Raw genomic sequence first — 572262 nt, 5'->3', positions numbered from 1 at the left:
GGTTGTGATGATGCAGTGAATTTTAATGTGTGAATTTTATGGTATGTGAATTGTATCTCAGTAAAGTTGCTACCAAAAAAACAAAATTTTAAGAAAGCAAGCTGGGATGCGTTAAGTGGAAGCCTCCCCCACCCCAGGGCAGTTTTAAAGAGGACTGTCTTCACATTACTGTAAATGAACTATAATCCACTAAAACATAAAATTAAAAAATGATAAAGAAGATTTTCTTAAAGGAAATCTTTATTCACCAGAGGCCTCCCTCTGCCTACAGATCATCTTTTGTAATGACCACAACTCTGTATAGTTCAAAAGAGCTATAGCAATATAGTTCTTAATATTAATAAAAACATACTTAAAAAGCACCTACCCTTTGCCATTATGCTATACACTTTGCACTTATTAACTCGAAACCATGAAGAAGATTTACTGTTATAATATGAATGCTAAGGTTAGAAATCTGAAGCATAGGTAGGACTGGGACATAGATTGGAATCAGCAAACTTTTTTAATAAAGGGCTAGACAGTAAATTATTTTTGGCTGTGCCTGTGGTATGTGGAAGTTCCTAGGCCAGGGATCAAACTCGGTCCACACAGCAGCAAGCCAAGCTGCTGCAGTGACAATGCCAGATTCTTAACCTGCCATGCCATAAGGGAACTCCTAGATATTAAATATTTCAAGTTTTGTGAGCCAAGAGGGAAAATTGAAGATATAATGTAGACACTTACGTATACTAAAGAGGAAACAAATTTCCAAAAAAATTTACTGATGAAATTTAAAATATAATAGTATTGAGCACAGTATTTGGTGATACTGGTTTATTGATAGAGAATGGAATTATTTGGGGAGCGATAATATTTTGCTTAATTGAGGTTCAGAGTCAGATTCCCTATATCATCAAAATGTATCACAAATGTCCAACTGTTAATACAGATTTATAATGATATTTATATATTTCTTTTTTTTTTTTTTTTTTTTTTTTTTTTGTCTTTCTCTCTTTTTTAGGGCTATGCGGCACATGGAGGTTCCCAGGCTAGGGGTCCAACCGGAGCTACAGCTGCCAGCCTACGCCAGGGCCATAGCAACTCGGGATCCAAGCCACGTCTGCGACCTACTCCACAGCTCTGGGCAATGCCAGATTCTTAACCCACTGAGCAGGGCCAGGGATTGAACCTGGGTCCTCATGGATGCCAGTTAGGTTCGTTAACCACTGAGCCATGATGGGAACTCCCTATATTTAATTTTTGAAGATATCTTTTCATACACATAGGTAGTTCTGCCAAATTCTAGTATCAGTCCATGAACATGTAGCTTTAGTTAAGTATACTCATTGCTTGAAAGGCAGTTACAGCATTCTATTAGATTCTTCTATTGATAGTTGCCTTTTGACACGCCATTACATTGCAAATTGATCATTCCCGATTGAATGTTAGGTAACTGCTCCTCAATTGCATAGTATGGATTTTGAAATACAGAAATTTTCTATGCTCTTGTACTGAAGTTTTCAAAACACTGCTGGAATTGTACTTTAAGTCCAGAAAATATGTCTGCTGAAATTCATGTGGGAAGGAAGATCTTCTCATTTAAAATTCTGACTACATGGGAATTATAGAAAGTAGCTTGACATTACTTGTGAATTACACAACATTATTAAATTGTTGTTAAAATGACTTTACCATAGCATAAAATTTGCATGTAGTGCTGTTTTGCCTTGAGTAATTGTGAGTTGAATTCATTGAGAACCATTATCAAGTCTGCAGCAAAAGACATCTTCAAAAACCACTCTCGTTTAATGCAAGTGGTTTAGACTGGTTCTACTCAGAAAGATTTTAATCCTAACCCTATGCTCAAAAACTTGCAATAAAACTTTTTTACTGCTAAGCCATCCAACTGCTTTATAGCAGGGCAAGTCAGGATAATAGCTTCTATATCCCACAAAAATTCACCAAACCTGGGAGTTCCTATCGAGGCACAATGGAAATGAATCTAACTAGGAACCATGAGGTTGAGGTTTTGATCCCTGGCCTTGCTCAGTGGGTTAAGGATCTGGAGTTGCTGTGAGCTGTGGTGTAGGCTGCAGACGCGGCTTGGATCCTGCCTTGCTATGGCTGTGGCTGTGGCCGGCAGCTGTTAACTCAGATTAGACTCCTAGCCTGGGAACCTTCATATGTCATGGGTGTGGCCCTAAAAACAAAACAAAACAAAACAAAACAAAAAAATTTCATGGAACCAATGACGGTTAAGTCCACTGACAATGAATGAAGTTCACCCTTACAGTGCTGGCTCGATAGCATATGACGTATTTAAATATTTCCCACAAAATACTTATTCATAAATAATGTAATGAATAACCAGAGGATTTAAATGTCTAACATTTTCACACACTATAAATGAATCCAACTATAACTTTTTCTACTCCCCACATATTTCTACTATCTTCAGTTGTATCTTGGCAGATTCTACTTCAGTTTATACTGAAAATAGTGTTTTCTCAACTTCTTTGAAATCATTCTTTTTTACAAAAGAGCCTTATTGAGATTTAATTCACTTATAATTTATCCATTTAAAATATACAATTTTATTTTGAAAATATTCTTTCCTATAGTTGTTCCACAGAATCTGTTCACAGAGGATAATTATTCAGTCACTTCAAACTTGTCATTGAATCCTGGAATAAACAAAAATTGAGTGCTATTGGTAACACCTATCAACTCATCAAGAGCCAAGGAAACCATTCAAAATTATGTACCTTGTTTATTAATTGACCATTGATTCTGTTCCTACTGTTCTCAACATTCTGAGTAACTGTTCTTGCTGAAACAGTCTTAAGCAAGTTTCTTTCCTCTAGACACATTTCTTTGACTACTGCAATCAAATAGTTTAATTAACTCATCCCTAAATGGCTTTCCTGGCTTGGCTAACAAATGAGCCATTTGAAAACTTGCTTTGATTGCAGCCTCATTTTCATTATTTAATTTTACGGGGAAATTCTGTTACAATGAGATATTCCGCTTAAAACTTTCTATTTTCCCTGATGGTTGCTTTCCTGTGAGTTGGAAATACTGTGATACGTGCTTAGTCTGGTAAATTAACATAATGTATTATTTTAGCCCACCAACAGTGTCACTGCATGATAGATAATGCTTTGCCATCAAGTTGAATAAAAAAATAATCCATACTTCAAAGTCTAAAATAATCCATACTGGGATTTAAAAGAATGGCACTTGAAGTCCATTTTTACCTTCTTTTTTTTTTTGTCATGATGCGTATGCATTGGTGATTTAAAAAAGAAAATGTTGAAGCATTGGCATTTCCTCAGAGACTAGAAATGGGACATAAAATTCATTTCCTATGGCTCATATAATGTCTGCTATTGGGTGTGGCCAAGATGGTGGAATAGAAGAACTCTGAATTCACCTCCTCCCACAGACACATCAAAATTACAACCATTATGGGAATTCCCATCATGGCACAGCAGAAACGAATCTGACTAATATCTATGAGGATGCATGTTCAATCCCTGGCCTTGCTCAGTGGGTCAGGGATCTGGCATTGCTGGGAGCTGTGGTGTAGGTTGCAGACATGGCTTGGATCCAGCATTGCTGTGGCTGTGGTGTAAGCTGGCAGCTGTAGCTCTGATTCAACCTAGCCTGGGAACTTCTGTATGCTGCGAGTGTGGCCCTAAAAAAAAAAACAAAAAAACAAAAAAACAAAAAAATTACAACCATTTACAAAGCAACTATCAATTAGAACAACATGAAGACGAGCAGAAATGATTTTCCACCACTAAAGATAAAAAGAAGATAAGTAGAATGAGATAAGTAGAAGTGGGGGATGTAGTATACTCAAGACCAACATCCCTGGGGAGACAACCTACCAATGGGAGGATAATCACAATTGCTAAAGTTCTTCCCGAGCACCCAAGAGTTCTGAGCGCCACACTGAGCTCCCCAGCCCAGGGTTCCTGCACTGTGAAGACAAGCCCCCAGAATGCCTGGCTTTGACGACTAGCAGGCTTGCGTTTGGGAGAGGTGGAGGGCTGTAGGAAACAGAGATTCCCACCCTTAAAGGGCTCATGCAAAATCTCACATGATCCAAGTCCCAGCACAGAGGCAGTAAATTGAAAAGAGCCTGGGTAAGACCCACTTGCTGATCTAAGAGTGCCTCCCCCAGAGGCAGGAAGCAAAGAGGAAATTCTTCTGGAGACATAGATGCTGGAAGAAGCCATTTTTGGGAACTCTTTCTACCATGAGGACACTGGTGCTGGCAAGTGCCATTTTGGAGTCATCCCCCTACTTATTAGTACCATGGGTTTACCCATCCACCAATGGACTGAAACTAGCCCCAGGACCCAGTCCTGCTCATTAATGGGCCAAGACCAGCCCTAGGGATCCCTGGATCCTGCAGCCAGCTGCCACAGGATTCTGTCCTACCCATCAAAAGGCCAGCAGCCACTGCACAAGGCAAGGCTGGCAGCCAACCAGGCTGGGGCCAGGCCTGCCTAACGTGTGCCCATAGCTATTGATCCCTACACAACAGAAGGACTCATGCAGACCACATAGGGAGCACCCCTAGAGCATATAACTGTGGTGACCAGAGGGGAGTGTGCTGCTGGGCCCCATAAAGTATCTCCTACATGAGGTCCCTTCTCCAAAATTGGGAAACAACTGACCTACCTAAGACAAACAAATAAACAGAGAATTATGCAAAATGATGAAACAGAAGAATATGTTACAAATGAATAAACAAAACAAAAATCTCAGTAAAAGAACTAAGCAAAGAGGAGATAGGCAACCTACCTGATAAAGAGTTTAGGCTAACGATTATAAAGTTGCTCAATGAACTTGGGAGAAGAATGGATGAACACAGCAAAATTTCAACAAAGAGTTAGAATTATAAAGAAGGAACAAACAGAGCTGAAGAATGTAACAGAAATTTAAAAACACACTAGAAAGAATCAATAGTAGTATAGATGATATAGAGGAACAGATGAGTAAACCAGAAGAAAGAGTAATGGAAATCACCCAAGCTGAACAAAAAAGAAAAAGAAAAAAAAGAGTTTTTTAAAAAATGAGTAAATTTTAATAGCTCTCTGGGACAACACAAGGCATGCTAAAATTTGCATTATAAAGGTCCCAGAAGGAGAAAAAAGAGAGAGGAGCAGAGAATTTATTTGGAAAAAACAAAACAAAACAAAACAAAATCGAAAACTTTCCTAACTTGGGAAAGGAAAAATAAAATTCAGGTCCAAACAAGATGAACCCAAGGAGGTTAGCACCAAATACCATAATTAAATGCCAAAAATTAAAGGTAAAGAGAGAATATTAAAAGCATCAAAAGAAAAACAACTACTAATATACAAAGGAACCCCTGTAAGACAAAAAGTAGACTTTAAAAAAAATTAACCATTCTAATCCTACAATTCAGGAGCATTTCATACAATCCCAATGTTGTACAGCCACCACTTCTAACATGTTCTAAATATTTTCATCATCCTAAAAGAAAACGGTGTCTCTTAGGTACTCACTCCTCATTTCTCCTTCCCCCAGCTCCGGCCACTGGTGACCACCAATCTACTTTCTGTCACTATGGATTTACCAGTTCCAGGCATTTCATGTCAGTACAATCATACAAGATGAGGTCTTTTGTGGCTGGCATCTTCTACTTATAATGTGCTTAAGGGTCTTCTATATTACAGCCTGTATCAGGTCTTCAAAACTGTTTGTAGCTGAATAATATTCCATTGTAGAGATACATTTGCTTACCTATTCATTTCCTGATGGATGGGTTGGTTGTTTTCACCTGTTGGCTATCAGAAGTAATGCTGTTATGAACATCGGTTTCCTGTTTGAGTGCTTGTTTCAATTTTGGGGGTATATACCTAGGACTGGAGTCACTGGATCTCATGGTAATTCTATGCTTAAAATTTTGAGAGCCTGACAAAATTTTTTTGCAGCAGTTGCTTTATTTTACATTTCCACCAGCCATGCATATGAACTCTGATTTCTCCACATCCTCTCCAACATTTGTTATTGCGTATTTTTCGGATTCTAGCCATCCTAGTGAGAGTGGTGTTTCACTGTGGTTTTGGTTTGCATCAACCTAATGACTAATGATATGGAACATCTTTTCATATGTTCACTGGCCTTTTGCATACTGACCTTGAAGAGGTTACTGATTTTGCATCTGCAGTGCCTCCTACAGAGGCTGGCTTGGACTCAGACTCCATATTTTTCAGCTGAATGAAAGGATGGGGTACAAACAGGGCCTCTTCTTGGCCCTCTGTCCATGTTGTGCTCCTTGTGGCTAGACATCTTCCTGCTGCTCCACGTGTCCAGTGAAGTGATTGGACCCCCTGACATTCCAGGGTGGGTGAGTCTTGCTACAAGGCCATCTGCCTTTTATCCCTGACTCTGGGAGGGAACCTTGATTAATCTAGAGAGCCCACTTTTTTTTTTGCCCAAGTCACAGCTTAGGGCTCTGCCAACACTGCTGGAACCCATGAGGGTCAACTCTGGGTTGGCCAGAGACTGTGAAAGAATAGAAATCCCTCCTTACCCTCCTCCCTCCCTGACTGGAGCCGGAGTTCCAGGGTGGAATCTCCAGAGCTTGTCAGGGTTTCCTAGAGAAAACCATAGCCTGAGCTGTGGTCCACCCCTTGCTTCTGTGCCTGTGTTGGGAGGGAGTCCCAGGCTGCTGTGTTGGGAGGGGATTTCTCCCTGGGAGATGAGAGTGAGGGAGGTGAAGGAGCAGGAGAGAGAAGTTCTTAGGTGGTGATGATTGGCTTCTCTGCCAGGCAGTGGGCTCAGAGATGAGAAGGTGGCTCCAGGAGACAGAGAGTTGGAACTACCACATCTATTTTTAAGCCCTTTCTAACTGAGATCTACTAAACATAGAAAAAACATAATAACTCTTATTTTTACAGGTTTATGAATTTTTACGTGTCTACTGTATAAGCATTTCCCAGAACACAGAAGACTCCCTCACTCCCATCCTGCAGTGACCCCTGCCAAGATAACAACTGTTCTGACTGAAACACCATCAGTCAGTTATGCCTGTTCTTGAACTTCATGTACATGGAAGCATATGTTCTCTGGGTACTCTTTTGTGTCTAGTTTCTGTGTGAGGTACTCATAGCAGCACCATTTGCAAGAGCTGGAAAGAGCCCACAAGCTCATCAACAGCAAGGAGAATAAATAAACTGTAATTTATTCACAAGGTGAAATACTATGGAGAAGGACTTCTAATCTCAGCACTTTTGACCTTTGGGGGTAGATATTTATTACGGAGGCCGTCATGTGCATTGTCCTCTACCCAGTAGATGCCAGTAGCATCCTCTCCCCAGTTGTGACAGTCAAAAATATCTTCAGATATTATAAAATGTCCCCTGGAAATCACCCCCAGTTGAGAACCACTGCAGGAGAACAATAAAAAGAAAGAAGAAAGGATACTGGGAAAGGGGAGAAGGAGGAGGTATACTCATTTATCCATGAGTATAATGGGTAAATGAGAAAGAAAGAAATTAGACATAATAAGCTGACTTTTCAGCAGAAAATGTGCAGGCCAGAGGAAGTGGCAAAAGCCTGTAATGACGGATATTCTACCTGGAAGGACTATCATTCAGATGTGAAGGAGAGACAAAGTTTTGCAGACCAGCAATAGCTAAAAGAGTTCAGCACGACTCCAGTAGCTTGGCAGAAAATGTTAAAGGATGTCCGTAAACAGCAAAGAAAGGCCACAACCAGAAATATGAAAATTACAAAAGGAAAATCTCATTGGTAAAGACAAACATGCACTAGAGTATGTCAACCACTTATAAAGATAGTAGGAAGATTAAAAGGCAAAAGTAGCAAAATCATCTATAGCCACAATAAGTACTTAAGGGATACACAAAACAAAAAAGATGTAAAATAAGATGCCAAAAATTAAACATTGTTGGATGGGGGAGTAAAAATGCAGGCTTGTTAGAATGCATTTGAACCTAAGAAATCATCATTTAAAAAAAATAATATGTTGTGGGAGTTCCTGTCATGGTGCAGCAGAAACAAATTCGACTAGAAACCATGAGGTTGTGGGTTCAATCCCTGGTCTTTCTCAGTGGATTAAGGATCTGGCGTTGCCGTGAGTGGTGGTATAGGTCGCAGATGCAGCTCGGATCCTGCATTGCAGTGGCTGTGGTGTAGGCCAGCAGCTGTAGCTCTGATTAGATCCCTAGCCTGGAAACCTCCATATGCCACGAGTGCAGCCCTAAAAAGCAAAAATAAAAATAAAAGTAAAAATAAATAATAATATGTTGTTATATATGAACCTCATGGTAACCACAAGTCAAAAATCTATAATAAATCACACACAAAAAAGAGAAAGGAATCCAAACATGACACAAGATAGTAATCAAGGTAGTTCCCATCGTGGTGCAGCAGAAACAAATCCTAATAGTATCCATGAGGATGCTGGTTAGGTCCCTGGCCTGGCTTGATGGGTTAAGGATCTGGCATTGCTGTGGCTATAATGTAGGCTGGCAGCTGCATCTCTGATTGGACCCCTAGCCTGGGAACTTCTATATGCTGTGGGTGTGGCCCTAAAAAACAAAAAAATACAAAAACAAAAAACAAACAAACAAAAAGATAGATCAAATCAGAAGGAAAAAGAGCAAAGGAGGGATGGAACAAAAAAACCCTTACAAAATCAAGAAAATAATAAACAAAATGGCAATAAGTACATACCTATCAATGATTACTTTAAATGTAAACAGACCTAGTGCTCCAATCAAAAGGCAGAGAGCAGTTGAATGGATGGGAAAAAAACAGATATGCATCGCCACAGGATACTCATTTTAGATATAAAACATACATAGACAAAGCAACGGGATAGAAAAGCTATTCTATGCACACAGAAACAAAAAGAAAGCCGGGGTAGCAATATATATGTAAGTTTTATATATAGTCTTTTTAGGGCCACACCTACAGCATATGGAAATTCCCAGGCTAGGGGTTGAACGGAGCTGTAAGCCACTGGCCTATGTCACAACCACAGCAACACCAGATCTGAGCTGTGCCTGCAATCTACACCACAGCTCATGCCAACGCTGGATGCTTAATCACTGAGTGAGGCCATGGATCAAAACCACGTCCTCGTGGATACTAGTCATGTTTGTTACCACTGAGCCACAACAGGAATTCCTGGGATAGCAATATTTATATCAGTCAAAATAGACTTTAAAACAGAACGTACCAAGAGACAAAGAAAAGACAATACATAATGATAAAAGGACCAAGAAGAAAGTATAACAATTATAAATATATATGCACCCAACCTAGGAGCACCTAAATACATAAAACAAATATTAACAAACCCCAAGGGAAAAATTGACAATAGCACAAAAATAGTAGGGGAATTTATCATGGCACTTACATCAATGGACAGATCATACAGATAGGAAATCAATAAGGAAATGCTAGCTTTAAATGATATATTAGACTGGATGGATTTAACAGATATATACATAGAACAATCTATCTAAAAGCAACAGTAGGAAAGAGTTGGGGGGGATAGACCAAGATGGTGGGACAGAAGGATGTGGAACTCACCTCCCCATAAATACATAAAAAAATATATCCACATGTAGAACAATAGAATATTTCTCACAGAATATCTGCTGAATTCTGGCAGAAGATTTCATAAAATCAAAATTACAAGAAAATGCAATTGCACATAAATAGGTAGGACAAAAGAAGAAAAGGAATTGAGATGGGACCTACACTCCTGGAAGGGAGCTATGAAAGAGAAAATGTTCCCTTATCTTGCTGGAAAGCCCCTTCACTGGTAAGGAGAACAGCTGGAACAGAAAAGGAGCTTCAGAGGCTCAGAGTAGAGTCCAGCAGTTGGCTGGAGCAGGGAGAACAGACAGAGACCAACACAGAGGGTCCTGGACATCTCCCTGCAGTCCTCAGCCTCAGATGCACATCTGTTAGTACACGCGGGGGCTGTGTGATAAAACTTGGGCTTCAGAGGACAGAACCTGGGAGATAACTGGATTTGGCTGCATGGAAACAGCCTGAAGGGGCTAGAATATGGTCCGAGTCACAACCAAGGGTGTGCACAGGAAGAAGCCCAGGTCCACTACTGAGGCCCCCATTGTTAATGCACATGCTCAAAAGGAGGGGCAGGGCCTGTCATAATAGCCTAACTGTCGGCATGCTCACCATAGGCATGGCTCCATCTCTACAAGCTCTGGGAACATGCAAGCACTGGTGGGTTGCCCACATGTGGAGGTGGGTCTGAAATCTAAGCTGATCCTCAGGGGCCACATAACATAGGAAGCAGGGATGAAATCTAAGTCATGTCCCAGTGGCTATGTGATCCATGGATTTATGTGCCATTCACTATCTACATAACATCCAAGCAGATTACTGGTGCTCTTGTGGTTGGAGCAGGTGTGGTGATATTGGTTGTGGGCTTTGTAAGTGAATGCATGTGGAGGTGGGGCCAGGGTCTGGATTGACTCAGTGGTTTCCATGGTGGTTCCAGGTATATGACTATGGTGGTCCTGTGCCTGACCACAGTGGTTCTGTGCCAAGGGATCTATGCTAGTGGTTTTGTGAGCACAGCACCTGAGGGACACCTGGAGTGATTGCCTGAATTTCCACGTTGAGGTAGTGCTAAGGGCAGTGCCAATAGGGTACTTTGTGAGCACACAGTGGGTGACAGGCAACAATGAAGAGTGCAATTCCAGGGTTCCCATTGTGGCTCAGCAGTAATGAACCCAACTAGTATCCACAAGGATGCAGAATCAATCCCTGGCCTCACTCGGAGGGTTAAAGATCCAGTGTTGCTGTGAGCTGCAGTGTAGTTCGCAGACTCAGCTTGGATCCTGCATTGCTGTGGCTGTGGCATAGGCCAGCAACTGCAGCTCCGATTTGACCCCTGGCCTGGGAATGTCCATATGCTGTGGGCGCAGCCCTAAAAAGACCAAAAAATAAAATAAAATAGTGCACTTCCTTGTGGACTACTCCTGTGGGGGACTACTCAAAGGCTTTACTCCCAGTGGGAGTGTTCTAGTCTTGCCTACCTCACACCACAGTTCAGATGTGGGAACCGGGGGTATCTACTCAAACAACCTGGGAGAATACCCTGCCCCCCAAAGGGTGTGACAACAACAGAGCAAAGAAGAGGTCCTGCTCAACTGGCCACTACACATCAATCACACCCCTTGTCAAGAGGATAATTGTCAACACACACTGAGGAAGGATACAGCAGGCAACCATACTAAAAAGAGACCTTGTGCCAAAAATATTAGACTCATTGAGGCTGCAAAGGGACACTCCCAAATAGAAACAGCCTTTCAAGACCACAGTAGATAACTGTTTCTCCTAAACTCATAGGGTCAGAGAAATATAAGTAAAATGAAGAAGCAGATGAATCATTTCCAATTAAAAGATCAGGTGAAATCCCCTGAAAGGACAAACAATGAAACAGACCTCTCCAGTCTACTAGACTCAAATTCAAAAAAGAGGTAATGAAAAATACTCAAGGAATTAAGAAAAGCTATTGATAGAAACGCAGATTAATATGAAAGGGAATTAGAAATTATAGATAGGAGCAAATTAAAATTAGAAAACTCATTTGGCCAGACAAAAGCTAAGCTAAAAAGCAATCAGTAGCAAAGTGGACAATGCAGAATGAATAAGTGATCTGGAATGTAGAATAATGGAAATCACCTTATCAGGTCAACAGTAAGACTAATGAAAAAAAAAATGAAAGCAATATATAAGACCTATAGGATAATATAAAGCATTCCAATCTATACATAATAGGAATGTCAGGAGAATAGAGAAAAGAGGATTGAGTATGTATTTGAAGAAATTATGGCTGAAAACTTCCCAAACCTAAAGAAGGAAACATATATCCAGATACAGGAAGCACAGAGGGTCCCAAACAAAATGAATTCAAACAGACCTTTACCAAGGCATATTATAATCACACCAAGACATAATTAAAATGTCAAAAGTTAAGGAGAATATTCTAAAAGCAGCAAGAGAAAAACAAAGAATTAATCACAAGAGAACCTTCTTAAGGTTATCAGCTGATTTCTCAAGAGAAATGTTGCAGGCCATAAGGGAGTGGAAGATATATTCAAAGTCCAGAAGGGGGGAAACCTGCAACCTAGGATACTCTACCCAATAAGATTATCATTTAGATTGGAAAAGGAGATAAAGAATATTTCAGACAAGCAAAAACTAAAAGAATATAGCAATATTAAACCTATCCTAAAAGAAATATTGAAACATCTTCTCTATATAGAAAAGTTCACATCAATGGACAGATCTTTCAGAGAGAAAATCAGTAAGGAAAGAGATCCTAAATGATAAAATGGAATAGATACACTTAATAGACATTTTCAGGACATTACATCCAAATAAATTAGAATACACATTCTTTTCAGGTGCACATGGAACATTCTGTAGGACTGACCACATATTAGGACACAAAACAAGCCTCAACAAATTTAAGAGGATAGGAGTTATTTCAAACATCTTTTTTTTTTTTTTTTTTTTTTTTTTACCACAATGGCATTAAATTAGAAGTCAACCACAAAGAGAGAAATGAGACAAGAACAATTACTGGAGACTAAACAACATGCTACTAAAAAAATTAAGGATCCATGAGGAAATCAAAGAGGAAATAAAAACAATATCTTGAGAGAAACGACAATGAAAACAGCCATGCAAAATCTAAGGGACACAGCAAAAGTAGTTTTTAGAGGGAAGTTCATAGCAACACAGGCCTTCCCCAAAAAAACAAGAAAAATCTCAAATGAACAACTTAAACTACCACCTAAAAGAAGAAGAACAAAGCCTAAAGTCAGTAGAAGGAAAAAAATAATAAAGATCAGAGAAGACATAAATGAAATAGAGATTAAACATAATAAAAAAATCAATAAAACCAAGAGCTGTTTCTTTGAAAGGATAAACAAAATTGCCAAACCTCTGACCAGGCTCAACAAGACAAAAAGAGAGAGGACCCAAACAAACAAAATAATAAATGAAAGAGGAGAAAGAACAACCAATACCACAGAACTGTGGTAGAATACTGTGAACAATTACATGCTAACAAATTGGACAACTTTGAAGAAATGGGCAAGTTTTTAGAGATATACAGTCCACCAAAACAGAATCAGGAAGAAATAGATAATTTGAATAGACCAGCCACTAGAAGTGAAGTAGAATGTGTAATTTTTAAAAACTGAAAATAAAAAAAAATACCTTGCAAACAAAAGTCCAAGACTAGATGGCTTCACTGAAGAATTCTACCAAATATACAAAGAAGAACTTTTATCAATCATTCACAAACTCTTCTAAAGACTAAATAGGAGGAAACACTCCCAAAATACATTCTACAAAGCCACTATCAAAGATAGTGATACCGAAATCAGACAAAGATATGATCAAGAAAGAAAATTGTAGGCCAATATCTTTGATGATTTTAGATGCAAAAATTCTCAACAAAATACTAGCAAACTGAATCCAAAAGCACATAAAAAAGATCATACACCAAGATCAAGATGGATTCATCCCAGGGTCGCAAGAATGATTCAGCATATGCAAATAAATCAATGTGATATATAACATCAACAGAAGAAAAAAGCCACATGATCATCTCAACAGATACAGAAAAATCATTCAATAAAATTCAACATCCATTCATGATTTAAACTCTTACAAAAGTGGCTATATAGGTGACATATTTCAACAAAATAAAAGCCACATCCAACATAATACTCAACAGTGAAAATCTGAAATCTTTCCCACCAAAATCTGGCACAAGGATGCCCACTCTTGCCACTTCTACTCAACAAGTCCTGACCACAGCAATCAGACAAGAAATAAAAGGTATCCTGGAGTTCCCATCATAGTGCAGCAGAAATGAACCTGACTAGGAACCATGAGGTTGCAGGTTCAATCCCTGGCCTTGCTCAGTGGGTTAAGGATAGAGCATTGCCGTGAGCTATGGTGTAGGTTGCAGACATGGCTCGGATCCTGCATTGCTGTGGCTGTGCACATCAGATCTGGTGGCTACAGCTCCAATTAGACCCCTAGTCTGGGAATCTCCATATGGCATGGGTGTGGCCCTAAACAAACAAACAAACAAAAGAAATAAAAGTTATCGAAATTGGAGAAGTGGTAAAATTGTCATTATATGCAGATGACATGGTACTGTTGAAAACATTAAAGACTCCACACAAAAACTACTAAAACTAATAAATGAATTCAGCAAGGTAGCAGGATATAAGATTAATGTATGGAAATAGGTTGCATTTCTTTACACAAACAATGAACTATCAGAAATAGAAAGGTAAAAAAATAATCACTTTTAAAATCACATCAAAAAATAAAATACTTAGGAATAACCTGAACAAGGAGGTTTGCTGAGAACTATAAAATATTGATAAATAAAATTGAAAATGATTCAAGGAAATGGAAAGATATACCATGTGTCTGGATTAGAATAATTAGTATTATTAAAATGGCCATACTACCTAGAGCAATCCATGAACTTAATGTGATCCCTATCAAATTACCCATGATGTTTTTCATAGAATTAAAACAAATTATCCTAAAACTTATATGGAAACATAAAAGACCCAGAATTGCCAAAGCAATCCTGAGGGAAAAGAACAAAGTAGGAGGCATAATTCTCCCAGACTTCAGATAATATTACAAAACCGTGGTAATCAAAACAGTGTGGTACTTGCACAAAAACAGATGTACAGACCAATTAAACAGAATAGAGAGCTCAGAAATAAGCTCACACACCTATGGTTAATCAATCCTCCACAAAGGTGGCAAGAATATACAATGGGGAAAAGACAGTCTCTTCAGCAAGTTGTGCTGGGAGAGTTGGACAGCTGCATGTAAATCAATGAAGTTAGAACACGCCCTCACACCATATAAAAAATAAAAATAAACTCAAAATGGCTTAACGATTTAAATATAAGGTGACACCATAAAACTCCTAGACAAGGACATAGGCAAAACATTCTCTGACAAAAATTGTATCAATATTTTCTTAGGTCAGTCTCCCAAGGCAATAGAAATGAAAACAAAAGTAAACAAGTCAGACCTAACCAAGCTTACAAGCTTTTGCACAGCAAAGGAAACCATACACAAAATGAAAAGACAACCTATGGAATGGGAGAAAATATTTGCAAATGATGTGACTGACAAGGGCTTAATTTCCAAAATATAAAAACAGCTCACAAACTCCATAACAAAATAAATAAATAAATAAATAAAAAACAGTCCAATCAAAAAATGGGCAAAAGATCTATATAGACATTTCTCCAAAAAAAAGACATAGATGGCCATCAAGCTCATGAAAAGATGCTCAATACTGAAAATTATGAGTGAAATGCAAATCAAAACTATAATAAGGTACCACCATGCACCAGTCAGAATGGCCATCATTAAAAAGTCTACAAATAATGGAGTCCCTGTTGTGGTGCAGCAGACATGAATCCAACTAGGAACCATGAAGTTGAAGGTTCGATCCCTGGCCTCACTCAGTGAGTTAAGGATATGGCATTGCCGTGAGCTGTAGTGTTGGTAATACATGTGGCTCAGATTTGGCATTACTGTGGCTAAGGTGTAGGTCAGCAGCTACAGCTTTAATTCACCCCCAGCCTGGAAACCTCCATATGCTATGGGTGTGGCCCTAAAAAAAAGAAAAGAAAAAAGAAAAAAATAGACTACAAATAACAAATGCTGGAAAGGGTATGGTGAAAAGCAAACCTTCTTACACTGTTGGTAGGAATGTAAATTGGTGCAGCCACTATGGAAAACAGTATGGAGGTGCTTTGAAAAACTAAAAATAGAGTGGCCATATGATCCAGAAATATTTTTCTTGGGCATATATCTGAAGAAAACTCCAATTTGAAAAGATACATGTACCCCTATGTTCACTGTGGCACTAACAATAACCAAGACATGGAAGCAACATAAATGTCCAGTGACAGATTTATGGATAAATATGTGTTGTATATACATACATGCATACACACTTATAATACACACACACACACACACACACACACACACACACACAATGGAATACCACTCAGCCATAAAAAAGAATGAAATAATGCCATTTATGGCAACATAGATAGACTGAGAGATTATCATACTAAGTGAAGGAAATCAGAAAGAGAAAGACATATGATATCACTCATGTGGACTTGAAACATGGTTCAAATGAACTTCAAATATGATTCAAATGAAATTCAAATTTACAAAACAGAAACATTCACAGATATAGAAAACAAATTTATAGTTACCATTGGGGAAAAGGGGTGGGAGGGGGATAAATTAGGAGTTTGGGATTAGCAGATACAAACTACTACAACATAAAATAGAAAACAACAAGTTCCAACTGTATAGCATAGGTGAGTATATTCAATATCCTCTAATAAAACACAATGGAAAAAGAATACACATATAAATGAATCATTTTGCTATACACCAGAACCTAATACAACTTTATAAATCAAATATACTTCAATATAAACAAAAATAAAAGCAACAAACACTTATTTTTCACATGTACACATGGAATAGTCCCCAGGATAGGTTACATGCTAGGTCATAAAACAAGTGTCATTAAATTTAAGAAGACTGAAATCATATTAAACATCTTTTCTATCCACAATAGTATGAGATTAGAAATAACTATAAGGAAAAAAAAAACCCTTCAAAAAATACAAATGGTGTCTAAACAATATACCACTAAACAACCATTGGGTCCCTGAAGAAATCAAAGAGGAATTAAAAAAAATACATGGAGCCAGGAGTTCCCATTGTGGCTCAGCAATAATGAACCCAACTAGTATCCATGAGAATACGGGTCTGATCCCTGGCCTCGCTCAGTGGGTTAAGGATCCAGAGTTGCTGTGAGCTGTGGTGTAGGCTGGCAGCTATGACTCCAATTCAACCCTTAGCCCAGCAACTTCTATATGTTTTGGTTGTGGCCCTAAGAAACAAAACAAAACCTAGAGCCAAATGAAAATGGAAACATGGTGACTGAAAATCTATGGAACACAGCATAAGCAATTCTAAGGGGGAAATTAATAATGATACAAGCCTATCAGGAAACAAAAAATAAATATTCAATCTAAACTTAAAACCTCAAATACCTAGAAAAAGAAGAAAAAAGAAAACAAATTTAATAGAAGAAAAGAAACAATAAAGATCATAGGAGAAATAAATGAAATAGAGACGAAAAAGACAATAGAAATGGTCAGTGGAACTAAGAGCTGGTTCTTTGAAAAGATAAAAGTGACAAAACTTTAGTCAGATTTATCAAGAACAAAAGGGCCAAAATCAATAAAATCAGATATGAAAAAGGAGAAACTACATCCAACACTGCAGAAATGCAAAGGATTGTAAGAGATAATTATGCACAACTATATGACAATAAAATGACAACCTAGAAGAAATGGACAAATTCCTTGAAAAGTATAATCTCACAAAGAAAACTTAGAAAACATGAACAGACCAAATTGAATCAGTAATAAAAAGAAAAAATACACACAGAACAAAAGTCCAAGACCATACAACTTCACAGGTAAATTCTACCAAACATTTAGAGAAGAACAGACACCTACACTTCTCAGACTATTCCAAAAAACTGCAGTGAAAGGAATGCTTCTGAACTCATTCTATGAGGCTAGCATCACGCCAATACAAAAACCAGACAAAGATATCACAGAAAAAAAGGAAAATTAAAAGCCAGTATCACTGATGAACACAGATGCAAAAGTCCTCAAGAAAATATCCACAAACTGAATTAAACAATAGATTAAAAGCATAATACACTATGATCAAGTGGGTTTTTCCCAGGGATGCAAGGAGAGTTCGATATCTGCAAGCCAATCAATGTGGTACACTACATTATGAAACTGAAGAATAACAATATAATCATCTCAATAGATGCAGAAAAAGCTTTGACAAAATTCAGCATCCATTTGTGATAAAAACTCTCAACCAAGTGAGTATAGAGGGAACCTACTTTAACATAATAATGTCTATATATGATGAACCTAGAGCCAAGATCACACTCAATGGTGAAATGCTGAAAGTCTTTGCTCTAAAATTAACAACAAGACAAAGATGCCTACTCTTGCCACTTTTATTCAACATAATATTGAAATTCTAGCCATAGCAATCAGATAAGAAAATGAAATGAAATGAATCCAAATTGGAAAGGAAGGCGTAAAACTGTCACTGTTTGCTGATGACATGATTATACATATAGAGGATGCTAAAGATGCCATCAAAAAATGAATTCACTAATAAGTGAATTCAGTAAAGTTGCAGGATACAAAATTAACATACAGAAATCTGTCGTTTTCATTTCTTTTATTTGCTGAGTGGTATTTTATTGTATAGTTAACCATAATTCATTAGATGAAGGGTTTTCTAGTGTATCCTTAGTGTTTAGTCCACAAAGACCTGCTTGAGATTTGCTATAAGAGACCTTGCTGAGGGTCCCTGTACAGTTACATGGCATCGCTACATATCCATCCACCATCAGCTAGTCATCAATCTGCAGCTACTAGAGAGGGTAGAGCTCTAGGAAACTTAACTTCAATCTATTTCTTCCCTTGGATGGTTCAGCCACCCTCTGACTCACCCCAGCTTTGTTGTAGTGAATGCCTATAGGTGCCAGGCACTGAGCATATCATGTTGAACGGGACAGTCTTGGTTCCTACCTGGAGAGGGCTTGCAATTTCTAACCCATTAATCTCTTCGGGACATGAGGAGCAGGTTGGAGGAGGAGGAGGGAAGAGGAAATGGCAAGAACACTTTTTGCGGCCAGTCCGAGGTCTTCAGGACCAGTTACTTAGTGAGTCAGCATTGAAATGACACATAATCCTATAAGTGTTTGCCTTTCTTTTGGTGCCAGGAGGGATTTGTTGAAGAGAACTGCTCAGTGTTGTTTCTTTGGGTGTTGTCATATAAATTCTTCCTTTTCATCCTCATCGCAACTCCGGGAGGCAGTACTTACTCTCCCCACTTCCCTGATCAGGACACAGAGACTCAGAGAGCTGAGCGGACTCTTGGGCCTGATATCACAATCTGGGAAAAACAACCAGGAAACTGTTAGGGACTATCCAGTCCCAGCTGTTAGAGCCCAGGCCTTCTGATGGTGCCCTAAGTTTTTATGAGGTCAATAAACATCAACCTATGTTTCTCTTTCCTCACATCTCTCTTGTGTCTTTCTGATCTGAAGTTCGTGTTTTCATTGGGTGGCTTTATATCAATACAGTCTAGTTCTGGGGGTTTAAGCTGTTCTTGATGTTCAATATCCAAGACAGAAGGACTCTGCCCTAAGTAATCTACCTAATGTGCTCCCTGCCTTTCTTTACTTCTCAAACAACTGGAAAATGAGTGTGCACTGCTGGACTCCTTTAAGTCCAAGGGTATAAAATATTTTTTAGATCTTTACTTATTGGCCAATCAAATCCTGAGGTAGAGGCTCCACATTGCTGGGTCAGGGGTATGGGTAGGACAAGCTCTGGACAGCTTGTGGGTGGATGGCAGAAGGGCCTAAACAGTTCCCAGGGGAGAGTGGATGTGAAATGCCATGATGTTTACAATGTCCAACTGAGCTGGACAACAGCAAGAAATGTTCACTGCAGTATTATTTACAATAACCCAGATATGGAAGCAACCTAAGTGTCTAATCCATAGATGAATAGAAAAAGAAGATGTATATATACAAAATGGAATGTTATTCAGCCATAAAAAAGGAATGTTGTCATTTGTGACAACATGGAAAGATCTAGAGGGTATTATGCTAAGTGGAATAAGCCAAGGACAAATGCCACATCTCACTTACATGTGGAACTTAAAAAGCAAAGCAATCAAATGAATAAAATGAAAAGAGACTCATAGATACAGAGAATAAATGGGTAGTTTCCAGAAGGGTAGGAGGTGAGGGTGAAGGAAATAGGTAAAGGGGATTAAGAGGTACAAAACACCAGCTGTACAATAAGTATCACTATGATGTAACTTACAGCATAAGGGATATGGTCAATAACATTGTAATGCTTTGTGTGAGGAAAGATGATTGCTAGACTTATTGTGGCAATCATTTAATAATGTATGTAAGTATCCAGTGAGGTACCACCTCACACTGGTCAGAATGGCCATCATTAATAAGTCTACAAATAACAAAGGCTAGAGAGTGTATGGGGAAAAGGGAACCCTTCTATACTGTTGGTGGGGATGTAAATTGGTACAACCACTATGGAAAACAGTATGGAGGTTCCTAGAAAACTAAATACAGAACTACCATATGACTCAGCAATCCCACTCCTGGGCATATATCCAAACAAAACTACTATTCAAAATGATAAATGCAACTGTACGTTCATAGCAGCACTATTCACAATCGCCAAGACATGGAAACAACTAAAGGTCCATCGACAGAAGAATGGATTAAGAAGATGTTATACATATAAAAAATGGAATACTACTCAGCCATAAAAAGGACAAAATAATGCCATTTGCAGCAACATGGATACAAATAGAGATTCTCATACCAAGTTAAGTAAGTCAGAAAGAGAAAAACAGATACCATATGATATCACTTATATGTAGAATGTAAAATGTGGCACAAATGAACCTACCTATAGAACAGAAACAGACATAAGAGAACAGACTTGTGGTTGCCAAGGGGAAGGGAGTGCGATGGACTGGGAGTTTGGGGTTGGTAGATGCAAACTATTACATTTAGAATGGACAAGCAATGAGGTCCTTCTCTATAGCACAGGGAACTGCATCCAATCTCTGGGGACAGACCATAATGGAAGATAATATAAGAAAAAGAATGTATATATACATATGACTGGGTCACTTGGCTGTGCAGCAGAAATTGACACAACACTATAAATCAACCATACTTTAATAAAAAAATTAAAAAATAATGTAAATGTCAAATCATTATGTGACACCTGAAATTAACATCATATTGTACATCAACTATATTTCACAAATATAATGTAATATGGTACTACTACATATGGCATTTGAATCACAGTTGGGTTATATCTGTATCACTGTGGGGTGTAGCAAAAGCTAAGCAGCAGCATGAAGTGATAAGAATGTCACATCACATCACCTAGAATGTTATGATAACTCAACCCTGCAATTGCATCATGAAAGCAGCCATAGACAAAAGGCAAACAAACGAGGGTAGCTGTATTCCAATGAGATATGTCTCATCTGTAACACTGAAATTAGGATTCCACATAATGTTCACATTTCACAAACCATGATTCTTCTTTTGATTTTTTTTTCCAGATTAAAAAATATATAAAGATCACTCTCAACTTGTGGGTCCTACAAAAAGAGGCAGCTGACTGACTTTGGCCTCTGGCTGTGGTTGGCCGCCAGCCCCTGTTCACGAGTGCCATCAGCCCAATGGGGACAGGTCCTCTGTATCCAAGGTAGGAGACTGTCTCTGTCAAGAGCCTTCTGAAGACTGACAGAAGGATGGGTGCTTACTTTTCACCTCCTAGGAGGACCACAAGCCTTGATCTCCATGAGGATGTCATCGATCACCATCTTCCAGGGCTCTTTCCTGGTGCCGAGTTGAAATTATATCCACGGTCTCCTTTAACTCAACTCTGAGAAGTCAGTTCTACGGGCAAGTTTTTATTGACTGAAAACCCGGATGTTAGAGAAGTAACAAGGGGAAATGTGGCAGCTCTGGGGTTGAATTCCACTTTTCAAGGCCATGCTCAGCTCACCTTACCACACTGTTTTTGCTTCATCCAGACACTTGTTCAGGCCTGGCCCCCACCTCTGCCCATGCTCTCCACCCAGGCCTTCTCCCAGAATCCCTGCTGACTTCTGCCTCCCTTATGGAGCTCTGCCTTGTCAGTCACCACGGTGGGGCTTGCTGGCCTCACCATCCCCCATACACTCTGTAGCTCATGTGCTCTATGATACATTTTTTTTTTTTTTTTTTGCCTGCATCCATGGCATGTGGAAGTGCCCAGGCCAGGGACTGACCCTGAGCCACAGCAGTGACAACATCAGATCCTTAACCCACTGAGCCACCAGGGAACTTATGACACATACTTTCGATGACATGTGCCCTGGTAATCCTAATAAACTGGTTGTCTAGACCCTGGACCTTTATCCCAACTCTTCCAAGAACCAGCTACATCACCATGGGAAAACCACCTCTCTCTGGTCTTCCGTTCCTTTGTCTGTAAAATCAGAGTAGGGGTTGAGCGATACCACCATTTCCTGAGCTCCTTTCCAGTTTTAACTTTTTATGAGTCAGCTGATTCCACACCATGTTTTATTACCTGCATATTACCACATCTCTCTATTAGTAATAGTTACAGAAAGCAATGACAGCTGATAGGTCCAGAGAGGCATGGACTCTGAACCTTGCCTTAAAGTACATTACATAAGAGTCCTTAAATAAAGATAGCACCCCTGAAGTGCCCACTGACTGGTTGGCACATGCACAAGGACATAGATGAATACATCAACCAAACCAAGAGGCCAGCCTCAGCCAAATGCACGAACTAAAGAGGTAGAGGATGGAGCATTCTGGAATGGGGAGCAGTGGAGATGACAGCCAACTCTACAAAGGTCAATGAGGCATCTACTGGGGGAGCTTTAGCCATAAGGAGTAGAGGTGGATATTAAACAAAGAGATAAGCAAGACTGAGGTCCCCGCCCCTGAGCAATTCACAGTCTATTGAGTGATAACTGAGGTGCAAGTAATAGAAACTTAGGATAATAGCAACGTAGGAATCAATGACCACGAAGTTAGGGAGCCTTTGACCTACCTGCCTGTAGAGAAAAGTAGGCTGAGAAAGCTTGATTTATTGTGAAACCCATTAAGCAGGGGACAGAGCACTTCAGGGACGTTAATGGCCTCAAAGCTCCATTTTTCCTGAAGGTTCACTGATGCAGTTCTTTAGATACAAGCCTAGTGCTGGGAGGCAAGGGAGAGAGAAGATTGTGCCTTTCTCTCTGTTTTTGTTTTGTGTTGTTTCCTTAGTATAAATTCCAGGGAGTAAAATCACTAATTCAACAGTAAAGACATTAAGGCTTCAAGCAGTGTTTGCCCAATTAGCTTCTTCAAGCTTTAATTTACTTCCCTGTGGCTTTTCTTTCATCCGTCATCATAAAGTGTTTTTTATTTTTAAAAAGTAGGCTTTACTAACAATGAGGTGCCACCTCACACTGGTTGGAATGGCCATCATTAATAAGCCTACCAATGATAAAGGCTGGAGATGATGTGGAGAAAAAGGAACCCTCCTACACTGCTGGTGGGAATGTAAGTTGGGGCAGCCACTACAGAAAACAAGACAGAAGTAACACAATTGTCATATGATCCATAAGTCCCCCTCCTGGGCATATACCCAGACAAAACTATGATTTGGAAAGAAACATGTACCCGTATGTTCATAGCAGCACTTTTTACAAGAGTCAAGACATGGACGCAACCTCAATGTCCATCCATAGAGGAATGGCTCAAGAAGAGATGAATGGGTATATACATACACATGTTCTATATATATAAAGAAAAACATGGACAACAGTGACATTCCAGCAACATGGATGCACCTACAGATTATCATACTAAGTGAACTAAGAAAAAGACAAATACCATACAGTACACTTAGATGTGGATACAAATCAACATACCTACAAAACAAAAATAGACTCACTGATAGAGCGAACAGACTTGTAGCTTCCAAGAGCAGGGGGGAGGTTTGGGGGAGGAAAGGATTGGGCGTTTGGGACTACTGGAGGCAAACTATTATCTACAGGATGGGTGAGACAACAAGGTCTTACTGTATAGCACTGGGAACTATATGCAATGTCCTGTGATAAATTGCATGGAGAAGAATATGAAAAAGAACATTTATGTATAAGTGAGTCACTCTGCCGTACAGCAGAAATTAACACTGGAAGTCACCTACACTTCACTAAAAATTTTTTGAAAGTAGGCTTTTTTCCTGTCATGGTAGGTGAGAAATGATACCTCAGTATTTAAATTCTCCTTTCTTTGGCCAGGAATGAGATTAAACAGCTCCATATATTTGTAGCTCCTGTTCATGATTTTTGTTTATTGTTTCAAGAGGAGGGTCATTCATACTGTTATAAGAAAAACATGGAGCTTTTTTATATATTTCATGGATTAAAAATATTAACCTTTGCTGGCCCTTCATTTTCACCCAGCCCTTCCTTCTTCTAAGCCCAGACCCACAGGCGTCATACACAATAAAGTCCTTCAGGCAGCATCTTCCCATCTGGGGCCACCTACAAAAACCTCAGTTCTGGGTCAACTTGTTGGTCCCTTGCTCTGCTCTAATACCCATTGCTGAGTTTTGCTGGAGTAAGAGGATTTCATGTGGGGGTTGCTGCTACGTCAAGTTCACTGTTTTCAATCTCTGTCTGATGCTATTTCATGTCCAACATCAGCTTCCTCTCAATTTCCCGCACGGCTGTGTCAGGTATTTTCTCTCCTCTCTGCGTCTTAATCCCAGCACACATCTTATTTCTCTCTCAGGAGAAGACCTTGCCTTCTTTTTTCCAAATGAGATATATAATTGGCATATAACACTGTATTAGTTTTAGGTGCACAACATAATGATTTGATATATATTTATACCTTGAAATAATGGCTGGGATACATTTGGGTAACATCCATCACCACATACAGTTACAAAATAAATTTTTTTTCTTGTCTCGAGATCTTTTTTTTTTTTTTTCTTTTTGTCTTTTTTTAGGGCTGCACCCACGCTGTATGGAGGTTCCCAGCCTAGGGGTCAAATCGGTGCTGTTGCTGCTGGCCTACACCAGAGTCACAGCAACACCAGATCCAAGCCGCATCTGCAACCAACACCACAGCTCACAGCAACGCCAGATCCTTAACCCACTGAGCAAGGCCAGGGATTGAACCCACAACCTCATGGTTCCCAGTCAGATCCATTTCCACTGTGCCACAATGGGAACTCCGCCTTTAGAACTTTTAAGATTTGCTCTCCTAGCAACTTTGCTAGAAAGTCTCTATGTGATTCTCAACTAGTTTCATAGTTTAGGAGGTTAATATATGTATTACATTAGGAATATTAATAATTTTAAAAAGGTATCAGGGCAGTGCATGAAATCAGCTATGTAAATTGTGAAATCCAAGTCATGGTTCCATAAATTTGTTCACGATTTGACTCCAAAATGTTTTCTGTTTAACAGACATTTACGTGGACTTACTACATGGAAAATATCAGTGTAAATAAATGTTTTACAGATAATGACCCATTTAACTCTCAAGACAATTCTAAGAGGTAGGTTCTATTACGATTCCATCTAAGCAAACTGAGGCAAAAAGTGATTAAAATTGGTGTGCCCAAGGTCACAGGCTAGTAGGTGGGAATGTGACCCCAGGAGGTCTGCATAGGTGGCCAGGGTCATCTCCCCATCCCATCATCCTGTCAGCCTCTGCCCTCCCCTGACCACATCCGCAGGGATGGCTGCAGAGAGGGTTGCAGAGGTGAGCAGGAACCTCTTTTTCCTCACACATTTTTTTTCAAGTATTCCTGAGAAGTTGGTGGTGGCTCACTCAGAGCAGAGGAAACTGTGTCCCCAATCACTGGTGTCTCTGCTCCCAGAGTCCACCCTGCCTTCCTACAGCCTCATCTTCCTCCTCTCTGCTCGCTCTCTCTCTCTTTTTTTTTTTTTTTTTTGTCTTTTCTAGGGCTGCTCCCATGGCATATGGAGGTTCCCAGGCTAGGGGTCTAATTGGAGCTGTAGCTGCCAGCCAACACCAGAGCCACAGCAACTCGGAATCTGAGCCGCGTCTGCGACCTACACCACAGCTCACAGCAACGCCAGATCTTTAACCCACTGAGCAAGGTCAAGGATGGAACCCGCAACCTCATGGTTCCTAGTCGGATTTGTTAACCACTGAGCTATTCGTTAACCATCTCTCTGCTCTCTTCTGCTTAGCTCTACTCAAATCTGTCCCTATAGCTTTCTTCTCCTATAACCACTCTTTTAAAAAATCCTGAATACCCTACTTAGTAGGCTAAGTCTCATTTTTGACGTATTTTTCTTATCATGTCCAGGTTAACACCAACTGTTGAAAATTCTGCCTTCATCACTACGTCATTGATTTCCAGGAAGTTGAATCAGAGACCTTCACCATTCAAGGGCTTCCTTCAGATCCAGAGCTTCAACGGAGGTGAGTCTTGAGGGCACAAACTGAAGGCACACCAAGGGTCAGACAGGTCAAGGCTTAATTCTGTGTGGCTGGTAAACTACTTATCCTCCTGGAGGTTCAGTTTACTTATCTGTGATATGGAGACAATGACCTCTTTCCAGAGATGATAAATTGAAACTTTTTTTTTTTAACTGAGGCCATACTTTTAGAATGACATTTTTTCATTATAAAGCTTTATCTTTAATAATACACTACAAAGAAATTTTAAAAATAAAATAAGAAGGGAAAGAAACCCACAGTCCTTCTACCCTCATAGTATTGATATTTTGGCATATTTATTGTCAAGCTTTTATCCTATCCACTTTTCCTTATTTTTTAAATTGTAAACATATTTTTAAAAAATTCCGAGACTACCAAAATATAAAAAGTGAAAACTCCCTCATTTCTTCATTCCTTAATCCTGATATAAAGGGTATCAGTTTTATTTTAAAAACTGTATGAAAGGAGTTCTCATTGTGGCTCATCAGAAATGAATCTGATTAGCATCCCTGAGAACCCAGATTTGAACCCTGGCCTCCTCAGTGGGCTAAGGATTCATTGTTCCTGTGAACTGTGGAGTAGGTCGCAGATGCGGATTGGATCCCATTTGCTGTGGCTGTGAGCTGTGGTATAGGCCAGCAGCTACAGCTCCAATTCAACCCCTAGCCTGTGGAACCTCCACAGGCCATGGGTGCAGCCCTATAAAACAAAACAAAAAAACTAACTATACGAAAAAAATCTTCCCCTTTTACTTCATAATATTTATAACAAATGTTTAAAATAGCTATATAATATTCTATTAAGTGGAGTAAATATTTACCAATTTAGTTAGACAATTCTGGACATTTAGGTTGTTTCTAATTGTTCATTCTTACAAATATATATGGATATCTTTTTGCTCATAGTGATTTCCATATATTGAATTCTTTCCTAAGAGAAGATCACTCCAATGTGCAATGACCGAGTCAATGGAAATTAAAATTTTTATGGCTCTTAATAAGTCTTGATGGAGTTCAGTGGGTTTGATTAATTTACTCACTTGCCCATAATCTTATAAGACCATACTCTCATTAGCATTGGGGTTCAATAATTTAATAAGTAAAAGGAATTCAGTTCCATACACAATAATCACTAGAGAGGCAGCTTGGTGTGTGGAAAGACCCTGGTCTTTGCAGCTCAACAGTCATCATGGGTTCAGTGTCAGCTTTGCCAGTTAATATTGGCCAACAAGCTACCATGCCCCTTCTGAACCTCAAGTTTCCTCATTTATAACATGAATTTTATGGTAACTAACATGACTATGGTTGTGAGGTTGAAATAAAAATGCATATAAGATGCTTGGCCCACAGGCAATAGTAGCCTCCCTTCCTCTCCAGCTTCAAGTGAGCATTAATATTTTTCAGACCATGTGTCTTCTTGCACTTTCTCCTTGTCGATGATCTGTGCACACCCTTTGCCCATGTAGCTTTGGGTTCTTAAGTGGTTTTCTTTTTTTTGATTAATTTGTATGTTTTGGAACTTTGAGATATAGTAACCTTCCTTCTGTCATATTTGCTGTAAATCCTTATTGTTTGCTTTTAAGTATTTTTCTTTATATAAAGTTTCTATTTTTTTAAATATAAAAACTCTATCCCTTTTTCAGTTAAGAATTGAGAGATCTGGAGTTCCCATCGTGGCTCAGTGGCTAACAAATCCGACTAGGAACCATGAGGTTGTGGGTTCGATCCCTGGCCTTGCTCAGTGGGTTAAGGATCCGGTGTTGCCATGAGCTGTGGTGTACATTGCAGATGTGGCTTGGATCCTGAGTTGCTGTGGCTCTGGCATAGGCTGGTGGCTACAGCTCCGATTCGATCCCTACCCTGGGAATCTCCACATGCTGAGAGAGCAGCCCTAGAAAAGGCAAAAAGACCAAAAAAAAAAAAAAGAATTGAGAGGTCTCTGAGAATACTGTTTACACTGGATAAGGGGTCCCTTCTCTGAGACTTAAAAATTTTATAGTGTTCCCTTGGTATTTAAAAATTTTATAGTGTTCCCTGCAGATACCAAAATCTCAGCATGTGCAAGTTCCTTATATAAAATAACTTAGTATTTGCATATAACCTACGCATATCCTCCCATACACTTTCAGGCTGCTTTGTGCCTATATGACTCAGATTAGCGCAGTTAACAGTTTTTGAGTGTTCAAGCATCTCTTCATTTGTGAAGACTTTGCAGATTCCAAAGCATTATTTGGAATGATTAAAAAGCAAACAAACAAACAAAACCCCTAGGGATTTCCCATCGTGGTGAAGTAGAAACAAATCCCTCTAGGAACCATCAGATCCATCAGCTCTGATCTGATGTTGCTGTGGCTGTGGTGCAGGCTGGCAGCTGTAGCTCCACTTCGACCCGTAGGCCTGGGAACCTCCATGTACTGTGGGTGAGGCCCTAAAAAGCAAAAGCAAACAAACAAAAAACTCTAAATGCGCAATGACAGGGAATTAAGATAACTGTGGCATATTCATTTCAAGGACGTTACATACATACTAACGATGATAAAGACGGAGTATAGAAAATGGAAAAGCATATATAAAATGTTAGGGACAAAACCAAGACAAAGTTGTATAAAAGTATGATTGCAACTGTATAAATACATACTAAAATATTGTAGACACCAATGAAAAATATAATACCTAATGCAATGTAAACGCTGTCAAAATAGCTGTAAATATAACATAAATGCTATGAAATAATTGTCAGTGAATAGCAAATTCAGAAATTTCTGAAATTAAAAATTGCATTTTTTTTCTATCCATAGTTGGTTGAATTCCTGCATATGGAACCCATGGATATGAAAGGCTTACTGTACATAAACATATTTCAGTGAGTTAGCAGTACCTTTGAATGAGTAAGGAATCAATTTACCATTTTTTTTTTTAATGTCTTTTTAGGGCCACACCCACGGCATATGGAGGTTTGCAAGCTAAGGGTCAAATCGGAGCTGTAGCTGCGGCCTACGCCACAGCCACAGCAACTCGGGATCCGAGCCGCATCTGCAACCTACACCACAGCTCATGGCAATGCCGGATCCTTAACGCACTGAGCAAGGCCAGGGATCGAACCTGCATCCTCATGGATGCTAGTCAGATTGGTTTGTGCTGAGCTGGGGACGGGAACTCCTATCCTAATTTTCAAGTGCGCTGGGGATATTTTTGGTCCTTGGCTCAAGCTTTGTAAGGGACACTGAGGAGGTGTGGTCAATAGCGTCTGCCCTGTTTGAGGCTCCTCAGCATCTTGAACCACCCTCCTTGTGCGTGGGGATCTCCCCCATCACGACTCCCGCCCCTCCAAGGAAGAAGCCAAGACCTTGCTCTCACAGTCTCCCTTGTCTGTGGGGTGCAGGCCATGACTTGGCACATAAATTGGAGGCACTCAGTTGTTTTTAGAGGAGGAAATAAAAAGCAGCAGCACCAGATGGAGCCTCTTTCTGGCTTTCAGAGGCAGAAACCTGAGGCGCCGGCCTCGTGCCTGGGATCAGTGGGGGAAGGTGCGGGGTTGGAGCAGGGCTGGGGTGGCAGAGGGGCTGTCTTTGCTGGGGTGCTCCCTCCCACAGGGCTGATGTGGCCATGGGTCTCCTCTGGGGACCTTCCAAGTCCCTCCTGGAGATTCTGTGAGACACCTGATATTCTTTCGTAAAGCAAGCAGAGCAGATGTTCGTCTCTGCAACTAAGAACCCCAACTAAGCCAGGAGATCACTACAATCAGGATTTAAGGCTTTTCTCTCCCCAAGAAAGCAGCAGTAATGGTGCCTGGCCCCTATAAATGCCAGGAACCGTCAGGAACTGTGTTAGGCCATATATACAGCTATATAGCTCTATCTGCACATACACATATGTGTGTATACACACACACACACATATATATTCTTTTGATGATGCTGAAAGTTGCATATTATTGTCCTCCTTTTATTTAATTATTTGACTGCAGTGTGCAGTGGCTTGATGTGGGATCTCACTTCCCAGACCAGGGATTGCCCCGGGCCACGGTGGTGAAAGTGTCAAGTCCTAACCACTAGACCATCAGAGAACTCCCTCACTTTATTTTTTAAATTAATAATTTATTGTTATTAAAATGATGCATGTTTGTTAGGATAAATTCAAGCAACATGGAAAAGCATAAAGAAGAAAGGAAAAGTATCCACAATCCAGGAACCAGTGTTAACATTTAGAGGACACCATGTGGGACAGCTCTCTCCACGCTGCAGACCGATGATGGGCAAGAGAGAATAGGTGGAGACAGATGGGTGAGTAGGTATAATTTCATAAGCATGAGATCATAATATAGATATTATTTTTTTCAATTGTAACAAGACATCCACTTTTTAATTTGAATTAACAGAAGAAAAACCAGCTGAGTGAAAATGAGATGATTGGCAAACTTCCAAAAAATGTGTCTTTACTCTAAGAGATATTAGTTCCAAGGATTCTCCTCCAGGATCAAGAAAAAAAATATTGTGGGAGTTCCCGTCGTGGTGTAGCAGAAACAAATCCCACTAGGAACCATGAGGTTGTGGGTTCAATCCCTGGCCTCGCTCAGTGGGTTAAGGATCCGGCGCTGCCATGAGCTGTGGTGTAGGTTGCAGACGTGGCTTGGATTCTGCATTGCTGTGGCTGTGGTGTAGGGCGGTGGCTGTAGCTCCAATTAGACCCCTAGCCTGGGAACCTCCATATGCTGCAGGTGTGGGCCCCCCAAAAATTTTTTTTGAAAACCCGTAATAAAATATGCGATTTAAAAAATATATATATATATATTTTGGTCTTTTTGCTATTTCTTTGGGCCGCTCCCGCGGCATATGGAGGTTCCCAGGCTAGGGGTCCAATCAGAGCTGTAGCCACCGGCCTACACCAGAGCCACAGCAACGCGGGATCCGAGCCGCATCTGCAACCTACACCATAGCTCACGGCAATGGCGGATTGTTAACCCACTGAGCAAGGGCAGGGACCGAACCCGAAACCTCACGGTTCCTAGTCGGATTCGTTAACCACTGTGCCACGACGGGAACTCCCAATTTAAAATATTCTTATGGTGTTCCCTGGTGGCACAGCAGGTTAAGGATCTGGTATTGTCACTGCTGTGGCTTGGGTTGCTATTGTGGTATGGGTTCAATCCCTGGCCCAGGAACTTTCACATGCTGCAAGGGCAGCCAAAAATCCTTATTATCTAATTTTAAACAGTATGGACTGGTTTGAAAAATAAGGAAAAGAGCATCTCATTCTCCCATACCTCCTGTTTTTGTTACTTATATTCTTACTTTGTCAGTGTTTTCTAACATATTATATTCTATTTCCAAATCTTAATTATTTTTAAAATTCCATGTCTTAACTCTCTAACAAACCAGATCCAATACGTATCCCTCATCAAGTCTCTGTTCCCAACATTCAGTGTTCTGATTGCTCTCTTGGTTGGTAGGACTTCACACAGGGTAGTTTTTCTTGGGCCCTGGGTTCCCTGAGATCTTTTCTTTTGGACAATCTCTGCCTATTGCTTTCATGATTAAGAGAATAACTTTATAGATGTAGTTTCATGCCTTCAAGCGCTGCATGTTGCTGTGAAGAAATGTGAGACCAGCCAGATTCAGTTCTCTCGAAGAGGTTCTCCTTTGTATATCTGACATAGACTTTGTCTGAAAAATGGAAAAAACTTCACAGCTACCAAGATCTAGGAATGGCATAGCTTTGTCAAGGCCCTATCCTAGTGAGTAGTTCATGGGGCCCAGGACTTGTATCCAGATCTGTCTCTAAAACCTGCACTCCGCTATCCTACTGCATGGTGAAGCTTGTGTCTTGCAGTGTATAACCAGTGATGCTGGGAAACTTTGGGAAAACGAACAGCCTTCAGCCTCCCTGGGCCTCCATGTCCTCTTTTATAAAAGCCAGGGCTGGACATGTCAGCGGTTCCCAGATTGACAGGTTTTTAAAAACCAGTGATGTATCCCACATGAGTGATGTGGAGGGGACTGACAGGGTGACATGCTCACAAGGGGTGGGCACTAAAAGAAGGAAGAGAACTGCCATCGGCTGTCACCCTTGTTTGGTAAAATAAGAGATATTTTTAGAAGTGAAACAAGTAGAAAGGATGTGATCTCAGGAGATTTAAGTCGACTAAATTTAGCTTTTTGAAAAATTCACTGCTTTTTTGGTGCATTTGGCCTCAGCCCAGGGATGACTTCTTCCAAGACCAGGAGCATTCCATGGGCAGGATTTATAAACCACTGCTTAGATGACCTCACTGAGAAGCTTTCCAGGCCTCACATCCTCTGATACTGTGAGTAACGATGACAGCATCCTTCTTGTCCCCGGTTAGGACGACTATGTCCCAGTCCCTTGGCCTTGAGAAAGGTATTAGCCTCAAGGTGAGACGGGAACCAACCGATGAGGAAGCGAGGGACCCTGATCAAGGTGAGGGTGATGGGTGTGGACAGACAGGAGATGGACCTTGTTCCCCGATTAATCCAGTTATCATGGAGCTAAATATAGATCAACTTCTGCATGGATTGTAAAATTATAGCTTGTTTCCCCAAACAACTTTTGCCTTATTGATGGTACTGATGTCCCTGTGATAACGCCTTACGATAAAAATTTGACAACTACTGTGATGTAAGCCAGAAGCAAGGACAGAGGAGTTAATATTCTAGTTTTATATGAACAACAAGACAACTGCTTCAAGCCTGCCTTCCATGGAGCTTAACATACAGATACTCAATGCCTGCGTCATCCCAGGCCCAGAGCTAACTGATGTGTCAATGAGAAGCACCGCAGAGACATCCTATCATTTAACCTCTCCACATACCTTTGGATTACGAATTAATCACTTATGGTGCTTTGCAGAGGAGGAACCATGATCAAATAGGTTCAGAAATTTATCAAGTTCCCACAGCTAATGAGCAGTAGAGATGACTTTCGAATCTAGGTCGTTCTGGTTCAAAAGCTCATCCACGTCACAAAGCCTCACACAACAGACTTGGAAAATAGGAGCCACTCAGTAAGTGTATTTGCTTTGCATTCTTATTAAACAAACCTAAAACAACTTAGTTGAAGTATTTTATTTTTGTCTTTTGTCTTTTTAGGGCTACACCCACCGCATGTGGAGGTTCCCGGGCTAGGGGTCCAGTCGGAGCTATAGCCGCCGGCCTGCACCACAGCCACACCAGACCTGAGCCGTGTCTGTGACCTACACCCCAGCTCATGGCAACGCAGGATCCTTAACCCACGGATCGAGGCCAGGGATCGAACCTGCAACCTCATGGCTCCTAGGTGGATTCGTTTCCGCTGCGTCATGACGGGATCTCCAGTTGAAGAATTTTAACGATACAAATGTTCCATGGTGTTGAACTGGGAATCGAACCATTCACACGAAGCATAGTAACTAGTGGTACTTTTTTTGTTCTGTTTTGTTTATGTCCAAACCCAGTCGGCAAGGGGCTATGCTGTCCTTAGTCACTCAGGCTCCATCTCAACACAGGCTTCCATGATTGCTGAGGCAAGAGAAGTGGACATCCCACACCGCTCTTAAAGTGTCTTCTCAGAAGTGACACACTTCACTTCCGTTCACATTTCTTTGGCCAAAGCAAGTTACATGGCTGTATGTCAAAGGGGGTGGGAGAATGTGTGCTTCCATGTGTCTGGAAGGAAGAAAGCTGAAAATACTTAGTGAATAGCAGAAAGCTCCTTCCCAACCTTCAGAGAAACCACTCACCTATCTTCCCTACCTATGACCTTGTCTTTTTCCAGAATGAAGTATAAATGGAATCATACAGGGGGTAGCCTTTTATGGCTGGCACTTTTCACTTAGCACAATGCTTTTGAGACCTATCCCTATTGCTACCTGTTGAGGTAGTTTGTTTTTTTATATTTGCTGAATGGTATTTCGTGGTCTAGTTGTCCCATAATTCATCAGGTGAAGAGCTTTCTAGTGTATCCTTAGTGGGGTTCTTTGATTGTTTGGGTTTTTGGGGGGGGGTTGGGCCACACCCTCAGCATATGGAGGTTCCCAGGCCAGGGATCAAAGAAGAGATGTAGCTGCTGGCCTACACCATACAGCCATAGCCACATGGGATCCGAGCCACATCTGCAACCTACACCACAGCTCACGGCAACACCAGATCCTTAACCCACTGAGAGAGGCCAGGGATCGAACCTGCATCCTCATGGATGCTACTTGGATTCATTTCTGCTGAGCCATGACGGGAACTCCATGTATCCTTAGTGTTCAGTCCACAGAGGCTTGCCTGAGATTTGCTATAAGAGACCTTGCTGAGGGTCCCTGTACAGTTACATGGCATCGCTACATATCCATCCACCATCAGCTAGTCATCAATCTGCAGCTACTAGAGAGGGTAGAGCTCTAGGAAACTTAACTTCAATCTATTTCTTCCCTTGGATGGTTCAGCCACCCACTGACTCACCCCATCTTTGTTGTAGTGAATGCCTATAGGTGCCAGGCACTGAGCATATCATGTTGAACGGGACAGTCTTGGTTCCTACCTGGAGAGGGCTTGCAATTTCTAACCCATTAATCTCTTCGGGACATGAGGAGCAGGTTGGAGGAGGAGGAGGGAAGAGGAAATGGCAAGAACACTTTTTGCGGGAGTTCCCATCATGGCGAAGTGGCTACGAATCTGACTAGAAACCATGAGGTTGCAGGTTCAAACCCTGGCCTTGCTGGGTGGGTTAGGGATCCAGTGTTGCCGTGAACTGTGGGTAGGTTGCAGATGCGACTCGGATCCTGAGTTGCTGTGGCTCTGGCATAGGCCAGTGGCTACAGCCCTGATTAGACTCTTAGCCTGGGAACCTCCATATGCCACGGGAGCAGCCCTAGAAAAGACAAAAAAAAAACCAAAAAACCACTTTTTGCAGCCCATCCGAGGTCTTCAGGACCAGTTACTTAGTGAGTCAGCATTGAAATGACACATAATCCTATAAGTGTTTGCCTTTCTTTCGGTGCCAGGAGGGATTTGTTGAAGAGAACTGCTCAGTGTTGTTTCTTTGGGTGTTGTCATATGAATTCTTCCTTTTCATCCTCATCACAATTCCGAGAGGCAGTACTTACTCTCCCCACCTCCCTGATCAGGACACAGAGACTCAGAGAGCTGAGCGGACTCTTGGGCCTGATATCACAATCTGGGAAAAACAGCCAGGAAACTGTTAGGGACTATCCAGTCCCAGCTGTTAGAGCCCAGGCCTTCTGATGGTGCCCTAAGTTTTTATGAGGTCAATAAACATCAACCTATGTTTCTCTTTCCTCACATCTCTCTGAAGTTCATGTTGGCTGTGTCAGACTGCATGTTGACACAGTACAGTTCTGGGCATTTAGAAAGTTGTCCTTGCCATTCAGTATCCCAGACAGAAGGACTGCCATATATATCACCTCTATATTGTGCCCTTTCCCTTTCTTGACTTCTCAAACAATTGGAAAATGAGCGTGCACTGCTGGAGTTCTTTCAGTCCAAGGCTCTACACATACTTTTTAGATCTTTACTTACTGGCCAATCAAATCTCAAGGTGGAGGCTCCACGTTGCTAGGTCAGGGGTGCAGGGAAGACAAGCACTTGGATCAGCTTGTGGGTGGACGGCAGAGGGGTCTAAACAGTTCCCGGGACAGAGGCGTATGGAAATGCTGTGATTACAATGTCCTACTGTCCCTGATTACAGGCTCAGGGTCAGTACTGGGTTCCGCAAAGGTCTCAGTTGGGGATTACATGGTGGGCCAGGAGAACAGAGGGGAAGGAGGCTGGGTCAGGAGAGCAGAGTGCTGCTGGCCATTTCCATTCACAGATTTTTTTTTTTTTTGGTCTTTTTTTAGGGCCATATTCTTGGCATATGGAGGTTCCCAGGCCAGGGGTCTCACATCTGCTGCAGCTGCCAGCCCATACCACAGCCACTTGGGATCCAAGCCACATCTGCAACCGACACCACAACCCACAGCTATGCCAGATCCTTAACCCACTGAGCAAGCCCAGGGATCAAACCCGAGTCCTCATGGTTCCTAGTTGGGTTTGCTAACTGCTGAACTTCAGATGTTTGATGGGCTGTACCCCCCACCTAATCCGCCGAAAGGTCACCTTCATGTCCCAAGCTACATTACTAGCCGTTCCTGGTGCCAAGGCTGCTGTCATAAAGCATCTGAGAGGCTCATCCACCCCTGCCGGGAAAGGCACCCAAGGAAGCAATTAATGGATGAACAAATACCAGCCAGGCAGTCACATTCATCAGCCACCAGCAGAGGTTGGCTGACAGCCCAGCACCTTAAAAGTTCCAGGTTCTCTCCACCATGGAGCACTGACAAGCTTCCTCTCCCTTCTCCTCCAAGACCTGAGGAGTGGGCCCGGAGTGGTGGTGGGAAGCACTCTGGAGGAAATTTTCAGCATGTGAACATTTGGTTGCGGGCCCTCTCCAATCCACAGAAAGAAACGTAAACAAAAGCAGGCATTATGCCCGAGTTGGGTTTTTCATTATTTAGATCAATCTATCCACCCATCCCTCTGTCATCAAAAGTATATTTCCTCACTGTGCTAGGCACTGGGGATGCAGGAGGGACTCAGTTCCCATATGCACCACGTAAGAGTTCATTCACTGTGCAGCCTCGTTGTTCAAGGGCTGCCCTCGTGCAAAGGAACGTGCCGCGCTCTGCTGTGGCTGGTTTGTTACCATGAGAAAAACACAGTGAAAATTGTATTCATTTTATTGCATCATTTTACTGACTAGAACGCCAGACTTAGAGTGGATATAAGTATAAAAATAATTGAATTCTTACAAATAATACTTTGCTGCTACAGTACTGAATAATTAGTGGAGGTTGCAATTATAATACAACTTTAAATAACATTCTCGTAATGGATTTACACAATCAATCAACCAGGGGCTAAGGTTTAAAGGTTTGTAAGGAGAAAGCTGGGACAAAATGAAAACTCAAAAAGTTCATCTTCCGGCTACATGCTTCGTTTAACCATAAATCCAGCAACACAAATATTAATAAAACTCACAGCAACCCACGATGACGCTTTTTTTTGTTTTTGTTTTTGTTTTTTTCCCCAAGAAACAGGCAAGGTAACACAGAGACTGGGTTAGTTTCCCAGGTAGGCTGGTCCCATCCCATCCTTGTCCAATCCATCCTTCCTGCCCAAGAACTCTGCACCTGAACCACATTATCATGTATCCAATGGAAAAAAAAAGATAAAACCAGAATCTAATATGCAAATCCTTTAAAATGTCCCCTTTAAAATGCCAAGAGGACAGAGCCAGTCTAAGATATGTCTCTTTTTAGACCTCAATTGTCTCCTTTGTTTTCAGAGTTCTCTGTGTGCAGTTTATCCCAAACGGGATGGATTATAACACTCTTGAAAAGATGCTTTAGCACAACAAGATATCAGACATTTAACACTGTAATCTTCCTAGTAGTTTAGCCAGGTTCCTCCTCTCAGAATTTGAGAGAAGAAAAAGAAAAAATACATCCTTAAAAGCCAACTCTACAAAACCCATCTGTTTCCAGAAATGCACACCAGAACCACAGAATGATGCTTAGTCATAAAAAAGCATGTGAAAGGTCCCTTCTTATCCCCTCAGAAGTTTCCATATAGAAAAAAACATCTCTGATATTAAGGGTGGTTTTCAGTAAGAAACAAAATACTGAGATACTGAACTTGATGTTTCTCCTCTCTCCAAAGCTGTGCTCTAGTTTTCAAATCAGGGTATCTTAGAACCATGGGCCAAAACTGTAGGTTGCGGTATGTTAGGCTAAACGAAGCCAAGAACAACTAGACTCAAGATTCTAGCTTCTTCAGGCAGTGTTCACAGAGTTACAGGCCCCCAGGACTCCACTAGTGAGCAAGATGGCTTAATGGAGGCCCCCCAAAGCCACATGTGAGGAGTGACATCTGCAGCATCTGCTCTGGGAACTTTCACATCTGACTGAATATCATCTTTCAAAGACATTTTCTTGGGCAGCCATCCGGCCTTGCCTTGCAAAGACACTGCCCTCCCATTTGGGCCAATATTAAGAATGACCTCTTCCAGACCTCGAGTTACTTCTTAACTTTGGAACTCCAATGCTATCAGCCAGCTTGAGAACACTCTCCACTGAGCAATTTCAGCTCTCAAAGACTTAGCTGCTTCTGAAAGTTACCTTTTGTCAAAGGAAGAAAGATTTGTCAGCATTTTAGACATTCAACAGAATGTGTTCCAGATTCTGAGAATGTTCACAAAAATGTTTCCCACACAGCCGCACCACGGGCACAAGGCCAGGCAGCCCCCAGATGGATGGCTAAGTCTGTCATCACCTTATACCTTCTCCATCCAAAGCCACATACCAATCAATACACTTCTTGCTAAGCACGAGCCAGCCACTATTTTCTCCATGACGACCACAAGTGTCCAAGAAGGACATGTAACAACAGACCTGAAAGGACTTTTTCCGCATTTTGTTTGAACATTTCATGGCATTAGTTGAGTTACTGTTTAATAATGTTAAAGTTCTTCTTTTAAAAAAAGTTTTCTGTTAAGCTGACTCTCTCATGCTCTCTTTGACACTGGGTATCTGCCAGGGAGGTGAGACAGGAGGAGAAGTGGGAAGGGCGAGCCAGGCAGAAGGGTTTGAGTCCTGGCTCTCCAAGGCCAGATGCTCATGTCCCCACTCTGTCCTGTAGATGTCTAAGTGTCCACGGGCAGCCTCTTCCCAGTGCCCCCAGCTATGGTCCCCCCATGCAGGACTGCAGCATCTCTGTGGGCAGAAACCACCCACTCCAGGTGCGGGGACTCCCGCTGAGCACCTGGAAAGAGCTGAGAGCTTCTGCCCACTGGGGTGCATCCAGCCTGTCCCCTCAGTCCAGGGGCTGCTGTCCTACCAGCTGTTTCTTGGCTCAGGAAGGACCCTTCTGGAGGTATTTTACCTCAGGCAGGAGTGAAGCCGGCCTTTCCCTTCCTTACCCAGGCAGGCAGCCCGCTCAGAGCAACAGTCATGCTGCTTGCCTGCCCTCTTAGACCCTTACGCTCTCAAGATGCACTTGCCCCACCCCCAAAAGCCTCTGAGAAACTGCAGATACGATGTGATCTCAACCTTGTCAGGGGGGCCTCCCTTTTCACAGTAAAAGAAAACATAAAACAAAAAACAACGACACTCTTTATCCACTTCACATGCACAAAACCCGGGAAAGCGTTCTTGGCACTCACAGCACACTCTTTTCTGGACGTTGGGATTCTGCTCCAGGATGCTTCAGGGACTGAAGCCTTCATTTTGCGGCGCACACAGCTTCTGGCCCTGGTCCTGGAGATGATCTGCCTGCTGTGATGTCCGCTGAAGGTGGCAGGCGGGTATGCCTGGGCACAGCTCCCACGGGGGCTCTGGGTGCTGCGGACTGAGCAGGGCTCTGGCTCAAGAGCCAGGAGGCGGCCGCTTAATGAGGGACCCAGCCTGCTGGCTCAGGTGAGCTGAATTCAGGAGCTTGGAGCCCTCCAGTGTAGAGGTGAGGCCACAAGGCACAGATGGCTGTTTGGTTGCACTGGGAGAGGCAAGACCCAAGATTGCTAAAAGGTAATGCTCTGAAATTTTACGTTGGCCTCTACTGACAAAACCCGGAATTCTTTTTGTCTCTCTCTCATGAGATGAGTGCAGGTGAACTCCTAAGTGGCATCGCGCCTGACGAGTGTTCTTGCTGCAGTAGGGAGATGGGGACTCGTGCAGACCACCACGGGACTCAGGAGTTTGCACTTAAAACTGTGAGGATGAGAGTTACCTAAGAATAAGGATTAGGTACATTCCTAAGAGATCAGAGAACCTTGAAGCAACAACCATGCCCAGGATAGGCTCTTCCCAGAGGCTGCAGCATTTCCAGAAATGTGGGTGCCACTGAGCTCCAAGTTTTTACCTGTGTTCTCCTCACTTCATCCCAAACCAAGATGCTCAAAAGCAGATGAGGAAGATCACAGTTCCACACGTAGCAGTTAAAAGGCACAGCCCTGGATACATCCCCCTGCAGGACCCACGCCACAGCCGTGATAAATAAGACGCGCGGAATTTCCTTCCCCAGGGCAAACGCTCAACTCCCTAACTGGCCAGAAGTCTTTGGTCCTCCAATGCTGACTTGAATTATGCCCATGTTTCTGGAGGGAACTCCATAGTAGTACAAAGAGTTACAAATTACGGTTTGAGAGAAAATAAGTTATTTCTTCAATGAATAAATAGCTTTGAGTGGTTGGCTGAACCATGCAACCCACACTGAGTTTGCAGACGAGATCAGGGCTAGCAAAGGTGCCAGCACTGGTGGGGAAGCAGCCTCACGTGTGGCTCCAGCCCAGCTCCCTATTCTTCTCTGGGAAGCACCCCCGGCTTCCCAAAGCACTGGTGTTTCAGAAAATGGAACACAGCTCTTCGGCCTATTCCTCTAACCACATTCAGCTGAAGCCACCACATCAAACTGCTTTTCCATCAGTGGGGAATCACCAGCTCAGACCCAACTTGCTTTCAGCTCTCCACTTCTACTCCATGCATAGCAGCCTCAGCCTCAGAGGCAGAGGGCAGAGCCCATGAGCCAGGCCCTCAGGGATGGCTGGTTCCACCATGGCCTTCACCTAGTGCCCGTTGCAGCCTGTTGGCCCTCACTATGGGGCAGCTGAATGCCTCTTATTAGAACCAAAGGGAAGTTGTTTTGCCCTGATTCAGATGTATATGGAAAGATGAGATGTAACTGTAAAGGGGGAAAAAAAAAGTCACTTTAGATAAATGTGTCACCTTAACTAAAGAAAACAAACCGGAGCTGTGTGCTGGGCCTCACCCATTTCAGTTCATGTGGGGTTTTGCTTGGACAATGTAGCACGACAGGACTTAGGAGCATGTTAAAACACTGTGCCTTAACCTGCAGCATCACCAAACCCTAGTGGTATGTTGATCAGCATCTGTGTTCAGCATGTAGCTACTGGGCAGGAAAACAACTAAAGAGCCAGCATTTTGCTGTAAATGAATCACCAAATTGAGGCCTATGGAAGCATCTAAGGAAAAGACGCCTTCCTTCGGGAACAGTCTTGAAAAAAAAAAACAAACCCAAAAGGAGACCTCCCTCCCTACTTTTGCATTTACTAAAGTGCAAACTAAGGAAAACCTGGGTCCTTGCAATGGCGCCTAATGATCAGCTCTAATTAACAGTCATCCTTGAGCCATGGCCATGTTGCAGTCGCTGGGGGACCCTACTGTACTGGCCCGTGTTCAATTCACAGTAACAAAGAAGGGGCCAGATGAGCCTCCTGCACTTCCATGACCCTGGGCTCTCCCTGTCCCCTTCCACTGTGGTCACGCCCCTTAGGCCCGCCCCCTTCCCGCTGGCCACTCAGGTGCGCCCCGCTAGTCCCGGGAGTGGCTGGAGGCGGTGCTCCCCTGGTGCAGGACTTGAGGCACTAGCGCGGAGCAACGGGCCCCTCTCGCTTCTGCACTTAGAAGTAGTCCCTTCTCCTGCTCTCATCGCTGATGAAAGATGGGTTATACTGTCCGGGAAAAATGCAAGAATGCCGTGATCCTGGCAATCCAGTGTAGGCCGGGTAGAGTCCATTTCGTTCAAGTTCGGGATTCCTGACACTTGTGGGCTGGTGGCCAAAGAGAAAAGGAGAAAAGTCGATGTATCAGTCTTGAGTTTAAATGTAATAATTAAAAAAGACAACAACAATGAATGCTACATTTTTATGAATTTAAGATGGAGGCATATACTTAGCAGAGCAAGGTCTGGTTTTGCTAGAAGTCGGAACCCTCCCAAGCTCATCTCTGTATGGAATCTGAGATACCTTTGCTCATATTTTATTTTTTATTTATTTATTTTGCTTTTTAGGGCCACACCTGCAGCATATGGAAGTTCCCAGGCTAGGGGTCAAATGGGAGCTGCAGCGGCTGGCCTACACCACAGCCTCAGCAACACAGAATCCTGGGCTGCATCTGCAACATACACCACAGCTCACAGCAACACTGGAGCTTTAACCCATTGAGCGAGGCCAGGAATCGACCCTACACCCTCATGAATACCAATCAGGTTTTACCTGAAGGGAACTCCTGTTCTTATTTGAAAAGGGAATTTCTTAGAAACATTTACATAATCAAGAGCACTGAGTGACCAACATAGAAAAAAGACCTAGGTTAATTATTATCTTGATTATTATCAAGATTAATTATTTTGACTTAAAAAATGTCTTTTTTCTGTGGAGTATGATGGCTTTAAACCCTCTCTGGCATTCAGCAGACTGCTACAATCCTTGCTGTGAATAGGGGACTGACCTTCATGAGGTCATCCAGCCACCTGTCACAGCTGGAGTTAGGACCCAAGGCAGGAGGCCAGCTGACCCTCAGGCGTCTGACAGATGCCAGCTTAGTGGGTCATGCCTACCTAGCCAACAAAAAAGGAGCCCCCTGGGAAGGGTCTGGTTTCTTTGAGGAGGCCCTCAAAGGACCACTGTGGGGAGATGCTGGTTTGGTAGAAATAAAACACTGGATTCTGCTTATTACAGTGTGGATCCCAGGAGAGCCCAGCATACACCTGAGAGCCCTGTGAGAGACAACCCTCTTCCTCAGGGGACAGCTCTGCACTCTAAGCCTAGGCTCTGCTTCTACCGGCTGTTAGGCCTACTGTCTGAAATGAAGCGTTCATTTAAGTGCAAGACTTTGAGGCAGCTCTTCAGCTGATGGCCTGGGAACACGCCGTGAGCAGTGAAGTGGGTCCCATGAGCAGCAAGGCCTATCAGCTGCTGTGACCTGGTGCTGCCCGGGGGCCGAGGAGCTCCTAACAAAGGCTGTGAGTGTGTAGGCACCCCTGGGAGAGACACCTGCTTAGTTACGGCTAGGTGATCCAAGGAAAAGGGCTTTCCTGATAAACAGAGGAAAAAGCACAGCCCTTGTGCAGAAACCTCAATGGGAACATTCAAACTAGGTCTACCTCTGTGTCTGTGTTTATCTTTCCCCTTATTTCTTCTTGTTCTTCCTCCAGATCAGATTCAAAATTTTCAGGGTCCATCGAAACTAAGTCAGCTTCCTCAGCATGAATGCCCCTCCCATCCAAAGTCTGAACATACAGGTTCATCCTCGTCACAACCAGAGGGATTGTGGCTTCTGTTAACAGGATTGCCTAAAGCTATTAAGTCCCTCAGGGGCAAGGTTTCCCGTTTATTGCTACACCTCAAACAGTTCCACATGGCAGGAACAGTCACCTGATGGCTGTTTATTTTTCAGCTCAGGGATCACTGCATGTTTGCTTTGTGGCTGATGCAGTGTAACATGAAAAAAAAAAATGGCTAAGGCATGGGACTATGACAGGGTTATTCAGTGTGGGATGGAAGAAGCAAGGGTTCAAGGTGGTTTCCCAAATAATGCCGTCCAGGGCCGGACACAGCAAATGATTTAGATACCTCCTGAGGACTGAAGACCTACTGAATCTTCTGAACCTCTGACAGGTGCTGTTCGAGGAAGCCAGTGAACTGTTCTCTTTATACCTCTCCCCAGTCCCTCAGTTTCAACCACCCGACCACGTGATACAAAGCACAGCAGACAAGAGATAAAAATGAAAGGGCCAAAGGCTAAATATCATTAAATTCCTTATCTATCTTTTAGCTTCCAACCCTGGAACTTCAAAACCAAGTTCAGTGACATGAGGGCTATTGCCACAACGTCACACAGTACATAGTGTGTTCTGTGGAAATGGTCTTCATATCTCAATGTCAAAACTAATAAATACCAGGCAAATAGAAAGTAAACTGAATATTAAACTATGTGGCTAAGAGGCGTCCGCCACCCTTCTCTTTAACCCTCAGCTAGCTGGAATACTTTTACTACAACAAAACAGAATCCCTTTAACTCTCAGAGGAAACTGGAGCTGGAGGTGCCCTTGGGCAGAGGAGGGAACACACACCGAGTAATACACGTCAGTCATCTGGAGGAGGTTTTTGGTACTTCCATTCTCATGCATTTCAATAGCTTCTCGGCCCCATTCTTGTGACCGAGGGTTCTTGGGGTACTCAGCATATGGCGACATCTGGAAATCCCCACTTTTGAAGATGAGTTTGCTTATGTCATTTTTATTCTTTCTGGAAGGTTAAAAAAAAGAGATTTGAAAAGTTAAATAAGTTCTGTGAAGAAATGATTTCTGTGAAGGCACCACCTAGGAAAATTTTACAAGGAAAAAAAAATGTAGTTGCCACTACATTTCTTCTGTAGCTGCCCACTGAGGAATATTATAATTGTTTAGTATTTGCCTAAGAACAAATAAAAATGGAATTAGGTGCAAAAAAAAAAAAAGGCTACAAAAAAATCTTCCAACCCAAAGGGCCAAGTTATCAGGGGCAGAGAGGACAAAGATAGCTACAATGAAGTGGGTAAACAGGTTTAGATTCTTCTGCAGGACAGAGGTCACTGCACCATGACTACTGGGGGGTGGGGTGGCGGGCGGGGGTAGGACGGTGCTGGGGTGGGGATGGACAGAGACAAGGGTTATATATTCAAAGGATGCTGGATGCTGGAGCTGGGAGTGCCTTTAGGGTTCTTCAGTCCAGTGGTTCCCAACCTACTTGAGGAGTTCCAGGGATGGAGCAACTCTGACTTTTTGGAGGATGGGACTTGTCCTGGGGTCACAGTTTGCCACCAGTAACGTGAGTACTAGAATCAGGCCTCCCAACTCGCCAGCCAGTGCTCTTTTACTGCATGAAGCTACTTCATCAACCGTGAAGACAGGATGTGTTGTTTGCAGAAACACCCTCTCGTGTATATCCCCACACAGATTCTCACTTCAGCAGGGCAGGGAAACCCTAGGACAAGTTCACTACTGGTGAGAGTTGCCGAACTGGAACTGCTGGAGGTCATTATTTACCTTCCATGATGGGCCTTAGATGAGACATTTAAATGACAGATGCCCTGGGTGAGATAATCTGGAATTTTCCCCTCCACACCTCACTTTCCTGTCAATAAATTTCCCAGGGAAGGCACCAAATCACTCAGGATCATAAAACCAAATGCCCAACACGGGGCCTAGCCATTTTTCTTTCTTTCTTCTTTCTTTTCTATTACTGTTTTCTCTCCTTTAAAAAATGTTTTGATTTAAAAAATTTTTCATTTATTTATTTTTGTCTTTTTAGGGCCGTACCTGCAGCATGAGGAGGTTCCCAGGCTAGGGGTCCAATCTGAGCTGTAGCTGCCGGCCTACACCATAGCCACAGCAATGCCAGATCCAAGCTGTGTCTGCAACCTACACCACAGCTCAAGGCAACGCCAGATCCTTAACCCACAGAGCAAGGCCAGGGATTGAACCTGCGTCCTCATGGATGCTAGTCAGATGTCAGATTCATTTCCACTGAGCCATGATGGGAACTCCTCTTTATATTTGTTTTTAATTTGCATCGTTCCTTCTCGCAAGTTCAGAACGGACCTGCCATTGTGTTGCTCCCTGGGGGATGGGCATCTGGTCTCAAACAATGACGTAATGATTCCCCACAACATTTTCCTCCCAAGGGCCAAAAGTCACAGGCTCTCCTTTCCCAAATGACCACACTACCTGGTACAGAATACCAGATATGAGGCTTACATCCCCTGGAGTATTCAAGGTCTATCTCTCTAGCTCCTAATCTCACACCCCAAACTGTATTTCTATGCATTCGGTTTATCTTTGATACTTTGATTACAACTTTGTAAATGACAGGTACAGGCTGAACCGTGAGGCTGCCCATGAACCTGCCCCTTGCTCTCTGCAGCTTTCCTGGGGACAGAGGATACTGCAAATGTCCTTCACGTCCATGGTTAAAAAGACACCTTGCTATTTTGGTAGTTCCCTCCATCTGTTATGTCAGGATAATTCCTGCCATTTATTATCATCTAATCAAAGGTTTGAGTTTTCCTTTATCTGAATAGGCATAGAGAAGGGAACAATTTTCTTTTTCCTTGCTTTTCCAGTAGAAATCCAGTCCCACTGCTGTCCAAGATGTCTAGAGCCAAGTTCACTACCATCTGCTCATCCACATGCCTGTCACCTCTCCACTGCTAAATACTTCAGGCAACTTCTTCCATCTTCATTTGTTTCTTAATTTTCTCATTTAAAGTGCACAAGGCAGGGAGTTCCCATTGTGGCTCAGTGGTAGCAAAGCTGACCAGTATCCATGAGGATGCAGGTTCAAACCCTGGCCTCACTCAGTGGGTTGATGATACGGTGTTGCCATGAGCTGTGGTGTAGGTTGCAGATGTGGCTTGGATCCTGCAGTGCTGTGTTTGTGGCTGCGGCCAGCCGCTGATTTCACCCCTAGCCTGGGAACTTCCATATGCCATGGGTGTGGCCCTTAAAAGACCAAAAAAAAAAGGGGGGGGGGCACAAGGCAATGGTTTTTAGTACAGAGTTGCACAACCATCATCATAATCAGTTTTAGAACAAACAATTGCATCATTCCAGAAAGAAATCTCACATTGCTTAGCCATTACTCTCCAGTTCATCCCCCGCCCACCCTGCCCTAGGCAACCGCTAATCTACTTTCTATTTCATTTGTCTAGTTTGGTCATTTCAAATAAACGGAACCATACACGTGGTCTTTTGTGACTGGCTTAATTCACATAGCATACTATTTTTAAGGTTCATGCAGGTTTTATAGTGTGTTTCATTATTTTATTCCTTTTTAGGGTGAATAACATTCCATCACATGGATATATCACATTTTCTCTAGCTATCCATCAGTTGACAGATAATGGGTTCTTTTTCGCCTTTTGGCTATCACAAACAATGCTGCTATGAACACTTCTGTACAAGTTTCTCTGTGGACATAGCTTGCCATTCCTGGTGGAAGTGCTGGGTCAAATGGTAATTCTGCTTAACTTTCTGAGCAACTGCCAGACCTTTTTCAAAGTGGCTACAGCAGTTCACGTTTCCACCAGCCGTGACGAGTGTTCTCATTTTCCCACATTCTCCCCAATACTTGCTGTTTTCTGGGTTTTGTTTATTTTTAATAAACATTCTAGTGGGTGTGAAATGGTTTCCAATGTGGATTGTGATTGCCTTTCCCTGATGACTAATGATGTTGAAGCTCTTTTCATATGTTTACTGGCTATTTGCCTATCTTCTTTGGAGAAATGTCTATTCAAGTTTTTTACCTACTTTTAAATGGAGTTACTTTTTTATTACTGTGAATAAGAATTCTTTATATGTTCTAGAGTCCAGTCTAGAGTCATAAGCCTAGATTCATAAATTCGTACTTTCTCCCCTTCTGTGGGTTGTCTTTTCTCACTTTCTTGAGAGTGTGCTTTGAAGCAGACAAGTTTTCAATTTTGATAAAATGCAATCTGTCTCTTTTTTCTTCTGTGGCTTGTGTTTGGGGTATTCTTTTTTAGTAGAAATCCCATTTCCTGTCCTTTTCTTTCCCTGATGGCACTACCTATCATGGTTTTTCATGGTTCAGTCATACCTTACGGTTTAATCCTGTAAACCACCCCAGACATTCTTGAAAAGGGAAAAAATGGGGATGCCTGGTACTCACCGGCAGCAGGTAACAATCAGCGCGATGCCCAGAATGAGCAGAAGCCCACCTCCCGCTGCGGCGATCACCACGGTGATGAGCTGATAAGCTAAACAGGTTTAGAAAGGAAAACAGTGGATGGCTAAGAGGTCATGAATGAATAAAGGAATTAAAACAAACAGTCAAATGGTCCCTTTCCTACCCCGTGGCTACCCTGGTGCCTCAGCTGGTGACCCCCTTTTTATTTGCTGGGCCCCCAGGAAGGGCTGCTTGGAGTCAGCTCTGCCTTTTCTCAGTTGAAGGGGAGCAGAATGAGCCACCTCAAAATGTGCCCCTTAGATAGATATATTATTTTGAGCTGATATTTTGAGAAACTGCAGACACTGGAGAAGCTCTGAAAACTGAGTATTCCTTACCCTTTTGTACGGGAAATTTACGTATTAGAAAGAAGCCCGTACCAGGAAGAGAGCTGATACCAGAGATAACGTGTTTACCTAAGAGACACACCTGCCTGGCACGCAACGTTTGTCTCCCCACCATTTCCTCTTCTTACTTCCCTGTGACCCATCTTTTCCCGTTTGAAGCCCTAGACCTCTAGCCCTTTTCTCGGCTCAGAGGGGTGGGTGGGTGGATAAGTTTCAGTCATCTGGCTGCCTTGAGTCTCACATTTTTGTGGTTTCCCATGTGTACGCATGCAATTAAAATGTTTTTTTTTCCTCCTGTTATTCTGGGTTTTACAGCGGAGTGGGGTGGGGGTGAGGTCCTCAGCCAAGAATCTAGAAGGTAGAGGAAAAATGATCCTCACCCCCCCAACACTACTTTGAGATGAGTTTTCCTTTCTCAGCCACGCCTAGAATGAGAGCTCCCAAATGCCACCTGCAGATCCACCTGAGGACCCTGTCACCAAGCCACACTCAGAAGAGAAAAATAAAAGAGATGCAGGCATTTTCAAAAACTAACAGGGGGCTTTTCCCCCCCTGTTTTAATACTAAGATTTGGTTCTTCCTACTTTTTGTTCTTCACTTAATATAGGGGCATTTTACTATTTGTAAATTATGCCTCCAGTAAAACTGTGTTTTAGAAAGTAATTGGGGGAAAAAGAGAATATTTTCTTGACTACTTTCCACCTTTTGGTGTTAACTTTTTTTTTTTTAATTTTTCTGTTTTTTGTTTGTTTGTTTGTTTTCCTTTGGCAGCCCCTGAGGCATATGGAAATTCCTGGGCCAGTGATTGAATCTGAGCCAGAGTTGCAACCTACTCTGCAGCAACGCAGGATCCTGAACCCACTGCATTGGGCTGGGGATCAAACTGGTGCCTCCGGAGACAAGTGGATCATTAACCCACTTAACCACAGTGGGAATTCCTAATTTTTTTAATTGATGGTGACAGCAGATATAACATTTTCAAAAATTTGGTTTCAGGTTCTTACTTGATAAAATAAAAAGGAGGCAACCCTAAACTAAATTCCCTAATTTTATAAGAACTATTACCCAGAGTCTGGGAATCACTGCATAACCCACTCTGGCACTGGGTAGTCTCAACACAGACACACTGAATTTAATTACCAGAAATTAGCAGTCATATGAGCAAGCACATATCATATATAATAAACAATGTGAAAATTTAAATGAATTGGTTTTATACCTATGCATTTCTGGAAAAATCATATTTTAAAAAAACTCTGTTAAATATTATGGTCAATTTCTTGCTGTGAAAATATAATTAAAATCATGCTCTCAGGTTGTAAGGTCCAGGATGAAAAAGAGGGGGGTGGCAATAACCAGGCTTTCTATGGTAAGTTAGGATGGAACTGTGCTCTCAAGGTATTCAGGTTAAATCAAGGATAGTGCACAGAGGTTGTGAGCAAAGAGCAAATCCAGGTCATGCAACCATTTGCATGTCCCTTCTTGAAATAAACAGCACAGAAATCTGATTACTATGAAAAACCATCAGCATTAAGATGTACAGGAAACAAAGCCAAACCAGGGAATGAGTTAATTCTCTCCCTCACCTCCTGACACACGTATTCAAGCTTCCCTTTTTAAAAAAGTGAGGACAAAAGACCAACCTCTTGAATTTGTCGACTTCCCTTTATCTCCACCAACGCCACCCGCAGCCACCATCTACTCCTGACTGGACAAGCGTAATCACTTCTCCACTGGTTTTCCTGCACCCAGTCTTGCCCACTCACGTCAAAAACCAAAGCCGATCATGCCATTTTCCACTTCAAAACAAAAACAACAACAACAACAAAACACCCCACAACCTACAGTGACTCCCTTTGTTCCTAACTGGAGATCCAAGGCTGGTTCCTGCTCATCTCTCCACACCAAGTTCATGTTTTCTCATTTCCAGCATACAGGCAAGTGCTCATTTTATTCTGTTTTCACCACCCTGAGACATAAGGAGTGTCCAAGCCAGGGATCAGATCTGAGTGACCTATACCACAAATGCCGGCTCCTTAACGTGCTGGGATGGGGATTGAACATGTGTCCCAGAGACACCGTAGATCATGTGCGCAGGCACTTATTTATTTATTTATTTATTTGGTCTTTTTTGCCATTTCTTGGGCTGCTCCTGCAGCATATGGAGGTTCCCAGGCTAGGGATCGAATCGGAGCTGTAGCCACCGGCCTACACCAGAGCCACAGCAACGCGGGATCCGAGCCACGTCTGCAACCTATACCACAGCTCACGGCAATGCCGGATCCTTAACCCACTGAGCCAGGCCAGGGATCGAACCCGCAACCTCATGGTTCCTCGTCGGATTCGTTTACCACTGAGCCACGACGGGAACTCCAAGGCGCTTATTTTAAAAGCAATCCTGGGAGTTCCCGTCGTGGCGCAGTGGTTAACGAATCCGACGAGGAACCATGAGGTTGCGGGTTCGATCCCTGCCCTTGCTCAGTGGGTTAAAGATTCGGCGTTGCCGTGAACTGTGGTGTAGGTTGCAGACGCGGCTCGGATCCCTCGTTGCTGTGGCTCTGGCGTAGGCCAGTGGCTACAGCTCCGATTAGACCCCTAGCCTGGGAACCTCCATATGCCGCGGGAGCGGCCCAAAGAAATAGCAAAAAAGACAAAAAAATAAAATAAAATAAAATAAAATAAAATAAAATAAAATAAAATAAAATAAAAGCAATCCTGGCAAGGGGCTGCAGCTGTGGCAGCTTCCACTCTAAAAAAAGCACCTTTGTCTAAAAAGAAGCAAAGGCAGGATGTCGGCCAGTGCTTCCTAAACTATCCATGGTCAAGGACTGGTTTTTCTTTGCCTGTGCTTTTGGACAGTCTTTTTAAAAATTTCATCACTGCACCTGCAGCATACGGAAATTCCTGGGCTAGGGAATGACTCTGAGCCCCAGCTGCGGCAATGCCGTATCCTTTAACCCACTGTGCTGGGCTGGGGATCAACCCTCCACCTCCACAGCAACCCAAGCCACTGCAGTCAGATTCTTAACCCACTGTGCCACAGTGGGAACTCCTGGATATTCTTTCTAAATAAACAAAGTCTCATTTGCTGCTCTTGTCTTTCCCCCGCAGGCACCAACACTCATGAATTCCCTTCTCTCCTTTTTTTGAGGAGTTTTCTGTGGACCAATATTTTCTAAATACAATAAAGCTATTTATTTTACAGGACTCTATCCTTGGGTGTCAGGCCCTGTCAATGTAAACTATTCTAAGTGCTCATTCTCCATTTCTGTGTCATCAGTACCATCTTGTCTCAGTTCACAGAGCCCGCATTTTGAGGTGGTTTGATGTGATTTTAGGTTCCCCTGTTTGGGACAAAAATGAAGTTGTTTTCTAAAAATGAAGTTATTGCTTTGATGTAAAAGTTAAATTGTGTGTCAGGCTGTCATCACATCTGTAGCTGCCAACAGCACTCAACAGCGTGGCTGGGGGCTTATCAATAAGAACCTAAGAAGAAGCAACCTGGGTGAGGGGACATTCAGATTCTAAACACTCAGGGTTTGGGAGGACTCTTGGAGAGTGCTGGGTTTGGGCAAGGCTACTGTTTGCTGAGCTAAACAGCTCTCTGAAAACCTTGGGATACCACGTCCTCCCATGGTAAAGGTGACACTTTTGCTGGCAGTGGAGGAAGCCAAGCCATGCTATCCCTGAAGATCAGCTTGCCCATCCACGGGCGTCTTGGTCCCCGAGCAATGTGCTCTGAAACAAGGACTTTGCCATTTGAGCTGGAGCTGGAGACAAGCTAAACTCTCTCTTCTGAGAACCAACTTGTGGAAAGGTACACCTTAATTAAACCTGAACTTTATTGCTTTCATCTCCCCTTGTCTGGAACAACAGTGTGAGTGATCTGTCATTGGTTTGGACTCTTATCCCTTTATTGACTTATTAAGAGACATTATCCTGTATGCAATTGCCTTGTGACATTATAATACCCATGGTCCACCTGTGTTAAATGAAATATTGGCAGAGACACCTCCATCTCTGAGCACAGTGTGCCCTTCTTGAAACAAAAACACTGATACAGACTAGTGCTGCTCAAACCTTTCCTATGTGTCTGAATCACCCAGAGGGCTTGTTTTTTGTTTGTTTGTTTGTTTTGTCTTTTTGCCTTTTCTAGAGCTGCTCCTGTGGCATATGGAGGTTCCCAGGCTAGGGGTCTAATAGGAGCTGTAGCCTCTGGCCTACACCACAGCCACAGCAACTCGGGATCCAAGCCGAGTCTGCAACCTACACCACAGCTCATGGCAACGCCGGATCCTTAACCCACTGAGCAAGGAGAGGGATCGAACCTGCAACCTCATGGTTCCTAGCCAGATTCGTTAACCACTGAGCCACGATGGGAACTCCAACCCAGAGGGCTTGTTAAAACTCAGACGCCTGGTTCTCACTCCAAGAGATTTGATTCAGCAGGTCTGGGCCGGGCCCTAGAGGTTGTATCTGCCATAAGCTTCTGGGGGATGGAGAGGCTGCCAGCCTGCAGACCAGACCTTGGGTGGCATTGGCCTACATTACACAGGAGAGAAAAGAACACGGGACTGAACGCTGGGAGACCTCTGTGCTCATGAGCACAAAGGGCTTAGGAGGGAATTCACCAAACTGTTCAGGATGTTAGGGCCCTGGGCAAGGACGACTGGTACTTTTCTCTTTGTGCTTTTCTCTTTTTCCCCATATTTTATTCATGGGTTTTTATACACACACACACAACCTCTTCTAAATCTAGAAACTGTATGTGTATATATGTACATATATAATTTGTTTTATACACATATATATTTTAAAGAGCTGTTTGATGATCTCTGGCAACCGTGTCAATGGAAACTTGTAATAATCTTATGGATACTATAACCCACAGATCTTTTTTCTCCTACTTGCAATCAGATCAGGTCATGAACTGCAACTGATCTCATGCACCTAAGGACCAACTTTAGATTTACTATGAAGCCACATAATGATATACATACAGTGCCTGGGATTTTTCCTTTCAGTCTGACATTTTATTATTATTATTATTTTACTATTATTTTTTTTTCTTAGTGGCCACATCTGTGGCATATGGAAGTTTCCAGGTTAGGGGTTGAATAACAGCTGCAGCTGCCAGCCTATGTCACAGGCACGGAAATGCCAGATCCGAGCCGCATCTGCGAACTATGCCTTGACTTGCAGCAACACCAGATCCTTAACCCACTGGGCAAGGCCAGGGATTGAACCTGCATTTTCATGGACACTATGCTGGGTTCTTAATCCACTGAGCCACAGTGGGGACTCTGAGATGTTTGCATTTAGCTGTATGAGACTCTCAGCTGACTTCTGGGTAACTGATGGTCTCTTCTCCCTCCTTAAGCAGTAAGTTATGAGTGACTCCCGCATAACACAGCATTTCTACTGGTGAATTTTAAGCTCAATGTAGCAACAGGTGAAGACCACTAAAGGACACTTTCTACACCTGCTACCAGATTGTGCGTTTGGTGGAAAGATGATGCAGAAAGATCTTTAAGTCGAATGGTTGGTTTTAGTGGAAGAAGAGGAAGAGGCCCAGATGTGGGGAAAACAGATTCTACATCCTCCCTGGCTGTGCAGGAAGCCTGGCAGGGAAGGAGTCTCCATGGGAAACGTGTCACATTTGAATGGAAAGGATGACCTACAAAAGGATAAGAAAGAGGCATGGATAAAAATGTCTGTGGCCAGAAAAAAGGTAATCTAGGAAAGGTATGTGAGTTCTATCATCACGAAGTGACAACCACAAACAGAAGAAGGGCTTTCAGGATGGGAATATAAAAAAGATTTCAGAAGTTCTCATCATGGCACAGCGGTTAACGAATCCAACTAGGAACCATGAGGTTTTGGGTTTGATCCCTGGCCTTGCTCAGTGGGTTAAGGATCCGGCGTTGCCGTGAGCTGTGGTGTAGGTCGCAGACGCGGCTCGGATCCCTCGTTGCTGTGGCTGTGGCATAAGCTGGTGGCTACAGCTCCGATTAGACCCCTAGCCTGGGAATCTCCATGTGCCATGGAAGTGGCCCTAGAAAAGGCAAAAAGACAAAAAAATAAAAAAATAAAAAATATTCCAAAGATGTAGAAAACAAACTTACGTAATCCAAAGGAGAAAGGGAGGGAGAGGGATAAATCAGGAGTCTGGGATTAAAATATACATGCTACTATATATAAATCAGATTACCAACAAGGACCTACTGTATAGTAGGGGGAACTGCACTCAATATCTTGTAATAACCTCTAACGGAAGAGACTGTTAATATATACATATTTATAGATCTGTGTAACTGAATCACTTTACTGTACACTTGAAGCTAATAAACACTGTGAATCAACTATATTTCAACAAAGAAAAATTTTTTTGGCCACACCTGCAGCATACGGAGTTCCCCAGCCATGAATGGAATCTGAGCCGTAGCTGTGACCTATGCCACAGCTGTGGCAACACTGGATACTCAACCCACTGCACTGGGCGGGGGATCAAACCCACGCTGCTGCAGAGACAAAGCCAGATCTTAACCCACTGTGCTACACTGGCAGCTCCTCAAAGAACATTTTTTTAGAAAAGATTTTAAATTGATAAAAAGAGGGGGATGGATATAATATATTCAGAGAATAGAATTCCACCGAACTATCAAAAGTGATAAAATTCTGTAAAGAAAACACTGCACAGTTTACTAGATTTAAAAGCAGGTTACAAAATAGTGTATTCTGTGAGCTCCAATTTCTGTTAAAAAGACCCATAAATATACCTCCTGTATATTGCTTTGTAAATGGTGATATGCATACAAATCTGCGTATTAACCGAATCTAAGGGTCTGGTTAAAACTCAGATTCCAATTTGGTAGGTCTGGAGTGAAGAAGCTGGAGATTCTGCATTTCTAACAAGCTCTTTGGTGCTGGCCCTGCTGGTGGTCCAATGGCCCACACTCAGTAGACAGGATGTACACCAGGGTATGAACAGTGAGGCTTTGTGGGTAAGGAGACTGTTTGTTTTAGTTTTCCTCCTCCCTTAACTTATATCTATTTTCTAATTAATTGGGGTTTAAAAAAGGAAAACTAATGGGCATGTGTTGTTTTACACTATAAAAAGACAAAGTTCATTTATTTTACAGAGAGATAAAAAGTAATAGACATTACTCCGAAGAAGACACACGGATGGCCAAAAAGCCCATAAAAAGATGTTCAACATCACTAATTATTAGAGAAATGCAAATCAGAACAACACTGAGGTGTCCCCTCACACTGGTCAGAATGGCCATCATCAAGAAGTCTACAAACAATAAATGCTGGAGAGGGTGTGGAGAAAAATGGAACCCTCCTACACCGTTGGCGGGAATATAAGTTAGTGCAACCACTGTGGAAAACAGTATAGAGGTTCCTCAGAAAACTCAACATAAAACTACCATATGACCCACAATCCCACTCCTGGGTATATATCTGGAAAAACCATAACTCAAAAAGATACATGCACCCCAATATTCACTGCAGTGCTGTGAATAGCCAAGACATGGAAGTAAACCTAAATGTCCATCGACAGAAGGATGGATAAAGAAGATGTGGCAAATATATAATGGAATATTACTCATCCACAAAAAAGAACGAAATAATGCCATTTGTAGCAACATGGATGGACCTAGAAACTACCACATTAAGTGAAGTAAGACAGAGAAAGACAGGAGTTCCCATCGTGGCTCAGTGGTTAACAAGTCCGCCTAGGAACCAAGGGATTGTGGGTTTGATCCCTGGCCTCGCTCAGTGGGTTGAGGATCTGGCATTGCCGTAAGCTGTGGTGTAGGTTGCAGACGAGGCTCGGATCCCGCATTACTGTGGCTGTGGTATAGGATGGTAGCGACAGCTCCGATTAGACCCCTAGCCTGGAAACCTCCATATGTTGCAGGAGTGGCCCTAGAAAAAGCAAAAAGACAAAAAAAAAAAAAAAAAAAAAAAAGAGGAAGACAAATATATGAAATCACTTATATGTGAAATCTAATTAAAAATGAAACAAATGAACTTATTTACAAGACAGAAGCAAACTCACAGACTTTGAAAACAAACTTATGGTTACCAAAGTGGAAGGGTTGGGGAAGGAACGATAAATTAGGAGCTTGGGAGTAACATACACACACCACTAAATGTAAAATTGATAATCAACAAGGACCTGCTATACAGCACAGGAAACTATACCGAATATCTTATAATAACCTATAATGGAAAAGACTCTGAAAAAGAATGGATATATGTATATGTATAACTGAATCACTTTGCTGTATGCATGAAACTAACACAACATTATAAATCAACTATACTCTGATAGAAAATCCAACTACAATGGAAAAAATAAAAATCATTAAAAAAGAAAATAAGAATTAAATTACAAAAATAAAACCAAAAACCAAAAACAAAGGAGTTCCCACTTTGGTACAGTAGGTTAAGAACCTGATTGCAGTGGCTTGGGTTACTATAGAGACACAGCGGTGATCCCCAGCCCAGCTCAGTGGGTTAAAGGATCCGGCATAGCTTGCAGCTGCGGCTCAGATTCAACCTGGAAACTTCTATCTGCTGTGGGTGCAGCCATAAAAAACAAAACAACAACAAAAAGAGAAAGAGAGAAAAGGTGAAGCAAACCAAGATGTCATGAGAGATATAATAAAACTGAGGAGACCCTTTAAAACATTCAAGTGAAGGAGGAAATACACAGGCCTGGAAAAGGGTTGGGGGCGAGGGGAAGTGAGGAGTATTCTGACAATAAATCTGTAAGAGAATTCTGGGGCCACCCAACAAGTGGAATCAGAAGACAGGGTTGCTGGAACCTGCAGTGTAAACATATTTTGCATGGAAAGGAAATGAAAAGGACAGCAAAGATAAGACAGGTGTAGCCCTGAGCTGCCCAGGTGTGGGTGGCCTTGCCATGGCACATGGCAGCCCAGGGACTACCTCAGGGACCAAAGGACTGGAGGGGAGGGCTTGTCCTGCCTCCCCAGTGTGAAGGATGTTCTCTGTGGAGCAACAGGTGAAATCTGGGCACAACTAGAAAGCTAACAGGGACTTTTAGAAAGGCAGGTCTGAGGTTATGTCTAAACCCAGAATATTTTAGAGTTGGGTGACTGTCCCAGGAATATAGGCGTGGGGGAATGGCAGGACCCTGTGTATGTGGCGGACACAGCTGGGCTCCCTGTCTTGTGGGGCTTGAGCACAGCGTGTGCCTCCAGAAGTCTGCAGAGAGCACCATTTCTTTTTCTTTCTTTCTTTTTTTTTTTTTTTTTTTTTGGTTTTTAGGGCCGCACCCGTGGCATATGGAGGTTCCCAGGCTATGGGTCGAATTGGATCTGTAGCTGCTGGCCCACACCACAGCCACACCCACACAGGATCCGAGCCATGTCTGTGACCTACACCACAGCTCATGGCAACGCCAGATCCTTGACCCACTGAGCAAGGCCAGGGATCGAACCCGCAACCTCATGGTTCCTGGTCAGATTTGTTTCCCCTGCACCACAACAGGAACTCTGAGAGCAGCATTTCTTTCCTATGAAAGATCCAGCCTGAACCAGACCCCCAAGAAGGCATTTATTGTCTTTGGTGGCAACAATAGAAGTGACAGTGGTGGGTGATAAGAGGTCTGCTACTTGGCACAAAACACTGCGTGATAAGTCACAGACTTCACAAGGCGTTATCACCATAGATGGGGATGAAAGTTAGGTGCTCCTGATTCCCACACCAGAGCTGATCTGAGCCTGCAGATACAGGGGCAAGTGGCAGGCACTATTTATTATCAGTGACTATTAATTGCTTTGCAACCCTGAAACTAAAACAGCATCAAAGTTGTAAAGTGATATTCACACCATCGGAGATTAACCAGTCACCAAGGGAAGGTGGCAGGGGAGCTAGTCATCCAGGCAGGAGTCTGCCCTCTGCTGGACACAATCATGATGGAGCCAATAAAAGGGGAGGAAAAAGACTTGGGTTGGGAGAGAAATCCTGCTATTTCCCAGACCCCACCCACATCCTGGGGAGACACAGGAACTCACAGGATGGCAATGGATGTAGAGGTAGATTATCTCCAGACATACACGTATTTAATGATTTCTGAAAAACAAACCACTACCGGCCACCTAGAACAATGAATGCCCTGCATTCCCTTTTCCTTCAACCCTTTCTAGGGCTTTTCCCTGTATCCACTTTCACGCTTCCACTCCCTGAGAAATAGGAAGCATTCACAGAGCAAAACCTGTTTAGGGAGCTGTTTGACCACCAGCAGGTATGAGGTTCTGCTTCATACTTTTTTTTTTTTTTTTTTTTGGTCTTTTTACCTTTTCTAGGGTCGTGCCCGTGGCATATGGAGGTTCCCAGGCTAGGGGTCTAATCGGAGCTGTAGCCACCGGCCTATGCCAGAGCCACAGCAACACGGGATCTGAGCCGCGTCTGTGACCTACATACACCACAGCTCAGGGCAACGCCAGATCCTTAACCCACTGAGCGAGGCCAGGGATCGAACCCGCAACCTCATGGTTCCTAGGTGGATTCATTAACCACTGAGCCATGACAGAAACTCCTCTGTTTCATTCTATGTGTGGAGGACTGACGGGTGGGCTCTCTCACCTCCTGCTCCCTGGCTCACCCCTGGAGTGGCCACATCTCCACACTCTCACCTCGTCTCACTCATGCCCTTATTAAACCAAGTACACCCGTGTGTGACCTTGTGCCATCACGTGAAATCTCCATCTATCCTCACCCCCAGTTCCCAGCACGAGCGCTGCTAAAACCCTTGGAATTTCTGAGTGCTGGGGTGAGAGAAGCCTCTCTTGTTCAATAAAGTCGTGTCTACTTGTGGACTAGCAGACTCAGAACATGGACTGTCGGCACATTCGCCTACAGGTGAAGGACAAAGCCATCCTAACGTAAAGCACTGACGGTTCCTATTCCTGTTACATCCTATGTCCCAGAATTTCTCTCAGTAAATCTGAGGGTGACTTCAGTTTCTCAGGTCTCAAGATAAGAAAATGCCCGTGAACGTGGTCTGAAATGAATACCAACTTCTTTCCTCAAAGAACTGAACTGAGTGGGATATGTGCCACGAGCAGTTATCACTCCTCGACCCTGAGCCCTGCAGGAGGGCAGATGTCTATTGGGAGCAGGGGACCGTCCTGATGCTGCTGGTCTAAAGGGGCCCGTGTTCTCCTCTGTCCTCCTCACTGCAACCCGACCTGATTGTCCTGATTAAACTGCTTTCTTGCTCTAAGACTTTTGCTAGTTCCACAGTGGCTATTGATTAGAGTCTAAACGCTCAGCCTCCACCAAAATCTTCAACAGTCTGGTGCCCAAATACTCTGCCAACCTAACCCCCGACTCTCTACCTTTTTTTTTTTTTTTGGAGATTCTTTGGGGGGAAGGCTTTTAATTATAGGTTTATTTTTTTAAATTAGTATTGAGAATTTAGATTGCAGAAATAATAGTTTTCTGTTTAAAAAGATACATTTGTCGAAATTTTTTCATTTCTTCTAGACTTTTAAATTATTGGAAAAGTGTTTCAATCATACTATTTTTATATTTGGTGATTTCATTTTTATATTTGATTGTATTTATATGTGTGACAGGGTGACTCTGCTGTACAGTAGAAAACTGACAGAACACTGTAAGCCAACCACAATGGAAAAAATAAAAATAATTTAAAAAAACCTGGAAATGATATCCACTGAACTTAGAGAGAGGAAATAATAATATAGAAAATGAATGTATCCTCAAGAAACAACATAGATGAATCAGATTCCTTGAAGTGACTAGAAATACTGCTCTTTTGGTAGAATGAGCAAAGTGAGAGAAAGCAAGGACAAATATCAAATAAAAAAATGAGGAGTTCCCGTCGTGGCGCAGCAGAAATGAATCCGACTAGGAACCATGAGGTTGCAGGTTTGATCCCTGGCCTTGCTCAGGGGTTAAGGATCCGGCATTGCCGTAAGCTGTGGTGTAGGTTGCAGACATGGCTTGGATCCTGCGTTGCTGTGGCCGTGGTGTAGGCCAGCGGCTACAGCACTGATTGGACCCCTAGCCTGGGAACCTCCATATGCCACAGGTGCGGCCCTAAAAAAACCAAAAATAGCAAAAAAACAAAAAAAAAAAAGTGAAATCACCTTCTTCTCTTTCTATCCTCAGCCACACCCACTGACACACTGTCCAGAAATCCAGGGGCCCAGGCTGCCCCAAGACCTTTGTTTAGAGTGTTTCTTCTACCTGGACTCCTTCTTCCTCCATGCCTGCCCAAGAGTCTGCCCCAAATCTCCCATCCTGTCCCTTCAGGAAGCACTCAGAAGCCCCTTCTATTCTCCTGGGGTGGGGTCCCTCCCCCACGGCTGAACACCTCATGCCTAGTTTATTGATCAAGCCTCAGAGGGGGTCAGGCTCCTCCGGAAAGGGCTTCTCTCACTCCTGCATACTCACGGTTTCCACAGTTGAGACCACCAAGGCCGAATGGGCAACTGCAAGTGGACAAAGAAGAAGCATTAGTTTCAAACAGCAAAAGAAATAACCTGAGTAACTTCTAAATAAGGTTTGGAACAAATGGATCAGAAGAACACAGAGCCTACCTCGTACAGGTTTCATTTTCAAGCCTATATCCATCTTCACATGCTGGAAGAGAAAAGGAAAATCCATGAATGTGTCTACTGACCTCTCCTGGCCCAAAGTGACACTTAAACCCCAGCCACCCCAAGATCCACAAGAACATTCTAACCAGAAGGCTGCAATTAGCTTTAGAATGATCTATTATCTGGTCTAGATTCTGTTGCCAGCTTTAATATTAATTTTATCCAAAACATTTCTTACCCTCTGTGGCTCTCAGTTTCCCACCAAGAAAACAAAGGATAATAGTAATACTGAGAACAATAATACCTGTTTTATAGTTTCGAGAAAGGGATTAAGTAACACAAGGCACGCAAATGACTCAGCACAGCCCCTGGCACATAGTAACCATTAACTGAATGTGCGTAGCTGTAATTATCATCCAGCCAATGAGATTCTTTTTAGCCGTTCTCTGTGGCCCCGTGGAACATCCTTCCATAAACACAAAGACAAATGCTTCATATTCTTTAAGAAAGTCAAATGGTTAACCTGCTGTTGGCACCCTCAGTCCCCTTCCGTGAGGAAATGAGAGCTGTGATGCCTTCAGAGCCACCTGGTGGGGGCCTTGGCTTCCGTAGGAGAATGCTCACCCGGTGGTCTGTGCAGGCGATTGTGGACATTCCTAGATGAGCCCTAAGTGGCACGCCACCCAAGACCATGGCTTTGAACCCTCTGGCAGTGCGGCTCATGGACCACTGCTTCACTGAAGGCCCGTGGGCCAGCCATTTCCCTGGATCAGCAGTTCCTGAATTTATCTGATCACGGAACATTTTCCACACTACAATAAACTGACCGAACACAGATCACAGAATGAGCTGTAAAGCATGCTTGGATGAAAGCAGACAATAAAAAATAGCCTCATTCAAATTCATTACTGCAAGGAATGACAGAAATTTGATTCATGTTTAATGTATGATATATGCTGCATACAAGATCACGGGAAAGAGAAGGTACATGGACTAGAGCAGCGATCCCCTGGACACATGTTGATGGCGAGAAGTGCATTTCAGCAGCACTCGGGCTCAGGGGCTGCATGTGCAGACTGGGACAAGGGGGACCTCTCACAGCCCTCTTGCATCCTCCTTTAAGGATCGGTGCAGGATAACGTTAACTACATAGATGTGCTTAACACTGCTCTTCCTGCTCTTTCTTTCTCCCTCCCTCCTTTCCTTCCTTCTGTTTTTGGCTTTTTAGGGCCACATCCACAGCACATGGAAGTTCCCAGGCTAGGGGTCAAATCAGAGCTGCAGGCGCTGGCCTATGCCTCAGCCACAGCAACAGGGGATCTGAGCCTCATCTGTGACCTACACCACAGCTCTCAGCAATGCTGGATCCTTAACCCACTGAGTGAGGCCAGGGATCGAACCCACATCCTCATGAATACCAGTCAGGTTTGTAACCCACTGAGCCACAATGGGAACTCCCTTCCTTCCTTCCTTTCTCCATCTATCTTTCTTCTTTCTTTCCTTCTCCCCTCCCCCCTTTTATTTTCTTTCTGCAGGCTCACTTTCCTGCTAGCCTCAACAAAGTAGTCACTGTATGTCTCCTTCAAGCTGATTTCCCTTTATATTAAATCTTATTTTATTTACAATGAATTTTCATTAGGCACTTCAAATCTTTTCTGCACCGAGGTAGAGCAGATTCATATCCCATATTGGGGAAGGAGGAACATGGCCCATCTCCCAAATCTTTGATACCTTTGTGTCCTCTGAGTTCTCTGAGCTGGCATGACTCAAGGGGGGCCTTCTCTAGGGAACAAGTGGAGCCCGCCTCCCTCCCTGGCGTGGAAAGCCACATGCCCTGGCCATCCTTGTGCTATGGCTAGGTCGTGGGAGCGGGGAGGCTGCCCCTGGGTGACCCACAGCTCTGCCTGCAGGACAGCTGTGCAGGGACTGCCAGCTTCCCAGTGGCGGCTCCTCCCCACCCATCTCGGCCCTGAGGCAGGCTGATGTCACCCAGTCGTTCTATTCTGAACTCTTCTTCCTGGAAATGTTTTTACCTCGAATCTGTCCACCCAAACCTCATCTGCTGGGTGGGAGCTTTTCCACCCCGTGGCTGTCATCCCGCCAGATGTGAGGTCCATCTGTTGTCCTGCCCACAAGCTGATGGGCTGGGCTGTTTTCATGTCACTTCAAAAGTGGTCTGGCTCCCTGGTGTAATGACGTTTCCTTACTTCAGATGAGCTCACTCAGTCATTCGTCAAGGACTGAGCGCTACTGTGGGGCTGGCACTGCTCTTGGGGCTCTTGGAAGGAAAGCTTACCATAGGCGCTCCTGTGTGCCTTAGGACCCAGCTCCTCATCTCCATGCCCTGGAGGGCCTCTGACCCTTGAAGTGCTGGTGATGAAGTAAGCGTGGCAACAGCCAGTATATATGCCCAAAGTGGGCTTCCCCAGTAATAAGGAACTCGAGCAAATTCAACCCTTCTGGGCTTTTAAATAAAATCAGTGAGTGGTGGTATCCTCGAGGCTCTTTTGACCCCTTGCCACAAACTGTATCAAGACCTGCCAATCTTGGCCCACCACATTCCCTGCCCTACCATCCATCTGTTCCTTCAACAGACATTTGCAGAACCCAAAGTGTGCCAGCAAGCTCCAGAGGCAGGCACCCAAGGCATGTGCAGGCTGGGCAGAGAAAGAGACCTGCAGGCAGAGGGCTGGAATTCATCAGGATGCCTGGGTGATGGAAGGAGGCCAAGACCCCTAGGCAAAGGACACCTACTTTAATTTTACATGACGCTTTGAGAGTCTGGTAAAGACATTTTAGGAGACACTAAGAAGCGTCGTGTGTGTGTGTGTGTGTGTGTGTGTGTGTGTGTGTGTACAACAGAAAAAATACATACTTGCTGATGTCCAGCTATGAATTGCAGAGATTTATAAAACACATCCTATATGCCTCTCTTGCCCATTTATACCCCATTATGACCCCAGATTTGAGAAGTCTGAGAAACAGCATGCCTCTTAACTATCCCTGTGTTCCCGCACCAATGGCCAGAAGATGTCACTGTAACCCCTCAGAACCCAGCTGACTGGGCTGTGGCCCAAGGAGCTTGGGGATCCGTTCAAGGGGAGCGCTGATAGCCTTGGATGCAAATCTACTCACTGGAGACTGCAGAAAGGAGGCTGTGCGGGGCCTCGGCCCTGAGCCCTGAAGCTAACTGGGTTTCCTTGTGCTGATTCTCAGGTCATTAGTGATAAACCTAAGGGGGCTGATGCCTGTGTCCGTGCATCTGGTCAACCTTGGACAGCTCTGCTGTTGCTAATGCTAGTCTGGAGGTGACACCGTTAGGAAGCGGCTGACTTGGAAAGAGAGGGAACTGGCCAAAAGCAGAGGTGGCCCAGCTGCTCTTAAGCCCCCCTCCCCCCACCCCACCCTGGCCAGTCGCTGAGGCTCTGTGTACAGAAACCACCGCTCCTCTGCCCTGCACGGCCACCCGGGCTCCAGGGACATCAACAGAGGGCACCTTCCCACAGGAAGTGGGCTCAAGGCCCAATCTCTAAGATGGGCCAGGAGCACTTTGCATGAGATCAGATAAGAGGGAACCAGGAAGCATCCAAGCCCCCCACCCAATACACCCCTCCCAGGGCCTCACGCAGAGCTGAGGAGGTGCACTTTCAAAGCACTGAAGTCAGAGGGTCTGGAGCTCAGGGTGAGAGCACTGCCCCGAGATGTATTTTTATCCTCTCCTCTCAGGGGAAGTCCTGAAATAAGTAGCATGTCCCCTTTCCCCAGGATGCGATTTGTACTCAGATTCTAGTACATCTGTCACCAGCAGGCGTTGACTGAGCAGAAAAACTGGGCCAAACGCGTTCTCATGTGATGGGAGGTTTAAGGCTCCACGATGCCTTTATGATGCTAGTTTTCCTGTGATCGTGGATTGCAGCAGGTAACTCAGGGTACCCAGAGTGCCAGGCTTGAATTCATTGTGCTTTGGAGCACTGTCCTTGCACTGCACTCACTGAGCAGCCTTCACTTCAAACTGGATGAGTTCAATCCTCACCAAAGACATTAGCAGAATGAGGCTTGTGCCATGACACTTTTAAGACCAGAACTTGTTGGCTCAACCTGGGTAAGATACAGGTGCAAATGCAGACGGCCCACAGAGCATCTCCACAGTCACTGCCCTTTGATTCTTAGTCTATCCAACGTGGTCTCCCTGTACCCACTTCACAGAAGGGGAAACTCAGGCTCAGGAAAGCCACGTGACTTCCCTGAGATGATGGATGCCCAGCAGGCACCGTGGGGCTCGGACTCAGGTCTCCCGAGCTACCAGCTGCCACTGAGAGGTATAGCCCTGCCTCCATGCTGGTATTCCCATTGTATTATTTATTTATTTATTTTTCTTTTTACCTGCGGCATATAGACGTTCCCGGGCTAGGGGTGGAATCAGAGTTGCAGCTGCCAGCCTACACCACAGCCACAGCAACAGCAGATCTGAGCAGCATCTGTGACCTACACCACAGCTTGGGGCAACGCCAGATCCTTAACTCACTGATCGAGGCCAGGGAATCAAACCTGCATCCCCACATCCTCACAGACAACAGTTGGGTTCTTAACCCACTGAGCCGCAAAGGGAACTCCAGATATTTCCATTTTAAAAGATCAACATACAATAGAATAAAGTTTTGGGAATTCAAACAATAATTTTTCTAATTTTCCCTAAATAGGGGGGAAAAGAAAAGAAAGAAAAGACCTGGCCACCACAGGCATTCCCTTCTCTTTTCTTTCCCTTTCAATCTGATTGGCCAGAGCAGTGTGTACCAGTCAGAAATAATGCTATTATTCCAAGGAGATAATGCATTCAATCCTGCTGGGAGTAAAATCACCAGAACTGGTTACCCCCAGATTAGAACAGTCACCCCTAGAGCAGAGAGAGCAACCCAGGCAGAGAAAAGCACCTTCCCCGTCTCTCAGGCCACAGGACCCCAGAGCTGCCGGTACCTCGGCAGGAGTGGTCCATCTTGTTGAACTGGAAGTAGCCGGACTTGCATTGGCACAGTGCGACCCCATCCAGATCGGTACAGATGGAGGTCTCTTTGTCACATTCTGGAGTCTTCCGCTTGCACAAGCTGCCCGCTGGAATGGAAAAACAAGACAGTGAAACAAAACAAAGCTTGCTCCACGTCAAACATTAAGATGCATGAACTTTCTATTTCAAGAGGCTGGGAGAACCGTTTCCACAAGAGCCGGTGTGCTCCTCTCGAGGCTGCTGCTGCACTGCCTGAGGCCACTCCTCCCCCCCTTCCCCAGGTCAGGCTCAGGCCTGTTACCAAAAGTTTCTGCAGCCTGCCATGGGACAGAAAGCAAACCCAGAAGAAATGGGGTGCTGTCCTCAGTTCCAGCATCCTCTGCAAACCTGGCCCTTGATGGGTGGTGCCCTCCATGCTCAAGGGCTGCAGGGGAGAATCAGCACACACCCAGAAAGCTGGACCACGCTCTGTTAGGAAGACCTGCTGGGGGGTGGCTCTCCCCACATCTGTCTGGCCTAAGGGGAAACAGCGCCTGCCACCGCACAGACATGCTTGAAGGGGAGGTGTGCAAGGTAACCTGGGCGGCAGAGTTTGCAGCCTCCCGACCTTACAGCCCGGGGGCTTGCTCGCCTCTAGGTCGTCAGCACCTTGCGGACACCGGTCCACACACGGGCTTGATACCTGAGCAATAAAGCTGCCTTTGGACGCCAGTCACCTGGCCCCCACCCAGACAGGCAGCAGAGGGGGTGCTCAATCTTTTGGGCTCTGTCTCCTTCACTTTAGAGCCTTAGTTGTTTTTTTTTTAATTAATTAACATGTTTTGAAATATAGTTGACTTACAATGTTGTGTGGATTTCTGCTATACAGCAAAGGGGCCCAGTTATACATCGATACATTCTTCTTCCTATTCTTTTCCATTACGGTTTATCAGCACTAAAAGGTACGGCCCTGCCTCCAAGAGCTGCAGGATCCTGAATACAGTTCCCTGTGTTATACAGGAGGACACTGCTGTTGACTCGTTCTATACACTAGTTCGCATTTGCTAATCCCAAACATCCAATCGTTCCAGGCCTCAGTACTTAACAGCCACCTGGCTTTTTCCAGCTGTGGGCTTGTGGGCCATGCTCATTTCACAGATGACAAAGGACTCTTTCATTCTTATCAAAAAGTACTCATTGTCATGTGTGTGGCCCTCTCTGAGGTTGCGCACAGCAAACTCTTTCTGAGGTTATCCACAGCAGGCCCTCTCTGAGGTTGTGTACAGCAGGCCCTGAGTTTATATACAGAGGACCTTCTCAGAGTTTGTATACAGTGGACACAATGAGGGTGCCTTTTACCACCTAGAATAGGTCTGACAGAAAAACCACAAGTAATTGGAGTACACAGACAATAGAACAAATATATGAGACCAACTGGAGAGCAGACAGTAACTTCTTTACACTATGCAGAGGGCAGGGCAAGACTGATCTATGTTGTTGTTTTTGGATGAAGTTCAAGGATGGGGACAGAGCTGCAGGAGGACCACGTGTACCCTGGCCAGTGAAGTGTGGGCTCCCTTTTCCCCCCTTAGAAAAACACCAACCGATTCAGAAACCAGGTACCAGTTCTGAACATAGCAAAACTATACCCGCCACCCCTGCCCCAGGCAGGTTCTGGTGACAGGAGCAGACACCCCCCCCCACCAGGGGCCCCAGCATCCGCCTCCTTTTCTGTGTCTTGAAAGCCTGGGGCCCGTGGTGGCTTGGTCACAGGGAGGTTAGTTTAGGACACAACTTCAGCTCTCAGGGCTGAATTTCCTGTCTTTATCAGTGGATGCTGGCATGCTAAATCTGAACCCTATTTGTGTGTGTGATAGAATTTCCTTTGTTTATTGTGAAAGGTTTGTATTTAAGGGAGAAAAATGAAAAATGGAAAATCTCACCCAACAAACACTGTGAAGCTGGCACAGAGACGTATGAATGGCCACAATCTGTCATCTCAACTTTCTGAAGCCTCAATATAAAGAAATGCCTCCAGCACAAAAGGCGGCCCAGGCCGGCCCTAGTTTGTCCATCAGCCAGCCTGAGTTGCCTGGCCTGATTAGATATTTTCTGGAAGCCAATGTCACAACTGCCCTCTACCCTGGCCACGAGTCCCGCCTGCTGGCAGATTTTGCTCACCCTGCTGAAGTGGCCCTTCCCCACACAGAAACAGATTCAGGAGAAGCCAGGGAAAGCTGGCTCTGCCTCTGCGATGGAGGGGCAGCTATGCTAACAGGTCTTAAAGACCCTGTCATCAGTCCATCCCGGGAACCACACAGAGCACTGTCTCTGTTGAAGCCTGGCGATGCGACTATTCTGCATCCACGATTCCCATGGTCCTTCCCAGGGCACAACATCCGCCACACAGACAATGAGAATTCATGTACATCTAAGGCTGGGACACTCCCTGGGGGATTTCCAAGGACTCATGAAGCCTCTGGAGAGATGAGGGCTGCCCTTCTTTGAAAGGCGAGGAAGTAAATACTTTGTGAATTGAAGGGAAAAAAAACCTCCCCTTTCCGTGGCAGCATCCAGGGTAGCCCAGTGCTTCTCACAGGTCGGGACATCCAGAAGTCAGACCCAGCAGCTCCTGCTCTCCAACCCACCCTCCACCGCTCAGAGGGGTGAGCGAGAGACCAAGCAGGGTGTGTTGGCAAAACTGGGAGAAGCCCTGGGAGGGAAAACGGAGAAGTGAGGCTGTTTTGAGCTAAGACGCTTGGTCATCTTCATTCTCAGGGGCTCCCAAAGGAGAGGCAGAGAACGGAGACCAGCACATGTGGGAGCGGGAGGCATATGGGAAATTTCTGTGCCTTCCTCTTAATTTTGGTATGACCCTCACACCGCCCTAAAACAAACAAACAAACAAAAAATCTTTAAAAAAAAAAAAAAAAAAAGAATGGGACCTCGGCAAGGCAGGGTCTTACAAATCCAAACAGCTGGCACTTCATTTGCAAGAACCAAAATGCATTTACAAGGGAAAAAAGTAACCTGATCTACAACGCTGACCATATGGGATGCACTCCATCTGTGGTCAGTGAATTGAAAGGTCCCCTTCCTACCTTCTGGGGAGGAAAAACTGGGACCCTTGAATCACTGGCAAGAGAGAGAAAGTAAAATCAAAGGGTTCCTGCCTCAAAGGTTAGACACTGTATGATGGGGCAGGAATTTTTAGCTAATTCCTCAATGAAGCTGAATGACCGCAACTTCAACTCTAGAAAATTTAACTCTTTTTTTCCCCCCTCTAATGAATAACTAGCCCTTATATGGGCAAACTAGCGCTTATCCCAGAGAGAAAGGTTGACTGCCTCACCCCCACCCCCACTCCCAGCTCTGCAATGCACAGCCCCCCGCCTCCAAGAGAGCTCTCGGGACCAGCTTTTACAAAGCCCTGGCAACTGGGAACGTCCTGGATCTGCCAGCAGACAGAATACCAAACCTGCTACCTACAACTCGGGTCCAGCATCTGGGCACCAGATGCAGAGGTTCACGCAGCGCCTGCATCCCTCTCAGTCCTGTAAAATGAGCCAACTCTGACCACTTAGGAGATGCGGTGGGGGCAAACCCCCCGCTCGAGGAAGCACTTTTGATTCCAGCAGAGTTTTCTCAACCCAGAGCCGAAGAAACCTCCCTTCCCAGACCCACATCTGTCTTCCAAACTTGTGCCTAATCCCTTTCTTCATCTGCATCACACGAGACACACTGTGAAAGCTTTCCACAAAAACAGAAAAAGAACAAGAGAAGAGAAATCATGGACCACACTGGGAGCAGGCTGGCCTATAATCGTCTAGCCTCATTTCCGTGCATTTAGAATTTTGCAAACAAATACACAGAAAGAGGGGGTGATGCCGCACATGCTTTTGTCACCCTCATGATGAAGGTTTGGGGTCACTGACCAGCATGGACATCCTGTGTGTGAATTTCTATCTCTCCAGACAGAGTAGGAACCTTTCGAGGGAAAGAAGAGTGATTTCTGCTTCATTACATCAGCTCCTATAAACTGTCCAATAATGAAGCTGTACAGAAGATACAGAAGGGGCAGTGGGCTTAGGACAAGGGAACTTCCAGGCTGTGTGCACAGGACTGTGTGTGTCCTTGCACATGTACACAAAAGTGTGTACACACAAAGGCTGAATGCACGTTTCAAAGCCAGGCTGCCTCTGTGATGAGCTTTCCTGGGCTTGAGCCCCGAATGCCTTACATCTCTGCCCGAGGTCTGTGCCTAGCTGTAAGGGTGGGGTCCTCCCAGAGGGTCTTTCTCTTACCTCTAAAGATCCGCTTCTGAGACCCCAAGAGCTGGCAGACCTCAGCAGAGGACCTGCAGGCATTGACACATTTCTGCATCCCGTCGGCCAGGTCGAACAGCGTCACGTTGGAGGCCAGGGAAAAGGTGCTTTGCAGTGACATCACCACTGCACTGGGCTCCCTGCAGGCAAAGCAGGCAGGTTTAATTGTCCTAAAATGACATGTGGGCCCCAGGGCTTTTGGAAAACGAGTGCCCTCTCCATCCTCCAGCCAGGGCCTGGGAGAGCATGCAGGTCATGTGACCTGGGCCCTGGCTCACCCTACGGCTCAGGCCGAACAGGGCCCAGCTTTGGTGCTACCACCCATGGTGGGATATTCTCCCCTCTCTAGAGACTGGTTCCCAAATATAATCCTGTTGCTTACCTAGAAGCATGAGCTGTGGATCGGGTATAACCAGGCAATGTTGAAAAACACACATTTAACTGAAAGGAAGAACAGGTTGATTGTTAACTGTGAGCCAGACAAAAGCCTTGAACCTAGAACCGATTTCCTATTTTCAGGATCAAATAGGCATTTTCCAGCCGTCAAGTTATCAGCAGGTGGCTTTACACAGGATCGGTGTCCCCCCCCCCTTTTTTTTGTTCTTCTCTTAAATGCCTTTCTGCTCTTACTCTGTTGTTCCATGAGTACAAAAGGGAGAGAGGCAGATAGTAAATCAGTGGGGAAAATCTTGGCAGGAAATGATGTTCAGAACAGCACCCTTGGACGTAAAACATCTTCAAAGGAGCAGATCTCTTCTAAGACCCAGGGTTTCAAAAACCTCAGAGGCAACTGTTTATTTGGACTTTGCATAGTGAACAAGCCTCACTGAAAAGGCTGGGTTCCTTTCAGCTACTCCAGGTCTGGCAGGCCATACGCAGACCCCCTCGTAATCTACAATGAGTTGACCTAACTCAAAGATAGGTCCTCTTCAAAAAGGCTCTCCATGGGAAATGACATTACATGGGTCAAGAGCCCTTTTGTTGAGAGCAAATTAAGAGCGACTCTTCCTGTGTTTGCCTTGTGCCCTTGGAAAGAGCAGAAAAAATCCCTGTAGGGCATGAAGTACCATGCCTGCTCCCCTACTCGTCCCTCAGTAGGGGCTAGGGATTCATTTTGTGCAGCAGAAGGTCTCAATACCTGCACCAATGCAACCCACCTGTCTTCAAAGCCTATGTGTCAGACACATCTCACCCTTCACAAGATGGATTCAAACACAGGATGCTATCAGACTCTCTTTGGCTTTGTATGATATGGCTTTATATGCATCAGGCAATGATTCATTACTATTACTACTTAAACTTTTTTTCTCCCAAGAAAAGACAGAAACGGCACGTTTCAGAAGAGAATGGTGGAGTTCCCGTTGTGGCACAGTGGTTAACGAATCCGACTAGGAACCATGAGGTTGCGGGTTCGGTCCCTGCCCTTGCTCAGTGGGTTAGCGATCCGGCGTTGCCGTGAGCTGTGGTGTAGGTTGCAGACACGGTTTGGATCCCGCGTTGCTGTGGCTCTGGTGTAGGCCGGTGGCTACAGCTCCGATTCAACCCCTAGCCTGGGAACCTCCACATGCCGTGGGAGCGGCCCAAGAAATAGCAACAACAACAACAACAACAAAAAAAGACAAAAAAAAAAGAAGAGAATGGTGTCTTGGGAAAAGCTGCTTGAGTCATAGCCTAAATCTTTACTATTTCTTGGGAATGGAGATATCCTAAATTATAATGTTGATACTGGGTAAAAATTGGTGAATCAGGTAAGTCACTAAGCACTATGTAATGGCAAGGACAGTACCTGTGCATAAGGTTCTCAGCCCCTGTACTATCTTAGAAGAAAATACTGACCTTCAGTCCAACGGAGAGGCAGCTGTGGTGCCATGCCAAGAACACCAAGTAAAGGGTTAGTAGACATAAAACACTACCATAGAGTAAAGAACTTGACCTTGTCCAAAGAAAGGTCTGGCCCTTGACTCCTGACAGGTACTCTAAGCCTTTGGAATGTCCTGCTTTGGTTTACCTGGAGGCCCTGGGGCATTCCAGGGAGTTTGTGTGATTTACGAGTGAGGTTTTGGGTTATAAGGTATCAGCCCATCCTCCAGAGGGGCTAGAGAATGAGGTCAGCCATAGGGGCAGTTGACTAAGTATGTTTTGGCTCAGGTAAGCCTCCCTGGCTGGCAATACTCCCCGAATATCAAACACATCATTGCTGAGAGAAGTTAACACTCTCCAAGACCCCCTGGAGAGAGGACTATTGGAAGCATGGAATCTGAAACCCTCCTGGACTCTACTCCATGCATCTCTTCCCTTGGCTGATGATAACCTGGTTCACTGTAATACACCATAACCATGAGTATAACAGATTGTAGGCAATCTGAAGGTCCTTCTAGTGCATTATCAGAACTGAGGGTTTCTTGGGGATCCCCAAACTCACAAATGGCATCAGCAGTGAGTGTGGTCTAGTGGATTATTCCCTAACTTTGCACTCTGTATAAAGTCAGGCCATGTCACTAACTTCCAGAGACTCTCAGTTTTCCATCTGTAAAAGTGTTGTCAATACCTCTTACAGGAGTGAGCCATCTGGCAAAGAGCCTGTCTCAGAGCAGATGCTCAATAGATACAGAAATGGAACTGGAATCTAAATTTTACACTAATAAAATCCACACTCCTATAAAATCCTATCAGTTTTGATTAATGTACTCTTACCCATAAAGAACAAATAAAATTCAAATCAGAAATCAATTAATCTCAAACTGATTTTAAGGGCAAATTTCAATTTCCTGAGCACCAAATCTTAGACTCAGGTAGCAGCTGAGAGGCAGCATTTACTGTCTGAGTTTCAGTTCCATCTTTTCTTCCTTCCTCTTCATTTTTCTTTCTTCTCTTTTTTTTTCCTGACAAAAAGTATGGAAGGAGGGAAAGAAGAATCAAAGGCCCCTAGATAATCTATTCAGAGAATTCTCAACCCTGGATAACAGGATTAACTGTTACATCTTTGGCACTCCCTTGAGAAAAAAAGCATCATTCTCCCCAAGCTCAGAAACACAGGAAAATCACGCAGCATGTCATCAGCAGATGGGACAGGAGGATTTTCCAGGTCTTTCCTCTTCACCCACGGCTCTTATTGGTGCATGTCACCTAAATATCTGTGACGGTGAGGCTGTACATGGAAAAGAAATGCCAAGGCTGCATGGGGGGGAGGGCACATTAGAAGAAATGCTTCTACCGGCTCCAGTGATTCTCAACACCTCCCTTCTGTTTCCAAGAGGCCTTTGATGTTACCTTAAAGTTCACCTCAGAATATAACAGAAATGAACAGCCCAGGAGATATAGCTGATCCCCAGGAGGTTCCCAGGCCTGAATAAAATCTGTTCTAGAAAACAAAGCACCAGCAGGAAGACGCCTTTCAGGAAACCTACCGTCTTAGTGATCTCATTTTCAACCTCACGGAGGTCTGCATGTTGTTCCATGGTGGTATTCAGAAACGTTTTCTTCAACTTAAACTCCGTCATGAAGGTTCTGACTGCAAGTGTAAACATAACCTGTTAGACCTCGCCAGGCCGACCTGTGCAAGGCTGAGTGTCTAAATCTCCAGGACACCCAGCCTTTCCCCTCCCCCCAGGACGTGCTCCATGCATTTCTTTCTCCTTGAGGGTGGAGACCCCTTCTCCCTCTCCTGGTTCCTCTAGCAAAGCAGGTGTACGGAGCTGCGCTTGGACCGAGCAGACCTTTGCGTGAAGGTGCCAAGGAGCCTCTTGGTGCAGGGGGAAGGCTCTGAGAGAGTGAGCCTTCCTGATGTCCCTCCCATGGCCTCCCACAGCTTAGATGCTCAGGGAAGCTGCGACAGAGAAGAGAGATGAGCTGGCCTCAAGAACACCCTCCCAGGAGGAGGGGAGGGAGGCATGGAGCTGGCAGGACTTCGCCTGGAGGAAAGCTCCTGCTCCCTAGTTCCTTTATCAAGTTTACCAAGTCCTCAAAGTCAAGGGCGTGCTCTGGTTTCCTCTTCTCATTCAGGTCACCTCCATCCAACCCCTTGCTCAGAGGAAATGCCTGCTCCATCATTGATAAAAGAGGCTTCCAGAAGCCGGGCTCCTTCCCAAGACCACTCAGTTCCCCAGGGCCAAAGTTAACATTTAACGTCATCTGTGTCCATCTTCCAAGTTCTTCTTACCCCCACCCCCTCCGCCCCCCAAGGAATCTGATAGTCTGAGGACAACCAAGGGACCACAGAGAAAGGTGCCAAACAAATGCGGGGGACCCCACTGCAGGGGCTGCCAGACTCCACGATTACAAGCCGTGTAATGAAAACAACCCACATACGAGATACTGTTAGGCTCAGACATGAACGAAAGTAGCTCCATTTTCAAGGCCCATTTCGCTCATAAAATAAAATTCTAGGGAACGTCGATTTGTGCCGACTGGGCCTGAGGGGAATGGAACTTACAAGTGAGCCGGCAATCCAAAATTTGGATAGCCTGCTTCCTATCTGGCTCTTATCTTCCTTTAGATTCAATTCTTCTCCTTCCCTCCGGACAAGAAAAAATAAATAACCCCAAACACAGAAACCCATGAAGCTGCTCTTTCATAGAAAGCTTGCCGGCTGAATTAAGAAAAAGGCCCGCAAATGAGCCAGGGAAAACATTTAACATCTTATACTTACTGTCTAAAGCCCTTAATCCTTATTTAACATCTTTTTGCTTGTTCTACAGTTCAGTGAAGCCAGCTGCTTAGGACTCTTTCTGAGCAGCAGGGAGCTCTTTGAAAATATTCTTGGCCAAATGAGAGCGTTTCAGCAGGCTCTAATTTGCATGTTCCTCTGATGTTTATGAACAATGAAGCTAAATGACTTGCAAAGGCAAAGCTGATTGTTAACACAATAAATGGCTCCCCTCCTGATGCACAGAGCCTGAGGGACCCTCCACCCTCGGGCGTCCAGAACCCTCACCCATTCCTTTGTCCTTTCATCTCACAGGCTGAAGTCTGTACCCAGACTCTGTGCGCAAACACATGTATGGAAACCGTCAAGTAGACAGATCCCTGCTGAATCAGGACAGTGAACGTGGCCTCTGCATTCAGTGTGAACAGGAAAAGGCACCACGGTGTCCTCCCAGCCCTGCCTTAGCCCAGGCATATGCACAGCACAAGCTGCAGTTCCATCATCAGGCTTTAAGGCAATTTTCAACTGTTGATTTCCATCAGTGATCAAAATGATTTTTTTAAAGGTCCATAGTTATTACTTTATATGCAGAGTAGTTTATCATTCTCATGGCTTTCAGTTCTGGTCCAAAAGATTAGAAGACTACTCTCAAAGGATGCCTCCCATCTGGAGGACCCTACCATTTTCCAAGCTTGTTCAAATGCCTTATTTCATTTGATCTACACACTAACCCCGAGTGGGAAGCAGAGCAGGTGCTAATCTGATTTTACAGATGAGGAAATTGAGGCTCAGAGGTCAGTGTGTGGGAGGTGCTGGCCGTGGAGCTAGATGCCCGGCCTTTGAGTTCCCGGACAAGGGTACTTTCTATGCTGTTTCAAAATAAAACCATTCCTATCATCTCCATTCTTAAACTGAACACTCCTCGCTTATTTTTCACAGGGTGTAACTCAATGGAATGGGTTTCCTACATGAAAATAAACTCTTAGACTACGAGGCACTCTCGACTTTGACCGATGTCCATAATCCCAAATTTTTCTTTCTTAAAAATAATGCTTGAACTTGATCTTTGTATTTGAAACAATGTTCAAAATTCTACCATTATTTCAGTCCAGTACCAACTGTTAAAATACACTTGTAGGCCCAAGACGGAGCTGCTCCTGCCCCGCACGCCACATCAGCAACTTGAACTTTCAAGTTCCTCTAAATGCTCCCCTGGACCAGGAACACAGCAGATCAGCCAGCCATTCCCCACCAGCAAAGCCAACCCTGAGCTCTATGCTTATTTCCTTGTTCCTTAACCTTTCTGAATAAGGGCAGCTATGCGACCCCAGCCAATCGTGCCCTGTTGCCGCCTTGCCGCTACCAGGCTCTGTACAATGCACTTTTGCCCAAAATTCCCGGGAGAAGCGTTGTGCTGCCTGCGGGGCCCTGCACTTCCCCAGTCCAGGGACTGCTTTCTCTTGCATGGAGGGGCATCAAATGTGTTACCAAATTGTTTTTGTCATTTGATACCACCTTCTTCGGAGGAGTCCCTTCTGTTTGGGGGTGAGGGGAGTAGGAAGTCCTGCACACAGTTTCCAAGGACACAGACCTTTGTTCTCTCAAAACGACACTAAGGGATGGCCTTTTCTGTGTCAGGTATCCCGCTGGGCGATTTACGAGGATTCCAAGTTGAGTCACTAAACCCACCTGCTCCTCCGTTCAGCTTAGACAACCCTATGTTCCTCACTTCTAATTTCTTCAGCAAGTTCTGCATCAAAGTTGCCACTCGAACACAGGGTACACCCTGGGCACAAGAAGAACTCTTAGGACACACACAGCACTGTGAGGTGTTGGGACTGTGGGCTGCAAACCTGGCCTCTCCCCGAGCAGTTATGTAAGCTGGGCTGCTTAGGACTTTGTCGGGGCCTTTGTTTTCATTTGGGTTGTTTGTTTGCCTTTTAACCTATAATACGGAGATTATGTTTAAAATCAACCAGCTCCATGAAATCTATTAAATTAGGGATGTCAAAATATGACAAGTTGTATGATACAGTTATGACAGTAGCTTGGTAAAAATCATCTGCCTGGGGACAAGAATGTGAAGATCATTTTCAAAAATGAAAAGAATGTGGAGTTCCCTCATGGCTCGGTGGACTAAGGATCTGGCATTGTCACTTCTGTGGCTCTGGTTACAGCTGTGGCACAGGTTCCATCCCAGGCCTGGGAACTTCCGCATGTTGAGGGCACAGCCAAAAAAAAAAAAAAAAGAATATGAAAAGAGTGTGTGAATGTGGGAGGACAATCAGGGTTTTATTCTCTTTTTTCTCTCCCTACAACGCTTTTTTTCCCTTTTACATACTCTTTGGTTAGAAGAGAATAGCCTTTTGATTTTTTTTTCCTAATTGTGGGGTGGGCTGGTTAAGCAAATAGTGTTAAGTACAAATGATGACATATTTACGCAGTCAATACAACGCTGGTATAATATTTTTTTTTATGACCGCACCCGTAGCTTATGGAAGTTCCCGGATCAAGAGCTGAATCTGAGCTGCTGCTGAAATTTACGTTGCAGCTGTTGCAACACCAGATCCTTTAACCCGCTGCACCAGGCTGGGGATCAAACCTGCGCCTCCACAGCGACCTAAGTTGCTGTAGTCAGATTTTTTTTTCTTTTTCCTTTCTATGGCCGTACCTGCAGTATATGGAAGTAAGGGGTGAAATTGGAGCTGCAGTTGCCGGCCTACACCACAGCCACAGCCACACTGGAGCTGCATTTTTGACCTACACTGCAGCTTGTGGCAACGCTGGATCCTTTACCCACTGAGCGAGGCCAGAGATTAAACCTGCATCCTCACGGACACTATGTTGGATTCTTAACCCACTGTGCCACAATGGGGACTCCTTTTTTTTCAAATATTTTTAATAACAAGAAAAATGTTCAAGAGATAAAGTTTGTTCAAATACATGACTTCAACTATTTAACAGTATAATGCACACTAAAAAGACTGCAAATAAAGTGGAGGAAGAAGTGTCTTCCACTCCTATGTTGCTTAAATTTACTGGACAAATACTGACTTTGATTAGGGAGAAAAAAGTATCTGTCACTTTGCAAAATACACCGTAGCACAGAAAGAATTCCGAGATAGAAGACCTCTCTTACCCAAATTGCATATCCCTTTTTCCAGCTGGTACCCCACTGGGCATCTGCAGGTGAAGGATCCCTGAGTATTGTTGCACGTGGCCAGGGGTGGGCAGGGGTTTGAGAGGCATTCATTCACATCTGCAGAGGAGGGAACACAAGGTAGCACTGAATCTGCAGCAGATGGCACAGTCATCACCCAGAACAAGGACCACAGGGGTATTCAGGGAGGGGTGGTGGTCCGGTGGGGCAGGAGGGAGCCAGATCATGGAGGCTTATCAACGTCACCCTGCAGATGGCACATAGGTAGGCTAACTCTCAGGGAAGCGGGGCACAAATTTAAAAATCTCACTCCCTGACATTTTGGAGGAAAGAGGAGTTTCCCATCCACCTGGTGTGATACTGTACTGTGGACCACTGCAGATGAACTCTTACCCACACTGCAGTCTTGCCCTTGCCAGGAAGGGGAGCACACACAGCGGTGCCCACGGCTGGTGGTGGGGTCCACGACGCACTTCCCGTCGTGGAGACAAGGGCGAGGGGTGCAGCTGTTCACTGAAAACACACATTTCAGGAATAAAGCAGTTAATCACCCAGGAAAGTAAAGGCCGCTCTTGGTAAATATTTAATTCTTCCAGCTAATATTTGATTCTTGCTCATTTCTGTTTACTTGCCCTGAAAAGCCTTGCTACTAAATAGAATGGGCTCCCGGAGGGTCAGAAGAGATGCATCGGGACTGGTTATCCGCACTCGCTGTGTACACACGCGCGTGCTACACTGCTGGGTCCCTGAATGCAGGAACGGGGGCCAATCCAGATGCTGCCTGTGGGTCCCTCGACTCAGGAGTGAGGATTACGCTGCCCTGTGAGATCTAAAGGATTCTACCTGAAGCCATGCCGATGTAAAACACACGTTAAGGCGAAAATGATAGCTGATGGACCATCCTCCCTGCTCCAAGGTTTCCCTCTTCCAAAGGTCTCGCGCTGAAACTGCGCCTCTGCATGCTGAGCAGTCACTCAGAAAAATGCCTGGCCGTGAACACCATGATGCCCTCTCTTACGTGGGTGACAGGGAGCCTATCGGATTCACCCTGGCCCTGTGATGCTCAGACTCACTGCCATCTTCCAGCCCAACTCTCAAGGGCAGTGTCCATACCCTCCGTTTTGGCCCGCATTGTCATGCTCCTATGACACAATCACCACCTAACAAAGGTTTCTGACACACACTTAGAAAAGCCAAAACCCACAACACGAGGACAAAAATCATCTCTGGGGAGAAAGATCAGTGGTAGACTGAGAAAAAGAAGGCAGAAATCAAGAGTCCTCACTGCAGGAGTTCCTGTCGTGGCTCGGCGGAAACAAATCCGACTAGGAACCATGAGGTTGTGGGTTCGATCTCTGGCCTCGCTCAGTGGGTTAAGGATCCAGGATTGCCATGAGCTGTGGTGTAAGTCGCAGACGTGGCTTGGATCTGGCATTGCTGTGGCTGTGGTGTAGGCCGGCAGCTGTAGTTCCGACTGGACCCCTAGCCTGGGAACCTCCATAAGCCAGGGGAGTGGCCCTTAAAAAGAGAGGGAAAAAAAAAAAAAAAGTCCTCACTGCAGAAGAATAACCCCGAAGACAAATGGGCTAAACCTGAAGATGGTGGCCCTGTTCCTCATGGTGACTTCGGGTATCCCCAAGATCACCCGTGTGTGCACTGCACCCATACATCCAAACACCTGCAGGTGTGGTCACAAAAGACTTAACCACCGCCAGGCACAGAGCTCCTGTGGCCTACAGTTATCTCTGCAATGGCTATAACTGGCTTGAAGGGCCACTTGTGTATTCTGTTCTACCTGGTACTGGAATGCATTTGGCACCTGGAAATGAAGCCTGTGTGCCCTGAAGCAGGGATCCCAAACGTGCCAGGAGGAGCCACCTTCCACTTCCCAGTGGTGCTCGGACCCCTGGCCAGAAGCGGGCATGGGTGCATCAGGGCCCTGTGGGGCTGGCATGGGGTGGCCCACGGCCCTCCTGCCCCAGGCAGATGACGGCTGCCCAGAGGGCTCTCTGCCTGTGACTCAGCTCCCCTCCCTTCGTCCCTTCTTGCTTCAGTCTCCATGTCACCCTTCACCAACAGTTTTCCTTTCCTGAGTCTGGACAAGCTACATGTCCAACCAATTTTGACCATGACATCCAAGGAAACATCATCCCACTTCCTTCTAGCTTTGCTTAAGGGATAAAGAATTGCATGGATGGCTCTATTTCCTGTGTCCCAGCCACATCAACATGGATGTAACGATTCATAACCTGAAGTGCAGTGTCAAGGGCCCTGATCACAGGGTCACTATGGGGAAAGGTTAGAACATCCTCCTCTCACTGAACACCTCCCCCCAATCCGTATTTATCAGCTAGTATCATAATCTTGGGGAGACAAAGGAGCCTGGGCTTCCCCCTCCCCGCCTCAAGAGAAGTTTCCCCAGTGACTGGGGAGCCAGCTGCCTAACACCGAAGCTTGGGGTTCTGATGTGGGAGCTGGCACCTCCTCACTCTGTGCCTCAGACAAGCCCACCTAAAGCTTCTAGACTCCAGTTTTTCTACCCTTCAATCTGCTTCACTGTCCCACTCTGGTCTCGATAGAGTTAAAGTTCCTGCGATTACAGGGCATTACAAGTGACAAAGGCACTGACTGCTGACGTCACACATTGCCAGTGGCACCCTCTCTTCTTGCTTCAGGAAGGATCTAATTCAGGGGCGAGAAAACTGCCACTGCGACCTTCTTTTCTGCTTTAAGTGCAGCCACAGAAAGCCTTAGAGATCACAAAGCAGACACTGTCCTGTGGTGGAGACCCGCCACCGCCACACATCCGCGTGAACCCCAAGGCCCGCACAGCTCTCAGTGAGCTGGTGCGACTGTGTCCTACCTGAGACTGGGGATGATGGTGTGGTGGGTGACTGGGTGCTGCTCTGAGCACCAGGGGTGGTTGATGCAGCCGTCACCACTTCAGCTGTGGAAATATGTGTGGTCTGGGGAGCAGGAGATGTTCTGAGGAAATGCGGAGCCGGGCTATTGTTTCCTGCACGGCCACGCTCCGTGGTCAGTTCTTCTGCTGACGTGGGGGTGCTGGTCAGGCGGGCTGACCCAGCGGCAGCATCTCCATGTGCTTGGCTCTTTTCTGGGATGACAGCACCTCCTGTTGAGACTTGTACCACTAGCATTTCAGGACTGGTTGGTGGGGGCTGCTTTCCAGCCACTGTCTGTGCTGCTGTGGGGCCACCCCCGGGGGCGGCTGTGCGGGAAGGGGGGCTGGGGCTGGGTGTGGGGGGATGAGAGATCTTGAGGGTGGTGGCTGCTGAAGCTGAAGATGTCTGGGCTAAGCTGGTGCTGGTGGCTGGAGGGGTTTGCTCAGTGGAGGCCTCTGTGAAGGCTGGGGGTGAAGGGATCCTCAGAGTAGACCTCACTGTCACAGCTTCCGTGGCCTCCGGAGTCCGAGTCTCCAGGCTTGGGAGCTTTGATTCTGTAATGACGTTCCCGAGGTCTGGGTTGCTCTGGATCTTAGGATCTGCTGTCTGACTGTTGGGGAGCACCGCCACGGATGACGCCATCGTCAATGTCCAGACCGAAGTCACCGGAGCGTCCCTTGGCCGGGGCGGGACCAGGGTTGATGACAAAGGTGGGAGGGTTGTTTGTGAGATGGCCGGCTCGGCAGGGGTGGATGTCGTCAAGGACGCTGGCGAAGGTGGTGGCAAGGAAGACAAAGGTGTGGGCACATCAGGGGTGGACTGCAGTCGGTGCGTGGAGGCCCCGGTTGATGGCACCGTTGACAAGAACAAGTGGTAGGACTGTGACACTGAGGGTGGGGGCAGAGGGGGCCCTGACGAAGAAGATGACGGGTCACCCACAGAGTCAGCATGGGCGTCCAGGGTGCTTGGCAAGATGACAGTGGGTGTGTGGGACGGAGGGCGGGCTGTGTGCAGAACCTGCACCTCAGTGGAAGGCAGGGCGGGCTCCCCTTTGTGGGACGAGGCATTACCTCTCTCAGTCTGAGCCAAAGAAGGAGAAGAAGAGTCTGGATGTGAAGCGTTTGAGATTTTAACAGAAGAGGTGGAGCTCTCCCTTAGGTCTGCAGCTGAACTGTTGTCTGCAATGGACAGCAGTGTCCGTTCCCCTTTGGTGAAAGGGGCTGAAACGTAGGTGTGGTCCGTGTAGTCGCCTGAGGTCCTGTGCTCAGGGTCTGTGCTGTGCACTGGATCGGAGCTAGTTCCAGTGACTGCAAAGGGAAAAACTACAGTTAGGTCAACTAAACAAGCATCTGCTGAACCTGCACCGAGAGATAAACATCCAGGGTCCCAGCCATGAACCCCCGGGGGGGTGGAATGCTTTCTTTGGAGAGGGGCGTTTTCATGGATAGATGGTAGGGGAAGCTGGGCAGGGTTTGAGTCTGCAGTCAGGAGACTTGCCCTCCTGTAAGGAGCCCAAGTGGCCCCGGGGAAACAGTAATAAAAGAGAAGTGAGGCCAGGACGGAAGGAGAGGGAACGGGTCCAAATTCCTTCCACAGGCTTTTTTTTTTTTTTTTTTTTTGATAAAAGCAAATTAGTATCTGAAAAGCTCTTAAGACCCCAAATAGAACAATTGTTACGCCTACATGGAAAAAGGAAAACCCTCCCAACTTTCCATGCTGTATAATGAGACATTTCTTTCCCAGGAGACTGGCCTAAGCCACAACGTGGCGCTCCTTTATTGCCGGCATCCTGGCAGACCGCACCGCAGAGGCCTCTGCAGCAGCGTGTGTGGGAGGGTGGGGGCGGGGAGGTCGGAAAACCCAGAAAGTTCCCTTCACTAGGCGCTCGTAATGCGCCTCCTGGGCTGACAGAGAACGGATTATCCTGGACCACAAGCAAATCGAGAGAATGTGCAAAAAGATGCTGCCGGTCCCATCACCTCCGAGGGTGCGCGAGGCTGCCAGGGAGCTGGAGACCAGGTGGGAGTCCCCAGCGGCGGTCACGTTCCCCTGCAGAGTGGCGCTCTCCGTGTCCTCGGCCTCCGATCGTCCCGCATCCCCAGGAGTGGTGCTCCCGTTGGTGAGAGACCGCAGCGTGCGCTCTCCATCCCGGTGAGGGTGGCCAGAGTGTGCGGGCGGTGAGCGCGGGTTCTGGATGCCCCCTCGGAAGCTCCTTCCTCCGATTCAGAACCGACGCCCAGCTCGGGGCTGTCTTCTGTGGCTGCAGGAGGATTGGAAAGAAAGGTCGTCAAGGCAGGGGCAGAGTCTGGGAAAAAAAGACTCACGCCATGGATCCTGTTAGCCAGAACGTTTCTAGTTTTCTGAGGGTCTTTACCTGAAACTGACAAGGCAAAAATCCAAAATGTGTGTTGTTCTTGCAAAAGGCATCAGGCGCTAAACCTCAGGGTGCACTGCAGGGTGATCAAGCTGTTCAGGGGGCCTGGATTTATGGGTAGGTTCATGATTCCAGTGAAAAGGATCAATACTATCTTTCTGCTCAGTGATACATAATAAGCAGTGTTTACGTCAGGGAAATTGCTTGTGGTAGCAGGGCAGGTGAAGAGCAGATGAAAGACTAACAACTCTGCTGGGGCTGTAGCCCTGACAAGGCCAGGGAGGGGTGGCGGGTATTACTCCCAAGGCTCTCATGGCCTCTTAGGGCCAGCCATCCAGGACCCGCCCAGGGCCTGCCATTTCTCCAGTGGGGTTCTCCGTCCTAGCGCACCAGCAAGAAATGGCATTGTGGTGGGAGGATACGGGTGGGCTTTGTTTTTTGTTTTATTTTTTTAATGCAATGTTTTATTTCCTCGGTGGGGATGGGAACAAGGACAGGTGACACATGAATGAATATCCTTTCCTCCTTTCATGGATATGTGTTTTACACTATAAACTTAAAGAATCTTAGGAGTTCCCCTTGTGGCTCAGTGATAACAAATGTGACTAGTATCCATGAGGACTTGGGTTCGATCCCTGGCCTTGCTCAGTGGGTTAAGGATCCCGCGTTGCTGTGGCTGTGGTGTGGGCTGGCAGCTGCAGTTCCAACTCAGCCCCTAGACTGGGAACCTCCATAGGCCATGGGTACAGCCCTAAAAAAAATAATCTTAGCTTATTAAATAATCAAATAAACCCTTCTCAAAAGTGATGGAAATGAGATCCAATTCTTCTTGGCCTAAATACATCTGAATCTAATGAGAAGAAGAGGCTCTTTTTTGAATCTCATTCCTATTCCCAACCAGAGTAGCCCTCAGTCCCCCCATGGACCTATGTTTCTGGAAAATGCACGTGAAGCTGAGTGTGAGGTAAGCTCTCTTCATGGTAGGTGTGCATGAACTGACAGGAATGCGCATGGTCACAAGGACACACTGTGACCTGGGCAGCCCCAAGAAAACCAGGACCCAGTCACAGATGTGATCTGACCCAGGCAGAAGGACCGAAGAGACCCCATGGAAAGGTCACCAGGAAAGACTGGAGAGCTGAGTGTGCTGGAGCATAATTTCCTGCCAAAGTGGACAGGCCTGGGATGGACAATCCTAACTGGGATGGCGTGAAACTTAGGCCAACAACCCCATCAGGCTGACGGACTTAACGAAAGGGAGAGTCGTGACCTGAAACAGAAGGGCTGCATCTGAACCCAGAAAAAGGAATGAACTCAGAACTCCAAAAAGGTGGATGGCAGAACCAGTCAGCTTTGGGCGATTCAGAGGCAAAGAGAGAAAGCAGTATGTTAACCCAGAGTGAGGGGGGTTCGGGAATGAGGCAGTTCTTTATCTAGTGCTTTAGAACTGAACCCCAGGGTCCACTCCTACAGAGGTCCCATTTGCCACAGAAACCGGCTGTGTACTGACTGCAGAGTGCAGGATACTAAACAGACAGAGGAGGGGAAGGCTTGGCATGCAGGCTCCTGGTCTGAGAAGGCAAACAGTCTGAGCCCCACATAGTGGGTGGGAAAGGATTTCTTGTGATTAGGAGACAGATAGTGTGCTTTCCATGCATAGACAGAAACAAGCACAAATACCCTCCACCCATCCATGTGGTATCTTTATGATAAAGTGTATGCTTTTCCATGTCACATCAGTAATAAATCCTAATTTTCCTCATCAGTTAGGATACTCATGTAGGGGGAAATAAGCTGCTATGAGCAGTGGTGGAAAGGTAAGAATTTAACCCTATTACAAGCTTAAACGATAAGTTAATGTGTTTTTGCTTCAGTCAGTGGAGAATTTACATCAATAAGGATGCTGAGAATTATTTTTCAAACCATAATTTAAAAGGAACATCAAAGGAAAAGTTTCCACAAACTGATAAATTGGACTTGACTAAAATTTAAAAAAAAAATTTGTGCTGCATATGATAATTACCAAGAAAGTGAAAACACAATCCACAGAATGGGAGGAAATGTCTGTGAATCCTCTCTCTCATAAAGGACTAGTATCCATAATATACAAAGAGCTCTTACAATTCAATTAAAGAAAGACAAATAACCCAATTTAAAAATGATGGAAAGATCTGAATAGACTTTCCCACAGAAGATATACAAATGGTCAAAGGGCGCAGGGAAAGATGCTCAACGTGGTTAGTCAGCTGGGAAAATTGCAAATCAAAACCACTTGAGATACCACTCCACACCCACCAGGATGGCTCACATCGGAAAACCTCGACAATAACCAGTGGTGGTGAAAGTGCTGAGAAACTGGAACTCTCACACTGGGCTGATGGCAATGTAAAATGGTGCAGACACTTTGGGAAACAGTGTGGCAGTTCCTCAAAGGTCAGAAATAGAGCTCTCACATAACCTGGCAATTTCAAAAGAACAGAAAACACATGGGCACACAAAAGCTTGTGCCGGAATGATCCCAACAACGTTATCTATAATAGCCAAAAGGTGGGAACAACCCACACATCTAATAATTGATAAAAGCATAAACAAAAGATGGGACAGCCACACCATGGAACATTATCTAGCCTTACAAAGGAACGAAGCGCTGACACTTGCTACCACCTGGGTGAACCTTCAAAACCTTATCTGAGCACAAAAGGCCACATACTGTTTGATCCTATTTATAAGAAATGTCTAGCACAGGCAAGGCCATAGAGGCAAAAAGTAAATTAGTGGCTGTCAGAGGCGGGGAAGAGCAGAGAATAGGGAGAGATTGCTGATGAGCAAAGGGTACTTTTTGGGGTAACAAAAATATTCTGGAATTAAATTACAGTGATGATTACCTAACTTTGTCAATATACTAAAAATGACTGAATTATACTTTTTGTTTCTTTATACGGGCGGATCTGTGGCATATGGAAGTTCCCAGGCTAGGGATGGAATCAGTGCTGCAGCTGAGGCCTACTCCACAGTCATGACAACACCAGATCCGAGCCGCATCTGTAACCTACACTGCATCTTGCTGCAACGTCGGATCCTTAACCCACTAAGCGAGGCCAGGATTCAAACTCGCATCCTCAGAAAGACAATGTCACATCTTAAATCCACTGCCACAATGGGAACCCTGAATTGTACACTTTCAATGGATGAATTGTATAGAATGTGAATTATATCTCAATAATGCTATTTTAAAAAGGGGGAAAGGAGAACTTCTCCTGATGAATGTCCAGACCTGGGGGGAACAACTGCTCCTGAAAAGGTGATACTTCCACCTTCCAGAAGCTGTGTGACCAAGGCAGGTATGCGGTCAGGTGGGCTGCAGAGAGTGGAAGGACAGGGGCAGAGAAGCCCCCGAGCTGTGCGGGAGGGAGGGGCAGGTGGCAAGAGCAGCATCTTGGAGACCTAACAGAACAGCTGTGGGGTGTATGGGTATGTCTGTACCACCCAGCGAGAAGGAAGGCCTGGGAATCCCAAGGGAGCTACTGCATTAAGCGGCCCCATCCAAGGCAGCCCCCTTCCCTCTGAGTGTAGGGCTCCTATGTGGAGACTCACTCAAGTGCTCCCCGTGTGGTGCCCAGGAGTCCAGGCTTGTTGAGGAAGAGGAAGACGAGGAGGAGGACTCGGTGTCTGGCTCAGAGCTCCCACCACCCAGCGTGGTGTCACTCCTTCCAGACTGTGGGGCCAAGGCTGAGAACCGGGTCAACACGGAAGCATTCTCAACTTCGGGATGGGCAGTGGAGCTTCCCGGTGCATCTGCCAACGTCTCGCTGTTGCTCACGAACCAGAGAGCAGTGCTCTGTCCACCTCTGACCAACGGGGCTGACCGGGACACGGTCTCAGTCTGAGACCCGGGGCTTCCATCCCCGGCACCAGAGCTGCTGGCAAGTCTGAGTCCTCCCGAGGCTGAAAGGTGTCAGAGAGAAGAGGCTGTTAGGTGGACCCGAGAGAGATCCCTCCACACCCAAGACGAGCGGCTTCCCTAAGGGAAGGGTCCCTTTGCAAGGACCCTGGATAGTATTTACTGTAGGCGTAACCCAGAGGGCACTTTCATGTTCTAAGTAATTCTTTCCAAACCCTTAGGGTCAGTAAGAGAGCAATACCAAAAATAAAAGGCGGTGAAGAGGGAAGCTTTTAAGCAGCATCTGCAGAGTAGCAGAGTAACTCCCCCTAAAACGTGGGGGAGTACGAGCCAGTGAGTACGTTGGTATGCCCCTCCAATGCAATGCCCAGGTATCGTGCTCAGAGCATTTTTCTAATGCAGTTCTATTTTTAATAAAGAGTATTCTAAGATTGAAGTACAGCAACCCACTGAGCGAGGCGAGGCCAGGATTCAAACCCGCATCCTCAGAGAGAAAATGTCACAGCTTAAACCCACTGAGCCACAATGGGAACCCTGAATTGTACACTTTCAATGGGTGAATTGTATAGAATGCGAATTATATCTCGGCGTTCCCGTTGTGGCGCAACGGAAACAAATCCGAGTAGGAATGATGAGGTTGCAGGTTTAATCCCTGGCCTCGCTCAGAGGGTTAAGGATCTGGCGTTGCCGTGAGCTGTGGTGCAGGTTGCAGACACGGCTCGGATCTTGCATTGCTGTGGCTGTGGTGTAGGCTGGCAGCAATAGATCCGATTAGACAGCTAGCCTGGGAACCTCCATATGCTGCGGGTGTGGCCCTAAAAGGACAAAAGACAAAAAGAAAAAAAAAAAAAAGAATGTGAATTATATCTCAATAATGCTATTTTAAAAAGGGGGAAAGGAGAACTTCTCCTGATGAATGTCCAGACCTGGGGGGAACAACTGCTCCTGAAAAGGTGATACTTCCACCTTCCAGAAGCTGTGTGACCAAGGCAGGTATGCGGTCAGGTGGGCTGCAGAGAGTGGAAGGACAGGGGCAGAGAAGCCCCCGAGCTGTGCGGGAGGGAGGGGCAGGTGGCAAGAGCAGCATCTTGGAGACCTAACAGAACAGCTGTGGGGTGTATGGGTATGTCTGTACCACCCAGCGAGAAGGAAGGCCTGGGAATCCCAAGGGAGCTACTGCATTAAGCGGCCCCATCCAAGGCAGCCCCCTTCCCTCTGAGTGTAGGGCTCCTATGTGGAGACTCACTCAAGTGCTCCCCGCGTGGTGCCCAGGAGTCCAGGCTTGTTGAGGAAGAGGAAGACGAGGAGGAGGACTCGGTGTCTGGCTCAGAGCTCCCACCACCCAGCGTGGTGTCACTCCTTCCAGACTGTGGGGCCAAGGCTGAGAACCGGGTCAACACGGAAGCATTCTCAACTTCGGGATGGGCAGTGGAGCTTCCCGGTGCATCTGCCAACGTCTCGCTGTTGCTCACGAACCAGAGAGCAGTGCTCTGTCCACCTCTGACCAACGGGGCTGACCGGGACACGGTCTCAGTCTGAGACCCGGGGCTTCCATCCCCAGCACCAGAGCTGCTGGCAAGTCTGAGTCCTCCCGAGGCTGAAAGGTGTCAGAGAGAAGAGGCTGTTAGGTGGACCCGAGAGAGATCCCTCCACACCCAAGACGAGCGGCTTCCCTAAGGGAAGGGTTCCTTTGCAAGGATCCTGGATAGTATTTACTGTAGGCGTAACCCAGAGGGCACTTTCATGTTCTAAGTAATTCTTTCCAAACCCTTAGGGTCAGTAAGAGAGCAATACCAAAAATAAAAGGCGGTGAAGAGGGAAGCTTTTAAGCAGCATGTGCAGAGTAGCAGAGTAACTCCCCCTAAAACGTGGGGGAGTACGAGCCAGTGAGTATGTTGGTATGCCCCTCCAATGCAATGCCCAGGTATCGTGCTCAGAGCATTTTTCTAATGCAGTTCTATTTTTAATAAAGAGTATTCTAAGTCTGAAGTACAGCAAACAAAAAATCCACTACAGGGGGTACACTAAAACTCTGAATTTGGGGAGTATATTTATATCTGCACATTTTATTTGTAAAGATGGCCTTTAGTGGGATAACTGAAGCTAAGCGTTGGAGAGTGTGCAGCTCCCGGTTAGAAGATGCTGCAGAGTGACAAGATTTGGCAACTGTGGGCGCTCCGAGGCGGGGTCTCCACTCTGCTGTGAGAGAGCCGAGGACCATGTGCTCACCGCTGAAACCCGTGAGCCTTCGTCTCCTCATCTACAAGAGAGCAGGAGGAATGATGCCCATTTGACTAATTTCACAACTTCGTCATGAGGGTGCAATCCACATGAGACAATGCAGTGTATCAGATAAAGGAGATGGTGTTACCCAAGAACACAGTTGTTGTTGTGTTTTTTTTGAGATTGCAAATGGTCTGGAAGCAATCCCTTGAGAAAATTCAACAATGGCAACATGTCCCTGATAAATCAAAGAAAGACTGAAGACTTACTTGGGGAATCATTTTGCCCAGACTCCACTGAGACCTTGGAAGATGTAAGGCCAAATGCATTCTCCGTGGATGGTTCCATGAACGCTCCATCCCCTGGGCTCCCGACCACTTCACTGTTTCTTCTGGACTCTGCCTCAGGGGGTGAGGAATGGGCTGATGCTGAAGTCGTGGCAGTTGCAGTGTCCTCAGAGAAAGGCTCTGTCTCCATTAGAGGTCCTGGATGGACAGCTAAAGATTGGAGCATCCGAGAAACACCGGTGGGGACCGTGGTAACACGGGCACTCTTTGTCCCATGGGCCGAGGGGTGTTGGACAGCAGTGGAGTTGTTTAAATCCTCCGGAATTCCAGAAGCTGAAATGGAAGAAAATATGCTTCAAGGCTAGTTGAGGGTGTATCTGGTACAAATAATGCTAATTACAGGTTGGTAGATGAATGGAGATAATGTGGGCCTGATAGATAAACACACGGGATATGCTCATCCGTCTTCTCCTCACAGAGCCAAGGGGATAATTGTGAAGCCCTTCGCCATCCCAACGGAAGCTTCAGATCAGCCAAGAGGAAGGCAGGAGAGAGCTTCTAGACAGGTTTGGCCTTGGTCTTTATAGAGGAAGTTTAAAAACCTGAATTTCATCTTAGAACTTACACAGGACAAATCATTGTGATAAGGTGCGGGTTTTATTGTGTTTTAGCAGTGTAACCCTTTTGCTCAAATGCTATATTATAGGTTAAAACCCATCCATAAAAGTGAATGGAGGTCAGTGTGCTGCAGGCGGCCGGGTCCCCAGGTCACCACCAAGGTAGCCCAGAGCTCTGAGACCCCAGTTGGTAACCCATGCTGGCCTTGAACGGTAATTCCTAGCCTTGCCACCAGCAAGGGCTCTCTATCATTCCCCAGCTCACCGCCGTCATAAACTTTATGTTTTGAAAGGCTATTAACCCAGCTGCATTTATTAAGTAACCGAGCTTCTAATCAGAAGGAGACACTCATTACCCCCACAGATTTGATCCAATTCCATCCAGAAGCAAAAGGCTCCCTTATTGCAGTTACCTCATGATGAGGCTTTGGAGACCAGCTCTCAGGCTTACATACTACCCCCATGCCCCCGTGGCACCCTGGGAGGTCAAGGACTCCAGCTTGCTGAACAGTCTTTCTGATGAAATGGATGGCAGACACTGGATCAATTGTCAAGAATCTCAACAACTGAATTATACACCATTGGTGGAAAGGCGCACTCTGCTCTGCAGAAGTACAGTGGTTTGCAGGTGGCTCCCTTCCACAAAGAACTTTCCAAAGGCACCCTGAGAAATGACCTCCAGAAGGGCACTTTGAAATCCCCACTCCATGCAGGAATAAACTGCAGGAAAGCTTAGTGAGTGGGCAAGAGCCAAAGGCAAGAAGAAAGAGTGCTTTTTTTTTTCTTTCTAAGCCAAAAATTTAAAAAGTACTCTCTATACCTAAATAATGAAAGGCTGCGAACTGTTGAATATGACCCAGAAAAGGGAAAAAGAAAGCTCTCATTATAAATGGTTCCTTGAAGACAGTCCAATCTGCAGTTGTGACCAAAAGCGCAACTAAATATTAAGTATATATATAGAAAGAGGGAGAGCATGGGAAACAAAAAGGTGCTTCTTACTTTTGTCAAGCCCCCCAGAACCAGCTGGACCTAGAACTCAGCCTGCAGCTCTGGTCACTGGACCTTAACGGAGGTGAGGAAGATGCAGGCGATCCATACGATTAGTAATTAAAACAAAGGAACAAAAAGACCTGGGGAATAAATTTAGTATCAAAAAAAAAAAAGACCTGGGCACAGAAATGGTTGTAGCCTACCTAAATCCACCCCTACATTAAAACAAAAACAAACAAACAAAAAGCTTCAGTATTCGACATAAATAAATAAATAAAAGGAGAGCATAGCACAGACCTGCCCAAACCCTCCCTCAACCACTTAGCTCCTCAGGCCTAATGTCATTAGAGTCATCATCCATATCTGCCAATTACAGCCCCGTCAGATTGCTGGGTGCTCTTTCAAAACGCTCCTCTTCCCCGTAAATTGCATTATTTCACTGATTCAAAACAGTGGTGATTTTCTTGGCCCCAGCCTGAAGCTTGTCTAGCAGAGCAATCATAAGTCACAACTGCTGAAAGTCCCAGAAGGAAATACAATCATAAGTCACAACCGCTGAAAGTCCCAGAGGGAAAATGGGTAGGTTTTCCCTGACGCTGAGGCTCTGTCGAACAGTGCTTCACCATCTCATTATCATCAGTATTAAAAGCTGCCATTCGCAGTGGTTAACGAATCCGACTGGGAACCAACCATGAGGTTGCAGGTTCGATCCCTGCCCTTGCTCAGTGGGTTAAGGATCTGGCGTTGCCGTGAGCTGTGGTGTACGTCGCAGATGCGGCTCAGATCCCCGCGTTGCTGTGGCTCTGGTGTCGGCTGGCAGCTACAGCTCCAATTAGACCCCTAGCCTGGGAACCTCCCCTATGCCACAGGGGTGGCCCAAGAAATGGCAAAAAGACAAAAAAAAAAAAAAAAGAGCTGCCATTGACTGACCCGTTACCAGGTGCCACTACTGCATTAACACCTGAATACGCTGTGCTAAGGGCGTACTTTATAGACGTAATCTCGGTCCATCATCACAGTAAGGGTACGAACTGTGTGCCTACTTCTGTGGAGCTGGTCTCTGAATAAAAGGAGAAAATGCTTGGTCAAACTAATCTACAATCACTGCTTATATTACTCAGTGAACGCCTGCTAAATACATCTGGGGGAAATGTACCTCTAATCAGCAGACCAACCCTAGTGATTATTTAATAATTGCCCTTCTTTGCTCATTGCTACCCTTGAAGGAGCCGTTCAAAAATGGGAAGACCATCCAGTGGGAGCAGAAACAAGTCAAATTTCCTCATCTTTCTCTCTCTCTTTCTTTTTTTTTTATAGTCCACACCTGCGACGCTTCGGATCCCAGGCTAGGGGTTGAATCAGAGCTGCAGCTGCCGGCCATAGCCACAGCCACAGCCACAGCAACAGGGGATCCGAGCTGCATCTGCGACCTACACCACAGCCCATGGCAACGCTGGATCCTTAACCCACTGAATGGGGCCAGGGATCAAACCCACATCCTCATGGATACTAGTCAGGTTTGTAGCCTGCTGAGCCACAATGGGGACTCCCAAATTCCCTAATCGTTATAATAAGAGGTGAAAAGAATGCTTACTCCTCTGGTCAAAGTATATGGGTCTCCCTCCCCATCAGAACACAACACAATGAACCTCAGCAAGCATCGCAGAGCTCATCCTTGGCTGGGATGCTATCCAGAGCCTGCCCCAAATCTGGCTGAAGCAGCTGATATTTGGGAAAGATATGCTAAATCTACGACCTTCTGATTTATTTATACTCTCTTCTTTTACAAAGTGAAGTCACCACAAAGCAATTTACCTGGGCTCAGCTACCCACAGAAATACTTTTATGAGTGGAGAGCCATTATTATACCCTGAGCTCCCATTGAGAATCTATATAAAATATCACCTTTTAAAGGACATCAGCACAATTTCCACAAAACAGCAACTGGAGGCATTTTCCGTTAGGATCCTCAACATTCCTTACGTAAATACTCCTCTCGAGTGGACCGTCCCCCAAACACTGAAGCCTATGGATTAAACTGTATGCTCACTTTATCTGACCATAATATCATGCTCCACCCAGTTTCCCTTTGTGCCCTGGTTTCCAGGAAGCTCAGCACTAAATTTAGTGCTCAATTGTAGCTACTCTCACATAATTCAACATATGCATATCTCTTTTCACTTTTCAAAGAGAACTTTTTTCCCCTATTAGTTGCTTTGCTTACTTTTCCCCCTAATTATCACATAGTACGTGGTCATTGGAGAAAATATACACCGTACAGAAGGGAAAAAGCAGCAAAAGATCTGAAGCAGCAAGCAAAGTCATTTCAGACAGCTTCCGCTCTCTCTTTTTAAATCTGCTGTAGCTCTCCGAGCCTATACGTGCTCTAACACAGACATGCAGTTTATTTGGGGAAGCAGATAACCCCTGGCCACCCAGGCCTCAAAGAGGGTATGATGCGTGCATGTGTCAGTGTAACAGAGCGGAGAGTGAAAGGAGGCACAGAATACAAAGGCCTGTGTATTTGGAACGACAGATGCTGGAACTAGAAAGGACCTTCAGGACCAGCGGGTCTGATGTATTTGCATATTTGAGATCTGATTTGTATATCTAATTTATTATTATATGAGATATATATATTATATTACATTAGTATATATAAGATTCAAATATCTGATTTGTTGGAATCCTTATTTGAATGTTTCAATAAGGACGCCCATCCTCCCTGGGCCAGGCTCCTGGCTGGCTGTCCCCGTGCTCATCTAATGAGGAGCATCACTCATCTGACTGGTCCAAGTGCCAGGACTTTTGCTGGGTCACATTTACAAGTGGGTGGAGTGGCCAAGTGTCACAAAGCACACGCCCCGCCACACTCGCTCTTGGCTTTGGTTCCCTATGGAGAGGCCAGCTGGCTCCCTCAGCACTCCTGCCTGAATGCCTAGCGCTCCTGGATCCCAGCCTTAAAAATAAAGCAGAGCCTCGTTTCCCATGTGGCTTCAGGTCCTTGGGCACGTCCCCTGTGCATCCCTGCAGGGAACGGTCGAGGGCTAGAAGGGTAGATCCAGATATTCTTGGCTGCCTGGATATCCTCTCATTTAACAGCACCCAAGCCCCATTCAGTATCTAAGAAGGAGGGGGGACCTCCCTAGCACAGACCCCCCTGTTCACCAAGAAGGAAGAGAAAGGCTTGGTGGAAGACTCAAGGAAGAGGAACGATATGGTAGAACTCTTCAAAAATCAAAAGTATAAGGTTCTAAAAGGATGAATGCTCAAGGAATTCGAGGGCCAGTTTTTTAACATGAAATATATATATATAGGTGACTACAGAGTCAAGGCCAGCAGTTGGAAACAGAAGCTGATTTTCAAATCTATCACAGTATATACATCACAGTAGTGGGTTGAATTTAAAGTATAAATATTAAATGACCCTGACCAGAATCAAGTGCCGCTTCCTCGAAAATGCTTCATTTCCACCATTTAGTAAAGTGGGTTGTAAACCACTGAACCACAGACCTTTGAAGCTGGAAAGGATCGTAGCTTTTATCCCATCTAACCAATGTTTAAGAATCATCTTAAAAAGCAATCTCCTAAAAATACGAATCATAAATTATATACATACTCAGTCGGCAGGAAACTGTATACAGAATCTCTGGAAGGGAAATGGGCTGCTTTAAAGAGGCCTTACAGAAAGGACTCTGGGTTCTGTTTTTCCTTTGATGACATAAACCTGGGCCCCTTGGCTTGCAAAGCACTTCTACAAGACTCTGACCTATGAAAATTTTAAAAGGGCAATTTCTTTTCTATCTTTTTTCTTTTTTTTGGTCTTTTTCCTTTTCTAGGGCCACTTCCTGCGGCACATAGAGGTTCCCAGGCTAGGGGTTGAATCGGAGCTGTAGTTGCCAGCCTACGCCACAGCCACAGCAACTCAGATTCTGAGCTGCATCTGTGACCTACACCACAGCTCACAGCAACGCCGGATCCTTAACCCACTGAGCAAGGCCAGGGATCGAACCCACAACCTCACGGTTCCTAGTCGGATTTGTTAACCACTGAGCCAGACGGAAACTCTGAAAGGGTGATTTCTGAAGCCATTTAACCTCTATTTCTCAAGAATACTTCCAGCCCTCTCTACGTCCTGCTCCCTATGGCGTGGAGATGAAAACACACATCACGCACAGACTCAGAATAAAGCCTTGGGGATGAGGAACCGTGGGCAGTTTCCAACAATGGCCATGGCTGGATGAGCCCTATGGTCTTTGGGCACAGGCTCCTCCCCTTACTTATCAACAGCACCTTGTTCTGGACAGGGGAACCTAAGAGGAGTAACAGACACAGCCTGTGTCCTCAGGCGGGTTACCATCCATCTGGGTGGAAGGCATTAGACAGGCTGGTAGGACAAGGTCTGCAGCACAGAGGATCACAGGATTGACAAAAGCCTTGGTGGAGGTGGAACACCTGGTTGGTGACGTGACCGATGATGACCAGGGGTTGGAACGCCGAGAGGCCGCTGCCCCGCTGCTATAACCTTTCGAACTCCTGCATGTACGGTTTTTTGGAAATGATGTCCAGAAAAATGTCTGTCTATGGTATCTTTGCCAGTGAAAGAAACACTTTTGCAATGATGAAGAAATACGCATATAACCCTCAACAAATGACACAAGGTTCACCATTTCATTCACCCCAGAACGTGGCCTCTTGTGCAAGAATACACATCAGCTGCCCTTAGTCTTTGTTGAGTACGTATGTGTGTCGGGGGAAAGACGGGCTGAGCAGGAGCTGGTGGACCGAAGGACCTAGAGCAGCTACCAGACCAACTGTTATTTTCCTCCTTATATAGATAAAGAACTATATTTTAAAGATGAATTTCAGGGAGTTCCCGTCATGGCGCAGTGGTTAACAAATCCAACTAGGAACCATGAGGTTGCGGGTTCGATCCCTGGCCTTGCTCAGTGGGTTAAGGATCCGGCGTTGCCGTGAGCTGTGGTGTAGGTCGCAGACGCGGCTCGGATCCCTCGTTGCTGTGGCTGTGGCATAAGCTGGTGGCTACAGCTCCGATTAGACCCCTAGCCTGGGAATCTCCATGTGCCATGGAAGTGGCCCTAGAAAAGGCAAAAAGACAAAAAAATAAAAAATATTCCAAAGATGTAGAAAACAAACTTACGTAATCCAAAGGAGAAAGGTCAGACACGGCTCAGATCCCACATTGCTGTGGCTGTGGTGTAGGCCAGTGGCTACAGCTCCGATTAGACCCCTAGCCTGGGAACCTCCCTAGCAAAGACAAAAAGACCAAAAAATAAAAAATAAATAAATAAAGATTAACTTCAACATTGAACTAAATTGTACTTTACCCCCAATACTTTGCATTTGTGCTTAATGTCTTTTCCCCTTAGCGTCTGTGATGAGATTGTAACTGGCTGGCTGGGGCTGTTTATTTCCATCCTAAGTGACTTTGGAGCGGGAAGCAAGACACGGAATACTCACGTGCAGAATGGTCTGAGGACGGGGAGGAAGCTGGTGTCCCAGAGAAAGGCATCCAGGAGAGCCACGGGCCTGAGGAATTTTGCTGCCTGGCGGGTGTGGTCTCTTCTCCCATCTCCAAACCAGGAGGAGACGACTGGCTCAAAACCGAAGTGGCCGCCACTTGGGTGTGCACAGTCACGTCTCCTGGGAGCCTCTGCCCCCCTGCTGGAGAACCCTGTGATGTCCCGCTGTCCGTGTGAGCAGGGTAAGTTCTTCCTTCTGACCTTGAACTGCTGGATGGCAGGTGATGCCTTCTCCAGGCTGAAAGCAGACAGCAACACTTACAGCTCCGCCAGCAGACTTCCACAGGTCCCCACAACCTCCAAGGGGGCTCACCTGTGACCTCTATCACATAGACACACATAAGAAGAAATGAGGAGCAACTGCTCATTCTATGAAAACGCATCTCCTCAGTGCGTGACCACAAACCAGGACAGAGACTGTTTTCAGGTCTCCCAAAGACTCTGCATACTGTGGTGACATGATCAGGAAAGGGGCAGAAGGAGGCTAAGCAGCAGAATACATGGACTCAGAGGTCGGCTTCTGATCCTCATGACTCCTCCCTCACATTCCACGAAGCTAGTCCCAGAATTTACTTGAATTTAACATCATTTCCATTCTCTGGATGACCAACAGACCCAGGCCGCATCACGTGCACCTTCTAAGCTCTGTCTCCATCGTTCATGGGTGGAACTTTCAATACTGTCCTAGTGCTCTTTACAGAATCGAGTTCCCCAGCTTCCCATCACCAGGGTGTGAAACCATTTGGTCGGTCCTCTTTGGTGGCGTCATCCTCTACTTTTAGGCCGATACCAAACTGTATCCATATTCTTCTGTGAAGAATCTTTACCAGTCCCTTTCTCTCCATCCTTGAGGCCACTAGGCCATGTGTTAGCCCCCGGTATCTGGATTTCTGTGTCTGCCTGGGTGGTCTCCCTGACTCCAGCTTCCTTCCCGCCATCTCCCACCCCAGACATCTTAGACCCACCTGCCACATCACTGGCTTGTTCACAAACCTTCAAGGGACCCTTCTCACCACACCAAATCGAAAGTGCCTGGTTTTCAAAGTCCTCCACGAAAGTGCCTAACCCCACCCACATGGCTGTCCTGCCTGCAGCTCCTCTCTGTGTGTGACATTTGTCCTCCGTGAGGGAGGCTGCTGGCCTTGCCACCCACACGGAGGCCACCCCTCTCTCCCTTCCTCTGTATCTTCGCTCACTTGGTCTGGGCATCGCAGCCCTCAGCCATCCCTCCCACCTCGCTCAGATACACAGATTTCGGCTCAATTCCCAGTTCTGAAATCTGTTAACTGTTTGACTTGCCCGTGTTGGATTAATTAATTTCTCTAGCTTCAGTTTCCAAATTCCTATAACGAGCGTAATGTGGACCTCGCTGCAATGCTGTGAGAGTTGAGACAAGACATGCTGGTACAGAGTGTGGACCTCGTCAGTGCTGGCTTTCTTTGTCTTTCCTTCCTCAATCAAATCTTGCTCATCCAGCCCCAGGCCCTTCTTGAAATCCTTTGCTAAAAACAACAAACTGCCAAGCTGTGCGGACCGGAGCAAGAGCAGCCATCTGAGCCACATCCACACAAACACGCTGCCACGCAGCCCACCAGAGCCGGTACCTCGGAGACGGCGACCTGTGGAAGGTGTGCTGATGCCTGTGGATTGAGTCCGGCCATGGAATGTAGATTCCACAGGACTCATCAGACCACTCAGTAAATCTGCACCCTCACCTGGTCTATGCTTAGAACTCAATTAGCTATAGCAAGCCACAGGTGAAGCCCAGGGCATACATCTGGTCCACCCCAGCCCAGGACACTTGGCTGGGCACCGCGGCTCTGGATGGGGGAAGGCGGAGATGGGCAGACATCGTGTCATCCAGGACTGGAGGCACATGCATGAAATGAGCACCATCAGCGCAAACTCACCTGAGGTGATGCTCTGGGAGGTCAGAGCTGCTGCTCTGTCAGGTCCGACGGGGGAAACAGTGAAATGTGATCTTCTTAGAGAGTCATTTCTTCCTTCAGCAGCTGCTGTTTCAGTTTGCAGGGTGGAGTTCTGTGGAGCCTCTGAAGAAGTGTGGTTCTTTCCTGGGGTCTGAACCATCATCACGCCCTCTTTGGAGACCACGGTGGAAAAGTCCACTTGACTCGGGCCGAAGGTCATGTTTTCTTTGTGGGGTTCAGTGTTGCTTTCTGGCCAGTGGTTCCTCATAGCAGCTAAAACAATACAAGAATGAATCAGTGACAACTGGCTGGCTTCTGAAAAACAGCAGTAACCTTCAGAAAAGGTACACGAGCAGATATACCAGTGGAGAAGGAGATGCAAGGAGAATAATTTCACCTTTCTTTTTTTCCCAACAGTCATTATTCTTGCAATCCAGGGGACGAGATTATGAAGCAAACTACACAGGATTCCATTTTATAAGTGGAGTAAGTGATGAAAATTGATAGAATGAGATCAATTTGAAGTTATTGCTGATTACACCGCTCCTTGAAAAAGCCATTTTTACTTTCCTGTTTGGGGATGATGTTTTTAACTTCTGCTAAGGCTCAGGGGCTACGCAGAAAAAGCTCTGTGGGAATGAATGAAGTCAATTCTATCTATACAGGTCAGGCAAAAAGAGGCTAGAGGCAGAACCTACAGTTCAACTCAAAATAACACACACACACACACACACACACACACACAATCCCCAAAAAGCAAGTTATCTTCCAGATCAGCCCTGTCCAAGGGGTGTATAAAGTAGGCAGCAAATGCAATCCACCCAGGTAACTTTAAATTTTGTAGTTGCCACATTTCTAAAAGTAAAAAGAGGAGTTCCCTTGTGGCCTAGTAGTTAAAGATCCAGTGTTGTCACTGCTATGGTGCTGTGGCTTGGGTCACTGCTGAGGTGCAGGTTCTATCCCTGGCCCAGGAACTTCTGTATGCAGCAGGTACAGCCAAAAAAAGAGTAAAAAGAAACAAGTGAAATTATTTTAATAAACATTGTATGGACTCCAGCATATTCAAGTACCACTTCAATATGTAATTGATATAAAAATTATTGAGATATGTTACATTTTTATTTAAAAGAATTTCCTTTTTTTTTCTTTTCTTTTGAATTTTTCTTTACAATTCAGAGAGTATTTTGCTGGCCACACTTGACGAGCATCATCACCATACATGGCTCGTGGCGGCCACAGTGGACAGTGCAATTCTAGAGCAATGGTTCTCAACACTGTCCCCACTCTGGTCCACACCTATCCGAAGCAGTGACTCACTTACTGGAGTTGGGGCGGGGGGGCGGTGATTCTACATTCTTTCATAAGAGATTCTGACAAACTTTTCTAAGGGAATCATTTCCTCTCCAAGCCCTTTGAGAATTCTGTTTTCACGCTTCCTATTCTGTTTCGTCTCAGTGATAATTAACAGACACTTCCTCAAGGGGAAAGGAGTTGCCCAGGCATCTGGGCTCCTATGGGGCCCAGCCCCAGATAGGCGATGGCTGTGGAGAGGTGTTTCCAGGGAGCGACCGACCGAGTCACAAGTTCAACTCAGGACTCTGGGGTTATGGACAACAGTGAGTGACCCATACAGCATGTAACCTTTTTCTTTCTGTCTGAGCTGCACAGAGGGCAAAGGATTTAAGAATGCTCTCCCTACCCTCTTGGTCCACTTGGTGCAAGGAGAGAATTTATTCTCAAAAGAAGCCAGAGGAAGCATTCCCTATAGAGAGGCAGAAGGGACTTGAAACCCATGCTCCAAAGCTGGTAAGCCAGGAGCAAAGGGAGGGAAATGCATTTAGCTCTATCATAGCCTTAAGATGAGTGTGAGTGGCCATCGGTGAGCATGGCTGGGCCTCTGGAAGTGGCAATGTCCCCTTCTTCAGGGAACAAGGTTGGCCACTCCAAACCCCATTCAGCTCAAGGAATTCCATGGCAGTCTTCAAAATGGGGGTGAGGTGGGGGAAGCAACACGAAGAGAGGACACGGCTAGCACTGAACCATGCTCTCTCCCTGGAGGATTGACTAAAAATGGAAAAAAGAAAAATGCACATCACAAACAAAACTTAAAAGCAGACCACAGTCCCGTAGTATCCTGAATAATCCTGCCACTAACCACAACTAAATATGCTGAATGAAATGTTTTTAAAAATATGTCTAAATGCACTGCTGAGTTGGCAAGCACTCTTGTGAGGTCGAAATGGACTGAGAGCTGAAATTCAGAGACGTGAGATAACTCTGAAACTGGCAGCTGCCCTGGGGCATCTGCTCAATATCTGTGACCTTGAACTTCCGTTCTGATGGCCACAAGAATGCAGGAGATAGGACACAAAACTCTTAGGGAAGGAGTCTGAGAGGAGCCTCCTGAATGAAGTTGGGACGAGGGCTGTACCTGGGGTGTAAGACAAATAGAAACAACCCTGCCCTGCAGGAGAGGACAGCAAGGAAACCTGGCCCTTCAATCTTGGTTTTTGCTGAAAGGGAGAGCACTTCCATCCAAGAATTTGTAACCATAAAGCTAGCCCTCATGTGGGCATGCAGCACATATTCACAATATCTGTGTGGTCTAAACCTCAAGCCCAGGCTGTATTTACGAGTGGTCCTGAACTTTGTGAATATACTAAAAACCACTGAATTATACACAGGCATACCTTGTTTTACTCTGCCTCATTTTACTGTGCCTCACAGATACTGCATTTTCTTTTTTACCAATTCAAGGTTTGTGGCAACCCTGCATCAAGCAAGTCGACTCGCATCATTTTCCCAATAGCATTAGTTAATTTTATTTTTTTCAGTAAAAAAAAATTTTTAATGATTTTTATTTTTTTCCATTATAGCTGGTATACAGTGTTCTGTCAATTTTCTACTGTACAGCCAGGTGACCCAGGCACACATACATGTATATATTCTTTTTTCTCACATTATTGTGCTCCATCATAAGTGACTAGATACAGTTTCCAGCACTATACAGCAGGCCAATAGCATTATTTTAAACTAAGGTATGCACATTTTTTTTAGATATAATGCTACTGCACACTTAAAAGACTATAGTATAGTGTAAACATAACTTTTATATGCACTGAGAAGCCAAAAAAACTCATCACAGTGGTCTGGAATCAAACCCATAGTATCTTCAAGGTACTATGCTATGAATTTTATGGTATTTAAATTACATCTCAAACTATAAACACACACACACACACACACACACACATCCTGTTGAGGATGAAGAGGAAAAAGTGGTTCTAATATAAACTGTCTCTGAGTACTTGGAAGAAGCAAATGTGAGTGCTCTCTAGATGAACATAACTTCAATCCAATTTATCAATAACTGATAAAATCCTAATTAATAAGAGATCATAGTAAAAAAACTACATAAACAAGAAAAAAGACATCTGTGGGCAAAAGTCAGCAAACTAGACAAGCAATGACTTCAACTACTGGAATTTTCAAAGAATTAAGTATATAAAACTCCATACAAAGAAATAAGAAGAAATTGAAAATGAGAGAAAAATAGACCATAAATAATGGCAAACAAACAAACAAACTTGAGAGAAATCTAAATGGAAACTCTAGAAATGAAAAAATAATAACAATTAGGACACGCAACAGAGGATTATATATGGCTGTAAAGAGAAATTAAGAATTATAAGAGAAGGATGAGATGATATGAAAAGATAGAAAATATGAAAAAGAGGTGAGACAAGGAGGTAAAGTGAGAAAGTCCAACATATAGCTAGTTGGAGTTCTAGAAGGAGATGTGAGAAAAAGGAGAAATGGCAATATTCAAAAAGTTAATGGCTAAGAATTTTCCAGAAATGATAAAAAATATGACCCTTTAGATTAAGGAAGCCCAACAGCTTCTTAGAAAGCAAAATAAAAAAGAAATATAGGAGTTCCCGTCATGGCGCAGTGGTTAACGAATCTGACTAGGAACCATGAGGTTGTGGGTTCGATCCCTGCCCTTGCTCAGTGGGTTAACGATCCGGCGTTGCCGTGAGCTGTGGTGTAGGTTGCAGACGCGGCTCAGATCCCGCGCTGCTGTGGCTCTGGCATAGGCCGGTGGCTACAGCTCCGATTCGACCCCAGCCTGGGAACCTCCATATGCCGCGGGAGCAAAAAGACAAAAAAAAAAATATATATATATATATATAAACCCGTATCATAGTAAAAGTGCAGGAAAATCATAAACACCAGGTCTTAAAAACAACCAGAGGAAAAAAATGACTAATCATCTATAGAAGATGGCAATCAGAATAACAGCTGATTTCTCAACAGCAACAAGGGGAGCCGAAAGAGAGTGGATGAATATTTTCAATGTGCCGAGAGAGAAAAAAGTAGGCTTGTACACTTGGCAAAACTATCTTTGAAAAATATCTTGCGACTATCTTTGAAAACAGAAACATTTTCAGTTAGATTTGAGTTAATCAACTACCTCCACTAGACCAAAGTATGAAAAATTTATTTCAAGCAGAAGAAAAGAAAACTTAGATGAAAGCTGTAAGATGCAAGAAGAAATAATAAGTAAAGAAAATGGTAAATATGTGCATAAATCTAGAGAATCACTGAATTTACAAAATAGTAATTTCTCATCTGTGGGATTAATGAAACAAGACAATAAATCGTAGATAGTAATAGCCCCTAAGTCAGGAGGGATGATCAGAATCATGCTGTGTAGGAGAAAGGCAACTTTAGGTTGTGTCAAAAATGCATTTTAAAGTTCCTCCAGGAGTTCCTGTCATGGCGCAGAGGTTAACGAATCCAACTAGGAACTATGAGGTTGCAGGTTCGATCCCTGGCCTTGCTCAGTGGGTTAAGGATCTGGTCCGTTGCCCAGAGCTGTGGTGTAGGTTGCAGACGCAGCTCGGATCCCGTGTTGCTGTGGCTCTGGCGTAGGCCGGTAGCTACAGCTCCGATTGGACCCCTAGCCTGGGAACCTCCATAAGCCGCGGGAAGTGGCCCTAGAAAAGGCAAAAAGACAAAAAATAAATAAATAAATAAATAAAATAAAAAAATAAAGTTCCTCAAGCTGACCCTAAAGAATAAAACTGGTAGAACTTGGAATGACATAAAATTTCCATCAAGAGAAATCAATGAATACTACCTAAAACCAAAACAACAACAGCCAAAATCAATAAACAGTAACGTAAGCACATTATTTAGAAATATGGACATAATTACTAAAGAAATCAGTTGAAGGGGCTGAAAGTGGGAGGCAGAAAATGATGATGGTAAGGGTGGTCGGGTTTTTATAACAGCCTTATAAAACATATCCGCTCTTGAAACCATGTTTGGTAAAAATAAAAATTAAATTTTACAATAGTTGGATAACAAACCAGGATAAATACCTGTGGTACATAAGAAAGGTTTAGCATTCTTAATACATGAAGAACATGTTCAAATCCTATGATGCACATCTCACAGACACAGAACAATTCACAGAAGAAAATGTGTAGGCGGAGAATAAATACACAAAAGTGTGGTTGGGAAGAAATGAAATACAAATCCAAATATATTTTTATATATTTATTTATTTGTGCCTATCAAATTGGCAAAAAAGGGAGTTCCCATCGTGGCGCAGTGGTTAACGAATCCGACTAGGAACCATGAGGTTGTGGGTTCAGTCCCTGCCCTTGCTCAGTGGGTTCACGATCCGGCGTTGCCGTGAGCTGTGGTGTAGGTTGCAGACGCAGCTCGGATCCTGCGTTGCTGTGGCTCTGGTGTAGGCTGGTGGCTACAGCTCTGATTCAACCCCTATCCTGGGAACCTCCATATGCCGCAGGAGCGGCCCAAGAAATAGCAAAAATACAAAAAAAAAAAAAAGTGGCAAAAAAGAATTAAAGATAATATCTAATATCACTGCAGGGACTGACAACCGACACTTTCATACAATGTTGGTAAGAATACAACTGGCACATTCTTTCTGAGAGAAGTATCACAGCCCATTGCAAAAAGCCTTAAAATAGACATACGTTTTGACCCAGGAATTCCATTTCTGGAAATTAATTCCAAGGAAATCAAGGAAGTACGCAACGTTTCAGGCATTAGGAAGTTTATCACTGCATGTTTATAATAATGAAAATTGGAAACAACCTAAATTTTTGCAATGGGGAGTCGGTTAACTTAATTATGAGACAACAGTGTTTTGAAGGACTGACTAAAACACATTATTGATACAGTTTTATATATGCAATACGCTTATTTTGTATTGTTAAGTGAAAACAAATTACCTAACAGTATTTACCCCATGATCCCATGATTTGAAAAATGTAACAAATATTAAAAATATAAATTAAAAAAAAATGCCTCTCCTAAGAAAAAGAACAAAAAAGGTTCATATCTTGGTAAAAGGACTCCAGGTCTAGAAGCCACCGTGCAAGGAGATTTCTTATATCCCCAGACCTGCCCCTTAAGGTAGGTGAAGCCTGTAGACTTGAAATATAAAGTTGGCTCATGCAAGCTGCTAACAACCCAGCATGTGGGTTTGGGCTCCAGTGCTGTTTCTGAAACATAAGCTGAAGGATGGAGGAGTTGACTTGTGTCTGGGCCACTCGGATGCCTAACCACCCTCAGCCCCAGCCCCAGGCACGGCCACAGCTAGCGTCCTGATCGGGAGTCGTGCCAGTGGCCATCTCTCCAAAGCAGCGAGAGGTAAGACACACCCCTGGTCGGTGCTGCCACTGCTGGGCCCTACTGACCTTGGAGACCTCCTGGCTGGCGGTGCCACCTCCACCCTCTTCACCTTAGTCCTGGGAGTCCTGGATTGGTGAGAAACTGTTGCCTTTCATGTTCCTCTTTATTTCAGGATCTTTCCTTTTCTTTCCCCAGGAACATAGGAGGCAATATTAAAAAGTTGCTTGCAGGAGTTCCAGTCAATAACAAACCCGACTGGTGTGCTTGATGCAGGTTTGATTCCTGGCCTCATTCAGTGGGTTAAAGATCCAGCATTGCCGTGAGCTGTGGTGTAGGTTGCAGACGCAGCTCGGAGCCTGCGTTGCTGAGTCAGTGGTGTAGGCCGGCAGCTGTAGCTCCGATTCAACCCCTAGCCTGGGAACTTCTGTGTGCTGTCGGTGCGGCCCTAAAAAGACACCAACAATGACAACAAAAAGGTTGTTTGTCAAAGTTACCCATACCTTGTGACTCTGTGTTCTCTTTTGAAAGGTCCTCTGATCTAGAGGAAAAGGAGCCTGCTTCCAGCTTCATATCTGGATCTAGAAATTCAGTTCTTAATAAGAGAGGCTGTAACACACAGACTGTGGTTACATTCAGGCTGTCTGGGTTAGACTTCTGGCTCTACCACTTAATATGCCCAGTAACGTGAGGCAAAAAACACATCTCTGTGCCTTGGCTTCTTCATGTGCAGAGTGGGGATAACAGTACCTAGCACACTAGGCTGTTATGAAGCACACGCGTGACAGCGTTGACCAGTATTTAGCACACAGTTGCTACTATGTACATCAGAGCTATTCAATAGATTGAGATCTATCAACTTTTAACAAAAGATATGGAAATAACCTTGGCAGCCACTGCTAACCAAGCATGCACAGCTCAGTCCCCCGATTCTTCTCCAGGCAGCAGATCAGAGTGGGTAGCAGAGGTAAAAGCCCCCAGGCCCTGACGGCAGCTAGGACTGCACCCTGATGAAAGGTCTGAGGCTGGCTGAGTGGCTGCTGGAGCAGCAAGTGACGCTCTCTTGGAAGGTGCAGGGAGAAGTGGGGGCACAGGGTGAGACCCCAGGCCGCTTCTGGCATGACAAGCCCCTGATGTCACTGGCTGGGGACTCCAAAGGAACAGTATCCCACTGCCCCCTGCTTAACTCTGGATGTGCCTCTAACTCCTCTTATTGCCTATGAACGATTCCTCAGAAAAGGGGTTAAGAAACCATGCAGGTCAGGCAGGCGCACCCCAGCCCACCCTCTCTGCCATTCAAGATCTCGCTTGATTGTGAACATCTCGTGTTTTACACCACTCCAGGCTGTATATCGTGCAGAACAATGGGGCAAAATGCTAAAATATTTACTGCAGCCAAGGACGAATCCTTGCAGAAGCCTGAGTTGTTAAGGGCTTCTAAGATTGACTTTTGTTTGTGGTGTGGCTCCCTATTCAGTGCATGTATTAACCCTAAGTAGGGGAGCAGTTCAGTTTAGGGGAGTAAGAACTTGACAGGGACCTACCACATGCAGGGAAGGTATCAGGGAACCAGCTCTTCCTCTTAGTGGTGAAGGACATGGGTCTTGGAGAAACGGAAAGGAGAAAGTATACCTCAGGCTGCAGAGCCTGGGCCAGCGGGGTGTGAGCAGAGGCTGTGTCCCACAGGGCTGCTTCTGGGGCAGCAAGGGTGCTCCGAGGCTCCGGGGAGGCTGGCCCTCCTCATCTCACCCATCCTGCTCCCCAGAGGTCAGAGGCAGTTGCTGAAACCCCACTTACGTCCCGTGGCAACTGAGCCGCATCAATGAGCCTCCCCCTGGAGTCTGAGATGGCCCAATTTCCCAGGTGTCTTTTGAGCTGGAAATACCATCCTTCCCGCTGTGCTCAGCCCCGTGTCAGGCCATCACTTTCCCTTGTACCATGAATGGAGATTAAATTAACAAGAGCGTTTTATTGCTTTGCTTGTTTTTTGTTTTTTTCCAATTGACAACTTCCACTTCAGTAATGTTTAATGTTCCAAAGCATCTGTTTGTGAACCAACATCGTCAGGGATGCTAGCACAGCCCAGGAGGAGGATTTCCTAATTAACAGCTGCTACGGAGTCGACTCCTCACCACCCACCCCATGATTGGGGCTTTTTCAACTTGCATTGTTCCAGAGCAGTGGAGTGCTGTGTGCGGGGAGGATGCCGTGTCATCCAAAGAGGCAGTTTCTTCCTGTGGCCCGGCCCATGTCAAGTGCTGCCGGCTACACCCTCCACTCTTGATTCTGGGCACAGAGTTGAAGCACAAGCCCTTATCTTCATTTCCCTCCCCTGAGATTCAGATCTCACCACCCAGGGCTAAGTGTTTTCACCTGTTATCTCATTAATGCATGTGACCACCAGTCAAGTGGGTATCATGGTACATGGGGGTGACTGGGGGACAGAAATATGAAGTGCTTGTTCAAGGTCATGGGCTCAACAGCAGAGACCCAATCTGAACCAGGTCTCCTTCCATGACACCTCAGCTTCAAGGTACCAACGAATGAGTGGGGACAAAGAAAGTCTCACCGGCCTTCCAACTTTAGATTTAAGTCCAAGGGCACTGCCCGGTTTCTGAGAGGATGAGATGGTGCCTGTCACATGGACTTGGAATTGGATAGACTTGGCCTATAGCAGCTGCATGTTATTAGTTGCAACCCTGGCAGAAGGACTTTGTGGGTTTTTGATTGTTTTTGTTGTCTTTTTAGGGCCACACCCACGGCTGTCCCAGGCTAGGTCCCATCGGAGCTACAGCTGCCAGCCTACACCACAGCCACAGCAACACAGGATCCTCAACCCACTGATCGAGGCCAGGGATCGAACTTGCAACCTCATGTTTCCTAGTCGGATTCACGTCTGCTGTGCCACGACGGGAACTCTTTTTTTTCCAGAAGGACTTTGAAATCAGCTCCTGACTCAGAAGAACTCATAGGTCATGAAAAGAATGATAACAAAGAGTAGAGGCTGGATGGAGCATGAGTTTGTAGGATGAGAAAGTCTGTTTTCAGAATACAAACTTTGGGGTAATGCTACAAACCAAGTGGAAATGGTGGGCAGATAAACATGTGGGACTACCGACCAGGAGGAAAGACAAAGAGGTGGCAGGTCCAGGGAAAGTCAGGGAAAATGTGAATTTGGAGGGAGCAGAAGAGCAGATGAAAGAGACGCAGATGACAAGGGAAGGACAGGATGAAATTCAAAAGTGGGGGCGAGGAAAGGTGGCGTGTTCGGAGGTTCAGCAGAGAGAGGCCATGGACACCAGGCCTGCAACAAGGCTGGCGTCGAGTCAACCCAAGTCCCCAGCACTTTCCAAGTGTCACTTGGAAGCGGAGATGATGGTCATGTGGCTGAGGCTGAGGTCACGAGGGAGAGGTTCTGGAGCAGTAGGACACTGACCCCTGCCTGTGCATCACCCATTCCTGCCTCACCCCCACCCGCAAGCTTTCCTGGGAACCCCAACTTGGAAACACTCTCAGAGAGCGGTGGAGCTGGTGCCTTGAATCTGCACGCTGTATGTGCCAGCATGGGTCCTTACACCCATGATAGTGGGGTTCTTTGTAATTTTAAAAAATGTTCCTAAAATTCAGTTGCTCACTCACACAGGGAGGAGGAAAGAGCTCTTAAAAAAAAAAAAAATTTTTTTTTTTTGCTACACCTGCAACATGTGGAAGTTCCCAGGCCAGGGATCAAACTGCACCACAGCAGTGACCTGAGCTGCTACAGCAACAACACAGGATCCTTACTTACTGCACCACAGCGGGAGCTCCGAAAAGAGGCTTGTTAAAAAATGTGTGCCCCTTCTTTTTAAATTCCTGTGGTGTGATGGATGGCCAGACACCACAAGAGGAGGAGGACACTGCTTACAGGAACTTTAAGGGAGGATGAAATTATGCTCCTATCTCAGAGATAAAATTAAGAAATCAGAGTTCCCGTTGTGGCTCAGTGGTTAGCTAACCTGACTGAGCAGTTCGATCCTGCCTTGCTCAGGAGTTAAAGATCCTGTGTTGCTGTGGCTGTGCACAGGCTTGAAGCTACAGCTCTGATTGACCCTAGCCTGGGATCCTCCATATGCTGCAGGTGAGGCCCTAAAAGACGAAAAAGACCAAAAAAAAAAAAAAAAAGAAGAAAGAAAGAAACAGAAAAAGAAATCCCACACATTACAATCTGCACTTTTCATGGCATAATTCAGGGACTAAATTATCCTATTAAAGCCTGACATTCGAGTGGCAGACAAGACAGGTATTCTGTCCCATTTTACAGCAGAGAAGACTACGGTTCAATACTGAGGTCACCTGCCTAGAATAATCAGAAAATAAGTGGCAGAGCAGAAACTAGAGCCCAACTCTTCACTCCAATTCTTTCGTAATTAGCACACCCACATGAACACCAGTAAGACCGAGAGGAGAAACGCTCAGCCAGCTAGCTTTCATGCTCTGCTCATTCATTCTGAGCAGGGTTAGGAGATGAGCTGGCTCGTCTTGGTGCCCTCCCTCTCCAAAGGTGACCTCATCCTTAGGGACCACAGCAACCAACCTACTCTGACCTTCACATCAAAGGACTGGGCCCAAGAGGAGCCGTAACAGTTCCAAACCCACAATCCAGCCAGTGAGTGGCATCTATGAATTTAAAAAAAAAATGTTACATTCACAATCATTAGGATAGCCACTATTAAAAAATAGAAAATAACAAGTGTTAGGAAGGATGTGGAGAAACTGAAACCTTGCTTGGTTCTTTGCTGGTGCAAATACAAAATGGCGTAGTTAGTGTGGAAATGGTTTGGCGGTTCCTCAAAAACTTAGACACAGCATTACCATATGATCCAGCAATTCCATTGCTAGGCATACGCCCCAAAGAACTGAAAGCAGGATGAGACACTTGTACACCCATGTTCACAGCAGGATTACTCACCACAGCCAAAAGGTGGAAGCAACCCAAGTGCCCATCAACGGCTAGATGGATCAACACCATGTGGTGTATGCATACAATGAATATTATTCAGCCTTAAAAGGAAAGGAATTCTGACACATGGTACAACATGGTGAACCTGAAAACATTATGGTAAGTGAAATGAGCCAAACACAAGGACAAATATTCCATGAACTCTTACTTATTTGAGGTGCCTAGAATAGGTAACACCAGCGAGACAAGAGGAGAAGAGAGGTTAGCAGGGGTTGGGAGGGGAGGGAATGGGGATTTACTATCTCATGCGTTTCTATTGGGAAAATGAAAAAGTCTGGAAACAGACAGTGGTGATGGTTGTACAACATGGTGAATGTACCCAATGCCAATGATTTGTAGCCCTAAAAGGTTTAAAATGGCATATCTCAGGCTACACATATGCTACCACAATAAGAATGTCTGTATTTACTGAGCACAGCCACGCACAAGACACCATGGGAATCTGCCTCGAGGAGCTCACTGCCTTCTAAGAGAGACGAGCCTGGTAAACAAATCCCTACGATGCTCCTGGGATGTGGGAGGTGGCGGGGCAGAGGGGCGCCCTGGGAGTTTGGAAGGCGCAGAGCTAAAACCAAAGTCCCATCCTCCCTTCCCAGGCTGCCACCCCCCTCCTCCAGGTCCTTCCACAGCTGGGCCCTCGTGGCCTCACGGCCTTGCACCCCAGGAATGAGGGGATTTCAGGCCGGATGGCTATAGGCGGATATTTGGGCAGGCAGGAACCTTGGGGGCGTGGGGGAGGGCGGCTGCAATCTCACCAGAAAGGCAGCCGCCTACTCAGCTGGGCCACTCCGGGCAGTGTTTTGAAACGCTCCTGCGGAATGTAATGATTCTGGTGGAGGACGTTTAGGAGCCAAATGAAGTTTGTGTGAACAAAAGACTCGGCTCTCGATCTGGACTGTCCAGGCCTTCGGGGAGTTTCGTTTCCTTTCCTTGTTCTTACCCTGAAAGGAGCGGCCCCAAGCAAAACCATACACGTTGAGATGTGTTTGGACCTAAGATCCGATGATGCGATTTTTAAAAAGATTCCCCTGGAATAGCCTCTCATAATGAAAAGTATAAAGTTTACAAGGCACATTAACCTTCCCTCCCTGTGAGATAGTCGGCCTTTGTCCAGCTGACCGTCCTCTGGGGACAAAGGCAGGCCTGCAGGGCTGAGCCGTGAACTGGAGTTGGCTGACCCGGAGCTTCTGGGTCTGGTCAACCTTCCAGAAAGGACTCGCCCTGAGGTGGCCTGGGGCGGGGCGCAGTGCTAAGGAGGGAGAGCTGCCTATCCAGGCAGGAATGAAAGATGAAGGACCTTGTGTGACCCCATGCTCCTGGCTTTAAATATAATTCTATAGGTTTAAGGCAGGGAAAAAAGACCTTAAGAAAAAGCACTAGGTCAATGGTCAGCCGATTCCCATTCGATTAAGTAAACAAAAAGGCCTTCCGCGGGGGGGGGGAGGGGGCTTATGCCTCCGTTTTCTTTGCCCCTCTCACCTTCTGAAAAGCCAACATCCATGGAGGGGCTGAAGAGGAGGCTCCTTAGCAAGAGGCAGACGCCTGGGGGTGGGGGTGGGGCTGCCCAGGGAGCCGGCCTCCCGCGTGGTCAGCCTGACATTCGCTCACACCCAGAGAGGAGCCCGTGGCAGGCTCCACCTAAGAGGCCTGCCAGGTTAGCGAAACAATAAAGAGCAAGGAAAACATCCTGGTTCCGAGGAGAAGGGGAGGCGTGGGGAGGGGCAGGAAGCGGGCGCTACCGGGGCGGCGGGCGGGCTCAGCCAGACGGGTCCGCCGCCGGTGCAAGATCTGTGGTCCATTGACCCGCTGACCTGTGTGAAGGGCCCAAGACCCTAAGGAATCAGAGAAGCATCATTTGTTTGAAGAGTTTACAGGGTTAGAAAACGCGGGACCGATGATGTCGAGGTCAGGACTGGAGAAGCGCAGGGGAGAGGTGGCTGCGGTCACTGCCTTGGGGGTGGGGAGGGGGCTCAGCCGGAGCCCACCGGAGCCTGCGCGCTGTGTAAGTACCATCTTATTCAGGAGATGAATTAAAGGTTACTAATAAGCTTTTAAATGAAGATGGGAAATCTGACACTTGATTCAAACAACCAATATTTAAAAAAATCAGTTGTATGCCATAGCGATTAAGAAAAAAAGAGAAAGCGGGAGAAGAAAGGAAGGAGGCTGAAAGAGAAATGAAAACAAAAGGGAGAAACTTACAGAAGGAGGGAGGAAAAAGGCAGGGAGAATTTTTTTTTAAAAAGGGACTCCTGCCAGAGTAGGGTAATTATTGGTTATTATAATAATATGGCAGCCAAATAGGGGAGCACTTGCTCCCTGCAGGCTCCTGCTGAGCACCGCCCAGACTGTCCCGTGAATCTCATCTTGCAACACTGGGAGGGAGCACCCTAATTATCCCTGTTTTGGTAAGGACACGAGGTGCAGTGAGAGAATAACATGACCAAGGTTACATGGCAAACAGTAGGACTGGACATCAACACAGGTCTGTCTGACCTCAAAGAATGTCCAATTTGAAATATGGAGGAGTTCCTACTGCGGCTCAACGGGTAAGGACCCAACGTAATCTCTGTGCGGATGTGGGTTCAATCCCTGGCCTCGCTCAGTGGATTAAGGATCCCCTGTTGCACAAGCGAGCCACAGGCTGCAGATGCTGCTCGATCTGGTTTGCAGTGGCTGTGACGCAGGCTGGCAGCTGCAGCTCCAACTGGATCCCTAGCCTGGGAATCTCTAGGTACGCCCCTAAAAAGAAAAATAAATAAATAAAAAAAAATAAAATATGGACATAAAGAATGAAGGACAGACAAAGACAACACCTCTGAAAGGAAAGCGGGAAAGGGCTGAGGTGTCCCTGTTCATGCCTACCAGGACGTCCTCAGGGGACTCCAGGATCCACACTGCAGCTTCATGACTCAAGTGGGTGACACACCTTGACAGCCTAGGTCACCTGCTTCCGAACGCATTACGTGTAATTAATTCCACCTAATCAACAAGGGATGGATTAGGAAGAGGAAGGAAGAAAGGCAGAAGAGAGGGTGGGAGGAAGGAGGGAGAAGTGAGAAAAGGCCGTGGCAAGGAAAGATGATGGGTGATGAGAGGATGACAGAGAGATAACGACCTTACCAGCAAAGGAGTCGGGTTGGGGAAGGGTGACACGTCTGCATTGATAACGACTCTCTTTGTATGAAATGAAGCAGGATAAGCACATGGACGAATGTGTGGCTGTTTGGCAGTGGCGGAAGGCACAGAACGGGGTTTCTGCAGAGAAGAAAAGGTTAGTGTGGAATCACTGCCTCAGAGAAAACAGGTGCAGCCCTGATGCCTTCCCTCCACGACTTCCTCCCTGCTGCCCTCCCGCCCAGAATGCCCTGCTCCAGTCTCCTTGGCTTTCTGGCAAAAATCGGACTCATTTCATACCCAGATCCAAGGCTACCACCTCCAGGCAGCCTTCCCAGGACAACTCTCCCCTCGTCACGAGTCTTCTACTTGTTATACGGTTATAACTGTGATCCATGTCTGGTCCCTTACGAGAGACAGTGGTGCACAGGAATGCTCAGTAAAGTTGCTGCACTGAGCTGGAGGCCAGGGGCAGAGCTGCAAGAACATTTGGCTTGATGGGGAGGAGGATGGGAAGAGCTCTTCCACGGGGCCCCCGAGAGGACAGAGAGATGGAGCCTTGACAAAGCCACGGAGATTTCTAGATGTTCTCCTCCACCTCTCCTCGTCCTCCTGCCTCTCCTTCTCCATGGAGCCCCATCTCACAATACTAAAACTGGCCAGGTGTTCCCGGGACCATGTTTACAAAGCTTGTCACATGGATGGATTCGTTTCGCCCCCACAACAGCACTGCGAGGTGGACGGGTGGTCTTCTCGTCCCATTTTACAGATACAGACACGGCTCAGGGATGGAGCGCCTTGCCCAAGGTCACAGTCAGTTCACTGTATTATGACTCAGATACTTGCTATGTCTACACTTAAACGGGCTTTCACAGTCATAATGTATTCATTCCTCCTCAAAGCCTTGCTAGGAAGCAGGATAGAGAATATTACCCTCATTTTAACATAAGAAAGTCGACCAGAGACGTCAGGCAGCTGCCCAAAGCCACAGAGCTAGAAGTTGGGTCAAGAGCAGAGGTTCTCTGGAGTCCCGTCGTGGCGCAGCAGAAATGAATCCGATAGGAACCGTGAGTTGCGGGTCCATCCCTGCCCATCTGGTTAAACCTGGCAGCGTGGGAGTCGCGCACTGCTGGGACCTGCGTTCTATGCTGACGCAGCCGGCAGTACTGATGACCCTAGCTGGAACCTTCAATGCCTCAGTGCGGCCCTAAAAACAAAAAAAAAATACATAATACATAATATAAATAAAAAAAAAAAGAGCAGAATTCTCTGACCCACAGACCTCGAGCACCACTGCCCTGTCTGCAACGCTGCCAGCCTGAGCGGGAGCACTATCAACAGACAAATTGAGCAACACAAAATTCACCAGTGAGTCATCTCTTCAAGAGTCCATAAGACCACACTTAGTCACAATGTTTGGTGAAAAGAAATGCTGGAGCAGTTTCCTAAAATTCTCTAGTTTTATAGATCCTGCAGGACATTCTCTTGAGTTCCCTGGATAACAACAATTTTTCTTCCCTAGATGAGAGATTGAGAGTATTTTGGAAGCAGACACAAATTTAAAGCCCCATCTGGTAACTGATGCCGGAGATGAAGGTGCATGAACCATTTTGGATCCAGGAGGAGGTTTTATTTTTTAATTTTTAAAAATTTTAGTATTATTTTTACAGGAGGTTTACCTGCAAAAACAAATCCAGCAGTGAGTTGCTTGTGGCCCACACACCAGCCTTGAATGGGGCTCCCAACTCTTTCAAACACTTGAGAGGCATGGGTCAACCATCTCCAAAGGTTCTGACCTCACTGGTCACGGAGGTCCACCTATGACAGGTTTTCAACGTCTTATTATTTTGGAGTCACACCTCACATACTGGTTTTGTTGACTCCTAATTGCTTCGTGGGTGTTGACCTGGTCTCCTCGGATGATTACAGGCAAGGCAGCCGATTGACTCAAATCTTAAACTTGCTCAGAACCCATACACTGTGAGGGGACAGAACTGCATGCTGCCGCTTTTAATCGGAAACGGGCTCAGATATGAAAGGCCTAAACTAATGATGACAGAGAGAAGTCTAAAAACCATAGGTGAGTTCGGGGGTGGGAGAGACTGGGTACAGAGTCCGAAGTGGCCTGAGCCTTGCATTCAGAACTGTCCCCTGTCCAAGCGCTGATGTGAAGCTTGTCACAAGCAATGGCATGTTAAAGCATGGTTTCAGGAGCAGCATCATGGCCAACGATAAGCTCTGCCCAGACCTATCATCGCTTTACAAGACATAGGACTTAATTCCTATATATTGTGGTGTGTCTTTTTTTTTTTTTTTTGTCTTTTTAGGGTTGCACCCGCAGCATATGGAGTTCCCAGGGTAGGTCCAAGCAGAGCTTACAGCTGCCGGCCTGCACCACAGCCACAGCACACAGGATGTGAGCCGCATCTGTGACCTACCACAACTCACGGCATCACCGGATCCTTAACCCACTGAGCAAGCAGGATCAAACCCGAAACCTCATGTTCCTAGTCAGATTCGTTAACCACTGAGCCACGACAGGAGCTCCCTCCCTGTATATTAATAGCCAATTTGACAGAGGAGAAACGGAAGCACAGAGAGGGCGAATAACTATAAGGTAACACAGCAGGCCATTGGCACTGCTGGATCTGGACTGAGGCTGTCTGACCCCCAAACTAGGACCTCCACAGTCTGTACTGCAAAGCCAGCAGGGCTTTCATTCATCCACACCTGCAAAAGATGATCCCAGAAAAGTCTTACCCCATGACAGCAAACATGTCCTGGTGCCCCAAAGGCCACAGAGTGAAACTCACCCCTGTACTGAAGCTGTTCCATCTCCTCCAGGAGAATGGTGGTTCAACACTAGCCCAACATTGACACCACCATCTTCTTTGCCCAAAACAATAACCACCAATACACGACGTCCTCTCCCTGCATCTCGCTACACCTTCCTCCAATGTGACTGCTGGTCATGGCACAGCCACAGGAAGCTTGACCTTGACCTCTGCCTCTCTCATCACCCCTTCCTCCCTGTCCATCCTCACTTATCAAAACGTAAGCAGAAACTGTCAAACTATCAAATCATCCCCTTGCCTCAGAACCAGTCCTCCAGCCAGAGAGTGGGGGCTGTTATTGGTCTTAGTGAGTCCGGGCTCCCACCCACCCCCAACAACCCAGGAACTGGGAAACAGAGCCTGTCTCACACCACCGACCTGTACTCCCCAAACACTCTACATGACAGAATAAACGTGAAGTGCAAGTACCCCAACCAAAAACAGCTCAGAGGAATGTGTCCTGCTGGAAGCCTTGTAGATTCACCACTTCTTAGAATCAATACAAGAGCCCTAACCCCCATGGTGCAGGCTGTTGCTGTAGCACGGGGCAGTGCGGCCACAGCTGGACAGATTGCCCAGGCTGGGCGCAGGAAAAAAGAATAAAACCATTGCTCCTCTCAAGGGCTGCAGTCAGGGTCCAGTACACATGCAGAGCCACCGTCCCTCGCCCTCACACGTCCCGCTTCCGACTCCAGCGAAGATCCTGTGCTGGTCTCACGTTTTACCAGCTTCGGGGAAATGGGAGTGTTCACAGGATCAAATGGCCTCTCAGAAAGGAGCTTCAGCACAGTATGGACCAACCCTTCATTCATCAAGAAACAGAGGCCCAGTGGAGAAAATGTGGCCCAATTACATGATGACTAGAGCCAAAACTTGACCCTGGAGCTTTTAGAACAGCTTTCCCCACTAGCCACGCCAGGTGCTGGGGCACCCTTTCTACCTCCAACTATAGCTCTAACTGGCACTATGATGGCTGTGACACTGCTTCGCTGGTTTCTAGAACCTTTCCAGGACCTGTGGCACAGGCTGACAGCTGTAGCTCCAATTAGACCCTTAGCCTGGGAACTTCCATTTGTGGCTGTTGCAGCCTAAAAAGCAAAAAAAAAAAAAAGTGAGAGCCCTAAAATGAAATGGACAGTCTTCTTTTTCCTCCTTATTTTGTAAATAAGCCTTTCTATCATTTAATGAATAAAGACAGATTTTTTTTTTTTTTTTTTTTTTTTTGTCACCTTCAGCATAGGCTAGGGTCAAATCAGAGCGGCATCTGCCGGCCTACACCACAGCCACAGCAATGCCAGATCCAAGTCTGGTCTGCGACCTGCATCACAGCTTATGGTGACAGCAATCCTTGACCCACTGAGCAGGCCGGATGGGAACTGGGGGCGGCCCGAGGACGACAGATCTTTTGAGGTCCTGTCTAAACCTAAGAATGCAGGCTTCTCTGAACAAAAAGAATTCTCGAAGTGTTCTTATATACACCAAACAAACTCCTACAATTTAAGGGATCAATTATTGCCAATGAAATGACTCTAATTAAAAGATGCAGGCCCTGTGGTGGTCTTTTGCCCCTTCTATTCAGTTCCTTCTAAAATCCATAATTCCTTCTACCTGGTCACTTGGCAAAGCATTGTGCTAGGCTGCCGTCTGCCCAGAGGTAGTCACCCTCTTCACAGCCGTGGGCAGAGCTTCCCCTGGCAGTGTCCCCGAGCTTCCTGTTCATCAGACACCCGTGCAGTCAGACACCAATGATACATCTTCTCTTTAACTTCTGGAAAAAGTATATAACTTGGTACAATTCAAGGGGTCCTTTGGTAGTACTGCCAAGAATCTTAAAAATTCCACATCAGGAATTAAACATTAAGCAAATAATCAGATATAAATACAAAATTTGATGCCTCTAAGATATTTATCACAGCATTATCTATGATAGCGAAAAACTGATGTAGTCTTTATATCCAACGAAGAAATAGCTAGAAAAAACTTATGGTATAATAAACAATATCCATTCTGGATATTCATATGCCTATACACATGGATTGATACGTAAATAGATGGATAGTTAGAGATAGATAACTTTATATTCCACATCAATAAGAAATAATAACATGCTCAATTGTAATATATTTCTAGTAGTTGGAATATAGGTGGTATTCATTTATTGCTTTTACTTCTCTATAACTTCTGATGTTATATATAAACACATACAACTTTTATAATCAAAAAAAATTAATGTCTAAAAAGGACTTTAAATTTTGGAAAAAGGAAAAGACGGCCATGCAGCTTGGAGATACCAAAATGCCAGCACTTTACTGTCAGCCTAAGTCAAAAACGTCACCTGACAGCCTCACTGTTGACTGGCAGCAAGCCAGCTTCCCGGGGCTGAGGTCCTGGTCTGGTGGGGAGCAAAGATCAGGAAGACTGGTCCTGCTGACACGAGGACAAGCATCCTCACCCTCTGACAGCTCAGGGCCAACAAGGAAGCGGGACCACGGCAAGCAGAAGGCGAACACTCTTCTGCATCCAAACCCTTGACTCCAGAGATCCCGCCACAGCAGCAGCCCAGCCAGGGACCCTGAACCACAGCCCACATGACAGCTTGGATGCGGCTTCTCTGCTCCACTGGCAGCCCTCTGCCCTCTCCCTCCCCTGGAGAAGAAGACTGTTGGGTCCACAGTCCTACTGCACCGGGGGTACAGCAGGAGGGAGGCATGGGCTCGCCCACCCTGTGTTTCGCTGGTCCAGGCTCATAGGACAGCGCCGTCCCAGAGACAGTCCTGCAAGAGCGCATCCTCTTCCCACCTCCACTCTCCACATCTAGAGCCATCATTTACTCCACAAGCCACCAGGGCATGCCACAGGTCAGACTCCTACCTAGGCTGGCTTCCCACAGTCTATTCCCCATAACCACCCCTCTGCCTAACCCCCTCCAGGTGCTAGAGGACAGTCTGCCCTCCTCGCCACCTCTCACAGCCCCACAGGCCTGCCAGCACAGGCTCCTTCTCTCCATCCTCAGGGTGTGTGCACTGGCTGCTCCCTCCACCGCAAGGCTGGTTCCACCACAGCCCAGGGCACACCCTGTGCCTCGTCCTGGATGGAAGGAGCTGGGTCTGTAGAAACCAGCAGTCTGGGGCTAGGACAGGGAGCTGAACAAAATGAGGCCAGAGGCTGGTGGGTCGGACCTGTGGACTCGTGTTCCTCCAGGGGGTCTGGATTTTATTCTCAGCACAACGGCAGAGCCCTCAGAGGGTGTTTGGTCGGAGAGTGAGCTGACCTGAACTGCATCTGAAGCAGATGGCTCTGACTCCTGTGAGCAGAGAGTGGAGGGAGAGCTTGAGTGGACATGGGGGATATAGAAAGAGCAGCAGAGATGGAGAGGGCGGATTGGATCTATTCTGGAAATAGAACCAACTGGAGTGTGCTGCGTTACACGCGTGCGCGCGCGCGCACACACAACACACACATACACACACAAGATGGAAGGTAAGGGCAAAGGATGATAGAGGTGGCTCCTAGGCTTATCCTTTATGTAACGAGGCGAGGGTGTTGCCAACTCCTGACATGGAGGAGTCAGGAGTCAACACTGTTTGGGATGGGAATCAAGGCTCTTTTCTCTCTGCTTGTCCTCTTTCACATCACTCTGAACTTTGCCCAGGGAGGCCAACATCTGCTGTCTCCACACAGTAAGCAGGCTTCTTCCTGCTCTACCAAAGCTCCCCCAAATTCTCAGAATCAAAGCCAGGGGCCTTCCCTCAGGCCGCATTCTCCATCTCCCTTCTCCTTTCATGTGGACAGGATCTGGATGAGACAAGACCAGCAGATACAGGTGAGCTTACACGCCGTCCCTTGGCCGACTGTAGGAGTGTATGCACACACTGCACACTATACTCAATCACCCATGACCCACAGCCAGCCCAGGCTGCACGACCTTTCAAGGCGCCCTCCGGCCGGCCTGGCCCCTGGCTGGCACTGCTTCCTCCCCACCATCTAAGCTGGGTGTTCCCCATGGGCACCGCCAGCTTCCTCTTCTCCAGGGCATCTGCTGCTGCTGAGGTCATGTCCAGACCGAATATGGCCCTGACCTCGTCCTGGTTCAGTTCTGCATTCTCAGCTGTCCTCGGAAGACTTCTACTGGGACAGGCTGTGGTCTTCACAGTGAAGGCTCTTCAAATGTCACAAACCAGCTCCTCTCCATCCACCACCCCCATCACCCCTGAGCCAGGTGGTCACCAGGGCCTCCTGCCTGGGCCCTTGCATGGCTCCTTTCAATTTCTACTCCACCCGTTCTAGTCCATGCTGTTTTTCAGTCTTTTCCTCCTAGCCTATCAATACCCTGTCTGCCAGCCTTCTTGTATCTCTGAGATTACTCCTGGGCTGGAATGCGGCAGATCTGTTGTTCGGTTCATCCATGAGGCCCCAGACTAAGCACCAATGAACACGGAACAAGCGGACATGCTGCTCGTTCCTCACAACCCTCAGGGGCTCCTCAATAGGGATGAGAGAAACCGGATGCCTTCAACAGGCCCTAAAGTTTCCTTCCTTTGGACCCAATCCTCCTTTCTAGGCTTCTTTTCAATGATTCTAGTTAGGCTGGAGCCTAATTAGTCTTCCGAGTCCTCCCCCACCTTCCTGATGGTGATCACTTGCACGTTAAAAACCTGGAGCTTTCAATATTTGGAAACTGCCAAGACCCTCACTGCTCTCTGTCCATCTGTATCCAAGCAACTCTTTCTTTTCCCCCCACCCCCCATGTCTGCTGGACTGCCCACCCTGGCTGTCCCTCCACGTCTGCATTGCAGCCGTCTCCATCCACACTGCTCAGTAAGACCCTCTCGTGACACTGCTTCAGCTCTGAATCACTTGTGCATCGTTACTGCACTTTTTCTGGTCTTCTTTTTTTCTAGGGCCGCGCCCATGGCATATGGAGGTTCCCAGGTGAGGGGTCTAATCGAAGCTACAGCTGCCAGCCTACACCACAGCCAAAGTACATGGGATCTGAGCCATATCTGCGACCTACACCACAGATCACGGCAACGCCGGATCTTAACCCACTGAGCGAGGCCAGGACCGAACCTGAGTCCTCATGGATACTAGTCAGGTTCGTTAACCTGTGAGCTACGATGGGAACTCCCATTACTGCACTTTGAGACATGTGGTGTTTGCGCTCTAACAAGACTGCACGTTCCCTGGGTGCTGGCAGATTTGCACGGCATCCTCCTATCACCCGGTGCGGCTCCTCACACAGAAAAAGGGCTCTGTAAGTATTTTCTGATGTACACATCAGTCAAATGGGATGCAGACTGAGTCCTATGCCACACTCTACAAAAGATGAGGGAAAGGACGGGACAGAAACATCTTTGTTTCTGTCTACACAAGATGCACGATGAGTGGGTAGCAGAGGGCGTAGATGATCAAAAGAAAATTTTACAGCCTCTGAAGAGGGTACCGGCTGACGTCTCCTCCTACTGAATGGGTGTGCATAACACTGCCTCAGAATATCAGCCATATCCCCAGGAGAGAGCCCATTAAGACAGCCACCAATTCATTCAGCTTCGTTGCTAATGAATGTCGCTACCTCTGGCATCATAACCTGTGGATGGCATATAAGTAGGGCGGAATTCACAATCGCCATATACAATACCATTTTTACACATACAAGGACTTGTGCCCCACGTCCTTTCACTAGAACTCTACTCGGCAGCCTTTCTCCAGTAAGAGCCACTGCCATTCCTTATCCTGTCTCTCATCCCAATCCTAGTCCTACTCTCTAAAAAAAGGTGAGAGCAAGAGACGGAGGAAGAAGAAGGATGCACTGCAGAGGATCCTGGAGATCTAGAAAACTCTCACCCCATTTTACAGGTGAGAAACTCAAGGCTGCTAAATATATTGTGGGAGGAGCAAATGGCTTTGGCCAAATCTATTTAAATTCTTCCTCCTCCACATACCGTGTGGTGTAACATCCCAGGTTCGGTGTCCACGACTGTAAAAAGGCAGCAATATTCCTCGCCGGGTTGTTGTGAGGGTTAAACGGGATGAGGAATGTGATCCGACCACACAGGTCCTCAGAGGGTAGGAGTCAAAGAGGGCCAAGCCGAATCTCCCTCCCTGGTGCTTCCTTCCCTCGGATCCTTTCTTTTTTTCTTTTGTTTATTGTCTTTTTAGGGCCGCACCCGCGGCATATGGAGGTTCCCAGGCTAGGGATCCATCGGAGCTACAGCTGCTGGCCTATGCCACAGCCACAGCCACACGGGATCCAAGCCACGTCTACGACCTACACCGCAGATCATAGCAATGCCAGATCCTGAACCCACTGAGTGAGGCCAGGAATCGAACCCAGTCCTCAGGATACAAGCCAGGTTCTTAACCTGCTGAGCTGCAATGAGAACTCCGCCCTAGGATTCTGAAGGAGGGACATTTATTGCAGCTGGAACTCTCCTTCACACAAAGAGGGGGTGAGGGCAGAGGGCAGCTTCTGAGAAGGCACTAAGGGGCTCATGAAGCCACAACTGCCATCTGTGCTTTGCTTTTTTTCTGGGCAGCTCTGAGACAACATGCCAAGAACTCTAAGAACACTGCTTTCGGCCGCTGGGCAGGGCTGCTGGAAGGCAGAGGGGATCGCTGGGAGGGCAGAGGCTCCTTACCCCGGGACTTGGGGTGCAGTCACTGCCTGGCTGGGCAGTGGACACTTTTCATTCTCGCCCTGCCCACACCATCCAGCTCTGGGCAGGAAACAGCAGCTCAGCCTTTACACACATGAGGTTAGAAGGATGTGGCTTTTAAACACATCAGGGCCAGGGTGAGTCCCTTCCCCACACCTCTCCTTCTATTTAGGGTGCCCTCCATCAAAGCAAGAAGGCTTCTCAGGAATCCCATCACCACCATGCCCAGCCCCAGCCAGGATGGTGCTGGAGGAAAGCCATCTCCCTTCCCTGGGGGCTGCCTCCTGCCTCGCCTGGGTCTTCACTACACTGTGTGATGGTTCCCTCCACCGCAGCTAGAGCTAAATGACAAGTTGGCCCACAAAGTTACAGCAATTCAGGCGACAGCTATGTAACAGCCCAGAAGGGGCTGGGCTCACAAGCGCTTCCTTACTCTAGGGAGCTGCATTTTTTTAAGATTATTATTCCTTGGGCTGGTGCTCAACTTCTCAGCGTCATTTCCCCTTTGGGTGGGAAAGTTCTTTCCTTCTGCACTGATTTTCGTTATGACTTAAGCCTCCCCTCCCATCTCCTCCCCCACCCGGCGCATTTGCCGATCTCACAATTAAAGCCTATGGATTGCAAAAGTCAAAGTGTATAAACTTAAGCACTCAGCTTAGAACTGTGGCTCGGCTCAGAAACTCTGAATTGTTAAAAGAAAAAAAAAAAAAAAAAAACCCAAAAACCCACACAGTGAGGAAAACGAAAACCTCGAGGACCTGGCATCTCTATCTGCACTGGCTGAACACCAAGGTCAGCTGAAGAGCCTGTGGGTGACAGGTGGGCGCAAAAGTTTAACAAAGGACACACGAACGGGAAGGGGTGGGGCAGTGCTGCCAGCCACGGACGTGTGGTCTAAGGCAGGCAAATGACCCACAGGCAGAATACAAGTACGGTTACTCAACAGTGAGAACCTTGAACTCTGCAAGAGGAAAAGGGCTAGAAATGGCCCAGGGAAGAAAAGGACATCATCTCTTGTCCCTGCTGTTGACACTGTTTTTGGAAACCCAGGTCACGAGAACCAGGCACTGACCACGAGCATCCTCGCAGCAGAAGGGGCAGCAGGCGGTTTTCCCAATAATCAAATGCAGCACCTCATTTGTAAGATGCAGGGCTCATTACCTCAGGAGCAAGCCCCCTGCCCCCACCCGCACCCCAGCACAAAAGCGTTGGTGCAGAGCCTGGCTGGCCATCTGTCAGGGGTGCTGAGACAGCAGATACCCACATGGGATGCCATGTGGACCAGAGGGTCTCTGGAGACCCCTGCAGTGTCGAGACATCACTGCCTTGGGAAACAACTGATTGTGTCCTGTAGTACATGGTGGCTGATCAAAAGGGTCCAAAGAAGATCTCAGAGGTTCTTAAGAAGCTCAGACTCACTGAAATCACTTAAGGCTGGCTTTCTTGTCCATTGTTTCTTTTTTCCCTCCAAGTGACATTGTTTGGGCCACCACAAGAAAAGAAGCACAGGGGCTCCCTGGATCCTCAACCATATTAGTGAATTTAGTGAAATGAGACGTTTTCAACAAGTAATTCATTTCCTCTCTTCTAGGCTCTCCTTCCTGACATCCCACCCAAGATCCAGCTTTAGAGCAGCTCAAGTGCAGTCACTCCTTAGGTGGTCTTTGTTGGGGCACCAAGGGAAATCCTCTTAGGTAAGAGAAATTTTGGATCAGCCAGCTCCTGCCTACCTGTTCTCTGTTTTCGCCAGGGTCTCATGCACCTGAAACCTCCATCGCTCTCCCCCTGCAAAATGAATCTTTGCAACTGGGCAGGTGCCAAAGCCAAGACTAGCAGAGCTACCAGCCACACCTGTGAGGAAGTGTGGGTCACTTATGGTGGCGGGGTGGGGGTGGGGGTGGGGGTAGGGTGTCCCTGACCAGCAAGGGAGATCAGCCCCAATTCTTACCTGCCGAGTCCCGTAAACCAGCTGTCTCCACAGTCCCTCTCCCTGTAACACCTAGCTCTCTGTCATGCATGGGGTCTCTCAGATATAAGAGAAGGAAGGAGACGCATGTGCCAGCCTCATCCAGCCAGCCCCAACATGTCAGCTTCCTTCCCACCCACCTCCTAACAAGATCAGGCCCTAAGAAAGCCTGACTGCCGCCCAGCGAGAGTTGCCCCCAGGTCCTGAAAAGGCCTGAATCCCCTGTACCCCACTTCCCATTTAGAAGACTCACACATTCCTGCAGTATTCTGTACTTAGGTTTCTAACATAAGAAAGCCAGGAAATGTTCTCTTTATGTTCTTGAGTCCTTCCCGTGGAACGTAAAACAATGTACGCTGTAAGTCACCTAGAGTTGGGGTCATGGTGGGTGTGTCTCCCGCAGACCTTTAGAAGCTTTTTTCTCCTCTCTCTTCCCTTACGGACCCCTCACTTTCTCGATCGTGTGCCCGTGATGGAGAAGGTCACAAAGACAAGGCTTTTGCAATGATGGGAGTACTACTGCATAGAGCTGAGTTTTTATGAGAGGATCTGATTATTTTCTAAGCTTTTTTTTTTTTTTTTTTTTTTTCTTGTTTGATGGGAGGAGGCATCTCTCGGGGCAATGAAGCAAGTGAATTCCTATCCCAGGAAGTTTGTGTGACATGAGACACTTAAATGAAGTGTCCAGCAGGACGATGAAATCTTCTCAGCCTTCACCTCAACTCCAGGTCAATACCTATCCTGGCATCTCTGAGAGAATGTATGCCTTGCATCACTCCCAGGAAGGCAGCGGCCAACACAGCCCTGCTGACTTTGTTCAAAGCACTTTCCACTTATTTTTACTTTCATTTTGTCACATCATCATCAGGAGGCCAGGAAGAGTGGGTCTCATTACTTCCATTTCACAGATGGAGAGGCTGAGATCCAAAGAAGTGACAGTCCCCAGGTCACAAAGATATTATGGATAGAATTCCACTTAGTTCTTTGCATTTCTCCCAGACCTAAAGAAGCAACTGAATTAAAAGGTCCAGAGGAGAGAGGACAGGTCCCTCTCTGAGCAGACAGGCAGTGGCTGGGTATGGAGCAGCGCTCTCAGGAACCAAAAGGAGAGGAAAGACGTTTGCATTGCGGGGCTTCACCTTGGAACCCCCCACCCCCGGCCCTACCAGCCTCTTGCTTTAGAGTGATTCAGTAGAGTTTGGTTTCCAGCTACACCCTTTTGCCCTTTACAAATATCCTCAAGGCTAGAACCCTACAGTCACTTATTTAAATCTGAAAGTCAGCCTCTGTACCAGGAGAGGCCCTTTCTGTATCTATAGGAAAGAATGGAATTGTGGAACGGACTGGCCAGTTGTTATCACCTCCGAAGTGGGAGAGGCTCTTTGTAAGGTTCGGAGGTATTTCTCTTTCTTTTTTTTTTGTTAAGGTAGGTGTACGGGGGGTCCAGGGTACACCATGGCAGATAAGTTTTCTTCCAAGGGGTAGAGAGAGAACAGGATGGTCACACACACCCCAGTCCAGCCGGCGGCGAAAGCGGCTAGGAAACCACTCTCCCAGCTCGCTGCCCTCCCTCCCACCCCAACCCCAAGGGTCCCAGCGCGCGAGGGGAAGCGGAGCCCCCACCGGGGCTGAGCGACGCGGAGGGGCCTAGGGCTCTGGGATGCAGCCCTGGGCGCGCCCACGCCCCCAGCCCGAGGCTCGCGCGGCGCTGGTCCCTGGCACTCACTCACCGGTGCTCCCGCCTCGGGGGACTCGGCCCGAAGGTTCGGGCCGCGTCGCGGTGCCACGCACAGCGGCTGTCCAGCGGTGGCCCGTAGGCGCGGGCCCGTGGCGCTCCGGGGACAGCGCGGGCGGCGGCGGCGGCGGCGGCGGCTCGCTCTCGTTGCGGGGCTTGGGGGCGGCCGGCGGCGGCAGTAGCAGCAGCGGTAGCAGCAGCAGCAGGAGCGGCGGCGGCGAGGCCATGGTGGCGGCGCCCGCCCGCGCTCACATGCCCGGCGCGCGGGTGGGCGCGGGGCGGCCACGGGTGCGAGGGAAACGGGCGGCGGGTGCCGCGCCGGGCTGGGGAAGTGAGCGAAGTGAAGCTGCAAGCGCGGTCCCCGCCTCAAAAGTTGTGGGGAGCCGCGGGAGGGAGGTCGGGGGCCGGGCGGGCGCGGCGGAGGCGGCCCCGGCGCCGCTACATGCTGATTAGCCCGGGCGGGTCGCGGGGCGGGCGGCTCCTCCTCGGGTTGACATCACCGGCCGAGCGCGGCCGGGCTCGGCCGGGGCGGGGAGAGGGCAGGAAGGGGGCGGGGGCCGGGCCCGCGAGCGCCGGCCTGGGACTGCGGGGGGAGGTCCTCGGAGCCGGTGACCTCGGACACACACACACGCACACCCACCCTCCCCACCCCGATTAGTATTGCCTTGCTATTTGCAGAAAATTTAGAAAACCCGAGTCCTCTGAATCGGGGACCAGAATTTCTCAGCTCCTTAAATGCACAATCGGTGAAAAGCAGGTACTGGGTAATGTGATTACCATTAAGTAGATCATACAAAGTGCTTTGATATGCGAGGGCAGTGGAACCTGTGCCCCTGCTTCCCATCCCTACTAATCTTAGCCACCCCCCACTCCCATACACACACCCCCTACCGCCTGCCGCCCCCCCTCCACCTCTCCTCCAGGCCCCAGGGCTGGGGTTGAGTTGGCTGTAGCCAAGCCTAACACCACACCCTGCAGCCATCGCGGGAGTCATCCTACACCCCCCCACCCACGTCCTCTCAAACCTGGAGTCCATCCCCAGCCCACCCCTGCCTTTGGCTCACACCACAGTTCTGCAGAAATGTCATGGCCGGGACACCCAAACAGGCTGCAGGGAAAAGAAAACTGTGAATTCAGGCAGGGCTAGGGCAAACTCATATCTGGAAATGGGCCGCGGATAGCAAATTCAACAGAAGGATGCACAGAGATCCCTGAATTTTAAATGGAAACCTTTCCGGGGAGAGATTCAAAGATTTAGTTTAGACAGATTTCCCTGGTAAATAAAGTTCCATTTGTGTCCCTATCCCCTCTGTTGCCAGGATATAGAAGATAAAATGTCTACATTTTAAGACTGTACTCTAAGCCTCTGCATTTCCAGGTGAAAAGGGCTCCAAATGGGAGAGTAACTTGCTCAAGATTCTGAAGCTATTCCCAAAGATGAAGGGATTAATCTCTGAAGGACCATGTGGCATTATTAATTCTGGTCCTACAATTTGGAATTTGCAATAATGCAGACAATGTGCCAACTGAGATGAATCCTGGAGCTCCTGGGGATCTCATCAGTTCCAATGGGGACCCTGTGTGACCACAGATGCTCAGGAAACTGTGAGTGTGGACTTCCCTTTCAGGCCTGTCTCCACCTCATTTCTCCCCTCCTCTCTATTACTGTCTCTGGGAGTCATGACCCTGCCCCCTTCAGGGCAATGAGCAGATCATGGTGTCTAGGGCAGCTGCAAATGGGCTAGGCCCACTCTCTGGTGATTCAGTCCACATGAGTCACTTGGCACAAAACATAAAGGATGCTGTGTATATACAAGCTCACCTTAAGCTGAGGAGTGAGGGGTAACAATTTGGTTTTATTTTGTTTCGTTTTTAAAGAACCACAAAACAAACCCAGCTTTCCAGGGCTCTCAAGCAGAATTTCCAGGTCTTTCCAAGAAAATATCAGACAATGACACCTCTGTAAGTAACGTGGTTTGCTCTCATGGACCCAGTTCAACTTCTCAGGATCCCACTTCCCTATGAACAGGCAGCACTGCCCAGCAGCCCGGAGGCAGTCAGACAAACCCCAACACGCCAAGGCAACATGCTCAGAGGTTCTGGTCATGGCTGCTCGCTCTCTTCCTCAAAGAACATTTCACATAGCCCGGCTTGCCCTTCTGGTAACATGTGAGAATTTAGTGGCCCTTCGAGGTTTCTGGTGTGGATATGGAAATGTCTTCACTACCAAGGCCCAAGGAGCAACCATGCACCAGATTCGCCTCCCCCATCTTCCCTCTGCCTAGAGAAGGACCCATTTCAGGTAAGATGGGAGATGCTTAACCTGGGAGTGAGGGGTGGAGTAAGGGAAACACAGGAGAACGTGGAAAGATTGATCATAGCAAAGATGGACCCCAGCACAGTTTTCAGATCCTCCTAGGACAGAAGAAGAAAAATACAAGGGAGAGTTGGAAGCAGATAGAACCCTGAAAGAGTAGTCAAGGTGGACTTAGGGCCCTTGCTTCTTGCCCTGACCTGACCATTCTCGCTGTGATCTGGGCCTCAGGTTCCTCATCTGTAAAACAATATCTGTCCGAGATGATTGCTAATGGATGTCCCAGCTCTGCTGTTTTAGGGTTCAGTAGAGAACCTGACCCAGTGACAAGGAAGTATAAAGCAGGTGTCTAAGGAATTTGGAGTGTTTCCTCCCCAGGGATATAAAAATCCAGACGAGATTTTTGGTCAGCTCACAAGGCTTAGAAGAGGCCATGTCTGGAGCTGAGGGGATAAACCAGATGACATCTCAGGTCCAGTGCAGCCCTGGGAGTCTTTTGATCTAGAATTAAACAGGTAGGAAGCCAGTTCAGACCCAATTTCTGGATGGAGTGAGTTAGGAGTCTGACATTCCTGACCTCTCTATAGGTGGGAGTGGGACCTCTCCAAAGCTGCGGACAGTGAGATCAGCAGTGAGCCCATGGTCTCCATCACCTGACACTGTATGTAGCCAGAGCATTTGCAGGGGCTGTCTGGTCTCTACTCACATGCGTTAGATTAGGTTTAGGCTAGGCTGCAGTAACAAAAATCTCCCCAAATGCAGCAGCTTTACATGATAGGTGTTGTATTCTCCTTGTTCACTTGACAGCCTTAGGCACTGGTATTCAGGTCCGGTGGGTGGCTCTCCCCAACACAGCCACTCAGGTCTCCATACTCTGAGTGGCTCTGCCATTCTCCAACGCATGGCTTCCAAAGCTGCCCTTGGAATTGACCTCCCAATCTGCCAGAGATGAAAACGAACCTGGAGCTGAGAGGATGGGAGGCACTGGTGAGCCAGGCCTGAAAGTGGAAGGCTTCACTTCCTTCTCCATCCCACCGGAGAGCATATGGTTTGACCAAACCGCAAAGGAGTCTGGGAAATAGAGTCTAGTCACCTGGGCTGGAAGGGGAGAAGGGATTTGCATAGACAGCTAGCAGTCTCTGCCCGACCATGCATTATCAGCAGAGCAGAGAAAGGAGAGGGAGGGGAGAAGAGATTCCTATCTCTGGCCTCAGTTTCCTCCTCATAAGACAAAGGTGTTGAATCAGATGATCTCTCAGTGCCCGTTGGTTTTGACATTCTGTGGTTCCAGGAGGTGATGAAATGTCCTTCAGCACCAAAGTGAACAAGCCTGCAGGCTCTGGCTGCAGCGTGTCCTCAGCCTGGGGAGTCCTCAGGCTGGTGGGCAGACCCGGCAGAGAGGGCCTTGGGTTCTTTCCAAGTTCTGTTCCTGAGCTGTTCTCACTGTTTGGCCAAGAAAAGTGATCTGGTTGACCTCAGTCTCCCCAGCTGTACAGTGGGGAGAAAAATCATTACCCTCTGCTGCCTCCCAGGGTTGATCTGAGAATATGATGAGATCACTGTCCAGAAGGTATCAGGACCTCATCAGACTCAAGGGCTGCATGTGATGCTCCTCCTGGAGCCAGAGCCTTTAATAGCACTGCTTTCTGAACAGTCCAAAAGGGTACCCAGTCCTGAGGAAAGGCCTCTGTAGAGTTTGGGGCCGTGCATACAGTGGTGGTTGCACATCAGTAACATCACAGGACTGGGGTCCCTGAGGGCGAAGAAACCAGTCAACAGATTGAGCTTCATCTGGGGGCAGTACGTTGGGCCTAGTCAGCACTGTCCCTTCCGCCTGCTCCTCTGCTTGTGTGCTCATCACATCTGTATACCCTGGGCCTGTTTACTCATCCTCTCATCTATGCTTGTCCCTTCTCACCCCTGATCTCTGAGCTGCTTTCTGGGAAGTTCTGTGCCTTATTCATCATTATGTCCCCAGAACCCAACATAGTGCCTTCTTTCCTTTATTTAGTCATTCAACAAATATTTACTAAGGGTCTGGCACTGTGCTGAGTGTTGGGTGAGTCTCAGATCTCACAGCACTTAAAGATTTGGAGGCAACAATAGCCAAAGAACATAAATATAAACTTGTCACTGTGGAAAGTGCCTGAAAGAGAGGGTGTTGGGTTTCCCTGTAAAAATGAGATTGAGGGAGTTCCCCTCGTGGCGCAGTGGTTAACGAATCTGACTAGGAACTATAAGGTTGCTGGTTCAATCCCTGGCCTTTCTCAGTGGGTTAAGAATCTGGCATTGCCGTAAGCTATGGTGTAGCTCGCAGACGTGGCTCAGATCCTGCATTGCTGTGGCTGTGGTGTAGGCCCGTGGCTACAGCTCTGATTGGACCCCTAGCCTGGGGACCCCCATATGCCATGGGAGCAACCCTAGAAAAGGCAAAAAGACAAAAAAAAAAAAAAAAAAAAAAAAAAAAAGAGATTGAGCCACTATCTGAAAGCTCTGTAGGACATTAATACGTAAGCTGCTAATCGCACAAAGGAGACTGGGGAGTGTGTGTGCAAAGGCCCTGAGACAGGAAGGATTAGGACAAATGGAAAGGACCAGAGAAAGCACCAATGTGGCTGGAGCACAGAGAGCGAGGAAGAGTGTGGAAGGAAGTGAGACTGGAGACTTTGAAAGCACCCTGATCACCAGATCTGTTAGGACAGCCCACTTTAAAGTTTTTTGGTTTTTTTTTTTTTTTCTTTCTTTCTTTTTAGGACCACACCTGTGGCCTATGGAAGTTCCCAGGCTGGGGGCCCAACTGGAGCTGCAGCTGCAGGCCTACACCACAGCCACAGCAACAGAGGATCCGAGCTGCATCTGCTACCTACACCACGGCTCAAGGCAATACCAGATCCTTAATCCACTGAGCGAGGCCAGGGGTTGAACCCACATCCTCATGGAAACTAGTCGGGTTTGCTACCACTGAGCCACGATGGGAACTCCTTCAAAGATTTTTGCTTTATCTTAAGAATGTAGAAAATTCATTTTGAGGTTTTAAGTTAGAAAGGTGGCATGAGGTGTGAGCAGAGGAGAAAAATGGTGAGGAGTGACATGATTTGCAATTGGAAAGCATCATTCTGGCTGTGATGATGAGGGGAATGATTTAGGAAGAAACAAGAGCTGATGCCTGAACCCTTGGAGTCGCTGTGAGAAATGACAATTCTTGGACAAGGGTGATAGAAATGAGTTCAGAGGAGAATACGGATTTGAGACTCTAGGAGGTAAAATCCGAACGATAAGTGGATGGATATGGAGGGTGAGGAAAAGAGGTCAAGGAATTTCTGACTTTCAGGAATGGATGGATGGTGGTGCCCTTCACAAGGAGAAGGAACAGTAGATGAGAACTGGATCTTAGAGGTTAAGTTCATTCACTTTGTCTCGGACGTAGGGCTTTTTGAGCTGTCCCTGTGGCCGTGTCAAGTGTGCATTTAGATCTGCAGACTTGGAGTGGAGAGGAGAGGTCCAAGTTTGAGGTCCAGATCTGCGTAACAGGGAATGAGGGCATCTAGGGCAGAGAGCACTGTAGTAAGTGCAGGTGCCTAAACAAGAGCCACACCATCCAATGGTTGGGAAGAGAGACTCTGCCAGAAAGGAGGCTGGGAAGGAGCCGTGGAGATGTGGGAGGAAATCCAGGAGAAAGTTGTGTCACTGCAGCAAAGGGAATGAGATCGTGGCTCAGAGTGTGGAACGCGGCTGAAAGGTCAAGTGAGGTGAAGACGGCAAATAGCCACAGATTTTAGCACCGTGGGAGTCACGAGTGACCAGCATAAGAAAGGTTCCAATGGAGCAGAAGGGACAATGGAGTGCCCTGGGAGGAATGGGAAGTGACGAAAGCAGGCCGGTCAAGAGAATTTTGCAAGAGAATTTGGCTTTCTTTGAAGGGGAAGAGTCAGGACAGTAAGTCTGGGGGACTGTAGGAGTAGGGCAGTTTTTCTTGATCTCAGCAGGAGAATTTGAAGATAGAAAGGGTCTACTTGGGAGAGAGAAAATCAAAAGTCTAAGAAAGAGAAAAAAAATGACTGACGGCGTCAGGCTTCTGAGAAGCAGGAGCTGATGGAAATCAGAGCACAGGTGGAGGTTCCAGCCCTGGAGGAGGGAAAGAGGAGAGGGGGGGCACAGCAAAGGGGCCTGGATTTCTGTCTGAGGATTTCATTTTTTTTTTTTTTTTTTTAGAATAATGAATCCAAGGCTCTTTGCTAAGAGTGGAGGGACCGAAGGGGAAGGGCCTCAGGAGATGAAATTTTGAGAAACACGAATATACTCATCTCCTGGGCCTACTGTAAACAAAACACTGATAAACTGGGTAGCTTAAAACACAGAAGATTATCTTCTCATAGATCCGGAGGCTGAAAGTCCAAAATCAGGGTATCGGCTGGTCTGTGTTCCCTCTGAAGGTTCTAGGAGACGGTTCTCCCTCGCCTCTTCCCAATTTCTGGTGGCGGCTGGCAAGCCTTGGTGTCCCTTGGCTTGTGGATGCATCACTCTGGTCCTTGCCTCTATCACCACCTGGCCTTCTTCCTTCCTGTGCTGTGTGTTGTCACCTGGACTTCTTATAAGGACACCAGTCCTGGGGTTCAGAGCCCAGCCTAATTCGGTCTGATCTCATTTTACTTGCTTACATCTGCAAAGATCTTTTCAAATAAAGCCACAGGTACCAGGGGTTAGGGTTTGAATAAATCTCTCTGGGGACAGGCTTCCACCCACTAGAATGAAAAAGCTGAAAAAGAGCTGTAGAGAATGAGACCCACGTGCTGGCACCCCCTGCCCCTGTTCAGGGCCCTCAGAGATTAGCAGACAGTGTCCAGCAGCACTGGCTCTTTCCAGCTGGCTCCTCTCTGTTGACCAGCATCCAGCAACCTCGGGCCGAACTGTGCCACGCCAGCCTCTCCCATGTCAGGGTGGAGTCCCTCCCACCAGGAACAAAGACTTCTGCCCTCTCCTGACCTCTCCTTTCCATCTCAGTCTCAGTCTCTGCATCCTACTCTGCCCACGACACATCCAAACCCCTGCAGACAGAAGCTGCCGTGCCAGCGTTGACAGCACCAGGGCTGTACCAGGAGAGGGACCGCTTGCTATATCCCCACTGTTTTGTTCAGAGTTCCAGTGAGCAGAGTCTTGGGATTTTGACAAAGGATTAAAGGAGTAAACCTGGCTCCCGATTTTTTGACCTCCTGGGAGAGGCCCTTTCTGTCCCTTTCCAGTATGTCAGGGACAGATTTGTTCTGTCCAGGCCAAGCTGGGCTGCCTGCTGGACCCCAAGCCTGGGGAGTCCTTGCTGCTGCTTGGCCCCACTGGTGCAGGGCTCCAGAGGCGTTTGCTTTGGAGGCCAAGGTGAAAATGTAAACACGGCAAGGCAAGCCCGCCACAGCCGTGCTGGGACCTCCTCCAGGGAGGAAGGCTTGCTCACGGCTTGGCCAGGCTCCCAAGCATCATGTACAGCAACCCTGAGCTCCAACTTCGACAGCTTGGGTGGGTCCTCGAATGACCTTCCATCTCTTGTCTGCCCATCTGCGAGGACCGTTTCTTTCCAAACAACATTCCTGTGATAAAATCGGTCACACACTGTAAACGTCAAGCAGCCAGGAACATTCTCCAGCGCAACGGGATTCTGATAAAGCGGTCTGATTTTGCAAAAGCTTCTAGCGTGGAAAATCCTCCCCAGAGCAGGCAGGGAAATTCCTGGGATGCCAGGACACCAGGCAGAGTGGCCGAGGCCCTCAGGAAGGTGCACACGTTCTCGCCGTGGGCAGGGGGTCCTGGGTGTGGAGGCATCATTTCATTCAATCCATAAGTCAAAACGAATTTAGTGAGGACTTGCCAAGTGTAAGGTCCGGATCCGGGTCCCTGGGAAGGCGTCCTTGTGGGACTGTAAGCTCCCCTGTCTTTCAAAAAGTGGTGATTAACTCACACCCCTCACACAGCCCAGGTGAGCAACTGGGGGCAAGTCCTGAACTCACCTCCACGCCGACTCCCCACACCCACACTGCTCCCTGCACTGGCTGCCCTCTCTGCCTCGGCCGGCGAGGCTGGGGCGCCATCTCCCCCTGTACCCCACTGGACTCCCCTTTCTCCTGGCCTTCGTGTTGCTTTCTGCTCTCAGGAGTCTCCTCCGTGGGCCGTTTCTGGGCATCACAAGCTCCACTTTTCCTCTCGTCTCACTTCACGCTGCTGAGGGCCTCCTGGCCCATCCACTTCTCTGTGTCTCCATCAAGACTTGCTTCCACTGCCTTTTCTCAGTCACCTCATCCTCCTTTTTTTCTGCTTTGCTTTTCTGTGTCTTCTCTTTACCAAACTGTTACACAGAACCAAATATGTTTGAAAAAAAATATTTGTGGGATGAGCTTTTACATTCTCTGGGTTTTACTCTTCAAGCCAGTTGAACAATGTGTGTCCTACTCTGCATCATCTGGAATTTTCTTACAAGAGTAGGAGGAGCTACTTACAACATTTTATTAACATGGTACACACAGGAGTTCCTGTCGTGGCTCAGTGGTTAATGAACCTGACTAGTATCCATGAGGATGCAGGTTCGATCCCTGGCCTCAGCGGGTTAAGGATCTGGCATTGCTGTGAGCTGTGGTGTAGGTTGCTGTGTGTGAGTGGCTCAGATCCTGTGTTGCTGTGGCTGTGGTGGAGGCTGGCAGCTGTAGCTCTGATTGGACCCCTAGCCTGGGAACTTCCATGTGCCCAGGTGCAGTCTTAAAAAGCAAAAAAAAAAAAAAGACAAAAGACAAAGAATTATTTCTTGAAGAATGCTTAGGAGTTTACCAAACAAAGGAGAACAGGCTAAGCGAAATAAAGCATGTTGTACAGGTGCTGAGTCCTATGAAGACCCGCTGTGTTCAGCACAATGTGGGGAGAAGAGGTTGGAAAGGATGGAGAAGGCAACTCCAAGGGCCTGATATGACTCGCACTCTCAGTGTTTGAAAATGGAGCTAGAGAGAGCAGATCAGAAAAGAGACTGGGAGGGAGGGAGAGCAGTCAGGAGCCACCGGAGCCATCCTGACCTGACGTGATGAAGGCATGGACCGAGGAATTGCTGGTGGGAACGAGGAAGAGAGCTGCCCAAGAGATATTTCCCCAAAAGGCAACAGAGTCTGGCAACAGAACAGATGTAAGGAAAGAGAGAGGCGAAGAAGGCCCCAAAGTAACTGAGATGAGATGGCAAGTTAATGGATAAAGTGGCCTCAGCAAAGGATGCCGGGGGAGTGCCCGGATTTCGTGTAACTCCAAGACATCCATGTAGAGATGCAAAAGGCTGGCTGAAGGACACTAGTTGGGTTGCAGAGGTCAGGAGGGAAACAAACTATCAGGAGAGCAAGGGGGATGCCCAGGCATAAACCACCCACACCAGTCGGCAGTGGAAGAAAGAAAAATGGGGAGGCACCTGGCAGATCGGGCCCAAGTTGTGTGTTTGCCAGGACTGACCTGTGTGGGGATGGACACTGGAGGAAGGAGGAGAAATTGGGGTACTTGAGGAGTCAGGTCCATGATGCATAGCACCCCATCAAAGAGGAAAGTTTACTTTCAGGAATGATAGGCATTTCTTAATGGTGACAGATGTCTGAGGAAACTCACTCCCAAGGGCCCAGATCCAGATCAAACCCTCTAAAGCAGGTGCCGGGAAACTTCTTTTTAGGGCCACACTGCTGGCATATGGAAGTTCCCAGGCTAGGGATCAAATCAGAGCTGCAGCTGCCAGCCTATATCACAGCCACAGTAACACCAGATCCAAGCCACATCTGTGACCTACCCTGCAGCTTGTGGCAACACCAAATCCTTAACTCACTGAGCAAGGCCAGGGATTGAACCTGCATCCTCATGGATTCTAGTCAGGTTCTTAACCTGCTAAGCCACAACAGGACCTCCCAGGAAACTTTTTCCATAAAGAGCCAGATAGTCAATATCTTAGGCTTTGAGTAACATGTGGCCTCTGTCACAGCCATTCCACTCTGCCATTGCGGTGGGAAGGCAGCCACAAGCCACGCGTGAATCAATGGGCCTGGCTCTGTGCCAATAAAGCTTTATTTTCAAAAACAGGCAGTGGTTATAACGGTTAATTTTATTTCATATGAATTTCACCCCCATTTAAAAAACAACAGGCTCTGGGTTTGATTGGGCACATGGGACTATAGTTTGCCAACACCTACCCTAGAGGTGAAGAAGCTGTTGAGGACTTAGGGTCTGGGCCAACCTGCATGGGACCGTGAACAATGAATGATGTGAGTTCAAATCCCATAGGACCACTTACTAGCTAAAAACTTTCCCGAGCCTCAATTTCTTCATCTTTAAAATGGGGGAAATAACAACCCCTACCTCACTGAGTTTTTCTGAGGATCAAAGGAGACAATGCATATGGGTGTCGAGGATAATGCCCGGCTCAGTAAAGATTTTCTCATTTCTAAGGATTTGACCATGAATCACAGGACCCCAGTTGCAGATGGGAGCCCCGGTAGGCACCTCTCTAGCACCCTGAGAGGCAGGACTGGAAGGAATGGAGGTGGAGGCTGGGCTGAGAGGTCAGGGAGGGGCTGTACCAGCCAGTGGCAGAGAGGACAAAATGTGTATACCCAGGCCTGCAAAGAGACCCACAGCTGCAAACACATACACATCTGTGCACAGGAAGGTGGTGCAGCCCCCCTCACTGTTCTTAGTGGAATGATGTTCGGCAGTGCTTTGTCTCTGGCTCATCAGTGTGGTCCATGGGAGAGTGGCTCCCACAGTTTGGTTTGTCAGACCCCAGCATGGGCCGGCATGCCTCTCCAGCACACAGCAGATGGAGCTCTGGTCTGGGACTGCTGCGGCTCATCAGAGACCCTGGAGCTGATGGAAATGGGTCTCAGGCTCAGGTCAGCCCAAAACCTTTCCATCTGTGCTCCTCAGAGTTTAGAAAATCAGCTGGGGGAGGGGTTACTTTAAAATGTATGTCCTAGGAGTTCCCGTCGTGGCGCAGTGGTTAACGAATCCGACTAGAAACCATGAGGTTGCGGGTTCGGTCCCTGCCCTTGCTCAGTGGGTTAATGATCCGGCGTTGCTGTGAGCTATGGTGTAGGTTGCAGACACGGCTCGGATCCCGCGTTGCTGTGGCTCTGGCGTAGGCCGGTGGCTGCAGCTCTGATTCGACCCCTAGCCTGGGAACCTCCATATGCCGCGGGAGCGGCCCAAGAAATAGCAACAACAACAACAACAACAACAACTAAATAAATAAATAAAATAAATAAATAAAATGTATGTCCTAGATCCCACCCAAGAAATTCTGGTCTAGCACATCTGGGAAGGGCCTGGGAAACTGCATTTTAGCAAGCATCCCCAGTCATTTTTTCTATCAGCTAAGTGTGAACCACATTTTCAGAAATAAAGCTTTACACCCTCACCTCTGAACGCAGCTGTACGATGAAATAATGGGATTCTCAAATTTGTCCCTGGAACTGCAGCCATCGAACAGGGTCTGCCCCTACTTCTTATGCCTCCTCCTGTTGCTCACAAGGAAGAGAAGCTCAGGTTGGGTGTATTGGGGTAACAGGATTAATTCTAAAATAAACATGAAGATTTTCCAGGGCACTGTTTTTACCCAGGAAGGTAAAAAAAAGCCTGGAGAAGAGGCGAGCCAGGGTCCTCCGTCTATAAGAAAATGTGATGAATAATTACTCTTCTCAAAACTTTCTGGGTGAACCATCCAAGTGCAGCTTATTCCAAGCCCAGTGTCCTTTCTTCCCATCCAAGTGCAGCTTATTCCAAGTCCAGTGTCCTTTCTTCCTGGCCGTCCAAGAAATCTGGGCCCATTTCCTGCCCCTTCACTCTAGAACACACCTACAAACTGAGCTGCAGACCACTGGGGGAGCAATTGCTGTCTATCATCTAGTTTCACAGTTTCTGAATAAAAAAAAAAAATGGCTCTGTACACTTTGCCATTCAATAAATAACTGCTGAGTGACTGAATGAATCCAAGATGAGTTGGGGGGGTGGATGGGTGGGACAGGGTACATAAAAAATACTAAAAACCATGAATTGGGATGGTTTATAACTGAAGATACAGCCCTATTACCGAAGGTCTTTCACTCTGGTTGGGCAAAACGAGGCCAACATAGATCATGAATAAAAGATGTGTGGAACCAAAACTATAGAGTTGCTCACGACGTGTGCACACACATGCTCTCGCTCTCTCACACACACAGTTTATCTAAATAAATGCTGTTCTTCAAATCAGCACCTTGAGAGGCCTTACAGAATTATCCCAGGGACCTGGTCAGTCCTCAGAACGTGTCATGTCGGGATCTCATCTTGAGATTCAGGAGTCAGTTTGCCTTATGGTCACACTTCATTTTCGACCCACAGATGCCTTAACTTGATCCCCTTATTCCCAGATTTGGGTCCACATGATTTCTGGTGAGTCCAGTCATCAAATGAAGCCTCAGAGGATAAAAACTTGAATTTATGAGAATGGTCAAAGGCTATAAAGAGAATACTGAAAATGAGATTCCAAGCATCATTTCAGGAACGGCAGAATCGCTGGGTCAAAGGGGTCACATCCAGCAGGAGACAGAGCTCTGAAAGGGGTGATCAGGGCAGATCAGGAGACTGCCCCACTACCCTCGGGGAAGAGCCCAGTCCAGCTGTTCTCATCCTGAGCCTAGTGGCAGAAACTGGCCAGATGCCCACCAAAACTGGTTCCTCAGTTTCCAGAGCACCCAGCTGGCCCACATTTCGCAGCAGGTGTCCTAAGGGAATGTGTGTGAGGACGTGATATGAGCCCTCTTAGATCCTGAAACCACCACAGTGTCCTCTTTCTGGTCTCACCTACCAGCTGGATGCTGAGAATTTAAGGGGAGACTCTGGGGGCCTAAGAAGATGTTCAACAATGAAACAGAATGACAATGACTGATATTGTGGAGCAGAATGACAGTGGTCCCTGAATGACAGTGTGGAGCAGAGCGCCCCACCCCTTTCTGACACATAACACTGGAACAGGAGCCAGACATAAACTTGTCCAGTATCAAGTCAATGAGATGTGAGGGCTGTCTGTGGCAGCAGCAAGCCCACCCTGACCAATACAGACACGGAGTTGCCCATCTGCTAAGAAGTCCAGTTAAAAACTGACACTGCCGTTGCCAGTGTCTGTCTGTCATCGTGACTTCCGGTTTGGGGTTCGTACTGGAACCTCAGTCTCCTAACACGCCTGGTGTGTGTCACATTGCACAGATCAGCATTCATCAAGCTCTCTTGCTGGCTGCCGGGGGTTGACGGCTAATCCTTTGAAATGCCACTCACCCCCAGAGCTGCCCAAAGTGAATCTGATGTAGACCACATGGCCCATATTTTAAGCCAGTCTTCACATGTGGTGAAGCTCCTTTTTATAGAGCGGCTGCTCGAGCAGACACAGTCACGAAAGCACACGTGCATGTATGCGTGCACGCACGCGCGTGCGCGCACACACACACGTCTGTTTTCAAAGAAACACAATTTACCCCATTTTTGTCTTTTGGAATAAAACTTGGGGGGAAAAAGAAGAATTTTAAAAGGGAGGAAAAAGAAAACCAGACTCTCCATTATTTTAGAGACTCCCATTTAGAGACCTGCGCTGCCTCTTTGAGAAGGAGGCTGTGGCCACCCTTACCTCAGTGAACAGAAGTGGTGGTCAACTGTCACCACCTTCCACTCACCGCAGCCCAGCCGACTAGGGAACAGGTACGTGCACCAGCTTTGATGCCAAGAGCTGGGCTGCATGCCCGGGAGCACAGCCAGCTGGGGGCCCCTGATGCTGCTGGGCCTTTCTTGCCATCTGTTCTGCCTTTTACTTGAATGTGACCTCCCCCCACCAAGAAGAGTACCTTGTCAAGAGGCAGGGGCTTATACCTCCACTTGCTGCCACCAACTGACAAACTGGCATCTATTTCTGCTTGTGAGTCCTCTCCAAGGAGCCCAGGTCCACCCCCGAGGTAGGGATGTGAGCAGGGTGTGGCAAGCACGGACCTTGGCATTGCCCTGCTGCAGAGAAGTGCAAACATCTGGAGTACACCCCCAGCCCCCACGTCTGCAACCCCCACGTCTGATCCTCTGCTCCTGGGCATCCATGTGGACATGGAGGGGATCAGACGTAGCAAGAAGCCAGTTATCGGCTCCAGAGTAAGTCTTTGCTCAGAAGAACTGGAGAACAGGGTAGGTTGTTTGATGTTTAGGAAAAGTCCCCAAGGATCTGGGGAGGGAAGGAAGAAGCCTGAGAGGAGGGGTATCGGGACATGGCCACATGGGTCTGATAAGCCAAGAGGTAGATGGGAGACAGAGCTGAAGGGCTGGTCACGAGTGGTAACTGTGGGCTCTCCATGCCATCACCTTTTGCTGCAGGTTCCCTGCTTTGGCTGCAGAGGGGACCCACCTTGTCTGCCGATGACAAGGCACAGGGTGGCCTCCTGAAACAGGGGGACTCTGCCCTGCTCTGAAACTTCAGGCTAGCAGGTGCCAAGGACTGCTTCGGCTCCCGTGGATTTTTTTCTCTTTCTGTGTTGCCCGCCATTGGTGACATGGAATCAGTAGAGGGGGTGGGAGAACACTTACGTCAGCTCTCCTCTGCCTTGATTTCCTCCCCTCAAACGTGAGTCTCATTTTCATTACTACTTGCAATGTCACTTGAGGCAGGCATGAACCAGAATGCCTATTTCCCAGAGAAGGCAATCAAGGCTCAGAGAGGTTAAGGAGACTACCCAGGGTCACAGAGCTCGGAAGTGGTGGAGCCAGGATTCAGAGATTTTCTTCCCCAGATGCCATGAATTTGCAACTACATCAAATGCCCTCTCAAAAGAGCTCACGTAAAGGTCAAAGGTAGGAGGAAGGTAAGATCTACATGTTCTTGCTTTGGTCCTTCTATGGTATTTGTCTTTGTTTCATTTTGCTTTGGTTCACTAGCCTTTCCTTATCCTCTGACCAACCTCGTTCAAAACCCACCTCCTCCAAAAAGTCTCCTGGGTTTCTGCCTCACCCACCAGTGTCTCCTGAGCCCTTATGAATTCACCTTGCAGCGTGTCATTGGGCTGTATGCTGTACTGCTTTGTAGTTCTGCTACAATCTTTTCCTGTGTTCCTCCAGTGTCTCCCCCAGTTCCCCAGCCCCCCAAAGATGGCCAGGTGTTCATCCCCAGAGCCTATGTAACAGTTGCTTCTACTACCAAAGGAATTTTACAGATGCAATTAAATTAAGGATCTTGAGATGGGGAGACTATGCTAGATTATCCAGGCAGCCCAGTCTAGTCATGCAGGTCCTTAGAAGCAGAAGAGGGGGGCAGGAGAGGTAGAGAAGATGTGAGGACAGAAGCTGAGGCGGGAGCAAATGGGAGTGTGGATCGCTGGCTTTGAAGGTGCATAGCCACCAAGGAATGCAGGTGGCCTCTAGAGGCTGGGAAAAAGCAAGGAAACAGATTCTCTCCTAGATCTTCCAGAAGGAACCCAGGCCTGCTGAAGCCTTGATTTCTAGCCCCATGAGACCCATCTCAGACTTCTGACCTCTAGAACTGTAGGAGAGTACATGTGTGTTGTTTTAAGCCATTAAATTTGTGGTAATTTGTTACAGCAGCAAAAGGAAACTAATACATCAGGACGGTCTGTTCTGTTTTGCTCCTATCTCCACTCTCGCCATCTGACAACCCACAGCCACAAGCACTGGGACAGTCAGTACTCAGTAGGGGGTGGGGGCCTGTGAACCTCCACTGACCAGTCCCTGCTCCTGGTTCCTCACCACCTCCACATGCTCTGACCTCAGGAGGGATGTGCCCCACTGGGCCTCTCACCCCCTCCCCAGCTTAGGAGCACAGAAAGAGCAACACAGTGTCAGGGAAAGAACAGACCTGAAAGCTGGCTTGCTTCCCAGGCGGGGTCATGCTGGCTGGATTCTTACAAGGGCCTTCTGATAAAGCCCTACAAAATGCCCAGGATGGATTTCTATGATCACTCCTCGGCCTTCCCTGCTCCTCATTCCTGTAGCACACAGTGGGGTACCAGCCCCTTCCAACCCTGGCACTTGCCTGCCTTTCCAGAACCTCCCCTGCCTGGCACTGCCTGAAACCCTGAATTACCCTTCAGTCCGCCCCCATACGCATTTAATCATGTTGTCTCCTCAGTTGGGAATGCCCTGCCCCTTCTCTCTGCCCACTTAAGTGCTTGAACGCAGGTCGGATGTGTCTTCCTCCAAGGAGCCCTCTCTGACTACTGTCAGAATGGCTTAGAGCTCCTCTAGAGCAGACCCTGTGTCTGCTGTCACCACTACTAGGGTCTCTTTAGCTCCCCCCTCTTTTCTCCCATGGAGAAGATGGAGCTGCCCCTCAAGATCCCTCCCACCACTGCAGAGACAGAGGGAACACCTCTGCCCCACCCCCCAGCCCATCAGTCAGTATTAGCTCCTCCCCATGGGAGGGGGAAGGCCAGTCTGATTGGCGGGCAGGGCCTGGAACTGAAAGGTAAGGGGTGATCACTTTGTGATCTCTGCCCACGTGTTATTGGAATATGAACCCAAATGCACTCGCTCTCTCACTCTCTCCCTTCCTCTCTCTCTCTTCCAGCTCCTCATCCAAGGGTCTTTGAGAGAAGTGGATTCTTAGATTCAAGAGGAAGAAAGTTAGACACTACAGGCTTTGCTTCAACCTTCTAACCTCAGCTGCATTCTCTGCTGCTGCCCTTGTACCCTTGTCCAGGCATTAATACGCAATCTGCAGCATTTCCAATCCTTAAATATGCTCCCTCAGTCAGCAACCTGGAGGGAAGGAAGGAGGATGAAATTCTGAATCGCAGACTTCCACACTGATTTATAATTGTTTGTGCAGGCTGCACCCTAGGTCAGAAGACTTGTTAGCATAACTCCCAGAGACATGTGAGAAAATGACCCATTCTAGTACCCAGTCAGAATGCTCTAGAACTGGGCGATATTCACCTTGAAAGCTTGAGGGTGGTGACTGACTAGTTAGCTCATTTCTGCCTGAGTGGCCTGTGATCGATCATATTTTTATGTTATAAAGCTCTGAGCTTGGTGAGGTGTACCTGGCTCAGGTGAGGTGGCCTCAGGCACTCATACTGTTGCTCAGGCCAAGGATGGATGGGTGGATGGGCAGACCAATGGGTGGGTCAGTGGGTGGGTGATGGGTGAGTGGATGGATGGATCAGTGAGTGAGTGGATAGATGGTTAGATGGACAGTGGATGGATGGATCACTAGATGGATAAACTGATAGAGTGGCATGAAGGGAGACATTCACTGTCTGGAAGATTTCGTAGGACCCTCACTCATTCACACATTCTCACCTACAACTGTGTGCTCTGCGGTAAAAGCTCCAGTCTAGGAATCTGCCCCTTCGTCTACTTTAGAAAATGTTGCTAGTCTCACCGCCATTGGTCATCTGACAGTGCTGACATTTTTAGCATTCATTAAATAGTAAACTGCCTGAATGATCCAGTGACATCTGTCTCACCCTTCTGACAACCTGAAAGTTCTGCTGACTTTGTCACACACAGAGATTGTATATGATGCCCTTTACGTGCCACCTAAGACCCTCTTTGCCCCACCTGATTCTGGGGCTGAGGCTGGCCCATCTCTGTCACCACCATAGCCACCCACTATGCTGGGCTCCAAGCCCACAAACCCAACAGTGCCACCTGCTTGCCACAGAACTCCCTGGGTACTCACACAAGTTCAAATCACAAGTGCAGGGGGGCTAAGGCCCTTCACGGCTAGCCTTTGACTATGGAGAGCAGGAACCAGTGGCTGAATTCTCATCCTTTCCTCCCTCTGCAAGGGGGTCATTAGTCACAGGTGTTCCTTTGGTGTCTCAGAAGGGTCCTTCAAGACCAAGTGCTCCACTGCACATGACGCTAAAGGGTTACTAGCCCAGTGTCATGCCTCCGTCCCCATTCCACTCTTTTCTCTCACTCCTTCCCTGAATGAACCCCCCGGTAAAGCAGTAGCACACAAACTTCAGCTTTCTGGGGAACCCAGGCTAAGACTTGATTATTGCCATGTTACTGATTACTACTACTATTTAGACAGTATAGTTTGGGTTATATACAAGATATCTGGACCTAAGCAGAGGTTTGGCAAGTTTGGCATCTGCCTTGCACACTAGACTGCATGAGCTATTAATGTCGGCATACTTATACACATTCTTCTCTTTTTCTTTTCCACCAAACCCATCATATTGGGAAAGTTCTCACCTTGGATACTTGTATCTTCTGCTGTATGTGGTCTTCAAACCCAGGACCATCTTTTGCAAAAGGGATAGTTTGTTATACAGAATTCTAAAAAGCAGAATCACTACAGGCTTCTGTGGTAGGCTGAGGAATGGCACCCCCCAAAATATCCACATCCTAATCCTTGTTACCTGTGAACGCTTTCTCAATTACCAAAGCCTCTGCAGGTATGAGATTATCCTGGATGACCTGCATGGACCCTAAATGCAATCCCTGTGGATCCTTATAAGAGGGAGGCAGAGGCCGACTTCACGTGCACACTATGCACACCAGGGAAGATGATGTGATCACGGAGTGGAGAGAGGTTAGCATTAAAGGTGGGAGTGATATGGCCACAAGTCAAAGAATGCCAGGAGCCACCAGAAGCTGGCACAGGCCATGATCAAATTCTCTCCAAGAGCCTCTGGAGGGAGCACTGTCCTGCTAATACCTTGATTTCAGCACCATGATACCTGGATTTTGGACATCTGCTCTTCAGAACTGTGAGAGGTTAAATGTCTATTGATTTAAGCTACTCAGTTTGTGTCATTTGTTATAGCAGCCACAGGAAGCAAGTGCAGCCTCTCCTTTAAAAAGGACCTCAGAGATCAGCAGCTCAGCCCTTCATGAATACAGTCTGGCTTTTTATGACTTCCCACGTGCCTACAGTTAACTCGGTGTTTACTTTCTTTAAGTTGCTTCTAGTGATATTTGCAAGTCTGGTATTTAGCCCAACAGGTGCATGAATAGTAATTACAAAACTAGATCTCACTGGGAACAGTAACCATAAGCTAGATCTCATTTTCTAGGAGAGAATGTTGAGATCCAACTGGCCGCTCATTCTGACCTTCCCACCCCTCACTCGCTTTAAGCCCATATCATCCAACAGGTCAAGGTCTCTCAAAATGGGCCCCAAGGGTCCCCTGCATTGCATCACCTGAGGCACTTGTTTAAAATATCAAGTCCAGGACTTGCCCCAAGCTTACCTCCAGGACTGGGGTGCAGAAGTCTGCACTTTTAACAAGGCTCCCAGTTTCCTTACATTTATACACTGATTTTGAGACGCTCTCCTATAGAAGAAAGAGGTCAGAATTGACCCAACAGTACTTCCCTCTGTGGCTCAGCAGTGAAACCACTGACCCTAGGCTAGGGGCTGACCTCATGCTGGGCCCCTGAGAGCAGATGCCTATGATGAATGGCACACTGAGCTCACAGAGAAGCCAAAATAGTCCTGCCCCTTCACATGTTCCTACTGCAAGAGAGCTGCAAAGGTGCTCAGAGCGTGGGACACCACACATGCTTTTGAGAACATGAGTCACCAGTAAGTAATTCACGGTAATTTAACTTTTTTATTAAAAAGGCCTTCACTAAACAATAAGTTTACAAATGCATGTGCCCTTTGATCGTGCAGTTTCACTTTGGGGAGTTTATCCTACAGATTTTCTTTATGCTTGTACATATGAACGCGATTATTCACTGCAGAACTGACTGTAACAGCAAAAGACTGGAAACAATCCAAATGCCATCATTGCGGAACTGAGGCAATAAATTATAGCACATTCATACAATGAAAAATAATGAGGAAACTGCATGGGTATTGATATGGAAATGTCTCCCAGATAGATTGTCAGGGGGAAAAGCAAGGTGCAGAACACATGTAGAACATGCCACCTTCTGTGGATGGAAAGGGGGTAATAAAAATCCACATTCCTATTTGCTTGTATCTTCATAACAAAATGCGGGGAGTATATCTAAGAACAGTGGTTATCTCTGGGGCAGGGGATGGAGCAGAGATGAGGAACAAGGATGGGAGGGAGACGCCTCACTATAGATCAGATTCTACTTAGGGTTTGGAACCATGACAATAACAAAATAAACTTTAAAGTAACCATTTACTGTGGCCCTCAGAACACGCCATCTGGCCCGATTCTCCACACCTGCTCCAAGTGGAGCTCTTCGGACCTGGCGCGTGTTTCAGGGGCCACCGCCACTGCAGTGGGCATCCAGGTTGGACGTGGTGCTCCAGACCAGAATGCACACTTCCGTCATCCAAAGAAGCAGGAGAAGGGCAGGTCTCTGAGTTTCTTACCAAGGAGAACCAGCTTCACAAAGGTTCTGGGATTTGGGGCCACTGTGCCCTGGACAGCTCCAAAAGGGGAGGTCCTGGGGCTGCCTGGTACTGAGGACTCAGTGCCCTAGGACTGAGGGCTCAGTACTCTAGTACCGAGGCATCAGCTGTTCCCGGCTCACAAGGGAGGAGTGGTGGTAGCGATCCCGGGTGGCGAAGTCTGCGTTCTCCTGGGTGAGCTGGGTCATCTCCATGTCCACCCTAGCCAGGGACGGCGCCAAAATGATCTGCTCTTGGGAGGGTCGCAAGCTCCTTTGGTGAGAGAAACACGGAGGGCAGTCAGAAGGAGAGACCCAAGTGCTGAACAGTGGTGGTAAGTCTCCTCCGGGACGGAGAATCGACTTGCAAAAATGTCATCATGCTCAAAAATTACGTAACATGTATTAAACCATGTAACTCTTGAAAGTTATGCACAAGACACTTTATGAACCAAATGTATGAGAAGTAAGTATCAGAGCGAGCACCATTCACCTTCCTTTAGTAGAAATGTACACAACTGGATGACAATAACCTTCCGAATGCTGTCACGTTGGGGTCCTATAGCTTTACTTTGCTTTTTTGTCAAGTGAAATCATGGAACGGGGAGGCTGGAAAGGCTGGAAAGGCTGGAAAGGGGAGGCTGGAAAGGGGAGGTGAGAGAAAAAGAGACACCTTCTCCAGTAAGAAAGTCGAATGAGGGATGATTTCCAGGGCTGAGGGTTATAGAGCAAGCAGCTACCCGGTAAAGAACAAAGGCTTTTGGCACCAAGTTGGCTTAGAGACAAAGAGCAAGTCTTATTACGGAGTCTGGTATGGGGTGTCCACAGTTTATTCCATCTGGCAGAGAAAAATGTTAGGAATGCGCGAGGAAAGTTCAGGTGGCAGAAAGCAGTAAGGGAAGAGCAGCCTGGCAGCCAGGGTAGCTACCGAAGACAGGGATGGCCACACCCCCGCCAGCATCAGCCTAGTGGCCTTATGCAAACCTCCTCATCGCCTGTGCTTCTATTTATTCAGCTTCTCAGGCCCGTCTACTTCCTACGTCTCTGTTAGGTCCTGAAATCACACCTTCAGTATACATTTGTTCTGAAAATGTTCTTTTCTCGTCAATGCTTTTCTTTCTTTTTTAAAGTAAAACCATTGTTTTCTTCTGAGTTCAGGGAACTAATACACTTCACCTTCTAGTCTCTCATGGCCTAAGAATTCTCACCTGGGCAGCTGCTAGGACTTCAAGAAAGACTTCTTAAGGTCTGGATTAATTTCACATAATTCTGGGAAATGTGGGTGTAACAGAGGAATTAATGTAGCCACATTTATTTGCCCTAAACACCCTACAATATTGTCCTTCTTTGGTTTTGAAGAGCATCGGGGGGTTATAGTTGTGAAAACAAACAAACAAACAAACCAAACCACCCTCAAAATTAGAAGAGAAAACACAGCTACCAACGTCTACTTTTATTGGATCACCATTTCTTGGTCCTTTCACCCTCCTGAATAACCACCACAAAATATGCTCAAGTGCCATGGTGAGACCAGCAAGTCTGATGTTGAGACTTAGCTGAAGCCTCCACCGCCAGCTCCACAAGCCTCCAGAGCTACGAACAGTGTGGACCAGATTCCCTTCCAACCAACTACTGTCCTTTTCTAAGAATAATCTCCTAATACATTCTTTCTCCATAGCACTATAGTGTCCTCAGAGGTGAAATTCCAGAAATCCAGAGTCTAAAAGAGAGTAGTGAACTCCCATGGCCACTGGTAGGCTTTCAAAGCAGAAACGCCTAAAAATATTTGTGTAAATCGGATAAGGCCAAATACCCTCAATCCCACACCGCTTGCAGCTGCTGAATCTGCAGGGAGTTTCCACACAGAATCTATTTCCACTTAAACTCTACTTGCCCTCAGGACTAGGAGGTTGGGGAAAAGGAATCAGCGCAGGTGTGTTATGACGTGAGTCACCCAACCTAGAGCCTCAGCCTGGAAGAGAGGCAGAGAGGTGACCCCACCCCTCCTGCAGGTCCCCACAGGACATGTAGCCCAGTTTCCAAGCAGATGGCTGGGAATACTCCCTCCACACACCACCCTGCCTGCCGGTCCCTTCCCTGTTGGTTTCCATGGCCCCTGCTCCTTTCGTTCATCATCCTAGGCTCAAGCATCAAGGCTTCATTTCCTGTGCCAGCCTGAACAGCTTATAAAGAGTTGTCTTAAAAAGGATTCTTGGGAGGGAGGAATGGGGAGTTATTGTTTAATGAGTACAGAGTTTCCGCTTTGCAAGATAAAGAGTTCTGGATCTGCATAGTGGTGATGGTTTTACAACAGTGTGTGTGTACTTAACACCACTATATCATATACTTTAATTTGATTAAGAGGATAAATTTTATGGTACATGTATTTTATCACAATTTAAAAAGGGGGAAAATTCTTTTTTTTTTTTTTTTTTTTTTTTTTTTGGTCTTTTGTCTTTTTAGGGCCACACTTGCGGCATATGGAGGTTCCCAGGCTAGGAGTCCAATCCGAGCTGTTGCTGCTGCCCTACACCAGAGCCACAGCAACATGGGATCTGAGCCGCATCTGTGACCTACACCACAGCGCAAGGCAATGCTGGATCCTTAACCCTCTGAGCAAGGCCAGGGATCGAACCTGCATCTTCATGGATACTAGTCAGGTTCGTTAACCACTGAACCGTGGCAGGAACTCCGGGGGAAGAATTCCTGAATTTACATCTGGGATCAATGGGAAAGGATCTCATAATCCATTAGCAATGTCTGGGCATGGAAGGTGGAAACATTGGCAAGTACAAGCCAGACTTCTAGAGTTTCAAAAACAAACCCGCAAAATGAAACCAAATCACACTTGGTTGGGTTCTGCCTGGCTTTTCCCAGCCTGCAGCTTTGGCTTTTCACTGATATTGAAAGGGGAGGGGGTGATTTTCCAGAGTCTGGAGGAAGCATTGGCACTGGAAGGGTAGAAGGGGAGGAAGGAGATCAGGGCACACGTAAGTCTTACCTTCCCTGGGAGGCCCTCGCCTGTTTGCTGGGGAAAATCTGTTCTTCCCTTTCCTTGGGTATTTGAGCATGGAGGTCCCACAGACATCCTGCAGGACCGCTACTCTCTCTCTGCTCTTGGCCTCTGTACTTTCCACCAATACAGTCACATCAACGACATCTGACTTGAGATGGAAGAACGGGAGCCCTCGGGACCTTGACCTTGTGTATGAGGAAGTATTGATGCTAGCGTGTCTTAGACTGTGAACTCTCTTGACTGATTGCTCAGCAACCAGATTGTAAATAAAACCTCTGTTTGTGATTCCTAGGGATGAGGAGAGATGAGGACATGGGCCAGAGGAAGTGTCTGGTGAGCTGAAAGGGATGGGGTGGGGGGCGAGGCCTGGGCAGTGGAGGGCCGTGAGGAGCAGTCTGTGTCTCCTGAGGTTCTCAGTGGTCAAGTGTTCACACCACAATTCACCCAAGCCCAGCGAGAAATGAGACAGCTTTAGTGCCTCCCAGCACCCCGGGACACGAATCTGCCCTTGTCCTGGCCCCAGATTGGTACAGACCTGCAGGAGGGGATCAAAAGAGACCTCATCCATCTGAAAAGGCTGAAGTTGGAGGCTAAACCTGCAGAGAAGACATATACATACATATTTATGAAGGTTCTACATATGTATCTAGAATCTGTTTTAATGGGATAAATATATATCCCTGAGAAACACACAGAAGAGCACACAAAAAATTCTTTTTCCGTTTTCAGTCTAACCAAACAATGCTCATTATAACACTCTCTGAGAGCAACCTGCTAGGGATATCATATTTTCTATGTTTTTTCCAAAGTTTATTTCTAAACTCCAAAATCCCAAGAAAGCAATTGAGTGTGTCATAGAGAAAACCGTTGAGGACTTGCTAACTTAAATTTTTTTTAAATTTTGATAATGTCTTTTCTTCTATTCAAACTGACACATGTTAAATGCATGACTATTAAATCTTTTCTTCGATTCAAACTGACACAGGCTAAATGCATGCTGTAAAGTCCCCTACTAGGCCATACACACTTCGAGGACAGGAAGCATGTCGTTTTCATCTGGTAACACTCACAGTTCAAAATCCACAGGATCTGGCCCTCAGAGGTTTTCTACAGGTGCCAAGAGAATCAAAGAGCCCCACAGGTATAAATGTTAGAGCGGAAGATTGAAGTGAAATTTTTGTTGATCCTAACCAAATATCCTGACATCAGACATACTGTTTAGAATAGGGTTTATCAACTGAAAGAAAAAATCCATTTCTCCTTTGGTGTGGGTGTTTTTTTAAAATTTCACAAAACGAATTATATGTAACTTTAGGAAATCAAGTCAGATGTAATTTTATAAAATACGTTTCCAAATTACACATACTTACTCTACCAGAAACATATATATGGCTGATTGAAATTGATTAATCAGATCATATTCAATATACGATCAGGAAGTGAGCAGTATTTTAAGAGGCTCATGTTAGAATCTTGACTAATGTCAACTGTATGCAGCTGATAATATATAACTTAGTCTCTTTTAGGGTTCTTATGGCTAAAGGGAGGATAAATTTCAGATTTATTTAGATTTGCACTAATATCTGCACTTGCAGAGAAAGTTCCTAATATATTTTGACATTGTCATAAGAAAAAAAATAAACACAAACATTTTGTTAACTGGCCTTAACTTTTTCGTGACCATTTAGATTCTCAATTATCTAAATTTTAGATGAAGAATGACCTGAAATTTTATTTCATACTTTCCTTTGAAGAGATTTCTAGGACATTATTAAAAACTAACTTTGAAGAAATTCAGAAGCAGCCACTGATGTAATCACCATGTCAATGAAAATCTATCCATTAAATTAACTGATATAAGGGCCCATCTTTGCAGGACTTTTCCTAAAGCATTATTTTTAATGCATATGTGATTCAAGTGTTTGAAGTACAGTTCTTTGAAAAAATGTACATCAGACTACTCTAATTTGGAAGACTTTTTAATTTTCATTATGTTAGGACTTGAAAATATGTAATTGTTTTATTTTAAATTGGAGCACTGTAGAATTTTGGTGAAAAGGGCTCTTGAATGTATTTTTCAACAGCTTTATTATTGAGGAATAACTGACATACAATAAACAGCGTACGGATAATATGTTCTTTCCTTATTCTTGATGCTCTGGCATTTGGAGTCTTGATCCTAGAAGTGCTAATTCCTAGAGAGAGCAAACAACTCCCTTAATGAGCACAGCTTTTTTTTTCTTTTTTGTCTCTAGTCTTTTTAGGGCCGTACCTGCCGCATATGGAGGTTCCCAGGTTAGGGGTCGAATCACAGCTGTAGCCTCCAGCCTATGCCAGAGCCACCACAATGGCAGATCCTGGCTGCATCTGCGACCTATACCACAGCTCACAGCAATGCCGGATCCTTAACCCACTGAGTGAGGCCAGGGATCGAACCCGCAACTTCATGGTTCCTAGTCCGATTCGTTTCCACCACGCCACGATGGGAACTCCATGAGCACAGCTTTGATATACAGACTGATCCAAGCCCCACACCCACAACAATCTTTATCAAACTCTTACACACCAAGCCCATACTCCCCTGCCCTAAATCACCCCAGGGCCAAATACCAACAACTACAGACCACCCCTATATCCCAGAGCCCTCTGAAATTCTTCAAGCTAGCCAATCCTAAATTTACTCAGCTACCTGCCTTGCCCATCCCTTTCCATTAAAACCCTAATAAAGGCTCTGGGCCCTGCTCTCCCCTCTTCCTCTTTTGCCTTCTGATCAAACCTAGTCCTCTCCAGGTGACCCTGCATGGCACAGGTGCCTCCTGTTTCTAGGGATCTGTGAGTGTAAACTTCTTTCTTCATGACGATAATTTCTGTATCTGCGTGCCTTAGCATACTTGATTGACAGAAATCCCAGGTACGTTTTTAGAACAAACTACATGCCTTTTAAAGTGTATTGTCTGCTAAGTGCTGACACACGTCTACATTGTACAACCCTCACTACAAGCAAGATCATGAAGATATCCATAACCTGAAAAAGTTTCCTTGAGCCACTTCCCAAGACCTGCCTTCCATGCATCCACACCCCCACCCCACCAATGATAATGCTATCATTATAGATCACTTTGCATTTTTAATAATCATATATATGTATGCATGTATACATTATATACATACATAATATTACCTTCTGTAGCCTTTTTGTTTGGCTCATTTCACTCAGCATAATTCTCTTGAGGTTCATCTGTGTTACTGCATTTTCATTCTTTTCATTGCTAAACAGTGTTCCATTATATAGGTAGACTATAATTTATTTATAGAGACTTTTTGATGAACGTTTGGATTATTTCCAGTTTCTATCACAAATTAAGCTACTACGAATATTCACGTACATGTTCCTGTATGACCATGCTTTTGATTCTCTTGAGTAAATACCTAGGAGTACAGTGGCTAGCTCGTATTGTAGGTGTTTTGTTTTGTTTTGTTTTGTTTGGCTTTTTGCCATTTCTAGGGCTGCTCCCATGGCATATGGAGGTTCCCAGGCTAGGGGTTGAATCGGAGCTGTAGCCGCCGGCCCATGCCAGAGCCACAGCAACGCGGGATCCGAGCCGCATCTGCAACCGACACCATACCTCACGGCAACACCAGATCCTTAACTCACTGAGCAAGGCCAGGGATTGAACCTGAAACCTCATGGTTCCTAGTCAGATTCGTTTCCGCTGTGCCCTGACAGGAACTCCTGCAGGTGTGTTTTAAGTAAACCTTGAAATAAACTGCCAAACTGCTTTACAAAGTGATAGTATTAATTTTACATTCTCACCAGCTGCATATGATATAGTTCTAGCTATTCTACAGCCTTGCTGACACTTGGCAAGATCAGTGTTTTAAATTTTAATCTCTCATAGGTATGTGGTAATATTACATGCTGGTTTTAATTTGCTTTTCCTAACAACTAGTTACACTGAGAATCTTTTCATGTGTTTGTCATCTATATCTGTTCTTGGATGAAATCCATTTAAAAGTTATGCCCATTTTTTGGGCAAAAGACCTGAATAGACATTTCTCCAAAGAAGATATACAGATGGCCAACAAACACATGAAAAAATGCTCAACATCGCTGATTATAAGAGAAATGCAAATCAAAACTACCATGAGATACCACCTCACACCAGTCAGAATGGCCATCATTAATAAATCCACAAATAACAAGTGCTGGAGGGGCTGTGGAGAAAAGGGAACCCTCCTGCACTGTTGGTGGGAATGTAAACTGGTACAGCCACTATGGAGAACAGTTTGGAGATACCTTAGAAATCTATACATAGAACTTCCATATGACCCTGCAATCCCACTCTTGGGCATCTATCCGGACAAAACTCTACTTAAAAGAGACACGTTCACCCGCATGTTCATTGCAGCACTATTTACAATAGCCAGGACATGGAAACAACCCAAATGTCCATCGACAGATGATTGGATTCGGAAGATGTGGTATATATACACAATGGAATACTACCCAACCATAAGAAAGAATGACATAATGCCATTTGCAGCAACATGGATGGAACTAGAGAATCTCATACTGAGTGAAATGAGCCAGAAAGACAAAGACAAATACCATATGATATCACTCATAACTGGAATCTAATATCCAGCACAAATGAACATCTCCTCAGAAAAGAAAATCATGGACTTGGAGAAGAGACTTGTGACTGCCTGATGGGAGAGGGAGAGAGTGGGAGGGATTGGGAGCTTGGGCTTATCAGACACAACCTAGAATAGATTTACAAGAGATCCTGCTGAATAGCATTGAGAACTATGTCTAGATACTCATGTTGCAACAGAAGAAAGGGTGGGGGGAAAATGTAATTGTAATGTATACATGTAAGGATAACCTGACCCCCTTGCTGTACAGTGGGAAAATAAAAAAAATTATATAAAAAAAAAGTTATGCCCATTTTTAAAAGTTTTGTTGTTTTCTTAGTATTGAGTTTTGAGAGTTGTTACATGTTATATATACTGTGATTTGCTAATATGTTCTCTCAATCTATAGCTTGCCTTTGCATTTCTTTACCAGTTATGCTTGGGAGATCAGAGTCCTTAATTTTGATGAAGTCCAATTTATCAATTTTTTCCCTACTTTTGATGTTATAGCTAAGAACTCTTTGTCTCACTCAGAGTCACAAGGTCTTTCTTCTGTATTTTCAAGGATCCATTTTGAGCTATTTTTACACTGTATGACGTATGGATTGAAGTTTGTTTTTTGCTTATGGATTTCTAATTGTTCCAGCATCATTTGCTGAAAAGACTATCTTTCCCTCCACTGAACTGCCTTTGCAACATCTCTACTTATCCACTGATTTATCTATCTTGATTTCAATGCTCTCTTGATTAATTTAGCTGTATAATTAGCTTTGAAATCAGATAGTGCAAATCTTCCAAATTTGATTTCCTTTTGCCAAGTTAGTTGGTCTATTCAAGGTCCTTTGAATTTCCACATGAATATTTTAGGATCTGCTTTCCAACTTCTACGAAAAAGGCAACTGTAATTTTGATTGGGATTATATCTAATCAATAGAAAAGTTTGAGAAGAAAGGACATCTTCAGAATATTGAATCTTGGAGTTCCCGTCATGGCGACAGCACAAACGAATCTGACTAGGAACCATGAGGTTGCAGGTTCGATCCCTCAGTGGATTAAGGAACCAGTGTTGCCCTGAGCTGTGGTGTAGGTCGCAAACGCGGCTTGGATCTGGCATTGCTGTGGTTGTGATGTAGGCCGGCAGCTATAACTCTGATTTGATCCCCTACCTGGGAACCTCCACATGCCACGGGTGCGGCCCTAAAAAGACAAAAAACCAAAAAAAAAAAAAAGAATATTGAATCTTCCAGTTCATGGATATGGTATATATATTCATTTATTTCTTCACTTTCTTCAATTTCCTCTCAAAAATGTTTTGTAGTTTTCCTCTCTATTCTGTATATATGGGGAATTACACTGATTGATTTAAGAGCATTAAATCAACCTTGCATTTCTGGGATAAACCTACTTGGTTATGATGTATTACTGTGCTTTTAATATTACTTTATATTCAATTTGTTAAAATTTTATTAAGAATTTTTGCGTCTACATCCATGAGGATGTTCGTGTGTAGTTTTCTGAAGCATTTACATAGAATTGACATTCTTCCTGAAATGTTTGATAAGTTTCATTAGTGAAGCCACCTGGGCCTAGGGCTTTGTGGGAAGGTTTTTCGTGACAAGTGTAATTTCTTTAATAGATGAACTAAATAGCCCTGTATCTCTGTTAGAGTGAGTTGATACTTTGTGTCTTTCAAGGAATTTTTCCAGTTCATCTAAGTTGTTAAATTTATTGGCATAAAGTTGTTTATAACGTTTCCTTATTTTCCTTTAAACTCTGTAGACTCATCTCACCTCTCCCACTCCTGGAACTGGTCACTTGTGCTTCCTCTCCTTTTTTTCTGATCAGTCTGGCTAGAGGTTTGTTAATTTTATTGATTTCACATAACCAGCTTTTTGTTTTACTGGCATTCTCTATTTCCCCCATTTTATATTTTGTGATTTCTACTTTGATCTTTCTAAGTTCCTTATTTCTTATTAGGTTTAATTTGCTCTTCTTTCTCTGGTTTCTTAAGTTGAAACTGTGGTCATTGATTTGAGAACTTTTTTTCTTTTCTAACATAAATATTTGATGCTGTGAAACTTTCCTCTAAGTATTGAACTAGCTGCAACCCACAATTTTGATGTTATATTTTCATTTTCATTCAAAGCACTTCTTAATTTCACTTATTTCTTCTTTGAACCATGAGTTATTTAGTTTCTTTAGTTTATTAGTGTTTTTTAGTGTTCTTAGTTATTTAGCGTTCTTTAGTTTCTAAATATTTGGGGATCTTTCAGATATCTTCCTGGTATTTTTGATTTACTTCCTCTTTGTTCCTGAGTTAATGTGAATACCTTTAAATTTATTGAGACTTTAAAAAACTGTCTTAGAATATGGTTTATCCTGGTAAATGTTTCATGTACAGTTGGAAAAAATATACATTCTGCTGCTGCTAGGTGGAATATTCTATATCAGTTTGGCCAGGTTTGTTGGTAATGTTATTCAAATTTACTAAAGTCCTACTGATTTTCTGCCTACTTGTTTCATCAATCATTGAGAGAGAGGTACTGAAATCTCTACCTATAACTGAGAACTTTTCTAGTTAATAATATTGCCAATCTAACAGGTCTTGCTTTATGAATTTCAAACCTCTGTTTTAAAGCATATAAATGTTAAGATTTATTATGTCCTCTTGATTAATGTTTCCTTTATCTTTAGGAAAAGTCCCTCTTTATGCCCGGTAATGTTCTTTTCTCTGAAATCTATTTTGTCTGATGTTAGTATAGTCCCTCAGCTTTGTCTGATTTTTCTTATCATGATATATCTTTTTCCATCCTTTTACTTTTAACTTGGTTGCGTCTTTATATTTAAAGCAGTCTTCTTGTAGACAGCACATAGTTGGATTGTACTTTTTTACTCTATCAGTGTTAGATGATTTAATTTGAAGTGTTTAGACCATTTATAATTAGTGTGATTATTTGAGATGGCTAGGTTTACATAAACCGCCTTGCTACTTGTTTTTGTTCTGCCCATATGTCCTTTATTATCTTTTTGTCTTTTTCTGATTTACTTTGAGTATTTTTAACTCACTTTTATCCCCTTTATTGGTTTATTAGATATAATTCTTTATTGTGTTATAGGCATATCTCATTTTATTGCACCTGGCTTTGTTGTGCTTCACGGTATTGCATTTTCACAAGTTGAAGGTTTGGGGCAACCCTGCTTTGACCAAGTCTATAAGCACCATTTTCCCAACAGCATTTGCTCACTTTCTGTCTCTGTGTCACATACAGTATTTCAAACTTTGTCATTATTATTATATTTCTCATGGTGATCTGAGATCAGTGATCTTTAATGTTACTGCTACAGCTCAGTGAGGGCTTAGATGACGGTTAGCATTTTTAGCAATAAACTATTCGAAAATTAAGGTATGTACACTTTTTTTTTAGTCATGATGCTCTTGCACACTTAACAGACTACAGTATAGTATAAGCATGACATTCGTATGTACTAGGGAACAAAAAAATTTGTATGACTCGCTTTATTGTGATATTCATTTTAGTGCAGTGATCCGGAACTGAACTCACAGTTATTTCCAAGGTATGCGTGTATTTTAGTAGCTGCTTTAGGGCTTGTAACACCCATTTTTAACTTATCATTGTCTACCTTTAAGTGATATTTTAGCACTTCACCTATAGCACATGAAACTTCCAGCAGTGTATTCCCATTTCTTCCCTCCTGGTCTTTGTACTATTGTCATTAATTTTACTTTTATGTGTCTTATAAACCTCATAAGTTATTAATTTTCATTTATCATTTATGCTCATGCATATTTTTCTCCTAAACTGTTAGTTCCTTGAAATTGGGATTCGTATTTGAGTCAGTGTTGGCACTTAATAGATGTTAAAAACACTTTTTAAAATAAATGCTGAAAGAGAAGGGAGGTGGTGGCAAAATGGCTCTGTTGCTTACCAAGGTGAAGTCCAGGACTGGTCCGACCAATGTAGAAATACACAATGGCAGCAACCCCCATGTTAACCAGGGTATAGACCCACTGGATCACAAACATGATAAGAAGGGACCCAACAACCTGTGGAAACAGAGTAGGAAGGGCAAGTCATCTAAGGGGTTATTACATGGTAAGCAAGATATAAGGCTAGGGCCTTAAGAAACAAGACTCCTTATCAACCTCTCATTACTCTAAATCTGAATAAGTGAAGTTCACTCACAATTCAAAAAACCTCTTTTAAACGGATATTTGGGAAGACATCCTCCTGAAAGAACCCTCTAAACAAAACAATCAGTAAATAGGTATTTCATCCTTGCCCCTTGTCCTACTACTTTCTAGGAGAAAAAAAAACTAGAGTAAAATTATGCTCATTTGGTATACCTAGAAATTTGGTGATCCAGAGGTTATCAGTGACGATTTTTAAAAGTCAAACCATTGATTAAAATAAGTAGTTCATTAAATGTAATCTTGCCATATGTGGCCTCATCTAAATTCTGATAACAAGTAATGAAATCATATTGCTCCCACTTAAGATTCCCCTCTTCCCTTCTCTACACCCCCACCCAAAAATGTCACATCTCCATTTGAATTCAGTCTTAAGGATGATTGAGATCAAAATGAAGTCACTCACCCCCAACAGAGAGATCCAGGGGTTGCATATGCGGGTGTAGAAAGAAGTTGGTCTTCTCTGGATATCTTGTTCCTGGAGCCTGGACTTTAGGAAGAAATCTAAAAAAGTAAGTGAGCCAAAATCCTTGGTTACTCATTTCTTATCAAACCCTCCAGTGTTTATATTAGCCAGTACCTATAAGCTCCTCCTCTCCAATTTTGCAACTCAGCCTAAAAGATAACTTCCACTCACCTCAACCATCAACTCCTTTAGCCACGCCTGAGGTCTGTCTTTACCAGAAAGCTTATACCTCCTAAATCTGATTTTAATCAGTCCAACCTCAGCCCATCACCTCCTTTTCGCCTCATTTGCTTTGCTGTCTCCCACCTCACTAGTCAGAGCTGCAGAGGGACCTTCAGTTAACTTGCCTAGTATGTTTTTGCTTCCTTTCACCTACCTCCTCTTTTCAATCTCCTCTCACCTAGCTTAGATCCCATGGTCCAAGACTGTCAACAAGTACTGCCTTGGATGTGAGATCTGCTTCCACACCTCAGCATTGCTCAATAGCGTACACCTAGTCTACTCATTCTCCTACTTGCTGATATAACCAGTTTACAACCTCTCCTTTCAAAGGAGAGCTTTCATATTGTCTTATTACCAAATCTACCCACCTTCTTGCATCTGTACCCTCTCTTTGCCTTTTCATTTTTAGAGTGAATGAGCAGCCCTGGCTCCTACCTAAGGCCCATCCCTACATTTGTGCCCTGCTCAAGGACTTTGCTTTTCCATCCTCTACTAAATCATCTCCATCAAATGCAAATACACTGTAATTTCTCCCACTAAACAAGTTCTCCCCCTACCTACTGTCCTATTTGTCTCCCTTATAGCAAAACTGCTCAAAATAATTGCCTATATGGTTTCTACCTTCCACTCTTCCCTCACTGACACTTAGATTATGATTGAAAAAATGAATCATGCATTGAGCATGTGGAAACCATACAACTTAATCATAACAGTGTTTCTTCTTTTTTAAAAAAAAATAGCAAGGTAATAGGGCCATCAACTCAAATCAGTCATAAACCTTGGCAGAATTTATTTTAATCCATGATTAATAAGAAGACATTTACTGAGTACTTCCTATACACAAATGCCTACATACCCAGATTTGGCATTTAGAGATATAAAAGATGGTCCTTGCCCTCAAGTCATGGAGGTATAAAAGATAAATATGATAGAAGCACATTGTAAAGGCAGATAAATATTGAGAGGATGAAGCCTTCTTCAGGGGCTAGGATGGTTTATCATTCATTTAACCTCTTGTACATTCCAAACGCTGTTCTAGGTGCTGGGGACATGAAATATGAATAGACATGGAAGGTCTCTGCTGTCATTGCACTTGCATTCAAGCAGGGAAGACACATAATAAACAAGTAAACACATACATGCTGTGATGTCAGTAGCTGATAAGTACTATGATGAATAATAAACTGGGGGAGTTCCCTGGTGACTCAGGGGGTTAAGGATCTGGTGTTGTCACTGCTGTGGCTCTAGTGCTGTGGTATGGGTTCAGTCCCTGGCCTGGGAACTTCCACATGCATTGGATGCAGCCAAAAAAGAGTGGTTATTATAAAACAACAACAACAACAATAATAAAGTGGGGTAACGGGATAGAGACTAGGGTGGGGGGTACTGTTTCAGATAGTTTTTTCAGAAAATAGCTCTTTGAGAAGAGGATATTTTAATGAACTGAGTTGTGTAAAGCAGTGAGCCATGAAGAGCTGTTGGGGAAGAATTATAGTGAAATTATAGTGAAATACAGTTGTCCCCTGGTTTTTAAGGAGGAACAGTATTGGTGAAGGACTTAGATTCTTGCCTCTCTGAGGTTTGCCAAATGTTAAGTTTACTCCTTCACACTTGATTTTTTTTTTTTTTTCTTTTTCAGCCCTACTCCTGGCATATGGAAGTTCCCAGACCAGGGATAGAATCTGAGCTGCAGCTGCAATTTATGCCATAGCTGTGGCAATGTCAGGTCCTTAACCCACTGCACCAGGCCAGGGATCAAACCTGCTGCAGACCACACTGGATCCTTAACCTGGTGCACCACAGAGAGAACTCCTCACACTTGATTTGATCCTGCACAACATCAATTATGCTGTACCCAAAGGAATTGTATGGGTGTGTGTTTTCTGAGAAACTCTGGGGAAAGTTGTAGGAAGGGGTAGGTACCCCCAGGCAAATGCAGAAAAGATTTTTGTTTGTTTGTTTGTCTTTTTGTCCTTTTTAGGGCCACACTCACAGCATATGGATGTTCCCAGGCTAGGGGTCCAATTGGAGCTGTTGCTGCTGGCCTACACCAGAGCCACAGCAACACCAGATATGAGTTTCATCTGAGACCTACACCACAGCTCACAGCAATGCTGGGTCCTCGACCCACTGAGGGAGGCCAGGGATTGAACCCGCAACCTCACGGTTCCTAGTTGGATTCTTTTCCACTGCACCATGACGGGAACTCCCTCAGTGCAGTTTTATATATCAGCTGTGTGAGGGAGAATTCAGGCAAGGATGCTCGATGACTTTGAATAGGTATGACAATACCGGTGGACAATTATTCAGAATTCTGAGCAGCTATGGTTTTAAAATCCTTCCAAAAAGACTGAAGGAACTTTTTAATCTTTTTAAGGGCTATGCTAGAAAAAATAAGCCTTACCGACTTAAAGGTGGAAGGAGACAGTTTCTCACATTAGAAATACTAGAATAATAACTAGGAAGACGACTTTATCAAGCTTTAGTCACGAAACAAACAATCAGGTAAACAGAACCATGCATGAGACATGTTAAAAATATCAAATATAATAAACATAATGCATAACATTAACTTGTCTTTTAAAATCTAGTGGTATGTCTAACAAGTTCTATGTTCACAAAACCCATGCAGATACAAAGACTTTAAATATGAAGGGGGAAAACAATTATGCCCATTTTAAAAATCATGAATTTAAGTAATTTTATAAAAACTACTTAAAATCAATACTAAACCATCTCTGGAAACGTCCTCCATAACTTTATCAAAATAAATAGTCCTGGTTGGCATGTACGAATGGAGAATGTACATTGTTATAGTCCACAAAGGATCATGTTTCAAGTTCATGCGGTATTTTGTTGTGTGGATTCTACAGTCTTTTAACCCCTTTCCAAATGCTGTGCACTAAAGTTATTTCTAGGTTGTCACTAGCACCAACAATGCAGCTATGACAATCATATCTTATTGGTACATATTTTATGGTCTGTTGTTTGGTTTGGGGTTGTTTCTTTGATATACAATTCCCTGCGCAGATTTACTAAGGTGGAGCAATTAGTTTAATATTTCCTGTTACATCTTGAAAGATCCCGCTTCAGAAAGAATGAACTGGTGAGACTTTTAACTATGGCAATGCGAAGAGGTCAGTGAATCTTCGCCCTGAGAGGCAGGTATATAACTAGACAAAATCATCAACAAAACAAAACAAAACAAAAACCACTCAGGGCTCTGGAAATATACCAGATGGAGACAACACACTAAGAATGTTTGTTTTTCAAAGACCGCTGGAGCCCAGGGTAAGAACAGTGAGAGTTTGTGATCTTCAACCTGGGCTGCTCCCATCCCTACCCCAGTTCCTAGCAGCATGCAGCTGGCCCCTGTGTCTCCACCACCCACGAGGCTCCCACTCTCTGCCAGGAGATCTGTGTGAGTTTGGAAGCACAGTCAAAGTTGCGGCCAGTCCTCTAGTGTCCCCTGGCTTGGAGCTTTGCCCGTCTCTTATAGGCCCCTTGGGCAGGGGACCATGGGGAGCTACTGAGCCTCCATGGCTCTCTCATTTCTAGGGTCTTCCCACTAAATTTCTGGCTGGTCCCCGGCTCATCCTAGCTGGGTCCGCTCCCCCAGGCCAGCAGATCTGAGGGTTTCCTCATTCCACCTTCTCCCGGGTGCAGCACATTGAGCCTATAAAGGCACAGCCCCCAAGTTTGCCCCCTCTGGCAGCAAAACTGTTGGTTTCTGAAGAAATCATGGCCCCACACCTCCTGAAATGGATGAAACACCAATCCATAGATCCAAAAGGAATGACTCCAGGGACATTGCTTCCAGCAGTGTGTACATACACCCGGTTACCACGCACCCACCCTTGTTAATTTAAATTTTTGACAGCTGAAAGATATACAAGGATATTTTAATGGTGGTTTAACTTGGGTTCATTTAATCAGTATCGCGGCCCAGTTCATACCAGAGACTGACCCCAAGCAGCACACCCTTTGTGTAGTGGTTAAGAACACAGGTTCTAAAGTGAGATGAACCTGGCTTCAAATTCTAGCTGTCTCATATCCCAAGCAAGCATTTAACTTCCCTAGGCCTCACTTTTGTCCTCTGGGCAAGGTAATAACAATGCCTAAATCTGAGCCGAGCTGAGAGAATCTGTTTTAAGTGATCATCTTCATGCTAGGTACCTGGGACGGGCTCAGTACATGCTGCCTGTTTTTAACCACTAACAACATTCAACACCAACCATAAAAGTCAGCTTGGTGAGTGGACAACATATGAGTCTGGGCATCAGCTTTTCAAACGTAAACTGCGCATTCATCTCTTCCGGCCTCTCTTTAGCAGAATCTGGATTTTGACCTTCCTGTTTTTAAAAATAATACGCGTTGGAAGGTATGCTTTTATCAGTTGTGTTTGTCAGAATAATTGTTTCCTTCTGTGACACTGTGTTGTGCAAATGTTTTTTTATTTCTGTTTAATCAGATCCTTTTGGTCTTTGATGATGTCTTCAATAGTCAGAAATCTCTCTCTTGTGCAGCTGTTATAAATAAGGAATGTGTGGCTCTATACGGTATCAAATACAGCCCCGAGTTAATTTTTCTGATCCATTTGCTCTCACCAATATTTACTCACTAGTGCTTTGATTCTTAGTATTTTATGGCATCTGGTGGCATCACATATTAGGTTCTTCTAATAATTTAACTCTAGCGGGAGTTCCCGTTGTGGTGCAGTGGTTAACGAATCCAACTAGGAACCATGAGGTTGCGGGTTCGGTCCCTGCCCTTGCTCAGTGGGTTAACGATCCGGTGTTGCCGTGAGCTGTGGTGTAGGTTGCAGACACGGCTCGGATCCTGCGTTGCTGTGGCTCTGGCGTAGGCCGGTGGCTACAGCTCTGATTCAACCCCTAGCCTGGGAACCTCCATATGCCGCGGGAGCGGCCCAAGAAATAGCAACAACAACAACAATAACAATAACAACAAAAGACAAAAAAAAAAAAATTTAACTCTAGCTACTCTTTACCATATCAGTGGTTCAATTTTTAGCCAAGATTTGCACAATCGTTCATCAATTTAATTAGTCCTTGCTGAGTGTTTGTCAGTGTCATGTACTATGGTGGGAATATTGTTGATAAGCACAAGGTGGAAAGACATGGTTTGGGACTAAAGGACTCACAGACAAGGGCTAAAGGGATAAAACTGAATATTTCTTTTTCTTAAGACAGATGAGTAGGCCCAAAGACAAAAGTGTAAACAAATGTATAAAACAAAGCGATAAAGATTTTCTAACACTAGGGTGACTCAAACGTTATGCATGCACAGGAGAAGAAATGAGGGAAGGCTTCTGAAACAGGGTCTGAAAAGTCAAATGGTCTTTGAACCACAAGCCAGGATTTTTCAGATGGAAAAGGAGGAAATGACGCGATTGGAGAAGGCAGGATCGTGGGTGCGAAGGCAGGAAGGAATACGGAACATGACGGGTCTGGGGCACATGTCTGGGTGTGACTGGACATATGCGTGTGGGCTGTCATGAGAAAAGCGGCCAGGAAGGTAGGATGGGGCAGGATTGCCAAGAAGCTGTCAAACCACAACAAGATCGAAGGCATTAGATTCCAGTGAAAGCTCTTATGTAAGAGAGACAAGATGAGAATTTTATTTCAGAAAGGTCATTCAGTGGACAATGAGAAGGAGAAAGAGAATGTGGGAGAATCTGGACGCAGGAGACTTTGCGGAGGGTAACAAGAGTCTGGGTGCCAGATGATGGGGGTTTGCACCAAGGTGAAGGCAGTAAGGATGGAGGAGAGGGAGGGATCAATAAGAGCTCAGGACAGTCCTGAGATGGAGCACCTTCACCGGTCAAACGTCACACACTGACCACACATCTCTCCTGAAAACCAACTGAGAAGACATAACAAGAATTGAACAGGCAAAACTCCAAAAGCACAAGGAGAATGAGAGAGGAAAGATAATAACAGGGCTTGGAAGGTGGAAAGGTGATGGAGGAGTGATAATAGACGGAGCAGAACAGAAAAGGACGAGCTCTAGGGCCCACAGAGAGGAGAGGGTGCAGGCAAGGAGCAGCTCAGTGCGTCCCGGCAGACCCCACAAAGGTCACGACCAGGAAGTAGCTGTCCTTGGGAAGTGATAAGGTGTCAGGGGCTGGCAGCAAGACTGTATATGAAACAGGTGGATATCAAGTTCCTTCCCTCTGGCCTTGCAGCTGGGAAATGACTCTTCTTTGCCTGACCTCCTCCCCAAGGGAGGAGAGGGTTCCTCTGAAGAAATAAAACCAGAAAGACTCCAGACTTGGGACACCAGGCATAGCAAAGAATGGAGGAATGGAGCTAGAAACTGGAGGATTCGATGAAAGTCTATATCCTAAACAGGGGGTCACTCCTACTCCCTTATGTCACCTGGCTCCTGAATACAGCCATCTAGGGGACTGCCAGGCAAGAGATTAAAGGACTCCTCTCTGGAGGAAAATATCCAGCGGGTCACCTTTGGGGGTCCTCCTGTGACAAAGCTAGTCTACCCCCTGATCATTCTAGAGTAAAGGACCCTAATCTATATGCCCTGCCTAGGACAGATCTTCTAAATAGCTTTTTAATACTTACTTCTCTAAGCAGGAAGAGAAATCAAAATCAAAAGAGCAACAGATATTTTTATAAAGCTTCTAATATAAAAGAGAGTGAAACCAAAGAGAAAAGACTCTAAAGGGAGAAAAAACTATAAAGGGAGAATAAGTAATATTACCAGAGAGACAAATATTGTGCCCATAAAACAAGAATGAAATGATGTTAAAAAAAATTTTTTTTTTGTCTTTTTAGGGATGCACCTGAGGCATATGGAGGTTCACAGGCTAGGGGTCCAATCGGAGCTACAGCTGCCAGCCTACACCACAGCCACAGCAATGCCAGATCCAAGCCATGTCTGCGACCTACACCACAGCTCACAGCAACGCCAGATTCTTAACCCACTGAGCAAGGCCAGGGATCAAACCTGCAATCTCACAGTTCCTAGTCAGATTTGTTTCTGCTGCGCCACGATGGGAACTCCCAAAAATTTTTTTAAAGGATAAGGACAAATCAGGTTATAACCTAGAGCTCTTGGAAATTAAGAACTGGATAATTTGGGCACAGACTATTGTTACCCAATCTCCCCTTCTTCCTAAAGAAAAAAGCCACATGACTTCACGCGAAACAGCAATATACCAGCTCAAAAGACCTTTCTCAGCCTTTGAGAATGGCTGGAAAGGCTAGAGAATCAAGTTCAGGGCTATGTAGCCAGAACAATGCTCAAAGTTACATGCCAGAGCAGTCTGGTAGGGACGCCCCTGCTGCAGGCACCAGGGTCTAGACACTGCAGCCCGCCCACTGGCCCTGAAAGCCCTGGACACTGGAGCCAGGAATGTAGTCATCCTGCAACCACCACCATGCTTCCAGAGAGTTCCTCAAACTCTCCATTTCTTCAGGTTTCCAGTTCTCAGTTCCAACTATACAGAGGGCTCATCTGATCAGCCAAGCCTGGTTCTGTGCCTGAACTCTGGTTATAGAAGGGGCTGGAAAACTGAGTATCTGACATTTTCAGTCTTAAGTGTGCAAGGCTTGCTTTGCTTCCCACCAAGACTCATAACATTAGAAATTCTTCAAATATAGGGAGGTCATTCAATGCTGGGTAGGCTTTAAAAAAAAAAAAAAGACACAAGTCTATCATAACATTGTATCTCTTGTTCCCTGGATCTGACACAGAAGTATCTGATAGATTCCAACACAACAGCTTTCTAGCAGGCCTAGAGAACTGAAGATCTAGGGTGGATTGGGACAGGAAACAGAAGACAGAGGCAGGGAAAAAAACAAATGGGTATGACACATTTCTAAAGAATCTGAGCATCTAGAAAATAACATTGAGAGGCGGTTGCCATATCCATCAGAGCAGGTAGAGAAAAATGAGGACAGAAAACCAAGCAAATGAAAAAAAAAAAAAACAAAAAAAACCCAAGGCTATTATTAACTCCAGTAAACAGGAAAAGTTGGACAAAAAAGGAAATGTAATCATAGTATAATATATGGCTCAGAGTTAAGCAATATTTACTTAATCGTAATAGTATGAATACTAGCTATTAAGTTAAAAACTGATACAATTACATTGGGGGCACTGGATGAGAAATCAGAGTGGTACAAATGAGTTATTTCCTCATTTATCATAATAGGAAATAAAATATGATATTTGAAATGGACATATCAAGAAGTAGCAACATAAATATATTATCTAGTAACATGAAGGTTAACAGAAGAAAAAACTTTCTGATTGAAAGTGGAATTTGCTGGGATTGTGACTAAGGGGTAGAGAAGGGTAGGAGGCAATGTATGCAAGAGTGGGAACTGCCATACGAGATTTATGTCCGATTTTGTGACTTTTAATTCCACATGGCTTATTAAACTGTACCCTTCTTAACTTTGCCAAAAATAAAATAATTTTAAAAATGTTAATAATGTTCCCACTATTAAAAATCTGCCACCAATTTGAGGTAAAGAGGGAAAGCAGGTGTGCAGAAGAACATAAAGCATTTACTTTGGAACACTTCCTTCTCTGTCCCCATCTCTCTCCTCCTCTTTGCCCACACTTGTCTGTACGGATCTCAGGGGGCAGGTTAATGAGGAGGAAACCTGGGCTTCAAATACAGGGAGACCTGGGGGTGACGTCCAGCTGTGCAAAGTATCAGCTCTGAGGCTCCTCTGTGACCTCACTGGGCCTCGGGACCTTCATTTGCAAACTAGAAAATCCTAGTATCTATTATATTAGCCATGATAATATAGGCAAAGCATCGAGAGTATGGAAGACTCTAAATTCCAAGTTCTCTCTTTCTCTCAGAATTTTTCACACCCTGGAAGCCTCTTGTTGGGGAGTCTCTCCCTGTGTCTCTGTGTTGGCAGATTTGAGGAAGCAAAGAAAAGCTGTGCTCCTTTAGCCCCGTCTCTCCGTCCCCTGCTGCCTAGTTTGGGAGATTCATCTTGCGGAGACAAAACACACTGCGTCCTTGCCAGGCAGTTTGTCACGACACATTTCCACTCCCCTTGAAAGGAAAAACTGGTTTCATTCATGGTGGCTGCGTTTTGAGTAAAATGAAATTAATATTCAATTATGAGCCATGGCTCCCAGCTTTAACATGTAGGAGTAGACAGAAATTTCTGTTTAAAATCACCTATCTATAACAGAGTAGAATTACAAACTCAGTTGATAGCTGACCATGATTTTTTTTTTTTTTTTTTTTTTTTTTTTAGGGTCACAGGTGTGGTATCTGAAAGTCCCCAGGCTAGGAGTCCAACCAGAGTTGCAGCTGCCGGCCTACACCACAGCCACAGCAACGTGGGATCCGAGCCGCATCTGGGACCTAACACCACAGCACATGGCAATGCCAGATCCTTAACCCACTGAGTGAGACCAGGGTCGAACCCACATCCTCATGCATACTAGTCAGGTTTGTAATCTGCCGAGCCACAACGGGAACTCTCAGACCATAAAATTTTAAAATAAATACCCAACAAAACTAACAAGCACTTTAAACCCATCTATAAAATGAAGCAGCTAAGGACTTGGAAGAGGGTTGAGACAGCTGAGTAGTCACCCAAATTAGGTTCCAAAGCACCCACCTTCTCCACTCAGCCTTGGCTGGATACTCGGCTCAGGGACAAGTTGCTCTCCACAGGCTCCCCCAGGCTGAGTCCCTTCAGAACTTCTGGGACGCTGTGTGTCCCCGTAGGGCTCCTGCCTCTCCCAGGAGGCAGCAGGCCATCCGTCAGACCCTTCAGGAGTGAAGGAAGCAGGGGAGCTGAGGTCCAAGAGGAAGCTCTCCTGCAGGGTTTGCTTGGTGGCCTTCTTGGTCTTCCCCTTCTGATTCTCGGGGATCCCGTGGCTCTCTCCGCCCCTGGGCTGGTTGCTCTCAAGCTTCCTGGTGAGCTGGAGGAGCTGGTCCATGTCCTTGGTGAATTCTAGCAGAGTGCCCTCAGACAGGCTCTGGGCAACACCCTCAGAGCCATAGTGGGGAACTTTCTCCAAGAGCAGGTGCTCAGAGCAGTTGAGGGCTCCCAGGCCCTCTCCGGGCGCTGACTCGGGCACCCTCGGGAGGCCACAGGCACCCATGGACAGGGAGAAGTAAGAGTAATCCACCGCGATGTATGTCAGCATGAAGTTGATGGTGACGATGGGAGCCAGGACGTTCACCTGACCCACGAGGACAAAGGCCATGGTCACCAAGCTGGTCAGGCAGATGGCAGCTACGGGTGTTTTATTTGGCCCTTTCTACGGGAACAAAAATAACATGCAGGACCACGGAATTTCAGAAGAAAATCACATCATATGATAGAAACACAATTCATAATGGTTCAGCCACTTGGCCCATGTGACTCTTGGTGGGTTAATAACTGTTCGTCTGCACACTTGGGATAATGATATCCACCCTCAGGGTTATTATGAGATCAGAGCCAATGCACATACACGGTGGCCCTGGCTCACACTGGGCGCCCCACACAACCAATGGGCGTTAGTTGCCTTAGTAACTATTAATATGGGGCAATACTACAGGACAGGGACTTCACAAATATTTCTCCTTTTGTCTTTTCATTGGATTTCAAAGAGGTACAAAATGGATCCTTCCCATGCATTAATGAAGAAAATGACCTTAAGAGGAGTGGCAGACCTTGGAAGACGTAGCAGAATCATCAGTGGCTGAGGTGGGGGAATTCTGACACTAAACATGCATGCAGGGAGTTCCCGTTGTGGCACAGCGGAAACAAATCTGACTAGTATCCATGACGATGCGGGTTCGATCCCTGGCCTCACTCAGGGAGTCGGGATCTGGCGTTGCCATGAGCTGTGGTGTAGGTCACAGATGAGGCTTGGATCCCACATTGCTGTGGCTGTGGTGTAGGCCAGCAGCTGCAGCTCCAATTCCACCCTTAGCCTGGGAATTACCATATGCTGCAGATACAGCCCTAAAAAGCAAAACAAACAAACCCACAAACATGCACATACTCACATACACACATTTATGCACATATGTTATTAATGGACATGAGTGTGGTGACCTTCAGGAGGACAGGAGAAGAGAAAAGGTGCTAACTTCATATAATCTGTCATTTGACAGAAGTTATTCATCCATCACTGACACTGTTCTTGAGCCAAATGCAATAGTCACCTCTCAGTCCTCATCTTCCTTGACCTAAGGATTACATTTGATCCTGCTGGTCACTCCCTGATGTCCTTACTTCTCTTGGTCCATCTCCTGTCTCACTGACTCCTCCTTCTTAGTCTCTGTTGCTGGCTGCTCCACATCTCTGAAAACTGTACTTAAATCAACCCTGAGCTCCATCCTCAGACCTCTTCTCTTTTCTGTCTGTTTCCTTTCTTCTCACTCAGGTTCGTGGCTCTAAATATAAGCATAATGCTCTCAAACTCCCAAATTTGAATCTCCAGCCTGAAAAGTTGCTATAAACTCCAGACTTAAATGTTTAACTCACCATCACCATCTCTGGTTGATGTCTAGTAGGATCTCAGACCTAATATTTCCAAAACCAAACTGCTGATCCCCCAATGTCCTGCCTCTCAAGTTCCACTCCTTCTGTAGCCTTGTCCAGTTCAGCAAAGGGCCATCCCATCCTTCTAGCTGTTCAGTCAAGCAAAATACTTGATGCCTCTTCTCATTCTCTCATTCTCCTTCCGCAAATATTTTCAGCCTTACCCTCAGGATATACACAGGATCTAACCACCACTCCCACCTCCTTCATGCCAGCACTTGGGAAGGGGAGGGAAGGCATGTGAGCCACTTCCAGATCTGACCTGTGAACCTCCCAGGTGTGTTCCTTCAAGTACAGTCCTCTTACTAAGGGTTGGAACAGAGGGCAACCTTCGAAGTCACAGGTTGAAGACAGCAAAGTCATCCATGGCCTGAGGATCAAAGGCCCTATTGAATGACACCTTCCCTAGAACCTCAGAGTAAACATTTTACATACATTTGATAGTTTTTGAAAATTCCATTTTTGAATATATTTGCTACACCTGTTGGCACACTCTACCAAGAAAACTACCAAGAATAGAGTAAATCCTCATAAACTAACAAGAACTTAAAAGCAGGGTCTTAGGTAGGCTGGAGGAGGTCCTAGGTGAGCTACAGGGATGCTAGTGGTCTAGGCCAGGACTCTGAAAAGGGTGGGCTGTAAAGTGATAAAAGAGTCACACGTGAACCTCTGTTACCAAAAGAAAAAACCAGACAAGCCACAGGATGGGAAAAAAATATTCGTTAAGACATGTAACTGACAAAGGGTAACCCAGAATATACAAAGAATCCTTACAAAATAATTAGAAGACAGACAACCCCCTAAAGAAAATGTGCAAAAGAATGCCTACTCAACATATGAAAGAGGCCCAACCTCATTAGCAGTCAGGGAAATGCAAATTAAAACCAGAGCAAGATCCCATTAAACGCCTACCAGATTGGCAAAAATTAAAACATCTGATAATATCAAGTATTGGCAAGAACACAGAGGAGTGGGAACACTTGCCCACTGCTGAGAGGAGTGTAAATTAACACATACTTTGAACAAAGAGTGCAGTGTTATCTAGTAAGTGCAGATATACACACCTTACAATTGGACGAGTCCACCAACTGGTACATAGTCTGGAAGACCTCCACCCTTGACCCAGTCTACTACAGGAATGCTGGCTGCACTATCTGCAACAGTCCCAAATTGGGACATATCACGACAGCAGAATGAATAAATCAATTGCAGCAAATGAGGACATGTGACACAGGGATGACAATAAACAGGCTGCTGCTATAAGCAAAATCATGGATGAATCACACAAACATAACGATACCCGAAAGCAGCACGACACATTTATATAAAGTTTAAAAAACAAGCCAAACTGGACTATTTTGTTTAGAGATACATACAGAGGATGCAATCCAGAGTTGGCAAACTATGGTCCCTGTGCCGGATCTGGCCACCATCTGCCCACAAACTAAGGATGGTTTACATTTTTAAATAGTTGGGGGGAAAAAAATCAAAGAAGAGTAATATTTTGTGACACATGAAAATTACATTAAATTCTAATTTCAGTGTCCATAAACAAAGTTGTATTGGAAGATAGCCACGCTTACCCCAATAGCTATTGTCTGTGGCAACTTCTGAGCTACAGGAGCAGAGTTGGGCAGTTGTGACAGAGACCAGAAGGCTTGCAAAGCCCAAAGCATGTACTATTGGGTGCTTTTCAGAAAAAGTTTGCTGGTTCCTGAGCAAAACTACAAAGAAAGCAAGGAAATGATCTCAGGAGCAAGGACAGTGGCTTCCATAGTGAGAGGGATGGGGCTGTGACCAGAAAGGGAAGGTGGAAGGTGGCATCTGGGGGCTGGCAGTGTTCCTGCCCGGATGGAGGTCACACGACGTTCACTTCAGTATCCTTATTTAGATTGTTCACATCGGTTTTATGTAGTTTTCTGTACGCTGAATGTATCGCCTAAGATTTTTTAAAAGTTTTTTCTCTCCCCCATTAAAAAAGAAAACGTGCTAATAAAATTTAATCATACGTAAAGAGGCTTTGAAAAAAAAGCTTCAAAGTTAAAAGGCAAGTCACAGCTAGGGAAAAGATTTGTAAAACATGTAGCAGAGAAACAGCATCTATCACCTGAGAAGAAAAAGGCCAACAATCCCAGAAAAAAGAGACAGATGACTCTTCGAGGAAAGGACCCTCCCTGTGATTCCTAGCAAGAGTAATGGAAAGTGCGAGTACCCTAAGATGCCATGTCTCACTGCACCGCTGACAAAAATTCCCACCTGACAACCAGCGGCGGACAGGCTCACTGCGGACTCGGAGGAGCTCCGCAAGCGTGCAAGCGGCAATCCACATGCCGTGTCCAAATGTGCACGATTATAAACCAAGCTAATAACCTGTTCAGTCAATATGGTCTACCTTCTGGGGTTCCCACTGTGGCACAAGGGGATCGATTGGTGGCAGCACTGCAGCGCCAGGACACGAATTCCATCCCTGGCTTCGAGGTTAAAGGATCTGGCGTGGCCACAGCTACAGCATACGTCACAACTGCAGCTCGGATCTAATCCCTGGCCTGGGAATTCCATATGCTGCAGAGCAGCCAAAAAAGAAAAAGAAAACAGAACCATGTATGTATGTGTATGCATATATATATGTATATGTATATATATATATACATATATATATATATGTGTGTATATATATGTATATACGCTATCTTCCTTCCTTGGCAAATTTACCTTCAGGATGATGGGGAAGGCCAGGTTCAAGTTTACAATTCTGGCCCTCCCCAGAGTTCCTCACTGGAGGATGCAGCTTACAGCCCACCACCCGCATCCTCCCAGATGACACCACAGGGAGCCTCATACTCACATGTGGACTCGTAGGTCCATACCCTGGCCCATGAGAGTACAGGTTCAGGAAAGAGGCCCTGGAAGACCTGGATGTGGCAGATGGACATCTGGGCAGTGAATTCCAGCCTGTAGCCTACCTGGACCGTGGTCTAGAAGGGAGGCATGGGATTCAGATGGGCATGTCCTTTTGACCTTATGAATTTCTTACAGAACAGAGCCCTATAAAGCAAGGTCTTTTGGTCCAAATCTAATACTCATGCTAGCTGCTGGGAAACAAGAACTCTCATCCATTGCTAGTGGAAGCACAAAATCCAATGGAAGCTGTTCCGGCAACATCTATTAATAATAAAAATGCACTTACCCTTTGACCGGCAAACCCACTTGTGAAAATTTATCTTGTAAATATATCTATCTGCACATGTACAAAACTGGACACACACACACATACAAGAGTATTCTTTGTAGCACTGTTTACTGGAAGCCATATGATCTACAAGGAACTGGTTAATAACCTATGGTACAGACACATGATAGAAAAAGAATGAGAAAGTTCTCCCTATGTTTATATGAATAGATTTCCAAGCGGCATTAAATGAAGAAAAACAAGGGGTAGAACAATGTATGTAGAACATGATCTTTATAAAAATAGAGGAAAGTTCCCGTCGCAGCTCAGCGGCTAATGAACCTGACTAGTATCCATGAAGATTCGGGTTTGATCCCTGGCCTCGCTCAGTGGGTTAACGATCCCGCATTGCCATGAGCTGTGGTGTAGGTCGCAGACATGGCTCAGATCCAGCATTGCTGTGGCTGTGGTGTAGGCCAGCAGCTACAGCTCTGGTTTGACCCCTAGTCTGGGAGCTTCCATATGCTGCAAGTGTAGCCCTAAAAAAGACATTAAAAAAAAAAAAGAGGGGAGAAGGATTCATAAAAAAATAATAAAACCAGTTACTGACAGAGCATGGGCATGGGTGAGGCAAGAGTAGAAAGACTCATAATAAGAGCAAAAATTCTCAGGGTATACCTTTTATACCATTTCTAGCTTTGAGTCCCATATATATATAATCTAATTAAAAATAAATGAAATTAGGAGTTCTCGTTGTGGCGCCGACTAGGAACTATGAGGTTGGGGGCTCGATCCCTGGCCTTGCTCATGGGTTAAGGATCCGGCGTTGCTGTGAGCTGTAGTGTAGGTCGCAGATGCAGCTCAGATCCCGTGTTGCTGTGGCTGTGGCTGTGGCTGTGGCCAGCGACTATAGCTCCGATTAGACCCCTAGTCTGGGATCCTCCATGTACCGCAGGTGTGGCCCTAGAAAAGACATAAATAAATAAATAAATAAAATTAAATGAAAATAAAAGGCATATGTCACAGGTAACTATGAGCCCTCCAACAAATGGGGGGCTGGGCATGGAAAGAAGGTGGGGAAGGAGCCCTGTGGGTCTCCAACAACAAAGAAATTGACCACAGCTTGCAAAACACATTACTGGGAAGTAGGGTTCTCTCTGTGTATTTCTTTCACCCCTTCAGTTTTAGGAATGTCTCATCTGATTGTTTCATGACTCAACCAAGTTGTATCAGTTAGGGTTTTGGTCATGATGATTGACAGGAGCCCAGAGACCACAGGTGGGGGGAATCATCATAAAGCAGCCCTAATGCGAAGGTGAACCTCCAGGAAAGAGTTAGAGCTGCGACAATCAGCTCCCTTCTGCACCAAGAGTTACTTCCTTCTACGCTAAACTTGGAGGATCTGGGATTTACTTTTATTAAAGGTTGTGGCACTCCCTTCCCCTGCTGTGCAGGGCCCACAGTGCTGCTGTGACAGTTAGCTCACCCAGTGCTAAAGGGCCCTGGGTGGTCATGACACTGAGAGATGCTTTGTCTAATGGCCCCAGACGAAAGGAGCCAGAGGATAGGGGTGCATTCTTGTTTCCCCCCGCCAGAACTTGACCAGCAGCTCTCAACAGAAACACTTTAGCAATTTCTTGGCCAATGATCAGTTTGGTGGTAAAATGCACATTCCTCAAAGAAAGGGTCACTCACCCCTTGCCCCAGACAGGCCAGCGTGGGGATCACTTTCTCCTGGGCAATGCACTGCAGGATCCGGGGGGCTCCATACAGGCCTCCCATACAGGAGGCCAGAGATGAGATGTACAAGCCCAAAAGGAACAAGAAGCCCACCAGGGACACCTATAGGAGGAAAGAATTGCATTATCCAGGGTCTGAAACTGCTTATGTTCCCATCTGCTCCCTGGGCATCCACCCACCCCCACTTCATCTGATCACGAATCCTCTAGACTCAACATCTTGGATCGAGTTCCAATAGCCCAGCCCCACCCCACTTCCTTGGCACTACCACCATTTCAGTCTGAGTCACCATCGCATCTTGTGTGGACTGCACAGAGGTTCTCGAGTTGAGTGTGATCAGACTCATCTGGAGTGCTTGTTAAAACACAGACTTCTGGGCATTCCCATCATGGTGCAGTGGAAACAACTCTGATTCGGATCCATGAGGACACAGAATCAAGTGGCCAAGCTCTACCCACACTTCATCGTCCCCAAGCCTCTGCCATCATGACCAAAACTCACATCTGATCATGATGCACCTGCTGTAAAAGTATCAACATCTCCCCGCTGCCCTGACCTGGTCTGTGGCTCTTCTAGCCCCATACCCTGCACACTCAGAATCATACTGGCATGATGTCTCTGCCTGCTGAAACCCTCTGTCCAGGCCCTTCATCTACTGACTGTCTGTCAGACCCCCAGTTGTGCTTCAGGACCCAGCACAGACCTGCCCTCCTCCATGAGGCCCCACACCCACCCCTGACATCAGTGGGTGCTCCTCAGGGCTCCATGGCACGTCTGTGTGGGGTTGTGGAGCCCCAGGCACACTGTCTCCTCCACTAGCTTCATTTCCACGGGGCTCTTGTCTGGTTCATGCTGGCACACTTGGTGCCAACGCAGAGATGTAAGTGCTGAATGAGGGAATGAGACCCGTGATCCACAGGGCCCACAAGCCACCCACAGGTAGAGTAAGAGAGGGGACAGTTGTGTGCCGCTTGGTGTCCTCTTGCAAAAGGTCAGTGCTGCTGGCCGTGCAGCTGTGTCACACACTGTCCATCATGAATCCATTGTCTCGTCCCGAGTGGGACCTCATCTGTACCACAGGGAAATCACTCTCTCTTTTCTTGAGTATTTGAGATGCCTTCTCCTTTCTACTTTAGGCGAATGGCTGAACTGTGTATTCCAAGTGCTCGTTTATCCGACTATTCCAGTTGGGTTAGATTTCATTCATGGTTTTGTCACTTACATCCTTCTCCATGAAGACTCTCCTCACCCCAGTTTTTATGTCCTTGCAGCAAGCAGGTCAGTGGTATCAAGCTATTCTGAATACTGGCTAGACCTCTTTCCTGGCCCCCAAAACATCATCAGAAACCTGCATCAGCCAGAATTCTTGATGGGAAAGATTGTTTCTTTAAGAATGTCTTTGTAGGATACTGGAGATTGACAGGAGACTGAAAGATCAGGCTTGGAGAAAGGAAAGACCCAGGGCTGGAGGCATAGTCAGACTCCTGAACAGAAGCATTCTGACCACACTGCTACCAGACTGGCTGCCCTGCTCACCATCCCTTTATCCCTGCCTCCTGCATTACATCTGGAATGTCCAATGGGCCCAGCCTAAGTCACATGCCCTTCCAGGGCCACAGGGGGACAGGCAAGTGAGAGTCTGGTCATTTGGATGCCTAAATTAAATGGGCCTCCTCCCTTCAAGACCTCACACAGGTGGAATAACCTCCAAATGGTCAGGGAGGCCAGAGGTTTGATGGGCAAGACTCAGGTCCATGATGGTGCCTACCTTCTCCTTAATTCCATGTGGATTCTCTCTCCCTAAATTTGTGACCTCATCTGTATCTCCAATGAACCTCCCCTCTTTTCTTCAATGGCGTGAATTTCTTATGTCTATGCCACCGCTACCCTTCTTTCCACTTTATTACTAGGAGAAATTAACATCATCTGATGTTTCCCTCACTCTGTGCACTCTGATGGCAGTTTACCTTCCACCCTGTGGTGCAGTCAGTCATGCTCCTGGCTCATCTTGCCCACATGCTGTAAGCCCCAGAGCCTCACGCCTCTTGCCCCCTCCCCACCATCCCTGAGTCTGGCACACACGGTTCACCAAATGCCAGCTGAAGTCATCAAGCTTCACGACTTCCCTGTGATTTATGCCCTGGATGTCTTCCAAAACCGTTACACTCGTGCCAGGATCCAGCCCCGATCCATCCTGAGATGCAACCATTCATCCGTAACCTTCGTTTCTGTCTTCTCTACCCAATGCATCCTACGCTGCCTGTTTGTTTTAATGGACTCTGTGATGAAACTTTACCAAACACTTTTGGAAAATCTAAGCCAGTAGTTCTCCACTCTGGCTATACACACGAGTCACCCCAGAGATTCTGCTTGAATTAGTACAGAGTGGGGCATAGACATAGCTGACGTCGCAAAAGCCCTCCAGGTGATTCTAAGATGTGGTCAGAGTGAAGGGCACCCTGTCCTCCCCTCAGGGGGTTCTCCTGCATGGGTAGGCGTGGTAACTCCTTGAAGAAATTTTACTGCTTCTTATCCAAAAGGTTATATACACTTGAGGTTTTTTGTTTTTTTTTTTTAATTCTTTTTCATTTCTAGCCTGTCCATGGACAGTGGACATGAGCGGGCAGGAGACTGCCTGGGCTGGCATCCTCCCAGTGTTGGAACTGACCTCAGGAACCTGATGAGTCTTTGGCAACAGGAGGCCATGCATGGTGACCCCATCCGGGCTGGCCTGCCCACAAACATTCCCTGGGATTCCTGCAGAGCCCTTGGGCTCAGGGCCAGAGAGAACATTGTCCAGGTGTAGTGACTTAGGTCAAGTTAGCCATTTATGGTTAGAATTCCCTGTTCACTTACCACTCTTCTCTATAAAACGCTTATTCAGTCAATTTTCTGAAAGGTGAATGAAACGTTGGTCCTCGTGGCCGGATGTGTTATAACAACTCCATTCTAGCTTTCTCCCACCTGAGTCCTGCTGCTTCCTTTCTGCCAGCCATCCTCCCGTGTAGGGGGCATTTACTGAGGACATGTGAGATACCTGGCACAGGGCTAGGCACAGGTAAGGCTTCATAGGTACAATAATACACTCCACAGTTTTGCTCCCAGCCTTGCAGAAAATAATCATTTTCTCTCTTTATATGGGGCTATAAACTTGTTACCTGTGCCTGTAGAGGTAGAAGTGAGAATTTACTTGAGCAGATGTGTGTCACAATTCTTTTTTTTTTTGTCTTTTTGCTATTTCTTGGGCCGCTCCCTCGGCATATGGAGGTTCCCAGGCTAGGGGTCAAATCAGAGCTGGAGCCCCTGGCCTACGCCAGAGCCACAGCAATGCAGGATCCGAACCGCGTCTGCAACCTACACCACAGCTCACGGCAACGCCGGATCGTTAACCCTCTGAGCAAGGGCAGGGACCGAACCCGCAACCTCATGGTTCCTAGTCGGATTCGTTAACCACTGCGCCACAACGGGAACTCCAATTCTATTTTTTTAATAATTTTTTTAGGAGTTCCCGTCGTGGCATAGCAGAAACGAGTCTGACTAAGAACCATGAGGTTGCAAGTTCGATCCCTGGCCTAGCTTAGTGGGTTAAGGATCTGGCATTGCCCTGAGCTGAGCTGTGGTGTAGGTCGCAGATGCGGCTCGGATCCTGTGTTGCTATGGCTGTAGTTTAGGCTGGTGGCTACAGCTCTGATTCAACCCCTAGCATGGGAACTTCCACATGCCGCGGGTGCAGCCTAAAAAGCAAAAATAAATAATAATAATAATTTTTTTAATAAGGCCCCACCTGCAGCCTATGGAAGTTCCTGGGCTAGAGGTTGGATTCAAGCTGCAGCTGCCGGCCTACACCACAGCTAGAATGACACCAGATCCAAGCCGCATTTGCAACCTATGCCACAGCTTGCAGCAATGCAGGATCCTTAACCCACTGAGCGAGGTCAGGAATTGAACCCACATCCTCAGGGACATTATGTCAGGTTCTTAACCCCCTGAACAACCTGGGAACTCCCCTAATAAATTTTATTGACATTGATTTAAAAGGCTGTGTTAGTTTCAGGCATACAGCAAAGTACATCAGTTATATATATATACGTATCGGTTCCTTTGCAGGTTCTTTTCCCGTACAGGTTAGTACACAGTATTGCTTTCAACAGTTCCTTAGGGAAAAAGAAAATGTGCCTTTCTGTTATCCACCCATGTGAGTCATCCCAAAAAGCTCTTTCTCATATATTACCTGGGGTATGAACTACCCTAATTTCTTTTTTAGTAACTACTGATGAAAATCATTAATGTATCTCTCTGTTCTAGGTATTTTATCCCAGCTCCCACTGCAGCTTCGATCCTTGAGTGGTCCCACCACCCCACTGGCCACTCCCTTCTCCTGAAGGATGGAATTTAAAGTCATTTCCAAGGTACTCATTCTGCCTCATCTCATTCCTGTGGCCCTGAGGTGACTCGGAGGAGAACACCCAGCCCTTCACAGTCCCAACTGTCTCAACAGTTCCTTTGTTTCCGTCTACATCCTGGTTCCTCAGACAGGACTTTTCTAATACTGTCCTCATCCCATGAGTTGACCAGCATCTCCAATTTCAATCAACTTTTCTCGCTCCCTTGATAAACACTTTGCATAAGGAAGCAAAGTTGGCTCCACTTCCTGAAAGGCAGAGCTGTATCCATGATGGAGGGCAGCAGAAGGGCAGGCGAGGCTGGGTGGCGGGTGCTGGGCAGCTGGCGTGGCTCAGCTACCAGCCACGAGCCCTGCCGCACCCCCATCTTCCCATGCCCAGCTGGTGAATGGGAAAGTCATGACTGTCAAATCCAGGGATAATGAGAATTTACCCTGAGCAATATCCCATTTTTCACAAACATGTTTTTAGGATACTGCACCTACTTAGTCTGTTCTTATTGTGTTAGTTAGCAAGTCCCAGGGCTCCTAAAACACTTGGTCTTTTTGATGCATAACATTTTTTTCCCCCTTGGGCTACATACAAGTTTATTTTAAATGATTATTTCAACTATTTAATTCTGCCCCTACTAATACCTGCTCTTTATACAATTCCTTTTTCTTTCTTTCTCTTTTTTTTTTTTCTTTTCTTTCTTTTTTCTTTTTCTTTTTTTTCTTTTTCGGGCCGTTATCATGGCACAAGGAAGTTCCCAGGCTAGGAGTTGAATCAGAGCTGCAGCTGCAGGCCTACACCACAGCCACAGTAACACCAGATCCTTAACTCACTGAGTAAGGCTGGGGATCAAACCCAAATCCTCATGGATACTAGTCGGATTCTTAACCCACTGAGCCACAATGGAAACTCCCCAATTTCTTTTTCTATAACTGAATAATATTGCTATTGAAATTTTGAGGGCTTTTCCTGTTCAGTTAAACATGTGAATTCATAGGGGAAAAAAAAATGTTCCCTTCCCTAAAATATGTCCTATCTGTAAGGTGTCCCATAAGGAGTATTTAGGGGAATCAAAATGTAATAAGCCCGTACTATGCACCAGGTATTGTGCTTTATGTAGGTTACCTCAGGGCCATGCACTGCAATGTACTCAAGAGGTTTTTTTTGCTTTTTTTTTTTTTTTTTTTTTTTTTTTTAGAAAGCATAACATTACTGGGACTGACACTCGAGAGCCAGGAAAAAGATCCTCTAGGGTAGGGAAATAAAGTGAGAAGGAACTTCAGAGAGAAACTGTGGGCTGGGAGGCCAAATAATTAGAAATAGATCAGAGAAGCTGCAGGAAACCCAGAAAGAAACAGACGAACTGGCCAGCTGCTGGTCCGTGCAAAGGAGTCCAGGGCAGCCGGCGGCCACTGAAGATAATTGTTCTGGCAGGAAGCGCCCTCTAGAAAGAGGGGGAAGTGCTCAGAGGAGCTTTGTGAGGAGGAACGCCAAGGGGCGGATGCTGGAGGTCTGTGCTGAGGCAGGACCCCCCAGGGTACAAAGACTAGCTGGAAGAGGCCTTGCTTCCTCAGGACCCAGGAAAGCGAGAGCGGCTGACTCAGAAGCCAGGCCATGGCTCAGACATGAAGGTGAGATGAGCAGTTTATTAAAACCCCATGGGGGTGGAAGGGTGTGTGAGGGACCATTTAAGGAGTTGGCACTTGCACCTCCCAGCCTCTTGTGCGGCCCCCTCGCATTCTCCAGGTGCTGTGAGTACAACTGTCTGTGGCCCAACTTACTGCCTAAGTACAGTCCCTGCTGCTGCGGCACCCAGTGGGTCCCAAGGAGGAACACTGAAGGGCAGGAAAGGAGAAAAGCCAGGGTTTGGGGGTGGGGGGCCCCACGTGGTCCCCTTTGTAGGGGGACACTGAGGACAGCCCACCAGGGCACTGCTATCCTGGAGCTGCCCTGGTTGGTCCCATTTCTGTTCCCTCACTTCCCGCACCAGCCCCTGCTCGCTACTGAGAATCCAAAACGCTATCTTTTCTTTCTTTTCCAGGCTTCACAATGGCTTGTTCCAGGAAACAGCCTCTGGTCCTCTCCAAAAACCAACGCTCCACCTCTCACCTGGGGTGTGCATAGTGACATTCCCCCATGCCGCTGCCAGGCATGGTTTAGCCGGGGCCCCCACCCGGCAAAGTGCTTGCCTCCCCTCCGGGACAGGCAGCATTTCAAACAAGCTCCCCCCTCCCCGCTTCATGAGTCTATTATTAGAGATGGGATTTCCACCCACGAAGTCTCCCCCCTGCTCCCCGTGCAGATGTTCTTACTCTCTTGCTGGTGAGGCCTTCCTTGGACACAGGCTGCCGGCCCTCCCACTCGCCCTGCAAAGCAGGGGATGCAGGAGAGAGAGGCGCCCCACCCAGGGGGTCATTTGCCTCCGCCCCCCACTCCAGGTCAGAGTCTCCGGTGTTCGAAAGGACTTCCTCGGGAAAATCCACGAGGAATAACCAGCTCTAGAAGGGGCAGAGCCGGCTGGCCCGGCACGCTGCAGACGGCAGCAGGCAGCTCCCTCCGTCCAAGGACCAGCTGCTCCCGGAGGCCTTTAATCCCGCTAATGCAGCCAAGCTTTTCATTCCACAGCTAGAGAAGAGGCCCCTGGGAGATGAAATGCAAGTCGGCAGCGGGCCCAGAGGTATCAATGAGGGACACTGATTCCTTTCCTGAGAGTAAACTTTGCTCGCTGGGGGTTCTAAGATCTGGGGCCCTGGAGGTGGGTGTCAGCGCTCTCACTACCTGAACTGTTCCCCCTGTCATAAGCCTGCATGCTTGGTAAAGCCAAGAACTCCCACCACCCCATCAAAAACAAACAAACAAACAATCCCCTTGATACCAGTGTTTCCGTGGCTTAAAGAGAAACCTGTGCTGATGTGAAAAATCAAGCCCATGAATAACTCTAAAAAGTAAGTTCAAAGTTTCCGGTCACGGGCTGCCCAAAGCCATGCCCCTCCTGTATCTGCAAGGCTGTGTTGCAAAGCCTCACACCAGAGACAAGGGTTCTGTCTCCTAAATATGAGCAGTGATACTCGGGAGCTAACTGAGGAAGAAAACCTTCCTAGCTGAGTGCATTTCTCAGATGAAGGACAGGAATCTCAGGGCCCACTTTCCCCCCAGGGAACTTAAGGGAAGACAGGAGTTTTGGGGGGTTTCCAGCAAAATGTCTGGAAGTCTTATTCTCCTGGGTTCTAGAGATGCCAAATGAATGTCCTTGACTGTCACATGACCTCCAGCCTGGATAGGGACAGCTGTGGAACACAAGGGATTCCAGAATCCCCTGTGGAGCAGAGCATAGGCTCGGGAAACAAAGATGCTGTCGTCATATCCATCCGGAGCCATCCCCGGGAAGCCTGGGTGGACAAGAAGCCTCCCCTGGGCCTTCACCCTGGCACTGGGCTTCCACCTTGCTGCCCTCTTTTCCACCCCTCAGCCTCCCCCTCCTCTGTGTCTTGCAAGTAGCACTTTCTGCTCGTGGTGGAAGGGGAGGCTATTGGCAAAAATGAAAGTACTGGAGCTGGGGCTTTCAAGTGACCAGATTCTTTGTTTCTGCCCTGATTTTTGGCGCAAAGAGATGCTTCTGTCCCCAGTATTTAGTCAACTGCCTGCACGTGCCTTTTTAGGTGTTGTCACCTGGGTCTGGGGATCCATATGAAGGACCGTTGTTCCTTTCCCAGGGTTTTACCCCCTCTACTTCAGTCCTGGGGCCAAGACTACATGGATTCCCAGCTGGGGCTGTAAGGGGGAGGCAGCTATTGCGGCTCAGAACCAACCCAGGACCCTCAGCCCAAGCCTGCTGGGCAGTGCCAGACTCACCCACCTTTTCTGCTATCAGGAAGTCATAGCGAAGGGCCTCTCGGCTACAGATGGCGCCGAGCAGGAAGACAAAGACGATGTACAGAAACCACCTGCAAAAAAACCAAGAGTGAAGCAGAGCTGCCATCTGACCTCACCCAACCCCACCCATGCTGCCCCATGGAGCCTGAGAGTTCCCACCAGGACCTGCCCCAAAGTAAGGAGAAAGGCCCACCATGAAACCTCCCTAGCTCATCTCGGGGGCACCTTCAGGATTCTTCCTCTTCTAGCATATTTTATGTATATATATATATATATATAAACGTATGCCAGATTCGAGCCGCGTCTGCGACCTACACCACAGCTCATGGCAACGCCGGATCCTTAACCCACTGAGCGAGGCCAGGGATCGAACCTGCAACCTCATGGTTCCTAGTTGGATTCGTTAACCACAGAGCCATGACGGGATCTCCAGTCTGCCTCTTTCTTATATTACAGAAGAAAACACACAGAGGTCGTTGGGGGTCAGGAGTGGCCCACTGGCCTCTAGGTGGCGAGGATGCAGGCTGGGGTTGACCAGCAGCCCCGTGCCCCATCAGCCTGCAGCAGAACAAGCTGATGATCTTTCAGGCCTCAGTCCTGCGTTCTCTGGCCCCAGGTGACAGAGAATCAAGCCAAGTGTGAAAGGCCAGCAGTGACCTGGCTCTGCCCTCTGCAGCCCTATGGCCTCATTCCCATCTGGGCAGTGGGAGGATGGGCCGAGGCACCTCCTGGGACCTCCCAGCTGTGACCAAAAATGAGACGGGGCTCTTTCTTTCCTTTCCTTCCAGACAGCCCACTCTCTCTCTGTTGGCCTCATTTTCTTTCCCATGAGATCACCTTATTTAGCACAAAATACATGGGCTCTCGTGTGCCTGGCTGGGAGCAGCAGTGCCATTACAACAAACTAAAAGCAAAGGTGAAACAGATATATTTTCTTAAGCGTCACTGTTAAAATAATACAGGCACTTTAACCCTTGTGATGTCTGGGATCTCATTACCTTTCACACCTACCCAGGGAAGGCAGAGGAGCTACTTCCTGTGGAACGGAGAGAAGACGGAAGACTCTAGGAAGTCAGAAATAGACCCGAGGCACCCAGCCTGCTCCTGGCACAGAGTGAACCAAAACAGGGAAACCTGACAGCCTTGGGGCAGTGCAGGGGAGGCGAGCTGGGGGAAGGAGAGAGCCAGCCTCTCAGCTGCTACTCTGCACTTCCATACATAGTGTCTTCTCCACCATCTACGGGGCCTACGTACTCTCATTATCCACATGTTACAGAGAAGGAAAAAGAGGCTCAGAAAGTTAGGTAAGTTGCCTAGTCATGCAGCCAATCAGTGACGGAGTTGGGATGCAAATCCTAGTCTGTCTGATCGCAAAACTCTTCCTCTTTAGATTCCCTGCGAAGATCCTGTAAACTCAATGGTTACAAAATCCCCAAGTTCAAAAGGGGGGTGGGAAGGGGGAGGGACAGGAGGCTTGAGGGAAATGGAAAGAAAGGACTCTGCCTTAAAGACCCTCCTCCCCCCTGCATTCCCAGGCAAGGGGTATGAAAGGGCCGTCGTCTGAACCCACCAGACGTGAATTTTCCAGCTGGCTGAGTGTTAAAAGGAGGCTTGGAATAGAGAATAGATTGGTCACAGTCGGGGCACTCTTAGAACAAAAGGAGCAATCCCCTCTCTTGCCCGGGGTTTTCTCTCCCTTGCCCCAGCTGACTGCCATGAGATGAACTTACGAGATGCCAACAGCTGCCAGAGAGCCCAGAGGGATGCTGGCAGCGGGCTCCCTGAGGTCGCCCCCCATGTTGAAGCCGGCCATGACTCCTGAAAGACACCCAGATGGGAGAGAGGGTGAGCAGCACGCTCCATGAATCATTTTCCCTCCCCGGGGCCTCTCCGGAAGACATCCCAGGGCAAGCCCTCCCATCTGCCCCTCTGCAAACGGTGCTTCTCAATCTCCCCTGGCAACTGGGGAGGCATCCTTGGGGCGTGAAAGAGACCTTTGTGGGTTGGGTGAAGCAGGGGAGGAAAGCCCAACCAGCTACAAAAGCATCTTACAGGCCAGTGCAAAGTGATGCGGGCCAGAGTGGCGTCCGGTAGGCTGTACCAAGGTCCCAAGGCCACATGCTGAGCTCTGAGCTCTGCCTTCCTGCCGGATGACACCCCAGGAAGGGCTCAGCCTTAGCAAAGCCCCCACCTGCTCAGCAGAGTTCCTTTCCTCTGCTGCCCACAGACTACACTGGGACTCAGGGGTCCTGGAGGCAGTCCCACCCAATATTCAGAGCCAGCGACCATGTGCAAAACTCCTGAGCTGCCAAAGGGCTCTAAACAAATGCTAGAGAACTATCTTGATGCTCCCAACACTGAAGGGCAAGCTCCTCTTCATCATCGACTCACTCCCCATAAACATCGATGGAAAGCAGCCAGGATGGGGAGGGACAGCACAGGGCAGGATGGTGAGGACCCCGCCTCTGTGCAAACACACACACACACACACACACACACACAGAGGAAACCAACAACCCAACAATGTGTTCTGAACAGCAAATGCAGGTCCAGCCCACACATGCTCACAAGCCTCACAGGCGGTAGGAGCCCCTCAAATGGCCTTGAAGAAAGACTTGGGCTTTAGGGAGAGGAATGGGTCTAACCCCATCACTATGGATTTATGGACACTCTGACCCTGAGAGCTTGCTAAGTGCTTTTCATGCATTTTTTTTTATCTTGTTTAATCCTCACAACAATCAGATCGGAAAAGTAGAATTATTCCCTCATTTCACAGTCCTTTTAAAAACTGAAGTATAGTTGATTTATAATGTGTTAATTTCTGCAGCAAAGTGATTCAGTTATACATGCTTACGATCTCTTACTATTTTATTTTGCTCTTTTTATAGAAAAGGAAACTAGTCTCAAAGAGGTTAATTAAAATAGCCTAAGGTCATGGATTTAGTAAGCGGCCAAGCTAATATTCAACCCTGATCTCCTAAAATCAGACACTGAAAACTACGCTTCTTAAAGTTTCTGCTGTGATGCTTGAGGGAACACACGTCAAGTGGAATGAAGTGAAAGTTTGAGGCCAGAAAGTTAAGGTGGAGCTATTTCAAAGAGTAACCTGAATACTGGACCAAGGCAGAGACCTGCATAAGCTCTGACCCAGCAATTCCACTCCTAGGGTAGTAGCCTAAGTAAACACTCCAGGACATGAGAAAAGATTTATCTAAAACTGTTTATAAATGCTGGTTTATAATAGTGAAAATTATAAACAACCCAATGCTACAAAGAGAGGTTTGGCTAGATAAGTGATAATATATCTTTCAATAAATACCAACTCTCCAATATTGTCAGGGATGTGTGATGGCACAGGTTTTAAAGCTATTGCTGCCTTTTCAGAGGCACAACTGAAAGCAGACATATGGTATGATCCTATTGTTATAAAAGGAAAAACCAGATAAATACACGCACAGAAACAAAAGGAACCAGAACACGTTTCTAAAGGTTAGCAATGTTATTTCTAGGTGGTGGAGAAACAGGTCATTTTTTATTTTACTGCTTATCTCCGCTTTCTCAATTTTCTATAGTGATCATTTTGAAATGAGGGAAAAGTAATGCTTAAAGGTCTTTTTGTTTAAAATGGCACATCAGGCACATTTCCTTTCTTCTCCTTGCCCTCCCTCCCAAGATCCTATTAAAGCGGTAGTAAAGAGGGAAAAAAGATCCATGCCTATAAGCAAAGAGGTCTGGGAGGGGGAGCCTTAAGTAGATGAAAGGTTTTCACAGGTATCTGGCACATAGAAAATGAAGAAAACGATAAAGAGTAAAACGCAGAAGGAAGGGAAGGGAAGGAAGCCTGGGGATGCTTCTTTGGAGGATCCAAATAAACTGCCTGAGGAAAACCAGGGCCACTAGTGTGGATGTTCTCACCCACAAAGAAGCCCCTCTCCAGAACCAGCCACACTCACCAACATGCTGCAGTCAGCTCTCCTGTAGAGGAAGAGCCCCATCCGGGAGACAGACACACACACCACAGCTGGGGATCCATGCCAGTGACCAACGATCACCAAGTGTGTAATGAAAACCAGCAATGAACACATACATACAGGCATGATGAGAACAGAACAACCTGGCCTGAAAGAAACATAAATCAGGACACAAAAGAGAATTTTGAAGAAAATACTAATTAGTAGCTCCAGACACATCCAAGAAGAATATTCTGCACATAAAGCCTGATGTTATGAGAAACAGAAAAAACAATCTAAGAACAAGAAAGAACTTTTGGAAATTAAAAATGTGATCACTAAAATTAAAAATGAAACAAGAACTAAAAGATAAAATTAAACAAATATCCCAGAATTCAGCCCAGAAAGATAAAGGGGTGGAAATTGTGAGTAAAGAATAGGAGAAATCTTGGAGTTACAACATCCAGCTAACAGGAGGTCCAGAAAGAGAACAGAGGAAACAAAAGAAAATAACCACATAAACAATAGAAATACGTAACTCCAAACTGAGGAAGACACAAGTCATTAGGTTGAAATATCCTATAAAGTAAACAGCAACAAAAAAAAGTCCATACGTAAATGCATCATTGTACAATTTCAGGAGAAATGCTAGTTTATTCCAAAGACAAAAACTGAACACTTACGAAAGGAACAAAAATTAGATTGGGTTAGACTTCTCATCAGCAACATTATTTTCTAATGAAAATAATAGAGCACTGATGTTTAAATTCTAAAGAAAAGCAATTTGAAGTTAAAGTTTTGGCCAGATTATCGATTAAGTGAAAGTAAATCTAAGCAAACAAGGGCTGAGAAAATTTACCTCCCACGTATCTTTTCTGAGGATGATACTAAAGCAAGTACTCCAGCAAAATGAGGATGTAAACCATGAAGGAGAAAAACAAGAGATTCAGGAACTAAATAAAGCCCCAGAATAACAGGTGTAGAGCAGAGAAACCAACAGGGATTAAAGCAGAAAAATGGGGGCCCTGATAGGGATGTTTCTGGATAGGAATTAGATTCAACACAATGGACAGTGTGAATCATTTTAAGGATATGCTGACTGAATATTTTGGCAACAAGGAAAAAAAGTGCACTGAAACTCTGGGAAAAGGGAACAAGAAAGTCAGTGTCTAAAAATTGGCAAACTAAAATATGATACGACTTTAAACAACTAATAAAAAACTTTTTTAAATGAACACATTTGGTCATGATATTAAGAACATTCTCCCCTAAATGACATGAGGACAGCCTTAGAATCACAGCAAAGGAAAGGGAATTCTAGCCCACCACTTAGCTCTTCAGTGAACAATAACTACATCATCATAGTAATACATATATTTAATGTTTTTTAGCCTCTAAGATTAAACTATAGAGAAAGCACAGAGGACTTACGATACCTATAAGCTAGACTACAAATATGATTTTCCCTGACAAAGTAAAAGCAAAGCTATCGCTAACAGCTCATTGGAAATGGAAAGAGGGAAGAGAAGTAGAGGGAAGAGAAAAGGCACTCATACGTGTATTCAAGTAGTGTGGGAAACGAAATAAAAGCCCAGTGTTCTTCACTCAGGACCGGCTTGAACGTTACATAAGCTTCAATTAGTTTAATAAGAAAATCTGAAAGGTGAGTTAGCCATTAAATTTGTTAGGTCAATAAGAAAAAGCTAGCAAATATTTCTACACCAGCTACAATAAATTTAAGTTAATGCTATAACTTATTCTGTATCTTGTCATTATAAAGGGGAGTTTCTAAGTATTTGCTAAGAAGGACAAAGAAATTTCCAAAGAATATTGAGCAGTTTGTCTTTGAAGTTTCAAAGACTATTAACTTGTAAGCTTAAAATAAAAAAAAAAAAAGTTAAATAGGAGTTCCCTTGTGGCACAGTAGGTTAAGGATCCAGCATTGTCACTGCAGCAGCTCAGGTTGCTGCTAGAGTGTGGGTTCTATCTCTGCCCTGGAAACTTCCACATGCCACAGGCATGGCCAAAAAATTTTTTTGGTCTAGAGAGAGTGGGAGGGGGGGCAAAACTGTGTTTATTCACTTGTACAGTTTTCGTGAAATTTTGCCCACTCACCTGCTAATAATCAACTTGTTACAGTTTCCTTGATATTACTCTAAAATGCAAATATAAAAGGCCATTCAGATTCCCTTAAGATAACTAAAGTATTCCTTGTAAAACTATTTTACACATAAAATAAATATGACTCTAATACATTGACCTTAAAACACAAACAATATTAATTTCCTGAACCAACAATAAGGAGTGAAGGGATATAGCCTATAACTGATAAAATAACAGAGATTTATGTATACCATTTAAAGTTATGAAGGCAACTAAAAATAAATAAAAAATTTGGATTTTCCCTTGTGGTCAGAGAGGGGGAATTGTTTGCTTCTGGAGATAGCATCTAGACTTGGTTGCAGATTCAATTTAAAGAAAATAATTATCAGGAGTTCCCGTCGTGGCGCAGTGGTTAACGAATCCGACTAGGAACCATGAGGTCGCAGGTTCGGTTCCTGCCCTCGCTCAGTGGGTTAACAATCCGGCGTTGCCGTGAGCTGTGGTGTAGGTTGCAGACGCGGCTCGGATCCCGCGTTGCTGTGGCTCTGGCGTAGGACAGTGGCTACAGCTCCGATTCAACCCCTAGCCTGGGAACCTCCATATGCCGCGGAAGCGGCCCAAGAGATAGCAACAACAACAACAACAACAACAACAAAAAGACAAAAGACAAAAAAAAAAAAAAGAAAGAAAAAGAAAATAATTATCAGGAGGGGAAACAAGGTGGTGAAGGAGAAGGATGTTAACTCACCTCCTCTCACAAAAATACCAAGATGATGAGCATCAATTTAAAAACTTCCAGCAATCAAAAGTCTAGGACCAGATGGCTTCACAGGAAAATTCTATCAAACATTTAGAGAAGAGTTAACACCTACCCTTCTGAAATTATTCCAAAGAGGCAGAGGAAGGAACACTCCCAAACTCATTCTATGGGGCTACTATCATCCTGATACCAAAACCAGACAAAGATACCACAAAAAAAAAAAAAAAAAAAAAAAAGGAAAAAGAAAATTACAGGCTAATATCACTGATGAACATAGACACAAAAATCTTCAACAACATACTTAGCAAACCGAGTCCAACAATATACTAAAAGGCTGATGGACCATGATCAAGCAGGATTTATCCCAGGGATGCAAGGATTTTTTAATATCCACAGATCAGTAATGTAGAGTGATATAGCACATTAACACACTGAAGAATAAAAACCATATGATCATCTTAATAGATGCAGAAAAAGCTTTTGAAAAAATTCATTATTTTGATTAAAAAAAAAATTCCAGAAAGGAGGCACAGAGGGAACCTACCTCAACATAATAAAGGCCATATATGACAAACCCACAGCTAACATCATTCTCAACAGTGAAAAGCTGAAAGCATTTCCTCTAAGATCAAGAACAAGAGAAGGATGTTCACCCTCACTCTTATTCAGCATAGTTTTGGAAGTCCTAGCCATGGGAGTCAGAGAAGCAAAAGAAATAAATGTAATCCAAACTGGAAAAGAAGAAGTAAAACTGTCACTATTTGCAGATGACATGATACTATACCTAGAAAATCCTAAAGAAGACACCAATAAACTACTACTGGAGCTCGTCAACAAATTCAGTAAAGTTGCAGGATACAAAATTAACACAGAGAAATCTCTTGCCTTTCTATATATTAACAGCAAAAGATTATAGAGAGAAATTAAGGAAACAATTCATTTATCATCACGTTAAAAGAATAAAATACCTAAGGAGGCAAAAGACCTGTACCCTGAAAACTATAAGAGACTGGCGAAAGAAATCAAAGGTGACACAAACAGATGGGAAGATATACTAGGCTCTTGGATTGGAATAATCACTATTGTCAAAATGACTATACTACCCAAGGCAATCAAGAGATTCAATGCAATCCCTATCAAATTACCAATTGGCATTTTTCACAGAACCAGAACAAAATTTTTTAAAATTTCTATGTAAACATAAAAGACCTCAAAATGGCTAAAGCAATATTGAAAAAGAAAAACAGAATTGGAGAGAGATCAGGCCGCCCATCTTCAGAGTATATTACAAAGCTACAGTCATCAAAACAGTATGGGTAGTGGCACACAAAAAACACAGAAATATAGATCCACAGAACAGCATAGAAAGCCCAGAAATAAAGCCACACACCTATGGTCAACTAATCGATGATAAAGGAAGCAAGAACATACAACGGAGAAAAGACAGTCTCTTCAACAAGTGGTGCTGGGAAAAATGAAAAGCTACACATAAAAGAATGAAATTAGAACATTCTCTATCACCATAAAACTCAAAATAAACTCAAAATGGATTAAAGTCCTAAAAAATATAAGACCAGATACCATAAAAACTTTTAGAGGAAAACATAAGCAGAGCAGTCTTTGATATAAATTGCAGCAATAGCTTTTGAGATACACTTTCTAGAGTAATGAAACTAAAAAGCAAAATTAAACAAATTAGACCTAATTAAACTTAAAAGATTTTGCACAGCAAAGGAAACCATACACAAAATGAAGACAACTTACAGGATGGGAGAAAATATTTGCAAGCAAAGTAACTGACCAGGGATTAATCTCCAAAATACACAAACAGTTCATATGGCTCAAAATAAACAATTCAATCAAGAGATGGGCAGAAGATCTAAGTAGCAATTTCTCCAAAGAGGACAAAACAAAACTACAGATAGTCAAAAAGCACATGAAAGAATGCTCAACATCACTAATTATTAGAGGAATGCAAATCAAAATCACAAAGAGGTATCACCTCACACTAGTCAGAATGGCCATCATCAAAATATCTACAAACGATAAATGTGTGGAGAAAGGGGGACCCTCCTACACTGTTGGTGGGAATGTAAATTGGTACAATTATACAACACTGTAAATTAGCTATTGTTTAAAATATTAAACTAAAAAAACCCCAAAAAACAAAAAAACAACCATCACGGAGTTCCCGCCGTGGCACAGTGGTTAACGAATCCGACTAGGAACCATGAGGTTGCGGGTTCAATCCCTGCCCTTGCTCAGTGGGTTAATGATCCAGCATTGCCGTCAGCTGTGGTGTAGGTTGCAGACGCAGCTCAGATCCTGCGTTGCTGTGGCTCTGGTGTAGGCCAGTGGCTATAGCTCCGATTCGACCCCTAGCCTGGGAACCTCCATATGCCGCGGGAGCGGCCCAAAGAAATAGCAAAAAAAAAAAAAAAAAAAAAAAAAAAAATCACAAAAAACTTCCTATGGGGAACAGGATGGAGGTTCCTTAACAAACTGAAACTAGAGTTTAATTTGAAAAGATACATGCACTTCAATGTTCATTGCAGCACTATTTACAATAACCAAGACATGGAAGCAACCTAAATGCCCATCGAGAGGAATGGATCAACAAAATGTGTTACAGAAGTTCCTGTTGTGGCTCAGTGGTTGATGAGTCTGACTAGGAACCATGAGGTTGTGGGTTCGATCCCTGGCCTTGCTCAATGGGTTAAGGATCTGGCATTGCCATGAGCTGTGGTGTAGGTTGCAGACACGGCTTGGATCCCACATTGCTGTGGCTCTGGCATAGGCCGGTGGCTACAGCTCCAATTCGACCCCTAGCCTGGGAACCTCCATATGCCACAGGAGCAGCCCAAAAAATGGCAAAGAGACAAAAAAAAAAAAAAAAAGAATAAAAGAAAATGTGTTACATATATATACAATGGAATGTTACTCAGCCATCAAAAAGAACAAAATAATGCCATTAGCAGTGACATGGATGGACCTAGAGATTATTATACTAAGTAAATTGCTTAATTCACAGAGAAAGATACACATCATATGTTATCACTTATATGTGGAATCTAAAAGAAAAAAAAGATACAAATGAACTTATTTATAAAATAGAAACAGACTCACAGACTTGAAAAACATACTTATAGTTACCAAAGAGGAAAGGCGCAGAGGAGGGATAAACTAGGAGGTTAGGATTAACATATACACACTACTATATATAAAATAACCAACAAGGACATATTGTTTTAGCACAGGGAACTCTACTCAATATTCTTTAATAATCTATTTGGGAAAAGAATCATTATAATCAATATTGATATAACTGCATCACTTTTACATACACCTGAAACAAACACAACGTTATAAATCAACTATACTCCAATGTAAAACAAAAATTAAATTTAAAAAAATTGGGAAGTGGATGGAGGAACATGTAAGTACTAAACTCTCTAAATTTCTTAGCATTGAGTCAATAAATTTAATCTGACTTTGATTAATCAAATTATAAGTACAGGCATATTGCTTGGCAATATAGTTAGCTCCCAAAGCACTAAAAATGATTTAAATTGGTTGCCCTTGTGGAAGGGTCCTTTGAGAGGTGAGGCATGAGATGGGAGACTATTGGTTTATGTTATAAGCACCTCGGCACTATTTTATTTTTATCATTTGCAGGTCTTATTCGGATCAAAAGAGGAATGCCCAGGACCTGACCAGAGCTCCTGCCACTGCGTGCTGCCATCAGGGCTCTGCCTGAGGGCTAGGGCCCCAGTGTTCACTGCCAGAATGATCTGCTGCCAAGACTATCCCTGGCCAGATCTCCAGGTTTACCTGATTCCCAGACCCCACTAACTTTATCCATTACCACTCCCCACCTCCCAAATTCTGACCCTCTGCCAAGGTTCTCACCTGTCACCAGGTTTACTGGAGTCTCACTGGCCTGGCCACATTGTGGCCCACCATCTACAATGGCCTCATTCTGCCCGCAAGGCCTTGCAGTTTCATGTCCGTTCATTCACCTTTGCAAGATTACTTATGGCTATTCAGTCTTTGCCATTTTAGGACCTCCTATAGTCTGTCACAGCATTTTTTTCTCAACATGTGATTCAATGGGTTTTTTTTTAATTTTAAAAATTAAAGTGTAATTGATTTACAATGTTGTGTCAATTTCTGCTGTACAGCAAAGTGACACTGTCATAGTTTTTCTCATATTATCGTGCATCATGGTCTATCCCAAGGGACTGGATATAGTTCCCTGTGCTGTACAGCAGGACCTTCCTGCTTAGCCATTCTAAATATAATAGTTTGCATCTGCTCACCCCAAACTCCCAGTCCACCCACTCCCTCCCCCTCCCCCTTCCCCTTGGCAAACGAGTCCATTCTCCACGTCTTGTGGTATTTTGCACTCCTTCCCTCAGATCATTTACAAAGGTTAAGAAATGAGGACCCATGAGAACTCCACTGCTATATATGCTTCTGTCAAGGAAAGTGATTAATCCTAATGGCTTCCTGCTTCCAAACAGGTTCTGCATTCATAACAAACAAACGCCCTCTTCTTCTCCCCCACAATCCCTTCCACAGCCAATGACCCAGCCTTTGATTAGAGGTCCCACTAGCTGGCCTGGTGTGGGGTGTGCGGGGATTGTGCCAGTGGGAGCAGAAGCAGCACAGACACAGGCCACCTTCAGGAATGGGCCAGGCGCAGACAGCCAGGAAGTGGGCTTTGAGACAAAACAGAGAAGCCAGAAAATAAGTAGTCAGTACTACAGACGCGAAACGCCAGAGACAAGGAAAGGGCGGCCACTTGCACCCCAGACAGGATGCCTTGGGGGTGACTCCTGCTCGGGTGGCATGGGTGTTTGGGGCACAGCTGTTAGCTCGGTTTCCACACTGTGGCTGTCGCTCCCAGAATTTTGCCCTTGTGCGACTACGTACTTCTGGAGCTCTCGTTCTGGTGGATTATAAGTATCTTGCTTGCCAGTTAGAGCTACAAAAACTATTTTGATTTCATATTTTTTCACCCATGCTTGTCAAGTATTATAGAGATTCCCAAGTTTGCTTCCTTTCTGCTTCTAGTGCAATTTTAAAATACTATTATTGTTAGAGCTGGATTTATGGTGGGTGTAGTAGGACAGACACCATTTCCCAGGGTATTAGTGTCCAGATATTTACAAATATTGCATTAAAAAAAGAACTTCGGGAGGCGTAGAGTCGGGAAAGCCTTGATTAAACTAGAGAGATTCTTACTGCTGGACTTACCAGTGCATATAACATGCTAATTTTCATCGTCCATCACTAAGAAATGTAGCACAGAGTATTTCCCAAAACTTATTTGACAACTGCACACTCTTTTTAAAAAAAATGAAATACTTTATTATTAGTATCCTATGGAGTGCAGTTTGGAAAACACCAAGCGTCCATTCTGTACTTCCTATGTGATCTTTAACACTCTTCTTGGCAGGCTTCCTAAAATTCGTTCACACGGCTTTTTAGAATCAATGATCCTTAAAGCTGGAAGGTGTCCTAGAGATCATCGAGTCCAACTTTTATTTCACCGATGAGGAAACTGAGGCCCAAATCGAGGAGACTAGTTGCTGGCAAAACCAGCACCTGTCTTCAAGTTTCCTGATCTTAAGTGGTCATTTCTTCTACATCTCTCCATTTCTCCCTATTACCCTCGCTTTTGGGGGGCTTTCTTTTTTAAACCAGAGTCACTGCATGACTGATTTGGGGTCACCTCCCCCACAAGAGTGCCACATATAATCAGCGCTACTTTTAATCAGTTATGATCAGCACTATGCATCGTTCCGCCCACAAGTAATGCCATCACCAGTTCCGAGTCTCTGTCTGTCCTGGTCCAGGGCATTTCCCCTCCTCGTTTGTCTTGAACTGCCGGTTCCAGGAAGCAGCTAATCGCTTTACCCCAAACCACGTCATCACCCTGTATCAGGCTGATGATAAGGTCTGCACCTTGTTACTATGTGACTTAGGCAACAGCTTCCTTTGTACAAGGAAAGCCTCTGACTTGGTCTTCCATCCTCATCCTAAGGCCTTTTAGCCTGTCTTCACTGTGTCAGTGTAACATCTGAGGGTGGCTGGTGTTGGCCATCACTGTACCAGCTTGGGAAAACCTTTATGAGGCTAAACCTCTAGCGCCATCCACACCCATCCTGGCTATTGATATCATGCTTATGGTTTGGTTGGGTGGCACCAGGTGGACTGGGGGCTTGCGCTTGGCACAGGGACTCACAAGTCTGGTCTGACAATGGATGCAGATGGCCAGGAGAGGGACTGACCTCTGAAACTTTTCTAAAATCAGCTTGATTACAATAACGGGTATTGATGTATCTGACCTCTTACCAACCCCTACAAAACAAACAGTGGTACCTGTTTTTTCTAACCACCGCCTTCGTCGAGCACAGCGCCAGCAGACTGTCTTCACTGCTGCCTGTCATCACAGTCATACTTCCCACCCTATTTTCTTTTTTGAAACTAAAAATGAAAATTTGTAAGGGGGGAAAAAAGCCTGATCATTTTTTCTAGGCTTTTCTGGTGTCTGTTAGTTGTTTATTAAAGGACTACTTACTCTTTCTTAAAGAACTTCCAAGCTTCCTCCTGGGAGCTTCTTGATCCAAATCTGTGACCTCAGAAGCCCTCGATTTTCTCTTTCCATTTGTTTCTCTGCTGCCTGGTTTCTTTCATCTTTCAAAAAGTTCATAAATGTATTATTTCTCTTTTCCATTAAGGCAGAACGCCCAGGCACTGAAGTGACGGAGCCTTACCTGCTGCCTTTTGTTGCTCTTTGGAGGCAGTGTGGCTCTGAGCCTCAGCCTCCTCATCTGCAGATGGGGATAAGATTACTGACCTCGCAGGAGATTTATAAGGCATCTAGCAGGGCACCTGGCACCTAGTAGGTGCTAAAGAAATGCCTACTCAGGGAAGAGGGCTCCTTTTCTCGCTCAGAATCCCCTTGGGTTCCTAAGGACTCTGGCTGCCTCTCCTTACCTTCCACCTGATTTCTAAAACACCACTCCTCCTCCACATCTGGCTGATTGGTTTGTTTATTCAGCTGATCCTATAGGAATCTTTCATCCCCTCTTGCACTCTATTCTTGGAGGCCAAACTTGTCCCCCACCCTCTCGATGCTCAGGAGACGCTGCTGAGACAATGTCAAAAAATGGGACATTCGGACGCTGAGACTCCAACAAGGTTTGCTGGCTTCTGTGTCCTCTCTTCCAGCATCCTCTCAAAAGCACATGGAGCAATGGGGTTCATCATTTTCTGTCTGCATGACCTTGGGAAATCACCTGTCTGTATTCTTGTTTCCTCATCTGTAAAATGGATTAGTCATAGAACCCATGGGAGGATCCAGGCTCTGTGGGGCCTGAAACTTTTTAAAAAAATACAGAGTTATGAATAGGGCCTTAGATGGAGATCATGCAAGCGAGGGACCCTAAAGCCCAGACTTCATTAGCTTCATGGTAAACCTGCATCTGACAGAAGCAGTGGGGCCAAGTTGAGGTTTGAATGAAAGACTACTGTAACATGCTCAGCACGGTGCTCGATGTCATCCGCTATTGTAGTGATAAAGATTATTACAGATGTTCTAATAATTTTGATAAAATTATAAACTAATGCTATAAGTGAAACTGCAAAACACACAAGCAAAATAATGATAAAGCTTCCTTCCTTTCTCCTGTTCCTATTCACATGTCTGTCACAATGCAGTGGGGTGCGTGGGGTTTTAGAATAATGTACTTCATTGTGGCTTTTTGTTCCTTAAACCAGGACCCCGTTCTGGCCCAGCAGGTCCTTGTTCTCTCATTCACGAGACACATAACTTAGGAGGAGACCTAGGACATACCTTGGGAGGAGATGAATGCAGAAGGGAGCCTGGAGGCAGGGCCAGGGCTGATGCTCAGAGCTGAGCATCCCAGAGACTCTGTGTGTGTGTGTGTGTGTGTGTGTGTGTGTGTGTGTGTGTGTGTGTGTGTGTGTGTGTGTGTGTGTTAGGGTGGAGGGGGGTGAGGGGTGGAATCAGGCACAGGGAGGTCAAAGGGTGTCACAGAAATAGCAGGGCTCTGGACCACAAAGGTAACTGTGGATATTCTGGTAAAGGCTGCTGGTTTCCCCGCTACATTTTTATGCTGGGTGTGGTCAACCACAAGAGGCCCTCATCCCTTCCAGTAAGAGTTTGAGATTTGAGGACGAGGGTTACATGACTTCACACAATGGTATTATTCCTAGTGAATTTCCATTTCCTAGTTCCTCCATGTATTTACCGTGGATCCGTGGAGTGGCTGCATGTGTGTGTGTGTAAACCCTATAGGGAGAGACGTTTGTTTTTCAGGGAAGTTTGCTGGTATACCTCGGGGAAAGAAAGCACTTTCAGAGAGAAAGCAAACGCAGAGTCTTCCAAGGCCCCAGCCCCACCCTGCAGCCCCCACCACAGGGCGTGGTGCAGCGCAGTGAGAAGGACAGACTGAGACCTTGCTTCAGAAACCCAGAGGAGCCACGGAAAGCCCCGGCTTCAGCTGCTCTTCCCAGGAGGTCTCCTGCCCCTGGGATAAAAATCTCCAAAGTAACCTAAATAAAATGTCATTGGCCAGAGATGAGGATGCGGGGCAGGGGACTGAAGTGTCCGTTCTTCTAAAATCCTCTCCCCTGCCTACAATCTGGAGGTTCTCTTATTCCAGAAAAGGATGGCGTTGGAGGGAGCCCCAGCCATGACTCACTCAGAGCTAATCCTTGGCAAATCCATCACCATGGAAACTGCCAATCATCCATGCTTTTCATAGCTTAATGGAACATCTGCCAGGGGAAAGCCAAGCGATACAAATTGCTGACCTGCCTACCCTGTTTACACTGGGACCCCCTGAAAAACAGAGGGAGCCAGGGAAGGCAAGTCTCCACAGCAGGATGGTGGCCCAACTCCAGTCACTAATTAGCTGGGTGACCTTCCACGATCTTTCATAAGTTCTTTTGCCTTCCTCCTTTCCCCGGTGGTCAAATAAAGGGTCAGATCAGTGATTCTCAACCTGGTTGTGCCTGGAGGGGGTGGGGAGTGGGGTGAGGTAAAAGAGGCTTGTGTAGACAGCTTATTCAATAGTATCATTTCATATTTGGAATATTACAAAATGATTTTTTTATAATTTAAGCCACAAAAAAATAAAGCTTGATGAGTATTCTCAGGCAGCAATCATTCCCAAAGGAAGGACAAAGACACCTCTCTCTGGTCCAGGGAGGCACATGAGAATTTCCAGGGTCGTGCGGTTTTCAGTATGATTACCAAAAATGAAGATGGAGTAAAAGACAAAACATTGACAGTTGCTGGACCAGCTGATCTGGAATGTTATTCCAGCTCAAGCACTAGGCTTCCAAGCTCAGGCCACTGTGAACTCCTTACTGGAAGAGGACATGAGGGAGGGGGGGCTCCCCACCCCCTCCCCCTTCCAAACCGGGCTTCTCTTAAGGGACAATGTGCTAGCAGCGTGGAGGAGGCCTGGCAGGGTCCCATGGCTGAGGTAACCTCCCCAGGGGTGCTGGCCGCCTCGGAGGCCCACAGCCCTGCCTCAGGGGTCACTGCTAACCTGGCACCCGTGCCCAGCGGTGCTTGACTCACGGCCAGGCCTGAGGAAACACACACTTGGGTGGGAAGCTTCTTGGAGGGTTGGTGGGGAGGCTGGAAGTAGATGGTGATGAGGATGGGGGTGGGGGATGGGGAATGGGAGGGGCTGGAGAATACTCTCAGATGTTAACTTCTAAGATTTTTCCTCTATTTTATTTTCCCCTTTCCTTTTCTGTCCACTCAAGAGGAACTTGACCTTTATTCTACTGCCTTAGAGGAAATGCGTGGTGAAGCAGCAGCAGAATATGCCTGAGCACGGTTTGGGGTTCCGTTTCTCAGAAGCCCGGGCCCTTAGGAAATTGTACAGGGTTGAGGAAGCAGGAAAGAAGCTGCAGAATGACAGGGGAAAGCCTTGGGGGATGAAACCAGCATACTATATAGTTTGCAGAGCCCAGAACAAATAAAAATGTAAGACATCTGTTCAAAAATTATTACGAATTTGAGCCACAGTAAAGCATTAAACCAAGTATGGGGCCCTTCTGAGCTTGGGACCCAGCGTGAATGCCTACATCCATGCCTGTCCGCAAAGCTAGCCCTGGACAGCAATGTCCCCTTATTGGAACAGCGGATTGCCCCTGGAGCTGGGGAAGGAGAAAGGCCCACAGGATCTGAAACAACGGGGACCTGAGACCTATACCCTGGCAGCGCTGGTGGGAATCCGGCAAGATGCCAGAAAAGAGGGTCTGAGAAGTACACAGATTCTAAGCATAGGGTTCCCAGGCTCAGCAGATTTCCAGTCTCCCAAAGTAGCTCAGAAGCAGTTGAGAGCACAAACCTGAAGGGCTCAGCAGACGGGGCAAGGGGAGGGCCTGGCGCTGAGCACAGATGATGAAAGGCCAGAGCCCCTCAACACGCCTTGGCCCTCAGTAAGACTCTAGGACGCTGGGGCGGAATGGCAGGGTGAGGCGGAGACGCGATGAATGATGGACGTGCTTTCAGTCATCCTGGCAGAGGGCAGGCTCAGAGTCACTCTCTCTTTCCACTTCACTGAGATGAATGAAGCGCACTGTTTCTGGCGCACCTGGACTCGTAGAACAAGCTTCTATCTGCCACTACCGAGGCCCAGCTCCAGCCTCATTCCTGTGATTCCTGTGACCAAGCCTCCAAGGGGGGTCAGGTCTGAGCCGCTGCGGTTATCCAACCGAGAGATGAAGCTTGGACCAGAGTGGTCAGGTGGTAGAGATGGAGGGAAGCAGGAGGTAAAGGGGGCAAAGTTAGGAGAACAGGGCTTGGCGAGCACTGGTCAGGGAGAGGAGGGTCTCAGGAGTAAGTCTCCAGGAGCTGCAGGAACAACAGGGAGGGCTGCAGGGGCCATCTCCTGAGATCAGGAGTAGAGGAGGAGAACCAGTTGTGGGGGGAGGTGGGATGGGTTGGGTTCTAGGCATGCTGGGTCTGAGGTACCAACAGAGGATCTCACGTAGGCAACTGAACACATGATGTGAAGCTTAGAGAAGTCAGGGCTCGAGGCGTAAATGTGGGGAGTCGCCAGCTTTGGGGGTGGTCCCTGAACAATGGGCATGGCTGAGATCCCAAGGAAAAGAATAGAGAAAGAGGAGAGTTGGGGTCTGGGCCCAGACCGAAGAACCCCGACATTTAATGGGCAGGCAGAAGAGGATGCAGCTCCAAAGGCACGTGGGAGAGGTGGGGGAGCCAGGAGGGTGCTGCCTCCTCGAAGGCTCAGCAGGGAAGGAGAACGTGGAACACGGCTGGGAGGTCAGACACCCTGAGACCTTGTAACTGCTGCTGAGCTGAGAAACATGGAAGCCACGGACAACTTTGCAAAGAACCATTTCATTGGACAGATGGGCTTGGAATTCAAAATGGAGAGAGTGGGGCAGGAGGCAGGAGAACAGAGTGGGAGCACAAAGACCCGCAAGGGAATGAGGAGAGGCAAGAAAGGGCCCGTGGCTAGAGGGAGCAGTGGGATGCAGGAAAGCTGGTAAAGGCGCTTTCGTTTTATTTTTCATTGTAACAGCTTTACTGAGGTCGAACTAACATACCATACCCTACCTGTGTTTTTCTGAGTCTGTGCCCCGGGGACAAGCCCCGTCCCTAGCAAAGGGTTATTTCCTACGGAGACTTTGGTGTTAGTTTACCACCTTCCAGGCAGGGGCTGGAGCACAAGATTAAGAATTCTATAGGGACCTCCTCTGTGGAAGACTCCTCTCTGGCCACCGAAAGCGAGCAAGTCGGGGAGGAGAGTCAGCCATTGCCCCCCACATCCTGGTCTCACCCACAGCCAGTGTGGTAAGAAGACAATAGCATTTCTCCACCCCCCTGGGGGGAGACACAAGGGTGGCAAAAGGGAAAGTGGAGTTTCTAGACCAAGTCCATACTCATGCCAGGAAGGAAAGGGCAGCCTGTCCTGCTGGGAATCCCTCCTGTTCAGCCCTAAGAGACGTATGTCCCCTCTACTAATTTGGCCAAGAGGTGTCAATATACAATTACGAGGGATAAGTTAGACTAAGTCATGCTGGGGGCCTTTGGGAATTACCATCAAGTAAACTCTCTGGTGAAATAGTGGATTTTGAACAGACTTGGTTGCCAAGGGGGAGGGAGTGGGATGGATGGGGAGTTTGGGGTTGGTAGATGCAAGCTAGAACATTTAAAAGGGATAAGCTATGAGGCCCTACTGTATTGCAGCACAGTGAACTATATTCAGTCTTTTGGGATAGACCATGATAGAAAATAGCATGAGAAAAAGAATTGTGTGTTTGTGTATGACTTGGTCACTGTGCTGTACAGCAAAAATTGACAAAACACTGTAAATCGACTATACGTTAATAAAAAAAATTTAATGGATTTTGGAGTTCGCACTGTGGCACAATGGGTTAAGAATCTGACTGCAGTTGCACAGGTCACTGGAGAGGCATGGGTTTGATCGCCAGCCTGGTGCAGTGGGTTAAAGAATCCAGCACTGCTGCAGTTGCAGCATAGGTTACAACTGTGGCTTGGATTCAACCTCTCGCCCAGGAACTTCCATATGCTGCAGGTACAGCCATTAAAAATACAGACATATTTTTTAGTTAAAGCTAAGGCATCTGTCACGTCAGATATATATATCCTAAATGCACATGTGGGTCAATTATGGTACTGAGCTTTGGGAACCAAGCCTTTACACCCTTAATGTGAGAGTGAAAAAGAATTCCCACACCAATACCTGTAGCTGCTGGAAAGAACACACCGAAGACAGTGAAAAAGGACTCTCCGGGGCTGTAATCTGGCAGAGTGTTGTTCTGTAGCAGTTCTGGTGAATATCCAATGAAACCGTGCTCTGAAACAGTACAGAGGAAAGCAAAATGAACCAAGTGATAAAGACAGAGCACAGGCTTCCCGAGATTACAGTCCTAGCTTATGTAACCTTAAATATTAAAAGGTAGGTGTGAGTGTGTATATGTGTGTGAGAAAGTGATAAAGAGAGAGAACACAGAAGATGACAGAACCATCTTTCTTCCCATTTGCAGGGCCTGACTTTTGTGTATCTCTAGCTACGGATACAAGTAAATAAAATGACATGAAGGAGAACAGCAGTTACTGCTGGGAAGGGGAGCTTCTTTGGTTTCTTACCTTTTTTTTTTTTTTTTTTTTCCTCATAGATGTCAGTATAGCTGAAATCTTTCAATGAGCATGTATGGATGTGTCTGCTTTTTTGGGTTTTTGTTTTTTTGTTTGTTTGCTTTTTAGGGCCACACGTGAGGCATATGGAAGTTCCCAGGCTAGGGGTCTAATCAGAGCTGCAGCTGCCAGCCTACGCCACAACCACAGGCATGCAGGATCCAAGCCACATCTATGACCTACACCACAGCTCATGGCATGCCGGATCCTTAACCTACTGAGCAAGGCCAGGGATCGAACCTCGCATCCTCATGGATATGGCTTCGTTTTCACTGAGCCACGATGGGAACTCCTGGATGTGTCAATGAAGTTACCTCCCTGCTTAAAAACCTTCCCACAGATCCCAATTAGCTACAGAATAAAGTTCAAACTTCTTAAGATGAGCATGGAAGCCCTGCACAGCCTGGCAACAACCCACCACTTCCTATTCACCCTTTGCCTTTTCCTCTCTCCAACAGTCACACAGATGAGCCCACTCAAGGACCCCATCCCTGGGTCCCCTGCTTCCAGACCCTTCCTCCACATCTCTAAGCATCAATTTGGTGCTCACTTTTCAAGCCCATCCCAAATTCGGCTTCCTGTGGGCTTTGTAAAAACTCCCCACCAGAATCCATTCCTCCTCCTACATGCCCTCTGAGACCAGCCCTGTTAGGTCTTTCCCTAACCCGACTCCTTGGGGCTAGAGACCTGGTCCTACACATCTCTGTCCCCCCAGGTCAAGTGGCAGGGTACAAATACAGGTCACACTAAAAAAAAAATCTCGCTCTTGGAGCTCTCGCTGCTGTGCTTTTAATCTGCCTTATTCGCAGACTACTTGATGGCAGGAACATCTCAGACACGATTCCTCTGAAGTGTTTTTGTTGTTGTTTTTCTTTTTAGGGCCACACCTGCAGCATATGGACATTCCCAGGCTCAGGGTCGAATCGGAGCTACAGCTGCCAGCCTACACCACGGCCACAGCAATGTGGGATCTGAGCACATCTGCGACCTATGCCGCAACTCGCAGGAACACCAGATCCCTAACCCCCTGTGTGAGACCAGAGATCAAACCTGCATCCTCATGGATACTATTCGGGTTCTTAGCCCATGAGCCACAATGGGAACTCCTCTTTGAAGTATTTTAAACATTTTTTACATTGGCTTAAATGCAATTTTCCAAGTGGTTTCAAGATACTTTGCTTCTTTGTCAAGGGGGTTCACCTTGAGCAGTATCTGTGGATGTGTTGCTGGGCTGTGAAATTTTAAGATACAAGTCAAGTGTCCTTGGGCTTGGGTATACCCGGGACATCCAGCCTCTGCTTTGAGAATGAGTTGGCTTGTTCCTGTTAAGTCCAGTCCAAGAGAAGCCTGTCCTGCCCCTTTCCCTTCCACGCCCACAGTCACGAGGATCAGCTGTCACTCACAGCTGACCCGTGGCACTGCGGTGACCCTCTCCTGCCGGCCTGCCCTCCATCTCCCTCAGGGCTTAACTTCACCCTGAGTTCCATCCACAAAAGAGCTGGGGCTTGCTCATAAGTCCAATGAGATCACTGGTGCTGCTCACAGCTTCCAAGAGTCATATCTTCATAGGAAAACTATTTTTCAAAAAAACAGTAAAATGAAAGCTCAGTGAAGCACAAGGTGCCCCTGGGAGTCCAGTCAGGACTTAAGATCATTGTCAACTGCTGTCTTTCTCCTGGACCTTAAACCCCAAGGACTGTGTAACATTTCTACACAGTTTGGCATCTTCACGGCTGGTCCTCCCCTCATTAACCAAAAAGCAATAATAGCTAAGTTAACTGCAGTTTATCCGCTGGCTGACCCCTCCTGCCTAGACTTTGAGGAGAAAAGCAGCCCAGCCTGCCTTGGAACGGAGCTCAGCCAAGCTGGGTGATGCACAGGTCTGAGCACATCTCAGCACCGGGCTGTGTGCCGGGCAGGCCAGCGCGCAGGACATAAACACCTCATCAGGCTCCATTGATCTTGGCGTCCCTGAGGCCTTCCTGACATGGGCGGGTATTTGGTCCCAGGCCTGAAGGCCTTAGCCCCATCAGCCTGCAGGGTCAGAGGGACTTCAGGAGCCGCAGATGAGTCACGAGGAGGTCTTTTCTCTCCCTCCATCCCATCAACAAGATCCACAGATCGAGGGAACATGAGTCCCTTGTCTCACGTGGGCGGGGGGCGGGGGGGGGGGTTTTCCCGCGAGGGGGCCTGTGTCTACCCCCCTCTCTGCAGGGCGACCACAAACAGCCCTCCCACATTTCTAAGCACAGGCCCTCTGACAACTGCTGCTGAGCCCAGCCCTCCTTCCCCAAGTCCAGGTCTGAGCTGTTCTCAAGGAAATAACCTGAACTTTGAAAAGAACTTTATGGACAAAGATGTTTGTCACTGAGTTATTTGCAATAACGTAAATGGGGGGGGGGTGTCTCTAAATGTCTATTTCTGATATATTTTAAATGCTTATAAAAAGTCCTTAGCACCACAGAAAACCATCCATGTTGTATACGACATACGTGAAGAAAAGTGGATACCATTTATAGGACGAATACCAAAAAAAAAATATGTAAGACTAGAAGGAAACATACCACAGTACCATTTGTGGTTGTCTGTATAATGCAATTGTGGGCAATTTATTTTTCTTTCTTTTTTTATGTTTACAAATTTTCCACCTTGTCTTTAATGGGCATAATCAACTTATCATCACAAAATAATATCTTTTAGAAAAACAAACAAAACACCCCACAACTGAAAGTCTTTCTTTCTCTTTTTCTTCTTTTCAGGGCCGCACCCGAGGCATATGGAAGTTCACAGGCTAGGAGATGAATCGGACCTGTAGCTGCTGGCCTACACCACAGCCACAGAAACGCAGGATCCAAGCTGCATCTGCAACCTACACTGCAGCTCATAGCAACGCCAGATCCTTAACCCTCTGAGGAAGGCCAGGGATTGAACCCACATCCTCATGGATACTAGTAGGGTTCTTGACCCACTGAGCCACGACAGGAACTCCAAAAGTCTACTTTCTTTAGATAGCTTTTCTAAAAATAAGTATCATTTCTTTTTTTTCCTTTCCATTTATATTCTTCCCGCTTTTCAAAAGGATTTAAGTGACTTATAAAAAAAATATAAATAAATAAAATAAAAAATTTTTTTAATTAAAAAAAGAAAAAATATATATTAAAAAAAAGAAAGAAAAAAGGAGTTCGGGTCTTGGCTCAGTGGTTAACAAATCCGACTAGAAACCATGAGATGGCGGGTTCGATCCCTAGCCTTGCTCAGTGGGTTAAAGATCCAGCGTTGCCACGAGCTGTGGTGTAGGTCAAAGACACGGCTCGGATCCCACGTTGCTGTGGCTGTGGTGTAGGCTGGTGGCTACAGCTCCGATTAGACCCCTAGCCTGGGAACCTCCATATGCCATGGGTGCGGCCCTAGAAAAGGCAATAAATAAATAATAAAGGCAGGGCAAATAAAATAAAGGGCAAAGAAAGGGGAAAAAAAAAAAAAGAAATTGAGCAAAAGAGAGATAGGGAACACACACAGCCCACAGCCCAAGATCTCTGAATGGGCTCGGATTTCCCTCAAACTGGAATCCAAGGCCTAGAGAAGCCACTTTATGACTTTGTGACTTTCCTGCCCAAGCCCAGGCAGGCAAGCGCAGACCCCAGGGCTCTCCCTTCACGTGTGCCACGTTCCAGTGGATGAGAGGGAACCACAGGCTCGCAAGATGGACCCGTCTCATTTCCTCTGCCCCGACCCTCCCGGGCCCTCACAGCAGTCCCCACAGAGGCTTGGCCCACTGGCCCTCCTCCTAACTCCTGGGGACCTAGTCTCTGTCCCATACCCCTAGCCTGTGATCCGGCTGGACCTTGAACTTATGCAGAGCAGGTGCCAGGTCAGGCACTGGTGTCTCCAGCTGGCTTGTACTTGCTGGCTAAGGCACGGGGTAAGGTCAGCTGGCCACATCCCTTGTGTAGGGCTGATCAGATACCACTGGCTGTGTCCTCTCCCAGGGGTTGTACTGTCTGATTTGATGAACTAGAGTTCCTAATTCTTCTAATCGTGGCCCCGTTCAAGAATCTGACGAAAACTGTGGCCCCCCTCCCCCCAGATGGTACATTCTGCATACCATTTGGGGGTTCCTTGAAGCCTCTCTGGGAGGAGTGGACCCTAAGGTTCAGGTCCTCTACTCCAGGGGCCGCCTCTGCATCCGAGACTTCTAGCAGACCCTGCAGGCAGGCACCTGTGATGTCCTGACCTGGGGTGAACAGAGCCTGTTTCCTGCTGCAGTCTCTGCCTGGCAACGAGGAGTCTCTGTGTGCACGTCGGGAGAGCACGGGTCCCCCCAGGGACATCCAGGGTACCCTCTTCTGAACTTAAGGACAAACAGACACTTACTGAGCACCTCCTCCGTGCCAGTTACTGGGCACCAAAGTCCTTTACAACATTTTCCTTGATGCCCTTGACAACCCTCCAAGATCAGAGGTGAGGAAGCCTGGCTCGTGAAGGCAAAGAATCTTGTTCAAGGTTCACACTGAAGTCCTGCCTGTATCACAGCCCGTGCCTCTCCTCCAAGTGGCTGGTCCCCCCCAGGTCCCCAGCCACACCCTCCCTCACAGAGGTTTCCCAGGTTTCCTTCAACCCCACAAAAGGCCCCCAGAGATCACAGCCTCTCCCCTTCTCCACCTGTGGGGGCACTGACCGGGGGTCTCCCTATGGAACACCGCACACATTGAGGGGTATGTGCACAGCTGGGAAGAGGCAGAGCCCTGCCTGGACTCCAGGTCTGTCTGAATTCCGTTTTCCATCTACCATACTGTCTCCCTATAATTCCTCCTGAGTGGTTTCCCTAGAGATTCCTAAACCTTGTGTCTTCGCCTCTGTGGGCCTTTCAGCGACTCATCTGGTAACACGAGGGGCTTAGGGTGCTGTCAGCTGATGTCTCCCAACTCTGAGAGGCCTGCCATACCCAGGGCCCGCAGCTGCTACATGTCACTGTATCTGGGTTTGATCTGAACATCTGCTTCTATATCCTCTCTCACACACACACACACACAAAAGGCAAAGAAAAAACTTTGGTCCCATGTGAGCTATGAGCTTTTAGGAAGACAAAGAACAGAGTAAACACACAAAGAGAAAACAGATCACAATAGAAACCAGGCAAGAGCAGGCGGGGGGAGGATACTCGAAGGCTTGGCCTCTTCCCTCAGCATTCAGGGACTGTGGCCTCCTGACATGCCACCAGTGGGGCTGTGGGTCTACAGGGTCCAGGGTCTGCTCCCAAGGGATGCCGTGGGATCCCACCTACCTGGCCTGAGCTGAAAGGATCAGCCCTGGCCACAAGTTGCTACAAAGCACAGCTCCCTCAGGGCTGGGCCGGGCCCCACGCCCTCTGGTACGGTGGCTGCCTGGAAGCCCTTTGTGGCACTTGTGGGTTCCCCACCTCTGCCACCCCCGCCTCTGGGGTCTGCTGACATTAGAAGAGGCAGTTGGAAAGTCGCCACCCCCGCATGTGGGTCTGAGCCTGTGACCGCTGACTAACTTAGAAAGCGAGATTTCTAAAAATGACGCTGGCACTGTGGGCCCTGCCACCCTCTGCGAGCTGGGGCTCCTGGCGGGGTGGGGGGCTTCCGGCCCCTGCGTTCTTCTTGGCTCAGGTCCCCAGCCCTCGACCAGCGAGACAGCCCTTTCCTGGGAACAGACAATGGAGAGGCTGGTCCAACCAGGAATAGAAAAGCAGAGAGAGGAAGGGCCCCGGGAGAGAGGAAGGCCGGGAGGGGCATGCCGCCCAGACCCTGGGAGGTGACGGAAGAGCAGCTCTGCAAGGAAGAGGAAAGGAGAGGCCCAGGTTCTGGGAAGGACACACACACACACACACACACACACACACACACACACACACACACACACACACGAGCAATGTGTAGGGGTGGGGCGGGCAGAGGAGGCCCCCAGAGCCCCTAAGGATGCCGGAGGAGGAGAGGAGGAGGAGGAGGAAGTACAGTAGGGTGTGCGATAAGGGGAGTGTCAATGGGCCACCTTTTCCCAGAGCCTCGCCTCGCACTGGACACGGCCCCTCTGAGGGCCTCCCCTAGGTGCAGTCCGATTGCTTGGCGCCCATCCACCCTGGGGCACTGCCTCCTGGGGGCAGAGACCCACAGCGCGGGGGAGGGGCAACGAGTCTGAAATCACCTGACAAAAAGAGGTCAGGGCCAAGAAGAAGAAAGGTGGGTTCGGGGCCCCTTCCTGCCCACGCAGCCCCCACACTCACTGGGATATGGCCTGACCTCAGATGGCCTAAGGTGGACATGGATGGGCAGCTAGACCCAGCACACCCCCTGCTTCCCCACGCTGGACAGTAGTGGACTTTCCTCCTCTGGCACTGGGGCTGGGTCTTGGGAGCTGCAGCGGGCGAGGCAGCAGCAGGCACTGGAAGGGACGCTCCTAAACTGAGCTCAAAGAGTGTGGATTTAGGAGAAGCCCGGGGTGGCGCATGAGGTCCTGAGGCTCTCTGGGGTAAGGGGAGAACTGGGACAGGACGAAGACTCAGAACACCTGGGTTCAGGCCCCAGTTCCGCCGCAGACTTGCCGAGGGGCTGAAGGCAAGCCCGTCCCCTTTGAAGCGCAAGTTCTTCCTCTGTCCATCTGGGCTGGGCCCCCGATTCTGCATCCTAAGTAAGCACCCAGGTGAGGCAGATCACACACCCAGGGGCAAGTACTAGAAGGCTGTTCAGGACCCTTCTAATTCTGAAAGTTGCCAGGCAGAGGCCCACTCTCAAGATTCAGGGCACATGGTCCAAATACACCACTGGTTTTCAGGGGCAGATACAAAATCCCAAACAAGCTTCCGGAACTTGTCACTACCGCCCGGCACCCCCCTGCTACCCTTCTCTTTCTCTGTGGCTACCGATGCAATGTGTGCTCCAGACTGAGACAAGTCGCTACCACATTTTTAATTTGTTAATGAAACAAAGCGATTAGGAATTACATGTCCTGCCACTAAGTCTTATGTTATCACGGTCACAGTCAGCACATGCCCTCCACTAGTGTAGATAGTGAAAGCCTTGCAGTCTAATTCACTGGCCCATTTGAACAGCTGAGGGAACCGGTGTCCACAGAAAGGAGCCAGGCGCTCAAAAGGCATGAGAGTTGAGAGTGGGAAAGTAACCCTAGCTTAGGGTCCCATCCGGAGTCCCCAAAACACCAAGACCCCACTTGCTGGACTCTTCCATTGAACTAGGTCATAACTATCCTGATCCACTACAGGCGCCATAAAACTACTTTGAAATTGACCTGGATCAGGCTGTGCAGACTTGGGCAGCACTGATCACCGGCGGGAAGGCTGGAAACGGCAACGTGGACAGGTTTGGAAGAAGCCCCCAAGGCCCCCGTCTGCCACGCGGATTTCCGTCCCCACGGGACTTCTGGGCAGTGAACTGGGAGCTTTCCCCAGACCGCAACCTCCTCCTGGCTTCAGCCCTAGAGTTTGGTCCTCCAAAGAGAGGGTGGAGAGAGGATGTGAGCAGGGTTTCCAGCTCCCAGGCCCCCACCCAGAGAGAAAATACACAGAGGGAAGGCTGGGCATTCTCACAGCAGCCAGAAGGGAAGTCTGAAGTGGGGCTGGGCCTGCCCAGAGGGCGCGGGGAGGAGCAGTCTGGAGCCTCCAGGCCCCTGGGGAAGGTCTCCACCCTCCAGGACAACTGGCTGGCGGGAAGAGCAGGAAAAGCCCCCGGGGCCGGGCAGCCCAGGGGATGAAGGGCCTGGGTTGGGGGGCCCGTCTGGTCAGCCCCCTTGGGAGGGGGGAGCCGAAAGTTTCCAGTAAGAAAAGAAGCTCCTGCCAACAGCTGCAATGGAGTATGGGCAGTCCTGGGGCTCCTTCCGAGCAAAGGATTCCTCACTTGTGAAGGGGGATGAACCTGTTGCAATGAAAAAGGCGTTCTAATAGCCAAGAAATCCTTGCATCCTCAGACACAGGCTCTTTTATAAATGCTTAGCCAAAGTTTTTTTTAATAATGGTCTCGGGGTCAGCAAGTTGAGATAAGAGATGTTCCGCTGAGAAGCCTGCAGAGTAAAGGACAGTCAAATGCTCCAGAATGTTAAGACACTCAAAGGTCACCTGGACCCAGGAAACAAAGAGGTGTCTGGGGACAAGAGCCAGGGTTGCCACAAACGCTGAGCAAGGGCCTGGGCCGGGCACTGTCCCAAGTGCTTTCGACATATTCGCTCACAACCACCAGGTGAGGTCGGTGCAATTTTCAGGTAAGGAAACACGGCAAAGAGACTGGATTTGACCCTTGGCTGCAGCTGCCAGGTTGGTGCTGACCCGAAGCTTCAGGGAGCCCAGAGCCCAGCTCCAGCTGGTCAGGCTAGGGCCAGGCAGAGGGGGACTCCAGAGGTGCCCCCGCCCCCGCCGCCACCGCGACACACACACACACACACACACACACACACACACACACACACACAGGCCTGTTCAGCGGCTCTTGAGAGAGCCCTGAGAAAGGAAAATCTGGCCTTATCTCCTGGGGCAAAGGAATGTGCTCTCCCGCCAGGATAAGTGGCTGTTTTGACAGGAAGTCTCCACCCAGGCTGTGGGTTCCTCCCAGCCACCACTTATTCCTTCTGGCTCTCCCTGCCTCGGCCCCAATTCCCATCCTACTTGAACCCCACACCCCTCCTACACCCCCCAAAATAATCTAACTCAATTGGGGGTGCCCTACATCGGCTGCCCCAGCACAGCTCCAGTCTCTGGGGAGTCCAGCGTTCTGACCTGAGCGTCACCCCCCCTCCAGCCCCACCATCGCCTGGACACTCTCTCCAGGCAGGCAGCTGGGAGGACAAAGGGCCCCCTGCAGGGGACAGTGAGCATCCACAAGGTTATGCAAGCAGGGCCACCCCCCTGCCAAGTACTGTGCTGGAAATATTCACCCCCAAGCCCGCACCCCTCAGCTCTGCAGCCCTGCCAAGGCTCCCCCTTAGAATCCCAAGGCACAAGTTCAGCATCAAAGGAGTAGGGAATGTTAACGCCACAGGAGTCTTTCGTCTCAAATCCATTTTATAATGCGAGGGCTGAGGTCCGAAAAAGGAGAAGCCCACACCACACAGTTGGCAGCCAGTCAGGCAAGACCAGACCCAGTGCAGCCAAGTGCCCAACCAACATGTCCCTAGGGCCTCCAAGGGCCCTGCAATGACATTCATATCTCTGAAGTCCCTGCCTGCCCCCTGCCAGGTGGGGACAGGAACCATGCTGCTTACTCCCTGGTGTGTCTCTGTTGCCTAGACCCAGGGTGTATGCAAAACATTTCATACTTTATTAATGAACAATGGAAACAACCCAAGTGTCCATCAGCAGAGGAGCAGACACACAACACGTGGTATATCCATCCAGAGTACTATCCAGCCATCGAAAGGAACGAAGTACTGACATGGATGAATCTCGAAAGCATTATGCTACGTGAAACACACACACACACACACACACAAGGACAAATACTGTATCATCTGTTCATATGAAATACCTAGAATAGACAAATTCATAGAGACAGAAAATAGAGGTTACAGGGCTGGGGGGAAGAATGGGGCGTTATTGCTCCATAGACACAGTTTGGGTTTGGGGTGATGAAATGTTTTAGAAGCTGAGTTGTGATGGTTGTACAACGTGATGACTGTAGTTAATACCACTGAGATGCACATTTTAAAATGGTTAGGATGGTGAATTTTAGGTTATATATATTTTGCCACAATTTTAAAAAAGTAATAATCATAAGCAAGCCAGTCCTCTCTCTCCACAGTGCCCCCTGCAGGGCCCACCTCCAGCATTCTTGTTTCCAGCCTGGGCTCCTCTCTGCTTTGCAGACGTGGAACAGAGAATAAAAGGAGCTGCCTGGCCAAGGCTGGTCACAGACGGAGGCACAAAGCCATAGGTACATCCTGGAGGTGGACTCTGACTTTCCCGCCAAAGCAAACTGCCTCCTCAGAGAAGCAGATGAGCGGAAGCTTCAGCTCTGGGCTGCTCTAAGGCTGGCGGGCGCCCCCAGTGAGTTGTCTGACCCGGCCAGACTCCTCCCAGGGAGATTTGGGCAGAAAGTACCACGTTCTCAGGAGTTCAGGTGCAAATCACAGCTCCCTTTCTAGATGTCTAGAACCTACAGTCACTGTCAAGGTCAGTGTCAAAATACAAAGACTGCGATTTCTCAGTATCGGCCATGCCCAGCTGCCATGGAACACTTCAGCAAAGCCAAGGGCGCTGCTGTCCCGGTCTTGTTTTGGGCACATGTTCCCGTTTTCAAAACTCTCCCAGTCACTAGGACCACAGGCCTGGAAGCAGTGTTTAACACGAGTCCCACTTCATGAGAGCTGGCCTGGAATGAACACGCCTTTAACCTGGACTGCCCAGAGAGTGCAAAGAGGAAGGAGGCACGGGACGCTCCTCTCAGGGGCTTGGATGATGCACCCCAACCTTGTTATGCAAAGTCTGGCCTTGGGTCAGCAGCTCGGCATCAGCGCCACCTGAGAGTTTGTTAGAACCGCAAAATCTTAGCTCTCCAATCTCCCTGCCCTCACCTGTGGAATAGAAACCTTCATTTTTACAAGAGCCCCATATCTCAAAGCTTGAGAAGCCGTGTCTTGGAGTATGACCCAGGGGCGTCTGGAGACCTATTCTTCCAGGATAAACAATAATGATAATATTATTTATTAAGCACCCACTTCCTGCTGGCTATGACGTGGGGCCTCTTACATGGATTATTTAATGCTCTGACCACTCAGTAAACTAAGCAGTATCATCTGCTTTTCAGAAATGAAGAGGGCAGTCAAAAAGATTAACTAAGGAGTACCCACTATGGTGTGGTGGGTGGAGAATCCGATTACAGTGGCTTGGGTCACTGCTAAGGCTCGGGTTTGATACCCAGCCCAGTACAGTGGGTTAAAAGATCTAGCTTTGCAGCAGCTGTGGCATAGGTTGCAGCTGCAGCTAGGATTCAGTCCCTGACCCAGGGAACTTCCATGTGTCATGGGTATGACCATTAAAAAAAAAAAACACACACAACTAATTTGATCAAGTCCATGTAATGTGTTACAGCTGAGCCAGAATTCGAACACAAGGGTCTGAGTCCAAAGCCATGGCTCTGACAACTGTAGTTAATATGGTGCAATCTTTTAAATTGGGCCAACAGAAACAGCCACTTGTCAACTCTCCACAGGGCGCATAAAGTCACTTGCAAATGCAATCCCCAGGGAGGTATTCTAGGGGCTCCCCGCTGCCTGGGGCTGGCCTGGGCTACAGGTGCCTGTGTGCTGGGGTTGGGCTAACCCTGTGGCAGAGGGCTATTTCTTCAGAACACATCCCTGAAGAATTTGCATGGCCTTGCCCCCAGCAAACATATAAGTCTAGGACTGGAGAGGCAACTAAATTGGATTGGGAGCAGAACCAACTTGGAACCCTCTTGCACTGACCTGGTCTGGACCCTGGAGTCTATGACCTGGGGCTTGATCTACTGCCAGCCCCCAGGAGGCAGCACTTTCCCACCAAAGACACCCACAGTGAGCTCCACTGTCCCCTCCAGCCAGCATCCACAGGCTCCTCAGGTCACAGAATCCAGCCCAGCTTCCCGGAGCCCAGCCCGGCCAGTCCTCTCTGTACCACCCACATCAGCCTGGGATTGTCTGGCTGGCTTTCTCTGCCTGCAGACGGCCACCTCTTTGCCACCCAAATGTGAGTGACTAAGGTCTCCCTGCCTTTGTGTCCCTCAGTAACCCTCTAAGATGCATCTCAACTCAGCAGGGCCCTCTGAATGAAGAAGCCTGCAAGTGCCACCATTTGCCCTTCTGCAGCCACGCAGAGGTCATCCTGCTCGCCTCCCACAACCAGAGCACCCCTTCCTGCAGCAAGAGGAGCTGGGGCGCAGGCAGGAGATGCCAGCCCATCCCTCAGGGTGTCACCCTCCACTTCCCTGGAACTCCCAGCTGCGCAGGGCTGAGGCAGGCGAGGCCTCGCAGTGAGAGGGCCCTCCCAAGCCATTGATTTCATGCTTCAGGCATCCATCCCCAGCATGCTGGCCAGGGAGCTGGGGGCCAAGCTCCTCGCACTCGTGGAGCTGGAGCAGACACAGGGATAGAGTTGGGCGGGGTTAGCTCTGGTTTCCTTTCGCAGCCGTGACCAGGTCGCCACAGCCTCCTCAGCTTAAGGGTTCCTTTCTCTGTGTTGCACAGCCAAACCCAGTTAATTAAAATAATCCAGTGGCGAGAGCTGGAGGGCCTTAGACCCGGGTGTCAGTCATTCTCTTCATCACAGGCGAAGTCAGAACAGAACAAGAGGAAGGCCTGAGGGTGCCTGCCCCACCCTCCTCCAGCCAGGCAGGAGGGAGGACCACTGCCCCTGGACACCTCCTCTTAAGGGCCAAAGCCCCAAAGCCAGGCAGTCAGAGCACCTCAATATTAAGTTCTCCCTCTACCACAGAAATGGTCAATGTTCATTCAACTCACCTGATTTTATTTTATTTTAGTCTTTTTAGGGCTGCACCTGTGGCATACGGAGGTTCCCAGGCTAGGGATCGAATTGGAGCTGCTGCTGCTGGCCTATGCCACAGCCACAGCAACGTGGGATCTGAGACTCATCTGCAACCTACACCACAGCTCACAGCAACACCAGATCCTTAACCCACTGAGCGAGGCCAGCGAGTGGGGTTCGTTAACTACTGAGGCACAATGGAAACTCCTCAACTCATCTAATTTTAAAATCAAGAACTACCAACATAAAATGGCACTTCATAGGCAGAACAAGTGAAAGATCGTGCTTTGCTTTCTACTTAGGTCAGTCATTGAGAGGACGAGAGAGGGAACAGTTTGTGAGGAGGGATGACCAGATGGACACAGAGAAGAAAAAGAGGGGAAAAGATTGGGGAGGAGAAACAGAGAAAGACAAATCTCAAGGAAGAAGGAATGAGGCAAGAAAAAGAGAAGAGAAACCAAGTACCTTTTGAGGAATGCTAGAGATCACAATTCTGTTGGGTTGGGTTACAAGTTTGGAAATCCCGACCCAGACCTGAGTCTTTGTTTACAATTCTTCACTGTTCTAATCCCGAAAAATTCCTCTGTTCAAATCCTTGATGTTTCCCCTTTCAGGGTCAAAGATGCCTTCGAGAATCTGGCAGTAGTTCTGGATACTCTCCTAGAAAAATATACTTTTGCACAGAAAATTTTGCCTGTAATTTCAGGGGTTCATGGATCCTGTTAAAAACCACTTATTCTAGAAGCTTCATCTGATTGAGAGACTTGTAAAGGCCAAAGCAAAAACACCCCTGCCGCCAGATTAAACTATAGATAAGGGTAGATGTGCTGAACCTTATGTGTATTCAAGCCATCATATTAGGCTTTTAATTGTACCACTGGCTTCACTGATAGAATCTGGGAACCTAAACACCCTTCTTTAGTAACTACCCAGTAGTGGTACTAGAAGCAAGGTTCAATACTCGGAGGAGCCAGGTATGTGTATGGGTGGTTATTATGCAGTGAAAGGTCTGCCTTTGACTTGGGTAACAGTGTCCATGCTTATCTTGAATTCAACCCATTGCAGATGGATGGGATCATTAAGTCATATATATGCAGTAGTTATCCAATCTAAATGTGCATAAGAATTATCAAGGTACTGGCTGAAGAAAGTAGATTACTTAGCTCAAAGTTGAGAGTCTGATTCAGACTTTTTCAACACGTTGCCAGGCGATTCTGACACAGGCAATCTCCAGACTCAACTCTGAGACATGCTGTTCTCATAGAAAACTGCAAGCCAGGGAGGCCAAGCTTCTGCCCAGCAGATCTGAAGCTTCCCTGCTCATTGCGGCATCCTCCTCATACACCAGGAGCAGGACTAGGCACGCATGGAAGGATGCACTGTGACCAAGTCTGGACCCCAGCATCAGAAAGGTTACCTTGAGGGGGTAAAAAAGGTAAACGAACACTGCAGGGCCTAAACAGGATAGAGCAGCAGATACCCTCCAAGGGCCTTTGAGGTAGGGGTTCCTACATCTGTCAGCACAGGATCACCTACAGCGTGTTTACGATTCAGATTCTCAGGCCTTGGGCCATTAGGGAATAGGTATACGATACCACTAACCACTAACAAGTTTCTCCGGTGGTTCTGATACAAGAAGCTTGTCTGTTTATGGTACACACTGGCCTGAGGGTATTTGGATCAAGATATCAGACCATTATAGCAAAAATACTTTGAAAAAATAAAACACTCCACCAAAATCCAGTGAACATTCCCAGGGTTTCCTTTTCCTCTTCTCTTCTGGTCTTCCTCTTCCTCCTCCTCGTTCATAGCAGAAACTAACTGGAGAAGGTGGGCCACACTGGATCATCCTAAATGGGTTCCAGATGATAAGGATTCTGACCTCTTGGCCTGACAGCTCCTCCCTTTACTCTGGAGACTTGTACAAATATTATCATCTTTGTCACCGGCTGGGCAGTGACATGAAAATAGTTGGGAGGCACTGGGTCAGGTGTGGAAGAGGAAGGGCTGCTCGGGCCAGAAGAGATTACTGATGTATTCTCTGATTCTCCACAAGGCGGAACATGCACACAAATGGGAAGCCACAGGGTGCCCAAGCCAAGCACACAGGGTTTGGCATCCCATTGATGGGGGTGGGACGCCAACAGAAATCCCCAAAAGGCAGCCCCATTTCAGACCGCTTGGCAGGGTGGCGCTAACAGGGAAATCTGGGTACAAATTGCACCTACTTGGACACAGAGAGGACGCTCACGATATTAAGGTTGCCGAACCTTTGTCTACAATCCTTCAGTGTGAGGGTGATTTTTTGGTTGTTTACATTTTGATTTCCTGAAACTTGGCTGTTTTACATTCAATATGTAGACTGAATGCAGCGGGTTTTTTCCCACCTGAAAATTTGCTGTGTCATAAAATTGATGGTATCTTAAAATTGAGGAAATAGATTTTATCACTTCATTTAATCTCGAAACAATCTGTGTGTCAGGTATGGTTATTCCCTATCTTCCAGATGAGGAAAGTGGAGCAGAGACAGGTGATTTACCCAAGGTCACAGAGCGTAGACGCGACAGGGCCAGGAGTGGAGGCCATCCTCTCAGCACCCCCACCCACCCAGGCACACTGTGTGCTCTGAGTGGGCACACCTGTTAGTGCAGCAGCAGGAGCAGGGGTCCTGGAGTAACTGCTGAGGGGGAAGCGTGCTGAGAAGTGGCTTCCCCCTGAGTCACTGTAGCACGAGAAAGTAAAGAATGCACTTCATCCGCAAACACAAACTTGAGAAAAAATAAAAATATACACAAGGTATATATAGTTGCTATTATTAGTCTGTTTTAGGTCATAGCTATAATTCCTCCCTGACTGTAGGAACTTAGGAGTGGGCCGTGCATAAGCACTCATATAATGATCACATTCGGCAGGTTTAAGTTTAAAATGGTGTGTGTTTGGACAGCAATTACAGATTTACTGCTTGAATTTATTATTTTACTTACTTTTGAATGTTGCTACAGTCAGGATTTTACAGTGTTATACCTTAAGAAATCTCACATTTCGGTTTCTTCTGGTTTAAGAGGAGCAGGAAGAAGTTTAACAAAATAGGTCATTGTCAAAATAATCAAAACAAAGAGTTATTTTCTATAATATTCAATAAGTGTTCACTTTCTGGAAAGCAGCTGGGAGCATAAAGAGAACTCCACCCCCACCACATATAAACAGACACACAAAGTCAAAGGGAAAAAGCCACTATTGACCTGCGCTATTAGTTATAATCTTTAAAAATGCCCTTCCAGGAAGGTATTTATTTCCACTTTACAGATGAGAGAACTCAGGGGGATTCAGTGGCTTGCCTATAGTCACATAGCTCATAAGGGGCCTGCGTTCCGGTAGCGCTAATCTTAACGCACCCGTTAGTGTCATTAACAGTGATCTTCCCAGTCATCGCCATGTTGTACCAGGACAGGGACCACGTCTGGTTCTTCTCCACTGTATCCTGGCACTGTATCCAGGTGCCAGCATCTGGCACCCCTTGGGCCTCAGGAACTGCTGGGTGGGTGGGTGGAGGGAAGGCGGACAGAAGGGGAGGCAGGATGAGGTGTGTTTGCGGGGGTGGGGGGGGCAGTCCTGGAGCAGGTGCTCTTCCCATCTCCCACCCCCCCTCCACTCCTCTGGCGACTGTGCTCTTACAACTCCTATCACACTTCCTTGTCTTTTTTTTTTTTTTGCTATTTCTTGGGCCGCTCCCGCGGCATATGGAGGTTCCCAGGCTAGGGGTCAAATCAGAGCTGGAGCCCCTGGCCTATGCCAGAGCCACAGCAATGCAGGACCCGAACCACGTCTGCAACCTACACCACAGCTCACGGCAACGCCGGATCATTAACCCACTGAGCAAGGCCAGGGATTGAACCCACAACCTCATGGTTCCTAATCGGATTCGTTAGCCACTGAGCCACGACGGGAACTCCTCACACTTCTGATTAGTGTTTTCTGGGGCTGTGTCCCTCTGCCCTACTGACACTGATCCCTCTGACTCCTCTCCCAGTCAAGTCTCTCAGCAAAGTCTGAGAGCCAGCCACGTACCAGGTACTTTCTAAGATGCTGGGGGAAAGGCGGGAAGATGCCCTTCCCCTCCTGGGGGCACCTACAGCCTAGAATGGCGACCTCCGTATTTCCTCCAAATCCAACGTAGAGAGGGTTTTCTGAAGCTGCCTACCAAACTCCCTCACCTTCCACCAGCACCGCTGCTATTTCTCAAGTTTTGCCTAATCATTTTCAGAGATGTCAAAGCATGGCCCCTGGTGAGATTCTCCTCCCTCCTTTTTAGCCCATTCTCCCACCTTCCCAATCAGGGCATGTTTCACACGCTGCGAGGCACAGAGAAGCACTGGGGATGAGACGGGCGATGTCACACAAAGCGCTGCCCTGGGCTGTGAGGTGGAAGCACCAGCAGCAGGAGCCACAAGAAGCCTCTTAGGCTTCCAGGTGAGGAACAGATGTAAAAGCCCTCCTACCCCAGCCCTGGGGGTGTGAGCCGCCCTCGGCCAGCATCCTTCCATGACACCCCCTCTGCACACCCACAGATGAAGGGTTGGGTCGGAAAGGAACCACAACCCACCGACTTGGAACAAAGGACACATCTAAAACCCGTTTTTACTAGGAAACAACTGAGACCCACAGGGGATAGGGTCCTGGCACAGAGTCCCACCGACAGCGGTTGAGAGGCCCAGACTGCATCTCTCCCGGTGCAAAACACTGTAACTACCGTAGTCCTTCACTTTCCTACTTAGCAGCTTCTCAAAATCCACGTTAAATATCACATCCTGAGCATACTGTTTGTTTCCTTATTCAGTCGATAGCATGGCTGGAGGCAATGAGGGCTTGATGGCAACAAAAGACATGGACCCTGAGGTCAGATGCCAGGGTGCAAATCCTGGCTCCACGGCTTCCTAGCTGTGTGACCTTGAGCAAGACAACCTCGCTGAACCTCAGTTTTCTCATCTTTATGGTTAGGGGGGCAATACCAGCACATTGACTCCCAGATAGTGTAAAGATAAAATGAGGTATAAAATGCTCAGTATAAGAATTCCCACTGTAATGCAGCAAGTTAAGTATTCAGTGTTGTCTCTGGGAGGTGCAGGTTCAATTCCCAGCCTGGTGCACTGGGTTAAGGATCCCGTATTGCTGTAGCTGCGGTGTAGGCTGCAGCTGCCAGTCAGCTTCGACCCTGGCCCAGGGAACTTCCATGTGCCGCAGGTGCAGCCAAAATAAATAAAATTAGATAAAATAAAAGTTCAGTACAGTGCCTAGCACATGGAGGATGCTCAGTAAACATTAGCTATTATCATCTTCCTCAGTCACTAGCTGTCTTCAGAGCTTAAATTCAAGAAATCTATAGTGGAGTTCCTGTCATGGTTCAGTGGTTAACGAATCCAACTAGGAACCATGAGGTTGCAGGTTCGATCCCTGTCCTGGCTCAGTGGGTTAAGGATCCAGTGTTGCCGTGAGCTGTGGTGTAGGTCGCAGATGCGGCTCAGATCCCGAGTTGCTGTGGCTCTGGTGTAGGCCAGTGGCTACGGCTCCGATTTGACCTCTAGCATGGGAACCTCCATATGCAGTGGGATCGGCCCTAGAAAAGGAAAAAAGACAAAGAAAGAAAGAAAGAAATCTATGGCAATGTGAATGTACCCACAACTTTTTCTCTTCTTAATAAATCATTTCACTTTATTTTTTCTCTACTTACAAGCAGAAATATATTGAGTGTTTCAAAAAGTATTCTTTGTATCTGAACCCCTTGATAAAAAATGTCTGACAAGGGCATGGCAAGATTTCTAAGGTACCCACTGACGGAGACATAAAAATCCGATGACCTAGTAGAAATAAGTGCTAAGAGCTGGGTGACAGTTTCTGAACCACTTTTCTTAATCATTAGGCTTACTCTCACAAGAAAGAAAAACCTTTGTAACCCAGTATTTTCAGTTTTTCAGGAAAGGGACATGAATACTTAGAGACGTAGAGAAATTTTCCCCTTCACCTCTCTAGACCCTGCGTTCAGGGTGAAAGGGACTGTTGTTTGGGCCACAGCCTGGTGAGGCACACACGATTTTCACATGCAAATGATGATTATAGAGAGTGATGATCCAGGCTCAGGGCAGGCAGAGACCCCAGACCGGGCGCTCATGCTCCTGTGGTGCCTGCGGGTGAGCTAATTAGGGAGCCCACTGTCCAATGGGAGAGGATGTGTGTGAGAAATACTGAAAACACAAAGGTACTAGAAAGCATGCACATGAGTTAAGTTTACAGTGAGCAGGCTTTCAGCACTAGAGCGCAGCTGGGGCTGACCAGAATTGACAGGAAGAAGTGAAACATTTGGGCTCCTGTTCTAGGCGCTGGGCTGGGTGCTTTGTATAGAAAATTTCAGATGGCCAGGTCAGCAAGTGCACGTGGCCCTGCATGGGTTTACGTGGGTGTCCACTCACCCTGCCAGCGGTGCTGGGTCAGACAAAGATCTACAGCAGGATATTTATTTATTATTTTGGATCATAAACTAACAAGAGAAAAATCAATCAAGGGTCTCATTGGTTAAAACACATGCTGTTTGCTGGCATTTCAGGAGTATGTGCCTGTGCCTCGTGGTGGTGGTGGTGGTGGTGGTGGTGGTGGTGGTGGTGGTGGTGGTGGAGGAGGAGTGAGGGCACGGTGGGAGGTGAGGTGCAGAGAGGGGGGCTGGAAAAAATAAAGACATATTTAGAAATAAGTGAAAACAATGAGATCACACAATCGTTCCCCAAACTGCATCTGGTTCTCATCTCTGCCCCACCTCTACCGCGTCTGTCTAGCCGGGCTTTCTCTTGCCGGCTGCAGCCACCACTCATTGGCTCCCCCAGCCTTCAGTCCCACATGAACCTCAGGCAGCATTCCTAAAGAGCTAATCTGATCTGCGACTTCCCTACTTAAAAGAAAAACCTAATGACCTTATTCAGCTTTCACGGTCTCTGCAACTTTAAAATGGAAATTTTAAGTTATCCCTGGTAATTCTGTTTATTTGCTTTTCTAACTGGAAAGACTAAGAAAATCCTCAAGATAAGACATGTCATGAAGCCTATGTTTATATTACATTCCATCTGGGACTTCTGAATGTTGCTACATTAAGTTTAACTTTAAAAATACTATATATTATGTGAGCTCAATTATGCAAAAAAAAAAAGGGGATGGAAAAAAGAAATAGTCTTTATACTACATACTTTAAAATTAAATGTGTAGCGTGGTCATAAAATTCAATGTGTTATTCTCAATAAAAATAAATCAGAATTAGAATTCAGTATACACCACCTGCTATGGACCGAGTGTATCCCCACCCCACCCCTCAAATTCATATGTTGAAGCCCTAACCTCTTGAGTGGCTGTACCTGGAGATGGGGCCTCCAAGGAAGTAATTAAGGTTAAGTGAGATCATAAGAGTGGGGCCCTAATCAGATGGGATCAGTGTCCTTGGCAGAAGAGACACCAGAGGGCTAGTGCGCACACACACTCTTTCTCATCCTACCCACCCCACGCATGTGTAAGCACACACACACACACACATGCATGCTGAAGAAAGGCCCTGTAAGGACGTAGGAGGGAAGATCACCATCTGTAAGCCAGGGAGAGTCCCTCATCTGGAGCCAAATCAGCTGGAATCTTGATCTTGGATTTCTAGTCTTTCAAACTGTCAGAAAAGCAATTACCGTTGTTTAAGAAACAGTTTTCCAGCTCATGCACCGCAACAACAACAACAAAAAACAAAACAACCCAATGAAAAAAATGGGTAGAAGATCTAGATAGACATTTTTTCAAAGAAGACATACAGATAGCCAACAGACCCATGAAAAGATGCTCAGCATTGCTAATTATTAGAGAAATCAAATCAAAACCATGATGAGGTGATGGAAGATAATAGAACAAAAGGAAGTTATATATATGTATGTATGCCTAACTGTGTGTGTGTGTATATATATGTACGTATACATGTATATATAGATAGATAGCTGGGTCACTTTGCTGTACAGCAGAAACTGGCACAACACTATAAATCAACTATAATAATAAAAAAATCACACCAATCAGAGTAGTCATCATTTAAAAAAATCTACAAATAATAAATGTTGAAGATATGGAGAAAAGGCAATCCTCCTACACTGCTCTTAGGAATGTAAATTGATGCCGCCTCTATGGAAAACTGCATGGAGCTTCCTCAAACACTGAAAATAGAGTTGCCATATGATCCAGCAATCCCATCCTTGGACATATATCCAAAGAAAACTATAATTTAAAAAGATACATGCACCCCTATGTTCATCACTATTCACAATAGCCAAGACATGGAAATAACCTAAATGTCCACTGACAGAGGAGTGGGTAAATAAGACATAGGATATATACAATGGAATAAGAAAGCATGAAATAATGTCATATGCATCAACATGGATGGACCTAGAGATTATACTAAGTGAAGTAAGTCAGAAAGAGAGAAAGTCAACTATCATATGATATCACTTATATGTGGAATCTAAAATATGACACATACGAACCTGTCTACAAAACAGAAGCAGACTCACAGACACAGAGCACAGCCTTGTAGTTGCCAAGGGGAAAGGGAGGTGGCAGAGGGATGGGTTGGGAGTTTGGGGATTAGCAGATCAAATTAGTGTATACAGAATGGATAAACAACAAGATCCTACTATAGAGCACAGGGGAACTCTACTCAATATCCCGTGATAAACCATAACAGGAGAGAATATATATAAGTGAATCACTTTGCTGTGCAGCAGAAATTAACACATAGTAAAATCAACTATATTTAAATAAAATAAATTTTTTTTTTTTTTTTTTTTTTTTTTTTTTTTTGTCTTTTTGCTATTTCTTGGGCCGCTCCTGGCGGCATATGGAGGTTCCCAGGCTAGGGGTCTAATCGGAGCTGTAGCCACCGGCCTACGCCAGAGCCACAGCAACGCGGGATCTGAGCCGCGTCTGCAACCTACACCACAGCTCACGGCAACGCCAGATTGTTAACCCACTGAGCAAGGGCAGGGACCGAACCCGCAATCTCATGGTTCCTAGTCGGATTCGTTAACCACTGCGCCACGACGGGAACTCCTAAATAAAATAAATTTTTAAAAAAGAAATATATAAAATTGCGTTGTGATGCTTGTTGTACAACTATCAAATGTAATAAAATTCATTGAGAAAAAAAAGAAAAGAAAAAGAAACAGCTTCCAAGTTGGCTAGCTCCTCCTGGCCCATGGGATAAACGCAGCCTCTCTGTACTAGACAATCCAGGAAACCCCCGATGTCTCCATGCTTATGTCTCTCAAGGACGTGGTCCATGAGAAGGGATTACTGCCTCAAGATCTCAAGGGATTTCTGAATCAAGTGCGCCATGACTCTGATTTCCGGACACAATCTCAGAACCAGGCGCCTTTGGAGCCTGAGCCAAAGGTGACCACAAGTGGCTGGTCCTGAGGTGGTCCACTGTCCAAGAGATTTCCCACAAGACACCCTGGGGCCCAAAGGAGACCCTCTCAGTGAGAATGCAAGGGGTACCCTAAGAGGAGGCAGCAGGGGCAGCAGCTGTCAACTACAGCTGAAATCTCAACAGAGACAAGCCAAGGTTCCATCTGTCGGCAAGGCCCGCAGCACAAGCCAGTCTTGGAAGCAGCAGGAGGCACCGCTGCTGAGAGTCTCCGGGGCCTCCCCTGCCTCCTCATATTCAACCGCCATCACCCTGGACATGAATCTCCCTGAACCCGAAAGCACCTGATTTCCTCCTGGCCCTCTCGCCCCGACCCTGCCCAGTGCCTGAACTCTGGCACGCCTAACTTCCTGACATTTCTGAACTCTTCCACGCTCTTCGCATCTCTGTGTCTTCACTTAAACTCTACCCTTTCCTTGGGATCACCCTCCCCCGTTTACCACCAGGCGCGCCCCTGTGTAACCTCCAGGGTCTACTGAAAGGTCACATTCTCCCTGAAGACCTCTGTGACACCCGAGGTCATGGTCCTTTCGCTATTCTCCTCTAGTAACTTGTACATTTTCCTTTATAATTCTCAGCCAGCACACCATGAGTATTTGGTTAGGAGAGAAACCAGGCCTTATTCTTGTGTTGATCTTAAACTTCTGGCAGGGGGCCCACACCCAGTGACACTTAGGAAAAGGTAGGTTTTTGGTTAATTGATTAGAGTCGGGGAGAGTGGGAGATAAGGTGGGGACATGAGACACAAAGAGACAAAGAGGCAAAGGAAGGACTAGATGCCAATGAAGGAGTCAAGGAAAGACTGTCAACAAGACAAGACTTTAAAATGCACAGTGGGAAGTTTCCGTCGTGGCTCAGTGGTTAATGAATCAACTAGGAACCATAAGGTTTCGGGTTCGATCCCTGACCTTGCTCAGTGGGTTAAGGATCTGGCATTGCCGTGAGCTGTGGTGTACGTTGCAGACACAGCTTGGATCCCGCGTTGCTGTGGCTCTGGTGCAGGCCGGCGGCTACAGCTCTGATTGGACCCCTAGCCTGGGAACCTCCATATGCTGCAGCCCTAGAAAAGACAAAAAAAAAAAAAAAAAAAAAAAAGTGCACAGTGAAACAGTTTTTTAGGAATAAGTGCATTTTCCCATTTCAACCTAAGGTTTCATTCCTAAGTAAACGTTTCACTGCTTGTCTGCACTCCTGGTGAGCCCTGATGCCCATTAGAGGGTAAGCTGTTTCTTCCATACCATTCCCACACATTTCAAGCATGTAGTCACTATTTTCTCCAGAGCAATACCTGAAACTTGCTTCTCTTTACCCTGCAAGCTCTCAAAAGGTGGGGGAGGAAAGCTCTCACGGTCACTTGGGAGGGTTTCACGGCACTAAGTCACAGTTTCTGACTGCTGTGATGAAGCAATAACCCCTAAGGTCACACCTACTGGAGATAACAAGTGTCCTCAAATATTTATTGTAACGGCTGGTCACAAATCTCATTGCAGCAATCCACCAAGAGAAAACACCTTCTTCACATCTCTTCTACATTATCACCCCAAGTGGCATCAAAAACAAACAAACAAAAAAAAACCCTTCTATTTAAAAAGAACCATTTAGGTTTTTACAAGTAGTCCCCCAAATCACAGGTATAACTCACACAGTGATTACAGTCCTGAGTACAGGACCTTAAAGTTTGTTCGAGCCAGAGAGGTAATAATCTCTCACAAAAATATGTACTGATATTCTTTCATACATAAAAAAATGCTATCTATTAGAAGGGGAAATGAGTAAATAAAATTCTCTAATTAAGAATGTTGGAAGTTCCCTGTGGGGTAGCGGGATAAGGATCCAGCATTGCCACAGCTATGATGCAGGTTGCAGCTGTGGCATGGGTTTGATCCCTGGCCTGGGAACTTCCACATGCCACAGGCACAGCTAAAAAAAAAAAAAAAAAAAAAAAAAAAGCTTAAATGTGGTCGTTTGTCATTTTAAAATATTAGCACTAGACCTTTGGGGTAAGATGGCAGATTGAACACATGTACCTAATTTTGTTCTCTCCCCAGATCCCACTTACAGACAATAAGGAGGGTTTTTTTTTTTTTTTTTAAGGATGCAAATCCATAATAATGGAGAAAACAGCAACAAAGTGTCCCAAGCTAAAAAGTAGATGGTCAAGTGGCACTAGGATCAAACCGGAGAAAATGCAATCTCAAGTCTGCAGAGGGAAAGCAAGAACTAACCTGACCAAACCGTCACAATTCTCAAAGGTTTCAGGATTTGCAGTACCAGGTGTCTGAACATGGGAGTGAGAGGGTTTGGCCTGAAGCAAGGAAGACCAAGGTGGCAACTCTGAGAAGTTACCTGTGCTACTAGGTATCTGGTGCTCCCCAACCAGCAGAAGTCTGGATGTTTATTCTCTGGAGAGGATAAGCCAAGGGCTTTGACAAGGGGTGCCAGGCCACCTGGGAGAAAATGAGTCTATATTTACTGAATACTGGGAATGGAGACCCACCCCCCGGATTCTTTTTCCCAACTCAGCTTCCATAACAAGGGCAGCCAGAATCATCATTCAGGTGAAATGGAAGACACCTCTCGGGAGAAAGTGAAACAATTACTGAAGCACATAAAGGTATGAAATTAGGAGAGGGGCCCCAACAACTAGTCCACCCAAACTATCTCATGCAGCTCAAAACTGACAGGACCTGTGTGCTCAGTACTTCCAATCAGCTTTTTATCCCCAACTTCTAATGATGAATGGAAAGCCAAGAATTACCATACATCTAATAAATTCCTCTGATAAATAAAATAAACCTCAAAGAGGAAAAGTGAGCTTAGGGGGAGCAGAATTTTTAATTAATTTTTAAAAATTTAATGAATCAATAAGTCTTTTGAGAGTTAAGAGAAAGTAACAAATTCATGAAACAGACAAAAAGATGTTATTAAAATAAAAGCCATATTCCAAAAACTGAAAATAAAAGTCTTCATTAGTAAAAACATAGCAGCAAAATGAGGAAGTTGATAGAAAGAGTAGAGGATAAAGCTGAGGGAACGTCTCAAAAAGTGAAGACAGAAATAGGTAAGAAAAATTAAGAAAATACAATATCCAAATAGTAGAACAGAAGCAGAAAGAGAGAACCAAAAGTATAGGAAAAAATAATCACTGAAATAATTTAAGAAGATTTCCTAGAACTGAAAGATATAAGTTATTGGAAACGACCTATCAAGTGCCCAGCATAATATAAACAGAACCTCATGAGAGCATATCATTTTGAAATTTCAGAAAATTGAGGACAGGAAGAACTTCCTCCTAATTTACAGTTACCTCTAAAGGATTATGAATCAGAATAACTCTGGACTACTCAGTAGCAATACTAGAATCAAGGAGATAAGTGATCAGAAATCTAAGAGAAAATAATTTCCAACCGAGAATTTGATACCCAGTCAAACTATCAGTCAAGTATGAGCACAGGAAAAAGAATCTGCAGACACAGAAAATCTCAAACAATTGATCTCCCATGTGCTCTTTCACAGGACGTTACTAGATGAATTTCCATCAAAATGAGAGAGCAGGATAGGATGACACAGGATTCATAAACAGGAGATGCAACAGAGAAGAGAGATAAAGGTGGGTGAATGGAAATCCTGGGATGACAGCTATGCATAGACTGGAGCAATGTGACTAAGGACACATGCAAGCCCTCATCACCAAGATCACTACCACCACCCCTAGATTTTAACCTGAGATCAGAACACTGGGATGAACCTATCTCAGAGTCTTAGCTGTGCTTGACTCATCCTTTCTTCTTTTTCTTTTTTTTCTCTTTTCTTTTTTTTTTTTTTTTTTTAGGGATGCATCTGCGGCATATGGAGGTTCCCAGGCTAGGGGTCGAATTAGAGCTGTAGCTGCCGGCCTACACCAGAGCCATAGCAACGCCAGATCTGAGCCAAGTCTGCAACCTACACCACAGCTTATGGCAATGCCAGATCCTTAACCCACTGAGTGAGGCCAGGAATTGAAACTGCATCCTCATGGATACTAGTCAGATTTGTTTCTGCTGACCCACAATGAGAACTCCCTTGACTCATCTTGACCCTGAACTTTGACCATGAAGTTGCTTCTCTCCCTTCCTCAGACTTCTGTTTCAATCCCCAGAAGTGCTCTGTTTTGACCTACTCCTGAGGGCTAGATGTAGGCCATAATGAGCTAAGGCACAGAAACAGAGATCAGCTCAGTCCGCCAAAGCATCCCTCCAGATACTTAGAACCTAACACATTACAACCCTGAGAAAGGAAGGCACCTGAAGTCTGATAGTGATCATTTCCTGTGGGAAAGGAGGGAGATGCACTTGGGAAGGAGCAACAGGGAGCACCTATAGGACCAACCCCGGGGACTAGATGATGTTTTGCTATTCCTGAACCAGTACATATGTCTTACACATTCTTCTATATGCAAAATATGTTTTACAATAAAACTAATTTAAGAAATTAGTTTTATTGTAAATGTTGGAAGCATTAATATTTTCCCTCCTGTTTGGGGGTAACTCCCCCCATGTTCTTTCTCTGTGAAGTCCTGCACTTCATTTCACAGAGAAAAACCTAATTATTTACCTTTATGGAGTAATACCTCCATTTGAGAAATGTGAGTATACTTACTATAAAGACCGAAACTCTCCTTTACATTTTTACAATTTCAGGCATAAATTATATCGCCTCTTAAAAACTGATGTGAAGACCAGATTAAATTAGGAACCAGAAGTTCCCCATCTCTGGCTTAAGGCCTAACTCTAGGGTCATTAGACTTTCAAGAACCATAAAACGTAGTGATTAAGAGTTTGGGCTCTGGAACTAGAGTCTAGGGTGACTGTCAACTCTTCCAACGGTGTAACCTTAGGCAAGGTACTTACCTCTCACAACCTCAGTTTCCCCACTTGTAAAATGGGAATGATCATGCTACCTACCTCTCATTGTAAGAAATAAGTGAATTACCACATGTAAAGTATATGAAACAATGTCTGACATACATTGAGTGCTCAACAAAGACTAGTTATTATTATTACTATCATACAGATAAGGATTACTATGTATGCCAATCATCTTTCTACAAAAGAAGCTATTTCCATCAAAAGGTCCATGAGTACTTGCTGTGGCCAGTCCTTCTCCCCATGGCCTCCTGGTGTTCCACAACTATCCCCATCTTTTAAGCCATCTCTACTTGCAGATGCAAGTCTGGATGAAGCAGGTGGTATTTATAGCAACTTGTCTAAGCCTTCTCACACTCAGGCTTAAGATGTGGTTCCCTAAAAGTGACAGACTTAGCTTGCAGGTGGGCTGTCAAACAGCGTAACTGTCTCCTTCACCAACCAGCCTCATAAGGGGCCTCCTCCGCAAAGCCAACACACAAGTATGAGCAAGAACTCACTGTCAATGCATGGGATGCAGGTGCACAGTGCGGTTCAGGGGAAACTGCACTGGACTGGCTGTTGGGAGAACTGAATTCCAACGGTGGCTCTGTGTGACCCAGCCAAGAGTAATCAACCTCTCTGTGCCTGTTTCTTCACCCACAGAATCAGGCACATCACCCAGATTCAACATTCCCAAGTCCTGGAATTCTCAGTGCATGTTGGCTTACCCTTAAATACCACACAAGTAGTGCAGGGGAGAAGGGAGGTCACCCATGGGGCAGTGAGTCGCCTGTAAGCACAACCCATCATCCAAAACTGACTTCAGACCTGATGCTGACCTGCTTGGGCTTCCATCCCCATGTCTCGGCAGGGCCTCTAACAATGTTATCACTTTCTAAAACATATGCCTAAACTAGTTCCTATTGCAGACAATTGGCAGGTGCCCAGTTAATAGATTATTCCACCAGACAGCTGAATACATTGGCCATTGGTCAAAAATGAGGTCACTGCAATCCTATGTGCTTTAACTGGAAAAGCCTGATGAGAAACAATTGTCTATTTTGTAACAAATAGGAACCCATGCTCTGGTACCCCTACATTTGCCTTGCTTGGTGTGTGGTTCGGGAGCAAAGGAAGATTGCGTTCAAGGTCAAGTTGGCTTTGCTCTTGGACTCCATCTGTTGTGCATCGGACTGTCCATGTGTATTTCACATCAGCAAATCCCCAACCCGATTCCAGCTGACCTGCTGGAATTTCTGGTCAACACTGCCAGATCTCTGGTCTTTCTCTTAAACCTGCGCAGTTGGAAAAAACAGGTCAGGAGACTCCCGTCCCAGCCATCTGGACACACATGCTCGAGGGATATGCGTAATATGAAGCGCATGTGCTCTTCTAAAAAATAAAAATAAAGAAAAGTTCTAAGGGACACAGAGCTCTTACTGCCAGAGGCTGTGATGCCCTTCCAGCAGGCAGGGAGGCAGTCAGGCAGACCTTCCCAGACAGAACCAGCCAGCTGACCCGCTAAAGGTAAAACCCACACTTTGATTTTATCAGCAATTTATCCACACATTTTTGTCAGGTATTGAATGCCTCCCTAAGTAAGCATCTCCACTCGCTGCAAACCAAAAAATCCAGGAGCAAAACTTCCGAAGCCACAGTTTCTTCTCAGATGCAACCCTTCCTTCCTTCCTCCTGCCCAAGACGGTCTGACTGAACTTGAACCTGACCCTGCCTTGGGCCGGCCCTCCATGTAGGCATTGTGGTTTCTCCCACCAGCTGCAGCCTGTGCAGATGGAATACCTGAGAACCGCTGCCAAAACAGGAAGGTCGGCGCCTCTCTGGAGGGAGGCCTGGGGAGGATCTGTCTCCCGGGCGACTGCAGATAAGAGATGAAGGGCCCAGGCTTTCCACACCTCTGCTTCGTTCCAGAGCCTTTCCCTTGTCCAGCCAACCTAGCTGATTCATTCTTCATTCATTCATTCAACTCACATACTGGGTACTGCCAGTATAGAGCCCTGTGCTGGGGTTTGGACACTAAGGGGGTTGAGAGGAACCTCTGTCTTAGGGGCCCTCGTGTTGGGACAGCCACTCAGAGCACCCCTGGCACCTTGCACTCCTCTGGGGTCCCCAGGAAAACCACCTCTGCAATCCCACTGAGCACGGCCAGGAATCAAACCTGCATCCTCATGGATACTCGTTGGATTCTTAACCTGCTGAGCCATAATGGGAACTCCCCAGGTCCTGGTCCCCAGAACACATCTTGTCACAGATGATCGGCAGGCTGGCTTTGGGGAATAAATAAACTTTTCCAGACCAAATCAACAATGCTACCCAATACTGGATCGTCCAAAAGCCTGCTCATTACCAGTCTGCACTGGAAAATGTCCTTAACTAGACAGCAACTAACTTCTATCCATGGCAAAATCTCTGTTTCACAGAGAGGGTTTAGGGCAATAATAAGGAACCCAGGATAGGCCAGACACTCCCTTGCAGTGGCTCATTCCAAGGATCCAGCCATGGGCAGAGGGAGAGGGAAGGAGGGAAAGGGATCAGAGGAGGGAATGAGAAAATGATGGGGGGCGGGGGGGAAAAGCAGTCAAAAAGGAATGGGAAGCAAGAAAAAGAAGTAAGGCAAAATCTAAAGAGACTTAAAATGTTGCTTGCTGCTTCCCATGCCTTTCATGGCCACAAATTCTAGCAGCCAGTCAGATGCCCCCACCAGGGGTCCCGTGGTCCTCGTATACTTCTAAACTAACATAGCTTCCCAAAGAATCACCTTAGAAGGTGGCAGAATGCTAGGGTCAGTCTGCCTGAGGCCAGCGAGGTGTAGGGCTGAGGGCTGAGCATCCTGGCTCCCAAACCGGCCTTACCCTGAGCCTCCCCAGGAAGAGGAGCAGTGTCTGCGGACCAGAGGTGAGACTCAGGCTGCATGAGGAGTGGGCCCCCAGCCGTGACCATTATCAGGCCTGCCTTCAATTTCATCCTGCCTGGTCAGCTGAGCTTCTCTACTGCCTCTGTCCCTGGAAGCATTTGGGAACCACCTTTTTGGCCACTGCAGTACCTGGTTCTGGCTACTGGCCTGGCCTCAGTCCTCCATCTCATCTCCTGCTTCCCCATCAAGCTCTGAACCCTCCAGTTCTGAGCAGGCATGAGAGGGCCCACAGAGGTGGCAGGGTCTCAGGCTCCCTTGATCCGAAGGGGAAAGGGAACAGTAGAGGATTCTTAGCAGAGTACAATTCCACCACTTTCTGCTAAGAGAATCCCCAGAGCCAGGAAGCGCCTAGAAGCACCGTGGAACAGCACTTTGGAGCCCAGGGCTCTGGGTTCACATGTTGGCTGAGCCACTGACTTTGCAATCTCGGGAAACTTGCATGACGCCTTGGGGCTTTGACTTCCTCATCTGTAGAGTGGGAATAATCATCTCAGCCACAGTACTCGGTTATTTCAAGGCTAAAATAAAGTAATAGATGTAAACAGGCTTGGAGTCCATCCCAACTTCACCGCATCCATCCACTCACACAGGTAAGCAGGTTTTCCTGTAAGTATGGCCCTTAGCTCGGTGCCGGTCAGGTGAGAAATGCAGAGGAAAGAGCTGCAAGTCCTTGTGTTCAGGGGCGAGGTGCTCCAGCCCTGGCCCCAGCCCACTCCCAGCGCAGCGGGTCCTTCCGTCTGGCCCCAGGCCTCTGCCAGCCTGGGCAGTGAGGTACTCGGCCCATCACATTTGGTTCCTCCTCCACTGAGCCCGAGTCTGAGAGCAAAGTGGAGCCTCCCCGGTTCTCAAGCCTGGCTGCAGGTCAGGTAGAAACATCGGGAAGGCTTGAAAATGCAGAATGACTGGCCCCGCCCCAGGGGTGCTGATCCACTGGCTCTGGCGAGGGGCCTGGGATTCTGTTTTCACCCTGAGGCTCCCCTAGGGCTTCTGATGTGCAGGCGAGGCTGAGAATCCCAGGGACAGAGGCCGGAATGAGCAGCTGGGCCCTCGTTGAGTGCTCGCCAGCTGTCCCGAGAAGACAATGTCCCTCTCTGCTGGGCACGGAGGCCCGGGTTCCTGGAAATCACTTCCCCTTCCTGGGCCTGCCTCTGTGAGATGGAGAAAATAACCCCACCCAGCCTCCCGCACAGGGTCATCTGTGATGGTCACATGAGACGTTGAGAGTACAGCATGATCTCCTGGACCACCTCCCAGGTCAAACACAGACACTGGGAAGCCACACCACAAACCATTCAGCGCAGAGGAGCCCAGGTTTCCTCCTGGTCCCTCTGTGGGCAGAGAGGGGAGGCTGAGCCTGCTGCCCTGGGAGGCCAGGAAACAAGCAGCCAGAATCACAACTCCACACAGAGGCCATCCCAGGCACTGCAAGGCCCTTCCAGACAGGCCTTCCTCAGCCTCCCCGCATCCAGGAAAACCTTTCCCAGCAAGGCCACATTGCCCTGAGGAGAGGCCCTCGTACACAGAGGTAGAGGAGGCCGCAAGGAAGGCTCAGGAAGCTGCCCGGCTGGGAAGATGACTCTACAGGGTCGTGGTGGCGGTGGGGCCACTGTCTTCATCTCGGGAGGAGAAGGGGGCCCTAGGGAAGGGGGACCCGGGCAGAGGTTCCAGAGGGAGGCTGTGGGGGCCCTTTCACCTTCTGGGGCAGTAGAGGCTGCGGGGTGGCATCACTATCCTGCACTCGGTGTGTCGTTCCCACGCAGAAGAATGCCTCCTCTGGGCCAGGCATCGGGCCTTCCAGGAGACCCTGGCCTCCCCTCATATCCAAGCCGAGTATAAGTTCCAGGAAACAGCTAAAGCATCTACATGTTCATCACCCCCATGGGAAACGGGGAACAGTCACCTGAAGAGATTCTGGGTTATATGCCTGAGTAAAGAAATTCATCTCTAGCTTACCCACTCTGTATATCTGGAATTTTGTCACGGAGTTTTCTTGTTGTTGTTTTTTTTTAATACCAAACAGAAAAAAATGTCTCTTCTGCTGGAATTAAATAGCATCTTAATATGGCTCCATTGGCTGCAAAATCAGCAGACTCTCCTCAAACAACTTCAGCCCATCTACTGCACTGACTCCCACACTGCTAATGGCTTTACCTCCAGCCCTGCCCACGTCACGTCACGCAGCTCTGGGCTATGGTGCCTGACTGCCCATTAGGTACCTTCACTGGGACCTCGCCCTCTCCCCCACACCTGTTCCAGATGCCATGCGTGACACCACCAGCCAGCCAGCCAGGCATCAGTTCTGCCTCCCCCCATATCCCACTATCTCCATCTCTCTAATCTGCCCCTCTCTCCCCCAGGCAGGAGCACCGCACCATCCCTCCTTCCTGGATTAGCATAACAGAGCGTCTCAGTCAGGTCCCTGCCTCCTTTCTGCATCCCTGTCTCAAGCCACTGATTTTGCACACTGTGGCCAAAGCCATTTCTCTTAAATATAACACTCTTGTCACAGTTCCCTCTGCCCCAAGATAAAGCCCAAGTCCCTTAGCGTGGCAGAAAAAGCCTTCTGTGAGCTGGTTTGGCCTGCCCCTTACACCCAGGGCACACTTATCATATAATAATGTAGAATTCTCCTGGGTCTTTCTTTGAGCTGCCCTTGCCCCAACATTCCTTTTTTTCTTCCTCTGGCTAAATCCTACATTTCCTAAACACCCAGCTCAGAGGGAATCTCCTCTGGAAAACCCTTCCTGACTCTCAGGCTGGGTAGAGAAGGCCACCCCCAACCACACCCCACCCCCACTTCCAGCCCTGTAAACCCCTGTCATAGTACTTGCCACTACTTAGCCACAGTTCACTTGGCTGAGTCCCTCCTGATAATGTAAGCAATTAAAATGAGTGAAATGGCACATGTCATAACATGGATAAATCTCAAAAATATGTTGGGTTAGAAAAGCAAATTGCAAAATAATTCATTCATCCACCATTCAAATATTTATCAAACATCGCAGTTCCCATCATGGCTCAGTGGTTAACGAACCCGACTAGGAACCAGGAGGTTGTGGGTTCGATCCCCGGCCTTGCTCAGTGGGTTAAGGATGTGGCATTGCCATGAGCTGTGGTGTAGGTCACAGACATGGCTCGGATCCTGTGTTGCTGTGGCTGTGGTGTAGGCCAGCAACTGTAGCTCCCATTCAACCCCTAGCCTGGGAACCTCCATATGCCATGGGTGCAGCCCTAGAAAAGACCAAAAAAAAAAAAAAAAAAAAAAAAAAAAGACAACTATTTATCAAATGAAAGGATCCGTGCAGTATGATTAAGTGTATGTAAAATTTTCAAACACTAAACAGCAGTAGAAATCAACTGTGGCTCTCTGCATATGGAGAAAAATTAAAATATATGGGCAGGACACATCAGCCTCAGGAGAGTTGTCTCCTCAGGGAGAAGAGGAGTGGATAAAAGTGCAGCTTAAACTATGTCTATAATGCTTCATTTATTTTTATTTTTAATATAGATTGGAGCAAACCTGGAAAAATACTATCCATTAAATACTGACTGGGATGGAGTAGACACAGATATTTTTAGAAGTCCCAATAAAGGACCACAGACAAGGAGGAAAACTTAGGGGCCCTGGTGAGGGAGAGAGTGCCTGTGAGTAAATAATTGCTCAAAAAAGCCATCAGCACAAAGAAGGTTGCTACATTAGTGGAGTCTTGAGAATTGCCTCAGGTCGTTGGGTGGGGGACTGCATTCTATTCAGACCAAGGGCAAGAGTTTGAGGACAACCCTTCTGTGGATTTGAATACACACTTTACAGATACTAAGGAGGAGCTTACCGGATACTCCCAGAAAGGAAGAGGCAGGCTTTTCCAACCCCCACTCCCCTTGGCTGATAAAGACTGTAACCCACAGGATCCTCCAGGCAGAGTCTCCGTGCCTGCCGGCTTGCATCTCTCACAAGCCTCCTATCTTAATAAACCTATTTCTTGCCTATTGCTTTGTCTCTTGCTGAATTCCTTCTGCGGCGGGAGACATGAAGAACTTGAACCTCAGTGAGTTCAGACACAGGATGAGTGATTCTACTTTAAAACCTTGGGTTCGGATGGGATTAAAATGGCGGAATAGAAGGACTGGAGTTCAACTTCTCTCCTAAAATCAATAAAATTCCCAACTAAAGGCTGAACAATCTTCAACCAAGGGGACCAGAGACCCTAAAAAAGATATCCTACTCCAGAAGACAGAGGAGGCTACATCAAAAGGTAGGAGGGGTGAATACACAATGTAAGAAACCCCATACTTCCCAGGTGGGAAGCCCCACAGACTGGAAACTAACTGGTTCACAGAGACTTACCTACAGGAGTGAGAGTTCCGAGCCCCACATCAAACCCTCACCAGCAGGGATCTGGCATTGGGAGAAAGAGCCCCTGGAGCATCTGGCATTGAAGGCCAGTGGGGATTGTATGCAGGAGCCCCACGGGACTGGGGGAAACAGAGACCCCATTCTTAAAAGGCACACACAGACTTTCACGTGCACTGGGTCTCAGGGCAAAGCAAAGTCTCCATAGGAATCTGGGTCAAACCTGACTGCAGTTCTTGGAGGACCTCCTGGGAAAACAGGGGTGAATGTGGCTTGTTATGAGGGAAGGACACTGGAAGCAAAGCTTTCGGGAATATTCAGTAGCATGCCTTTCTCTGAAAGTGGCCATTTTTGGGAAAATCTGGCCCTACCCATCAATCAGTGCTGAGACGCCCCAGGGCAAACAACAATCCAGGTGGGATCACAGCCCCCGCCCATCAGTAAACAGACTTCCTTAAGACCCCCCCAGGCACACAGCCACCTCTAATCCCATCCCGAGACTAAGCCCCACCCACCAGAGGGATAGGAATCAGCTCCACCTACAAGTGGGCAGGCATCAGCCCCTCCCATCAGGAAGCCTACAGCAAGCCCCCATACTGACTTCAGCCACAAGGATGGCAGATACCAGAAGGAAGAGAGGCTACAACTCTATTATCTGTAAAAAGATCACCACACCAAAAACCTATAAAAATGAAAAGACAGAGAACTATAACTCAGATGAGGGAGAAAGAAAAAAAAAAACATAAAATCAGCTAAGTGAGGAGGAGATTCTCAGCCTCCAGGAAAAAGACTTCAAACTGTTGATGCTGACGATGATGCAAGACATTGGAAATAAACTGGAGGCAAAGATGGATAACTTAAAGGAAACACTGAGCAAAGAGATACAAGATAGAAAACTTAAACAAGAAGAGATTCAAAAAACAATAACTGAAATAAAAAACTCACTAGAAGCAGCTAACAGCAGAATACAGGAGGCAGAAGAACAAATAAGCGAGGTGGAGGACAGATTAGTGGAAATTACGGATGCAGAACAGAAAAGAGAAAGAAGATTGAAAACAAATGAAGAGAGTCTCAGAAGATTCTGGGACAACGTTAAATGCACCACCATCCATATTATAGGGGTGCCAGAAGGAGAAAAGAGAGAAGGGGACAGAAAAAAATATTCCAAGAGATAATAGCCGAAAACTTCCCTAACATGGGAAAGGAACCACTCACTCAAATCCGGGAAGCACGAGTACCATATAAAATAAATGCAAGGAGGAACACCCTGAGACACATATTAATCAAACTGATCAAAATTAAAGACAAAGAGAAAATCTTGAAAGCAGCTAGGGAAAAGAAACAAATAACATACAAGGGAACCCCTATAAGGTTATCAGCAGGTTTTTCAACTGAAACTCTGCAGGCCAGAAGGGAGTGGCATGATATACTTAACGTGATGAAAGGAAAAAACCTCCAACCAAGATTACTTTATGCAGCAAGGTTCTCATTCAGATTTGAAGGAGAAATCAAAACCTTCACAGATAAGCAAAAGCTAACAGAATTCAGCAACACTAAACTAGCCTTACAACAAATACTAAAGGAACTTCTCTAGGCAGAAAAGACAGCAACAGGAAACAAAAATACCACAAATGACAAGGCTCACCAGTAAAGGTATGTATACAGTAAAGATAGGAAATCATCCACGCACAATTATGCCACCAAAATCAGAAATCATGAGAAGAGGTGGTTACAAATACAGGACACTGGAGATGAACTTGCAAGTAAGAGAACAACTTAAAGCAATCGCATATACATATAGACTCTTATATCAAAACTTCAGAATAACTGCAAACCAAAAATCTACAATTGATACACAAACAAATAAGAAAAATCAACTCAAATACAACACTAAAGATAGTCATCAAACCACAAGAGGAGAGAACAAGAGAAGAAGGGGAAAAAAAGAGCAACAAAAACAAATCCAAAGCAATTAATAAAATGGCAATAAGAACACACATATCAATAATTACCTTAAATGTTAATGGACTATACGCCCCAACCAAAAGACATAGAATGGCTGAATGGATACAAAAACAATATCCATATATATGCTGTCTTCAAGAGACCCAGTTCTCTTCTAGGGACACATACAAATTGAAAGTGAGAGGATGGAAGAAAATATTTCATGCAAACGGGGATCAAAAGAAAGCTGGAGTAGCAATACTCGTATCAGACAAAATAGACTTTAAAATGAAGAATATTTTAAGGGACAAAGAAGGACATTACGTAATGATCAAAGAATCAATCCAAGAAGAAGATATAACAATTTTAAATATCTACACACCCAACACAGGTTCACCACAATATATAAGGCAACTGCTAACAACCTTAAAAGGACAAATTGACAATAACACAATTATAGTGGGGGACTTGAACACCCCACTTACAGTGATGAACAGATCATCCACACAGAAAATCAATAAGTAAAAACAGGCCCTGAATGAAGCATTAAACCAGATGGACTTAATAGATATTTATAGGACATTCCATCCAAAAGCAACAGAATACACATTCTTCTCAAGTGCACATGGAACATTCTCTAAGATTGATCACATCCTGGGCTACAAATCAAACCTTGGTAACTTTAAGAAAACTGAAATCATATCAAGCATCTTTTCTGACCACAATGCTATACAACTGGAAACCAACAACAAGAAAAAAATTGCAGAAAACACAAACACATGGAGACTAAACAACATGCTGCTAAACAACCAATGGATCACTGAGGAAATCAAAGAGGAAATGAAAAAATACCTAGCAGCAAATGACCACAAAGATACTACACTCCAAAACCTATGGGATGCAGCAAAAGCCGTTCTAAGAGGAAAGTTTATAGCAATACAAGCCCACCTCAGGAAACAAGAAAAAGCTCAGGTAAACAACCTAACTTTACATCTAAAGCAGCTCGAGAGAGAACAGACAAGACCTAAAGTTAGTAGAAGGAAAGAAATCATAAAAGATCAGAGCAGAAGTCAATGAAATAGAAACAAAGAAAACCATAGAAAAGATCAATGAAACGAAAAGCTGGTTCTTTGAAAAGATCAACAAAATTAATAAACCCTTAGCCAGACTTATCAAGAAAAAAAGAGAGAGGACTCAAATCAATAAAATTAGAAATGAAAAAGAAGTAGCAATGGACATCACAGAAATACAAAGGATCATAAGAGACTACTATATGCAACTATATGCCAATAAAATGGAAAACCTAGAAGAAATGGACAAATTCTTAGAAAAGGACAAATTCTTAGAAAAGTACAATCTTCCAAGACTAAACCAAGATGAAAGAGGAAAGAAGAATGGACCCATCACAAGAACTGAAATTGAAACTATGATGAAAAAACTTCCCACAAACAAAAGTCCAGGACCAGACGGCTTCACAGGCAAATTCTTTCAAACATTTACAGAGGAGCTAACACCTCTCCTTCTGAATCTATTTCAAAAAATTGCAGAGGAAAGGATACTCCCAAACTCATCCTATGATGCCACCATCACCCTGGTACCAAAACCAGACAAAGACTCCACAAAAAAAGAAAACTAAACTATTTCACTGATGAACATCAATGCAAAAATCCTCAACAAAATACTAGCAAACCACATTCAACAATACATTAAAAGGATTGTACATCATGATCAAGTGGGATTTATCCCAGGGATGCAAGGGTTCTTCAATATCCGCAAATCCATCAGTGTGATACACCACATTAACAAACTGAAGAATAAAAACCATATGATCCTCTCAATAGACGTGGAAAAAGCCTTTGACAAAATCCAACACCCATTTCTGATAATAACCCTTCAGAAAGTGGGCATAACGGGAACCTACCTCAACATGATAAAGGCCATATATGACAAACACACAGCGAACATCATCCTCAATGATGAAAAGCTGAAAGAATTCCCGCTGAGATCAGGAACAAGACAAGGATGTCTGCTCTCGCCACTACTCTTCAACATAGTTCTGGAAGTCCTAGCCACGGCAATCAGAGAAGTAAAAGAAACAAAAGGAATCCAAATTGGAAAGGAAGAAGTAAAACTATCGCTATTTGCAGGTGACATGATACTATACCTAGAGAATCCTAAAGACTCTACCAGAAAACTGTTAGAGCTTATCCACGAATTTGGAAAAGTTGCAGGATACAAAATCAATACACAGAAATTGATAGCATTCCTATATACTAACAATGAAAAAGCAGAAAAGGAAATTAGGGAAGCAATCCCGTTTACCATCACATCCAAAAGAATAAAATACCTAGGAGTAAACCTACCTAAAGAGACAAAAGACCTGTACTCTGAAAGCTTTAAGACACTGATGAAAGAAATCAAAGACAACACAAACAGATGGAAAGACATACCATGCTCGTGGATTGGAAGAGTTAATATCAAAATGACTACACTACCTAAGGCAATCTACAGATTCAATGCAATCCCTATCAAATTACCAGGGACATTTTTCACAGAACTTGAACAAAATATTTTAAAATTTGTTTGGAAGCACAAAAGGCCCAGAATAGCCAAAGACATCCTGAAAAAGAAAAATGGAGCTGGAGGAATCAGGCTACCTGACTTCAGACTATACCACAAAGCAACAGTCATCAAAACCATATGGTACTGGCACAAAGACAGAAATATAGATCACTGGAACAAGATAGAAAGCCCAGAATTAAACCCATGCAACTACAGCCAACTCATCTATGACAAAGGAGGCAAGACTATACAATGGAGAAAGGACAGCTTGTTCAATAAGTGGTGCTGGGAAAACTGGACAGCCACATGGAAAAGAATGAAAGTAGAACACTCCCTAATACCATACACAAAAATAAACTCCAAATGGATTAAAGACCTAGATTTAAGACCTAGATATCAAACTCTTAGAGGAAAACACAGGCCAAACACTCTCCGACATAAACGACAGCAACATCTTCTCAGATCCACCTATCAGAGTATTGACAATAAAAAGAAAAATAAACAAATGGGACCTACTCAAACTTCAAAGTTTCTGCACAGCAAAGGAAACCCTAAACAACACAAAAAGACAACCCACAGAATGGGAGAAAATCTTTGCAAGTGAATCGACTGACAAGGGATTAATCTCCAAAATTTATAAACACCTTCTGCAGCTCCATACCAAAAAAACAAACAACCCCATCCAAAAATGAGCAGAAGATCTAAACAAACAATTCTCCAAAGAAGACATACAGATGGCCAAGAAACACATGAAAAGATGTTCAGCGTCACTCATTATTAGAGAAATGCACATCAAAACCACCATGAGGTACCACCTTACACCAGCCAGAATGGCCATCATCAAAAAGGCTACAAACAATAAGTGCTGGAGAGGGTATGGAGAAAAAGGAACCCTAGTACACTCTTGGTGGGACTGTAAATTGGTGCAACCACTGTGGAAAACAGTATGGAGATTCCTCAGAAAACTAGAAATAGAACTACCATGTGACCCAGCAATCCCCCTCCTGGGCATCTATCCAGAGAAAATCATGACTCAAAAAGACACATGTACTCCAATGTTCATTGCAGCACTATTTACAATAGCCAAGACATGGAAACAACCTAAATGTCCATCAACAGAGGAGTGGATCCAGAAGAGGTGGTACATATACACAATGGAATATTACTCAGCCATTAAAAGGAACGAAATACCAGCATTTTTTGCAACATGGATGGACCTAGAAACTATCATGCTAAGTGAAGTTAGCCATACAATGAGACACCAACCTCAAATGCTTTCACTGACATGTGGAATCTGAAAAAAGGACAGAATGAACTTCTTTGCAGAATAGGTACTGACTCACAGACTTTGGAAAACTTACGGTCTCCAAAGGAGACAGTTTGCAGGGGTGGGGGGATGTGCTGGGGTTGTGGGATAGAAATCCTATAAAATTGGATTGTGATGATCACTGGACAACTACAAATGTAATAAATTCATTGGGTAATAAAAAATAAATACATAAATAAAAATAAAACCTTGGGTTCAAGTACCAATCTTGGTTTAGGCTGGGGTCAAGTCCCAATCTGTGTTCTGGCTGGGTTCAGGCTGTTAATACTGTCAATTTCAATTCTGGGGTGTGGTGAGTTGAGTATCTGTTACATCTCCTGTATATTTGAAGTATTCCATCCATACATTTTTTTAAACTTTCAGTGAGGAACCAGAGTCTCAAATGCCCGCATGCATGTCCCCAGGAGTCTGAGCAAACTCTTACCCCAGCTGGGCTCCATGGGCCTGGCTGCCGCAGTGAGCTGAGCAGGAATGCAACCTGGAGATGCGAACACCGCTTCTACCCTCATTTTTACCAAGGAGACAACCAAGGCTCAGAACAGGTCACACTGCTCAGACCACACAGAGGCTCCTGGTTTTGAGACCATGTCATCTGCACATACTTCCTCCCAAGAATGATTAAACTTAGGTTAAACAGAACACAGTGAAGATAATTCCAGAAACAGAGCTGCATTCATATGTGTTTATAAACTAGTGAGTAGATGTGTTTGGGGGAAGAAGAGGGTTTAGAGAGGTGCAAAGCTGCAAATGCAACTGATAGGGATGGAGTAGGCACAGGGAGTTGTAGAAGCCTCAGTAAAGGACCATAGTTAAAGAGGGAAATTGAGGGGACACTGGGAGATCACTGTACGTTAATAACTGCTCAAAAAAGCCGTCAGAACAACCCCAGGCTTGCTTGACTAGAGGAAGTGCGAGAATTGCCTCAGGTCGCTGGGTGGGGGATGGGGTGGGGCCTGCATTCAGGTTCAGACCAAGGGCAGGAGTTTGAGGACCACCCTTCTGCTGATTTGAATACAGGCCTTACAGGATACCAAGGAGGAGCTACTACTCCCAGAAAGGAAGAAGATGATAAAACCACCGGATCCTCAGGGCAGAGCCTCCGTGCCCACCCGCTTGCACCTCTCACTAGTGACCTATCTTAATAAACCTATTTCTTGCCTATCACTTTGTCTCTCACTGAATTCCTTCTGTGCAGAGACATGAAGAAGCTGAACCTCAGTGAGCCCAGACACCAGGTGAGTGATTCTAATTTAAAACTGTGGGTTCAAGTCCCAATCTGGGTTCTGACTAGGTTCAGGATGTTAGTACTCTCAGTTTCACAACCAAAGGAATAATTTAGAGACAGACCATGACACTTATTGAGTAAAAACCAAATGGGTTTGGATTTTGTCCTACAGGCAACAAAAAGCTACTGCAGATGTTTAAGCTGAGGAATAACATAAGCAAAACCTTGTCTTAGGAAAAGTAATATGGCTTCATTATATAGGAGATGTAGGTTACCTATAGGAGTTGGGTGGGAAGGTTCCAGAGGGATCTGGCAATCCTGTGAGCTGTGGTGTAGGTTGCAGACACACCTCAGATCTGGTGTTGCTGTGGCTGTGGTGTAGGCCCAGAGCTGCATCTCCAATTCCACCCCTAGCCTGGGAACCTCCATATGCCACACCTATGGCCCTAAAAAGCCAAAAAAAAAAAACAGAGCAAAGGTTTTGGATTTGGGTATCGAGAGGTCAGTGGGAACTCAGGTAGAGGAATTCTGCAGACAGCAGAGTCAGGCATGCTGGACCCAGTCCTTTCACAGCTCCTGAGCAGTGGCCCTGGCCATCTTATGGGCAAGCACAACCTTCTTACAAGGCCAAGCAAAACCAGCTCCTACCTGCCGGCACACTGCGAAGGAAGCCTTCCGGCCGCTGCCACTGCAGCAGAGGCAGCCAAGGCACAGCAGAGTGTGCAACATGGACCAGAGCCGTGCCAGGCAACAGTCTTCCTAGATCACCTAAACGTTAAGCTTGGAGACGCATCATTTTATTTTTAAATGCAGAACAAAAAATTAAAATGTGCCACATGTCACTTTATTTTCTAAAATGCAATTTCTCTCTATCTGCCTGACTTATCCAACAATAAAATCATTTTGGCATGACACTCATCTTACATAAATGAAAATACAATCCAAACAAATGGCATTTTATGAGCTTGAAGCCAAACAAATGCTTGAGAGTACTTTGTTTAAATTAAATTGTCCTGCTATTTAGCTCTTTACAGTAATGGAGCTCTGTCTCCAAAGCGCCTTGGGCAATGATGCTTGTTTTGGAAGAGACAGGCCAGGAAGTGGGGAAAGGAAGAGGGCCCCCCCACCCCCAGCTGACTGCCTGCAGGCTAAGGAGTCAAGAGGTGAGAAAATGGAGGTGATGAGTAAGATCCACTGTCATGGAAAGCATGGCGATGCGATGAGAGATACACAGAGGCTTGAGATGGAAAGATGAGTTATGACATAGTGGCCTGAGTGGAGGGGAGGACACACTGGGTGATAAAGAGCAGAGTAAATGACAGTGTGCATCCTGACTATGAAGCCGCCAGCCCCTTCCCCCCACCTCCACCCTGCTCCCAGGACTGTTGCAGCCATGCATTCCCCGGCAGGAGATTGGAGAACTTTCTAGAGAACATGAACTGGACTAGAGGAGAGACCCAGGGAGAATGACATCTGGGAGACTGCTGATAGAACAGCCCAGTTTGCACAGAGGTGCCCTCCTGCCAACTACCACCCACTCTGCACGTGAAACTTCCAGTCAGCGTTTCAGTGCCTCATTATTAAAAACGAAGGAACCACCAAGGACTCTAAGAAAGCTTCAAAGAAAGCTTGCAGCAGTTAACACAGAGAACAAAACAGGATAACAGAAACAAAGAAGGCTGGGGGGGGAAAGACAGATAATACGGAGAGCAGACGAAAATTTCAAAAGAAAATAAACCCTCTACAATTAATAGATTGGAAGAATCAAAAAGAGATGTTAAATTCATAAAACAAGAACAGGATGTGATTTTAAAATTAACAATCAGGAGTTCCCGCTGCAGCACCAGGAGGCGAGTTTGATCCCCAGCCCCTTGCAGGGGGTTAAAGGATTCAGCATTGCCACAGCTGCAGCGTGGGTCACAACTGCAGCTCAGATCTGATCCCTGGCCTGGGAACTCCATATGCCTTGGCGGTGGAGGGGGGGCGGCAAAAGGGAAAGAAACAAAATTAATAATCAGAGAACAACAAAGAGCTCTTGGAAATTAAGGAGAGTCAAAACAAAAATTCAGTTAAAAGGCTGAAAATAAAAGTGGGGAAACTCTCCCATAAAGTAGGGAGGGAAAAAGAGAGATACACCACGGAAGGGAGAAGATTAGAAAATAACAACGGAGGGATTGAACCAGGAACTCCAACATCCAGCTAGTCAGAATTCAAGAAAATTTTTAAAAGAGAGAGAGAGAAGAAAAAAGAGAAACTCAATGAAAATTCCAGACGGAAAGTGCCTGAGCCAATTAATAAAAAATTTCATAGACAATTTTAAACCTCAGGATCAAGGGAAGATCCTAAGCACCTCAAGCAGGAGAAACAGGCCACCTACCAAGAGCAGAAACCAGAAGAGCACCAAAGGCCCAGATGCTGCCGAATGGTGGGAGACCAAAGACGTCCTGTCTCTGAGGTTCAGGATTCATGTGCTTTTCCCCACACCAAGCGACCCTCTGGCAATTGAGCTAGGTGTCCTACAATTGAACTTAATTCTGACAGTCTCCCTGGAGACAGCATCAGGCCCCACAATTAAGGGCCCCCTCCCCTCAGATGGCACTTGCGAGTCCAGGCTATCACCTGTACCTCTGATCCACAGGCTATATAGATCAGGGATTCCAAAGGTCCCCTCTTTGGGTTCAGTTAATTTGCTAGAAAAGCTCACAGAACCCAGAAAAATGTGTGTTTTTTTGTTTCTAACTAGATAACTGGTTAATTACAAGAAGCTATAACTCAGGGGGTTCCTGTTGTGGCTCAGTGGTAACAAACCTGACCAGTATCCATGAGGACATGGGTTCGACCCCTGGCACTGATCAGTGGGTTAAGGACCTGGCCTTGCCATGAGATGTGGCGCAGGTCACAGATGTGGCTCAGATCTGGCATTGCTGTGACTATGGCATAGGCTGGCAGCTGCAGCTCCAATTTCACCCCTGCTCTGGGAAATTCCATATGCTGCAGATGTGGCTGTAAAAAATATATTTTAAAAAATATATATACATATAAAAAAAAATATATATATATATATTTCAAGTATATATATATATTCCAACTCAGAACAGCCAGATGGAAGAGACCCACAGGGCACGGCATGGTGCTTCACACCCTCATCTCCATGGGCACCAAACCAGAAGCTCTCTGGACCCAGTTCTTGAAGGTTTTCATAGAGGATTCATTACACAGGCATGACCTATTAAGTCACTGGTGTTTGAACTTCATCTCCAGCCAGGCTTCTCTCCCCTGAAGTGGAAGAGGGAAGGTAGCTGAAAGTTCCAACACTCAAGTCACAAGGTTGGCTCTGAAGGCAAGTAACCTCCAACCCGAGGCGCCTGCTAGAAGTTACCTCACTCACATAGAAGATGACACCTGATAGTTCTCATCACCAGAAATTCCTTTGTCCTATGAATTACAATGATAAGCCTGGATCCTCCAAAAATAATCCTCCAGATTTTGTACAAAGATCTTCGTATCACTGAGAGATAATAGCAATAAACTGGAAAAACCTATATATCCATCAATAATTTAATGTTTTACATAAAATGTGGTATACTATGTAGGCATTTAAAAAAAAATGAGGGCATCCTAAATGTACTGACATTGCAGGATGTCCATGACATACTGCTGGTTGGGAAAGAAAGAAGAGCAAAACAATGTAAAATGGCATGTTTATAAAGAACCATTTATGTGTTCATGTATGTGCATATGTGCATATATGCTTGTACATATATAAAAAATAGACTAGAAAGATATTCATCAATCTCCCTCTGGGGGTGGGGATGGGAGGATGGAGTAAGAGGGAGGAACTTTCACTTTTTAGTTTACATTTCGGATTTTTTAAAAATTTTGACAATATGAAAACATTAATTTTGTCTTTGAAAAAAACAGGGAAAATATAATTTGACTTAAATGTATTTATTTTTTTCTGATTTTAATATTAACTGTTGTGTTTTTTATATATGCCTGCAAATTCTTTGATGCTTCTTCATTCAAAAGTGAAAACTAAATCCTCTCCCTTTGAATGAGGATCAGAATAAGTAATTCACTTCTAACTAACAGATTGTGGTATGTGTGCTGCTATGTGATCTCTGATACAAGATCATTAAAAGGATAGTACATGGGTTCCCCATCCAGCCTCTCTCTCTCCCCTTCTCCCCCCTTTCCCCGCTCCCGCTTTTTCTCCCCCTCCCCCTCCCCCCTCCCCCTTGCTTGCTTTTGGAGAATCCAGAGACCTCCTGACTTGAGGACACTTAAGCAGCTCTCAGGAAAGGACCACATGGAGAGGAACTGAGGCCACCTGCCAATAATCAATACCAACTTGCCAGCCAGATCCTACAGCCCCAGTCAAGCCTTCATATCTCTGCAGCCCCTGCTGACGTCTGCCTGAACATCATGAGAAAACCTGAGCCAGAACCATCAGCCAAGTCATATCCAAATTTCTGGTCCACAGACAAGGCAAGAAATAATACATGTTTATTGTTGTTTTGTGCCACTAAATTTGGGGGCCATCTGTTCAACAGTAATAGATAACGAATACCTCTACCAGTCTTTGGCTGGAGAGCATAACTGGGAAAATGGAAGGGGTTTTTTTACATTCTACATTTTTACATTATACATTTAAGATCACCTGGATTTTTTTAAGTCATTTATATTTAAAGAAAAGGACAGAAATAAAATTAGGCTTAGGTGGGTTTTTTTGGGGGGGGTTATTTTTTGGTCCTTTTTTTTTTTTTTTTTTTTGCCATTTTTTGGGCCACTCCCACAGCACATGGAGGTTCCCAGGCTAGGGGTCCAATCGGAGCTGTAGCCACTGGCCTACACCAGAGCCACGGCAACTCGGGATCTGAGCTGCATCTGCAACATACACCACAGCTCATGGCAATGCCGGATTCTTAACCCACTGAGCAAGGCCAGGGATCAAACCCACAACCTCATGGTTCCTAGTCGGATTCATTAACCACTGAGCCACAATGGGAACTCCAGCTTAGGTGTTTTTTTAAAACCATTGTTTCCTGATCTTAAAAATACCTAACCAGTGAAAAAGGATACAGTTGGAGGATTGATACCACCCAGCTTGAAGCTCATTGTAAAACTACAATAATTCAAATGGTGTGGTACTAGAGAAGACTGCACAGAAACAGACTCACAAAAATACAGTCAATAGATCTGTGACAAAGGAGCAAAGGCAACTCAATGAAGACAGGATGGTCTTTTCAACAAATGGTGCTGGAATGTCTGGACATCTACATGCAAAAAAAAAAAAAGACACTCACCTTGGGAGTTCCTGTGGCTCAGTGGGTTACAAATGCATCTAGTATCCATGAGGATTCAGGTTTGATCCTTGGCCCTGCTCAGTGGGTTAAGGATCCAGTGTTGCCATGAGCTGCAGTGTAGGTCACAGACATGGCTCAGATCTGGCATTGCTGTGGCTGGGGCTTAGGCCAGCAAATGCAGCCCAGATTTGACCCCTAGCCTGGGAACTTCCATATGCCACACATGCAGCACTAAAAAGAAAAAAAAAATCCAGAGAAGGTATATAGATGCCCAATAAGCACATGAAAAAAATGCTCAATATCATTGATTATTAGAGAAATGCAAATCAAAACTACTATGAGGTACTACTTCACACCTGTCAGAATGGCCATCATTAATAAGTCCACAAATAACAAGTGCTGGAGGGGTTGTGGAGAAAAAGGAACCCTCCTGCACTGTTGGTGGGAATGTAAATTGGTACAACCACTATGGAAAACAGTATGGAGGTACCTTAGAAGACTATACATAGAACTACCATATGACCCAGCAATCCCACTCTTGGGCATATACCTGGACAAAACTTTCCTTGAAAAAGACACATGCACCCATATGTTCACTGCAGCACTATTCACAATATCCAAGACATGGAAACAACCCAAATGTCCACTGACAGATGATTAGAGTAAGAAGATGGGTTGTATATACACAATGGAATATTACTCAGCCATAAAAAGAACAAAATAATGCCATTTGCAGCAACATGGATGCAACTAGAGACTCTCATACTAAGTGAAGTAATTCAGAAAGAGAAAAACAAATACCATATGATATCACTTATATCTAGAATCTAATATACAGTACAAATAAACCTTTCCACAGAAAAGAAAATCATGGACTTGGAAAACAAGACTTCTGGTTGCCAAGGGGGAGGGGGAAGGAGTGGGATGGACCGAGAATCCGGGGTTCATAGATGCAAACTACTGCCTTTGGAATGGATAAGCAAGGAGATCCTGCTGTACAGCACAGGGAACTATATCCAATCACTTACGATGGAGCATGATAATGTGAGAAAAAAGAATGTATACATGTATATGTGACTGGGTCACCTTGCTGTACAGTAGAAAACTGACAGAACACTGTAAACCATCCATGTGGAAAAAATAGAAATCATTAAAAAATTTTTTAAAAACTGAAAAAAAAGAAAAATAAATAGAGTAAAATGCTTTAAAAAAAAACAATTTTAAAAATGGGCAAAAGACACCTAATCAGAGATGATATACAGATGTCAAATATGTATATGAAAACATGCTCAATATCATGTCTTAGGGAACTGCAAATGAAAACAGCAATGAGCTATCACTAGGCCCCTATCAGAATGGCTAAAATCCAAGAAACTAACACCACCAAATGCTGACAAGGGTAGAGCGGCAAGAACCCTCATATATTGCTAGTGGGAATGCAATATGTACAGCTACTTTGGAAGACAGTTTGGTAATTTCTTACGAAGGTAAACAGAGCCTTATCATATGTCCCCCAATCATGCTCCTAAGAATTTATTCAAACAGGTTAAAAAGTTCTGTCTTCACAAAAACTCCCACACACAAATGTTTACGGAAGTCTTATTCATAATTGCCAAAAGCTGGAAGCAACAAAAACACCCTTAGGTGAAGGGACCAAAACCAAAAACCCAAGCCAAAAAACTGTAGTATAACTTACACAGTGGAATCTTATTCAATAATAGGAAGATATGAGCCATTACAGCACAAAAAGACATGGAGAAACCTTGAATGCACAATGTTAGCGAATGAAGAAGCCAGGCTAAAAAGTCTGCATATTGCATGATTTCAACTATATGACATTCTGAGAAAGGCAAAAGTACAGAGGCAGTGAAAAGATCAGGGGTTGCCAGGAGAGCCGGAGTAGGGGTGGGGAGGGGCATGAAATAAGTGGAGCAGAGGAATCTTTAAGACATTAAAACTACTCTGTAGGATACGGTCATGATAGATGTATATCATTAAATATTTGTCAAAACCCACAGAACTGTACAACAGAAAGGATGAATCCTCATCTAAGCCATGGATGTCAGTTAATAATAATGTGTCACTATTAGTTCATCAGTTATAATGTTAACAGGGGAAATTAGGAGGTCCCATCATGGCTCAGTGGTTAATGAACCTGACTAGCATCCATGAAGTTTTGGGGTTTTCGATCCCTGGCCTCTCTCAGTGAGTTAAGGATCCGGCGTTGCTGTGAGCTGTGGTGTAGGCCCATAGCTGCAGCTCCAACTGGACCCCTAGCCTGGGAACTTCCATATGGTACATGTGCAGCCCTAAAAAAAAATAAAAAATTTAAAAATTTAAAAAAAAAAGATCAATAAAAAAGAGGGGGGAGAAATTGGCAGGGAAAGGAGACAGGAAGACTATGGGGACTTCTGCACTATGTGCTAATTTTCTCTTAACTTAAAACTATTCTGAAAACTAAAGTCTATTAATTTTTTTTAAGCTGCACTAAGCAATTAAAGGAAAAGCAGAAATCAGATAATAGAGCCCCCCATAATCTCAGCAAAAAGATGACCATTTGGGCTTATTTCCTTCCAGTCTCTCTTCCAGTTTTTTTTTTTTTTTTTTTTTTTAATATCTATTTGTATGTCACTTTGCTAAAGCACTGAAACCATTCTGCTAAATCCATTCTGAAGGTCTATGGTCTAGTTTCAGTTTGGATTTTTAACTGCAAAGAAAGTAGCCCATATAAAACACCAGTGATACCAAAAACAGATTTTAGAGGGGCTGGTTGCTATGGAAATGATTGAAAATAAATGTCATTTCACACTACACCCTGGTAATGTACTGACCAGAAGGAAAGAGAAATATTTGGAGTAAGTCAGAAAGTAGCCAAGAAAACTTCTAATTGAGAAGGCAAATACAGCAGCCTACTGAGGTTTCAAAGGAGCCAGTGCATCACCCTGCAAGTTAACTAATTATGCTCTTTCGGCAACTATGTCGATGGGGGAAAGGACCCAGAACAGAGGCCCAGAGGCTCGAGTGTACTCTCTGACTCCCTCACTGACAGCTGGATGGCCAAAGAGCCAGCAGGTCTCTCTCAGGATGTGGGCTGTCTCTGTAGCGTGGTGCAAAGCCAGGAAAAAAAAATCACTCCTTCCCTCCAATGGAGAGACTCCAAATGTTCAGCTAGCTGCAAGGCCCAGGTTTGGAGGGATCAGTTTGGACAGAGAATTGGCCCTCAGCACTGCAGTGGGCCCTGGGGGTTAACACTTTAGATGCTGGATTATGGGGCCGCCCGGAGGTTCTGGGGAACAGACCAGGATGCCAGAGGGTAGGGGCCACTCAGGGAGCAGGGAGTGACTATTCTCCCCACAAAAGCATTTTCATATATGAAAAAGTAACGTGTGTGTACCAACTGATGTCTGACCTTCCCACAACCAACAATTTTATGAAAGACGAGACTTTTTAGAACACACACCAGGGGCAGCTTTGAAGAGGGAAAGCAGAGCTGCTATCATAGAAAGGGGTAGTGTTCCCGCCTCCAGGAACAGCTCAGCTTTATAGTCAAATAGATCCAGTCTCATACCCAGCTCTGCCATGCATTACTACAAATTATATAATCCCACAGTCCTTGTCCTAACTGTTCCACCCCCATGAGGTTATGATAAAGTATGAGATAAGCCACATGAGGTGCTAAGCAAAATGCCTGGCACAAAAGCGCTCACCCAGTACAAGTGCTGGCTGTTGCCACCAGCCACCCTTAGAGGCAGTTGGTCTGTGCTCCTGATCTCTTTTCTTTCTCTTTGTTAACCCAGCTTGTGGCCCTATCTCCCCTTGCCTGTCCACAGTCCTATGTAGATGCCTAGTCACTGTTGCCATAAAAAGATGAAGTCCCCAAAGGGTGAAATATCAGGCACTTCACTTTTTCCTACAGCATCCCAGCTATAGCTCTGTGCTCTGGAGAGAAAAAAAAAAGGCTTCTGATGCCAAACCATCCCAAATCACAAAGCTACAAAGTTACCGAAGTTATGGGTACTTTGGGTAATAGTGTCTCACTCAAAGAACAGGTTTAGGATTAGGCTTGCCAGGCATCCTCAAGGCTGAGGAAAACCCAGGGTTAAAGTAAGCAGTGATCGATTGATCGATGACAATATGAAATGGTGCAATGGCTGTTTCTTTTTCTTTTTTCCTTTTTTTTTTTTTTTTTTGTCTTTTTAGAGCTGCTTTCATGGCACATGGAGATATGGAGGTCCCCAGGCTAGGGGTCTAATCAGAGCTGCAGCTGCCAGCCACAGCCACAGCAACCCGGGATCCAAGCCACATCCATGACCTACACCACAGCTCATGGCAACGCTGGGTCCTTAACCCACTGAGCAAGGTCAGGGATCAAACCTGCATCCTCATGTATCCCAGTCAGATTCGTTTCTGCTGAGCCAAGATGGGAACTCCTATTTTCTTTCTTTAAGCTAAGTTAGTGGGTTCTTATTTTTGTTTTGAAATAAAATTAATATTGAAAACTCTAGATAATCAAACACATATCTGTTCCCATCCCCCAGAAATGATAATTGTTAACGTCCATTATATTTGCAGCAAGCCCCTTTTAAAAAAGAATTAGAATATGACAGATAAAATTAAAGCCTATTTCCTTCCCTGTTCCCAATCTATTTCTTGCCCACTCTCCCAATCACTGTCATGAATTATTCTTTGTTTAATCCAGTTCTACTTTACTCTTCGCTTTATCTAAATTTTCTTATTTATTAAAAACCAGAAGGCAAATAAAAAGAAACATGGGAAATGTGCCTAGGGAAGAGGGGTGTGAAGAGGGGTCTTCTGGCCTCTGAAGCTGCATCAAGACACACCGCCTCACCTGCTCCGAAAACAGCACACACTCAATACAGGTAATGGCTACTGGGGTTAACCTGCAAATTCAGACCTACAAATATCTTGAAAGCAGTGCAGACCCCCTAAGGCCATCTAGGGAACTCCAAAAGGCTTACCTGGATCCAGGTGTGTGAAAGAGCCCACCACAAAGTCCAGTGTGGACACGGCCAGCAGGAGCAGCAGCAGCAGCTGGAGGCGGATGATCCATTTGACACCTGCTAGGTTAATCCCCAGCAAGGCCAGAAGCACCGCTACCGAAATTCCTCGCACAGCCCAGATATTCCTGAGGCCCAGCAGATCTGAGATGGACTCGGCAAAGCCGGTGATGTACATGGCACCTGCAACACACTAACAGGCGATTCGAGGTAGGAAGAGTCAGTGAGAGAAAAGAGCAGCCAGGCTGCCTGGCATGGAGGACCCTGCTCTCCTCTCGGAATTCCACTCCTGGGAACCAGCATGGGGGGTGATCGAGCCTTCACTGCCCAGGAACCCTGCGCATGGGACCCCCTTGCTTCTCACCTACACCTCTCCCACCATCCAGAGAGGAGAATGATTGTCAGTGGTAATGAAGATGAAAGATTATGGGAGGAAGAATATGGGACTCTGGGCCAAAGACACCTTTAGACTCCTCTGTGCAGAGCTAAATAGAGAGCACAAGGCAGGGGCCCCCATCTCACAGCCTTAGGAGGACACGGACGCAACCCCGGTTTTTCCTCTATGTCTTTGTATGTCACTATTATATTTTAAATTACCTAAAACTTATAAATAAGAAAAAAAAAGTGTGCAGCCCATCTTGTCACTGTCACATGGAAAAAATGCCACCCAAGGAATATCTAGATGAATGTACTTAGTTCTACCTGCTGTTTACTATTGGTTACATGTATTAAATACCCTGGACTTTGTGAAGTTACATGTTAACAGATTTTTTTTTTCCAACAGAAATACACAGAGATTCTGCTGATGGAACAGATAACCCAAAAGATTGGGGTTTGTCATCGTGGAGGACATTACCAGTTTTGATTCTAACCTAGCAATCTATCCTTATATTTATTTATGAAATTAGGAATTTATGGATTTGATCTGTATCCACCCTGGCCATACCTTGCTTCTCAACTTTAACGTCTCACTGGCTCCTCCCCTAATTAATGAGTTACATAAAATCATTGGCACATGTTTATTTTATATTTGCTGAGAATCATGATATTACCTCTTAAAAATATTTGAAGCACAATCTCAAATAAATATGTGGAAACGAGGAGTTCCCGCTGTGGCACAGTGGGTAAAGAACCTGACTGCAAAGGCTCGGGTTGTTGCAGAGATGCAGGTTCCATCCCCAGCCTGGCATAGTGGGTTAAAGGATCTGGTGTTATGGCTTGGATTCAATCCCTGGCCCAGGTACTTCCACAGGGTGTGGGTGCAGCCATGAAATTTAAATAATAAAAAAGAAAGAAAGAAAATAACACCCACTTCACTTTCCAGAGTTCCTCAGCCCCCTTCTCCTATCAGGTGCATTCCTTTATGCTCCCCCAGTGCCAGCAGCCTGTCATCTCTGTCTTGCTACACATGCTGTCCTCTCAGGAAACAATTCTACTCAGGCCTCAGGCAAGTTCCTCCCTTTCCATGAAGCCTTTCCTCATCCCCCTTTCCTAAATAAATACTATGCCTACTGCTGCTACCACGCAATTAATTATCTGGATCCATAATCTATTAATTATTTAATGCATATAAGTTTGCCCCTACCACCACCAACAATGAAAATATCTTTAAAAAAATGTATGGGAGTTCCCATTGTGGTGCAGCGGAAACGAATCCAACTAGGAACCATGAGGTTGAGGGTTCAACCCCTGGCCTCGATCAGTGAGTCAGGGATCCAGCGTTGCCGTGAGCTGTGATGTAGGTCACAGACACGGCTAGGATCCCACGTTGCTGGGGTGGTGGCATAGGCCAGTAGCTGTAGTTTCGGTTTGATCCCTAGCCTGGGAACCTCCATGTGCAGCAGTTTCGGTCCTAAAAAGCAAAAAGAAAGCAAAAAAAAAATTATGCTGATTGCACCTCTCAAAATCCCCTGCATTTGCTAACTATGTTGCAAGCAATCTATAAATACTTTCTGATGTGTTGACTATGAGAAGTGCTCTGGGAAGCAGACACCATTAAGTTTCAGCCCTTGCATGTAAAGACAAGAAGGCCAATACGATTTGTGTATTTGAGGGGCTCAAGAGGGAGGCTCTGTTCTTCACTGAGATTGGCTCACTGTCAGCTAGACATAGCATCATCATCAGTGATCCCCAGATTTAAGCAGGCATGTCTGTCTGCATTTGGATAAAGGCAGATGCCCAATAAATGTTGAGGAAAGACAATCAGGAGAGAGAGCAAAAGAGAGAACTCTACATTTTCCTGCATTCACCTCAGAATTCAAACTTACTCTTGACAAAATGCCAAGCATGTGATGGTGACAATGATGCTATTTCCTCTGCTATATGACCAGATCAACAGGACTCTTCATGGTCCGATCTATCAGCATCTCAAAAACAAATGTTAAAAATGTAGTCATGATGATTGTGTGTATAGACATCCCTCCTTGGGTGCTGGATGTCTGTCGCATGCAGAGGCTAGGCCAGAACTTGAATGGGACACTCCGCACCTGGAGTTTCCAAACCACTTATTTCTTTCTCTAGCTACAGAACAGAATTTGCTTGCGTGAAGTGGGACCAGCACTAAGGACAGCCTATTGTTTCTAGTAACCCCAGTAGTGCCCCTCTCTCAGGTTTGTATCTAAAATCACTTTTAGCCCAAAGATGCCTGTACCAGAAAAAAAGGAAAAGCTCTGGAGGCGGCAGGACAAAGCACAGCGGTTGTGAGCTCAGCCTGTGGCAACCAGACTCCTGAAGGCCACATGCTGTGTTCCCGGTCTTAGCTGTGTGACTTGGGAAAGTGTTCTAACCTTTCTGTGCTTCATGCCTTCATCTGTGAAACACAGGTAAGAGTCGTTCTTCCTTCAAAAGATTATCGCGAGGATTAAAGGATATCGTTCGTGTTAAGGCCTAGAACAATGCCTGGCTCACAGAGTCGTAGAAATAATAGTTATTGGCAGTATCATTACTACCTTGCTAGGATTAGCTACCGAAGAAAAGGAAATGGTAGTTACCCATGAATTTCACAAAACCCTTGGTTAATGTAAGTAGATGATGGTGATGTCACTAGAAATGTGCAACATCAGTTGTAAGCGAGGGTCACTGAAACCCAAGAGACTTACTTTGAGGGAAAATAGTAGCAGCCCCAAACTATACCACTTTCTCAAAATCAAAGGACTTGGGGGTGAGAGGGAAGGGGAAAAAAAGAAGAAGAAGAAGAAGGAAGGGTAATTGTAGAACACGGGGAAGTAAAAGCATCATAGAGATTTCATGTTTCGTAGTTAGAGGAGCTAATAAGTAATGTTTTTATCTGAGAAGTATAGAAAAAGTTTAATTATGGCTTCTAAAAGTAGGCAATGACTACTCACACAATGAAAAGCACAGCAGAACTTCCAAAGCAATTAGAGGGAAAATTTTTTAAAAAGAAATAAATTTGAGCTGTGTGGGCAAAACAAGAAGAAATTTTTTAAATTTCAAATTAGCTAGAAAGTAATAAAAGGGATTTATTCTGAAACTTGAGAAGTACACTAATCCTGTATTCAGAAGGGGGGAGGAGTATAATCCTAAATGCTTTTATTAGTTTAAAAAAGGAGACAAATGCATGAACAAAGTATTAAAGTGATTTTTAAAATCAACAGAAATAAAAAGACAGTAGGAAGTATTTAATAAGAGGATATATGAAATTAATGAAATAAAAGAAAAAACAAAAGAAAGGATAGAGAGAATAGCTGACTTTTTTTTTTAAGGCTTCACCCATGGCATATGGAAGTTCCCAGGACAGGAACTGAATGAATCCAAGCTACAGCTATGACCCACACCACAGCTGCGGCAATGTCAGATCCTTTAACTCACTGTGCCAGGCTGGGAATCGAACCCATGTCGCTGCAGTGACCCAAGCTGCTGCAGTCAGATTCTTAACCCAGTGTGTCACCACAGGTACTCCTCAAAACTGATTTTTTTTTAAGTTCATAAAAATACATAAACACCTGGCAGCCTGATTAAGAAGAAAAGGGAAAATATAAAAAAGACAGAGTTTTAGGAATGAGAAAAGGAATAAAACTACTCTTTCATAAGAGAGTAAAAGAATGAATAGAGAATGAATGTGCCATAAATTATGCACATCCACATTACACAATACTAAGCAACTATGTAAAAAGCATGGGTTCAGAGCGTTGACCTAGCAGAACGTCTATGACTTATTGCTCAGTGAGAAATACAAGCCGTGGAATAGAGTATGAAATTTGTCCCCATTTCAGTAAAAACAAGTGGCTCCTTCAAAAATCCATACATGCATGTAGATGAGCACAGGGGGAGGTGCAGATGGGGACAATGAGTGCTCACACTGGTCACCAAAGGAGGGACGGAAACCACCGTTGTCTTTACATCATCTCTGATAAGCTAACTGGTTATAAGGAACATCATTTTGTAATTTTAAAGGAATTTTGTATAAGAAAATAAAAACAAACATATTGAGAGTACTATTCTGTTTATGCGAGAACTGCATCTGGGTACACAGAGCACAGTGTGTCTGGGATGCAAGGCTCCCCTCGGCCAGCTCCCCTGGGAGAAGTTTGGACCAGAGGGGTCGCCAGCCCTTCACCACAGCAATCCAGCCACCCTGGACCTGGGCCACCTTCCAACCATGCAGCTCCTCTTCACTGGAAAACATCCCTTTCAATTTATTTAATATATAAACCTATCCGGAATGTATTAAATTTTTGGACATATTTATCTCCTCTTAAAGTTGATAATCACGGGCTTTCTTTTTCTCTTTTGTCCTCTGTGGAGAATTTCTAACCCGCTGGCACAGGAAGCAGGGGGTGTCACTTGCCATATTTTCAGGGGGTAACACCTCCTTTCCAAGGCATTCAGGGTTTTTTTTTGTGGGGTGTTTTTTGTTTTTTTGGGTTTTTTTTTTGTTTTTTTGGGGTTTTTTTGGTGTTTTTAGGGCCACACCTGCAGCACATGGAAGTTCCCAGGCTAGGAGTTGAATCAGAGCCACAGTTGCCAGCCTACACCACAGCACAGCAACACAGGATTCAAGCAGAATCGGTGACCTACACACAGCTCAGTGGCAACGCCGGATCCTTAACCCACTAAGTGAAGCCAGGGATGGAACCCACATCCTCAAGGATACCACTAGGGTTCGTTACCGCTGTGCCGTAACTCCACATTTGGTTTTTAAAACGGCACTTTCACAATCATAGGCATGTTTCTTCCCACCTTTGGATACCTACCTAGAAAACCAGAGCTGCGCCTCCGCACCCCTCCCCTTCTCGCACTAAATCCCCATAGTGAGAGTCGGCTGACTGTATGTCCTGCATATGTGTTCCCTCCCATAATGCAAACCCCAGGCCTATGTCGGGTCTGTGAAAATTTTCCAGACCGGCACTGTTTTTACAGAATCTAGCAAAGAGCAGGTAAGCCATGAATGAATGCTTTTAGACAGGACACATCAGGCTGAAGCTGGATCTTCTGGGATTATGAAGCTTATCTCCAGGATAAGCAGCCCCAAAAGAAACCCTCATGTGAGTGGGGCAGGAGGGAGGAAGGGCACCAGCTCATCTCCCCTCACTGGCAAGGGGTCTGGCTCCACACAACAGGCCTGGCACCAACGCCCCAGAGAAATAAGTGGGGGAGTTCCCGTCGTGGCGCAGTGGTTAACGAATCCGACTAGGAACCATGAGGTTGCGGGTTTGGTCCCTGCCCTTGCTCAGTGGGTTAACGATCCGGCGTTGCCATGAGCTGTGGTGTAGGCTGCAGACGTGGCTCGGATCCCGCGTTGCTGTGGCTCTGGCGTAGGCCGGTGGCTACAGCTCCGATTGGACCCCTAGCCTGGGAACCTCCATATGCCGCGGGAGCGGCCCAAGAAATGGCAACAACAACAACAACAACAACAACAAAAGACAAAAAAAAAAAAAAAAAAGAAAAGAAATAAGTGGGGAGGTATCTGGAGAAGGAGGCAAGGCAATGGAAAGACTTAGTGAGCTTTAAAAGTCATTATTTTAAGTATCTCCATCTTCTAAGTGCTGATGCTCTATGGCAAGGGCCATAAACTTTGGCCCTCTGGCCAAATCCTGCTGCTGCCTGTTTGGGGAATAAGGTGTGACTGGCACACAGCCACACCCATTTCTTCATACCATATGGCTGCTTTCCCACCTCCGTGACAGAGCTGAGTCATGACAGAGACGCAGGGCACTCTCACAAAAAAACTGAAATATTTACTATCTGGCCCTTTACAGAAGAAGTTCACTGACTCTGCTCCAGGGCAAAACAGGCCATCTCCTCTGGCAATTACTAAAAACAAATGAATGCAGAAGTTCCCACTGTGGCTCAGTGGTAACGAACCTGACTAGTATCCATGAGGATGCAAGTTCGATCCCTGGCCTTACTCAGTGGGTTAAGGATCTGGCATTGCTGTGGGCTGTGGTGTAGGTTGCAGATGCAGCTTGGATCTGGCATTGCTGTGCCTGTAGTATAGGCAGGCGGCTGCAGCTCTGATTCAACTTCTAGCCTGGGAACTTTCATATGCCCCAGATGCGGCCATAAAAAGACAAAAAAAAAAAAAAAAGAGTGCATATGTGCCCTGGGATGAGGGGATTAGGGGTTAATAAGAACCAGGAATAAACCCTCCATACTCTGGAAGAAGAAAGACCACAAATCAATGACCTAAACTTCCACCTGAAGAAACCAGGAAAAAAAAAAAAAAAAAAAGAGTGAACTAAACATAAAGCAAGCAGAAAGAAGGAAGTAATAGAGACTGGAGCAGAAATAAATGAAGCAGACGTCAGAAAAACGATAGAGAAAATCAACAAAACCAGAAAATGCTTCTTTGCAGACAAACCTTTAACTAGACTGACCAAGAAACAGAGAGAAGGCTCGAATGATTAAAATCAGGAAGGCAAAGGAGGACAATCTTAGAAAAACAAAAAAGATTATAAGGGAATCTATGAATGATTATGCACCAAAACATTAGATAACTTAAATAAAATGGACAAATTCCTAGAAAGATGCAAACTATCAAAACTGACTCAAGAAGAAGTAGAGAACAGGAATACGGCTATACAGGTAAAGCAATTGAATTACTTATTTTAAAACTTCTTACAAAGAAAAGCCTAGGACGAGATGGTTTCACCACCAAATTCCACCAAATGTTTAAAGAAGAATTAACACCAGTCCTTCACCAACTCTTCCCAAAAAGAAAAGAGAACGCCTCCCAACTCCTCCTGTGTTTGAGGTGAGGCCCTTTGAGGACATGATCATGACCTCAACACTAGACAAAGACAGCACAAGAAAACTATAGATCAATACCCCTCACAATGTATGAGCAAAAATCCTCAACGAAATAGTAGCAAACTGAAGCTGGCAGCACCAGATCAAAAGGATTATGCAGCAGCCTCACCCTGATCAGAGAGCCCAGCCCAGGTCAGCTGCAGAAGAAGCAGCGGCAAAGCAAGCACACTGACCGAAGGGGCATCTGTGTTTCTGGCTGGGGCCCAAACAGACAGAGAGCAAAGCAAGCAAAGCTGTCAAGCTGGTGGCTTCTTAGGCAGTGGCTGCCCAAGCTCAGAAAACGTCTTCTTTTTGAGCATTTTGCCTCAAGTCAACTGTCATACAGGAGGCTTCCTCTCTTGTGCTTGGGTTGGCGGTGGGTGGGGTGGGGGAGTTCCACCTGCGCTAGTCCCCTGTCTGTAGCGTCTGTTTCAGGGGGTGAGCTTGTCGTCTACTGAGGGAGCGGGGCAAGTGAGAACTGCCGTTTGTCCATCTTGCAATCTGCTTGGCTATAAAATGGCAGAGAAGTAGAAAATCAATATACAAATCCCCAGGGTAACAAAGTAAACGGACTATTGATTACTCAGCTTCCCAACTACCATGCCTTAAGATCTTTCTCCATAAAGGAAAGTGGCTTTTAAGAGTACAATGACCATGTGTCTGCCTTCGATGCATCTGTCCTACACATGCATGCACACATGTGCACACACACACACACACACACACACACACACACACACACACAGCTTTGTGCTGTTGGAGAATGAGATTTATTTTTGCTAAAATAACTTGCCCCTGCTGCTTAGAAATAAGAGAAAGAGAAGCAATGCTTTCTTTGAGGAGTCTCTTGTACTCTTACTTAAACAGAGTCTTTGCTTTAAACTGTTTTTTCAGCCACCCACCACCCTTTGCACCATCATTAAAGCCTTTTTCGGTCCAAGGAGTGCTTACAAAGAGTGGTTTCTTAATGTCTGCACTTGTTTCCTCAGCGCCAGGTCACCATCCCTGGTTTTAGCTAAACATGCCCCAGTATTTCTCCCCACTCAGTGGCCTCCTGAGGGCCCCCGTCCTCCCTGTGGGGCAGCCTCCTCATTAGTATTCTCCTTCCCAGACAGAGCATCCACACACGGGCTTTCAGCCTCCCTGTGAAGACCGGCAAGCTATCAATGAGCCCAGAGTGCCAGTTCATGTGGGTGCTGCCTGATTCTAGGGAAGTCCTTGGCACAGGCAAAATGTCCCCTTGTCAACGTAAAAGTGCGCCTGGGACCAGGCCACCCAGAGCTGCCCCCAGGACTCTGGCCACTGCTGGGCACGCTCTTCCCTAGAACGGGCTGCAGGGATGGTGGCAACCCAGGTCCTGCTTTCTGGGGGAATCAGGACTCCAGAGGCACAGGGAGTGGAGAAGCAGCAGCCCTGGACTAAGAGTCAGGGCCCTAAATGGTGGGCTTGGCTCTGCTCTGAGATCCCCCCCAGGACTCCAGATGGCCCATCTATAAAATTCGGGCAACTGCCCACCTGCAAAGGGAAACGTGGATGAGAGGAAGGTGAAGACCGCAAGGCAAGGGAAGTGAATCCCACTGGCTGGTGGCCTCACCTGTCCAAACACGTACAGCAGCCCGATGGTGCCTCCCGTCTGGCCGCCAAGGACTGAGGCGATCATGGAGTAGACGCCGCCGCTGCCCACGCCACAGTGCTCCCCAACCCCGATGCCAGACAGCACAGTGACCAGGGCCACCAGGGCAACGAAGGACACCAGAAACATGCCCATGAGCATGCCTGTGTTTCCCTGCAGCGGAACAGCAAGGAGCCAGGTCAAGGTTAGGGCACGGAGGGAGCACTGACCACCTTCCCCACACCCCTGGGGCTGGACCCACAGGAAAAGGACAAAGGCCGTGCCCGCAGGAGTAAGACCTGGAAGCAATTCCAAATGAACGCGAGGTCCCTGCAGCAAATTCTTCCAGACTCCCCGGCACTGACAATGTAAAGTCAAAGCTACCTCACACCCTCAGGAGGCCCCTCCTGGCAAGGCCCCTCCTGGCAAGGCCCCTCCTGGCAAGGCCCCTTGCCCCCACCCCAGTCCCCCTCCTCCCTCTGCCGACAACTGCCCCCTCTACCCCCACGACCACAGACACACTCTGTGCTGCAGCGTGAAGTCCTGTGCTCCCTCGCCCGCACCCTCCCACCCACGGGGATCCCCCACCTGGAATCCCTTTCCGCCCCAGCCCTTCCTCACCAGGTTCACTCCAGTGCCTCCTTTAAGACGGGGTTCAGAGTTTCCTCCTCCAGGAAGCTGTCCCCGTAACCCTGCCTGTTCCCACAGTACCCAGGGCTCAGGACTTACCACAGCACCTTATCACACTGAGTTTATTTCCAAGCCCATATTTACCTCTGGACCCTGGGCTCCAGAGACCCAAATTAGGTTTTATTCAATTATTTATTTTGCTGATGTTATATTTTAAATGAACTTATACAATTACTATTTTCTTTCTTTGTTCATGCTTTTAAACTGCCTGTGTGGGATAATTTTTTAAAGTTTTTACCAATCATTAAGTTTTCATACCAAAACTGCCACTTTAATGTTTTTCAAATTATAAGGAGTTCCCATTGTGGCTCAGTGGGTTAAGAACCCATTAGAGTGTCTGGGAGGATGCAGGTTGGATCCCTGACCTCGCTCCGTGGGTTAAGGATCCGGCATTGCCATGAGCTGCCACATAGGTCAAAGACCTGGCTCGGATCCAGCGCTGCTGTGGCTGTGGGGTAGGCTGGCAGCTGTACCTCTGATTCAATCCCTGGCCTGGGAACTTCCATATGCTGCAGGTGTGGCCCTTAAACAAAACAAAGCAAAAACTATAACTTGCTGTGAAATTATTCTTTAGATTTCCTATTTTCTATTTAAAACGATTTGGGCATGACCTCTACTTGTTTTCATTGAATATCATCCCCTAGAAGTCCTACCTTATCTTTGGCATTTCACATTTTCCTTTATTTCCATGTTCAAATATGACCTTTCAGGCAACACTCATGTCAGAACTGAAAAGGAGAGGTCATAGGGCCAAAGGATGTGTTTGTGCTAGGCGGCCTTGAAGATGCTGCCAGTGGCCCCCACCTCCTTGTGTAATTGCCACCCCTTGCGTGAGGGCTGGATGGAGTGACTCACTCTTGATGAGTAGAACCCCACACAAGTGTCAGGGTGAAGACATGAGAACATGGGGGCAGTCACCTTGGGCACTTGCTCCCTTACTCTCTTCTCTCAGGTTGCTGGCCCTGGGGGGAGGCCAGCTGCAGGTGCCCAGGTAACCCCATGAAGAGGCCCACATGATAAGGCCTGACGACAACATCACAAGTGATCTTGGAAGCAGATCCTCTGCCAGTAGGGCCTTTACATGAGATTGCAGTCCTGACTGACAGCTCAGCTGCTACCCTATGAGAAATCCTGAGCCAGAGGCACCCAGCTAAGCTGCACTGGATCCCTGAGCCACAGTAACTACAAGATAATACATATTTGCCGCTTTGAGCTGATAAGTATTGGGGTAAATTGTTATGCAGCAATAAATTCCTAGTGGAATTTGTACTTCACTTTGGGATGGGACTGATACTCCTACATAGCCATTTCTAAAAAAAAAAAAGAAAAAAAAAATCACACCCAGCAGGGTTAAGAGGTGGCCTTAAGATTTAAGAGTCAAAATAAAGAGAGCTTACCCCTCTATCCTTCTACTGCTCCATAAGCATCCCCAGGATGCAGCAGCGCCCAGGTCCAGGCTGTCACTGCCAGGCCTTCCCTGCCACAGTGGTCAGGTGGCTGGATGCCCATCGGATACTGGCTGGAGAGGTGCTGGGTGGTGAGGTGACTCCCAGGAAGGGGAAAAAAATCAGAGGTGGATGCCAGAAGCCTGAGAATGCCTGCCAGGACGAGGCGTCTGAGCTGGAGGCTTTGTGGTTTTTTAAGTAGGGGCTCTGATAAATTAGGGAAGAGTATGAGAGGTAGGAATTCTCAGCATCCACACCAGAGGGCTTGCTAATCCTGCTCTCAGCTTTTCACACATTAATAAAGAAAACTTTCAGACGCATCCTGGCCATGGCTAAGACTGAACCCTGAGCTAAGAGCCTGGGCATGGAGTAGAGCAAGAGCTTTGGGGAGGTCTGCCCTCACTCAGGTCTCCTGAGAGGGCTCAGAACCCTATGCACCCCACTAAGTGAAGCTGAATCGCCTGGAATTTGCATATGTGATGGTTAATGGTGAGTGCCAACTTGGCTAGGTTATGGTGACCAGCTGTTTAGTCAAACACTAGGCTAGAAGTTGCTGTAAAGGTATTTTTAAGGTGTGATTAACATACACAATCAGTTGACTTTAAGTAAATGAGATTACCCTCCGTAGGTGGGTGGTTCTACTGCAATCAGGTGAAGGCCTTAACAGCAAATACTGAGGGTGAGATTTTCCAAAGAAGAAGGAATTTGGTCTCCGGATGGCAACACAGAATGTATGCATTAGTTTCGAGGTTTTGGACTCAAAAACAAAAAAAAACCCTGAAATAGCCATTCTTATCTGCATCTCACTTGTCAGATTTTGGATTTGCCAGCCCCCATAATCACATGAGCCAATATCTAAACTAAAGACACATACCTCTTTCTACTGCCATGAGAATATGACCATCTCTCAGGTATCCACAGGGATTAATTCCAGGACTGGCTGCAGATACCAAAATCCACAGGTGCTCATGTCCCAGAGTCAGCCCTCCCTATCCGTAGTCCCCCATCCAGGGGGTCAACCAATCACAGTATTTACTGAAAACAAATCTGAGGAAGCGGACTGGGCCTTTCAAACCCACGTTGTTCACAGGTCAACTGTATATTGGTCTGGCACAGAGTTCCTGACACTGTTTCATTTCCTAAGTGATAAGAACACTACGAGCATCTCTTGTTCCAATATCTGGTCTCTGACCCCATCCCTGGCACAGGATTCCTAAAACCCTTGCAAATTCCTAAGTGATAAGAGCATGAGGAACATCTTTTGTTCTAACGAGGCGACTGCGAGTGGGCTCCTGAATGGAGGCTGGTCACCAGGAAGACCAAGTCAGGGTGAGAAGCTTGGAATTTTCACCACCCACCCCTTTCACCTCCACTCACTTCTCTAGAGAGGGGGAGGGGAGAGAAATGGAGTCATTAATGATCATGTGTGATGAAATCACGGTAGAAAATCCCAAACGCAGAGTTCCCATCGTGGCTCAGTAGTTAACGAATCCGACTGGGAACCATGAGGTTGCGGGTTCGATCCCTGCCCTTGCTCAGTGGGTTAAGGATCCGGCGTTGCCGTGAGCTGTGGTGTAGGTTGCAGACACAGCTCAGATCCCGCGTTGCTGTGGCTCTGGTGTAGGCCAGCGGCTACAGCTCCAATTGGACCTCTAGCCTGGGAACCTCCACATGCCACGGGAGCGGCCCTAGAAAAGGTAAAAAAAAAAGACAGAAAAAAAAAAAAAGAAAAGAAAAGAAAGAGAAAATCCCAAACATATGGGGTTTGGAAAGCTTCCAGGTGGTGAGCATATCCACATACTGAGGAGGAGGCGGAGGGTGATGCACCCCAGCTCCGCAGGACAGAGGTGCCTGCTCTTGGGTCCCTCGAGGACCTCACCCTATGTATCTCCATCTGTTCATCTATATCTTTATCATATCCTTTCATAAGCTAGCAAACATTAATAAGCTTTCCCCCGAGATCTGTGAGCTGCTCCAGCAAATTCACCAAATCTGAGGAGGGGTCGTGGGAATCCGATTCACAGCCGATTGGTCAGAAGCAGAGGGGACGCTGTGGACTTGTGACTAGCAGCTGAAGTGGGTGGGGGCAGCCTTATGGGACGGAGCCCTTAACTGGTTGGGTCCGATGCTATCTCCAAGTAGACAGAGTCAGAATGGAGTTTAATTGTAGGACATGCAGCCAGTATCACAGAATTGCTGTGTTGGGGAAAACCACACATCTGGTCACCGGAAGTGTCAGAAGTAAAGTGTTCCATGTGAAAAGAAGGAGAAAGACATGGGAAGAGAACTGTAGGTTTTTACAATTCCCACTCCTTCTCCCTCTCCCCCTCTGGGGCAGCCAATGGGGTGGGGGCCAGCCAAGTTGAAGAACACCGAGGAAACTGGAGAGGGTCAGAGACTGGAGGCAAATTTGCCATCGGTCTGCTCTCTGACCCACCTCTAGTCCCACCTGTGACATGCCCTGACTTCTGCGCTCATGTTTCTGTAGTTAAATCCATGGTGAGGCTTCCACGGGAACCTCTGTCTGGGGCCCATTTAAAAAGCAATGCCAGCTACTCCACGTACTCGATCTTGTTCCATGTTTCTGGAACATCAGTGTTTTAGGAATCTGCTGATTACACTGTGGGATACACAAGGGTGACTGGGCTTTGCATGTCACAGGCTCACAGGAGGCTCCAGGGCCACCAGCCCATCACTCACCACCAGCCAGCCGGTCCTCAAGAAAAGGACAACCCCGAAAATGTTGATCATGCAGGATGTGAACACACCATCCCAGGTCCCGAACAGCACTGGCTCCCACACAAACAGCTGGATCTTCCACCAGGGCTGGGGCTGGGCCAGCGCCTCCTGAAAACAGGGCACACAGAAGTCAGCTCAGCAGCAGTGGGGAGGGCCAGCGAGGGAGAAGAATGAGGAGCTGGGAGACCTCGGTTTCCACACACTTCCGTCTCACTGCGGCTGGCAGGCCTGGGGCACACACACTCCTGTGCCCGGAGTCAGCACAGACTAGCTGTTCAGCAAACCCGATTCCCTTTCCTACACTTGGGTGGGGGGACAGCTTTCCCAGCCTCTTCACAGGCAGGCATGGCCATGTGACTAAGTTCCAGCCACTGGGATGTGGGTGAGCATGGGATTCTGACAGCTCAGACTGTGGTCCTGAGCTCTGGGCGGTGCCATCTTCCCTTTCAATCCTCTAGTCCTGGTGGGACACCAGCTTCCAGCAGTTACTAATCTTTAGGTAACCTCACATTCCTTAGCTTTTTGCTCTTCCGGACCTTCTAACACTTCTGTAATAAATTTTGTGTATTGGGAGTTCCTGTTGTGGCTCAGCAGTAAAGAATCTGACCAGTATCCATGAACACAGGTTCAATCCCTGGCCTTGATCAGTGGGTTAAGGATCCAGCATTTCTGTGAGCTGTGGCATAGGTCACAGATGCGGCTCAGATATCGCATTGCTGTGGTGTAGGCCAGCAGCTGCAGCTATGATTCGACCCCTAGCCTGGGAGCTTCCATATGCCACAGGTGCAGCCATAAAAAGCAAATAAATAAATTCTGTGTATTAAATTCCCTGTTTAAAATACTTAGGGCAGCTTCTGTTTTCCTGAATGGGTGGTGCGGTGACCCCTAAGCACCCTTCCATCCCATACCCCAGGATCCCAAGGCATCATTTGGCAGTTGCCTAGAATCAAAGGCTAACAAGTGGTAAAACACATGGGTTCCTCATTTTTTCAATCCAAAAATAACAAAGGCTCTTACAGAACACTCATACAGAAATGCTTTACTAAAAAAGCTAAACCTTGTAAAAATACAAAAATGATTTTAAAACCCATGCTGTGAACTGCATAGATTTGGGACTTAATCTAAATTCAGACATCACTATTCTTCCAGTGGCCTCAAACCACCTCCGCACTGAGGGATGATTCACCCGGGAGGTGGTGGGGGTGGGAAGGCACCCAGCTAAGACCCACTGTGCACTTAAGCCTAATTGGTGCATGTAGGTGACCCCTAACCTCAGTGAGAAGGCAGCAAAGTCAAGAAACAGGGGAAACCGAAGGTCCAGAGTCAGGGGCAGAGTTCCTGAACAGCTGAGAACAATGGATGTGCCCATTTTCTAGGACCAAGCCCAGAGGCCAATTATACTCGGTCAAAACCAAGAGGGAGGATCCCAGCTTCTCCCCTGTGTCACCCACCCACAGATGAAGAAAGGGCCTCATCAAATTATCAGGGACATCAATGAAGCCACACCAGACAGATGGGTTGGGGGACTCCCTGTCAATTCTTGATGCCAGCTGGAACACCTTTCATGTGTGTATTTCTGTTCATCTGTCTTTCACAAACCACCAAAGGGGAGTCTCCTGAAAGTCAAAAAATGTAAGAACAGTAATTGCGGCTCAGGACAAAGACCGTGCCAACCTATGTTTGTCCTTGAACAAGTGGTACCAAGGGACCTCATGGTAAGATTGTTTTCCAGGATCCTAATCTCAAAACTCAAGACCTGGCCCAATTTCCTGTCCCTGCTTGTGTTCACTTCCTACCATGGCTTGTTTCAGGCCTATTATTTATTAGAAACAGTCATAACAACAACTGTCAGCAACAAAGAGTAATAATTGAGAGAGTGCTTTGAACTTCCACATCACTCCCCTCTTCTGGTGCTCATATCACTGCAGGAGGCAGGCAGGGAGTGGGTCCCCTGTTTACAGCTCAAGGAAAGAGAGCCAGGGGCTGGGGGAAGAGACAGGACTGCCCCAGGGCCACAGGTGGGGCTTGAATTCCCCAGTCCAGACCGTAAAACCTGCACCACAGGTTCCTCGTCCCTTTCTCTCCTAGACCTCTCTCTTCCAGGGTCAGTTTCTAACATCCTAGACTTCGCTTAATTGTGAGTACATCCACTTTACCCTTGAAACTTCTGTTGTGGTTTTAGAAACTTGATTTCTCTTTCATCCCAGCCTTCATATTTCCACTGTAAAAGCTGTTTTATTTATTTATTTATTTACCCAATGGAGTTTGAAAAGCCTTTCGCTCCCTGGATCTCATTGAACTAAATCAGCCTTAAAGGTGCGTTGCAGGTTAATGAGGCAGAAATTTTGGGAGACTCTTCACCCTGAGAATGAAGGTGTAAGTGAAAGTATACGTGTTTGAAATGGGTTTGGTGACTGAGTCATGACAGCTTATTTTGGGATGTTTAGAGGAGTGTGCCCACCTTCTCTTGCCAAGTGCCAAAAGAACACAACTACGTCTTCCCAGGTCCTAATCCTCCAACACTGGCAGGAAGAGCCTAAGTCTGACCCAAGATTGAGGTCCTAATGTTTTTAGAGAGAAAGAGACATAAAGCCAGTGAGAGAGAGAAAAGGAAGAAGAAACAAAAGCACCCAAGAAAGGAAATGCAGACAAGACAGAGGACCCCAGTATAATGCCAGGTGGGTTCTATGGAGACCCCAAGGGACAATTCCTAAGCTCCCTTCACAGACATGCCACCTCCAGGCATTGACACAGAAGCACCAGCCTGGGGTCCTGTGCTCATCACCTCTCCCTCATCCACCCCCACCTACAGGACATCCTCAGGCTTCTACACTGCCCCACAAGTGGCCTTTTGGGAAATACTGACCAGACAGCTCAAGCCAGTCGCCTAGCATAGTAACTATGTGGCGCAGGGCTGGTAGAATCTGACACCAATTCCATTGTGGAGGAGGGGGGTTGTCCTCGACCCGGCGATTCCCGACACCAGCTAGTGTCTTACAATTCAACTCCATTCCAACATCATCTACCCAGAGATGGAGTCAGATCCCACAGTCAAGGCCCCAGCCCTACCAGACAGCCCCATAGATGCCAATCCCAGGGCCAGGCTGTCACCTGTGCCCCTGACCCACAGGCCATTGATTGCAAATTCCCACCACCTCCATCTTGGGTGCAATTCATTTGCTAGAGCGGCTCACAGAACTCAGAGAAATATTTTACTTACTAGGTGACCAGCTTATTATAAAAGGATATACCTCAGAAACCACTAGATGAAAGAGGTGCACCGGGCATGGCTGGGGAAAGGGCCGGGAGCTTCCATGCCCTCTAGCAACAGAGTGCTCTCCCCCCATCTCCACGTGGTCACCAACCCAGAAGCTCTCTTTTAGGTTTTTATGGCAGCTCCATTACATAAGCATGATTGGTTAAATCGCTGGCCATCAGTGATTGATGCCACCTCTAACCCCTTTCTCCTTCCCTAAAAGTTCCAACCCTCTAATCACATGGCTGGTTCCCCAACAACCAGCCTCCTCCTCGGGTGATTCTAAACATCACCTCATTAATATCAACCCAGTTGTGGCTGAAAGGTGTTTGTTATGAATGTCAAGACACCTTATTGGAGTTCCCGTCGTGGCTCAGAGGTTAACAAACCCGACTAGAATCCATGAGGATACAGGTTTGATCCCTGGCCTCGTTCTGTGGGTTAAGAATCTGGCATTGCCGTAGGCTGTGGTGTAGGTCGCAGACGCAGCTCGGATCCTGCGTTGCTGTGGCTCTGGTGTAGGCTGGCAGCTACAGCTCCGATTAGACCCCTAGCCTGGGAACCTCCATAAACCGGGGGTGTGGGCCTAGAAAGACAAAACAAACAAACAAACAAACAAAAACAAAGACACCTTATCACTCTGATCGCTTAGGACAGTCCAAGGGTTTTGGGAGCTCTGTGCCAGGAAAGTGAATGAAAGCCAAATATATATTTATTATAAATCACAGTCTAACAACTGACTCCTCCCCAGCCCTGTTCTCTGTCCTGCCAGCTGTCTCCGCTTCCCTTCAGCACCCGCTCAGAGAGGCTGCGGGCAGAGTCACAGTTCTGCAGCGTAAGCAGACACCCAATAGGACAGAGTATCAGCTCCTCCCGACTCGGGGACCTCACACCTAAGCCCCTCCTTTAGGGAGGGTAAGGAACCCCACCTGGTCTCAGATACAGCCTCCCACCAAGGCCATGCCTCACACTCTCCCTCTGGGCCTCTCCCTCATCATTTCTGTTGCCTGGGGAGGGGGGGGTGGCATAGCTGGGGTGACCAGCGGGGGGCAGTTGGGCCAGTTCAGGGCTCTCTCGTGACAAGTCCCAACTACTGATGACTCTTTTAGAACCTCATTGTCTTTGGATTTGGGCCCCAGTCATCAATTCCAAAATATCAAGAGTCCCATTCAACACTCCATGACACAGACGTAGCAGGCTGCAGGGAAAGGGAGGCAGCAGTAGGATGTGTGCTGTGCCCGATATGGAGTCTGGTGGGACGCAGAGGTCGTGACTAAGAAAGGAAAGAAAGAAAAGTGAGGCGTGAAGCAGTCCCTCGGGAAGGGCACTGCTTTCTATCCTCAAGGGGCAGGTTCCTCTCTCCTGAGGACCCTCAGCTTGGCAGCAACAACTTGACAGGTTCCCGGGCACAGCGACTTGAAGCCTGGCCCCCGGGTGATCGCACTGGAGTCTGCTCATTGCTGGAGCTTTCCTTCCCCACCTCCCAGAACAAGGAGCCAGCCCCCAGTCCCTCCGAGCCCAGGGCTGTGCCCCACAGCGAGGTGTGTTCGTTCAGAGGCAGAAGACTTTCTCCGGTGAGTAGAGAACCCTCACGCTTGGGCAGGGCATCTAGAAAGACAGGGGAATTGCACCTGAACTGTGTCCGGAGTGGGAATCACCTGGATTCCCGCTCACACAGCGAGCTGAGCTGAGCAGTAAGACTGAGAAAAGCTGAGCCACAGGCACTGACAGGAGCTCCCCCGCAGGAGCCTTTGGCCTGAAAGAGCCGCCTCCTACCAGGCCTTAGCGAGCACATCTGAAAAGTGAGATGACACTTTTTCTGTCCCCGAGCAGCTGGAAGAAAAGGGACCAGGTGAGAAACCACTCCTGCCCACTCGGGTCAGGAGTGGGTCAAAGCAAGACGCGGCCTGCCTCTCCCTCCCAGACAAAGGGGGGCTCTGCCCGGAGTCGACACACATGTGCCAGCACCTTGCTTCCTGAAAGCTAATTATCTAATGACTAATCACACCTCAGAGAAGATCCCAAGCTGCGAGCCAAGGGGGCAGAGTGGCCCTACATTCCCTTCGTCTGGCTCTGGACAGGCACCACAAGCAGGGGGGCCAGTAGGGCTCTGGGGGCCAGCAGCCACCTACCTGTGATACCTGAGTCCAATGCAAATACTACATATCAGCCTCAGCGAGGCGGCACAGGAGACAGTAATTGTGCAAATTTGTGTGTGTGTGTGTGTGTAAGCATGAAGCATATTAGGCAGTTTTAAATGTGCAGGGGGCGGGGTGAACTTCTTCAAGAAGGTTGGGTGGAAAGTAAAGAGGTCTTATTACCTGTGCCTTTTCTATTTGCCTGGCTCACTCATCCTCATGTTCCAGGTGAATCTTGGCCTACAGCATAGCCCTGAAAGCTGCCTTTCCAACCCCTGCCTGGTGCCCAGCATTGAGGCACCCAGCCCCTTCTGCTGTCCCAGGAATGGGCATCCATTGTGGGCTCTGCCACCTTGAGTGATGCTGGCAATAGAAACCACTTTATAGCAGAAGAAGCAAAAACCCGTGTGGACTGGTCAAAGTCTGATTTCCTGGATTCAAATCTGGGCAGCACCCTTCGTCAATATTGATTTAATCATTCCAGGAAATGTGAGATCTTTGTGACTGTGTGGATCTCTTCTGCACAGAACCAGTCCGAAAGGCAGTGTCTCCCTAACAATAGTTCCTTGGCCTGTGGTTTCTCCATCCTGGGCCGCCTCGTCCTGGACCAGTGCTGGAAATCTCCTAAGGCACATCCTGGTCTCTCAGCCACACAGACCCAGCAGCGGCAAGACCCTCAGCTGCCGTGAAAACGTTGATGCTGATGGGAATCCCTGATGGAGTTCTGCCTGCCAGAACCACACGGCAACTCATCCCCACAAAGTAGCCACTTCTGGGCTCAGAATGCAGAGCCCAAAGACACAGTGCTCTGGACACCTGACACCACCCCACAGATCACAAACTCCCACAGCAGCAATGCCATGGCCACCTAAACAAGAGCTTTCTCTTCCCTTTCTGCTTCCTTGGCAAAGCAACAGAGCCTCTCCTGCAGGACTTGGGCTGCCATTAGAAAGTATACCTGGGGGAGTTCCCGTCGTGGCTCAACAGAAACGAATCTGACTAGTATCCATGAGGACGTGAGTTTGATCCCTGGCCTCGCTCAGTGGGTTAAGGATCTGGCATTGCTGTGAGCTGTGGTGTAGGTCACAGATGCAACTTGGATCTGCTGTTACTGTGGCTGTGATGTAGGCTGGCAGCTACAGCTCGATTTGACACCTAGTCTGGGAACTTCCATATGCCACGGTGTGGCCCTAAAAAGACCAAAAAAAAAAAAAAGAAAGAAAAAGAAAAGAAAGAAAGAAAGACTATCTTAACAACCAGGAAGGGAAACGCAAACCCTAATGCCTTCCCCTAGTAACAGGCAAACCAGCTAACAACCACCAGCAAAAAGATTTATTCATCTGGGTCTTCAGTGGATCAAACAATATACCTGTGTAAGAATTCTAATGTACTGAGTACTTTTGACTTTTGGAATCACATTAATGTTTTACATACTCAAACTCAAACAAAATCAAATCTAATCAACAGGATGACAAAGAAAATTTTAAATCTACAAAGAGAAACAAATTAACCTAACTGTATTTCTAACAAGTAACATGACAACAATGAAAGTGGGAAAAAATGAGAATAACTTTTTTAATTTTTTTTTCTTTTTAGAGCTGCATCTGCTGCATATAGAGGTTCCTAGGATATGGGTCAAATCAGAGCTACAGCTGCCAGCCTACCCCACAGCCACAGCATGCAGGATCTGGGCTTTGTCTGTGTCCTACACCACAGCTCATGACAATGTCAGATCTTTAACCCACTGAGCAAGGCCAGGGCTTGAACCCATGTCCCTCCTGGCTACTAGTCCGGTTCGTTACCACTGAGCCACAACAGGAACTCCCAGAATACCTTTTGAACAAAACACTTTGACCATGTGCTCTCAGTCTAAAAATAAATAACTACAAACTAATCTAAATTCTAGATAGAAAGTTTGTTTTTCTGCAGGGGAAGGAACTAGCACTTCTGAATCTATTTTACATGAATTAGCAAATCAGTAAATATAGTGAATGGGAACCAAGTTTCTTACTGTTGGAGAAGGCAGTTACAACTAAGGAAAGAGAATAGAAGAATGAACCCTAGGGTGATAAAATTAGAGGTATCAGTTTGAATTTATAGTTTTTATTATATAGAGAAAGATTCAGAGCTAGGTAAATATATACATTCCTTCTCTGTGTCCACTAAAAGGGTTTATGAGTCAGGGTACCCCAGTAGCAATGAACATACCTGGCACTCAGATGTTGGTCCCTAAATACCATTTCTGACTTTAAGGAGCCAGAGCGCTTTGGAGAAATGGCTGATTCAGGTCTGGGACAGAAAAAGTACAAAATGAGCCAAGAACACTTTGTGCCAAAAAGTAAGTAAGTGCTCCCCAAAATGATGAAGATGTATTATAAGGACATAGAAGCCAACTTGAAGGGGCACCCCCTGGCCAAATCTGTAACAATCTGAGCATCAAAGTCAGTAATAATAGCAATAGAATGCTCATGGAAAAAAATAAGAATCTGAGTCCATACAGACATAAGCAAATGAACAAATTTAAATAAGAGGAAGGAAGAAAAATCCTTCTTTATAGAAGACCAACTAAAACATGTAGACGGAGCGATGGTGTCAGAAAAAAAATCACCATTTTGGAGTTCCCATCGTGGTTCAGTGGTTAACCAATCTGACTAGGAACCATGAGGTTGCGGGTTTGATCCCTGGCCTCGCTCAGTGGATTAAGGATCCGGCATTGCCATGAGCTGTGGTGTAGGTTGCAGATGCAGTTTGGATCTGGCATTGCTGTGGCTGTGGTGTAGGCTGGCGGCTACAGCTCCGATTCGACCCCTAGCCTGGGAACCTCCATATGCCCCGGATGGGGCCCTAGGAAAAGACAAAAAAATAAAAAAGAAAAGAAAAATCACCATTTGAGCAACCATCACAGAAGTAACTGCTTTTGCCAAGAATCATCAATGGAGCCAAAAGCTCATGGGTAAAAGACCGATGAGGATCAGCATATTTCCAGAGTCTCAAAGTATCCCCAACAAATTATTTATTAAATATGAAGTGAAAATTAGTAAACTTTAGAGTGGATTAACCTAGTGGACACCACCTTAAATAAGTAACACCAAAGTTAACATTACCAGTGATGAGACAAGCGGAAACCCTGTACCTCCTGATATCGTGTCTGGAAAGAAACACAATATCACTCTAAGGGTTTCTGCCAAAACTGCAAAACCTGAATCTAATCATAAGGGATCATGTCCCAAACTGAGGAACATTCTACAAAATAACTGGCCTGTGTTTTTGCAAAAAAATGTCAAGGTCATGAAAGATAAAAAAAGGCTAAGGAACTGTTCCAGATTAAAGGAGACCAAAGAGGCGTGATGACTAAATACACTGAGTGACCCTGGATTCGATCCTGGGCCAGGGAAAAAGCTATAGGATATTAGCAGGATAAATGGCAAAAGTGGAATGTAAAACTGTAGATTAGATAATAGGGTCTATCAGTTAAACGTCTTGATCTTCATAAATGTACTGTGGTTGGGTAAAAGCAAAGTCCTGTTCTTAGGAAAGAGACACTGAAATATTTATGGATAAGGGGACATGATGTCTACAAACTACTTTCCAATGATTTGGGAAAGTATATACATTGTAGAATATAATATGTATTATGTATATGGAATAGAAATGTGTGTAGGTATATGTATATATATATTTAGAGAGAGAGAGCACACACAAAAATAACAAAGCAGGAGTTCCTGTCATGGCACAGTGGAGGCGGATCCGACTAGGAACCATGAGGTTGAGGGTTCGATCCCTGGCCTTGTTCAGTGGGGTGAGGATCTGGCGTTGCCATGAGCTGTGGTGTGGGTCATGGACGCGGCTCGGATCTGGTGTTGCTGTGGCTGTGATATAGGCCGGCAGCTGTACCTTCAATTGGACCCCTGGCCTGGGAACTTCCATGTGCCTCAAGTGTGGCCCTGGGGGGTAAAAAAATAAAAAAATAAATAAAAATAACAACGCAAAAGAACAAAATGTTAAAAACCAATAAATCTGAATCAAGAGTGTGTGAGGTTCTCCAGATTTGTGGTTGCCAAGGGGGGTGAAGAAGGGAAGGAGTGGGAGTTCGGGATTAGCAGAGGCAAACTATTACAAACAGGATGGATAACCAACAAGGTCCTACCGCACAGCACAGAGAACTCTATTCAGTCTCATGTAATAAACCATAATGGAAACGAACATGAAAAAGAACACGTGTGTGTGTATGTATAACAGAATGACTATGCTGTACACCAGAAATTAACACAACATTGTAAATCAACTATACTTCAACTAAATAATGTTTTTTAAAGAGTGTATGGGGTTCTTTGTACTACAGCAAGTTTCTATGAGTGTGAAATGTTGTCAAAATTTCAAAACTAAATAAGTAATGGCTTCAATAAAAGCAATTTTTTTGGCCATACCCACAGCATGGGGAAGTTCCTGGCCCAAGCCACTTTAATGACAACACCAAATCCTTAGCCTACTGCGCTGCAAGGGAACTCCAGTTTTTATTTTTTAAAAGGCAAATTCCCACTGTGGCTCAGCAATAATGAAGCTGACTAGTATCCATGAGCATGCGGGTTTGATCCCTGGCTTTGCTCAGCGGGTTAAAGATCCAGCGTTGCCATGTGCTGTGGTGTAGGTCACAGATGCAGCTCGGATCCTGCATTGTTATGGCTGTGGTGTAGGCCAGCAGATCCGATTCGACCCCTAGCCTGGGAACTTCCATATGCCATGGGTGTAGCCCTAAAATGCAAAAGAAAAAAGAAGTCCAGACAAATAAAAAACAGTTTGTTCACTCTTATACCCCTAGTGCCCAACATGAACAGAAACTTCCTAAATGTGTTAGTTGAGTCAATAAATGAATGAAGAAAATGTGCTTTAGAAACTGACATAAGACAGGAAAATGCACTTTCCTACCTTCCAAATAACCGTGACCATGACAGAAAGGATGTGCTGGGGTTTGTTTGCTGGTTGGTCTTTTTAGGGCTGCACCCTCAGCATATGGAGCTTCCCAGGCTAGGGGCTGAAGTGGAGTCGTCGCCAGTGGCCTACACTACAGCCACAGCAACACAGAATTGTTTAATGCACTGAGCGAGGCCAGGGATCAAACCCGCATCCTCATGGACACTAGTCGGGTTCTTAACCAGTTGAGCCACGAGGGAACTCTGGTTTTTGTTTATTTTTTTAAGCATGACATTATAGATATAACTAGAAAGGGAAAATAACAAGGGCTACCATCAGGGAAGGACCTGAGAAGTTCCAGGTTCAGAGCCTGTGAATGCTGGGAGCGGACAGAGGCTGCCTCAATCACTGGCCCTAACGTTATCTTGGAGGCTTTATCATGTAAACGGAAGTAACACATATGGCACATCTAGCAGAAAAGCCTGGAGGGCTGGGTTGGTAAAGAGGCCTTTGTGATTGCCAAGTTCCTACATTTTACATTGAGGTATACAATATGAACTCTAAATAAACTGTGAAAATTTTTAAATGTATATTTAATACCTAGAGCAGCCATTCTCAAACTTTTTGATATCCAGGCCTCTTTAGATTTTTAAAAATTACTGAGGACCCTAAAGAGCTTTTGTTTATATGCGTTATAACTATCAATATTTAGCATATTAGAAGTTTAAAGGGAGATATTTCAAAATATTTATTAATCTTTTTTTTTTTTTTTTTTCTTTTTACAGCTGTCCCTGTGGCATATGGAAGTTCCCAGGCCAGGGGAGGTGCAGCTGTGGCCTACACCACAGCCACAGCAACACCGGATCTGAGCCGCATCTGTGACCTATGCCACAGCTTGTAGCAATGCCAGATCCTTAACCCCCTGCGCAAGGCCAGGGATAGGCCCCACATCCTCACAGAAACAATGTCGGGTCCTTAACTCGCTGAGCCACAACAGGAACTCCTTATTAATCATTTAAACATAACAATAATAAGCCCATTACCTGTTAAAATGAGTCACATAGTTGCATGAAAAATAACTACTTTCCCAAACAAAAACATTTAGTGAAAAGAAAGGCCTTATAATACATTTTGCAAACCATTTTAGTGCCTGGCTTGAGAGAAGACAGCTGGGTTCTCATACCTACTTCTGCATCCAATCTGGTGTAAAATGTTGGTTGTGACATAAACGAAAACAGTTTGGCCTCCCCTATTTCTATGATTACGAAGAGCAATTTACTGCCACTGAAACATATATGAAAAAAATTTCTGTCACCCAAAGATAAGAGAATCACACTCCCCCAAAAAGGTGACATGGTGTATAAGAAACAGCAGCAACTGCACATGAACCAGAAGAACTAAAGGAAACTTGGGGGGGAAATAATGATAATAAGACCATATTGCTCAGAAGCAGCACAGCTTTAATGACATAGGTTTGTGTTTTCTCCTCCATGAGTCTACTAACATCACTTGGTTATTCAGTCAAACACATCCTCTATATCTTACTATTGTAAATGCTTTTACAGATTTATAAATTTTATAACCCACTCTAAGAAGCATGTTGATGTTCGTTACGACAGAAAAATATATACATTTTATAAACCTTGACAATGTAAAAAATAATAATCCAACTGACAAACAATTAGAAATAGGATGAGAGAAATGGAAGAAAGAGTAAATGTGCCAATATCCCCTTTTCTCCTTTCAGGAAGCAACAAGTAAACTGGTAATAAATTGATAACTTTGTCAAGAAGTCGAGGAATAAATAAATTATTTAAAGCTATAATGATAACCACTAGAGAAAACAAAAACCAGAAGCTATTAGTGACTGTCTCTGGGGAAATGTGGTAAAGAAAGAAAGAAAGCTTTTAATTTTATATTATTTTCTTCCTTAAAAAAAAAATTTAATGCGTGCATATGGTTCTTCTACAATAAAAATACTAACATTTTTTATCTGAAGAAAAATTTATCACATTATTAGAAATATTTGAAAAATGAAATGCTGACCTCAAGTTAACAATTTATTAACTCGACTTCATATAATGCAGTGACTGGATTCACTAAAAGATGCCTGTGATTTGAGCTACACTTTAAATGTATTGGTTGAGCAGGCTACTTAAACCTTTGGTAAAATTAATGACTCTCTGTAAAATCTGTGTATCTTTTTTTAGTTAGAATTTGCTTTTGCTAGGTGGGTTGGGTTTCTTTTCTTTTCTTTCTCTTTCTCTTTTTTTTGCTGTGCTGTGACATATGGCGTTCCTGGGGCAGGGATCAGATCCGAGCAGCAGTTGCAACCCAAGCTGCAGCTGCAGCAATGCTGGATCCTTAAGCCACTGTGCCAGGCCAGGGATCGAACCTCCGTCCTAGGACTTCCAAGGATCCCTTTGTGCCATGGCAGGAACTCCAATGGGGTGTTTTGTTTTTTTTTTAAACTGGTAATTGCCTAAAATAAAAAGGGAACATTACTTAAAATGAGTCACAGATCTCTAAGTTTTATGAACACTGAGATTCACTTTAGAGCAAATTTATCACCTGGAATGGACATAACTATTTTTGGTGAAATGAGGGTTGCTGGGCCACCCTGGCTTCAAGTTCATTGGTAAGCACCTAAATCCTGCTGACAGGAACTATGGAGGTGACTTACAAGCTATCTGCAGATTGGGAAAAGAATGTCATTAATTTTTTACACAGATCAGTGGTTTTTACTCCACTATTTTTCTTTCTTTATGCCTGTTCATGTAAAGAAGAAAACATTCACACACCAAAATGAAAACAAAGGAAATGTTTCTTCTGAGAAGTGGTGATGACAACAAGCCCAATTTAGACATCCAAGCCAGAAAAGGTACTGCCTCTGAAGACTGTCCAGGCCAAGCTGCTGAAGCCTACCACCATCTCTACAACCACCAGTCTTTTGACCATAAGTGTTAAACTCAGAAGGAAAGAAAGAGAAATTTTAAGAATTAGATTACATTATACTTGATAATGATTAAGGAGCAAAAAGAGATACTGAATTATATACAAGTATGTATAGTTCTTTAAATCTTACAATTATTTGATATTGTTCTATGAATACAGATATATCTAGTGTTTAAACTATTATCCTGAAGAGATATATTCTGGTTAGAGAAAGTACTAAATGACTAGGAAAATAAGTTAAAATTCAGTTATCCACTTCTTTAGGAAGCAGGGTTATTCAATCAGGCCAACCAGAGTCTAAGCACCGCCTAGTGGCTCCTTCCTCAAATTACAAGAAAAGTGCTTCAGAGTCATTAACACAGCATCTAGGTTTCTCCTTGCAAAGCCCAAACTATTTAATTAGAGAAAGGACTGCATATTTTTCTACATCTGGCCATAGATGAAATGTACCCTCAGGCAGTAAGAAATTTTTTTTTTTTTTTTTTGTCTTTTTGTTGTTGTTGCTATCTCTTGGGCCACTTCCGCGGCATATGGAGGTTCCCAGGCTAGGGGTTGAATCGGAGCTGTAGCCACCGGCCTACGCCAGAGCCACAGCAACGCGGGATCCGAGCCGCGTCTGCAACCTACACCACAGCTCACGGCAACGCCGGATCGTCGTTAACCCACTGAGCAAGGGCAGGGACCGAACCCGCGACCTCATGGTTCCTAGTCGGATTCGTTAACCACTGCACCACGACGGGAACTCCCAGAAATTTTTTTATTTTTATTTTCTTTTTGCTTTTTAGGGCTGCACCCTCGGCATATGGAGGCTCCCAGGCTAGGGGTTCAATCGGAGCTATGGCTGCCGGCCTACACCACAGCTCACAGCAATGCTGGATCCTTAACCCAATGAGTGAGGCCAGGGATCGAACCAGCAACCTCACGGTTCCTATTCAGATTCGTTTCCGCTGGGCCATGCCAGGAACTCCAGTAAGAAATTTTAAATTCATCTAGTATGTTCATTTATAGCTAGACAGAATGATTTAATCATGTTTTTTTTTTTTCCTTTCTCTATCTTATGACCTATGATATCTTAAAAATGTTACTTGCCAAGGGAGAGACTGATCTTCCCAGGGATAACCAACACTTTATTTTTTCTTTCTGTGGAAGTCCCTGGGCCAGGGCTCAAAACTGCACCACGGCAGTAACAATGCTGGATCCCTCTAGGCCACCAAGGAACTCATTCTGGGATTATTTTTTGACAAGCTAAGCAAAGGATACTAGAACAGAGGATCTCTAAGGACTCAACCCTGCCCTACCACCCCACCCTGTTTCGTAACATATTTGCTTCTTTCTGCCTCTCTTGCTGGTACCACCACCCTGTTCACCAGACACACACAACCCGACCAGACTCTTTCTCACTCTTACCTTGCCAAGCTAACCTAGGTAAGCCACTGGCCAGAGGCGACAGGAAGAGATAAGGGGAGGACAGAGAGGAGAAAGGCAGGGCAGGGAGTCTGGCAGTGTTGGTCTGGGTAGAGGGTCAGAGGTGGCTCACACCCTGGTTCACACGTGGGCCCAATGCCACGTTCTGGTGGGCACTTATTCCCTGGGTCTGTGTCGGGTCTTCCTCTAGGGTGATTAGCTCGGGCCAGCCGGACTTTACCCCATAGATTTCCTAGAAAAGGGTCCTCACAGACCCACTCCTGCTGGAGCTCAAGTCCCAGGCTGGATAAAGAAGGCAGCACATGAGTTACTTGCACTAGCTAACTGGCTTCTGGTGACCTGTTCTCAGGCCACGGCATGACACAGCTTCTCTTTAAGTCCCTCTGGAGACCATCCAACCCTGAGAGAAGGAAGACAGCCTACCAGATGAGCTGGAGGCATCTCTTACTCCATAGTGATTAGGAGATTTCTGTTTTAGTGTCCCCAGCACTAGCGGGAGACCCTGGCAAGCAGGCACTCAATAAATACCTAGTGAGCTAGGCTGACTCCTCACGCCATCTCCCAGCTGGGCATGCTGGATCCTGCCGTACTTCAGACCTCGCGCCAATGTCTATTAGCCACCTTTCCCTGTCTCTGGCTGCCTGATTTCTCCTGCCAGCTTCTTCTTCCTGACACCCAGGTCTGTCCCAGTCTTCTCTGTCCAGTGATTGATGGAGACAAGCACAGAATCAAAGGTCATTAGTCTTCCATTCCTCTCCCTCTGGCACCAGCTGCTCCTTAGCTTTCCAGCCCCATGTTTCACAAAGAGCTGACTCGATGGGGTTTTAGTGTGAAATCTGCTTTATCCAATCACTGAAAATGCACTGTATTTAGCGCTCACCGTGTGACAGGCACTGGGCCAGATCCTTCAGCATTCGGCATAAGAACCCTGAAAATCAGGTATGCTTACCCCATCTCACAGTTGTCCAAGGACTCAGCATGTCTACCAGCACTATCAGAGTTTGGAACTCAGGTCCCCAGGTTCAAGTCCACCATTAAACCACACTGCATATCAATGAAGTGCCTGGGCACAGAGGCTCCTGGAACTCCACAGGTTCAGCAGGTCCTCAAACACCTACACACACACATGCACATTGCCAAACCACTGCAGACCCATCTAGGCCTAGAAAGCAGCCCATCTTCCTCAAAAGACTGTCCACCTTGCAGAGTGTTTTGGGCAAGGGAATCACTCAGGTCTTCCACCTGACCTCACTGGGCTGAGTCATACTTTTATTTGCCAACTGAACCCTCTAATCATTCATATCACTGCTTGATGGACCAAAAACATGCTCCCCTCCTTAGTTTTATTATCAGCCAACATTTACAGAATGCTGACTATGAACTGAGCACTATACCAAATATTTACATGAATTAGCTCTGGTAATCTTCGTGATTCTCTAGGGTAGGTTCTACCATCGTAGTCATTTTATAGGCAAGAATACAAAGACTTAGCCAGACTAAGAAACTTGTCCCAAGTCACAAAGAGTTAGAGCCGAGAACCCAGGCAGCACCATTCACCCTCAGATCTACAGCCTCACCTCAGTGGACCCCCTTGTTCCTGACCAACAAACACACACAGAGCTACCCCATCTGGTCCTGAGGCGAGCAAACTCAAACCAGGAATCCATTCATTCCCCCTCTTCACCCTGACTCACGAGCACCCCCACTCTTCCCACATCTCCTAAGAGCTACTTCCCAAGAAAAGAGCAGACATGAACCCAAGCGTTTGGAGTATCACCTCCGGCCTGTCCTCCCACTGGGCACGGACTTCTTAGTACCGTGTTCTTCGGGTCTCAAAGCTCTTAGGACAATTCCTAACTTCCAGGCCTGGAGCAAAGGGAGAGAAGAGTTCGTGGGAAACTCCTGGAGGGCCAGCCAGAAAGAAGGAGCTCGCTTCAATGCCACGTGGCAAGTGCAGTGACAGGCTTGCTGCCAGAGCAGGGGAAGCCAGTCGGATGATGGGGGTGGGGGAGGCCAAGGTAAGGAAGTTTGACCTGAATTCTGAAGGCAGTAAGAAGCCATTGGAAAGCCTTCAGCAGAGGAGTCAAATGCACAGATTTGTGCTTCACAAAAGGATCACTTTAGAGAGATGTGGAGAAAGAAGTTAGGAAGGGATGCATAATCCAGTCGAGAAATGATATGTTGGACAAGACAGTGCCAGGGAGTCAGGAGAAAAGGGATGGATTTCAAAGATGTCTAGAAATGAACACCAAAGGCCTTGACATTGAATACTGCCTTAGCCCTCGATGGTCCAAGACGGAGGGAGAGGGAGGAGACGCAGAGAACCCTCTCTTAGGGCACGCATGGCAGTTTAACTTGCACTGTGGTTCTCTGTTGCTTGTTCATTCGGTTAGTCAGCGACCATTTACTGACCACTTAAATGCCAGGCACTGCCTTGGGTGCTTGGAGGGTTCCAGTGACAAAGCAGCTGAGGGAGAGATATCAGCAAAGACCAGCATAAGGGAAGGATACAACAAGCACAGAGCCAGGAGAACAGGGACCTTTGGCTGGAAGGTGGAGTACAAAGAGTAAGACGCAAGGGACCAAGCTCGAAACCTAGGCTGGGTCAGGGCCTAGGCTAAGGAGTTTCAGCTCTGGGTAGGGGACCTGGGGAACCACTGAAGGTTTTAAACAGAGAAGAGAAGATCACAGCTGAGCCTTAACAGATCCCTCTCACAGAGTGAACCAAGGGCTTTCTTTTCGGAACCCCTGGAGACAAAGGCCTCATGTTTTCCATTTTTTCATGCTTAACATGGGACTTGTTACTTAGGAAGTTTTCTATAAACATATGTTAGGTGCATAAACATGTACAGTCTTGCACAGCCAAAGAAAATGCATGGCAAGTATGATGAGAGACTGGTCAAGCTAAATAAAATATCAAATGAAACTAAATTAAGGTTTCTCTAAGGGTCCTCAACCACACTAAAAACATTGCCTTTTCACCCAGGAGCAAACAGCTCTGGGCAAGCATTCTGAAATATCTTTGAAAAGCTATTCCGAGTCTCCAGTCACTCATTTCTAAGCAGTTTGAATACTTCCCAGGTAGGTGTAAGAAGCTCAGTACTGGCTGCAGGATTCAGCTCCAGGCTGGCCAGAGCAAAGGGAAGCAGTACCTCTTGCTGAGCACACAGCAACTGCCAGCCATCATGCTGCATTTTCATGTGTATCCTTGCACTTGAAGAAAGGGTAACTAGTCAGTCTGGATTTCCCCTTCAGTCCTGAGCCCTATCTGCCTTGCCAGCCTCTGGCTTTTGTCTCAGGACCCGTGGGTTTTGGATCCTGCTCTCCTGCTATTGTGTGAGGCCATGAGTTGATTCTCTCCCCTTTTGGGGGGCTCACTCCCCCAGTTATAATGCCAGAAATCCTTCCTGCCCCTTTCTACAAAGATGAGAGAAATCCAAGGGACAGTGAAAACTTCAAGGTTGAATGATCATTATACAGCAAAGACCCTGGGTGTAAGCAGCTTCTTGATAAACACCTAAGTAAGGTTGGTTGGTTTGTTTTTAAGGGTGTAACTCTCTATTTCTGGGGAAAGCCACTTCAACTCCATACCTGAACTGAATATTTATTATAACAAATGATCAACAGTGAGAGGATAAAAAAAGAAAAAACAAAGCCTGCAGATATCAGGGAATCCAGAAATCTATTTGGTTTTAGCATATATGACTTTTTCAGAAATAAGTTCACCTACTTACATTGGTTTGATTCACTATGGGGAGGGGAGGGATGGGCTGGCGGCTTGGGATGGAAATGTTGTAAAATTAGGTTGTGATGATGGTTGTACAACTATAAATTTAATAAAATTCATTGAGTTAAAAAAAAAAAAGTTCAGATTATCCAAATCCTCACTCTTGTTCATGGAAAGCCTCCATGGGTGGGGTGGGGTGGAAGAAGGGTGGGGAGTGACCAGGATTTAAATCCACTACAAATACCAAAGATGATTTTTAGCACATAGACGGTTAGGAATTGGCTGTAATATTTTCTTGATTAAACTGGAATACCAAAATAAACTTCTGAGATCATTACTTTTAAAATAGCCCACTGTATAAGTTTCCATCGTGGCTCAGTGGTTGACGAGCCCGACTAGTATCCATGAGGATACGGGTTCAATCCCTGGCCTTACTCAGTGGGTTAAGGATCTGGCGTTGCTGTGAGCTGTGATGTAGGTCACAGACGCGGCTCAGATCTGGCATTGCTGTGGCTGTGCTGTAGGCCGGCAGCTATGGCTCCGATTCGACCCCTAACCTGGGAACCTCCATATGCCACCGGTACAGCCTTAAAAAGACAAAAGACATGAATGAATGAATGAATGAAATCGGTGCACTGTAATGCTTCCAGTCAGCTTCCTGTCTGGTGACCCTTTGCTCACAGACCCCCACACCACCCAGGCCTACCTGCTGGGCTGCTTCGTGGAAGAGTTCCTGCACTTGAGACATCTGGGCCCTTCTCCTGGAAACGGGGGTCCTGGTGGTCTGGGTGCAGTGAGTCCTCTGGAAGGTAAGCACACCATCGGTCAGGCTGGCTCCTCCCTCCTCAGCCCTTATCACCCATCCTTCCTCTCAACCAGACAAGGCCCTGGCTGAGGAAAGGCCATTGTTCTGCTTCATCTGGAAACATCCCCTTCCCTCTTGGGTACCCAAATAGATGCCACTCATCCTTCAGAACCTCCCAGAGCTCAAACTTTGCTGTTCTTTTAAAGCCACAGCACCCGCCCCCCACACTTCTCTCTCTTTTTCTCTGAGCTCCTTCAATATGGGAGTCAGAGCCAACTGCCTAGCTGCCAAGCCTTTGAGGACAGTTTTCCACTCCTCTCCGTCCCGGACAGGCTCAGTGGAACTAGCTGCAGGTGGTGAAAGGACCTGGAGACTTACTGAGACCCATTCCGGAGCCAGAGCCCTGACCCCTCGCGTCTGGGTCAGGGCTGGAACCCGCGTCCCTCTGGCGCCCCCACTAACGTGAACCCCACACAGCGCAGCGCACGTCCCCTCCATCCTGTGACCCACAGTACCAAGCTCTCAGGAACCCCTGGCCCCGGCGGAGAAGCTCGTGTCCCAGGGGAAGGCGGGGGGGGGGGGGTCTACCTGAGCAGGGAGTGGGCGAAGGTGACTCAGGCCGGCCCGCCGCCGAGTACGGAACAGAGCTCCCCGGGAAGAGAAGCCGCCCTGAGACGCCCCCTGCACACTCCCCACCCACCCACGCGCCCGCCCGCCGCTTGGCGTCTGCCCTCACCTGTTCCCGGGACGCCAGTTCCTAGCGCTGGGCCCGCCCCGTCCCCGCCCCGCCGCCACGTGGCTGACCAGGTGTCGGCTGCGCGGAGCCCAGCTGGCCCGCTGACGAGGCGTTCCGCCCGGGCTCCGGCCGCCCCGCCGGGAGTCTCGGATCCAGGTAGAGAGGGAGTGGGCTGCAGACACTTCCCCTCCCCAAGGGTGGTACCCGCACAGCCCACGCCGCCCAGAAGGGCTCCCAGAAGGGGACCGCAGTCTTAACAGGGGTAGGGACTGGCGGGGGGCCCCGAATCAGGGGAGGATCTGCCAATTCTCAGACTTAAACAGCCGCTGCTACCACCGCCTCCGACGGACGACTCGTTCACCGCACCTCACTGAGGTGCCCAACCCTGGGACTGGGAGGATAGAACGCGAGCCTAACTCACTGCAGCTCCTTCTAAGGACCTGCGCAGTAACACTGCACGCAGGAGTGAGAAAATCTGGGAAGCGGGGGAGCCCGCGGCTCCCACGGGTGCGCACCCCCTGGGCAGGTGCAGAAGCATCTGAACAAGAGACTGAGACTGCGCTCCAAGGATCCCTAAGTGCAGCGGCCACGCAACCAGGGGACCCTCAGACTCGCAGCAGTGTAATTCTTTTGCCAAGGAAGTGCCCTCCTGCATGCTGCGGGGTGGGAGGCACTACCCTGGTCACCTTCAGCAATTCCCAGAGCCGGCTTGGAGGAGTGGGGCATGAAGTAGGGTTTCCAGGGCTTCAGCTTGCCGGAAAAAAAAGACATTAACATACAGAGAGATCAAATTATCTCTATTTCCAATCTGGCATATTTCCTAAGCCTGAAATAACTTGCTAGGCCTCCATGTGGGCTTCTGAGAAACAGGAGGGCAGCTGGGAGTACTTCCCACGCCCACATGAGCCTTTGTGTGAAAATCCCTAAAAATAGAGGTTGTTCTTTTAAAAACAAAAGGGAAGGCAAACCCATGAGAACACTGACAGAGCCCCAATCTCTCCTGTTTCAGCAAAAGATTTTTTGGTCTTTTTGGTGGGGGGTGGGGCTGGAAATAGATATAAAATGTGCCATTTAAACTATTTTTAAGTGTATAGTTCAGTGGCATTAATTATATCCATCAGGTTATGCCACCATTATTGCTATTTCCAAAACTTTTTCATCATCCTAAACAGAGACTCTGTACCCACTAAAGCAGTAACTCCCCACTCCCCTCTACTCCCAGCAAGTGGTAACCTCTAACCTACTTTCTGTCTCTATGAATGTGCTTCTTCAAGATACTTCATATAAGTGAAATCAGACAATATTTGTCCTTTTTACATATGGCTTATTTCACTTAGCATCGTGTCCTCAAAGTTCATCTGTGTTGTGGCATGTGTCAGAACTTCATTCCCAGCAAAGAAGTGTTTAATAACCCATCTCTGTAAGAAGATAACTTACAGATTAGCCACCTGTGAACAAAGGATGGATGATAGGTGGGCGTATTATTGGAATCCACTGTATATCCATATATCACATCTGTACGGAGAGTAGCGCCTTCATTATTCACTTTGGGTCACACATAACACTTTGGGATTTTTGTTTTTTTTGTTTTTTTTGTTTTTTTTTTTGCCTCAAGTTGGTTTCCTGTTTGCTAACACCTTCTGATACACCTCCCTCAAAATGTCAATGTGAACTTTGAAGAATCCACATTCAAGTCCATATCAGCCGGAGCTAAAAACATTAAAGGAAATCCACCCCCTCTGTTCATAACCACCTACTTCCTGTCACTCATCATTTTCTAAATAAATGGAAAGTTCCCTTTGAAGCTTATAAGCATCGTCTTCACCTAAGAACAAACGTTTCTTTTCTTCATTTTAAGGCTAGGGAAACTTGTCCATTTGCAAAGAAAAAAGTGTATCCTGCCTAGTGTAAATTTATCTTATAATAATGATACGAAATGTAACAATAAAAAAGATACAAAATGTAAAAAAAAAACCTCCTATTTGCATTGAGAAGTAGTATCCTATATACTCTTTGAACAGAACAATTCCATTTTTAAGATACCTAGTATGACCCAGTATAAGGAGGTTCATTGAATCATTAATTTGCAATAGTTTTTTTTTTTAATTTAACACCTTAAATGTCCACCAATAGAAGACTGATTAAATAAGTCATGGTACCACTATACTACGACAACTAGCATTAGAAAGAATTAGGTTTTTTTATATATACTAATGTGGAACTGTTTATCACATAGTAATGAGTAAAAACAAGTTGTGGAATAATGTGTATAGTTAATTTTTTTAAATAGTGCATATAGTAGGAAAAATGCACATCAATCTGTTAAGAGTGGTTATCTCTAGGGAGAGGGATTGAGATAGTAAAGTGGGCGAGGAAATCCAGTTTGGTGTACAAATTCTGGATTTTTATTGAATTTTTTTTTCTTACAATGAGCACATGTTATTTTTGGAATCTGAAAAAAATGAGTAAGAAAATTAAAAGACAAACAATGTGGGCAGATTGCATTTTCCAAAGATAAGTGCAACTAACATATTCCATCCCATATGCTCTTCCTGCAATATGACATTGACATTCCTTCAAAAAGAGATGGGAGTCTATGTTCCCTCCCCCTGAGCCTGAATGGACCTTTGTAAGTGCCTCAGCCAATAGGAGAAATGGAAGAAGTGCCACCACTTGACTTCCTAGATTAGATCACAAAGGCAACTGGAAGTCCATCTGGCTTCCTTGCTCACAGAGCACTTACCCTGGGAATTCAGCCACCATGTTATGAGGAAGCCCAGGCCACATGAGGAAGCCACATGTTCCCACCAATAGCCAGCATCAACTGCCAGACACAGGAGTGAAACAAGCCTTCAAATGATGTTTCAAGGTCCCAGCCTTAGATTTTTCCAGCTGGGTCCCAGACACTGCAGAGTAAAGCTAAGCTGCCCTTACTGTGCTCTGTCTAAATTCCTGACCATAGAAACCATGAGAGATAATAAATTAGTAGCAGCAGCAGCAGCAGTAGCAGTAGTAGTAGTGGTGGTGGTGGTAGTATTTTGGCTGCATCCACAGCATGTAGAAGTTCCTGGACCAGGGATTGAGTCTGAGGCATAGCAGTGGCAATGCTCAGTCCTTTAACTACTAGGCCACTAGAGAATTCCACATCATTATTGAGTTTGTTTTGGCCAGCCCACAGCATATGGAGTTCCTGGGCCAGGCATCAGATCAGAGCTGCACTTGTCACCTGTGCCACAGCTGTGGCAACACTGGTTCCTTTAACCCACTATGCCTGGCCCAGGATTGGACCTGTGTCCTGGCACTGCCGAGATGCTGCTGATCCCGTTGCACTAGAGCTGAAACTCCCAAATCATGATTGTTCTAAGCCACTATATTTGGAGTGATTTGTTATTCAGCAATAGATAGCAAATACATAATGCACCTCACCAAGATAAAAAATATCTTGTTTCCTTTCGCAGTATTTTTATTCATTTCAAGTTGAGTTTACTGTTAATGTAGTACATTATATTTAAAAAAATCATAACGTTATTCTTAAACTCACCTTTTTTTCTATTCAGGAAATACCTCCAACTGAAGCCCATAATAGTGAAGTTGTTGCTCTGTGGGTCTTACCCTGCACAGCTGCAGACAGAAGATCCTTCATATCATTCCTTTTCAGTGGCCAGTGCTAAGGATTGCCTTCTGTGTAAAGGCTGGAGAAGAAACCCTGTCTTGGAAAATGACCTCATTTGTCAGAAAATCTGAACCCTGGGGAGGGAGGGATCAGAGCTTGGACAAAATCAGCCAAAACAGAAATGTGAAAATATCAAATTGAAATATAAATATGTATAATTACAAAAACATATCTCACAGCCTATGCCCTAGAAGCAGAATAATAAAAGCCACAAAAGGTGGGTCAGCTAGTCTGATGGTCTTCTCCCCAGGCTGTACTTATAGTCACCTAGGTGTGGTTTCAGAAAATACTCAAGTCTGGGCTGGGGCCTGGGCATCAATATTTTCTTTAAACTCCTCAAGTGATTCTAAGGTACAGCCAAGGTTGAAAACTATGGAATTTCTAGCTCAATTGTTTCCACTGTTTGTGGGTGGCGTGGGGGTTTGTTTTTTTCCCCTCCTCTAATATACCTGAGAGAAACAGAGTTCTCATCATGGCTCGGTGGTAATGAACCTGGCTAGTATCCATGTCGTGATCCCTGGCCTCACTCAGTGGATGCTGGTGAGCTGTGGTGTAGGTCACAGATGTGGCTGAGATCCCATAGCTGTGGCTGTGGTGTAGGCTGATGGCTATAGCTCTGTTTAACCCCTAGCCTGGGAACTTCCACATGCCATGAGTGTGGCCCTAAAAAGAGAGGAAGGAATGAAGGAAGGAAGGAAGGAAGGAAGGAAGGAAGGAAGGAAGGAAGGAAGGAAGGAAGGAAGGAAGGAAGGAAGGGAAAGAAAATACACAAGAGAGAGAGCATACATCCTGTCCACAGTGGTGTCTTACTCCAGGTATAATCTTCAAGGACAAGAAGAAGGAGTGAAATATGTCACTCAGAGAACACAGGTAACTTACTATATATACATAATTTTTTCTTTTCTTGGTCATTATGATGCACCTCCCTAGGGCTTGCCTGCTACCTAAAAAATCAGAGATATTCTGTATACACTCCGAAAAGTTTGCTGGCTCTGAGGGTGGAGTCAGGATTTGAACCTAAACCAGGTTTAGTTCTAATAGCAGGCTTTCTCCCCTACACAGCTTCTCTAATCCAGGTGAAGAGATAAGACAGAAAAAGATGTTCCTTCTTCCTGAAGTTTCGATTGCATTCCCAAGACCCTCAGATGCAAAAAGGAAGTCTGTCAGAAGGACTGTCAGATGTTACTGGGAGTTGGAAGGGGGTCCCTCAGGAGATGCAAATCTGACTGAGGCACTAGCCCCTCACACAGCCTGAGAGCCCTCCCTTCCCTGAGAGGAAGGGACATGACCCCAGGAAGACTGGTCTTTCTCTGGATTCTCTAGTTGGGCTGAATGGAGAGGGAGGAGCCACCACTGTCCTGTTGTCAGGTGTCCCCAGCTCCTGTTGAACAGGTTTCTCCTCCAGGATCTAAGCTATTTGTTGACTCTAGGGGTTTGCCCTCAGACAGGAGAAAGGCATTCTCCCTCTATCAGCCACCTGGCCTCTGGCGTGAGCCAGGACCTGGTGAGACCATGAGAAAACACAGGATGCAGAAAACTGAACAGGGTCCAGTTTATTTTACAGATGACAGCAGCGTCCCTACTGAACTGTGACAACAGCGTGATTAGCACTCAGCCTTTGCTGAAATATCATATATGGAAGAGCCCATGACAGACCTTCAAGAGTCTCGAGAAGAAAAGTCAGGTCTCAATTTGAGTCTTAGGATTTCCCATCATGGCTCAGTGGTTAGCGAACCAGACTAGCATCCATGAGAACACGGGTTTGATCCCTGGCCTTGCTTGTGGGTTAAGGATCCAGCATTGCCATGATCGGATAGGTCACAGATGAGGCTCGGATCCAGTGTTGCTGTGGCAGCTGGTGTAGGCCAGCAGGTACAGCTCCAATTCGACCCCTAGCGCGGGAACCTCCATATGCCGGGGGTACGGCCTTAAAAAGACAAATAATAATAATAATAATAATAATAATAATAATAATAAATTTGAGTCTTAGATCTTCATTTCCACTATGTGACCTTGTCCAAGGTCTTTCATGTGTCTGATCCTCAGTGTCCCCCTTTGCAGCAGAGTTAATGATAAGACTTGTCAAACCTACCTGGCAGAGTTGTTATGAACAATCTAGAATTTGCTAGGAATTGAAATCAAACTCAGCCATCTGGTGTTTTCAAATCCACTTTCTTTCCTCCCATTTTGAAATTCGCATGGCCAGTTTTCTGATACCACAGCTGCTGTCCAGAGAGCCTCAAACTCCCTGGCAGTACTTCATCTATACCACCTGCGAGCTCTCTGTGCACCCTCAAATGTAACTCACAGGGCCTGGATGGCCTCTTTCAACCATATTCACCAGACATGTGTTGATCACCCAACACTATGCCTAACACTGATACAAAATGGGGAGCTAGATGGCTCTGGATGGGCTGGAAATCAAATTCCCACACTTGGAGTTCCCGTCGTGGTTCAGCGGAATCAAATCTGACTAGCATCCATAAGGACGCAGGTTTGATCCCTGGCCTGGCTCAGTGGGTTAAAGATCTGGCATTGCCATGAGCTGTGGCGTAGGTTGCAGATGTGGCTTGGATCCTGCATTGCTGTGGCTGTGGTATAGGCTGGCGGCTACAGCTCCGATTGGACCCCTAGCCTGGGAACTTCCATATGTTATGGGTGTGGCCCCAAAAAGACAAACAAACAAACAAACACCCAAATTCCATTCTAGGAAAAAAAAAATGTACAGGGTGATTGATCCAAGACTCTGAAATGGCTGTGGGGGAGGATACTTGTAACCTGATCAGGTAGAACAGGATAAGTTTTCCTGAGAAAGTGAGGCTGGGGCTGGACTCAGGGTTGGGAGGTTAACAGAGAAAACTGTTTTGTGGCAGAAGGGGTCATGACCAAATATGAGAGGGTGAAAGCAGTTGAGTAGGGAAAGAGCAGAAGATGAGAGGGTCACCATGGGGGAGGCTGTGGCTCGGGGCAGCAGACAACCTGATGTGTGGTCAAGGTAAGGAGCTTAGCAGCTGAGACACTTCTGAAGGTTTCATGCATGCTTGTTATCTGGAGAAAGCACTGGAGGCCATCAAGACTCATTGTGCAAAAACTTTCAGGAGTCTGGGCAAGACTTGAGGGTGGCTTGGGCTGTGGCAGTGGTAAAGGGGGAGGGTTCAAAAGGATTTGAGAAATAGTCACAAGTCTGCCTCCATGAGTTGCCAATCTGGTTGATCAGATGATAGAACATTTATTGAGCCACATCCAGCAGTGAGTAAGGTCATTGGCCACACATGTGGACATAGTTCTCTTTTGCTCTTCCCTTGCTCCTATGCTATTGTGGTGAGGAAAGGGCTAGGACCCAGGGGCTCTTGATGAAGTCCTGGCTGTCCTGTTCTTTACTCTTCTCCCACATTGAGATAGTCACATCTCTCTGCTGCCTAAGGGTTGTAAAGAGCCAAGGAGAAAATGGCTCCAGAGGCCTGTGGTCCTGGCCACATACTCTAGCCGGTTTCTACATGAGGGTAAGCATCATCTTAATGCTATCAAATCTCCACCACCATTTCTAATACCTTCACTACTAATGCCTCTTTTACCCCATAATGTTGTTCACTCCTTCACTCATGTATCTGCTTATATACGAGGCATGATTCTACAGATCTGTGAACAAAATGCCTTCAAGGAGCCCATAAACTAATCTAGGAGACCCACAACATTTTCCTGAAGGACCATTAGCTTTTGGTTCTCCTGAAATATTAATACTAGGAAGCACTTAAGATAAATGAACCTAACTTGTATGAAAGGCTAGGTACCACATTCCATCAGTCAGCTGTTTCTGGTTGATACATACCTGTCACCGCACATACCAAACAGCCATTAAGAAGGAGGAAAACAAAGGAGCTAGCAGAGGATAAAGAGAGCGGGTGAAAGAGAAATAAATAAAGGTGAGCTAGCAGGCCCACCACACCCACTCAGACATGCGTCCCTTCCTCCTGCCTGGGGAAGCTCCACCCTCACTGTCCACGGCTTTGCTTTTGCCTCATGGGCAGTCAGGTCTCTGTTCACAATTAACTAATACCTTGGGATGAAAAAGTTCAGTATATTCTTGCTTTTGTAGGATGATGTTTCTGCCTTTATCCCCCCTCTGCAAACCTACTGTGTTTCTTTCACAGCAATATATAGCATTCTCCAGAACGTCCTATCCCTTCCAAACTCTCTGATAATGTAATCCTAAACTTACCAAAACATCCGTCCTTCCACCTAATTATTCCTTGCTGGTCAATTGAATCCAGACAGAGAGATCCTCTCCTATCTTCTTTTTGATTTTTTCAAAGACGGTATTGTCAGCAAGTCAGGAATTCATTTATGTGTTGCTTTACATGAAATGAAGCCTCCAACACTTGTCCAACTCTGCTCTATATTGCCTTCGTGCCACTTCTAAAACCTGAACTAGGAAATATTTGTGCCTTTATAATTTACTACTTAACTCAAATGATTTGATAGTCACAATTCTCATAGGAATTTTTATTATGCCCATTTTACAGATGAAAAAACTGAGACTTGTACAATGCTATACCGATAGATCCAGGTAGAGCCAGAACTTGAAAGTCTTAAGTCCCTTGCTCATTTCACTGCTCCTTATCCGCCCATGTGGAGTATTACCAAACTATGCCCCTGCTGTTTCACAGTCATCCTCAGCAAAACTGCACACAGCTTAAAGCTGTCCCATGCAGTGCTGCTTATGCCTCCTTTGACTGCCTTCATCTGCTCTCAAATCATGAGGGCCAACTCCAGAAACTTCATAGGACGAGGCTGGAGTCCTGAGTTGTTCTGAATGCCTTTACTCGTTGTGTCCTCTAACATTTAATTTCATGCTCTAGCAACCAGTCTTAACCCTCATACATTCATTGAGAAAAGTTACACAACAGTGCTGGAGTTCCCATAAAGAAACAAATTGGAAGGTGAAAGGTAAATTTTACAGTGGCCTCAACACCTTGAAGGACACAGTTAAGGAAAAGAGGACATCAGATAATTAGGGGCTAGTGGAAGTTACCTGACATGAAGAGTGTGATACTCACGGTCTGGCAATACCGACCAGGAGTGTCATTTCACTGGATTTAAAAGAGTATCAATACTGTTCCATGAAGACAGTGCTCCAATGACTAAAAGCACTGGTTCCCCTACTTCCAGGAAAGAACCCTCCAGCATCCATTTCCGACATCCAAAGAGGCATAGGTGGTCCTCTAGTGCATTTTTACCCTCAGGTTCATGAATCCCTACAGGAAATTAATTTCCCATTTCTGTAACAGGTTGATTCCTTCTGAACAAAGCCTACTTACACCTCATTTTCACAGCTCAGGTCTGAATCCTATTCATGAGTTACTTAATTAGGGGGCGATTTTTAACAATGTTCTCTACTTCCACTGTATTTGTCTGTATATATTTTCTATCTTCTGTAACCAATTTTCTAAAATTGTCTAGAAAACTATCTTAAAATTACAAACACTACTACTTACCCATTTGTTGAGGAATGACATATGAATTACTCAGCACAGCACCCAACACATAACACTGAGTATTTGCTTTAATAATCTAAAATACAATACTGTATCCAGCAATTGATACCATTTTACCTTGCAGATGCTCAAATAAAGATGGTAGTAGTCTCAACCATCTCTTATTTGCAGCTAGCACAATGCTGTTACTAAGCATGTGATCAATGCTGAATATTATGCCCCCACAAGTAAGGATTCAAATCAACAGCAAACACAATTACTATCACAGATAAAACATTCTTTGGCCCTCTTCGCCACCTTGACACAGGTATCATAGTTTCAGAATCTTATTAAGAATGGGAAAAGCTAGGGAAAATTAAGAAAGTTACAACATTAAAAGCTCATCTGGGAGTTCCCGTCGTGGCTCAGTGGTTAATGAATCCGACTAGGAATCATGAGGTTTCGGATTCGATCCCTGGCCTTGCTCAGTGGGTTAACGATCCGGCATTGCTGTGAGCTGTGGTGTAGGTTGCAGACGCGGCTTGGATGCCACGTTGCTATGGCTCTGGCGTAGGCTGGCAGCTACAGCTCCGATTAGACCCCTAGCCTGGGAACCTCCATATGCCGCAGGAGCGGCCCTAGCAAAGGCAAAACGACAAAAAAAAAAAAAAAAAAAAAAAAAGCTCGTCTATATAAATGGGTAAATACGCAAAGGCTCAAATGTTCTCTATAATTCAAGTCCATTTCTAAACTTGAGTTGTCCCAGTAGTTTGAACACCACTTTGAAAATGTCATTCTCATTTGTAGCATCACATTTCACATCTCAGCTCTTTCCTATGTATATACATCTGCATGAGTGTGTTTGTAACATGTTTTACTATAAATGTCCTTTTGAAGCCATTTGAAAATGACAAAACTATGAGTCAAAATTTACCTTTAGTTCACTTAAAACTCTTCCACTCCATTGACTCTTTATCCATCAAAGGAATATATAATTTATTCCAATGCTATATCAGGTTCATCAAAGTGAGGAGAGGGGGAATTGCCAGCACTACGAAAAAAATTTTTTTAACTCTATCCAAACATACAGTCATAGAGATCTTCATGTGCCTTTTGTGCATGATAACTGTCAAAATAAGACTTAGTAACATAACATCAATTCAAGTGGCTTCAATTTTTCCTTGTAATCTTCAGAAGGTGGGAGAACTATCAGGTAGAATTGTCTCACCACCCTTCTTCCCTACCATTCCTCACCTTTCAAGAAAAACTCCAATCTAGGAAATGGATTAATAGACTATGGGTGGTATTACTACACATAATTGGTTAAAGCACCATCCTAATAAAGTCAGGGTCCTAGAATTAACCTCTGCAAAAGCCAATTAGTTTCCATTTATCCCAAGGATCCAGACCGCAGAAAGCTTTCTTATAATGGTCACAAAATAGGGAGGGGGGGCTGGCAGAGACAAATGGATGAAAACACATTTTCACTAATGGAAACAAAAATCCCACATATAGTGATAGGTTAACTAAACCTTAAAGAAATCTTAACTAAATCTATAAAGAAAAAAGATCACATATATCCTTAGCTCTGTGTTAAAACACATTTCAAGTCTAAATAGTGGATGGCAGTAATATTTGACTCCTACATTTTAGATCTACCTAATCAATAACATTCTATACAAAGCTATAGTAAAGGCCTTACTAATTGTTACCCAACTTCTGTTTTAACAAACTGCTAATTCCATACAAACATCCTTTTTCCTCCTTTTAATATTAATCTTACCACGCTTTTAAAATATTCACCATTAGTTATTTGATTAAGAATACTGTGAAAAATTCAGCTAGGAAATTATTCATAAAACTGTATTCTGTATTTTATTTTTCAAACAGCCAGTGTCCACATTTAAAATGCAGAATTTGCAAATATAAATTAGTCTAATAATTCAATTAAAAATAAAACAACTTCCTTTAGTATCACAATACATTAAATGGTATTATAAACTCCAAATGGCAAGGTTAACTGTATGACAATAGTGCCAGAAGCTGTGAAAGTCATTAACCCTCTTAATGAATAGGTCAGTTTAAAGAACATTTCTGTGTTCCATGATTACACATGAAACAAGCTTTCATTGTATTATAAAGGCTCAGCAATTCATTAATGGCATAATATGGGATCAAGCAAAATTTTATTTTTACAATGACAATAAAAAATGCATTTACACAACAACAAAAAGTCCTCCCAATTGTTTAAAAACAATCCTATTTGGAGGGCAAAATGTAGTTTAAAATATATTGACTTACCGAATTTCAATTGCCAGGCTGCTGACTACTGATGTGAGTTTGTATTTAAAAATATCACAAATATCTTTTAACAGTGAAAATTTCAATGTGATAAGTTTCATTGCAAAGCAATTTTCACCTGAGTAGACTTTGAAATTTAGTGCTCGTATATTTGGAGGGGAGATGGGGAAGGAAAGACCCACTTGTGTCAGATACTGAGTTTGCAGCTCTTTCACACTGATTTTCCAGAGGGCTGAAGAAACATCGGCTGTGACCTTCCTGGGACACATGATGCCCCTTTTCTCCTGTAAATCTGTTTTGGCATTTTAGAAATTCTCAGTATCTCTATTTCTTAGTTACCCATTCAAGCATAGCAACCCAATTCATTCAGTTCTATACAACAGTGTCTATATTATGTACATGTTTAATTAGCAATAGGAAATAGAAAATAAAATTTACAGTGATTGAGAAAGGTCAGAAAATAGGATAGGAAAAAGTAATACTGTATAATCAGAATATTCTATTATCCTACCAGTTTCGATGACAGGGTTTTTTTTTTATTAGTTGAAATACAAAGAAGGCATAGGGGATCCCAGGAAAATAACATTATATATCAGAAAATTCAACGTGCTCCACCATCAGGATTTCCATTACACATTTAATTTCTTCTGTACAATTTTTATAAACTTGTTTTCCTTTTCAAAATCATCAGATTTCCAGATTAAATTCAGCACTACACAGTATGCCCTTGAAGTAAAATGAGGTTACCTGCTTTATTTGGATACCAAGTTCCCTTCCAGACAGCATTAAAATAAAGACAAGTAAGACTACACAGATAAAATCCAGTATAATTCAAATCCAACAATGAAAAATTTCCCCCATATTGTTGCAAAATTCTTTCTACTGAAATGCTTTGCTACAATAATAAAAAGCATACATTACATATAAAAGATACCAGTGTACTAAAAAGTGACAGAAGTGGGACTAGCAAATCCTTCAAAGCACATTATATAAATGACTAGCATTTAAAAACATTTTTCCTATAAAATGTAGGTCATATACATTTATAAATTGGCGGTTTTATTTCTAAAGCAGTGATGTGTGTGTTCAAATAGTTAGCTGTTCTGTACAGTATAATATCTACTCAATTCAAACTACAATAGGTTTGTCTTTCTTTGTATTGAAGTTGAATAAATTCATCTGATCAGCTGAGAAATCAAGGTTGAAAAATAAGTATCTAAAAATCAAAGTAGAAAGTTGAGAATTATTGAAATGTAGCTATGAACTATGAAGAGAACTATTTCACAATGGAGCTGAAGTCACCTCAAAACTTATGGGCTTGAATCTAAAACAGAAACAAATATTAAAATTCAAAGCAAACCACAAAGTTAGATAGCAGTACAGAAGCAGGAAAAAAAAACACACCCCCTTCCTTCAGTGTGATGGGCACTAAGTTTTGCGGTCTTCCTCCATCTTGCAGAAGAGTGGTAAGGCCATTCAATGCTTAGTGAAAGTGAGTACAGATGAAGTCAGATTTAGCCTGTCTCCCCTGCAACTTCAATTATGCTGTGTAAACAGTGTTACGTTCCAATAGGAGGAACAATGGAATTTGCTTATAAAAACTGATTAAAGATAATCATTATTAAATGAAATAAAGATAATAACTCTGAAATGTTTTTAGAACTTTCCTGATGCTACTTGTAAAGTTAGCACTGCTATGTATTATTGCTTACATACAGTACAACATCATATGCCTTCTAACATAAAGCAGTACTGTGATTTGTTTGTACATATTTACAGATTCTTAAAAACAAGCTGTAAAAACATTACATACTTTCAGACAATACAAATTAGCACATTGGTACTCACTTCAAAACAAATGGAATGCATAACATTAATAAACATCATAAAGGAAGACTCACATAAAAGTCCTTGATTGTCAAGACACGTTTATATATAAACTCTAACTGTGCAGAATTAAAGATTCAATCATAGGTACATCCTTATTTGATGAACCATATTTACAGCATGGTATTGCATAAAAAAATAAAATAATGTTTACAGGGTTTTACTTTTTTATCCATTGGATTAAAGAAAGCAACAAACACAACAAGAAATGTTTGTCTGCTTTAGTTTGTTTCCTACCAAAGTTTAAGTGAAAAAAGGAAACATGGTTTTTATTTGCAGAATATAGCAAAAACAACTGGAAAATTATTTCCCTGAAATAAAGCAATTTGAAACGGAAAAAGTTTAAATTAAATTGCAGAGTCAAAAAGTTTCTCATTGATTATAATAGTGCTTCTTCAAGTAAATATACTGTGAAAAAAACAAGTTCTAGTTTAAAATGTTCTAAGAAATGTAGTTTTACAGTAATGCCTACTTTTAAAGTTTCCCGGCTTTTTTTTTTTTTTAAACAGCCCTTTTAAAAACCCAAATTAATAAAATGAAAGAAGTGGCAAAAGATCTAACCTAGCTGGCACTTTGCAAGTTTCTCTGGTCTGTGGAAATGAAAGCCTACCCTGAGCATAAAGCCTCTTTTGCCTCTCAAAACGAGAAAATTACCCCACCACTGACAGTCCTCAGCCAGAGCTAAAAGGATGGATTTCTATGGTACCAACTAGAAAACCTGCAAGTAGATCCAAAACATTTAAGAGCCACTTCAAATATTCTGAACCAAATGAAACGTGTGCAGTAAAGCACACACTTTTGAAGATGTTTAGGAGTCATTAATTACTTCATCTAATATGATCTCTTTCCAATCTTCAAACATGAGGACAGGTCCTAAGAAAGCACACCTCACCCATGTTTCACTAAACTTAAGGGCACAAGAGCCTGTTTTCTTCACCGAGAGAAAGGAAAAAAAAAAAATTGCAAAAGGTATCTTATATCCTCAATATTCTGATTTAAAGCAGCACAAAAGGCTACTTGCTTTCTCTCTTAATGCCCAGATAGAAATTAAGTAATTTTCTGAACCAAAGTAGGGAAACTCAAAATGCTGAGATGTTTATCATATAATGATAATACAAGGTAACTCTGGTAGGCATGTAGAATTTCACAGTAAGAGAGCAGTGACTATGCTTAAGTGGTAAGTCAGAATTATGCCGAAGTATCATTTATCTCAAAAATGCTTATAATGTGGTAGAAAAGTCTGCCATTATGTAGATGTAAAGAAATGTGTTGAACACAGGAATGCAACACCGGAACTTCTGCTTGCAGCAGAGCCACATTCTAAAAACTGCGCTGGTGATGGTAACACAAACAAAAAAAACCTTTCTTCTGCACAAAGTTCTCAACAGAGCAGAAATTCTGATCAGGCTTACAAACCCTCAAAACTCAGGAAATAAACGCCTACTATCATCCAATAGTAGTATGAGAAAAACACAAATGCCCACCTAAAGAGAGCGCAGTTCCACCGTTAACATCTCGCCTGAATGAAGCCTTCTTGAGGTTGTGATGTGTGACAAGACACACTATTCTTAAAGAGTCCGTAATGGCAGAACTTAAATATCTACTTCAAAGAAGTCTAAAATTCTTGAAAAATTTGGCAGCAAAAAAAAAGCTGTCAAATGGGAAAATCAGTATTTCAAGCAAAGTTTAATAACCAAAGTATAGAGGAAACCACATGAAACATAATTTATATTCCTTATCATAAAACACCGATATATTCAAAATAAATGTAAAAGATGGTAAGGGTGAATATTTCTTTGTTCTCTTTCTTTATGAGAACAGTCTTGGGTAACATTAAATTAAAGAAAAAATAATTTAAATGTATAACATTCTATTCTGAAACAAAGACTGCAGATCTAGAAGGCCAATAGAAAAGTTAAAATGGAAATTAACAATAAAGTTTCATCTTCCAAGGGTATTTATTTTAGGTTATCTCTGGTACTATATCAGTAGGTGCACTGTGACAAAGATAGATGGTGGAGATTTAAAATAAAAAAACCAAAAAGTTGGAACAAATTAAAGAGGATAATAAAATTAATATAACTACTGTTATTTTCCAAAAATTAAAATTGTCCAATGTGTAACTCAAATCATCATTCTTTAGAAAAGTATATATATAATATGTATATCTATAAAAGCACTATTTATTGTACCATGCTGTATTAAGACAAAGTATTAAAAAAAAAACATTCATGGTATAAGGATAAAGTCTGTAGTTTATTTAGATTTTGAAATGCAACAAAAAGTTTCCGATCACTCATCTAGCTGAAAAAGAAAATTGTAGTTACTAGAATTAGTAAACACTTTTGGTTTGTAAAATTGTAATGAGCAGTGTTCATTAAAAAGTAACTTAAGATAAAATAAGCAATTAAAATGCCCATTTCTTTAGTTTCTCTGGATACTGCTTAATTATCCAATCTATCAAGATTCTAGAAAGAGAAGGATTAAACCAGGTTTTACAGTTCCAAAGGTATTCAATTTCCTTTTATTGCCAAAAATTAAAAGTTTCAATTATGAGATGATTATGACACAACCATATCAAACCTAAAAATCTAATTATTTTTTACTTTGAGAAATCAAAAATACCAAATAGATTCTAAGTGCTCTATGTTAACTGAAGTGTATATGTAAAGTAAAATACAATTAAGCTTTAAAACGTGGAATATACATTTTGTGTAAGCATTATGTTCTTGGGAATGTAATCTACAGAATATCTTTTTACTAAACTTCAAAACCTTGATACCTGCACATGAAAAATCATAAAAAATATCTAGGTACAACTGTACAAAGAAACTGACACCAATACGCATACTTCCGTAGAGAAGTGAATGCTTCAACAGCTACGTATTTTGGTAACAGTTTTGAAAGTATGCATATCTTAAAAGTAATTAGGCTTTTAAATAGTGGAGTCTTAGACTATCAGGTTTTTATTACTTTTTTCCTCAAAAAAAAGTCAATATAATGCAAAATGAAAATCAAGGGTATATGGCATATTATTTTTTTTAAAAGGTGGTTTCTTGGTTTCTTTTTTCCCCCCCATAGGACACACTAATTTATTTAAGCCATAATCTCTTGACATTTAAACTTTTAAGTTCACGCTATCTGTAAAGTATACTCAGATTCCCTGCTGAAGTGCCATGACTACACTGAAAAACTCAGAAACAGTATGAGTAAATTTCACACAATTACTAATCTCCTAAGAATGTACAATGTTATCAGTTAGGAAACAATTGTGCGAAAGTCTTTTTTTTTTTTTTTTCCTTTTAAACTTGGTGTGGGTGGAATAGCAAGTTTCTGATCTAAAACAAGTAATGCATTGCTTCTATAAAGGTGACAACATGTAAGGCAGTTCAAAGAATGCTGACTAACCAAACAAAATGCAGTTATTGGATTATCTTGCTATTCACATCAGCTTAACTTGTTATAACGCATTGCTCTTAAATCTGTACAGCACTCCATTTTACACAAAGTAACCCCACTCTTGCTTAATCTGTTCTAAAGTGCCAGTATTATTTACACAATTTTTTTAGCCAAAAGTCTGGCCAGTTGTGGCATCAGGTGAGGATGTCATCCCAGCTCTATTATCATTTACATTCACCAAGGGAAATTCTGGAAATTCAGCACTTGTCCCTGGTCCCCGAAGGTTCACCTGTCCATTGGCAGTGCTAAACTGAGTAGCTATTCCAGCTCTGGATCCATGATATGGAGCACGGAAGGGCTGTTCAAAAGAGCTCATTTGGTAAGCTTGGTGGACAGGCTGAGCCTCAGCTTTCTTCTGAGAAGTCACTTGATCCAAAAAGTCCTGTGTTGATGTGGCAGAAGCATGGTTTGTCTCATCACCTGAAAAGGGAAATGAGTGCTGTGAATCACCAACTATTAGTCCAAAGTGGGACTTATCCGGAGTTGTTCTTAGTGGAGAATTCATTCCTGATCGAAAGCTATTGATGGGCATGGCTGCATAGACTTGCTTGTCTATGGAAGAGAATGCTGGCTGATTTGGAAGGGTCTGGTTATCAGTCACAAAGTTAAGGCTCGGGCTATTCAAATAGGCATCATTTTGGCTAGTTCTGTCCAAAGCCTGCTGCAGAAACTTTGAGTATTCCTGCAACATGTTGGCTTTATCTGATGAGGATGCTTGGGAGCTTGATCCAACATTCTCCGACTGGGTGACCTCAGGTACTTCTGAAGAATTTATTGATATGCTAGAAGTCACCTCAGTGTCTGCAACACTGAATGATATCTCATGCTGTCCATTAGCTTTATGGGAATAATGATCCAACAGAGTCTGCAGTACCTCATCTGGAATAACATTTTTGTCGTGATTACTCTTTATCTCCACATTCAGTGCCTGTGAATCTAATATGGATGCTGTGGTACTCTCATCAATGACACTTGCCACAGCTGCCTGTGTCACAGAAGGCTGAGAAGCTATGGTACCCACATTCAGCGCATACTCCCTACTGTTGTTACTTGCTGCTTGAAGGTATCGCTTCTTCTTCAGAAATTGCATGGCATCATCATAATTAGTGCTGCTGTGCACAGGTTTACTGGGCCCCTCTTGCAAATTGTCAACCTGGTCAATGTCAGCATTGCCTTCTGAGTCCAGTAAAGCTTGTTTGTCCACAAGTTCAAAAGCATACTTTGAAACTTTGCTCTCTTCATATGTGGATAAAGGCGAAATTGTTTGATTTTGCTCCAGTGGCTGTTTCAGACTTCTCTTACTATTAATTTTTTTGAGAACCAACTTAGGGGGATGTATTTCTCCTGATGCATCTTCCAAATGCGAGCCCCCAACCGAAGAATGTGGCATTTCAACAGCATACTCTGCTACCATATACTCGTCTTTTACTTTAGTACTTGAGGAGTAAAGAGGCAAGTAATCATTTTTGTCTTTCTTCAGGTCAGATTTGTCCAAAGAACTTTCTTTATCCATCCCAGACGATTTTTTCTCAGTTTTCTGCCTTTTCTTTTTTGGCAGTGAATTATCTTTTGGTGACGTAGAAAAGCCAGAATCTTCCTCGGATGTCAGAAGGCCACCTTTGATGGCACATCTGTTTAGTTTTTTGTCATGATTTTCATGGCACATACGTTTATGTTTCAATACACGATCCGTTCTGGAAAAATACTGTTGCATTCAAAGTTTGGAAGTGAATTTTTTGTTTTAGTTTGTGTTTTGGTGAACCAAGAAAAGAAAAGAAAAAAAGCAATTAATATATAGATAGATATAAGTGTAGTAATACAAGCAATTACAAATTAATTTACAGAGCCAACTGAATATTATGGATCTAATCAACCACAGTAATTAGAAAGTTCTTCAAATAGTAACATTTTCTAATTTATTAGAGTTATTTTATAATTTAATTTCAGACAGACTTTCAATGTCAATCATACCTCCATAAAGTGATTTTAAAAAAAACAAACCATCTCTTACCTGTAAACAGTATTCACACTGGTAAGGTTTTTCTCCACTATGAGTTCTCTTATGCCTTTCCATATGATATTTTTGAATGAATCTCATACCACATTCATCACAGCGAAATGGTTTTTCACCTAATACATAATACAGAAAGTTTAAAACAAAATATTATAAAATAATGCATTACTCCATCACAAGAATCTTTAAAATAGCTCTGAACTTTCCCCAACTCTGTTTTTTTGTCTTTTTAGGGCCACACCTGCAGCATATGGAAGTTCCTGGACTAGGGGTTGAATCGAGGCTTCAAGTGAGGCCTACACCACAACTACGGCAACATCAGATCCAAGCCACATCTGTGACCTATGCAGCAGCTTGTGGCAACAATGGACCCTGAACCCACTAAGCAAGGTCAGGGATAGAACCCACATCCTCAGAGACAATATCGGGTCCTTAATCCACCAAGCCACAACAGGAACTCCTAGAAATTAAGTTTTAAAAGTAAGCTTTGTTTATATTGATTCTCTTTTGCTCAACTTGAACCTACATTTTTCATGCCCTTTTGGGTCCAATGAATTGAGTGCTATTAATATGGACACACAACCCCCATTCTATTCCCCAATTTAAAAAAAAAAATCACATAAAGACTTCTTAGCTTTAAGAAACCAGTACTATGAAGATCTAAAAGAGTTTTTACTGATAAAGCCACGACTAAGTAAACCGAAGGGTGCGACAGAAGTTATCTTGAATAATGCTTGTCTGGGAAACTACTGTTTCTGCTTTTCATATATTCAACAAAATTTTACTGAATATTTCTCCTCTATCCAGTGATCAGACATATCACTTGTCTTCAAAGAGTTTATCACATAGCTGGGAAAACAAGATACAAATATTATAAAGAAACAACTAACAAAACTATATCCAGCTCTGGTTTACCTTTACATCTTTATATCCCACTAGTTCTCTTAACTTTCTCCTCCAGCCAAATTAAAGAACCTACCACCTCAAGCCTTCCTACTTCTTCTGCCTTGAGTCACACTGCTCCTTCTGTCAGGAATGCCCATCTCTGTGTTCAGGTAACTACATTCCCCTAAGGCCCAACCCATCTCCCATGTGCTACTGTGCCCTATTCTCCCAGAGGAAAGGTATCCTGATCTTCTTTAACTTCCCACAGAACTTCAGCTGTACCTCTCCTGTGACACTCATTACTTTCATCTCAGTAATTATTTCACAAAACTCTATTCTCTTACTAGATTACATTTCTTTAGGTCAGAATCTGAGCCTAAATGATCTTTGTGTAGCTCAAAATACTTTGGGCAATTTTTAAGTACCACAAGAATGACATACATGATTATTACAATGGATTATTAGTGGGCAAAAATGTTATTATGAGCTGGCATGATTTGGGAAAGCTTCTTGGAAGTGTTAGAATCTAAGCTGAGTAGGCCTTAAAGAGCTTATGTGTATGTAATTAAAGTCAAGGAAAGAAAATATAGGAGATAATAACAGCAAATAGGAGTTTAGATAAAATAAAATATACAGGAGAAATGGTACCTAAGAAGAGAATTTAATTTGGCAACAAGTTATTTGAAACTTTCAGGAATGCAACTTCTGCAACTGCTATGAAGTTACCAAATTGTAGGGCTGAAGGGACTCTGCAACTAGCTTTCAAACTGGGCACTTGGGTGGCAGCGGCGGGGGAGCCGGGGGGGAGGTTTCCAAAGAGGGCCCCAAAAGCTGATGTTGGTGGCAAATCTAAGCTTGCCACCCAAAATTCTGAGTAAAAACTCCAAGGGGTTGGAGGTTAGAATGAGAACCTAACACAACTAATCTAAACCAATTTACCTATTTTACAAAAAAGAAAGTCCAGAAAAGTTAAGGTACTTGTCCAAGGGGCTAATGAGTGAATAACTAATGAAGCAATGAAAACTGGGAGAGAAGACCACTTACTGAGCAAGTCTGGAAGTGAAAGAAATAAAAGAAAAGCAATAAGAAGTAACAGGAAGCAATCCGCTCAAGATTAAGTATTGTTAAGGATGGGGAGATGGATTTATTTAAAGGCAAAGAAAGAGCCAGTGAAGAAGAGAAACTGAATATGAATACTGAACTAACGGTGAAATGGAATATTATGGTGAATAAGCAAAAGAACAAGATCCCAGAGGAACTAGGATGAAAAGGGAGGGAGGGTACACGTATTATTTTTAAAAGAATAGGTACATATTTTGAAATAAAGATGTCAATGTTAGAACTCATTAATAGAAGTTAAAGTCATTTTTTAAAAGTGAGAAAGGATAAAAAGAGAAAATTAGTGAATCTGATTAAAAGTCAATTAATTCTGCATGCTATTCATGAACTGGAAGACTTCAATACTGGTAATAATGGTAATACACCCATTGCTCAAAGCAGAAGCTGACAACCTGGTCCTAAAATTCATATGGAGATACAAAGGATCCAGAACAGCTAAAACAATTTTGAAAAATAAAAACTAAGTAGGAAGACTCAGACTTCCCAACTTCATAACTTAGCAAGCTACAGTATTAAGTAAGATAGTGTGGTAATGGCATCAGGATAGACATATACATCAAGGAATAGAATTGAGAGTCCAGAAATAAACCTTTACACTTACAGTCAACTGACTTTCAACGTAAGTGCCAAGACATTTCAATGTGGAAAGAATATAGTCTTTCAGCACTGATACTGGGAAAATGTGATACACATGTGGAAAAGAATGGAGGTGGACCCCAACCCCACGTGTATACAGAAATTAACTCGAAATGGATCATAGGCCTATGAAAACTAAAACTATAAAACTCTTGGAAGAAAACACAGGAATAAAACTTGATTTGGGATGAGGCAATGATTTCTTAGATATACTACAAAAGCACAAGCAGCCAAACAAAAAATAAAACATGCCTCATCAAAATTAAAAACTTTTGGAGTTCCCGTCGTGGTGCAGCGGAAGCAAATCCGACTAGGAACTACAAGGTTGCGGGTCCCACCCCTGGCCTTGCTCAGTAGGTCAAGGATCCAGCATTGCCGTGAGCTGTGGTGCAGGTAGCAAACACGGCTCGGATCCCACTTTGCTGTGGCTGTGGTGTAGGCCAGCGGCTACAGCTCCAATTAGACCCCTAGCCTGGGAACTTCTATGTGCCGCGCGAGTGCAGCCCTAAAAAGAGTTAAAAAAAAAAAAAAGAAAAAATTAAAAACTTATGTGCTTCAGAGGACACTATCAAGAAAGTGAAATGACCAAATGCTGTAGCAGCTGCTGTGGGAAATAGTTTAGCAATTCTTCAAAATGTTAAACACAGAATTACCATACAAGACAACAGTTCTACTCCTAGGTATATACCTCAAGGTCTTGAAAACAGGGGGTCACTCTGAGATTTGCATACCAGTTGCTCAGAGCAGCATTATTCACAACATTCAAAAAGATAGAGCAACCCAAGTGTGGAATGGATAAACAAAATGTGATATATACAGACAGTGGAATATAATTCAGACATAAAAAGGAATAAAATTCTGATACAACATGAATGAACCTTGAAGAAACTATGCCAAGTGAAAGAAGCCAGACACAAAAAGGACAAATACTGAGTGATTCTATTCATATGAGTTATCTAGAGTAGGTAACCAGAGGGACAGAAAGTAGAATAGAGGTAACCAGGGACTGATGGAGAGAGGAAAGGGGAGTTACTACTTAGTGGCTATAGGTTTTGTTTGTGTACAATACTGTTACACAACGTTGTAAATGTACTTCAAGTCACTAAACTGTTTGCTTGAAAATGATTAAAACGATAAACTTCAAGTTATGGTTTATTTTAAAAAGTGAAAAGACAATCCATGGAATAGGATGAAATATTTGCTAATCATGTCTGAAAAGGGATGTGTATCCAGTACATTAAAAATCATACCTGAAAGGGATGTGTTTCCAGTACATTAAAAAAAACTCTCACGACTCAATAGAAAAAAGACAAATAATCAAATTTAAAAACAGGCAATGGATTTGAGTGGACATTTCTCCAAAGAACATACACAAACAGCCAATAAAAGATGATCATGAAAAGATGTTCAATATCATTACTCACTTAGGAAATGCAAATCAATACGAGTTACCACTTCACATCCACTAAGATGGTTAAAATTAAAAAAAAAAAAAAAAAAAAAAAAAAAAAAAAAAAAAAAGACAGTAACCAGTGCAAAAAAACTGAAACCCACATACTTGGGTGGTAAGATTGTAAAATGGTGTAGTTGCTTCAGAAAACAATTTTGTAGATCCTTAAAATGTTTAAGAGAGTTACCATGTGACTGGACAATTCCACTCCAAAGCATATACTCTTTTAAGTATGGAAATCCAAACAAAAAATAAATATTCGTAACAGTATTATTCATAATGGCCCCAAAGTGAAAACCCAACTTCCCTCAACTGATAAATGAATAGACAAAATATGGTATATTCATACATGAAATGTTACTCAGCTATAAAAAAGAGAAGTACATGCTACAACATGAATGGACCTTTACAACATTATACTAAGTGAAAGGAGCTAGACCAAAAAAATAAATAAATAAATAAAGGAACCACCTCCTGTATGATTCCATTCATATGAGTCATATAAAATGTCCAAAACAGGAAAATCCAGAGAGACAGAAAGTAGATTAAAGATTGCCTAGAGCTGGGAGGAATAGGTACGGGACTTGAGAATGATGAAAGTTGTTCTAAATACTAGATTGTGGTGACAGTTGTACGATTCTGGGAATACACTATAAACCTCTAAAGGGTGGGGTTTTTAGTACTGTGAATTATATGTCAATAAAGTTGTATTTTTTTATTTTTTTTATTTTTTTTTACTTTTTAGGGCTGCACCTGCAGCATATGGTAGTTCCCAGGCTAGGGGTCAAATCAGAGCTACAGCTGTCAGCCTATATATCATAGCCACAGCAACAAGGGATCTGTGCTGCATCTGTGACCTACACCACAGCTCAAGGCAACACTGTAATCTTAACCCACTGAGTGAGGCCAGGAATCAAACCCGCATCCTCATGAACACTAGTCAGGTTCATTACTACTGAGCCACAGTGGGAACTCCCTAAAGTTGTAATTTTAATACTGCATGTTAACACAACTGACGCCATGCAAAGTGAACTAGAAATTACTTCTGCCCTCCAGGACTAGCGATTAAAGTCAAGTTAATTAACTGGAAAAAATCATATTTAAGTTATTTGCTACATACTAGTAGATGATCAAGAATTTACAGCTTATTTAACTAGAAGCAACAAATCTACTTAAATAGAGAAAAGGAACAATAATGCCTTAAAAGTAACTTGTACAAATGTTCCTTTGCTGCTAAAAAACAAAAACAAAGACAATAAATAAATAAATAAATAATAATAAAAAACAAAGCAAAAAACAACTTTCATACCCCCCTTAAAAAGAACAATTATGATGGCTAAGTAAGCCAGAGATGATGTAAACACAAATTCATCTTCTACTGTCATTTATTTTTTGATTAATCACTTCTGTTACCTTATGTGTAATCCTTTGTCTTTTGTCCTCCTTTAGTATTTATTGCCCCCCCTTTTTTACTCTACCATCTTTCTTCATATCTTTTTCTCCCTCTCTTATTGTTCTCTCTTCTCTCTCTCCTTTTAAACTAGCCACTACAGAAACAATACTTTTTACATACACACAATGGCATATTACTCAGCCATTAAAAGGAAAGAAATAACGGCATTTGCAACCAACATGGATGGACCTAGAAATTATCATGCTAAGTGAAGTTAGTCAGACAGTGAGACACCAACATCATATGCCATCACTTATGTGTGGAATCTAAAAAAAGGACACAATGAACTTCTTTGCAGAACAGATACTGACTCAGATTTGAAAAACTTATGGTTTCCAAAGGAGACAGGTTTGGGGGTGAGGAGATGAGCTGGAGGTTGGGGATGGAAATGCTATAAAATTGGTTTTTGATAATCATTGTACAACTATAAATGTAATAAAATTCATTGGGTAAAAAAAAAAAAAAAAAAAGAAATGGCATGAGGGTTTACCCTCTGAAAATCTCTTTAAGTTTTGTCATTTAAGACTCCTTGTTTGTTTATGGTTTGGATTACATACTTAAAATTAGGTTCCAAAGAAATCAAAACAATATAGAGATGTATATAGGAAAAAAATTTTCTCCTATCTTTGTCCTCCATAGGTGACTACATTCACGTGGATGTTCCTTCCAGGGTTTCTTGACACAAGCAAAAGCAAAAACAAGCACATATTCCCTTTTTAATTTTTTCCTCTCAGTGTCCTGCATCTTTCTTTTTTTCGAAATTCAGCAGCCTGGAAATCTTAGCAGAAAAAGTTTTATCTCATTTGTTCTGACAGCTGATATCTTTCCCTGGTGGATAAACATAAAATTTATTTAACCATTCCCTCATTATTTCCAAACAATTTTTATTATAAATAATGCTGTAATAGATACCTTGTCAATACATTAATTCATACATTTGCAGATACATCCATAGGATAGAATCTCAAGAACACAATTCCTGATCAAATAATAAATCTATTTGTGATTTTGAAACACACTGCCAAATTGGTCTCCACAGATGTTAATCTGTATCCCACCGACCATGTATCAGTAGCTGTTTTCCAATAAAATTGCCATATACTACTACATTGTTACACTTCATAAAGATAGCAAATCTAACATGTGAAAAAAACAGTATTTCAGTATGAGGTTGATCATCTTTTATGTCATTTTCTATGAACTGCATCCACATATCTTTCACCTATTTTTTTTTTTTTTTTACTAGGTTGTTGGTCTTTTTCTTTAACGATTTGTAAGAGCTTTATTAAAGAGACGTGGTCACTTGTCTGTATGCGTTCTGAGACTTCTTCCTGGTCTTCTTTTCTATTTTTAAATAGTGGGAGTAGAGTTGTTTGGCTACTAGGTGTTTTAATTGAGTATTATTTAGAAAGAAGTTTCCCATATAAAAATTTGTCCATATTTTTAACGACACATATATAGTTTCATCCTTTACATTAAATCTGATACATCTGGAGTTCATCCTGAGGTAGAATGTGAGCTTATAGATAAAACTCTGTTTTTCCAACATCATTTACTGCAAGATTCAGCTTTTCTTGATCACATTTTTAATCATTATCATATACTAATACTAATAAGTTCCATGGGTCTATTTCTAGATCTTCTATTCTTTGGACTATTAATAAGCAAAACCAACATGTTTTAATTATTAAGACTTTATAATATACTTTACCATCTAGGAGGACCAATCCCCCTAATTGCTCTTCTTTTGTTTTTCTCTGGTTTGTCTTGTTTGTCCACTTTCCAAATCACTTCTGAATTAGCTTGGCTAGTATCTGGGGGAGTTGCCTGAAATTTTTATGTTAACTTACAGAAAATTGATATACTTTATGATGCTGACTCTTCTCACTGAAAAAAAAGGGGGGTGGGGAGATAGTTTTGTTTTGTGTCCTCAATAATATTTTAATAATTTCTTAATATGGAATTTTCCACAATTCTAATTGTCAATATTTTTTTAAAAAGAGTGTTTTCTTTCATTTTTATCTTCTACCATATGTGCATACACGTACAAAGAATATGGTTTTCTGCAATTTTAATGAATTTGCAGGGCTGCGGTCATTCTTCAGTTGACTTTCATGTGTTTTCCAAGTTTACAATAATATTGTTTGCAAAAATAGGTTGTTTTACCTGTAACATTTTTCTCTTGCCTAATTTTGCTGACTACTATTCTCAAATATTATGTTAAAAAGTAGCAGAGATAATGTGCTCTGTATTTTTCCCAATTTTGCTATGTCTCTTGAATGGAAAATAAAATAACTGATACATATTTCCTTAAGAAACATGAAAATCTTAAATGAAATTTCTTTAGGAGCAAATCCATTTCTTGTTTTTTCCTTAAGGACCAGAGCCCCTCTGCTGGAAAACAAAGATAGTCTATACAGCACTTGAGTGATTTTAAGATTAACAGGAAAAGCTTACCTGAAAAATACCAAGAATTTCGTTAACTACTGTTTACAATTCAGGAAAGCAATAACATGGTGAAGAAGAAACAATATCACCGAGCACTCATTGGTGTTGGAATTTTCCAATACCCAAGGAGTCTGGAGTTTTAATTGTAATGGCTATTGGTGAGACCACACATTTCCCCCACTGCAGTGTTTCTCTCTGGTAACTTCGACACTGCACACAATGAGCTGCTTATATGTAAGCATTCTTACTAAAATACATTGGTAATTACTGGGGCAAATGATATCCAAGAAACTGATAAAGACATAAGCTGTATGCATAAACTAGCTCACTATGACTTGACATATTTATCTGATTTTTGGTAGTTCCAACTAACACACTTCTTTATGAGTTATGAGCACTGCAGAAGCCCTTCTACACTTTCTCCATTAGTAATTAATTACTACACTGATTTTCAAGAAATCATTCATTTTACCTTACCTATGAAATTCACATGAATGAGGTCATACAGTATGTATTCTTTTATCTCTGGCTTCTTTCATTCAATGTTACACATTTAGATTTATCTACAATGTTATGTTTAGTATTCCATCATATGAATGTACTACAATTTATTCTTCCAACTCCTGATGGCACTCTGCATTGTTCCTAGCTTTGGGCTATTCATAATAATGCCACTTTAACATTCTGATACATGTCTTTTGGTGAATATATGTATACTATATAAGAAACTAGGAGTGTAATGAAAGATCACAGAGTTTGTGTATGTGCAGCCTTGGTAGATAGTGTTTACTAAAATGGATATGCCAATCTGACACAACCACCAGTATAACTGGAACTTGTATAGAGTTCCAATTGCTCCACATCCTTTCAAGGACAGTCATTCCTTTAACATCCAGTAACCAAGTAGTCACTTAGATCTAGAAATCCCCTGGCATAGAATATAATCTGTGGGTGCCAAAACTGAATCAACCACAGATCATGCAGTATTTCTGATTTGTGGTTGGCTGAATCCACAGATGCAGAATGGCAAATTCAGAGGGGCTACTGCATTTTGTACTACCTGTATTTCTCATTTTAGCCATTGTGGAGTGTGTCCAAGTGGTATGAGACTGCAACCTTAAGTAATTTTCCTGATGGCTAATGAAGTTGAGTACCCTTGCATTATGTTTTCTGATCATCTGGGTATCCCTCTTTGGTGTGTATTTAAGTATCTGTTCAAGCATTCTACACTCTTTTCTATTAGCTTGTGTTTTTCTTAATAGATTAGTAGGAATTATGTACATAATTATGAGACTCAGATTTCACTTTCTTAATGATGTCTCTAATGAACAAAAGGTCTTAATGTTAATGCAATCCAATTTATTTTTTCTATTATGACTAACACTTTCTATATACCATCTAAGAAAGGTTATGTCCCGCAAATCTTTTTTCTATATTTTCTCCCTGTGATATTGTCTACTGATGTCTTTTATTCCACTAACTTTCTCTTTTACCACCTCTATTAGTCCACTAAACCTATATGTTATGTTCTCTATATCAACTACCATATTTTTCATTTTAGAATTCTTTGGTAAAATTCTCCATCTTTTCATATCTTTCCTGTCTTTTCTATTATTTTCATAAACATATTAGTCACAGTTTAAATTTTAAAGCCCTTCTCTGATAACTCTAATTATCTAGATTGCCCAAGAGATTGTTTTTTATTATTTTTTTTCTCTTGCCTTTCTGTGAGTCCAACCAATCACTTAGTATGCACTGTAATTTTTGACTAAATGCAAAAAACAGTGTGTATTAAAAAAAAAATCTACAGGCTCTGGATGATGCTATCTTCTATTCAAGAGGGTTCACTCTTTTTCTGAGCACATAGTGTGGGAGTTGATAACCCGTATCTCCCGATGGATTAAGCCAACTTGAGGCTGGGTTATTTTATACCAAAACACTGGCTTTTTAAAAGAAGAAATGCTTTTTCTCTTGCCCATTTCCTGCCTACTCTTAAAAATCACCAGTGACAAGCAAACTGCCTTAGCACTTTAAAACTTAATACCAAGAATGATGCCACAGTTGCAGCCCCCCCAAAAAAAAAAAAAAAAGACAGAAGTTTTTAAAATAAAGAAAAACTTAGTACCAAGAATGATACACATTTACAACAGTAGCTCTAAATTTTTACATAACCTATTTTCTCTGATATTATCAGGTCTATATGAATTTCATTATGTACTTTCAGATTACTCAATATGAATGAGGGTCTTTGCTTATTGAGAAAGCACCATTAATTTAACATATGATGTGATTAAGAACATTTTAACTGTTGCAAGCAAAGAAGGAATCTGATAAATTATAATACATAATTAAAATCAATAAAAGGCACAAGCTAAAGATATTTTTAAAAGGTAATTTATTTTCCACATGATGTAAGTTATACTAAATTCTTTCAGTGCTTCAGTTTGGTACTAAACACTGACTTATGTGAAATTTACAGCTTAACCAGTTTTTTTGATAATAGATGTTATGCAAGAATACTTTATATCTACTGAATATAAAAAAATAATTCATACTGTTTTTTGAAATATATAATAAAACTTATGCTCAAGTGCAATATTTTTGGCAAATTTTTGTTTTTGGATAGTTCTGCATATTTCAGAAAACGCATTACTGTAAATTACCCATTTTACTCATTTTGCACTCTAGTTAAAAATATTATGTTAATATTGTATTTAAAAATAAAACTAAATGTGACATTATCTTGGAAAATACCAAGAGGTATATTGGTTTTAAGAAAACAATACTTTTCTATCAATCTGAAAAACAACTCTATGGTGGAAAAAAAACACAAATCACACTGCCAATATATAAATAAACATGTAAAGAATATTCAAAACTCAACAGTAAGAAAACAGTAAAGAAATCTGCTTTTTTTAAATGGGCAAAAGAACTGAAGAGACACTTCACACACATCCCATCAAAATTTGTATATGTACATGCAGAAAGCAAATAAGCACATGAAAAGATGTTCAACATGTTTGTCCTTAGGGAAATGAAAATTGAAACCATATCGAGGTATTAGTACATACCTATTAGAATGGCTAAAATAGGGAGTTCCTATTGCAGCTCAGTGGTAATGAGCCCAACTAGTATCCATGAGGACGTGGTGGGTTCAATCCCTGGCCTCACTCTGTGGCCATGAGATCCAAGGTTGCCATAAGCTGTGGTGAAGGTCACAGACATGGCTTGGATCCCACATCGTATGACTGTGCTGTAGGCCGGCAGCTGCAGCTCCGATTTGACCCCTAGCTTGGGAACCTCCATATGCTGCAGGTGTGGCCCTAAAAAGACAAAGAAAGGAGTTTCCATCACGGCTCAGCAGAAACGAATCTGACTAGCATCCATGAGGACACAGGTTCCACTGCTGGCCTCAATCAGTGGGTTAAGGATCCAGTGTTGCCGTGAGCTGTGGTGTATGTTGTAGGCACAGCTCGGATCTGGCATTGCTGTGGCTGTGGTGTAGGCCAGTGGCTACAGCTCTCATTCAACCACTAGCCTGGGAACTTCCATATGCCACAGGTACGTCACAAAAAAATAAAATAAAAAGACCAAAAAAATGGCTAAAATAAAGAAATGTGGCATTGCCAAGTGCAGCTGATGATGCAGATCAAATGGAACTCTCATAAATTATGATGGGAATGCAAAAATGGTACAATCACTTTGGAAAAAAGTTTGGTGGTTTCGTATAAAATTAAACATTCACTTACCATATGACCCAGCAATTCTACTCCTAGGTAGTTCCCCAAATGTCATGAAAATATATTTACAAAAATGCTGTATGCAAATTTTTATAACACATGTTTATAGAAAATTTTTTCTTAAACATCAAACATTGGTAACAACCCAAATATACCTCAACTGGGGAATGGATGCACCGCCTGTGATATATCCATACAATAGAACCTTGATCAATAACAAAAAAATTACTTATGCATCAACAACAGAGATGACTCTCAAATGCACTAGGATGAGTGGAAGAAGCCAGACTCAAAAGGCTACATACCATTTGATTCAATTTATACGACATTCTGGAAGAGGCAAAACTAGAGAGACAGAAAAACATATCAGCGCTTGCTACAGGATGGGGGTAGCGGAGGGGCTGACCTTAAAAAATACAGGGTAGGAGTTTCCACTGGGCACAGCAGGTTAAGGATCTGGCATTGTCTCTGTGCTGCCATGGATTCAATACCCAGCCCGGTGCAGTGGGTTAAGGATCAGGCGTTGTCACAGCTGGCATAATTCACAGCTGCAGCTGAGATTCTATTCCTGGCCCAGGAACTTCCATATGTAGCAGGTGTGGCCAAAAACGGAAAAAATAATGGGTAATTTGGGGAAATGACAAAACTCTTCTATATTTTGATTATGGTTTTGGGTTGCACAAATGCGTATGTTTATACTTTTATATATATAGTATATGCATACATAGTATGTACACTATAACTGGTAAAGCTTATTATATGTAAATTATGCCCTATGTTAAAACAATGAAAAGGTCTGAAGTCAAAAAAACATATTTCCCTTAAAAGGAAAAAAAGTGAAAATTTTAAACTATATGCATATCTATACAAAACAACTAGAAAATCCTGAGGTATTTTGCAAAATAGAATAAATCAATATTAGCCCATCTTTCTCCAAAATATCAAAACTTTCCAACTAATAGATGAATAGGCATGATACTAAAAATTCATTAAAGTTCTCTTTGATTATTTTGATTTTCTCAGTGAAACAGGAAGCAAGTAAACAGGTGAAAGTGAGAAGGTAGGAGGAAACATTGGAAACTTACAGAAAGAAAGTAATAAATATTTGTTTGGGAGAAAGGTTGGCAAGCTTTAACTGTCAAAGATCAGATAGTAAATACGTTAAATTGTGAGGATCATACAATCTCTGTTACAATTTCTCAACTCTGCTATTTTAGGGAGAAAGAGCCATAGCCATTGCATAAAGGAGTGAGTATAGCTATGTTCCAATAAGATTTTAATTACAGGAACAGTACCAGTAGAACTGGTCCATGGGCTGAAATATGGGCCCCATCCAGATAAGTGGTAGAATAGACTAAGGAAAGGCATAAATTCTGGTACGCATTAAGGTCCCACTTAAAACGTAAAGCAACTGTAATTAAGCATAGCTTCTTGTTTTATCCTAGAGATGTAAAGTGTTAAACTTCCCAAATGGGACTACATCAAATTAAAAAGCCCTGTACAGCAAAGGAAATAATCAACAAAATGAAAAGGCCACCTGCTAAACAGGAGATACTTACACACAACATATCTGATAAGAAGTTAATATCCAAAATATACAAAGAACTCACATAACTCTACATCCCAAAAAAGAGAAAAAGGTTTTAAAATGGGCACTTTTTTTTTTGTCCTTTTTGGGGCCGCATCTATGGTACATGGAAGTTCCCAGGCTAGGGGCAAATCGGAGCTAGAGCTGCCGGCTTACACCACAGCCACAGCAATGCCAGATCCAAGCCTCGTCTGTGACCTACACTGCAATTCACCACGATGCTGGATCCTTCACCCACTGAGTGAGGCCAGGGATCGAACCCGCAACCTCATGGACAGTGGTTGGGTTCACTACCAACTGAGCCACAATGGGACCTCCCATAAGTCTTGAATAGACACTTTTTCCAAAGAAGACAGAGACGGCCAATAGGGACATGAAAAGATAACCTAAAATCACTAATCATCTGGGAAATGCAAATCAAAATCACAAAGAGATATCACCTCACTCAGAGCCTTTTGATAATGGCTATTACCAAAAGGACAAGAAATAAAAAGCACGGGTGAGAATGTGACAAAAAGGGAATCTTTAGGAGTTCCTGTCGTGGCACAGTGGTTAAGGAATCTGACTAGGAACCATGAGGTTGTGGGTTCAATCCCTGGCCTCGCTCAGTGGGTTAAGGATCTGGCGTTGCCGTGAGCTGTGGTGTATGTAGGTCACAGACGTGGCTCAGATCCCGTGTTGCTGTGGCTCTGGTGTAGGCCTGTGGCTACAGCTCCAATTAGACCCCTAGCCTGGGAACCTCCATATGCCGCCGGAGCGGCCCTAGAAAAGACAAAAAGACCAAAAAAAGGGGGGGGGGGACCTTTCTGCACTGTTGGCGAGAATGTAAACTGGTGTAGCCACTAGGGAAAAGAGTACAAAAGGTTCCTCAAAACTAAAAATAAAACTACCATACAATCCAGCAATTCCACTTTTGGGTAACTTTCCAAAGGAAATGAAAACACTAATAATTTGAAAAGATAAATACAACCCTGTAATCACCACAGCATTAATCACAATAGCCAAGATAGAGAAGCAACCTAAGTGCCATTCACAGACTTCTAAATAAGGAAGATTTGGTATATAGTTACAATGGAATATTACTTAGCCATTCAAAAAAAAAAAAGAAATCCTGCCAAAGAGAATTATGTCAGAAAAAAACAAATACTGTATGATTTCACTTACATGTGGAATCTAAAAAACAAAACAAATGAACAAATACAAACAAGAGAAACGGAGTCACAGATACAGAGAACAAACAGGAGGCTGCCAGAGGGCAGGAGGATTGGGCATGTGTAAAAATACTGAAGGAAATTAAGAAGTACAAACTTGCACTTACAAAATAAATGCGTCACAGGTGTAGAAATATACTGTGTAGGAATATAGTCAATAATGTATGTCTGTATGATGATGATGGTCAAAAGGTGCAACTTCCTAGTTAGTTACAAGTACTAGGGACATACTGTACAATATGAGTGATATAATTAACACTGCTATATGTTACATATGAAAGCTGTTAAGAGTAAATCCTAAAAGTTCTCCTCACAAGGAAAATTTTTTTTTCTTTTTATTTTATTTTATATCTATGTTAAGATGATGGATGTTCACTAAACTTATTGTAATCTTTTCATGATTTGTCATTATGCTTTACACTTTAAGCTTATAGTCAATTATATCTCAATAAAATCGTAAGAAAAAATAAAGTTTTAAGTTTCTATTAAAACTTAAAAAAACTTTCCAAAGTTGTAGTGAGTACTACGTAAAAGAGAGAGCAAAAGGTATGACTGAAAGCAAGGGAGTGATTATGATAAGCGATGACAGAATTTTCACTGGGCAAGGAAAGTAATGGAAAAGATGAGCAAAACTAGGGATAGTGAAAAGAAGGTAGATCACTGTACTCTAAGAGATTGTTGAAACCTAAGTACTAAAAGGCAAGAGCAGGAAGCAGCGCTGGGAAAATGAGAAACTGAAATCATGAAGAGACTGAAGTTTAGTAACCACTAGTCTAAGATACGACCAAGAGTGAGGGAGAAAGAAGGACAAGATCACCAACAAAGCAGAATCTACGACTGAACGGGACATTCAAAGAATAAATTTTGACAGGGATTGGCAAACTGTTTCTAAAAGGGCCAAATAATAAATATATTAAGCTTTGTGAGCAGAGAAGAAAAATCAAGGATACTGTATATTCATATAACAGAGAGAAAAAAAACTTCCACAAAATTTTTATTGGTGAAATTCAAGCCATAATGATAATGATGAAAATAGAATACAAATTTTCACCATAAACATACTAATGAGAAGACTGGAATTATTTTTTATAGGAGATAGTATTTTGCTGAATTAGGATTCGAAGTTAGTATTCCTTGGCATCAAAGTCAAATGCAAATGTTTATCTGCTAACACTAACCTGCAAGGAGATTTTATAAATACTACATCTTTGAAATTGTTTTGTCACAAAGATATGCAGCGATATCAATCCATGAAAATATAAAGAAAAGGTTATTCATCCCTTGGAGAGTACCTACAGAATTCTTGATATTTGCCTTTTTAGTTATTACACTGCAGATTAATTACTTGAAAAAGAAACATTTTCAAGTCTTCAGCAAAAGCTAATTTTCCAAAGTCATTCTTCAGTATTCAATAATAGTGGTTGTTCTCATTCAGAAAAAATTTAACCTTGGCTCTACATTAAAAAACTTCCAGGAGTTCCCATCGTGGCGCAGTGGTTAACGAATCCGACTAGGAACCATGAGGTTGCGGGTTCGGTCCCTGCCCTTGCTCAGTGGGTTAATGATCCGGCGTTGCCGTGAGCTGTGGTGTAGGTTGCAGACTCGGCTCGGATCCCATGTTGCTGTGGCTCTGGTGTAGGCTGGTGGCTACAGCTCCGATTCGACCCCTAGCCTGGGAACCTCATATGCCGCAGGAGCGGCCCAAGAAATAGCAAAAAGACAAAAAAAAAAAAAAAAAAACCAAAAAAAAAAAAAAAACAAAAAACTTCCAATAAAGTTTTGCCAATTTTAAGATATTAAACTGCTATATAGTAGGGTAAGTTGGGATATTCAGTTTTCATATCAGTCAACCATTTAAAGTATATATAATTCTATTTTGAAAATATTTTTCTCTATAGTTGTTTCACAGAGGCTAATTCTGCAGTCACTTCCAACTTGGCATTTTCTCCTTGAATAAGTAACAACTAAGTGGTATTGGTAACATCTGTCAACTTATCAAGAGCCAAGGAAAGCACGTGAAATCATCTGCCTTTTTAATTGACTACTGATGATGCTCCATATAGGATTTCATTTGAAAACCAGAGTTCCACAATAAAAGCTTTAAAATCACTACCCTATAGTAGTTTTGCTCCTTCAGTTCTTACTGTTTAAACTGTTATTAAATCTCACCTACATTTATTCTTCCTTTGAAATGTCTTTCATATCCATTTCATTCAATTTCTAGTCTTAATCTCTTGTTCATATGTTCAGGCCCTTAACACTTTGCTCAAATATGATAGCAGAATTATAAAAACAATTCTTTCAATGATGGAGAAAAAGAAAGACTGGGATTGGTCTCACAGATGACTTTCCTGAAGTGGAAAAAAGGTCTTAATAGCTAATTAATTAATCTAAACCCAAACACTACTGAGTAAATAAACTGGGACTTACAGAAGCAGTAGCTTTAACTCTCAACTCATCACAGTTAATGATTTACTATGAACTTTAAGTTTATACATAATATTCAGGGACATATTTACGACTCAGAAATTGTCATCGAGGAGTTCCCATCTTGGTGCAGCAGAAACGAAGGTTGCAGGTTCGATCCCTGGCCTCGCTCAGTGGGTTAAGGATCCGGCGTTGCTGTGAGCTATGGTGTAGGTCGCAGACTCGGCTCGGATCTGGTGTTGCTCTGGCTCAGGAATAGGCCAGTGGTAACAGCTCCGTTTAGACCCCTCGCCTGGAAACCTCCATGTGTCATGGATGCAGCCCTAAAAAGACAAAATCCAAAACAAAACAAAACAAAAAGGAATTGTCATCGAGGAGCTCCCCCTGTGGCGCAATGGGATCAGCAGCGTCTCTGCGGGGCCAGGACTTAGGTTCAATCCCTCAATCCCTGGGCTGGCCTGGCCTGGTACAGTGGGTTAAAGGACCCAGCATTGTGGCAGTTGTGGTGTAGGCTGAAACTGCAGCTCAGATCCTATCCCTGGCCCAGGAATTCCATATGATGCAGGGTGGCCAAAAAAAGAAAAAAAAAGAACGTCATCCAAAACAAAAACAATGCAAATGTAGTATCTTAGAAATAGAAAATAAATCATGAAATATAAGGAGCGAAATGACCCAACAAGCTACTAATCTGCTAAAAAAGTCTGTTACAGTTGTCTATTTCTTGGCTGTAATCTTTTTCTTTTTAAAATCATAAAAAGCCTAGGCAACATTAGTTAGCCACCAAGCAAATTCTCTTACTAAATAATAATCCAGAAGTCTCAGTGATTACACAGAACAGCAGGCAATACCTTTGGCAGGCAGTCTCTACCCTTCCCTATAACCATCATTCATTCTCTTTTCCAACCTTGCTTATTTAGTATCTCATCTCCTTAATAATAGCCCCTCAAGTATCTCCTGGACAGTTCTTAATATTTACGTCCATGGCTGCTACATAAGGGGAAACCCTTGCATTTGCCACTGAATTCTAACATTCAAAAATGTATCTTTTGTTCCGGATTCCCATGGGTCCATTATCCATTTCCCCCCAATTCTCAGGTTAAAAACTATCTTAATAACAGAGGCATTTTTTCTATAGGAAGAAAGACAGAGGTTCTTGAGACTCTAGAGTTTCAGCTGCTCAGACTCCATGCCCCTTCCCTTTATCTAATGATTAAAAACTATAGTTTTACAAATAGTTCAGAGTAACACAGCCCTTCGTGTGGCATCCAGGCTTGACAAAATAATTCTAAAATCAAGCTTTATATAGTCTTCTCTCCTCATTCCCACTCTACCAAACCCTTTCTGCTCTACTCAGTATGGTTACTGACATGCTGTTTGTCCACCTTTGTTCACGCCATGACAGGTGGAATGTGCTCTTACTCCTACATTCACAGACTTCCTCTTACAGAGGCACACTCAACTGTCTGCAAGCCTTAAGGACAGTTCTAGGAGTGGCTCTGCTCTTATTCAAACAAAATAAAAATCTCCACACTTAAACCCAAAAGTTTCTGTCAACTCAAAGTTTTCTTAGTGCTTGGTCTACTCTTTCAATAGCACAGTGGTTAAGGGCATGAACTGTGAAGACCTAAACTATGTCATTAACCAGCTATTGTACACTGGGATGGATTACTTAATCATTCTGACCCTCAGTTTTCTTCTCTGTTTACAAAAAAAAAACGAAGGAATAATAGTCTCAGGACTGTGAATAATAATAATCTCAGGACTGTGTGATGATAATTTACACACGGTCTAGTACAGTGCTTGGCAGAGAATATGTACTCGACAAATCTATTTGACAGTAGTATTAGGTTTATGATAACGATGACTTATAGGAATTTCTAGCTTTTTAATACTATCTTGAAGTACCTGCCTCCTTTTGGCTCTTTTAAACTAATATCTGATACACTGCTTGTCCTATTGTCCAGTATCTGTAGTGGTCCTAACAGCTTCTTGTCTGCCAGATTTTTAACTGGCTGCTCTGTGTGTTTCTGAATTGATTATCTATGTATCAGTCTACTGTCCTTCCCCAAAGATTCCCAACTTCAGTACATCCCAGATTGTTTTCCTGGTCCTGGCTCCCACCATGCTTCTGCTTCATAGTTCCTGTGATGACACCTGACTCCCATGTAACACATGAACTAAATCTCACTGGGCTACTAGTGTGAATCTTCACTGGTCTTCTTTCTTCTGAACTCCTAAAGCACAGGTTGTCTGTACTACTTGTATAGTATTTTCAAATTATGAGTCATGTAATTTACATTTCATTCAGTAATTACATATAAATGAGACTACTTTAAGAGATTCCCAATTTGTTAGAGACATGTTCAAAACAAATAAAAAACATTTTTTTAAACTATAGATACTATAAACAAAGAACATTTTTTATATGGGTTTGAGAGAGGGGGAAACACACAAAGTACATACAATTAATTGAAAATTATGCAGCTTTCATTACAAAGCCTCTGGTTCTTTGTATTTCAGTTCTAAGGTATGGTGTTTAAAGGGAGTTGATTTTCTAGATAACTTCTATCCCTCCAAAACAAAATACCTTTAAAAAGCTATGTACAGTTTATATGTATGTATGTGTGTATGTGTTTGTGTGTATAATTTTTCTTTTCTGACGTGTTTTGTTACATAGCTTTTTACATGTGTTTTGTGTTATCGTATCTTTTAATGTGAATTATTAACAGTTATGCAGAGAAAAAAAATAATCTAGTTTCTGAAAGCTTTGTTAAACCAGAGAATGTCAGTCACAGCAATCCGTACTTTCCTGCTTAATCTTTCTTGGCAAGCTCTGTTCACGCCAGTACTGTCTGGTTTCAGTAATCACAATGCCAGGAGCACTTAAGCAAGCAACATTTTCAGTGGCCCAAACAGTATTCAGTTCTTTCTTCTTCACAAATAAGAGTGTAACTATATCTGTAACATTTTCTTTTAATAAGACTTCTCTATTATAGCTAATAAACTCTAAGTTAAGGCTTCAAAATAATAAGAGGAAAACCAACTTTGTTAACAACTGAACCATACTGAAGGAAATACAAAGTGCTGGACAAATTTAGTCAAGGGTGAATCAACATATTCGCTGACTCCATCCCACTAGCCCAACTGGTTTTAAAAAAAAAAATAATGCTGTTATTTAGCTACTTAACATGGTTGTGAATAAAAGCCAGAGTCAAGAAGAAAAGATCAACACATGTTTTCAGGCATGAAGAAGGCTAACTTAGAAGACAGATTTGCCAGTGTTTCTTGCTACAGTTGTATCTACTGAATTGTATATATTCAAGAACTAAATTAAAGCTTTAAAAAAGAACTTTGTGGGAAAAGAAATCTAATGATTATGCATAACTCTGAATGATGTGGTTTGTCTTTCCCCTTTACTTTGGGGAGGAAATTCATTTTATAAAAACTTCCCTATACAGAGAAATGATTTCATAACATTTTTACTAATAAAATAAGATTATGAAAACTACCAAACTATAAAAAAAATGTAACTTACTATAAAAAAATATAATTTGCTATAACGGGATATTTGCATAAGCATTCTGTGGCTATTTAAAGGCATTCAGAAAATTAATGTAAAATTAAAATGAAACACTGAAAACTGTAAAGTCCTTTACTCCTCAAACCCACACACCCTCCCCATGGCAATAATACTGGCATTTCTTTAGATGTATCCTTAGAGTAAAATGGCAACAAGGTGACTAGAAAATACAAGTGGAGATACATCATTCTTAATTTACTCTATATATGCATTAGAAAGTGCACAGGAAAAGGGAAGACACCTGATCACACAGTACATCGCTATGACAGATGTTTACCTTGGCGTGCACCTTAACAGTAATTCTGCGCCTAATCAGAATGGTCAATTAGGACTGCTATTTTCAACCTTGGCTTCAGGTCCTCACCTTATCTTCCATACCCCCAAATACAGTCTAAGAAAGGATCTACAATACATTGACAAAAGATGTAAATTCCCGTAACTGCCAAAAATAGCAGTCCTAAGGATATCTGCATTTTGACAGTTTCATTGTCTTAGGCTAAAGGAATAAAGCTTTAACCAGAATTTCAGGGATCAGCCTCAGTACTCGCCCCTAAAATGATATTTCACAGGTTAGCCCAAATTTGGCAAACAATTAAGAAATAACCTGCCCAGGCTGAGTTGTAAATTTTTCTATTTTAATACCCAATCAAGCTAGGTTCCTGACTTTTAAAAGCCACGGAAGATTTCTTTATTGGTAACAAGAGCAGCCAAGCAGGTAATGATTTTTAACCTTGTTGCAAATGGAACAGAAAAGAGGTTTGGGAGGTGTGAGACTGGAGGTAACAGTATAATGAGACCCAAAAGGATGAAGGAGGCAATAAGGAAAACAGAGCCTGTAGGAACTGGTAGTTCTCACCACAAAACCTTTAAGGTTCAGGTGATAGGAGACTCATTACCTTTTTGACAATTCAAGACTGGATGAACATATGCAAAAGCTTTTTTAGTGCTGTAACTACTTCCATGCATTCTTCTAAGAGAGAAAAGGCCCTGATATGGGCAAATCTTAGGGCACTATTCCCCTCCAAAAATAAAAGCCAGTTAAACATAAGTCTTTAAAAAGAATCAAGAACAATTAAGTAAAAAAGGAAAATCCAGGAGTTCCCATTGTGGCTCAGCAGGTTAAGTATCCGTGAGGATGTGGGTTTGATCCCTGGCCTTGTTTAGTGGATTAAGGATCTGGCATTGCCACTGCAGATGTGGCTCGGATCCGGCACTGCCATGGCTGTGGCATAGCCTTAGCTGCAGCTCTAACTTTACCCCTAGCCTGGAAACTTCCATATGTCACAGGTGCGGCCCTAAAAAGAAAAAGGAGAGAAAAAGGAAGGAAAATTTCCTATTATCATATCAGAATTATCTGGGGTGGGGGGTGGGGAGCTGTGAGGTATATGGGGACCCTGAAGCACAACTGAGTCTCTCTTCAAAGGACACTTCTCTCTGTTAAGGTATCACAGTGACTGGTTTGCCCTGATTCCTCTCAATTCCTTATCTTCTCTATAAACATAAGAACTTCAGCCTCTGCTTCTACCCCTTTTAGATATTACTAAACCCACAAGAAGACAAAGCCACAACTGGCTTAGTGTTAGAGCAAGAAAAACTTCAAAAGGCCAAAAGACATGTTCTGCTTCTAGTCCCATTCTGCATAGTCAGTGATTTCACATGTGTGCTCTGGAGATACAGAGACCTGAGCTTGAATCTTGGCTCCATCATAAACTAGATTATGTCTAGAAATATATACTAGAACTTTGGGAACGTCTGTTAACTTCTATGTGCTTCCTACTGCTTCTTCACCTAAAAACTGGGGATGATAGCATCTCCTTCCTCTCAAGATTAGTGTGAGGACTAAATGAGACATTTAACAAAACATTCAGCACAATATCTGGTGTTAGTAAATTCTCAATTAACATTAACTACCCAAACTAACCTGTTGAAATCCAAGATACCTTATGGTCTAGCACAATTATTTTTCTGAACTAAATTATTTTTCTTACAAAATTGTGACCAGCACTGTAAAAAAAAAAAAAATTACTACTAGAACAGAATTGAAAACAGCAGAGTGTATAAAAGTAAGTATTGTTTTAAAATTTATTTTCAGACTCAGATACTGTCTTTCTCTCAGTGAAGCCTCCCACAGTTTTTTGTTGTCTTTACTATGTAATCTTCAAAAGATAGCACATCTGGCTCTTACCCAGGGCACAACAGCATTTTGCATAAAACTCTACAACACTTATTACACTGAGCTTGTTTATATGTGTGTCTCTCCCATTAGAATGTAAACTCCAAGCAAAGTGCCCTGTATTATCTCCGTACTTCTGGTACCTAAAAAAATACTGCCAGTTTAGTAACAGTACTTCATTTCTGTTGAATGAAGAAATCATAAAAAATCTAGTAGGTATTAAAAACATACAAAACTATTTAACCACTTTCATTTATCATTATCTGATTTGGTTTTACTATTGCATAAAATTCAAATTTAGCTAAAAGACACATAAAATGAATAAAGTTGTTCTTTCTCCCAAACTGCCTTGTATACTCTTTTCCATCTGGGAATGATAAATAAATGTTTACTTAAGAAAGTGAAATAGGGGAGTTGCCACCGTGGTGCAGTGGTTCACGAATCTGACTAGGAACCATGAGGTTGCAGGTCTGATCCCTGGCCTTGCTCAGTGGGTTAAGGATCTGGCGTTGCTGTGAGCTGTGGTGTAGGTCACAGATGTGGCTCAGATCCCGGGTTGCTGTGGCTCTGGTGTAGGCCGGTGGCTACAGCTCCAATTCGACGCCTAGCCTGGGAACCTCTATATGCCTCAGGAGTGGTCCTAGAAAAGGCAAAAAGACCAAAAAAAAAAAAAAAAAAAAAAGTGAAATAGGTAGTGTGCATAATGATCTTTGAGAAGTAGAACATCAAAGCATACAGATGTGTACATAGCTGAAGTTTAATTCAGGATACCAGCCACATTCATGCTTGATTGTTAGGGGCAAAGAAAGGGAAGGAAAGTTATTAAGCAGAAAAAGTTTGCTTCTTTTGTATGAGAAACTCTCCCCGCTTTCACAGGTACTACAGGTGCCATGAGAACACCTCTAAACAACAACACTGGGCAGGTACTTGCCTAACTACTTGATATGGAGAAATATGACAAACTTTAACATTATTTTCAATACTCATATATTATCACCATTTTCAAATCTATTTAAACATGAGAACCAAAGTGATACAAATTTACCAATTCTGCTTTTTATTCCGTCACAAAAATGCAAAACACTGGAAATAATTCCAAAAAAACACTTTTCATCATGCTTAGAGATGTCAAAGGTCGAAAGCTGGCAGTTTACTAAATCAAGGTTACATATAAACCTGGTTTTACCTTTGTCAAAAAAAAAAAAGAAAAAAAAAAAAAAAAAGAAGAAGAGGAGTTCCCGTCATGGCGCAGTGGAAACGAATCCGACTAGGAACCATGAGGTTGAGCGTTTGATCCCTGCCCTTGCTCAGTGGGTTAAGGATCCGGCATTGCCATGAGCTGTGGTGTAGGTCGCAGACGCGGCTCAGATCTGGTGTTGCTGTGGCTGTGGCTGTGGCTGGCAGCTGTAGCTCCGATTCGACCCCTAGCCTGGGAACCTTCATATGCCACGGGTGCAGCCCTGAAAAGACAACAGACAAAAGACAAAAAAAAAAAAAAAAAAAAAAAAAAAAAAAAAAAAAAGATTAAATGCAAATAAATGTTTGCTCTAAAATGAGGCTCAACTCTTTCAGGTATGGATTCCTTTATAGTGATCTTACAAAATATTTGTTTCTAAATTCTTAACAACTTGAATGAAAAAAATTGGAAATTTCCAATGTATAAGATCATAACTCTCTTGATATAGTAAGCTATATACATGAAACAGAAAGGAGGAAAAAAGTGGTATAGCTATTTTAGGGCTCAGTGATTTTGCTTCTCTCTCCTTAACTAATCATTGCAAATGATCATTTTACCTACTCTAAATTTGTTAAACATCAAAGGATTCACAAAACTTCTTTCCTTTTGTCACTTTAAACATGTTTTAAGTTATTATGAAACTCTATTTCAAAGTAATTTATTAGGCTTAAACATTAAGCCAAATTTTACAGTTAACAGTGATTTACTGAAGGAAGAAAAAAAAGATGAGCCGTGATAAATACTCTTAAGAAACAAAGCTGATGAAAGTGGCAACAAGCAGTTGCTACTTATTAAAAGTTCTTCCCTATATTTGAAATGGTAATTTTAACGACCCTAGTAAGGGTGGCAACACTCACCAGTATGAATCTTCTCATGTCTCTGTAGCAGGTACTTCTGTATGAAACGCATGTCACATTGACTACATTGAAATGGTTTTTCACCTTAAAATAATTTCACATCCACAAATTAGTCACCGGATAAAACACAGTTTATAGTTACTATTTCTGAGGAAAGAGAAATCTTAGAGGCCTAAATTCTGGAAAACTCCAAATTACCCATACAATTTTTTATACTATTTATTAACTTAACAGAACTTTATTTCCTCTCATCATTTTTCCCCAAGATTTAAAAGTTCACGTTCTCACAACCATACAAAAGGAAGAGAGATTAAATCTGATCTATATCCTTCAAGAGGAAAAAAAAAAAGGAAATACATAAGACAATTTAAAATCGAATTTTAAAAATTGCAAGGCTAGAAAGGACTCTACAGGTTACCAAGTGTGTCTTAAACATCTCTTCCTCCTTTTTATTCAGAGGAAGATCCACCCACCTTGTTCTCTCTGGCTAACCACTACTTTTATGCCCTTTAACTTATGTTTTCCAGAGCCTTCAGAACTTTCTGAATATCCCCTTTAAAAAAATAACCCTGTCTCTTCAAATGTTCCCTCTCTGTAAGAGCCTTTCCTTTCAAGGAAAATATTCTTTGGTCTGCTCTAAGCAAAGAATCTTTCCAGAAATCCTAACACGCTTATTATTCTCCCTCCCTGCTTTTCACCACACCTTCTTAAAAAGAGTAGTCTATCTTATGCCTCAAGTTCTTCATCACCCACTTGTGCTTTAACCCTTATACTCTGCTCTCTTAAAGGCTACTGGTGAGCTAGCTTCCTGCTGTTTATACTAAGGGGTTTTTTTGTTTTGTTTTGTTTTTTTCTCAGTTCTCTCCTCTCTATCGCTTAGAAGGTTGTGCTATAGATGAATTAACTCTTCTTCTGGCTTCCAGGATACTGTATTTTCCCAGTTTATCCAATCAACCTTGTTACTGCCACTTCCCCATCCTTCAACTCAATGTACATGTCTAGCACATTTCCCCAAAGAGCTGTGACCAGTTTTTAGTGCTGCTCTCCACAACTTCATGTCTTTAATTTTTTATATTTGATTCCCAAATTTGTATTTCAAACTCCATCTGGACATCTTGCACAGAAAGATAAATGTTGACAGACTTTTAATAGTTCATTCTTCAACTGTTTCTCTAGTTAAAAAGAACACATTAAGCCAAATAAGAGTCCAGTTAAGACTAATTAATTCTGCACATCCATTTTAACTGTCTTCTCATTTAAAGTTTTTCCTGGTTTCCTGGCCTATGAAATCTCTGATTTGAAATGCCATGTTCACTGTAGTCTTAGGAATGAATGACATTACACAAAATGAAAATAGCAAAGATAATAATTTTAATGGCCAAAAGCCCACTTTAATTCAAGAAATACCTGTATGAATGAAGACATGTCTCTGTAAGTGATAGTTCGTTCTAAAGGCAGCATTGCAGTGCTCACAAACGTGAGATTTAGGGGTTTTCAAACCAAGTGATCCATCCTCATTTATTGTAAGGATCTGGTTTAAAAAAAAAAAAAAGGCAAAACAAAAGAAAGAAAATTTTAAAACGTAATACTAATTTATAAAAAGATGTCTTTTTTAATGCAAACAATGGACACCAGAGATTATGAAATATTTTTTCCTAAATAATCTTGAGAAAGCTATTAGAATAATGTTATTAATTTTTAGAAAGTACAGTGTGACTCAGACTGGGTAAAAATCATTAATAAAACCTTGGAAGCTGGTTAAGTAAGATCTCAGCACTCTAGCCTCCTCTGTAAAGCTGATATCCAATAGAGTCCTTAAGTGTTTTCTGCTAGGGTGAGTACAGCTTTATTTTCAATTTCAAATTATTACATACGTTAGACAAAAGTCTTATATTTTAGACATGGTATAAATATCACTCAGTATATAGGAGTGGTTAAATAAGTCATGGAAAATGAATACAATTTAGTATTATGTGTTTGTATAAAATAAAATGAGAAAGCTCTGTATACACTACATAGAAAGAGCTCCAGGATTAAGTTAAAAAAGCAAGGTTTAGGATCTAGTATATAATTTTGCTAATGTTGTATACAAGACAATACACACAGGAATATATATTTGTGTGCACATGCATTAAAATTATTTGAGAAGGATATATATAAAATGTATATAACACTGGCTGTGATGGCTGGGGAAAGTGGCAGATAGGAGATAATGGTAGGAGGAAGACATTACACTGTACATATTTAAAAAACTTTTCTGAACCATATAAAATGCTTACCTATTACACTTTCCTTTTTCTTAAAGAAGAAAAAGAGAAAACTAAGTTTTCAAGTCATTCTAGAATAGACTCTGAAATCTGGTTCAGTTTAGGACCTCTAAGGTTACTCTAGACTACTAATTATTGTGAAGCAAAATAAATTAGAATGGGTATGGGGAAGGAAGACAGGTGACAGATAGCAACCTTATCTTCCTACATTTCCTAAGGCTGAGAATATCTTGGACACACATGGACAGTGCCAGAGAGAAGCTCACCTTTGGGCTTCATATATTCCAATTTACCAACCACTTGCTCAACATGCAAGATTAAACTGCCTCTCTCATCAGACATGTGGCAAAGTGAAAATAACAAATGATCCCTTTTTTTTTCACTATTGAGGAGAGAAGAAAGATGACAGAATATGATGTGAGGTTAAGAAGTAAAGAAAACTAGAAGGTAAGGTCAGGAAGAGTTGGGAAACAATATTGAAGGTGGAGGCATAGAGAGTGGGAGCCAAGAACCTGTGTTCCACACAGGGTAGAGAAATCTTGGAAACATCTTAAGATATACAAATGCCCGTGGAAATTGATTAAGGCCTGTAAATACGCAGCTATGATCTGCTTCTCAAAACTTGGAAAAAGGGGTTAATTAAAAAAAAAAATCCCCCCCCCTTTTTACTTTGAATTTCAGGAAGACAATTCAGCCTATACTGTATGTAAATCAATGGTAATTATTATGCAAATTATACAAAGCATGTGGGTTCTGGGCAAAATGCCAACATGGTCAACAATGCTTCAAAGTTTATGCACCAAAGTCACAGAGGGAAATATTTGGCAGGAGAATGCAAGTGGGTGTCACAGCTTCCTGAAGAGAGTCAATGAGAAAGGAAAGTTTCATCTCTGGCCAGTCAGTGTAAAATTTTTTCAACCTCTCCTAGTCACAAAATAATATTCAAATTAACACTGTGCAAAACAAAATTAAAACACACAAATTTAAAAACATGATTCAAAATATTTCTAACATAAAACAAGTAACAAAAAGATGTTAAGCATTTTATACAAAACAGCGTAAAAACAAGATAGCACCAGGTATTTTTTCACATATATCAACAAGTAAGATCCAAGTGCCAAAAAACATGGCAGTTCAAGAGCTTTCTGTGGCATAGCAACTGCAAGGAAAGGCTTTGTAAGGGAACAAATCTGGCCCAAGTTACTTAATGTGAAACGGATGTAATCCCTGACTGTTCAAAGTCCTTTTATGCAGAGTTAAGGAGTTCTAGGTCATTGTTTTCTGGCACTGAAGGCAATGTTGCCTTTCACTGTGGAGTCAAGCCTTAATTCCAGGTGGAGTTTATGGATAAAACTACAAACACTGACTTGTGAAAAAGCAGGCTAAAAAAATCTAGCATATTTATAAGTTCAAAGACAGAAAAATCAAATTATTAGACATCTTATACACAATTTTTCTTTTTTCTTAGGCCAGGGTAACACACATCTTTGTATAAAAAAACAATAAAATTATCTTACCTCAGAAGAGCACCTGTTGCTCTTGCAATTTGTAATCTGTTTTAAATATAACCAACTGATTTTGCCTGTTTTATTAACTACTGTAACCCCAGTATCCAAAGCGATATCTAAAACATACCGAGACTATAAATGTCTACTGACGTGGCTGGCTACTACCCATACCAAACAACCTCACCGCCTGACACCTTATTCTTTGTAAAAACTTCTGCAAAAAGTGGCACTTTTCAATTTTTCGAATTCACCAGGTTGTACCACAGTGAAATGGGTATGCAAAGATAAAAGTCCCTTGGTTGAACAAAAATGGCTCATTAATACAGGTACAATTATCTTCCTTGGTATAGATCTGGCTTTTTTCCCTGTTCATACATTTTCCAGATCTTTTAGAAAAATGTGATCTACACTAGAGATTACCAGTCTTACTTGCTACTAGTACCATAAAATATTTTTCCTTTTCTTTTTCTCTTCAACATATGAACATGACTACAACTGAGCAATCTGAAATTTCAAAGTTTAAAACCTAAGGTGCCTGCCATAATATCTCCATATGACTACTGCTACATTTGGAGAAATGTGATCCATTATAATGGTCAAGTAATCAGGCTTTATCAAGAGTGAACAAATTAGTAATCATCTAAACAGTATTCAACATATTTGGGTTTTTTTCTCAACTGTTTCACAAGTTTAAAACAGAATTTTTCAGTAAAAATTTCAATACCAAATGGAACTCTTCAACTAATCTGCTTTCCAATCTCACAGTCCATTAGCAGACATATCTTTTTGTTCCAAGCCAAATCTGTTTCCAACTAGTTACATATATATAAATATATATAGCTGTACGATGCTATAGCAGTATGATGGCTATATTAAATAATGCATCAGTTTTTATCCAACAAAGCAGTGAGCTCTGCCTATTCAATTCAGAGATTTTTGACTCCTCAAGGGTCACTGCCACTAAATAATTGAAACCTGACACCGCTCAGTGGGAAAGTTATGCTCTCTTAAATGGCAGCAGTCATTTTCACCATTCTATACTATACTTCAGTAGTATATTACATACTATTGAATTTATTCAAGCATATTTTAAACTATAATTACAGATTTTATACATTCTTTCCTCTTTGCCACACCTGCAGCATGCGGAAGTTCCCGGGCCAGAGACTGAACGAGAGCCACAGCAGCGACAAGGCCAAATCCTTAACTATAAGGCCACTAGGGAACTCCTTATCATACATTCTTACATCAATCCAGATCAACTTCTAACCCACTAAAACTCAAAAAATAATTGAGGCAATAGTTTAAATTCCCCACATGAGTTGTTTAACTGCAACTGAGGGTGGGGAGTGAGGTCTTCCAAAATTCCCTTTACTCTCCAATCTAATTAAAAATGGAAGAACAGTGCAACTCCAAAAACATACAACAAAATAACAAAGTAGCCCAGAGGAATAACCACTTCAACGTTTTGACCATCAGAGTTATTGCTAAGATCCTACCCTCACACTGTCACTTTCTTTTTTTTTTTTGGTCTTTTTTGCCATTTCTTGGGCCGCTCCTGTGGCATACAGAGGTTCCCAGGCTAGGGGTCGAATCGGAGCTGTGGCTGCCAGCCTACGCCAGAGCCACAGCAACCCAGGATCTGAGCCGCATCTGCAACCTATACCACAGCTCAGGGCAACGCGGGATCGTTAACCCACTGAGCAAGGGCAGGGATCGCAACCTCATGGTTCCTAGTCAGATTCGTTAACGATGGTGCCACGAGGGGAACTCCCTCACTTTCTTTCATTATGCATTTTCACCGCCGCTCAGTACTTGCTATTTTACATATTACCAAATTTCATTGTTAAATGGCAAGCTTTTGCCTGTGCTAGTACATGACATTCACAGTATTAGAAGCATGGTATATACAACATGACACAAGTAAGATTTTCAGAATAAAAACCCTAAAACTTCAGAAAGTTATTCCCTTCATACTTCCGAAATATTAGGCAAAGTATGATACTTTTTAAAGAAAGATTTATGTCCAAATTTTTTTTTTCTTTTTAGGGCCACACCTGTGGCATATGGAAGTTCCCAGGCTAAGGCTTGATTTGGAGCTGCAGCTGCCAGCCACAGCCACAGCTATACAGGATCTGAGCCATATTTACGACCTACACTGCAGCTTGCAGCCAACACCAGATCCTTAACCCACCAAGCGAGACCAGGGACTGAACCTGAATCCTCATGGATACTTAGTTGGGTTCTTAACCTGCTGAGGCATAATAGGAACTCCCCAAATGTTTTTTAAATTTAGAATTTGGTTCTGTGGAAAAATTATTTACCTAGAATACATAATTCCTGGGAAAATTAGATAAATAAAATGTTAATGCTTTTAACTAATTAATTTTCTTCATTTTCCTCTTAAGTACTAGTCCACATTTCCATCCTCAGTCTTAAAATCAGTTACACATCTTAAAACTACTCCTTCCACAATCAAGATAATGTGTAGGAGAAAGTACAATAAATAGCTAGTATATTTATTTCTCTCCTTTTAATTAAATTTTCCTCATTTTAATTCATTCAATTTAGAATCTTTTTGATACTAACAATCAGAAATCTTTTCTGAGAATCAATGATGTATGATAAATTGCTAGTAAAGAATTCTCTTTGTAATTCATAATCTATTTGATTTGTGGACTATAACTCTTCCTTCCTGAGTTCAACATAACTTTGAATAATCAATTTCTACTCAGACCTACAGTGTTTTAACAAACCCAGTTCATTTCTTCAACACCTGATAAGAGATCCTGGGACATAACAGGCACTCAAATTATTTGCTGAAAGAATGAGAAAGGAGAGAGATAGAGCTTCAGAATTAAGGAGAAATTCATAATTAAAAAGTACTCTGAGGAGTTTACACCTTGGCAAGGCAGATTAAAGATTCAGCCTTGTCTCTTCAGTGGCTTGGGTCACTGCTGAGGCGAGGGTTCAATTTCCAGCCTGGCACAGTGGGTTAAAAAAGGCTCCAGGGTTGCCACAGTGATGGTATAGGTCATAGACGTGGCTCAGATTCAATCCCTGGACTGGGAACTTTCATATGCCTCAGGTGTGGCCATTAAAAAACCAAAACAAAACAATGGAGTTCCCGACGTGGCTCAGTGGTTAATGAATCCGACTAGAAACCACGACGTTGTGGGTTCAATCCCTGGCCTTGCTCAGTGGGTTAAGGATCCGGCGTTGCTGTGGCTGTGGTGTAGGCCAGCAGCTACAGCTCTGATTCGACCCCTAGCCTGGGAAACTCCATATGCCGCGGGAGCGGCCCAAGAAATGGCAAAAAGACAAAAAACAAAACAAAACAAAACACTCTGCTCTTATCTCATTCAATTGCTAAGGAATTAAAAAAGAGCTATAAAATACATATAATACTGGATTAAGATACTATTGTTATGGAGTTCCCTTCATGGCTCAGTGTTTAACAAACCCGACTAGCATCCATGAGGAAGTGGGTTCGATCCCTGGCCTGGCTCAGTGGGTTAAGGATATGGCGTTGCCATGAGCTGTGGTGTAGGTCACAGACGTGGCTTGGATCCCGAGTTGCTGTGGCCATGGCTGTGGTGTAGGCCAGCAGCTGTTGCTCCGACTGGACCCCTAGCCTAGGAACCTCCATATGCCACTGGTGCAGCCCTAAAAAAAGGACAAAAAAAAAAAGAAGACGACACTATTGCTATATTTTATTGAAAAGGATTCTTAGACATCATTAATGTTAATAATTCAATAATCCTCATAAAATCCTTCTCTGGTGGAAAACATTATATCCTAACTCACATAACAAGTCAATAGCAAAGTCAGATGGTAATACTTCATTTATCAAGACTTGAGATTCTCACGCTAAATGTACAACCAGCTTGAACTCTTTTAGTATAAATGGAAATCTCTTAAATGAGAATCTCCGGGGATAGGGCTTGGGTGTTTAAAACTGGAAAAGCCCTATGGGCCACCTAATACAGAGCTAGATGAACCACTCACTGACATGAATGCACTGAGACTGAATTAAGTCTGCTTAAGAATTTCCATACATTTCTAACAACTTTAGTTCTCAGTAGTTCTAATGCACAACAAAACAAAAATAAATTCAGAGAGACAATGGAGGTGATGTAAAGTGGCCACATAGGTACAGCAATGTAAAAATGAACAGCACGTCATTAAGGAACCAGACAGTAAAGCAATTATAAGCAGTCAGAAAACCCTTCAAGTCGAGCAGTTAGGAGTTTTCAGGGTGAGAGGAAAAAACTCCTAACATATCAGTCTTCCCAGAAGGCTTCCCTATGATACATATATTTTTTAAATGTTTACCCCAAAACATTTAAAGCTGAATTTATGTTCAAATATGCTGGTTTAAAAGAAAACAACATATAAAGATTTCCAACAAAGTGGAAATAAAATTAATTAATTTCATAAATTAACTTAATTTCTTAAATTAATTTTTTAAAATAAAATTAAATTTAAGCATTTAAAAGGGACAAGTTTTTATTATGTAGAAAGTCTGCTTTCATAAAACACCTTATTCCATGACAATATCAAATAACTTGACCTAGATAACACCCCCAAGCTTGACTACCCTCTTCTTCAGACATGCTGCCAAATGTATTTTGGCAACTCTGAAGTATCAAATCTACCTTAAGATGACTAAGCTTTGCCATATAATAAAGGCTCAGGAAGTAATTTTTGCTTAAAATCCACAGCAGCCAAATGACATAACAGGACCATATTTCCCACCACAAAGCTATCCTGAAGGGAGCCATATGGATGTGTAAGCTCTAATATTTTTACTAAAAGTCCGTAAGACAACTTTAGTTAATGTTTCCTATACAGACCCCCCAACTAAAATGATTCGATGGTGACACATACTCAAAATATTCATAATGGCAGAAATCCAAGATTTGGGAAGGGTGTTGGGGAGAAAGAAATCCTCTAAGCAGAAAACATGACAATTATTTGAGAAATGTAATGAAATAAGCTTTTCCTTCTCTTCATACAAAAGGGGAAGTTATTTTAATGAAAAATCTGGGAGTTCCCGTCGTGGCGCAGTGGTTAACGAATCCGACTAGGAACCATGAGGTTGTGGGTTCGGTCCCTGCCCTTGCTCAGTGGGTTAAGGGTCCGGTGTTGCCGTGAGCTGTGGTGTAGGTTGCAGACGCGGCTCGGATCCCTCGGTTGCTGTGGCTCTGGCGTAGGCCAGTGGCTACAGCTCCGATTCGACCCCTAGCCTGGGAACCTCCATACGCCGCAGGAGCGGCCCAAAGAAATAGCAAAAAGACAAAATAAATAAATAAATAAATAAATAAATAAATTCTTGAAAAAAAAAAAAATCTGCAGTGTGACTTTTTGAAACACATGTTCAAAGTTCTAAGACTCCAGACACAAACTACTCATCTGGACACTGCAAGACCAGTGTTAAAAAGAGAACACAACCACTTTCTGTCTTGTTACATGTAAAGGTCAGAACAATTTTAAAATTAATTGTTATTCTCAGACCTCTGTTGACCATATTATTTCTAGTCATTTCACCTTCCTAAGAATTTCCCCAAAAGACTGTCCCAAAACATTTTCTTATACACAATACACTTAGAACAGGCCAAATATTTTATCTAGCAACTATACAGATGTATATATACTTAAATAATACCCTTAGAAATATTTTAAGATAATACATCATAAATGAGTTTAAGTATCTCAAATTAGACAAGCAAAAATGGCTTAAACACTATACAAATCTGATCTGTATTCAGAAACTTCTAGAACATATAAAAGTTTCTAATAGCATCCTATTAGAAGATAATAATCTAAGTTTTAGTCAGAATTTCGGAATACATTATACTCAAGAATAGTATGAGAAAAACACAGCAATAAAATACCAAGGAAAACATATAATTTTCATACATTATGTTGTTTTTAAACATTTGAAATAGAGTCCCCATAGATCAGCAGTGAATCCAAAGTAAAACAATCACTACCACAATTTTAGAAATTATTTTTTTCCTCAAAAACTGGTATTGTTCTATATACAAAGAACTTGGTTTATTCATTAATGTAAGTTTTTTTAAAAGTATCATATTCACTGAGAAAAGCATTAATCCCAAGAAAGTGAAAAGGAAGTGGCAGGGGCAGAGGGATAAAGGGACTGCACAAAATGCGAAATGCCAGTAATTATGAAAAAAAAGTTTTAGTATGACCAATAACCAAAGAAATTAAAGTATAAACTATAATGAGACACCCATTTTAAGCTACAAAAAAAAAAAAAGCTAAGTTTCATACTGAAAGCTGGTGAGAGTACAGAGAAACACACCTTAGATCCACTGCAGATAGCAAGGTAACTGATATAACATTTCTGGAAGGAGTAACATTATCAAGAAACCATTTTTTAAAGAAACCTTTTAAAAAGTTCACGTCTTTTGATTTAGTACTGCATGAAGATCCAATACACAAATACTTCAATTGCAGCATGATTTAAAATGAAGGCAAAGAGAAAACAACTTGCCAACAACACAGCAATCATTGAATTTGTGATATATCAAACAGTAACACATTATGCAGCTAATAAAATCTTTATAAAAATCTTTAATAACTTTAAAAGTAACTTACACACACTTTAAGTTACAAATCAGTAAATTCAATCTATCTATACAAATCTGAAGACAGAAAGGGAGCATGCCAGAAAATTAAGGGTATTTATCTCTAGGAAATAGGACTATGGGTTATTTTAGTCTCTCTATTTTTCAGAATTTTCTGTAGTACCATGCTTATACATCCCCAAAGCAGTGGTATGTTAGTAAATGTTTAATGACAGTTTAAGAAGTCAGAGGGTTGGGTTGCTGATTTTCATGGTGTAAATATTCTCACCATGGCTAAATTTAAGCTACAATGGTTTTAGTATCAGCTTGCAAAATTCCTGAATACTTAGCAATCAGCTTTGGCAAGCCAACACAAACTGGGCTCAGCATACCACTGGGTCCAAAAGTATACAAAATATACAAATGATGATGATGATGATGATTTAAATCACAAATGCGCAGTTCCCGTTGTGGCACAGTGGAAACGAATCTGGACTAGGAATCATGAGGTTGCACCTTCGATCCCTGGCCTCACTCAGTGGGTTAAGCATCCAGCGCTGCTGTGGCTATGGCACAGGCTGACAGCTACGGCTCTGATTGGACCCCTGGCCTGGGAACCTCCATGTGCCACAGGTGCGGCCCGAAAAAGACAGAGAGACCAAAAAAAAAAAAAAAAAAAAATTCACAAATGCAAAAATAAGTAGCTCTCAAAATAAAAAGGTCATGTTACAATACGATCTTTTAAAAAAGCCTTATTCACTATCTGAGGGGCGAAAACAAAAAATGAAAAATAACTATAAAGATGTAAATTATACAATACAGAGTTCAGAGACTTCCTAGGAGTACCAAAATGCTACACAGTCAATTACTACTGTACTGAAGAGAAAAAAAAGCAAGCAATTCCTCAAAGTATTTATGGGTCGCTTGTTTGTTTGCTAAACCATTCATTCACGCATAGTATTTACTGAGAGTCTATTATGCCTACTATTTCAGGCTCCCTGAGATACAGCTGTGAATAAAAGGAAGTCCTGGCCCCTGTGGAGCTTACACTCTATTCTAGCACAGGTATCCCACAACCTTTTCCTGATAAGTAATTGGTAATGAATTTTCCTGAAACCATAATCTTAAAATAGGTAAAACTAACACGAATGAGAAGCAAGGGCACTGCATACTATCTGTTAGTTTTTAAAGAAAAGAGAGATATGGGGTAAGAAAAGTTGGTTTTTAAAAAAAGACATGATGAAAGAGAAGTGGAAAAAGTTAAAGCAATGGCCCACCACCTCCATGCAGGCATGCATCCCTCCGTTCCTTTTGGTGAAGCTGAAGCAACATTCCAACTTTACTGAGCCACCCAAGACTTTTATGTCTACTTATAGTCCTGCCAGGTTCCTACTTCTAAGATTAATCAATAGTATGGGATTAACAGGTTAGGGACCAACATCTTAAAATAGTCTTACTTTTGCAGGAGAACGCTGTTTCCGTTTCTTTTTTTTCTGTAAGTCTGCTGGCTCTCTGATTTGCTTTTTGTCTCTCATCAGTTGCTCGGATACATCAGTAAAAGTAATTTCCTGCTTTACACTTATCTGTTAAGGAAAAAAAGCCAATTTTAGAAATAAACAAAAATTCCACTGTGACAAAAAGCCCTTTTATGCTTAATCCTCTGCTAAATCTACATAAAGGTGCTTCCAGAATGATTACGTACGTGTTTATGCAAGCAAACAGTGTGTTGGAGAATTCATTAATAGGTAATTGAAAAAACTCAACAGTACATAAATTGAGGGAATAAACTAAGATTGTACCAAAAATTACCTTCTAAGGAAAAACGATTAAAGATGTTCTGGGAAAAGGTAAGACCTAAGCAGAATAAAGTAGAAGCAAGGACATAATTTCACTCAATTTAAGGAAACTGATGTTAAAGAGACACACAAAAGTTAAATTCCAAAAATCAATAAAATATTGGGGGATAAAAAGAGTACTTGTATTTCATGATGGCATTTCTCTCAATTTATATGTATCACAAAAATAAAATTCTAAAAGATAATCTCATCAAAAGAAAGGAAAGATAAATAGTGAAACTGAATTATATTTAAGTTCAATATTTTTAGCAATATCTTCGCCAGTATTTTCCTGGCCTCTACAACAAATCATCACCAAATGTATTTACAAAAATGCACATGGTTTTAGGTCACTGCTATGTACAAGACATGATTCTAACTATAGAATACATAGAAATACTGTAAGAAATGTTAAGATGTCAACATTATTTTAGACCTCACAGATGTGAAGAGATGCATGTTCTAATAAAAATATACCAAGGTTCTATGAACACTAACAGCAGTATCAATTCTCATCAGAACTAATGGTGCACAGTCATCCACTCCTCACTGCTACATTTTCAATCTATTCTTAAAATGAAACCAATTTTAGTACCTTAAAACTAAGAAACTTTGGGGGTTCCTATTGTAGCTCAGTGGTAACGAATATGACTAGTATCCATGAGGACACAGGTTCGATCCATGGCCTTGCTCAGTGGGTTAAGGATCTGGCATTGCCATGAGTTGTGGTGTAGGTCACAGATGCAACTCAGATTTGGCATTGCTGTGGCTTTGGTGTAGGCCAGCAGGTACAACTCCCATTTGACCCCTACCCTGGAAACTTTCATATGCCATGCGTACAGCCCTAAAAAGACCAAAAAACAAAAACAAAAACAAACAAAAAAAAACCCTAACAAACTTTCAACTCAACAAGCTATGAATTACATTAAAAATCCTTGACCCTTCCACCATGTGAGTACACAGTAAGAAGTCTGTAAGAGGACTTCACCAAACCATACTGGCATCCTGATCACAGATTTCCAGTCTCCAGAATCATGAGAAATAAATTTCTGCTGTTTATAAGCTTTTTAAAAAATCCTGATAATAGTCTAGGAAGTACAATGTGCTAATGGCTACATTTTCAAAAAATACACCTAAAAAAAGGTTTACACAATCAATAGCATAAAGCTGGAAAACAGAGCTGTGTAGAGGGGTTCATGAGCAGAATGCAACATAAGCCAGGGATTTCAGACTGAAAAAATAAAGAACTGGAAGTCCTGAGCTCCCACTGTGGCTCAGCGGGTTAAGAACCCAACTAGTATCCATGAGGATGCAGGTTCGATTCCTGGCCTCACTCAGTGGGTTAAGGATTGGCGTTGTCACAAGCTGCAGAATATGTCACAGATGCAGCTTGAGCTCAGATGCTATGGCTGTGGTGTAGGCCAATGGCTACAGCTCCAATTCAACACCTAGAACTTCATATGCCATGGATGCAGCCCTAACAGAAGACCCCCCCTCACAAAAAAAAAGAATTGGAAGTTTTTATAAATTCCTGAAATGTGGACAGTGTGTGAAATGCAAGTCAAGGAGAATCTGGGCATTGAAAAAAAAATGACTGTAAATGATTATTTAGCTAACAATTCTATCAGGTTACAGAATAGTACTAGTGACAATTCTTGTGGTGTCTTTTGGTATCATTATTTGAAACATAAAATAGAATGGTATGGGAGTTCACATCATGGCTCAGTGTTTAACAAATCCAACTAGGAACCATGAGGCTGCAGGTTCAATCCCTGGCCTCACTCAGTGGGTTAAGGATCTGGCGTTGCCGTGAGCTGTGGTGTGCGTTGCAGACTTGGCTTGGATCCCACTTTGCTGTGGCTCTGGCGTAGACTGGTGGCTACATATCTGATTAGACCCCTAGACTGGGAACCTCCACATGCCACAGGTGCGGCCCTAGAAAAAGGCAAAAAGACAAATAAAATAAAATAAAATAAAAAATAAAAAGAATGGTACAGTCACCTCCAACAAGGCTTCAGAACAGACATATTACTATCTGTGAAGTGATGTTTACTGAAATACAATGATTTAGACTGGGAGAAATGACAATAGACTAAGCAGCTGTTGAACTGCTCTGCCCTATTTTGCAGGGTCACCAAAATGTAGTTCCAACATTTTTGTCAGCTTATAAATTACAATATATAGCACACAGCAATAAGAGAACTTTTTTTAACAAAAGTGTCAAGCAAGAGCATACAACAGATTCACAAATAAGTTCTGCAATTAGCAGCTATTCACAAACCAAGGAAGAGTCTTTGTACAGTGAAAAAGATTAATACATGCATCTAATGCTTTTAGCTATTTCCACATATATGGAAAGTAATCATATTGGTACCAGCATTCACAAAAACAAGGCACACTTTTAATATTATAAAAGCTGAAAGCAGACTCAAACTTAGAAGTATCAATGGATCAAAGCACTATGAATGCCAACAGGCACACAGTAAGCTAGATTTTTAGAATATTCCAATAGGCTTATCACTCATAAATGGGAATAAAGTAATCTCTACATATAATATAACCACACACTAAAATATACAGTCCAACCAAAGGTGCTCAGAAAAGAAGCTGGCAAATCCACAAACATAAAGAGATGGGTATGAAAATGACAATGCAGCTAGAAAGAATGAGTTGCAAAAAGTTTTGGAATATGAATCTTCTTTGGCCCAAGGAAGACTATGATAACTTATTTTTTAAAAAATGAAAACTTCTTACATTCAGTAAAAGAGACAAAAATTCATCCGTAAGTTGCCTACTCTTTGCTTGAGAACTATCTGTAAAAGAAAATCAAGTTCTCAGTGTTGCTTTTCACCTAAAATAAACCAAAGTATAATTAATCAAAGCAAGCATCTGCAGATGTGGAATATACGAAAAGCCTGGTTAGCTGGATTTTTGAAACATATTCATTAGAACATCAAGAAAATCAACAGGCTGGGATATGTCAGATTTTTAAAAAATAAAAACAAAACCTCTGTTTCTTCCCCATCGCTTCATCTAGTCTTATGTGCAACCTCCTGCTATGCCTGAGGGTCTGAATTTCAAGGCTTTTCTCACTAACAAACCAGAAACACCATCAATTATGTCAGTCACCCTATTCATACTGTCCTTTACAAGATGTGACTTAACCCAGACATTTCTCCACCTGAAACTCTTAAGACCCCTGCTCATCCACTGATCAAAGTTCTCTCCAGGCCCCCCACTTTGAGACTTGGGGAAGACATCACACATAACTCCCACGTCACATCTACTTTCTATAGTCATCTGATTTCTTCCCCAACATCCTTTCAGGAGGTACAACCCATACTTCCTCATCCCTTGCCACTGCCCAAGCTGGTTCTTTCTTGCTAGTTCTTCACTACTCTGAGGCTTTCCTCATTTTTGATCGCTCACTCTCTTTATTCTCCCAATATTAACATAAAGAGGCTTCTCTATATTGAAAGAAATCTTTTACTTGAGTCTATTCACTAGTAACTCACACCCAGAATCTAGAATGACTCTTTTTCAAGACTTATTTCATGCCTGCCCCCAAAATAAACAAACTATCCTACTTTTATATTTAACTATTTCATGTACTTGCATTTTATCTTGGTATCTAAAAGTAAGATATTCTGCTTTGGTATGTCCCATAACAGCTTTCATTAATTTACTCATTCAACAGCTATTAAGTGCCTGTGATTAAATCTAGTAAGTCTAAAATAATATCATGTTAAATCTAGTAAGTCTAAAATAACACAATGAAAGCTTTAAATTTACTGAAATTCTAATAATGTACAGAGCAAAATACTAGATACTGAAGACATATTCTAAATATAAGGTCTCAGAATGTCCCAATGGCCTAGCAGTTAAGGATTTGGTGTTGTCACTGCTGTGGCTTGGGTTGGATTCCTGGCCCAGGAACTTCTGCATGCCACAGGTATGTATACATGCATACATACATAAAATGGTCTATTTTCCAAAGCCCTAAAACGCAGGTGGGAAATTTTAAGCCTTAAAAAAAAAAAAAAAAAAAAAAACCATCAACAAGAAACTAATAAAGTGGCACATATCAGGTTCAACCTAAATGAATGGTACAGGGAATAAATGACAAGAACCAAATGGAGAAATTAATGAGATCTGAAATAACAGCGAAAAGTTTCATGATGAAGCAAGAGACTTCATCAGAGCTGCAGTTTTAACCATTCATACCCCCTATATATCCTCCAAACCTGCTACTCTTCTCAATTATTTTCTTCCAGACTCAATAATGTTAATAAGTGATGTAAAAAATGTAAATTTACCTAAAATAATGTTGCCAGATATAGTGTATGATGAGTATTTCATGTGATTTACAAACCGTGGTCTACTCCCCTCCCAATAAGAAAGTGACTCTATAATTATTCTGGATTCCTCCTTCTCTTCATTCTCAACATCCTACATCCATATCCATTTCATTTCAATAACTTTATCAACCTTGATGCTTTGGGGCATTATCCTACCACAAATAAATTAATAAAAACTGTTTTCTTGTCATTTCCCTAGTGAGGAATTTACAATAGCTCCCTGTTGCCCATGATTATCAATTATACTCTCTCCAGCTCAGTTTTCAAGATTCTACAAGATCTACTTTACAGCAAAGACATAGGTCACTTGGCAGAAGTACCTGTCCTTACTATCTATCCATTTCTGGAGCCATATGTTCCTTTCAATTTTAATTTCACTTTAAGGTATTCTCATTTATCTTCCCACCCTGTTTGAGAAAAAATAAAGTGTCTCTGCGCCTTCCTCTATACTCTGTACTGATTCCATTCCTAACCATCTATAAGGCACTACAGCTTCACTGGCTCTCTAAAATAATCTCCCTTACTTCACCAACTACTCCTTCTCTGCCGAAAAGCACATTTCAATTTACCCTATAAAATAAATTTTCATGGACCAAAGCGTTTCCAATAACTTCCTTCTTATGACTCAACTTTTCAAAATAATCTGCTGTGAGCATACAAAGTAATGGCCCCCAATTTAGAGAAACGGTTACTCTGAGAGTAAAAATAAAAAATAGTGATATAAAAAGGATGTATTTAACGATCACTAGAAGGAAATATTGCCTAGGAAACAAAGTGAATCAAGGTGACCACAGTATAAGTGTCACATGTAAAAAGAAAGATGTAAAACAATTCACTGTACTGCAAATATACTGTCTAAAAAATGTTAGCAAAGTCTGAGAATACTCATGGAATCCAGAAAAAGAGAAATTTAACACGAAGAATGTTTGTGTGTTTATTTCCAGGATGGTTTTGGAAAAAACAAATTAGATATAACCAGTCAATAGGAGGATTTCTAATTCCAAACTCACCAAGCTACAGAATGAGGCAGGGAGGAAAAGCAGCCCATTGATAGACAAGCTTTTGTGTGAATCATGAATGATAATCCTCCCTCTGCCTGACCCATGACTGCATGCAAGATTCTGAAAGGAGCTACATTTGTCAGGATTTCAGAAAGTCCATAACTATCTTTTGATTTTTGAAAAGATTCAAGGACCCATAGTTCACAATAAACATTCTAATCTACTCCTCTATAATATTTCTCATTATAAATTTGCATTTTGGTTGGTATATCAGTATCTTATCGATAACTGTAAGATGAGGTTGAAAAAGTGATCAAGTTATCTTAACCTGAAACAGTGCTGACCACCACCATTCTACCTATTCCACCTAGAAATCCCACTCTTTTAACTTCTATAGCATCATGATTGAAGTTCTTCCAAGTTCCTCATGGAAGTTCTTCTGGATACATCCTTCTATTACATATGCACCTTTATTTTGTAAGATTTTCAGTAAATCTCTAACAAGTAGTTCTCAGTGTGGTCAATGAGATCAAAAATACTTTCATTATAATCCTGCTTTTTTTTTTTTTCATTCTCCTCCTATAGTATATTTGTAGCATTTTCAAGAAGTGAACTAATGTGATATTACCACAGACTAAATGTATTAGCAAATATGAGAATCCAGTTATCTTAAAATAAGCAAGACAACCGTAAAATTGTAAAAAAAATTCTCACAAAAATTTTTACTTTAGAAAATAGGAAAAAAAAAAAAAAAAAGAAAAAGGAGTTCCCATTGTGGTGCATCCAAATAGGAGGTTGCGAGTTCAATCCCTGGCCTTGTTCAGTGGGTTAAGGATCCGGTGTTACTGTGAGCTGTGGTGTAGGTCGCAGCCTAGGCTCGGATCTAGCATGGCTGTGGCTGTGGTGTAGGCCAGCAGCTGTAGCTCCGATTCGACCCCTAGCCTGGGAACCGCCATATGCTGCAGGTGCGGCCCTAAAAAGCAAATAAAATAAAACAAAAATAAATAAATAAAAATTTTAATTTCTCTTTTTTTGAGAAATCGCTGTTTTTCTAAGTTTCTCAGTTTTAATTTCTAAAATGGTAACTACTGATACACATAGCCAACAGAAGAAAGAGCTGTTTATGAGGCCTCAATATTTTTAAGAGTAAAGGGGTGCCAGGACTAGAAATTCTGATAACCACTGATCTAGATACATCTCAACTATATTTTGCATTCCCTCCCTCTTCTCCATTCAGCCTCCTTCAATACCGATGCCTGGATGTGGCCAAAATAAAGCAATCAGCGTGTGTGCATGTGTGTCAGCAGACACACATATATTTCCCAGCTCTGCAGCTGAAATCACTAAGAAGCAATGACATCCAACAAACTTAGCATTCAAGGCTTAGTCTCTAAATACCATTATCCAAGTAAAAGGAATTGGAACTCCTTGGAGAAATGACTGATTCCAAAGCTGAGCAGAGAAAACTAAAAGATAACCCTCAACATCTTGCGGTACCAGAAGCTAGAGTGCTGGAAAACAGATGAGCATGTCACAAGGACACAAGAGCCTGTCTGAAAGAGCTCCTAAATGGGCAAGGCTCAAATAATGGGAGCAACAAAATAAATGGCAATACTCAATTAAAACATAAAACAAGACAAATGTCCATTCTGATATACACTGAAATATTTTTTTAAATGGGGGGGGACAACTAAAACTAACATAAACAGAGAAGTAATCAGGAAAATATAAGTTCACATTTAGGCAAACACCACATTAATAAATACAGCTGGCAGGATCCGCCAATGGATGCTAAAATCGGTACACAGAAATTTGAGCAAAAATAAGATATTTAACCAAAGTATTTTCTCCAAGATATTCATCAATTACAAAAGAAAAAAACAAGAGGCACTGAACAAAAGATTGAGACTATAATGTCACCAGTAGTAAAACATATCCAAATTGTGTACTCTCTGATATGATGTGCTGAGAAGAATTCAACATCACTTCTGTGGGATTTGTCAAAAAAAAAAGCAAAAGTTCAACCTAATCATGAGAAATACCAGGCAGACTAAGAGACATTCTACAAAATAACTGACTAATATTCTTCAAGTATCAGGTCATAAAAGATAAGGACAGACAGAAAGATAAGGAAATGTAGAAAACTCAAAAAGATTACAACGAAATGCCATGTAGGATACTGAATTGAATCCGGGAATAAAAAAGGGACACTAGAGGAAAAATAAATGAAATTCAATCAAGATCTGTACTAACAGTATTAGTAGTATTTTACCAACATAACTTTCTGGTTTTGATAACTGCATGTAAGTGCTGATACTAGAGAAAGCTGGGTGATAAGCTTATGTGAATTCATTACCATTTCTGCAATTTTTTATAAATCTAAAATTATTTCGGAGTTCCCGTCGTGACATAGTGGTTAACAAATCTGACTAGGAACCCTGAGGTTGCGGGTTCCATCCCTGCCCTTGCTCAGTGGGTTAAGGATCCAGCATTGCCGTGAGCTGTGGTGTAGGCAGGAGGCTACAGCTCCAATTAGACCCCTAGCCTGGGAATCTCCATATGCCACATGTGTGGCCCTAGAAAAGACCAAAAAAAAAAAAAAATTTAAAAACTATTCTGTAATTTTTCTTACTACAAAAATACTTGGGTGGGATGGAAATCCTGTGAAATCAGATTATGATCATTATACAACTACAGATGTGATAAATTCATTTGAGTAATAAAAAAAATGAAAAAAAAAATACTTGGCATCCCAAACTTATCAAACTGTATACATTAAACATATGCAGGGGTTTTTTGCATATCAAGTATACCTCAATAAAGCTGTTTTTAAAAATACTTAGCATTTATGCTGGAGTGGGTATGAAGAAAAGGGAACCCTCCTACATTGTGATGGGAATGTAAATTGGTGCAGCCACTATGGAAAAGTTTGGAAGTTCCTTAAAAAACTAAAAATAGAATTGCCATAAGATCCATCAATTTCACTCCTAAGCGTATATCCAGGAAAAACTATAATTTGAAAAGAAACATGCTCCTTAATGTTCATACCAGCACTATTTACAACAGCCAAGACATGGAAACCACTTAAATGTCCACTGACAGATGAATGGATTATGTGGCACACATATAATGGAATACTACTCAGCCATAAAAGAGAACAAAATAAGGCCATTGGCAGCAACATGGACGCAACTATAGGGTCTCATACTAAGTGAAGTAGGTCAGAAAGAGAAAGACAAATAGTGTATGATATAACTTATATGTGGAATCTAAAATATGGCACAAATGACCCTACCTACAGAAGAGAAAAAGACTCACAAACATAGAGAACAGATTTGTGGTTGGCAAAGGGGCAGGAGGAAAGAGTGGGATGGACTGGGAGTTTGGGGTTAGTAGATGCAAACTATTACATTTAGAATGGATAAGCAATGACCTCCTACTGTATAGTATAGGAAACTATATCCAATCTCTTGGAATAGACCATGATGGAAGATGAGAAAATGAATATATATATATATATATATGCATGTATGTATGTATACATGTATACATGACAGGATCTCTTTGCTGTACAGCAGAGAAATGGGCACAGCATTGTAAATCAACTATCTTATATATATAAAATAAGACAGAAATGAACTAATTCGCACAATAGAAACAGACTCAGATATAGAATACAAACTTACGGTTACCAAAGGGGAAACAGCGTAGGGGAAGGATAAATTAGGAGTTTGGTATTAGCAGATGCAAACTACCAGATACAAAATAAACATCAAGGTCCTACTGTATAGCACAGGAACTATATTCAATAATCCATAATATATCATAATGGAAAAGAAATGTGTGTATATATACCTGAATCCCTTTGCTGCACATTAGAAACACAATACTGTAAATACATGACACTTCAATTTTTTTTAAATTAGCATTTATATGGTCTTCTACAATTTGGTGATTGCTCCTCCTCAACATAGTAACTAAGATGTACCTAACATTTACTATGTGCCAGCCAATGTCCTAGGTGCTAAAAATACAATGGTTGGGGAGGGGGACATACAATCTCTATCCTGCATCATCTATTGCATTTACTCCTACAGTAAGACTATTTTAAAAATAAGAAAAAAAAATAAGAAAAAAAAATTTTATTTTAAGAAGAAAAAAAAATAAGAAAAAAAATAAAAAAAAATAAAAAAATAAGAAAAAAAATAAGAAAAAAAAATAAGAAAAATAAGACCATTTTAAAAATAAGAAAGCTTAAGGTCTAGATAGGTTATGTGTCTAAAATCCCATTAAAAAGGGAAACCAAAATTTAAACCCAAGTCTTCCAAATCCAACAACTGAGATCCTAATTTTTATAATACATGAATTATTTTACCTTTGTGTTACCAATAAGGAAACTAAAATTTCAGGGAGGTATATGTCTTACCAAACCTATTAGATTTCAACATTAGGACTTAACCAAGATTTTATATCTCTTAGTCCAGTGTTATTGCCACTACTAGAACTGCTTTTTACTAAATCTAAATTATTCAAACTTATTTTAAAATGATTTTTACTCAAATATATTTCATTTTTCCTTATATAAACTACAGTTTGGTTGCCACCAGAATATGGAAAGAATTTCTAGTGGTTCTAGAGAAAGAAAATAATTTTTAAAATAAAGTGAAAAAAAAAATAAAGTGAAAAAAAAACGAAGTGGACAAAATGTCAACAATATTCAGATGACACATGAGACGAGTTTTAATTCCATTTCTTCTGATTATTATCAGGTAAACTTGGCTTCTAAAAATAGTATGGGGGGAAAAAAAGCATAGGTTGGGAGTTAAAAGAAACAATCTAATTTAAAAGAGTAACACTAGCAGTGCTAAGATAAACACTAAAACTTAATCATTTGGAACTTTCTTCACCTGTAAATGGAGGGAATATTCCACAGAATTTCTGTGGAGTTAAGAGAGTCTAAACATAAAATATCAACTACAGTAAAGAATAGATTCTTGATGCCATTCATTATCACAATCATTTCCTGATCTGTTAATTAATGGTAGCAGTATATCCAGCTTACACACATCAGAATATCAAACAAGCATATGCACACTGTGATGTATGGAATGACTGGTCAACAGGGACCTGCTGTCGCACAGGGAGCTCTACCCAATATTCTGTGATGATGTATATGGGAAAAGAATCTGAAAAAATATGGATGTGTGTATACGTATAAGTGAAGCACTTGGTTGTAAAGCCGAAACTATCGCAACATTGTAAATCAACTATACTTCAGTAAAACTTTAAACAAATGAAAAATCGAGTATCGAATGAGTTACATAAAAAGAAGCCTGAGGGCTTTGAGTTCTAAACAAATATTTGTGGTTATTAATTATTATTATACAACTGCAAATGTGTAATTGCTTCGAAAAAAGGGTTACCAATTTCTATGAAATATCTCCACTTTGACATCTTATTATCCAAAACTCAATATTGCTAATAATAAATCTTTTTTCCTATCAGAACCTCCTTCTAAATTCCTTGCCATTCCTTTTTTCTACCTTTCAATACGCTATAATATAGCCTAGTCTCCTTTCTAAAGACATCTTTTAATTTTCTTCTCCACTCCCAACCCTAAATCAAGTCCAGTTGCTTTTCTTTTTTCTCAACATCATATACAAGTCTAGAAATTATAGTTCACATTTCTTACTCTAGATCATTTATAAAGAGATACTAAGTTGGGAATCTCATACTAATTACTAGAGAGAGAATAAACTGATCGACATTTGTGGACTATAAATTGGCCAATATATATCAAGAGCCTTAAGAAATCTATACTGAAGAAATAATCTCACATGACAACAATGTCCACATATAACATCACAACATTATTTATGACAGTAAACAAAGGGCGAACAGTCTAATACCCAGTAAGAAATAGATAAATTACAAAACATCTATATGACATACAGTAATCAGAAATCTTACTTTGGAGTAATATTAACGACACAGTGAAATGCTCATGGTTTAGGTTAAATAATAGATATATATATTTAAAATTTTATACAAACACATAACATATGCAGCAAATTTTATACAAACACGCAAATACATACTCAGAAAAACAAACAAAAAAACACTAAAATACTAACAAAATGTTACTGATTATCCTAGAATAGTACGATTACAGCAATTTTTATTCTTTATAGTTCTTACATTTTTATATTCTCTCAACAAGTATGTGTTACTTTGTAATCCCTAATATTAATCAAAGAAAAATCTGTTTGCTATTATCTTAATATACTAATTTATTCAAAAAATTAAAACCTTAAGCCTGCAAAGTGAAACTGAAAAAATTTCTACGGGTAAACAGATATAAAAAGCCATCAAATAAATCTTGATCCCTATCTCATAACATCAGCAAAAATCAATTCCAAATGGATTGTTAATCTAAATGGGAGAGGAAAACCATAAAGCTTCTAGAAGTTAACAAAGGAAAGTATCTTCATGACCTTGGGGTAGGCAAAGAATTTTTGAACAGGATACATGAAATGCCAAAGGAAAAGACTTCTAAATTGAATTTCATAAACACTGACTTCCTTTCATCAAAGGAGTAAAAAGGCAAATCAGAGTGGAAGAGTGGAAAAGATAATTCACACACACACACACACACACACACACACACACACACACCCAACAAAGAAAGAGCTACTACAAATCTGTAAAAGAAACAGCCTAACAGAAAAATAGGCAAAAGATAAAAATGCACCTTACAGAAAAATAATATCCAAATTGTCAGTAAACAGGAAGGCACTCAATTTCATTAGTTATCAGTGAAAAGCAACCTAAAAATCACACTACAATACTACTACTCAACTACCAACATGACTAAAATTAAAGTACTGACAACACCAAATATCAAGGATAGGGAGCAATTTAGTATAAACTGGCAAAATGACTTGGAAAACTTCTGACAGCATCTCCTAAAGCTGAACATATGCACACTCAGCAAATCCAGTCCTAAGTATATAACCAACAAAAATGAGTATGCATATGCACCAAAAGACACATCTAAGAATATTCACAGCAGCACTTTACAGAACAGCCAATATCTTGAAACAATCTAAACGATTATACTAGAATGAATAAATTTTTATCTATTCACACAACTGACAATTACGGAGAAATGAGAATAAAAAACTACTGCATGCTACAACATGGATACAGCTCATAAGCAACGTAAAAGAAATCTGACATGAGAGTATATAATACATGATTCTACTTATACTGAATTCAAGTCAGGTAAAGCTAACTGACCATGATAAAAGTGTTTGGGTAGTGGCTATCTTCAGGAATTGGAGGAGGGTTGTGACTAAGACGGACACAAGAAGGGGAGGGCCTCTGGGACACTAATAACGTTCTACGTCTTAATCTGGGTAGTAGTTACACAAGGATGTTCAGTTCTGAGGAAATTCATCAATTTGTCCATTTTCTGTATGAATGTTGTATTTCAATAAAAAGACATACACTTAGAGAAAAAGCTTTACAAATATATAGATACAAGAAACATGTTTGTATCTACATATACAAGCATGATGCTTTCATAATCATTTCATCCAAACAAATCTAGTAATAACATAAATAACCATCAACAGGAGAGTAGTTAAATAAAGCACATCATTTAATCATTCATTAAAATAAATAAGCAAGCCTTATATGCAATAACGTGGAAATTTCCACATGATGCTGTTAAATGAATAACAGAGATTTCAAAAGCATGCAAAAATAACATCCAATTTATGTTAAACAAAATGTATATTTCCCAAGATAGATATACACAAAACATATTATATAGAATAAGTACACACACATACTCTATATGTTTGTAAATTAAAAATTCCCAGGACACCAGTATTACTAGTTATCTCTTTGGAATCAGAGTAGCCAAGTGCTGGAAACAAGGATCTTTTATTTCTTTGTTCTCTTCTATACTTTTTTTTTTTTTTTTGTCTTTTTAGGGCTACACTCACAACATAAGGAAGCTCCCAGGCTAGGGTTCGAATCGGAGCTATAGCTGCCACAGCAACGCAGGATTCAAGCCATGTCTGCAACCTACACCACAGCTCGCGGCAACGCCAGATCCCTGACCCACTGAGCGAGGCCAGGGATCGAACCCACATCCTCATGGATACTAGGAGGTTTGTTTCATTGAGCCACAACATGAACTCCCTCTTCTGTACTACTTTAATTTTTTACAATGACTATGTAAAACCTTTTATAATACACGTCATCATATAATTATGGAAAAATCAAAGTAGACATCTCCAAGACTGATATAGCTAGACTGACCCTATCATAGCACCGTTCATAATGATTTTCCAGTTGAGCACTATTGATCTAAGTAAGAGCGTAACCCTCATTCAGTACCACTGTCTCACAATTCCAGATCAATTAGACATCAAAGATCAGACACAACCATATGAAAAATGTTAGGCGACTGGCTCTGTTATTAAAGTATCTACAAAGAAATCATCTATTAACAATTTATGTCCACCTAAGGGGAAAAGAAAAACTGAATCAAACAATTTCAAAAGCACTGGAGGATACTAAAAAATAGACCACTCTGGCTTAGCTCCCTAAAACAACATACTAGTAGAGATACTTTTATTAACCTATTTACCAGGTGAGTTGAAATAAATAACAATAAGCAATAATACGACTCTCACCAGGAAAAACTATAAAATAAGACTAGTCCATGTTTCCAGCTCAGATTCCCATCAAATAGGACATTTTCTAACAGCCATATTAGCAAGCAAAATCTTGTTTAAAAAAAAAAAAAAAACTGGCATTCCCGCTGTGGTGCAATGGGATCAGTGGAGTCTTGGGAGCACTAAGCCCCGCACAGTGGGTTAAGGATGGAGCATTGCCACAGTTGTGGTTTAGGTCACAATTGTAGCACGGATTTGATCCCTCGCCTGGGGACGACACATGCTGCAGGGTGGCCAAAAAGGGGAAAAAAAAAAAAAAAAGCAATGTAAATTACCATCTATCCTCTTTAAATGAGCTCGATTAATAAATCTTTTTTTTTTTTAAATATCTGAGGAGTGTGCTGAAAATAAAAAGAATGTGAAGGGGGTGGGGGAAGCATATAGCCCAAACAGAAACCAATGCAGGCACTTCAAAAGACAAGGAGCCAATAGTCAATAAACATAAAACTACTTCTGAATCCTTCAAATGAACTTTAAAAGAAATACAATGGTAATAAGAACTGAATACAACTAATACATGACTTTGTTGAAAAGTACACAATGTAATAGGAATAACAAAATTGGGAATAATCCCAAAAGAGAGGAAGAAACATATCCTATCACTGACTACTTAAGCAAATAAAAAGACCCAAACAGATACGTCACCTTCTAGGATGACTGTGAAAGATCATCTGTTACCAATAAATGTAATCCAGTATAAAATATGTGGCAAAATAGTAAGTATCTTAAAATCACTGACATGGGTAAAACTATTCCTTTTTAAAAAATAAGAAAGGAAAAGTCACTCATCACAAGACAAGTACTCAAATTCCTATGATCAGTATATTAGATTTTCATTGACTGGAGCAAGAGGTATTTGGGGAAATATCTACACAATCCTCTTTTAACAAATGATAAGAGTTAAGGAAATTTTAAAGCTAAAAACAGGGAGTTCCCGCTGTGGCACAGTGGGTTAAAATCCAACTGCAGAGGCTCGGGTTGCTATGGAGGCTCAGGTTTGATCCCTGGGTGACACAGTGTGTTCAAGGATCCGGCACTGCCGCAGCTGCAGCACAGGTTGCAGCTATGGCTCAGATTTAGTCCCTAGCCCAGGAACGTCTATATGCCCCAGGTGCAGCCAATTTAAAATGATAAAAATAAAAGAGAGATCTTAGAGCAATAGCCAAATGCATTTTGACTTTCCTAAGCCACTAAACAAAATAATTATAAATCCAAAATTTATGGTTTTGTTCATGCTGTTTTACACCACAGAAATCCATGACTACAAAAATGCTAAAAATGCTACAGTAAATTTTTTTCAAGAGCTATAAATACCTAAAACACTTCATACTTTATTATATCACTATCTGACTAGAATACAATTTTTCATAGCTCCTAATTTATAAAAAACCCTTTCTTTCAGGTGTAAACCAATAGCTTTCTAGAAAACAACCATGGCATATATCATCATGAATGACAATTTGCTACATTTCGTCAATATAAACATGTCTTTTACTCTTCAACATACCTGATATCAAATTAGAAAAATATATACCATAAAGTTCTCAACTCCTCTTCTATGGGTATAAGAATTAAAAGGGGAGTTCTTGCTGGGCAAGAGGACCGTCGGCATCTGTGCAGCACCAGGATGCAGGTTCAATCCCCAGCCCTGCACAGTGGGTTAAAGTATTCAGCATTGTCACAGCTGCAGCGTTAAGTTGAAACTGTGGCTCAGATCTAATTCCTGGCCCGGGAACTCCACATGGTGCAAGGTGGACCAAAAAAAAAAAAAAAAAAAAAAAAAAAGAAGAAGAAGAATTAAAAGTATAAACCAAATACTTTTCCCCCAAATTTCTGAAATAAATTTAGTTTGTGAGTTAAGCGGCTTTCTAACATAGTACCAACCAGTAAAACTCCCTGAAATGATGAAAATACTTTATCCACCTGTCTAATACATAAGGCACTAAACGTGCATGTGGCTACTGAGCATGTAAAATGGGGCTACTACAACTAAAAACCTGAAATATTAGTTTTAGGTTATTTTCACTCAAATTTTTAACATGTTAGAAAATAAAGTTCTAGTGAGCAAACTACAGACATTCAAAAGTTGACCTGCAGATTGCTGTTGAAAATGAAGAGCCACTGAGTTGAGTTTGGGTGAATGACTTAGATTAAGCAGTCAAGATAAATCCTAAAAACTTGCAGTTATCACAAATGATAAATTCTTACTTCAAATGTCACAAAACAATAGGGAGTTTACAATTCAAGGAAACATAAAACTGGTCCACCAGTTCCCTGGTGGACCTGGCATCCTCACCCCTGTGGTGTGGGTTCAATCCTTGGCCCAGGAACTGCATGCCATGTGCATGGCCAAAAAACAAAAGAAAAACCACAAAATTCAACTTTTTGCTTTGAATTAACAAAAAAAGTTAACATGAAATAGAAGTCTTTGTGACTTCCAAGTGAATGAGAAAATAAAAGTAAAAAAACATTAATATGTTCAAAATCTCTCTTTTTTTGGCTATGCCTGTGGCATATGGAGGCTCTCAGGCCAAGGTCTGAATCTGTACCACAGCAGCGACCTAAGCCCCTGCAGTGACAACACTGGATCCTTAACCCACTGAGCCACACAGGAACTCCCTTCAATCCTATTCTTAAAAGATTTTTACAGAACAATCTAGAAAAGATGAAAGGCCTTGAAAATTAAGTTTTCACACTCTGGGGGACTTGGGATCATACTGTTCTACATCAATGCCCTCTCTTTAACTCAAATATGTATACTCAAGATCCCAAGACCTGCCCTTCACCACTTTGCCTTAGCAGGAATGCATAAGTGACAAGTAAAGGATATCATTCCTCATGTCTATAAAGCAATGTTACACAAATCCTAAATTCTGGCCATCAAGCACACAGTATGAGATGACTTTTCATTGATTCATTCTCAGAATAGACGCAAATTTATCATTATCTATTAGAAGTAACAGGACTCAATTTTGGATTATCCAAAATTTGGAATATAAAGCAGACATTTAAGAAGTACTAGAAGAATAAGAAGTTTAGAAAAGTTCAAAATAGCTGGTAAATGAAAAGAGCAGATAAAAAGCAACATGATCTTGTGCATGGAACTCATAACAAAAAAGCACTGAAGCACATACACCAAAATGTTAGGTGTGATTATATTCAGTGGCAGGAATATGATGGAGTGCCCTGGAGGTATGTACACCAATGTTCACACAAAAATCTACACATGAATGTTCACAGCACCTTTATTTGTAATAGCCAAAACATGGAAACAACTAAAACGTCCCTCAATAAATGAATGTTTAAACTGTGATAAAACCAGACCATGGAATACTACTCTATAAGTAAAGATAAATAAATTTTCTAAAAAAGAACAAAGTATTGATATATACAACAACCCAGATGGTTCTCAAGGGCCTTAGTTAAGTGACTGTTAAGTGAAAAAAGACTATCTCAAAAGATCACATACTGTATGATTCCACTGACAAAACATTCTCAAAATGACAAACTTTTAGAGATGGAAAACAAATTAGAATAACCAGGACTTAGGAATAGTGGGCAGAACAAGAAGAGGTGTGACTATAGAGGGGTAACACCAGGGAGAGCTTTGTTATGACTGATTAGTTCTGTATCCTGATTGTCAGGGCAGTTACACACAACTACATGTATGATAAAGTACACAATAACGGACATGCTGTAGCAAAGTCAACTTCCTGGTTGTGAGATTTCTGTACTATAGTTATATAAAATGTAACCACTGGAGAGAAACTAGGTGAAGGAGACATGAGACCTCTCTCCACTATTTTTGCAACTTGCTATGAATCTATATAATTTCAAAATTAAGTTTAACAAAAAACTGAAAAGGATAAATTTTGTCCCTTCCCCTTCCTGCTCTTCTTTACCTACTTACTCTCCATGAACCATTCTCTCCTAAGGCCTTCCAGAATCTGGAGCAGAACAAAGTGTCAGTTCCCAGAGAGGATGAAGAGGACGCTTTTGCATGGGAGGGCTGCCCAAAGCAAGATGTCAGAGTGTAAGCAGAGTAGGAAGATATCCACATAAATGGGCAGCTCAGAGAGTTAGCTCGTGGCTCAGTGGGTTAAGGATCTAGTATTGCCAGTATTGTCACTGCTGTGGCTCTGGTTACAACTGTGGTGTGGGTTGGATCCCTGATCCAGGAATTTCTGCTGGAAACGCAGCCCAAAAAAAGGGCGGGGGGGGGGGGGTGAAGCTCAACATGAGGTGTCTAGGCCCAAGCAACATAAAGAAGGGTCTATGTTGTGACAGAAGAGCAGCCTGGAGCAAGATGTCAGAACTAATCGCTGTGATGATGTGATCAAGAGCGAATGGGGACCAGCACAGTGTGTACTGAGTTGTCAAAGCACACACCAGGGAAGGAAGTCATCTGTGCAGGAGACAAGGAGTAGTAGCATGCACTGCCATGGAGTATAGGAGCCAGGTAAGGAGGGCATTGGGGGAAGCGGCAGGAGAGTTGAAGGAAAAATGGTTATACATGGGAGCAGAGAAGGGAGGGAAAGGGAGGGCCTGATAAAGTAGGTAAATATATATTTATTACCCTTATCCTTATTATTAATGATAAGAGAAGTCAGATTTCTCACTATTTCAGATTTCTCACTATTTGAGAAAGGAGTCATAAAATATGGAAGGGATAAAACTAAAATGTACTCTGTGGTAACAGACTATAATTGCAGGTATCAGAGTGAACTCATGGCTTTCAGTATTGATAAACAGATAAATAAAGATATAAATGTATATACATATATACGTACAAATGTATATAACTATATACATACATATATTCTCTGGCTTTGTCCACTGACAGTCCTAGGAGCAGCTATACCCCAAGAGTAATAAGTAGCACACTTAGAGGCCAATAGCTTCTAAATACCATTCTCCATTTAAAATGAACTCAGGCTCTTTAAAGGAATGGTTGATTCCAGGGAAGAGGCAGTAAAAATGTAAGATAAAGCTAAAACATCTTGTAACCGGAGGCAAGGAAGTGCTCAAAGATTGAAAGGATATGTCAAAGAACACAGAAGTCAGCTTGAAGTGACTGGCCAAATCTTAAACCAAGCATTAAAATAATCACAGCAGAAGATTTTAACCCAGTGAGTAAAACTCCTAAATCCAAACTGATACAAATAAATAAATGAACAAATTTAAAACTGTGATGAGTAAGATTAATTTTACACTGGTAAAACCCAGTAAACATCACCATAAGTAATTAGTGAAAGCGAAATAGCAACAGAAAGGGACAAATAAAAACCAGGTGTCACCTGTTAGAAAGCAATGGGAAGCGAACACACCATCATTTTTCTGCAATACACTTGCCAAAGATGATAACTTAAATATGATAACAAAATAACTTAAATCTTCCTAAGAGGAAAAAATCAAATAAACCTGAACTGAACAACATTCTACAAAATAAATGTCTGTAATTTTCAACAATGATCAAAAAAAATTTAAATGAGGAACTAACCCAGATTAAAGAAAAATAAAGACGTGACAATTAATGCAACATATATTTCTGAACTGGATCTTTCTGCAAACAAACTTTAACTGCTAGGGAACAAGTATATCAGTAAGGATATAAAGAGGTGAAGAACACAACTACTCAACTTTTTTTTTTTTGTCTTTTGTCTTTTTTGTTGTTGCTATTTCTTGGGCCGCTCCCGGGGCATATGGAGGTTCCCAGGCTAGGGGTCGAATCGGAGCTGTAGCCACCCGCCTACGCCAGAGCCACAGCAACGCAGGATCCGAGCCGCGTCTGCAACCTACACCCACAGCTCACGGCAACGCCGGATCGTTAACCCACTGAGCAAGGGCAGGGACCGAACCCACAACCTCATGGTTCCTAGTCGGATTCGTTAACCACTGCGCCACGACGGGAACTCCCTCAACTACTCAACTTGATCTAACTGACATTTACCAAATAACCCACCAAACAGCCAGACTTAACATTCTTTTCAAGTGAATATAGAACATTCACCAACTAATCAGGTGGTAGGTCTTAAAACAAGTCTCAATAATTTTTTATTCATTTGTCTTTTGCTTTTTAGGGCCACACCTGCAGCATATGGAGGTTCCCAGGCCAGGGGTCGAATTGCAGCTGCAGCTGCCAGCCTACACCACAGCCACTGCAACAAAGGATCCAAGCCATATCTACGACCTATACTATAGCTCTCGGCAACCCCAGATCCTTAACCCACTGAGCAAGGCCAAGGACTGAACCCACATCCTCATGTATCCTAGTCAGGTTCCTTAACCACTGGGCCACGAAGGGAACTCAACAATTTTTTTTTTTTTTTTTTAAGGGCCGCATCCTGGGCTAGGAGTTGAATTGGAGCTGTAGCTGCTGGCTTATACCACAGCAATGCCAGATCTGAGCTGTGTCTCTGACCGACACCTCAGCTCATGGCAACACTGATCCTGTAACCCACTGAGCAAGGCCAGGGATCAAATCTGCATCTTCATGGATAGTAGTCGGGTTATTAACCTGCTAAACCATAATAGGAACTCTTATTTTCTTTTTAATTTCTTTTTTTTGGCCACACCCATGGCATGTCCACCTTCCAGGCCAGGGGTTAAACCCACGCTATAGCAGCAACTCATGCCACTGCAGTAACAACACCAAATCTGCAACCTGCTGCAGCACAAAAGAGCTCCACATCTCCATAAATTTAAAAGGACTGAAATCATACGTGCACATTCCCTGACTATAATGATTAAATATCACTGACAAAAAGATATCTGGAAAACTTCAAAATATTCAGAAATTAAGCAAAACATTTATAATTCATTGTTCCAAAATAAATCACAAAGGAAGAAAAGTTTAGAGATTCAAATGTTTACCAAAAACAAACAAAAAACCCAAAAAAACAAAGAAAGGTCTAAACAATCTACTATAAAAAGCTTAGAAAAGAAGAGCAAATTAGGGTCTTCCTATCATGGCTCAGTGGGTTGAGAACCCGACTAGTATCCATGAGGATTTGGGTTCAATCCCTGGCCTTGCTCAGTGGGTTAAGGATCTGGTGTTGCCATAAGCTGTGGCCTAGCTCAGACATGAATAGGATCCAGCAATGCTGTGGCTATGGCATAGGCTTTCAGCTGCAGCTCCAATTCAACCCCTGCCTGGAAACTTCCACATGCCACAGGTACAGCCCTAAAAAGCAAAAATACATATATAAATAAATAAACTAAGCAGAAAGAAAGAAATAACTGAGAGTAAAGATGAAAGTTAAAATGAACAATAGTGAAAACCAATAAAACCAAAACTCGATTCTTTTTTTAGATTATTTTTTCCATTATAGTTGATTTGCAATGTCCTGTCAATTTCTGCTATACATCAGTGACCCAGTCATACATATACATATACACACACACACACACACACACACACATTGTTTTTTGAACATTATCCTCCATTATAAACTACCACAAGTGACTAGATATAGTTCCCTGTGCTATACAGCAGGATCTCACTCAAAATTTGATTCTTTGAAGAGACCAATAAAACCAATAAATCTCTACCCAGATAAATCAAGAAAAACATAAATTAGCACTCTTAGGAATGAGAAAGAAGAAATTATTACAGATCCTTAGACAATAAAAGAATTGAGGAAATAAAAACAATTTTGTTAAATTAAAAAATGAAGAAATGGGCAAATTTCTCGAAAAACATAATTTATCAAAACTGAATCAAGAAAAAAATTTTTAAGAGTTCCCATCATGGCACAGCAGAAATGAATCCAACTAGAAACTGTGAGGTTGTAGGATTGATCCCTCGCCTCACTCAGTGGGTTAAGGATCTGGCATTGCCATAGCTGTGGTGTAAGTCACAGATAAAGCTCGGATCCTGCATTGCTGTGGCTGTGGCTGGCAACTACAACTCTGATTCGACCCCTAGCCTGGGAACCTCCATATGCCATGGGTGTAGCCCTAAAAAGACGGAAGAAAAAAAATTTTTTTTAGGGAGTTCCCATTGTGGCGCAATGGATTAAGAATCTGACTAGTATCCCTGAGGATGCAGGTTCGATCACTGGCCTTGCTGAGTAGGTTAAGGATCCGGAGTTGCTGTGAACTGTGGTGTAGGTCACAGAGGCAACTCAGATCTGTAGTTGCCATGGCTATAGTGTAGGCTGCAGCTGCAGCTCTGATTCAATCCCACAAAGAAAACTCAGTTACTCAGCCATAAAAAAGAACAAAATAATGCCATCTGCAGCAACATGGATGGAACTAGAGATTCTCATACTAAGTGAAGTAAGTCAGAAAGAGAAAGACAAATACCATATGATTTCACTTATATGTGGACTCTAAAATATGGCAGAAATGAACCTATCCACAGAAAAGAAACAAACTCATGGATATGGCTGCCTGGGGGGAACCCGGGGGGGGAGAGGGAGGGAGTGGGATGGATGGTAAGTTTGGGGTTAGCAGACACAAACTACTGCATTTGGAGTGGATTAGCAATGAGGTCCTACTCTAGATATAGCACAGGGAACTATATCCAATCACTTGTGATGGAACATGATGGGAGATAATATGAGAAAAAGAATGTATACACAGGGAGTTCCCATAGTGGCTCAGTGGTTAGCAAACCCAACTAACATTCACAAGGGTATGGGTTCAATCCCTGGCCTTGCTCAGTGAGTTAATGATCCGGCGATGCTGTGAGCTGTGGTGTAGGTCGCAAACGCAGCTCGGATCTTGCCTTGCTGTGGCCGTGGCATAGGCTGGCAGCTTCAGCTCTGATTCGACCCCTAGCCTGGGAACCACCATATGCCACAATTTCCGCGCTAAAAAGACAAAAGACAAAAGAAAAAAAAAAGTATATGTATGATATGTAAGTACAACTGGGCCACTTTGCTGTGCAGCAGAAATTGATAGAACACTGTAAATCAACTATAATAAAAAAAAATGGACTGAAAAGTGTTGGGAAAATTCATTTATTACTAAATGATACTAGCAATAAATGATACTATGTTTAAAAAAAAAAAAAACTCAGCCCCAAATTAGCTTTATTGGTGAAGTCTATCAAATATGTATAATAGAAATAATACCCATCTTACAGAAACTCTTTCAGAAAATAGAGAAGGAATGAATTCCTATCTCATTTTTAATGAGGCCAACATATCTAAAACAAGACAGCAAGAAAAGAAAACTAATATTCCTCATAAACATACACATAAAAATTCTTTTAAAAATCTGTAAACTGAACCCAGCAACATATAAAAAGGATGACATATCATTACCAAGTATGGTTTATCCCAGGAATGCAAGGTTGGTTTAACATTTGAAAAAGCAATCAATAGGAACTCCTGTCATGACTCAGCAGTTAATGAATCTGACCAGCATCCATGAGGATGCAGGTTCAATCCCTGGCCTTGCTTAGGGATTAAGGATCCAGTGTTGGCATGAGCTGTAGTGTAGGTCATAGATGCAGCTCAGATCCTGTGGCTGTAGCGTAGGCCAGCAGCTATAGCTCTGATTCGAACCATAGCCTGGGAACCTCCGTGTGCCAAGGGTGCAGCCCTAAAAAGCTAAAAAAAAGAAAAGAAATCAATCAATAAATTCACTGCATTAAGAAATCGGGAAGGGGGAATCAAATGATCATTTAATAGACACAGAAAATATTTGAAGAAGTTATACATCCATTTAGTTTTTTAAAAAAATCTCAACAAACTAGACAAAAAATTTTTTCCACCTATGTTGCTGTGGCTCTGGCATAGGCCGGCAGCTACAGCTTCTATTAGACCCCTAGCCTGGGAGCCTCCATATGCCACAGGAGAGGCCCAAGAAATGGCAAAAAGACAAAAAAAAAAAGTATTTTGGAGTTCCCGTCGTGGCGCAGTGGTTAACAAATCCGACTAGGAACCATGAGGTTGCGGGTTCGATCCCTGGCCTTGCTCAGTGGGCCGATGATCCGGCGTTGCCGTGAGCTGTGGTGTAGGTCGCAGACGCAGCTCGGATCCCACGTTGCTGTGGCTGTGGTGTAGGCTGGCAGCTACAGCTCCAATTAGACCCCTAGCCTGGGAACCTCCGTATGCCGTGGGAGTGGCCCTAGAAAAAAGACCAAAAAAAAAAAAAAAAAATTTCTTCTACCTAATAATAAAAGTCATCTATGAAAAATCTGTAGCTAAAACAATTCTTAATGGTGAAAAACTGAATGCAGAGATCAGAAAGTGAAGATGCCTACTCTTACCACTTCTATTCAACATTGTACTGGAGGCCTAGTCAAAACAATAAAGAAGAAAAAAGAAGTAAAAAACATATAGATTGGAAAGGAAGATGTAAAATGTATGGACAATATGACTGTGAGTAAACCTATTGAATCTATAAAATAACTACTAGAACTAATAAGAACATATAACAAAGCCACAGGCACATGGCCAATATAAAAAGAATCATGTGCATTTCTACATACTAGCATGAACAATTAAACAATGAGATTTTTTTATAACACATTTACAATTACATCTGAAACATGAAATACTTAAGTTACATGTCCAGTAACTACACTGAAAACTACAGAACACTGTTAAAAGAAATTAAAGAAAAGCTAAATGAACACAGCAATATATCATAACTGTGGACTGGAAGACTATTTAGACGTTGATTTTCATCAAGTCAATATATAATCAATGCAATCCTAATTAAAACCCAGCTAGATCATTTTATAGAAACTGAAAGGCTGATTCTACATTTTATATGAAAATACAAACAAATTAGAAAAGTCACAGCAATCTTGCAAAAAGTTAACAAAAATCAAAGGACTTAACTACCTGATCTCAAGATTTTTTATAAAAAAAATCAAGAGTAATACTGATCCAGACACCAGATCAAACAAAATGAAAACAGAACAGAAATAGTTTGACTTCTATAAAAATGTACCAAAAATAAACGAAAAGACTTGTACAAAATGGGAGTTCCCTTTATGGCTCAGTGGCTAACGAACCTGACTAGTATCCATGAGGACGCAGGTTTGACCCCTGGCCTTGCTCAGTTGGTTAAGGATCCGGTGTTGTAGTGAGCTGTGGTATACAGGTTGCAGAAGCAGCTCACATCCCATGCTGCTGTGGCTGTGGTGTAGGCCGGCAAGCCACAGCTCAGATTCAACCCCTTGCCTGGGAACCTCCGTATGTCGCAGATGCAGCCCTAAATGGACAAAAAACTAACAAAACAAAACAAAAAAGACTTGTACAAGAATGTTAATAGCAGCTCTATTCCTAATGATTGAAAATGAGAGATAATAGCCACAAGAGAGGAAATAAAAACAAATTTTAGGGTAATAAAACAACAGAATGTTAATCAATAATGAAAAGGAATAAACTACTTACTGATACACTCAACCAATGTGAAAAACTGCAAAAACACTAAGCTGAGCAAAAGAAGCTGACACAAGAGTTACACAATTCCATTCACATACTCAAGGGACAATACTAATCCATGATGGGGGGAAAAAAAAATTTTGTGGAAGGGACGGACCAAGAAGAAACATAAACTTTCTAGGATGGAAGTATTCCATATCCTGATGCATTATGGGTTATACAATTTTATGTAGTTGTCAAAACTCTGAGCTATAAACTTGGGATATGACAGCATTCTACTTTAAACTTTTTCTCAATTAAAAAAATTTTTTTTCACTCAAAAAATACTGGATTACCTACTACGGTCCAGTTATTGAGAACACACGTTAAAATACAGGACAAGAAAAGAGACCACATGGTCTTACAAGCAAAGAAATGAAAAGTTAGTTACTCTAATGAAAAATTACACAGGAGAAAAGTTCTGAGAAGCTGAATAATAGTAGACTGCCAAACAAAGAATATTACTGCTACATACAACATGTACAGAAGTAAAGAAAAAAATCAAATTGGACCTGGGTAACTAGAGCAACCTGATGTGCTAAAAGTATGAAGTGGGGAGAGGGGCTTGAACTACTCTACATAGGCTTTGGATAAGATGAGACATGACTCAAAGGCTCTTTCAGCCCAAGCAAAAGAGTACACTTCAGCTGTTTGGCAACAAAAAACCTCTGAAGAAGTTTTGATAGGGAAGTAACAAGTATAAATCTCCATGTGGCAAGATCACTTTAGAAATGATCTGAAATACAGAATGGACAAGGCTCAGGCTATAGTCAGTCTAACAAGAAGACTACTGCAATTAATTGACTACTTTATCCAACAGTAAAACATTAATTCTTCTCAAGCTCACAAGAAGCATTCACCAAGACAGCCCACATGCAGGGCCTTAAAACACAACTTCACCACTGTAAAAGAATAGAAGATCATATAATATTCACTCTCAAACCAGGAATTAAACCTGAAGAAAACAACAGAAAAATAGCTGGAAAGTTGCAAAATACTTGGAGATTAAACAACATACTTACAAATAACACATGAATCAAAGAAGAAATCTCAAGAGAATTACAAGATAAATTGAACAAAATTAAAATTAAAATACAACTTATCAAAAGTTGTAGGACATAGTGAAATCAGTGCTTAGAGAGAAATTTATATCATTAAGTACTAAAGTACGTTTATATATATCTATATGTTAGAAAAGATCTAAAATCAATCATCTAACCTTCTGCCTTTGAAAAATACAGGGAGAAAAAGGCATATTAAATCCAAAATAACAGAGAGAAAAATTATAAAAATTAGAGCAGAGGAGTTCCCTTGTGGCTCAGTGAGGTTAAGGATCTGGCGTTGTTACTACTGTGGCACAGCTCTATCTGTGGGCCAGGAATTTCCACATGCCGCAGGTGTGGCTTAAAAAAGCAAAAAGAGCAGAAATCAATGAAATTGAAAACTGGAAATCAAGAGAAAAAAATCAAAAGCTAGTTCTCTATAAAATTAATAAGACTCTACTCAGGGGAGGTGAAAATGGGAAACTGTTCAGTGAGTAAAGAGATCCAGTTTTGCAAGATGAAACAGTTCTAGAGATCTATGGCCCATCAATGTGAGTACATTTAACTGTATGCTCATACTGCATGTAATACTGTATGCTTAAAAACTATTAAAAAAATTAAAAAAAAAAAAAGGCAGCAAGCCTCTAGCCAAACTAAGAGAAAAAAGAGAAGACAAATTACTAATATCAGAAATGAAAGCAGGGACACATCACTAGAGATGCTATGGACTTCAAAAGGATAACAAAGGAATACTATTAACAACTTTATGCCCACAAATTTGACAACCTAGATGAACTGCACCAATTCCTCAGAAGACACCATCTGCTAATACGCACAGAAAAAGAAACAATGTGATTAGGTCTCTATTAAAGAAATTGAATCAGTAATTAATAACCTTCCAAAAAAGAAAGTACCAGGCCCTATGCATCCACTGGTGAATTCCACAAACATTTAAGGAAGAAATTATACCAATTATCTACAATCTCTTCCAGAAGACCAAAGCAGAGGGAATATTCTTAACTCATTCTATGACCAGAAATTACTCTAACACTAAAACCAGACCAAGATAGTACAAGAGAATAAAACTAGACCATAAACATAAATGTAAAATATCCTCAAAAAACTGAATCAAACAATGTTTTTAAAAGTTTTATACACCACAACCAAGTGGGATTCATTCCAGGTATGCAAGGCTGATGTAACTTTGAAAAATTAATGTACTCTATAACATCAATCAACCAGCTTAAAAAAAAAAAAGGCTACTGCAATTGACCAGGTTGCAGTAAAAAGTTGGTGAGCATATATATGTATTACAACACAATCAGAACCTGCTGTATAGCCCAGACAGCTCTACCTGATAATCTATGTGGGAAAAGAATCTGAAAGAAAATGAATGTGTGTACATGTACAACTGAATCACTTTGTTATAGGTCAAAAATTATCACAACACTGTAAATCAACCATATTTCAATAAAACTTTAAAAAAAGAAAGAAAAAGAACACAGAAGCAGCTATGCATTCATTCACACCATGTGCCAACACCTAGGACACAATGGAAAATAAGCAAAATTCATGCTCTCATAGAGCCATGAGAGCCAATTCATCAGAGGTGTACAGGGTGCGTAAGGCCCTATTGCAGGGACTCAACCTAGACTGGACAGAAGTGGCAGGCTGAGGATGATAAAGCACTAACTAGGTTTAAAAGAGAGAGGGGTTATGACTGAGAGGAATATTCTAAGTAGGATATATGAAGGTCCTAAAGCAAAAGAAAAGGCACCGTATATTAGAAGTACTGAAAGGATCTAGGTTTACATCATATTAAAGACAGACGAGGATTACATTTCAGTTGTAGTTTTGCTGGTCATCAGGTAAAAATAAAAATCCAAGAGGGTAAGAAAACACTCCGCCTCCTCACCTTCTTGAGCCTCCCACCCTCCTCGCCTGCATCAGCATCATGTTCAGGAAGGCCCTGCTCCTCTGCCTGGTTTGCCCTGGCTTACCCCACACTACTCCTAGAATTCATCACTGACCTAGAACCAACCACCAACCTACTAGACTTAACCAGTGACCAAGACCTCACTGAAAATGCAGAACACAGAGACTTTCACATTACCTATTAATGTGGAATTAAACACCCTCAGCTCTGGGGAAGAATTTACTGAGGCTAAGGTGATTACAATTCACTTCACACAGAAAACTTTTGGAGTTAAGATTATGAAGATGTCACTGCTGCTTATTCCAAAGGGCCTGTGACTAAAGCACCAAATGAGACTAGCAACTTCATGGTAGGCAACAAGTCCAGCTCAGTGTTTTTGGTTTGGAGGGTATTTTTAGAAAATGAAGCAGTTATCCATTAACTGTGGCCATCACTCTGCTAACAACAACTTTCTAAAAAGATTCTGTGCCTTGGAACAAGTCTACCATTCCATCATAGGAGCTCGAATAACTGCAAAAGATTCCAACACGTAGGATGTACCCACTTGAGGATAAAGTGGCAGAAACTGTACACAGACAGAAGAGGAGCATCTCAATCTCTTAACGCAGTCTCATTTAATATGGGCTCAATAAATGTTCATTTAAATTGAAAAAAAAAAAGTTATGGGTGCCTATAAAAGAGTACCTTAGGTGATGAACTATGACATGTAGGGTAAACAAGAAAGACTAACAGGCTGATATTAATTTTAAAAGACAATGAAAAAAATAAAGGCAGGACTTGCCAACAGTTACAGAATTTGAAGGAAAAATTCTCAAGTGTATGATCTTTTTCTACTTATGTTCAAGATTAATCTTTCTACTCATTTTTAAGGAGAAATCCAAAAGTTACTAAAACAAAGTTATCATTTAAAATTAAGCACTTTAAATTTGAAACACAGTAATCATGATAAATGTTATCCAGAAAAGACAAGTTTCTATAATGCATGTAATACAAGAACTTATTTTTTCTTTTTCAATTATGATTTTTGTCAATATTTACTATATCTATTTAAGAACACCCATTTTAACTATTTAAATTTAGCCTTTAAACATTTTCTGAAATTTCTTCAATGACTTGTAGTATTACCTAATACAAAATTAATTATGTTTCTAACTGTAAGTTTAAAATCTTATAAAGAAATTACTTACAGGAACATTAAGTGCATACTGTAGTCCTTGAGGAAGTCTTTCATGTGTTTCCATCTGCTCTTCATCATTTTTCACTGTCTCCTCATGGACCATGAGTTCATCATGTGATATCATATCCTGTTGTCTCATTTCACTTTCTTGTAACACTTCATCTGCAGCAAGGATCTCCTGGTGAGGCATACTCCGATCTTGAAGCACCGACTCCTGCAGTTCCCCAGACACGGTAGACTGGCCAGACACTCCACCCATTACAACCATTGCCCTGGAAGACTGCATTTCGTCTATGCCGCCACATTTAAGAAACAATCCTTCCAGTTTGTCGTCAATGTTCATGCTTAAGTATAACTGCCTAGAAAGACCAAGTTTGGCAACAAAGCATAATAAATTAGTTTTAAATGTCTACTTGAATTTTTAAAATTTCAAATTATGAAAGGTGCACATTTTAATAGAAGTGTTTTTATTCATGTAATTTATTATTGCCTCCAATTTTAAAATTACCAAGATAAGTTTCCAAAGGCTGACAGAGTAAAATACAAATTTTCATTTTGACATTAAGGCACAAAATCCTAATCTATTTCGTTATAAAAAAAAAAAAGAGCTTGATATAAAGCAAATTGGGGGAAAATACTTGTAACACCAGAGGATCCATATCCTTTAATATATTAAATGTCTTAAAAAAAAAAATACAAAGATACATTAAGAAACAAACTGAGGAGTTCCCTTGTGGCACAGCAGGTTAAGGATCTGGCACAACGTCACTGTTGTAGCAAGGGTTCAGTCCCTGACCTGGGAACTTCCACATTCCGCAGGTGCAGCCAAAAAGCAACAACAAAGAAATAAACAGAACACTCTCAGGTAAATCATAAAGAAAAAGCAGAAACAGTCACTAAATATATAAAATAATATTCTTTTACAGTAGTAATTTAAAAAATGAATATTAAAACAGTTTATCTACCAAACTCTTACAAAGTATATCCAAGGTTGAGATGGCAGGAGAAAAAAGATACTCATCTATTGACAGTGGGAGTATATCAACTACTTTGAAAGACAATTTGGTACTATGCAAAAGCCATAAACATGCACATATTGTCTGAACTGGCAATTTACACCTTTTAGGAACCTATCCTGATGAAATCACAACTGCATATAAAGATATACATGGAAAATCACTACAGTGGTGTTTCAACAGTGAAAAACTACCTTTACACCATGCATTCAACAAAAAGAAACTGGTTAAGTTATATTCATACATACATTTTAAAACTAGACTATAGTGATGGCTGCACCTCTCAGTAAATTTACTAAAAATCACTGAATAATATACTGAAAATATGTGAATTTTATCTCAATAAACTTTTTCTTAAAAACAAAATCAGAAAAACGGCTACCCTTTGGTGACAGGGCTGGTGACAGGAGACAGGTAAAGGGGAAGTGGGAGCTGACAATGTTTTTTCTTGAGTTGAATGCTGATTGCACAGGTGTGCTCAACTTTTTAAGTTTTAAGATGTGTAACTGTGATATGCGCAAATTTCCACCAGTTATTATCCCCCAATAAAATATAAAAGTCAGTAGGAATCTTAAAAAATCTATACAATCTTCCACAGCACCAATGTACATTACCACCAACAGTGTAAATTGGTGCAACCACTGTGGAAAACAGTATGGAGATTCCTCAGAAAACTAAAAATAGAATTACCATTTGATCAAGCAATCCCACTCCTGGGCATCTATCCAGAGAAAACCATGACTGGAAAAGATACATGTCTTCAATGTTCACTGCAGCACTATATACAATAGCCGAGACATGCAAACAAATTAAATGTCCATCAACAGAGGAGTGGATCAAGAAGATGTGCTACATATACACAATGGAATATTACTCAACCAGTAAAAGGAAAGAAATAATGACATTTGCAGCAACATGGATGGACCTAAAAATTATCGTGTTAAGTGAGGTCAGTCAGATGGTAAGACACCAACATCAAATGCTATCACTTTACATGCAGAACATAAAAAAAGGACACAATGAACTTCTCTGCAGAACAGATACTGACTCACAGACTTCGAAAAACATATGGTTTTCAAATGAGACAGGTTGGGGGGTGGGGGGGTGCATGGGGGGTTTGGGATAGAAATGCTATAAAATTTGGTTGTGAGGATCATTCTACAAAAAAAAAATTTTAAATGAATGTAAAATGTCAAGACTGATTAAAAGAAAAAATCCATACAGTAAAAAATATTCCTGAAAAATATTTGAAAATTTTGGGGAACTACCCCAACATATTAATGGAAATCTATGTGTACATATATTTGTTTGAATGGACACAAGTTATCGAAAATGCTAACAATACTAATACTACTGGGTGGTGAAACTGCCAGCTTTTTTCATGTCTACATTTATAATTTGAAAACTTTATAAAAAATATAATAAAAAATTTTTTTACAAATACTTTTAAAATTTGTTAAAATGAAAAAAGCAGTATTTTTGTTGCTAATACATTAAGTAGTTGCACACGATTACATAAATTTAAGAGGTCATAAGAACTAGACACTATTAAATAATTACATTATTTTCTCCATTAATTATTGAAAAAAATAGGCATTATTAACTATGGTTGGTATCAATTCATATTCTACTGTGTTACTTAAGGAATTAGCATAACAATAATGAAAACCAAAGAAACTTCATCTCAAAGAATGTCAAAGCACTGGTACAGTTTTTTTTAACACACACACACACACACACACACATGAAGGGCCCACAATTAGTAAATGCATTAACTATGTTTCAGTTTAGTCACCTCTTTTCCAGATCAATCAGATAGATAATGGTTACTACTTGATCATAGCTTTCAGAAGTAAAATAAATGATCAGTTAAAAACAAATATATTACTGAAATCTAAATTCTCTTTCATTTACTAAGGTTATCATCTAGGGAGAAAACTTTACTTAAATGTACAGCTCAAAAAATATAGGGAGTTCCCACTGTGGCTCAGCGGTTTACAAACCCTACTAGTATCCATGAGGATGACAGTTCAATCCCTGGCCTCACTCAGTGAGTCTAGGATCCGGCGTTGCCATGAGCTGTGGTGTAGGTTGCAGACACGGCTTGGATCTGGCGTGGCTGTGGCTGTGGCACAGGCCAGCAGCTATAGCTCCAATTTGACCCCTAGGCTGGGAGCCTGCATATGCCACGCAGGTGTGGCCCTAAAAAAAAGTCACAAAAAAAAAAAAAAAAAAAAAACCCAGCTCATATAAACAGCAAAGTAAACAAAATAAAAATATAATTCATACTTGCTAACCTTGTTTTCCCTGGTACCAAGTAGCACCATAAGCCTAGAATAGAATACATACTGAACAAAGGAACAAGAATCTGATTTCTCTTCAAAATCTTTAGTAAAGGACATTTAAAGTATATCATCAAATAACTGTCCTTTTCAAATATTCTATCACATTTCTTAGAGAATAGCTATGCTACAACTAAGTGAAAAGTCTCTTAGGGTTAAAATTTGCTTATTTCTTTGAAAATCCTTATCAAATCAATTATATTCTTCTAATCTATTAACTGTTTTCCTAAAGCATTTGGAAAGACCCTAACTTAAAAGGGGTTTAAATACTTACAAAGCCACCCTTTATTGTAATTCTCTATTACTGTGACATCTGCTACTGCCACATATATCATTAAAAAAAAAATTGAACAAAAAACCTAGGAAGCTTTTAAAGAATATGGGAAAAGTAGAAGTAGTAGTAATTAAAAGAAGACGTTAATAAAAGATATTACAGAAACTGACCTAGGACAGAATTTAAGTTTTTTTAAAATTAGCAAAAATGAAGTTGACTTAGTAATAACCCAATGCAAGGCCTACATTCCCCTCCAGCAGTGGTCCCCATCTCCACTGTTACTGATCATGTACCTCATAAATTTTTTAAATTAGTATATTTTAATATATGCATACTATTTAAAAATATATTCCTATAATACAATGTTAATGTATAATATGCTTTTTGAAACAAACAAAAATATAATTTTTAAAAACCTAATATCTAACATCAGGCTGAAAGAGTAAGTACTAAGGAACACAAAGTACTCCGGAGACAGAGAATATCTGGTGGGGGCGGGGGTAGAAAGCAGGTTTTCAGAAAAGTGCCTGAGTCAAAGACTTGGAACATCTCAATAAAGAGGCAGTAAAAGGAAAGGGAAGTGGAAATACTGAAAATGGAAGGCAAACTTGATCTTTCTAAAAATTTTCTTGAAAACAGGTCGAATACACAGATAAATAAATCTCTTTTCCTTTTTTACACGTGGTTTCTTATTCCTATACTCCAAATTTAACCATATATTTCAAATTACTGGCTAATCTAGAAACTGTTTCAAACAATTTCCCTGAAATATCAGAAAATAAGTTATCAACACAGATTTCAGTATCAACGAACACTGCTCTGACAAGGTTTTAAAGTGAGCTTTGGAAAAGTCTACCAAAATGGAAACTGTTAAGTACTGTTGACCCAACAGCCTCTCTGCTAGGTGTACATAGAATCCTATGAAACGAGCTTATTCATAAAAAGTAACCAAGGGTATCTGGTGAAACCTTTTAATGGAGAAAGACTAGAAACAACTTCAGCATCACTAATAGACTTATTAAATTAATTATGATTCAACAATAAAACAGAACAGACACAGCCATTAAAAGGAATGAGATGACTATATGAAGTGGATGAAAAGTTCTCCAAGATATATATTAAGTGAAAAAAATAAAGAAGAATATTTCATACATAAGTAAGTGAGCCATACTTGTATCACAACCTCAATCAGTGGCTGGGCAGAGTAAGCTGAATAGGAAATCAAACAAGGTTCTCAAACAAGAAGTTAATTTCACTAAGCCTACAGTAAAAGAGAAAAAGACAAAGCTACCCTAAGAAAAATGATAAAGAAAAACATGTTTTTTATTGTCCTTGAAGCTCTCTTATAAACACTAACTTTTCCCCTTCTAACTGTTGCATGGTCTCAGTCAAAGCTCTCACAAGTGCTTCACTGCACATTCAAAAACCCAAATATGACAAAAGGTCCCACACTCAAAAATGAACATGAGCTACTTCCCTTCTCTAATTCCAGTATTTTCAGGGAGGATGAGCTGAGTATAAAAAAAGGCAATGAGGAGTTCCCGTCGTGGCGCAGTGGTTAAGGAATCCGACTAGGAACCATGAGGTTGTAGGTTCGTTCCCTGGCCTTGCTCAGTGGGTTAAGGATCTGGCGTTGCCATGAGCTGTGGTGTAGGTCGCAGACGCGGCTCAGATCCGCAGTGCTGGGGCTCTGGCGTAGGCCGGTGGTTACAGCTCCCTTTAGACCCCTAGCCTGGGAACCTCCATATGCTGAGGGAACAGCCCTAGAAAAGGCAAAAAGACAAAAAAAAAAAAAAAAAAAAAAAAAAGGAATGATATAATCAATACATACTAAGATGTAAATATTTAAATGTCTCTTCCTGCTAAATTTTCAAAAAGCCAACTGCTTACTGACCCAAATGTCTACACAATGAACAGAAAATAAAGAGTTAGGAATATTATACAGGAGAGAGAAAGAAAGAAAGAATGTCTCTTTTAAGTCACATCCCTTACATGTAAGGCTGCTCTGGAAGAAAAAAAGAAACAATTAATTTGCATTCCCAGAAGTTTCTGTCAAATTGAGAATAAAGAAGTACCACGTGGTATAATAAGCAATAAGCCACCCATAGCTCCTTGCAATGACCCATTATTTTGTAAGTGAAGGAGGCTTGGGCAGCTAACAAAGGGTATAAAGTGTCAGAGCTGGTAAGAGCCAAGAAAAAATGAACAATAATGTTCTAGAACTAATTCAGCTAAAGGTAGGACGGTACTCCTTCCAGAATTTCAAGTTACCCAGAACAAAGACTGCTAAAAACTATAACTTAGAGAGAAGAAGAAAGGAAGGGGCCCACCTCAGGAAAATTTCTCCAAAATCTCCCTTTAGCAGATTACTTCAAATTCTGCATTCTTTCCCTGCTTCCAAATTGGATTCTTCCCTCATCCCCATCCCTCTGCCAGAGAAGCTGGAAAGTACAGTAACAGGAATACTCAGAGGATGACAATTCAGCATCCTGGTCCCTTCAATTCCCCCTCTCTCACATACACCCCCATCGGCCTTTTATACTGCAAAATATTTGGTTCAGCTCGGTTAAAGGATTAAGTAATCCCTAGTCATTTAAGCCTAATGACAATGCTGCACTTAAAGAGAATAAAAATTATCAGCCATCACTTTCTCCTGTCTTCCAGAAGAGACAGTTTTCTCTTCTTGTTGTCACCTTCTAATTTAAAGTTTCTAATCAACTGTGTGCAAGCAATTAGAAACTAAGCTTCAGGGATTTGTATAAGTTGAAAGAGTAAATAAGCTTTAAGTTAGGGATTTTAATAAGGAGTTAAACACCTGGGCTTTTACCATAAACATTTGAAACAATTATTTTCTAAGCTGGGGGACTGTTTGGGCTTATTTTCAAAGTACAAAGTTAACAGAACCATACATAATATATGAACAAGTTGGGCATTACTACTCATTTTTAGTCAACTATATACAAGGCACTTAAAATGCTGAGTTTCTTAATGGGAAATCTATACAATTAATGAAGAGAGTATTTTTCCAAATTGATTAATAGGTTTGAATCTATATTATAAAAGTCAGAGATTCTCATAACCCAGAGGAAAAAAGACACTTGACATGTGTTGAGAATCTACCAGATATAAGACACTGCTGGGCACATTGTTGTTAAGTCATTTCACTTAATAATTACAGTAACACTCAAAACAGTAACAGTAATCCCATTTAGAAAACAAAGAAACTCGAGTTTACCCAAAGTCACAGCTGGGAGGTAAACTGGATTTGAAAACAGACTTTCTGCCATACCTCTGGTCCTAAAAAGGCCCTGGACACTAAGAACCCTGTGAACTCACACTCCTCGTCTACCTGCTGAGGCCACCCTGTCAGTACTGCTTGGCTTGGCAAAGCAATCTAACTCTCCTTGGCCAACTACTCCTATCTCATGGCTACCATGGGAGAATTTTGTGTGACACAGAATCCTTCTTCTCCTTCAGGAATGGACACGTTCCACAATTCCTGTTTTCTACTTCTACCTATTACTCACACCTCAGTGAATTTCTCTTTTTTTTTTAATATTTACATATACTCTCTTAATCCTTCCATTCTTTCTTCAAACCTTTACCAAGTTACTTTAGGAAAATCTCTCTGCCTCCCCTTCCTTTATTTTCCTATTTTCACTGGAAAATCAAAAAATAATCCTAAATATGACTGATAAATGTAGGAGCTATGCTAAAGTTACACATGTATCAAAGAAAAGAGGGCTGTAAATTTTATAATGAAAGGAGATTTGAAGACATGCCATAATCCTCTAAAATTCTTGAAAGCACCTAGCTTCCCCTTCAGAACGTACATGAATAGCCATCTTCCACCTCATCTACCTTTAATTAAATCTGCACTTAAGCATTAAAGAAATATTTCTCACTCAAAGATACTGCCTTTCTGTTTCTATTTATTGAGTTTGGCTACAATATTATTTTCATCAACATTCATTAAATGCATTATTTAATGAAGTTCTGCATTAGAACTTCAACTAAATGAGTCAAAACAATTATAGTGGGCAAGCTTAGGAACCTAAACATCATTCTTTTCTAGAAAAAGAATAATATCCAGCTCAAAATATTCCCCAAATCAATAATAACCTGCCTTGAACCAGGACCCATTCAATCTATAAGGAAACTTCACTTGTAGGGAAAAGAGAAATACTCAGATCTGGGAACCTATTTTGAAACAGATAAAAAAGAAAAACTGAATTTCACAAACTCCTCCTGATCCAAATCATTTTTACCAAACTCCTTACTGTCTGGAGGATGCCAATTACATGAATTTAGACATTAACACTTCTTTTTTTTTTTTTTTTTTGTCTTTTCAGCTATTTCTTGGGCTGCTCCCGAGGCACATGGAGGTCCCAGGCTAAGGGTCAAATTGGAGCTGTAGCCCCTGGCCTATGCCAGAGCCACAGCAACACGGGATCCGAGCCGCGTCTGCGACCCACACCACAGCTAACGGCAACACCGGATTGTCAACCCACTGAGTAAGGGCAGGGACCGAACCCGCAACCTCATGGTTCCTAGTCGGATTTGTTAACCACTGCGCCACGACAGGAACTCCCTGACATTAACACGTCTAACCTTATGTAGGAGTCATTGAGAAATTACACTTTATAAATATCAGCACTAGAAATACAAATATTAATCAGCTTCAAGATCAAATTGGTTCTACAAAGAAACTATAAAAAAAAACCACATAATCAACATGGATTTAAAAATTCACCATTTGGCATTCCTAAGAATCTTTCTACTATTATTCCCTCTCATCCTTCCATAGCATAGTTTTGATCTAAACAAAAACTGTTTCATCTCTAATTTAGAAACAAAATCTACCTCTTCTCTAGGCATATTCTACATTCAAACACCCCTTCAGATATACCTTTGTATAATTACCATTTTGTATCTACAATGCTATCTTGTAAACTATGGCTTCAATGATTTTTAAATTGATACTATTTGAAACAGCCTAATAAGAGCATCATTTATAGTAATGACGAGACTAACTGGCCTTTCTTATTATTGCTAGCAAAAATAAAAGATGTTTAATAAGACAACTTAAGACTTAAATCACTTTTTACAATATGACAACTCAACAAAAACCTGTGATCATTTTTCAACAAAAGAAAAATAATCTATAAATATTTAAGCCAAGGACTTCCCTGTGGCTAAGAGGGTTAAAAATCCAACATTCGGAGTTCCTGTCGTGGCACAGTGGTTAAAAAATCCGACTAGGAACCATGAGGTTGCAGGTTCAATCACTGCCCTTGCTCAGTGGGTTAAAGATCCGGTGTGGCCATGAGCTGTGGTGTAGGTTGCAGATGTGGCTAGGATCCCGCGTTGCTGTGGCTCTGGCGTAGGCTGGTGGTTACAGCTCCCATTAGACCCCCAGTCTGGGAACCTCCATATGCCATGGGAGTGGCCCAAGAAATGGCAAAAAGACAAAAAAAAAAAAAAAAAAAGAATCCAACATTGTCACTGCTGTGGCTTTAGTTACAGCTGTGGCGCAGGTTCTACCCCTGGCCTGGGAACTTCCACATGCCACAGGCATGCCCCACCCAAAAATAAATAAATAATTTAAACCAAAGTTAATAGGCATCTCTATATACTTGGTGGCCCCCTCAATAAAGCAGTATCTAAGCATATTCACCATCCCAAATACTCATCACAATCTTCTAAAATAATACAACAAGCAGAAATTGGTTTTTAGAAATGGAATTAAGAAACAGTAAAACATCTGGGAGTTCCCGTCGTGGTGCAGCAGAAATGAATCCAACTAGTATCCATGAGGATGCGGGTCCAATCCCTGGCCTTGCTCAGTGGGTTAAGGATCAGCACTGCCGTGAGCTGTGGTACAGATTGCAGATGCGGCTCAGATCCCCTGTTGCTGTGGCTATGGCCAGCAGCTATAGCTCCAGTTCGACCCCTAGCCTGGAACTTCCATATGCCAGGGGTACAGCTCTAAAAAGAAGAAAAAAAAAAGTAAAACATCAAATTTATGGCAGCTGTTTGAGAAATGTTTTTCCTTTTTTCCATTTGGCTATGCCCTCAGCATATGGAAGTTCCTGGGCCAGGGATCAAACCTGCACACAATTAGAGACCAAAGCTGCTGCAGTGACAACATTAGGTCCATAACCCACTGTGCCACAAGAGAATTATAAGTTATCTTTAAAAGAAGAGGGAGGAGTTCCCATTGTGGCTCAGTGGTTAACGAGCCCGACTAGCATCCATGAGGACGGAAGGTTCAATCCCTGGCCTCGCTCAGTGGGTTAAGGATCTGGCGCTGTTGTGAGCTGTGGTGTAGGTCAGACGCAGCTCAGATCCATGTTGCTATGGCTGTGGTGTAGGCCAGCAGTTACAGCTCTGATTGGACCCCTAGCCTGGGAACCTCCATATGCCTCGGGTGAGACCCTAAAAAGATAAAAGAAAAGAAAAGAAGAGGGAAAGGGAAAAGGGTGTAAAGTCCAAGCAAAACAGAACCCTACATTCTGCTAGATCTAGCAGTTTCATCCATTACATTTCATGTCAATACCCACATTCCAAACATTAATATTAAAAATACTTATTCCCCTAGGAAACTATGAATTTTCTAGTCTTGTGTAATAAAAGAAACATTAAAAATATGTCTTAAACTTTCCTGCACATTATGAACAAACATTAAACACCTAAGTAATTTTTAATATGTACAATATAGTAACCAAGATTCATTCCAAAATAGTAAAGTGTTAAGTAACTATTTAATACAACATTTTATATTTTAAACAGTAGATAAGTATTCTTACTTAACAGGACAAACCCTATCTATGAAGTACAATAGAACTAAAAATGCATTAATTGCCTTAAATGCCAAAAACACCTATCATGTCTTATAACCATTAGTACTAAAGTTAAATCAATAGGTATAAAATACATACTGAATACAAGTATACAAATTTATCAAAACTAATTATCTCAAGTCTCAAAAAAAAGGTACCAAGGTTAACATACGTTGATGTTGACATAAAATATGAATAAAAACTGACAACTAGTTTCAAACCTTCTAACAACATCTCTAATAAAAACATATTTGATACCTGTTTCAAAATACAGTATTTACAACAGGACAAGAATTATAAGATGTCACTATACTGAAGCATTTTTCAGCTAAAAAAAAAAGTATGAAGTATACAATGTCTTTGGGAATAAGTTGTTCTGATGAGATCTAAACATTTAGAATGACAGACATTTTTTTTTTCTTGCTCTTTTTTGTTTGTTTCTTTTTGGGGCCACACCTGCAGCAGAGCAGCCGCAGCAACACCAGATCCAAGCCACATCTGTGACCTACACCATGGCTTGTGGCAACACCAAAGACCCGACCCACTAAGCAAGGCCAGGGAGCAAACCCACATCTTCATGGATACTAGTGTGATTCTTAACTCACTGAACCCCAATGGGAACTAACAATAACAGACTTTTTAGTTAGAAGGAACCAGTTGCACATTACTTAGTTTTATGTGTAATTAAAAAGGTCCTCCTCAAAGCCCTCACCCTTGCCCTAAGGATTTAAAACATTAAATAAACCACTTCGCAGTGAAACAAAATGAGGAACTATCTCAAGTTAATTTTAAGACCTTATTCCATTTTACAATATCAAGACCAGCAGTACTTAATCACAGAACTATGATGAACAGTCACAAAACTAAAACTGTCTCAGAACTCAAATAAGCACAATTCCCAAAGTACTGTCACAAGCCAAGAGTTAATATGTCTTAGACAATAAAATTATTTTAATATTAATCCAATTAGATAAACAGAAAGTAAATCTGACACAAAACCTAATGTTACAACCAGCTGCCCCAGATTGTTCTCTCCTTCTTGCCCAATAAGAAAATACTAAGTGAAACACACGATGACTTAGGTTAGACTCATTTTCCATCCAGCCTCCCTTGCAGCTGGTTGTGGTGAAGTGACAAGAGCCACTGGCATATGAGTAGAAATGGTATACACAACTTCCCTTAGAGAAAAAGAAAATGTTTTCCCTTGAGTTCCCGTCATGGCTCAGCGGTTAACAAACCTGACTATCCTCCAACAGGATGTGGACTCAATCCTGGCCTAGCTCAGTGGGTTAAGGACCTGGCGTTACCATGAGCTGTGGTATAGGTCACAGACAAGGCTCAGATCTGGTGTGGCTGTGGCTGTGGCGTAGGCCAGCAGCTATAGCTCCAATATGACCCCTAGCCTGGAAACTTCCATATGCCCCAAGTGCAGCCCTAAAAAGCTAAAAAAAGAAGAAAGAATAACAAAGCAAGACAAAGAAGCCTAGGTCATGATAATTCTAGAGTCTTTAATCTTGAGATCATTTACACACCTTTTTAAGCATGTGTCACAGTAAACAAGCCTAAATCTTAACCAATATACTTAATATAAATGATTATTAAATTATCTACATAATTGCTTCCTTGTATCAGCACAGGCAAGCAAACATGTACAAATGTACAGTAACTGGTAAGTTCTTTCACATGTAAAAAATTATATACCAACCACCATTAAATGTGATTAACTGGTCTCATTCTCCCACACATAAAAATAGTTTCCCCGGAAATTCCAGAAAATATAATGTGAGTATGTATGTGTTGATGACAAGCAGGTTATAAGTCCAACAGACCTGCTGAGAAAAAGGTTAAAGAAGGAAATACCTTCCCACTTAAATGTCACTTAAAATTACATAATGAGGTATACACATTTCTCTGTGCTAAACTTAAAGCCCAAAACTATATTCCTCATCAATTTTCTCTTAACACTGTTTTCTCAAGAAAAATATTAAATCCCAAGGTTCTTTCAGATATAAATACTGAAAAATTAAGAAAGTATCATACAAACTCAACATGAAATTCTAGCAGACAAAAAATGGTTTCCTATTTGAAAAAATTTACTTATTCATGCTAAGTATTGAAGTTACCTGAGACTAAGGTAAAAATGAAGACTTCAAGGAAGGGGATGCTGTAGAGTTGAAAAAGAAATCATGGTTGAGTTTCTACCTTTCGTAGGCTTCAGAGACCCTCAATACCACCTTAATCACTTACGCCATCCAATTCCTACAAAAAATAACAACACACACAACACACACATTACTTATGGAGAGAAAAAATACTGTATGGCTACAATATGGACAAACTGGTATACATAACTAAGTGGTTACTCTTTGTAAATAGTAAACTATGCCTGAATAACCAGTGCAATGACTTGTTTTTAAATCTAAAACTGGGAAAATGTAGTAAGTGGTAACTGTGAAATAACCCTGACCTTGTAAAGAATAATTTGCCTAGATCTGGAGTCTACACTTTCAGAGATAAAGGATGTTGGAGGAAATTCAGAACGTTACACACCTAAATGCTTACAAAAGAGAAAACAATGATTAAAAAAATCACTTAATAACACTGTTCATATATGCTTTGTAAAAGGCTCTGAAGTGAAGAGAGAAACAAACACATTTCTAGGCTTTATAAATAACAAATAGAACTAGTCCTGTACAGAATGCATGTGTATTCACAATAGAAAGGACTGCAGTTGTAAAACTGTATTAAATACCTACAGAAATATGATCATCAATGTCATCTTTGACTGGAAAAGCTGACAAAAAGATGAGAATAATCATTTTGTACTAGACACCAAAAAAAATTAAAAGGAAGAACATAAGGTACATATAGGAAGTAATCTTCCTGACAGTGAATATTTCTGAGCATAGTAACAGATTAAAGAGTTTATGGTTTTTAAAATAGACATTTTTAAAAAATATTATAATCCTATCTCTCAACAACAGTTTATATATACTCCTCCACAGAAAGCTTGGAGACCAGATGATATATGACACATGCTACAATTTTATATCAGTTTTTACAATGGTGCAACGGCAAGAAGAACACTCCTTCTCACCCAAAACATACCAATAATAAGTCCATCTTTGTACTTCAGAATAACAATAATTCACTTTTTTAAAAATTTCAACACTGTATCCGTTATTTTTTAAAAGTTTAAATTCTGACGGTGCTATTCACCCCTCAATATTCCTTCAATTCAGAATTTTCCTGGATACTGATGTATGTCTATTTTGGCAGAGAAACTTTTGTTCAAAATATAAATTTTTTTCAATAGGACTATATCATATATAAATAATAGTGAAATGATAACAGTAACAATAACGTGAGCAAGCAGGGAAGAGGGAGTCACAATCTGAGGTTGCTCAAATGTTATCTAAAATGCCAGGTTTTCAACAGTAAATTAAAGATACACAAAAGGAAAAAGAAAAATGAGACCCACATGAATGGAAGACAGCAATCACCACAGTTTTTCAGTATCCCCAGGTGTTGCTTTAGGCAAAGATTTCAAAACATTATAGATATGTTAAAAGAGGTAGAAGGACCCACCTTTAAATTTTTTTTAATTATGAAAACAATCAACAAATAAGAGATTCTCAATATAAGTACAGAAATTACATAAAGGAACCACATGGAAATTCTTTAGTTGAAGAGTACAATAACCAAAACAAAAATAATTCACTGCAAGAGTCAAGATGGCAAAAGAAAATCAATGACCTTGAAGATACATCAGGAGAAACTATCCAATCTGAAGATCAGAGAGGAAAAAAATTGAATAGAGCTTCAGAGATCAACTTACCAAAGTTTCTGGAGTCCCAGAGGAGAGGAGAGAAATGGTTAAGAAAAAAAAATTTTTTTAATAAAACACCAGCCAAAAACCTCCCAAATTTGACTTTTTTAAAGAAGAAATCAAAACTATGGGTCTTAGAAGATTAAGGAGAATAATTACAAAGAGACACAACCAAACACATCACAGTGAAACTGTCAAAACCAAAAACAAGGAGAAAAATCATGCAAACATAAAGAGAAAAATTACTCAGTGTGCACAGGGAACCAACACAATTACCAGCTGACTTTCAATCAGAAATAACAGAGGGAGTTCCCGTCGTGGCGCAGTGGTTAACGAATCCGACCAGGAACCATGAGGTTGCGGGTTCGATTCCTGCCCTTGCTCAGTGGGTTAACGATCCGGCGTTGCCGTGAGCTGTGGTGTAGGTTGCAGATGCAGCTAGGATCCCGCATTGCTGTGGCTCTGGCGTAGGCCAGTAGCTACAGCTCCGATTGGACCCCTAGCCTGGGAACCTCATATGCCGCAGGAGCGGCCCAAGAAATAGCAAAAAGACAAAAAAAAAAAAAAAAAGAAAGAAATAACAGAGGCCAGAAGACAATGGGATCACATTCTCAAAATGCTGAAAGAAAAAAAAAGCTGTCAACCAAGAAGGCAGCAAAATTACCCTTCAAAAACAAACATATAGTAAACACAGTCACGGATGAACAAAGACTAAGAGAATTTTTTGCAGATGTGCCATACAAAAAATACTACAGGAATTCCATCAAGTTGAAAGGAAATGACACCAGACTTAAATACACAGGCAGAAAAGACCACCACCAGAAACTGCAAATGTGTGGGTTAAACTAAAAGACTATATATCTTTCTCATTTTTCTCTTAACATCTTTAAAAGACATGTTTAATGCAATGACTATAACATTGAATTGCTGGGTTTATAAAATATATAAACTAATATACATACAACAATAGCAGCACAATAGAGAAGGAGAAAATGGAGCTATACTGGAGCAAAGGCTCTGTATTTTACTGATACTGACTTAGTGTTACTAGTCAACAGTCTATTCAAATGCATAATATAAACACTAGTAACAACCACAAAGAAAATATCTTGAATTATATTTAGAAAAGAAATCAACAGAGTAATTAATATGGCACACTAAAATATATTTAACACAAAAGAAGGCAGCTAAGGAACCACAGAGAAACAAAAACCATGAGACATATATAAAAAGGTAAAATGGCAAATTAATTCCAACCATGTCCATAATTAAATGTGAATGTCTCAAAAGCCCAATGGACAGGCAGAGACTGTCAGAATGGACAAAAAAAAAAAAAAAAAAAACAATACTCAACTATGTGCTGTCAACAACAAACACACTTTACATTCTAGATTGAAAGCAAAAAAGATGGGGGGAAAGATTATACTATGGAAAGAGAACCATGAGAGGGCTCAGGTGGTTATATTAATATTAGACAAAATAGACTTTAAGATGAATATTACTGGAGAGGAAGAAAGATATTTCATGATAGTCAATAAATTAGAAAGATATAACAATTATGAACCCTAAAATAATGAAGCAAGAATCAACATTATTGAAAAAAATAGAAAATTCAACAATTACAGTTGGAGATTTCAATATCCCACTCTAAATAACGACTGTACAAAAAATTAACGAAGATAGAGTAAACTTGAACCACACTTTAAACCAACTAGACCTAGTTGACATACAGAAAACTTCAGCAAACAAGAGAAAACATATTGTTTTCAGGTACATATGAAACGCTCTCCAGGACAGATCAAACGCTACGCCATCAAATAAGACTCAAATTTAAAAGGACTCAAGTCATACAAAGTACATTCTCCAATCATTAAGGAATTTTATTGATATCAACTAAATGAGAAATTGAAAAATTCTCAAGTGTTTGAAAATTATACTTCACAATTCTAAATAATATACAGATCAAAAAAGAAATTAAAAGAGAAGTTAAAGAATATTTTTAACTGAATGAAAACAAAAACAAATGTCAAAATTGACAGGATGCAGACAAAGCAGTGCTTAGAAAGAACTGTGTAACTTTTTGCATATACTTGGAAAAGTCTCAAATAAATGACTTAGGCCTCCACTTTAATAAACCAGAAAAATGCAAACTAAACTGCAAAGTAAGCTCAAGAAAAGAAATATTAAAAATAAGAGCATAAATTAATGAAATACAAAGCACAAAAAAAGAGAAAAACTTGGTTCTTTAAATAAGATCAACAATGCCGCAGGTGCGGCCCTAAAAAGAAAAAAAAAAAAGATCAACAAAATTTATAAACTTTTAGGTAGAATTATCAACAACAAAGAGAAAAAATACATTTACCAAAATGAGGAATGAAAGAAGAGATATTACCACTGACCTCACAAAATTAAAATTATAAGGGAAGTAATATTATAAACAAATATGTGCCAAAAAACTAAACAACTTTTATAAAATGCCTAAAAAGACACTATTACTGACACATAAATAGATTAAAGAGAGAACATAAAAATCTGAATAAAACAAACTGAATTAGCATTCAAAAATCTTCCCACAAAGAAATGGCTTCGATGATGAATTCTATCAAATATTTAAGAAATACTAATCCTTCACAAACTCCTTCACAAAATAGAGAAAGACGGGAGTTCCCATTGTGGCACAGCAGAAACGAATCCGACTAAGAACCATGAAGTTGTGGGTTCAATCCCTGGCCTTGCTCAGTGGGTTAAGGATCTGGCATTGCTGTGAGCTGTGGTGTACGTTGCAGGTGCGGCTCAGATCCTGCACTGCTGTGACTGGTAGGCCAGCAACTGAAGCTCTGATTCAACCCCTACCCTGAGAACCTCCATATGCCGCAGGTGCAGCCCTAAAAAGACCAAAAAACAAAAACAAAAAACAGAGAAAGAGGGCACATTTTGCAACCCAATCTCTGAAGCCAGTGTTTCTTTGATATAAAAACATCAATGAAAACTACACTCCAGGAGTTCCCATTGTGGCACAGAGGTTAACAAAACCAACTAGGAACCATGAGGTTGCAGGTTCGATCCCTGGCCTTGCTCAGTGGGTTGGGGACCAGGGGCGTTGCCGTGAGCTGTGGTGTAGGCTGCAGACTCGGCTCCAATCCCGAGTTGCTGTGGCTCTGGCATAGGTCGGTGGCTACAGCTCCGATTAGACTGGGAACCTCCAAATGCCGAAGGAGCTGCCCTAGAAAAGGTAAAAAGACAAAAAAAAAAAAAAAAAAAAAAAGAAAACTACACTCCAACATCTCTCATAAACATAAAAGTCCTTATAAAATATTAGCAAACTGAATCTAGTGACATGAAAAATGCCTGTATATACACTAAGACCAAGTAATATTTACTCCATGAAAGTAAAGACGATTAAACATCTGAAAATCAACTAATGTAATACACAACGTTGAGAGAACAAATGTGATATATATAACTGATTCACTCTGCTGAACACTTAAAACTATTAAAACATTGTAAATCAACTATACTCTAATAAAAAAAATTTTTTTTTGTCCTTTGTCTTTTTAGGGCCACACTTGCAGCATATGGAGGTTCCCAGGCTAGGGGTCTAATCGAAGCTATAGCTGCTGGCCTACACCACAGCCACAGCAATACCAGATCTGAGCCATGTCTGCGACCTACACCACAGCTCATGGCAATGTCGGGATCCTTAATCTACCGAGCAAGGCCAGGGATCAAACCCGAAACCTCATGGTTCCTAATTGGATTTGTTTCCACTGAGCCATGATGGGAACTTCCAAAATTTTTAAAAAATTAAAAAAGGAGTTCCTGCTATGGCACAGTGAGTTAAGAATCTAACTGCAGGAGTTCCCGTCGGGGCGCAGCGGTTAACGAATCCGACTAGGAACCATGAGGTTGTAGGTTCGGTCCCTGCCCTTGCTCAGTGGGTTAACGATCCGGCATTGCCGTGAGCTGTGGTGTAGGTTGCAGACGCGGCTCGGATCCCGCGTTGCTGTGGCTCTGGCGTAGACCGGTGGCTACAGCTCCGATTCGACCCCTAGCCTGGGAACCTCCATATGCCGCGGGAGCGGCCCAAAAATATAGCAAAAAAAAAAAAAAAAAAAAAAAAAAGAATCTAACTGCAGCAGTACAGGTCACAGGTATGGTTCAGATTCAATCCCTTGCCTGGAAACTTACATATGCCACAGATGCAGCCATATAAATAAATAAATATATACCACATAGTTATCTCAATAAGCAGAGACGAGAAGCTAGCTCTCTGGTGGTTCAGCAGGTTAAGGATTCAGTTTGTCACTGCTATGGCTTGGGTCACTGTCATGGGGGTTTGATCCTTGCCCCAGGAACTTCCACATGCTGAGCATGCAGCCAAAAATAAAATAAACACAGCAGAAACCTTTTTTTTTTCCTTTCTTTCTTAGTTGCACCCACAGCATGTGAAAGTTCCTAGGCCAGGATCAAACCTATGCCACAGCAGCAACCTGAGCCACTGCAGTGACAATGCCAGATCCTTAACCCACTGTGCCACAAGGGAGCTCTCCCTAGAAGAAAGCAGTTGACAAAATTCAACATCCACTCATGATAAAAATGCTCGACAAACTAAGAGTCGAAGAGAACTTCCTCAAACTGATAAAAAGGTTATCTACTAAAACCAACTAACCACATACTTAAAGACTGAATGCTTTCCACCTAAAAATCAGGGTGTCTGTCTTCACCTCTTCTATTCAACGCTGTACTAAAGGTTCTAGCTAGTAAAATAAAGCAGGCAAAAGCGATCAATCAAGTAAAGGCATCCAGATCAGAAAAGAAATAAAACTGTCTTTATTCTCTAGTGATAAAATCTCATATGTACCTATCTCCCAATGAATCCACAAAAAAAGCTAACAAGTTAGCAAGGTCACAAGATATTATTAGAGCAATAAACAAAAATCAATTGTATTTCTACAGTGAAATGACAGCTTTCTATTGTATCTTCCTATCAAAAATCTGAATTGAATCAGATTTTCTTTCTTACCCCTCAGTAGTTTTTAAATTTTTTTCAAGTAGATTTCTCCAAAGCATTTTATCTTTTCAGTTGCTATTGTGAATGTATACCTCTTCTTCCTTTATTAGTCCTAATTCTCTTATTTGTATTGAAAAAAATTTATGTATAATTGATTTTATAATATTCCTTTATTGAATTATCTTAATACTGTCACTACAAAAAACAAGCAACAGATGAACTGAACAGAAGTGATTTCAGAAACAGGACCCTACCCTCCCCCCAAAAATGGAAATTTAGTATATGATAAATGTGGCATTTCAAATATGTACAAAAGAAATGCATCATTCAATAACTGGAATGGGGACAAGTGGTTAGCCATCTGGAAGAAAGTAAAGCTGATCTCCACATTTGCTTATACTAAATACATTCAAAATAAGTCAAGATTTTAAACAATTTAAGCCATAAAAATTAATAGAAAACCTGTATAACTTTTTCTTCAAGTACTATATAGTTCACTGAATCTAAAACTACGAATCATAAGATACACTATTTTGGAGTTCCCATTGTGGCTCAGCAGGTTAAGAACTCAACCCCTAGTCCAGGAACTTCTATATGCCACAGGTATGGCAGTAAAAAGAAAAAAAAGATACAAAACTATTTTATGTCACTTAGAAAAATAAGGCCAAACCATGACAAGCCAGCAACTCATGTCATTCAGGGATGTTATAAAGTAGAGGAAAAACTGAGTCCAACAATCAATGGTGAAGACCTTTTAAACCTTACACAGCAAAGTCCCCACTCCTGGCCATGAATAAAAAGATCACCAAATTCAACCACATGAAATTAAAATGTCTACAGGCAAAAACAAAATCAAAAGATAAGCAAAAACTGAGTGAAAACAATGTGCCTAAAATACGACCAAAGAGATCACGAAAATACACAAACTATCAATAATAACGGGGGGGAAAAGGCTCAAACTCATAATAAATTCTGAAAAGCAATACTAAACAACAAAAAACTAACAAATATTAAAAAGTCTGACAATACCAAGAATTACCAAAGAAGAGATTTCCATTTTCTCAGACTATTGATATTGGGGCAATTTTTTAGTTAAGCAATTCAACCACCAATTATTAAATGTGCACACTCTTTGATCCAACAATTTTTTCCTTAAGAACTTATACTGAAAATATATTTTTAAATATGTGCAAAGATGCATCCAAGAATATTCTCTACATTCCCATTTATTACTGCAAAAAAACCTACTAAATATCCGTAAGTAGGAGGCTAAGAAAATAACTATAAATCCAGATATTGGAATACTATACAGATTGAAATAAGATGGAATATATAATGCAAAGATATGGAAGTTAACAAATAAGACATGTTGCTAAACAATATGCACAGTGTGATCTCATGTGTGTAAATACAGGTATACATATAAATGTCTGCAAGTATATGGAAACTGTCTGATAGGATACACACAAACATACACACATACAAATGTTAACAGTGAATGGGAATGAAGAAAGCCTTTTTTTTTTAACATTATAATATTTTCTACTGTTGGATTACCTCTATAAACCTGGGTAAGAAGGGAGAAATGTTAAAGGAAAACTAAAAATATGGTCACTAAAACTGCTAATATTTTCACAACCTCACTTTAAAAGAGTTCTTTTGGTTTTTAGGGATGTACCCGCAGCATATGGAAGTTCTTGGGTTAGGGGTGGAATCTGAGCTACAGCTGCTGGCCTACACCACAGCCACAGCAATGCCAGATCCAAACCACGTATGCGGCCTACCTCACACCTCATAGCAACACTGGAGCCTTAACCCACTGAGTGAGGCCAGGGATCGAACCTGTAACCTCACGGTTCCTAGTCAGGCTCATTAACTGCTGAGCCATGAAGGGAACTTAAAAGAATTCTTAAAACAAATAAACTTTATGAGAATCTTTAGAATTTCTACGATCATTAATAACTGACATGAGAATACGTGCCACTAGCAGATATGTAAATACCCTGAAAACTGTTAAATATTTTTCTTTCACTTTGAAAAATAAAAGCACAGGTCTAATATATGTACCAACATAGCCCAACAAAACAGGAGAAGATACGGCTCTTCCTAAAATAAGGGAATTTGGGCTAAAAAAGAGTTATGAAAGTAATCTTACTAATAAGTGATAGAAGATTATAGTCTTCATCTTACAGAATGAATAATATTAATTCTTTTCAATGTACAACTGTTCTTATTTGTATACAGTAATACTATGCCATGTACATGTAATATTCATGCCATATATAAGCAAGTATAAAAGAAAAAGGGATTGTCCAGGAAATGCAGGTACTCCCAAACAGGTGTGGTACTTGTGTTCACATTCAAGCAGATGGGCATCTATCACAGGTAAAAATTAAAGACTGAGCAAAACAGTGTTGGATTACCTCTATAAAATATGTCAGGCAAACACCCATCCCGCCTGATCACTTGGTTGAATTTCCAAGCTGTTGTCTCCTCCCTCTATCCTATAAAAGTACAGAAATACAGGTTATCACCCCAAAAAAATCATGATTAGATATATTCTTAAAGTCAAGTAAATTATTTATCTGAATGTGCTGACAAAATTCTTTCTATGGTAGATACCGTTGGATTAAATAAAATCAGTAACAACTAACTTTTAGTTCAACTGTAATGACCCATCAGTGTTAAGTGATATCGTGAATATAAGAAATGACCCAGACACTAACTGGACTTTTTCAAATTTAACTTCTGGCTGAGGATTAGGATTTCTTTAAAATCACAGCAATAAGCTAGAATTATCTTACATTAAAATAGGAAGGAGGACACAAAATGTATTTCATTAAAAGCATATGCTGATATTCTGAATCACTCAAATAGTACTATTTCCTGATGAAATCCCACAGTAACATTTTTCTCAACTCAAAAGTCTAATATATTAAGAAAATAGTTTTTGAACACATAAAAATATTAAGTATTTAAGATTTCCAAGGCAAACGTAATATTAATTAACACTCAATAATATTAAAAATGAATTGAGGACTGGGGACAAGACGGCAGAGTAGGACTTAAACTTACCTTCTCTCATGAAAACACCAAACTAACTGCTGAACAACTATCAAGAAAACATACTAGAAACTACCAAAAAATATCCTACACCCAAAGACAAAGACGACGCCATGCTGAGACAGTAGGAAGGGTCCTTTCGACATATAAGCAATCCCACACCCGCCAGGCAGGTGACCCACAGACTGGAAAACAAGGTTAAGATGGTCCACAGATATTTTTACCATTTTCTGCTTTTTTTCATTTTTGGCCACCCTGTGGCAAATCAAGCTCCCAGGTTAGGGATCAGTTCCAAGCCGCAGTTGAGACCTAAGCTGCAGCTGCAACAACATTGGATCCTTAACCCACTGTGCAAGGGCCGGGGATCGAACCTGCATCCCAGCACTCCCAAGATGCCTACGATCCTGCTGTGCCACAGCAGGAGCTCCCACAGATTTAAATGTCATGCTATACTTAACCTTTCAGCAGAGACTAGTACAGAAAATTAACATTCTGTGTTGGTATTGCATAGACATTGGATACACATAATTTTCTTCTCTCAACTGGGATCTTTTTTCCTGGTATATGAAATGGGGGTAATGAAGACTGAAAGCTGAAATATTACTAGAAACAAAGAGGCCAAATATTTTTTTCAGAAATAATGAAGCGTTTTTTGTAAGAGCCATTTTTAGGGTTTAGTAAATATCCTACAAATCAATAAAACCTATAAATGTAAAAGCAGAACAAGCGGAGAAACTTAAATCTTTAGAAAATAACCAAGTATATTATTTTGAAGCTGTGTTTCCATAATTTTATCAAGGGATTACAAAAACTATAGCCTTTCTGATAATTCAGCATTTTCTAGTCCTTAGCCAGGCAGTAGCTTTGCTGCTAAACCTAGTTATGAACAAAAAATCTATTTTAAAATAATTTATTTCTATTAAGCTCTTAATTGCCTGCCTCATAGTTCTGTCTCCAAGATTTCAAAAGCAGATATATGCCATTCCTCTCAATAACATGAAACTACCTTCAAATACATATTTCTACAGCATTAGTATCAAAAAGATAATACAGGTAAAGTAAAGCAAAACTATTGCCGTACTACACTGCCACTCACTAATCCACATTCTTTACTGTATTCAAATTTAGACTCTCTAACAGTTCACAGGAATAAAGCTGAAGAGAAAAGTCTATATATGGGAAATAAAAATGCCTTCAAATTATAAATTTTATTATTACATTATTGAGTCTTTTAAAGTTGACTGGATATATCTGGTCCTCAATCAAGATATTATTACATACGACATCACATAATAATGACAATATATACAGCTGGTCAAATGTTTTTGAAATGTCAATATTCTGTTGAAAACATTTTCACAAAAAGCTCACTCACTTTCTTGCATCACTTTTTATTGAAAGCCCTAAATTAAGGCTGTCATACATCAAAGACTATAACTAGACATGTTAGAAGGAAACAAAAATAAATAGCGAAGCAAGAAGGAAAAGGAAACATGCCTCACTCCCACTTACACACATCCCCCACATGCACACAATAATATAACCTCAAAGTCTAAATCTATAAACAGAAATTCTGGAATCTCTTTCTCATCACAATCTCCATCTACAGTGGAACCCCATCATTTCCCCAAATTCACCTACCACATAGTCTCTATCTCTGGAACGCTAACTCATTTAGCATCATCTATCAATTTCATTTCTCCCTCCAAATCTCTATCCCTCTTACTCCTCTCCTTCAAGAATGGGGAAAAGAAAAGATCCTATCAGGCTGGAAACCAAGACGCTGTAAGTAGAAAAAGAAAGGTATAAAACTAGATGGACAACCACCCAACCAGGTAAAATCTTCCTCTTTCCCTACCCTCACTTCCCCTACTTCAGAAGTCAGTGAATTAAGAGAACCCCTTAGCAATTCCTGAGTTCAGATTTTGCTAATTATTCTCTAATTATAATCACTTGTATAATCAAAATAAGATAAAATACATAATAAGAAAGAAAAATAGGGGTTCCCATCATGGCTCAGCCATAATGAACCCAACCAGAATCCATGAGGACACAGGTTCAATCCCTAGTCTCGCTCAGTGGGCTAGGGAGCCGGCATTGCTGTGAGCTGTGGTGTAGGTCGAGGATTCGGCTCAGATGCTGTGTTGCTGTGGCTGTGGCTGTGGTGTAGGCCTGCAGCTGTAGCTCCAATTCAACCCCTAGCCTGGGAACTTCCATATGCCACAGGAACAACCATAAAAAAAAGCAAAAAATAAAAATAAGACAGAAAAATAAATGAACTACTTTGCAAGGACCATTAGCTACTATCCTTCCATTAATTAGTTCTGATTGACTGGCAGTATTTCAATGTATCTACCAGCAGGTGGGTGTGATTCATTAATTAGGCCAAATATTTTTTTCATTAACTGGATCAATATTTTTGACCACCTGACATGTACATACAACATATAAGATTCCTAAGACATGCATAAAATACCATGGTCTCTGACCAACGGAGTTCAAAATTTAGCTAGGATGGTTAAGTAAACATACAACAAATAACGTCTATGATGATAATGAAATGTGTTAAGTGCTATAATTGAAGTTTAAGCAATTTATTACAGTAAAAAAAAAATCAAAGCAAGGATCAATCAATTCTCCCTCTGCTACCTTTCCAAAAGAAAAGAGGTGAGCTTTTAATGTTGATTCCACATTTACGAATACAATGAATACTATATGCTTTGGACTTTGCCCTCTGGTGTCCCTAGATCTTTGCAGCTATTAACTCACTTAATCCAAACAAACCTGCTAATATTAACCACATTTTACAGAAGAAAAAATGGTAGGGTTAAGTAACTTACCAAAGGTTATAAAACCAGTAAGTGGTAGAAGCAAAGTCTTTAAAATGGTCTACAACACCCTCTACAATCTATTGTGCTATATCCCCTCTTCCTTCTCACCACTACCACCCAAGCCATCACTTACAATTTGAAAGGAAAAATCCTTAAAGTCCTCTAGCATTTTTTAACTAGATTATATTTTAAATTAGTCAAGTTCTACTTAGTTTTTACTTTCGTGATTTAATGATGCTTTCTGAATGTTTGAAAAAAAAAAAAAGAAGAAAGTCTGTTCCAGGCGAGTGATTTCTAAGAACATGGTTACAATTTCTATATAGGAACAAAGCACAGACATATGTGTTCTTTTAATTTACACTACCTGCTTGGAAAATTAAAGCTGTTAGAACTCTATTTGGGAGTTCCTGCCATGGTGCAGTAGAAACAATCCAACTAGGAACCATGAGGTTTCAGATTCAACCCCTGGTCTAACTCAGTGGGTTAAGGATCCAGCACTGCCATGAGCTGTGGGGTAGGTCACAGACACAGTTCAGATCTGGTGTGGCTGTTGCTGTGGGGTAGGCCGCCAGCTGTAGCTCCAATTCAACCCCTAGCCTGGGAACCTCCATATGCCGAGGCTGCGGCTCTAAAAAGACAAAAAAGAAAAAAAGAACTCTATTTGAATGACGGTCTCAGAGTATACCTGTTCCCTGTTCCACCTAGAAGAAGATATATCCTAAGAAGGTACAACAGCCCCAAAATTCAAACCAACCAGCCCTAGCCAGATCTTCCTAGAACCATCTTCTGTTTCTACTTTTACCAAAAATTAAGCCAAAATCTTATGAATTTCACAATTAACGTAGTTAATGCACTTCATTAAGAAAGAAAATCCTTCAAAAGGGTAATCAAATAAATTCTTAAAAAACAGAAATTGGCTAAAGAGAAAAAAATAAAGCCACCAACTGAAAATGTTGGCCTGTCCTTGACCTTTTCAAATCACCTAACTAGTAAACATTTGTCAAATAAGAAACCAACTCTCCACCCACGCTAGAAAACACAACAGTAGGGATTTTTAGAAAATCCTGAGACTATAAACCATTAAAAAGACAGACCTACTCTTTTAAGTCCAAATCACCTGTTGAGAAGGACACATCCCAAAAGCTAATCCTATCACAGTGGGGACAATAAACTATCAAGCAACCATGTAATAATCCTTTCCCAAATCCACTAAGAGAAATTAGTTTTTAAGAGTAGTAAGCCACTTGGAGTTCCCTTCATGGCTCAGCAGATAATGAACTGACCAGTACCCCATGAGGATGTGGGTTCGATCCCCGGCCTTGTTCAGTGGGTTAAGGATCTGGCATTGTCGTCAGCTATGGTGTAAGTCACAGACACAGCTCAGATCCCAAGTTGCTGTGGCTGTGGCTGTGGCCGGGAGCTGTAGCTCTGATTTGACCCCTAGCCTGGGAACCTCCATATGACACAGGTGTGGCCCTAAAATAGCAAAGAAAAAAAAAAAAAGTAGTAAACCACTAAAGGAAAAGCTGCTTTATTTTTACATAAACTTTTACTGACTACACTATCAATTTTGTAAGTAATCATAAAATATACTGCACTGATGATGATCAAGATCATTCAGGCAAATTTTCAAACAATCTCCTCAAAGATGTTACAAGTACTTCAGTTTACAAAGAGCTTTCACGTGTCACATTTCATGTGACACGCCCCCTACCTGCCATCCCTTACAATTACCTGGGCAAGTATTATTGTTTGTCTCTATTTTATAGATGATGAAACTGAGGTTCAAGAGGTTAAGTACCCAAGGTTACACAACACCTAAGTGTCAAGGCAAAGACTTGAACTAGATCCTGTGCCTCCAATTAAATGTCTACTTTAACGTATCACAACAGGAAAGGTCAATCCCATGTTAAAATACATATATTACTCTCAACAATATTCTGTGAGTCAAAAAAAAAAATCTTTCAAGTAAAGATCAATGAACATAAAATTCGAAATTAAAATGCTATCCAATGGAGTTCTCTTCTGGCACCGTGGGTTAAGGAACGGGTATTGTCACTGCAGTGGCCTGGGTCACTGCTATAGTGTGGGTTCAATCCTTGGCCCAGGAACTTCCACATACCATGGGCATAGCCAAAAGAAAAAAATTTTTAAATGCTATCTACTATATAGCAGAGGGAACTATATCCGATCTCCTGGGACAGACCATGATGGAAAAGAATATAAAAAGGAATGTATACAGATGTATTAACTGAGTTACTGTGCTACACAGCAGAAATTTGCACAACACTGTGAATCGAATATAATTTTAAAAAAAGGAAAAAAAGAAAATGCTACCTACAATAACAATCAGTATGTAAATAAGCAAAAAAATTCATCTGATTTTTATAACACAAAAATTATACCTAAGGGGAGTTCCCGTCGTGGCGCAGTGGTTAACGAATCCGACTAGGAACCATGAGGTTGGGGGTTCGGTCCCTGCCCTTGCTCAGTGGGTTAACGATCCGGCATTGCCGTGAGCTGTGGTGTAGGTTGCAGACGCGGCTCGGATCCCGCGTTGCTGTGGCTCTGGCGTAGACCAGTGGCTACAGCTCCGATTCGACCCCTAGCCTGGGAACCTCCATATGCCGTGGAAGCGGCCCAAGAAATAGCAACAACAACAACAACAACAACAAAAAAGACAAAAAGACAAAAAAAAAAAAATTATACCTAAGGGAACCTTAGAAGACTATAGGACTATCCATTTAAAAATTAAAGTTTATTTAAATTTGATTTTTTTAAGTGTCCATTCTTTATAAACAAAAACATGTTAAAATTATTAAAAACCAAAAACAAGAGGGAATTAAATTATTACTTCTAATGTGAAATATAATTAAATGCTCTCATTTAAAAGCATGTAAATGGTCCATTAAAAAGCCAGCTCATCCTTTAACAATTTTATCTTATTCAATACCAGAGTCAGTCATTCTTTTTTTCATCATTATTATTTTGGTCATGCCCATGGCATGAAGAAGTTCCCAGGCCAGAGATCAAACCCATGTCAGAGCAATGACCTGAGCTGCAACAGTGACAATGTTGGATCCTTAACCCGCCAAACCACCAGGGAACTCCAAGAGTCAGTCATTCTTATCTCCTCTGTCTAAAACATAAGACACAATGTAGAGGTGTGCCCACACCTAAAAGAAATGGCTTTTAATCTGATTAGGCATCTGAGATTTGCCATCAGAGTTAATCAGAGAATTCCTCAAGAAGTGGCTGCAAAGTAGCCCAGTGATTTCTCTATAACTGCAGTCACTATATTAAGTTTAGACAATTTAGGAAATGTTAGTTTAAAAAAAAAAAAATAGTAGCAGTTGATTTTAAAAAAAAAAAACTCCTAAGTTGCTACTAATATAGAATGGACATTTTCTCATTTGGGGCCAATTTATCCTCAATTAGAAAACTAGGGAATGTAAAAGAGGACATTTTATCTTATCTTTCCTTTTCAACCCGTGAATTAGAAATATATTAAACTGGCTGCATAATACAAGATTTTCAGTGTTGTTTTTTAATGTTTATTAATATTAAAAGACTATTATCAAACATCTTAAATACAAATAATCATTAAATAAACACTTCATTGAAGAAAACACCCAGAATTCACAATCTCTTTTTTCTTCTTTTTATTTATTTATTTATTTATTTTTAGGGCCACACCAGTGGCAAATGGAAGTTCCCACGCCAGGTCCACACTTCACCTGCAATCAACAAAGCAGCTTATGGTGACACCAGATCCTTATCATTAACCTACTGAGGAAGGCCAGGGATCAAACCCACATCCTCAGGGATACTAGTCAGGTTCTTAACACACTGAGCCACAAGAGGAACTCCTACAATTTCATTTTAATTAACTACCTAACAAGATGTCTAGTAAAATAGCATGCATCTATTTCCTGGCACTCTCTTGTACTGGTTATGAATGAGCTTCCCAAAACTTCCTAGGTGTGTAACACTGTGGTTTATAACTGAAGCAAACATTTACATAGTGCTTAAAAGTTCACAAAGCATGTGGCCAAAAACCATTATGTTCAAAGCTGAAATAACCAGACTGGAGATGGTGCAGGTTCATAAAAATTAAAGAACCTAAACTTCTAGTCTAGATAAGATAGTATAAATTTGTTTCTCCCTGACTCTCTTCACTAAACACAAGTATAAACCACAGAAGTACCACAAGAGACAACCAAAAGAAAACTCCTGAGAAGGCAGCAACCAGTTTGGGACCCCAGGGCTAGAGAAACAGAAAAGCAGCAGAGTGTATTAGGTCCCCACACCCAACAAAAGGCAACCTAGACCGGTACTTCCCAACCACAAATTAAGCAACAGAAGATAGACCAGATAGTTCACACTCCTCCTTCAAATATAAACAAGAATCTCTCTGCAATATCAAGCAAAAGACATCAACTGGAAGCCCAGTCAACAACAAAAACAACAAATATCAGGAGAAGCAACTCTTCCTTCCCCACATGAAGACAGGGAAGAATTGGGATCTTGAAGTGGGTACCAGTAGGAGGATTCCACTACAGTCTTCTCCCATCTAGAGACACGGGAAGCCTGCTAGGACGAAATGCCTTCTCTTCTCTCAGGCAGCACCAGCAAGGACCAGCGGGAGTCCCAGTAGCATCAGATAAACCAAGCCAACTGCAAAGGCTACGACAATTCAATTGCTATTGGAACCAAAGCCTACAAAAGTGGGCCAAGATCTGTATGCTAAACTGAAATAAAGTGACTGCAGGCTAAGATAAAAACTATAAATAGAGCCCAGAACCTCCCAACATAATATATAACATAGGACACAAGAAAATCACAACATTATTAAGAGAAGACAATCAACCAAGGCCAATATAGAGATGAATCACAACTTAGAATTATTTGAAAAGGATTTTAAAGCAACATAATAAAATATTTCAGCACCAATTATATATTATCTGAAACAAGTGAAAATACGGAAAACCTCAGCAAAAAATGGATATTTAAAAAAAGGGTGGGGTTCCCACTGTGGCTCCATGGAAACAAATCTGACTAGCATCCATGAGGATGCAGGTTCAATCCCTGGCCTTGCTCAGTGGGTTAAGGATCTGGCGTTGCCATGAGCTGAGGTATAGGTCACAGACAAGGCTCAGATCTGGCATTGCTGTGTATGCCAGTGGTTACAGCTCCGATTTGACCAGTAGCCTGAGAACTTCTATATGCTGAGGGCGTGACCCTAAAAAGACAAAAAAAGAAGAAGAATTGAAATGAAATCACAGAACTAAAAAATACTGTTAACAGAAAACTTAGGAGTTCCCATTGTGGCTCACTGGGTTAAGAACCCAACATATGTCCATAACGATGCAGGTTCATTCCCTGACCTTGCTCAGTGGATTAAGGATCTGGCATTGCAGCAAGTTGCAGAGGAGGTCGCTAACATGACTCGGATCTGGGTGTTGCTGGGGCTATGGCATAGGCCAGCAGCTGCAGATCCAATTTCACCCCAGCCTTGGAACTTCCATATGCTACAGGTGCTGCTGTAAAAAGAAAACTTTAACTTGCTGGACAGGCTCAATACAAACATGGAGATGATAGGTAAGAGAATCACTAATGCGAGGAGAGAAAAATAGAATTCACCCAATCTGAAAAATAGAGAAAAAAAGACTGATTAAAAAAAAAAAAAAAAAAAAAAAAAAAAAAAAAAAAAAACTAACCAAATCTTAGGAAAACTGTGAGGCAATAACAAAAGATCCAGCACTCACATCACTAGCGTTCCAGAAAGAGAAAGGACTAAAACAGTAATCGAAGAAATGACGGCTAAAAACTTCTCGAATGTGGCAAATACAAACCTACAGATCCAAAAAACTGAGCAAACCCAAAACAGGGAAAACACAAAGAAATTTACACCAGGATACATACAAATTCAATGTTCAAAAACTAAAAACAAACAAAAACTCTGAAGGTGGCCAGACAAAAACAACTTATTATCTGTAATAGAACAACAACAGAAATGACACCAGATTTCTCATCTCAACCATAGAGCCAAAAAAAAGTGGCAGAATACTTTTTGAATACTAGAAAAAAGAAAAGAAAAAAACCTGCCAACTAAGAACACTACACTCAGTAAGACTACTCTTCAGGAATGCTATAACATTCATTCAGGCTGCTATAACAAAATACCAAAGGAATGGGTGGCTTATAAACAACAGAAATGTATTTCTCTCAGTTCTGCAGTTGGAAGCCCAAGATCAGGGTGTTAGTATGGTCAGATGAAAGCCCTCTTCCAAGTGGCAGACTTCTCTTTGTATTCTTACATGGCAGAGAAGGGCTAAGTGAGCTGTCGGGTGGGGGCGGGGGCTCTTTTGTAACAGCACTAATCCCATTTATGACAGCTTCCCACCATATGACCTAACAACCTTCCAAAAGGTCCAACTCCCAAAAAAAAAAAAAAAAAAAAAAAAAAAAAAAAAGGAGTTCCCGTCGTGGCGCAGTGGTTAACGAATCTGACTAGGAACCATGAGGTTGTAGGTTCGGTCCCTGCCCTTGCTCAGTGGGTTAAGGATCCGGCGTTGCCGTGAGCTGTGGTAGAGGTTGCAGACGCGGCTCAGATCCTGCGTTGCTGTGGCTCTGGCGTAGGCTGGCGGCCACAGCTCCGATTCAACCCCTAGCCTGGGAACCTCCATATGCCGCAGGAGCGGCCCAAGAAATAGCAAAAAGACAAAAAAAAAAAAAAATGGTAGGCTAAGTGCTAATATATATATATATATATGTCAATAATTACCTTAAATGCAGATAGTCTAAGTATAAATAGACCACATACAAAAGCTATTTTTTAAACAGCTAAAATAAAAAACAGAAATAATGCAAACATTTATGTATAGGATTTTATGTAAAGTTCTCTGAGATTAATGCCCAAAGGTGAGCTTCCTGGATTGAATGGCAAGGACATGTTTAGTTTTATTAGAAACTTTCAAACTTTTTTCAGTGTGGTGTACCCTATTACATTCCTATCAGCAGTTTATGAGAGATCTTTTTCTGCATCCTTCCCATTTGCTATTATTTCTGTTTTTTATTTTAGCTGTTTTAATAGGTTTGTAATGATATCTTATTGTAGTTTTAATTTCCATTCCCTAATGGCTAATGGCATTAAACATCTTTGTATGTACTTATTTGTTGTCTATTTGTGTCTTTCTCTCATTTTTTAATCAGAATATTAGTATTTTTTCTGTTGAATTTTGAGAGTTCATGTAGTCTAGATATAAGATCTTTGTCAGATACATGGTTTGCAGATATTTTCTCTCAGTCTTTAGCTAGGATAAGCTACATCTTCTTAAGATCTTTTCACAGGGCACATGTTTTTGATTTTGATGAAGTTTGGTTTATTTTCTTTTATAGAACATGCTTTTGGTGCCAAGTCCACGAACCCTTTTTTTTAGGTCTTGAAGGATCTCTTTTTTTCTTGTAAATATTCTATAGCACTGGATTCTTAACCCACTAGGCCACCAGGGAACTCCTATTTTTCTCATTTTTAAAAAAAAGCACTACAAAAAAAAAATTAACTTAAAAAGAATTCCACTGATTTCTTCTTCCCCTGACAATACAATGAATTTGAAAACATTTCATCTAAATACCTAAAGTTCCAATATCTTTTTCTAAAATTAACCACAAGGATGTTGCTGGAACAGATTTACAATCCCCACAATAACTGACCATTATAGTAATCTTCACAAAATAGATGTCTAAGGTCAAGACACCCTAAAACATTTTAACAATTCCAGTTGGGTTTGCATCTGCAATGTTGTCTACAGTGTCATGATTAATTTCAAATTGTTTCATTTTTCAATTGTAAGTAGTCTTTTTCAGTTCTTCAAACTTTTTTTTAAAAAGTAGATGCTGGAGAAGTTTACAGTGGTTACAAAACCATGCTAAAGAATTCAACACGTGAATCTGAAAAACAATAATTCACTGCATACTAAAATTCTCAAGAAGCAATTTTTACTTTAGCTATTTAAATTTATCAAGCAAAAATGATTAAAAAATACCATTTTCCTCAACAATGATTTTAATTAATTTAAATTAAATAAGTAAATTAAAATTACTTATTTAACAGAAATAACAAGAGACCTGAGTTCTGCATTATCTGTGGGATCTTTGGTAAGTCACAATCTCTCTGAAACCCTGTTTCCTTACCTAGGTACTGTTATACTTGTTTATCTTCCAGCTCCAAAATCCTATGTACTAATGCTCTAAAATATATTATACTTCATAACTTTTGAGGCACGATCATTCCAATCACAACTTCAAGAAAAGATTTAAAACAGATGTGATAAAGAGATGCCAATCACATTATAAGTAACTTTCACAGGTAGAATATTATTCTCAATATAGTAAATCAGGGCGTCTCAACATTAAGACTACTGACATTTTGCACAGGATTAATTCTTTGTCGAGGGGGGCTATCATGCATTGAAGAATGCTTAGTACCTACCAATTAGATACCAACTAGATACCAAGACACCCCACCCCCACCCTGCCCCCTCAGTGTGACAACCAAAAATATCTCCAGACATTGCCAAGATCACCTCTAGTGGAGAATCATTTTATTAGATTAAAATGTTCAGGGTTCTTTGGAAATGGGAAGAAGGAAGAAAACAGACTGTTTTGTGACACAGGAGAAAAGGCCTAAAAAAGGCTAGGAATGAACAAAAATTGAGGCTAATGTAGTAATATGCACAGAAGAATAGCAGTACATTAAACTGAGAAGAAAATACACAGGTATTTGTACCTTTATATGTACTTTCAATAAAGACAGAGGTTTTTTTAAATCAGAAATTAAAGAAGTTAACATAATTCCTCTTCTCCCTAGCACTTGTGAGGAGGTTCCACATTCTCAAATTACCAACTATTCTTTAACCACCAAAAATACCAACACAAAAAAATACATCCACCCACAATTAAATACAATAGCATCTATCTGTTTTAATCAAATGTAAATGTGCTACAAATGTGAAAAGTAACACTGAGGAACATCCTCAAGTCCTTAATGTATTTAAATAAAGGCCAAAGACATTCATATGGAGAAACCACACACATCTAAATGTTACAACTGAGATTAAACGTTCACACAATCACTTTTTGGCTCTTTAAATACTAACTATAAAAATCAAGTCAGCCATATTTTCCACCAAACAGACAAATACCCAGTTTCCTTAGTCTATTCTTGGATAGGTCACCAGACTGGGAATAAGAGACCCAGAGTCTATTCCCAGCTGCAAACAGACCCGTAATCTTAAGGTTCTACACACATATCAGGCTGACAATACTGAAAATCTGCACAGAAACAAGTACTGAGAAACCCAGAACTTCCTCCTGCACCCAAAGGACAACTGCAAACGTATTTTTAGATTCCTTAAATCTAAAAATCTGAATAGGATTTTATTTATAGCAACATTTAACATACTTGAAATTTCAAAACTGTGTGGTGCCTTTACCATCGCTCTATATAAAGTTAACAAGAAATGCTCTTTCTTCGATCACATCATGCCCGATTGTGCAAAATTCTATATGAAAGCGACACAAATTATAACTATGTAAAACAAAAAAAGCAGTTTTTAATTCGATGTCTTGGGAAGGGCTTTAACTTTTGCATTTCCTAACTCTATCTAGCTTTTAGTCTACTACACAAGGAGTTCTTTCCTGGCACTGTAAAAATGCTTCAGAGTCTGGTGCTTGCCCTATAGCCTAATTCTGGAAAGGCTTTAGGACTATTCTTACTACTAAACATGCAGGTTTTAGTAACGCAACCAATGTAGGGATACGAGCGTACTTTTTTTTTTTTTTTTTGCTCTTGATCCAGTTTAAAAAAAAAACAAAACAAAACTGTCTAGCAGACTAAGTTACCCGTCTGACCTTTTCGCACACCATAAAACTGTAAACACAACACAGTCCAATATAAGATTTGAAAAAAAACAGCGTTAAGACGGAAAACACAGTGTCTATTAACGTTCGTCGGCCCCCGCTGTCAGGCAGACACTTGTTAGCCGCCGAAAGCCACTCACAAAGTTTGCCATCTCGCTGGGGGAAGGGGCCCAGACTGCGCCGCCGAGGGCCCCGACCCGGAAGACGGGTGTCTGGAAGGCCCCACCGCCGGCCGAGGCCCGGGCGCGCCAACACCCCGGCAGGAAAAACCCCGGCCTCTCGGCACTCCTCGCCGCCTCCCCGCACACGGGCGACTCACGCACGCGCGCGCACACTCACACACGTACACACAACAAAAGGAAGCCGTGCGAGCCGCGTGCGGAGGTTTGCCCGGGCGCTCGGGGAAGCCCCTCCCCCCGCCGCCACCGCGCCGCCGGGGGCCTGCCCACTCACTGCAGCGCCCCCCGAGGACCCGTGGGTACGCGGATCTCGGCGGCGCTCGGCTCGGCTCTGCTCCGCTCCGCCGCGCTCGCTGCCTGCTGTGGCAGCACTGGGCCCGCCACCCGAGCAGCTCCGCCCGCCGCCGAGCCGAGGGCCGGCAGAATCGCCCGGGCGGGCCTGGGCTCCCACCAGGAGGGCTCCCTACCTCCCGGATTTCTTAAGAAATGAAACGACTATACTTAATTATTCTTAGTTAAATTCCCCCTCCCTACACACCGTGGGATGTTTAAGCCCCTTCCCTACTACTCTCAAAAGTAGTATCCAACAAGACACTCAACACTCCTTACAATGAGAAATCTCTTTCAGTAACCTCTTTAATCTTTCCTCTTCCTCTTACTTCTCCACATCTTACTCATTTGTTTTCCCTTGCCTTCCTTGTTTTCAACCTAAGAGCTGCATTTTCCTGAAAGAATAATCTTCCCTAAACCGCCTTTCCAATTTTACCCTTTTGAAATTTATTTCTAATAGTAACAAGCTTCCTCATAAACCTCTTCATTACATCTCCCATTTACTTATACAAAAACTCTCCCCAGCTAACTTCTGTAATTTTTATCAACACCCAAATCAATTCATAAATAACTTTCCCAAACACTGCGGTTTTTGTCTGGTCCCTCATTGTCTCAAAGCTAACACTCTCCAACATACAAATTAACCCCAAATCGCCTTCAAATTTTGTGAACCTATTCCAGGGAGGCCACCACAATTGCTGAAAAATTCAATTCCTAAACATACCCCCCAATAATTTAACAATGATTTTTCCAAATATTCTCTACCAGTTCATTTCAATCACTCATAACTTAAGACTACCACACCCATTTCCCTAAAGAGTCTAATTACATAATCAAATTAACACATTGTCTCTACCATTATATGTATCCATACATGCTGGTGTGTATGTGTTCAAAGTATATAAGGGACCCTGCAAAACATCAAGTATGTATTTCATTCTAATCCCTTAAATATTAGCTCTTCTCAAATTTACAAGGAAAACATGCCAACCATGATTTTTAGGCATCCAATCCCTACTTGTGAAGTAATTTATCTATGTTAAATTAATAAATCACTTAAAACATACTGTCTCCACTTCTACTATAATCATTCCTAACACCGTCCTTAGAATATCCATCATTAGTCTAATTCACACAACCCACTCAAATACTCAGAATATACCCCCGACTGCCAAGGCTCAACTATATCTAGGGCAAATACTGGAGACAACTCTAGACCAAATCAGGCAGATTACAGCAGTTGTGAGTTGAGCAAAATGACATCAATGGGCCCTCTTAGGCCTTCAAAGCTCTGAGTGGTCTCCACAGGTCCTTCATTATTAAATCTCATAACTGACTAAATATAGAAGGAGAAAAAAAAATGATGAATGATCTAGGGCTAGATTCTGGAACTAATTCTGAAGCAAAGCTGCACTAGAACGGAACACCAAAACTATACATTTTGTGCTTTGTCATATTTTTCTCGTTGTCACAAAATATGCTTTCTCTGAAACATGAAGGAACATCAAAAACCCGGGAGGGTCAGAAAGTATTCTTTGCTCAGAGGCTGAAAGAGTTAATCCTGTGAAGAAGAACATAATGCAAATATGAAAATCTGAAGCATAAAGCACTTTTCCTTTCATGGTTTTAAAATGTCAGGTGATGGGACCACAGCAAGGCACAGTAAAGAATATCAAACTGTACAGCTACGTAAGCGCTTGAGAGTCAAGTCTTTGCTAGTACAGGGAAAAGCTGACAGAAGACAACATCTAACAAAAATCAATACTACTGATAACTGGACAAGCAAAAGTTTGAGAGTAGAGACACAAACTAAAGAGGCCTAGTCTAGGTCTTAAATACCATCGATGGAAGAGAATGAACTTTCAAGCCCTGAGGTTATAATTCAAATTTAAAACAAAATAAAAAAAGCAATGGTTCAGTTTTAGCTATATTTTGGTTTTGGAATTGGCAAGAAATAGTCAACAAATGATAAACAGCTAGAAATAAGAAAAGAAAGCATATTTAGAACCATCCACCTGGAAGTCACCTATGTATAGGCAATAAATGAGATAAGAACACTAAGAAATATATGATATAAAATCACATGTGCGGGTTTGATCCCTGGCCTTGCTCAGTGGGTTAAGGATCCAGCGTTGCCATGAGCTGTGGTGTAGGTCGCAGGCACGGCTTGGACCTGGCATTGCTGTGGTGTAGGCTGCCAGCTGTAGCTCTGATTCAACCCCTAGCCTGGGAACTTTCATATGCCCCAGGTGCGGCCCTAAAAAAACAAAGAACAAATAAATAAAAATCGCAGGCAAGAAAGAAAAAACTACAGAAGCCATTTTAGATCCTTTAGGACACCTCCTTCCTACTATCCGCCCCATTCTTTCCACTTTTAACTTGAACCTCTTTACATACACAAATTATCACTATAAAATTTTTACAAAGTCTGATGTGATTTTTGATGTTTGTTTGTTTGTCTTTTTGCCTTTTCTAGGGCCGCTCGTGCAGCATATGGAGGTTCCCAGGCTAGGGGTCGAATCGGAGCTGTAGCCACCAGCCTACACCAGAGCCACAGCAACTCGGGAACCAAGCCGCATCTGCAACCTACACCACAGCTCACGGCAACTCCAGATCCTTAACCCACTGAGCAAGGCCAGGGATCGAACCTGCAACCTCATGGTTCCTAGTTGGATTCGTTAACCACTGCGCCACGACGGGAACTCCTGATGTGATTTTTGAGGCACTCAAAATCAAGTAGAGATCAAAGAGCTCAATGGCTCTATCATTAATGCTATTTTTGTAAAAAGTTATGAATGAGGTACTCTCACCTTTACAATAACCTCATAGGTAGCAGAGACTGTCCTTACGAGCACAGAAAAGAAATAGGGTCCTGGCATCTACTTTCCTAGGTAGCATTATTTTTTCTCCATGTTTTCTCCACTAGAAGCTACTCACTCTCCTCCTCATCTTACTCTTATTCCTATTCAGGTCAACTCCAACCTCCTCATTCATTTTTACCATTTACTAGCTCCTATCAGCCTGCCCATATTCTATGGTCAACAAACTACAACACGTCTTTTGCCTTTCATATTAGTACATCTCCACCTCACCATTTTTTTTTTGTCTCATTTCTAATCCACAAATAACTCTCAGCTGAATTTATCTCAGTATATTCTACATAAATGGTTATGATTTTGCAAGTAAAATTTATTTATAAAAAATTTAAAGAACTGGTGAAAGAACAAACCCATCATTTACCTCCAACCCCATGCCACAACAATTCAGATCACTATCATCTCTTGTCTGGATGCCTCTTCATCTTACCTCAAGCTTGGCTTTTTCCTGGACAACTTGCTTCTCTCAGGACTTTAGCTATCCATTCTCCTATTCCTTCAGCTTGATAAAAGCACCAACTACTCCCTACTCCCCAAGGCCACTCCCCCTGTTCTCATATCACGAAAACATCCCTGTGCAGTTCACAATTCTCATTTAAACCATTCCATCTGCAACATCTACCAAGCTCCAGAATCTCTCTCATGCTCCCTCCCCAAAGACTTCAATTCTACTTTGTCCCATATTCAGCCATTATTCTCAGTGTGTGAGGTGTTTAAGAACTTTCTCCATCCTGACCTTCTTCAAATCCTAAAACCTTCATCTGCACTTGAGCCACCCAAACGTATATAGTGAAAACAGGTTATCAATTGGAAGTACTGTACCACTAGGATTGAAACTTCAGAGACTTTTTTTTTTTTAAATCACAACTACTTTATTTTCTAGGTCTACACCAGCTCTTCATCTTCTGGCTTCTCTTATCTCCCTACACAATTTTAATATGTCCAGCAGCCATTTTAATAGCACCCTGACTGAAATATCATGATCTCCCATTATATCCACCATGCATCTCCCTAAGGAGAGACAATCTTAGCCATCTATTTTTTCCACATCCACACACCAGGAAATCTATGAAATCTTCTGCAACTGACTTATTCTAAATACAACTCTCCATCTCATTGACTAATCCAAATCATGTTCATATTTAAATCCTTAATGCTATCAAATACTCAATCTCTTCCTTAAAATTCCCTCAAAATTTAAAATGAATTTCTTAATACAATTCCTATAGTTGATGTGTCCATATTCTTCCAACCCACTCAGTCCTTCAACCCCATGCACTCTGGTCTCTGAATTGCTCTCTTGAAGACGAAAAAACAATCCCATGTACCAAATCCTATGACCCACCACCCAACTTCGTGTCCTTTGTTTGGCAATGACACTTGGACCACCTCCTTTGATTTACATCACTGTAACATTGTTCTACTCTGGTCTCTCTGGTTGCTTCTTCTGTGTTCAGTGACGACCAATCCTCTTCTTAGCCCTATAAATAGTGGGTATTTTCCCAAGTTCTGTCGTGGAGCTATCTCTGATTCTCTCCCCCTCAAGGTCTCATCCCTTACCACTGCCTCTACATTTTCTACCCTCATACATATGGTTATCTTTACCCAACTCCCAAAAATAATCTTTAAAGCAAAACCTTCTGCTACAATCTACTTTAATTCCTGAGGAATTAAATATATAGTTATTTCTTTTAAACTAAATTCTTCAATTATTGCTTCAATTAGCACCTCAATCATTAGTCCAAATAATTTCATAGCCATCAGCACCCTACCAAATCCAGAAGTAGTAGCTTCAATTATCAACTCTATGTATGTATTCCCAAATTTCTACTGGAACTCTTTCCTCAGATGAACCCGGTATTTTTAACTCTAACTAGATAACTTCCCTTGGATACTTCATTGGTGCCTCACACACTGGTCTATGTGGCTTAAAACCAAAGTAGTCATTCTTCCCCATCAAAATGGTTCTGCTAACTGATTCAATAATTTCTTCTAAGCACCACCATTCTCACAGTACCCAGGAGTTTCCCTTAACTTTTCTTTTTCTCTTTTAATTCATAGTTTCCCAAAAGCCCATTTGCCATCAAACCCTTCAATTCTTTCCTTGAAATACTTCTTACACCAATTCCTTTCCTTTTATTCCTACCACTACCATCCCAATTTAGATTCTAAATACTTCACACCTCTGTCATAGCCTTCTGTCTTCTGGTTACTAGGTTCTCCTCATTGCAAAAAAACAGAGAAACAAACAAAACAGGGTCATCAAATTAGCATTACCACTCAAAAATCCTCAACAGTTCTCCACTACATATTGACTCGTTAAAACTCCTTAACTTCCAAAAAATAAATACTTCTCAATTTTCCAACAATCATGGAATGGAAAAACACACTGTGGTATATTCACAAACTGAATCCCACAAAGCAATAAAAAGAAATTACCTATTGCTGTATGCATCATGGATGAAATCTCACAGACATATGGTGAGCACAGGAAATCAAACACAGAAACATGATTCTACTAATATAAAATTAAAAAACAACACAAAACTCGAGTCTCCTGGTGGCCCAGCAGTTAAGGATCCAGCGTTATCACTGCTGTGGCACAGGTTCAATCCCTGGCCCAGGAGTGCATGCCATGGGTATGGCCAAAAAAAAATACACACAAAACTACTCTGTGCAATAGAGGTCAGAATAGTAGTTACTTTTGGTTGAAGGAGTCATCAACTAGGAGGCGACACATGAAGGAACCTTCTGGGATGCTGAAAATGTTCTATATATTTACATTGACATAAACGTAAACTTAAAAAAAATCTGTATTCTTAAGACTTAAGCCCTCTATATAAGTTATTTCTCAACAAATAAATATTCAAAAAACAGTCTGGTCTGGATTTGCACATGTTTTGTTCTCTTTACAGCTTTATTTTCCTCCATTCATCAACAGGAACCCTAAATTCTAGCTCATCTAGACCACCTCTCAACATACCCAGAATGTTTCTCACTGTCACTCTATCACTCCCTCTTCTTGGAATGCCAACACTCACCATCATGCCTACTATAACCCTATTTATCCTTCAAGTTCTAAGCTATATGTTAATTCCTCCACAAAGTTGAACCTACTATAGTACATCTGTACACATTTTGTCCCTGGGAAAAAACTCCCAAAAAATATGAACTGTGTCATATATAAATACATATCCTTCACACTGCCTACCATAGAACCCTGTACACAGTAAGTATGTAAAAATATTCCCTGAATGAATAAATTCTGGTAGACCATCAAAAGTACCCTCCAATCTAACCCCTTCTTCTCAAAACCTTCTATCACTGTCTCCACTTACAACTGGTTCCTCCACCTTACAAATTTAATCATTCAACAAACTGAGGACCTACTACATGCAAGAAACTTTAACTATCTACTCTAATATACTTCACCAAACTACCCAAAGATGTAATCCAATTTCAGCTGCTGCCTTTTGAAACTTTCCCCAACTCTAGTTTTCTAGTCATCTTCCCCTCTCGTCATCCAATCACATCTCACCTCATTTCTAATCCTCCTGCTATCAAACTAATTCAAAGCCCTTCTTAGTTTCTCCCCTGCCTCCTAACTGGGCTTCTCACCTCCACTTTTTACCACCACACTGCCTTAAATCAATTCTGTATGATATAGCTATTGTCAGATTAAAGTATCTAATATATAGTCCCTGATTCAGCCCTCGACTCAAAAAAGTTCAATAGCTCTACATTAATGATATATGTCAGCATGCGTTAACCCTATATTAACATACTTTAATCTTCAAATCCTCCACAGCAACCCTTGCCAGAGGTATAATGATTATCAATTTCCTGATGAGAAAACTGAGTCTCAGAAAGGAAGGGATTCTCACCATAAACACAGTGCGGGTAAACAGAAGGGCCAAGTCTAAAACACAGCTTCTGTGTGTTTACTTAAGCACAACACTCTGTCATATCAAATACAAACTACCTCGCTTAGCTTTCAAGGCCATTCTTTATCAACCCAGCCCCAAGTGAGATTCTTCCTACCTTATATCATACTATGCCTTATTCATGAACTCCCTCTGTATTTCAAACTACAGTTTGTGATCAGTTATTTAGTTTGTCATGAAATCAGTTAAATGAATGACAGCCATCTTTTTTTTTCTTTTCAGCCAGCGTAAAACATCGAGTGCACCCAACATAAGGACAATTATTGTCATTGAAACTTTTTGTTTTATACATACATGCAAATACTCATACATGCATGTATTAGGTGAAGATGAAACATGTATTCCTTACTGTAGATCAGAGTTAAAAAAAAAAAAAATTAAAATCAACTCATTATTCCTCACATCTCCTTTGCTTCTCACCTCCAGGCCTTTGCTTTTGCTAATCCCTCAGGTTGAAATGTTCTTTTTAGTCATTTCTGTCAGTGAGAATCCTATCCATCCCTAGCTAAAATGCCAATTCCATGCCACTAAATGAAGTCCTAGGTTTTGCCCTAGTCAAATGTTTTTTTCCTTCAGTAACAATCAGTATTTTTCTTTTCATACATTTGTAATCATAGTGTAATTATTTGTGTTCAAGTCCAGCCCCCCATTAGAATATAAATCCTAAAGAATTTATTCCTGATTACATCTAATAATGTTTTTGCATACAACAAATGTGCATTATCTGGTGTTCCCATTGTGGATCAGCAGGTTAAGAACCCAACTAGTATCCATGAAGATGGGGATTTGACACCTGGCCTCGCTCAGTGGGTTAAGGATCGGGCACTGCCAAGAGCTATGGCACAGGTCACAGATGTGGCTCAGATCCTGCACTGTGGCTGTGGTGTGGGAAGGCAGCTCCAGCGCCCATTCAACCCCTAGCCTTCGCAATTCCATTTGCCGCAGGTGCAGCCATAAAAAAAAAAAAAAACGTGGGAATTCCCATTGTGCTTCAGCGGTTAAGAACCCAACTAGTGTCCATAAGGATGCAGGTTTGCTCCCTGGCCTCACTCAGAGGGTTAAAGATCCGGCACAGACGCAGCTCGGATCTGGCCTTGCTGTGGCTGTGGCGTAGGCCACCAGCTGCAGCTCCATTTGACCCCTAGCCTGGGAATTTCCATATGCCACAAGTGTGGCCCTAAACAGCAAAAAAAAAAAAAAAAAAAAAAAAAAGGAAAAGAAAAAAAATGTGCATTATCTGTTGACTCACCATTATTTTCTGTAGCCTCAGTTATAAATCAACACCATATATAATTTCTATTACATTCCAAACTTCTGAAACGCTCATCCTTCAAGGAGTCTTACCATTTTCCTCCTGAAATTAACCATTTCAAACAATCCTCTTTAACTTCAATCTTCTCTTGCTTTCCTGTAAGCATAACCCATCAAAAACCTCTTTCTTCTTTCAGAATCATACTTTCTATCAAATAACACCTTTCCTTCTCCATCTGCTTATCTTCCATTTTATTCCTAGTTCTCTAACATCCATGATAGGTCTTAAAGAATATTCTTTACATAGATATTTCTTTCATCTTCTCTTTAACTAGATTTCAATTATCTCAATTCATTTATGGTGTACATTAAATCCTTTGTACAAAAAGGCAGGTTATGGATAAATTGAAATAAAACACACAGACTGTTTAGATAAATTATTTCAAATACTTTCTCATTCATTCATTTATTCAAGAAGCATGGAGATATGCCCTCAATTCTCTTGTCTGTTCTATTCTGTAATTCAGAAAGCAGTTTTGAGAAAAGCATGCAGAAAAATGCCGGGATAACAGAGCCAAGTTGACTCATACTCTTCACTAACAGAGACCAAGTCATCTGTGGGGTACAGGCTCAAAAAAGGAAAAATGAAAAGTTAACACTAAACATAGATGGAAACAGACATTCCCCGCCCCCCCAGCTGCTCCAGGGGGCTCAAAATCTACCCAGCAAAGGTGAATTTGAAAAGGAATGAACCAGTAGGAGTAGCTAAAATGAAATAGGCAGAAAGCATTCAGACAAAAATAGATCCAGACTCTAGGTTCATTCTAGGGCTGCAGGAGAATTTGGAGCAATTTAGCTCCTCTCCTGAGATCCCTAAGGAATCCTTTCAAATGTCTAGCTAAAGTATGGTACACTTAAATCCTTTCCCCAAACCTTAACCAATACTTGTTTCTCCATTCTCTGAACTCCCATAGCACTTACTGTCTGTAAAACTCATTTGTGAACTTAAACTATCTCGTTAACGGTAATGAACTGTTAACAAACATAGCCAGAATTTACTTACATATTAAAATCAGAGTGGTCTTCTTTAAAAGTTACCTAGGGAGGCTACTACCTTACTCATTTATTCCACTCCATCCATCTAACCATCTGATGCACTTAACCAAAATTAGGTTAACTAATACCTAACTAACTACATGTGAAGCTATGGCCACTGCTCAAAATATTTCCAAATCCTTCTTTGGGAGTGTTCTGCAAAGTTAGTTAGTAAGTCAACCAAGACAATAGATGCAAACTATTACATTTAGATTGTATAAACAATTAAGGTTCTATTGTACAGGACAGAAAATTTTATGTAACCTCTTAGGAAAGATCATGATAGAAAATAACATAAGAAAGGGAATGTATGTATATATATATATATATATATATGACTGGGTCACTTTGCTGTACAGCAGAAATTAGCACAACGTTGTAAATCAACTATAACTTTTTTTAAAAAATGAGAAAAGTCAACCAAGAAAATCATCCCCATTTCTGCAACTAATTGAATTTAAACCAAAACTATTCTTTATTCACTCTACTTGACAATGACAGATCTTCAACATTGCTAAAAATCAAGTCTTTCAAACTCAAACAATTTGTCACCAATGAGACCATTCAGAATATCAAGCCTTGTATTATTACAGTCCTAGAGGGACTGTGAACTCCTGGAGGATAAGGACCGTATTTTCCTCACCTGTATAGAATCCCTTCCCCAAAAGTACACAATAGGTACTTAATAAATAAATATACTGCGCAGAATGTGCACACACAATAAATGAGAAAAGGTGCTCCCCAAAAGTTCTGAACACTACCACTGAAAGCGACTGTCAAAACACAAAAATTCTCATTTGGAGGTATACTTTTGATAGTAGTTTTAAAAAATCAATCTTCTGAAAGAACTAAGGATTATGGGAAATAACGGAAGATTGCTGGAGAAATGGGAGGAATGTGGGAGAGAAATAATTGTGGGAGGGAGAACTATGGAATGTATCAGAAAATTTGGAGAAAGAGTGGGTCATTTTGTGAAAGAGTGGCTGGAGAGATAGGGACTTTCGAGATACATGTGGAATTGTAGGAGAGATGGGGATTCTGGGAGGAAAAAGAATAGTGGAAGGGACAGGGAATTTTAGGAAAGAATGGATAACTGTGGGTAAGCCAGGGAATTGTGGGAAAGAAGATAAAACTCAATTTTCTGAAATTTTACACTGTTATGGAATTGCTGCACAACTGTTTTTCTCCCCCTAAAAAGAATGTAATACCATACATCCCTTGAGGGAAGAAACTTCATCTAATGATTTTTTATTATCCTAAAAATGAATTAAATCAGACAGATTCTTAAAGCAGCTAAAGATCTCTAAGCAGTCATTTAGGCCTGAGGTAAGAAAATCCAAATTAAACCAGCCTTCAGCTCCAGACCAGATTTACTCAGAATAAACCAGCCTCAGATTAGATGTTTTTGCAGGATTGTTATGGTTCCATTCTAATCCACTCTGTCAACTTCCCTTAAATCTAGAGGCCTTCGCCAGTCAGATATCCCTTTGTCCTTGACTATCTCAAATATACACTCACATATACAATTCTGTCTACAATATCCCCATAGTGCTCAGCAATTTCTCAGAGTCCCACTACCATCAGTACTATCAGTGAACATTACTTTCTATCAGTCATTCAACAAGTATTTTTTAAGTACTTAGGAATCAAGCTGTTATGAGTTTTCCTAGAGATTAAAGAAAGTCTCAGCTCTAGAGCAGGTTACAATCTAGCTATTACTTGTAAAACAAAGAGAAAATAATTCCCATAAAACAAATACAAGACTTAGTAGTATATAATCAAGACATGAATGCTGTTCTCATTCAAAGTAAGAAAGATTCTTAAAAGCTGGGGTTATTTAAACAAGACTTTGGAAAAGGGAAACAAGATCTTCCGTTCTGTACTCCCAATATCTGTCACACTGACTCAGGGATGTTGTGCCTCATACCAAATTTCAAAGACCATTATTTGATGAATCTATCATAATATATGAGCAGTGTACCTTTCCCCACTATATTCCCAATATATTAGTGATTTAAAAATGATAATTTAAAACTACCACAAATCTGTCTCGCCACTGTAATTTAAATCTTCTTCACAATCACTATATCCAAATGTCCTCAGAATTCTTTACCTTTTCTTTAGCCTCTGACAAAGTTATCATCTCCACCATACCCTGTCCCTCATTCTCTCCCTCTTATCACATTTCCCATCCCTCCTTCCCTCCCTCACAAAGTAGAAACACATAATACACCAAATCTATTCTTTCCTTAAAAAACAAAAATTGCCACAGAAGCCTGAAAGAACAATTAAGGATCATTTTAATCCATTTCTCAGATTCTCTACACTGAAACTCTCCAGAAGACTGTCAAGGAATTCTGCAGTTGACCTGGTAATTAACTCCAAGATGAACACTGCCAAGCAACTCCTTCTATCTAACCAGCAGCCCTTAGGCTGCAAAGATGCAGTTTCCTACAATCTAGTCTTTCCTATAGGTCCATCCATCAAATTTCCCTTAATCATCTCACCCACTTTTTCCAGTCTAATTTAAAATGTTTTTTATTTAAGAATATCAGGAGTTCCCGTTGTGGCGCAGTGGTTAACGAATCTGACTAGGAACCATGACGTTGCGGGTTCGGTCCCTGCCCTTGCTCAGTGGGTTAGAGATCTGGCGTTGCCGTGAGCTGTGGTGTAGGTTGCAGACGCGGCTCGGATCCCGCGTTGCTGTGGCTCTGGCGTGGGCCGGTGGCTACAGCTCTGATTCGACCCCTAGCCTGGGAACCTCCATATGCCGCGGGAGCGGCCCAAGAAATAGCAACAACAACAACAACAACAACAACAAAAAAAGACAAAAAAAGACAAAAAAAAAAAAGAATATCAAAGATATAAAAACATCTAATTTAAAAAGCTAAAATAATTACTACCAAAGTACACAAAGGAGGAGAAAGTGGATAATGTTAGCGACATCAATCCTTTCCACTCATAGTTAGAAGTCCTTTTCAATGTCATTTTGATCTATCAAGAAAAAATATTGCATGCATATTACTTGGAGATCTAGAGAAAAGCATGATAAGAAGTACACAAATTAATGCTTAGATCTCTGGACAGTAGGACTGCAATAGACAGGTGAGACAGGGGTTATTGCTTTTCACTATAAGCTCCCTCAGGACAATTTTTTTAAATAATGTACACATGATTTCATATAACTTAAGGAGAGAAAAACATTAATGACATACTTCACATCCATTAAACTTACAAAAATTAAAGAACTGATAATACCCAGTACCAGTGAGGGTAAGGAAAACAAACTTTCTCATACTAAAATGACAATAAAAATTGGCACATCCTACTATGTAATATATTGAAGCCCTTAAAAAGAACAAGATCTCTGAAGGTATTGACAGAAAGTTTTCCGAATCTTTTAAAAATAATTCTTGGGTTCCTATCATGGCGCGGCAGAAACAAACTAGACTAGAAACCATGCGGTTGCGGGTTCGATCCCTGGCCTCGCTCAGTGGGTTAAGGATCCAGCGCTGCCCTGAGTTTTGGTGTAGGTCACAAACATGGCTCGGATCCTTCGTTGCTGCAGCTGTGGTGTAGGTTGGCAGCTGTAGTTCCAATTCGACCCCTAGCCTGGGAACCTCCATATGTCTCGGGTGCAGACCTAAATAGCTAAATAAGCAAATAAAATAAAAATAATTCTGAATTATTTCTAGAAGTCAAAATTTTAATAAAAGCCCCTCTTCCAGTCAAATGCTAAATTATCATCCTCCTTCAGAGTTATTTGCAAAATGAATGGAAGACTAAATTTTCCCACACCTCTCCCAAATTTCTTTCCAATCTACCCCTTTAATCCCTCCCCTTCATTTCCATCACAAGTCTCTTCATACTACCAACTCCTCAGCTGAATTAACATTACAATGCAATGTGTATACAGTCTTTCTTAATAACAAAAGGCAAATAATCTTCAGGTAAATTTTAAGGGTATGGTTCTAGCCCAAAGTTCCCTCTTGGAAATCTGGTCTGATGTGAGCTCAGCAAATCCAATTGCCTGGGTACATGTCCTGATATGGAAATAAATGCGAGTACTCCCTCTAACGTGGCTCTAGAATCATCCAGTCTCTTCAGGTTCCCCTAGATCTCAAGACAACCAGTCCTGACCTTGCAACTTATGACCCAAACAGATATCCTAATCCTCCATTCTGCAGGCCCACACTTTGTAGGCTGCTGCATTTTTCTTCAATACCACCATGCCTCAATGAGAGTATACATTCAGGAGCTGTGAATGGCAAAAATCTCTCACCAGCCGAGTTATGGAACCAATCCAGTCAATTAGACTAATTTGAGCTACAAATGGAGTCTCCAAAGAAGGGCCACCATGCATGGACTCTGCCCACCATTAATTATAACCCTGTGTACTGCAACCCAAGCTGAATAATATGGCAACAGTTCTCTTGGACCAGATAAGCTGGGCAGTGAAGAAGAAAACCGCCAAGTCAAGTAATTTCCATTCCAGCATCTGCCAGTACAGTGTTCACCCAGCTTCTGGTAAGTGATATTTCAAATTTGCTAAAATCTCAACTTCATGGCCTAGAGAATCCCTGCAGGGTGGGCATGTTCTTTAGGTCTGCATTAGAGATTGTTACATTCACTGGTGGAGGTCTCAAACCAAACCACAGACTAAAGTCTAATTCTCAGTGACCCCAACCACTTGCCGGGTACCCACACTTACCAGATGTCATCTACAGAAGAGCCCAAACAGGTTCGGAACTAGGCCATTCTGGCCCATCTGGAATAACTCTTTAGTCCTTGGGCCAACATTTATTAATTCTGCTACATCTGTCTCTTCTATCAGGCATTCTCTTCATATTCTCTAGTATTTAGCACTCCCTCTTGCTTCAAACCGACCCTTTCTATTCAGGGAAACTCGTTAAACCCCTTCTTTCCTTTCCTTGGAAACGCTTCAGTTCTTTCCATAACGAAATACCTAATGTATCTGCACAATGAACACCCCCCAAATCCTCAAGACTCCTCCACAGCCACCCCCTGCATTCCTCCACCTACCCGGCATCTTTCCCTCCGGCCTCTCTCTCAGTGCACGCTTCCACTACGTTTCCTGCAAGGAGTCCCTCTTCTCCAACCCCTGCCCTTCCCTTCTCCCAAAGAACACATTCAGGCAGCAACAGTGACTGAGGCCTGCGGTGCATAAAGCACTGCACCAGGCTCGGTGGACAAGAGACCTGGTGTCTCCCTAGGCTTTTCACACCCACACCCAGCACCCTCCGGCCACCCAGTGCAATCATCCCACCTCCTTCCCTACCTCTGACACCCCCCTCCGGCCCCGGAGGCCGCCTTCTCGCTTCAGCCACCCCCGTCATTATCCTTTCTCAACCCCCCAACCCACCATCCGCGCCCTGCCTCCTCCCGTCCCCCGGCCAGCGCCTGCGTTTCCCTCCGCCTCGGCCGGTCCCCCGGCCACCCCCAGCCTCGCCACGGCTCGCTCCCCCCGGGGTCAGGCCGTTACCGCCGCGCGCTCCCCCCGCGCGCCGCCCCCTCCCCCTCCCCCGCCCTCCCCGGGCCCAGGCCTGCCAGGCCGAGCGCTTTACCGCGGGCAGGCGCCGAGTCGCGCGGTCACCGACTGCAGGCGGCGGCAGCTTCAACCTCTCTAGGGGCCTTGAGAGGAGGGGAAGGGGGGAGGGGGGTGAACTTTTGCTGTGGCAGCTTCGGCAACAGCTCCCACCCCTGCGCCTTTCTCCTCTTCCTCCCCCTCCTCCTCCTCCTCTTCCTCCTTCTCTTCCTCCTCCCAGAGCAGTAGAGACGCAGACATGCCCGGCCTAGAGCGCCGCCGCGGTCGCCGCCACTGCCGGCGCGGTGCATTGTGGGAAACCCCGCACACGGGAAGCGCGCTGGGGCGCCCGCCCTTCGTGGGACCAGGACCAAGCTGGAGAGACCCAGCGTGGCTTCAATTCTGGCGCCTGCGTGTCACCAGCCCGGCGTGGTCCGGGAAGCTGGCCCTGAGCCGCGGGTTCCCCCGGGCTTGGCTTGGGTGAAGAGCAGTTCGAAAAAGATCAGAACTGAGGAAATAATGTCTTTGAGATGGGGTCCGCCTTCAGCCTTAATCTGTGCCCTGAGAAGTGGAGGACTCGGGGGTCGGGTGCATTTCAGGCCGTGGGCAAGGGAAGGAGCGGGGACCTAGGTGAAAGGTTATCTGCGAGAATTTTTTTGCCTTTCCGATTCTCCTTTCTTCTATAGCCTTCTCCCCCCGCAACTTCCAGTCGTTGGCCTCTACCACCCCAAATGCCACCTTTTCCAGGAGCGGCAGCCCTGCACCCTTGAAACTAGCAAGCCCTGTTAGTGACTGCAAACATATGCAGGGTGTGAGCATAGAGAGAGATCCAGACATCCGGCCCTGGACCCTGTTGTGCAGTCTTACATGGTTTGAACACCCGCCTCACCTGGGACCCAAACCTTCTCGGTCTATATGGCAAAGACTTTGTAATGGTCTGTGTAGAGCTGGGATTGCACGGTTATGTCTCAATCTTTGGAGGCCCTTTAAGTGACCTTATCCAAAATGTGACCTCCTTAACGGTGCCTTCATTCGACTAACATTTGTTGGGAGCCCTGAGGTGCTTGTGCAATGGTTTACAATTACTCATCTTTGTGTCCGCACCCTAGCACAAGGTCAGCCATGTAACATAAAAAGATACTTGATGAAAGTTGAGTGATTATGAGCATAGGAACTTACCTTAGAATGAAACACCTTCATTAAGATTTCTTCATAATAGTCTGAAGATTTATTTAGCGGCTCTCTGCAATACCTAGACATAACCTCTAAAGGGAGAGAGAAAGGAAAAGCATTAAAATATCTATAAAGCCGATTCTGGTGTTCTCCTTCCCTTGTCCACACCCACCTTCCCACCCCTTGCCAACTGAATCTTCATTTGAATAGAGGGCTTTTTGGCGAAACTCCAAACTCCTGCATTATGCACTTGTGAAGGCACTGAATTAGATTAGTGTCTGCAAGGTTAATGTTCCCCAGGCATTAACCTTAGTAAATCGTTATGCCTGTTTAGAAATAGCAGTGGCCCACAGGTTCAGCTTAATTTAGACACAGGTAACTAAGAAGAACAAAGATAAACCACAGCTCCACAGTCAACTCTGCATGTGCTTTCTCCATTAAAAAATATAAATTTTAATAAGGTGACAGTGCATATTCTGAATGCTAATTGCAACAAGACATTGATACAAGCTAGAGCAAGAGTTATCTGGAGGACAGCCTTCTGGCAACTTCTAGCATCTGCAGTGGCATCAAATTCAGATGTTAAAAAACACCTCTGGCAGCAAAGAAGCAGACTCTGAATATTAGGTAAGAGAAAAACTAATAACTGAAAAGGATTGAAGGCCTGGAGATTACACCCAATGGGCTGAGATTGATTGGTTTATCATCAGGAATAGATCTAGTTCTCTGCTCAGCACTATAACTAAGAAGCAACAGAGGAGTTCCCGTCGTGGCTCAGTGGTTAACGAATCCGACTAGGAACCATGAGGTTGCAGGTTCCATCCCTGGCCTTGCTCAGTGGGTTAAGGATCCGGTGTTGCTGTGAGCTGTGGTGTAGGTTGCAGACGCGGCTCAGATCCTACATTGCTGTGGCTCTGGTATAGGCTGGCAGCTACAGCTCCGATTAGACCCCTAGCATGGGACCCTCCATATGCTGCAGAAGCGGCCTTAGAAATGGCAAAAAGACAAAAAAAAAAAGAAAAAAAGAAGAAGAAGCAATAGAGAAACAGCTCTTTAACATGGGCAGAATAAAGAGCACTGAGGAGGTAGTGACAGGAGAAGTGATGATGAGAAGCAAGTTTAAGCCTTTGCTAAGCTAAACTTCCAGAAATATTTCTCAGCCCGTTTGCCTCCTTCATACTCCTCTTGCTCACCTCCCTGAACCCCAGTCCTAGGCATTCAGCCTACTTTCCTTTCCTCTTTTTATTTGTATTTTGAAATAATTAAAGATTCAAGAAGAAATTCCAAAAATAGTACAAAGAGTCCCATTTACCCTTCACCCAGCTTCCCCCAATGGCAACATCTTACAAAGTTTTAGCAAAATAATCAAATCCAGGAAATTGACAATGATCCATTATGTTAACTAGACTACAGAACTTAATTTTTACCATTTTTTAAAACACGTGTGTGTTTGTGTGTGTGCAATTTTATTCCATGTGTCGATTTGTGTGACCACAAAAACCAGGATATAAAACTGTTCCATCACCACAAAAAACCTCAAACTCATAGAAGTGGCGAATACAATACTGGTTACTAGAGGCTAGGAAGGGGGGAAGGAAAAATGGGGAATTGTTATTCAGTGGGTATAAAGTTTCAGTTATGCAAGAAAAATAAGTTCTAGGTATCTGCTTACAACATAGTGCTATAGTTAACGATATGGTATTGTGCACTTCAAAATTTGTTTTCCTGTCAAATCTCATGTTAAGTGTTCTGACTTCAAAAGAAAAAAAGAAAGAAACATACACAAAAGGAAACTCTGGGAGGTTTTGGATGTCCATTGTCCTGACAGTGGTGATAGTACCAACTAGGGTTTGCATATGTCCAAACTCATCAAATAGTAGACATAAATATGAGCAGATTTTTTGTATATCAATTATACTTCAATAAAGCTACTTAATAAAGCTAAAACTAATGAGTGGCCTAGTCTCTCCTACCTCGGACACTGAGTTTAGACAGTAAGTCCTTTCAGGAGCCTCTAAAGGAGGTCCTGGGTTGCACTAAAGTTCATCAGCTGTGAGATAACTATGGTTGGAAAGACTCCAGGAAGACATGAGTTAAAGTCAAGATGGGCAAGAAAATGGCAATGAATGAGAAGAAGGTCCTGGGCCAACATGACATTGGTGGGAAAGGAAAAAGTAAAATAAAGCTACATGATGGGGATAAAATCTTATTAGGACCTAGAGGTTAGCCCTGTGATTTGACTAAATCCTCCTGAGTTTGAATCTTATCTCTCCCACTTAGTGGCTTTGCAACCTTAGTTACCTAACTTCTCTGTGCTATCAAGTACCTGATCTAGAAAATGAGAGAACAGCAATAGTAACTTCCTCCTAGAGTTAAGAATATGAAATGTGAATGCAAGCAAAATATTTAGAACAATACTTGGCACATAGTTTAAATGTTCTATGTGTTGTAGATATTGTTGCTGTTGTTGTCATTCTTACTTTTAAAAAGGATTCAGGAGTTCCCGTCATGGTGCAGTGGTTAACGAATCCGACTAGGAACCATGAGGTTGCAGGTTCGGTCCCTGCCCTTGCTCAGTGGGTTAACGATCCGGCATTGCCGTGAGCTGTGGTGTAGGTTGCAGACGCGGCTCGGATCCCGCGTTGCTGTGGCTCTGGCGTAGGCCGGTGGCTACAGCTCCGATTCAACCCCTAGCCTGGGAACCTCCATATGCCGCGGGAGCGGCCCAAGAAATAGCAACAATAACAACAACAACAACAACAACAACAACAACAACAAAAAAAAGACAAAAGACAAAAAAAAAAAAAAAAAAAAAAAAAAAAGGATTCGGAGTTCCCATCGTGGCTCGGTGGTTAACGAATCTGATTAGGAACCATGAGGTTGCAGGTTCAATCCCTGACCTTGCTCAGTGGGTTGAGGATCCAGCATTGCCGTGAGCTGTGGTGTAGGTCACAGACACGCTGGGATCCCGAGTTGCTGTGGCTCTGGCGTAGGCCGGTTGCTACATCTCCAATTGGACCCCTAGCCTGGGAACCTCCATATGCCGCAGGAGCGGCCCAAGAAATGGCAAAAAAGACAAAAAAAAAAAAAAAAAAAAAGGATTTAAAGGAGTTCCTTGGTGGCCTAATGATTAAGTATTTGGCATTGTCACTGCTCTGGTGTGGGTTCGATTCCTGGCACCGGGGAACTTCCACATGCTGCAGGCGTGGCCAAAAAAAAAATAAATTAAATTAAATAAAAAGGATTTTTAAATGGTGCTGAGGAGTTCCTGTCATGGCTTGCGGCTCAGTGGTTAACAAACCTGACTAGCATACAAGAGGACGCCAGTTCAATCCCTAGCCTTGCTCAGTGGGTTAAGGATCCAGCATTGCCCTGAGCTGTGGTGTAGGTCATAGACTCTGCTTGGATCCTGCATTGCTGTGGCTGTAGTGTAAGCCAGTGGCTTCAGCTCCGATTCAGCCCCTAGCCTGGGAACCTCCAGGTGCTATTGGTGCAGACCTAAAAATAAAATAAAACAAAATAAAATCAATAAAATAAAATGATGCTGAACCATATTTCCTAAAAATAAAATTCAATAGGGGCAAAAAGTCAGTTCCTGCAAGTGGATTGAGGCAAAAGAAAAGATAGGAACTTTTGTTTCTTAAGCCACCCACGCCATAGCAGTAAGCAGAGCCACAGCAATGCCAGATCCTTAACCTGCTGAGCCACCAGGGAACTGCAGAGAGAAACTATTCAAGTACAAAATAATGATTTAAATAGAAAAATATCTTAGAGAATGTTTAACTTGGGGGAAAAAAAGGGTGTGTGATAGATGGAGCTAGAAAAAATAAGCAATTAAGCTGCAGAAAAAAATATGTAACATTATCCAGAAAATTTATTTCTGAGCATAATCTTTGCCTGGATAATGATATTTATAAGGTTGATGAAATTGGTCTATTGTAAAGGTGCTTGCTGTTTTCTACTCAGCAAATGCCTCTTTTTTCCCAAAGTTTAAGCAAAATGAAGACAAGTTAACTACTGTCATATGTATTAAAGCTGTGAGTTTCCGTAAAATAGAAAGAATGACAATTGGAAATTTTTATCATTCTAGAGTTTTCAAAGATTTCATACATTAGCTTATTGCCAGATAGTATGATATAACATGGAGATGATTTTTCCCTCATTTTTACTATGATTTATAATTTAAATTCATGTTTTAATGTTTTATTGAAATACAGGTGATTTACAATGTTGTGATCGTTTCTGCTGTACAACAAAGTGATTCAGTTATACATGTACACACATCCATTCTTTTTCAGATTCTTTTCCTACATGGACCATCACAGAATATTGGGTCGAGTTCCCTGTGCTTTACAACAGGTTCCTGTTGGCCGATCATTCCATATACCACAGTGTACATATGCCAATCCCAAACCCCCAGTCCATCCCTCCCCCTACCACCTGCCCCCTTTGGCAACTATAAGTTTATTTTCAAAGTCTGTGTACAATTTTAAAAGCATGCCATGATTTCAGTCTTATCAGAGGATCTTTAAAATATCTTGTTGCTAAACAATTATGGAGATCAATACAATGAAGGAGTTAGTTTCACCCCAAAATGACCATCTTCCTACCTGCCAGTGTTCAGGACAAACATTAAAAAGCCCACACACAAGGCTCAGCGAAAGAGACAAAAAAAGGTCCAGGTTCCTGTCCTGGCTCAGTGGTTAACAAACCCAACTCACATCCATGAGGACATGGGTTTGATCCTTGACCTCGCTCAGTGGACTAAGGATCCAGCCTTGCTGTGACCTATGATGTTGCGATATAAGTTGCAGATGTGGCTCAGATCCCTCGATGCTGTGGTTGTGGCATAGGCCAGCGGCTACAGCTCTGATTAGACCCCTATCCTGTGAACGTCCAAGTGCCACGGGTGTGGCCCTAAAAAGACAAAAAAAAAAAAAAAAAAAAAAAAAGGCTCCTGGATTGCACTAAAGTTCACCAACTGTGAGATAACTACGGTTTGGAGGGATTCAGGGGAAGACACAGGTGAAAGGTCAAGATGCACGAGAACACAAACCTGGAGTGCTGGCGTCGAGGTCCTATTCCCTTTTCATTCCCAGACTGATTTTTCATAAAGGCTCTAGACACCTTCCCAAAGAGTATGCAGCTACATGAGAACACAAGTGCAGGAGTTCAAAGAAGGCTAGGACATGGTCTAAGCTCATGAGAGGCTCTTAGACTAGGGAGAAGACCGATGAAGAATGAGATCATTTCAGCCTAATACTCTGTGGTAACAGAGAGGTATGCACCAGGTGCTTTGTGTTCCCTCGCCACAGGAACTCGCATATCATTCTGATACCAAAACAGTACTTTCCACCTTGTTCATAGATCTGAAAACTTACACGGGAAATTCTGTACAAACATGAACCATGATGCAGGGCTTTCCCATTTAGAGAGGAATTTATCTCCTGATAATTAAAAAACGCCTAAGCTTTGGGAGTTCCTGTCGTGGCTCAGCAGAAACGAATCCGACTAGTATCCATGAGGATGTGGGTTTGATCCCTGGCCTCACCCAGTAGGTTAAAGATCTGGCATTGTTTGATCCCTGGCCTCACCCAGTAGGTTAAGGATCTGGCATTGCCTCGAGCTGTGGTGTAGGTCACAGACACGGTTCAAATCCCGAGTTGCTGTGGCTGTGGTATAGGCCAGTGGCTACAGCTCCAAATAGACCCCTAGCCCGGGACCCTCCATATGCTGCAGGTGCAGCCCTAAAAAGAAAAAAAAAAAAAAACCCACAAAAAAACAAGCTTTGAAGCAGTTCCTTTCCAACACACACACACACACACACACACACACACACAATCTTGAAATGACTGCAGAATAATCCTTTGCACTCCATGAACAAAATGTGAACAAGTAAGGCTAAAGAGAAAATGCAAGTTGAAAATTAGGTGAAAGTGACCTATGGTGGGGGTGGAAGACAGAAATGATAGGTGAGAAAGTGGATAATTTTCTGGTGGGAAGAGGCTGTTTTAACCTTTTGATTTACTAATGGATATTTCATACAGACAACCATTTTACACTTTCCCAAAGATTACACAACTATATAAGATTTATTCTTCCCTTATGAAAAAAGGGGGAAGGGGACAGCTCAGAAAACAGCTGAGTTGGGGTTTAGTTTTGTTTGTAAAAAAGTTAAGTTTCTTTCTTTTTTTCTTTTTTTTTGTCTTTTTAAGGCTGAGCCTGTGGCATATGGAGATTCCCAGGCTAGGGGTCGAATTGGAGCTATAGCCAACGGCCTACACAACAGCCACAGCAATGCGGGATCCGAGCCATGTCTGCAACCTACACCACAGCTCATGGCAACGCCAGATCCTTAACCCACTGAGCAAGGCCAGGGATCAAACCTGCTTCCTCATAGATGCTAGTTGGGTTCGTTAACCACTGAGCCACCATGAGAACTCCTAAGAAAAGTTCCAATGTCACTGTTAAAGTAATTGCCCAATTAGCCTAGGTGCCATATCATCTGAGTCTGCATGTGTGTTTCTCGACCTCTAGCCCAGACAGATATGACATCCAAATAACAGGCCTCCATAGGAAGAGACTCAGATCAACATAGAACCATTAACATCGGGGGCATTTGGTTTAAAAAGCCAGAGAAGTGTAAAAAAAAAACAACAAAAAAAAAAAACCAAAAAAACCACTGACGTTGCTGATGCTGTGAGCTGTGGTACAGGTCACAGAAGAGGCTCAGATCCTGAGTTTATACCCCAGCCTGGGAACTTTCATATGCCAAAGGTTCAACCCTAAAAAGAAAAGCAAGAGAAGTGTATGATATGTTGGGAAATTTCCCATTGTCTTTGTTTTTTAATGTGTTGGTGTTTACAAGATAAAATATCAATGTTTAGAAACTCCACTTTTACCAAATATCACAATCCCCAACACGCCAGATAGTAGAGCTATTACAAAAGAGAAAAATAAAAGTCTTTGAGTACAATTTAGTTACTGGAAAACCTTTATTGTATATTCCTATGGCAAATGTGAAATACACGGGTACCTTCGGTCTTAAAAATTGCAGAGGTTGGAGTTCCCGTCGTGGCGCAGTGGTTAACGAATCCGACTAGGAACCATGAGGTTGCGGGTTCGGTCCCTGCCCTTGCTCAGTGGGTTAAGGATCCGGCGTTGCCGTGAGCTGTGGTGTAGGTTGCAGACGCGGCTCGGATCCCACGTTGCTGTGGCTCTGGCGTAGGCCGTTGGCTACAGCTCCGATTCGACCCCTAGCCTGGGAACCTCCATATGCCGCGGGAGCGGCCCAAGAAATAGCAACAACAACAACAACAACAACAAAAAGACAAAAAGACCAAAAAAAAAAAAAAAAATTGCAGAGGTTGTATGCTAGAATCTCATAAAAAGAGGATAATGGCATCAAAATTCGGATCTACAGTAATATAACATTCAATGCACTGAAAACATACATGAAGTGTGGGTTTTAATATTAATTCAAACATTTAATATTTACTTTGTAGCTCCTTTGCACTGAGTAAGAGGAAAGTATATGGATACATATCCTCACTGTGCTGCAGCCTTCCAGCCAGACTCCGTCCTCAGTCAAAGCCAGCTTGTTTATCGAGGGACAACAGATAGATATTTTGACCTCTTTTCTGACCTCTTCCCAGGCAGAGAGGAGAAAGTAAAGCCATCCACAAGGGAGACCATCTCTCAAAGAGTCTTTTATTTATTTATTTATTTATTTATTTACCTTGCTTTTTAGGGCCACACCCGAGGCACATGGAGGTTCTCAGGCCAGGCGTCCAACTGGAGCTGTAGCTGCCAGCTTACACCACAGCCACAGCAATGCCAGATCCAAGACACATCTGCCACCTTCACCCCAGCTCACAGCAAAGCCAGATCCTAAATTCACTGAGTGAGGCCAAGGATCAAACCCACAACCTCATGGTTCCTAGTCAGATTCATTTCTGCTTCGGCACAACAGGAACTCCTCAAATACTCTTTTTATTTTTATTTTTTTTGGTCTTTTCTAGGGCCACATCCGTCGCATATGGAGGTTCCCAGGTTAGGGGTCTAATCAGAGCTACAGCTGCTGGCCTATACCACAGTCACAGCAATGCCAGATCCGAGCCTCGTCTGTGACCTACACCATAGCTCACAGCAACCCTGGATCCTTAACCCACTGAGCAGGGCCAGGGATCCAATCTGCATCTTCATGGATGCTAGTCAGGTTTGTTAACTGCTGAGCCACGATGGGAACTCCCAAATAGTCTTTTAAAAAGGTAACGTCACTGGGGTGAGGAGCAGCCTTTACTCCAATTACTCAAGAATATTTTTGAATGTCTTGTGTGTGCTGAGTCTTAGTGAAACTCATTTCCTCAAGAAATCCATACATTTGTTCTTTTGTTCTTCGACCAAATCATTCCTGGATATTTGGTACTATGGTAAATACTAGTAAGACTATGGTGAGTAAAGTCCTCTCCCTCCCTTCCTAGCCCCTTCAGAAGGAGCCTGCCGTCTTCAGTTGGAGTGAAACACGTGAAGAAGGCACTTCACTTGAGGGTGATCCACTCTCGCACATGGTAAGCATTGGCTGCTGGGGAGGACACAGCTCAGCCCCATGGCCAGGGCAGCTTTCCAAGGTGAGACTGAAGCCCAGACGGGAAAGGAGATGGGCTGGGGCTCTGGTGGAGTCCTGGGCAGAGGAAAGAGATGGCAGCTACACAGTCCTAGACTCTGAGAAAGCTCAGTGCAATCAGGGCACCTGCCAGTCATTCAGAATGAATAAGCGCAGGAAGTGGTCAAAAAAAAAAAAACCCACTGAGACTGCAGTGGAAAGCACCAGCCAACTCCAGAGTGCCTCACAGGCTAAGCTGCAGCATTGACCTTTATCCCAAGAGCAGGTTTCCCCAAAGTATGGCTGGGTGGTAAGCAATAAGATTTTGGATGGAGTGCAGATGCATGTTTTTTATTTTGGTAGCTAATGGATTTTTAAATGTATTAGAAACATATAATGCATGCATCCAATATATTACTTCTCTTATTGCTCAAAATGAGGCTGGTGACAAAACAATTCAATTCAGACAAAATTTTAAATATATCATATTCTTGCTGATACATGAATAACCATAAAGGACTGATGTTTGGGAAAAACTACCTGAGACCTAGAGATTGCCACTGAAACATTTTATGCAGGGAAGTAGTAACAGGACAAGACTTCTGAGTTAGAAAGAATACTCTGGGAGTTCCCGTCATGGCTGAGTGGTTAACGAACCCGACTAGTATCCATGAGGTTGCAGGTTCGATCCCTGGCCTTGTTCAGTGGGTTAAGGATCTGGCGTTGCCGTGAGCTGTGGGGTAGGCTGCAGACGTGTCTTGGATCTGGCGTTGCTGTGACTGTTGTGTAGGCCGGTGGCTACAGCTCCAATTTGACCCCTAGCCTGGGAACCTCCATATGCCGAGAGTGTGGCCCTAAAAAGACAAAAAGGAAGGAGGGAGGGAGGGAGGAAGGAAGGTAGAATACTCTGGTTGTAGAAAATGCATCAGAGCAGTGTTTGTCAAACTTCTGATTAAATTCCATTAGAGGTTCTGAAATCGAATTTAAAGTTGTAACTTGCAGTTTTTTCAATGAAACAGGATAGAATAACTGTATCAGTCATATTAAATAAATAATCTCAGACAGCTTCACAGCAACAATACTTTTAAATATATTATATTCATATATGCATGTGTGTCAGTCTTCACTGGATTACAGTGTAAAACGTTTTTCTTCCTCTGAGTCAAGGTCAAAGAAAGTTTAAAAGCCGCTGAAAACAGACCAATAAGAGGCTATTGCCATAGTTTTTCATTCATTCAGCTGGTATTTACTGAGCACATCTTATATGAAAGAGGCAGTTCTAAGCACTGCAAATATAGTTGGTGAACAAAACAGAAAAATGCCCTGATCTTACAAGATTTACACACAGGTGAGGAGACGACACAGTGAACAAGTAACTAAATATAAAATTTGAGGGATGGCAAGTTTTTAAAAGCAATAAATCTAATGGAGAAATGTAAGCTCCACATAGGCTGTTTTTCACTGCTGTGTCTCAAGTCCTGAGAATAGGAATAGTGCCTGGACACAACAGCTTCTCAACAAATATTAGCTGATTAAGTGAATAACGGAAGTGACTGGTTTGACCCAGGTAGTGTCAACACAAATTGAGGGAAGTGGATGGGTTCAACATATATTTAAGAGTTAAAATAAATGGGGCTTAGAGAAAAAAAATTTTTTTTGAGGCTGAGAGATCAAAAGAAGAGGAATAAGAGCCCTCGATGTGGCACAATGGTATTGGCACCAGCTTGGGAGCCCTGAGACGCAGATTCAACACCTTGCCTGGTACAGTGGATTAAGGATCCTGCATTGCCACAGATGCGGCTTAGTTCACGGCCTGCCCCTAAGATTTGCAGGGCTCAGGGCAAGAGTACACATAATCTGGATGTAAATATTTTATTTTTTTATTTTTTACTTTTATTTTTTTGTCTTTCGTCTCCTTAGGGCAGCACCCACAGCATATTGACATTCCCAGGCTAGGGGTCAAATCCGAGCTGTTGCCACCGGCCTACGCCAGAGCCACAGCAGCACCAGATCCGAGCCACATCTGCAACCTACACCACAGCTCACAGCAAGGCCAGATCCTTAACCTACTGAGCGAGGCCGGGGATTGAACCCACAACATCATGATTCCTAGTTGGATTCGTTCCCCCTGTGCCACAACGGGACCTAAATATTTTAAAGGTATAAATCAAACTAACTTTTTTTTTTTTTAAAGGGTCATTTATGTGGCATAAGGAAGTTCCAAGGCTAGGGGTCTAATCAGAGCTACAGCTGCCAGCCTACATCACAGCCTCGGGAATGCAGGATCAGAGCCGAGTCTGTGACGTACACCACAGCTCACGGCAATGCCAGATCCTTAACCCATTGAGCAAGGCCTGGGATTGAACCTGCCTCCTCATGGATACTAATCGGATACCGTGTCCTCATGGATACTCGTTTCTGCTGAGTCACAAATGGAACTCCCAAACTAACTTATTTTTATTTTTATTTATTTTTATTTTTTTATTTTTGGTCTTTTTGTCTTTTTAGGGCCACACCCACGGCATATGGAAGTTCCCAGGCTAGGAGTCGAATCAGAGCTGTAGCTGCCGGCCTATGCCACAGCCACAGCAACGCTGGATCCTTAACCCACTGAGAGAGGCCAGGGATCCAACCCATATCCTCATGGATGTTAGTAGGGTTTGCTAACCACTGAGCCACGACAGGAACTCCAAAATAACTTTTTTTTTTAATTTTTTTATTTACTTAATTTTTTTATTTTTTGTCTTTTTGCCTTTTCTAGGGCTGCTTCCCATGGGATATGGAGGTTCCCAGGCTAGGGGTCGAATCGGAGCTGTAGCGGCCTGGCCTATGCCAGAGCCACAGCAACGCAGGATCCAAGCCACATCTGCGACCTACACTACAGCTCATTCAGTTGATGGGTCAGTGATCGGGATGGGTCATAAAGTATATACGTAATTCATAAATTATTTCCTTTATGCAATTTCTTTTTCATGCTTTCATGTCAGTAAAATTTTCAATAATGTTGTTATAATGAAGATTTTCACATAACTTGTGTGCAATTGACAGTAGAGATTCAAAGGGTTAAACAATAAATATAACGGTATTCAAAGTACATGAAATGTTTAATAAATTTTCATTAAAATGTAAATCCAAGAAATGTACTTGAAAGATAATTTTTAAAATGATCTTTCATGTAAGTTTCTAAAAATTCATTTTCTTCTAAACTATTTTAAACTATTAAAATTAACAAGCAAAATACAAAAACAATGAATGAATATCGACAATTCCAATCAAAATTACTTAGGAGTTCCCTGGTGGCTCAGTGGGTTAAGGAAACTATGAAGATATTGGCAACCAGATGGACTGTGGTAAATTGTCTGCAAAGATAGCTATCTATAATGCTTCCCAGCCCTGTCCATTCATGGCCTTTCTCTCATGGAGAAGTGGAGTCTGTTCCTCTCCCCTTGAATCTGGAATGACCTCATGGCTTGCTTTGACCAATAGAAAGTGGCAAAATTGGAGTTCTCACTGGCGCAACAAGATCGGTAGCACCTCTGCAGTGATGGGAGGCAGGTCCAGTCTCCGGCCACAGGGGGTTAAGGACCTGGTGTTGTTGAAGCTGAGGTGTAGGTTGAAACTGTGGCTTGGATCTGATCCCTTACCCAAGAACTCCATATGCCACAGGGCAGCCCAAAAAAGAAAGGAGGGAAAGAAAGAAAGGGTGAGAGAAAGAGGGAGAGAGGGAGGGAGGAAAGAGGCAGAAGTGATCATGCCCCTTTTATTTATTTTTTTTTATTTTTATTTTTTTATTATTATTATTTTTTAATTATTATTATTTTTTTTAATTTTCCCACTGTACAGCAAGGGGGTCAGGTTCCTTTTAGGGCTCAGGACTGGTAGCTTCTGTTTTCCAGTTGGGATGCAGCCACCATGTAAGGAAGCCGCCTTCACTAATGAGAAGCCATGTGGAGAGAGAAGCCCTAGTCTCCGAGCTGCTCCCTCTCAGCCCCAGACATGTGAATGAGGTCATCTTAGACCCTCCCATGCCAGCTGAGCCGCCACGTGACTGCAGTCTCATGAAGAGCTCACAAGACCAGGAGAACCAGCCAGCCCATCCACAGGATGGTAACAAATGAGAGCTCATTATTTTAAGCCACTAAGTTCTGAGATGATTGGTTATGTACCAAAAGATAACAAAAGCATGAAGGTTGCTAATCATTTTATCTTTATAAAAATGTTTCATAAGATTTAAATTGTTAAAAAATTAAAACGTTCAACTTTAAGTAGTTTTGATCTTTTTTTTTTTTTTTTTTTTTTTTTTTTTTTTTTTTTTTTTTTTTTTGACTGGCCTGCAGCATGCAGAAGTTCCCAGGCCAGGAGTCAAACTCATATGACAGCAGTGAACCAAGCTACAGCAGGGACAATGCCAGATCCTTAACCTGCTTGCACCACAAGCGAACTCCAGAATTCACCCTTTCACGGTGTACAATTCAGTGTTCTTTTACTATATTCACAAAGGTGTGGAACCATCACCACAGTCTAATCCAGAACATTTCATTACCCAAAGAAAAGCCCCAACACATAAACAGTCACTCCCCACTCCCTCTTCCTCCTAGTCTTTAGTGACCACTAATCGACTTTCTTCCTCTATGCATTACACCATTCTGGGTATTTTGCGTACGTGCAATCATACAATATTCTCAATCATACAATATTCTCAATATTCTCATCCATGTTATACCGCGTAACAGTACTTTATTCCTTTTTAAGGCTGAATGATTGTCCACTGGATGAGGAAAGCTGGTTCATCCATTCATCTCTTGACAGACATTTCTCTTGGGTACACATCTAGGAGTGGAATTGCTGGGTCATATGATAATTCTACATTTAATTTTTCGAGGAACCGCCAAACTTCTCTACAGCAGGTATTCTATTTTACATTCCCATCAACAATGTATGAGGCCTCCAATTATTCCACATCCTTGCCAATAATTGGTGTTGTCTGTCTTTTTTTCATCACAGTCATCCTAATGGCTGTGAAGTGGTATCTCATCATGACTTTGTTTTTTATTTTTTACTGCTACACCTGTGGCATGTGGACGTTACCAGGTGAGGGGTCAAATTGGAGCTTCACCTGCTAGCCTACACTGCAGCCACAGCAATGCCGGATCTGAGCCGCTTCTGCAACCTACACCACAGCTCACAGCAACGCCGGATCATTAACCCACTGAGCAAGGGCAGGGACCGAACCCGCAAACTCACGGTTCCTAGTCGGATTCGTTAACCACTGCTCCACGACAGGAACTCCTGGTGTCATATTTTTAAAAACATTGCTTAATCTAAGGTCACAAGGATTTGCAACTATGTTTTATTACCGTTTTAGCTATAAAACTATAGGTTTTAAGTTTGTGCTATGGCACAACGATATCAGTGGTGTCTCTGGAGCACTGGGACACAGGTTCAGTCCCCAGCTGGAACAGTAGGTTAAGGATCCAATGTTGCCACAGCTGTGGGGTAGGTCACAACTGCAGCTCAGATCTGATTCCTGGCCAAGGAACTCCATATGTCCATGGGACAGCCAAAAAAAAGGGAAAAAAAAAAAAACCACCCTGTAGGTTTTAACTCATTCTTAGGTTGTTGATCCACTTTGAGTTAATTTTTATATATGGTGCTAGGTCACAGAGTTCTTAAGATAATTCAATGAAATGAATATTGCATACTGCAAAGCACATAAGCACAAAGTAAGCTCTCAGTGACTGGTAGCTAGGATTATTACTGTGTTATTTAACAAAACCACCAAACACACAACAATCATAGAACAACTTTTGCAGAGGAAGATCAGTCTTATTACTTCTTGGGCACATCAGCTTTTTGAGAAAAAAAGTAATATAATCACCTAATCTGATTGCCCACCTTGTTCACCATTTTTGGTAACTGCTTGTTGTTTCCAAAAGATGAAGCCACAGGTAGAGATGTCAAAGCAGAGGCAGTTCCCAAGGACAGCCTAGCAGCAGCCTGGACAATGAGGCACCTCTGGTACAAGCAGAAAGCTCCCCATGGTGACTCTAGGAGGGAAAACCTGCATTTTGACATAAGCATTTATCATGAAACTTTATAGATGAAACTATAACCTATAAACAATATCATCTTGTGTTTCTGTGTCCATGTGTATATGTATTTCTGCACCTGAGCTTTGCACAGAACTAATTAACTTCTGAGGATTCACCCACTACTTTAATGCTCCAAGTAAATCAGGGCCCCCTGCCACCCAAATATGCTGACTATCTTCTCTGGATCATCAGCATTCACAGGGGCTATATATTCGTCTTTCTTTGAGACTATCTCCTGAAATCTCCCTGTGTTTTTCATGGGAAGAGGGGGGTTGTCCCCAGGCTACATTTGGCAATATCTGGAGGTATTTTTGGTTGTCACTAAGGGGACACTACTGGCATCTAGTGGGTAGAGGCCAGAGACAGTGCTAAATATTCTACAGTGCCCAGGATAACCCTCCCCAAACAAAAACTTCTCCAGCCCTAAATGTCCATTGCACCGAGGCTGAGAAACTCTGACTAGATAAATGAATTGATTATGCTTACATCTTTAACTAGAGCAGCAAGGTGTGAAGGCTTTGGAATCAGACACAGCTGGATTTAAATCTCACCTCTTCCAGGAGTTCCTGTTGTGGTGCAAGGGAAACGAATCCAACTAGTATCCATGAGGATGCAGGTTCAATCCTTGGCCTAAGTGAGTCAGGGATCCTGCATTGCCATGAGCTGCAGCTTGAATCCGGCATTGCTCTGACTGTGGTATAGGCTGGCATATACAGTTCTGATTTGACCCCTAGCCTGGGAACTTCCATATGCCACGTGCATGGCCCTAAAAAAGCAAAACAATAATGAATAAATAAATAAATCTATCTCAGTTATTCCAATTACTGCCGTGACCTTAAGCAAGTTTCTTAACCTCTCTGAGCCTTAGTTTCCTCAGCTAATAATCACTATAATATATATATATGTATATATAATCATCTTATGTACATAAAATCACACATATATATATATAAAATGTGTGGCATAGTGACCAGCACATATTAAATATTCTGATATTAACTCACATAAACATAATTGATAATGATAGCCTAATAAAAAAATAATACCTCAGGGTTTTTTTCTTTGTTTTTTTCTTTTTTGGCCACTCTGTGGCATATGGAGTTCCTGGGCCACTGATCAGATCTGAGCCGCAGTTGTGACCTATGCCACAACTGCCACAACGTGGGATCTTTAACCCACTGCACCAGGCCAGGGATCCTGAAATGCCTCAGAGATGAGCTGGATCATTAACCCACTTTGCCACACTGGGAACTCCCATCCTTTTTAAGTATACAGTTCAATGAGTTATTTTTTGTTTTTTTGTGGGGTTTTTGTGGGTTTTTTTGTTTGTTTGTTTGTTTGTTTTGCTTTTTTTAGGGCCGCACCCACAGCACATAGAGGTTCCCAGGCTAGGGGTCCAATCGGAGGCATAGCTGCCGGCCTACACCATAGCCGTAGCAATGCAGGATCTGAGCCTCATCAGCAACCTACACCATAGCTCATGGCAATGAGAGATCCTTTACCCACTGAGCAAGGCCAGGGATTGAACCAGCAACCTCATGGTTCCTAGTCAGATTCATTTCTGCTGTGCCACAATGGGAACTCCCAGTTCAATGAGTTTTGACAAAAGTATACAATTATGTAATCACCACCACAATCATGATACTGAAGAGTTTTATCACTCCCAAATTCCCTCATACCTCTTTGCACAAATTCCCCACCCCACTGATCTACCTTCTGTCCCTATCAGTTTTTTGCCTCTTTCAAAATATCATACAAATGGAATCATAGAGCATGTAGCCTTTGAGTCTGGTTACTTTCATTTACACAATGCTTCTGCGAGTCATCTGTTTCTGCACACATTGGTAGCCTCGGTCCTTTATACTGCTGAGTAGTATTTCATTGTTTGGATGTGCTAGTTTGTTTTTCCATCTACCAGTTGATGGACTTTTTATTGTTTCCAGTTTTTTTGGCTATTACAAACATAGCTGCTATAAACATTAGCATACAGGTCTTTTTGTGGATCTGCATTTTTATTTCTCTTGGAACTAACAAGTTTAATACTAGGAGGGAGATTTCTGGGTGTTATGGTAAGCATCTGCTTAACTTTGTAAGAAACTGCCAAACTGTTTCCCAAAGTGACTCTATCATTTTGCATTGTCGATCGACAACCTGGCTCGCACATGATGTTGTCAGGTTTTGTTTTGTTTTGTAATTTAATGTTAGTTATTCTTGAAAGTAGGTAGCAGTATCTTACTGCGTTTTTCCTTTGCATTTTCCCTAATAACTAGCAGTGTTGAGCTCCTTTGTTTTGATTTCATTTTTTAACATACAGACCATTTTGGATGCTTTAAATCTCCCAAAAGCTATATTAGGTAGGTAGGAAAAAAAAACAGCATGTTCATACTGACGAGAATTAAATGCATGCCTTCTCTCCACCCCACCATCACCAAAGTGACTGCTTCTCCATATCCCATAAGAAAAGAAACGTCTGGTTTTGTACACTGTAGCAGCCCGGAGCTGCAGCCAATCTGCGTCATCCTCACTGTGTAATTAGAGGCTGGAGGTGCCCACGTGTCTCATTTTTAGGATGCTGTGGGCTACATTTGGCCCAGATTAAGTTATACTTTAGGCATTTCACTGCACATCTCTTCTTTTTCCCCTCAATGTTCCGTTTCTCAGAAGGCTCTTAAAAGAACAAACAGCTCGGGGTTGGAGCGAAGAGCCTCCCTCTCTGAGGACAGTGGGATGATAGAGATTTCCATCCGGCACACGCTCTAAAGCAGGCAGGGGAAGAAAAACAGCCCCGCCAGCTTTTGAGGGAGCAGTGTCTTAGACTCAAACCTGGCAGGAGCGTGCTGCTTCACGTACTAAAATTGTCAGTCCACAAGGATTCTGTTTGCTCCACCAAATGGACACTGTCCTGTCCTCTTTCTTCTCACATAGAACCCACCACCCCTCCACTTCTCCTTGCTTTCCTGGTTATGGGTGCCAGATCTCCGGCTAAATTTGAATTTCAGATAAACAGTACATACATACATACATACATTTTTTAGTATAAGTTTATCCCACATATTTAGAGTCTTCTTCCACTGCCAATGTTAGAAGAGTTAGCTTTTTTTTTGCGGGGGGAGGGGTCTTTTTAGGGCCACACCTGCGACATATGGAGGTTCCCAGGCTAGGGGTTGAATCAGAGCTGTAGCTACTGATCTACGCCACAGCCCCAGCAATGCGGGATCTGAGCCACATCTGCGACCTACACCACAGCTCACAGCAATGCCAGATCCTTAACCCACTGAGCGAGGCCAGGGATCGAACTCGTAACCTCATGGTTCCTAGTCAGATTCGTTAATCACTGAGCCACGGCAGGAGCTCCAGGCTAGCTTATTTTTTATGAAAGGAGTCAAGGTCTTACTTGGGGAGAGAACCAAGCATCTACATGATTTATTTTAGCCCTGTGCTTGTTCCAGCCCCCACTCCCACGAGGCAAGGTGTATAGACAACTACTTATTTTCTCCACCACTACATCAGTTACAGGACTTCAGAAGCATAAAGGACCAGAGCTAGACGGCAATGACCTACCTTTCAGTAGCAATTTCTGTTAAAAAAAAAAAAGCAAAGTTCCTTCTGCCATGGTTCTGTATATAGTGAAATGAAAAACTGACCACCCTACTTGTCCCACACAGCATGGCTAGGGAAGGAAGTGAGCCAACCTTTATTAAAGGGTCACTTAAACTCATTTCTGGAATCACCCTGATATAAATTCATTCATTTAATGATAAACCTTTTGAGTCACTGCACTGCTAGCAAACCCATTAAGGGTGAGCTTCCCCTGCAGTGAAGGGGCAGAAGAAATTTCAAACCATCTAGCCTCTCATATAAAGTCAACAGGAAAATAAATACAAAATATAAATAAAAATAAACAGAATAAGTGTTGCTTCCAAAATCAGAGAAAATGGAGTTCCCTGATGGCTCAGTGGGTTAAAGATCTGCCTTAGGTTACTGATGTGGGGCAGGTTCAGTCTCTGGCCCAGGAACTTCCACTTGCTGTGGGCAGGGCCAAATAAAATAAAATAAGATAAAATAAAATTGAGAGTTCCCATTATAGCTCAGCAGTAACGGATCCAACTAGTATCCATGAGGATACAGGTTCAATCCCTGGCCTTGCTCAGTAGGTTAAGGATCTGGTGTTGCCATGAACTGCAGTGTAGGTCACAGACATGGCTCAGATCTGGCATTGTTGTGGGTGTGGCTGTGGCCGGCAGCTGCAGCTCTGATTTGACCTGTAGCCTGGGAATCTCCATATGCCACAGGTGTGGACCTAAAAAGCAAAAAAAATAAAGATAAAAAATGAAAATAAAATAAAATAAGAGAAAATAATTTATTGACCACCTCCTGGGTGGTCCCATGTCCCAGATCCCTATGTGCATTTTCTGAAAGTATCCAATTATTACCTAACATCCTTGTGGGCTGTGTGTTACGAAATTCTGAATAGTTAAACAGTTTTCCCAATGCTAGTGGAGTAGCTTGGTTTTGTATTAGGATCAGTCTGATTTTAGAATTAGGTCTCCTTACTAATCCACGTAGCCAAGAGAGAGAAAGAGAAACTTCCCAGTGAAAATGCTCAGGGGCGTACGGGAATTGTCACAATGGACCCGCCCCATAGTTTAAGGGCTATGTTCCCAAAAGCCAAGCGGACCCCACACAGGCAGTTTGGGCAGTGATGCGAAGGATGGGCTCCAGGTGCCACAGCCATGGATTATTTAAGAGGCAGCATTGGGGCTTCAGGGAAGGGGCAGGGCTGGATATTGGTGTTACAAGTCATTGGCACAAAGGGAAACAAAACTATCTTGTATTTGCCGGAGACCAGAGGAGGGAGGAGATCAGGAATCCAGGCAAGCAGAGAAATCCAACCACGTTTCTGGCCACCAGAGCACCATGAGGTGACCAGGACTCTGAGGTAATGTCTGGGCCAGCCACAGCTTACTCAGGGCCTGGGACCTGTGTCCTCAGGTGTGACGACAACAACAGGAGTTAACATTTCAGCCCTATTGTCCGGGTGCCAGGCTTTGCCCTAAATGCTGCACAACTTTTGACCCACTTAATCCTCACAATAACCCTTTGAGATAAGTACTCTTACTATCGTCCTTTCATCCTCAAGGCAACTATTGCAGAGAGCTTAAGTCACTTGCCCAATGTCCCATAATGAGTTAGTGGCAGAGCTGAGATTCTAACAGAACAATCTGGCTCCACAGTCTGTGCTCTCAACCATCATGTCCAGCTGCCATGGGGTAACTATATGTCCAAGAAGTAGACCAAAGCAGTGGGGGTAAGGTCTGAGGAAAGGATTGACATTGGTGGTTGGGATCAGCTTACCCTGCATCTGAATGCAGAGGAGAAAGCCAAGGTGAGAGGGGAGATAGAGAAGGGAAAGCCACCAAGGTAGACAAGGAAGAAACCATTGGAGAGATGGGAAGGAAATCAGGATTGTGCAAAAGCAGGAGAGCCAAGGAGGGAGAAGCTTCAGGAAGAAAGGTCATCCACAGTGCCCAGTGCTACAGAGAGATCAAGAAGAATGGAGCCTGAGAAGCGGCCATGGGAATGGGTACTTTGAAGTTTGTGCTGAGGAAGATGTGGGCTATTCTACAAGGATAAGCTTTGGCTGCTGTAATAGAGGCCACAATAACAGTCTGAAATGTATTTCCCTTCATATAACAAGCACAAGCAGTTCCAGGGTATTATGGCACCGCCATCTTGTTCCTTCTATCTTGTTGCGCTGCCATCTGAGCAAGAGGTTTCTATCTCAGCTCTAAAATGAGGGTTCTATCTCCTCAGAAAAGAAAATCATGGACTTGGAGAAGAGACTTGTGGTTGCCTGATGGGAGGGGGAGGGAGTGGGAGGGATCGGGAGCTTGGGCTTATCAGACACAACCTAGAATAGATTTACAAGGAGATCCTGCTGAATAGCATTGAGAACTATGTCTAGATACTCATGTCGCAACAGAAGAAAGGGTGGGGGAAAAAACTGTAACTGCAATGTATACATCTAAGGATAACCTGACCCCCTTGCTGTACAGTGGGAAAATAAAAATAAAATAAAATAAAATAAAATGAGGGTTCTCATCATCCCTCCACAGTCTAGGCAGCATGAAGGTTAAAAGCTTCATGGAAAACATACCCCTTCCTTTTAAGGGGATGGTCCAGAAGTTACATACATGGCAACATCTAGTTGCAAGGGAGCTTGGAGATGCAGTCTTTAGCTGGACAGTCTGGCACTCAGCTAACACTGGTGGGTTCTGTTTCTTTTCTTTTTTAAATTTTATGGGCACACCTGCGGCATATGGAAGTTCCCAGGCCAGGGGTTGAACCCAAGCCACAGCTGTGGCAATGCCAGGGGTCAGGGGTTGAACATGTATCTCTGCAGTGACCAAAGCCACTGCAGCCTGATTCTTTTTTTTTTTTTTTTTTTTTTTTTTTTTAGGACCACATCTTCGGCATATGAAAGTTCCCAGGCTTGGGGTCCAATTGGAGCTACAGCTGCTGGCCTATGCCACAGCCACAGCCACACCAGATCTGAGCCTCGTCTGCAGCCTACACCACAGTTCACTGCAATGCCAGAGGCTTAACGCACTGAGCAAGGCCAGGGATCGAACCCGAAACTCCATGGTTCCTAGTCGGATTCATTTCCGCTGCGCCATGACAGGAACTGCTGCAGTGTGGTTCTTAACTGACCGCACCACAACAGGAACTCCTGATGGGTTCTATTTCTAAAGGAAGAAAATGGTGACAGATATTGGGATACAGCTCTCTACCTTAGAGGTCACTGATCATCTCTGCAGTTTGTTTCATCTAGTGGGCTGTCCGGAGTTCACAAGAAAGGGTGCAGTAACTAGAGAAGAGGAAGGTTAGTGGTCAATGGAAACAGAAAAAATGATGCGTCTGAGGAGTAGCAGAATGGAAAAGATCTGATCAAAAGGGGGAGAACTTGTATGTTTATAGAGAACAACAACAACAACAAAAAATCAAGAGGGAGGAGAGACACCAGATGCTGAAGAGGTCAGCCTTGGGACACTTCTTTTTTTTTTTTTCTTATCTTTTCTTTTTTTTTGCTTTTTAAGGCCGCTCCCATGGTATATGGAGGTCCCCAGGCTAGAGGTCCAATTGGAGCTACAGCTGCTGGCCTAACGCCACAGCCACAGCAACACTAGATCTGAGCCACATCTGCGATCTACACCACCACTCACAGCAATGCCGGAGCCTTAACCCACTGAGCGAGGCCAGGGATCGAACCCGCATTCTCATGGATACTAGTCGGATTCATTTCCGATGCGCCATGACGGGAACACCCAACAGTTCTTTCTTTGAAACAAGAGGACAGGAGAAGACATCAAGTAAAGATGTACATTTTAAAATAAAATACTTTTAAGATGCAAACTATTACATATAGAATGAATAAACAACCAGGTCCTACTGTATAGCCCAGGGAACTATCTTCATTACCCTATAATAAGCCACAATGGCGGATTTCCCTTCGTGGTGCAGCGGAAACAAATCCAACTAGGAACCATGAGGATGCAGGTTCAATCTTTGGCCTTACTCAATGGGTTAAGGATCTGGCCTTGCCTAGAGCTGTGGTGTAGGTCACAGATGCAGCTCAGATCTGATGTTGCTGTGGCTATGGCATGGGCTGGCAGCTGCAGCTCCGATTTGACCCCTAACTTTGGAACTTCCATATGTCGTGGGTGCAGCCCTAAAAACAGCAAATATAAAAGCAAATAAATAAATAAACCATAATGGAAAAAAATATGAAAAAGAATATACATGTGTATAACCAAGTCACTTTCCTGTATAGCAGAGATTAATGTATTGTAAATCAACTATATATATACATTTTTTTGTCTTTTCAGGGCCACACCCACAGCATATGGAGGTTCCCAGGCTAGGGGTCTGATCAGAGCTCCCACTGCTGGCCTATGCCACAGCCACAGCAATACCAGATCCAAGCCTCGCCTGCGACCTACACCACAGCTCATGGCAACTCCAGATCCTTAACCCACTGAGCAAGGCCGCAGACCGAACCCGCAACCTCATGGTTCCTAGTTGGATTTGTTTCCACTGCACCACGATAGGAACTCCAAATAATAAAATTAAATTAAAAAAAAAGAAAAAGACGTGGCAAGTAGGAAAGTTGAGCAAGCATGAGTTTGTGTGGCCCCAGTCCCACCACAGTTGAGATCATCTGCTTCCATAACTGTGTTTCCCAACGTGAAGGCTGCTGGGACCTCACAAAACATAAGTGTGACGCTTCCTGTGCTTGACTGGCATCCTGTCGCCTGGGGCCACCCTGCTTCTCATGAGGACATTTGCGAAGATGCACTCTCTCTCCTACAGAGCTAGAACCCTGCGGCAGAGCTGTTCCTCACCGGGAAAGCCAAACAGACCCAGAGGACACGGAGATGGCCCCCAAGAAATATCTGTTCCATTGACGAAGAAATGAAGGGATGAATAAGTGAGTGAACAAACACGTTTCATATTCCATGACTCCGAACAGCTGAACATGTTCAGAACACTGACATTCCTCTTCAAGGAGAGTAAATCTGTCCAGGCTGACATTCACCTCAACAGATTCCATTTCCAAACCCACTTTCTTCCTCTCTAAAACCTGAAAGTGATGTGTTCCCTGGAATTTCTGTGATACTGAGGATTTCATCAGGTGCTATCTGTCTAGGTCTTTTGAGTTGTTAGAGGAGCTTATAAAGATCCACTCTGGCTAAATATGGACTCTCTCTAGTTTAAGGAGACAGTGCCAATAATAGGTGCTTTTTCCCTAAAAGGAAAATATCATTTCATGGAAGTTCTTTGTGTGTATTTATTTCAAAATGCCATAATGTCACATTGTTTCAGAAGCCAGCAAGCCATGACAACTCAAGAACCTAGGTATTTTAGGCAAAGAAATCTCCCCACCTTCAGTTTTCACAGTTAATTGTTCATCACCTCTGCTTTGTATTTCAGGAGGTTATTTCTGCGAAGATGGTGAAATTAGAAAAAAAAATCAGATCAGAGGTGGCCTTATCAGCCATCGACTACCCACAAAATCAGTCTTTCATTAGGAAGGGACTATACATGGTGATGCTGAGGACTAAACAAAGAAAATGACAAAGAGCTAGTGGCTGCTGCCTGGGCTGGGGTCAGCATAGCTTCGGAAGCGCCCTCCTGGAGGATGGTCCCAACCCCATGACCAGTTGAGATCTTAACGCTTCCCTGAGTTTTTTCCAAAGAAAAGCCTGTTCTGTTCTGAGTCAGGGAACATCTTCACTGCAGAGGGAGACTCTTCGGGCTCAACTATTACAACTGCAAAAATTCTAAGCAAGCAGAGTGATTACATCACTTCTCATTACAATTCCTCTTTCTGGCTCCAACCCGAGGACACAGTGCGCTTGCTTTGATCCTCCCCTCCAGACTGCCAGCTCTCCAAGGAGCCTTCACCTTCGGAAGGGCAAAGCTGCCTCTGGTCTTCTATCCTTGGGAATCTCCCTGAACTTGTCTCTCTCCAAGATGAGATGCTCTTTAAAGCATTCTGTAAAGCCCAGTCTCTCTGGCACAAGACAGAAACAGGTGTGCAAAGGACCTGAAATAACTGTTCTTTTCCTTCTCCAAGGAAAGTGGCTTTTGGTGAATATATTCGGGGTACCACCTCTGCCTCCTCCTTGCTCTCCTGGAACAATGAGCTTCCCACTGTGCTTGGCAGGACAGCAGGGCACTATCACCAGTACCCCTATTAGAGTCAATCCCTCCCTGCCTTCCAGGTTATTCCACTAGCTTTGGGGGACCACTCAATTCTCCCATATCACATTTGTTTGGCATTAGAGCCTCTGACTTCTCAGCCCACAGGCCGGGGTGGCCAACAGGATTCTTCCTGCCCAGGGCACAGGGAGGACGTTCATACTTGGCTTTTCACTCTTTTCCATTTGTGACCTCCCTTTTTCCCACACTACAGAGACAACAATACTACAAAGACAAAACACAGCAGACCACACATTTTCCAGATGTTTACTAAAGAAAATTAAAGATGATTGGATTCGGAAGATGTGGTATATATACACAATGGAATACTACTCAGCCATAAAAAAGAATGACATAATGCCATTTGCAGCAACATGGATGGAACTAGAGAATCTCATAATGAGTGAAATGAGCCAGAAATACAAAGACAAATACCATATGATATCACTTATAACTGGAATCTAATATCCAGCACAAATGAACATCTCCTCAGAAAAGAAAATCATGGATTTGGAGAAGAAACTTGTGGCTGCCTGATGGGAGGGGGAGGGAGTGGGAGGGATCGGGAGCTTGGGCTTATCAGACACAACTTAGAATAGATTTACAAGGAGATCCTGCTGAATAACATTGAGAACTATGTCTAGATACTCATGTTGCAACAGAACAAAGGGTGGGGGAAAAAATGTAATTGTAATGTATACATGTAAGGATAACCTGACCCCCTTGCTGTACGGTGGGAAAATTAAAAAAAGGAAAAAAAAGAAAAAAAAAGAAAATTAAAGGAGTCATTGTACTAAAATTACAAAGTCACATTGGTGCATAATCCTCGGTTACGAATTGGTGCTAAATCCTGTCCATGCTTCTCTGATCAGGCACTTATGGTCCCCAAGATGCATGCCTCTCCCAGGTCTATCTCAGGATGGGCCTGAGGCTCCATCCTGACCCAGCCTGGGCCTGACTCCTCTTCTAATTACAGAGAAGCTGGACTGTGGTGGTCTTAGGCCTGATCTTGCCACAGTCCTTGATGCATCTAATATTTCACACCCAGTTGTTTGGTTCTGGGTGTCATGTCTGAAGAAGCGCGTTTTTGGGTTTTTTTTTTTTTTTTTTTGGTCTTTTTGCTATTTCTTTGGGCCACTCCCGAGGCATATGGAGGTTCCCAGGCTAGGGGTCCAATAGGAGCTGTAGCCACTGGCCTATGCCAGAGCCACAGCAACCGAGGGATCCGAGCCGCGTCTGCAACCTACACCACAGCTCACGGCAACGCCGGATCGTTAACCCACTGAGCAAGGGCAGGGACCGAACCCGCAACCTCATGGTTCCTAGTCGGATTCGTTAACCACTGTGCCATGACGGGAACTCCTGAAGAAGCGCTTTGATAAACTTAAGAGACCAACCAAGTGATGAGGGATCTGGAAACCATCTCACACCCAGATTGGTCAGAAAAAAGGAGCACATGGGCCAGAGAAGAGGGGATAGGGTGTTGGACCTGGCACTTACACAGACCGACGAGATAACATTCACTGGTCTCAGACCAACCCAGTTACAGGCCTTCCTTACACTAAAGTGGTGCAGACTGTTCTGGAAAACAGTATTTCATTATCCAAACTGTTCTAGCAGCGATGTTTCCTCCAGAAGAAGGCTCCACACAAGATTTCTGTGTTGGGGGAGAGCTGGCCTTCCAACTCCATAATTGCTTATTTCTATGGAGAACATAGAGAGAGGGTCTAGAGGTTTTTGGTGACTATGATCCTGTTAAACCTTGCTACCTGCTTGGCTCTAGACATCAGTCGGCTTTCACCTATTATTACTATCCTTTGAAAATTCTGACATGCTCTCCAGGAATCTAAAATATCCCTTTCTACTGGATGACAGAGCTTGCCAGCTTTAAACTTCAAACTTCAAAGACACTTTGGAAATAAAAAATTGCTTTTACACTTTTAAAGGTTTCCAGCCACAAGAAAGGTGACTTGAACTTTGGAAATTGGCTTTTGAAATGTAGACCTATTGACCAATTTAGAGGTAAGCTTGAAAGTCCCTCTGCCAACAGCCTGTTTAACTTACCTTTGCTCTCTGGCAGATCAGAAACATCTAGAGCAGGCTGCAGCCATGGTTCCCAATTGAACTGGGATTGGGTTCCAGCATTGGTCATTTTTTTAATTCTCTGGGTCATTCTAATGTGCAGCCAGAGGTGAGAAGCTCTGTTCTTAAAGGTTTAATAATTGCTATTTGAACCATACTCTTCGCAAACATCACTTCAACACTGGCCAGTTTACCTAGGTTCTAGAAGCTTAACAGTCCTATTAGATCTCAAAACACCAGTCAGGAATCAATGGATGAATTCTTTGGTTTTTTTTTTTTTTTTTTTTTTTTTTTAGGGCCGCATCTGTAGCATACAGAGGTTCCCGGGCTAGGGGTCTAATCAGAGCTAAGGCTGCCAGCCTACACCACAGCCACAGCAACACCAGATCCAAGCTGCGTCTACGACCTACCCCACAACTCACGGCAATGCTAGATACTTAACCCACTGATCGAGGTGAGGGATCGAACCCACAACCTCATGGTTCCTAGTCAGATTTGTTTCCACGGCTCCACAATGGGAACTCAATGAATGAATTCTTTGCGTCTGTTGTCTTGATCCTCAGAGGACTTTGGGCCTCACATCCAGTAGACCTAGCTGTTCGGCAGAGTGAGAGTGGTGGGGAGGTCGAGGGATGTTTTTACATCTCTGATGACAAAAATGGGGGGTCTATGGTCAAGCTACACTCACCTACAGGTGTTCTGAGAGTTTCTCTTGGGTGCCCCTTACCAACACACAGCTTCCCCAGGCCTGGACAAAAACCTCTTCCCCTGAAGCGTCCACAGTCCCAGACAAGAAATCATTCCTTTAAGGAGGCTTCTGACATGCTGATTCACAGCTGTTTATAGTCAAGAATAGCTCCCCACTGGGGAAATCACATCTGTGCTGACTATTGGGATAAAACTGCCCACAGAAGTTGATGAGCCAGCAGACTCACCCTCTTGGATGGTGATAGGTCCATATCATTCCCACACAAAAGTAAACTCCATGAAGACACAGATCTCATGGCTCTTCCACACCCTGCAGACCTCAAAAACCTAGAACAACATCTGACATGAAGGGGGTGCTCAAAAAATGTATTCAGCGGGTGAATGAATGCATGAATGAATCAAATGCTAATCAGGGCCCAGAGAGCCTCCAGAGACTATCAATATTACTTAAAAACAGGGAGTTCCCGTCGTGGCACAGTGGTTAATGAATCCGACTGGGAACCATGAGGTTTCGGGTTTGATCCCTGGCCTTGCTCAGTGGGTTAAGGATCCGGCGTTGCCGTGAGCTGTGGTGTAGGATCCCACATTGCTAGGGCTCTGGTGTAGGCCGGTGTCTACAGCTCCGATTAGACCCCTAGCCTGGGAACCTCCATATGCCATGGGAAGCATATGAAAAAGCAAAAAGATTTTTTTTAAAATTACCTAAAAATACGTTAAGTAAAATATTGGTTTCCAGATGCTGGTTTGCCCAGAGCTTCACAGAAATACTCAGACACTAGCCAAGGAAGACCTGGACAACTTTGCACGTTACTCCAGGGGAGGACAGACAAAGCTAACTCAGTTTATATGAAGCCTTAGACCTGCTTCTGAATGACCAGCCTCAACTCTCTCATTGTCAAGAGTTCCCCAACCTCCATTCCCTGCTACATCATGGAAGCACCCCTCTGCAGAGCTGCTTTCCCCAATTCAGGAGTTCCCTGATATTAATGGGGCTAACCCATCCCACCCCTAGGAAAGGCCCTCTCAAATCTACTTCCTGGGTCCCAGATCTCAAGCCCAACCCCCCAGAGCCTTGCATAATTCTAGTCTTCCCAATCAGAGACCACCCTGCTCTGCCCGGCTGGGTGATTGGTGCATCACCAGGCCCTTTTCCTCCTCCTCCTCAGAAGCAGTTTAGAAAATTTTCTTTCTTTTTTTTTTTGTACCACAAAAAAATTAGAACTAGGCTTGTCCAGCCCTGCCAGTGTTAGCAATCATCTGCTGGAGAAGCATACAAATTTGAGTAAAAAAAGCCAAGCAGCTGCATTTTCCCAATCCCCAGGGCCATCGAACACACCCCAGAGAGAATAGAAATCCTTTCTTGGAATATGGAACGTGGAACTGAATGAAAAGATTCTGACCTACCCACCTTTCTCCTGGGCTCTCACATCATCCCCTTAGAAGAAGCCTGGCTATAAAGCCAAGTGTTCACATGCATTGCTTTTTAGTGTCCCCGTCAGCCTGGCCGCTGACCACGTGACTTGGCAGAGCCCAGCCGCTCTCCCTGAGCCTCTGACTGGTACAATAAGGATTTTTACTTTGAGGCTCAGTCAGCTTTCTGATGAAAGGCATTCACTCTCTCTCTCTCAGTAAAGGCATTGCCTGTATCCATCAAAACGTGCCTATGGAAGAACCAGGGGCTTGGACCCAAGAGCGAATGTATCGAATATCTTGATTTAACACACACTCTGGCTGAGATTTAAAATGGGGGATTAAATGCTGGCGACCTGGGCTCTCGCATCATCAGTGGCTCTAGAAAAGTCCCTCTACGATGCATCAATTAGACTGGGAAGGTTGTTCCCCGTGGACCATACCTCCAGGGGTGTGCATCCTAAATGAAGAGGGAAATATTCGAGCAGCTCCATCTGTAACACTAATCTATGATGGCTAACTACAGGTTAATGCTTTAAGAAGAGCGGCATTCCAGTGTCTAATTAAGGGGCCATTGTTACTGATAAGACTGAGCCCCTCTCTGCTTATTCCTCTCTTTGAAATATGCGTCCTCCACAGGGTAGAAAGTGATCACTTGTTTAGGAAACGTCACTCTGTCCACATTATCACAACCACTGGCAAGTTCGCTTAGATGCGATGGAAGGATCAGGACTGAGAGGCAAGTGCTGAGAGACAGACGTTACATTTAAAGTAGCACCTGGTTAGCAGCCGCCTGAGGAAGCTTTCCCCACCCCCTAGATACATGCAGACGCAGAAAAAGATTAAAACCTCTAAGTCATCCAGTGATTTGCAAAAATATTCATCTGACAAACACTGAAGAGTCACTGCTTTCAAGGAATTTCTGGTTCAGACACTAAAACAAACTCCTAGTTAACTACTGCTGTGTAACAAATTACCCCAAAACTGAGGGACTTAACACATTCTTTTCTCACCATTCCTGTGGGTCGGAGTCCAAGCATGGCTTAGCAGGGTCCCTAGCTCTGGGTCTCTCACAAAGCCTTAGTCATCTTTAGGCTCCACAGGGAAGGACTTCCTTCCTCCTTCCCTCACGTGGTCGTGGACGGGATTCAGCTCCTTGGTGGTTGCTGGACTGAGGATTCCTTCCTTCCTTGAGATATGGGCTTCTCCATGGAGCTTATCACAACATGGCAGCTTTGGAGACGTTTTAATGATAAAACAGAATGGAGTAAACCTGGAGACAAGCAGGAACTCTTCCAACTTCCCCACCCATCCCCCGCTCACACCCAGTGTGAGGAGGATCTTAAATGTTTCGTGCCTCCTTCTTGTTCCTTCCTTCCCTGATTCATCCATTCACCTAATATTTGTGGGCGCTCTCTATGTGCCAAGAACAATTTTAGGGAGTGGGACGACAGCAGTGAACAAGACACATTTCCAATTTTTCCGGCATTTACATGCCAATAGAGAAGATAATAAATAAACACAAAATGTAGAGAATATGAGAAGACAAGTGTTACAGGAGTTCCTGTAGTAGTTCAGCAGTAACGAACGTGACTAGTAGCCATGAGGATGTGGGTTCAATACCTTGTCTTGTTCAGTGGGTTAAGGATGTGGTGTTGCCGTGAGCTGGTTGCAGACGTGGCTGGGATCCCATGTTGCTGTGGCTGTGGTGTTGCCCGGCAGCTATAGCTCCCATTTGACCCCTAGCCTAGGAACCTCCATATACCGTGGGTGTGTTCCTAAAAAGAAAAAAGAAAAAAAGAAGGCAAGTGTTACAGAAAAAAAAAGGAAATAAGGTGGACTAAATGGGAGAGGGAGTGCTGAGTGTATGCTTGTGCGTGTGATGGGAGGTTACGGTGTGACATTTGAGCAGAGAATGGACAGAGGGTAGAAGGCTTGGGTGGCAGTGATTTGGGCACGTTCAAGGAACAACAGTGAAGTCAGTGGGACTGAGGCAAAGTCAGGGAAGAAGAGAACAGTAAGACAGAAGGTCAGAGGGATGGGTGAGTTGTGGAAAGCAGTGGTGTTCACTGCATAATAATTTGCAGGGCTTGTAAGTCATTTTATAAGACTTTGGATTTACTCTGAGATAGAACACAGTGGGCAGGTTGAGAGAAGAGGAGTAACATGATCTGATGTAAGACACTTGGCTGCTGGGTTTAAAAAGAAACTGTCTGTGGGGCAAGGTTGAAAGCCAGGAGATCAGTTGCAACACCATGAAAATAATCCAGCAAAAGTGTTAAGAAGTGATTGGATTTTTTATCTTTTTTTTTTCCCCACACCCACACCCAGGACATATGTAAGTTCCCAGGCCAGGGACTGAATGTGACCCACAACTGCAACCTCCACCACAGCTGAGGCAATGCTGGAGACTTTAATCTACCACGCTGGGCCAGAGAGTGAACCCTTGCCTCTGCAGCAACCCGAACCACCGCAGCTGGGTTCTTATCCCACTGGGCCACAGTGGGAGCTCCCTGGATGCATTTTAAAAGGTAGAATAGATAGGATTTAATGAAAGAATGAATATATGATGTGAGCCAAAAAGGGGCATTAAGGACAATGCCAAATTTTGGGCTTGAGCAACTGCTGTCTTTTATAGGGAAGAGGAACACCAGGAATGAGAAAGATGGGGAAGGTTCAGAAAATCAGAAATTATGATAGAACTAGAATAATCCTAAAATTTATAGGGTCCTACAAAAGACCCCGATAGCCAAAGTAATCTTCAGAAAAAAGAATAAATTGGAGGTATCATGCTCCCTAACTTCAGATGGTACTACAAAACTACAGTAATCTAACCAGTATATACTGGCACAAAAAAACAGAAACACAGATTAATGGAACAGAATAGAGGGCCCAGAAATAAACCTATGCACCTAGAGTCAGTTAATCTACAGCAAACGAGGAAAGAATATACAGTGGAGAAAACTGTACAGCTACAATGTAAAAGATGAAATTATAACATTTTCTCATACCATACACCAAAACAAACTCGAAATGGACTAAAGACCAGAAACTGAAGTTCCCATTGTAGCTCAGTGGGTTAAGAACCCAACTAGTACCCATGAGGATACAAGTTTGATCCCTAGCCCCACTCAGTGGGTTAAGGATCTGGCGTTGCCATGAGCTGTGGTGTAGATCACAGATATGGCTGGGATTCCACACTGCTGTGGCTGTGGCATAGATAGGCATCTCTAGCTCTGATTTGACCCCAGCCTGGAAACCTCCATAAGCCATGGGCACGGCCCTAGAAAGTCAAACAACAACAAAAAGGACCAGAAACCATTAAACTCCTAGAAGAAAACACATAGACAGAATACTCTTTGACATCATTTGTAGCAGCATTTTTGGGCTCTGCCTCCTCTGGCAAAGAAAACAAAAGCAAAAATAAACAAATGGGACCTAATTCAACCTAAAAGCTTTTGCACAGCAAAGGAAACCATTGATGAAATGACAATTTATTGAATGGCAGAAAATATCTGCAAATGATATGATCAACAAGGGGTTAATAAATAAAATATGTAAAGAGCTTGCCCAGCTCAATATCAAAAAATCAAACAACCTAATTTAAAAACGGGCAGAACACCTGAATAGATATTTCTCCAAAGATGACACAGATGGTCAACAGGTACACCAAAAGATGCTCAATATCACTAGTCATCAGAGTAATGCAAATCAAAACTATAGTGAGATATCACCTCACACCTATCAGAATGGCCATGATCAAAAACATAAATATTAAGTGTTGGCAAAGATGTGGAGAAAAGGGAACATTTGCTTACACTGTTGGTGGGGATGCAAACTGGTACAGCCACTTTGAAAAACAATATGGAGGTTTCTCAAAAAAACAAAAATAGAACTACCATGTGATCCAGCAATTCCGCTTTTGGGTATATACCTAAAGAAAGTAAAAACACTAATTTAAATATAAACTTGTATCCCAATGTTCATAGCAACATCATTTACAATAGCTAAGATATGAAAGCAACTTAAGTGTCCATTGACAGGCAAGCGGATAAGGACAAGGTGGTACATACACACAATGGAGTATTAGCCACAAAAAAAGAATGAAACGTTGCCTTCTGCAGAAACGTGGATAAACTTGGAGAGCATTACGCTTAGTGAGTAAATCAGACAGAGAAAGACAAGTACTGCATGCAATCATATGTAAGCTCTAAGAGATAAACAAATGAATATAAAAAATAGAAACAGACTCACAGGAAAAAGAGAGCAAACTAGTGGATACCAGCGAGGAGACGGAAGGAGGAGGAAGCAGCAATACAGGGGTAGGGGATTAAAAGGTACAAACTGTGATGTATAAAATAAGTAGGCGACAAGGATATATCGTACAGCACAGGGAAATATAATCAGTATTTTATAATAACTTTATTTATTTTATTTTATTTTATTTTTTGTCTTTTCTAGGGCTGCACCAGAGGCATGCAGAAGTTCCCAGGCTAGGGGTCTAATAGGAGCTGTAGCCGCCGGCCTAAACCACAGCCACAGCAATGTGGGATCCAAGCTGTGTCTGCAACCTACACCACGGCTCACGGCAACCCCGGATCCTTAACCCAATGAGCAAGGCTAGGGATCGAACCCACAACCTCATGGTTCCTAGTCGGATTCGTTAACCACTGCGCCACGACGGGAACTCCTATAATCACTTTAAACAGAGTATAATCTGTAAAAATATTGAATCTCTATATTGTATGCTTGAAACCAATATAACATTATAAATCAACTATACTTCAATTAAAACAATAATCAAATTAAATAAACAAATAACAAAACAATTCTGCTTTAGATATGTTCATTTGAGATGCCTATTAGATGTCCCAATGGAAGAATCAAGTAGGCAATTGGATAAATGAGTCTGGAGTTCCGGAATGAAATCTGGGAGTCATCCATTTTATAGGTGTTTGTTAAAGCAATAAGAATCCATGAATCCACTAGGAAGTTAGGGTAGAGAGAAAAGAAAAGAGATCCAAGGACTGAACCCTGGGACACTCTAACATGGAGAGGGAAATGCCAAGTGGCTGGTAAGGTAAGAGGAGAATCAAGAAAAAGTGGTGTTCAGGAATGCAAATGAGGAAAGTATTCCAAGTTACTGAATCTTCCTTTAGCTTCTTTCAGTGTTTGTCAAAGGCTCATGTGCATAAGAATCACATATGAACCAGGTATAACGGAAAAAAATAAAAATCATTAAAATAAAAAAAATTTAGGAGTTCCCATCATGGCGTAGTGGAAACAAATCTGACCAGGAACCATGAGGTTGAGGGTTGATCTCTGGCCTCAATCAGTGGGTTAAGGATCTGGAGTTGCCATGAGCTGTGGTGTAGGTCACAGACGTGGCTGAGATCCTGTGCTGCTGTGGTTGTGGTGTAGGCCGGAGGCTGTAGCTCTGATTGGACTCCTAGCCTGAGAACCTCCATATGCTGCCAGTGTGGCTCCAAACAGATAAAAAAGACGAAAAAAAAAAATTTTTTTTTAAAGAAAATATTTCACAAAGAGGAAAAAAAAATTTTCTCTACTAAGGTATCCACACAATATCTTATTTACTTAGTCTGAGAAATTTAGAAGATTTTCAAGGTGGTTTTGGACTTGGCTTGATTTTTAGCCATAGGTGCTGACTCAAGAATGTAATCGCAATGGAATGGGATCTACTGTAGGACCCCCATGAGCTAGGAGGATTCCAATGTACTGTAAGGATAGAGGCAGTGTTTACTGGGGTCAGGGAGGAGTGTCAAGTGTTAGGGGTTTTCACCACAGATTTTTTTTTTTTTTTTTTTTTTTTGTCTTTTTGTCTCTTGAGGGCCGCACCTGCGGCATATGGAGGTTCCCAGGCTAGGGGTCGAATTGGAGCTGTAGCCGCTGGCCTACACCACAGCCACACCAGATCCCAGCTGCATCTGCGACCTACACCACATCTCAAGGCAACACCAGATCCTTAACCCACTGAGTAAGGCCAAGGATCGAACCTGTATCCCCATGGATACTAGTCAGATTCGTTTCCACTGAACCACAACGGGAACTCCCTGAATTTTTTTGATAACTGCGATTTTAAAAACTTTTTGTTACAGAGACTATGAAATGTGCAAAATTAGCAGAATAGCCTAATGATATAATACCCTCTGTCTTCCCATCACCCAGTTCAACAATTAACATATAGCCAATCTTGTTTCTTTTCTATTCCATTCACTACCCCCATATATTTTGAAACCGACTCCAAACATCATAACATTTCATCGGTAAAAATTTTCGCCAAGTATTTATAAAAATACTTTTTTCACATTAATACAATGTCATGGAAATTCCTATTGTGGCACAGTGGAAACGAATCCAACTAGTATCCAAGAGGATGCGGGTTCTATCCCTGGCCTCTCTCAGTGGGTCAGGGATTTGGCATTGCTGTGAGCTATGGTGTAGGCCGGCAGCTATAGCTCCAATTTAACCCCTAGCCTGGGAACTTCCATATGCTGTTGGTGTGGCCCTAAAAAGCAAAAAAAAAAAAAAAAAAAAAAGGTCATGTAATAATTTATTATAAGAAATTTAGTCAGTGCTCAAATTTCTAATTGTTTGATAAACAGCATGATTTTTTAAACTGTTTAAATAAAGGCCTGTACATTGAGAATGATGATAATACTATCTTTTAAGTCGCTATACATTCTCCCTTTACCATTTCTCATATGTATATATATTTTTTCTTTTTCCTGGGAAATTATTTGTGGAAGGGAGCAGGCAGAGTTTCCCACCATCTGGGCTTTGATGACTACATCCTCCTTGTTGATGGGGGTGAAATGTTAGCATGCTCCTCTATCCTCTGAATTTCTAGAGGCTTGGTTAGGTTTTTTAGATTCCTTTTTTTTGGAAAGACTATCTTACAGGTGGCACTGTTTTCTTCCACCAAAAGTCCCTTAATATCTGGTTGCATCTCTTTTTTGCGATGTTGGTGACTGTTGACTGTCAAAACCCAGATCAATTATTACACTGGGGGTTGCAGAATGGTTCCAGTTCTATCTGTCCTTCTTCCTTTACTGACTATAACAGTTCTATAAAGAAAAACTTCCCACAAGCTGTATTTGATTTGTCAATGATACAGTTCAAAAAAAGAAAGGCAACATAAGTGCTTGATTTCTTACCTTATTTATCAATTTTAAAAATAATGAGCTGGTCTCTAGCATCCCCACACAGAGACCAATTAGGGCTTTGCGGGCGGAGGGTGTTTTGTGAATGCATGGATGTAATTATTTAAGTGTTTCCATCCATTGCAGTTATCCTCACCAATGGTCACATTATCCACTATTGGCCAATGGAAGTCCCTTCGCATTGGTTCCTGGACCCTTTGGATGTGTCATCTTCACTAGGTGGTGTGACAAGATGTTCAGGTTTATCTTGCCTATTTCTCATCCAGACCTGGAAGCAGCCATTTCCCCTAGCAGCCCTAGATCCTTTTAATGGAAAAGAACTTGAAGTTGTTATGTACCATATAGGGTCACAGACTCAAAGCGCCAGGTGGTAGGTGTTGAAGGAGATGTCACTTCAGTGAACAAAGCTGTACTAGAGTCCTCTAGAACTCAGAATTTGACTGGGAACCATTCACACCAACCTCCTCTCAAGCTGTTGGTCTAAGAAAAGGATGCTATTATCTCCTAAGCAGACAGTGTTGGGCCAAGCTGATGGCATTGTTTTATTCAATCCAAGGAAGTAAAAGGAGAAAAAAAAATGGAGCCCATGGGGTAAAAATGCTTCTAAATAAGAGAAAGGACAAATCCCTTCATCCCTAAAGAGCAAGGGGAAGAGACAAATCCCTGAAAATGCAGATTGCTATAGCATACAGAAAGAAAATGCTGGAAATTGTTTGGCATCCTCGATAAGACAGAAGAGATGTCTTTCATGAAACATGAGCAGATAGTCATAGGATGAAAACAAGATGAGAAGACCAAAATAAATAGAAAGGTGGAGGAGTTCCCTGGTGGCCTAGCAGGTGTCACTGCTTTGGCTCAGGTCACAGCTACGGCGTGGGTTAGATTCCTGGCCTGGGAACTTCCACATGCCACTGGTGCAGCAAAATAAATAAAAAAAGAAAAAAGAAAAGAGAAGGATTTTTGGCTGTGGAACAATGGAATCAGCTGCGGCTTGGCAGCTCTGGGATGCAGATTTGGACCCCCACCTAGCACAGGGGGTTAAGGATCTGGCATTGCTGCAGCTGTGGCTTAGGTTGCAACTGCAACTCTGATCTGATCCCAGGCCTGGGAACTCCACATGTTGGAGTTCACAAAAAAGACAAAAAAAAAAAAAAAAAAAAAAAAAGAAAAGGAAAAAAAAGGATGGTAGAGCAGGAGATAAAAGAATTCTAAGGGAAAATTATAAACACAAGGTCAAAAATACAATCAGACTATATATCTACACATAAAATTCTGTTGTTTTCACCTAGCAATATATGAGAAACATCTTTCCATATGTCATTAAATATCTTTTGCCATAGTATTCCTAATGACTGGACCGCATGGGTAATTCAATGTATGAAGAGTCACACTTCATTGAACTGATCCTCTCATGTCAGAAAATTAGGTAATTTTTCAGAGTTCCCATCGTGGCTCACGGAAATGAATGCGACTAGGAACCATGAGGTTGTGGGTTCGATCCCTGGCCTCACTGAGTGGGTTAAGGATCTGGCATTGCTGTGAGCTATGGTGTAGGTCGAAGACCCTGGCCTCGCTGAGTGGGTTAAGGATCTGGCATTGCTGTGAGCTATGGTGTAGGTCGAAGACTCGGCTTGGATCTGGAGTTGCTGTGTTCTGTGGCTAGGCTGGCAGCTGTAGCTCCAATTAGACCCCTAGCCTGGGAACCTCCCTATGCCACGGGTGTGGCTCTGAAAAGATTTTCAAGTTTTTCTGCCATTAAAGGCAATGTGAAGATATATAAAATTTTGTATATCTGCCCATGTAGTCAATGGCTATTTCTTGAGCATCCAGTGATTATTACTGGGCACAGACATGGTATATGGTGATGAAAGTGATGGACACAGTTCTCATCTTCATGGACTTTGCAGCTTGACAGGGAAATGAGAACATTAAGAAATTTCAACACTTTTGTGATAAATAGTAGAGAAATTATAGGGTGTTAAAGAAACACATGGTCAGGAAGTCTAACCTACTTAAGATTTTCCTGAGAAAGTGGTATTTACTCTGAGACCTGAAGAATGAGAGGAGGTAAGCTAAGAAAAGAATTGCAAATAATACTTTAGGGAGAAAGAACAGCATGTGCAAAGGCCTGATTGTGAGAAGAGCAAGGCACACTTAAGATGAAAGAAGTTCAGTGGCAAGTCATCAAGGGCTTTGGCACTGAAGGATGTTAAGCATGGGCCTGTCATGGTCAAAATTTTTGCTATAGAGCTCCTGTTGTGGCTCAGTAGGTTACAAGCCTGACTAGTGTTTATGAGGATGCAGGTTAAATCCCTGGCCTTGCTCAGTGGGTTAAGGATCCAGTGTTGCTGGGAGCTAATGGCCCGGATCCCGCATGGCTGTGGCCTGGGAAATTCCATGTGCCATAGGTGTGGCCATAAAAAAAGCAAAAAAAAAAAAAAAAAAAAAAGTTTTTTGCTATAGAAGAAACACTCCGGAGTACAATGGACATGGGATTGTAGTGTAGCATGACTCAAGGTTGGGAGGCCATTGAGGAAGCTGTTCCATAGCCCAGGCAAGAAAGGGTGGTGAGCTCGAAGAGGATGTTGGCAGTGAGGACTCAAAGAAGCAAATGGACAACGTGGCAGATATTTAGGAGAGGCTGATTCATTTGATGTGGGTGGTCAGGGAGAGGAGAGTCAAAGCTGAATCTCAGGTTTCTGACTTTAGCAACCAGGCGGTGCCATCGACTAGGCTCAGGAGAAAGAGGTGAGAGGGATGAGAGATGAGTGTTCTGTTGGGTAATGTTGAGTTTGAGGTTCCTACAAATTTCCCAAAGGGCAATAACCAAAATGCAATTGGATACATAGATTTGCAGCTCAGGATCTCTCCTGAGACCTAGACTGGAATTCTAGATTTGAGATCCATCAGCGCATGGGTTGTAATCCAAGCTTTGGGAGTGGTGGGAATTGTACAGAGAGAACATGTAGGTGGAGAAAGAAAAGCACCTGGGGCAGACCCTGAGGAACAGCGCCAACACTGAAGGGACAGGCAAAGGAAAAAGACACCTAGAAGGAATAGCTAACAAGATAGGGAGAACACCACAGGGTGGGGAGGAATGCAGCTTTACAGAAGCCAGAAGCCGAGGAAAGAGCTTGTGTCAATAGGAAGGGCATGACTAATAGCATCATATATTTCTAAGAAGTTAAGAAAGACAAAGGCTGAAAAGACTCCATCAGATTTAGCAACCACCTACATGACATGACCACAGAAGTGACGGAAGTGAGTTGGGCATGGTGACCAGGTCACCCAGTAGTTAGCTGAAGTTGAGGAATCAGCCAATCTCTCTGACTCTTGACTCAATTTGAGAGCCACTGTCTTTATTCAAGCAAGTTTAACTCATCTACATTTATTTTAATAGTGATTTTATTTGGGTTTGCCTCTTTCATTTTGTTTTATGCTTTCTAGTTTGTATGTGTCCATGCTCTTTCTTTTCTACTTGATTCCTTGCTGAATAGGCCACTGTGTTTACCATTATCTCCTAAAGTGAACTAGGGGTAAGCAGCCAGCTTTTAATTCTACTTACTTGTGGAACCAGAATTTGAACCCACGCAGAAACCAGTAGAACCAGAATTTGAACTCTGGAGCTCACGGTCTCAGTCACTAACTCTACTCTCTCTCTTGTGACCCCAAATATCCTAAAACCCATAGAAAATTAATGTGCTCTTGAAAATAGTTACAGCAAAAGGGCAACACTTTCACTCATAGAAATAGACCTTGGAGAACTAATCAGAGAATTATGGATACAGATATTCACTGCAGTATTATTTATAATGATATGAATTTACATAGGTTTTCCTTTTATTTTTTTAAATTTTTTTGCTTTTTTAGGGCCACACCCATGGCATATGAAGGTTCCCAGGCCAGGGGTCTAATCGGAGCAACAGCTGCCGAACCCACGGAGCAAGGCCAAGGATCAAACCTGCAACCTCACAGTTCCTAGTCGGATTTGTTTCCACTGTGCCATGCCAGGAACTCCAGGTTTTCCTTTAAAAAAAAAAAACAAACAAAAAAAACCCCAGCTATTCCTCTCTAGTGCTTGACTTATCTTTTTGTTCGTGTTAATAATTTTGGGGGAGTTCCTGTTGCAGCTAAGCGGTAACTAACCTAACTAGTATACATGAGGATGAGATTTTGATCTCTGGCCTCTCTCAGTGGGTTAAGGATCCAGCATTTCCAGGAGCTGTGGTGTAGGTGGCAGACACGTCTCAGATCCTGCATTGCTGTGACTGTGGCGTAGGCCAGCGGCCACAGCTCGGATTCATCCACTAGCCTGGGAACTTCCATATGCCACAGGTACGGCCCTAAAAAGAAAAATAATAATAATGATAATAATTATAGTTACTATCATTATTATTATGGATCTTGTATCTGAATTTAGCTGTAAATTGAGCACATACCTCGAAATGCTGATTGAAAAAACATTCACATTAAAATCTGTGCCCTGCTTGCTTCCCGAGTTGGCTGACTGTTTACAACACAGAGTAAGACTTGACATATAAGGGCGAAACAGCTCAGAGTCCATCTGAAGGAGGCAGAAGAGGCAGGCATTTTCTGACATCAGAGCGGAAAGTATTACAAGACCTGAGAAATTTGGTTCTAGCACGTCTGGCAATGAAGCAGAAAGAAACACATTAAGTTACATAATTTCCATTGTCCAACAAGACAAAGAATTCAAACGAATTCTTTTGCGGAGGCAGCTTTTTCCGAGATCCAAAATCAAGCAGGAATTGATGTGAGTCGTCATAGAAAGGGTATCGAGGGACATTGACTATCTGTAATATCGTGATTCATAAAAAGCAGATATTTGGTCTGGAACAGAGCTCCCCAAACCCTTGGAATTTCCGGAGCTGGACGAGCCATGAGATCATCTTTTGTTGTAATATTCGATCGCTTTCCTCAGTTCCTCAAATTGCTTCAGTGCCATAAAGGTGAAATACGCGTCCTGTTTTTTATTCATAACACGTCCCTTTCAACCACAACTGACTTTATGCTAATGAAGCAATTTGTGGAAAGCACCTGAAAGGGTGCTGGCAACCCGAGGAGGCAGCCTTGTGAGTGGAGGGTTGAAAGTTTCAGTCTTACTCCCTGCCGGCTAGAGACTGAGTTCAAGCGCCAACGGCCAGTGACTGAATCCCTCGTGCTTATATAATGAAAAGCCTCCATGAAAACCCACAAGGCCAGGGTGCCGAGAGCGCTGCAGTTGGTGACCATACGGAGTTGGGGGGAGATGGAAAGGGCGTGGACGCTCCAAGTCCTTTCCAAGTCTTGCCCTTTGCATCTCTTCCATCTGCCTGTTCCTGAGTCATATCCTTTCATAATTAACTGGTCGTCGAGCCAGTAAAATGTTTCTCTGAGTTCTCTGAGCCCCATTAGCAAATTAATTGAACCTAGAGTAGGGGTTGTTGGAACCTCCAACCTATAGCCAGGAAGTCTGAAGCACAGGCGGCAAAGTGGATTTGTGACTGATCCGGGGTGGGGGGTGGGGGCATCTTGAGGGACTGAGCCCCGTACCTGTGGGATCCGGCTCTACCTCCAGGTAGACAGGGTCAGGGAGACCGAGCTGAATCGTGGGACACCCAGCTGTTGTGGGAGAACTGCTTGTCGGTGTGGGGAAACACCCCACACACACCCACCTCTGCCACACATTGGGACCCGGTGCTCAGACCCCTTACTACATTCAAACAGTTTATAAAGAAATCCTGTTAACCCTATGGGCCAGGGTGGCTTTCTGTGAACTTGCCGTAAAAAGGACACGACAAGATGTGGTCTCCTAACCTGGGGAAGGTATCTGTGCAAACAGATGAGAGTAGGTTCCAAGTCTTTTGGCTTCTGATCATATTTTTTTTTCTTTTCTTCCACTCATCTGGGGAGCTAGAGCACCAGCCCGGCGCTTTCAGATCTCGTGCTTTTTCAGCTTTGCCACAAAAGCACCCTCACGTGAATACAAGCTGGAGGTGGGTGAGAAGATGTTGTAGCCCAAAAAGGCCAGCTGTAAGCTAAAATTTGTTTGAGGATTTGCAATTTATATTTAAAATCCATGTGAATTACAGTCTGTTTCATAATGTGTTCCAGACAAAAATGTGTCCCCCTCCCTTAAAACTTCTAACAAAATTGGTGCTCCAGGAGGATAGGCTGTTTTTAACCTGAGTATCCCAGGGCCAGCTGCCCTGGACCTCACCACTCCCACAGATGCACCACTATTTTATTATTATTTTAATGTTTTGTTTTGTTTTGTTTTTTTCTCTTTTTAGGGTCCTAGCTGCAGCATATGGAGGTTCCCAGGCTAGGGGTCTAATTGGAGCTACAGCTGCCGGCCTACGCCACAGTCACAGCAACGCCAGATCCAAGCCATGTCTGCAACCTAAACCACAGCTCACGGCAACGCCAGATCCTTAATCCACTGAGCGAGGCCAGATCCTTAACCCACAACCTCATGGTTCCTAGTCGGATTCGTTTCCACTGCACCACAATGGGAACTCCCACACCACTATTTTAATTTGATGTTGGGCCAGTACTTTCAGAGTCTAGATTGGTAAACTGCTTCTTTCCAATATTAGCTGTCTTAGAACAGAACATCATGTGTTCTCCTAACGTATAGAAAAGAGGGTCCATACAAGCTCTGGTCGACAGGTTTTTGTTTTTGTCTTTTTAGGGCCGCACATGCGGCATATGCAAGTTCCCAGGCTAGGGGTCAAATCTGAGCTGCAGCTGCCGGCCTACACCACAGCCACAGCAATGCCAGATCCTTAACCCACTGAGCAGAGCCAGGGATCAAACCACGTCCTCATGGATACCAGTCAGGTTCGTTTCCACTGAGCCACAATAGGAATTCCGACAGGTGCTTTTTTTTTTTTTTTTTTTAGGTTGACACTACCACGTGGACATATATGAGCTGGATGTTCTGTTCAGCCACTGTTTACAAGGTACAAACATCAAGTGATCGCATTAGGCAACAACCAGTATTTATTTCTCAAGAAGGATCTTTCGATCTAACATTTATGATTGATCATGACCCACCTGAAATCCCAGGGAGAGGATGCCAGGGGGGCAGACACCTGGCAGGGCTGACCTCACAATAACGAGGCTCGAAGGAAAGGTTGGACATCTCCAACCTGCCACAGGCTCTCTCTGAAAACAAGCACACTCTGAGAGCTTTGCACATCAAGGCCTTTATCCTGTGCCCTCCTCCTATTCAGAGACCCTTTCTCTGTCTAGCACTCCTGGATCTTAAAAGCCCAGGGTTAGCTAAAATAGCTCTGGAGGGAGGGGTGTTGTACAAATCCTCAGCTGGATTTAGGGCTGGGCTGGGCCATCAAATATGTTTATAGAAGGATGGAAGGCCCGAGATTATTCTGGAAAAGATGTATTCTCCTGAAATTGGAGGTCACATCCTCTATGACTAAGACTCTTATAGGGCAAGCCAGGAGTAGGCTAGGAGGCATCTGGAAAGCGCCACTGAACAAGGAAGAAAACACTTCATTGTGGAAACGTATCCAAAGCAGATGCTGGCTACCTCTTCCACAGAAGAACCTCAGAATGGACTCAATGGTACAGCTATTTTAGGAAGATCCTCTCAATAAACTGTCAAAATGATTAAGCTAAAGGAGTTCCCACAACTGGATTAGCAGCATCTTGGGAGTGCTGGGACACAGGTTCAATCCCAGGGCCTGGCACAGTGGGTTAAAGACCTGGCATTGCCTCAGCTGTGCCTCTGGTTGCGACTGTGGCTCAGATCTGAGCTCTGGCCTGGGAACTCCATATGCCACAGGGCAGCCAAAAAAAGATTAAGCTACAAATTGCATCCTAAAGAGCTAAAAGATAGAACCATTTGGTACCATTTTTATTTTATTTTATTTTTGCTTTTTTTTTTTTTTTTTTTTTACGGCCGCACCTGCGGCATATGGAGGTTCCCAGGCTAGGGGTCCAATCAGAGCTACAGCTGCCAGCCTACACCACAGCCATAGCAACACAGGATCCCAGCCGTGTCTGCGACCTACCACACAGGTCACAGCAACACCAGATCCTTAACCCACTGAGCGAGGCCAGGGGTCAAACCCACGACCCCGTGGTCCCTAGTCGGATTTGTTTCCACTGCCCCACGACAGGAACTCCTGCTACCATTTTTAAAGAGTCATTTAAATATCAGCAAAACCAATATGTAGAACTACATGGGTTGGCCAGTGGGAAGACCCAGGGGGAGATAAGGCTGGGTATTTATTCCTCCAGAGCTGGGCTGTCGATCGGCAGTGGTTACATTTCTCTACAGAAAGATCCAGTCCTGTTGACTGGCTACAGCTATAGCTCTCACCATATTCTGGCCACTAGTCCCTCCCCTGCCCCTTCAAGGCTTGGGGGTAGTGATGCTGGTCTGAGCTGTTTCGTCATCCTTTGCTGGTTTCTGCTGAGGCTACCCATGACTTTCTGGACGGTCCTTTCATTAAACTCCCCTCAATTCCCCTTTTGCCTATGTCATCTTTCCCTGTTGGACCCTGAGTCAGATATGGTCCTCAGTCCAGAGTCAGGGTGATGAAGAAGCCACCACTGGAACCTATCTGGAAAAAGTACACAGTGGTGGGGAGCTTGTTCCTAAAGGCTTCTTCCTAGAATTGACATGTGACACTTCTGTCCATTCTTCATAAGCCAAGAGAGTTACAAGGTGTATTAGTTATCAATTGCCATATAACAAATAATCCCCAAACTTAAAACATTTATGATCTCACGTGGTTTCTGAGCATCAGGAAGCTATGAGCAGATTAGCTGGGTGGTTCTTGCTTCAGTTCTCTCATGAGGCTGTAGTCAAGACGCCATGGCTGCAGGCATTTGGAGGCTTGACAGGAGCTGGAGGATCTGTTTGCAAGGCAGCTCACTGATACCTCTGGCAGCTTAGGACTGGTTGTTGGCAGGAGGCCTGGGTTCCTTGCCACTTGAAACTCTCTAAAGTACTCCTTGAGTGTTCTCATGACATGGCAGCTGGCTTGCCCTGGAATGAGCAGGTCAAGGGAGAGTCCAAGAAGAAGCCATAAAACCTTGTGGGACCTAGTCACAGAAATCAGAATATTCTATTTATTCTAATGAGTCATTAACTCTAGCCTATACCATATGGACAAAGCTAAGCTCCACCTCCTGAAGGGAGGGGTATCAAAGAACACATGGATGTTTTAAAATTGCCACACAAGCCTGCACCTAACTTCCAAGCAGAAGACGTGGCTGGGAGATGAAATGTAGACATTTGGTGAAGAGAACTAATGACTAGAAGAATCCTAGGAGAGTCTGTTGGCCATTGAAGAATTCAACAAGAGCTGGATCTGAGCTTTACTGTTGTGCTTATGTATCTTTGCTCTGTGAATCTTGGGGTTATGGTGCTGAAACAGAGTTTGAACCGGATTCAGAAATCCCTTGAAATTAGGGAAGGGGCGGCCTAGGAGCCAGATGTCCTTGAAATGATGTCATTCCCAGGGCGAATCCCCTCTGGAAAGAAGAGGCTCTTCATTTAAAATGAGGCCCTAGGCATCCACTTCTTTCCACCATCCTCACTTTTCTGACCTTGGGGCCAAGGTGGTGTCCACGCTGTGGAGATGGGAGATCTGGGGTCAGAGAGAGGGACTTTTCTGTGTTCACTGTTCATTTGTATGCCTAAGCTTTCAGTCGAACCTGTTGAAGGGGGCTAGACTTGTCTCAGCGGGCCAGACTGTGCCAGAAGGCAACATATGCATACCTGGGTTAGGGCATCCAGGGGAAAGCAGTGAGTGGGAGGCAGGGGTCCAGCCCCGCTCTCCCCAAGAGATTCTGTCTCCTGACCAAACCTAGAAATTCTAGGTTGTATCTTACTAATATATCCAGCATTTCCTTATGACCAGCTACCCACCCATCTGCTTGGCCCCACAACCACAGCTGTCAAACCCAGGAATCCAGGCAATGTTAAGATCTTGACCCTTGGGTGCAGATCCCCAAGGTCATAACCGCAAGGGAGGTATAGTCACTTCCAAACCCAAGACCTGAGGCAGACAGAGGTGGAAGGGACCTCCAGACCAAGACAAGAGGTCCAGGAGGGTTGGCAAGACCTCTATGGGATGGATCTGAAGCCCTGTTGGGAGATGAAAATTGCCCTCCCCAGGATCTGGGAGAACTTTCCAGAGAGCCTCTCCCCCCTGCAAAGTAAGGTCAAGGGAAAAACATCCTGCACAACACTCAGTGCCCTGCCTGTTCCACACTGTGGCCTTTGGCCCCCAGGGCATAGGGTTCCAGCCCTGGGGAGGTGGTGCACAGTCCTGGGCCCAGGGCACCCACCACTGACTGTATCTGTGTGAGGAGCAAGCGTGGTTCGTGAGTGACTCAACTTTCTTTTGTCTCCCACTAGCCTTTAAACTTTATTCCAGGAAAGCTTTTCTCCTGCTGCAGGATGAAAATTCAGCCGGCCTCATGATTTCTGTGTGCTCAGTTTTCGGGAAGAGAGAACCTTGCAGTTATGTTAGGTCAGAAAGACAGTCTTGTTCCATAGTTACATATTAGTCAGTCTTCACTCTTCCTTCCCTCCTTCCCTCCCTTCCTTTTCTCTCTTTTTCTTTTTTGGCCAACCAGTGGCACATGGAGTTCCCGGGCTGCAGTTGTGACTTGCACTGCAGCTGCGAGAAGGTGGGATCCTTTAACTCAATGTGCCATGTTGGGATTGAACCTGCATCCTGGCACTGCCGAGACACGGCAGAAACGCTCCATCTCCACTCTTCGTTTAAAGGAACCTTCCTCTGTCACAGCCAAGGCTTGCAGTTGATGCTACCCATCTCTGGGAAAGGCTGCTTCTTCCTCCAACCTGATCCCCTCTCCTCCCCACCCAAGAGCGACTGTTCCCATCATCACTAGCTGAGGGCAAGGGCAAAGGATGAGGTAAGGGGATTGGCCACAAGCTGCTTGGCTGGACTGCTTTGCACTCTCTGGGCTGGTCGAGAATGGAAGCTCGTTTTCACTTGTGGGTGCTTTTGTGCATTGCTCTGAGACTCCCAGCCCTAGAGCTTTCTCCCCTGGTTCCCATGACCCACGCTTCATCTGTATTCTGAATGGTCATCTTTACTTTAGCAGCTTCTTGCTGCTCGGGCCCCACAGTCTCCCTCTGCTTGGCCCATGTCCCATCCATGGGCAACACTCACAATTCCCTTGGTTCTAACGAAGTCCCGCATGATCCTAAGATATCACCAAACACCAAACTCCTGGCTCTGCCTCCAAAGACCCAAGTCAGGACATCTGTCTGTCATAATCCAGAGAAAGGGATCAGACCCTGGGCTCTGTCCACCCTCTCAACTCCAGAAGGCTCCAAAGATGGCCACCATCAATGTCTTCCTTCTCTTTATATGCAATGCCTACTCAGCTATCAAGAGGGAGAACCTATCATTCCACCCTCTTACATGTGGACTAGCTTGTGACTGCTTAACTGATAGCGTGGCTGGAAGTGACTCAGCCAGTTCTGGACCTATCCTTTTAGAAGACGGGCAGTTTCTGCTCCCTCCCTGTTGGCACCCAGTATCCAAGCTGGGGGCAAGCCCAGGCAGCCACAAGAGAACCGATCCCCTCGGCCAACTCTCCCAGCTGACCTCCCAGCCAACTTGCCAACCAGGTGACAAGCCATTTTGGAGCTGACACCCCATGGAGCACAGGCAAATGTCCCCACTGAACCTGCTCTAATTGAAAGAATGTGGACCAATCAGTGATGATGGTTTTCTGGCACCACTTTTTGCAGTGGTTTGTCTGGCAGCACTAGGTGACTGAATCGCTTGGTCTATTCTCCAGGTACCCTGGTAGAAGCACCTCCCTCTAGGTTTGAGGTGATTTATCCAGTGGGATGGGGGATTCAGCAGAGCAACAGACCTCTCCCAGGAAATCTCTTGGCAAATGACCTTCTCTGCCACATGCTGACCCCTTTTCAGATCCCTGATCTGCCTGAGGAGCCCAAGAGTCGTGGAACCATGTAAATCAACTATACTTTAATAAAACAGAAAACAAAACTACAAACAAAACGAAAATAGAGTTGTGGAACCAATTCTTTTCATATTAACTCCTCAGTTAAAGCTGAGGCCCAGAGCACCTCAGGCTCAGATACTGTGGCACTGGGTCCAGGACTGGCTGGAGTGGACATGGATACATGGAGTCCTCAAGCAAATGGCCATGACAGTGATTTGCTTTAAAAAAATTTTTTTTTAGCTGAGAAATCCTGGCAGAATGCTATCTGAAGGCCCAAACGAGTTCAAAGCTCTGCCAGAGTTGAACAGGGAGAGGGATATCCCAGCTGGGCCAGGGGACCCCTTCTTCGTCCCTACAGTGCCCCGTACAACGACATAAATGGCCCGGGTTCTGCAAAGCACAACTGGAACACCACTTGTACAAGGCAACCAGCTTGGGCTTTGGAGTAGGTGAGCATCTCTGACCTCGCTTTCTGCATCTGTGAAATGTGCAAGAGAAAATACTTGCCTCACCATTTTTAGGGGAATTCGATGAGACCAAAAGCGTAAGCACATCTGTTCTTAGTTGGTAATCCACCAGGTCTGAGCCCTTCTCCTCTCATGTGGACTCAAGTCTCAAGTCAAGACAACAACCCCAGGCCTCTGCAGATTGCCACTGTGAGGCACAACCGAAGCCCCTCTTCTAGAGGGTGCCCGGACCAGCCCACGTCCTGTGGCCAAACCCCTGAGGAGGGAGGAGTTAGTTTGGTACCCCCTCCCCTGCAGGATGGACAGGCTGAGGCACTGGGGAGATGGCAACATTGCTGGGATGCCCCAAGGTCTTTTCAGCGCCCCACAGGACCCCCAGAACCCCCCAGAACCTCCTCCCTCACAACCACTGCTGGGTGCTAACTAGACAGACGCTAACTAAGTGCTCTCCCTGCGCTGTCAGGTTGAATCCCTGCAACAACCCCATGGTGTAGATACCATCACCCTGTTTTACAGGTTTAGGAAACAGGTTCAGGAGTTCCCATTGTGGCTTAGTGGTTAACGAACCCAACTAGTATCCATGAGGACGTGGGTTTGATCCCTGGCCTCGCTCAGTGGGTTAAGAATCCGGTGTTGCCTGAGCTGCAGTGTAGTTTCAAAAATGTGGCTCAGATCCTGTGCAGCTGTGGCTGTGGTGTAGGCCCGTAGCTGCAGCTCTGATTCATGACCCCTAGCCTGGGAATCTCCATATGCCACAGGTGAGGCCTTAAAAAAAAAAAAGAAAGAAAGAAAGAAAGTAAAAAAAAAAAAAAACCTGAGGTTCAGAGGTGTTGACAGTAATCCCTAACTGTGGTTGACCATCAAAAAAACTGAGGAGCTCTTAAAATGCACATTCCCAGGCTCCACCTCAGCACAACAAAACCAGAACTCAATTCTTAGGTATGAGGTATGTGGTCCAAGATCATGTACCTATCCAGGGGGAAGACAGAGCTGGGAAGGACCGAGAGCCAGACCTCCTCAGAATCTGCACCGTAGGTGCCTGCAGCTCCATCCTGGTCCCACCACGGCAAAGACAGAATTGAAACTCAGGCCACTCTCTTAGCCATGAAGCTCCCCAGTCCCAGGATCCCTGAGGGTAGGGCTTCATAAACATCAAAGCCACCAGAAACATCAAAGCCACCAGGACGGTCCTGCCCCCACCAACTGCAGTTTGTGATTCAGTAGGTCTGGGATGGGGCTGACAATCTGCATTTCAAAGGTCCCAGGTGCTGCTGCTGCTGCTGCTGCTGCTGCTGGTCCAGTCTTCACTGAGATCCACTGCCTTAGGGGAAAAGGAGGAGACAGTGCCTAGAGCACAGGCTCCTGCTCTAGATTTCTTCTCTAAGGGCGTGGGATGAAGGGTCTGGGGCCCACCTTGCAACCCCAAGAAATATGTACCCCAAGCTGGAGTGAATTCCTCCATCACTTCCCTGCACCCAAGCACCTTGATGCCAGGCGCCTAAGCTGCTCCCAGTCTCAATAAGGAAGACCATCCTGGGGAAGGGCCTACAGTTTCCGGGGGCAGAGAGGTTAGGCCTTACCCGGGCAGGTCTGATGGGATCTCTGGTTTCTGACTACTCCGTGTTGACCCCATCCATCCACGCGGGGCTTCCAGGATGGTGGTGGTGTGCTCCTACGTGTTTCTGTGCCTTGGCAGCCGCACATCTTCGCAGCTGACCAAGAAAAGATAAACCTGATTTAAAGTTCCTGGGCTCTCACCATTCCCTCATTGGGTAATTGTCCTGAGAGCAGTTGCAGACATTAGCACTAATTAGTTAATTTAATTTTATGTGTGCCTTGTTAGGGCCCCAAATTCAATCTACAAATTAATGGCAGCTTACATGCAAATGAGTGGAATTCACAGTCCCCAGTCTTCATGGTTTAGGTTTTGATTTTTTTTAAACAGCCTTACAGCTCATAAGCCATCACTGGGTATTTCCTTTGAATCCTCAAAAAACTGTTTCTGATTCATTAAGCACCTAATTGCACAGCTCTGAAGGGAAATTTCTACTAAAAATGAAAACCAGCATCTAGTGGGCCTTGGCCCCCTCATCACCCCCCCCAACACCGACTGCAAATTCAACTGCTCTCATGGCTCCCTCGGTGCCCTGTCCTAACTGACCTCTTCCTGACCATTGTCTGTTCCTCCCAGTGTCTCTATTCTAACCTAGGCACCCACACTGGGTGTCAGGACATGTGGGATCCTTCCACTGACCAGGTATACTGGGAAGACACCTTGCCTCTCTCAAGCTACAGAGGGTTTTTTGGCTTCCCTGCAGCCTACGGAGCTTCTGGGCCGGGGATCAGATCCAAGCCACAGGACCTAAGCCACGGCTGTGGCAACGCCGGATCCTCAGTCCACTGTACTGAGCTGGGGACTGAACCTGTGTTCCAGTGCTCCCAAGACACTGATGATTCCGTCACGCCACAGTGGGAACTCCTGGGCTATAGTTTTCTTATCTTAATACAGGACCAACAGGATGGTACTTCGGATGGAAATGGGAGCCACTGCTCCCCTAGGGCTGCAGTGAAGCTGGCCCTTGGGTCTGGGAGAGGAAGGATTTCTTCTGGGGGCTTCGGAACTCGACCCAGAGATGTTGTCAGGGCAGGGGGCAGTCCTGGGGAAGGGGGTGAGTTGATGCTGGCTGGGGGAGGTGCTGGGGGAGGTCCCAGGGTCACTGGGCTGCCACTTAATTTTTGCAGGCAGCTTCAGTGAGGGACAGCCTGCAGCTTCCATGGGGATGCAAAGAGCCCTGGGAAGGTCCAGAACTGTGGGAAGAACCAGCCCAGGCTGGCCGGCACCTGTGTGGAGAAATTCAAAAAGCTCCACCTCTGAAACACCATCATTACAGGAGCCCGGGCTGGCCTCTGGCTGAGCAACCTGCAGAGCCCTGAGAACAGCTGTGGCATGGGAGAATGGCCCTTTCAGCCTCTTGTACCTTCTCAGAGGTGAAATGACCACAACTGGGAACCACTCAGGTTCTCTAGATTCATTATTGTGGGGACGCTTTAAGCTTTATTGAGGTACAACTGACAAATAACGGGAGACATTCTTAGTAAGTTGGATGTGGGGAGCTTGGAATCATTTAGTTGGACCTTAAAAATATGGTTTCTTATTTTCATCCAGGCTGGTAAAGCAAGACATCTGGTCATTTGAGAGAACTATGGTGCCAGAGTCTGCCTGGGCTGCTATAACATAATCCCACACACTGGGTGGCTGATAAGCAACAGAAATTTCTCACACTTCTGGAGGCTGGAAGCCCACAGTCGGGTGTCAGCAGGGTCAGGCTGTGGTGAGAGTTCTTTCGGGTTGCTGACAGCTGCCATCCTGCTGGGCCCTCATGTGGGGAAGGGGTGCGAGCCCTCTGTGGGGCCTCTTTTAAAAGAGCCCTAATTCCATTCTTGAGGGCTCTAATTTCAGGACCAAAGATCTCACCTCCTAATACCATCGCATTGGGCAGTAGGACTTCAACATATGAATTTGGGGGGAAAGGAATACTCAGACCACAGAGTAGCCAGGTCACTGTGGGCACATCAGCAGTAATGTTCCAAGATCCCATGAGCCATTCTCATCCCTTAAGAGAGCAAGAGCCAACTGTACGGAGCACTTAGTGGCAAGCATTTGACATGCATTATTGCATCTGTACATTTCTGCACAGTAGGTGCTATATTTATGTCCTCTTTGCATGGAGGAAAGCAAGATTCATCACATTCAAGTAACTCAACCCAAACCGCAGAACTATAGCGGATGGAGCTTAGCACTCCACTCCTGGCTGCTTCTCCAGCCCCACCCAGAGGTTCCTAACTCCCAGGAACCTGTCTCTGGCCATGCAGACACCTTTCCCCCACACTTGAGGGGGGTTCTGGGAAGCAGTCAGATTGCAGCTAGGACACTGCTGGGGGTGGCTTGGAGTTTGACCCTGGACCATTTAGACCAAACCCACATGTGGCAGAATGTTAAAAAAAAAAAAAATCCTTTTTCTGTTCTATTTCTGTTAAAGGATAAACGCAGTTAGACAATACTAGCTGCTTTGAAAGAGACACTGCTGGGCAAGAGAGGAAAAGCAGCAGCAAGCAGTGCCTCGTGCTTGTTCAGGAATTCTAAAAAGAAAGAATAACCCCCTCACTTTTTTTTTTTTTTTCTTTTTGCCTTTTCTAGGGCCGCTCCCGCGGCATATGGGAGGGTCCCAGGCTAGGGATCACATCGGAGCTGTAGCCACCGGCCTACACCAGAGCCACAGCAACGCGGGATCCGAGCCAGATCTGCAACCTACACCACAGCTTATGGCAACGCTGGATCCTTAACCCACTGAGCAAGGCCAGGGATCAAACCTGCAACCTCATGGTTCCTAGTCGGATTCGTTAACCACTGAGCCACAACAGGAACTCCCCTTACCTTTTTTTTTTTAAAGGGGGGCAGAAAAACCTCAAACCATGACTGGGAGATTGAAGGAATGAGAGGGGTTTGTGGACTCGTAGATCAGAAAGAGGTGCGTCCTTCCTCACAAGATGGGTGGGTGGGGGTGGTGCTTCTGCTGAGCCCTCCCTAAACCCCTTGCCCCAGATCCTGATGGGCTCTCCTGGTGAGGATGGTCCCACAGCCTCGATGCTGTTAGGGGTCGGGGTGCAGGGGCTAGAGGCAGCAAGGGGTGGGTGGAGCGTCAGGGAGAACCAAGGGCTGGTGAGTCAGGAACGGAGTTTTCCCCCTGAGAACTAGACTGATGAAATCTAGGCTAGAAAGGTCCACGTTCAAAGGTCTGTTTGCTTTATTGTCTTTTTACCCCGAGGAATGTGCCTGTTGAGTTAATGTTTATTTTATTGAATAGTCTAGTTTTAGGCATGTCAATAAGAAGCTACTTTATGGGAAGAAAATGTCATTTGAGGCTGATTTCCCATCTCCAGTCAGAGGTCCTTCCTGGGCCCATTGGCTCCACTGCCACCTGGTGGTGGATGCCTCCAGAGCAGGACTGGCCATTTGGGGAGCTGGCCATTTGGGGGGCTGGGCCATTTGGCTATTTGGGGGGCCTGCCAGAAGCAAGACCAGAGTTAGAATCCTGGCTCTGCTCACTTGGAGCAGGGTGACCAGTTAGATAGAGCTCCCCTCTCTGAATTGCAGTGTCCACATCTTAAAGTGGAGACTGTGATGCAAACATGGGGCGGGGGGGGGGGGGGAGGTTGTGACCATCCAGTGAATTAACATGCTCCCCGGTGCATAGTAAATGTTTAATAAACTATTAGTCTTACTGGGAAAGAACTCGATATCCCCGTGGGGTTCTGTTTTCCCGATTTCCATCCTGATTTTCATGCATCCTCGATGAAACTACAGAAGACATGGCCCCCACATTGGTGGCTGTCACTGCCAAAATCAGAGGCCAAGAGATATTGTCAGGTTGGTGGAATTTAACAGGAATAATGTAAGTTTTAAACTACACATATCATCCAAGTGCACAAATACGGGGCAGGGGCGGGAAGTGCCTGGTTGACAAAGAAAGACCAAGCCAAAAACCCCGAGGGATTTTAAGAACGCATAGCTTGACCAGAGCCAACTGGGTGATGCCACACTGAAAATTCTCACTTGATCAACAGCCAGGAAGGAGCAACAGATATGACAAGCCTTTAAAATGTTCATACACCCTGGTCTTGTGATTCCACTACTAGAACTCTACCTAGAGGAAATAATCAGTTAGTTGTACACAAAGATGGTCACTATAGTGTGATTTATAAAAGTGGAAAATTGGAAACAATAAATGTCCAATAATACAGGACTAATTAAACTGTGGTTTAGCCATGGGCAGTCCTTAAATATCTAAGGGGACAAAAAACTCACATACGAGATAGACATATTAAAAATCTCATATAACTTATGAAATAGGTTGGGGTGGAGGAGAACCAAGGTATAATTAGAAATATAGGGTCATAAAATACTAATAAAAAGTTTTGATGAAGATAAAAATGAAAAGCCTTCAGGGAGTGGGATGGATGGGGGGGAGGGGCTTGGGATTCGTAGACGGAAACTATTGCATTTGGAGTGGATAAGCAATGAGATCCTGCTGTGGAGCACAGGGAACTATATCTAGTCACTTATGATAGAGCATGATGGAGGATAAAGGGAGAAAAAGAATACATACATATATATATATATATATGCCTGGGTCACTTTGCTGTACAGAAGTTGACATAACATTATAAAACAACTATAATAAAAAATTTTTTTGTAAAGGAAAAAGGGTTAGGGTTAGGGTTAGGGTCGGGGTTAGGGTTAGGGTTTGAAAAGGAAAAAAATTAAAAGCCTTCATGCACCTAATGGGATAGCTTCAAATTGTATAAGGCATAAACCGACAAAACTATAAGGAGAAATTAACAAGTCCAACGTTAAAGTAGATTTTTTTTTTCTTTTTTGCACATGGAAGTTCCTGTCCCAGGGATTGAATCTGAGGCAGAGCTGAGACCTACACCACAGATGCAGCAACGCTGGATCCTTAGTCACTGCCCTGAGCTGAGGGTCGAACCAGTGCCTCCACGGAGACAAGCCAAATCATTAACCCACTGCACCACAGAGGGAACTCCCTGGAGTAGGAGATTTTAATATACCTCTCTCAGTAGTTGATCAAGCAGACTCAAAAAAAAAGTAATAAGGGAAGCTTTGAATCTCACATTTTTTTTTTTTTTGTCTTTTCAGGGCCGCACCCATGGCATATGGAGGTCCCCAGGCTAGGGATCTAATCAGAGTTATAACCGCTGGCCTATGCCACAGCCACAACAATGCCAGATCCAAGCCACATCTGCGACCTACACCACAGTTCACGGCAACGCCAGATCCTTAACCCACTGAGAAAGGCCAGAGATCAAACCCACAACCTCATGGTTCCTAGTCAGATTTGTTTCCGCTGTACCACAACGGGAACTCCAGAGTCTCACAATTTTGAAGCTTAATAAAAGCCCTGCATAGTACACTGCACCCTATAGCTGAAGAAGATATAACCTTTTCAAAACCACATGGGACATTTATAAAACCTGACCACACACACACATAGAAAACAGCAATTTCAGTACTTGATGCTAAATCTGCCTCAGAACAGGGAGTTTGGGGAGCCACAGCCTCTTTGATTTGGAGCTCAGGGAAGATCTCCCAGAGGCAGTTATGGCTAAGATGAGTTTGTGAAAACAGTTCTCCAAATAAAGGAGATGGATCTGAGGGCTAAGCCCACCTCAAGCAGCAGAAGCAGCAAGTGCAAGGGTCCTGAGGCAAACAAAAGCAAGTGAGCTCAGGGAAGCGCAGAGCGTACCCCTGGCTGTCGGTAACACCCAGCTCTCTTGGCCTGCTTCCAGGCAGAGGCTCTGTCATGAATATCCAGACCCCACCAAAAACTATGGTTCGGTTTCCCCTTCTAACAGGAGATGGGGGTCTTCAGTTACCTCTAAGCCGGGGCATGTCCCTCAGAGAGGAACATGAGCTGGGCTCGAAAAGGAGCCAGCCAGAGCTCAGGTGTCAGGCAGGCTTGGTGAGCTCGCACAAACAGGAAGGTCACAGGACTCCCAAGGTTCTGCCAACCACCAAAGAAACCCTCTGCTCATCCTCCACAGGGACCCCAAAGAGCTCTAGAGAGGCCTCCTTGCAGGCTGGGCCAAGCACGGCAGGAGCCCGAAGGCATCCAGGCCTGGATCAGCCCAACGCTCCGACCCAGATCCACATCCTCCTCTGGGGTTCAGGTCACCTGCTAAACACAGGTATCACTGGCTTCCTGCCCACTCCGCCCAAGTGTCACATACACAGGCTCAGGTTTAGGAGGGAACTCTAGAGGTGTCTGCAACAGCAACTGTCCAAAGTCCCTGCATGGGTGAAAGGCAGCGTTGATCCCAAACACTCACTCAGCCAGTTGCTTTCCCATCTTCTCCCCCAAAACCACTCTCCGTGTGGCCCCTGAACTGGTGTAGGGCTCACCAAATCCCCCTTTCAGTCCCCTTCCCTGGGTGGAGCCAGTGGTAAGATATGACAGCCAGAGAGGTTTGGGCCAGCCACTCAGGCCCCTCAGCTTGGGAGACAAATATGGAGAAAGAACACATGAAGGAAGGAACACCATCCAGAAGTCAGGAATCTGCACTCACTGGCTGTGTGACTGTGAGCAAGCCACTTGCCCTCTCTGGTCATTTTTAAGATGAGGGGAAATCCTCTCTAAGCTCATTTCTTGCTGAAGACTCTGAAATCCTATCCTTGAAAGAACTAAGTTCATTTCAAGGACAGTCAAGCAAATTCTTAATCGGAGAATAAGACTGACTTCCAATGACTTACCCGGGCTGCTGAGAGGTGGAAGGACGCAGGGGTGGGAACCCTCAAGCCTTTGCTGAGCCACAGACCAGGAATTACACCTCCCAAGGGGCTGTAACCGAATCAGGTACCAGGTTCATTTTGCCCCGGAAGCAGCAAAAGCCAAGACGCTGAGATGCGGAGGTTTACAGCAAACAGAGGACGTACAAAGCACCCAAGGCAGGCAAAGGGAGAACAAGTCTCAGCTCCACCTCCCCAAGGCCAGGGGCTGTGACTCCTGACGGGGTAAAGGAGAAAAGCAGCATGGCTGTCTGAGGCGTGGGGAGCTTGGGGAAAGGTGATTGGGAAAAGGTGAGATGATGTATATTCTGTTCAGGGGTCACTAGGTCACAGGCAGCTGCATGTTGAGAAACGGAGGTGTTAGCAGGACCCGAGGTGGAGTTTCTGGCCCTCTGACGTCCAAAGGTCACGGCAAGCGACCCCTTGTGCATGCCCAGTTGGAAGGTTGGGGGTCCTCAACCAGCTCAGCTCAGACTAGACGCCGCTGAATCCAAGCCCCTGGAAAACAGCTCGGGCAGACATCTTCCTGTTTAGGCTTCTGCTGCTCAGAGGATGTGCAAGCCTTTTGTAGATGACCTTGATTAGGGAAGGCAGGTGAAATGGAGTTTTGACTAATGGTCACCACCGTCTCAGGGCTGCCACCAGGACTTGGGGCAATAGGGCTGTGTGCTTCAGTCACAGCAACACAGAGGTAACACTGGTGTTTCTATCAGGCCTGAACATTTTTGATATGCTAATAAGTCCCAAGAGAAACCATTCCTGTGTGTGTGTGTGTGTGTGTGTGTGTGTGTGTGTGTGATCCCTATCTACAGGTCTACCTACAGAGAAGATACAAATATATAGAGAAAATTGTGCTCTCTCTTTCTTCACATACATATGAATATACAGTGAATCAAGAAATGTAGAATTATGTGATAAATCATGGGTTTGGTTCTTGAGCATCTTTAGGGTGTAAGGGAAACAGGGACGATACCCCAGTTCTCACAGTGGTGATCCAGCTTGAACTCACCGGTGCCTAAATACCAGCAATAGGCAGTCTTCCTGTCTCCTGCTTACACTGGGCGGACCTCTGGAGAGGCATACTTATTCTGGGGCCTAAGTTCGAGAAGGATGCTTCAAACCAGAGGCCCCCAGGTAATATCAGCTCACGTGGGGTGGGGTCAGGAGAACAGGAGAGTGTTGGTTGAAAGGACTGGGTGTTCAGAGCCTGAACAAGAACAGACAGGGGAGGAATGCAGCAATGGCACCCACAAAGGCAACGGATGTAGGTTAGCACAGAAAGAGAGTTGAGTTTTGACTAAAATGTAAGTAGAAGGAAGAAAGATTAGTTACAATAGTGCTGGCTGTAGCCACACGCATAGATTCACCCTTGGTTCTCCTGTGATCCATCCTTCTCCCCTCAGTGACTTTTATTCCCAGGGTTCACTTGCCACCGATCTGCTGACATCTCCCAAACCCATCTTCAGCCAAGACTCTTCCAGAACATCAGACTTGTACATCCAGTTCCCTTCTGGTCACCTCGACCTGGATGATCTCAGCCATCTCAAGCTCCATGGGTTCTATGGTGAATTCTTCACCACAAATCCATGGCTAAAGTGGGATGGGCTTCAACTTGTATCAGCTCCATCTTTACTGACCATGTCAGGAAGGCAAGGAAGGGTATGGAATGTGTCGCTTAGAACCACACTCTACTGTGGTGGTTACCATTTCCATTTGCCTCTATCCTTAGAATGAGGTGTTTTCTTTTTTTTTTGGTCTCTCTCTCTCTTTTTTTTTTTTTTTTTTGTCTTTCTAGGGCCACACCTGCAGCATATGGAAGTTCCCAGGCTAGGGGTCGAATCGAAACGGTAGCTACCAGCCTACACCACAGCCACAGCAACATGGGATCCAAGCCTCGTCTGCAACCTACACCACAGCTCACAGCAATGCGGATCCTTAACCCACTGAGCGAGGCCACAGATCGAACCCATGTCCTCATGGTTGCCAGTTGGGTTCATGAACCATTGAGCCATGACGGGAACTCCCAGAATGAGGTGTTTTCAACTTGGTTGGTCGTTGGAATCACCTGGTACATTTTTTAGGAAATTCAGATTTCCAGGCCCCAAACTCCATGACTCAGAACACCATGAAATTGTAACTAATTTTTTTCGAAGTTTCAATCCCACTAATGATGTCAATGAAAGTCAGTTATGCTAACTAGCAAAGACGTGAATTTTACCACTGAAAAGTCATTTCTTGGGAGTTCCTGTTGTGGAACAGTGGAAACAAATCCGACTAGTATCCATGAGGATGCAGGTTCAATCTCTGGCCTCACTCTGTGTCGGGTGTTGGGGATCCAGCATGACTGCGGCTGTGGCTATGGCCGGCAGCTGTAGCTCTGATTGGACCCTTAAAAAGAAAACTATATCTCTTTTTTTTTTTTTTTTTTTTTTTTTTTTTTTCTTTGGCGCTCCACGCATGGAGTCCAGGCTAGGGTGATCGGCTGTAGCGCCAGCTACGCAGAGCACAGCACGCAGGATCCGGCCGTCTGCCCACCCAGCTCCGCCGCGGATCGTACCCTGGCAGGCAGGACGACCCGCCTCATGTCCTAGTCGATTCGTAACCACTGAACAAAGGAAAACTATATCTCTTTTTATTATAGTCTGTAAGAAAAGATCAGGGATTGATTTTGAGGGAGTAAATGCCTTGACCCTTATTACCACCCTTAACCAGAAAACAGACTTCCTGGCTCAGTCCTCTCCACTCTTCTCTTAAAATGTAGCAACTCTGGGAAGTATTAGTCACTTGGTGAGTCCAGAGGGAATCTGCCCTCCATTTGGTCTCTCTGAGCAGCGGGTGCTTGATTGCACAGCATCGCTATGTTCTCACAAGAATTCTGTCCTCAGGAGAAACTCCCAAATCACTTTCTCTCTCTCCCTCCAAACTGGAGCAGGGAAAGAAAGGGCAGGGCAGCCAGGCCAGGAACTGACAGATACTAACTACAGGCTGGCCGGCACCAACTTTCAGTGGGCTCCCATGCTGCCTCTTGGCCTGGGAGAAGGGCCTGAATTTCCTGCTTCTCCTGACAACAGTCTGTCATTTTGGAGCCTTGATGCGTTGCTTTCTGTACTTTTTTTTTTTTTTTTTTTGGCTTTTTAGGGCTGCACCTGCAGCATATGGAAGTTCCCAGGCTAGGGGTTGAATCAGAGCTACAGGTGCCAGCCTACACCACAGCCACAGCCACACAGGATCCGAGCGCAACCTATACCACAGCTCACAGCAAAGCCAGATCCTTAACCCACTGAGTGAGGCCAGGGATCAAACCCGTGTCTTCATCGTCACTAATCAGGTTTGTTACTGCTCAGCCATGAGGGAACTTCACCTTTCTGTACTTTTGATAGTTTTCCTCTTTGAACAAGCAAAATACAGCTATGCTCACCTTGTGGGCAGGGGGTGGGTGAGGATGGGCAAAATGTAGGCAATTCTAAATGGTAGGTCATTGCCAAATTATTTTAAAACTAGCATAGGAATGTAGTTAGGCATGAATGTACTAGAACACACCTCCCCTACCACGTCAGCCGCTCCCTCGGTTACATACTTGGCTCCCCACTCACAATCCCATTTTGACCAGTGGGAGGCTCAGCCAGAGCTGCTACAGGAAAATCCTCCAGGGCAGCCCTCTCACAGATGATCAAGAGATGACTTTTTCTTACGAACCACATGCTCAAACTGGAACTGAAGAAGTTCACTCAACATATTGGAAATACACAATGTACCATTTTATGTAGGATATAAAACTAGAAGATCTAAACAGACAATTCTCCAAAGAAGACATACAGATGGCGGAGAAACACATGAAAAGATATCCAACATCACTCATTATTAGAGAAATGCACATCAAAACCACGATGAGGTACCACCTTACACCAGCCAGAATGGCCATCATCAAAAAGTCTACAAACAATAAGTGCTGGAGAGGATGTGGAGAAAAGGGAACCTTAATACACTGTTGGTGGGATTGTAAATTGGTGCAACCACTGTGGAAAACAGTATGGAGATGCCTCAGAAAACTGAACATAGAACTACCATTGACCCAGCAATCCCACTCCTGGGCATCTATCCAGAGAAAACCATGACTCGCAAAGACACATGTACTCCGATGTTCACTGCAGCACTATTTGCAATAGCCAAGACATGGAAACAACCTAAATGTCCATCGACAGAGTAGATCAAGAAGATGTGGTACATATACACAATGGAATATTACGCAGCCATTAAAAGGAATGAAATACCAGCATTTTCAGCAACATGGATGGACCTAGAAACGATCATGCTAAGTGAAGTCAGCCATACAATGAGATACCAACATCAAATGCTTTCACTGACATGTGGAATCTGAAAAAAGGACTGAACCTCTTTGCAGAACAGATACTGACTCACAGACTTTGAAAATCTTAAGGTCTCCAAAGGAGACAATTTGGGGGGTGGGGGGATGTGCTGGGTTTGTGGGATGGAAAATCTATAAAATTGGATTGTGATGATCACTGGGAAACTACAAATGTAATAAATTCATTGAGTAAAAAAATAAATAAAACTTTATTTTTAAAAAACAAATTTAGGAGTTCCCTGGTGGCTCAGTGGGTAAAGAACCTGGTGTTGTCACTGCTGTAGCTTGGGTCACTGCTGTGGCAAGGATTCAGTCCCTGGCCTGGGAATATCTGCATGCCCTGGGAATGGCCAGAAAATAAAAATAAAAACAAAATGTATCTTACAGATGTGCTCTTATGTGAGCATTGAAAACAAGGGTGTTCATTGCATCATTTATAACAGCCCCAAACTGGAACCTACTCTCACTTCTACCAATGTGAGGCTAATAAATTATGATCTATATGGAATACCACACGGCCAAAAAGATATATGTATTGACATGGAGTACTCTTCAAGATGTGGTAAGCATGAACAGAATGCTCCCATTTGTGTGTGTGCAGGGGTATATATACACATGAACATGAGAGACTATTTCTAGAAGGATACAAAGGAACTCAACACTAGTGGTCACCTGTGTGGAGAGGAGCAGGGAGACAGAGGGGTAGAGAATGAGAGAAGGACACAAATTTTCAAGTATAGGCCTTTCACACCATTTGAATTTTTTTTAACCATCTTCATATATTAATTTAAAATTTTCCTTTATTTTTTTATGATAGCTGATTTACAATGTACTGTCAATTTCTGCTGTACAGCAAAGTGACCCAGTCATATACATACATTCTTCTTCTCACTTTATCCTCCAGCATGTTCCATCGCAGGTGACGTAGATACAGTTCCCTGTGCTCTTCAGCAGCATCTCATTGCTTATCCACTCCTAATGCAATAGTTGGCTTCTACTAACCCCAAACTCCCAGTCCTCCCCACTCCCTCCCCGTCCCCCTGGGCAACTACAAGTCTGTTCTCCATGTCCATGAGTTCGCTTCTTTTCTGTAGATAGGTGCATTTGTATATTAGATTTCAGGATATAAGTGGTATCATGTGGTATTTGCCTTTCTCTTTCTGACTTACTTCACTGAGAAGAGAATCTCTAGTTCATCTGTGTTGCTGCAAATGGCATTTATTTTGTCCTTTCTATGGCTGAGTAGTATTCCAATGGACCTAATCAAACTTAAAAAAGCTTTTGCACAGCAAAGGAAACCATGAAAAAAAAAAAAAAAAACCGGAGTTCCTGTCATGGCGCAATGGTTAACGAATCCGACTAGGAACCATGAGGTTGCGGGTTCGGTCCCTGCCCTTGCTCAGTGGGTTAACGATCTGGCGTTGCCGTGAGCTGTGGCAGACGAGGCTTGGATCCCATGTTGCTGTGTTGTAGGCCGGTGGCTACAGCTCCAATTCGACCCCTAGCCTGGGAACCTCCATATGCCATAGGAGCGGCCCAAGAAATAGCAAAAAGACAAAAAACAAAAAACAAACAAACAAAAAAAACAAAAAGACAACCTACAGAATGGGAGAAAATAGTCTCAAATGATGCAACCGACAAGGGCTTAATCTCCAAAACATACAAACAACTCATACAACTCAACAGCAAAAAAACAAAGAACCCAACTGAAAAATGGGCAAAAGACCTAAAAAGACATTTCTCCAAAGACATATAGATGGCCAACAGGCACATGAAAAAATACTCAGTATCACTAATTATCAGGGAAATGCAAATCAAAACTACAGTGAGGTACCACCACACAATAGTCAGAATGGCCATCATTAGTAGTCTACAAATAATGATGCTAGAGGGTGTGGAGAAAAGGGAACCCTCCTACACTGTTGGTAGGAATGTAAACTGGTACAACCACTATGGAAAACTGCATGCAGTATCTCAGAAAACTAAATATAGAACTACCCCATGATCCAGCAATCCCACTTCTGGGCATATATCCAGACCAAACTTTCTCTTTTTTTTTTTTGCTTCCTAGGGCCACACCTGTGGCATACAGAGGTTCCCAGGCTAGGGGTTGAATCGAAGCTACAGCTGCGAGCCTACACCACAGCCACAGTCACAAGGGATCCAAGCCACATCCCTGACCTACACCACAGCTCATGGCAATGCCAGATCCTTAACCCACTGAGCGAGGCCAGGGATCAAACCCGAAACCTCATGGTTACCAGTCAGATTCATTTCCCCTGTGCCACAACGGGAACTCCCAGACAAAACTTTCATTGAAAAAGATACATGCACCCCTATGTTCACTGCAGAACTATTCACAGTAGCCCAGACATGGAAACAACCTAAATGTCCAATGACAGATGAATGGATTTAAAAAAAATTTTAATGTTCTTTTGATATGTCAACTATGAATTTCACAATCTACAATGAACTCTGATATGTCCTTTATCATTCGTACTTATAACACTATGGGATCTTTGATGTGACCTCTTTTTACTTTCCTGGGTAAGAATGAGGGAACATAATTTGGCTTTTTTCGGCTTTTGTGTGCTTATTGTGTATTCTCCATCTTTTCCTCCACTTCTTATATATTAAGAAGTTATTTTTACGTTTTTATTACACATACTTTGAACTAGCTACTGCCTTGCGCTACTTCTCCCTTCTTCATCTGTAGAGTGCAGCGTTCACAAACTAAGCGTTCACTAACACGCAGGCAGTGTCGTCCTACAGGGTGGTGACTAGAAATCATCATTTTATGACATTACCTGTCAGTAAGTGGAGAGGGCAGATGTGCACACTGGCTCTCGATTTCAGGATGCTATAGCCACATTTTGCTGATGGCCTAATTCCTGATACTTGCTTGTTTGAATCTTCTAACTTAAAATTCCTTTGGGAGCCACTCTTGGGGAGATGTGCGCTTTTGTCACTTTTTTTTTTTTTTTTTTTTTTTTTTTTGTCTTTTTGCCATTTCTTTGGGCCGCTCCCGCGGCATGTGGAGGTTCCCAGGCTAGGGGTCGAATCGGAGCTGTAGCCACTGGCCTACACCACAGCCACAGCAACGCAGGATCCGAGCCACGTCTGCGACCTACACCACAGCTCACGGCAATGCCAGATCGTTAACCCACTGAGCAAGGGCAGGGACCGAACCCGCAACCTCATGGTTCCTAGTCGGATTCGTTAACCACTGCGCCACGACGGAAACTTCTTTTGTCACTTTTATTACCCACGTCCATGTTCATTTCCAGTGTATTAAACTAGCTAATACATACACCAACTTTGATAAAGTTCCCATTGAGCCATGAGGTAGTGAGACATTAGATATGAGGTAGTGATTACTGTAATTTTTCTTTCAGTTGCAAAGCAGTTCAGTGGACAGAGATATCATTTCATAAACACTATTCCTATCATCTGCAGGAATTTTAGTCAACTATTCATTAAAATTAAATAGTACTTGAAGGTTTATGATATAAATAAAACAAAATAGGGGAGTGAGTATGGATGAAATGTGATTGGTCAGTAGTCATAACTGTTGGGCTGGATAAGGGGTACATGGAGATTTTCACTGTATTTTTCTCCACATTTTTGAATAGGTTTGAGAATTCCCACAATAAAATATTACTTAAAAAAAAAGTTTAGGGAGTTCCCATTGTGGCACAGTAGGTTGCGGGTTCGGTCCCTGGCCTTGCTCAGTGGGTTAAGGATCAGGCGTTGCCGTGAGCTGTGGTGTAGGTTGCAGCCGCGGCTCGGATCCCGCGTTGCTGTGGCTGTGGTGTAGGCCAGTGGCTACAGCTCCAATTCGACCCCTAGCCTGGGAACCTCCATATGCCACGGGAAGTGGCTGGAAAAAAGGCAAAAAGACAAAAAAAAAAAAAAAAAAAAGTTTAGGATACAAAACAGCAGCCCCTTGCCCCACTTCTCCCTATTCCACATTCTTCAGCCCCTTCAAATCTTTTTGCCATTTCTTTGGACATTATATTTCATAATAGTGCTTCCGGTGCTATATCTTGATTTATCAAAACATACTGGATGAATATTTGGCTCTCTTTACCTCCCTTCCCAATCAACCACTACGGTGGATAAGCAATCATGTTTGGATAAGCTGACTGTCATGTTTCTTCCATTATTATAATTATGTAAATATTTAAACTTCAGAGCCATGTAGTATATTCTGATTATGATTCACTTCTTGCAAAATATTTTTCTCCTGAATATTTAATAACCTTGTGTTCTTATTGCTTGGTTTTCTGCTATGGCTAAATCATCTCCCTCCAATGGCCTCCAAATATAATACCCCACATCTGTCAAACCTACGCAGAAGTCTACAATGCCAGCTTTTCCCCAGATGTTCTTCCTCCTAGAGCCCTCCAGCGCTGGCTCCCTTCTCAACAGTGCCTCCCTGGGACTCCTTTTGACCTTATCCTGGGCATACCTCTCATCCTCCTATGTTGGCTCTCTTTTTTCCTTATCCTGTTTTCTTGACTTTTGGTCTCTGCTCTGGCTTTGGTGAATCACATCCTCCAACAGCTTCTTGAGAAAGAGTATATAGGAAGAGAATTTTTTGAGACTGAGTATCCAAAAATGTCTTTGTTCTGCCTCACACTTGACAGTTTGGCTGTCAAGCTGGAAATAATTTTTCTTCAGAATTCTGAAGGGATTATTCTATTCTCCTCCTGTATCTAAGAAATTTTGCTACTGGGAAGCCTGCTGTTATTCTGATGGCATTCTTTGTATATTAACTGTTTTCCTCTAAACTTTTACTCATCTGAAATTTCAGGGTAATGTGCAATGGTGGTCTCCTAAGCATATGGAGAAAGAGTTAGGAATAGAGTCTGTCCTTGATACAGACTTTTCGCCAATCTCTCCCCCACCCTTTAACTCCACACCTAATTCCTTCTTACCAGGGTATCTCTTTCCTCCAATTCCTGAGTCTTTGGGATTGTTGTACAAATTAGCTTGCTTCTCATTAGCAGCCAGCTATGGGCACATAAATTTCAGCTGCCACTGTTTTGCTTAGTCAATTAACACGCCTCCAATCTTTTTATCTTCCAAATTTTGTGAACATTTATTGTATGGAGTTTTCTCTTCTGTTCCTTTGTCCTTAATGATACTTTCTTTTTCTTTACTACCATTTTAGAGGAAGTTTGAGATGGTGCAGATAAACCCAAAGATAAATACAGTCTAAATCACTGTAAGAGAAAGTCTTTCACAATATCTAATGAAAGCCTCATTAATGCTGTTATAATTGTATTACTGAATTTCAGTCTTAATTTTTTCATAACTATTATCCACATATTCATCTTTATCATTGAAGTATCACATAAATTTTGCTCTTAATATAAATTTGCAAACTTGAAATTATACTAAGAAGTTGGTATTACCTAAATTTTTATTGGTATAATTGTAAGCTATTGTATATTTTCTAAATAAATGTACCTAAATAGATCTCAGTTTGGCCAGGCCATTGGCTAGTAATATTTCCTGCTATATAAATATATTTTTTATTGAACACTTCACTACTCAAAGTGTAACCAGTAGCACTGACAGAATCTTAGGAGCTTGTTAGAAATGCAGACACTCAGGCTCCACTCTACACTACTAATTATCAGAATGTTTTAACTAGCTCGCCAAGCGATTGTCAAACACATCAAACTTGGAGAACTAGTGCAGTACGTCAGCACAGCCTGCCTCTCACCCATGTTTCCTCTTCCTGTTCCCATTCCCACAAGTACCCAAGACATTTTCCTTTCAAATATCTTAGTTCGAGCATGATGAAAGGTACCCTTTTTATCCTTCCCCATTCGTGTAGATCTGTTCCGAGGCTCTCTCCAGATGTCTGCTCTTCCAAGAGGGAAAAGCCTAGAAAGTAGAGATTCTAGAGCCATGTTCCTTGGGTCCATTTCAACTCTGGCCCTCCTGGTACTAGCTGTGGGGACTTGGGCAAACACATCACTGTGCTGTGCAGGAGTAGTAGTGAGCATTCAATGCATGTTGGCTATATCCTCTGAAAACAAGGCCTTAACAACTGAGTATTCAGCATTTTCTCCTTGTCTTCTGGTGATAGTGCTTCTATCACATATGTGAAAGGGACGGTTTATTCATTTCAATTAGTTCTACCTTCATCTGGGGGTGACTTTATGCATCTGCTGAATCAATATATTCCCCAATTCTTGTGGACTTGGAGCGCCCGCCAGGTGAACACTGCGTTAGAGCTTCAACTATGAGGCATCCATCTGCTTCAGGGTTCAACAAATCCTCTGTGAAAAAGGAGCACAGGGAACAACAGGAGAGGGAGACAGTTGAAGGGAGGTTGAGGTGAAAGCCAGAGGAATTTCAGCACTGCTGGCAGGAGAGGGAAATGGGGACACAGATGGTCTAACAGGCAGTTGTCCAGTGATGGACCTAATTTGCTCAACATTAAGTAGCTGTAGATTTTCCTCCCATGCCCTTTATTAGACTGATTCCTTCTATTTCCTAGTTTGCTCAGAATTTTAAATTATGAATCAGTGTTGAATCTTGTCAAATGCTTTGCCTGCATGTATTGAAATGACCATGAAGTACTTCCTTTATTCTTTTAATAATTATAGCAAATGGCTTTTCATTTTAAACCAACCTTGCATACTGATCATAAACTCTACTAGGTGGTAAAGTATTATGCTCTTTACAGGATTCAATTAGCTAACAATTTAATGTTTTTTGCATCTATGTTCATGATATATATTGATAAGTCACTTTCTTTTCCTGAATTGTCTTTGGCTAGTTCTATTAGGGTAATATTTGTTCTCATTTTTTTTTTAAATGGGAAAAGTATTTCTCTGTTTCTGAAAATTTGTGTAAAATGCTTGCTAGAATTCACCAGTAAATCCACCTGGACCTTGAGTTCTTTTACTAGAAAATTTCTGACAGTAAGTTTCTTCAATATAAGGCTACTTCACATTTATTGTCTCATCCTGAGTTTGTTTTGGTAAGCTATGTCTTTCAAGGGATTTGATGACTTCATCTAATTTAATGGTTTAAAGTTGTCCAGGATATTCTTTACTAGCCTTTAAATGTCTGTAAGGTCTATAATACCCCCTATTTCATTCCCGATAGGGATAATCTGTGTTTTTTCTTTCATCCAGTTTTGCTGATTTCACTCCTTTAGTCTTCTTAAAGAACTGACGTTTGGCTTTGTTAACTCTATTATTTACCTGTTTCAACATCTACTTACTTTAATTTGCTCATTTTCCTCCCTAGTCTCTTCCTTCAAGTATACAAATATACAAAGCTATATAATTTAGAAATCAAGTATGATTCTACCGATTTGGCTTTTTGTTACTTTATTTCTCTGGGTTACTCAACCTTGGAAGAAATTCCTAAATTTTTTTCGGGAAAATTTTTTTAGGAGAATCAGTAAATCCTGCCCTGGATGAGAGTATGCATATAAATCTAAAAAATGATTATAGGAATATAAAAAGCCTTGCATTCCTGTTACGTAACTGTTGGTTTTTCATTCCATTCCAAGCTGGGTGTTTATTCTAAAGATGCTTGATTTTTAAGAACCCTCAGTTCCTGTTTTGGATGCTATGTTGTAATTACCAGTGACTCATTTATCCATACCCAAGTTTTTGGATATAAATGAAAGGTATGACAATTTTTTTTAGGGCCATACCCGCAGCATATGGAAGGTCTTAGGCTAGGGGTTGAGTAGGAGCTACAGCTGCTGGCCGTGGGGATCCAAAAGCCATGTCTGCAACCTACACCACAGCTCACAGCAACATGGGATCCTTAACCCACTGAGTGAGGCCAGGAATCGAACCTGTGTCCTCATGGATACTAGTCAGGTTTGTTACCACTGAGCCATGACAGGAAATCCTTGACTTCACTTAATTTTAATGCTTTGACTACACCAACTATATCACTAGTATACTGTCAAGATAAAATTTTCCTCTGGTACTATTTATTTTTTTGATCTTTTCTAGGGCCACACCAGTGGCATATGGAGGTTCCCACGCTAGGGGTCAAATTGGAGCTGTAGCCGATGGCCTACACCACAGCTCACAGCAACGCCAGATCCTTAACCCACTGAACAAGGCCAGGGATCAAACCCGAAACCTAAAGGTTCCTAGTCAGATTCATTAACCACTGAGCCATGACGGGAACTCCTCCTCTGGTACTATTTATAGTTAATGTAATGAGTATTCTTTCTTTTTTCTTTTTTTTGTCTTTTTGCTATTTCTTTGGGCCACTCCCGCGACATATGGAGGTTCCCAGGCTAGGGGTCGAATCGGAGCTGCAGCCACCTGCCTACGCCAGAGCCACAGCAACGCGGGATCCGAGCCGCGTCTGCGACCTACACCACAGCTCACGGCAACGCCGGATCGTCAACCCACTGAGCAAGGGCAGGGACCGAACCCGCAACCTCATGGTTCCTAGTCGGATTCGTTAACCACTGCGCCACGACGGGAACTCTGAGTATTCTTTCTTTAATTACAGCTTATATATTTTATCTTTTTATATTTATCTTTAAAAATCTAACCCCTCCTTCCTTTAAATAATTCATCTGGGATTCTAATTTTTAAATACTGAAAAGGGTTAACATATATAGATTATTTTCTTTACACTGGATAGTACCAAAACTGATTTCCATCATAAAGTAACTTTAAGAGTTGTTTGTTTTTTTTTTTTTTTTAAAGGACTGACTGTGTTATCAAGTGAAACTTTTCAAAATCAATCCATGAAGAAGTTCCCACTGTGGTGCAGTGGGTTAATGATCTGGCTTGTCTGTGTAGAGGTGCCAGTTCGATCCCCAGACCAGTGCAGTGGGTTAAGGATCTGGCGTTGCCACAGCTCTGGAGTAGGTTGCAGCTCTGGCTTGGATCTGATCCATGGTCTGGAACTTCCACATGCTGTGGGTGCAGCTGGAAAAAAAAAGAGAAAGAAAAAGAGAGAGATTTCTACTTAAATATACATATAATCAAGTGAATATTTGTATATTTCAGAGAAGATAATAAAATACTTTTCTTAGTTCATCTTTTAAACCTGAGGTATCGGAGTTCTAGTCGTGGCACAGCGGAAATGAATCTGAATAGGAACCATGAGATTTTGGGTTCAATCCCTGGCCTTGCTCAGTGGGTTAAGGATCCGGTGTTGCCATGAGCTGTGGTGTAGGTGGCAGACGTGGCTCAGATCTGGGGTTGCTGTGGCTGTGTTGTAGGCCGGTAGCTATAGCTCTGATTGACCCCTAGCCTGGGAACCTCCATATGCCATGCGTGCGGCCCTAAAAAGCAAAAAAAAAAAAAAAAAAAAAAAAAAAAACCCAAAATACCCGAGATATCAATGGCCTTCTCACATTAAGTCAACTAGTAGAAAAGAATCTAACATATTTTACATTTAGTCTAAGGTTAGGCTAGGAGAAAAGGCTTTTGATTTTTAAATGCCAAATGGGAAGTTATTTTGTTTCATGAGCCAAGAGATGACACAATTCAATGGAATGAAATATGTAACTATCAAGATGACTTTTGCTTCTAGAAATTTTCTTTTAAAAAGGTAAAAAAATGTTGAAATCATTTATCATTTCAGCATCTTATTTTTTAAAAATCCAGCATTTTGGCATAAGACAAATTTATACAATTAAACACTTCAAAACATAATATGGCATATATTATTTTCCCACAGGGCATCAGATAATAATTAGTATTTTGTTAAAATAACAATAATCATATGAAAATCAACACAATACTTTATTTATTGTATAAGTTTGGCAAACAGCACAAAAATTCAGCAACATTTTAAACATGTAAAAAAGTCGAATGCTGAACAGTACTGAAAAAATTTTTTTACATAATTAGTAATAATGAGTACACATGTAGGGTCCTGCAAAGCTAGCAAAAAACCAAGGGTGCTTGGCTTCTGAACATATATCACAAAACACACACACAAAACCAATATAATTTATCTTTACAAAAATTACAGCCAAGCAATAAAAAAGAAGGATGTGAATAATGAAGATACTACCACCTACGTTCACTACATATATCTTATACATTGAAATGCTACATCTTGTACCCTGAAATGCCATGTGTAGAGAGCCAAGCAGAGTAAATTTAGGCTCATCACTGAGGTTAAGAATTATTAGAGAATTTAATGCTTGTATGTAACATAATCAATTAAAATTTTCTATATAGCAATTCCTAGATCATAACAATGTATTCCATTATATATCTGAGAAGTTGAGTCTTTATTGGCAGTATAAAATTTTTGACCAGTATCAAAATTCTGGTAAAACACAAATTGAAGGCATTTCCTAGTGTATGCAAATGTCACGGGGGCATTAATGAATGTGGGAGAAATTTTTAGATTTCACACTAAGTTTCTGCTGAGCTTTGTCAAATCAAACAGCTCAACTATAAGGCAAGAAAAAATAACCCCCTATAACAGATTAGTGGGTTTTACCGAATAAAGATAAGAATTCAATTTTAGGAAAAAAACTCCCTACATAAGCAGATCTGAAAGAGTGGCACTGAAACAAACATCTAGAAATTACCTAACATCTTGACATTCAGTCACTGCTTCATAAGCCTGACAAGTTGTTGGTACGTTTTTTCTAATTAACACTTTAGAATCAGCACCAGTACCCAAAACCTCAAATTATACTACTTAATCTTCATTAAAATACATCCTTTTGTGCTATATTAACGTTAACTATAATCAAATTAAAGAAAGTTGAATTTACTCAACTTATATATTTCTGTATATGCTGGGTAGCAACTTAAATTTTTTTTATCTACTTGTGCTTCTGTTTTGGGGCACTTTGATTGAAGAGAAATTCATTACACAGGATTACATCTTGCTAAAGCATTCCTTAGCATTGGTCCAAACTTGAATTCCCTTTAAAAACAAAACAAGCCAAAAAAACTTAAAAATGTGATTTTGGAAGTATTCTGAAAACCCAAGTACTTGGCTTACTGGTGTGCTAAATAAGTTTTACTTTTTGGAATAAATAACAAGTCAAGCAAATATGATACCTTTTCTGGCAACGGCTAGTAAGTCAAATACCTTTTTAAAAAAAGTAACAGAATCATTTGTATGAGTCTATCTTCAAACCAGAGAAAGAAATCCTACAACTTCTTTTGAAAAACTCATTTAATCGTATCACATATTCATACCATTTCTACTTACGGCCAAACAAGTTTTATAATATTTGAAATAAGAGAAAAAACTGAATCTAATAATTATATACTAATTAACAAATTATTAATTTATTAGTCTAATAACTAATTTTTGATAAAAATTAATTAAGTACTAAATTATCAACTCGCTCTCAATGGTTCTGTCAGGCTATTTAGCAAAAAATTAATATGCCATAATAGACCTAATATGCTTAAACAAAAACGCCTGTTTGAAACTGGGGTGAAAAATGAATGTTTGTAAAAATATAACAGTAAAATCTGAGGAAGTGGTAGGAATAAAGGCATATTTTCAATAAACAAGATACATATTCTCTAATAACTGCTAAATTATGGAGAAAGAATATTTTCTTTAATACTCAAACATTAAAGTATGTCAGTATTTATTGAGGCTTTAAACAAACCAAAAAAAATCTTTTCAGCTTTTTTCCTCCTTGATGAACTACAAAAAGAAAAAAACCCCTCAAAAATTCTTTACTATGTCTCAGATTGCCTGGATAAAGTAGTACTAATGGTGTATGCACTGTCAGAAAAGGTAAGATAGAACTCATATGCACTATCCCAGTAAGAAAATCCACAGCACAGCAAATGAAAAAACAAAAACTATACACTAACACGTATAATCCAATTCTGTTTTTGTGGGAAAGAGGAAAAGTGTATATTTTCTAAATGATTGTATATGTATAGTAAGTCTAAAAAGACACACAGGAAGGTGTAACAGTGTTGAGTTTTCAATAAAGGATGTGGGGGAGTTCCTGTCATAGCTAAGCAGTAATGAACCCGACTAGTATCCATGAGGATGTGGGTTCGATCCCTGGCCTCACTCAACGGGTTAAGGATCCAGCGCTGCTGTGAGCTGTGGTGTAGGCTGCAGACACTGCTTGGATCTGGCGTGGCTGTGGTGGAGGCTGGCAGCTGCAGCTCTGATTCGATTCCTAACCTGGGAACTTCCATATGCCTCAGGTGCAGCCCTAAAAACCAAAAAAAAAAAAAAAAGTGAGAGAGATAAAATAGTTTGAAATATATAGTTATCTCCAGTTACCAAAAAAAGGTGATGTTAATCTTTACTTCTCAACTAATTTTAAGTTACTAAAGAAAATAGCACTGTAGATTTGCAAATATAAAAATCCAGTCCATTTGGGAGTTCTCTTCGTGGCTCAGCAGTTAATGAACCCAACTAGGATCCATGAGGATGCGGGTTCAATCCCTGGCCTTGCTCAGTGGGTTAAAGATCCAGTGTTGCCATAAGCTGTGGTGCAGGTCACAGATGCAGCTCAGATCCTGTGCTGCTGTGGCTGTGGTGTAGGCCAGTGGCTACAGCTCCGATTTGACCTCTAGCCTGGGAACCTCCATATGCCAAGGGTGTGGCCATAAAAAGCAAAAAAAAAAAAATTCCAGTTCACTTGGAGAAAAAAAGACATGATGAAACATTATAACACTAAGAAATATAGTTACATACACTCTTATTAATCTCATGTGAATAAACTCATTTGTGATAATTTTTTAGGATACATGAGTAATACTATACAAGTAATATCTGTTTCATTCAGAGATGACATTTTAGCACCCTCAACCACCTCACCCTAAGCAAAGTGTGGGGAAGAAGTCCTTTGAGCCATTATATCACATCTGCATTCTACTGAGGAAAAGAAGCAAACAGGAAAACACAGGAGCTTATTAATGAGTCTTACAGTAATAAAACAAAACCAACTCTACAAACTTTTGTTTTCTGATCTTTCAGACCTTTCAAGATTTAAAAAGGAGATTAGAAAAAAGATTATAAACATGAAGCAGCAGCAGGAGCTGATAGGATGAAAACAGCAGAGATAGAAACACTCTAAACTACAGTGTATTCAATCATGAGCCCTTGCAGACTGACTAGTCATGGTTTTAACTTCTCTTAGGTGACTCCCAAAGATCTACAACATGAAGTAACTCAAATTCATTGAGGCATAACTATGAACTTGGTCCACTGAGTAATATGTGAGTCTGGTGTTTCCAATTCAAAACATCTTCGTTCGCTACGGCTACTGCTGGTCATACAAGTGAAACGGGCTATGCGAGAGATGGTTCTGAGCCAGAAAATCTAAACTTTGGATAAATCAAACCATAAGAATGTTCATATGAATGTGATTTTTTTTTTAAATCTCTTGGAATGTTTTCATAAACATGGGAATCTATCTTACTACACAATTTACTCAGATAATGCATGTAAAATTGCTCAATAAATCGCTGGGAAAGTGTAAAGCACTGGTACTGACTAGCAGTTACACAGGCAGATCTAAGGTTATGAAAAAGAGTCTATGGAATGTTTCATGGTTTTGTTTTTAAAATAGCATTTTAGAAAGATTTCCACCATTGCCCAGATTCTTATTTTAGCCAAAATAAGCTTCTATGTTTGTTATCTTCTACTACAGATATCAGCTACATTAAGGATTTATTCTCACAATAAACCATATCATAACCACATTTTCCCAAAATAATGTTTAAAACTATTTTCCAAAACATACATCACTGTTAGGAATGGTATTTTCCTGCCCTATCCAAGAATGTCATATAACCAAAGTGATGTTGTTAGTACATATTTTCAAATACAAGTTATAAATGAGGCATACAAATTTGGAACTTTAGATGAGTGGAGACTCAGTAATTGATATTTTGGTCATGATACTTCTCTCACAATTAAGTAGAGAAATTGGGAAACATTCTGGAAGAGAAGAATGGGCTTTAAAAATGAAAATGATAAATATTTTAGTCCAAATAAGAGAAAATGATTTCAAAGAAATTTGTAGGCACTTCTAAATATACTTGTACCTTCACTGAAACCAAAACCTACCTTTTTGCACATACTGATCTGCATGACTGCATAGCTTATGAGGGCTTCCTTTAAATCACGGTTCTTTTGTTCTTTGAAGCGTTCAATATCAGCCCAAGCATTTTTGACAAATTCTCTGAAATAAAAGGTATGGTCACTATTATTATTATTTAAATTAAGTGAACTACACATTATAAATTCAAATAACCACTTCTCATTTGAGTTGGGTTTGTATTTGTCTATATAGAGGAAAAAGTTATTGCTTGTAAGACAGCTCTATTTTTCTCTGCCTAAAAATTATAGTGGGAGAAAAAAACAGACAGTCATACATCCTTCTACATTTTAATGATCTCTATTTTGCCACAAGAACTTTAGCTTCGAATTATTCCTATAACACAGATGTAAATGGCTCCCTGAATCAGCTCATAAGCCTAACAGATGCCACACAAAGTTGCCTTCCTGGGGAAACTGGAAAACATACTCTTTTCAACATGATAGATTACATATACTTGCTTTAAATGACAACTGGAGTTTTAAAAATTCTGAGAGGCATTTGTCTTTTTAACTCTAATCATGAATGTTTACTTTGACTTAATGCTAGCAATTCTAAACATTAACAAAACCACCTCAAAATCATTGATATACTCTTGGTCTACCTTAGTCTACTCCATAACAATCAGACGGAAACAACAATAAATAAAAATAAGCCCAAGAGCCATCCACGGCAGATCTTTGAGAACTGAATTTCTCAAATTACTTATGGAATAATCTCATTCCAAGACCTATGCGAGGTATTGGGATACAAAGATGAAAAAGATACAATCATTGACTTTGAAGGGTTTGTAATTAAGCCAGAGACAGTTACACTGCACAACCAACCACCCAATATACAAGTGCCACAAGATAGCGGCATGAAGCAACTGCTCTGTGAGGGTAAGAGAAGACTTCACAAGAGCAGTAACCCAGGAGCTGGGCACCGAACGATCAGGTTTATGAGTGACAGAAAAAGGCAGAGGGAACACACAACAGATAGAAATCACAGAAAGTGCAGAAAAATAATATTATGAAGCTCAAATGCTTTCTTCTTCCTCTTTCCCATACTCTAAAACAACCGTTTCTACATAACATAATTTCTGATTATTCAAATTTCAAAGGAATTCAATTACTGCATTTTAGAAGAACAGGCCATATCAAGGGACCCTGATAAAGATGGGAATGGTTATAAACAATCTGCCACACAGTCTACAGGTCTTTCTGTTTTTTTAAACAGGTCTCACTATGTTAAAGATCTCAGCGTTTTTACCTCCCTTCCAGATTTTTAGACTTAAGCTGTTGCTCTCCTTCATTTATTTGTTCTTCTAGCACCTTTATTCTGGCTTCTCTCTGCTCTGGAGTTTCTTGACCAAAGAGCTTGGTAGTCATCCCTTTCAAAGAAAATGTTCTCACGGTCTAAAATGAAATAGAAACAGATGAATGGATAAAGAGCATGTTTACACTGAAATATTACTCAGCCTTAAAAAAGAAGGAAATTCTGATACATGCTACAACGTGGATGAACCTTGAGGACACTGTGCTAAATGAAATAAGCCAGTCACAAAAAGACAAATACTGTATGAGTCTATTTAAATGAGGTATCCAGATCAGTGAAATTCATAGATACAGAGTAGAATGGTGGCTGCCAGGGGCTAAGTGGAAAGGAAAATTGATAGTTGGTATTTAAAAGGTACAGAGTATCAATTTTACAAGATGAAAAGAGTTCTGCAGGTTAGTTCCACAACAAAGTAAATGTAACTACTACAGAACTTTACCACTAAAGATGGTTAAAATAATAAATGTCGTGTTATGTATATTTTACCACAATTAAAAGCTGTGTTTTTTTTTAAACGAGAAAATAGCCATTTCCCCCCTAGCTCAGAAGGAAGCACCACAAGGCTTAACATCAGCAGGCTACTAAAGAAACTACTTAAAATCTGCTTAACTCACACTAAAACTTGGGTATCAATTAATAAAACAGGATACCAGGATGCCTAAACCCAAGCTTCAAGTTTTACTGCTTTGACACTTACTCATTCTCTTGGGTTCACTGAACGGAAACACTGATATTTCCCATGTAGGAGCAGAGACCCAATGCTCTGAAAATGGACTGGGACTTTCCCCTGGGTTTTAAAAATAAATCAAGCCAGCATATACCTGTTTCATGGTCAAAGTTCTTTTCATGGTCAAATCCATGACTTTTGTACATGTAGCAAGTGGGTAGCTTGTTAACCATGAAATGACTTACAAATAAATGGTAGCACTGTCACTGCTTCATTACTTCCAGATTGTATGCTCTTACCATAACAGCTAATTTATTCCAATGAAACAGCTGGACAGGACAAAGCTGATTACAAAAATGACCTAAGTCTAAATACAATAAGATATGGAATTTCTTCACCAGTACTCATTGTAAGTATTCGAGAAAAAAGTACACAAAAAGCTCCTTATTAGGAGAGAGGCACCGATTCTAAGATAGTAAAGCTTTTCAAAGTTAACTAAAATTTCTATAATATACTTGGTAAAATTAAACTTGAAAAAAGTCATTATTTCAATCGCAAGGAATAATGTCTGTTCACCTGACTTAATCAGAAATGACATGATTTTTATTATACAAAGCAATGTGCAAAATTTCTTATAATAATCTATAATACATTTGTTAATGTCTTGCATACTTTTATATCAAGATCACAACCAAAATAATAAAGTTATCCACAAATTATTCCCTTGTAAAAGCTAAAGGCATTCTGCAGCCCATTCCACTTAAGATTTGCTATAATAATACCAAAGCCCTAAATGGAAAACCACTCACCCCAGTTGCCAGTTCCTCACATTGCTGCTTCTTGGATGCTAAGTCCTGAGCAGCCATTTCCAAGTCATACTGCATAAGTTCATGTTTCCTGCACACAGCCCTAGGAATGCAAAAAAGTGCTGCCATTCAGTTTTTGTGGCTTCTCTATTAACATGTTAAAACTTTTTCGACAGTAAAGGGGAGGCATTGTGAAGGGCCAGAACTTTTATACCCAGATTTTTGAGTTCAAAATTTAGTAGCTCAACATTAAAAATTTAATCTAGCAGAACCTAAGCATAAAAACTTTATTTATTACCCTTTTTACAGCCGCATCCATGGCATCTGGAAGTTCCCGAGCTAGGAGGTGAATCGGGGCTACAGCTTCCAGCCTACACCAGAGCACAGCCACGCCAGATCCAAGCCACATCTGCGCCATAGCTTGAAGCAACACCAGACCCTTAAACCACTGAGCGAGGCCAGGGATTAAACCCCCATCCTCATGGATACTAGTAGGGTTCTTAAACTGCTGAGCCACAATGGGAACTCCTTGTTTTAATAAAAACTACATACTTAAAAAAACAAAAAAGGTTGTCTTCCAGATACCCGCAACATTTTTTTCAATAAACATACTATTATCACATATATTAAAAAAAAAAAATCTTTTGGGAGTTCCTATTGTGGTTCAGTGGGTTAAAAACCCAAGTAGAATCTATGAGGATGTGGGTTCAATCCCTAACCTCGCTCAGTGGATCAAGGATCCAGCACTGCCACAAGGTGCGGCACAGGTTGCTGATACAACTTGGATCCTGTAGTGCTGTGTGCTGTGGCTGGCAGCTGTGGCTCTGATTTGGCCCCTAGCCTGGGTGGGAACTTCCGTATGCCACAGGTATGGTCCTAAAAATTAAAAAAAAAAAAATCTTTTGTATAACATAAGGACTAATGCTATAATCTCACATAACTGAGTATTGTTTAAGAAGATATTTCAAATTTTTTTTTGTTTAGACTATTTGTTATTGTCATAAAAGTAATCCATAGTCACTAAAAAAAAAAAGTTTCTAATACAGGAATACAAAAAATAAAAATTTCAAGAACCCCCTCTTCTCCCTAGTCCTGCTATCTAGACACAATTCATGTTAACATATGACGTATATCATTCCAGACATTAATTAGGCATTAACAAATACACATATCCAGAGCTCCCGTTGTGGCTCAGTGGTTAACAAATCTGACTAGGAGCCATAAGGTTTTGGGTTCAATCCCTGGCCTCACTTAGTGGGTTAAGGATCCGGCGTTGCCGTTAGCTGTGGTGTAGGTCGCAGACGAGGCTCGGATCCCGCATTGCTGTGGCTCTGGTGTAGGCTGGTGGCTACAGCTCCGATTAGACCCCTAGCCTGTTAACCTCCATACGCCTCGGATGCAGCCCCAGAAAAGACAAAACGATAATAAATAAATAATACACACATCCACATATCCTCTGTAATTTTACCTTTTTTTTGGTCCTTGGCATAATCAAAGTTCTCAGGCTAGGGGTCTAATCGGAGCTACAGCTGCTGGCCTACGCCACAGCCAGAGCAATGCCAGATCTGAGCCACATTTGTGACCTACACCACAGCTCAGAGCAACGCCAGATCCTTAACCCACTGAGCAAGGCCAGCGATCAAACCCACAACCTCATGGTTCCAGGTCAGATTCGTTTCTGCTACACCACAAAGGGAACTCCCAAATCTTTTTGCACGATAGGTAGGTTTCTGTATCAATACACATTCATCTTTTCTATAATTTTTAAGAGCTGCAGAGAATTCCACCACGTTTAGCAACTTTCTTTTGCTTGGTAACTTAAAAATATCTTGGTTTAACTTTTTACTACTCAAAGCTCTAGCAGGAAAAAGGCTAACAATGTGATGTTTTCATACAGGTACTAAACAGCTAAAGGAATATTGCTTCTGTTTTATCAACAGAATTCTTATACTGATTTTAAAAGTGATAGGAAAACGCACCATTTTTCTAAACTGGACAATCTCCCAGAGAATTGTTTGGCTCTGCAGGTGATACCATAAAAACAGAAGACAAAGTCCTGATATTAAGAAGTTTTACAACCTCACAAAGAGCTAAAGTATGCAGGTATGTAAAAAAATTACAGAATTTAAATAACATATAACCTAGTGACAGATCGTGCTACACATATTCAATCTGTAGTTTGCTTTTGATCTTCAAACGGGAAAAAGCAGAAAGAGCAACATACAGACAGATCTGAAGTCTGAGACTGATAACAGGTTTTATCAATATAATGTGTGTCAAGTACAGGGCTCAATCTTAAATCTCTATGTCTAGCACTGGGCAACACACAGGAATAGAATGAAACCTTATTCAATACCCAGGGGAATGAATTCATTTAAAAAGTACCTTTCAGGAGATCCTGTAGTGGCTCAGCAATTAACAAACCTGACTAGTATCCATGAAGATGCAGGTTTGATCCTTCGCCTTGATCAGTGAGTTAAAGGATCTCACGTTTCCATAAGCTATGGTATAGGTCATAGACTCTGCTCAGATCCTGCGCTGCTGTGGCTATGGCACAGGCCAGCGGCTATAGCTTCGAATGGATCCCTAGCCTGGGAACCTCCATATGCCATGGGTGCAGCCCTAAAAAGAAAAAAAAAAAAAAAAAAAAAAAGCCACCTTACAAATTCCCCTGCGGCACAGCAGGTTAAAGATCTGGCATTGTCATGGCAGCAGCTCATGTTGTCGCTGTGGCACAGGTTCAATCCCTGGCCCAGGAAATTCCACATGCTGTGGGGCCTAAATAAATAAATAAGTCACCTTACTATATTAACTCTGGAGTAGCACATGAAGAGTGGTGACCCGCCACAGGGCTGCATCTGGAACATGTATTATACTTACCTCAGTGCTTCTGCATAAAAAAGATACTCCTTTAACTGATCTGCATAATGTTCTTCATCTTCTAAAATGTCATCAATAGAAGATGCATACCTGTTTAAAAAAACATTGCACAGAATAACTTTCATTAAAACACAAAATATTAATATTCTAAAGAAGGGCTATTGAAAGCATGATCCATAGACCATTTACTTACTACCCATCAGTGACAAAAGTAAATACAGAAAGTAAGAATAAGCATTTAGAAACATTTATAACAATATCTTCTTCTATGGTAATCTTTATTTGGGGGCAGGTGGTGGTGGCAAGAAAAGGCTGCAGCTGTGGCATGAGGAAGTTCCATGGCCAGGTATTGGACCCATGCCACAGCAGGGATAATGCCAGATCCTTACCCCGCTGAGCCACCAAGGAACTCCAGCAATCGTTGATTACCATGACAATTTATTGAATTCTACAAAATGTTTTGATCAGCAAGGGCTTAGAAATTCTTTTTTTTTTTTTTTTTTTTGCTTTTTAGGGCTGCACCTACAGCATATGAAAATCCTCAGGCTAGGGGCTGAATCGGAGCTGCAGTTGCTGGGCCTATGCCACAGCCAGAGCAATGCCAGATCCAAGCTGAGGCTGCAACCTACACTACAGCTTACAGCAACACTAGATCCTTTAACCCACTGAGCGGGGCCAGAGATTGAACCCACATCCTGAAGGATACTGTTGGGGTTTGTTACCACTGAGCCACAATGGGAACTCCTTAGTGTTGTTTTTTTTTTTTTAATCTTTCTTTTTTCTTTTTCTTTTTTTTTTTTTTTTTGTTTGTTTGTTTGTGGTTTTTTTTGCCATTTCTAGGGCCGCTCCCGTGGCATATGGAGGTTCCCAGGCTAGGGGTCGAATCGAAGCTGTAGCCACCGGCCTACACCAGAGCCACAGCAACGTGGGATCTGAGCCGAGTCTGCAACCTACACCACAGCTCAAAGCAACGCCGGATCCTTAACCCACTGAGCGAGGCCAGGGATCGAATCCGCAGCCTCATGGTTCCCAGTCGGATTCGTTAACCACTGAACCACAATGGGAACTCCCCTAGAAATCTTTCTTAAAGTAGCTTAAGAAACACTTGAACATCTCTGGTTCAAAGATACTATAAAAAGGGTTACAAAACCTGTAGAAAGACTAAGAGTTTAGTATAACTGGCAAATAAATATAGTAATGCCAAAAAGCTACAAAAAGTCAAGCAAAAAAAGATTATAGAAAAATTTAGAAGTCTTATTTTATTCTAATCCCCAATAACAACCTTTGCTTTGGTCTAGACGACTCCTTTATTGTCATCCCAGTCTTGTTCCTTGCATAGAAATGTGATGGCTCTCCACATTGCTTCTCCAAATCCTACAACACACACCTCAATACCTCTAGAAATCTTCCCAGACTTCTTTAGTCCTTATTCATCACTCTACTTCTGATCTCATCAACAACTGAGAACTTAGGAGCTCCCACTGTGGTGCAATGGGATTAGCAATGTGTCTGTGGGGTGGGACGCAGGTTCAACCACTGGCCTGAAATAGTGGTTTAAGGATCTGGTGTTGCTGCAGCTATGGTGTAGGTCATAACTATGGCTCGGATCTGAACCCTGGCCTATCAACTCCATATGCCATGCGGGAGACCAAAAAAGAACAAAAGGAAAAGAGAAAAAAAATTGAGAAAAATTTTATTGAAGAAATGTCTCTTGCGTTGGTTTTCTCTCATCACATTATAAGTTCCCTAAGGACATGGGCTATGTCATTTACTACATCTTCAAGGTATAATAAACATATTATATCTTTATATGGCATTACTGTATGGTATAATAAGCATATCCTCCTTTCAAATTAATTCTGATTCCTTAGCATGGGCATATAAGAAAAATATACTTTTATGTCTCTAAGTCTGCTTCACACAGACAAGTGAACAAGTTAATTGAAGTTTTAAAAACAAACATAAAACCTATGATAAGGTTCACTGGAAACTTGTGTGCTTATAGGATTTATAAGAGTAGATAAAGAATGTATTCTGGGAGTTCCCATCGTGGTTCAGTGGAAATGAATCTGACTAGCATGCGTGAGGACACAGCTTCAATCCCTGGCCTTGCTCAGTGGGTTAAAGATCCAGTGTTGCCATGGGAGCTGAGGTGTAAGTCACAGATGTGGCTCAGATCCTGCATTGCTGTGGCTGTGGTGTAGGCCGGCAGCTACAGCTCTGATTGGACCCCTAGTTTGGGAACCTCCATAAGCCATGGGTGGGGCCCTAGAAGGACCAAAAAAAAAAAGTATTCCATCAACATAAATCTACATTTGTTAGGATGTGGAACTTCTCCTACGTGACTGAAAAAAAATTTTTTTTTATGGCCACACTCATGGCACATGGATGTTCCCAGGTTAGGGTTGCAGCCGCGGCATTGCCAGATACTTTAAACCCATTGTACTGAGCCGGGGATTGAACCCTCACGTCCACAGCGACCCAAGCCTCTGCAGTCAGATTCTTAACCCACTGTGCCACAGCAGGAACTCCCTGAAAAAAGTCTTGAGAATCATAGTTAAGAGTAGGAAAAACTTCTTTTACTTAATGAATCTATGATTCTAGAAAAGTTAATGGTAAGAAAACAAAAAAGAGGTACTATAGGGCTGGTGGCTTAAAGATAGAAAACAGTGTAGGGGTTAGCAATACATCTTGGGTAGAAAAGGGTAAGTGGTAAAGGTTTTTTTAACTGTCATACTAAAATTAATTTTTTTAATATTTTAAATAAACCAAATGAAGGGACAATCCTAAATCCGTGTAGATACTGAAAATGTTACGTCAAAAGAATGCAGGAAGACTTCTTAATAAAATGATTGAAAAGTGGCTGGTCAGCAAAAAATAGTATTTAGGTAAAACAAACGTATTTTTGCCTTTTTATTATTCAGTTGCAGAACTTTATATATTACAGTCTGCGGCTTGCCTCTTCATTATCTTAATGATATGTTTTCGTATGTGTGGTAAAAGATCATGTAAAATTCACCTTTTTTTTTTTTCTAAACAATTTTTTGGTGTGTAGTTTAGTGGCATTAAGTATATTCATGGAGTCCCCATCGTGGCTCAGTGGTTAATGAATCTGACTAGGAACCATGAGGTTGCGGGTTCGATCCCTGGCCTTGCTCAGTGGGTTAAGGATCCGGCGTTGCCGTGAGCTGTGGTATAGGTTGCAGACGTGGCTCAGATCCCGCATTGCTGTGGCTCTGGCATAGGCCTGTGGCTACAGCTCCGAATGGACCCCTAGCCTGGGAACCTCCATATGCCAAGGGAGCGGCCCTAGAAAAGACAAAAAGACAAAAAAAAAAAAAAAAAAAGTATATTCATGTAGTTGGGCAACCATCACTACCATCCATTTCCAGAACTTCTTCATCTTCCCCAACTGAAACTGTACTCCCACATTCCTTCTACTTCCAGTGATATCTTTTGATAAGCAATCTTTAAAGAAATTTTTTTTAAATTTTAAATGGTTTTTATTTTTTTCCATTATGGCTGGTTCACAGTGTTCTGTCAATTTTCTACTGTACAGCAAGGTGACCCAGTCACACATACATATATACATTCTTTTTTCTCACATTATCATGCTCCATCATAAGTAACTAGACATAGTTTCCAATGCTATACAGCAGGATCTCATTGCTTATCCATTCCAAAGGCAACAGTTTGCATCTATGAACCCTAGATTCCCAGTCCATCCCACTCCCTCCCCCTCGGCAAACTCAAGTCTATTCTCCAAGTCCATGAGTTTCTTTTCTGTGGAAAGGTTCATTTGTACAGTATATTAGATTCCAGATATAAGTGATATCATATGGTATTTGTTTTTCTCTTTCCGACTTACTTAGTATGAGACTCTCTAGTTCCACTCGATAAGCAAAACTTTTAATTCTGATCAAAAGCAATTTAGCATTTAAAAAATATTTTTTTTCTTTTCATTTCCTCTTTAACAAATCTTTCTTTTCTCAAAGGTTGCAACAATATTCCCCAGTGTTTTTCTACCAAAAGCTATCATTTTAGCTTTTACGTTTATGTATATGATCCTTTATGTAAAGTGTGAGATATGGCTCAAGGTTCATTTTTTTCCATGAACACAGCCAGTTATTTCAGAACTATTTCTTGAAATGAACTATATAAATGTAGATCTATTTCGGACTTTATCCTGCTCCATTGATCTGTTTATCTCAATGCTTCTTGATAAGTATAGCTTTTATGGTAAGTCCTTTAATCAAGAAATATATTCCAGGTTTTTTAAGATTGCTTTGGCTACTCTACATCCTTTGAATTTTCATATAAATTTTAGAATGAGCCTATCAATTTCTACTAATAAGTCACTAGAGAGTTCCTGCTATGACACAGTGAGTTAAAAATATGGGATTGTTACTGCAGCAGCTCAAGTCGATGCTGTGGTATGGATTAGATCCCTGACCTGGGAACTTCCACATGCCTCAGGTGTGGCTAAAAGAAAAAGTCACTAGAGTTTTGACTGGGACTGCAATTTAGGAAAAACGGTCGTATTAACCTGAGTCTTCTAATCCATGAACATAGTTTAATCTTGCCATTTATTTTATTTTATCTTATTGCTCTTTAGGACCATGCCTGCAGCATATGAAGTTCCCAGGCTAGACGTCAAATTGGAGCTATGGCTGCCAGCCTACGCCACAGCCACAGTAACTCAGGATCTTAGGCGAGTCTGAAACCTATACCAGAGCTCATGGCAATGCGGGATCCTTAACCCGCTGAGCGAGGCCAGGAATCTCATGGATACTAGTCGGATTCATTTCCATTGCACCACAACAGGAACTCCATCTCCATAATCTCGTCATTTATTTAGGTCTATATTTTCTCAGCAATGGTTATATATAGTTTTCAGTGTAGAGGTCTTTCACATATTTTATTAAATTTCATTAAATTTATTTTATTAAGTACTTTAAATATCCTATTTTGATGCTACCATAAATAGCATTTTAAAGTTTTTATTTTCCAGGGAGTTCCCTGGTGGCTTATTAGGTTGAGGAACCAGCACTGTCACTGTTGTGGCTTGGGTCACTGCCCTGGTACTGGTTTGATCCCTGGCTGAGGAACTTCCACATGTTGTGGGCGAGGCCAAAAGAAATTTTTTATTTTCCAATTGTTGCTAGTATGTAAAGACAATTGGTTTTTTTTATTGTGTATCATGCATTCTTACTAAATTGTTGGTTCTATTACTCTTATGGTTGACTATGATTTTTTATGTAAAAGATCCTGTTAACCGCAAAAAAAAAGTTACTTCTTCCTAAGAAGTAGGCCTTTTATTTGATATTCTTGTCTCACGCATTGACCAAGACCTCTGCTACCACTTTTAACAGTAGTGGTGGGAGCAACCTTGCCCTGTTCCTGATTTTAGGAGAAAGTGTCAATATCTCACTATTAAATCCAATATTAACTGCAAGTTTTAGACTGAGGAAATTATTTTTGTTTTTTTATGGCCACACCCACAGCATATGGAGGTTCCCAGGCTAGGGGTTGAATGGAGCTACAGCTGCTGGCCTACACCACAGCCACAGCAATGCAGGATCCGAGCTGCATCTGCAACCTACACCACAGCTCATAGCAACACCAGATCCTTAACCCACTGAGAGAGGTCAGGGATCAAACCTGCAACCTATACTACAGCTCACAGCAACAGCAGATCCTTAACCCACTGAGAGAGGCCAGGGATCAAACCCACAACCTCATGGTTCCTAGTCAGATTTGTTTCCACTGCACCACGACAGCAACTCCTGAGGAAATTCTTTATTTTTTTAGGGCCGCAACTACAGTATATGAAAGGTCCCAGGCTAGGGACTGAATCAGAGCTGCACCTGCTAGCCTATGCCATAGCCGCAGCAATGCCAGATCCAAGCCACATCTGCAACCTACACTGCAGCTTGCAGAAACACTGGATCCTTAATCCACTGAGCGAGGCTAGGAATCAAACCCACATCCTCATGGATACTAGTTGAGTTCTTAACCTGCTGAGCTACAACAAGAACTCTGGAAATTCTTTATATTCCTAGTTTGATGAGAATATTTACCATGAGTGGATGTTGAAATGCCTTTTCAACATGCACTTAAATGAACAAATGAGTTTTCTTCTTTACTGTGCTAACACATGAACTGAGCTGATTGATTTCTAAACGTTAACCTTGCATTCCAGAGATAAACTTCACGTCAAATCTGTACACTCAGAGCACAATGTAAATGCGACTAACATTTCACAACTAAACATTACCTTGGGTTTTATTTTTTTTGTCTTTTTTTTTGCTATTTCTTGGGCTGCTCCCGCGGCATATGGAGGTTCCCAGGCTAGGGGTCTAATCGGAGCTGTAGCCACCAGCCTACGCCACAGCCACAGCAACGCGGGATCCAAGCCGCGTCTGCAACCTACACCACAGCTCACGGCAACGCCGGATCTTTTAACCCACTGAGCAAGGGCAGGGACCGAACCTGCAACCTCATGGTTCCTAGTCGGATTCGTTAACCACTGCGCCACGACGGGAACTCCTACTTGGGTTTTACTTTAAATTCTCTGGGTACTTACACATCCATATGATGACCAGCACTCTGTAGTCCATCACCCATTTCTTTTTCTATGGCACTCCACTCACTAAGAAGAAAAAGATAAAACCGAAAACATCATGAACTAGATATGGAATGTTATTAAATGGAACCTTTTTCAAGGTGTTTTCCTAGCTAGCTTTAAACAATGTATAGGATCTGTGTTTGGATTTATTTTTTGTAATTCAAAGAATGCTCCTTTCCCCTGAAGTTTAACAACTAAACACAAGTGAAGGCTTTAAAATGTTAGTTTGAAAGTTTATATCTGTACTGTTAAGCGTAAAGTAAATACCATATAAAACAGCTTCTGGGACTTCTCTTGTGGCACAGCAGGCTTAGGATCTGGCACTGTCACTGCAGCAGCTTGGGTCGCTACTGCAACAAGGGTTCAATCTCTAGCCTGGGAACTTCCACATACCATAGGCATGACCAAAAAAAAAAAAAAAACCTCGAAAAGAAAATCCCCCCCCAAAACAAAACAGCTTCTGCTTATAGACAATCTTCTCAGCTGGGATGCCTATTTAAATCAACTGTTGGAGCTTTTAGAAACTATGAATGCTGGCCCTGCTCTTGATCTATTAATCAAAATCTCTGGGATAGAAATAAGACGTATTTTTATTTTTTTGCTTTTTAGGGCCACACCCGAGGCATATGGAGGTTCCCAGGCTAGGGGTCCAATCGGAGCTACAGCCACCAGCCTATACCACAGCCACAGCAACGCGGGATCCAAATCGTGTCTGTAACCTACACCACAGCTCATGACAACACTGGATCCTTAACCCACTGACCAAGGCCAGGAATTGAACCCGAAACCTCATGGTTTCAGGTCGGATTCCTTTCCAATGCACCACAACAGGAACTCCCTCACATGTATTTTTAAATACTACATGAGGAGTTCCCCTGTAGTCAGTGAGTTAATGACCCAGCATTGTCATTACTGTGGTTCGAGTCACTGCTGTGGCAGGGGTTCAATCCCTGGTCCAGGAACTTCCACGTGCCATGGGCACAGCCAAAAAAATGAAATACCACATGGATGATTCTATTAAACACACATGATCACTATCTCAATAGGTACAGAAAAAGACAACTGTAGAGAAACATTAGGTGCACGTAAAACTTCAATAACTTGCATTACAGTTGCATGAGAACGTCTGCTAGAACCACAGATCATTTTGTTGTCATTTCTGTGAAGTGCTTGAAATAAAAATTCTTTTTATGGAAGATGTATATGTATATTATAGTAAATGGAGAAAAATCCATAATCCTAAATACCAAGAGGTGACATAATTTAATATATTTCTAATTCTTTTTATTTACTCATTTCAATATGGTTGAGAGATCATACAGTATATGCAATTTTGTACCATGGTTTTCCCATTAATAGTATTTCCCCACACTATTAAAAATAATTTGTTCTCAGCATAGTTTCAGATGGCAACTCATAATTTTTTAACCACTTTCCTGACCACTCGAGATTGTTTCCAACTTCTGCTATGCAAAGAATATAAATACCCTCAATCACACATATCATAAAAGGACAAAATTTAAACACTATGATTTTGTTAACCTGTTATTTTTATATACTATTCTTGAAATATCAGATTATATGCTTATATTAGCAGAGGAAAAACTTCACAATTTTTTTAATTGTCAAGAGAGGAAAACAAACAAAATAAACATAACTCCTGACAATTTTCTTCACTCACATCTTTATTCTCAAAATAGTAACAGCAACAGTTAATCTTTTTTTAGGGCCTTACTGTTTACAAAATGGATTTTTAACAACTCTAGTTATATTATCTACAATAAAGCTACACTTTCAATGCCTACGAGACAATTCTACTTTTACATACCTCTGTTACTTCAAATTCAACATACCCAAAGCCCAGTTCTTCACATGAAAAACAGTCTATGGGTTTTGGCAGATTACAGGCATAACCAGTCAAATGTGTAATGTATCAATCAGTTAATGCAGCTGAAGGTCATGTTAACAGAATTCAAACAGATGGTCCAGATCAACTGTCTACTGGATGTTTCACAGGTATTTCATCCATCTAATCTTTGAGCACCTTTTTATGTACTAATAAGTAAGGTCAATATAACTAAATTTAACTCTTATTTACAGAATAAGACTAAAAACTAGTTTAAGAAATGTACTTACACTTTATCTATTTATTTCTATTAAGTAGTTTAGTGCCTGATAAATAATTGACATTTCTAGGTTGTAGGCACAATGAAAGTGTGAAATGATCAATGAACTAATAAACGTGGAGGGAAATATGCACTGGGGTCTATGTATCAGCCACTATTAAGCACAAGCCCTCTGGCCTCCAGATATGGTCTAACCCTTACTATTCAAATTGCGGTCTGGGAACTTAGAAATGCAGACTGGCAGGACTCATTCTAGCTCTACTAATTCAGAATATTCATTTTAACAGTTCTCAGGTAACCTACATGTCCATTATAATCTAAGAAGCACTAGCTAAACAAAAGGTTCTAACTGGGGTCCAGGTATATGTCTAGGATTGAAAACAGAAAATGTTAACCAGTTTAGTGGGCACAGTAGTGATCCATTTATGAGGAACTATTAAAGTGTAGAAGGATTGAGGAGCTCCTGTTGGCTCAGGGGAAACAAACGTGACTAGCATTCATGAGGACACAGGTTCGATCCCTGGCCTCACTCGACGGGTTAAGGATCCGGCGTTGCCATAAACTGTGGTGTAGGTCGCAGATTTGGCTTGGATCTGGTGTTGCTGTGGCTGTGGTACAGGCCAGCAGCTGCAGCTCCAACTCAACCCCTAGCCTGGAAACCTCCATGTGCCTCAGGTTTGGTCCTAAAAAGACCAAATAAAAAAAAAGTGTAGAAGGATTTACATCAACTTTGTAAGAGGCATAACTGCTACCATAAAGTACTTAATTGGGAGGTAACTGTCACTGATGAACCAAATCAGAGTAGGTAATGGATCTTTTGTAGCATCTGATGAAAACTATGTACCTTTTCCCAAAGGAAGGAAAATCATAAACACAAAATTTTGCATATAATGTCAGAGACTTCATAGATTAATGACCTAAATATAAGAAAGGAAATCATAAAACTTCTACAAGAAAATATAGGCAGAACATTCTTTGACATAAATCACAGCAGTGGAGTTCCCGCAGTGGCTCAGGGGTTAATGAATCCGACTAAGAACCATGAGGTTGCGGGTTCGATCCCTGGCCTTGCTCAGTGGGTTAAGGATCCGGCATTGCCATGAGCTGTGGTGTAGGTCGCAGACGAGGCTCGGATCCCGCATTGCTGTGGCTCTGGTGTAGGCTGGCAGCTACAGCTCCGAATGGACCCCTAGCCTGGGAACCTCCATATGAAGCAGGAGCGGCCCCAGAAAAGGCAAAAAGACAAAAATAAATAGATAAATAAATAAATAAATCGTAGCAGTATATTTGGGGATCTGTCTCCTAAGGCAAAGGAAACAAAAGCAAAAGTAAACAAATGGGACCTAATTCAACTTAAAAGCTTTTCACAGCAAAGGAAATCATCCACAAAACAAAACAACTTACTGAATGGGAGAAAATATTTGCAAATGATATGATAGATAATATCCAAAATATAAATAGTTCATACAACTCAACATCAAACAAAATAATAATAAACAACTCAATTAAAAAATGGATGGGGGAGTTCCCGCTGTGGTGCAGTGAAAATGTATCGGACTGGTATCCTGAGGATGCGGGTTCAATCCCTGGCCTCACTCAGTGGGTTGGCAATCCGGTGTTGCCGTGCACTGTGGTATAGGTTGCAGATGTGGCTTGGATCTAGCATTGCCATGGCTGTGGCATAGGTCAGCAGCTGCAGCTCCGATTAGACCCCTAGCCCCTAGCCTGGGAACTTCCATATGCCACACATGCAGCCTTAAAAAGAAAAAAAAAGAAAAAAAAAAAGAAAAAAGAAAGAAAGATAGAAAAAAAAGTGGATGGAAGACCCGAACAGACATTTTTCCAAAGACATACAGATGCCCAATGTCAACAGTCATCAGCCAAATGCACATCAAAACCACAATGAGATACCACCGCACATCTGTTAGAATGGTTATCATCAAAAAGACCAAAAACAGCATTGTGGAAAAAAGGGGACCCTTGTGTACACCATTGATGGGAATGTAAACTGGTACAGCCATTGCAGAAAAAAAATATGGCAGTTCCTCAAAAAATTAAAAACACAACTACAATATATTAGACAATTCTGTTGCCAGAGGGTAGGTTCTTTTTCATCACAGAAGGAATTCAAAAACAAGACATATTAAGTCCTCTAATACTAAGGACTAACAGTACACTCTCAGGAGGGAGAACAGGCAGGCTCAGATGAGCAGCTGCCCCAAGTTCCTTTCAGGAAGCTGGTTATGCAGGGTGTGAAAATGATTGGGCAGACTATTCATTGAGGAAGGAGGGGTGTGGGGGGTAATTTTTCTTGGTTTTGGTCCCAGCTCCACCTTTCCAAGGGAAGGAGGAGCATTTATCCTCACTTGGTCTTCTTGGATCTGTCGTGGCATCAGGTACATGATGGGTATTGCTCTGGTTGCAATGCTAATTCTATTGTAATGAGAGCATAATGACTAAAAGGTTATAATCCAATGCCAGAGGACTTTGCTTTCTTTGTTTGCTTTTAAGACTCTTATCATCACAAGATGCATGGTTTCCTCCTGTCATATAACCTATGCTTCCCTTCCCTGCTTATATCTAGCTAACTGCCTGCTGCAATTATTCCACTCCTGGGCCTATATATGAAGAAAACAAAAACATCAATTCAAAAAGATACTTGCACCCTGATGTTCACAGCAGCATTATTTACAATTTCTAAAATATGGACATGACCCAAGTGTCTATCACCAGATTAATGGATAAAGAAGTGTGGTGCATATACACAATGGAATATTACACAGCCAAAAAAGAATGACATGTTGCCATCTTCATCAACATGGATGAATTTAGAGGGTATGGTGCTTGGTGAAATAAGTCAAAGAAGGACACATACTGTATGTTATCATTTATATGTGGAATCTAAAAACTAAAACAAACTAGTGAATATAATAAAAAGAAACAGATTCATAGATATAGAGAACAAACTAGTAGTTACCAGTGGGAGGAGAGAAGGGGAGAAGGGCATTAAGAGGAACAAACTACTATGCATAAAATAAACAAGCTACAAGGATATACTATATAGCACAGGGAATATAGCCAAAATTTTATAATTATAAATAACTTCAGAGACCTCAGAGAAGGGGAAGTCCATCCTGGATTAAGGAATCTAAACTACAAAACCACTAAGGTTCCTCCTGTTCAAGTACTTTATAGTTCCATTAAGAAAGAGAGGAAAAAACTCCAAGAATGCACAAGGGTCAGACTTTGGAAAGGAATGAAAAATATTACAACAAAAAAAGAGGTTTAAAGCTAAATTTAGCCACTCAATCTTGTGTTCACCAGGGACAGAGGCATGGGAGGGAAAGTCTCCAGCCACAAGCAGGTCTGTAGTAATGAGTTTTACTTGTTTATACTTCCGTTTAAGATACCATTTAAACAAAGTTCCATGCTAAAAAAGGTTTGGAGATCACTCTCCTTGTGTAACCCCACAATTGAACAGATATTTAAAAGTGGGCTCAGAGATATAACATGGTTTACACAAAGTCAGGCAGTTGATCAGAGACAGACTTGAGACTGGAATCAACAGCCAAACAGAGTGTTCTCTCTACTAATTCTAACCTACAGTTCCCCTTTTTTAGCTTTCTTAGTAAAAAGAGCTCTTTATGCCCAGTCACCAACCACATAACTAAAAACATTAAATCATTAAATCACAGTCATTCAACAAAATACATACTGCATCTCTGCGCTCTGAGGTATATGACAAGGTTTATGTAACCCTGATCATGTTTGCATATGACTTTTTGAAAGAAATTTGTTTATATTGTTTCCTAGAAACCATTGAAAGGAATTATACCAATCCAATCTGAGAAAGATGTTTTTCCTTGGTTTCAAATTTCAAACCAAAGAACAGGAACTAATTAAACTTTTTTCCAATTGCATGACTCTCAGCTTCTGAATTTTTTCATTACTCCTATGGTCAATGTAATGGCACAACACTGACCATAAGAGTAACGAAAAATACAAAGAAAATTAAAAAAAAATGGTAAAGAACACTCACTCCCAAATGGCCCTGTTCAGGAATCCTTTCCCACATTTCTAACTGATACCCTCATCAGTGTCTCTCAAAATTGGTACACTTCACCTTGGATATCTGAGGCCATATAAGCACGGTACAATTTTTCTGAAGAATGGATTTTACTTTAATGTTTCATGGATGTTCTAGAGAATAAATGCAAAATTTGCATAAACTGACAAAACTCAAATCTTCAGAGATTCTGCATTTGACACAGCTGCTTCCAGACAATCCAATCCCCTGTAGAACTGGTTAGGGGGAGGGAAAGGGTATACAGGAGCACAAGTTTAAAAACTCTTCTCTAGGAGTTCCCGTCGTGGAGCAGCGGAAATGAATCTGACTAGGAACCATGAGATTATGGGTTCAATTCCTGGCCTCGCTCAGTGGGTTAAGGATCCGGCATTGCCATGAGCTGTGGTGTAGGCCGGCAGCTGTAGCTTTGATTCCACCCCTAGCCTGGGACTTCCATATGCCGTGGGTGTGGCCCTAAAAAAGCAAAAAAAAAAAGCAAACTACCTTCCTCTCTCCATTAGTTTGAGACAGAATGCCCTATATCACGCCCCTCAACCTTCCTAACCACAGAATCATGCCATTTGTTCTCAGCAGAGATACCTCCTTTACTAAGACAGAGGCTGGCCAACATGGCCTCCCACAACATACTGCTCCTGTGCTTTCAGACAACTGTTACCTTCCTCTCTGTCTTCTCTCCAACCACTTTCCCACCCATGCTCCCCCTTGCAAAAAACAACCTCCAAAACAAACAGGCATTCTACTCCTCAGAACACCTCAGAGGCTTCTTAAAAGACTAATTAGTAATTTGCTCTTTCTTTCCTTAATCCCTTCCTCTCATTCCAAAGAGCCCTGGAATATAACATACCACTCAAACCAAACTGCTTTCCAAATTAACACCAAAGATTTACTTAACCCTTTTCCCTTCTTTTCAACTGAACTCAACTCCTCTGCAGTATAGCTCCAACTTCTTCTTGAAGTGCTCTTTTCACTTGCTTGATATTGCACATTCCCAGTTCCTCAGCAGTTCCCAAGGTCTCCCTCATTGGTTCTTTTTCTTTGCCTGAACCTTGTACACAGGTATTTCCCAAGGTTTGGGCCTTGAGTCTCTCACAGACTTACTCTAATCCTACAACATTATCTATTAGCCCTACATCAAGAAACACTCTAGGAGTTCCCGTCGTGGCTCAGTGGTTAACGAATCTGACTAGGAACCATGAGGTTGCAGGTTCGATCCCTGGCCTTGCTCAGTGGGTTAAGGATCCAGCATTGCCGTGAGCAATGCCGTGAGCAATGCCGTGAGCAATGCCATGAGCAATGCCGTGAGCAACGTAGGTCGCAAGTGCAAATGTAGCAAGTGTAGGTCGCAGATGTGGCTCAGATCCCGAGTTGCTGTGGCTGTGGTGTAGGCCAGTGGCTACAGCTCTGATTAGACTCCTAGCCTGGGAAATTCCATCTGCCGTGCGAGTGGTCCTAGAAATGGCAAAAAGACAAAAAAAAAAAAAAAAAAAAAAAAAAAAGAAAGAAAGAAAAGAAAAGAAAGAAACACTCTATCAGGATACAGCGCTTTGTTTCTGTTTTGTTTTGACCGCACCCGAGGCAAGCAGAGGTTCCCAGGCCAGGGATCGAACCTGGGCCACAGCAGCAACCCAAGCTACTGCAGTAACAATGCCAGATACCTAACCTGCTGCGCCACAGAAGAGCTTCAGGATTTATCTTTTACACACAGTTCATATACTCACCAGCCTCTTAAACTGCAGACCCAAATTTCCAGTTGCTTAACTGAAATCTTTAAATCAAATGCACTCTATCCCAGACAGAACCCTTTCATTCATTCCTCAAACCTGCTATTTCTCCTACATTCTCTGTCACAATCCTCCTAATCATTCAGCTGCCTGCAAATCCAATCTTGGTATCTTTAGCACCCACCATGGTAGCAGGAACTTAGCAAATGTATGCTAAGTTGACTGAAAGAGTCCACTAGTAAATCTTATTTATGTCTCCTTAATAGTCCCTACTGATATGATTGCTCTGGTTTAGGCTTCTGAACATGTGCTTACATTACCTCAGCCACCTGTGGTCTCTTTGGCTCACTTTTTATGAAGTATTTTAGATGTAAAATGGTTTTCTATTAATGTACTGAGTTAACACAAAAGCAAATCTATGCAATATTTATCATGATATTAATGCGAATAATTTTCTTTAAAATTTGATTTAGCCAAGTGACCCACTCGCCTCTCAAATTAATATAAGTCCATTTATTATTTACAATAATGTACTATCTTTGGGACTATCTGATTTAGGTTAATTATCATGTAAGTATACTCCCAAACTGAACCGAAGTTCTAGTTTGGGTAATATTCTTAAAATTAGGGCTGACTTGTGCATAAATCTAAAAGCAATTGCAGATAAGTCACACCTCATGCAGCAGACTTCAAAAAGCTGAATAGAGTTCCCTCTGTGGCACAGTGGGTTAAGAATCCAGCTGCAGTGGCTTGGTTGCTGTGGAGGCACAAGTTCAATCCCTGGCCCAGCACAACACATTTGGAGTTGCTACAACTGCGGCATAGGTCATAAGTGCAGCTCGGATTTAATCTCTGGCCCAGGAATTCAGGTGTGGCTATTAAAACAAACAAACAACCTGGAGTTCCTGTTGTGGCTTGCCAGGTTAAGAACCCCATGTCTCCTCTGTGAGGATGAGGGCTCAATCCCTGGCCTCACTCACTGGGTTAAAGATCTGGTGCTGCTGCAAGCTGCAGCATAGGTCACAGATGCAGCTTGGATCTGGTGCTGCTGTGGCTGTGGCATAGACCACAGCTCCAATTTGACCCCTGGCCCAAAAACTTCCATATGCCGCAGGTGCAGCAAGTAAAAAAACAAGCAAACAAATAATAAAAAAAATGGAGTTCCCACTATGGCTCAGCAGTAATGAACCCGACTAGTATACATGAGGATGCAGGTTCAATTCCTGGCCTAGCTCAGTGGGCTGAGGATCCGGCACTGAGGGCTGTGGCATAGGCTGGCAGCTGCAGCTCCAATTTGACCCCTAGCCTTGGAACTTCCATATGCCCCACAGGCAGCCCTAACAAAGCAAAACACAAAACAGAACAAGACAAAACAGAAAGCTGAATACTATTTGCCTTTCTTCCCATTATTCCTTTGTTTAGACATATATCCCTGTCCTAGCTAGGAAGAGTCTACATGTTTACAACATCAACAGGCTTCTCTTCTTTTAAAAAGGTCACATAATGCTGATATTGTCGTAACTTGCATTCATTTTTAAGGTATTGATCAACCAAAGACATATGGATAACCTGTTACGCTAATAAATTAATTAAATAAATTTGTATCTAGATTCAATGCAATCCCTATCAAATTACCCATGACATTTTTCACAGAACTAGAACAAACAATCCAAACATTTATATGGAACCACAAAAGACCCAGAATCGCCAAAGCAATCCTGAGAAACAAAAACCAAGCAGGAGGCATAACTCTCCCAGACCTCAGGCAATATTCCAAAGCCATAGTCATCAAGACAGTGTGGTACTGGTATCAAAACAGACAGACCAATGGAACGGAATAGACAACCCGGAAATAAACCCTGACACCTATGGTCAATTAATCTTTGACAAGGGAGGCAAGAACATCAAATGGGAAAAAGAAAGTCTATTCAGCAAGCATTGCTGGGAAACCTGGACAGCTGCATGCAAAGCAATGAAACTAGAACACACCCTCACACCATGCACAAAAATAAACTCCAAATGGCTGAAAGACTTAAATATACGACAGGACACCATCAAACTCCTAGAAGAAAACATAGGTAAAACACTCTCTGACATCAACATCATGAATATTTTCTCAGGTCAGTCTCCCAAAGCTATAGAAATTAGAGCAAAAATAAACCCATGGGACCTAATCAAACTGAAAAGCTTTTGCACAGCAAAGGAAACCAAAAAGAAAACAAAAAGACAACTTACAGAATGGGAGAAAATAGTTTCAAATGATGCAACCGACAAGGGCTTAATCTCTAGAATATAGAAACAACTTATACAACCCAACAGCAAAAAAACCAATCAATCAATGGAAAAATGGGCAAAAGACCTGAATAGACATTTCTCCAAAGAAGATATACAGATGGCCAGCAAACACATGAAAAAATGCTCAACATCACGGATTATTAGAGAAATGCAAATCAAAACTACCATGAGATACCACCTCACACCAGTCAGGATGGCCATCATTAATAAGTCCACAGATAACAAGTGCTGGAGGGGGTGTAGAGAAAAGGGAACCCTCCTGCACTGTTGGTGGGAATGTAAACTGGTACAGCCACTATAGAGGACAGTTTGGAGATACCTTAGAAATCTATACATAGAACTTCCATATGACCCCACAATCCCACTCTTGGGCATATATCCGGACAAAACTCTACTTAAAAGAGACACATGCACCCACATGTTCAATGCAGCACTATTCACAATAGCCAGGACATGGGAACAACCCAAATGTCCATCGACAGATGATTGGATTCGGAAGGTGTGGTATATATACACAATGGAATACTACTCAGCCATAAAAAAGAATGACATAATGCCATTTGCAGCAACATGGATGGAACTAGAGAATCTCATACTGAGTGAAATAAGCCAGAAAGACAAAGACAAATACCATATGATATCACTTATAACTGGAATCTAACATCCAGCACAAATGAACATCTCCTCAGAAAAGAAAATCATGGACTTGGAGAAGAGACTTGTGGTTGCCTGATGGGAAGGGGAGGGAGTGGGAGGGATCGGGAGCTTGGGCTTATCAGACACAACTTAGAATAGATTTACAAGGAGATCCTGCTGAATAACATTGAGAACTTTGTCTAGATACTCATGTTGCAACAGAACAAAGGGTGGGGGGAAAAAATGTAATTGTAATGTATACATGTAAGGATAACTTGATCCCCTTGCTGTACAGTGGGAAAAAAAATAAATAAAAATAAAAGCAATGGATCATAAAAAATAAAATTAAAATAAAATAAAATAAAATAAAACAAGTGAACATAGCAATGTATACAACATGCTCCCTTTCCATGATTTCTTTTTAAAGAGGAAAACGCATTTGTTTGTATGTTAACATACACATTTACAGTGCTACATTTTACTAGACGGATACACAAGAGGCGTACAAACTGATACTAGTTGCCTCAGAGGAGGAGACCTGGATGGTTAGCAGGAAGGAGTAAAGAGACTTTTCACTATATAAGCTTTTACTCCTCTTGAATTTTGTGCTATACAAATGTCTTACCTATTCAAATATGTTAGATGAATTTGTTTTGGTTTTTTTTCTTTCGCTGCACTCGCAGCATATGGAAGTTCCTGGGCCAGGGATCGAACCCATGCCATGGCACTGACCCAAGCCATAGCAGTGACAATGCCAGATTCTTAACTCGCTGCACCACAAAGGAACTTTGAATTATTTTTAATTAATTCAGTTAAAAGGACTTACTGGAACATTAACAAAGACATTTTTCTTACAAGAAGATTTGGGTAATTTCTAAAATGTCACAACCAAAACACATACAAAAATCAACAGAAGTTTCAAAATACCAAGATATGCAGTTATATAAACAAGTAAATATTCTGATTTAAAATATTATCCCAAGACTGAAAAAACCATCTTGCGAAAGACTTCAGAAATTACAGACTACCACAAAGAAAAAAAGAAAGAGAAAACCTACTGAGTTCCCATTGTGGCTCAGCGGTAAAGAACCTGACTAGTATCCGTGAAGATGCGGGTTCAATCCCTGGCCTCAATCAATGGGTTAAGGATCCAGCGTTGCCGCAAAGTGCAGTGTAGATTGCAGGTAGGGATCATATCTGGCGTTGATGTGGCTGTGGTGTAGGCCTGCAGCTACAGCTCTGATTCAACCCCTAGCCTGGGAACTTCCATATGCCATGGGTTTAGCACTAAAAAAAAAAAAAAAGAAAGAAAAAAAAACCACTAATTCTATATGACAGTGATTTCATCTTCTTGGGCATTCTGCCAAAAGATACTGTTCACTGCTTCAGAACAGTTTATGTGCTCAATATATTGGATTTTTTAAAGAAAGGCTTTAAAATGAAAAGTTTGAAAACCTAAAGAGGCGTTCCCGTTGTGGCGCAGTGGTTAACGAATCTGACTAGGAACCATGAGGTGGCGGGTTCGGTCCCTGGCCTTGCTCAGTGGGTTAAGGATCTGGCGTTGCCGTGAGTTGTGGTGTAGGTTGCAGACTCGGCTTGGATCCCGCGTTGCTGTGGCTGTGGCGTAGGCCGGTGGCTACAGCTCCGATTCAACCCCTAGCCTGGGAATCTCCATATGCCGCGGGAGCGGCCCCAAGAAACGGCAAAAAGACAAAAAAAAAAAAAAAAAAAAAAAAGAAAACTACTAAAGAAGATTATTAAAAAATAATCCTTTACTTTCCAGACACACCCACAGCATATGTAAGTTTCTGGGCTAGGGGTCAAATCGGAGCTATAGCTGCCAGCTTATACCACAGCCACAAAACGCCAGATCTGAGTTGTGTCTGCAACCTAACGCCACAGCTCACGGCAACACCAGATCCTTAACCCACTGAGCAAGGCCAGGGATCAAACCTGTGTCCTCATGGTCACTAGTTAGATTCATTTCCATTAAGCCACAAGGGGAACTTCTATTTTCAAAAATTATAGTTCTTAGACAAAAGCTAACTATAGCTAGTTGTTGTTTATTATAAAAGTTTGTATAATGCTTACCTGAAAACTCTCCCATAATTCCCATGTACTTTATATACACCATACAGTCGATCTGCTACTCTCTGGAATAAATATTTAAAAGACATTGCCATTAGGTCAAAGTTATATACAGATTACTTTAAACAAAGATTTTATCCTCATTAAAAAATAAATCTATATATGCTTAGTACACTAGAGTTGGAAACTATGGAAAAAAGAAAAAGGTTAAATTTCCCTAAGTCTCATCACGGGGTGGGGGGAAAAAACCTAGTGCTGTCATCATATTTATGTAATTTAGTGTTGTCGTTCATACTTCTTCAAATATAGGCTTTAACTAATGTTTTTAAATTTCCTATATCAAGAATGGCAATATTTTTATCTAGCAGGTTAATGTTACTTTTAATAGATACCACTTTAAATATATGCATAAAATTCCACCTAGTTGTCTATAACATATAAAGCATTCCTTGTCAGATATTTAATTATTCCGAGTTTTTTCGGTTTTATAAATAATGTTGAAATAAGCATCTCTGAGATGCTTTTTCTAAATTTCAGGCTGTTTCCTTAAAAAAAAAATCCCCAAAGTGGAATTCACCAGCAGAAAGAATATAAACTTTTCAATTCTATTAAGAGTTTTACACAGAAACACAGCAAAGATACAATATTACTTACATGCTACTTTATCAAGTTAACTCCTTCTAACCAATAATTTTAATAACATTAGATAATAAGTTTTTTTTCTGCCTTTTTTTTAGGGCTACCCTCATGGCATATGGAAGTTCCCAGGCTAGGGGTCGAATCAAGAGCTACAGCTATCAGTCTATACCACAGCCTCAGCAACTCCAGATCCAACCCTCGTCTGCCACCTACCCACAGCTCACGGCAATACTGGATCCTTAACCCACTAAGCAAGGCCAGGGATCAAATCGCATCCTCATGGATACTAGTCAGATTAGTTTCAGCTGAGCCATGATGGGAACACCCTAGATTAGATATTTTAATACCAGTAGAATTACAGTTTAGATCACTGAGATAAAACATATACTACCTAGCCATTCACACAAATTTTATAAAAGACAAAACACCATATATGGTAATTTGCTTTACTTTCCCCCAAAGTGTTATGGATATGAACTGGCAGACCAAAAGCCAAGCTCACATGAAACTCTAAAAAAAAATTACTAGTGTATAATTTCTAAATGTAAACACTGAAGATAAACTACCCCTCTAATTCTTTATTCACACATGAGTAATTTGAGGAATTGGGCATTAACCATACAATAAATCTTAATTCTTTCAATATTTCAGCTTAAACTGAATGCACCACTGTAAAAACTCAGCAGGCGTTAAGAGGATCATACAATGTTTTCCATTTCTCCTTAACCACATAACTGCTAGACCAGGGGGCAGCACATCACAGGTCTGCAAATTGTTTTTATAAAGTCTTACTGGAACACAGTCACACTCACTCAAGTTAGCTCTGTCTATGGCTGCTTTCATAGCAGAGTTGAACAGATTCAACAGGGACCATATGACTCAAAAAGTTGAAAACATTTACTATCTGGCATTCAGAAAAACTCTGCTGATCCCTGCGTTAGACTCCACTTTTAGGACAAAGTTCATAGTCTTTATTATGGGTGAAACTTTTCATGGTTGTCCCCAGACCTCTAAACTAATTTCTCTAAGATGTTATTTTCCAATTATTTTTTTGAAAGTCCAATAGAGTGTAAAAGTTATTTGTTTGGAGTTGCCGTCGTGGCGCAGTGGTTAATGAATCTGACTAGGAACCATGAGGTTGCAGGTTCAATCCCTGCCCTTGCTCAGTGGGTTAAGGATCCAGCATTGCCGTCAGCTGTGGTGTAGGTCGCAGACACAGCTCGGATCCCACGTTGCCGTGACTCTGGCGTAGGCTGGTGGCTACAGCTCCGATTAGACCCCTAGCCTGGGAACCTCCATATGCCATGGGAGCAGCCCTAGAAAAGGCAGAAAGACGAAAATAAAGAAAGAAAGAAATAAAATTAAAAAAAAAAAAAAGTTGTTTGTTTAAAGTGGTTCCAGTGGAGTTCCCTCGTGGCTCAGCAGAGATGAACCTGACTAGTATCCATGAGGATGGAGGCTCGCTTTCTGGCCTCGCTAAGTGGGTTAAGGATCCAGCGTTGCTGTGAGCTGTGGTGCAGGTCGCAGACGTGACTTGGTTCTGGTGTTGCTATGGCTGTGGCTTAGACCAGCAGCTGTAGCTCCGATTAGACCCCTAGCCTGGGAACCTCCATATGCCATGGGTGCGGCCCTAAAAAGACAAAATATATAAATAAATAGAGTGGTTCCATTGCCAAGTAAACTTGGGAAATACCGAGATTAAAAAGTTTAACAGGTTTTCCCCTGCATGATTTTTTGGATCTTTAACACCATACATGAATCAGGACTACTGAGAGAGAAGGATGGTTTGCAGTAGGGAACATCTTACAGCACTGGTATCCCAAAGAATATAAAATGGAAAATGCCATTCTAGACTACTAAATCTTATAGATCCTTTTAAAGATCAAACCTCCTCCAGAAAGCTGAGCATCATATCACCTATGTAAGATATGAAGCATAGCAGGAATGTGTTTATTAAATAACCGTATAAGAATAAAAACTAGAAGCAACTTAAGTACAAAATGCATATCCAAAATAAATGTTCCAGAAAAAGTTTTGAATACCAGGTATTTAAATTCCTTTTCCTTTAAAGTGTATCACTCCTGGCAGCTGATCCAAAAGGAGTTTCTATCATCATAATTAGAGCTCTGGAAAATATTTTGGTACACAGAGCAAGAAAAAAGAGGCAAGAGTTTTTATACTCCAGAAAGGTGAACAACCACACAAGGAACCATTCTATTGGTGAATGAGGAAACGAAGAGCCACTCAGAAGTTGTTACTGGACCAGCAATGTTTCTGGTATGAACTACTCATGGAAACAAATTGTTCTAGCCAACCAAAACATGAGATGACTGGGACCTAGATCATTAGGCAGTGAGAAAAAAGATGAAGCAAAGACAAATTAAAATTTCAGACCAAAAATGATCATTTCTAGGGTGAAGACAAACATGGTAGAAAAATAAAGCATGAATTATTAAAACTGGAAACCAGGGAATTCCCGTCGTGGCTCAGTGGTTAACGAATCCAACTAGGAACCATGAGGTTTCAGGATCGATCCCTGGCCTTGCTCAGTGGGTTGAGGATCCGGCATTGCCGTGAGCTATGGTGTTGGTTGCAGACCGCAACTCGGATCCCACGTTGCTGTGGCTCTGGTGTAGGCCGGCGGCTACAGCTCCGATTAGACCCCAGCCTGGGAACCTCCATATGCCACGGGAGCGGCCCTAGAAAAGGCAAAAAGACCAAAAAAATAACAAATAAAAAATAAGTAAAAAAAAATAAAACTGGAGTTCCCGTCGTGGCGCAGTGGTTAACGAATCCGACTAGGAACCATGAGGTTGCGGGTTCGGTCCCTGCCCTTGCTCAGCGGGTTAACGATCCGGCGTTGCCGTGAGCTGTGGTGTAGGTTGCAGACGCGGCTCGGATCCCGAGTTGCTGTGACTCTGGCGTAGGCCGGTGGCTACAGCTCCGATTCAACCCCTAGCCTGGGAACCTCCATATGCCGAGGGAGCGGCCCAAGAAATAGCAACAACAACAACAGCAGCAGAAAGACAAAAAGACAAAAAATAAAAAAATAAATAAAACTGGAAACCAGAATAAATTCACTGGTCGTCAGTAATCAACAATCATGGTGCCAGGGAAAAGGGGCTATATCCATGATTTAGACTGCCACTCAATTTCATTTCTGTTGACGAGTCTTTCTTTCTGAAAACTGATCATCTCGACAGGGAGGACTGATACCTGGCAAATTCTATGGCAACAGAAGAAATTTTACAAAATCAGCCTACCATCCTTCCCAGATCTCGTTTGGAACTACAGTAAGAATGCCTTCTCTATCCTCACTGAAGCAGTAGGGCATTAAATGTTGAAAAGGACACAAAGTTTTATGACATTATACTAGATGATCTTATTTTGAAATCCAGACACATAGATTTTCTTTTGAATTATCTCCTAAAGCAATGATGAGAAGATTTAAGGCTTTTAATATTACGGCCAAAATCTTTCACAAAGGAGCTGTATGTAATACTCTTCACTGCCACTATTAACAAATATTTCACCAAAACTAGATATTACCATCTTATAAATAAGTTCAAACTAAATGCTAAACAGCATCTCAATAATTCTAATTTACATTTTTGGAATACCAGCAGAGTTAAACATTCCTCCCTCTCTTTTGAGTTCTCCTGTGGCACCACAGGTTAAGAATCCAGCATTGTCAGTGTTGTGGCTTGGGTTGCTGCTGTGGCATAAGTTCCATCCCTGGCCCAAGAACTTTCATGTGCCACAAATATATTAAATAAATAGATTTTATTTCCCCTAGAGAGGAAGCTAACATGGCCATAGGAAATAAGGGATTTAGAGTCAGACAAATGTGAATTTAAATTCCAGCTCCTTCTTAATTTAGGATTTGACTTTGGAGAATTCACTAAACTACTCTTAGACTTAGTATTACATCTTTTTCTTGGAAACGGAGAAATGACCTTCATCATATGACTCTGTGAGGATTATAGAAGATGACATTTGTAAGAGTCCTAGCAATAAGCAAGGTGGCTCAATGAAAATCAGTTCTTGGAGTTCCCATTGAGGCTCAGTGGTAACAAACCCAACCAATATCCATGAGGACACGGGTTTGATCCCTGGCCCGCTCAGTGGGTTACGGATTTAGCATTGCCATGGGCTGTGCTGTAGGTCACAGACGATGCACGGACCCGGCGTTGCTGTGGCTGTGGTGCAGACTGGCAGCTGCAGCACCAATTTGACCCCTAGCCTGGGAACCTCTATTATGTCACACCTGTGACCCTAAGAAGAAAAAAAAAGAGAAAGAAAGTAAATCAGTTCTTTTCTCTGTCAATCTACTTGAATTCGCGTCCTTTGTCAATACAGCATTTGCAGATAGTTAAAAGCATGGCTAACGGAGCCAGACAAAGTTTTAAATTCTGGCTCTCCATATCTACATACAGAGTGACATTAGGCAAATTACTTAACTTCATTTGCCTCTGCTTCCTAATTTGTAAAATGGGGACAAAAATAGTACTTACCTTCAAAAGGCTATTGTGGGAATTAGCTAAAAATAACACAATAAGCTTGGCTTACAACAGTAAGTAGATATTAGATATTAGTATTATTTTCCTTTTGTTTTAGTTTACAAAACATAAATTATCTCATTTGAGTTCCACAACCCTATGAATAATGCACTCACTCAAATATTATTTATGCAGTACCTACTACGTACAAGGCAGATATTCCTATTTTCCAGCAAGGAAAACAAACTCTGAAAGGTTACTAGATTTGCCTAAAGGGCCTGGTAAATGGCAGAGAGAAGTTCTAAGTCCAGTTCCTCTCAGTCTAAGGCCACTCACCCTTTCTAGCTGTTTTGTTTTGACATCTTAAATATTTAACTCTTCAACCTGTAATTTATTTTTTTCCCTATCTACTTTTAAAAGAATTCTCCTATACAGAAAAGACAAATAATTCTATTTTCTCTTAGTGTGTTAACAATTCATCATCTATCCAAAAGTGTCTAAGCTTTCTTCTCTTGACACTTTGAATGTTACAGAAAGGCCCTCCTGGTGGCACTTTCTCTGCTGTTTGCAGACTTCTGTCAGTGATGGGCTCTAACCTTCCATTTTTACTTTTCAGTTTCTGTCCTTGACTAAATAGCCTTTTGCCCAATTTTTTAAAAGAATTAAGATTTTTAGCTATTCTGCATTCTTCACTGGCATTCATCTCACTTATACAGTCAAAATTTCAATTCGACTCACAAATCAAATGCTGCCTTTCCTTTGAAGAGCTCAAGCTATCTTTCATGACAATTAAGTATCTGAAGCCTTCATAAAGTTCAGGATAAATATCTATACCTAGAATACTCTTACTCATGTATTACAAGCTCTCTGAGGACAAGGCCATTTTTTTTAAAGGTTCTTGTCACATATATGTTACTAACCAGTTCTCCCTGGTTAGTTATTAATTAAATTCAAGAAGCAGTTTATCTTAATGGCTTTTGTTTTTTTAACATAAAGTGTTAGCACATACATACATGTATTCATCTCATTCAGTGAATGTGGAGCAGGTGCCTACTGTGAGTCAGGCATTATTCTAGGAATTTAGGAGTGACAAAACAAAGCCTCCACTCTTGGGGGCTCCCATACACTAGTAGAGGAGATAATTAACAAATGAGTACAAGATACAATGTCTGCGTTGCTCTAAGGACCACAGCAATGACAGGGAAATGACAGGAAAAACAATAAAAGGAAAAAAAAAAAAACAAAAAAAAACAGTGCATTTTATTTTACATAAGAAGCTCAGAAAAGATTTCTCTCAGGAGGCATTTGAGCCAATAAATGAATGACAAAAAGAAAAGGCCAATAGAGGATCCTGAGGGTGGGGCATGGGGGAAGAATGGTATAAGCACAGAAAAGAACAAATAAAAGTCCTAGGGCAGAAACAAGTTTAGCATGATTGAGAATAGTTAGAAGGACAAGGCTAAAGTGGAGTGTACAAAAAATAAAAAGAAATACAAAAATATTTGTGTGGGAGTTCCCTTGTGGCACAGTGGGTTAAGGATCTGATGTTGTCAAGGCAGTGGCTTGGGTCACGGCTATGACATGGGTTCAATCCCTGGCCCAGGAACTTCTACAAGTCATAGGCACAGCCAAAAAAAAAAAGGTATGTGGGAGACTTAAAAATTTCCTTTAACATCACAATTAGGAGTTCCCATTGTGGTTCAGGGGTAATGAACCTGACTAGCATCCATGAGGATGAAGGTTCAATCCCTGCCCTCGCTCAGTGGGTTAAGAATCCGGTGTTGCCATGAGCCATGGTTTAGGTCACAGACGTGGCTCAGATCCTGCGTTGCTGTGGCTGTGGCGTAGGCCGGCAGCTATAGCTCCAATTCAACCCCTAGCCTGGGAATTTCCATATGCGGCAGGTGCAGCCCTAAAAAAAAAAAAAAAAAAAGAAACAAAACCAAAAAACATTACAGTTAAATTTTCTCATAGTCTTTAAGGATTATTAAATATTAATCATATTCAAAAATATACTTTCAGGAGTTTCAAACTGCTATGGCGCAACAGGATTGGCAGCGTCTTGGAAGCACTGGGATGCAGGTTCAATCCCCAGACCGGCACAGTGGGGTAAGGACCCAGTGTTGCTGCAGCTGTGGCTTAAGTCATGACTGCGGCTCGGATCTGATCCCTGAACTCCTTATGCCACAGGGTGGTCAAAAGAAAAAAAAAAAAAAAAAAAAAAAAAATATATATATATATATATGTATGTATATACACACGTGCACACGTTCAGCAAAAAACCAGATATAATCACTATCCTACCTTGACTTGTGACAGTTTCCTAATTTGCTTTACAGAAGCAATTGCCCATACCTTCTTGCAGGCTAAATGATCTATAGAACAGTTTCCTAACAATGACAATTACTTCCTCCCTCATTTAGATCTCACTTAAATTTATTCCTTCTGCTTGGATTTTCTGAGTGTTTAACTGTTACACTTTGTTCCATTCACCATCTCGATATTTCTGATAAATCTCTTTCTGGCTGGTTTTTCTACTTTGCCCCTTAGTTTCCTCTGAGACAACCTCTCAATACCTGGGGTTAGTCATGTGACTGCTTAATAGTGTACTTCTGCCTACTCGAGACTCCCAGAACTATTAAGCTTCCTGCTAAAATGATGCTTTCTACAGTGTGCCCCTGCCCCTGGCTGAAGCCTTTAAGGAGAAGACAGCTTTCATAATCAGCCAGACCTCTTAAGTTGATTCTCCAAGTTTTCTAGCCCAGAAAACAAAGCAGCATCCTTTCAGTCTTCTGGGGTGTTTCCCTCACCTCCACTTCCCACAAGCACTGCTGCCTAATAAGCCTGGGTAATTTCAAAGCAACTAAAGGCCTAGAAATTTTATCTCATCAATCCACAGTCTTTTCCAATACCCAGTTCTTTGACCAAAACCTAATAATTATCACAGGTACCTTTTCTTTTCCTAGAAAGTATTGAAGGAGTCCTGTAGTACTCCGGTTACACAGGAAATTAGGCCAATAGGAGGTTATTTTGGAAGGCTTAAATTCTATTATATTTTTTTATACGTATAAAAATCTTTAGACATACAAAAAGTAGAGAATAAAGCAACAGAAATAGAAGCAAAAACAAACCAATGGGACCTAATCAAACTGACAAGCTTTTGCACAGCAAAGGAAACCATAAAAAAAAAAAAAAAGACAACTTACAGAATGGCAGAAAATAGTTTCAAATGATGCAACTGACAAGAGCTTAATCTCTCAAATATACAAACAACTTATACAACTCAACAGCAAAAAAGCCAATAGTCCAATGGAAAAATGGGCAAAAGACCTGAATAGGCATTTCTCCAAAGAAGATATACAGATGGCCAACAAGCACATGAAAAAATTCTCAACATCCCTGATTATTAGAGAAATGCAAATCAAAACTACTATGAGTACCACCTCACACCAGTCAGAATGCTCATCATTAATTAATAAGTCCACAAATAACAAATGCTGGAGGGGATGTGGAGAAAAGGGAACCCTCCTGCATTGTTGGTGGGAATATAAGCTGGTACAACCACTATGGAGAACAATATGGAGGTACCTTAGAAAACTATATATCAAACTACCATATGACCCAGCAATCCCATTCTTTGGTATATATCAGGACAAAACTTTCCTTGAAAAAGACACATGCACCCTCATATTCATTGCAGCACTATTCACAATAGCCAAGAAACAACCTAAATGTCCATCAACAGATGACTGGATTAAGAAGATGTGGTATATATATACACAATGGAATACTACTCAGACATAAAAAAGAACAAAATAATGCCATTTGCAGCAACCTGGATGGAACTAGAGACTCTCATACTACGTGAAGTCAGAAAGAGAAAGACAAATACCATTTGATTTCACTTATACCTGGAATCTAATATATGGCACAAATGAACCTTTCCACAGAAAAGAAAATCATGGACTTGGAGAACAGACTTGTGGTTGCCAAGAGGGAGGAAGTGGGAGGGACTGGCAATCTGTGGTTAAAACATGCAAACTTACTGCCTTTGAATGGATAGGCAATGAGATCTTGCTGTATAGCACTGGGAACTATATCTGGTCACTTCTGATGGGGCATGATAATGTAAGAAAATAGAATGTGTACATGTATATGTGACTGGGTCACCTTGCTGTGCAGTAGAAAATTGATAGAACACTATAAATGAGCTATAATGGAAAAAATAAAAATCATTATACTAAAAAAAGTAGAGAATAGCAGGATTTACTCCCATGTCCCAACACTCATCTTCAACAATATCACATGGCCAATCCAGCTGCATCTAAAACTGCCCTTGATTTTCACCCCTTACTAGTAGACCCTTTCATTAAAACAAATACCAGATAATATATTTCAGGATAATTTCAATCAGCATTATGATTCTAGACCTGGTAACGCAACATCTTTCAAAGCCTTTACGGCAAGTTCTAAGGTTTCCTTTAGATTAACCCAAAGGACCAGAGTGTGACACAACATTTTTCAGGAACCACATTAACTTACCCCAAAATATTTTTCTCCCTGTTACAGCCAAACAGTATGGTTAAGTACAATCATTATTCCTAGATTTCTTGCTCCTTTTGTCATGGCAGATCATAACCCTACATGAGTTTATACAGTAGAATTTAAGAGCACAGACGCCGTAAGGCCTAATATAATATATTCACCAACCCTTAAAAAAAAAAACAAAAAAACAAAGCTTGACAAAATAGAGCAGATCTAAACCCCTACATATAGTTAATTATATTCCAACACTGAAATGGTAGGCCATTTGGCAAGACAACTATAAACAAACCACGGAGAAAACAATAGGCTAAAATTCGTCAGGTTATTTATGTCAGAAAACATTTCACATTAAAAAAAAAAAAATGCAATTCAGATGATGAACACACCAAATTTGGATATAAAAATCAGTTACTCATCATAAATACCTTCCACTACTTTAAACAGTGATTAAATGAAATGTGCTTCCTTATAAATGTCTGTCAAAAAGCTCCTGGGGGGAGTTCCCATTGTGGCTCAGTAGAAACGAATCCAACGAATCCATGAGGACACAGGTTTGATCCCTGGCCTCGATCAGAGGGTCAGGCATCTGGCATTGCTGTGAGCTGCAGTGTAGGTCCCAGACACAGTTCGGATCCCAAGTTGCTGTGGCTGTGGTGTAGGCCAGCAGCTGTAGCTCTGATTTGACCCCTGGCCTGGGAACCTCCATATGCCGTGAGTGCGGCCCTAAAAAGCGAAAAAAGAAAGAAAAAAAAAGCTCTTGATGCCTACTTACAGCTCTGACTCGAAGAAGATGTGAGATGACAGACTGCAGTTCATCACTGTAGTGTTTTAGTTCAGTAAATCTCCTGGAACAGGAAACAAAACATCATTTTTCTCATGAAAACAAGTCAAAAACTGAAAGACAAAACAGCAGTTCCTAGGAATGATGAAACTGATTCTACTTAACCACATGTTACCCTTAAATATTTACATAATGATACAAACTCAGAAAGTTCTAAAATAAAATAACCATACTTTTTGAGATATTTTTAAGGCAAAGAAAAGATGTCATACCTAATAATTTATGGAACTGAGGTACAGATAAAATATGTTGGCATGAAAATTACTTGAAAACAAAGAAAAAAGGAAAGACTTGATAGTACTAAAAAAAATCTCCATTAGGAGTTCCCGTCGTGGCTCAGTGGTTAATAAATCCAACTAGGAACCATGAGGTTGCGGGTTCAATACCTGGCCTTGCTCTGTGGGTTAAGGATCCAGCGTTGCCATGACCTGTGGTGTGGGTCGCAGATGCGGCTCGGATCCTGCGTTGCTGTGGCTCTGGCACAGGCCGGCGCCTACAGCTCTGATTAGACCCCCAACCTGGGAACCTCCATATGCCGAGGAAGCGGCCCTAGAAAAGGCAAAGACAAAACAAAAACAAAACAAAATCTCCATTAAAAAAAAATCTTATGCAACCATAAACTCATGGTCTCTAACCTTAATCTTCATGGTGCTCAGTAATCTTTGTATAATATGATATCCCCCATTCTCCATAAAGACCTGATACTTCTGATACCACTGCTGTTCAAGCAATGTCACCCTCTTCAAAAATTTGTTCTCTTGACATCAGTGTTATTTTCTCATTGTCTTCCTTTTATTCTCTGGTCACTCCTAATGTCTCCTTTGCAAGACACCTCCTTCACCCATCTCTTCTACCACTAACTTGAGTGTGCAAAGAACTCCTGAAGTATTTGCTGAAAACATAACTGAAGGCCTCTTAGTAAAAGAGGGGCGTGAGTAACCAGCACAACTGGATACAGAGGCCGCAGTGGGAATTAGGAGCATGAATTTATAACAAATGCACTCACAGGATTTAAGATGTTGGTAATCCTCATATTACACTTTAGAAAATGCCCTATAGTGTTGGCTTCTTTCGGGTTCCACCCTCGGTCTTCACCCATCTTACAAACAATCTTTCAATCTACACACACTATGCAACCTGTCAGTCACAAAGCTTCAATGTTATGATCTATATTCCAATGAATTCCAAATATCTATCTCTAGCTCAATACCTATCTCTCTAAAATGCCAGATCTATAAAGCCAATTGACTAGCGGACATTTGTACTTGCTTACATATCCAAAGTTCAAATTATCTTCCCCCATCCCATCAAATCTCTCTCCTCTGTATTCCCTAGCAGTTTAAAGAATAAAACCTAGGTGCTATCTGTATTTTCTTCCCCTCTCTTTCATCCCATACATTCTACTGATCACTTGGTCTACCATCTAAAAATGAGCCAAATATGGCCACATAAAAGCAGAAGACTCAAGGTCCTCCTTCTCACTGCTTTTAAGAGTCTAGTTTGAAGAAAGATAAACATACACGAAGGAGGTATTTTGGCAATCCCTCTGAAACAGTATTTCTGGTTTTCTAGATTTTAAGAAAGAACAGGATGAAGGTATTTTACTGATATAAACTATTTCAGTAATGGTCTGAACAATAATAAATCTACTGGGTAGGAGTTCCCGTCGTGGCACAGCAGAAACGAATCTGACTAGGAACCATGAGGTTGAGGGTTCGATCCCTGGCCTCACTCAGTAGGTTAAGGATCTGGCATTGCCGTGAGCTGTGGTGTAGGCTGCAGACGAGGTTCAGATCCTCCATTGCTGTGGCTGTGGTGCAGGCCCGCGGCCTGGGAACCTCCATATGCCATGGGTGCGGCCCTAAAAAAAATAAAAAATAAATTAAATAAAAATTAAAATTTACTGGGTCAACTAGACCTGGAACAGAGATTCTATGTATTAAGAATCTGTAATAACAATGACTGATATGGGGAGTTTCCTTGTGGCACAGTAGATTAAGGAACCAGCATTGCTGCTGCAATGGCTTGTGTGGCTGCTGCAATGTAGATTCGACCCTGGCCTAGGACTTCCACATGCTGTGGGCGTGGCCAAAAAAACTGACTAATACAAATAATTCTCTTATCTAGAACTTAAGGCAAAAAAATTCTATTACTAATTACACATTAATTATATAGCTTCAGTGCTGTTGTTGTTGTTTTCATTTTTTGCTGCCCTGTGGCATATGGAGTTACTGGGCCAGGGATCAGATCCAAGCCGCAGTTGCAACCTATGCCACAGCTACAGCAACACCGGATCCTTTAACCTACTGTGATGGGCTGGGGATTGAACCTTGTGTCCTGGCACTGCAGAGACACCACTGATCCTGTAGCACCACAGCAGGAACTCCACGTTAATTATACACTTTAACAAGAACTCAGGAGCAAAACTTGGTTATGTTACTGGCCATATCACATTTAAAATTCTATTATATAACATGGGTATTAAGTAAAATTTAGCAATCTAGAAAGCTGGTGATCAGAAAAGGGAAGACAAAGACTTAACTGACAAAATATTTTTCATTAAATTAAAAAACATTCGGAGTTCCCACCATGGTGCAACAGGATCATCAGCATCTCTGCAGCCCTGGGACAGAGATTCAATCCCCAGCCAGGCACAGTGGGTTAAGGATTCCACATTGCCATAGCTGCAGTGTAGGCTGCAACTGTGGCTGGGATTTGATTCCTGGTCCAGGAACTTCATATGCTACGGAGAGTCCAAAAGAGAAAAAAATTCTACTGACAAAATACTAATATTAAAATATTTTGTCGCCACCTAGGAGTTCACTGAGGCTCATTGAGCTAAGGATCCAGCATTGTCACTGCAGCTGCTGGGGTTGCTCTTTGGTGCAGGTTTGTTTCCTGGCCTGGGAACTTCGACATGCTGAATATGTGGAGAAAAAAAAGCTGTCTCGTCTACATGCTCCTCTAATGAATGTACATTCATCAATGTCATAAACTTTGCTGCTTAGCTTCTCCAAAGCTATTATTGGAGGGTTACATAATTTTAGTTTTTAATTTTAGTTTTTAACCTAGGGAACATCTATTACATAACATGGATGTCATCATAACCCTTATAAAAACCTCAGTGGAAACTTAAATGCATATTAAATAGCAAAAGCCTTTCTAAACAGGCTCTGTGCTACATGATACAATGTTCTAGAAAAGGCAAAACTTATGGATACAGTAAAAAGATAAGTGGTTGCCAGGGCTATTGGGAGGGAGGGGTAAACTGACAGAACAAAGAGGATTTTTAGGGCAGTGAGAATATTTTGTATCATACTATAATGATACATATATGTCATTATACATTTGTCAAATCCATTTAACACCAAGAGTGAACCCAATGTAAACTAGGGACAAATAATGATGAGTCAATGTAGGTTCATCAATCACAACAAATGTACCACTCTGATGAGGGATAATGGGGTGATTGCACATGTCTAGGGTCAGCTGTGCAAATGTAAGCTGTGCAAATGGGAGCTCTGTATTTTACACTCACTTTTTTTCCCCCTTTTTAGGGGTGCATCTGTGACATGGAAGTTCCCAGGCTAGGGGTCAAATCAGAGTTACAGCTGCCAGCCTACACCACAGCCACAGCAATGTGGGATCTAAACCACATTTGCAACCCTCACCACAGCTTAGAGCAACACCAGATCCCCAAACCACTGAGCAAGGCCAGGGATTGAACCCACATCCTCATGGATACTAGTTGGATTTGTTTCTGCTGTGTCATAATGGGAACACCCCTGTATTTCACACTCACTTTTGCTGGGGAACTTAAAACTACTCTAGGAAATAAAGTCTATAAAAAATAAAATAAAAATCTCAATGGTTACCATCACAATTTCCTAATTACCAAAACTTTTAAATATTTACATTTTACATTCAAATTTTATATTAAAAACCAGAGGCATCATGTTAATGTGTTATGGCTGATAAAGTCAGGCTATCGGACTTGGCCCCTGTCTGCCAAGAATTTACACCATATAGAAATTAATGCTGAGAAGTTCCTGTTGTGGCTCAGTGGTTAACCAATCCGACTGGGAACCATGAGGTTGCAGGTTCGACCCCTGGCCTGGCTCAGTGGGTTAAGGATCTGGCGTTGCCGTGAGCTGTGGTGTAGGTTGCAGATTCGGCTCGGATCCTGCGTTGCTGTGGCTCTGGCGTAGGCCGGCGGCTGCAGCTCCAATTCAACACCTAGCCTGGGAACCTCCTTATGTCGAGGGAGCGGGCCAAGAAATGGCAAAAAAAGACCAAAAAAAAAAAAAAAAAAAAAAGGAAAGAAATTAATGCTGAAGGCCTGACTGGAAAAATTTTAAACAGATCTCATAAACTTAGTGGCCAAAAATGGAAAAGCCTCATCCCCCTAAGCACATTTCTAACTGGAGAGCATAGCTAAACCAAGCACCAAGTAACGGTCCATAAAATGAAGGGCCTAGGGAGTTCCCGTTGTGGCTTATCGGGTTAAGAATCCATAAGGATTCTAGTTCGATCCTGACCTTGCTCAGTGGGTTAAGGATCCAGCATTGCCGTGAACTGTAGTGTAGGTCGCAGACACGGCTTGGATCTGGTGTTGCTCTGGCTGTGGCATAGGCCAGCAGCTGCAGCTCCTATTTGACCCAACCTGAGAACTTCCGTTAAGTGTGGCCCTCTAAAAAAGCAAATAATAATAATAACAATAATGATGAAGAGCCACAATTAGTCACCAAATTCAGAGAAGTGCAAAACCAAACCTTAAAAAATACCTAGATCCCATCCTAAGGAAAGCTATTTCCGAATACACCAGCTCCCTTTAATATAGAAATGCTCTCTCACAAATAGCAAACTGACATTAATGAAGTCAGGTAACTGTCATGTAAATAAATCTCCATGAAAGTATTATACCAGTATACATTTATCCATGAAGTTTTCTTGGTGTTCAAAGTAGATAGTTTATTATTAAAATAGATAATATATTGTATCTTTAGTTTTATACGTATCTGACAAGCAAAGTCATGTAAGAAAAACTTTTATATGAAATTAAAATTACTTTTCTCATTCTTCTGATACCTTCATCAACACTTAATAAATCCATCTAGCAAAAAATAGTGGTTTAATTTTCTAAAGCTTCAATTACTTACAACCCTTATCCCAATTAAAATACCAAATTTCAAAATCAGTTTTAGAGTGTAAAAGGATTTCACTAATGTGAATTACTATTTTAAATATTTAGCAAATAAAGTGCATACATTCAGAAATGAAAAATTAAATAGACTCATAGGCACCATTCAAAACAACATTGTAACTGTTATTAAAACAAAACCTTACTTGTCTGGGTTTTTCACTCTGAATGTTGCATTAAGCGCTTTTAACCTGGAGTCTGCCTGGAAAAAATAATTTATTCACTTAATACAATTACATTTCAGGGTATAAATCCAAACAGTTTTATTTTCCCTTCAGTTTTAAGATGCTCAAGTATACTTTTCTTCATATCATTTGTTTCAAACACATTAAACAACCCCCCCCAAACAGCCTAGTAGTTATTTTTTAAAACACTACAAAAATAACATTATAAATTAAACTGAATACATGGCATTCTACAATACCAAAGCAATGCAACTGTAAACACCAACATGCTAACAGGCACATAGTTCTTCATTACTATAACTCAGAATAGGTTGTGTGGAAAAAAAAGTTTACTTTTTCTCCAAATCAAGAAAAACAATAATCTGTATACATAAAGTAAATAAAACTGTTTTGAAGCCTACGAATTACTGAGGGTTGTTTTCAGGTAGCATCTCAACCAAATGTACATTGGTTCTTCTCATTTTCATGATAAGTATTTTAGAAAAGAAACATGGAAATATCTATGCCAAATTAAAACAAGCAAGGTGACATCAAATCAATTCCTTTATAGTGGAAAGAAAATGTTACAACTTTTCAACTACCTTTACTTACTTACTTCTACCTTCTTTCAAACGAAAGAGAGGGATCAACACTAAATAATAATTTTGTTGTAAAATTTATACTTAATATATATATAAATCTAATCCTCCCATTCTGTGTTCTCATTTTTAAAAAAATCTTTTTTCTGACCAAGGCACAAAAATTATAGGCTTCATAAAAGGCGGCTCAATCAGGAAGCAATTTCATAGTGTAGTTTGGTTTTGAAAAGCCCAATCAGCTTGAACATTTTATATTACTCCAACTTCTAAGCCTGAATTACGAATACTCTCAAAATAATAAAACAAAACAAAACAAAATTACTAGGACTCCCTAGATTACCTAGCTAAGAATATTTTTTAAAAATTCATCAAATATGTCACTTCACTCCAAAAACTCAGCCTCCTAGAATTTCAGACCAAAAGAAATTCAAAGACCTATCAAGAACATCCAAAGCTTGGAGTTCCTGTTGTGGCTCAGGGGGTTAAGCATCAACTAGTATTCCTGAGGATGTGGGTTCAATTCCTGGCCTGGATCAGTGGGTTAAGGATCTGGTGCTACTGTGGCTGTGGCGTAGGCCGGCAGCTACAGCTTCACTTTGACCCCTAGCCTGGGAACTTCCATGTCATAGGTGCACCCCTAAAAAGGGAAAAAGAAAAGAATACCTAAAAAGGTTAATTTTCACTGAATTCAGGGGACTCTCTTATTTCTAAAATCAGTACTTTAGCAACTCTTGACCTGTCTTACATCTCTAGGACAAAGGAGCTAATGCATGTCAAAGTCCTTACAATTAAGGTACATGTACATTTAAGGCACATATTACTCCCTATGTTCTTCAAGTGAATTAAAATTACTAAACACCAAGTGTTAATGACTTTATAGTCACACACAAATGAGATTCTTGGAGTTCCTGTCATGGCTCAGTGGAAACAAAGTCTGACTAGTATCCATAAGGACACAGGTCCTTATGGCCTCGCTCAGTGGGTTAAGGATCCTGAGTTGCCGTGAGCTGTGGTGTAGGTCCCAGACACAGTTCGGATCCCAAACTGCTGTGGCTATGGTGTAGGGCCACCAGCTGTAGCTCTGACTCGAGCCGTAGCCTGGGAATCTCCACATGCCGAGGATGTGGCCCTAAAAAACAAAACAAAACAAAACAAAACAAAAAGCTCCCCCCAAAACGAATGAGATTCTTTAAGGAATAAATTACATACAAACCATCAGCAAAAAATTTTCATTTGCTGAAAATGAAATCTGAATCTCATACTTTCTGAGTCTCTGAATTCAGAGAAATTTCTGAAATTTCTGAATCTCACACTTCTTAATACCATCAATTTATTATTTATTGCTGATCACCACTTAGAGGGCATATAAAATGTAATCCATCACCATCCCAACCTTTGCTTACCAAACATTCTGTCAGGTCAGTCCATTACAACACTCCACTCAATCTGTTCATCATTTCACAAGATTCCGTAAAAAGAGAAATTACCTAAAATGTCACCAAATCAGAAACTTCTCCTCAAAGTTAGATCTCTAAAAACCTACCTACAGTTCCAAACCTGAAAGGTTACCATCCATCTTACCAGATTCCCCACTAAATATCTATAGAAGCTCTTACATCATTGTTTCATGCCACTGTACTTTATTTCCTTTAAGACAGCACCATCTGAAATTCCCAGGTTGTTTGCTCGTTTCCTAGCTGTCTGCTTGAACACAAGATCCAAAAGAAAAGAAAAGCACGGTGTGAATGGGGCCCTTAGAGTTTCACAACGGCTGTCAAAGCAATACTTTAATCTGTGTTGTTCATTTCTATAACCCCAATGCCTCCCACAAGAGAAACATGAAGTACTGGCTGAATGAAATGACTATCCTGGAGCCCCAACTCAGTCCCTTTTCCCTGTTCTCTTTTAAGCCCCACCTTTCCACCCTTTTCCAATTCCTATTACATACTTACTTTCCTTGTTCTAGACTTTATTTTTCCTTTATTTTCAGGTTCTTATCTTTCCCCAAAGCTTGCCGACTAAACTAGTTTGGCCTCTCTAACATTTTTCTTCCTTGACCCCATAGGTTGACTCCAGTGCAGGTTTCTCATTATTCAGATCTCAGCTCAAATATTCTCTTCAACCATGTTTGACATACTTTGCCCAGGGCAGTCCTGGTTTACACCTGTTGTCCTAACCTAATTATTAGCAGAGCCCTTTTTATTCTCAAAAGCATCCCCATTTAAAGAGTTCTCACTGTGGTGCAGTGGTTTAAGGATCCTACTCCACTGGCTCAGGTGGCTGCAGAGGCTTGGTTTCATTCCTCAGCCCAGTACAGTGGGTTAAAGGATTCAGTGTTGCTGCAGCTACGGTGCAGGTCCCAGCTGCAACCTGGATTTGATCCCTGGTCCAGGAACTTCCATATGCCACACACATAAAAAAGTGTCCCCATGTGAACAATAAATTTTATGGTCACCTATCTCAAAATAACCCCTGGGAAAAAATCCTGCTGTCATAGTTTTTCACAATGATGACTGTTTTCATTTATATCACCTTATTACTTCATTTTAAAGTACCTTATTTAAATATTAATTTTCTCCAACTACTACTATAAGAACATGGAGCTTATGTTTCCAGCTCATTCACTGCTGTACACTCAGCACCTAGGATAGTACCTGACACTCTATAAGCACCCAACGTTTGGAATCTCCAAATCAGCAGAGAACCTAAAGGCCTAGATCTTATGTCTGTCAGTCCCTGTTCCAAACAAAAGACAGGGTTCCAGCTCTTCTGAATCAGCCTAAATTCATTCAAGGTTTGGGCATATGGATGATCCTTACTTTCATGTAAGTAATTTACCAAGTTAACCGAGTTGAAACTATATTATTTTAAACTAAAGTAACTAGTTTCCGTATGTTCATTACTCTAAAGTTCATTTGCTCTCCCTTCACTGAATTAACAGAAGTATCCTAGAAACAGTCAAGAAAAAAGGACGTCAATATATAGCACTGATGAAAAAAGTCTATTGCTCATATCTGTGTTAAATGGAGCATGGATTTTTAAAAAACTAAATTTTTCAATTATCTTGCTGAGTATAATAATTACTCTAGAACGATTTAAGAAAATATTAATCTAGCAGGCCCAAATATAGATTAAATTAAACATGTCTGAAAAAGGGAAATTTAAAGATGATATTTCAAGTTGAGAATGACAATCCAATACCAAGGTCAAATATTCTTTTCTTTTTTTTTTTTAATTGAGGAATAATTGACCTATAACACTATATTAGCTCCGGGCACACATCATAATGATTCAATATTTCTATACGTTATAAAATAATCACCACTAAGTATTCGTATAAAAAAACAAACATCTAATTCAGAACAATCTTATTTTCACTGAAATAAAGTTTCAAATATTCCTTTACCAAACATCTTTATATACGTTAGTTACATAATTAATAATTGAAAAGAGAAGTAATATAAGATGGTAATTAAGGGCTTTGAGGAGTTCCCAAAGGGGTTAATGAACCTGACTAACATTTATGAGGATTCAGGTTCAATCCCTGGCCTCACTCAGTGGGTTAAGGAGCTGGCATTGCCATGAGCTATGGTGTAGGTCACAGATGCGGCTCAGATCTGGTGTTGCTGTGGCTGTGGTGTAGGCCAGCAGCTGCAGCTCCGATTCGACCCCTAGCCTGGGAACCTCCATATGTCACGGGTGCGGCCCTAAAAGGACAAAAGGACAAAAAAAAAAAAAAAAAAAAAAAAAATTCTGACTTGTCACATTATACTACTGTATAATACCGTAAAATCAAAGATTTTATAAAAGTGAAACTACGATTTTACCATAAGGCTACCCAAATACAAAAACATTATATCTAAACACTTAAATAGCACATGCATACAAGATTCAAACCACTCTGTAAACAGCATAGCCTGTAAGAATGGAGAAATTCAAGAGTTTCCTCAAGGTCACCAAAGTTACAGCCAAACACTGTGTTCAAGGACAAACAACTGATAACTAGTTACTAAACTAATGACGAGATCAATGACTAAAAATTTCTAAGTTTTCTATTATACAAAAAGAAATCACCAAAAAAAAAAAAAAAAATGCTTTGTTTGCTCTTTTCCTTGTTATTAGCTCCTAAAAACAGAAATCTTGGAGTAGTTCTCAGGAAATTCTATCAAAATACAAACTTTTTTTAAAATTTACAATTATTTCGAACCATTTCTAAACTTAACTTCTAGTATGCTGAGCACTATAATGAACTACAGACAAGAAAATACTATTTTTTCATGTAATCTGCTAACAAAATATTTATAAATTAGAGTCAGTTATGACAATTAGATAATTATATTCTCTGTGCAGAAAAAAATGCTTCTCTTGCCTTTTTGTGCTAAATTCAAAATACCTCCACACCAATGCACAAATTTCCAAGGGGTGTTCTTAAAATTACTGTAAAAGCATTTTGTTCTTACGGCCTATACCTACTGAACTTTTGTTATGCATTATCATGTGAATTGTTTATAAATTTATATATTATACCAATTATGTTACTTTCTCTACTTACCTATTTACACAAGAGATGAAAACTTTAAAAACTTTGCAACAATCAGTGATATATTACTTTTGGGAACAAGAGGGAGAAGAAAATGGAGTTAGGGCGGCCACTTTTTGACCAATATACTTTTTAATTTTTAGATAACATCTCCATTACCAAACACTAATTCTAATGACTGAATTTGAAAATGTGTCAAAATCTAATTAAGCCAGTAACACTATCAGATGTTGACAAAAAAATGAATCCTGTGCCCATTCAAAACTGGCCAGCATGTCCCAGTAGACAGAAGCATGACTGACGGCTTATCTTTTAGTCTAACTAGGACTGGAAAATCCAAGCTCAATTCTTCAGAAGTGTCTTTCCTATCTAATAGAATGAGTAACAACAGGGGTACCATGGAGAACGACAGTAATAAGGAAAGAGGGAAGAAAAAAAGAACATTTAATATAATATGAGCATACTGTGGGGAAAATCTATAACTTGTATCTAAATTACTGCTTCAAAGTGTTCTTTCCTAATTAAGGCCATAAATATGCCCAATATAGCCTCACAATTAATGAAAATTACACTAATCAAAAGTAAACTGCATTGTTTCTTTAAAAATCCTACTAATGATATTTGATGCAAAGCCTATTTCCAACATTCACTCATTCAATAAATAGCAAGTACCCACTAAGTGCATGGCACTGTGGTGGGGATTATAAAGGAACATGGCAAATTATTTCACACAATTATTCTTACCTTCAGCTGAAATCCAGTTTCATTTACAGTCTCTTTCCAGTTACCTTCCTAAAAATTGAAGTTAATTTTAGATATCAATGCAAAATAAAATAGCCCATAAGGAATATTCCAAATTAAATACCTATTATTCTATTCTTCTTTCAAGGGAGATAGAGAGGGAAGGAAAAAGAATTCTTTTCGCTTCAAAATTAAATATACAATCCAGATTCCAAAAGATTACCAAAGATGGGAGTTCCCCTGGAGGATCGGTGGCTAATGAATCTGACTAGTATCCATGAGGACCTGGGTTTGATCCCCAGCCTTGCTCAGTGGATTAAGGATCTGGCATTGCCATGAGCTATGGTGTCACAGACGAGGCTTGGATCCCAAGTTGTTGTGTCTGTGGCGTAAGCTGGCAGCTAGAGCTCTGATTTGACCCCTAGCCTGGGAACCTCCATAAGCCACAGGTGTGGCCCTCCAAAAAGACACACACACACACACACACACACACACACACACACACACACACACAAAGACGGACCCAGGATTATATAGATCTGGGCTTAAAAAACTTAAGACTAACTTTGACACCATTTGAGTGACACCAAAAAGTAGCATCTTCAATATCTTTAAGTATAAAAATGTTCACCAAAAGAATGATGTAATACAATACTTTGGAAATTCAAAACAAAATAAATCATGACATGCAAATAACTTAACAAAGCTGCTCCAAAAGGATCCGTAAGAATATGTAATACACAGCTTAACCAAATCCAATCCAACAATACATTAAAAGGATTGTACATCGTGATCAAGTGGGATTTATCCCAGGGATGCAAGGATTCTTCAGTATCCACAAATCAATCAATGTGATACACCACATTAAAAAATTGAAGAATAAATGATGATTTATTGAGGATCATTTGATAAATGAGGATTTATGAGGATAAATAAAGGATAGATGAGGATTTATTGACCATATGATCCTCTCAATAGATGCAGAAAAAGCCTTTGAGAAAATCCAACACCCATTTCTGATACAAACCCTTCAGAAAGTGGCCACAGAGGGAACCTACCTCAATATAGTAAAGGCCATATATGACCACCCAGAGCTAACATCTTTCTCAACGGTGAAAAGCTGAAAGAATTCCCGCTGAGATCAGGAACAAGACAATGATGTCTGGTCTCGTCACTATTACTCAACACAGTTTTGGAAGTCCTAGCCACAGCAATCAGAGAAAGCAAAAGAAATAAAAGGAATTCAAATTGGAAAGGAAGAAGGAAAACTATCACTATTTGCAGATGACATGATACTATACCTAGAAAATCCTAAAGATTCTACCAGAAAACTGTTAGAGCTCATCAATGAATTTGGCAAAGTTGCAGGATACAAAATTAATACACAGAAATAACTGCATTTCTATATACTAACAATGAAAGATCAGAAAGAGAAATTAGGGAAACAATCCCATTTACCATCACATCAAAAAGAATAAAAACTTAGGAATAAACCTACCTAAAGAGACAAAAAACCTATACTCTGAAAAGTATAAGATGCTGATGAAAAAAATCAAAGATTACACAAACAGAGGGAAAGACAAACCATGCTCCTAGATTGGAAGAATCAATATTATCGAAATGACTGTACTACCCAAGGCAACCTACAGATTCAATGCAATCCCTATCAAATTACCAGGGACATTTTTTGTAGAGCCAGAAAAAAATATCTTAAAATTTGTCTGGAAGCACAAAAGACCCAGAATAGCCAAAGACATCCTGAAAAAGAAAAATGGAGCTGGAAGAATCAGGCTCCCGGACTTCAGATTATACTACAAAGCTACAGTCATCAAAACTATATGGTACTGGCACAAAGACAGAAATATAGATCACTGGAACAAGATAGAAAGCCCAGAATTAAACCCACGCACGTACAGCCAACTAATCTATGACAAAGGAGGCAAGAATACAATGGAGAAAAGATAGCCCCTTCAATAAGTGGTACTGGGAAAACTGGACAGCCACATGGAAAAGAATGGAATTAGAACACTTCCTAACACCATACACAAAAATAAACTCAAAATGGATTAAAGACCTAGATATATGACCAGATACTATAAAACTCTTAGAGGAAAACATAGGCCAAACACTCTCTGACATAAACCACAGCAACATCTTCTCAGATCCACCTCTTTGAGTAATGACAATAAAAACAAAAAGAAACAAATGGGACTTAATTAAACTTAAAAGTTTCTGCACAGCAAAGGAAACCCTAAACAAAACAAAAAGACAACCCACAGAAGGGGAGAAAATATTTGCAAATGAAGTGACTGACAAAGGATTAATCTCCAAATTTATAAACACCTCCTACTGCTCAATACCAAAAAAAAACAAACAACCCCATCAAAAAATAGGCAGAAGATCTAAAGAGACAATTCACCATAAGACATACAGATGGCCAAACAACACATGAAAAGATGTTCAACATCACTAATTATTACAGAAATGCAAATCAAAACCACTGTGAGGTACCACCTTACACAAGCCAGAAAAAAAGTCTATAAACAATAAATGCTGGAGAGGGTGTGGAGAAAAGGAAACACTATGACACTGCTGGTGGGAATGTAAATTGGTGCAACCACTGTGGAAAACAGTGTGGAGATTCCACAGAAAACTAAAAATAGATTTACCATTTGATCCAGCAATCTCACTCCTGGGCATTTTTCAGAGAAAACCATGACTTGAAAAGATACATGTACTCCAATGTTCACTGCAGCATTATATGCTATGGCCAAGACATGGAAACAACCTAAATGTCCACTGACAGAGGAGTGGATCAAGAAGATGTGGTACATATACAAAATGGAATATTATTCAGCCATTAAAAGGAATGAAATACCAGCATTTTTAGTAACATGTATGGACCTAGAAATTATCATGCTAATGTAAGTCAATCAGAGGGTGAGACACCAACATCAAATGCTATCACTTACATGTGGAATCTAAAAAAAGGACACAATGAACTTCTTTGCAGAACAGATACTGACTCACAGACTTTGAAAAACTTATGGTTTCCAAGTGAGAGGGGTTTTGGGGTAGGGGGAATGCACTGAGGGTTTGGGATGGAAATGCTATAAAATTTGGTTGTGATGATCACTATACAACTTAAATATAAAATTCATTGAGAAAAAGAAGAACATGCAGTACACAATTTAAAATTTTAAAAATCCCCAAAAGATTTAAAAATAAAAAATTAAATAAAAGAAAAATACCTGTGTTAAGAACAAATAGAAGATTCTGTCTCTACAAAGGATGGGATGTGAAGCAACTCTCAAGAGGAAGTTTTCCAGACCAATTCGTCGTCTTTCCACAAAATCTGGATCCATGTTGTCAGCAGAGAGTTTATGCCAAACAAATTCTGCCTAGATAAAGAAAACGATCATGAAGAATAGTCTCAATGCTAAATGCTTCTAAACTATACTGCCATTTCACTTCTTACCCTTTTTTCTGGTAGAGGTGGCACGACAATATGTGGATAGTAAACTAAAAGGTAGTTTCTCAACAACTCAAATTCACTATACCGCCTCCATAGTGAGTCTGTTAGGACACTCTGACCATCAATATGTTCAACTGACCTGAAAAAGATAGAATAAGATTTCTATTCTTTCTTAAAAAATACATATGTGTTCTCATGACCTCCTTAAAAATTGGTAACTCCACTGACTAAATGTTTATGAACCCAGGCACTAATTAAAAAATCTCCCATGTATTATTTAACCCTTACAACAACCTTGGAGAGGCAGGGATTAGTGTCCACATTTCACAAATGAGGAAGCAGCTGCACAGTATATGCTTTTCCTATAATCCCAAATATCTGTGGGAAGAGCACACAGATACATCCAGTTCCTAAGCCCTCACTCCTAACCACTTTCTTCTGTTAAAGAAAACATATTTGAACTTAAGAGAAATAGTCATATTAAGAACATTCTGGAGTTCCCGTCGTGGCGCAGTGGTTAACGAATCCGACTAGGAACCATGAAGTTGTGGGTTCAGTCCCTGCCCTTGCTCAGTGGGTTAACGATCCGCGTTGCCGTGAGCTGTGGTGTAGGTTGCAGATTCGGCTCGGATCCCGCGTTGCTGTGGCTACGGCTCCGATTCGACCCCTAGCCTGGGAACCTCCATATGCCGCGGGAGCGGCCCAAAGAAATAGCAAAAAAAAAAAAAAAAAAAAAAAAAAAAAAAAAGAACATTCTAAAACGCTCAGTATAAAATAATTCAGTTTATGTAAAATAGCTGACTTTCCCACACAGTAAAATCTGGCCTAGCCAGTTTTTCATTAAAGAAAAAGTATTTTTAACTCACTTCTGCCACAAGGAAAGAATATTCATGCTTAAGACCATGACACCAAAAAACCTCAATTTGACATTCTAAATGAATCGGATATATCCAAGTAGCAAAAAATATCCACAAAAGCAACATGTCAATTAGCTCTGAAAGGGTGGGGGAGAAAAGATATAAAAATTCAACTCTAATCTTTTTTTTTTTTTTTTTTGCTTTTTAGGGCCACACCTGCGGCATATGGAAATGCCCAGGCTAGGGGTCAAATCAGAGCTGCAGCTGCTAGCCCAAGCCAGAGCCACAGCAATCAGGGATCTGAGCTTCATCTGCAACCTGTGCCAAAAGATTATGGCAACAACAGATCCTTAACCCACTGAGCAAGGCCAGGGATCAAACCCACATCCTCATCGATACTAGTCAGGTTTGTAACCTGCTGAGACACAATGAGATCTCTCAACTCTAGTCTTATCTTTAATATAAAGAGCTGCAGGCAATGCTATGTCTCATCCATATAAAAGTTCAATTTATAGTTAGGGGACAGTTAGGGTAAAATTATACAAAGAGTATTTGAAATTATTCTGATCAGAGATTTCTGCTAGCATTATCACAATTAGAAAACATCAGTCTTCTAACATTAAAAGAAGCTTCCCATTTCCTGTTTGCTTGACAATAACTGACATGCCCTCCAAGAAACATGCATATAACCACAATGCCCATTTGTACATTATGGCGTAAAAGCACAGAGGCTAAGTCAGTCTTAGAATAAAGTTCTGAGAAGGCATATACACAACACAACAGATGTTCTATGTTTTCATAATTTATAGATTAAGTTTGCCACTACAGTTATTCATCACATATTAATAAAAAAGGAAACAAAATATGAAATTCAAAATGTAAGAATAGCTCCCATGAAAAAGATAAATGGCTATTAAATCATAATTCATTTTAAAGAGCTTACCTAACCATAGGCTATGACTAATACTACTCTAATTCAGGTTTTCGACTTCAGCTAAAAAAAAAAATCTTGGGTTAATACCAAATATCAAACTATTCAAAATCATTACCAACAGAATAAACATCTTGCTAGTAAGTAAACAAATGCAGCCTATAAGCAGAACACCTAAAGTCTATCAGAAGACCTACTACACTACTATATGTTGGTTTTTTTCTTTTTTTTGGCCACACCCAAGGCATGTGAAAGTTTCCGGGCCAAGGATCAATCCTGCACCACAGCAGCACCAACACCAGATCTTTAACCCACTGTATCACAAGAAAATTCCTCCTCTTCTTTTTTTTTAATGGCCACAAAAGGCAGGGCCTAGTCACTAGAAAACGTCTAAAGGCACAGAGATTTTCTTTAGACCCCAAACCACCCAATTTACCCAATCATTTAACAAATATTTACGAGTTCTCATCATGGCGCAGCAGAATCGAATCTGACTAGGAACCATGGGGTTGCAGGTTCGATCCCTGACCTCGCTCAGTGGGTTAAGGATCCTGTGTTGCCGTGAGCTGCTGCGTAGGTGGCAGACATGGCTCAGATCTGTCATTGCTGTGGTTGTGGTATAGATCGGCAGCTGTAGCTCTGATTGGACCCCTAGCCTGGGAACCTCCATATGCCACAGGTGCAGGCTTAAAAAGCAAAAACGAACAAACATAAAAAGCACATAATTGGTTTTACATGAAACATTTGATTTAACCCTGACAATAAAGTAGGTAGTATCATAACCCTCTTTTACAAATTAGAAGAATTAAGTAAAGACAACATATAGCCTCCCAAGCCATGGAGTCATTCTTACCTATTATTACATACAGTACTCTTACCCATTTTAAAAGGTTCATATTAGGAGTTCCCGTCGTGGCTCAGTGGTTAACGAATCCGACTAGGAATCATGAGGTTGCGGGTTCAATCCCTGCCCTTGCTCCGTGGGTTAACGATCCAGCGTTGCCGTAAGCGTGGCGTAGGTTGCAGACGTAGCTCAGATCCCTTGTTGCTGTGGCTCTGGCATAGGCTGGTGGCTACAGCTCCGATTAGACCCCTAGCCTGGGAATCTCCATATGCTGCAGAAGCGGCCCTAGAAAAGGCAAAAAGACAAAAAAAAAAAAAAAAAAAAAGGTTCATATTCTATGAACAGGAAAACAAAATCTCTGGAGAAATTAAATCAGCAACTTTATCAGAAAGAGAAAGACAAATACCATATGATATCACTTATAAGTGGAATCTAAAATATGGAACAATTGGAGTTCCTGTCGTGGCTCGGTGGTTAACGAATCCGACTAGGAACCATGAAGTTGCAGGTTCGATCCCTGCCCTTGCTCAGTGGGTTAAGGATCCAGCACTGCTGTGAGCTGTGATGAAGGTCACAGACAAGGCTCAGATCCAGCACTGCTGTGGTTGCGGTGTAGGCCAGCGGCTACAGCTCCAATAAGACCCATAGCCTGGAAACCTCCATGTGCCAAGGGTGTGGCCCTAGAAAAGATAAATAAATAAATAAATAAATAAATAAAATAAAACACAGAACAATTAAACCTATCTACAAAACAGAAACAGACTCACGGACATGGAGAACAGACTTGTGGCTACCTGGGGGACGGGGAGGGAGTGGGATGGACTGGGAGTTTGGGATTAGTAGATGCAAACTATTAAACTGAGAAGGATAAGCAATAAGGTCCTACTGTACAGCACAGGGAACTGTATCCAGTCTGCTGGGATAGACCATGATGGTGAAGGAGAGAGAGAGAGAGACAGAGTGTGTGTGTGTGTGTGTATAGGTGTGACTAGGTCACTGTGCTGTATGCAGAAATGATATGACACTGTAAATCAACTATATTTTAAATAAAAAATTTAAAAATAAAATCAAACAGAGACTTCAGCCTTATTCATTCTTAGTGTACTAAACTATTAATACTATAGGCAATTGCTAAATGGACTTTCTACTAGTGCCCCAAGAGTAGGTAATAAATGAATGATAAAAGTTCAACTTTTAGTTAATGTCAAGCTGTAGATCTGGCATTGCTGTGAGCTGTGGTGTTGGGTCACAAACACAGCTCGGGTCTGGCACTGCTGTGACTGTGGCATAAGCCAGCAACTACAGCCTGGGAACTGCCATGTGTCGCAGGTGCAGCCCTAAAAAGACCAAAAAAAAAAAAAAAAAAAAAAAACAACAAAAAATTCTCTAAAAAAACAATGACCTGTAAACAATTCCACTATACAACAGAATTTGCATCAACAACTACCAAAGCTTTTTCTAGCCAAACCTAGGCCTAATTCTCATCACTCACCTTGTTTCAATGAGGTAAGCAGTATATGTTTCTTGCATGTTCATGGCATTTCTTCCAGTTCGCTTTTCTGCTTCTGAAACACTAATTTCTATCTTCTTCAACCAAAAATTATTTTCTGTCATCTGAACAAAGGAAATGGAAGAACAACAAAAAACTTCAAAAATTAATATTGAAAAAAACGACCTATTAAAATAAAATCCATTATTAGTACATATTTCAAGCTACTTTCTTGAACTTCTTGAGTAGCTAGAGGTTGCTAAATGACAGCAACAAATGATATGCCCCTTATAATCAGCAGACTGTAGTACATTAAACTTTTCTAGATGCTATTTTAACAAGTACCATACACTCTAAAATGTAGGTAAGATAATAGGAGAAAAAATTAAAAAAAGATATTTCACATAAGTGACCAAGAATAAATGTATACAGAAATACATAAGAAAAAAATCTAAAAACATTGTATACAAAGATGAATGATCATCAATACTGATACCTAATCTTTTTATTTACCAAAGTGAACTCTCTCTTTCAAATATAAAATACGATATAGATGCCAAAAGGTTAGCTTTTCAGGTGGCAAGTTAATTTGGGAAAAAAAGTAGGAATTATCACATATTCAACTATAAATTTGCCTAAATATTTTCCCCTCCCTTTTTTGGCCACCCTGAGGCATACAGAGCTCCCAGGCCAGGGATAAGATCTGAGTTACAGTTTTCAACCTACACCTCAGTTGTGCCAATACCGGATCCTTAATCCACTGCACCAGGCCAGGGATCGAACCTGTGTCCCAGCACTGCAGAGATGCTGCCGATCCCATTGTGCCAGTGGGAACTCCTAAATTTGCCTAAATTTCTTCAGCAGTGGTTAACAGCAGTCTCCACTATGAGACAGCACAAGGATTTTTTTTTAATATTGTTTAAAATTTATTTTTTATTGAAGTATAGTTGATTTACAATGTTATTTTAGTTTCTGGTGTGCAGCAATGTGATTCAGTTATACATATATTTTTTTTTTTTAATGGCCACACCTGAGGCATATGGAAATTCCTGGGCCAGGGACTGAATCCAAGACACAGCTGTGACCTATACCAAAGCTGCAGAAACATCAGATCCTTTAACCCACTGCACCAGGTCAGGGATGGCACACACACCTCTGCAGCAACCCGAGCTGCTGCGGTCAAATTCTTAACCTACTGTGCCACAGCAGGAACTGCAACATGTATTTTTTCAGAGTCTATTCCACTATGGTTTATTACAAGATACTGAATATAGTTTCCTGTGTTATATAGTAGGACTTTATCTGGGACAGCAGGTTTTAAGAAGAGGAGACATCTTTCTTTTCTTGCTAGATCATCCCCAGGTTTGTATCAAAGCCCCAAAGAGACTGACAAACATACCACTGGTGGGTCATAGGCTACATGTGCAGGAAGTGTGCCAGTGAAGAAGGATCTTAATACACCCAAAGTAACTTCGACTATAAACACAGTGAGACTTGGTGCTAACTGCTGTGCTTTGGGTTTTTTCTCCCTTGTTCAGTTTCAAAGTTCAGAGGTATGTTTTAATTAAAAACACTGTACTGGAGTTTGTGTTATGGCTCAGGGGAAACAAATCTGACTAGCATCCATGAGGATGAAGGTTAGATCCCTGGCCTTGCTCAGTGGGTTAAGGATCTGGCGTTGCCATGACTGTGGTGTAGGTCGCAGATGTGGCTCGGATTGCTATGGCTGTGGCGTAGGCCGGGAGCTACAGCACTTTTATTCTGGGGGTGGGGAATACAAGTTTATAATTAGAAGATCAGTTCTCCCTCAGGTTAGTATAGAGCTGGCCAGAATTTTAATCCCATCTCTGCCATAGATTAGTTGTGTAACTCTGGGCAAATTACTTAATCTCTCTACCAGTTTCCTCATCTGTAAAATGAGGACAAGAATATCCAACTCAAAATGTTGTTGGGAACATTTAATGAGGTAACACATTTAACGAGTTTCAAAGTTGCTTAGTATGTAACAAGATCTCAAGTATTAACCTATTACCTTCTATCTGTAGGTCTGCTATGGAACACTCATGTACCCAATGCACAGTGAAGTAAAACAATAGCCAAAGGTCAGAATTTGGAGCAGAGAAAGGTTTCTTTCAGGGCCATGCAAGGAGACAGGTGGCTGATGCCTTAAAAAAACCAGAACTCCTTGAAGGCTTTCAGCAAAGCCCTTTTACAGGAAAGATGAGGGAAGGGATGTGGTTAGCTGTTGCAAAGTTCTTGGTGTTGGATCCTTTGTTCTTGCAGCTGTCCAGGTATATCAGGTCACCGTGTTCCTGAAAACCTCCATTAAAACAAATGTTATTTTGGGAGGTCCCCCTGTGGCACAGTCAGTTAGGAATTCCACTGCAGTGGCTCAGGTCACTGCAGAGGCATGGATTAGATCCCCAGCCCAGCACAGTGGGTTAAAGGATCCAGCACTGACGTAACTACAGCATAGGTCACAGCTGTGGCTCAGATTCAATCCCTGGCCCAGGAACTTCCATGTGCCCCAGGTGTAGCCATAAAAATAAAAAAAAATGAAAGTTATTTTCAAGAGTTCCCATTGTGGTTCAGCAATAACGAACCTGACTAGTATCCATGAGGATGCAGATTCAATTGCTGGCCTTGCTCAGTGGGTTAAGGATCTGGCATTGCCCAGAGCTGTGGTACAGCTTGCAGATGCGGCTCAGATCAGGCATTGCTGTGGCTGTGCTGTAGGCTGGCAACTGCAGCTCTGATTTGCGACCCCCCGCCCGGGAACTTCCATATGCCACAAGTGCAGCCCTAAAAAGACAAAAAAAAAAAAAAAAAAAAAAAAAGTTATTTTCTATTTGGCAACTTTTTATCTAAAGACATAATATATAAGAAAGGAAAGGGAAGGCATTAAATTCTGTCTCCATGCCTCCCTGTGGCTTTTACACTTAACAAACCCCATAAACTAAGTGACGTTACCCCTCATTTTATTTGTTCAAGGTCCCAAGAATCAACTTGAGCCCTCTGAAGTCTGGGCCCTGGCTAAGAGAAGGTGTCCTCTGCGCAGGCAGGTTACCTTGCCTGGTAGCATTAATCCAATACCCAGCATGGGTCCTCCTGCCAGTGCCTAAGCCCAGCTGAAGAGGCAGATCTCAGCTCGCAGTACCTCCAGGCCAGGTCCCCAGACCTTGCCTAGCTGTCATCACTGAGGGAACAGGGCACCTAGGACCCAGACAGACCTCAGGCTCCTCAGGCCACGGAAACAGTCACCGCGTCCCACAGACTGGGATCCAGGGAGACTGCTGTTGCCATTAGGTCACAGAGTTGGGGTCTGCTCCTGGCCAGAGGGTGGCCAGGGTGAAGGCTCTGGAGCTCTGCAGGATACAGCCCTCAGCCTGTCCCCGGGCTCTTCAGCTCACCTGCCCATCTGAGGCCAAGAGGGCCTGGAGGGCCCTGGGGAGAAAGCCAGAGAAAGCCATAATCCACTTTTCACCACACTCTCTCTGTCTCAAGGACTACTGCAAGACTGACCATTGGCGGTACGGGACCTCTAATGGTCCTGCACTAATAGCCACATGCCCGTCTTGCCCCCATTATAGGTTTAAGTTTTTCTGGCTATGAAAATTCACACATGATTAATATACAAAAATTGAAAAGTGAAAAAAATATATATAAATCATCTATATCTCACAACTAACCATTGATGATATATATTGTTAAACTTCCTCACAATCTTTTTCCCAGTTGTGATGTTTCTGTGTTACTGAAATAGGTTAGAGATCTGAAGTTTAAGAACTACTCACTGAATTTACTCCCCTTAGGGGATATGTCTACAATGGTCAAGGTAGTTGGTATTAGGTAAATAATAATAGTAATGATAATAATAAAATGTTTTCTTAGGCCTAATAGTGAAGTTTTACTTCAGCGCTACTTCTTAAATAACTGAGAAAAATAGGGTTATAATAAATAACCTTTTTTGTGCATTTTATCTATAAAAATACATTTTAAAATAGCACAGCTATTCAGAAAACATTAATTTTTATTTAAAACAATATGTGGAGTTCCCGTCGTGGCGCAGTGGTTAACGAATCTGACTAGGAACCATGAGGTTGTAGGTTCGGTCCCTGCCCTTGCTCAGTGGGTTAACGATCCGGCGTTGCCGTGAGCTGTGGTGTAGGTTGCAGACGCGGCTCGGATCCCGAGTTGCTGTGGCTCTGGCGTAGGCTGGTGGCTGCAGCTCCGATTCAACCCCTAGCCTGGGAACCTCCATATGCTGCAGGAGCGGCCCAAGAAATAGCAAATAATTTAAAAAAAAATTTTAAATAAATAAATAAATAAATAAATAAAACAATATGTAAGTTTGAACAGTTTTTCCAAACCAAGTCACAACACATTCATGGTTCATGAAATTAATTTGGTGGGTTGTGATCAATATTTCTTTTTAGAGAAAAAGAAGTATCAGAGGGCACCGCACAGGAGTTCCCACTGTGCCTCAGTGGTTAATGAACCCGACTAGCATCCATGAGGACGTGGGTTCGATTCCTGGCCTCGCTCAGTCGGTTAAGGATCCAGCGTTGCTGTGAGCTGTGGTGTAGGTCACAGACGTGGCTCAGATCTCACATTGCTGTGGCTGTGGTGTAGGCCAGCAGCTGCAGCTCCAATTCGAACCCTGGCTGAGAACCTCCATATGCTTTGAGTGCAGCCCTAAAAAGATAAAAGACAAAAAAAAAAAAAAAAAAAAAAAAGAAGGCACTGCATGAAGGGATGGTTAAGCACCATTTCCTGAAACAACACTTAGGTATACAAGTATACGTGTGCTATGATGTAAAAATGTATTTTGTGTATTTTGTACTGTGAGTTGCCTTCAAGAAGAAATTTGAACAGCCCACCAAAACTGAATCAAGAAGAAATAGAAATAGATCAACTGAACAGATCAATCACTAGAAATGAAATTGAATATGGAATAAAAACTCCCTACAAGCAAAAGTCTGGTACTAGATGGCTTCACAGGCGAATTCTACAAAACATACAAAAAAGAACTTATACCCACCCTTCTTAAACTTTTCCAAAAGGTTGAAGAAGGAACACTCCCAAAGACATTCTATGAGGAGTTTCTGTCATGGCTCAGTGGAAACGAATCCGACTAGGAACTATGAGGTTGCGGGTTCAATCCCCAGCCTCACTCAGCGGGTTAAGGATCTGGCATTGCCATGAGCTGTGGTGTAGGTCACAGACGAGGCTTGGATCCTGCGTTGCTGTGGCTGTGGCGTATGCCAACAGCTGTATCTCTGATTGGACCCCTAGCCTGGAAACCTCCATATGCTGCTAGTGCAGCCCTAAAAAGCAAAAAAAAAAAAAAAAAGACATTCTATGAAGCCAACACCCTAAACCAAAACCAAATATACTACCAAAAAAGAAAATTATAGGCCAATATCTTTGATGAATATTGACGCAAAAATTCTCAACATGAATCCAATAACATGTAAAAAAGATCATACACCATAACCAAGTGGGATTCATCCCAAATTCACAAGGATGGTTAAACATACACAAATCAATCAACATCATACACCACATTAACAAAAGCAAAGTCAAAAACCACATGATCATCTCGATAGATGCAGAAAAAGCATCTGACAAAGTCCAACATCCCATTCATGATAAAAACGCTCACCAAAGTGGGTATAGAGGAAACATACCTTAACATAATAAAAGCCATTTACAACAAATCCATAGCCAATATAATACTCAATGGAGAAAAGTTAAAAAGACTTCCCACTAAAATCTGGAACAAAACAAGGATGCCCACTCTCACCACTTTTATTCAACACAGTATTGTAAGACCTAGCCACAGCAATCAGACAAACAAAAGAAATAAAAGGTATCCGAACTGGAAGAGAAGACGTAAAATTGTCACTCTACGCAGATGACACAATACTATATACTGAAAACCCTAAGGACTCCACACAAAAACTACTTGAACTGATCAACAAATTCAGCAAAGTAGCAGGATAGAAGATTAAAATTAAAAAATCAGTTGCATTTCTGTATACTAACAATGAAGTATTAGAAAAGGAATGTAAAAATACAATACCATTTTATTTATTTATTGTCTTTTTGCCTTTTCTTGAGCCGCTCCTGCGGCATATGGAGGTTCCCAGGCTAGGGGTCCAATAGGAGCTATAGCCACAGGCCTACACCAGAGCTACAGCAACTCGGGATCCGAGCCGCGTCTGCGACCCACACCACAGCTCACCGCAATGCGGGATCCTTAACCCACTGAGCAAAGCCAGGGATCGAACCCACAACCTCATGGTTCCTAGTCGGATTCATTAACCACGGCGCCATGACGATAATTCCTACAATACCATTTTAAAATCATACCCAAGGAGTTCCTGCCATGGCTCAGTGGAAACATCCAATTCGTATCCATGAGGATGCAGGTTCAATCCCTGTCCTTGCTCAGTAGGTTGGGGATCTGGCATTACCATGAGCTGGGGTGTAGGTCACAGATGCAACTCAGATCTGGCGTTGCTATGATTGTGGTACAGGCTGGCAGTTGTAGCTCTGGTTGAACCCCAGCCTGAGAACATCCATACGTCATGGGTGTGGCCCTAAAAAGCAAAAACAAATAAATAAAATAAAATCACATCCCCCAAAAAATAAATACCTAGGAATACAACTGACTAAGGAGGTGAAAGACTTATATGTTGAGAACTATAAATCATTAATTGAGGAAAATAAAGAGGACTGAAAGAAAGGGAAAGATATTCCATTCTCCTGGATTAGAAGAATATTGCTAAAACGCCCATACTACCCAAAGTAATCAACAGATTCAATGCAATCCCAATGACATTTTTCATAGAACTAGAACAAAACACAAAAATTTACATGGAACCAGGAGTTCCATCGTGGCGCAGGGGAAATGAATCCAACTAGGAACCATGAGGTTTCAGGTTTGATCCCTGGCCTCGCTCAGTGAATTAAGCATCCGGCATTGACATGAGCTGTGGTATAGGTCCAGAAGAGGCTCAGAACTGATGTTGCTGTGGCTGTGGCGCAGGCTGGCAGCTGTAGCTCTGATGGTACCCCTAGCCTGGGAACCTCCATATGCCACAGGTACAGACAGCCCTAAAAAGCAGAAAAAAAAAAAAAAAATATATATATATATATAGAACCGTAAAAGACCCAGAATTGCCAAAGCAATCCTGAGGAACAAAAACCAAGCAGTAGGTACAACTCTCCCAGACTTCAAACAATACTACAAAGTTACAGTAATCAAGACAGTGTGTACTGGTTCCAAAACAGACATACAGACCAAAAGGAACAGAATAGAGAACCCAGAAATAAACCCAGACACCTAAAGTCAATTCATCTTCAACAAAGGAGGCAAGAATGTAACATAGGAAAAAGTCTTTTCAGCATGTGGTGTCGCAAAAACTGGATAGCTGCAAGTAAATCAATCAAACTAGAACAACGACACCATGCACAAAAATAAATTCAAAATGGCTTAAAAAGACTTAATTTAAACATTAAGACAAGATTCCATAAAACTCCTAGGAAAGAACACAGGCAAAACATTCTTTGACATAAACTGTACAAATGCCTTCTTAGGTCAGTCTCTCAAGGCAACAGAAATAAAAACAAAAACCAATGGGACCTAATCAAACTGACAAGCTTTTGCACAACAAAGGAAACCATTAAAAAAAAAAAAAAAGACAACCTGTGGAATGGGAGAAAATAGTTTCAAATGATGCAATGGACAAGGGCTTAATCTCTAAAATATACAATTTATACAACTCAACACCAAAAAAACCAACAACCCTATTGAAAAATGGGCAGAAGACCTGAATACACATTTCTCCAAAGAAGATAGAGAGATGGCCAACAAGCACATGAAAAAATGCTCAACGTCACTAATAACTAGAGAAATTCAAATCAAAACTACTATTAGGTACCATCTCACACTGGACATAATGGCCATCATTAACAAGTCAACAAGTAACAAATACCTCCATACTGTTTTCCATAGTGGTTTACCAATTTGCACTCCCACCAACAGTGTAGTAGGTTCCCTTTTCTCCATACCCTCTCTAGCATCATTATTTGTAGACTACTAATGATTCTGAGGTATCCCCTCACACTGGTCAGAATGGCCATCATCAAAAAGTCTACAAACAGTAAGTGTTGGAGAGGGTGTGGAGAAAAGGGAACCCTCCTACACTGTTGGTGGGAATGTAAACTGGTACAACCTTTACTGAAAACAGTATGGAGGTATCTCAGAAAACTAAATATAGAACTACCATATGACCCAACAATCCCACTCCTGGGCATATATCCAGATAAGACTTTCATTCAAAAAGATACATGCAACACTATTTACAATAGCTAAGACATGGAAACAACCTAAATGTCCACCCACAGATGAATGGATTAAGATGTGGTATACATACACAATGGAATACTACTCAGTCATAAAAAAGAACAAAATAATGCCATTTGCAGCAACATGGATGGAACTAGAGTGAAGTCAGAAAGAGAAAGACACTAATACATTGCACAAATGAACCTCTCTATAGAAAAGAAACAAACTCATGGACATGGAGAAGAGACGTGTGGTTGTTGGGGGGGTGGGAATGGGATGGACTGGGAGTTTGGGGTTAGTAGATGCAAACCTTTGCATCTGGAGTAGATAAGCAATGAGATCCTGCTATATAGCACAGGGAACTATATCTAGTCACTTGTTTTGGGGGGGTTTTGGTTTGTTTTTTATCTTTTTTTTTTTTTTTGTCTTTTGTTGTTGTTGTTGCTATTTCTTGGGCCGCTCCCGCGGCATATGGAGGTTCCCAGGCTAGGGGTTGAATCGGAGCTGCAGCCACCAGCCTACGCCAGAGCCACAGCAACTCGGGATCCGAGCCGCGTCTGCAACCTACACCACAGCTCACGGCAACGCCGGATCGTTAACCCACTGAGCAAGGGCAGGGACCGAACCCGCAACCTCATGGTTCCTAGTCGGATTCGTTAACCACTGCGCCACGACGGGAACTCCTGTTTTTTATCTTTTTAGGGCCGCACCTACGGCATGTGGAGGTTCCCAGGCTAAGGACTGAACCGGAGCTGTAGCTGCCAGCCTACACCACAGCCAGAGCAACTCAGGATCCAAGCCATGTCTGCGACCTACACCACAGCTCACGTCAACCTTGGATCCTTACTGAGCGGGGCCAGGAATCGAACCTGCATCCTCATGGATACTAGTTGGGTTCATTAACCACTGAGCCACAACAGGAACTCCTCTAGTCACTTGTGATGGAAGGATAATGTGAGAAAAAGAATATATATGTGAATGACTGGGTCACTATGCTGTACAGCAGAAACTGACAGAACAATATAAATCAAACATAATAGAAAAAAATAAAAACTAAAAAAAAAAAAAAAGAAAAGAAAAGAAAGAAATCTGAGAGCTGCTGAAGTTGTAAATGAGGAAAACACTCCTGAGTATGAGTTAGATAAATTCTATAGCTGTGCCAATACATTTTTTTCTCTTTTTCAAGTTACCTTCATCCACAAATGCCCCAAACCTTACTCAGCTCTCTGCTGCCCATGTGTAAAGGTGCTAATTGTGTGGAGGCATTTTCAAGCATCAGTTGCTCAAGCACTTAGCCCCCACCAGCACTCTCAGGCCTAGAGCAGGTTCCCTGAAAAAATCATCATGAATCCCTGAGGCAATGGTTCTTCTCTGAGCCAATACTGCTAAATGCCAACTCAATGGAATCTTCCAGCCTAAAAAAGCAGCACTCTTACCTCCATTTCCTTGCTATTTCCTCTCTCTTCTGCCAGAACTAATTACTACTTTCTTGCAGATTGGATTCCTCTCTCATTTTCATATTCTAAGCTACTTTAAATAGAATTGACAATATTTTTTTTTAAAAAAATGCACTCTTCCTTACAAGGAAAAAGTACAAAAAGGAGACAATTAACTAGACAATGGAAAAAGAGGATGAAGACTCACAAAAAGAAAAACAACAGAATACAGAATAAGAGTTTACAACAGAATTTAAAGAATCTTAATTAGTGATGTTTAAAACTGGAAGATGAGTTCCCCTCGTGGCTCAGTGGTTAACAAACCCGACTAGCATTCATGATGATGCGGGTTGGATCCCTGGCCTTGAACAGTGGATTAAGGATCCGGCGTTGCCGTGAGCTGTGGTATAGGTCAGAAGACATGGCTCAGATCCCCTGTCTCTGTAGCTGTTGCGTAGGCCAGCAGCTACAGCTTCAATTCAACCCCTAGCCTGGGAACCTCCATAAGCATCGGTGATGTGGCCCTAAAAAGGCAAAAAAAAAAAAATTAAAGATTCGCAGTGCAGTGCTTGTTGCCACTATCTCTAGGTGTGAGGCAACTGGTACAATTTACTCTCCATCCAAAATCTGCAGTCAAAAATAAGGCTGATGATTGCTGTGGCTGTGGTATAGTTTAGCAGCTATAACTATGATTTTACCCCTAGCCTGGCAACTTCTATAGGCCTTGGGTACAGCCCTAAATAAAAAAATGTATTATTAAAAATAATAATAAGGCTGATGAAGTTTTTTGCCACCTCTGCACACTATCTGCATAGATATCTTTGTGATGAAAACTGCTTGATAATCAACACATCATTTAGACCTTTTTTCTTAAAATTAGAACTTAATCTTAACTCTAAAAAAAAATCTAAATACAGTATGTAACAATTTACAAGACTAGGAGTTACCGTCGTGGCTCAGTGGTTAACGAATCTGACTAGGAACCATGAGGTTGCGGGTTCGGTCCCTACCCTTGTTCAGTGGGTTAATGATCCGGCGTTGCTGTGAGCTGTGGTGTAGGTTGCAGACTCGGCTCGGATCCCGCGTTGCTGTGGCTGTGGCGTAGGCTGGTGGCTACAGCTCCAATTCGACCCCTAGCCTGGGAACCTCCTTATGCCGAGGGAGTGGCCCAGGAAATAGCAAAAAGACAAAAAAAAAAAAAAAAATTTACAAGACTATTTTTAACGTTTTTTTTTTTTTTTTTTTTTTTTTTTGGAAGAAAACTGCATGGTTTAATGGACAGAACACAAATGTCAAAGCCAGGCAGACCTAGGCTCAAACCCCAGCCATGCCACTGACAAGTTTATGACTCTAGCCAAATCACCACTCTCTGAGCCTCTGCTTCTTCATCTTTATATGTCTTTTAGGGATAAGTCTGAAAATTAAATGAAAAGTAGGGCCTTAATGTGCCTAGTACAAACAACAAATCCAACTTACATTTCTGCCCAGTCCACATTCCTAACAGTAACAATAGCAATGTGGCTTTGGTTATTGCACTATTTCTCAACTGGGGAAGGACTGGAGTGGAAAAAGGGAGACAAAGAGGGAAAAGGAACAGATTTTCTATGGAGAAGATTAGGGACTTTGTTTTTTGGTCTTTTTATGGGGGGGAGGGACTGTACCTTTGGAATGTGGAAGCTCCTAAGCAAAGTATCGAACCCAGGCCACAGCAGTGACCCAAGAGACAGCATATCCTTAACCTGCTATGTCACAGAATTCCCATGGGATTGAGGAGTTTTTTAGGAGAAGGGAACAAAGTACAGAGAATGTATGAATGTATGTGTGTATTTAACTTCCTGGTTGATTCTGAAATATTTGTCCAAATAGCTTGTGTCTCTTTGAATTACTCAGTTATGGAGTTGTTTGAAGAAACCCTAAAGTTTAGGCAATAACGAATGGTCTCTCGTAACACATATTTACTGAAAAGTCAGGTAATACTATATAACTAACAGCTTTTACTGTATGATGGCATCTTTGAGTTTTCAAATATCTTAAACTGAACACACATAGGGTTTTATTTTAATGAGATATTTACAATCACTTTTTTTTTTTTTTTGGTCTTTTTTTTGCCTTTTCTGGGGCCACTCCCGTGGCATATGGAGGTCCCCAGGCTGCAGGTCCAATCAGAGCTGTAGCCGCTGGCCGACGCCAGAGCCACAGCAACGTAGGATTCAAGCTTCATTTGTGACCTACACCACAGCTCACGGCAACGCCAAATCCTTAACCCACTGAGCGAGGCCAGGGGATCGGACCCACAACCTCATGGTTCCTAGTTGGATTCATTAACCACTGAGCCACGACGGGAACCCCTGACAAACTCATTTAATTTTATAATTGCATCTTCATATTATTAAGCAAAGTTTTCACAAAAAAAATTAGTAAAATGTCCGTCATCATAACCAAAATTAAACTCATGATGTATTTAACAAAAGATACAATTCCTACTTTCTGAAACAATCTAAAATTGCTTTTTTTTTTTTTTTTTTTTGTCATTTTTAGGGCCACACCCACGGCATATGGAGGTTTCCAGGTTAGCGGTCGAATTGGAGCTACAGCTGCTGGCCTACGCCAGAGCCACAGCAATGTGGGATCCAAGCCGAGTTTGTGACCTACACCACAGTTCATGGCAACGGGGGATCCTTAACCCACCGAGCGAGGCCAGGGATCAAACACAAAACCTCATGGTTTCTAGTTGGATTCATTTCTGCTGCACCACGACGGGAACTCCTAAAATTCCTTTAACACATATCCACAAGATGGGCAAATTTAAAAGTCTGAAAATGTTGTGCTGATAAAGATAGAGAGCATCAGGCACTACTGATGGAAGTATAAAATGCTATGTTCACTTTAGAAAACAATTTGACACTACCTGCCAGGGTTGAACATGCTATTACCCTATAATCCAGCAATTCCACTGTAAAGTTTATATTAGACATTTGCACCAAGAGCTATGTAGGAAGAAGTTCATAACTGTAGAATAAATCTTTTAGAGATAGCAAGAATCTTGTAACACCACCAATGACTGTAAACAGAAGTAAAGATAAATCAACTATAGAATATCTATAAAACAGCATACTATACAGCCATGAGTATAAACAAACTAAGCTACATTTTGGCTGAATCCCCAAAGCATTATAGAGCAAAGAAAATAAGTCATAGTAAAAGTGATTCACTTATGAAAATTTCAAAATCAAGTATAACTAAACAATATATTGTTTAAAGACACATACGGTAAGATTATAAAGAAAAGTAGAGATATTAATACAAAATTCAGAATATAGGTTACCTCTGTAAGAAAGGGAGTAGATGTAACGCAGGAAAAGAAATGGCAGCTACAAAGAACTGATCATTATTTTGTGAGAACCTCCTCTGCATTAATGATATACTTCATCATAAAGGTTTTGTTTGGTTTGTTTGTTTCTGCCTTTTTTTTTTTTTTTTAATGGCCACACCAGTGGCATATGGAGGTTCCCAGGCTAGGGTCCAATCCTAGCTGCAGCTGCCCGTCTATACCACAGCCGCAGCAACACCGGATCGGATCCGTGTCTTTGACCTACACCACAGCTCAGAGCAACACTGGACCCTTAACCCACTGAGCGAGAACAAGGATCAAACCCGAGTCCTCAGTGGTTATTTACCACTAAGCCATGATGGGAATACCCTTGGTTTTTTTTTAAAGACAACAAAAAAGTTAAGTCACAGATGGAACCTGCATTTTAAAAAAGCAAATCACAGGGAGTTCCCGCTGTGGTGCAGTGGGTTAAGAATCTGACTGCAGTGGCTGGGGTCTCTGCAGAGGTATGGGTTTGATTCCCTGGCCCAGGAATTTCCGAATGCCATGGTGCAGCCATTAAAAAAAAAAAGAAAAGAAAATCAAGTAAAAGCCAAGTTTATGCATTACAGAACAGACATGTTTGTCTCGTATTTTATATGAGATATTTAATCGCTTCACAAATAATTCCAGAATTTTGTAAGAAATTAAATGAAAGACTTAAAATTCACCTATAAATGTCTTCATGCTAACCTATACACCCAACATATCCCCCAACTATGCAAAATCTTCAACTCCAGTGTTGAAGTCCCTGGCTAATTAAGAGTCTAGTAACATAGCTTTTCTTTATCCATCTCTCACAAGGATGGGCAGTTTTGTATTAGCACTAACACCAGCTTCAGAGAAAAGCAAAATGGATGAGCTATGCACACTCTAATTAGGGTAGCCTGATGCGAAGCACTCTACTGAGTTTCTGAATCGCTTCAATTTAACCCGGTCTACCCATCTTGCATTACACCTGAAAACATTTTGGAATGAAAGCAATTACAAATATAAAATGATGCATTTTCTCCTTTCTTCAAAACAAATAAAGCACTAATTATCAAAGGGGCTTCTCAAAGCAGATTCATGGGATATCTATGCCACGTCTCCATTAGGAGACAGAGCACTGACCCCAAATGAGGAAATTACAGTCCAATAAGGAGTTTTTCAAAAATCTTTTTCACCTATACCCTTTCTTAACTCTAACACTTTATTCCATCTCCTGATGGTGGCACCAGGCCAACCACCCTTACAGTCCCAGACTTGTTCCTCAAGTCCCCCATTCCCTTCCTTCTCAAACACTGCCGCCACTGCCCACAGTGCCTGTTAAGCCGTCCCCTCTTACCAGACTGCCCAGAAACATCGGCGTTCCTCTTCAGGTCCAAACCTCCGGGTTCGCGGACAGTGAAAGTAGCACCTGCTCCAACCCGGCGCGTCCCGAACTCGACCTCCGTCCTCGCAGCCGCACCCACAGGACCCCCCATCCTTCCTAAGCTCCGGCGGCGCCCGGCGCTCGCCTCCTACCCAGCGCCCCTTTTTCCCACTGAACCCCCCTCAACTGCGCCTGTTGGCCTGGCCTTTCCACCCCACTTCCCAGTCACCGCTGGGCCTCTCGCCTGAGCCCACTGGCCGCCGCCAGCCTAGACCAGCCGAACCCAGCCCGCTAAGGCCCCGACAGAGGCCAAGCAGCCTCTGCCGCCCCTTCTCTTCACCTTGCCGTCTCCGGAGCCGTCTTCCCGGGCCCCCTCTGCTTCCTCACCCACCACAGACTCCAGCTCAGCGTCAGGGTGGCCCAGCGGCTCTAGGGTCGCAGGCTGCAAAAGCCGTTCAGAGTCTGGAGATGCCTGCTCCATGGCTGCGGTTCAGCACGGCGGGCACAGTGCGCCTGCGCTCCCGCGCGCTGGCGGGCCCCTCCTCCCGGGCTGCAGGCCAGGCTCCGCCCTCTGGGCCTGAGGCCGCCCTGCCCTGCCCTGCCCTGCCCCACCCAACCCGGACTGGTCTAGGGCTGAAGTTGGAGCTGGAGCTGGGGCTGGGGCTGGGGCTTGGGGAGGAGGGCCGGCATGCCAGGGAGCCGGTCAGCTGCTAAGCCAGGAGACCGCGAACTGATAGAGGGAGAGAAAGAAAGGCAAGGGGAACGCGAAGACCAGAATAGGTATTGGAACCAACCAAGTTGGTGATCACCTAAGGAAAATTTGAAACTCAAAAAAGAAATAGGAGGCTCAGATGTGATGTCTCCCTCTTGGCCTCTTATCTTGCCTGCCATTTTTGGTCACATCCCACCTTCCCCCAGGATAAAAAATATCGGTTGATCATTTCCCCTTATTTTATATTCATATAATACATGTTCATTGTGGGGAAATGAAAAAATAGTTATACATAAAAAAATTTTTAAAGCTATGTGTACTCCCACACCCAAAGAGAAAAGTAAACATTTAACATATATATATCCCTCCAAACATCATGCATCTATATGAGTAAACAACATGGTCGTACTGTATAACACAGGAACTATATCCGATCTCCTGGGATAGACCATG

The 572262-nt window shown here is 42.8% G+C and overlaps 4 protein-coding genes across 20 annotated transcripts; all 4 read right to left on the bottom strand.

Annotated features, from left to right (window-relative positions):
- HEG1 (heart development protein with EGF like domains 1) lies at positions 36989 to 127096 on the bottom strand. Its single transcript, XM_021070219.1, has 17 exons — positions 126651 to 127096; positions 98662 to 98952; positions 96690 to 96989; positions 89584 to 89934; positions 88338 to 88688; positions 80777 to 82123; positions 78307 to 78426; positions 77893 to 78012; positions 73516 to 73619; positions 70491 to 70549; positions 70088 to 70248; positions 65777 to 65911; positions 60803 to 60845; positions 60657 to 60694; positions 47791 to 47878; positions 44196 to 44370; positions 36989 to 41892 (listed from the first exon to the last, which is right to left on the bottom strand). Exons 1-17 carry the CDS (start codon positions 126880 to 126882, stop codon positions 41743 to 41745), a joined length of 4065 nt encoding a protein of 1354 aa, XP_020925878.1. The 5' UTR covers positions 126883 to 127096; the 3' UTR covers positions 36989 to 41742.
- Positions 146538 to 289939, bottom strand: SLC12A8 (solute carrier family 12 member 8). Of its 2 annotated transcripts, none has more exons than XM_021070218.1 (14): positions 289872 to 289939; positions 289037 to 289132; positions 269880 to 270026; positions 265027 to 265218; positions 256146 to 256377; positions 204199 to 204312; positions 186328 to 186415; positions 184581 to 184668; positions 176286 to 176432; positions 169499 to 170147; positions 159582 to 159679; positions 158914 to 159031; positions 150866 to 150926; positions 146538 to 147588 (listed from the first exon to the last, which is right to left on the bottom strand). In XM_021070218.1, exons 2-14 carry the CDS (start codon positions 289076 to 289078, stop codon positions 147426 to 147428), a joined length of 2139 nt encoding a protein of 712 aa, XP_020925877.1. In that variant the 5' UTR covers positions 289079 to 289132; positions 289872 to 289939; the 3' UTR covers positions 146538 to 147425. The 2 variants fall into 2 exon arrangements, with proteins under 2 accessions (XP_020925877.1, XP_020925876.1); XM_021070217.1 differs by lacking the exon at positions 289872 to 289939 and adding an exon at positions 289724 to 289839.
- Positions 301834 to 426888, bottom strand: ZNF148 (zinc finger protein 148). Of its 12 annotated transcripts, XR_002337867.1 has the most exons (10): positions 425731 to 425995; positions 397076 to 397156; positions 387936 to 388071; positions 375349 to 375697; positions 345309 to 345434; positions 334891 to 335014; positions 333484 to 333567; positions 315934 to 316109; positions 308677 to 308795; positions 308312 to 308370 (listed from the first exon to the last, which is right to left on the bottom strand). XR_002337867.1 is itself a non-coding variant. In XM_021070208.1 (9 exons), the coding sequence occupies exons 4-9, from the start codon at positions 375679 to 375681 to the stop codon at positions 306772 to 306774; spliced, it is 2385 nt and encodes a 794-aa protein (XP_020925867.1). In that variant the 5' UTR covers positions 375682 to 375697; positions 387936 to 388071; positions 397076 to 397156; positions 425731 to 425994; the 3' UTR covers positions 301834 to 306771. The 12 variants fall into 12 exon arrangements, 11 of the variants coding, with proteins under 11 accessions (XP_020925867.1, XP_020925871.1, XP_020925868.1 ...); XM_021070208.1 differs by lacking the exon at positions 315934 to 316109 and having other exon boundaries at positions 301834 to 308370; positions 425731 to 425994; XM_021070212.1 differs by lacking the exons at positions 315934 to 316109; positions 425731 to 425995 and adding an exon at positions 426870 to 426888 and having other exon boundaries at positions 306277 to 308370.
- SNX4 (sorting nexin 4) lies at positions 491897 to 571634 on the bottom strand. 5 transcript variants are annotated; one of them, XM_021070206.1, is made up of 14 exons: positions 571438 to 571625; positions 556585 to 556706; positions 552464 to 552599; positions 552237 to 552386; positions 548989 to 549036; positions 543088 to 543143; positions 537673 to 537745; positions 527221 to 527282; positions 514223 to 514288; positions 507637 to 507726; positions 504760 to 504859; positions 503218 to 503363; positions 501936 to 502050; positions 491897 to 494188 (listed from the first exon to the last, which is right to left on the bottom strand). In XM_021070206.1, exons 1-14 carry the CDS (start codon positions 571576 to 571578, stop codon positions 494177 to 494179), a joined length of 1317 nt encoding a protein of 438 aa, XP_020925865.1. In that variant the 5' UTR covers positions 571579 to 571625; the 3' UTR covers positions 491897 to 494176. The 5 variants fall into 5 exon arrangements, 4 of the variants coding, with proteins under 4 accessions (XP_020925865.1, XP_020925863.1, XP_020925862.1 ...); XM_021070204.1 differs by lacking the exon at positions 491897 to 494188 and adding an exon at positions 497635 to 498800 and having other exon boundaries at positions 571438 to 571634; XM_021070203.1 differs by lacking the exon at positions 491897 to 494188 and adding an exon at positions 497635 to 501824.

This window comes from Sus scrofa, chromosome 13 (assembly GCF_000003025.6).
Source record: "Sus scrofa isolate TJ Tabasco breed Duroc chromosome 13, Sscrofa11.1, whole genome shotgun sequence".
Classification (NCBI taxonomy): Eukaryota; Metazoa; Chordata; class Mammalia; order Artiodactyla; family Suidae; genus Sus; species Sus scrofa.
Note: the sequence above shows the minus strand (reverse complement) of the source record. Positions and strands in the feature narration are given on the sequence as shown.

Excerpts from the sequence above, each read along its gene's own strand:
- SLC12A8 (XM_021070218.1), bottom strand. The coding sequence starts at position 289,078 with ATGTCTCAAGTGCAGGAACTCTTCCACGAAGCAGCCCAGCAG. Across the intron at positions 265,219-269,879 it reads TGAGGACCGGCTGGCTGGTG|GGAAACACAGGCATGCTCAT; the intron begins GTGAGTGATGGG and ends GTTCCGCTGCAG. Across the intron at positions 150,927-158,913 it reads CAGTCCTGGACTTCACCTTG|GTTTAGCCTCCAACTTCAGC; the intron begins GTAAGCAACAGA and ends TCTTCTCTGCAG.
- SNX4 (XM_021070203.1), bottom strand. The coding sequence starts at position 571,578 with ATGGAGCAGGCATCTCCAGACTCTGAACGGCTTTTGCAGCCTGCGACC. Across the intron at positions 549,037-552,236 it reads TCTATTTGTTCTTAACACAG|GAAGGTAACTGGAAAGAGAC; the intron begins GTATTTTTCTTT and ends TTCAATTTTTAG. Across the intron at positions 501,825-501,935 it reads AGATCAGTATGTGCAAAAAG|CCCATTCTTCTCTTCCAGAA; the intron begins GTAGGTTTTGGT and ends TCATTTTTAAAG.
- ZNF148 (XM_021070212.1), bottom strand. The coding sequence starts at position 375,681 with ATGAACATTGACGACAAACTGGAAGGATTGTTTCTTAAATGTGGCGGC. Across the intron at positions 335,015-345,308 it reads AACAGCGTTCTCCTGCAAAA|ATCCTTACAATAAATGAGGA; the intron begins GTAAGACTATTT and ends TTTTTAAACCAG. Across the intron at positions 333,568-334,890 it reads ACATGTCTTCATTCATACAG|GTGAAAAACCATTTCAATGT; the intron begins GTATTTCTTGAA and ends AATTATTTTAAG.
- HEG1 (XM_021070219.1), bottom strand. The coding sequence starts at position 126,882 with ATGGCCTCGCCGCCGCCGCTCCTGCTGCTGCTGCTACCGCTGCTGCTA. Across the intron at positions 88,689-89,583 it reads TGGGCAAAATGATTCCCCAA|CCTCGGGAGGACTCAGACTT; the intron begins GTAAGTCTTCAG and ends GACACCTTTCAG. Across the intron at positions 70,249-70,490 it reads TCCACAGCTCATGCTTCTAG|GGAGCCCAGTGCAGTGGTGA; the intron begins GTAAGCAACAGG and ends CTTTGCCTGCAG.